Genomic DNA, 536,853 nt, shown 5'->3' with positions numbered 1-536,853 from the left:
TCCATGTAAATAAACATCCGTGTTTAAATGTCAAAATATGAGCTTTGTGTGTATCCCTGGAGCTTTGCCTCATCCACTAAGCATTCGGATTATCGCGCTTATTTTAACCATAGACTGTACAAAATATGGACGTAGTGTCCGTGACGTCACCCATTGGTTTGTGAAGAGCATTTTTGAAGCTTAAAGTATGCGGTGCCATAAACAGTAAAAGAAATGGAGACAGCGACCCCATTGGATTCAACGGAGACAAGTGAAGTAAGAAGCACGGTCGAGCGTACTGCGCAGACTCAAATCGAGCTTGATGACGTAGATGTGACGTGAGCAACCTGTCTGACAATTGTAAGTCTTCTAATAGCTGTGCCAAGAGAAATCTAAATCACCCACCGAATCTTGCAGAGACGGCGAGCGTGAACAGGAGCACATTTTGGTAAGTATTTTGATGCATTATTTTTTCATTTTGCATAGCATTTATTTTAAAATTTAATGCCAGTACGACATATTCTACGTACGCTTCTCCTCCTGTCCATACGGTAAATTCTCTACTGTGCGACAGAGAGTCGCAGGTTATGACGCAATCCGTATCACTCGCGGATAACCGAAATGAGTAAAGAGGCGGGAGGTTAGTGAAGTTGAGGTGACTGGTTGCTAAAAGCTAGAGCTGTAATCAGGCCTTAAAAGTTAGGCCCGAAATGTCCGGAGCCCGACAGAATGCAGCCCGAACCCGAACGTACATTTAGATTGACAGCTTTTTAAAAGCCCGAACCCGTTTACAGCCCGACATTATTTAAATGTGCGCACACACACAGCTTTTGTCAAGAATGAGAAATTTACACAGGTTTTAACATTATTTATTCATGACTAATAATCTACACGCCACTTGGAAGTTGAAACAAAGAAATAAGTAATCTGTAACATTGTAACATCTCATTCTAAATAGGCTTATGCAATACACTATAAATATGCCAATAAAATTAATATTTCTTAACGAATTAAATTAAGATAATACATTCTGAATTAAGATTGGTATTTGGCAATAACGAAATTAAGAGAAAGGCTCCGCGGGATTTGCGTCGGCACTTCTCTCCATTACTGCCAACATTAGTCTATCCTCTGTCTAAATTATGTATTTAAGACTCGATTCATATTTAGTTATACATTGAAAAACCTACTCACCAAGATTAGGCTACATGTTTTTGATGAGGAAAATCATTAAATCCACTGTAAATGAATTCAGCGCGATCCTGCGCTATACTGATAGTGCATCCAGCAGCATTGAACTTGACCGCTCATTTACCTCACAAAGCCGGAGCGCAAGGCCGAGCCCGCCCCGAGCCCATGTAAAATGTTAGAAATGAAGCCCGAACCCGCCCGAGCCCGTCGGGTCCCGACGGGTCCCGTCGGGTTCGGGCAAAGATCTTCAGCTCTACTAAAAGCTCGATTCTAGCAGTGGCAGTTCACTTGTCCCTTAATTGGCCGCGCCCTTAATTATACAGAGCTCTATCTAAAACTTAATATAAATGAAACGGATGAGTTACAAAACAATTCACCCTCACAGTTGTCATGACGGGAAAAAATAGCACCAGGCTGTATCAGGCTGTAAACATATTTTCTACTGTAAAGATGGGCATTTTAACATGGAGGTATATGGGAATTGACTTCCTTTTTGAGCCAGCCTCAAGCGGCTAGTCGATGAATTACAGTTAAGTCACTTCTGTAATGGCTTTATTAAAGAAGAAACTAATTTTATTTATTTAAAATATAAAGATTTACAAACAAACATGGCTGCATAAAATGTGTTTCTTCAAAATAGGATACAGAAAAGATATAGCCTGAGGGAGCACTTAATACAGACAGGAACATGTAGACTTAGTAACAAAAATAAAATAATAAATAAATAAATAAATATAAAGATTATAACATGACATAAGGGGAGCATTCAATCATTGTTCACAGTTGTGAAGTGCTTTAGGGTATCATATATTTTTTGTGCTTTAGGACCTTTCAATTTTTTTTAAGAATTCATATACATTTTCAGTTCGTTTAAAAAATAACAAATTTAGGAGATGATTTCACAATTCTACATTTCTATTCTAAGCTTGTTTGAGATGCACCTTGCCTCGCCTGAAATTTAGACTAGAGCAGACGGCTGCACTGGGGAGGAGTGAAAAAGGGCTTTTAAGTCGGACACTTCACCAATAGGCTTGTTTGAGATTAGCAAAAAATTTATATTTTTTGTTCTTGACTTTTTACATTTATATTTTTAATGAATTCCTTTAAACTTTTGTATTGGTGTTGAATTATTTGTACTGTGAGCTGTTTCCACACATTTCACCTTGTTGAATCTCCTTATAAACATCTTAATGTAAATGTAAATGCATTGTTGGTATTTCAGTTGCATCGATTTAATCCGCGATAAAATACGCGAACGTGATCTCTTCTTTTACTGACGTCTGTAGTCAACACAGCGATAATGCGAGATTCAGGGAGTGTCTAGTTTGCCTGCATCTTTTCCACTCCTTCCCTCATTGCGGCTGCCTACTCTTGCCTGCAGTAGTAAATGTGACGTCTCCTCGCAAAAGATCAAACTTCCTGCGGCGACAGGATGACATCAGAGTACCGCGAGAGCGATTCGATACCTTACGACTCGCTCTCGCAGTACTTTGACGTCATCCGGCTGTCAGTTCTTGCGGCGCCGCATGAAGTCGAACACACCTAGAGAGATCGGAAGATTGCTCCTTGGATTTTAACGAAGGTCAAGGGTCATAGCAAGCGCGATCGCCCCAGTGCATTCCATGTTTGTGAATGCTGACACGTGTACACGTGAACTTTGTTGCAGTCAGTGGTAAATTAACAGCTTGTTTTCGTAAAATTTAAAAGACAGTATTACACAATGATTGCAATCAAGGCTATTTGCAGTCATAATAAGGATGCGTCAGGGGGGTCTATTGCTTAAAAATGATTACTTGTCGTTTTTGCAGCAAGACGCTGGAGACGTTGAGGGGTTATGTGCTGCACTGTAGAGTTCATAGAAACGAACCCCGCTGTTTTTTCAAATGTCTTGGCGCTAACTGCAAACGGACATTTTGTAGTTATGCAGCTTTTAAAGCTCATTTCTATCGGTATCACAATGAGTCTGCACCTGTTGTTACAGCTGCTGTCACAGATTTAAAATGTTCCATTTCATTGTGTGATTCGACAATTTCACACAGTTAAGGAACTCGTATGCCACTTAAAAGGGCATATAGTTGAGGGGCAAGCTTTGGCATGTCCAGTAAAGGGTTGTAAAAAAACGTTCACTGTGAAATCAACGTTTACTGCTCATATGTCCAGACAGCATAGATCATGTTTGGTGGATAGCATAAGTGACACTTACAGAAATATTGTTTCTCAGTCTTCTGCTGTCATTGCATGTAATGATGTTTCCCAGACCTCAAATGATGAAACGAGTGACAATGTTGAACTGCCACAGAATTTTAAAGAGTCATTTCTTAGGAATGTTTGTTTACTTTACCTAAAATTGCAAGGGCAGCTCCTCCTTCCAGCTTCAACAATACAAACAATTGTTGAAGAGATGCAAAATGTGCATGATCTAGGACAAGATTACACTTTAAGTGAAATACGGTCACTTTTACAAAATGATATGTGTGTAACAGAGGATATTGTCACTAAAGTTTGTGATTGTGTAAAAATTTCAGATTTGTTCTCTTTCTGTCATCAGGGTCCACTGAGAACAGCATTTTCAAGAGCGCAGACATTCAAGCAAATGTTCAAGTACATAGAGCCTAAAAAGGTAAGCTTAGGAAATGATGAAAATATGACACAAAGGTTTGCATACTACATACCGGTAAAGCAAACATTAAGTAGCTTACTGCAGTCAGAATTCTGGAAGAATTCAATGTCACAAACGCCTTGTGCAACAGAATCAGATGTTTTCAGTGACATAAGTGATGGCAAAAGCTTAAAGTCCAACCAGTTTTTCACTGAAAACCCAGAATGCCTGAAACTAATTCTTTACCAGGATGCTTTTGAAATTGTCAATCCCCTTGGCTCTGCTAAAAAAAAGCACAAAGTTTTAGCAGTTTATCTATCTGTGGCTAATTTACCTGCTTATCTGCGATCCAATACTGATCACATGTCCCTTGTCTTACTGTGTGTAGAGAATGACTTAAAACAGTTTGGATATGCTAAAGTTTTCTCTGAGTTACTACAGGATTTAAAAGATTTGGAAGAAAACGGAATAACTGTAGATGGTAAAATGATCAAAGGAGGCTTGTTTTGTATTGCCGGTGACAATTTGGGTTCGCACAGCATAGGGGGGTTTACAGAAAATTTCAGTCGTTCTCAGTACTTTTGCAGGTACTGCGAAATAACCCGAAATGAGTTTCAAAATGATGACCCCAATGTTTGTGGTCCACAGCGTACCCCTGACAGTTACGATTCTGCTGTTTGTGATCTACAAACTGAAGACATTCAGGACTATAAAGGCATAAAGGTAAACTCAGATTTTAATACTCTAAAATCTTTTCATGTTTGCCATCCTGCTCTCCCACCGTGTTTAGGCCATGATATATTTGAGGGTGTGTTATCCTATGATGTTGCATTGTACTTGAAGTATTTCATTAAACAAAAGCAATGGTTTACATATTCAACTTTGAACCGGCGCATCAAGCAGTTTAAGTACAAAGGAGCTGATGCTCTCACAAAGCCATGTGCTGTCAAATCTGGTCTGGCCAAGCTTTCAGGGCAAGCCATCCAGAACTGGAATTTTTTGAGATTGCTTCCAGTGTTAATAGGTGAAAAAGTGCAAAATCCAGAAGATGATGTGTGGCAGTTAACTCTCCAGCTTAAAGATGTTGTTGATTTGATTTGTGCACAGAAGATTTCATCAGCACAGGTAGCCTATCTTGACATTCTAATCCAAGAATATTTGGAATCAAGAAAGTCTTTATTTCCTGAGAGTCCACTAAAACCTAAACACCACTTCTTGCGCCACTATCCTGCACTATTTTTACAATTTGGCCCCCTGATTAGACTGTGGACGATGCGTTTTGAAAGTAAACACAGCTACTTTAAGAGATGTGCTAGGCATTTAAAAAACTTCAAAAACATCTGCTTAACCCTATCTGAAAGACATCAAATGTTTCAGGCATATCTTTTAGCTGGACCAGGATGCAGTCAGCTTCTGCAAGTCAAAGACAGTTGCACATTTTACCCCAGCCTTTACAGTGATGCAATTAAACATGCAGTCAGAGAGTTTAGCTTTTCAGAAATTAATACTTGTGTATCCACAAACATAGTGTATAAAGGTACATCATATGAAAAGGGTAATTTCCTTGTGTCAGAAAATAATGAGACCATTGAATTTGGAGAACTTCTCATTATTTTAATTCAAAATGATGCCACTGTGTACTTTGTGATGGAAATACATAAAGCTGACTATCATTCTGAATACCATCTGTACTCTGTGACAAAACAGATCACCAGGTTGCATTGTCTTAACATTAATGACTTGGTAGATTTTTATCCATTACCAACTTACTTTGTTAATGGCCATCAAGTCATTCCACTGAAACACAGCGTGTTGTTGAAATAGAGGAGAATAAAAGTTTTTGTTAACATAATATATGTGGGTGTAGTGTGTATAATAATTATATATAAGTACACACACACACACACACACACACACAGTTGCATGTGTATATACATGTTTATATTTATATATAATTTATATTATATATAAATATTTATAATTTACATTTTTTTTCTTAAAATTATACATGTATGTGGGTGTGTATTTATATATACATAAGTATTATATACAGTACACCCACATATATTATGTAAACAAAAACTTTTATTCTGCAAACGATTATTCGCGATCGTTAGGCAGCAATACATACAACTTTAAAAGTATGAAAATATGAGTTTTGAGTAATGAGTTTTTATTTTACTATTAGATGTGCAGACAATACTTAAAATTGTCAAACACATTGTTTACTTAAAAAAAAATACAGCTCCACTTATGTGTACAGTGTTCACTGAAAGTCTAATTACTGCTTACTTGATTCCAGAAATGACTGACTCAGAAAGGACATTTCTACACACCACCATCACTGACATCTTGCCTGACCTTCCAGAGGTGACCAAACATATTTTAGAAGAGACCTTGCAGTCTCTTGGTGTGGAGACAAGGGATGACTTTAGGTTTATTGAAGAAGCTGATTTGCTGTCAGCATTGAGGCCAGTTCAAGCCCGCAAAGTCCTTGCTGCTTTGAAACTGAGGTGTAAGTCATGTTTCACAATACAGAATATAACCAGTGCCCATTGTAACCATAAATCATCTAAAAAGTTGGAAATATAAATTTTTTACATTATGATTATAATAATTTTTGTGTTTTGCAGGTCAGACTCCTGAAAGCAGCAGCTCATCTGGTGATGCCTTGCCAGGACCTTCAACAAGTTTTTGTTCATTTTCACCCCAAAGTTCACAATCAACCTCTCCCATCAGCTCCCAAAACCCTAATATAGACTGGATGGACACCTTTCTGGTTCCATGGGATAAGTTACCAGAGGAACTGATACAAATATTTGAAAGAGGAAACCGACCAAGTCCACGTATGAGAAGAGAGATGGTCCGGATTGTGGTTCGGGAGATGATACAAAAAAATCGTTGCCCAAGTACGAAGCTTTCTAATGAAGTTGCCAAGAAGATGGTAGCAAAATATCCTAAATCTCTGCAAGACGTAATTGAGGGAGAGGTGGTTGGGCTAGGGTACCACTCTTTGGCTAAGCAGTTGCAGTACAGGATAGAAAATGTAAAACGATGTACAACCCCAAAAATAAGGAAAAGAAAATGTTGCTCTGATGAGTGTGACACCGATGAAATCTCTCCAGAACAGAGGGCCGCAATGCAAGATACTTATGGCTGCATTAACTGGCATTTAAAATTCCTGCCCCTTGGAGAGACCGAAGAGAGCCAGCGAGAAAAGAAAGAACAACTGAAGAGGATGTTTCTGCAAACTGAAACAAATGCAGAGGAGGTCAAGCATCTAATGAAGTTGACTTTCTATACACAGCGTAAACAAGTCAACCAAGGGGAAAATATGAAACATCTCCTCAAAGAGTGGCCATTTTGGTTCAGCGAGCTTGGCATGACAGTCCACTTTAAGGAACTTACTGGAATTGGGCTTATAGAAACTTTCACACGGAATGTGGTTCTGAAGGGGAAACGACTCTTGAACTACTTCAATACTGTTGGTGTAAACAAGAACAAAAAGTTCCTACAGGCTGTAACGAACTTGAAAGTGATCAGGGGAGAGCTGAGTGATGGCTCTGAAGATGTCAAAGAGATGTTGCTGCTTTTGTTGTCTTACTTTAATGATAAGGAAGACACAATGTTCTGTTATGTGGAGGACACCTGCCTGCCAGAGGAAGTACCGATGGGTCAAGTTCATCTGACTCCCAGCCTTGTTGTATGTGGTAAGTACATTTTTTCCCGTTCTTTTAATTTGTCTTGTATCTCAAATTTTTTCATCCACTCCTTGAGGTATTTGTACACCCCAGGTGAAAAAGTAGTACACTTCCATACTTAAAGTGCTCTATTTTCGCACACTAATTTTGTACTTAATATACTAAAAATTCATCTTTAGTACTTTTTAAGATGTTCTTAAGATTATCTAAGTGTTCTTCACTGTGCTATTTTGAGACACCATGAATATGAACGAAAATGCACTTTTAACATACTATCTCTGTTTTAAAAAATTTATTTATTTAACACTTGTATTAAACTTGAACCCAACTTTCATACAAAGATGGGTTCAAGTTTCCTACAAGTGGTACATAAATACATTTTTTAAATACATTTTTAGCACATTTTAGTTCATATTTATGGTGTCTCAAAAAACACAGTTAAGTACACTTAGATGTTTTTAAGATTATCTTAAGAAGTACTAAAGAAGAACTTTTAGTATATTAGGTACAAAATTAGTACTTGAAAATAGAGCACTTTAAGTACACTATGGAAGTGTACTTCTTTTTCACCTGGGACATTGGAATATTGTTGTGCAATGTGTTTTGCTGTATGTTTAATGTAATTTTTTTCCTTTTAGGTCGATCGTGTTTTTCTGCGAAGCGGTTCATGCTATGTGTGGATCAAAACATTGTTCACAACAATATCCCCTCCTTCATTTCCGCAGTGTGCTTGATGTTTGGCAGCTATTACTGCTTTAATATACACTACCCATCACAGCTGGCATCAACTCTTGAGTTTATGCAGAGGTATGTGTTCTTCAATAGAACTATTTTGCTTTCTTGTTCTGAAAAAAATTACGGTAGCTGGCTGCTTGACTTAGGGCTACGGGGACTTTTTATGATTATATGTGGTTAATAGCCACTGTAGTAATATTTTCTTATTTAGGGTTAGGTTTAAAACTTTAAGGCCTGGTTTCAAAGACAAGGCTTAGCTTAATGGGATAGTTCGGACAAAAATGGTAATAAACTTATGATTTACTCACCCTCAAGCCATCCAAGATGCATATGTCCCTCATTTTTCAGACAAACACATTTCCAGTTATTTTTAAAAATGTCCTACATCTTCCAATTTTAAGTGTACAAATGTCAGGTCCACCTCCTTCAAACCCAAAGAATGTGCCTCTATCATTTTACAAAAATAAATCAAAGGGATCCAGGGGGATAAATAAAGGCCTTCTGAGGTTAATCCATGATTTTCTCTTAGAAATATCCATATTCAAAACTTTACAAAGAAAAATGACGAGCATCTGGTAATGCCACCCTCTTAGTCTCCTCTGCATTCAGGAAAGTGTTTTAGTGTAGTGTACGCACGTTTTGTTGCAACATACCACAAATGTGGAGGCAAAACAACCCTCCACATTTGTCATAAGTCACTAAGAAATGTGCGTACACTACACTAAAACACTCTTCTGAATGCAGAGGAGACTGAGATGGCGGCATTATGGCAGGTTACATATTTTAGTTTGTATAGTTTTAAACATGGACATTTCTCTTTCAAAATCATATCAGTTACCCTCAGAAAGCCTTTATTCGTCCTCCGGAGCTGTGTGGATTACTTTTGTGAAGGATGGTTGCACATTCTTTGGGCTTAAAGAAGTTTGAGCCCATATTAATTTTTTATAAAGATTGGAATATATAGACATTTTTAAAAATATCTGAATATGTGTTCGTATGGAAAAGTAAAGAGATACAGTTTGTCATAAAAGTGAGTACACCCCTCACATTTCAGCAAACATTCTAGTATATCTTCTTGTGACAATACTACAGAAATAAAATGTGTATATATTTAGCAATGTGCTTGTTGTGTAGCAGTAAAGATTTATTGGCTTCAAAAACAGACGCATGAATGCTGCAAACATTGCTTTACAGGTTGCAGAAGAAGGTCAGATAGTCAGTTCTCAGACCATACGCAGCAGACTGCAACAGTTTGGTTTGCATGACCAACACCACACATGCTGGACTCCATCTGACCCAAACAAGTTTATGTTTAAGTTTTGTCTCATAGACCACAGGACATGGTTCCAGTAATTCATCCTCTTAGACAAGTTGTCTTGGGCAAACTGTTTGTTTGCTTTCTTGTGAGCCAGTTTTTTAGAAGAGGCTTCCATCTGGGATGATGGCCATTTAAACCTAATTGTTGCAGTGTGCTCAGTTTTATGATGTTACTTATCTTCTTATAGCCTTGGCCATCTTTGTGGAAAGCAACAATTATATTTTGCAAAGTAACTTACTGTAGATTTTACATTCATGTTATTTACTGGCAACAGTTTGTTCAAAGTTAAATGAACATGAAACATGTTCAGTCTTTATCTTCTACAGTAAGTTACTGGCAACCAGCTGCATAATTACAGCAAATTTTTTACAGTGAAGATATCTAAAAATATTTGCTGATATGTGAGGGGTGTACTAAATTTTGTGACATACTATATGTAGCTTGAGGGTGAGAGAAAATCATGGGCTAATTTTCATTTTTGGCCAAACTATGACTTTAACCCAGTACTAGGCCTTGGTTAAATTTGTTAAATATGTCGGAGACAAACCATTACTGATGCGCATCTTTAGACAAAAGTACATTATGGCACTGACACAGTTTTAAATATGTCTGTGAAACCGTGGCCAAAACTAATTATTTATATCTTGAATAAAAGAAATTTTAAAGTTACTGTTACTAACCTATTTAAAATTTGCCTCTCTTTTCCTCTGCAAAGGTGTTTTTTATCAATCAACCCAGAGAAGGGCACTAAGGTGGAGAAGACAAACACATCACGTCTCCATGTAAACCCAAGAGTTCTGACCTTGATTCAGGAACTTTCGGATCATGAGTGGCGTGATGTCTAAAACTTTGAATATGGACTGAAGTCAATAAGATTTCTGACATGTTTCTTTCATTGACTCTCTTTGTCTTTTTCTCTTTGAGTCAGTGATGATCAAGATAATTATTTTATTTTTGTAGATGATGTTTGTGTTGTTTGTAAAAAAAGTACAGTACACATTACAAATTTGTATGTTAACAAATGACAGATGTTTTGTCCACTAATTTGATGTGAATAAATTGTTCCAAAGCCATTTTCATGATTATTTTGAGAAAGCAGCAGCCTTTTTCTGTAAAATAATAATATATTTTTGTATAAATTCACTTAAAATGTATGTATTTATTACAATGAAAACATGTAAATTAATCAGGTGTTTTACAAAAATATGGTGGCAAAGCAGCAGCCTTTTTCTGTGAAATAAACCTATATTTTTGATTTAATATACTTAAAATGTATGTTTTTCTTGCAGTGAAACCATGTAAATTCACCAGGTATTTGACAAAATCATTTTGATGAAGCAGCAGCCTTTTTCTGTGAAATAAACCTATATTTTTGGATAAAAATAATTAAAATGTATGTTTTTCTTACAGTAAAACCATGTAAATTCACCAGGTATTTGACAAAATCATTTTGATGAAGCAGCAGCCTTTTTCTGTGAAATAAACCTATATTTTTGGATAAATATACTTAAAATGTATGTTTTTCTTACGGTGAAACCATGTAAATTTACCAGGTATTTCACAAAATAATTTTGATGAAGCAGCAGCCTTTTTCTGTGAAATAAACCTATATTTTTGGATAAATATACTTAAAATGTATGTTTTTCTTACGGTGAAACCGTGTAAATTTACCAGGTATTTCACAAAATTATTTTGACGAAGCAGCAGCCTTTTTCTGTGAAATAAACCTATATTTTTGAATAAATATACTTAAAATGTATGTTTTTCTTACGGTGAAACCGTGTAAATTTACCAGGTATTTCACAAAATTATTTTGACGAAGCAGCAGCCTTTTTCTGTGAAATAAACCTATATTTTTGAATAAATATACTTAAAATGTATGTATTTCTTAAAGTGAAAACATGTAAATTTAACATTTTTTCCTCTTAAAGAGAATCTGTAATTTTTACCAAATTGTTCTGGCAACCACAGCTGCCAAAAAGTTTTTGTAAAAACAACAAGAAATTTTTTACAGTGCAGTGGTAGTTACAAAACTGCCATAAAAATTTTATTTACACATCACAACAGTTTCACATTATTAACTGGATCTGACAATGTAGAAAAAAATAAAAAATTAAATAAAAATATAACCCATTAGATAGGTCTACTTACTGCTCACAAACTTGACAGAGGCCATGTACACTGGCCAACCATGTTTTGACTTTTTCCCTTTCTGCCACTCCACAGCAGCTGAATAGTCAGTTTGTGGGTATCCATCATCATCCATCTTGGTGTCATCATATTTACGTATGGCATCGGTTTTTACCTCGCTATACATCCCAGCATCCTCCCCACTGACCCACTGGACCACTGCTAACTTTCTCATCACACCTTGGAAATTAAAAGAGAGTTGCTTGTAGTCAAATTAGATTAATGCATTTAAGACTGTTTCATTATTCAGTCAGACATAAAACTGTCAACTTGATGTGTCAACTGCATACAAGTTGGCTGCAGAGCATGTGGGAGATAATATTTTTTAAAATAAAAGTAACGTAAGTTAATGTTATCGGTATAATACCAATACAACATAAACTAAAAATAAATTAATCTAGCTAACACTAGCTAAATACAGGAAGCAAGGTCTATGTCAAAGTTGTTGCAGAGAATTCCTAAATAATGCTCCAGTTACTCGCTGAAAGCAAACTAACTCTAGCAACTGTTTTCTGATAGGTTAGCATTACCCATTCGAAAAAATAATAATATTTTGCTTATAAATTGCTAAAAACACAAACCTGAATCAGCACTGCTACCTGAGTAATCAATACAACAAGTGAAAATTATTCCTACCTTAGGATCCTGGTTACGTTACTGCAGAAATCAACGTCTAGGCAATCTGACTGTAATTTCGGAGCTGTTGACGCAAGTCACGCAACGTACCGTTTTACCGCTTTCTGGGCGCTTGTCTAAATGAGACTTTTCATTGGATCCCGCGAAGCAATTCAAACATCAACCAATCAGTGTATTTTATAGTCTCTTTTTACATAGAGTTGCCTGTAGGTAGATAGATGTTCAAAAAATAGACTATTTTTTAAATGATACAGAACATATGCGGAACAAATGCCGAAACCAAAAGCGTATTGCTTTCACAGCTGCTAAGAAGAAGAAAGAAAGATTCCTCATCGTACACGGACCAGGTGGAAAAAAAGGTAAAGTGTATAAAATAAAATAAATATAGGCCTAAAATATATGTAGATAAGGTTGAGAACAGGGTCGGAAATTATAAGTTGCACAAATAATAATAATTATTATAAATAAATGTAAAAAGCCCACACAATCGACATACATTGTATTTAAATGTATTATGGCTGTCGCGATTAACATTAAATGTGAAAATTAATGAAAATTGCTGTTGTTGTTGTTTTTTTTTGTTTTTTTTTTTATTTTTTTACTTATGTACAATTTATATAAAAGTTGTTTATATTAGTAACAGTTTTAAGTATTCTGATTGATTTAAATAACTGTTAAATTTAAGTATTTTATGCAATAAGGTTAATCAAATTTGCCCTTACAAATTTAATAGCGGTAGCACTTTATTTTACAGTCCTGTTCCTCATGTACATACTATGTACTTATTATAGTAATTACAATAACTATGTAATAACTAGGTACTAACCCTGAACCTACCCCTAAACCTAACCCTACCCTATGTAGTTACCTTGTATTACCAGAACTTTCTTAGATAAATACACTGTAAGTACACTATAAGTACATGTTAGTTCACGTACTGTAAAATAAAGTGCAACCATAGCCCTGGAAACATGACCTCATAATGGAAAAGCTGATTTCTGACCCTGGCTGAGCCAATGATGTTGTGTCTGAAACTGTATAGGAAAATCGAATCTTAGAAAAATATCTACATGACTTGGAAGGGGAAACTTTCTGGAGTGACACTAATGATGTAAGTCCTAAGTAAGAAAATGAATCAGACATTTTACAAAGGAAACACATTTGTGGGGGTATTGTTAATTAATGTGCTAAAAGTTTTATAGTGCCCAATTAAATTTAATGGTCTCTCACCTTTATACACCTTTAAATGGACTGTTCTGTTTTCCTTCTCTTTTGTATATTTACTTTTTCCCTGTCTTAGAATGATGTTTCGCACTCACCAAAGGGGACTGAAGAATCCACCCCCACAGATACAGGCCTCCAGGTAGACATTTGAGTAAATGGTATTAATCTATTGCTATAGGCCTGTTTTTGTTTCATTCATATAATTGAATAATGTTGTCGCCTCTTTTAGGGCAATATACTTTTACAACCAGAGACCACAAGAGAGTCACCATCCATCGAAAAACAGGTGAAAAAATTTGTTTGTCATCCAGCTGTCAGTAGACATTTGGATACTGAAGATAAGAACACTTATGTGAGATTTCTTCCCTTAAAAAATATCCAGCAGTTAATACTTGAATCTATATTTCTTAAGTTACATTCTCTTTCATATTCACATTTATTAGTTAATTTTGTCCCCTCATCCAGGTAAATCCATCACTGAGGACAGGGCAGCCTACATCCAAAGAAATACAGGCAAACATGACTTATTTCTTCTTTAGTTTCTATATGTTTCGATTGCTATATTAGATATTAATAGTTAAAATTATATATATTAAAAAGTCTTGTTCTTTTTAGGATGACAGCCTGATGTCACATTTACCAGAGACTGCGGAAGAGGGGAATTCATCAGAAGTGCAGGTAAATAAGAAACTTATATCAAACCATGCTGTATGTAAATCAGGAATGTTGTGTGTAATTTAGGTTTACAATTGTGTTTTACGTACATTGTCCCTTAATGTGTAGAGACAACTGAATTTGAGATGAGATGCTTAATTCAGTGCATAGCACAATGCAGTGTTGATGAGTTTAAAAATAAGAATATCAGCATGTAAATTTGTTTGTTTCTTTTGGTACACACTTTGATTATGCTGACTCCTATTTTGATTCTTTCCCATTTTTTACAGAATACCAACCATGCCTCTTCAGGTTTCTCAAATGTCCATGTCACAGATACTAGTTGGCTGAACATCCTTGCATTTTCCTTGAAGCATAATGTAACAGGGGCTTTAATGGAGGACCTACTGAAGCTGTTAAGGTTATGCAATGGGGATGGTGCAAGCATCCCACGAAGCAAGTACATGCTAGAGAAGGCGTTTAAAGATTTTGTAGACAAATCAGAATACCATCATTATTGTGGTGTTTGCAGCACTTACATTGGCCTTTCAGTGTCTAAGGACAGTGAATTAAAATGTCAGATTTGCTCATCAACACAAACTGTGAGACAAAGTTTAGAGTTGGGCTACTTTTTTATTTGCATACCTCTGAGGGATCAACTTAAATTTCTTTTGGAGAATGAACCTTTTATAAACATTTACAATGACCAAAACAGAGATAGAATAACGGATATTTCTGATGGGAAGCTGTACAAATATCTGAAATCAATTAGCGATTCTTTCTTTTCCCTGTCATTTAATTGTGATGGAGTGCCTGTGTTCCAGTCATCTAAATTCAGCATCTGGCCCTTACTATGCTCTGTTAATGAAATACCCAGAGAGGAAAGAGATAAAAATGTCATACTATGTGCCTTGTGGTTTGGGTCATCTAAACCACTGATGAGTAGCTTCCTCAAACCTTTTGTGGAGGAATGCAAAAGTCTTGGGACAAAACGGGACTTCAGTGGCAGGATCCAGTAGATCACTCAATCAAAACTGCAAAGGTCTATGCATTATGTGCTATATGTGATGCTGTAGCACGGCCTTTACTGCAAAATTTCAAACAGTTTAACGGAGAGTATGGGTGTGGGCACTGTCTTCATCCAGGTGTTCAAATGAGAAAAGGCAATGGGACTGTGCGAGTGTATCATGGTTTGGAGGAGATGCCAGGACTTAGAGATCACAACACAACTGTGCAAATAGGTGAAATTGCCCAAAAAAATGAGCAGAGCATTTTGGGTATAAAAGGGCCATCTCCAATTGTGGACTTGCCCCATTTTGACCTGATCAATGGCATGGTCCCTGATTACATGCATTGTGTGTTACTGGGGGTTTGTCGGCAAATAGCCACTTTATGGTTTGATTCGAAAAGCTACCGTCAACCATGGTATATTGGTTTGAACGCTGCAAGAGTGGATGGAAATCTTTTATCAATCAAGCCTCCAAGCATTTTTTCCAGAACCCCAAGGTCTATTGCTGAGCGAAGGTTTTGGAAAGCTCATGAATGGCAGAATTGGCTTTTATATTACAGTTTGCCAGTCCTGAAGGGGATACTTCCAAACAAGTATCTTTGCCACTGGGCTTTACTTGTGGAGGGTGTGAGCATTTTGCTAGGTTCAGACATTAGCCAAGAGAATATTGACCATGCTCATCAGGCTGTTGAGCTTTATGTTGAATCAGTTCAGTCTTTGTACGGCTAAGACCAGATGACCTACAATGTGCATTCACTCCTGCATTTGACTAAGAGTGTTGAGAATTTGGGTCCTCTCTGGGCCCAGTCTGCTTTCATGTTTGAGAACTATAATGGCTACTTGCTCAAGCAAGTAAAAAGCAGTAATGCAGTGCCTCAGCAGCTTTGCAAAAGGGTAGTTTGGTCTCGTGCATTGCCACGCATAGCTAAGGCCTGTTCATCTAATGATGTCTCACCTGAAATGAAATCATTCTACACAGAAATGACCTCCAGTAAACATCATGTAAGGAACTATGCTAGATATGACAGGGTGACTGCACTTGGAGTGCCAAAGATTAGGCCAGTGTCTGAAAATGATATGAATGCATTGCATGCATTGCGAGATGTACCCGGGACCTCTACTGGCATGTACTATAACAGAATAGTTGTCAATGGAGAGGTTATTCACAGCCAAACATACACCAAGACAAAGAAAAGGAACAACTCTGTTGTGATGCTGAAAGATGGCAGCATTTTCAAGGTGTCATACTTTCTCTGTGTCATTGATGACCAACATCACCTATATGCAGTTGGTAAATTTGGAAATTGTACAGTGCAGAGGCTGGTTCGAGGATGTACTCTTAAAATATCATTGACCTTTATGAAGACTGTACATTTTCTTACAGGATTTGAAAGAGCAGTTGACAGCAATGACATTGTGAGACCATGCGTTTACATTAATTGTGAACAGTCTGGTCCTGTTGTTTGTGAACAAATCAAAACATATTATTGTAAATGAATGAAGTTGAGTCAAATATGTTTGTAGAACAGTAATCTAAAATGTTAACAATTGAGGGGTTAAAAATTGGCTGGAATATATTTGACAAAGTCATTTTTGTAAATGTGACAAACTTTTGGTGGCGATATGCGTAATAATCACTGACATTTTGGAAAGTTTTATGTTAAACAGAACTTTTGTATATAGTAAACTTAGTACTGTAATTAAGTTGTGATAAACATTGTCATAAATTAAAATTAAATCTGGTGATGTAGGATTTGAAAGGAAAACTATTTTGAAATGTGAAATATGCAACTGTATCTTGCAGAATACACTAATAAATAATTTTGTAATTAGAATGTGTGCTTGTCTGACTAGTTTAAATGTTGTGTTTTATTTAAGGCTTATTAGTATACAGTATATGACAATGATTGACTATAGGCATGGGCTCCACTTAGTACAAAATAAGACCAAGGGGATGAGTGAAGTGCAACTTTATTCTGATTGGTAAACTGCACTATGTTTTATACACGTCTCAAGAGATGTGATGGACATTCATATTAAATTAGCGTTCTTTCCCTATGTTTTTAAATCATGAAAACTTATGAGGCTTTAGTCATATGTAGGACATATATAACATATATGATTGAAAGTACATTAATATTATGCATTTTGTATATGTGGTTTTTGCAGCATATATGCCCCTTACAATATTCATTTGGAACATATAAGAATCACGGGGGGTTTTAACAAAACTTTTCCATATGGGCAACTCCTTCACTACAAAGCAAAGCGAAGTAGCAGAGTTTGGTATTACCAAGCTACAAATCAATTAAGCTTATGATAAATTTGAATCAAGATTTTGGTTCAACATTTTTGGAAAATGTTGAATAAATTATGAAAATTTTCATTTTTGTGTGAACTATCCCGTTAACAGTAGTGAAAAGTGAGCAACTAATAAAAATTATAGTTGTTCATATTTTTTATATATATAATTTATAATTAAAAAAAAAAAAAAAACAGAATAAGACAATAAGACAAATACGAAACAAATACAAATTAAACTAGTTTTTCAGATACAGTAGGTTTACTTAAAATATTTAACATCTTTTGTTGGTTAACATTATAATGACACTGAAAAGGCTACTTAATTAGGAATGCTGTCCCAGAAGGCATGCATGTAATACTACTGACACGTTCAGTTTTCACTCACCTGTTCGAGTTCAATTAATCCATAACTGTATTTACATGAGATATTCTACACAAAAGACATCTGAACTGCTGTGTTTGTATTTGAGCACTGAGAACTGATCGCGTGCTGTATGAGAACTGAAAATGTGGAACGTGCGCAAGAGAGCACTTCTATCAGGATGATTCCACCTAACCTGCTTTCACTAACTTTAAAGGGGTCATATGATGCTTTTTTAAAGATCATTATTTTGTGTATTTGGTGTAACAGAATATGTTGACATGCTTTAATGTTCAAAAAACGAATTATTTTTCAAATACTGTACATTCGAAGTACAATCGCAGTATGTCCTCTATGCAGCGCTTCTTTCAAATGCGTCATTTTCTACAAAGTCTCTCCTTCGGACAATCGCAGTCTGCTCTGATTGGCCAACTGACCAGTGCATTGTGACTGGCCAAACACCGCAAACACACGTCAGAAATGTAATGCCCCTTTCTATAATCACAAGCTTCTTCTTTTCCAAATAAATGTAAAGACAGTTAATAATGTCCTTAGTTTTACCATCAGTTCAAGCCTGAAAGGGGAACAGAGTCGTGTGACAGACACAGTGATGAAGCTCTCATGTATTTGCAGTACACAAGCCATGGACGGTTAAGACAGTCCACGAGTGATGTGATGTGATGTCAATGACCCATCTTCTCTCCCTCTCTCACACACAGACGCGCGTGCACACACGACACACAAAACTTTGCATTTGAGCAGTCAGTAGCAAATACTTAAACTAATAACAAAACATGCTTACAATAGCTGATTCAGAAGCACCAGATTGTCATTGCAAAGTTTGAATTACCTCATCTCCTCCCCCTCTCCGAGAGTCTTAACTTTGATAAAGAATATCAGTTTGGTTTTAAGACTGTAGTCTTTGCAACTTCAGCGATTTTATCTATGCACAATCAGCTTGTAACAACGAATTGTGACTCTGAGATATCTGGTCACCTCATCCCTACACTTTGGGGTGCTAAGACCATTGTTTCAGATCACTAGTTCACATTTTGGTAGTCTATCCATTCACTGCAGCTGCCACACTGAGACTAGATATGTGAACGGCCCTTATTTGATTGCAATCCAATGACAGGGGATAGCCTATAAGATGTATTTTGAATGACTCAATAGTCCTCAGATAACATTATAGTCCCATCTCATCTTGTTAACGAAGACGTGGCATATATTTAGTAATATTTTTTAATCAACAGATATTAGTTTTAGCTCATCAACATCTCATCTTTGTCACAGACAAAATGTTTGTTAATGAATATTTTTCATCGTTGTCTTCATTAATGAAATTAACACTGGTTTACAAAGGGAATTATAGTTTATTCATTCACATCAACTAATTAAAACATTAAATTATACAAAAAATCTACAAATAAATACTATTTTAAGTAACTGTCCCCATGTTAAATAACTGTCCCCATGCTTTCGGTCAGTCCGGTCACGTTTACATAAAACTCAGCATAGAATATGTGTAATGCGCCTTTAAAGGTATGACTTAGAGGAAGTGACATCATTTGACTGAAGTGGAGCTGACACTGATGACAATGGTGAGTTCTGTCATTGAATTGTATGATTTTAAGCTTGTTTTTTTTTTTTTTTTAGGAGGATGAGCTAAAGTGTCAGGTCCTGTCACGGTAATAGCCCAGAAAATAATGACAATTTTTTAAATCCCAAACATGTCTAAAAAAGTTACTGAAATTCCTTTATTGCATGTTAACCATTTTTATGCTAGCAGACTGAGTTATGTCAGTTTAAAATGGCTAACCGTCAGGCCCTGTCACATTCCTGCGTGACAGGGCCTGACAGTCCTGTGACACTGCCTTACAAATGAATGGCATTGTTGTTGTTTTTTATTACATTTATTGCATATAATATGTATTTAACACATGCCATAGTAAAACATTATTTGAATAAATAGACATTACACTGTAAATCTGAAGCTTTTCATGATCATCAACAATTTTTTTAACATTTTGTTCATCTTTTACCTAGGCCTAAGTAGCACTACCCTTTGTATATTAATATTTCAATACATATATAAATATAATTGTCATCTGTAAAAGCTTTGAGTAATGATTACTTTAGTTATTCCAATTCATACAAGTTTTAGTTAGATGGCTCCAATAGAGCATCACAGTCCCACCCACAGCCCGAGAGAGCTTTGGTGCCGGAAGTAAATTTCCCATTCATTTCTCCCATTGACTTTCGGAAAAATCCGTATCTAAAGAGTTTTAGAGCATGTCCGAGGATAACTAGCTATGGCTGAACTCATTATCATATAACATATCATTTCGTGTGAAAAAATTAAGAGAAAATCCAAAAAAAAGTCAAAGGTACAAGACAGTGTACATATTTTCATTCCCGAGCGAAGGAACTACTCATCCCATAAAACACCACGCCTCACTGAATTCGACTGAAGCCACAACCGAGAATGAGCCTTTTGAGCGACTTCCAAATCTGATGACGGCCACGCGAACATTTTCCTCCAGTTAATTTTATCTTATATAGTAAATGTGCAGTAATAACAGTTCTTTCAGTGTTAATTGTGTAAATAAATAGTGTTTTATATAGGTATTGTGTATTGATTTTTATATTTATCATCGTGTATTTTATATATTATGTGCGTGTGTGAAAGCGGTTAACAATAACGTCAGCAACATGGTGCAGTGCTTTATATCTGACTGCAATCACCGCTCAGTCATCAACACATGTCGTTGCCATTACACAAATGTTCAGTAAATGCACAAAAAGGTATGCCTAGTCTAAATATTGTTTTGACAATGGTGTAACAACAATGAGTTGTACAGAATAATTAACTCAAATGATATATAGGGAATTTGAATAATTAATCAGGAATATGATTAATATATATCATGACAGTTACACTACATTTTATTGATTATGAAAAATAGCTCAATTGCATGCATCAATAAATCATTACAGGGCACTGTAACTTACTCATTAATATGTCAATATTCCATTATTCATATCAGTTATAGTGATATCTCTTACTGTAAATTACTGCAAATCAAACAGTGGTTTGTCCAGCAAACGGCCGTAAGATCAACGTGTCAATTTTCAATAAAGTTATCACTTCTTATAATTCAAGGAAAATATTCTCTGGCCATGAAAACATTATCCTATCATTATGATACATTTAGTTTCTCAAAATAAAGCTTGTAGCTAGATCAGACATCTCAGCGACTCGTAATGTGAGCGGGTGGTGGAGACAAGAATCATGAATATATGGGTTTTTAATAATTGACTAATAGTACATCGAAACTACAAATCACACAGAGTAAATATGCATACGACAATACAGACAGTAAACTTTGTACAAGACATAACAAAATCCAAATAAGGAAGAGAAAGAGAGAGAGAGAGAGAGAGAATGAGCTCAGGTATGAAAATCACAGTCAGTAACTTTTGGAAGCCAACAACGACTCAAATCATAGCAACACTTTAAAGCAGCATTTAAATCTCCATAGAAAAGTGGAGACCGGCGCGGTATTTGAAAGGTTCAACAATGTTCCAGAATTCGTCTTCCTTGTGTGGAGAGGCGAATAGTTGAATAAACTTAGTAAAGAAAACAAAACAACGAAAACGAAAGCTTCCGGAGGAGCCATGAGACTGGCTCCTCTCAGTCCCTGTGCTGAGGGGGACGGCGATATGAGCGCGCATGGGCACGAGCGGGGGCAACGTTGGTCGCACAGGAGAGCAGCGTGTCAGAGAACGAAGAGGAGAAGAAGAACAAAGAGAGAGGCGGACCTTGTTCGGTCGGTTCTTATGGCTTGGGATGGTTCACGCCTCTTTTCGCGTGAACAACCAATGAACATCCGCGATCTGAAGCGGGGAAAAGTTCCTTTGTCTCTGTGGAAACACCCACCCTACTAACTTTGGGGCTTGTTAGATTTCAGCAGTGATATTCTAGCAAGTCCTTAATTCAAGATTAATAGATTTTACACACATTTTACACGGGAATAGTTGGGTCACAACATGACAATTCCAAAAACACCAAACAGTACATATATAACTGGTAGCAACACGAAGTTACATTCAAATGCAGAATTTACACACATTTAAAGATTAACACACGCTAATAAATTGCAGATAGTCCCAATTTATATGGGAAACATCTCAAAGCACCAACAAAAACAATACTATATACTTTTAGACTACGTCTGAGGTAATAGTTTAGGATACATTGAGAAAAAGGTACCAGTGAATGGGCTCTTTCCTGTCCTGTTGCCCAGTGGGGTCATAAAGCTTTACGACCTGGTCAGGAGTGGGGGTTGCAGAAACATGGCTCTCTTTGAGAAAGTTAAAATGAGGAGAAACATTTCCAATTTATAAGCTAGTAAAATTATAATCCTCACATAACAAGGATTAACCATTGTACCCACAAACATATTCAAAATACATATTATTAAGGACTTACATAAAAAGCATGAAGAAAAGTTTGTTTGCGTGTGTGTGCTTATGTGTGTGTGTGGGGGGGGGGGGATTTCATGTCCCCTTTGAGGCTCGCACGGGTATCGTAAATAATGTAAGTCCAGCCAGGCTGGCGCCAGGCCAGGCATTTAGTGCAAAAAGTCAGAGTTCCACACATTCAGGTGAGGATTGGAAGAAACCCAGCGTGTGGTTTAAGGTTTGACCACATTGCAGGTTGAGCCAAACAGGGACCCCTTTGGTGTAAGCGGGTACCACCGTACCCTGTTCGTTCACTAAGGTGCAGGGGCTTGAATTTGAACTTGAGCCACGGCTGGGTGCTGGGGTTCCCGTGACCTCTGTGACCTGACAGTCTGGCTCTGTTTGCGTGTGTGTGCTTATGTGTGTGTGTGTGTGGGGGGATTTCATGTCCCCTTTGAGGCTCGCACGGGTATCGTAAATAATTTAAGTCCAGCCAGGCTGGCGCCAGGCCAGGCATTTAGTGCAAAAAGGTTTCATTTGTATGCCTGAATTTAACCCATGAATCGATGACCTGCATATCCGTTACAGTGGCATTATAAAATGCTTGATATGACTCATAAAATATGAAGGCTACAGTAGCCTAGCTAAAGTGGACGATAAAACTAACATTACCAACCACCCTGCAAAACTCACCAAAACTTTGTAGGTCTTGTCCCTCATGCTGGCCCTTACAAAACCCACAAGCTGACCCTCGGATACGCTTCACTCAAGCACCGTTACATGACCCTATCTGAAGTGGTTTTCACCTCTTTGAACACTTTTGTTTTCCTCCTTGAAAAAAGCCATCATGGCAGCCGAGGAGATCATGATTGTACTGATAAGTCTACCGTGCAAAAACGCATTTATTTATTTATTTTTTATTAATGATCTTCAGTCTTCACTGACCTTCGCAGGGTTTAACCAGACAGACCAATCAGATGCATCACTGTAGGATTGTGGGATTGTTCAGGATTGTGGGTAATGAAGTACTTATCCAAGACATCGCGAATAAAAGGCATTTATCTCAAAACAAGGTTAGTGCCCCATGAACCTTTGGCGTTTATATGAGCATATACTATAGCTTAGTAAAGCCGTAGCTGGTTTTAAGTCTACCATGTATGGTTACGTTTTTATGGCTTATACCCCAAATGTCAATGCAGAAATTGTATGGAATTTTTTACTTCCGGCACCGGCTGTGGGTGGGACTGTGATGCTCTATTAGTGCAGCTGAGAGACAAAGGCAATGTCGGGCACGACTAAATGCAGACCCTGAGAGAAAGGAGAAACATCTTCAGAAAGAAAGGGAGAGCTGGAGGCAGAAAAATAAAAGGAAAAGTATTCATGAGTTGAATGAGTGAGAGCAAAGACATAAGCGCACATTTTGGACAGAGCAACAGAAAAACTCTAGGCTTAAGAGAAAGACCGCAGTTCCAGTTACAGGGCCATGGCTGTCATTACTGAGCTGTAAGGCAAAGCTCTCGATTTACCGGTCAATCTACGTTCCTACTCTCACCTATCATCATGAGCTGTGGGTCATGACCAAAAGGTTTCCGGATACAGGCGGCCGAAATGAGCTTTCTCTGTCGGGTGGCTGGGCGCTCCCTTAGAGATAGGGTGAGAAGCTCGGTCACTCGGGAGGAGCTCAGAGTAGAGCCGTTGCTCCTCCACGTCGAGAGGAGCCAGCTGAGGTGGCTCGGGCATCTATTTCGGATGCCTCCTGGACGCCTTCCCAGGGAGGTGTTCCAGGCACGTCTCACCGAGAGGAGGCCCCGGGGAAGACCTAGGACACGCTGGAGGGACTACGTCTCCCGGCTGGCCTGGGAACGCCTCGGGGTCCCACCCGGAAGAGCTGGAAGAAGTGGCTAGGGAGAGGGAAGTCTGGGCATCTCTGCTTAGACTGTTGCCCCCGCGACCCGGCCCCGGATAAGCGGAAGATGATGGATGGATGGATGGGCCATGGTTTTCAAGGTTAGAAAGGCCAACTGTCACAGTACCACTTCAAATTACGTCTTGGTAATAACAGGGTGATACCATGGTAATATCTACATTACTGCCTAGAAAATAACATGCAATTTGCGTTATTACCATGTAATTTCCTAAGTAATAATGAAGATACTACCATAGTATTACCCTGTTACTACTGAGCCACAAATATGATGTGTTTAACACACTGGTGGTCGATGAGAAGATACCCCCTGACTATGTGAGCGCTTTGAGTGCCTAGAAAAGCGCTATATAAATGTAATTAATTATATTATTATTATTGTTACTTACACAGTTACTTTGCTTTGTGCTTTTCAGTTAAATGTCTATACATTTGCTTTATTACAGTAAAATGTACTTTATATATTATGAAGTTATATTTCCATATAACTACACAGTAACTGAATAGTGTAATATTTTAATGTTAAATGGTTGTGTGACAATGTGTGATATATGTTGCAGGCAAAAGAGAGAGTGGCGAAAGCGTTCAAAAGAAAGAGAGGAAGAAGCTCCAGGACAAAGTGAAAGAGCTACAAGAGGCCTTAGCATTGGAAAAAAGTTTAAAAGAGCGATATAAAAAAAGGTTCCAACAGTTGATCATGAGATCAGGGTCTCTAGTATTATAGCCGAGATATGTGAGGCCAAGAAACACTCCCAAGTGCAAGGAAAGCCCTGTACCATGAGGCATTGTTTGGAGAACAGAATCCATATTCTTTCTCAAGAAAGAAATGTGTCCACATGGAAGAGGCTTTCAAAAACATTGTAAAAGCCTTTTACACCAGAGACAACGGGGGAAAAGCAGAACATAACACAAGCCAATGTCAGGCTGCAAAAGAGGTTCCCTTGTGAACACCCTGAAGAAACTTGCACAAAAATTACTTGGCAGAAAATCCAAGGAAATTAGTTTCTTATTCTGTGTTTTGCAGACTTCGGCCCTAGTGGGTAGTGCACCCAACGCTTTCTGATAGGGAAACATGCTTGTGTAAATTTCATGAGAACTTGGGCTTTGTAAATCAAAAGCTTTTCAGCATGAATTTGCTCAACACCCCTGAACTGGAAAACTTGATGGCAGAAATCTGTTGTGACCAAACCAACAAAGTGTGTATGTACAATGACTGTGGGAAATGCAAAGACAAGGAGTTCACCTTGCTCAGGGAGTATGAAGGCTCCACCCAGGTGGCATACATGCAGTGGGTCACAGAGAACACAAAAGGACAAACAAATGACAACACTGAAACAACCTTCAAGAAGATAGTCAACAAGAAGGTCGAGACCACGCTAGATGACCTCATCTAGTTTTTCAACAGCATGCTTCTGAAATTCAAACACCATGCATTGAACATCTGACTACAGTACAGATACAGCAGGGAACTGAACATGGTTGAGAATGAATGTATCATACACGTTGACTTCTCTAAAAAATGATATATGTAAATATGCATATGAGATCCAGGGAGTGCACTTTGGAGCATCCCATGAGCAAGCAACACTGCACACTGGAGTTTTATATGTAGGACCAGATGCTGAGCCAGTTTGCTTCAGCACCATCTCGCCATCACAACTGAAGGAGCCCCCAGCCATATGGGAACATCTAAGCCCCATTCTGTCCTATGTCAAGAACCTCTTGCCTGCTGTCACAGTAGACCATTTCCTCAGTGATGGACCTTGCACGCAGTACCGCCAAAAGGAGAACTTCTACCTCTTCACCCTCCTCCTCCACAAAAAGGAATTCCAAGCTGGGACTTGGAATTTCTTAGAGGCCAGCAATGGTATAGGGGCGCCAGATGGGGTTGGAGGTGTTATGAAGAGGAGTGTGGATCGGTTTGTGAGCCACGGCCGAGATATCCACAATGCAATGGATCTATTTGAGGCCTTGAAATGTTCTCTTAAAATGTTCTATGTAAGTGAAGAATCCATTGACAGGGCAATAAAGGACATGCCAGACAGCATCCCCCAAGTCCCATCAACAATGAAAATACACCAGGTTGTCACTACATCTCCTGGGCATATGTTGTACCGGGATGTGAGCTGCATGTGCACTGTAGACAAGATTCTACAGTACACATGCTATAACAAAGTCATTCAGCTTCAACACACCAAGCACACCAACGACAGAAGAGATCGAATGGGGTCCAGAAGTCATTCAAAAGTGGTGCGTCATAAAATATGATGGAAACATCTACACAGGCATCATCACAGCCATTGATGAGGTTCAGGTGCAAGTGAGATGCATGCACCGTGTGGGAGTGAACCGATTCTTCTGGCCAAAGAGAGGAGAAATTATCTGGTATATGTTCGATGATGTTTCATTCCACCTCCTCAACCTGTAACCACCCATCACCATGAGATCCAAAAAGACATTTGGGCAAAGCTTGTGGAGTATAAGGATTAGAAAATAATTATCTTGAATTTCATGTTATGAATTACCATATTAGTAGTCCCGTTACAATTTTCTTTTCACTCTTGTCTGAGTTTGTGCCATTTGACATTCTAGTTTTTATTATTATTGTATCTGGCTGTATGTTATTGTTAAATAGAATTTTAATGAATTGTTAAATGAACTGTTAAATAAAATTAGTTTTTATATAGAACATTTTTTAATTAGTTGGTTGAATTAAAAAGATATTTGAACTATATCACTTGTCAGTCATATTCTACTGAATTATGTCCTTAATATATCTATATTATTTACTATAGTTTAATATTACATTAACATTAAAATTATAATAATAATTTTAAAAAGGAATGCTTGTCAAAACTTAAATAAAGAACATAAAACATAAAACTGCATCAACGAAATCCATAAAGTCAGTCCTGTCTCACCTCGGTCAGTCCTGTCACATAGGTGTGTTATAAAAATATAATATTTGAGAAAATATTGATAAATTGATTGGCAAACTGTGTAGATGAAGGTGGAAGTATATATCCACTACTGTTTTTGTAAAAATCTCCAATGTAAAGGGAGTTGTTTACAACTATATGAGTGCCTACTTTTTTGTACTAAAGTTGACCAAAAAGTTGCTTATATTTCTTATAGGAATTACAAAACCAGGTTAGATACAATCAGGGACATGTGAAATGAAAATGCTATTTGTATCAAAGAAATTCATCAGGAAACCATTCTAATATTTACAAATTTGTCTGTGACAGGGCCTGACATGTTAGGGGTGAAATGCGTATAAATATGTATTTTATTAAGTATTAAAAACATGCTGAGAAGGTTGAGTAATGGTGCGTTCAAGTCCTCCTGGGAAGTTCGTACGAGGGGAAGTCGTGCTTATGACGGCATGTGCGTTCAAGTCACTTTCGTCAGAGCAAGATGGCGTGTACTTTCTCTTAATTAAAAACACAAAAATACAGCAATGTTCTTTAACTTTTGTTCTAGAAAATTAAGAACAAAGAAATGTGCATTAGGTATACTTCGTTTTTTAATTTTTTTAAATTATTTTATGAAGCCGCTGCCAACTTCGAATAACTTACTGCGCTGTAAATAGAAAAGCCTGACAATATCACAGCTAAATACCTTTAAGTATTGTATATTCCGCCATGTTAATCACTGACACGCCCCCAACTCGTACAGATCGGGGCTTAAAGAAAATCCCAAGCTCCCCACTGGTATTTACGATATTGTGGTGGTGTTCATGTGCATTCAACTCGGAAATACAATCTAAATGAGATGACTTGAACGCACCATAATTTTTACTCTTTCCCTTAAGTATAAACATTTATTTATTGTTTTGTTTTGACACGCTCCACGGAAGAGAGGAGTGTGGTGAATAGTAGCACAATGGGTTGCTGTGAACAGAGCTTTTTTTGACAAGGTAAAAAAGGTGTTGTTTTACATGATCATTGAGGAATTTCAACCAAACTGCGTTACAAACATTTCATGAAGATTCTAAAGAATCATAACAACTTGTGGAAAATGGGGATCCAATATCCCCTTTATAGTCCAGACTGAAAACATGTTTACCTTTGCATTTTCTTACTAAAGCTCAATCAAATAATGCAGTTTGATGTTTATTTCATTCAGTTTATGTCCCCTTATTTACAATCCTACCGTGACATTGTGGCATTTCACAGCAAGACTGAAGTTTAATATTACTAATATTTTGATCCCAAGGCATCAATACATGAAATGGAATGACACCTCTATACAAGTGAAATTAGGCCCGGTCCACACAAACGCGATTACATTTTAAAACCACAGCTTTTTATATGCGGTTTGGCTGTTCATCCAGACGCAGGCACAGGGTCACTGAAACTGAACATTTTTGAAAACGCCTGCCAGGGTGAAGATTTTCAAACTCCAGATGTTATGAAGACAGCGAAACAGGCATTTTTGGCTTGTGACGAAGCCAGTGCTGTTAGCTCTGCCTACTGGAAACTTTCAGGCTTCTGATTGGCCAACATGGCTTTACGGTTGAGATTATATCGCCACCTGTTGACTTGGCATGCTCTTGACAGTGCTTGATGGCATGCGTTTACCTACGGTGTGAACGGAGCCTTATATGCACACAGGTCCGTGTTTTCTGGTGCCATTTCAAACTGCTGTGCCATTTAAACCTCTTACCACACAAGGAACACAAATAGCGTCTCACTTCTGTGTGACTTTTCAGGTGTATCTGTAAGTGTGATGGCAGAATACATTTCTTATTACAAAGATCACAATTAAATCGCCTTCTTCCAGAGTGAATGCACTGGTGATTTTTCAAATTTCTGCTTTTCATAAACTTTTTGTCACACTCTGAACGTTGCAGTTTCTTTCCAGAATGTGCTTGCAAATGAAGTTGAAGGGCTCTTTGATATGAGAAACACTTTTTACATTGAGGACATTTGTAAGGCTTCTCTCCAGTGTGAATTCTCATGTGAGTCTTAAGGCTTACTTTACGATTGAAACACCTTCCACAGTCCTGGCATTTAAAAGGCTTCTCTCCAGTGTGAATTATCATGTGAGTCTTCAGATTTCCTTTTTGTGTGAAGCTCTTTCCACACTGTTTGCATATATAAGGCCTTTCACCAGTGTGATCTCTTATGTGGTAATCAAGGGATGGTTTATAAGTAAAACGTTGTCCACACTGAGGGCACGTGTAAGGTTTCTCTCCAGTGTGAAGTCTCATGTGAGCCTTAAGGCTTATTTTATGACTGAAACTTTTTCCACACTGCTGGCATTTGAAAACATTCTCTGCAGAGTGACTTACTACATGCCTGTTTAGGCGTTTCATGCTTGTGTAACTTTTTCCACACTGATCACATTTAAAAGAGTTCTCTCTTGAGTGAATCCTCGTGTGCTGACTAAGAGTTACTTTACGTCTGAAACTCTTTCCACACTGATCACATGTGAATGGCTTCTCTCCAGTGTGAATATTCATGTGATACTTGAGGTTTAGTTCTCGTGTGAAGCTCTTCCCACACAGTTTGCAGGTGTAAGGACTCTGTCCAGTGTGAGTTGTCAAGTGGGCATTTAGGGCTGCTTTATATCTGAAATTCATTCCGCACTGAACACACATGTAAGGATTCTCTCCAGTGTGAAGTCTCATGTGATTCTTGAGGTTTACTTTATGACTAAAACTCTTTCCACACTCATGACATTTAAAACTCTCCTCTTTAGAATGAATTCCCATATGGCAAGTAAGGGTTACTTTACGTTTGAATTTCTTTCCACACTCATCACATGAGAATGGCTTCTCTCCAGTGTGTATGTTCATGTGATACCTAAGGTTTAGTTCTGTTGTAAAGCTCTTTTCACACTGTTGGCAGGTGTAGGGCTTCTCTCCAGTGTGAACTCTCATGTGCCTTTTAAGGGCTCCGTTTTGAGTGAAACTTTTCCCACATTGGTGGCAGGTGAAAGAAATCTCTCCGGTGTGAATATTCATGTGGACTTTCAGGTTTCCTCTTTGAGTGAAACTTTTTCCACATTGCTGGCAGTTGAAAGGTTTCTCTCCGGTGTGGACTCTCATGTGAACATAGAGGTTTGATTTTTGAGTGAAAGTCTTTCCACACTGACGGCAGGTAAAACATTTGTTAGATTCTGTATTCAGAGCTCTTTTTTGTGATGAAGTCATTTCTGTCTGTATGTATTTTTCTCCAATAATGAAATCATGTTTCAGTTCATACTGATATTTCTCTTCCAATTCATTCAGTTCTAGCCTCTCCTCTTTCAGTGTCTTCAGCTCTAAAATGGAAAAAATACATAAATACAAGTTAACCCTAGCGTAATGGGGATCTATTTTTCTTTCCATTCTCCACCATTTCCATAAGGGACCAGCACAAAGGTTTTGATGATTAAAACCATAAACTTTCATTTTACAGTTTTATAATTTTTCATTTGTCAGGTTACAACCCAAAATCAAAAATTGAACTTAAGTATTTTGCTACACTACTTCACGCTTCAAATTAAATATAGTTTCAAAGAACAGTCAGAAGACTTAGGCCGGTGACACACTGGATGCGTGGCGCAAGCGTCTCAGCCGTGGTGGGTCGGTTTTTAATTCGGCTCCCATGTTAACAGGTTAAAGCTTACAGACCGCCTGCGTGAGACGTGCGTCACAGGCGCGGCCCGAGCCGCGCGGAAAACGCTTGCTTGCTAGAAATAGAACCGACGCCTATTTTTACCACGATACGCGCGCGTGTTGGAAGCTTTTCCAGGTAAAATATAATAGGAAAATGTGTTTAAATATCATTTTGTACACAAATACATATGAATTCCTTATATTTTGATATTTGAAAGTCTATAGGTTGACATAAATTCAGATATAAATGTAATTAAAAAAATAAATAAATAATTATCGATTTTCAAATATTGCACCTGTCAAACATAATCTATTTCGCCGTCAATACTTTTGACGGTGTCCTTTATCAGTAGGCGTAGGTGTAGGTGTGTAAAAAGAGTAGATATTGTTGTAATGAAGACATGAGCCTGGTCTGTCAACGGTCTCCCTCTACAGCAGCAGCGCGCCAGCGCCGCGTCAGGCACACTTCTGGTGTGTAAAGACACAGAATCTGCCACGCTTCTGGGACGCTTCAGACACGCGGCGCTCACGCCACGCAGCCAGTGTGTCACCGGCCTTACTTCAAGCCCCTTCCTTCTTACAGTTCAAAATATCAATGGTCACTTTCACATAAACCAAATAAAATCGAAATTGAACTATGAAAAATCATTTATGCAATATAAATATCACAAAATATGCAAACTGTATTCACTCTTAATATAAAGAACACATAATGATATAGATAAACATAAAAGAAATGTCTTAAAATTTTTTATGGCACTATCACCCAGTTTAATGGTTCAAAGCAACAGACATCAAAACCAGCAAGAAAACATTAAAGCATCAAAGCAAACAAAATTAATGCTAGAATCCTATACACTAGTGTTTCTTAATTGGTTCATAACCCAACTTTTTTTTTTTCTCAGTGTTTTTTTTGATAAGAGACTTTCATTTTGAAAGATATCCGTGAAAGATGTTGAAACTTTTTTTTGCAGTTAAAGAAAAACGTGCTGTCCCGATTCAGTATCTTCGGTCAGATGAGATGTTGTCAGGCTTAATCACATAACTGTTTTTTTTATTCTAAACTGAATAATTTCAGTTTACTTTGTGATGACTCTTGGGCACCATGAAAGTGGTTTGGCTTTTAGTGGTGTTCATTGTTACTTACGCTCCACGTAGGGCTGTGCAAAAAAAATCGAATGCGATTTTCATGCACATCTCATCAGTAAAGACGCTCCTTTAATTAGAAGTATTATCTCCAGCACGTGCGTTCAGATCATGGTTGCCAGGTTTTCACAACAAATCCTGCCCAGTTGCTTCTCAAAACTAGTCCCAAACTAGCCCAATCGCGTTTCCAGGAGGTTCCCCGATAAAAAATTGGTTTCCGGGGTTAAAATATAAGTTTTATGGCATGGTTCCCTTGGTAAAATTCACATTTTAGGGTCTAAATATCATGTTATTGGTATTGTCGCTTCGACCCGCGGACATGAAAAACAACCACAGACTTGGCAACACTGATTGGCATTTACTACACAGAGCCGTAATTCACTGACAATCTACACAAAATTGATTTTAAACTCAGTGGCGATTCTTTGTCGATTTTGAAAGCGATTTTGTGTTAGTTGTCGGTAGACTACGGCTCTGTGTAATAACTGCCGCTCCACCTGAACCAGTGTTGCCAAGTCTGTGGTTGTTTTCCATGTCTGCGGTTCGAAGCAACCCCAATACCAAATATAGCTGCAAGCAGCAATTACGGGGCCAAGCACTCCACCGGCAAATGTAGGAGCTAAGCATGGCATGGAGCATCACACCAAATGCATTAATGAGCAATAACAGCAATTTTAGGATTATTGTAATTGAAATGGCTAAAAAAAATAATAATAAATACCACCTCTAGTAGCATGATTACTTGGCTTATCAAGTTTGACCAATAGGTGGCACTGTTATAAAATCAATTTGGTGTACTCTGTGTTACTTTTCAATGACACACACAAAGTTTGGTGTTAATATGCCAAAGCATTCCAGAGATACAGTCTCGAGTGTCATTTTCTCATTGTGCCTCAAATTCGTCGCTGTGGTATGCAAAAACTGTTTTGTCTATCGACACAAAATCCATAACTTTGTGTCACCATAGTCTGAAGATCATCTGATTCGAATTTGGTGAAAATTGGACCTATGGTTGATGAGGAGTTCGGAAAAGTAGGTTTTCAACATAAATCAAAATGGTGGACCGGAAGTTCAGCTTACTCTGGCATATTTAGTATTTCTGTTGTCGGCATAAGCCAGGGAATATTTTGAGCCCAGTTTTATTCAAATGGGCTAATGCAATGAAAATTTATTAGCATTTTTACAAGTGTAATTATTCATGGTTAATGAATGGTTTATTACTCTTGACCAATAGGTGGCGCTGTTACCAAATTTATGTGGCATGGTCAGTGTGAGGTGGCAATGACACATACAAAGTTTGGTCAAAGCGTTGCAGAGATACAGCCTGAAATGCATTTTGAAAATCGGACTAACGGTCTAGGAGGAGTTCGAAAAAGTAGGTTTTCAACATTAATCAAAATGGCGGACAGGAAGTATGGCCAATTTTTGCATAATTGGTATCAATGCTCTCGGCATGACCCAGAGAATATAGAGAGACCATTTTAATTTTAATAGTCTAATTTATTCAAAAGTTATTAGCATTTATTTGCTATTTCATTATAACTCTTGGGCACAAGGTGGCGCTGTCACCAAACTTTTTGAATACCTTCAGGGCATGGAGCCAAATATTTTTATATATTTATTATAACACACACCAAGTTTGGTCTCAAAATGCCAAACCGTTGCCGAGATATAGCCTCACATGTATTTTTGCGTGCTTTTCGTCATATTTTATCACGTGTCATTCGAGAACGATCAACTTGAATTCCTTAACTTTTTGCCAGCAAGATCTGAAGATGATCTGAGCCAATTTTTGTGAAAATTGGACAGACCGTCTAGGAAGAGTTCGAAAAAGTAAGTTTTTCGAAAAGTTGAAAATAGCAAAAAAACTAAACCTTGCGATTTTTTGAATTTTGGGGTTCATTCGACTTGGCATCAGCCAAGGATTCAGAGGAAAAAAGAATTTCCATTTTCTGGCATACGGTTCAAAAGTTATTAGCATACAAACATTGAAAGTTTGGACAAGTGGTGGTGCTAGAGAGTAGGAGTTAGAGACTTCAAATTTGCTATAGTTAATGTTGGGACTGTCCTCTATCAGTGTGCCAAATTATACAACTTTCCCGCAATCGGTTCTATGGGCTGCCATAGACTTGCGGAGGAAGAAACGGAAGAAGAAGAATAACGCCACCCATTACAATAGGTGCCTACGCACCTTCGGTGCTTGGCCCCTAATAATGTGATATTTAGCCCCAAAAATGCGAATTTTACAAAGACAACCATGCCAAAAAAATATATATATATTTATATTTTAACCCCAGCAAGCAATTTTTTTTTTTTTATCTGGGAACCTCCTGGAATCGTGATTAGTTTTGGACTTTTGAGAAGCAACTGGGCAGGATTTGTTGTGAAAACCTGGCAACCCTGATCTGAACACACGTGCTGGAGATATACTTCTAATTAAAGGAGGGTCTTTACTGATGAGATGTGCATGAAAATCGCATTCGATTTTTTGCACAGCCATAGCTCCACGGTTAACATGCTCTGGGGCAGGTTATGTTCTGGTTTAGAGATCTCAAACCAAAATTTGACTAGTTTCAAGCAAAGTGACATGTCTGACACAATAAAATCACTAACCTCAAGTTATCCTGAACACAAACAGCTCGTTTCAACTTGTTCTATAAATGGGTTTATATTTTTTTTATTTTTAATCTTTAAATTTTCAAGGCATGTGATTGGCTGTTTATTACTGATGTCACACTTTCAGGTTTCATGATGATAATCAGTGTCATGGTACCAACAAAGCCAGATTAGTTTGCTTTTGACAATTCAAGAATAATACTGCAACCCTGAGTTTGTTTAGCTATCATCAGGGTACAAGCCCCTGGTTGATTATTAGCTCAATCCCAAATATGCAAAAATAAATAATAATTTTAAAATAAATAATATTATTTAATTAAAACACATAAATAAATAAAACGTTTTCCTCTCAATTACTACTTTATTATGAAGAAAACATAATAAAAATAAATATGAAAAATATATGTATATCCCTAATTTATGAAAATAAATATATTATAAAATATGTTAGTGGATAATTCAGCAGCAAAAGTTATTCTGGGAAAATCATTGCACTATAATTAAAAAAATCCAAATATTTACAGAGGAGAGAAAAAAATAATTTAGTGGTGGAAAAAAATAAGTGTGTAGCACTAAATTTGGTAAAATATTACACATTGCTATTTGTGTTGTTAAACTCACTCACGAAAAACAATATTTATATAAATATATACTGTAATATTTTAAAGACATTTCTTTAAAATTTATAGCCCATTTTTTTATTAATGCAACAACATATGATAGATAGGACAAAACAAATTCAGTGTGGTACAAAGTACTTAAAGTATGTGCATCCGGTGCGCAGATTGATGCGCTTGAAGCAACTTGGAATCACAGCACATTTCACATGTTTGTCATTTCAAGTCACAAAGGGAAGAGATATTGATGCATATTATAATTGGTTCAACTTGTTCTTTTAACATTTATACATTTCTGTTACTGTGCACGTTGAAAACAATTTAAAGTATTTACTAATCCCCTGTTTTGTTCTAACAGACACCCGGTAGCGAGTAACATGATTTCGAAACAAAAATCAAGCTTAATGATTTTAATGTGCTTTTAACAGTACACATTCACATCTTAGTTATATCCTTTTGTGCAAACATTAGAAAGTCACAAGTATTTCTTACCAATCCTTAAACGCTATTTGCATTATTTTCATTAAATATTCGTCATTATGACAATGGTATTATTTCACTATAAAAACTAAGAAACAGCATTGACTCACAAGATTATATACAAGCTAGTTCATCACTCACATTTCAGTTTGCCTTATGTAAAATAAATGTTTTTTGTGTTTTTGTTTTTTTTTTCTATACTGTTGCATAATTAAGTGATAGAAACAGATGGTTTTCATAATTTAACTTTAATTATTTTTATTTCACACAAAATAATTGTTTTGTTTAGGCTACTTATTTTTCTGATTTCAACATATTTATTATGACATACATGACCTGCTCCATGTCACATCAAAGCACTTTAATAAGGACACATTACATACTTCAGAAATATCAGAGTTCAGCTTTGAAAAATTAAAACCAACCTGTTTGTTCCTCAATATCTTCTTGTTTGACTCTGAATGTTTCTTCAATCTTCATGTCTTCACTCTCCTCTTTAATAAACGTCATTTTTATAAAAGTATATCAAGTATGTCACAAATTGCCGATGACCGAATCCGTGTTTACAATGAACTGATTCACGATATGGAGAACAAACTAAGAAGACATAAAGAACGTTAATTAATCTTTCATAAACCATTACAATAATACATTCCATAGTAATTATGTTATGTAATTGTTATTGCATAAGTATTAAATAAAATTAACGCTTTGTATTGAAACACTTTAATTTAAACATTTTAAAAGCTTCAAAACACAAACCTTTCTCCAGTCCGATCGAAAACGCCAGAGAGTTGCAAAGTGCGACGCAGGCTTACCACGTCACATAGCCAGAACCAAAATAAAAGTCCCGTTCACAAGTTAAAATCACAGAAGTGAATCGAATCTACATACGGGAAACAAACAAGTCATATGACGAAAAGCAATGCTAACATGAAAGATTATGTATCAATGCATGAAAAGAAAATAATATAAGTAATTAAAGAAAATAAAATCGGCTCTCCTATAAGTTGTTTGTATCCTTTAGAATAGTGACAGGTCATGGTTAAAAAGCTCAAGGCTTTGAGAGGTCTGCAGGGATCGCTACTTTAAATGTTTTTGGAGGCATTTTCAGACCCTTCTGGACACCTACATATTTTTGAATAACGTAGTATCTAATATGGTATAACGAAGAAATGTGTTTTTTTTTAAAGTTAGTATTAGTATGGTGACACTATAATATTGAGCAAACATTTTATACACAAAAATCCTGATTCAGAAATTAATAAGAACCTTTCTCAGAAGCACTTATATAAACGAAAAGTTGCAACGAAACAGTTCTCAGTTCTCAATCTTGTAACGTGTTGTGATGTGTTGAGGTTTTTATATTTATTTCATTTGATTAAATTAAATGTCAATACTCTGTTTTTGAGTGCTATATTTGTAATATGGAACTGTAAAAAGAATAAAAAAAGTTAAAAAACATGCACCATAATAATAATTATAATTTTTAAATAAATGTATTTTTAAATTTACATTTCTTAAAAAACAAACAAATAATATAATACAGGAATTAAATGAATGGTAATGTGGTATATGCTGAGGAGGCACACACATACAGTACTTTATATAAAATATAAACATGAAGTTCTTCAGGAGGTATGACAGAATACATTAGTTATTTATTAGCTAACTGTTACTTAACACAATAATAAAAATTGTATTACATACTGATTAGTTAACACATCTTAGTAACAGTAGTGAGTTGTGTTAATGAAGAAATGGTCTGAAACATCATCACTTTGATATACAATATCTATTTCAGTAAGAATACATGCAATATAATTAAATCTAGTGTATGATTCAATTGATGAGTGGGCACTGTGACATTTTGCTTGACTCCAAAATAGTTTATTAGGTCACTAAACACAAGAAAAAAGTGGTTTACTATTACCCAGTTGCCCCCCAACCCCCGTACCAGCAAAAAAAAAAAAAAAAAAAAAACACATTTCATTGTTGTTTATTAGTAATTTTATCATCATCAACACAATGCACTCTAAATTTGATCAACAGATTATTTTTCAAGTAGTCTACAGCATGACTTCCAGGTTGTTCCAGCCCATCTGTAGGCAGATTTTTACAGTTCTTTACAATTTCAACATGTTTCTTTGGAATTATACTCATTGTGAAAAAGTAGAGATACATCTGAATTTAATGTTTTTTTTTTTTTTTATGTTCATCTGAATTTGATGTTTTTTGTTTTGTTTTATGCTTTTATTCACTGATTGTATTATTTAGGAAGGGAATTATACTTCCTGCTGATTTTTCAGCATGTAGGCAGGGCTGGGCTTGGGTTCAAATTCGGTCCTGGGCATATCCAGCCCACAAGTTCCCCCATGAATGTTCTGCTGGGTTATAGGGCCTTCAATTGGAGTAAATTAATGAATAAATCAAACAGGACAGAAACAAATAATGAAAGATATTACTAAAATTCAAAGCAAATGCATTTTTGTCAGATAGAACTGCACTTGACATTAAAGCAATGATTTTGAGCTAAAATGCCAAAAAATTAGGCCCGCTTCTAATGGATTCTGTCGTCCTTTCCTCAACCCTCAAGCAGGGACGGACTGGGACTAAAAAACAGCCCTGGACTTTGACTAGGCCCGGCCCAAAGCAACCGCGCGCGTAAACTCGAAAACAACAACAATAACGCCTGGCATAAGTGTCACAAGACTTTAATTGTGGACCATCTAAATTATAGCAATAGCACTTATGTTGAGCTGGAGTGGGTGTCTTTCTCTGCTCTTGGTCTAAGCTCAACCAGAATAAACAAACGATGGAATGGATTTTTTTTATTCCAAGATAGCATGGAATAGTTTATATAATATGTATAACAGCACATTATACAATCTATTTCATGCTGTCTTAAAATGAATTTATTACTTAATAATCTTAATTTATGCAGTAATGAATTAATCTTACTGCACAGATAATAATACCACATCTAAATGAAAATACACCATTAAAAATGTAACTTCTGTATTCAAAATCTTCAGAGTTTGTAAGCATTAACTGTAATGTTAACATTTTTAAAAGTAAAAGCACAACATATTTCTTAATATTAGCTACTGCATGTGACATTTTACAACTAAAATGTTGAAGTTTAGCTGTTTTAACTACTGTAATCATTAAAAATGTAGCAACCTGAATCTCACTTCCTAACATCATCCTAGCAAGTACCTCTCTTTCTCCTCTCATGTTCCATACTTGGATCTGGATCTGCCTGTGGAACCAGCATCTTTCTGTCCCTCATCATCATCACTGGTGGCATGTTGCTGCATAGCTGTCTGGCTCACTTCACTGCTGCTAATATTTAACTGCGAGGTGCTGCTGCTGGAAAATATTGCTTTATATTTCAGTTAGTTTGAAAAAAAAAAAAAATTCTCGCCTTCTCAGCCCCACCCTTTTCTTTCCGTTTTTTTTTTACCCGCGGCCACGTTATTGTTTCTTTCTATGCTTCTTCAATCTAACTTTGACGTCTTTGCTATTCATTTCTTCCTACTCTTGACTTCCACTTCTTATTCTTCTTACTTGGCCTCCACGACAAGTGCAGCTGGCATCCAAATTAAAGGTGCATTGCTGCCACCTACAGTACTGGAGTGTAATACAGATTAGCAGGGGGGAATAAACAGGTGATGACTGTGTGTGAGGTGGGAAGTGGGCCGGCCCACCGGCCGTCCTGGAGTACCGGTCGTTTTGTGATTCTCCGGATCACACAGATGGCCAGTCCACCCCTGCCCTCAAGTGATTGAAAACCTGTATGACTTACTTCCGTGTTCCACAAAAGAAGCTATTTTGTAGAATGTTACCAAACCATTTTGCTTATACCTTTGATGTCACAGTGTCTGGGTTGTGTCCCTGGGTTTCCACTATATATCCTCCTTTCCCACGGTGTCTGTCACTTTATTAACTGTCTGTTCCCTTATTTGGTCACCTTCCTCCTTGTTTGGGTTAATTGATTATTCCCCTCCTGTCTCCATTTCCCTCATTACCTTCTATGTATTTATACCCGGTCTGTCTGAGTATGTGTCACGGAGTCCTTGTCTAATGTCTTGTCATTCCGTAGTCTTGATCCTGCCTTGTGTTTTGTCTGTTCTTGTTTATTTGGATTCTCTGGTTTTGACCCTGACTGGACTGTTTACCCTTTTGGATTGCCCCTTAATAAATATCTTACCTGCACTTGGATCTCTCTGTGTTTCTTGTATCACCGAATGGGACAGAAGGACTCTGTCAACACGAGATCCAGCGGTATGTCGAGTGATGTTTGTTCCCCAGCCACCGAGCGGGAGAGAAGCAATCGGTTTGAGGGAACCCGCCTGGTCGTGTTTTGTGGGACCAGGGGAGGTCGCCGAGGAGGGAGTGGGCGAGAGGAGGCTCAGCATCGCTCTCCACCATGGCCCCCATTCGACTCGGGGCTCATGTGGGAGGGACCAGAGCCGCCGTCTCACCATGGCGGATGGAGAAAGCCAGCGCCACGACCCATGATGGCCGCCGGTCCAGTGCCACTGCACAAGATGACCGCCAGCCCAGCGCCACGAGGCAAGATGGAAGCCAGCCCCGCGCCACAGCACAAGATGGCCGCCAACCCAGCGCCGCTGCGGTGCATGGCCACCGACCCTCCAGAGTCGAGTCAGGTTCCAGTGGACTCTCCAGAGTCAGGGCTAGTCACCGCTGACCTTCCAGAGTCAGGGCTAGTCACCGCTGACCTTCCAGAGTCGGGGCTAGTCACCGATTATCTTCCAGAGCCAGGGCTAGGTACCATAGACTTTCCAGAGACAAGGCTGGTCACCGTTGACCTTTCAGAGTCAAGTCAAGTCACTGGTGATCTTCAAGGACTGTGTCAAGTCACGGGTGATCTTCTAGGACTGAGTCAAGTCACGGGTGATCTTATAGGACTGAGTCAAGTCACTGGTGATCTTCATGAACAAAGGCAAGTCACCATTGATCTTCATGAGCAAATACAAGTCACCAATGATCTTCATGTACAAGTGCAAGTCACCGATGGTCTTCATGAACAATTGATTATTCCCCACCTGTCTCCATTTCCCTCAGTACCTTCTGTGTATCTATACCCGGTCTGTCTGAGTATGTGTCATGGAGTCCTTGTCTAATGTCTTGTCATTCCGTAGTCTTGATCCTGCCTTGTGTTTTGTCTGTTTTTGTTTATTTGGATTCTCTGGTTTTGACCCTGCCTGGACTGTTTACCCTTTTGGATTGCCCCTTAATAAATATATTACCTGCACTTGGATCTCTCCGTGTTTCTTGTATCACTGAACGTGACATTTGATTTCTACTGTATGGACAAAAATATCTTGAATTTCTCAAATTATCTTGACATGATGTTGAGTAAATGGTTATTTTCATTTTTGGGTGAACTATTCCTTTAAGAACTTTATTATTTGTAAATAATACACACCTAATTTATAAAAGACACTGATATTTATATTTAATCGTGCTCTTACAGAATTAACATTTTACTTATATTAAAATTAATTTGAATTAAACATCTAAAGAGAGAAGTTCTTGCTTATAGTTAGTAGGCCTGTTAGTAAGATGGTGGTCACTAGAAGTAAAACCATGATAAATTACTATGGTGCTGAATTGACAAGTCTATGTAGGCCTGTTGGCGTTTTCCAGTTACCTCTTCATGCAGTTTACATGATCGTGGCTGTTTTCAGCCAGCATCACTACAGAACCTTAAATGTTCTCGTATATCACAGGACACAACTATTACAATAATTACGTGTCACATCTGAATGGATGAAGCGACTTGGGCTGTTTATCACTTTACATTGTGGCACAAACGCAGCACTGTGCGGGAGACTGCTTTTGCGCGTGGCTGGCGGATGCACCGTGTAGCGCCACTTCACACTTTTTGCAGTATTTGCTTTTTGCAGTTTGCAGTATTTGCTTTTTGCAGTTTGGTGTAATTTAAAAACAGTGCCTAATGTGGGGGAGGTCTCCATCGTTTCAGTGATCAGCTCTCAACTTGACCGACCCACCAGTCCAGAAATGCCCTGTTGCTCCCGATGGCATTTTAGCTGAGCTCTTTCGCTGCAATGGACACTCAGTAGATGATGGGTGGGGAAAAGAATAATGACAGAAGTGATAATCCACCAATTACAACAAAGAATCATGTAAAGAATCATGAGTTTCACACAACTGTATGGTACACCATTAAAGGGGAAGCTATAGCCTAAAAAATAGTAGATTACGGACTTGCGAAACAACAAAATAAGCGGGTATACTGAGGGTATATGCAGATATTGATCCTTAGAAGCCATAATGCGCTATAATGCGCATAAAGCTTGTTTTCCAAATGAAATACAAAAGTTGCTCTCATCTGAAAAGAGGACTTTGGACCACTGGGCAACAGTCCAGTTCTTCTCCATAGCCCAGGTAAGATGCCTCTGACGTTGTCTGTGGTTCAGGAGTGGCTTAACAGGAGGAATACGACAACTGTAGCCAAATTCCTTGACACGTCTGTGTGTGGTGGCTCTTGATGCCTTGACCCCAGCCTCTGTCCATTCCTTGTGAAATTCACTCAAATTCTTGAATCGATTTTGCTTGACAATCCTCATAAGGCTGCGGTTCTCTCAAAAGGATGTGCATCTTTTTCTTCCACACTTTTTCGACTTAACTTTATGTTAACATGCTTGGATACAGCACTCTGTGAACAGCTAGCTTCTTTGGTAATGAATGTTTGTGAATGTTTGTGAATGAATGAATGATTGTCTTCTGGACAACTGTCAGATCTTGTCAGGTCTTCCACATGATTGTGTAGCCTAGTGAACCAAACTGAGAGACCATTTTGAAGGCTCAGGAAACCTTTGCAGGTGTTTTGAATTAAATAGCTGATTGGCATGTCACCATATTCTAATTTGGTAGGTTTTTGTTAAATGTGAGCCAAAATCATCACAATTAAAAGAAACAAAGACTTAAACTAAACTTAAACTATTTCAGTCTGTGGGCATTGAATTTATTTAATACACAAGTTTTACAATTTGAGTTGAATTTCTGAAATAAATTAACTTTTCCATGACATTCTAATTTATTGAGATGCATCTGTATATTGTTACAACACCTCACCCATCGACCAGTTTGAAGGGGCTCATGCTTATAACAGTAGTTTGGTTTAGTACACTTATTAATACCAATATAATTAATTGGTATTACCCAGTTTTCAATCAAGCAGAGAGCAGTAAAACTATGATATATTATATATATTATTACAATAATAACTGCTTTGGGTCTGAGTGATCTAATGAGCCCAAACGGGACTTTTTTTATTTAATTTATTTATACATTTTTCTGGTTTAATAACGATAAGATTTTTTCTAAATCCTACCCTTACCTTTATATTTTGACTTCACTATTTGGCGGAACAGACACAGTCTTAATAGATTGGACTGTGCAAGTTCTTCTATCATTTATGTGGGTAGAACAAAAGCCATCATAGGAGTTATTTGAGAATTGGCTTAATAGTCATTTGGAGCGAAGCGTACTGGAGATGTTGGGCGAAAGGGGTTCTGTTCCGACTCTGCTGGGGTGCAGGCCATCAGTGCGAAAAAGCCTAGGATGCGCCCAGAAAAGATTCCAATTATTAACAAAAAGCAGCTTCTTTTCTTTTCTATGACAATAACCATTCAGTTAAATCAAAAAGTCTACTGAAACTTTTGTGTCCTCATTGATATTTTGAGAGTGGTCCTGACACGATGATCGTCACTGCGGGCGATGTCAAAGTCAAAGTCACCTTTATTTATATAGCGCTTTAAACAAAATACATTGCGTCAAAGCAACTGAACAACATTAATTTGGAAAACAGTGTCTCAATAATGCAAAATGATAGTTAACCCCTTACTAGTAACCCCCCTTTTTTGGCATGGAGACCGAAATTACATACCCAAAATAAAAAGGTTTCTGCTCATGATTCTTTCTGACTAGATACATAATCAACCTTTGCTCACAAAGCTGACACTTTAAAGTTTACTGTTCAGGAATCAGAATCACTCAGACTGTTATGATAATAGAGATATATAAGCTCAAACATAAAAACAAAAATAAAAATATTAAAAACATATGTTTTAAATGTATTTAAAAAAATGTTGATGTAGGAAATGAGTTTGAAAACACAGTGTAGCTAAGGCCACAAGTCTTCCAAGACTTCATAAAAAATTTCATAATCGAATCTGTAAAACTTTGAATTTTATGAAATATTTTCTAAGGCCATGTCATGTGTGTTTTTAGAGAAGGCTAATCAGATTGATTTATGGCCCTTGTCATCTCTGTAAGATCTCACATGTAAACATGTGTATGTTTCACTGTTGAAAACTGCCCGAATCATGATTGTATTGTTCTCACCAAACGGTTCTTTCACACCTCCGCCAAGTATGACACATTATCCGCATTATTCTTTTATCATTATTCTTTTGTTTTAATTCCACCTTTATTAGCCTTGATTGTGGTTTTTCAGGCTTTACAAAGCAACAAAGCAGCGATCTCACTTCAGTCTCTCTTTGCATTTAGCCCTTATTTATCAAAAGTCTTACTATAAAAATACAACAAAACATTTTCTTACGACCTTACGTGAATTATTGAGACAAAAATGCATTGTGAAGAAGAAAAGCACCTGCTATTAGTAGCATTGGTGCTAACGTTAGCATCAAGCTACATCTGACAATTTATGAAATTATTAGTACACTTTTACTCAAAACTCACTTTAAACCCCGATCGAGTGTTTATAATAACTTCCTTTAGCGATCAGGGGTGGAATTTGGTCGTTTACTGTTGTAAAAATATGTTATTTGTAGCCTTTTTCATCGCTGCACAAGTTAGCATTTCCGATGTACATTTTCGATTTTTTTTATAAAAACGCCCCAGATCTCAAGAAATTCTCATACCAAGCTTTACTATCGTAATCGCGGGTTTATTATTCGGATATTTTGTGTGTACAGAGGTGTTTCAGTGTTGTTTTGGCCAGATAACTACCAGGAAGTGTGCAGGAAGCATGTGACACGATGGGGCGGTGTCCAGATATGAAACTCTAGATTGACGTTTGAAAGACCCAATCAGAGTCTGAGTCACACACCGCACGAGCTGCCGGCACAGCAAACACATACACAGATCGCTGGGAGAGGCTATTTATCATCTGATCGCGTAAATCCGTGGAAAATGAATAGAAATGACGATTCTGTCTGAAGAAATATGAAGTAAACATCAGTAAATATATCCATATATCTCCGCAGATATGCATCTTTTGTCTATAAATCCTTATTGACGCTGTTCAGTGAGTCTATGTGAACACAAATAAACCGCTCTTGACGTGACTGAAAATGAGTGAGTTGTGAATTTCTATTCAAAATGTGGCATAATACGGATTTATTATTTTGCACTCCTGACATAAATCACTAAATATCTGTCACTGCAACAATGTTTTATCAAAATATTGGTCAAATATCGAATCTTGAGTCTTTAAACTTTCCATTGATGCACAGTTTGTCCAGATGAAGTAAGACAGTGATGTTTAATGTGCTGTGAAAGTGAAACAATAATAAACTGGGGCCGTCAGCGATGTTTGCACGCAAAGGGGTTAAAGGCAGTTCATCATTTAATTCAGTTATGTCATCTCTGTTCAGTTTAAATAGTGTCTGTGCATTCATTTGCAATCAAGTCAATGATATCGCTGTAGATGAAGTGACCTCATCTAAGCAAGCCAAAGGCGACAGCGGCAAGGAACCGAAACTCCATCGGTGACAGAATGGAGAAAAAAACCTTGGGAGAAACCAGGCTCAGTTGGGGGGTGAGTTCTCCTCTGACCAGACAAAACCAGTAGTTCAATTCCAGGCTGCAGCAAAGTCAGATTGTGCAGAAGAATCATATTTTTCCTATGGTCTTGTCCTGGTGGTCCTCTGAGACAAGGTCTTTACAGGGGATCTGTATCTGAGGCTCTAGTTGTCCTGGTCTTCGCTGTCTTTCAGGGCAGTAGAGGTCCTTTCTAGGTGCTGATCCACCATCTGGTCTGGAAAAGTACTGGAATCCGGGTGACTGCAGTGATCCTCTGATGTGGACACAGACTGGATCTGGTGGCCACGTTGACCTCGGAACAAGAGAGAAACGGACAAATATTAGCGTAGATGCCATTCTTCTAATGATGTAGCAAGTACATAGGGTGTTATGTGAAGTGTTTCCGGTTCCGGTTTACCTAATTAATGCAGCCTAAAAATACTTTAACGGATTTGGATATTAAAAGCATATTAGTATGTTATGTGTATGCCAGGTTAAAGAGATGGGTCTTTAATCTAGATTTAAACTGCAAGAATGTCTGCCTCCCGAACAATGTTAGGTAGGTTATTCCAGAGTTTAGGCGCCAAATAGGAAAAGGATCTGCCGCCCGCAGTTGATTTTGATATTCTAGGTATTATCAAATTGCCTGAGTTTTGAGAACATAGCGGACGTAGAGGAGTATAATGTAAAAGGAGCTCATTCAATACTGAGGTGCTAAACCATTCAGGGCTTTAGAAGTAATAAGCAATATTTAAAAATCTATACGATGTTTTATAGGGAGCCAGTGCAGCGATAACAGGACTGGGCTAATATAGTCATACTTCCTGGTTCTAGTAAGAACTCTTGCTGCTGCATTTTGGACTAGCTGTAGTTTGTTTAATAAGCGTGCAGAACAACCACCCAATAAAGCATTACAATAATCTAACCTTGAGGTCATAAATGCATGGATTAACATTTCTGCATTTGACATTGAGAGCATAGGCCGTAATTTAGATATATTTTTGAGATGGAAAAATGCAGTTTTACAAATGCTAGATACGTGGCTTTCTAAGGAAAGATTGCGATCAAATAGCACACCTAGGTTCCTAACTGATGACGAAGAATTGACAGAGCAACCATCAAGTCTTAGACAGTGTTCTAAGTTATTACAAACGGAGTGTTTAGGTCCTATAATTAACACCTCTGTTTTTTCTGAATTTAACAGTAAGAAATTACTCGTCATCCAGTTTTTTATATCGACTATGCATTCTATTAGTTTTTCAAATTGGTGTGTTTCACCGGGCCACGAAGAAATATAGAGCTGAGTATCATCAGCATAACAGTGAAAGCTAACACCATGTTTCCTGATGATATCTCCCAAGGGTAACATATAAAGCGTGAAGAGTAGCGGCCCTAGTACTGAGCCTTGAGGTACTCCATACTGCACTTGTGATCGATATGATACATCTTCATTCACTGCTACGAACTGCCGATGGCGGTCATATAAGTACGATTTAAACCATGCTAATGCACTTCCACTGATGCCAACAAAGTGTTCAAGTTCATGCAAAAGAATGCTGTGGTCAATTGTGTCAAACACAGCACTAAGATCCAATAAAACTAATAGAGAGATACACAGTGTGCTACGCAACGTCTCGATCAGGCTCCTGAAGTCCCTCTTCAGCGTCACTGTCTGCCACAGCATGGTGTCGTTAACCCCGGCATGAAGCACGACCGCTCCGGGGCTCATTGGCCTTCAGGATCGGGGGTCTCACAGAGGGGAGCGAAGCAGTTCCGGGTAGAGATCTCAAAGACTGGAGGGGGAAGGGTAGTCATCTGTCGGAGTGAGGGACATCTGGGAAGATCGCGACCTGGGTGCACCAGGCCTGTGCAGAGAAACACATGGAGTTGAGGTGGTGGAACTGTTAGCAGCATGCTGTATACTTATCCCAGACCTGTGAGGTTTCCAATGAGGCTTTCCGCTCTTTCAGCTGGGCCTCCCTCACCTCCACACTGCGAATCTGCTTCTCCACAGCCTCCAGCTTGAGCTGCATTGAATGTATCCTCACCTGCACTCAAAGGTTGACATACATCCACCATCAAAGCAAGTTATAGAGAATAAAGTAGGGCTAGTCCATAACTAGCCCAATCGCGCTTCCAGAAGGTTCCCAGATAAAAATGGCTTCCCAGGGTTAAAATATACGTTTTTTTAGCAGGGTTGCCTTGAAAAAATTTGCATTTTAGGGGCTAAATATCACATTATTTGTATCGCGGTCGCTTTGAACAGCGTACATGAAAAACAACCAAAGACTTGGCAGCACTAGGTATAATAATCATGAGGTTTTCCTTCAAAAACCAAAGGAATTAATTCAGCTGGATTAACCGTATGGCATCGCTTAATGGTAACGGCTGGATATGTGAGTAGCGAGGAATAGGCTAGAATTCAAGCTTGAGTCAGGACAAATTTCCATTGTTCTATTAATTCCAAAATTTTGTGATGAGTATATATAGTTACTGGGTACCCCATAGTTATTGTGGATGCTTTTTTATAAGCATAATATACTGCTGCTAAACCTTGTTGGTAACATGGTGGTTCTCCCTGGGCTACATTGTCTAACTTTGAGCTGTAATATGCTATAGGATGTTTTTTTTCTCCCACTGCAAGTTTCTTGCATCAGTACAGCTGATGCATAACCATCAGCTCTATTTGCCACATATAGATGAAACATTTTATCATATTCTGCCATTCCCAGGGCAGGGGCCTGTTGTAATCCTTTGTAATCCTGTTGTAGTAATCCTGCATGTTTCATGATCTCTCTCAGTGGCCCTGTCTTTACAGCATAGTCTTTTATCCAGTCAGCACTAAAGCCAGTCATCCCTTTGAAAGTCATGATTTGTCCTACTGTCTGAGGCAATGGTGTTTTACTTATGCCCTCTAATTGAGCTGGAGCTATAGCTCACATGCCAAATGCAATCAATCTTCCCAAGTATTCAAATTTTGGACACCTTGTGTCCTCCTTGCGCTAATTTTGTCAATACCTTAATTATATTCTTGGTGACATTGTTCTAGTGAGGAAGAACAGATAATTAAATCATCCATATATAGTAGTAGTGTAACATCTATTATGAAATATTTTAAATCAGCCTTAGGAATTTTATAAAATAAATGTAGCTAATGATTATATCCATGAGGATTTCTGGTGTATGTATACTGTTTAACTACGTATGTGAAGGCAAACAGATACCTACTCTCTTCTGCAAGTGGTACACTGAAGTAGGCAGAGCAAAGATCAATTACGGTAAAGTATTTGGCATCAGGAGGGACATTTGTCAGTAAATTGTGTGGGTTTGGTACTTCAGCTGGCAAATCTTCTGTTATTTCTTTTATTGTTCGTAAATCATGAACAAGTCGTCATCTGTTTTTGTCTGATTTAATTACAGGCATAATTTGAGTGTTACAGTAACAAGTAGTTTCTATTAATACTCCTGCCTTCATTAAACCTTCAATAGTGTTCTTTATTCCTGCTTCAGCATCTGAACGTAATGGATATTGTGCATTTCTAGTCCGACGTGTATCTGGCTTAAGTTGAACTCTTACTGGATTTGCGGATTTTATTTGTATTTATTTAATATGAATATTCAATTTTATGTAAAGACCATAGTTCAGTTAGTACCTGAGACTCCATTTCCTCAAATAACTCTAAGTTTTGTTTATTACTTAAGATGTTGTAGTCATCTTATTCACTTTCTTTAAACCGATAACTACTTCCTGGGGAATTCCCAGAAAACTTGTTGCACACAAAATTTTGATGTGATGTTTGTCAGCTGAATGAAAAATTAATGGAAGTTCTATTGGTGCTCATTTCCTTTGTTCTGCCTTTTTCATTATTGGTCCTAAATCTTTTGCTTCCCAATTTTTTCCTACATATACTGCAATATGCGGGACAGAATTAGTTACACTGAACCCTTTTTCAACAAATTCACCATCTGGTATATTTAAAGCTACTCACTGTTTACCTATTATCTATTATGTTGTACTGGGAGACTATCTCAATTTGCTGTCCTTTTGTTTCTTTCTGCAATTTGTGTTATAATTTTATTGATCATATATCATTGGGCAATGAAATTCTGATTTTGGTAGCTGTGCCTCAGGAATCTTTGCTTCATAAAAACTTTCCCCACTTATTGACTGTCTGTCACACATCTTGTTCTATCTGTCCTATTCAATAGACATTTTCTTTTGGCTCTGAAACTATCATTTGTGTTGCTGTTCCTATTGCATTGTAACGATAAAAACTCCCTAATCATCAGGAAGAAGGAGGCGGGAACCGGCGCACAATCAAAAACGTTTTAATATTCAAAATTAAACACAAAACAGCAAATAAAAAGCAAACATAAAATAATGTCCCAGGCCTGGTCCTCTCTCGTCCTTCACGGTCGTCACTCCAGTTTTATATCCTTCCATTTCCTACGTGGGACTCGATACTGGCGGTGGGGCGCAGGTGTAGCTCATCTCCAATCACTACACCTGGCCTCACTCCTCGTTCCCACGCCTCTCGGCCCCGCCCCACTCGCCACATGCATCAATATATATTCCTTCTGGAGAACACCAAATTTGTAGCCCTAATTTACATAATGCATCCCTTCCTAACAAATTGATAGGAGTCTGATTTGATACCAGAATGGGCATTATTATACTTGAATGTCTTGAATTTCATGAAAATGACAATAACAAATGTTTGACCAAAAATGCAGTTACTGCCTTTTTGCTTTGTAGGGTAGTATTGTCTTTGCACATTTTCCAGACAAGAGATGATGTGAGGCATATTTTACATTTAGACTGCACCCTTGTCCAGGAGCATGGGTGCGGTTTTTCCTTCTATTTTATTTTGCATAATAGGCTCTTCATCAGCTTTAGTCGTTCAAATTGGACACCCTAATAGCCTAGATTGGGACCTCCCAAAGGGTTTACTGGGCCCTGTACTGTGCTTTGGTAAGGCTGTTGCCAGATCTCCTTCCCTCCACCCTGAGGGTACTGTTGCCATGGATTAGTGGGAAAGTCATTTTTATTATGTCCGGGCTGTCCACAGGCCCAACACCCACCTGGAAGAAAGGTATAAGCTCTGGTTTATTAGCTCAAAATTGCTTGAATTTCTTGTGTCGGACACTGAAAAGAGAAATGATGGTTGAATAATGCATCAGAAATACAACTGTCTACTGTAAGTTAGGTGGTCTGATTATGCATGGATTGATTGCTTTGTATGAGAGAAGTTAACTGAATGGCAGCTTCCAGAAATTTTCAATTGTTTTGAAGGTAAGTTTCCTTGTTATTTCCTGTTATGTCTTATTTTTCCTGTCCTTTCAACATCCAATAAAGCCATATAGGCCATATACTATTCTTAATTATACTATACTCTGTCTGAATACTTAATGCACAGCTATCCGTGGATCACTCAAAAATTAACAGAAAGATACGTTTTTATTTTAAGAATTGATCTCGCACCAATGCATTATATCTGTTATCTGTTGTTCTGCTTTTAAGTTGTTGTCAGTTTTTAACATCCAAATATGAATACATGTTTTACATTTGCAGAATATCCACATTTTTTAATTTAAATTTGACAATCCTAGTTTGTGTTACATATATACTGAGCTGTAGATATATTAAACAACACAAAACTGACATGTATATAATCTCCTTTTGGGTGTTATAGTTTTTGGTAAACTGTCGAGGAGTCATATGTAAATTAACAAAATTTAGTTTCTTTTGTTTCTTTTTTTTTTTTCAAAATAGGCAATTGATGAGGAGAGTTTTTTGCTCTTAGATGAGGGGACCATTAACTGACTAATTCCAAAAATAGGTGTTGAATTAAATTAAATTAAATAAGTGTTGAAATAGGTTTAATTTCCTGAAATAATATAAAGAATTTGTAAGTTGCTAGAACTGGGTCGAATACTTAATTATTAGACACTATTCACGCAAAACTCATGGCTGATGATCTTTGTTGAACAGATGCCATTTATATGCTTTAGATGTAAAAGGCAGATTCCTGGTGACACAGGAATCCTTTTACAAATTTTTAGATCTAAACCTTCTCAGACATTTTCCACCATAAACTTGGTAGTCCGACAGACCTCCAGTTTTATCAGTGACAATGTCGGGAGACTACAATCAAATACCATGTCAGTATTTCAGACATTTGGCCATGAACATACCTCAGAGGTAGAGGAACTCAGACAAGAGTTCACAAATGCTGCAGAGCCCTTCAGAGGCCTGGAGTCAGATTATAAACAGATGCAGTATCTTGCTAAATCAGGTACCTTCATTCAGCCCACTGAGGAAGTGTTAGCTGTAGTTTCTTATGTACGGCAAACAGACTCTGCCACAGGCATTGTAAAACAAGTAGCTGTCTCTGATATGTTTCAGCATATTCCACTGAAGCAAATTTTAGCCTATGTACTTGACATTCCTGGCATGTTGGAAACCATGCTGTCATGGCAGCAGCGAAACAGAGAAGCACTTCAGGATGTCTTTGATGGGAAGTTTTTTAAAACACCCACTTTTCTTGAAAGAGATTTAAATTCCTCTTTTGCTCTATAATGATGACTTTGAATCTGTGAATTCTCTGTGATCGAAGACTATGACTCATATGTTAGGCTTTTTTTTTTTTTATTTCATCATATAGAGCCTACCAACCAGAGTTGTTGTCAAGTTTACGGTCACATTTCCTTTTAGCAGTGTAAAAAGAGGACGATGCAAAGACCTATGGCCTTGATGCAATGTTAAGCCCGATTGAGACTGATGGCATCATTCTGAACACCAAACTTCTAAGGTACTGTTAAGTTTGCAGTTGTTCAAGTCTTGGGGGATAATTTGGGTGTAAATGCCATTCTTGGCTATTCTGAAAGCTTCTCTGGAAATTACAGTATTGTTCAAAATAATAGCAGTACAATGTGACTAACCAGAATAATCAAGGTTTTTAGTATATTTTTTATTGCTACGTGGCAAACAAGTTACCAGTAGGTTCAGTAGATTGTCAGAAAACAAACAAGACCCAGCATTCATGATATGCACGCTCTTAAGGCTGTGCAATTGGGCAATTAGTTGAAAGGGGTGTGTTCAAAAAAATAGCAGTGTCTACCTTTGACTGTACAAACTCAAAACTATTTTGTACAAACATTTTTTTTTTTTTCTGGGATTTAGCAATCCTGTGAATCACTAAACTAATATTTAGTTGTATGACCACAGTTTTTTAAAACTGCTTGACATCTGGGTGGCATGGAGTCAACCAACTTGTGGCACCTCTCAGCTGTTATTCCACTCCATGATTCTTTAACAACATTCCACAATTCATTCACATTTCTTGGTTTTGCTTCAGAAACAGCATTTTTGATATCACCCCACAAGTTCTCAATTGGATTAAGGTCTGGAGATTGGGCTGGCCACTCCATAACATTAATTTTGTTGGTTTGGAACCAAGACTTTGCCCGTTTACTAGTGTGTTTTGGGTCATTGTCTTGTTGAAACAACCATTTCAAGGGCATGTCCTCTTCAGCATAGGGCAACATGACCTCTTCAAGTATTTTAACATATGCAAACTGATCCATGATCCCTGGTATGCGATAAATAGGCCCAACACCATAGTAGGAGAAACATGCCCATATCATGATGCTTGCACCTCCATGCTTCACTGTCTTCACTGTGTACTGTGGCTTGAATTCAGAGTTTGGGGGTCGTCTCACAAACTGCCTGTGGCCCTTGGACCCAAAAAGAACAATTTTACTCTCATCAGTCCACAAAATGTTCCTCCATTTCTCTTTAGGCCAGTTGATGTGTTCTTTGGCAAATTGTAACCTCTTCTGCACATGCCTTTTTTTTAACAGAGGGACTTTGCGGGGGATTCTTGAAAATAGATTAGCTTCACACAGACGTCTTCTAACTGTCACAGTACTTACAGGTAACTCCAGACTGTCTTTGATCATCCTGGATGTGATCATTGGCTGAGCCTTTGCCATTCTGGTTATTCTTCTATCCATTTTGATGGTTGTCTTCCGTTTTTTTCCACGTCTCTCTGGTTTTGCTCTCCATTTTAAGGCATTGGAGATCATTTTAGTTGAACAGCCTATCATTTTTTGCACCTCTTTATAGGTTTTCCCCTCTCTAATCAACTTTTTAATCAAAGTACGCTGTTCTTCTGAACAATGTCTTGAACGACCCATTTTCCTCAGCTTTCAAATGCATGTTCAACAAGTGTTGGCTTCATCCTTAAATAGGGGCCACCTGATTCACACCTGTTTCTTCACAAAATTGATGACCTCAGTGATTGAATGCCACACTGCTATTTTTTTGAACACACCTCTTTCAACTAATTCAACTAATTGCCCAATTGCACAGCCTTAAGAGCGTGCATATCATGAATGCTGGGTCTCATTTGTTTTCTGAGAATCTACTGAACCTACTGGTAACTTGTTTGCCACGTAACAATAAAAAAATATACGAAAAACCTTGATTATTCTGGTTAGTCACATTGTACTGCTATTATTTTGAACAATACTGTATGTCTGCAGATGGTCCAAAGCACATAGAGATGTCTTGCGGGTTCAGACATCAGAAAATGTAATGCTATTACGTGACATCTTCAGTCATTAGGCAGATTTGCTCATAGGAAACCCCACTGAGACGGGGTTAAAAAGAGACAGCATGCTGAACAACTTGATGTCTTATCACTAACTTATCACTAAGTGCTTACTTAGGTTACTGCCTACCATGATTGATGACTTGATACCGGTGGTAACAAAAAATGGCAACTTCTGTTGCTCCTGCTCCAGTGTATGGAGTTTATTTTTTCTCCTTCTCTCACTGTTCAAGCAACATAGTTCTTGAGAAAGATCATTGAGGAAAATCACTACCTTTTTCTGGATCTCTTTCAACTTACAAACCATCCTGCTGATGGACCAAACATCAAAAACACCTTCAGTAAAGCTTGTTGTTCAGAAATGGGAAACAATAGGCTTTGAGAGGAATTTTGTTTGCATACTCTGTGACACCCATTCACATTTCGATTGCTGTTGATGAGAAAGAACTGATTATCATCCACTACATGCTGTCAGGTCATAAGAGGATGATCATTGTTTATACATCCCCCTGTGCTATAGAATCATTTAGGTCATACAGACCTAGAATCAGTAAGACTCACCATATCCTGTACATATAATCTTTTCAACACTACAACCTGTGTGTGTGTGTGTGTGTTATATTTAGTTTTCCGGAAGTGTGTGTGTCTGTATATTTATATTTTTTTGCTTAGAAAGAAAATGTCGTGCACTCCTCTGCCCCATTTACAGGCCCAAATGACACCCAACTCCCATACCTCCCAAACCATGATGCAACAGTGCTGGATCTGGATACACCTATTGTCTTGCATGTCTCATTTTTGTAAGTCCCACATTTCAAAATAAGAAATTTAAATTTGTTATTGCTAAAGAACATTGCAACTTTTAACATAAATTCTCTGGGCATTTAAATTTAGGAGGTCCACAATCCTCACCAACTCATATGAAGGCAGGCTAATTGTCAAAAGTCAAGATAAGGACAGTTTTAACAATAAAACAGAGACGTTGCATGATCAGAAGTTTATGGTCATACTTAATTGAGAAATTTGGAGAAATGTAAGTAGAATTAATTAAGATCTTCTGGATGTACAATTGTTTGTTCTGATTATTCACTATTTTTGTCTTTTTTTGTTCATAGACCAAAAAAGGGCCAAACATCAGCCTTGGTACAAGCATTCCCCTGTCTGCATGATAAAACTGCCAGTGGTAATGTGAGTAGTAAGATTTGTTGCTATGTAAATAATACGTTACTGTGTATGTGTGTCAGAGAGAGTATGGGTACATAATTGTTTAAATTACTGTAATGTTTAAAATGTAATGACAATTTTGTCTACTGCCCAAAATGAGCGCTAAAGTCTTCTGTGTGCAGCTCGCTTGTAGTGAAAGCATAATGTAGATATGGATGTGAAGCCGTCTGCACATTTTGAAGTTTTAAAATTACTGAACTGGTCTGCAGTGTAAATGCAGTCTTATAAGACCAAAACAAAACAATTATGTGGCTATTTAATATGCACGTGAATGACACAATCTTTATGTTTACGTCTTTATTCTTGATGATGATGCTTGTTGTATTCTGGCCCTCATGACCCCTGACCTAGGACTAGGTATAAATTAAGTAAATTTGCACAATGATGTGGTATTAGGCTTAGACCTCATTTGTTAGGAATACCATTTGTACCATAAAATTGGATGAGAAGTAGCATTGTTTTATTACAATTCTATACAACAATATTGAGGAGGAGGAGAGGAGGGGAGGGGACCTGCCCCCACTGCTAAAACAAATCCTAAAGGAAACACTGCAATGACATGTATATTACACACAGATTGGTTTTCAAGGCTGGTTCTATTATTATTATTTTTTTACATTATCAGTGATAAATGACAATTACAGCGGGTTTGCTGCCAAATGAAAACCAAAGGATCAAACCTTTGAAAAGCCTTTCAGACACTAGATGGTCAGCTCATGCGCAAGCTACAAAAGCACTGCAACAGAATTATTCCAGAATCCAGGAGTCGCTGCAAAAGATTAGTAATGACACAACTCAATGTCTTACTACACAGGATGAATCCAGGACACTGTATGTGAAGATGGACAAACTAGAGAATGGCATTCTGTGTAATATGTGGAACAGCTCGTTCGGGTCAGCTCATTGAGGGATTATGTAGCCAGCCTCCGAGAAGATTTTGACAAGTTTGAGAGTGATGTAAAAAAAAATGTCTCCACCTTTGTCCCAAGACTACAAAGTGGACACGCAGAGACACAGGAAAAGGAAAAAACGCGATATGTTTTTATCACATATCGTCGAGTTGCTGAACTGGATAGGAGGTATCACTCCTACAATGGAATTCGACTGTTTATTAAATTTAAAAACATAATGACATCACATATTTTCCAACCCAGCCCTCAGCCCTGTTGCAACCGTCGTTGTTTAGGTCATCTCGCGGTGCGCCGTCTTTTAGCGCGTGTTTGAAACCCGCACCAATTCAGACTTGCTTTATTTTTCTTTTTTTGTTTATCCTACTTACTTCAGCCGCTACGGCCGATCATACCAATAATTTTTAATCTTTACAAGAATATCAAAATCATGAAATGAGCAAGTCTGTGTTTATTAGAAACTTAATATCATGTCAATTTGTGCTTTAAGAATCGCCGAATCTGCTGCGGTGGTTCCATCACATCTGCAAGGGAAACCTAAACCAGGAAGTTGGTCACCAGATAACACGGTTACCAGTTTAACGGTAACACCGTTGTTGTGTAATATTTGGTTCCTGTGAAAAACTGTTCCCGTAGGTGGAGTTTACATGAATATTCATTAGTTCCCTTATTGTGGGCGTGTCCTTGAAACAACGTGCAAACAAACGAAACTGAAAATATCAGTGCATGCCCCATAAATCGCTACTTGGATTATTTTGAACAGGTAACGAAGTGTCAATGTTAAGCACTGAAGCACTGTAACAGTGTCAAAACAATGCAGTTTGTGTAATATAAATCGTCTGTAAGCTGATTTGCTTGATTGATTGCAGGCACACAGAAAAAAAATAAGCGGATAACCTGTTAACCTTGGGATAAATAGTTTCTTAATCATATTTTTTGACATTAAAGAGTTGTTAAAATATTGAAATATTAAGTTTAATTAATCTCAGGATATTAATTTCGGTAAGCTACAGGAGAACAGAGTTTGGCTGATCACTATTTACTATTCTTAAAGGGGGGGGTGAAATGCTCGTTTTCACTCAATATCCTGTTAATCTTGAGTACCTATAGAGTAGTACTGCATTCTTCATAACTCCAAAAAGTCTTTAGTTTTATTATATTCATAAGAGAAAGATAGTCTGTACCGATTGTTCCCGGAAAAACACGACAGACTGGAGGCGTGACGTGTGGGCGGAGCTAAAGAATCACGAGCGCCAGTAAGCTTTTGCGTTGATAGCGTTTGGAAGCTGTGACATTACCTTGAGGAAAAAACCATCATCTAAAACAAACCATGGCTAACAGTCAGATTCAGCCGTTTATTTATGATCCAGAATCAGATCCCGAGGCTGAAACTGAACGAGAGCAGCAGCAGCAACTACTCGCTCCGAGCGGGGCTCGAACCCGGGTCTCCGATGGGAGGCGGACCCACTAACAAGGAGGCAGAATAAACGATACGCAAATCCGTTGTCAAACTGGGCCTTGTTTGTAAAACAAGCATTTTCGAAATGCAGGGAACAAACACAAACACTTGCACAACTCCGTTGATGCTCTGTAAAAATAAACTCCATCCACTGGTCCCTTAATGCTGTTTTTTCTTCGGTAATCTGTGCAGGGATGTCTTGCCCTGGCAACCAAAAACACACTCCTTTTGTGACATTTCGCGATGCCCTCGCTCTGATCAGTGATTGTCTGTGCTCAGCCTCTCATTGCTCTGCTATACGGGAGCACGCGCTCTTCCGGCAGACGCGCCCTCAGGACCCATATAAGGAAATTCCGCTCCATCTATCGTCACACAGAGCCATACTCGAAAAAAACTTTCCGAAACTTGTGACAAACCGGAAGGAGTATTTTGGAACAGAAATACTCCTTCAAATGTACAACTTAATTTTTGAAACTTTGTCCATGTTTAGCATGGGAATCCAACTCTTTAACAGTGTAAAAAACTAAGTATATATGAAATAGCATTTCACCCCCCCTTTAAACATGACATGATGAGATTGTTTTTCAGTGCCTATGGTCAAAGAACATACACAATGTATCTTTAGACATACAGATACAATGTATGCATATGATATTCATTATTATTATATTTATTAGTAGTAGTTCTTTCTCAGATTCTCTAAACCAGTGGTCCCCAAACCCCCGGCCGCGGACCAGTACCGGTCCATGTGTCATTTGGTATCGGGTCGCACAAGAAGGAATAAATAATTTACATTAAAGCTGCAGTTGGTAACTTTTGCCGCTCACGTCTGGTGGAAGAACATTGTAGCCGGAGCTACTTCTCTCTGTTTACATCTGTTGCGAGTCACGCAGGTACTGTGCTACTCTGCAGCATTGCCGACCCCAACCAGACTAAAATAGGCTGAATATAAACACTTATTATAGGTGTACCGTAGTGATTCAGGATAAGACAAAAACACGGTTTGGAAAATGGATTCATGATGTACTCGCTCATTATATATATTTTTTAAATTTTCAACACAAAACAACACTGTGGCACAGCCTTGCGCTGACTGGACCAGGGGCCCGTTCTTTGTACATCGCATATTACATCCGAGATCAAATGACACATCCAAGATGATATTATCGTGACACATCCAAGATGATATTATCGTGCCCAATTAGCCGGATCATGATATGATCCGGCTAATTGGGTTCTTCGAACACACCTGTTGTGTATGATTAGTATCTCTTGATTGAGTTATCTGAGATAATTGCGCGTTCATGTGTTGGCTTAAAGGGGAATATGTATCGATACTCGAAACCATGATCAGCAGTGCAGCGATTGGCTGGTGGCAAGACGACAATGTAATGACGTCATATAATTTAAAATGACACCCGACGAAAAACTTGACACATTTCTGGACTTTTATAAGGAAACAGCCAAGCAAACAAAACTGCATAAATGTTGTAATAGATACATGAAACAGATAATAGATACATGTTTTTATTTTATTATAATTTTTTTCATGATTCCCAATTATTTAGATTCGCAATTTATAACAGTTGTGCAGTCTTTACATTTTTATTTCAATGTAGAAATTATCTATTCATTTCATTTTATATTTGGACAGATTTGTTACGTGACAGCATTAATGGAAGTTTCTTAAGGGTCAATATCATGTTATCTGCATCAAGCCACTCTTATAATAGCAGTCATCACTCAAAATAATGCACGACTCTATTATCTGTATAGCATGTGTGTAAGACTCTAATATAATTATGAAGTAATAATTTTATGACAAATAAATATTTCAGTGAGTAAAACTGGCTGTGTCTATAGTACGCTGTTATGGACTACACAGCAGTTTCTATATTATTTTTAAATAATTTGTTTAATGATTATTATTTTAAATTATTGTCCCTGTATCAGTACGATACTCTTGTAATAAAGTAGCGGTGGTAGCAGACATATTTTGAGTATCAGTTCTGGTTGAAAAGAAGCGATCTAATCCTGTTTACATGAAATAAGCCTGCTCCCGAGCAGGTTTAAGCTAACGGACCTGTTGCTATGACAGCAGCTCCGGGATGAGCTTCGAAGAACCAAATGATCCATGATCACGCCAAATCGTCAACATTCAAATCAAGCTAACTGAGTTAGCGACGTACGAAGAACAGGCCCCAGAAGAGCCGTGAGTGGTGGATTTTTGCAAAACAAATAACAGAGGTGGAGGTAGAAGTGTGCTGAGCCATAACGATCTTTTATTTTGGAAAAAGGCCAGATGCTCTGTGTTATTTTCATGGATTTTATATTCGTTATTGTGGTGCATCTTATTTTTTAGGCATGTTTAAACGTCACCATAGTGACCATAATCAGTGAAAAAAGTGGGTTAGGGGGCAGAGAGGATGTTATTCATGTTATGTTGTTGGCACGATGTTAAAAGGACGCTGCTAAATAAAGTTTTATACGAATACACAGTGGATTCATGTTTATTATTATATTTATAATATTACACAGTTTTTATGCCAGTCGTATCATTTTATTTTGTATTTATCCATCACACCATAAAGCCTGATCCGTGAAAATTTTGTCTGACATTAAACCGGTTCTTGGTGCTAAAAAGGTTGGGGACCACTGCTCTAAACCATTAAACTCTGTATTTGACTGTTAACTCAATGCAATAAAGAAAAAAAATTTCCATTTTAAAAAGACTGTTCATTTAAATATAAAAATTAACTCACATGTTGTTTCAATGTTGCATGACTCACTCTGTAGAAGATACTTTAAAATCTTAGTAATAGGATAAAATATGTGACAGAAGTAAATGTGCATTTATAATAATAAATACACTGATGGGGCTGTGAAGGCTGGTAGTTAAAAAAACAAAACAAAACAAAACAAAAAAAGATTAAAGAAAGCATGACACAGGAGGCTCACAACGATTTTATTAAGACACTGATACGTTTGTAGTGGTTTGTTTCAGTCTTTGTATACAAATTGTACTAGTCTCTCTACAATGACAACAAGGTAGTCTAATCAAAGCAAACTATTAAAAATAAAGCCCCACAAATGAAATATAAAAAAAGCGAAATACACCAAACAGTAAAAACCATATTAGGCTAGGTAAAATAGGTTAAATTAGCTTATTGATTATTTTCCTGTGTGCCTGTAATCAATCAAGCAAAACATGAAAGACAATCAATCATCAATTATCATATTACACAAACTATACATTATTTTGGCAATGTTGCAGTTAATGCTAATTAATGCTTAACACTGACACTTTGTTACCTGTTCAAAATAATCCATTAAAACAAATAGAGATTTGACGAGCGTGCACTGATATTTTCAGTTCCGTTTGTTTGCACGTTGCTTTAAGGACACGCCAACAATAAGGGAACTAATGAATATTCATGTAACTCCACCCACGGGAACAGTTTTTCACAGGAACCGAATATTAAACAACACCAGATACAAATTATATAACCTGCATATAGTCACCACTGACACGTTGGAATAATGCTGTAATCGTGGTATGAAGTTGCATTTAAATGATTATGCAATCTCATTATATATATCGCTGGTGAGCACTCATTTATTTTTATGGAGGTCCAAAGACATCGCTTTTCAACGGCCTGGAGATTAAATTACAAATTTAATTAATTACACTGTTATACTATAAATATCATAGTGATGCACTTCGATACAACAACATTCATGCAGAGTCACGCGAATAAAACGCAATACCACTCTCTGTGAACACACCTGATGATCATTTGATAGTTTGTCTCCTTTCTAGACTGACTAGCTCAAATTCTCACCATTGATCAATCGGTGTGTTGGTGATTTCGTGACTTGATGTGGTAGGTCTTGGTTCCATCCTGGTCTGGGACTGGGCCAAAAATGTTCTGAGACTGTGTGTAGAGGATGCTGCGACCAGACGACGGTGCTTTTGCCCTAGCATATGGCTTACAATTGCCGCCTCACCCATGTTGGAGATTTCAAAAGATTTTACATAAAGTTGGCATTTAGCTTTCTTTGTCCATTTCAATTCTTTAACCAACCAGGCTTTATATTTGGGAGTGTCAAGCCAGCCATCAGAAAACTTGCATTTACCCATTTAGTTGGCTGTTTATCGCACTCCCAACGCAGAAAGATATGGCAATGTTCCAGGCGTTTATTGCAGTTTATCATGCAGTTGGGGGTGGGGGTAAGGGCGCTGTGGTGGCAACTGCCGTAACAACCAATCACAACAGACCGTCCCTCCAGCAGATCCAGTCAGTGTAAAAACTATAGAGGGTTTTCACGGATGCATCATCAATCCGGAAGTCGGCCATTTTGGAGGCACAGAACGTAAACAATGCCACTGAACGGACTCGCAAGTTTGACTGATTATTGATGCCAAAAAAATGGTCGAATTTTGGTCTGTACTAATCAGTCGCATCGGTTAAAAACATTTCGAGTTCTGTCAAAAGTTAAAGAGAAGAGAGCAAAAAAAGTGATTAAAGAAGACGTTTGTGGTTTAGAGAGGTACAGTTACAGCATCAGCTCATCAACCACATGCACACGTGTAAATACATTTTTATAAAAAGCTCATCCACTGCTTCCAGTGATTCAATGGGCAGCTGAATGAATTCAGGACACTCTGGCTCAAGCAGGTGACTGACCTTGGCCACCAGCTGGTCCTGCTGCTGCTTAATGTGCTCCAGAAGGCTTAAAATGTGGACCTGAGCAGCTGTTGAATACATAGTATTATAGAATAATTATGTCATAGGGAACATGCTTAAAGTCGCTGCCAAAACAAGGCTTTGTTGTTGAAGAGTGCCGGACGAGCAGACAATTATTATTTTTGAAACCAGCGCAGCGTAGAAAAAAAGCTGTAACATCACATACCAGCCTCCTACAGTTCTGCAGCACAAGACGCAGTAGTCTAGCGTGTCGGCTACACATTTCCACGTTATAAAACTTAAATAAAACAACATATCTATCACAAACGTAAACACTTCCATCAACGCAACGTCATTCCCGAAGAGCTACATGGACACACAAATCAGATCTGAACAGTTGTGATATACAGTGTGGACATCATTATTTTAGATCAGATTCCAGTCGGATAAAAAGATAATCGCATTTAGACTAATAGTGTGAATGTAGCCATAGTTAACTATATCAACATTTAAGCCATAGTCGACGCTTCATTTACATGTACTATAACTGTACCTCTCTCAACCACAAACGCCTTCTTTAATTACTTTTTTGCTCTCTTCTCTTTAACTTCTTTGGATATAAATTTGTGAGTCCGTTCAGTGGCATTGTTTATGTTCAGTGCCTCCAACATGGCCGACTTCTGGATTGATGATGCATACGTGAAAACCCTCTATAAAGGTAAAATGCATGGTTGCCAACTCTTCCAGGGTTGCTTGAGATTGATGCTGAAAGCGTTAGTGTAACGCCAGATGCGTTAGAGTTGGCAACCCTGAAAATGTATAAAGGTAAAATGACGTCATAAAGATTTGCATACGCAGAGTAATATTTGTGGAAGTGTACATAAGACTAAGCGTACATTAAATTTGCATGCACAAGCTTTGTAAAGGTGTAAATCACGTTTCAAGTGTAATAAAAAAGGATTTGCAACATTTTAGTGTTACTTGTAAGCGTAATCTACAGTATTGTTCAAATTAATAGCAGTACAATGTGACTAACCAGAATAATCAAGGTTTTTAGTATATTTTTTATTTCTACGTGGCAAACAAGTTACCAGTAGGTTCAGTAGATTGTCAGAAAACAAACAAGACCCAGCATTCATGATATGCACGCTCTTAAGGCTGTGCAATTGGGCAATTAGTTGAAAGGGGTGTGTTCAAAAAAATAGCAGTGTCTACCTTTGACTGTACAAACTCAAAACTATTTTGTACAAACATTTTTTTTTTCTGGGATTTAGCAATCCTGTGAATCACTAAACTAATATTTAGTTGTATGACCACAGTTTTTTAAAACTGCTTGACATCTGTGTGGCATGGAGTCAACCAACTTGTGGCACCTCTCAGCTGTTATTCCACTCCATGATTCTTTAACAACATTCCACAATTCATTCACATTTCTTGGTTTTGCTTCAGAAACAGCATTTTTGATATCACCCCACAAGTTCTCAATTGGATTAAGGTCTGGAGAATGGGCTGGCCACTCCATAACATTAATTTTGTTGGTTTGGAACCAAGACTTTGCCCGTTTACTAGTGTGTTTTGGGTCATTGTCTTGTTGAAACAACCATTTCAAGGGCATGTCCTCTTCAGCATAGGGCAACATGACCTCTTCAAGTATTTTAACATATGCAAACTGATCCATGATCCCTGGTATGCGATAAATAGGCCCAACACCATAGTAGGAGAAACATGCCCATATCATGATGCTTGCACCTCCATGCTTCACTGTCTTCACTGTGTACTGTGGCTTGAATTCAGAGTTTGGGGGTCGTCTCACAAACTGCCTGTGGCCCTTGGACCCAAAAAGAACAATTTTACTCTCATCAGTCCACAAAATGTTCCTCCATTTCTCTTTAGGCCAGTTGATGTGTTCTTTGGCAAATTGTAACCTCTTCTGCACATGCCTTTTTTTTAACAGAGGGACTTTGCGGGGGATTCTTGAAAATAGATTAGCTTCACACAGACGTCTTCTAACTGTCACAGTACTTACAGGTAACTCCAGACTGTCTTTGATCATCCTGGAGGTGATCATTGGCTGAGCCTTTGCCATTCTGGTTATTCTTCTATCCATTTTGATGGTTGTCTTCCGTTTTCTTCCACGTCTCTCTGGTTTTTCTCTCCATTTTAAGGCATTGGAGATCATTTTAGCTGAACAGCCTATCATTTTTGCACCTCTTTATAGGTTTTCCCCTCTCTAATCAACTTTTTAATCAAAGTACGCTGTTCTTCTGAACAATGTCTTGAACGACCCATTTTCCTCAGCTTTCAAATGCATGTTCAACAAGTGTTGGCTTCATCCTTAAATAGGGGCCACCTGATTCACACCTGTTTCTTCACAAAATTGATGACCTCAGTGATTGAATGCCACACTGCTATTTTTTTGAACACACCCCTTTCAACTAATTCAACTAATTGCCCAATTGCACAGCCTTAAGAGCGTGCATATCATGAATGCTGGGTCTCATTTGTTTTCTGAGAATCTACTGAACCTACTGGTAACTTGTTTGCCACGTAGCAATAAAAAAATATACGAAAAACCTTGATTATTCTGGTTAGTCACATTGTACTGCTATTATTTTGAACAATACTGTATGTATAGGGATTGGGCGTCGTGACGTCATTACTTGGCGTGGCCGCCATGTTGATGGCCTCCTTTACTGATTTGCATGGTGTAAAGAACAGAAACTGCTATTTGTTAATAACTGGAATTTTTTCTGGGAGCTTCCTATGCTGTTTCTCGCTGATGGATTACACCCCAGGAGCATCGTAGCGGAGCTGCTCTCTGACAATATCTCCAGGACACTTTGCTCCATGTGACTAGTAAGACAATTCTCAAATAACTATTATGATGAGTTTTGTTCCACCCGCTTAAATGATAAAAGTACTTGTGCTGTAAAAACTATTAAGACTGTGTCTGTTCCCCGAATAGTGAGGTCAAAATATGAATATAATGTAGGATCTAGAAAAAATCTTATTGTAATTAAACCAGAAACATGTAAAGTAAATTAACAAAAACAATTTTTAAAGTTTGGGCTCATAAATATTAGATCACTCACACCCAAAGCAGTTATTGTAAACTAAATGATCACAGATAATAGTTTTGATGTACTCTGCTTGACTGAAACCTGGCTAAAACCAAATGATTATTTTGGTCTAAATGAGTCTACTCCACAAAACTACTGTTATAAGCATGACCCCCATCATCAGACTGGTCGTGGCGGAGGTGTTGCAACAATATATAGTGATATCCTCAATGTTACCCAGAAAACAGCATACAGGTTTAACTCTTTTGAAATACTTCTGCTAAATGTTACATTGTCAGACATGAAAAAGAAATCTAATGTATCTCTTGCTCTGGCTACTGTGTATAGACCACCAGGGCCGTATACAGAATTCCTAAAAGAATTTGCAGATTTCCTCTCAGACCTTCTAGTTACAGTTGATAAGGCGCTAATCATGGGAGATTTTAATATTCACGTTGATAATACAAATGATGCATTAGGACTTGCGTTTACTGACCTAATAAACTCCTTTGGAGTCGAGCAAAATGTCACCGGTCCCACTCATCCTTTTAATCATACACTAGATTTAATTTTATCTCATGGAATCGATCTTACTGCTATAGATACTGTACCTCAAAGTGGTACCGTCTGGGCAGAACTATTTTTCCAGCCACCAAAGAAAGATTCGCAATTAACCTGCCTGATCTATCTCAACTGCTATTTGTACCCAAAAATACACATGAATTAGACGAAATGACTGACAACATGGGCACTATATTCTCTCATACTTTAGAAACGGTTGCCCCCATCAAATTAGAAATACAATAGCGAATGTAGATTCTACAGCGTCTAACACTTCAGTTTCATCCATCGCACCCAAAGATAAACTGCAGTGCTTTACAACTATAGGACAGGAAGAGCTAAATAAACTTATCACTGTATTTAAACCAACAACATGTTTATTAGATCCTGTACCCACTGAATTACTGAAAGAGTTGTTACCTGTAGCTGAAGAACCGCTTCTCAATATCATTAACTAGTCGTTATCTTTAGGTCACGTCTCAAAACCATTCAAGCTGGCGGTTATCAAGCCTCTTAATAAGAAACCAAAGTGTCCTATATCCTAGTGTTCTGGCAAATTATAGGCCTATTTCAAATCTTCCATTTATGTCAAATTTTTTTGAAAAAGTTGTGTCCGCTCAATTGAGCACCTTCCTGCATAAAAATGATCTGTATGAAGAATTTCAGTCAGGTTTCAGGCCCCACCATAGCACAGAAACTGCACTTGTTAAAATTACAAATGACCTGCTCCTTGCGTCAGATCAAGGCTGCATCTCATTTCTAGTCTTACTTGATCTTAGTGCTGCATTCGACACCATAGATCATGACATACTCATAGATAGATTACAAAACTATACAGGTATTCAAGGGCAGGCTCTAAGATGGTTTAGATCCTACCTGTCCGATCGCTACCATTTTGTTTACTTAAATGGGGTGTCATCTCATTTATCATCAGTAAAATATGGAGTGCCACAAGGATCCGTCCTAGGTCCCCTTCTATTTTCAATATACATGTTGCCCCTTGGATATATTATTAGAAAATACGGAATTAGCTTCCACTGTTATGCTGATGATACTCAGCTATATATCTCAACGAGACCAGATGAAACTTCTCAATTATCTAAGCTAACAGAGTGTGTTAAAAATGTAAAAGATTGGATGACAAATAATTTTCTCCAATTAAATTCGGATAAGACAGAGATATTAATTATTGGACCAAAAAACACTACACAGAATCTTGTAGATTACAATCTGCAACTAGACGGATGTACTGTTACTTCCTCTACAGTCAGAAATCTGGGTGTTATATTAGACAGCAATTTGTCTTTTGAAAATCATATTTCCAAAGTTACAAAAACTGCATTCTTCCATCTTAGAAACATTCCCAAGCTACGAAACATGTTAACTGTTTCTGATGCAGAAAAGCTAGTTCATGCATTTATGACCTCTAGACTGGACTATTGTAATGCATTTCTAGGTGGTTGTCCTGCTTCATCAATAAACAAGCTACAGGTAGTCCAAAATGCAGCAGCTAGAGTCCTTACGAGGTCAAGAAAATATGATCATATTACCCCAATTTTACAGTCTCTGCACTGGCTACCTATTAAGTTCCGTATCAGTTACAAAGTATCATTACTTACCTATAAGGTCCTAAATGGTTTAGCTCCTGTGTACCTAACTAGTATTCTACCACGCTACAAACCATCACGCACCCTAAGGTCACAAAACGCTGGACTTTTGGTAGTTCCTAGGATAGCAAAGTCCATTAAAGGAGGAATAGCTTTTTCACATTTGGCTCCCAAACTCTGGAATAGCCTTCCTGATAATGTTTGGGGTTCAGACACACTCTCTGTTTAAATCTAGACAAAAAATGCATCTCTTTCACCAAGATGTCATTTTTTTTTTCTATGTTTTGTCTAGGATTTACACAAGCTCCAGTCTGGATCCAGAACACCTGAGAAGAGATAATGCTGACCCTCAGAGGACCTCAGATGATGCTAACCCTGAATCAACAAACAGAACTAACAATTATTGCTACATGTGTGTCTGCATCATATAATAATTATTAATTAATAATATTAATAATGTTCATCGTCTAGCTGACTACGTCTTGTATTAATTTTTCAAAAAATCCTGTCAAACGTGCACAAACTGACAGTCACCACCATAAGCTACTACTAAATATTGTAGAAACATAATTTTTTGTAAAGTTGCTTTGTAACGATTTGTATTGTAAAAAGCGCTATACAAATAAACTTGAATTGAATTGAATTGAACTGCTACTCGGACTACTGCGCAGTGTTTAGATGTACTCCCTCTGAGCCGTGTGTCTTCATTTGATTAATCTATTTGAAAATCTAATGAAAATTGAAATCTTGAAATTGAAAATCTATTTCAACCATGGTAAACCGTTGCTGTACTGTGGGTTGTAATAGCGCAACACATAATCGCCATGGGGAAAAAATTAGAAGGGATTAACTTTCCACCACTTTCCTGCTTGGAGGCGCTACCACAGAGACCATAACATCTGAATATCTACTTTATATAGCTTAAGTCAACATTGAACATAAGGGAAATTTCCTGGGTTACTCATCCAAAATATGGGAAAAATAATCATCTTTCTGTTGCTATACCTCTGCTGACATAAAAAATGTGTACTACAAGACTGCTGCATTAACTGACGTTAAGTGAGTTGTGAAGCTAGGTCTAATGTGACTTTGAAAACATCTGTTTTGCTGGAAGGGCAAGGGGGTAGCAACAGGACAAAAGTAACGTTAGTGAGACTGACAGGTCTGATAGAAGGGCTAACGAGATATTTTAAAGGAAAATACTAAAACGGGAAGACAGCGGAGAAAAAAGCTCAAGTATGTGACAACCCCGAAAAAAAACGGGAGGGTTGACAGCTTCTAGCTACACTTTTGAAACACATAGTTAAAAGTACATGTGTGAATGGTTGTTAGCACTAACAGTTACTTAACTAGAAGGTATGTGGAGCGCAGCTTACCGTTGTCCGGATTACTGTATACTGTTATATATACACATGATACATATACATATATACACATGAGACTCCAATGACTTTTAGCTTCGGAACTGTTCTGAAGTCTAGGCGCTCACAAAACAAACAAGATAGCCGAAGATATCTATAATGCAAAAGTGCGGCAGCAAGTTGTCGTCGGTGCTCCACTCTTTGTTGGAAATTTCATGTGTATCCAAACCGTTAGTAGTGCCTATTTTGTCTGGCATCCCTATTTAGCGTATCACTGTAAATCCCACAACCTTTTCGCGATTTGAACATCTTTTTTCTTTCTCCCAACTCTGCTTCTTCTTCTTCTCGTTCAACTTGCTGTGTGTTTACATTCAGCAAAAAGTTCCCAAAATAATCTGAAATGTACAGCTCCATCTTTCTGTTCTCTGCGCTTACAATTTTCTACTTCTTCTTCTTTCTTTTTTACCGGCGGTTGGCATCCAGCTTAATGTGGATCTGATAATAGGTCTACTCTCTACTTCACAATCTCCTACATTCCTTCACAAATATAATTATATGTATATATATATATATATATATATATATATATATAGAGAGAGAGAGAGAGAGAGAGAGAGAGAGAGAGAGAGAGAGAGAGAGAGAGAGAGAGAGAGAGAGAGAGATAGTACAGACCAAAAGTTTGGACACACCTTCTCATTCAAAGATTTTTCTTTATTTTCATGACTATGAAAATTGTAGATTCACACTGGCATCAAAGGCATCCAAACTATGAATTAACACATGTGGAATTATATATGGAATTCTATACTGTAGTAAGTTTGTGGGAGGAAAGGAAGAAGACAAAGGGGTCAGCTGGACCGCTGACGAATTTATTAACTCAAATTCAAACTCAAACTTTATAAACACCAATGGTGACTTTTACTCTGACATCAACACAGACACGATTGCACAACACTTTCGGGTTACTCATTCCGGTTCCATTTCGCATCAGCAGTCCATCTCTCTCTCGACTAATTCTGTCTCCCCTGGCGTTTTATACTCTCTCCGCGCCAATTACTGAAACAAGAGACAGGTGTTGATAGTTTTTGCCCAAATCACTCACTTACCGCTCGTCTCCTGATTCTCTCTCCCGCTGCAGACTTCGCTAAACCATAACCCCCCCCCCGCTACATATAAATAACAAAAAATTGTGAAACAACTGAAAATATGTCATACTCTAGGTTCACCTTTTGCTTTGAATACTGCTTTGCACACTCTTGGCATTCTCTTGATGAGCTTCAAGAGGTAGTCACCTGAAATGGTCTTCCAACAGTCTTGAAGGAGTTCCCCGAGAGATGCTTAGCATTTGTTGGCCCTTTTGCCTTCTTTCTGCAGTCCAGCTCACCCCTAAACCATCTCGATTGGGTTCAGGTCCAGTGACTGTGCAGGCCAGGTCATCTGGCGCAGCACCCCATCACTCTGCTTCTTGGTCAAATAGCCCTTGATGCCTTCAGTGTGACTCTACAATTTTCATAGTCATGAAAATAAAGAAAACTCTTTGAATGAGAAGGTGTGTCCAAACTTTTGGTCTGCACTGTATATATGTAATAATATAATAATAATAAACATACATTTTCATTCCTACATTACCACCAATATAACTTCATTACTTCAAACAATTCCTACAAATTCTTCTTTACCCTATTTTATATACAAATTCTACTTTACCCTACTTTAACCAATCAAATATCATCCATCCTTTCTCAATACCTATCTCAAATCCTACTATATAGCCCTGTCTCCTTCAAAAAAGTCATTAGTACTCTAAGCTGCGCCCTACCATTACCACCCAGTAAACTTTTTAAAGTGAGCTCCTGTATGAGCTCCCTCAAGTCAATACTCATTTTTCCTCTTTGTTCTAGATATCTCTGACATTCTATTAGTACATGCTCTACTGATTCCTCCACTTGACATTCTTCACACAATCCTGTTTGATGCTTGCCCATCAACTTAAAAGAGTTTTATTTAACAAACAATGACCCAACCTTAACCTTGCTATCACTATTTCTTCTCTTCGGTTTCCACCTGCCAACCTATTTCCTTTGACACTATTCCAAATATGATATAACTGTCTCCCACTCTCCTCTCCATCCCACCTTACATGCCAAATTTGATTTATTTTCTCCAATACTATGCTTTTAACCTCTGTTTTGCTAAGGCTAATTTGCAATTCAATAGTATCTTTCAATAATGCCCTTTTTGCTAGTTTATCTGCCATCTCATTTCCCCTGATCCCCACATGTGCTGGAACCCACATAAACTTGACCTGACTGCCCTTACTGACTAAATTTGTGCTTAACTAAAGTACAGGATATCTTGCCTACTTTTTGATATAAACAATCTTTAACTTCCTAAAACTTAAGTAGAGTCCGAGTATATCAATGCCTTTACCTGTCCTAACATTTCCAGCCACCGCAATGCTTACAATACTGCCAAAATTTCTACAGTGTAAACCCCTAACTTATCCTATGTTCTTCTACTAATTCCAATTTGTTGACCTGGTATTGCTACTCCAAATCCTGTAACTTCTGTCTCTGGATTTTTTGCACCATCTGTATAAATCTAAATAAAGTTACCATATTCTTCTCCTACTCGATTCTTAAATACACTAACTACATTAATTTTCCTCCCTTGCTTTCCTTTTTTCCTCTAGAACAAACCAGTCAACCTATGGCCATATCATCTTCCATGGAGCTAATGCTGGGAAAACTACTGTAGGACTTAATCTCACATTAATTATATCTAAATCTTCAGCTATTTTATTTCCAATCCTCCCAGAGTTTTCCCTTACATTTTGACCATTCTCCCAGCACTCCTTCAATATTGCTTTTGTGGGATGGGTGTCATTATGTCCTTTCAGACTAACCCAATAATTTGCCATCAAATGTACCCTTCTTAGCATTTCATCCGGCTGGGGCTGATGATGTTTTGAAAGCGCTGCAACATACTCTCAGTGCTTGGGTCTGTATCACCTCCAATCTCTTGATCAGGGATTTGGCCGCTGCTCCCACCACTATACTACCATAATCCAATACTGATCTTATTAGCGCCACATATATACTTTTAAGAGAAGAGCAACTAGCTCCCCATTCTTTTCCTGTTAAACATCTCATCATGTTTACTACCTTCTAAGCAAATGTTAATCTTGAGTCTAATGTCACCCCCCAAAATTTTAATGAGCTTAACCGTTCTATCTCTCTACCATATAACCTTAACTTCTTGCCTTCTTGGATTCTTTTCCTAGTGAAAAAGACTGTTTTTGTCTTATCTATTGAAAATCTAAATCCCCAATCATAGCCCCCCTCTGCAACCTTATCAATCTCATCCTACACCTTCCTAATAACAGTCTACATTCCTTCCTCTTTTCCACACTGCCCCATCATCAGCAAATAGAGATCTACCAATTTGTTCTTGTCCCTGTACAAATACATCATTAATAATTATGATAAACAACAATGGGCTTATAACACTACCTTGAGGCATACCATTTTCAATCGTATACTGACTTAACATGTCTACCCAAATTTTTACCTGAATTTTCCTTTCACACAAAAAATCTTTGATCCAGTTAAACACCCTCCCTTCTACCCCAACTTACTTAGCTTGATTAGCAAACCCTCCTTCCACATCATATCATAGGCCTTCTCTATATCAAAAAATACAGCAACTACACTCTCTTTATTTGCTTGAGCTTTTCTTATCTACCTCTAATCTTAAAACAGGGTCCAGTGTACTTCTTCCCTTCCTAAACCCACTCTGACAGCTATTTAAGACCCCTCTAGATTCCAGTTCGTACGACAATCTTTCCATTATCATTCTTTCCATTATCTTACATAAGTTTGATGTGATGAAGTGCTATTGGTCTATAATTTATGGGATTAGTGGGATCTTTGCCAGGCTTCCTGATAGGAAAAACTACTGCAATTCCATTCACTTGGTAATTTTCCCTCCTTCCAAACTTTATTATATATCTCAAGCAACTTTAACAGTGATCTTTCTCCTAGATGTTATAACATCACATAACATATTCGATCTTTCCCTGGAGATGTTTGCTTAGCTCTATTAATTGCTCTTACCATCTCCGCCATTGTGAATGGCTCATCAATACCCTTTCCTGACTCCTCTTTTTTGTCTTCCCTTTGAAAATTCGGATTCATAGTTATTGCCCTAATTCTTCTCTCCTCTTCTGACAGGTTTTCCGAACTATGAATCTTTGTGAATGATTTTACCATAACCTCAGAACCATCAGATTTTGCTATTTTCTCCTCAAATGTTAGCACGGGATAATTCCATTGCCTCCTAACTCCTAACACCCATCCTCTTTATCATACCCCATACTTCACCCACAGGTGTAGACCTACCAATCTCATCACAAAATTTTCTCCAACTTGACCTCTTAGCCTGTCTTATACTTCTTCTAACCACTGTTTAAGCTTTCTTATATTCAATTAAATATTGATAATTGTGTGTTCTTTTAACCAGTCTAAATGCTTTATTTCTTAACCTCACCGCCTGTTGACATTCCTCATTCCACCAAGGCACCAATCTTCGAGTACTTTTACCTTTCATTTTTGGAATGACTTCCATCGCTCCCCTGTTAATTGCTGAGATAAATTGCTTATTCACTTCTATGTTTCCAGACATATCTATCCTAGTAACCAATTCATCACTCAACCTCTGAAATTCTTCCCATTTAGCTTTTCCAAAAATATACTAGGAATCCTTTTCTCTACCCCATCTTCCATACTTTCACCCACTTGTGCACAAAACTGAATAATGATAACTCCCCACCGTTGTTGCTGAACTTACTTCCCAATAACTTTCTCCGGATAAAGTATTAGACACTAATGTCAAATCCAGTACTTATTCTTTTCCCGTTAATAGGTTAATCCTAGTTCCTCTCCCATCATTCAGACAAACCAGATCCTTTTCATCCATCAACTCTTCAATTATTTTTCCATTTTCATCTGTCTGTTCACCGCCCCACAATGTGCTATAAGCATTGAAATATGCACACCAAATTACTCTTTGCCCTTGTATTTTCAATAAATTATCTAATGTTAGCCATCCACATGGGTTATAATAATTCATTATTCTTAACCCTCCTACTCTGTCTCACACCTCCACCACCAAATACTCCTGATCTACTCCCTTATCCTTTAACTTATATGGAGTTCCAATCTTTATGAATGTAGCACATCCTCCACCCCCTCTTGTAATCCTATCATTTCTTAATCCAATATACCCATGAATAACAAATTCTAGTTGTGGTTTCAACCAAGTTTATTGAATACAGGTTACACCTGGTTTTACTTCTAATTCATTTATGAAATACTTAAACTCCTGGACCCGTATTCATAAAGGATCTTAATGCAAAAAGTAGCTCCTAGTGACAAAATTCTAAGAAAATTCTTAGAAATGTTGGCGTTTACTCTTTTTTTTCTAAAGAAAAAAGTAATTCAGAAAGCATCTTAACCCTTAAAAGAGGTCTTAAGGTCAAACTTGTTAGGAGCACAGATGAGGACTTTTAAGAGGCTTAAGAGTTTCTTTAGCGGAGGAGAAAATGGCAGAAAGACGAAGAGGCAGAAGAAATGTGTTGCAGACAATGGATGACAGTGAGTTAATAAGACGCAATAGATTATATAATAATTTATAATTTAATATATAAAGTAAAGTAATCACTACATTACGATGTTTGGCAACTGGGGAAATGCAACAATGCAATAGTGATGATTTGGGTCTGTCACAACCTTCTGTAAGCAGAGTGATCACACAAACAATTACAGCACTTTCAGAACATCTTATTGTGTCGCAGTTCATTTCGTTTTCAATGGACATTAATGCATTTATGAATATAGCAGGCTTATAGGTGCGCACAAGCAGGGGGAATGAACCGTTAATAGTTTGTGCTATACGCTCCCATGTCTGCTTCTTGTCCCTTGCTGTTATACCCGGCCCAAATTTTCCTTTAAGAATGGCCTTGTGTTCATCCACTAACTGGACTGACAGTAAACACTGTTCCTCTGCTCTGTCCAGTTTGGCTTTCTTGCCCTTCTTGGTTTTGATTCCATGTTTGATGCATTAAAACCAACATTCAAACCGCCACTTAAATAGGACAGCAATCACTGTAACTATAAAGAGCGGAACAATTTTTATCATTCTAAGCCAATCAAATACCTTATAGGAAATTAAAAGCATGGTAAATAAAAAAAAAAGGATTTAGATACACACATATAATGTGTGTTTCTGTGTGTGTGTGAGAGAGAGAATGGTCAAATAGGAAAAATTATGCATGTAAATTCAAAGTGAGAAATAGAATAGAGCCTATACTTAAAATCACTCTTTTTTTCCTTCTTGTACAACCAACCAATCACAGTCTTCAAAAGATTGTGTCATACAAAGCAACGGGGTCAACCCCGCCTCCTCACTAAGATGAAAGTTTTTGTCTTTTCCTTACCGTATTTATAAAAAATCTTAATGCAAAAAGTAGCTCCTAGTGACAAAATTCTAAGAAAATTCTTAGAAATGTGGGCGTTTACTCTTAAAATTAAAGAAAAAATCCTTGTAAAGACAATGGATGACAGTGAGTTGATAAGACGGTATAGATTATATAATAATTTATAATTTAATATATAAATTAAAGTAATCACTATATTACAATATTTGGCAACTGGGAAAATGCAACAATGCAATTGTGATGATTTGGGTCTGTCACAACCTTTTGTAAGCAGAGTGATCACACAAACAATTACAGCACTTTCAGAACATCTTATTGTGTCGCAGTTCATTTCGTTTTCAATGGACATTCATGCATTTATGAATTAAGCAGGCTTATAGGTGCGCACAAGCAGGGGGAATTAACCGTTAAAGGGGGGGTGAAATGCTCGTTTTCACTCAATATCCTGTTAATCTTGAGTACCTATATAATATTTCTGCATCCTTCATAACTCCAAAAAGTCTTTAGTTTTATTATATTCATAAGAGAAAGATAGTCTGTACCGATTTTTCCCGGAAAAACACGACCGACTGGAGGCGTGACGTGTGGGCGGAGCTAAAGAATCACGAGCGCGAATAGGCTTTTGCGTTGAGAGCATGTGGAAACTGTGACATAATCGTGAGGGAAAAACCACCATCCAAAACAAACCATGGCTTACAGTCAGATTCAGCCGTTTATTTATGATCCAGAATCAGATCCCGAGGCTGAAACTGAACGAGAGCAGCAGCAGCAACGACTCGCTCCAAGCGGGGCTCGAACCCGGGTCTCCGGCATGGGAGGGACGCACTAACAAGGAGGCAGATATATTTTAAGCAGTTTTACTCACTGCCTGCGGTTCCAACACACGATCGTGACCCTTTTCCGTTGGGATTGCATCATCCTTAAGAAATAAACGATACGCAAATCCGTCGTCAAACTGGGCCTTGTTTTTAAAACAAGCATCATCGAAATGCAGGGAACAAATAAAAACACTTGCACAACTCCGTTGATGCTCTGTAAAAATAAACTCCATCCACTGGTCCCTTAATGCTGTTTTTTTTTTTTTTTTGTAATCTGTGCAGGGTTGTCTTGCCCTGGCAACCAAAAACACACTTCTTTTGTGACATTTCGCGACGCTCTCGCTCTGATCAGTGAATCGCTCTGATCAGTGAAATGTCTGCTCAGCCTCGCTATACGGGAGCGCGCGCTGTTCCGGCAGAAATGCCCTTAGGACCCATATAAGGAAATTCCGCTCCATCTAACGTCACACAGAGCCATACTCGAAAAAAACTTTCTGAAACTTGTGACAAACCGGAAGGAGTATTTTGGGAACAAAAATACTCCTTCAAACATACAACTTAATTTTTGAAACTTTGTCCATGTTTAGCATGGGAATCCAACTCTTTAACAGTGTAAAAAAACTCAGTATGCATGAAATAGCATTTCACCCCCCCTTTAATAGTTTGTGCTACACGCTCCCATGTCTGCTTCTTGTCCCTTGCTGTGACAGCCAGCCCGAATTTTCCTTTAAGAATGGCCTTGTGTTCATCCACTAACTGGGCTAACAGTAAACACTGTTTCTCTGTCTAGTTTGACTTTCTTGCCATTCTTGGTTTTGATTCCATGTTTGATACATTAAAACCAACATTCAAACCGCCACTTAAATAGGACAGCAATCACTGTAACTGGAAAGAGTAGAACAATTTTTATCATTCTAAGTCAATCAAATACTTTATAGGAAATTAAAAGCATGGTAAGTAAAAAAAAAAAGGATTTAGATACACACATATAATGTGTGTTTCTGTGTGTGTGTGAGAGAGAGAATGGTCAAATAGGAAAAATTATGCATGTAAATTCAAAGTGAGAAATAGAATAGAGCCTATACTTAAAATCACTCTTTTTTTCCCTTCTTGGACAACCAACCAATCACAGTCTTCAAAAGATTGTGTCATACATAGCAACGGGGTCAACCCCGCCTCCTCTCTAAGATGAAAGTTATTTTACTTTTCCTTACTCAGAGTTGCTCTCAGATCGGTCCTGAATCGCTCTTAAGCTAAGACTCCTACATAAAAGTTTTTAAGCTAAATTAAGAGTTTTCTGAGAGGATTCTTAGAATCTTTATGAATACGGGCCCTGGCATTCTATTGTAAAATGATAACCATTAGTATTAACCAACCCATGATACTTCTTGACTTGACTGAATAGCAAGGTTCTCCCTTACTTCCTCCCATGTCAGTCCTACTAATCTTAGATGATTAATTGCAGCTTTTACCACCAGTTGAATTTTTATCATTTTTAGACTTCACTTCTGCTGTACTATTTATCACACCAGCTATGAATGTTACCAGATCTCCTTTTTTCACATACAACCCATCTTCCGACCATTGTATAGGTTTCATTATTCCTATATTTTCTGTCTCACTTGTGTTGTTTTTCCTCTTTCTAATCACTTTAACTGCATAAGATATCCTTCTTTCCACTCTTATCTTTTGTATCTTTGTCTCTTCGCATTATTTCACATCCACCATAAGCCACATTGTGATCTCATCCACAGCTACAACACTTTGTTCTGTCCCACAATTTCCATACTCATGATCACCACCGCACCTAGCACATCTTCTCTGTCTATTGCAATTTTTTGCAGTGTGTCCAAACCTCTGGCATTTATAGCATCTCAAATGCTTTGGTACATATATCCTCACTGGATAGCTCATGTATCCCAAAAATACCTTCTTTGGAATATTTTCTCCCTCAAATTCTATTGCCACTGATTCACTATTGCTTAGTACTCCTTCTTTATTTGACTTCAACCTTTGAACTTTCATTACATTTCCTCCCTTAAACTTCTTTTTTTAATTCCTCCATGCTAACATTTGTTGGTATCCCTGTGATCACTCCAGTGCATCCTACCTTTCTCAGGTCTCCCACCCTCCCTACATTTTTCACTTTACATTTTCCCATCTCTTAGATTTTTAATGCTTTCTCCAATTGCTTTGCATCAGCACATCTCACCATCAGATTGCCATCATTAAAGACATTTGTATATACTATGTCCCCTATCTTCTTAGACAAAATTGTTGTTAACATAAAAGGGTTAACTTCCTTCATGTTTTCCTGATCTTTCTCATTAAATCGTACTATTACAACATATTCTTCTTTTATTTTCTTCTGGACTGGCTCTTGTTCTTTTTCACTTCCTGAGCTATCGTTGGTTTCATTTATGACTCTCTTATTCCCTTTATCTTTTTTTACCACTCGTCTGGCCCCTCTTATCCTCCCATTCACCTTCTTCCTATTCATTATAATCCATTCTTCTCACCTACCTATTTCTGATCCATTCACAGAACAGTCGTGCCCAACCGCCTTCAGTTCCAAATGATTCAAACAGCAACCTCAAGCTTCAACAACACAAGCAATCCCATGATGCACACTATCGACCCCGGAACCAGATATCCTCCACCTTGAACCATTTACAATTTTGGCACGATTCTCTCACTGAGTTTTGCAAGCGTGAGGGGGAGGGCGGGTCCACCTTCCTCTTGTAGCCAATCAAATGAGCCTCTGGCTGACTCCTCATTTACTCTTTGCCTTCTTTTGTATTTACATGCTTTTGTTTAGATTTTGTTAGTGAATGGTGAGTTTTGGTGATGCCCACAAATATGTGAAATCTGTTCAGATTATAGGTGCAAACTGCACTCCAGTGTGCCACCCTGTATTGTGTAATGGCTGCATTTATGTTAAATTGCCTAAATCAGTAAAAGTATCACAATGTATTTCTAATACCGGAACGGCAAATTAGCATGTTACCTTTTACACAAGAAAATTATTCAATAAATAAATTAATAAATATGCTGCGAGTTTAACCCCCCTAATGGTAGACCCAAAGTTATGCCCTTACCTGCATACCTAACTAGCCTTATACCAACGCTACAATCCATCACGACTTTTGATAGTTCCTAGAATAGCAAAGTCCACTAAAGAAGGTAGAGCTTTTTCACATTTGTCTCCCAAACTTTGGAATAGCCTTCCTGATAATGTTCAGGGTTCAGACACACTCTCTCTGCGCGTTTAAATCTAGATTAAAAACACATCTCTTTCGCCAAGCATTTGAATAATACAGCTCATTATTTGTGACTGCAGTTGTATCTGAACAAATGTGAATTATTATTCTTTAGCTTGGGTTAAACTAATTAATTTTACCTTTTTGGAACACCAGCTAATCTAATGATGTCTCGATTTCTTTCTCTGTTTTGCCACGGGATGTAAGCTCCAGTCTGGATCAAGAACACCTGAGAAGAGATGATGCTGACCCTCAGAGGACCTCAGATGATGCTAAGCCTGAAACAACATAAAGAACTAACAGATATTGTTACAAGTGTGATTGCATCATATAATAATAATTTTTGCTAATATGTTCATCGTCTGGCTGACTACGTCTTGTCTTAATTTTTCTGAAAATTCCTGTCATATGTACATAAACTGACATTATAAGTCAGTTTATATACATATGACACTTTAGAATAAGGTTTTTGATTCATATGACACTTTAGAATAAGTTTTTTGATTTGTATCATAAAAAGCACTATACTTGAATTAAATTTAATAACAACTTGCGGAAAATGGCCATCTAATATCCCCTTTATAGTCCAGACTGAAAACGTTTACCTTTGCATTTTCTTACTAAAGCTCAATCAAATAATGCAGTTCAGTGTTTATTTCAATTTTATTTATGTCCCTTTATTTACAATCCTACCGTGACATTGTGGCATTTCACAGCAAGACTGAAGTTTAATATTACTAATATTTTTATCCCAAGGCATCAATACATAAAAATGGAATGACACCTCTATACAAGTGAAATTAGGCCCGGTCCACACAGACGCGATTACATTTTAAAACCACAGCTTTTTATATGCGGTTTGGCTGTTCATCCAGACGCAGGCACAGGGTCACTGAAACTGAACATTTTTGAAAACGCCTGCCAGGGTGAAGATTTTCAAACTCCATTTGCATTGTTATGAAGACAGCGAAACAGGCATTTTTGGCTTGTGACCTCGAAGCCAGTGCTGTTATCTCTGCCTACTGGAAACTTTCAGGCTTCTGATTGGCCAACATGGCTTTACGGTTGAGATTATATCGCCACCTGTTGACTTGGCATGCTCTTGACAGTGCTTGATGGCATGCGTTTACCTACGGTGTGAACGGAGCCTTATATTCACACAGGTCCGTATTTTCTGGTGCCATTTCAAACTGCTGTGCCATTTAAACCTCTTACCACACAAGGAACACAAATAGCGTCTCACTTCTGTGTGACTTTTCAGGTGTATCTGTAAGTGTGATGGCAGAATAAATTTCTTATTACAAAGATCACAATTAAATCGCCTTCTTCCAGAGTGAATGCACTGTTGATTTTTCAAATTGCTGCTATTCATAAACTTTTTGTCACACTCTGAACGTTGCAGTTTCTTTCCAGAATGTTCTTGCAAATGAAGTTGAAGGGCTCTTTGATATGAGAAACACTTTTTACATTGAGGACATGTGTAAGGCTTCTCTCCAGTGTGAGTTCTCATGTGAGTCTTAAGGCTTACTTTACGATTGAAACACCTTCCACAGTCCTGGCATTTAAAAGGCTTCTCTCCAGTGTGAATTATCATGTGAGTCTTCAGATTTCCTTTTTGTAAGAAGCTCTTTCCACACTGTTTGCATATATAAGGCCTTTCACCAGTGTGATCTCTTATGTGGTAATCAAGGGATGGTTTATAAGTAAAACGTTGTCCACACTGAGGGCACGTGTAAGGTTTCTCTCCAGTGTGAAGTCTCATGTGAGCCTTAAGGCTTATTTTATGACTGAAACTTTTTCCACACTGCTGGCATTTGAAAACATTCTCTGCAGAGTGACTTACTACATGCCTGTTTAGGCGTTTCATGCTTGTGTAACTTTTTCCACACTGATCACATTTAAAAGAGTTCTCTCTTGAGTGAATCCTCGTGTGCTGACTAAGAGTTACTTTACGTCTGAAACTCTTTCCACACTGATCACATGTGAATGGCTTCTCTCCAGTGTGAATATTCATGTGACACTTGAGGTTTAGTTCTCGTGTGAAGCTCTTCCCACACAGTTTGCAGGTGTAAGGACTCTGTCCAGTGTGAGTTGTCAAATGGGAATTAAGGGCAGATTTATATCTGAAATACATTCCGCACTGAACACACATGTAAGGATTCTCTCCAGTGTGAAGTCTCATGTGATTCTTGAGGTTTACTTTATGACTAAAACACTTTCCACACTCATGACATTTAATACGGTCTACTTTTGAATGAATTCCTATATGGCAAGTAAGGTTTACTTTACGTTTGAATTTCTTTCCACACTCATCACATGAGAATGGCTTCTCGCCAGTGTGAGTATTCATGTGGACTTTCAGGTTTCCTCTTTGTGTGAAACCTTTTCCACATTGCTGGCAGGTGAAAGGTTTCTCTCCGGTGTGGACTCTCATGTGGACATTGAGGTTTGGTTTTTTAGTGAAAGTCTTTCCACACTGACGGCAGGTGAAACATTTGTTATATTCTGTATTCAGAGCTCCTTTTTGTGATGAAGTCTGTATGTATTTTTCACCAATAATGAAATCATGTTTCATGTACTGATTTTTTTCTTCCAATTCATTCAGTTCTTGACTCTCCTCTTTCAGTGTCTTCAACTCTAAAATTGAAAAAATACAAATACAAGTTAACCCTAGTGAAATGGGGATCTATTTTCCTTTCTGTTCTCCACCATTTCCATAGGGGACCAGCACAAAGGTTTTGATGATTAAAAGCATAAACTTTCAGTTCACAGATTTAACATTTTTTATTTGTCAGGTTACAACAAAATTCAAAGATTGAACTTAAGTACTATTTAGCTACACTTCATGCTTCATATTAAATGTAGTTTAAAAGAACAGTCAGAAGACTTACATCAAGTCCCTTCCTTCTTACAGTTAAAAATATCAACGGTCCCTTTTACATAAACCATATAAAATTGAAATTGACCTATGAAACGTCATGTATGCAATATAAATATCATAAAATATGCAAACTGTATTCACTTTTAATACAAAGAATATAATAATAATATAAAAAACAAATGTCTTAATGTTTTTATGGCACTAATTAGAGGTCGGCCGATATATCGGGCCAATATTTGTCTTTTTTTTTATATTTACATTTACATTTATTCATTTAGCTGACGCTTTTATCCAAAGCGACTTACAATTGCTATATATGTCAGAGGTCGCACGCCTCTGGAGCAACTAGGGGTTAAGTGTCTTGCTCAGGGACACATTGGTGTCTCACAGTGGATTCGAACCAGGGCTTGAAACGAAAAAAAATTATATCGGTTCACTCCGAGCAGAATCGATATTTTAACGTTTCTGTTCTGCGTTCCTCTGATATTATTACCATTCCGAAACCGGTTCGGGAGGAAGAAATACCGGTTAATAACGTTATTTTTTAAAAACAATATTATTTGCCTATAATTTGCCTTATAATAATAATTTAATAATAATAATAAAGTATAGCGTTTTCCTTATTCAAAAAAAAAAAGAAAAAATAGAGATCTAACGCTTACATTTTACAGCTTGCACCAGATTTTGTCCAAATGTAAGCTAGGCCTACTTAAAAAATACATAAAAAAAAAAAAAAATCTATCAACACTTTAAAAGTATTTTTAAGATATTTAAAAAATGTTTGCTTCATTGTTAAAAAAAAACACTTGTATAAAATTGCGTTTTGAGAGTACAAAAAAAACTTAAGTCGCGGCTCACATTGCAATTTATTAGCCCTATTACTTTCTGAAATAATGAAGGCTAAAATGGCTGTAGTCTAAAGCAAAATGTTTAAAAACATTATAAAAACAGTTATTAGTTTCTCTTCAAATCAAATGCTTTAAAGTTTAGGCTATAAAAACCTCAATCCAAAAACAAATTAAATTATTTGAATAACAAATGATTATAAAAAAAATTGCCTAATGTTTGTAAACATTTTGTGTCTGCATTATGTCTATTTCTGAATGAAATAATTTTTTTTTTCTCTAAAAAACGTATAAGTTTCTCTCTCTTGGCTATATATACATATACATATACATATATATACATATACATATACATATATATATATATATATATATATATATCTGGGTTTCCGTTGTCCGGTAATTACCGGACATTGGCCGGGAAAAAAATTAAATGTCCGACAAAATTAAATCTCTCCGGTCAAATTGTCAGATTAAAACTGCCTAATAATCCCGGCCCCGCCCCCCAACACAATCTGAATCGACCGTTTGAAAGTTTTTAAACAACATCGCATATTGCATTTCAAATAAAGCACACGCCTAACGGCTATAATATAGACCTAAACCACGAACTATTGAGAGACGTTTCAAATATGGCCAGGCCCAGGCAGACTAGCCTTAAAAGTTTTTTTCAGAGGCCAGACGCGAAGGAGGATACTGAATCAGGAACGCCTGAAGCCTCAGATGTCCAGAGCCAGACAGCTCCGCCACCACCGGAGAAAAAGCCGAAGTGTAGGGCGTATCGGTCGGAATGGAGTGACAAGTTCCCATGGCTAAGGTGTGAGGTAGTTGATGGTAACGAAAAAATGTTCTGTTCGCGCTGCGAAAGGCAGGACGACGCAACGGATTCACAAGAGGGTCGAATAATTTGAGAATGTCTGCTCTAATTGAACATAGTCAGAGCAATGACCATATTGCAGCGCACAATATAACGCCACAGCAGGTTGCGATGAAAGGCCACTGTGACAAGGCCACGGAAACTTCTAAGAAAAAACTATGCTCTCAGCTCAAAATTGTTTTCCACATGGCAAAACATGATCTCCCATCTAACCATTTTGTAGCACAGACTGAGCTACTGCAAGCTCTCGAGGCACCAGATTTTGTCACCACCGATGGCATTTATTGCCACAGCGACTCTGTGGATGATATGGAAAAGGCATTAGAACACATCGTGGTGGAACAGATCCGTGAAAAACTGAAAAACAGTGACTTCATTGGAATAATTATCGATGAAACTGTAAATATCACTGTGAACAAAAAGTTAATCATATATCTAAAGCTGGAAATAAAAGGAAAGGTGGAGACATGCTTTCTTGGAAATTATGATGTGGACTCCGGGACAGCAAGATGCATTTATGATCGCGTTGTTGCGGTGCTTCGCGAAATGGATATAGCACTGTCCCGTGTCATTGGCCTGGGTTTAGATGGTGCAAGTCTGCAAAAAAGCGTAAAAAGTAGCCAAAAATGACGCGAGACAATGTTATAGGCCTAGTCATTTGTTTGTTCTAGTTCATTTGACAAGGAGTCATTTCACACGGTGGCCAATTTAAATGTTACCAGCTAAATGAGACATACTGAGTTTATAATTAAGTTGGCTTGAATAAAAACAATGCTATATTCGGATATTTTATGTGGGGAAGGGGGGTTGGTTTGTTAAACTATGAAATGTGAAACCATAGTAAAAAAACAATTGGTTGATTGACGCCAATCGGACGTTCATGGTTTTTTTCCGTCTGTTTGAAAGTTGGGCTAATAAACATGTTGCATATACGGCCTGATTATGTCATTTTTTTAAGTTACATAAACTGCTTTCAGTTTTCCTCAACTTGACTAATTAAGAGGCGATATTTGACCGGCATATCATCAAAATGTCCGGAAAACGAAACCTCTGCCGGTCACTTTGACCGGTACCATTTTTTTCTAGCGGAAACTCTGATATATATATATATATGTATATATATATATATATATATATATATATATATATATATATATATATATATATATATATATATATAAACCATGCAGGAAAACCTGTTTTAAATATTTTGATAATTTACTGAAAACAAATAAATGACTTTTTAAACCGTTTAGCATAACTGTTGATTATTAATCGGTCAAAATCAGCTGATCTGAGTTTGCTGCACTCCCCAGCCGGCACATGACCGACCTTCGACGTTGAAATATGGTTGAAATAAGGTCAGTTGTGGTTTCAACGTTGAAACAACGTTGATTCAACGTTTAAAGCTGAATGGTTGAAAAACATCCAGCACATGACCAACTTTCAATGTTGAAATATGGTTGAAATAAGGTCAGTTGTGGTTTCAACGTTGAAACAACGTTGATTCAACGTTTAAAGCTGAATGGTTGAAAAACATCCAGCACATGACCAACTTTCAATGTTGAAATATGGTTGAAATAAGGTCAGTTGTGGTTTCAACGTTGAAACAACGTTGATTCAACGTTTAAAGATGAACTGTTGAAAAACTTCCAGCACATGACCAACTTTCAACATTGAAATATGGCTGAAATAAGGTCAGTTGTTTTAATGACACAACGTTAAAAATGTTTAATGCTAAATGGTAGAAAAAGGTTAACAAGCTTTTAAATTATTTATATTAAATTATTCTCCTTGAACTGTCACCTTATCGTGGTGGAGAGGTTTGAGTACCCGAATGATCCTGGGAGCTATGTTGTCTGGGGCTATATGCTCCTGGTAGGGTCTCCCAAGGCAAACAGGTCCTTGGTGACGGGCCAGACTAAGAACAGTTCACAAAACCCCTTATGGAAAAATTTAAATCGAGGACCGTGACGTCGCCCGGCATGGCGCAACCGGGGCCCCACCCTGGAGCCAGGCCCGGGGTTGGGGCTCGTATGCGAGTGCCTGGTGGCCGGGCCTTCCCCCATGGGGTCCGGCCGGGCTCAGCCCGAAGGAGTGACATGGGGCCGCCCTCCTGTGGGCTCACCACCTGCAGGAGAGAGCGTAAGGGGCCGGTGCATAGTGGATCGGGCGACAGTCTTAGGCGAGACCCCCGACGACCCGATCTCTGGACACGGAATCTGGCTTTAGGGACGTGGAATGTCACCTCGTTGGCGGGGAAGGAGCCTGAGCTTGTGCGGGAGGTCGAGAGGTACCGACTAGAGATAGTCGGGCTCACCTCAACGCACAGCTTGGGCTCTGGAACCATACTTCTTGAGAGAGGCTGGACTCTCTACCACTCTGGAGTTGCCCATGGTGAGAGGCGGAGGGCTGGAGTGGGTTTGCTAATAGCCCCCCAGCTCAGCCGCCATGTGTTGGAGTTTACCCCGGTGAACGAGAGGGTCGCTTCCCTGCGGCTTCGAGTCGGGGATAGGTCTCTCACTGTCGTTTGTGCCTACGGCCCGAATGGCAGTGCGGACTACCCGGCCTTCTTGGGGTCTCTGGGAGGGGTGCTGGAAAGTGCTCTGACTGGAGACTCCGTCGTTCTACTGGGGGACTTCAACGCTCACGTGGGCAGTGACAGTGACACCTGGAGGGGCGTGATTGGGAGGAACGGCCCCCCTGACCTGAACCCGAGCGGTGTTCTGTTATTGGATTTCTGTGCTAACCACGGTTTGTCCATAACAAACACCATGTTCAAGCATAAGGGTGTCCATCAGTGCACGTGGCACCAGGACACCCTAGGCCGGAGGTCGATGATCGACTTTGTGGTCGTGTCATCAGACCTTCGGCCATATGTCTTGGACACTCGGGTGAAGAGAGGGGCGGAGCGGTCAACTGATCACCACCTGGTGGTGAGTTGGATCCGATGGCGGAGGAGGAAGCTGGACAGACTCGGCAGACCCAAACGTACTGTGAGGGTCTGTTGGGAACGTTTGGCCGAGCCCCCTGTCAGAGAGATCTTCAACTCCCATCTCCGGCAGAGCTTCGACCGGATCCCGAGGGAGTCTGGAGATACTGAGTCCGAGTGGACCATGTTCTCCACCTCCATTGTCGCTGCGGCTGCTCAAAGCTGTGGCCGTAAGGTCTCCGGTGCCTGTCAAGGCGGCAATCCCCGAACCCGGTGGTGGACACCGGAAGTAAGGGATGCTGTCAAGCTGAAGAAGGAGTCCTATCGGGCCTGGATGGCTTGTGGGACAGCTGACAGGTACCGGCAGGCCAAGCGGACTGCAGCCCGGGTAGTCGTGGAGGCAAAAACTCGGGCCTGGGAGGAGTTCGGTGAGGCCATGGAGAAAGACTATCGGTTGGCCTCGAAGAGATTCTGGCAAACTGTTCGATGCCTCAGGAGGGGGAAGCAGTGCCCTACCAACACTGTTTACAGTAGAGATGGGCACCTGTTGACCTCAACTGGGGATATCGTCGGGCGGTGGAAGGAATACTTCGAGGATCTCCTCAATCCCACCGACTTGTGTTCCGTTGAGGAAGCAGTGGCTGGGGACTCGGAGGAGCACTCGTCCATCACCCGGGCTGAAGTCATCGAGGTAGTTAAAAAGCTCCTCGGTGGCAAGGCACCGGGGGTGGATGAGATCCGCCCCGAGTACCTCAAGTCTCTGGATGTTGTGGGGCTGTCTTGGCTGACACGCCTCTGCAACATCGCATGGCGGTTGGGGACAGTACCTCTGGACTGGCAGACCGGGGTGGTGGTCCCTCTTTTCAAGAAGGGGGACCGGAGAGTGTGTTCCAACTATAGGGGGATCACACTTCTCAGCCTCCCTGGGAAAGTCTATGCCAAGGTACTGGAGAGGAGAATTCGGCCGATAGTGGAACCTCGGATTCAGGAGGAACAGTGTGGTTTTCGTCCTGGTCGTGGAACACTGGACCAGCTCTATACCCTTTCCAGGGTGCTGGAGGGTTCATGGGAGTTTGCCCAACCAGTCCACATGTGTTTTGTGGACTTGGAGAAGGCATTCGACCGTGTTCCTCGCGACATCCTGTGGAGGGTGCTCCGGGAGTATGGGGTCGGCGGCTCCCTACTTAGGGCTGTTCGGTCGCTGTACGACCGGAGCAAGAGCTTGGTTCGCATTGCCGGCAGTAAGTCAGACCTGTTCCCGGTGCATGTTGGACTCCGGCAGGGCTGCCCTTTGTCACCGGTTCTGTTCATAATTTTTATGGACAGAATTTCTAGGAGCAGCCAAGGGCCGGAGAGTGTCCGGTTTGGGGACCATACGATTTCGTCGCTGCTTTTTGCGGATGATGTTGTCGTGTTGGCCTCCTCAGACCAGGACCTTCAGCGTGCACTGGGACGGTTTGCAGCCGAGTGTGAATCGGCTGGGATGAGAATCAGCACCTCCAAGTCCGAGGCCATGGTTCTCAGTCGGAAAAGGGTGGATTGCCCACTTCAGGTTGGTGGAGAGTTCCTGCCTCAAGTGGTGGAGTTCAGGTATCTTGGAGTCTTGTTCACGAGTGAGGGAAGGATGGAACGTGAGATTGACAGACGGATCGGTGCAGCTTCTGCAGTAATGCGGTCGCTGTACCGGTCTGTCGTGGTGAAGAAGGAGCTGAGCTGTAAGGCAAAGCTCTCGATTTACCGGTCAATCTACGTTCCTACTCTCACCTATGGTCATGAGCTGTGGGTCATGACCGAAAGGACAAGATCCCGGATACAGGCGGTCGAAATGAGCCTTCTCCGTCGGGTGGCTGGGCGCTCCCTTAGAGATAGGGTGAGAAGCTCGGTCACTCGGGAGGAGCTCAGAGTAGAGCCGTTGCTCCTCCACATCGAGAGAAGCCAGCTGAGGTGGCTCGGGCATCTATTTCGGATGCCTCCTGGACGCCTTCCCAGGGAGGTGTTCCAGGCACGTCTCACCGGGAGGAGGCCCCGGGGAAGACCTAGGACACGCTGGAGGGACTATGTCTCCCGGCTGGCCTGGGAACGTCTCGGGGTCCCCCCGGAAGAGCTGGAAGAATTGGCTAGGGAGAGGGAAGTCTGGGCGTCTCTGCTTAGACTGTTGCCCCCGCGACCCGGCCCCGGATAAGCAGAAGATGATGGATGGATGGATGGATGGATATTAAATTATTTAAATTAATTATTTTAATAGCATTTTAAAATATTTTAGTCATGATACCTATTCTAAAATCTAAAGGTATATGTTAAATATTATCATCATTAACAACAATAAAACTATATACATTTCGCTGCTTTATCACACTGAAACAACTCCCATTGGTAGTTTTATTTTATTACTTCTATCATGATTGGTTAATCTGGCTGTCATTCAGGAAACTGGACAATGAATCGGTTCGCGCCTTTCTACATTTAAAAATATGACTGTTATTGTCGTCTTTCTGTGAGTGAGGCGGCTAACTGTGAGCTGCTGCTCGTTATAACTGACTGCTCTATCGGTCCCTAATTATTTCATATTTGCCTGTACATATTTTATTTATTTTGAGCGGATTTGAGTCGTGACATGTCAATGGAGAACAAAAACTGTGAACACAAGAAGGGTCAGGTGTTCTGCGAGGTCCTGAAAACATCCTGTCAAAATGAGGTAAGAAAATCGCTAACGTTATCTTCATTATCTCTTGAAAATAGTAAAGTATTACCAGAGTTTACAAATGGGTAGTTTAAAGGACATGTAACCTGCAGATAAATAAATACCCGTGTGTCTATTTTTGCATTGCTTTATCACAGCTGATCAAGTTAGGTGCTCACCTAATGTGTTGCTGGTAAGAGATATTTAGAGATGGTTTAGAGATTTTCCCATATTTTCCTGATATGTATCCCATGCATTAGGTGTGTTATATATGTTTGTATTCTGATAATAGTTTCAAAGTGTTTTCTGAAACATGTAAGTGCAAATGTCGGTATTTAAATAATATAATTTTAATGAATTAATGAAAATGAATAAATAAATAAAAGGATTGTTTAAAGCCATGGTTCTCAAAGTGTCAGGCCCCCTCTAGTTGTTATGCAGGTGAATCACTAAATTAAACTAATTAATGTTAATACATTTTAACTTAATCTTTGAGTAAGTTTTTTTTTTTGCACATTTAAGTATGTTAGAGTTAAAGTACAGTAAAGTTTTGTGACTTTTGTTACATAATTACATTTAAAATTACATTTTAATTTAAACTTTTTTTTATTTACCTGTGTATGTAAGCACAGTTGTAGTGTTAATGTTCAAACATGGTAAAGTGTCTGACAACAATAAATATTCTTATTAGAATAAAACTGCCTCATTTTTTAACTGTAGACCTGTAGCTGAATAGTTTGGTCTACTATGCTGCTGAAATGTAATGTTGGTCATTATGGTGCAACTTAATATTTAATAACAAATATTTTCTGAAGTGGTACTTGGTATAAAAAGTTTGAGAACCAGTGGTTTAAAGAAATGGTATAATATGAAATCCTGCTTTTAAAGAACTTTTCAGTAAACCATTTCTTCTTTCCCCTTGTAGAGTCATCGAGGATCCAGCTTGTTCTTGAAACATTGGTAAGAAATTGTTCATCTGCTACATTGCACTGTCACTTCTGCTAGAGATGCTTTGAACTTTTGTGATAGGTTTTGATTGTACTTAGTTTATTAAAAATTTACTGAATTAGATTTTATTTGTTTTACTACACTGTATTACTAGTGTTTTGATTAAAACAGTGTAACTGGGGGCTCTGAAAACACTGCTTGTGAATAATTTGTTAATATTGTAAATTTTCATCTGAATACATTAAATAAGTGTTTAATGAATAGTGTTGTCCACTTTGTTTCCAACCTCACTGTTACTGAACTGTAAAGTGAAAATATTGTGTGATTTATTTTGCATTCAGTTTTCAGTTAAATATATTTCACAATATCAAAGTTATTGTGAAACATTGTGGACATACCTAAACTCATTGGTTAAATCTTATGTTCCCTCCAGAAGTTTGCACTCTGCAAGTGAACGACGCCTTGTGGTGCTATCCCAAAGAAGTTCACAATCACTCTCACGGTCCTTTTCCTGGACTGTGTCCAGCTGGTGGAATCACCTCCCAATCTCAATCCGAACTGCTGAGTCTTTACTCATTTTCAAGAAACATTTTAAGACTCATCTTTTTCACCGGAACTTAACCAACTAATGCTAGCACTTTTCCTTCTTTTCTTGTCTTTCATATAAAAAAAAAAAAAAAAAAAAAAAAAAACCTGGCTATGCGTTCTGTACTAGACTAACTGAGACTTGTCATGGCACTTGTATACTGTTGTTGTTCGCTTGTACACCTGACTGCTTCTGTTCTTCTCATTCGTAAGTCGCTTTGGATAAATTCGTCTGTTAAATGATTAAATGTAAATGTTTATACAGGACGGTACAGAAAGTGCACAAGTGGGAGAGAGTGGAGGGGACGGCGTCAGAATGGACCTAGCGCTGGGACACTTTCAAGGATCACCCGAAGCACAACCACACTGTATACACTAAGGCTGCTGGTTCTAACATTTTAGAGTGCCCTGCGGTAGAAATCTCATTCTGCATTCCCCACGGTAAAGAAGACACAGTCCGGGGGGGTTCCCATTAGAAATCAACTGGTTGAAGGTTCCCTGCTCGTACTGTGCAACACATTTTCACGGCACAAATGTGCACAACTTGAAATGAGACACATTACTAAAACATGTTTTTGACAGAAACTGTAGTTTTCCACCAAAATAAAAGATCCACTGGTTTCAGTCATAAAGGTACAAGGGTTTGTCTTGTAAGTGCTGAAAAAAATATGCATTTTTGTGCCTAATTATTTTACAAAAACCTTTAAATATTATTGTATTTGGATTGTTCTACTACATGTTTTTAGCATTACCTCCATGCATACTCTGCATAATAAAGTGTGGGATTATTTTCATCTGTTTTATACAGTATGTTTCCAAAATTTAACTGCTGTTTGACAATTTTGAGCATGTGGTAGTTTATTGAAGTTGTTTGTAAAGCCATTGCTGCCAGTCATTAGATTTTTAGCCTTGCATGTACATTGTTGATCTAAATGCCAACTAGGATCTAGGTATATTTATACACGGTGCAAGGTACGACGGGGAAACAACGTCGTGTTATCAACGCTGATTAACTTTTCAAAATCAACACCTCATTCAGCTTTCATCCCAGGTCTGCAGCACGACCCTAATTCACCCATAATGCAGGTAAGACGGTGAAACAGCGTCGCGATTTCAACGGTGAATCCACGTCGTGATTTCAACGTTGATCCAATTTGCAAAATCGAAAGGTTATTCAACGTTGATTCAACCATGGTACCTGACGTTGTTTCAACGTTGAATCAACGTTGAAATGCCGGCTGGGTCAGAAACCGGTGACTGTGAACGAATCAACAGAGCTTGTACGAGCTTTTGTCATCGTTAAATCTTTCTCAGACGTTTCCATATGTCGAAATTGGTTAGCGCATCTATCGCTGCATGATTGTGTCCAATGACTCTGGCAAGCGGAGCTTCTCAAAGTTGGGAATAATCAAAGGAGAGCTGCAGTCCTCGGTTTAGTCAGGAAAGAAAGGCATGCTGGCGCTTGAGTGTAGAGACAAGTTTCGTCCCGCTACCGCCTGCAAAACCCCGCGGGTATGGTATACGTTTTTTTTTTTTTTTAAATGCATTGCATATTCTGCCTGCTACTCTGTTATTTTTCAATTGCTCCCCTGTTGAATATAAATTTAAAAAAGAAACAAATGTTTCGTTTTATTTGTTTAATTAAATGGATGAAAGGACTTAACAAGGAACTAAGAACATAGAACATAGAAATACAGTAAAAAAGTAAGAAATGTAAATAAAAAAATATACCTATTAGGCTATAGTGTAGCCTAATGAATTATATAATAATAATAAACCTGGATTTATTTAATGTTCAAAGGAAAATTAGCCTATACTGCTTAAACAACATTAAACAAACAAAAAAAAAAATCATTTTTCCTCAATAACAAAATAGACCAATTTTAAATATTTAGCAAAATAAATAAATAATTTAAAATAAACGGAATAAAAAAAAATGTCGTCTATTGATGAGGGCTTCAGATTAATCCGTCTCTGCCCACTTATGCGACCGCAATTACTGAAAGCCCTCTCCAACGGTGCGCTGGGAGCTGGAATGCAAAGTAACCGGCGTGTTACTTTGCTTAATCTCGGAAACTCTTGATATCGCCTTTTCCACCACTGGATCTCTCGCTATTTCGGAATGGAATTACACGTCGCTGTCCATGGTTTCATCAGCATCCTGCCATTCCGCAAAGTCTTTTTTATTTTATTTTAGTCTATTATAAATAAAGGTTTATCCGTTTTTAGTAATTTTATTTTGCTAGATATTTCCACTTTGCGGGAGTCCCGCAAATAACTTTATTTTCCTGCAACCCGCACACAATAATATCCCACGTCTGCATTCCCTAATCAAATATTGTCCCGCGACGCACGGTTGCGCTGCAGGTCTCTACTTGAGTGTTGAATGCACATACACCAACGCCTAGAAAAAATAGGCCCTTTTTGCACTGCATCATCTGGCCCAATTAGGTCTTAATCCGGCCCTGAAGGCGGTGCATTGCCATTGAGACTTGACTATGTTCACATCTGAGCGGACATTTCACTCACTGGCTTCAGCGTCACATTTGCGTATGCTGTACTGTTGGAATTCGTGATTGGTTGACAGCAGAATTCAAATATTAAACAGAACGATAAAATAACGTTATTAACCGGTTTATGTCCATTTCAAAATTTCGATTCTGTTCGGAACTAAAAAAAATAATTTCGTTTCTGTTTCTGGTTCTTTTCCTGTCAAAATATAGTTCGTTTCCAGTTTTCGTTCCTTGAACCAGTTCAGAGCCCTGATTCGAACCCGGGTCTCTCACACCAACGGCATGTGTCTTATCCACTGCGCCAACACCACCCCACATATATATCGGCATCGGCCATTATCCATGTTTAGTAGCACCTATTTAAAGTCAGGCACGTCGGCGGGCAGCCCCATGTTATTGGTGCGGTGGAAAGTGCTGCTGCTGCTGCATGTGAAGGACCCCAAGCAAAAACTTCACTCTGTAAATGGGGTGGAGAAGTTGGCAGCTCTCACAAACACTGCAGCGTTATTGAGGGCACAGTTACTCCGCCCCGCTCACAGTCAGCACCGTGCTCGGAGAGACAGCTGTCCTGGAGCTGCCCAGAACCGTGAATCACATTTGTTCGAAAGCATGGTTTGATGCAGACAATAGCTAGATTTCTATCCAACTCATTTGTATTTAGGGATGTCAATATTGGATAATTTCCACAATCGATCGTCGTTTAAATTAATGATCAATTGATAACCTTAATGCTGCAAAATGCATCTGCAGCGGTATTATTATTATGTGCAAAAGCCAATTGGAAAAAAAAAGCGTTCTCACCCAAATTAAAGGGGTTTTAGTCTAAATAAAATGCTAGTAGCAGGACTGTAAAATGAATAGATGTGATTATGATCAATATGATAAAATGAAGAAAGCGTACCATACGTTTGAGATCATTTTACTTTGTTTCCCGTCAAGGAGACCGCTGAATGCACCTCTTTAAATGGTTTCGTGGTGCACGTTGTTGTATTTTAAAATGCAATTGCAACGTAACTGTGGTGCTTGTGGCTGTGCTGCGCAGACAGTGAACCATTTTTTTTCACATCAAACTTTTTATGAAAGTATTATGACCTATTATGGCCTATTTCAAATCTTCCATTTATGCCTAAAATTTTAGAAAAAGTTGTGTCTGCTCAATTAAGCACCTTCCTGCATAAAAATGATCTGTATGATGAATTTCAGTCAGGTTTCAGGCCCCACCATAGCACAGAAACTGCACTAAATTACAAATGACCTGCTCCTTGCGTCAGATCAAGGCTGCATCTCATTTCTAGTCTCACTTGATCTTAGTGCTGCGTTCGACACCATAGATCATGACATACTCATAGATCGATTATAAAACTATACAGGTATTCAAGGGCAGGCTCTAAGATGGTTTAGATCCTACCTGTCCGATCGCTACCATTTTGTTTACTTAAATGGGGAGCCATCTCATTTATCATCAGTAAAATATGGAGTGCCACAAGGATCTACTGCCATAAGCTACTACTAAATATTGTAGAAACATAATTTTCTGTAAAGTTGCTTTGTAACGATTTGCATTGTAAAAAGCGCTATACAAAATAAACTTGAATTGGTGGGTCAAGACCCAAAAGTGGTTTGGCTTTTGGTGGTGTTCATCGTAACTTACGATCCATGACTAACATGCTCTGGGGCAGGTTATGTTCTGGTTTAGAGTGTGTATGCTGGGACTTCATAAATTTCATAGAGAAAAAAAGTAATGTAACTAGTACATCTACTAGTTACATCTAGTACTTCTCCTCGTGAACACATTACACCAGTTCTTTCACAATTACACTGGCTTCCTGTAAATGTGAGAACTGATTTAAACATACAAGGCACTTCATGGGACTGCACCTGAGTATCTTTGTGATCTCATCACTCCTTATATTCCATCACGCTCTCTTCGCTCTACTAACTCTCTTTTACTTCACCAGCTATGATGTTAGCTAAAGACCATGGGGGAAAGAGCCTTTTCATACAAATCCCCTAAGCTATGGAATGTACTTCTCTGCTCGTCAGAAATGCACCAACGTTGGGTTATTTTAAAAAGTTGCTTAAGACACATTTATTTAAGACTGTCTTTCTCTAATGAATTGTTGTATTGCTTTTGGTGTTTTTGTTTTATTTTATTTATTACTTTATTACTGTAGCGCTTTGGGTTTAAGAAAAGCGCATTACAAATAAATTTTATTATTATTATTAGTAGTAATGCAAGTAATTACTAATTACTTTTGAAATAAAGTAATCAGAACAGTAACATTACTTTTAAAAGGAGTAACCAGTAATATGATTACATTTTCAGAGTAATTTGTCCAACACTGCTCTCAACATTATATAAAAGCTAGTTCATCACTCATATGTTTGCCTTATGTAAAATAAATGTTTTGTTTGTGTTTTTTCTGTACTGTTGCATAATTAAGTGATAGAAACGGAAGGTTTTCTTAATTAAATTTTAATAATTCTTTTCACAAAAAATAATTGTTTTGTTAAGGCTACTTATTTTTCTGATTTCAACATATTTATTATGACATACATGACCTGCTCCATGTCAAATAAAAGCACTTTAATAAGAACACTCATTACATACTTAAGAAATATCAGAGTTCAGCTTTGAAAAATGAAAACCAACCTGTTTGTTCCTCTGTATCTTCATGTTTGACTCTGAATGTTTCTTCAATCTTCATGTCTTCACTCTCCTCTTTAATAAAAGCCATTTTTATAATAGGGTCACCTGGATCTCAGCTGCTTCACCAGGAGTTTGTGTTTGGACATGTTTAAGATGAGAAAAAGTGACAGAAAAACAGACCGTTAATGAGCTCTAATTGACTGTATTAGCCAAGACCTCGCAAAATCACATCTAAATTACATATTCTACATTCACAAAAACATCTGCATTCGTAAAACTTGTCATTATTCTTGTTTGTGTTTTCGTTGCATTTACGACACTTTGAGCAGCAGATGACAAAATAATTTGGTGTTTCACTGTGATTAATTTAGCTCCATTCCTTCAGTTTCGATAGTTGCATTTCTCGAATCACGAATTAACAATGACCGACGTGTTAACAATGAACTGATTCACGATATATAGAGAACAAACTAAGACAAAAAGAAAGTGATTTAATCCTACATAAAGCATTACAGTAATGCATTCCATAGTAATTGTTATGTAACTGTTATAGCAAAAGTGTGAAATAAAATTAACGCTTTGAATTGAAACACTTTTAAAATGTTTAAATTAAAGCTTCAAAACACAAACCTTTCTCCAACCCGATCGCAAACGCCAGAGTTGCAAAGTACGACGCAGGCTTACCACGTCACATCGTCAGAAACAAAATAAAAGTCCCGTTCACAAGTTAAAATCACAAAAGTGAATAGAATCTACAACGGGAGACAAACAAATCATACGACGAAAAGAAAGAAAGAATCTATATATTTATATATATATATATATATATATATATATATATATATATATATATATATATATATATATATATATATATATATATATATATATATAAATCAGCAAGAAGAACCACAATGAGAGTTAATACTTAAAAAAAAATACTAACACTATTTTACCTTGCTGTTAGAGTTTGCTAGTAACACTGAAAAAATCACATCTTGTGATTTTAATGTATATTTACATATAATTTGACAATTCAGAAAACCAATATTGAAAAACATGAAATTCACATCAATATCACTATCACAATATTTACTCTAAAAAAGAAAAACACTAGAAGTGAATAAGACTGTATCAATGAAAAACATCAAACAATATAGCTACATTACAATCATGAATTTTGAAAAATACTAAACTCACACAACGATGACATGTCTATCCATCTCAAACCATTTTAAGTGCAAAGTATCAATGAGGGAAAGTCAAACAATACCAATATAACAAAAATAAATATTAAAGAGGATTAAACTCATAGCAATGATATTGCTAATATAGGACTCGACATTAAACTTTACTTGTTCCTTCGGACAAGTAAATCAATCATTCACTTGTCAGAGTAAAAAAGTTACTTGTCTGGGGAGAAAAGTTTTTTTTTTTTTCACAAATGTAATTTATTCTGAAGCAGTCTAATCAGTGCTCTATCAGGTATTACTTTAATCAGTATATTTTTGATATTTGCCTTAAATTGATTGCCGTTACACTTTTTTTAACTTTAAAAGATTAAACTTTCTAACTTTTAAAAGTTAAATGTAGATGTCTACATTTACAATGAATTCTTACATGTTATCCTTAAATTAAATTAGAATAATAAGACATTATGGTTGTTATTATTATTAAAATGAAATCAGTATCAACAAACTCCATCTTTCCAAATGAATAAATTATGTTATTAGATTAATGTTTAACTTTTTTGACATATAAAATATGAAATGTTGGAAAAATACACTGATACTTTTAAATATGATATTAAACCACCAGTAGGCGGTGACAAGTCAAGTAAAGTTCACAACTAGTTAACATATATGTTTTTAGTTTGTACTGCAACTCTAATAAAAGGGAACTTATAGGAATACTGATAGTTTACTAATTAAATACTTGTAGCAGTTTTAGTACACCTTGAAGTACAGGTGGATCTCAATAAATTAGAATGTTGTGGAAAAGTTCATTTATTTCAGTAGGTTAACTCAAATTATGAAACTTTGTGTATTAAATCAATTCAATTCACACAGACTGAAGTAGTTTAATCCTTTGTTTCTTTTGATTGTGATGATTTTGGCTCACATTTAACAAAAGCCCAATCTCAACAAATTAGAATATGGTGACATGCCAATCAGCTAATCAACTCAAAACACCTGCAAAGGTTACCTGAGCTTTCAAAATGGTCTCTCAGTTTGGTTCACTAGGCTACACAATCATGGGGAAGACTGCTGATCTTACAGTTATCCAGAAGACAATCATTGACACTATTCACAAGGAGGGAAAGCCACAAACATGCATTGCCAAAGAAGCTGGCTGTTCACGGAGTGCTGTATCCAAGCATGTTAACAGAAAGTTGAGTGGAAGGAAAAAGTGTGAAAGAAAATGATGCACAACCAACCGAGAGAACTGCAGCCTCATGAGGATTGTCACACAGACATGTCAAGGAATTTGCTGAAATACAGACAACGTCAGAGGCGTCTTACCTGGGCTAAGGAGAAGAAGAACTGGACTGTTACCCAGTTGGTCTAAAGTCCTCTTTTTAGATGAAAGGAAGTTTTGTATTTTATTTGGAAACCATGGTCCTAGAGTCTGGAGGAAGGGTGGAGAAGCTCATAGCTCAAGTTGCTTGAAGTCCACTGTTAAGTTTCCACAGTCTGTGATGATTTGGGGTGCAATGTCATCTGCTGGTGTTGGTCCATTGTGTTTTTTGAAAACCAAAGTCACTGCACCCTTTGACCAATACATTTTGGAGCACTTTTTGAAGAAGCTGATTTCATTTTCCTGCAGGATTTGGCACCTGCCTACACTGCAAAGCACCAATAGTTTGGTTAACTGACCATAGTGTTGGTGTACTTGACTGGCCAGCAAACTCACCAGACATGACCACCATAGATTGTCAAGAGGAAAATGAGAAACAAGAGACCAAAAAATGCAGATGAGCTGAAGGCCACTATCAAAAAACCTGGGCTTCCATTCCACCTCAGCAGTGCCACAAACTGATCACCTCCATGCCATGCTGAACTGAGGCAGTAATTAAAGCAAAAGGAGCCTCTACCAAGTACATTTTAATGTGGGTAATTTTCCTTAAAAGAAGAGAAAACATTTTGAACAACAATGTTTCAGTCAGGAAGAATTTCAGTCAGGTTTTAGGCCCCACCATAGCACAGAAACTGCACTTGTTAAAATTACAAATGACCTGCTCCTTGCGTCAGATCAAGGCTGCACCTCATTTCTAGTCTTACTTGATCTTAGTGCTGCGTTCGACACCATAGATCATAACATACTCATAGATCGATTACAAAACTATACAGGTATTCAAGGGCAGGCTCTAAGATGGTTTAGATCCTACCTGTCCGATTGCTACCATTTTGTTTACTGAAATGGGGTGTCATCTCATTTATCATCAGTAAAATATGGAGTGCCACAAGGATCCGTCCTAGGTCACCTTCTATTTTCAATATACATGTTGCCCCTTGGTAATATTATTAGAAAATACGGAATTAGCTTCCACTGTTATGCTGATGATACTCAGCTATATATCTCTACGAGACCAGATGAAACTTCCCAATTATCTAAGCTAACAGAGTGTGTTAAAAATGTAAAAGATTGGATGACAAATAATTTTCTCCAATTAAATTCGGATAAGACAGAGATATTAATTATTGGACCAAAAAACACTACACAGAATCTTGTAGATTACAATCTGCAACTTGATGGATGTACTGTTACTTCCTCTACAGTCAGAAATCTGGGTGTTATATTAGACAGCAATTTGTCTTTTGAAAATCATATTTCCAAAGTTACAAAAACTGCATTCTTCCATCTTAGAAACATTGACAAGCTACAAAACATGTTATCTGTTTCTGATGCAGAAAAGCTAGTTCATGCATTCATGACCTCTAGACTGGACTATTATAATGCACTTCTAGGTGGTTGTCCTGCTTCGTCAATAAACAAGTTACAGGTAGTCCAAAATGCAGCAGCTAGAGTCCTTACGAGGTCAAGAAAATATGATCATATTACCCCAATTTTACAGTCTCTGCACTGGCTACCTATTAAGTTCCGTATCAGTTAAAAATTATCATTACTTACCTTTAAGGCCCTAAATGGTTTAGCTCCTGCATACCTAACTAGCCTTCTACCACGCTTCAACCCATCACGCACCCTAAGGTCACAAAACGCTGGACTTTTGGTAGTTCCTACGATAGCAAAGCCCACTAAAGGAGGTAGAGCTTTCTCACATTTGGCTACCAAACTCTGGAATAGCCTTCCTGATAATGTTCGGGGTTCAGACACACTCTCTCTGTTTAAATCTAGATTAAAAACGCATCTCTTTCACCAAGCATACGAATAATGTATCTTTTAAATTGTGAGTGTAGTTGCATCTGATCAAATGTGCATTTTTATTCATTAGCTTGGGTTAAACTAATTTTACTTTGTTGGATCAGCAGCTATGCTTATGATGTCTCTATTTTGTTTCTATGTTTTGCCACGGGCTAGGATTTACGCAACTCCAGTCTGGATCCAGAACACCTGAGAAGAGATGATGCTGACCCTCAGAGGACCCCAGAAGATGCTAACCCTGAATCAACAAACAGAACTAACATTATTGCTAAATGTGTGGCTGCATCATATAATAACTATTAATTACTAATATTGATAGTTCATCGTCTAGCTGACTATGTCTTGTATTATTATTATTTTTTTTTTTTTTCTAAAATCCTGTCATATGTGCACAAACTACTAGCTACTACTAAATATTGTAGAAACAAAATTTTCTGTAAAGTTGCTTTGTAACGATTTGTATTGTAAAAAGCGCTATACAAATAAACTTGAATTGAATTGAAAATAAATTTGAAAAAGCTGAACAAAAAATCTATGTATTGGATTCAGAATGATAATCAAAATGTAGATGGAGTCAATCAACATCCCAAAGCTCTTCATGGTTTGAAATTTTATTCCATAACATTAACAGTTTTGATGTTTTTTATGTCTGATTACATGTGGAAGCATCTGTTGTTTTGGTTTCTCTTCACTTGTGTTTTGAAAATTCTGTACAGAAGATGTGATCGCAGATGAAATCAATGAAAACATGGATTCTCGGTGTTACACCTGGCTCAAAGATGTAATATTAAGGGAGACGACATGGCGGAATTACTTAGAACATAATATTTATTGGAACACAATATAACCAAAAACAACCACAAAAGTCAGTAGACATCAGCAATATCAATCAGTATGAAATTCAGGTGAATGAATGCACAAAGTGAAGTGTGGTTAGTGCAAGTGGGTGCATGCAAAACACAATAAAAGGCCACAGAATTGGAGCATGGCTCTGGCAAACTGCTCAACCAACAGAAGAGCTGCCGCCCTGATGAACTCTCGCACCAGGTTTAAATAACAGCCATGACAACAATGAGACGCGCTCCAGGTCAACTCGCATTAATTGGATACAAAACACCATCTCACTCCAACACAGGGGTATGTGACCATGTCCGCAAAAACATTTTTCAATTCTTTAATGCGTTTACTTGACAAGTTATAAGTGTCACGTTCATGAATGCACCGTCTCCTGCTCCTGCTTTTTCATGTGGGTGTTACCGCTGATCATCTGATCAGCAGCAGCTGAAGCTCATTCCACCAGCCTACTTAATGCCCTGTCTTTCGTCTCTTGTTTGTCAGATCGTTGTTTGAGGTCCTCTGTGATTCACGTCTGTTCTTCCTGTTCAACTACCTCGTGTCTTGTTCCTGTTCGGTCAACCAGTGGATTACCAATCATCACCACCACCACCTCCACCAGCGCACTCAAACACCTACTCACCTGTCTGTGCTGCCGTCGAGGTCCCTGCGTCACCCACCATCATCTTCTCATCATTACTCATCTTTAATAAACATTCAGTACTTGCATTTGCATCCTGTCCTTCATCTTAACGTTACAGAATGATCTGACCACTATGGAGGCAGCAAGTAACCAATCATCCGCCCTTGAAGAATTTCTCAGCGCCAGGGCTCAGAGGATGGACTCCCAGCAGAGGAATCTTAACGACACTGGTCACGCGGTTCAGGCATTGGTGGCGCAGGTGTCCGAGCTCACCCAACAACTACAGCTTCTACGAGTTCCCACTGCGCTGCTCACACTGTCCGTTCCTCACACGCCACCGGAAGCCCCCTCCCAGCCGGAACCATGTCTCCCCATTCCGGAGTTATACTCGGATGAGCCAAACTTTTGTAGAGCATTTCTCAACCCGATACGATATGCATTTTTCGCTCCAACCTGGAACCTTCGCCAATGAACGAGCCAAGGTGGCTTTTATCCTGACCCTGCTCACTGGGAGGGCGGCGTTATGGGGAACGGCAGTGTGGGAGAACCAAGATCCATGCTGTGCCTCGTTCCAGACACTCTCCGCCGAGATGAGGCGGGTCTTTGATCGAGCCGTCGCCGGAGGGAGGCGACGAGGATGTTCGCCAAGTTACGTCATGGTGAAAGATCTGTCTTGGACTATTCCATTGAGTTCCGTACTCTGGCGGTGGAGTGTCATTGGAACGAGTAGGTGCAGTGGGACATGTTCCTGCATGGGCTGGCTGACTGCGTCCAGAAGGAAATCTACGCCCTGGATCTCCCTACTTCATTCAATGGGCTCATCGAACTAGCGCTACGGGTAGATGCACATCTGACGCGAGTGGAGCGACGGAACCTACCCAGCTCCACACCTAAGGCCCAGACAGACGTGCGACTCAGCGGTGGGGACGTGGCCAGCCCCTCCTACGATCAAGAGCACATGCAGTTAGGGCGAGCTCGGCTTTCCCGGGAGGAGAAGGAGAGGCGGAGGTCCCTGGGCATGTGCCTCTACTGCGGGGGGACCGTTCATCACGCTTACATCTGTCCGGTAAAAGGGCCAAACCCGGTAGTACGTATGAGGCTACTATCGGGTGGGATCTCCACCAAGAAGACCTCATCATCATCTACGCTCCTCCCGGTAAGACTAAGATGGTCGGCACAGATTCACTACTGTCAATCACTAATGGACTCAGGGACAGAGGGTAATTTCATGGGCAGTACACTCGCATGCAGACTTCACATTCCCCTCAGACCTCTCATGCACCACATCACGGTTCACACCCTCAATGGACAGAAACTACCGGTCATCTCTTACATCACTGAAGATATCACCCTCATCACATCAGGCAACCACTCTGAAACCATCTCTTTCCACATCCTTGATTCTTCTCTTGCACCCATAGTCCTCGGTCACCCCTGGCTCCTCCTTCACATCTAGTTAACATATATGTTAACTAGCTTCGAAGTTCATCCGCCCTTCCTCTTCTCCAGTGGGGGCGGGGTTCTTTTTTGTGGGGAAGAAAGACGGATCGCTGCGACCTTGCATTGATTACTGGGGACTGAACAACATCACGGTAAAGAACACTTATCCTTTGCCGTTAATGTCTTCAGCCTTCAAGAGGTTGCAAGGGAGTGTCGATTTTCACAAAATTGGACTTACGTAATGCTTATCATTTGGTCTGCATCTGGGAGGGGGATGAATGGAAGACCGCTTTTAACACCCCCAGGGGGCACTTTGAATACTTGACTTTTTGTCAAGGCGGAGAAATGCGAGTTTCATGTACAGTCAGTTCCGTTTCTTGGGTATATCGTGTCGACTGAGGGAATATGCATGGATCCCGAGAAAGTTAAGGCTGTGGTAGAGTGGCCAAGTCCAGATTCCCGCAAGGCCCTACAGAGGTTTCTGGGGTTCGCCAACTTCTACCGGCGTTTTATTCGCAACTTCAGCCAACTAGCCGCACCTCTGACCGCCTTGACCTCCCCCAAAACTACGTTCAGGTGGTCAGACACAGCCGAGGCTGTGTTGGCCAAACTGAAGAGCTGCTTTGTTTCAGCCCCTATCCTGATCACCCCTGACCCATCACGTCAGTTTGTGGTGGAGGTCGACGAGTCGGGGGTAGGGGCGGTGTTATCTCAACGTTCTCCCTCAGATGACAAGGTGCATCCATGCACGTTTTTCTCATATCGATTATCCCCTGCCGAACAAAATTATGATATTGGTAACCGAGAATTGTTGGCAGTCAAGATGGCATTGGAGGAATGGCGCCACTGGTTAGAAGGATCGAGGGTTCCTTTTATAGTATGGACAGATCCACAAGAATTTAGAATATATTAGTACTGCCAAAAGGTTGAACTCCAGGCAGGCTCGGTGGGCACTTTTTTTCAGACGTTTTGACTTTACTCTCTCGTACCGCCCAGGTTCCAAAAGTATTAAACCCGATTCCTTGTCACGTATTTTTGACCGTTCCGAACGCCCGTCCACTCCCGAGTGCATTTTTCCTGAGACATTAGTGGTCTCCACACTCACATGGGAGATCGAATCGAAGGTCAAGACAGCCTTAGAAGGGGTAACGCCTCTGCCCAGGTGCCCACCGAATCGGTTATTTGTGCCGAAGGGATAACGGTCCAGCATCATCCAGTGGGGGCATTGCTCTAATGTGGCTTGTCATCCAGGAGTTAACTGTACTAAATTCTTAGTCAAGCAACGATTCTGGTGCCCACTTATGGCTCGCGACTTTCACAGTTTTGTTTTAGCTTGCTCGGTTTGTGCCACTGGTAAGACTTCCAATCGACCCCCTGATGGGTTACTTCAACTGCTGCCGGTCCCTTCGAGACCCTGGTCCCACATCGCACTAGATTTTATTACCGCCCTCCCGCCCTCCCAGGGCAACATGGTAGTTTTGACCGTGGTGGACCGGTTCTCGAAGGCCGCCCACTTTATTCCCTTGCCCAAATTACCCTAAGTCGCGGTCCCCTCCGCTCATGCCTTCGTCCAGAGGTGTCACCGCACTTGGACTAGAGCCCGCGAGACTCTACTCCAAGTGGGGGCGAGCACCAAGGCTAAAGCCGATCACCACCGGTCTAGGCCTCCCGTATACGTTGTGGGTCAAAAAGTGTGGCTTTCTACTAAGAACATTTCTCTCTGTTCCGTCTCTAATAAGTTGGCTCCCAAATTTATTAGCCCGTTCACTGCCACCAAGATCATTAGTCCGGTGGCATTCCACCTCAAACTTCCTCCAGCGTACAGGGGAATTCATCCCGCCTTTCATGTATCCAAAATAAAGCCCGTATTTCATTCTCTTATTAATCCGCCGCGACTCGTAGATGGGGAACCCACGTATTCGGTCAATCGTATTCTGGACTCTAGACGGAGGGGACGCGGATTTCAGTACTTGGTGGACTGGGAGGTTTACGGTCCGCAGGAGAGAAGTTGGGTGCCTGCTAGAGACACTCTCTTATCAATGATTACAATCGACAGGTAAGGTAGTCTGGGGATGCCAGGTACTGTAGAGGAGGGGTACTGTCACGGTTCATGAATGCACCATCTCCTGCTCGTCTCATGTTACGTCATGTTGATTGTTTCATGTGGGTGTTACCGCTGATCATCTGATCAGCAGCAGCTGCAGCTCATTCCACCAGCCTACTTAATGCCCTGTCTTTCGTCTCTTGTTTGTCAGATCGTTGTTTGAGATCCTCCGTGATTCGTGTCTGTTCTTCCTGTTCAACTACTTTGTGTCTTGTTCCTGTTCGGTCAACCAGTGGATTACCAGTCATCATCCTTACGGATCTATCACCACCTCCACCAGCGCACTCAAACACCTACTCACCTGTCTGTGCTGCCATCGAGGTCCCTGCATCACCCACCATCATCTTCTCATCATTACTCATCTTTAATAAACATTCAATACTTGCATTTGCCTCATGTCCTTCATCTTAACGTTACAATAAGGCTGTAAGAAAAGTACCCATCTCTTTAAGGGTTGAGTCCGACTCTAATGTGTGAAGAAATGTCAAAGGATTATGATCTGAATAGATGACAACTAGGGACCCTCCTCCCACATAGTACTGTTATGCTCCCTTGGCGGGTCTTCCGGCACGTACTATCAAGCCTCTGCAACTGATCCAGGATGCAGCAGCGAGAGTGGTCTTCAATGAGCCAAAGAAAGCCCACGTCACACCTCTCTTCATAATTTTGCACTGGCTACCAATAGCTGTTCGCATCAGATTCAAGGAACTGATGTTTGCCTACAAGATAACCACTGGCTCTGCAGCAATATACCTAAAGTCGCTAGTTCAGACCCATGCTGTCAGGGTTTGGTAAGGGAGGAACTCAAGTGCAGACAGGGATCACAACACACAGGGTTTATTAAATACAAAAGGGGAAAACAAAACCCACGAGGGGGAAAACAACGGCTAGGCCAGAAACTAAACAACTTAACAGGACAGGATTGACACGATAAACAAACTCTTAAACACTAACTACAAACAAACACTCATGTTATACAAAGACTTCAAAGGTACAGAAACATCTAGAGACACTCACGATCTGGTAAACACTCACAAATGTGGAACAATGAACCGACGAAAGACAGAGCACACTAGGAGATCTAAATAGGGGAACAATTAAGACACGACAGGTGGCACAGATAGGACAATCACGACAAGACTAGGTTAACAAGGGGGGCGGGGCAAGGGAACGAGAAAACACAAGCTCATGGCCCAAAGACAAGGCCATGTGCTTGTACACAAAACACGGGTCTGTCATGATCCTGCCTCAAGACTAGGGAAAAATCAAGGACACGAGGGCAGAATCATGACAGAACCCCTCCCTTAAGGAGCGGCTTCCAGACGCTCCACAAGGGAACATCAAACACGGGACATGACTGACATATCAGACTGGGACACAGACACAAACCAACAAGACATGACAAATAACAACAACGGCAAACATGAATACACAACGGCAGGGTTAGGGTGACAAATAAAAAAAAACAAACAGGGAAGGGGAGGAGGCGGGACCACAAAGTTCATGGGGGACAGACCAGGGTGGGTGGGTGGGGTTCAGGATTCTTAGGAGGACGGGACGAAGGCTGACGAGTGGTGAGGGGTGGGGAGGGGTCTCGGGACAACTGACAGAGGACATAACAGGAGCAAACACAGGGCGCGGGGCAACACTTACGGGATGCAGGGAGACGACAGCTGGAGGCGGGGAGACGACAGCTGGACGCGGGGGGACAACATCTACTGGACACGGGGGGACAACAGGACACGGGGAAACAACAGCTGGACACTCGACGACATCAACGGGACACGGGGGGACAACATCTACTGGACACGGGGGGACAACAGGACATGGGGAGACAACGGCTGGACACTCTGGATTTCTGGGGACAGGGTCTGGGGACAAGACAGGACTGACGGGAACTTCTAAAATCTGAACAAGACGGGACAAATAATCAGACAAAGACTTTGCAGCAATAACAATGGGCATCTCCTTACAAGATGAGACAGACTGTAGTAAAGTTTCTGCTGCAGAGTCGGCCGCGGCTCTCTCCTCCGCCCTCACGACTGCAGACCTGAAAACAGTTCTCTTATTCGCCGATTTGGGTTCAAGAGTCACCGCTGCTGGCTCGGGCAAAGACAAGGCCATGTGCTTGTACACAAAACACGGGTCTGTCATGATCCTGCCTCAAGACTAGGGAAAAATCAAGGACACGAGGGCAGAATCATGACACATGCTTGCATTCTGCAAGTGAACGATGCCTCGTGGTGCCATCCCAAAGAGGCACAAAATCTCAAGGACCTTTTCCTGAATTGTTCCCAGCTGGTGGATCGGCTTGCCTTTCTCTATTTGAGTAGCGGAGGCTTTAACCATTTTCAAAAAGTGTCTAAAAACTCGTCCTTGTCTTCAACGCCTGCCCAATTAATATTAGCATTTGGCTAATGTGTTGTTTTGTCAAAATTAACGCCCTGCTGGAACAACGTAGCAGAAGACTGAAGTCTCTGTCTGCAGCCAAAGGATAGGTCTGTCAGAAGTGGGATTCGAACCCACACCTCCAGGGGAGACTGCGACCTGAACGCTAGCTGACGAAGGATAGTCCAACAATATTTCAGAAATGTTGAACAATGTCGGACTGCGCGGGCCAATCACATCGAAGCACTATGACATTTGTACCAATAGCGTTGAAACGCCTTAATATTTCCAGCCAATCAAAAAGCGCAATTCATAACATTCTCGTGACATTTGTAACATTTGACCAATCAGAGAGCAGGGGGATTTCAACAACACGTTTCCGCATATCATTGCTAGGTGGAGGGGTCACCTCTTCTAGTCAGGTGTCAATCAAGTTGCCGAACCGTGCCGAAGGTGTACGAAAGAATGACATCATCCTCAGGGGGCATGTCAGAGGTAAAAAAAGGTTAATTACTCAAGTTCGTGACCTATGACAAGGGTCATTGTAGCGTAATTCGACATAAAAAGTGGTACGAGATTTATCAAAGGGTGAGTGTTTGTTACCTTTGCATTATAGAGAAAAAAAAAATAATCATAATCGAACATTATTAGTATCTTTGTGAAGTGTATTTGCATAAGAAAACAACACATCAGGCTTCAGAACAAACATTTACCTGGTCCCATTCATTTGAACGATGTAATGTGATGGTTGTGTTATGTTATGGTAAACAGTGTAAACCAGAGTGTGTCAATTGTTTATAGACATTTATGTAATGTTGCAGGTATTTTAAGAAGTGTTCCTCTCCTGTATCTTTTTCCTCTAAACAGAGATACCAGTTGTAACATTATATTTAAGATAAATGTGACTTGTGTCCTAGAAATGAATGAATGAATGAATGAATGAATATATGAATTTAATGAAGGGACCCTTAAGGGACTCACTTGGATTGTGCATTATATTTTTTATAATGCTTACAGAAATGTCAGATGCTGTCTCGTGGCCAAACAACCTTGCTTGGAGGCGTGCTGAAATGCATCTGTGGTTTTCAAACTCCAAAGGTAACATTAATGTAGCAAGTATTTTTATTAGTATTATTTGTATATTTACTGAAAAGGTTTCTTTCTGAATTGTGTATTTAAGTTTTTTTTTTTTGTTGGAAGAACCTCATGCTGCTGAAACTGCAAAGAAGGCCATGGAGCAGAGTGTGACGATTGTGTATCAGGAAACACAAGAAGAGGGTATGATCCAATTGCATGTATGTTTAATAACAAAAAGGGTAATCCAAAAACAAACAGTCCAAAATGACAAACAAAACAAAAGAGGGAACCAGATGAAATGGAACGGGAACTCGGAGGAACGAGAAGGTAAAGGGAAGTCTCGGGAGACGAGAACATAGGTACACGAAGGGTAAGGACTCCATACAAAAAACAAGTAAAGACAGGTCGTGGTCGATGCCAGAGTCCCCCAAGGCGGAGAGGAATCAATCAATCACCTTTATTTATATAGTGCTTTAAACAAAATACATTGCGTCAAAGCACTGAACAACATTCATTTGGAAAACAGTGTCTCAATAATGCAAAATGATAGTTAAAGGCAGTTCATCATTGAATTCAGTTATGTCATCTCTGTTCAGTTGAAATAGTGTCTGTTTTTATTTGCAATCAAGTCAATGATATCGCTGTAGATGAAGTGACCCCAACTAAGCAAGCCAGAGGCGACAGCGGCAAGGAACCGAAACTCCATCGGTGACAGAATGGAGAAAAAAACCTTGGGAGAAACCAGGCTCAGTTGGGGGGTCAATTCTCCTCTGACCAGACGAAAACCAGTAGTTCAATTCCAGGCTGCAGCAAAGTCAGATTGTGCAGAAGAATCATCTGTTTCCTGTGGTCTTGTCCTGGTGCTCCTCTGAGACAAGGTCTTTACAGGGGATCTGTATCTGGGGCTCTAGTTGTCCTGGTCTCCGCTGTCTTTCAGGGCAGTAGAGGTCCTTTCTAGGTGCTGATCCACCATCTGGTCTGGATACGTACTGGATCCGGGTGATTGCAGTGACCCTCTGATCTGGACACAGACTGGATCTCGTGGCCACGGTGACCTCGGAACAAGAGAGAAACAGACAAATATTAGCGTAGATGCCATTCTTCTAATGATGTAGAAAGGACGGTGTTATGTGAAGTGTTTCCGGTTCCGGTTTACCTAATTAATGCAGCCTAAAAATCCTTTAACGGATTTGGATATTAAAAGCATATTAGTATGTTATGTGTATGCCAGGTTAAAGAGATGGGTCTTTAATCTAGATTTAAACTGCAAGAGTGTGTCTGCCTCCCGAACAATGTTAGGTAGGTTATTCCAGAGTTTAGGCGCCAAATAGGAAAAGGATCTGCCGCCCGCAGTTGATTTTGATATTCTAGGTATTATCAAATTGATAGGGAGCCAGTGCAGTGTGGACAGGACCGGGCTAATATGGTCATACTTCCTGGTTCTAGTAAGAACTCTTGCTGCTGCATTTTGGACTAGCTGTAGTTTGTTTACCAAGCGTGCAGAACAACCACCCAATAAAGCATTACAATAGTCTAACCTTGAAGTCATAAATGCATGGATTAACATTTCTGCATTTGACATTGAGAGCATAGGCCGTAATTTAGATATATTTTTGAGATGGAAAAATGCAGTTTTACAAATGCTAGAAACGTGGCTTTCTAAGGAAAGATTGCGATCAAGTAGCACACCTAGGTTCCTAACTGATGACAAAGAATTGACAGAGCAACCATCAAGTCTTAGACAGTGTTCTAGTTTATTATAAGCAGAGTTTTTAGGCCCTATGATTAACACCTCTGTTTTTTCTGAATTTAGCAGTAAGAAATTACTCGTCATCCAATTTTTTATATCGACTATGCATTCCATTAGTTTTTCAAATTGGTGTGTTTCACCAGGCTGCGAGGAAATATAGAGCTGCGTATCATCAGCATAACAGTGAAAACTAACACCATGTTTCCTGATGATATCTCCCAAGGGTAACATATAAAGCGTGAAGAGTAGCGGCCCTAGTACTGAGCCTTGAGGTACTCCATACTGCACTTGTGATCGATATGATACATCTTCATTCACTGCTACAAACTGATGGCGGTCATATAAGTACGATTTAAACCATGCTAATGCACTTCCACTGATGCCAACAAAGTGTTCAAGTCTATGCAAAAGAATGTTGTGGTCAATTGTGTCAAACGCAGCACTAAGATCCAATAAAACTAATAGAGAGATACACCCACGATCAGATGATAAGAGCAGATCATTTGTAACTCTAAGGAGAGCAGTCTCAGTACTATGATACGGTCTAAATCCTGACTGGAAATCCTCACATATACCATTATTCTCTAAGAAGGAATATAATTGTGAGGATACCACCTTTTCTAGTATCTTGGACAGAAAAGGGAGATTCGAGATTGGTCTATAATTAACAAGTTCTCTGGGGTCAAGTTGTGGCTTTTTTATGAGAGGCTTAATAACAGCCAGTTTGAAGGTTTTGGGGACATATCCTAATGACAATGAGGAATTAATAATAGTCAGAAGAGGACCTATGACTTCTGGAAGCACCTCTTTTAGGAGCTTAGATGGTATAGGGTCTAACATACATGTTGTTGGTTTAGATGATTTAACAAGTTTATACAATTCTTCCTCTCCTATAGTAGAGAATGAGTGGAACTGTTCCTCAGGGGGTCTATAGTGCACTGTCTGATATGATACGGTAGCTGACGGCTGAATGGTTGCAATTTTATCTCTAATAGTATCGATTTTAGAAGTAAAGTAGTTCATAAAGTCATTACTGTTGTGGTGTTGGGAAATGTCAACACTTGTTGAGGCTTTATTTTTCGTTAATTTAGCCACTGTATTGAATAAATACCTGGGGTTATGTTTGTTTTCTTCTAAAAGAGAAGAAAAGTAATCAGATCTAGCAGTTTTTAATGCTTTTCTATAGGATATGCTACTTTCCTGCCAAGCAATACGAAATACCTCTAGTTTTGTTTTCCTCCAGCTGCGCTCCATTTTTCGGGCTGCTCTCTTTAGGGTGCGAGTATGCTCATTATACCATGGTGTCAAACTGTTTTCCTTAACCTTCCTTAAGCGTAAAGGAGCAACTGTATTTAAAGTGCTAGAAAAGAGAGAGTCCATAGTTTCTGTTACATCATCAAGTTGTTCTGAGGTTTTGGATATGCTAAGGAATTCGGATACATCAGGAAGATAACTTAAAAAGCAGTCTTTTGTGGTAGAAGTGATGGTTCTTCGATACTTGTAACAAGAAGTAGAATTTACAATTTTGGCTATATGAAGTTTACACAGAACTAAATAATGATCTGAGATATCATCACTTGGCTGAATAATTTCAACACTATCAACATCAATTCCATGTGACAGTATTAAATCTAGAGTATGATTTCGACAATGAGTAGGTCCTGAAACATGTTGTCTAACACCAATAGAGTTCAGAATGTCTATAAATGCTGATGCCAATGCATCTTTTTCATTATCGACATGGATATTAAAATCACCAACTATTAAGACTTTATCTGCAGCCAGAACTAACTCGGATGTAAAATCACCAAACTCTTTAATAAAGTCTGTATGGTGCCCTGGTGGCCTGTATACAGTAGCCAGTACAAACATAACAGGGGATTTATCATTGGTGGAAGACCACCAAATCCTTGTGGTCGAGGCCGGAGTCCCCCAGGGTGGAGCGGAAGACCACCACGTCCTTGTGGTCAATGCCGGAGTACCCCAGGGCGGAGCAGAAGACCACCACGTCCTTGTGGTCGATGCCGGATTCCCCCAGGGCGGAGCAGAAGACCAACACGTCCGTGTGGTCAGACCAAAGGGAGGACGAACCTCTGGTAATCCCATGGTGTTTCCACTGGACTCCAGAAGACCGGTGCCGACCCGACACTGCTCTTTAAGACCATTGGTGACCCATATTTGTTCATGAAGATCCCCGGTGACTTGACTCAGTCCTTGAAGATCCCCGGTGACTTTGTCTCTGGAAAATCCAATGTTACCTAGTCTTGACTCTGGAAGGTCATCAGTGACTAGCCCTGACTCTGGAGAGTTCACTGGAACCTGACTCGACTTTGGAGAGTTCACTGGAACCTGACTCGACTCTGGAGAGTTCACTGGAGCCTGACTCGACTCTGGAGAGTCCACTGGAACCTGACTTGATTCTGGACAGTCAACTGAAATTTGACTCAACTCTGGAGGATCAACCGGAAACTGACTCAACTCTGGAAAGTCAACGGACACTTGACTCGACTCTGGAAGGTCAACAGAAGCCTGACTTGACTCTGGACAGTCAATTGGAACTTGACTCAAATCTGGAAGGTCAACAAGAACTAGACCTGACTCTGGAAGGTCAACGGTGACTAACCCGGACTCTGGAGGGTCCATGAACACCTGATTCGACTCTGGAGGGTCAACCGGAAACTGACTCGACTCTGGAAAGTCCACGGGTACTTGACTCGACTCTGGATGGTCAACAGAGGCCTGACTTGCCTCTGGACAGTCAACTGGAATTTGACTCGACTCAGAAAGGTCAACTGGAACTAGCCCTGACTCTGGAGGGTCAACGGTAACTAACCCTGATTCTGGAAGGTCGACTGTGACTAACCCGGACTCTGGAGGGTCCATGAACACCTGACTCGACTCTGGAGGGTCAACCGGAAACTGACTCAACTCTGGAAAGTCCATGGGCACCTGACTCGACCCTGGAAGGTCAACAGGAGTTTGACTCAACTCAGGAAAGCCCACTGTAACTGCCTTCCTCTGCAGTGGCGCTGAGCTGGCGGCCATGTTGCACTGTGGCGCTGGACTGGTGTCCATCCTGCCTCCTGGCGCTGGGTTGACAGACATCTTTTGCTGTGGCGCTGGACTGGCGGCCATCTTGTGCTTGGCGCTCAGCTGGTGGCCATCCTGCACGGTGGTGCTGGACTGATGGCCATTTTGTGCTTTGGCGCTGTGCTGGCGTCCATCTTGCCCCTTGGCGCTGGGTTGGTAGCCATCTTGTGCTGTGGCGCTGGACTGGCGGCCATCTTGTGCGTTGGCGCTAAGCTGTCGGCCATCCTGCACTGTGGCGCTGGACTGGTGGCCACTTTGTGCTTTGGCGCTGTGCTGGCAGCCATTTTGCCTCGTGGTGCTGGGTTGGCGGCAATGCCATGCAGCGGCGCTGGGTTGCTGGCCATTTTGTGCAGGGGCACAGGACTGGCGGCCATCTTGCACAGTGGCGCTCTCCTCTCCTCTCCCCTCTCTGGTCATAATAGGGAAATGGCGGCTCCCAACCGAACCCCGGGTCAATGGGGTCAAAAACACAATTTTCAATGGTAAGAATTACTATTTCATTTTTTTAATAATAGCCAGGTCCGGTTTTGCCGACAGGCGCCATCTGCTGGACGGGGTGCAAAATTGAAGAATTATAAAAAAAAAAAAAGTTAATTAAATGTATGTATCGTATTATGAAAGCTGCGCACACGCAGTACACTTTTACTGTGCACTGTCCACACACTGCTTGTATTTGTCCATTTCTTTTACTAGATTTACAATCCTAAAAAATGACTGAGTCACTCTGACAGGCGCGAAAACATCTGCGGCTGGTTTTAGAACTTTAAATGATGGGGTAAAAGCAGCCCCCCCCCCCCCCCCCCCTTGGCAGTTGTAGGCTATAAATGATCATATATATATAATCTCTTATGATGAAAAGAACACCCAAGCCATCGGGATCGGCTTTCCGAAAACGAAGGAAGGAGGAGGAAGAAAAACGGGCCCAAAGCAGAGGTTACTTATGTAGACTATATCATCAAGCTCACAGCCTACACGGAGGAGATAAAGACGAGGATGACCAACAACTTTTTACACCTTAACAGTAAATAAAATGCATTATTATTATTATTATTATTATTATTATTATTAATATATCAATTTACCAAAGGAACTTTTTGCGGTAGGCTATGAGCTAACAGCAACAACATGCTGTGTTACAGCAGTGGAGTAGTCTACGTGATACGCAGGTATACGCCGTATACCCACTCTTTGTGTAAATAGCCCACAATATTTTCTAACTTTGCCAAACCTAAAATGAAAACACTATAACTGCTTGTCCTTGAGGTGAGATCTTAATGCTTATCTATTGTTTTCTACTGTATCCTTCAGGTTGTTGCTTTTAAAGAGTTGTTGTGTGAACATTTGAAATAAAAAATGAATAATTATGGAATAACTGTGAAGTTGTTTTTTCCGGGGGGTTCTCTCACCTTGGGCACCAAATAACCCAGAGCCGGCCCTGATAATACCACTTAAGTATGAGCTCAATTAAAATTCAACGAATTTCAAAACGTAAGAAGAAGAAAAGAAGAAAACGCAAGAATGCTATGAGATGCTGGCTGAGACCTACTAATTGTCATCCCTCTTGTACAGTGGGGGATCCTGTTGTGTGCTGATTGGTCGGTTTGAATATCTCAGATTTGGTTTAAGTCACATGGTCAAGGATAAATGTAGAATGCAACCTGTCTGCTTTCTATCTTTCATCTCAGGGCTTTACTCTTGGATTGTCCTCTTCCTCGCTAACTGAGCTCTGCCTGGGTTGATAGTCACTTACCTCATGGCATGTGTTAAAGCGACATTATTTTTCTTTCTCAATCTCAGGTAACATTCCACATAGACGCTGGCTATTATTAACTGTACATATATTAACAATTATTCCATCATGCAAATACTTTGTAGTAATTTCAAGAGTCAGTACTGCTAATAAATCATTCATCTTATGGATGACACTTCCATTCAGAAGGAAATGTTTTTAAAAACCTGCATTTACTTAAAATAGTAATATTAATATAAATAGTAATTCTTGCTATTATAACACATTCTATCTTCTCACATTTTAGGTTTACCAAACCAAGATTTACTGGCTCTCACATTGCTGCAGCAAAGCCAAATCTTAGTGTGGCCAGGAGACCTTCTCAGGTTGAAGACCAGCCCAGCGCAGCAGTGTCTAGTGCCTCTATACGAAGCACTACTGTCTCTGTAAGTAATTGCATAATCTATAAAGTATTCTATTGAAGACACATTTCACATTCCATTCTATACGAATTATTAAACTTATAAAAATATTTTTAATACCAGAAAACCATATTTTTGCCGATGTTTCAGGGTGTGCCAGTGTTCCAGGGTGTGCAAATGGTTCAAAGACTGTCAGCGGTCCATAGGATGCCACTGTTACAGCCAACAGTTGTACAGAGCACCAATTCACAACCAGCTGCCAATCCACAAACCATGCCCAAGAGACCCTACAAGGCAAACACTTGCAGGAAGACCTACACCTGCAAAGCGTTAGCACTCGTTAGCTTGTCATTAGCGTTTTCTTTTCTCCTCTCCTCTCCTCTCTCACGCTGCAGTTTTTCACAAGTTCATCAAACAACCGCAGTAAGAATATTTCATCAAGCACGGTGAGTAATGGCTTCGCCTACTATCGTTATTTGCACCTCTTGCCACATGTACAGTTTATCTATCTCTATGTGATAAATGCAGGGAAATAGTTAGGCTGACAGAGAAGATTTCAGAATTAGAGACACGCATCCAAAATTTTATTGAGGACAGTAAGAATGTTAGGGCTCTAGATACGGGTTTGGATGCGTCTAGCTCAGGGACTCCTGTACATTGTCCGGTTCCGGCAACAGAGCCCCTGCAGCAGGGCAACTGGGTGACAGTGAGGCAGCGTAGTCGTGGGTCAAAACACCGCTCTTCTGTTCCGATCAAAACATGTTCTCCCCACTCAGTGATTCACCCACTGAGAAACCTGATGAAAGTGCTCTAGTTATTAGTGATTCTATAGTACGGAACGTGAATATAGAGACACCAGCCACCATAGTCAAATGTTTACCAGGAGCCAGAGCGCCTGACATCTTGGCAAATTTAAAAGTGCTGGCTAATGCTAAACGTAAATACAGTAAGATTGTTATTCATGCCGGCGCTAATGATGTTCGACTTCGCCAGTTGGAGATCACTAAAAATAACTTTAAAGAGGTGTGTGAACTTGCAAGCACGATGTCAGACACTGTAATATGCTCTGGTCCCCTCCCTGCTTACCGTGGTGATGAGATGCATAGCAGATTGTCATCACTCAATGGCTGGATGTCTAAGTAGTGCCCACAGAATAACATAGGTTTCATAGACAATTGGACGAGCTTTTGGGGCAGACCTGACCTGTTTAAAAGAGATGGTCTTCATCCCTCCTGGGGTGGCGCCACTCTTCTGTCTAGAAATATGGCACTCAAGTATAACTCGTTTGAAGTAATGGTGCTTCATATAACATTATCCAGAGAAACAAATGTAAATGATAAATCCCCTGTTATGTTTGTACAGGCTACTGTATACAGGCCACCAGGGCACCATACAGACTTTATTAAAGAGTTTGGTGATTTTACATCGGAGTTAGTTATGGCTGCAGATTAAGTTTTAATAGTTGGTGATTTTAATATCCATGTCGATAATGAAAAAGATGCATTGGGATCAGCATTTATAGACATTCTGAACTCTATTGGTGTTAGACAACATGTTTCAGGACCTACTCATTGTCGAAATCATACTCTAGATTTAATACTGTCACATGGAATTGATGTTGATAGTGTTGAAATTATTCAGCCATGTGATGATATCTCAGATCATTATTTAGTTCTGTGTAAACTTCATATAGCCAAAATTGTAAATTCTACTTCTTGTTACAAGTATCGAAGAACCATCACTTCTACCACAAAAGACTGCTTTTTAAGTTATCTTCCTGATGTATCCAAATTCCTTAGCATATCCAAAACCTCAGAACAACTTGATGATGTAACAGAAACTATGGACTCTCTCTTTTCTAGCACTTTAAATACAGTTGCTCCTTTACGCTTAAGGAAGGTTAAGGAAAACAGTTTGACACCATGTTATAATGAGCATACTCGCACCCTAAAGAGAGCAGCCCGAAAAATGGAGCGCAGCTGGAGGAAAACAAAACTAGAGGTATTTCGTATTGCTTGGCGGGAAAGTAGCATATCCTATAGAAAAGCATTAAAAACTGCTAGATCTGATTACTTTTCTTCTCTTCTAGAAGAAAACAAACATAACCCCAGGTATTTATTCAATACAGTGGCTAAATTAACGAAAAATAAAACCTCAACAAGTGTTGACATTTCCCAACACCACAACAGTAATGACTTTATGAGCTACTTTACTTCTAAAATCGATACTATTAGAGATAAAATTGCAACCATTCAGCCGTCAGCTACAGTATCACATCAGACAGTGCACTATAGACCCCCTGAGGAACAGTTCCACTCATTCTCTACTATAGGAGAGGAAGAATTGTATAAACTTGTTAAATCATCTAAACCAACAACATGTATGCTAGACCCTATACCATCTAAGCTCCTAAAAGAGGTGCTTCCAGAAGTCATAGGTCCTCTTCTGACTATTATTAATTCCTCATTGTCATTAGGATATGTCCCCAAAACCTTCAAACTGGCTGTTATTAAGCCTGTCATAAAAAAAACACAACTTGACCCCAGAGAACTTGTTAATTATAGACCAATCTCGAATCTCCCTTTTCTGTCCAAGATACTAGAAAAGGTGGTATCCTCACAATTATATTGCTTCTTAGAGAAAAATGGTATATGTGAGGATTTCCAGTCAGGATTTAGACCGTATCATAGTACTGAGAATGCTCTCCTTAGAGTTACAAATTATCTGCTCTTATCATCTGATCGTGGGTGTATCTCTCTGTTAGTTTTATTGGATCTTAGTGCTGCGTTTGACACAATTGACCACAGCATTCTTTTGCATAGACTTGAACACTTTGTTGGCATCAGTGGAAGTGCATTAGCATGGTTTAAATCGTACTTATATGACCGCCATCAGTTTGTAGCAGTGAATGAAGATATATCACATCGATCACAAGTGCTGTGTGGAGTACCTCAAGGCTCAGTACTAGGGCCTCTTCACGCTTTATATATTACCCTTGGGAGATATCATCAGGAAACATGGTGTTAGCTTTCACTGTTATGCTGATGTTACTGAGCTTTATATTTCCTCGCAGCCCGGTGAAACACACCAATTTGAAAAAGTAATGGAATGCATAGTCAATATAAAAAATTGGATGACGAGTAATTTCTTACTGCTAAATTCAGAAAAAACAGAGGTGTTAATCATATGGCCTAAAAACTCTGCTTGTAATAACCTAGAACAATGTCTAAGACTTGATGGTTGCTCTGTCAATTCTTCATCATCAGTTAGGAACCTAGGTGTGCTACTTGATCGCAATCTTTCCTTAGAAAGCCACGTTTCTAGCATTTTCAAAACTGCATTTTTCCATCTCAAAAATATATCTAAATTACGGCCTATGCTTTCAATGTCAAATGCAGAAATGTTAATCCATGCATTTATGACTTCAAGGTTAGACTATTATAATGGTTTATTGGGTGGTTGTTCTGCACGCTTGGTAAACAAACTACAGCTAGTCCAAAATGCAGCAGCAAGAGTTCTTACTAGAAGCAGGAAGTATGACCATATTAGCCCGGTCCTGTCCACACTGCACTGGCTCCCTATCAAACATCGTATAGATTTTAAAATATTGCTTATTACTTCTAAAGCCCTGAATGGTTTAGCACCTCAGTATTTGAATGAGCTCCTTTTACATTATACTCCTCTACGTCCGCTACGTTCTCAAAACTCAGGCAATTTGATAATACCTAGAATATCAAAATCAACTGCGGGCGGCAGATCCTTTTCCTATTTGGCACCTAAACTCTGGAATAACCTACCTAACATTGTTTGGGAGGCAGACACACTCTTGCAGTTTAAATCTAGATTAAAGACCCATCTCTTTAACCTGGCATACACATAACATACTAATATGCTTTTAATATCCAAATCCGTTAAAGGATTTTTAGGCTGCATTAATTAGGTAAACCGGAACCGGAAACACTTCACATAACACCATACTTTCTACATCATTAGAAGAATGGCATCTACGCTAATATTTGTCTGTTTCTCTCTTGTTCTGAGGTCACTGTGGCCACCAGATCCAGTCTGTGTCCAGATCAGAGGGTCACTGCAGTCGCCTGGATCCAGTACGTATCCAGACCAGATGGTGGATCAGCACCTAGAAAGGACCTCTACTGCCCTGAAAGACAGCGGAGACCAGGACAACTAGAGCCCCAGATACAGATCCCCTGTAAAGACCTTGTCTCAGAGGACCACCAGGAAAAGACCACAGGAAACAGATGATTCTTCTGCACAATCTGACTTTGCTGCAGCCTGGAATTGAACTACTGGTTTTCGTCTGGTCAGAGGAGAACTGACCCCCCAACTGAGCCTGGTTTCTCCCAAGGTTTTTTTCTCCATTCTGTCACCGATGGAGTTTCGGTTCCTTGCCGCTGTCGCCTCTGGCTTGCTTAGTTGGGGTCACTTCATCTACAGCGATATCATTGACTTGATTGCAAATAAAAACAGACACTATTTCAACTGAACAGAGATGACATAACTGAATTCAATGATGAACTGCCTTTAACTATCATTTTGCATTATTGAGACACTGTTTTACAAATGAATGTTGTTCAGTGCTTTGACGCAATGTATTTTGTTTAAAGCACTATATAAATAAAGGTGATTGAGAATCAGTAAATTATACTTGAACATGGCAAATTGTGGTATACTATAGTAAATCATGGTAAACTACAGTAAATCACCTTTATTTATATAGTGCTTTAAACAAAATACATTGCGTCAAAGCACTGAACAACATTAATTTGGAAAACAGTGTCTCAATAATGCAAAATGATAGTTAAAGGCAGTTCATCATTGAATTCAGTTATGTCATCTCTGTTCAGTTGAAATAGTGTCTGTTTTTATTTGCAATCAAGTCAATGATATCGCTGTAGATGAAGTGACCCCAACTAAGCAAGCCAGAGGCGACAGCGGCAAGGAACCGAAACTCCATCGGTGACAGAATGGAGAAAAAAACCTTGGGAGAAACCAGGCTCAGTTGGGGGGTCAGTTCTCCTCTGACCAGACGAAAACCAGTAGTTCAATTCCAGGCTGCAGCAAAGTCAGATTGTGCAGAAGAATCATCTGTTTCCTGTGGTCTTGTCCTGGTGCTCCTCTGAGACAAGGTCTTTACAGGGGATCTGTATCTGGGGCTCTAGTTGTCCTGGTCTCCGCTGTCTTTCAGGGCAGTAGAGGTCCTTTCTAGGTGCTGATCCACCATCTGGTCTGGATACGTACTGGATCCGGGTGACTGCAGTGACCCTCTGATCTGGACACTGACTGGATCTCGTGGCCACGGTGACCTTGGAACAAGAGAGAAACAGACAAATATTAGCGTAGATGCCATTCTTCTAATGATGTAGAAAGTACGGTGTTATGTGAAGTGTTTCCGGTTCCGGTTTACCTAATTAATGCAGCCTAAAAATCCTTTAACGGATTTGGATATTAAAAGCATATTAGTATGTTATGTGTATGCCAGGTTAAAGAGATGGGTCTTTAATCTAGATTTAAACTGCAAGAGTGTGTCTGCCTCCCGAACAATGTTAGGTAGGTTATTCCAGAGTTTAGGTGCCAAATAGGAAAAGGATCTGCCGCCCGCAGTTGATTTTGATATTCTAGGTATTATCAAATTGCCTGAGTTTTGAGAACGTAGCGGACATAGAGGAGTATAATGTAAAAGGAGCTCATTCAAATACTGAGGTGCTAAACCATTCAGGGTTTTATAAGTAATAAGCAATATTTTAAAATCTATACGATGTTTGATAGGGAGCCAGTGCAGTGTGGACAGGACCGGGCTAATATGGTCATATTTCCTGGTTCTAGTAAGAACTCTTGCTGCTGCATTTTGGACTAGATGTAGTTTGTTTACTAAGCGTGCAGAACAACCACCCAATAAAGCATTACAATAGTCTAACCTTGAAGTCATAAATGCATGGATTAACATTTCTGCATTTGACATTGAGAGCATAGGCCGTAATTTAGATATATTTTTGAGATGGAAAAATGCAGTTTTACAAATGCTAGAGACGTGGCTTTCTAAGGAAAGATTGCGATCAAGTAGCACACCTAGGTTCCTAACTGATGACGAAGAATTGACAGAGCAACCATCAAGTCTTAGACAGTGTTCTAGGTTATTACAAGCAGAGTTTTTAGGCCATATGATTAACAACTCTGTTATTTCTGAATTTAGCAGTAAGAAATTACTAGTCATCCAATTTTTTATATCGACTTTGCATTTCATTAGTTATTCAAATTAGTGTGTTTCACCAGGCTGCGAGGAAATATAGAGCTGCGTATCATCAGCATAACAGTGAAAGCTAACACCATGTTTCCTGATGATATCTCCCAAGGGTAACATATAAAGCGTGAAGAGTAGCGGCCCTAGTACTGAGCCTTGAGGTACTCCATACTGCACTTGTGATCAAATCGTGGTAAATCGTGGTAAACAATGCTAAATCAGGCTAGAAATAGGTAAATCATACTTGAACATGGTAAATCGTGGTATACTATAGTAAATCATGGTAAACTATGGTAAATCATGGTAAACTATGGTAAATCATGCTAGAATCAATAAATCATACTTGAACATGGTAAATCGTGGCATACTATAGTAAATCATGGTAAATTATGGTAAATCGTGGTAAATCATGGTAAACTATGCTAAATCATGCTAGAATCAGTAAATCATACTTGAACATGGTAAATCATGGTATACTATAGTAAATCATAGTAAACTATGGTAAATCGTGGTAAATCATGGTAAACTATGGTAAATCATGGTAAACTATGATAAATCATACTAGAATCAGTAAATCATACTTGAACATGGTAAATCGTGGTATACTATAGTAAATCATGGCAAACTATGGTAAATCATGGTAAACTATGGTAAATCGTGGTAAACTATGGTAAATCATGCTAGAAACATGCTATTCGCATGCTAGTCATGCTAGAAACATGCTAGAAACATGCTAGAAACATGCTAATAATGCTAAAATCATGCTAGCAACATGCTAGTCGCATGCTAGTCATGATAGAAACATCCTAGCAACATGCTAATCATGTTAACACACATGCTAGTCTCATGCTAGAAACATGCTAGTGACATGCTACCAATATGCTAATCATGTTAGAAAAATGCTAGCAACATGCTAGTCGCATGCTAGTCTTGCTAGCAACATGCTAATCATCCTAGAAACATGATAGCAACATGCTAGCAACATGCTAATCATGCTAGAAATATGCTAGCAACAATGCTAATCATGGTAAAATCATGCTAGCAACATGCTAGTCGCATGCTAATCATGCTAGAAACATGCTATCAACATTCTAGCAACATGCTAATCATGCTAGCAACATGCTAGTGACATGCTAATCAAGCTAGAAACATGCTAACAACATGCTAATCATGGTAAAATCATGCTAGCAACATGCTAGTCCCATGCTTATCATGTTAGAAAAATGCTAACAACATGCTAGTCATGCTAGAAACATGTTAATCATGCTAGGAATATGTTAGCAACAATGCTAATCATGGTAAAATTATGCTAGCAACATGCTAGTTGCATGTTAATCATGTTAGAAACATGTTAGCGACATGATAGCAACATGGTAATCATGCTAGCAACATGTTAGCAACATGCTAGTCACATGCTAATCATGCTAGAAACATGCTAGCAACATGTTAATCATGCTAGAAACATGCTAGTCGCATGTTAATCATGCTAGAAAAATGTTAACATAATGCTAATAATGCTAAAATAACGCTAGCAACATGTAAGTCCCTTGCTAGAAACATGCTAGCAACATGCTAATCATGCTAAAATCATGCTAGCAACATGCTAGTTGCATGCTAGTCATGCTAGAAACATTCTAGCAACATGCTAACAACATGTTAATCATGCTAGAAACATGCTAGCAACATTCTAGCAACATGCTATTCATGCTAGAAACATGCTAGCAACATGCTAATCTTGCTAGAAACATGCTAGCATCATGCTATTAATGGTAAAATAATGCTAGCAACATGCTAGTTGCATGATAGAAACATGCTAGCAAAATGCTAGTCGCATGCTAAAATCATGCTAGCAACATGTTAGTCGCATGCTAGTCATGCTAGAAACATGTTAACAACATGCTTATCATGCTAGCAACATGCTAGTCATGCTAGTCGCATGCTAGTCATGCTAGTCGCATGCTAGCAACATGCTAATCATGCTAGAAACATGCTAGTCGCATGATAATCATGCTAGAAACATGCTACCAAAATGCTAAAATCAAGCTAATCATGTAAGCAACATGCTAGTCGCATGCTAATCATGCTAGAAACATGCTAGCAACATGCTTACAAATGCTAATCATTCTAGAAACATGTTAGCGACATGCTAATAATGTTAGAAACATGGTAACGATATGCTAACAACATGCTAATCATGCTAGAAACATGTTAACAACATGCTGATCATGCTAGAAACATGTTAGCTACATGCTAGTTGCATGATAATCATGTTAGAAACATGCAGTCATGTTAGAAAAATGCGAACAACATGCTAGTCGCATGCTAATCATGCTAGAAACATGCTAGCAACATGGTAACAAATGCTAATCATTCTAGAAACATGTTAGAAACATGTTAACGATATGCTAACAACATGCTAATCATGCTAGAAACATGTTAGCAACATGCTGATAATGCTAGAAACATGTTAGCTACATGCTAGTCGCATGATAATCATGTTAGAAACATGCTAGCAACAGCTAGTCGCATGATAATCATGTTAGAAACATGCTAGCAACTTGCTAGTCATGTTAGAAAAATGCGAACAACATGCTAGCAACATGCTAATCATGCTAGAAACATGCTAGCAACATGCTAATCATGCTAGAAACATGTTAGCAACATGCTAATCATGCTAGAGAAATGCTAGTGACATGCTAATCATTCTAAAATCATGCTACCAACATGCTAGTCGCATGCTAATCATGCTAGAAACATGTTAGCAACGTGCTAGTCAAATGCTAATCATGCTAGAAATATACTAGCAACATGTTAGTCATGATAACAATATGTTAACAACATGCTATTAACATGCTAATAATGCTAGAAACATGGTAGTCATGCTAGAAACATGCTAGCAACATGCTAGTCATTCTAACAAAATGCTAGTAACTTGCTAATCATGCTAGAAACATGCTAGCAACATGCTAGCAGTGTGTTAATAATGCTAGAAACATGCTAGAAACATGGTAGTGACATGCTAGTCATGCTAACAACATGCTAGTAACTTGCTAATCATGCTAGAAACATGTTAGTCGCATGCATTTTTTCTGTCAAACTAATCTATCTATCATTTTTTCTTTTGAACTAATCTATATCATTCTTTCTAACTAATCTATCTGTCATTCGTTCTAACTAATATATCTTTCTTTCTTTCAACTAATCTATCATTCTAACTTTAAACTATAAATTTCTAACTTTAAACTTCTTCAAACTTTCTGGTGAGGCTTTCTCAAGCCAACTTAAAGTTTCTCAACAAACTTTTTTTTCTAGTTTTATTTATTGTTGTGTGTATATAGTTGTTTAAATATAGTTCACTTTTGTTAATATTTGTGTTGAACATTATTTTATTTAATTTATTTACTGCTTTTTAATCCCATTTAACTTTTACTTATTTGTTTTGTAAAACTTTATTTACTGTTTTATTTACCTTTTAAATTTATTGTTTTAAAACTTAATTTAATATTCATTATTGTTCTGTTAGCATAAAATAAAAACAAATTGAGAAATGCTTTTTGATTTCTACATTTATTTTCCTTTTATTTCCCTTTTAAATTTAATTTAATATTCATAACTGTTATGTTGGAATAATTGTACAAAAAAGGAGAATTATTGCTGTTTTATTTGTAGTTTAGTAAACATTTCATCAGTACACTGCAACAAAAGAACGTATTCCTATAAAAATTTAATTTGCACTTTGTCATTTGTCATAGACATTTTTCAGCATAATAATGATTATTTTTGCATCCTTTTTAATTATATATGACAGATTTGAAGGTGTCTTGAATGTAACCTTTAAAAAAATTTTTTGATTTAATATCAATAAAACTACAACTAATTGCATGCTTAAAATAAATATGAATACAACTACAAATAATAACATGCTTACCCTTACGAAAATTAACCATGGTTTTACTACAAATAAAACCAAAAAACCATGGTTACTGTAGTTAAACCATGGTAACCACAAATTAACCATGGTTTTGCTATATTAACCATAGTTTAACCATGGTATTTGTAGTAAATCTGTAGTTTTACAAATGGCAGTCAATACGCCAAAAAACCATGGGTTACTACAGTTTTACTATAATAAAACCATGATTATTTTTCGTAAGGGTAATCAGATTAAAAATTAATACAACAGCTACTAAATAAGTAATAATAACAAAACACATTAATTTAAAACACTTTTATTTACAATGAAGTCAAAATTCTGCATGCATGCTGACTAATGCTACATGAAGGCAGTAATAGCGTCCCTCTCATATTCATGTAACACGTGGCCACATCCTCCTGAGGTTTTGTGAAGTTTCAAAGGCCATATTGCTGCACTGGCCCGGTCCTGAAGATTTGCCTTGTACAACGTTCGGAAGATTAGACCCTTCCGATCAGAGCAGGCCACACAACTCCTTGTCCAAGCTCTTTGTTTTCTCCAGACTGGACTACTGCTATGCTCCCTTGGCGGGTCTTCCGGCACGTACTATCAAGCCTCTGCAACTGATCCAGGATGCAGCAGCGAGAGTGGTCTTCAACGAGCCAAAGAAAGCCCACGTCACACCTCTCTTCATAATTTTGCACTGGCTACCAATAGCTGTTCGCATCAGATTCAAGGTACTGATGTTTGCGTACAAGATAACCACTGGCTCTGCAGCAATATACCTAAAGTCGCTGATGCAGACCTACGCTTGCTTTCTGCAAGTGAACGATGCCTCGTGGTGCCATCCCAAAGAGGCACAAAATCACTCTCAAGGACCTTTTCCTGGACTGTTCCCAGCTGGTGGATCGGCCTGCCTATCTCAATTCGAGCAGCGGAGGCTTTAACCCTTTTCAAAAAGTGTCTAAAAACTCATCCTTGTCTTCAACGCCTGCCCAATTAATACTAGCATTTGCCTAATGCGTTGTTTTGTCAAAGTTAACGCCCTGCTGGCCCAACGTAGCAGATGACTGAAGTCTCTGTCTGCAGCCAAAGGATAGGTCTGTCAGAAGTGGGATTCGAACCCACGCCTCCAGGGGAGACTGCGACGCTAGCTGACGAAGGATAGTCCGACATAATTTCAGAAATGTTGAGCAATGTCGAACTGCGCAGCCAATCGCATCGAAGTGCTATGACATTTGGACCAATCGCGTCGAAGCGCCTTAACATTTCCAGCCAATCAAAAAGCGCAATTTATAACATTATCTTGACATTCGTGACATTTGACCAATCAGAGAGCAGGGGGATTTCGACGGCACGTTTCCGCTTCTCACCGCTAGGTGGAGGGGTCAGCGCTTCTAGTCAGGTGTGAATCAAGTTGCCGAACCGTGCCGAAGGAATGACATCATCCTGAGGGGGCATGTCAGAGGTAAAAAAGCTTAATTACTCAAGTTCGTGACCTATGACAAGGGTCATTGTCGCGTAGTTCGACATAAAAAGTGGTACGAGATTTATCAATTGGTGAGTGTTTGTTACCTTTGCATTATAGATGTATAAAAATAAAAAATAATCATAATCGACCATTATTAGTATCTTGGTTTAGTGTATTTGCATAAGAGAACAACACATCAGGCTTCAAAACAAACATTTACCTGGTCCCATTCATTTGAACGATGTAATGTGATGGTTGTGTTATGTTATGGCTTTCAGCAGTGCAAACCAGAGTGTGTAATAATTGTTTATAGACATTTATGTAATGTTGCAGGTATTTTAAGAAATGTTCCTGTCTTGTATCTTTCTCCTCTAAATAGAGATACCAGTTGTAACATTATATATAAGATAAATATGACTTGTGTCCTAGAAATTAATGAATTAATGAATAAATATATGAATTTAATGAAGTTTTTTATGCTCTGTTAAGGGACTCACTTGTATTATGCATTATATTTGTTATAATGCTTACAGATAGAGAAATGTCAGATGCTGTCTCGTGGCCAAACAACCTTGCTTGGAGGTGTGCTGAAATGCGTGTTTTTTATTAGTATCATTAGTATATTTAATGAAGATGTTTCTTTCTGAATTATGTATTAAGGTTTTTTTTTTTTTTTTTTTGGGTCGTCTTAAGCCTCTACTGGACCAGCACAAAGGGTGGTGGAAGAACCTCATGCTGCTGAAACAGCAAAGAAGGCCATGGAGCAGAGTCAGCCTGACCCCCAGCCTCATCCCATGCCCCTGCCCCAGCCCCAGCCTACTGCACCTGTGGAAGCAAGAGTTGCAACACAATTTTCAATGGTAAGAATTACTATTTAACTTTTTTAATAATACCACTTAAGAATGTGCTCAATTAAAATTCAAGAAAGTTCAGAACGTAAGATGAAGAAAAAAAGAAAAAGAAGGAATGCTATGAGATGATGGCTGAGACCTACCAATTGTCACCCCTCTTGTACAGTGGGGGAAGCCTGTTGTCTGCTGAATGGTCAGTTTGAATATCTCAGATTTGGTTTAAGTCACATGGTCAAGGATAAATGTAGAATGTAACCTGTCTGCTTTCTCTCTTGAGACTAGACTCATGTCCCTCATGGCATCTCTCTCTCAATACTTCTCATGTGTTAAAGCTACATTATCTTTTTTTCTCAATCTCAGGTAACATACCACATAGATGCTGGCTATTATTAAATGTACACATATTAACAATTATTCCATCTTGCAAATACTATGTAGTAATTTCAGGAGTCAATACTGTTACAGTTTTTCTCAATTGCTAAAACACTAAAACCCATTGGCTGAACAAAGTTCTCAGTTGCCTGAACTTATTTAGCTAATTGTGCAGTCTGTTGTCAATACCTTAAACCATTTCACATGGTAAAACACAATTTGCAGATCTCACTTAGACTCTTCAGCAAAACGCTAAACACATTCTCATTCTCAAAACACATTCTGCACTCTAATGCACATGTCATCCATACTGGTAAACACAAGTGGCAACAATCAAATACAAATAGAGAACATGTGTCATTGATTGAACACAACCACTCAAAATTGATTTAACCTGTTTCAAATGATGTGACACAACCAATATAAGCCAGTTCAGAGAGCAAACAGGTTGTTGAAGGTGGGAAGGAGAAAGTCTGAAAATGGATAGAAGAAACAATGTGAGAGGACGAGTGCGTATGCGAGGTGGGCGACGAGGAGGAAGGCGAGGAAGAGGAGGAGGAGGGCGAGGAAGAGGAGGAGGAGGGCAAGAAAGAGGAGGAGGAGGAGGAGGAGGAGGAGGGCAAGGAAGAGGAGGAGGAGGGCGAGGAAGAGGAGGAGGAGGGCAAGAAAGAGTAAGAGGAGGAGGAGGGCGAGGAAGAGGAAGAGGAGGGCAAGAAAGAGGAGGAGGAGGAGGAGGAGGAGGAGGAGGAGGGCAAGGAAGAGGAGGAGGAGGGCAAGAAAGAGTAAGAGGAGGAGGAGGGCGAGGAAGAGGAAGAGGAGGAGGGCAAGAAAGAGGAGGAGGAGGGCGAGGAAGAGGAGGAGGAGGGCAAGAAAGAGGAAGAGGAGGAGGAGGAGGAGGGCGAGGAAGAGGAAGAGGAGGAGGGCAAGAAAGAGGAAGAGGAGGAGGAGGAGGAGGAGGAGGAGGAGGAGGAGGAGGAGGAGAAGGAGAGGCCGAAACATGATTGGACAGCGGGCCATTGTTGAAGTCCCTGGTCAACGAGGTCAACAAATCAACAAATAACAATAATTACACTATCACAGAGACCAAGCACAAGTTTATGAGATGCAGGGTACAGTACTGTAAAAATAGGGGTAGAAGGAGGAAGAACCAAAAAAAAAAACCTGCAAAGAGCGAAGCAGAGTAGTAATTTCTGATCAATTTTGAGCTACTATGATAGAACATGTTTTCGTTCATCAAAAGACAAATGACGGAATAATATGAACTTTGTTTTGAGATTAAAAATTTACTTCTCCCTGAGAACTATGTTTTGAACAATGTATTTTCTATTTGTTGGTGTATTGTTTACTGACTGCTTGATAGTGTATATCATTTTGATCACTTTGTTTATGATTTGAGAGCAGTGTTTGATTTTGAACACAGGTAAAACTGTTTTGAGGCGAAAGTTTCATTTTGCAAGAGGAGTCAGAGGTTTTGTAAATAGTGCTTGAAGATGAGGTTTTGTGTTCAATGTTTTCAGAAAATGGAGCAAGGTTTCAGAAATTGTGTTTTAGCAATTGAGAAAAACTGTAATAAATATGAAAAAAAAAGTTGTCTTTAGCTGGATTCGAACCCGGGTCGAGGGGAGCACCTACAATAGAAAACAGTGTAATATAAATGCGCGAATTTACCGCAAGAAGAAACCGGAAGATGTATCACTGTGCGCATGCTAATGAAGATCCGTCTTTGAACGTCAAATTTCACTCTTTCTTTTCTTCGTTTTTTCTTTCTCTTCTTCCCCTTGTCCTTTTCTTCCTTCCTTCTTTTCTTCCCTTCTTCTCCGTCTTTGACGGACTATTGTTCCCCAGCTTCAACGCAGCGCCTTAGACCGCTCGGCCATCCTGACACCCTTGCCTGGCTAGAGATGGCCTGTTCGAGCCGCACCTGAAACCAGGGACCTAGAAGCTACTTTTTCTCTGTTCGGGCCCCCTTTAGCCCACGGGCCTCGTTGGCGCAGTTAGGCAGCGCGTCAGTCTCATAATCTGAAGGTCGTGAGTTCGAGCCTCACAGGGGGCAGGGTGGTTCTTTTTTTCTGATAACTGAGAGAGCTTAGACCAGGGTTATCAAACTAAATTCCTTTAGGGCCCGAGCCCTGTAGAGTGTTGTTCCAACCCTTCTCAAACACACAAGGCATGTAGTTTTCAAATGAGCCTGAAGGGCATGATTAGTTGGATCAGGTGTGTTCTTTCAGGCTTGAATCTAGGCGTGCAATCCTTTTATTTACAGTGAAGTCAAAATTCTGCATGCATGCTGGCTAATGCTACATGAAGGCAGCAATAGCATCCCTCTCATATTCATGTAACACGTGGCCACGTCCTCCTGAGGTTTTGTGAAGTTTCAAAGGCCATATTGCTGCACTGGCCCGGTCCTGAAGATTTGCCTTGTACAACGTTCGGAAGATTAGACCCTTCCGATCAGAGCAGGCCACACAACTCCTTGTCCAAGCTCTTTGTTTTCTCCAGACTGGACTACTGCTATGCTCCCTTGGCGCGTCTTCCGGCACGTACTATCAAGCCTCTGCAACTGATCCAGGATGCAGCAGCGAGACTGGTCTTCAACGAGCCAAAGAAAGCCCACGTCACACCTCTCTTCATAATTTTGCACTGGCTACCAATAGCTGTTCGCATCAGATTCAAGGTACTGATGTTTGCCTACAAGATAACCACTGGCTCTGCAGCAATATACCTAAAGTCGCTGGTGCAGACCTACGCTTGCTTTCTGCAAGTGAACGATGCCTCGTGGTGCCATCCCAAAGAGGCACAAAATCACTCTCAAGGACCTTTTCCTGGACTGTTCCCAGCTGGTGGATCGGCCTGCCTATCTCAATTCGAGCAGCGGAGGCTTTAACCCTTTTCAAAAAGTGTCTAAAAACTCATCCTTGTCTTCAACGCCTGCCCAATTAATACTAGCATTTGCCTAATGCGTCGTTTTGTCAAAGTTAACGCCCTGCTGGCCCAACGTAGCAGAAGACTGAAGTCTCTGTCTGCAGCCAAAGGATAGGTCTGTCAGAAGTGGGATTCGAACCCACGCCTCCAGGGGAGACTGCGACCTGAACGCAGCGCCTTAGACCGCTCGGCCATCCTGACACCCTTGCCTGGCTAGAGATGGCCTGTTCGAGCCGCACCTGAAACCAGGGACCTAGAAGCTACTTTTTCTCTGTTCGGGCCCCCTTTAGCCCACGGGCCTCGTTGGCGCAGTTAGGCAGCGCGTCAGTCTCATAATCTGAAGGTCGTGAGTTCGAGCCTCACACGGGGCAGGGTGGTTCTTTTTTTCTGATAACTGAGAGAGCTTAGACCAGGGGTGTCAAACTAAATTCCTTTAGGGCCCGAGCCCTGTAGAGTGTTGTTCCAACCCTTCTCAAACACACAAGGCATGTAGTTTTCAAATGAGCCTGAAGGGCATGATTAGTTGGATCAGGTGTGTTCTATCAGGCTTGAATCTAAACTCTGCAGGTCTCCGGCCTTCCAGGGACTGAGTTTGACACCCGTGGCTTAGAAAGAAAGAGTGAGGTTCTCTGTCCCCTTTCGTGTGGGTTTCCCTGTGTCTCCTGGGGGCAAAAGGCCACAGCTCCTCTTCAGGGCAGGTGAAATGATGCTTTGTGGAAAACTGTGAGGTTCCAGGTAAATTCCCTGAATCTCATCCAGCGACATTGCGTGTAGGCCCGTGCAATCCTTTTATTTACAGTGAAGTCAAAATTCTGCATGCATGTTGGCTAATGCTACATGAAGGCAGCAATAGCATCCCTCTCATATTCATGTAACACGTGGCCACGTCCTCCTGAGGTTTTGTGAAGTTTCAAAGGCCATATTGCTGCACTGGCCCGGTCCTGAAGATTTGCCTTGTACAACGTTCGGAAGATTAGACCCTTCCGATCAGAGCAGGCCACACAACTCCTTGTCCAAGCTCTTTGTTTTCTCCAGACTGGACTACTGCTATGCTCCCTTGGCGGGTCTTCCGGCACGTACTATCAAGCCTCTGCAACTGATCCAGGATGCAGCAGCGAGACTGGTCTTCAACGAGCCAAAGAAAGCCCACGTCACACCTCTCTTCATAATTTTGCACTGGCTACCAATAGCTGTTCGCATCAGATTCAAGGTACTGATGTTTGCCTACAAGATAACCACTGGCTCTGCAGCAATATACCTAAAGTCGCTGGTGCAGACCTACGCTTGCTTTCTGCAAGTGAACGATGCCTCGTGGTGCCATCCCAAAGAGGCACAAAATCACTCTCAAGGACCTTTTCCTGGACTGTTCCCAGCTGGTGGATCGGCCTGCCTATCTCAATTCGAGCAGCGGAGGCTTTAACCCTTTTCAAAAAGTGTCTAAAAACTCATCCTTGTCTTCAACGCCTGCCCAATTAATACTAGCATTTGCCTAATGCGTCGTTTTGTCAAAGTTAACGCCCTGCTGGCCCAACGTAGCAGAAGACTGAAGTCTCTGTCTGCAGCCAAAGGACAGGTCTGTCAGAAGTGGGATTCGAACCCACGCCTCCAGGGGAGACTGCGACCTGAACGCAGCGCCTTAGACCGCTCGGCCATCCTGACACCCTTGCCTGGCTAGAGATGGCCTGTTCGAGCCGCACCTGAAACCAGGGACCTAGAAGCTACTTTTTCTCTGTTCGGGCCCCCTTTAGCCCACAGGCCTCGTTGGCGCAGTTAGGCAGCGTGTCAGTCTCATAATCTGAAGGTCGTGAGTTCGAGCCTCACACGGGGCAGGGTGGTTCTTTTTTTCTGATAACTGAGAGAGCTTAGACCAGGGGTGTCAAACTAAATTCCTTTAGGGCCCGAGCCCTGTAGAGTGTTGTTCCAACCCTTCTCAAACACACAAGGCATGTAGTTTTCAAATGAGCCTGAAGGGCATGATTAGTTGGATCAGGTGTGTTCTATCAGGCTTGAATCTAAACTCTGCAGGTCTCCGGCCTTCCAGGGACTGAGTTTGACACCCGTGGCTTAGAAAGAAAGAGTGAGGTTCTCTGTCCCCTTTCGTGTGGGTTTCCCTGTGTCTCCTGGGGGCAAAAGGTCACAGCTCCTCTTCAGGGCAGGTGAAATGATGCTTTGTGGAAAACTGTGAGGTTCCAGGTAAATTCCCTGAATCTCATCCAGCGACATTGCGTGTAGGCCCGTGCAATCCTTTTATTTACAGTGAAGTCAAAATTCTGCATGCATGCTGGCTAATGCTACATGAAGGCAGCAATAGCATCCCTCTCATATTCATGTAACACGTGGCCACGTCCTCCTGAGGTTTTGTGAAGTTTCAAAGGCCATATTGCTGCACTGGCCCGGTCCTGAAGATTTGCCTTGTACAACGTTCGGAAGATTAGACCCTTCCGATCAGAGCAGGCCACACAACTCCTTGTCCAAGCTCTTTGTTTTCTCCAGACTGGACTACTGCTATGCTCCCTTGGCGGGTCTTCCGGCACGTACTATCAAGCCTCTGCAACTGATCCAGGATGCAGCAGCGAGACTGGTCTTCAACGAGCCAAAGAAAGCCCACGTCACACCTCTCTTCATAATTTTGCACTGGCTACCAATAGCTGTTCGCATCAGATTCAAGGTACTGATGTTTGCCTACAAGATAACCACTGGCTCTGCAGCAATATACCTAAAGTCGCTGGTGCAGACCTACGCTTGCTTTCTGCAAGTGAACGATGCCTCGTGGTGCCATCCCAAAGAGGCACAAAATCACTCTCAAGGACCTTTTCCTGGACTGTTCCCAGCTGGTGGATCGGCCTGCCTATCTCAATTCGAGCAGCGGAGGCTTTAACCCTTTTCAAAAAGTGTCTAAAAACTCATCCTTGTCTTCAACGCCTGCCCAATTAATACTAGCATTTGCCTAATGCGTCGTTTTGTCAAAGTTAACGCCCTGCTGGCCCAACGTAGCAGAAGACTGAAGTCTCTGTCTGCAGCCAAAGGACAGGTCTGTCAGAAGTGGGATTCGAACCCACGCCTCCAGGGGAGACTGCGACCTGAACGCAGCGCCTTAGACCGCTCGGCCATCCTGACACCCTTGCCTGGCTAGAGATGGCCTGTTCGAGCCGCACCTGAAACCAGGGACCTAGAAGCTACTTTTTCTCTGTTCGGGCCCCCTTTAGCCCACGGGCCTCGTTGGCGCAGTTAGGCAGCGTGTCAGTCTCATAATCTGAAGGTCGTGAGTTCGAGCCTCACACGGGGCAGGGTGGTTCTTTTTTTCTGATAACTGAGAGAGCTTAGACCAGGGGTGTCAAACTAAATTCCTTTAGGGCCCGAGCCCTGTAGAGTGTTGTTCCAACCCTTCTCAAACACACAAGGCATGTAGTTTTCAAATGAGCCTGAAGGGCATGATTAGTTGGATCAGGTGTGTTCTATCAGGCTTGAATCTAAACTCTGCAGGTCTCCGGCCTTCCAGGGACTGAGTTTGACACCCGTGGCTTAGAAAGAAAGAGTGAGGTTCTCTGTCCCCTTTCGTGTGGGTTTCCCTGTGTCTCCTGGGGGCAAAAGGTCACAGCTCCTCTTCAGGGCAGGTGAAATGATGCTTTGTGGAAAACTGTGAGGTTCCAGGTAAATTCCCTGAATCTCATCCAGCGACATTGCGTGTAGGCCCGTGCAATCCTTTTATTTACAGTGAAGTCAAAATTCTGCATGCATGCTGGCTAATGCTACATGAAGGCAGCAATAGCATCCCTCTCATATTCATGTAACACGTGGCCACGTCCTCCTGAGGTTTTGTGAAGTTTCAAAGGCCATATTGCTGCACTGGCCCGGTCCTGAAGATTTGCCTTGTACAACGTTCGGAAGATTAGACCCTTCCGATCAGAGCAGGCCACACAACTCCTTGTCCAAGCTCTTTGTTTTCTCCAGACTGGACTACTGCTATGCTCCCTTGGCGGGTCTTCCGGCACGTACTATCAAGCCTCTGCAACTGATCCAGGATGCAGCAGCGAGACTGGTCTTCAACGAGCCAAAGAAAGCCCACGTCACACCTCTCTTCATAATTTTGCACTGGCTACCAATAGCTGTTCGCATCAGATTCAAGGTACTGATGTTTGCCTACAAGATAACCACTGGCTCTGCAGCAATATACCTAAAGTCGCTGGTGCAGACCTACGCTTGCTTTCTGCAAGTGAACGATGCCTCGTGGTGCCATCCCAAAGAGGCACAAAATCACTCTCAAGGACCTTTTCCTGGACTGTTCCCAGCTGGTGGATCGGCCTGCCTATCTCAATTCGAGCAGCGGAGGCTTTAACCCTTTTCAAAAAGTGTCTAAAAACTCATCCTTGTCTTCAACGCCTGCCCAATTAATACTAGCATTTGCCTAATGCGTCGTATTGTCAAAGTTAATGCCCTGCTGGCCCAACGTAGCAGAAGACTGAAGTCTCTGTCTGCAGCCAAAGGATAGGTCTGTCAGAAGTGGGATTCGAACCCACGCCTCCAGGGGAGACTGCGACCTGAACGCAGCGCCTTAGACCGCTCGGCCATCCTGACACCCTTGCCTGGCTAGAGATGGCCTGTTCGAGCCGCACCTGACACCAGGGACCTAGAAGCTACTTTTTCTCTGTTCGGGCCCCCTTTAGCCCACGGGCCTCGTTGGCGCAGTTAGGCAGTGCGTCAGTCTCATAATCTGAAGGTTGTGAGTTCGAGCCTCACACGGGGCAGGGTGGTTCTTTTTTTCTGATAACTGAGAGAGCTTAGACCAGGGGTGTCAAACTAAATTCCTTTAGGGCCCGAGCCCTGTAGAGTGTTGTTCCAACCCTTCTCAAACACACAAGGCATGTAGTTTTCAAATGAGCCTGAAGGGCATGATTAGTTGGATCAGGTGTGTTCTATCAGGCTTGAATCTAAACTCTGCAGGTCTCCGGCCTTCCAGGGACTGAGTTTGACACCCGTGGCTTAGAAAGAAAGAGTGAGGTTCTCTGTCCCCTTTCGTGTGGGTTTCCCTGTGTCTCCTGGGGGCAAAAGGCCACAGCTCCTCTTCAGGGCAGGTGAAATGATGCTTTGTGGAAAACTGTGAGGTTCCAGGTAAATTCCCTGAATCTCATCCAGCGACATTGCGTGTAGGCCCGTGCAATCCTTTTATTTACAGTGAAGTCAAAATTCTGCATGCATGCTGGCTAATGCTACATGAAGGCAGCAATAGCATCCCTCTCATATTCATGTAACACGTGGCCACGTCCTCCTGAGGTTTTGTGAAGTTTCAAAGGCCATATTGCTGCACTGGCCCGGTCCTGAAGATTTGCCTTGTACAACGTTCGGAAGATTAGACCCTTCCGATCAGAGCAGGCCACACAACTCCTTGTCCAAGCTCTTTGTTTTCTCCAGACTGGACTACTGCTATGCTCCCTTGGCGGGTCTTCCGGCACGTACTATCAAGCCTCTGCAACTGATCCAGGATGCAGCAGCGAGACTGGTCTTCAACGAGCCAAAGAAAGCCCACGTCACACCTCTCTTCATAATTTTGCACTGGCTACCAATAGCTGTTCGCATCAGATTCAAGGTACTGATGTTTGCCTACAAGATAACCACTGGCTCTGCAGCAATATACCTAAAGTCGCTGGTGCAGACCTACGCTTGCTTTCTGCAAGTGAACGATGCCTCGTGGTGCCATCCCAAAGAGGCACAAAATCACTCTCAAGGACCTTTTCCTGGACTGTTCCCAGCTGGTGGATCGGCCTGCCTATCTCAATTCGAGCAGCGGAGGCTTTAACCCTTTTCAAAAAGTGTCTAAAAACTCATCCTTGTCTTCAACGCCTGCCCAATTAATACTAGCATTTGCCTAATGCGTCGTTTTGTCAAAGTTAACGCCCTGCTGGCCCAACGTAGCAGAAGACTGAAGTCTCTGTCTGCAGCCAAAGGATAGGTCTGTCAGAAGTGGGATTCGAACCCACGCCTCCAGGGGAGACTGCGACCTGAGCGCTAGCTGACGAAGGATAGTCCGACATAATTTCAGAAATGTTGAGCAATGTCGAACTGCGCAGCCAATCGCATCGAAGCGCTATGACATTTGGACCAATGGCGTCGAAGCGCCTTAACATTTCCAGCCAATCAAAAAGCGCAATTCATAACATTCTCTTGACATTCGTGACATTTGGCCAATCAGAGAGCAAGGGGATGCCGGCGGCACGTTTCCGCGTATCACCGCTAGGTGGAGGGGTCAGCGCTTCTAGTCAGGTGTCAATCAAGTTGCCGAAACGTGCCGAAGGTGTACGAAAGAATGACATCGTCCTCAGGAGGTGTGTCAAGGGTCAAAAAAGTTCATTACCGAAGTTCGTGACCTACGACGAGTATCATTGCCGCGGAGCTCAGCATCATTTTTACGGAGGACAGCGAAACTTCATTTTAAAACTAAATACGGCGATATTACCGACGACGACAACAGTTAAGAAATTATCATCTAATTGCAAAAAAAATTTTGTATTCAATTTTTTTATTATTAGTGTAATTTTAACTGTTTTAATTGTTCTTTCAAAACTGTTTCATCAAAGTCAATAAAAATGTCTGGCAAACAACAAAAATCACATAAAGCTATGTCGGACGCTGAATGGATTTCGCGTTTAAAAAAGTTTGCCAGCACAGGAATGTGGCCATCAAATGAAGGTAACAGGCCTGCTCCTAGACAGAAAAAGTGGTACGAGATTTATCAAAGGGTGAGTGAGTGTTTGTTACCTTTGCATGATAGAGAGAAAAAAAACACTTAAGTGTTTGTTGACTTGCATAATCGAACATTATTAGTATAGTTGTTTAATGTATTTGCATAAGAGAACAACAGATTAGGCTCCATTACAAACATTTACCTGGTCCCATTCATTGGTATGGTGTAATGTGATGGTTGTGTTATGTTTATGTAATGTTGCAGGTATTTTGAGATTTATGTCATACTGTTAATGAAAAGTTACATCAAAGACCTTTTGTGTACTGGGAGACTCAGAGATTTGAGAGGGGGAAGGGGGAAGGGACAGTGAATGAATAGGTGGTCTGAAGGTGTGAAATGTTCCTCTCTTGTATCTCTCTCCTTTAAAGAGAGATACCAGCTCTAACATTATATGTAAGATAAGCTTGACTTGTGTCCTAGACATTAATCAGTGAATGAATTAATATATTAATTTAATAAAGTATTGTATGCTTTATACTCACTTGTATTGTGCATTACATTTGTTATAATACTTACAGATTGAGAAATGTCCGATGCTGTCTCGTGGCCAAACAACCTTGCTTGGAGGTGTGCTGAAATGCATCTGTGGTTTTCACACTCTAAAGGTAACATTAATGTAGCAAGTATTTTTTGTTAATATTATTTACTGAAATGTTTTCTTTCTGAATTGTTATATGTATTTTTTATTAATTTTTTTTGGTTGTGTTAAGCAGCCCACTGCGTCAAACGTTACTGGACCAGCACAAAAGGTGGTGGAACAACCTCATGCTGCTGAAACAGCAAAGAAGGTCATGGAGCAGAGTCAGCCTGACCTCCAGCCTCATCCCCTGCCCCAGCCCCAGCCAACTGCACCTGTGCAAGCAAGAGTTGCAACACAATTTTCATTGGTAAGAATTGCTTTTTTGTAGCACTGAAGTATGAGCTCAGTTCAAATTCGAGGAAGTTCAGAAAGTAAGAAGAAAAAAAGAAAAAGCAAGAATTCTATGAGATGCTGGTTGAGACCTGCTAATTTTCACACCTCTTGTACAATGGGGGCAACTGTTGTCTGCTGATTGGTCGGTTTGAATATCTCAGCTTTGGTTTAAGTCACATGGTCAAGAATAAATGAAGATTGTAACCTGCCTGCTTTCTCCCTTTCATCTCTGGGCTCTACTCTTTGATTGTCCTCTTTGTCTCTAACTGAGCTCTGCCTTTGTTGAAGGTCACTGAGCTAGACTCATGTCCCTCATGGCATCTCTCTCAATACTTCTCATGTGTTAAAGCTCTTTTTTTTCCTGCAAGTAAATGCTGCATTTACTTAAAATTGTAATATTAACACAAATAGTAATGCTTGCTATTATAACACATTCTGTCTTCTCACATTTTTAGTTTACCAAATCAAGATTTACCGGGTCTCACATTGCTGCAGCAAAGCCAAATCTCAGTTTGGCCAGGAGAACTTCTCAGGCTGAAGACCAGCCCAGCGCAGCAGTGTCTAGTGCCTCTAGACCAAGCACTACAGTCTCTGTAAGTAATGGCATAATCTATATTGTACTCTATGAAGACACGTTTCACGTTCCATTCTATACAAATTATTAAACTATTTAAACTATTTTTTAATAACAGAAAACCATATATTAATAAACAAAAAAGTTATATTTTATAAATAGATTTCATATAAATTACTATTCAAAAGTTATTGATGTTAAGATAGTGTTACTTTTATTGAAAAAGGAGGCATTAAATTGATAAAAAAATCTCAGACACAAAAGATTTCTATTCAACATCATGTTACAAACGATTTCTATTTCAAATAAATGCTGTTCTTCAAACTTAATTCTGAAAAATACCACCTGTCATATTTATGGACTTTTGTATTTTCTCTCCTCATGTTCCTCAACCTAGTTTGTGTCTCCTCTTGATTATGTCATTCAGTTAATCTGTGTCTAGTTAATTTACTCATTTGTCCCTCATTGGTCTGTCTACTTAAATTTAGTCTGTTCAGTTTGTCTTGGTCTATGTGTTACTGCCTTCCTTTGTGTGGGTTAATTAAAGATTATTTACCCTTGATTTTCATCTTTGTGTGCTTTCCCCAACACCATAAGTGTGGCAACCACTGTAATGCAGTTTTATTATCAGCTATTTTCACGTTTTCAACTAATAATGAAGGTTTATGTTCAATAGAATGGTTTCTGAAGGATCATGTAACACTGAAGACTGGAGTAATGATGCTGAAAATTGGTTCTTGCCACCGTATAAATAAATTACATTTCCTATTTTTAAACTTTAAATTGTAGTAATGTTCCACAATTTAACTATCTTTTTAGTTTTTGACTGTATTTTTTATCAAATGCAACCTTGGTGAGCAGAATAGGTTTCTTTTATAAACATTTGGGCCTCAAACTTTGCAACTGTAGTGTATGATTTAATCTAGGACGACTAAGTTATTGTAATGTTCTATTTGCAAAATCTATATTTTACTTCATGATTGTACAGACACCAGATCCTACAGTTCCAACCCCTGTCCCCAGAGCCACTGCAGATGTGTCCAATCCCGCTCAGCCATGCAGGATCGTCTCTGTAAGTAATTTCATATTCTGTTGGTCCAAAAATGTAATTAAATCAGCTTTTACCAGACACTTAATGGAGATGTAAAAAGGATTACATGCCATGAAAATTGAATATTACTTTTATAACCAGTAGTTCATTAAAACACATTCATGCTGAAAAAAAACAACAACAATCAAACTATTGTCATAATGTCAATTGAGTTTACATGATACTGATTTATTGATGATAAACAGTGTATAGATGTTAACATTCATGTGTCAGAATAAATAGATATTGGTTATAAAGTCTCAGAATTCTTTTTTATTTCATATTCAACAGGATTTCAGGATTATTTTGTTCCTTTTTTTGGATGACTTCCGTGTATAATGTAAAGTTATCAGTTTCATTGTCGTAATAATCATTGTAATACCATGTAATACAATGATGATTTTATGTGAAAGTAATCAGGGATACAAATAAAATTCTTAAAGTGATTAAAAAGTAAAATGAACTTACTAAACTTAATGTTTTGCCTTTTTTTCCATCACAGACTGCTCCTTCTGGGGCATTATTGCAAGGTCCATCTGTAGTTCAACTTCCTCGTTTGTGGTCTGAGAACATACCACCAGAGGATCACAAGTGGATTGGCAAAAGGCTTTTCAAAATTGGATCCAAAGGAAAGCCAGCACTTCATGATGACCTCCAGCTCTGGTATTACCCCCCACAACCAGCACTTATTTACAATCAGGCTCCAGCTCCAGACAGATTCTTTTGTCATACTCTTCTGCTGTGGATGCCATACAAGCTGTGGAGGGTTAAGGTTCTCTGTCCCAATCCAGCCTGCGGACAACATCAGCTGACAGGAGGTGGTCTGCACAAAAGGGCACGGCAGGTTCTAGACATTGACAGAACATACAATATGGTCACAGAAACCCTTATCTGTACAAAGTGTAGAGCCTCGCATGTGTCCTGGAGTCAGACTGTCCTGCAACAGCTAGATCTGGGCCATCGCTCTGAGTTTCAGGTCATCCTCACGCGGAAGTAAGTACACTTTCATTCCTCATCCAGTTGTTAGCCCATCATCACGTGTGTGTATGTATGCAAATACTTTACAATTAAATAGCTAAAATATATGAATATGTGGATTTTGCTTTTCCTAAGGTACGCCTGTGATATGCGGGTCATCAGGCTCTTGCGTGAGCGTGGCTTAGGCAATAGTCCCACTAGGGTGATAAAGCAGCTGCGTGAAAACCACAGCGAGCAGTGGCTCCATCATCTGGCCCGGTACACCACCCAATGTGTTGACTTCCTCAATCAACCCGGGGTGATGCCAGTAAATTTCCAGGAGCCCCCAGAGCCTACGGTGGTGCCAAGCTGCAAGTGGTTGCTCACCGTTTACAGCCAAGACATTCTGACCAGGCTGGATGAAATCCATGCCAGAATAACATCCACCTATGGCTCTGTCTTGAAGATGGATTCTACTAAAAAGGTTAGTTGTGGATTTGTTCATTAATGGTGTTTATATACCAGCATGGCACTGTATCTGTATTTTTCATGGTGTGATGTTTGATTTATATTTACAGCATGCTTCATATCATCTCTTATTACAGATCACCAAGAAGCTGGCTGGGACAGCGAGGGGAACGGGACTCTGGCTTACCTCTGTTGGCAACGAGTTTGGTCAGGTGCTCATAAGTGTGCTGACAGCCCAGGAAGGAGCAGGACTTGACATGATGGTAGACGGTCTGGTGAAAAGATACCAGCAGGCTGGTGTAAATCCACCTTCTGTGTTGTACGTGGACTGTGGGTGCTGCAGTGAGGTGAGCGAGAGCAAGCTGAAAACCAGGTTTAGGGGCTGACCAGATCTCATGATACGCTTGGACATCTGGCATTTTATGCGCAGGATTGCCTTGGGGTGTACAACTGATGCCCATCAGTTGTACCCCATTTTCATGTCACGGCTATCAGCATGCATCTTTGAATGGGATGCAGCTGACGTCTCTATCCTTCGCAAAGCAAAGAGAGAGCTGTTGATGTCCCAGGGTTGGCCTGCGCTGACAGATGAAGATGTAAACAAGCATCTGACCAGGGAGGAGCTGGCTCTACATTGCCGGAGGAGGACCCGTGGAGAGGAGACTACCATCCTTCTCCTTGAACAACTGCTTACAGAACTCCTGAGCAGCAAGGGAAATGACTCTCTGGGGGTTCCTCTCTTGGATCGAGAAAGGATGGAGCACATCTGGTGTGTCCAAAAGAAGCACATCAAGTGTATCCAAGACCCTCTTGGTGTTGCCCTCTATACTGAGACCGGGAGCCTAACCAAGGGAGGTGTGCTTCTGAAGACTTACAGATGTGCCAGAGGCTCCACTTCTCTTGAATCCTTTCATTTACACCTTAACCGTTTCATCCCAGGTATGTATTTGTCGAACACACACTGCATGTGCAAAGAAAGAACATTTAAGTGTCTGTGTGTTTAACATTGCCTAAAAACTGTTGTCTGTTTAAAGGGACCAGTGCAAACAGTCTGAACTTTCAGATTTATTTGTTGGAGGGTCTACACAGGTGGAACCAGGATCGGGAGGCAGCTTCCATGTCATCTGAGCCATCAGCTTTACGCAGCTACACAGGAGAACTTGTTCACTGTGTAAACAGCAATTATGAAAAGCTGTTTGGCAGGAAAGTGGTCCCCACGTTTTGTCCCCCTGCACGTTACACCGGTAAAATAATTTATTATTGTTAATTAACTTGCAATTCCCGTGTAGTCTCAGTCAATATTTTATTTAAGCCTATACAGTGTACTTTGTATCTGTATTTTTGAACTATAAACTATCAACTTGATCAACTTTTTTTTTCTTGAAACATGCCCTCTGTCATCTGATCGATATTTTCTTTCAAGTAAAAGGCCTTTCAGTATAATTGTACAAACGTCTACCTTAATCTCATAAATCACATGTCATTTTGCTGTGGAATCTTTTTTATTAGAAAGTAGTTAATTTTTAGAAAGAATAACTTGATTATTATTAGTAATATTTGGTGACCATTTACTGTACTGAAGTTACTTTGGTTTACTTGATTAGAAAAGTCAAGTTACATGTAGTAACATTTGAGTAATTACATTTGAGTTACATTTGAGTAATTGTATTTGTATGTTTCTCAGTCATCATTGTATTGTATTTCTTTGTTTTGGCCCCACAGTTATAGGTTTATGGCCTTTTTTTTCTTTTTCTCCTGTACTATGATCTCCATGATCTCACACTATAACAATATATGAACAACTACAAAGGCCTTATGTATCAAATATGTTGCACAGCAATTATATTTAATTCCTATTCATTGTTTTTATTCCAGGTGAGCTCATTGGAGTGCAGTATCTATTCCAGCAGACTGGTCAGGCACTGCAGGACATGAACCCAGACTCTGAAGAGACGGCAGAGCTCATCGAGGAACTTAATGTGGAGGAGCGAGATGAAGATGAGGGCTTCTGTGATGTCAGCGAGGATCACACAATTGCAGATCCCGAGGATGTTCTGTCACCTCCCTCCTCCACTCTGACACTGGGTTCTTCCACCGTGGTCACCAGCAGTGACACGGCTGTACTGGGTTCCACATCCCCTTCACTGGTCCCTGATCCTACACCTGCTCCTTCATCACCTGGACCCTCGGGGACTGCTGTGCCACCTTTTCCCTCTGAAACATCTGTTTCACCACTCTCCTCAGAGCCAGAGGATGCTGGTCAGGATGATGATGACGATGAAGAGACTGTAAGTGCCACTCCTCTCTATTTCTTTCAAATAAACTATATTAAATTAAAATAAGGATTGATCAACATATACTTCTTGCTACTGCTTTATATCCAGACTTTGCTCAGATTTTAAACTAAAGTCATTAGTAGGCAACAAATCAGTTTTATTTAGTTAGTGCTTTGTACTATACAGATTGTGTTAAACAGCAACACATCAATGGAACTAGTTATGGAACTAGGCATTTAACAAATGTGATTATTATTTGTGCTTGTTTTCTTAATAGGCTGTTGACTACCAAAATGTCCCGGGATACCAACATGTGGACAAGCTGGCCGAATATCTGGTGGAGCTCCGGGGTCACACAGCCCTTAGCCTGACCAATCAGGAAGCCAGCACCATAATTGAACTTTGGCAGAACCTGGCTGACCAGGACAAGCAACGGGTGGTGTATGCAGCTAGACACCAGAAGAGACTGCTGAGTGGACGCTTCAGAGTACCAAAGAGGCCCACTAAAACCCCAGGAGTAGAGAGCACCATCAGAAGTGTGCTGGGAGCAAGCAGCGCACCTGCTCAGTGGCCTGACTGTTGCCGTCTGGTGGAAACCATCTTCATCAGGCTTTGCAATACCCACCCAAGCCCCAAGAGAAAAGGCAAGGGAACGCTGTCGAGATGGTCTCTAATCCTCCAGGATTACAGGAGGATAAGGCAGCTTGTACTGGGCAACAGCTTGGTGATGGGAGGAACCTCAATGCAGCTGATGGAGGTTAACCAGAATACCCTGATTCAGTGGTATAACAACAGACAGAAAAAGCAGGAACTGTCTGTGCTGATTCAGGGCATTCAGTTGCCTCAGCCCCTCCCTGAAGCTCAGGAACCTCTCCAGGCTGCCAAACGCCTACGGACTGAGCCAGAACAATCAGGGGAGCAGCACCAGTACAAGCTACCAGAGAGCACAGCAGGTCAGGCAAAACAGAGGCACACCTCTACTGGGCGACCTCCTCTCAGACCCAAGGCACCAACACAGACTACTATGTTGGTTACGCCATCAGCACCTGGAGCATCAGTGCAGATGGTACCCAATATACTTATACCTGCAGCACCAGGTTTCCCGGGTGTGCCAATGCTTCAGGGTGTGCCAATGTTCCAGGGCATGCCAATGGCTCAAAGACTGCCAATGGTCCAGGGCATGCAAATGGTCCAGGGCATGCCAATGGTCCAGAGGATGCCATTGGTTCAGGGAATGCCAATGGTTCAGGGAATCCCGATGGTCCAGGGAATGCCAGTGGTTCAGGGGATGCCACTGTTACATCCTACAGTTGTGCAGGGCACAAGTTCACAACCAGCTGCCAATCCCCAAACCATGCCTAAGAGACCCTACAAGAGAACTGTAGAGGCGAACACTTGCAAGAAATGCGGACATTTCAAAACCAGTGCAACAGGACATAGCCAGTACAGGGGCAAAGTATACTGCCCACAATCTGAAACTGTTACAAAAGAACAGTGGTTAGAGGAAATGCGGAAAACTGTTCCCAAATAATGTATATATTTTTATTTATTGTAGTGTGTATATAGTTGTTTAAATATAGTTATAGTTATTATTTGTGTTGAACATTATTTAATATTTTATTTACTGCTTTTTAAAAACCTATTTAACTTATTTGTGTTTGTATTTAAAACTGTATTTACTGTTTTATTTACCTTTTTAATTTATTGTTTGAAAACTTATTTAATTTTATATTTATTACTGTTCAGTTAAAAAAAAAATCATTTTATTTCCCTTTTGATTTAAAGTTGTTTTAAAACTTATTTAAAATTTAATTTGTTTAATATTTATTATTGTTCTATTGGCATAATTGTAAAAATAAAATAATAATTGGCAAAAGACAGATTTTTTGTAATTTGCACTTTAATATAACCATTTCATCAGTACACTGAAAAAATAAAACGTGTTTACAAAAAATAATTTGCATTTGTCATTTGTCACAGACATTTTCCAGCATATGAATATTTTCATCTTTAATTAGAAATGACAGATTTGAATGTGTCGAATAAATGTAAGATCCTGAATGTAAGATGTAAAAATCCTTAATCAGAATAAATATCAATACAACTGCAATAATAATATGCTTAATCAGAATAAATTATGAATACAACAACTACTAAATAACTAATAATAACAAAACACATTTCCATTCGTGTACTTACATTTTCATGACAAAAAATATCAAACAAAGCACATATATATACATTTAATTAACATTGAAACATTATTTATTTAAAGCAATTAACAATATTACAAAAAGTTGTCTTTAGCTGGATTCGAACCTGGGTCGCGGGGAGCACCTGCAATAGGAAACAGTGTAATATAAATGCCCGAATTTAACGCAAGAAGAAACCGGAAGATGTATCACTGCGCGCATGCTAAGGAAGATTGGGCTTTGAACGTCAAATTTCACCCTTTCTTTTCTTCATTTTTTCTTTCTCTTCTTCCCCTTCTCTTTTTCTTCCTTCCCTCTTTTCTTCCCTTCTTCCCCGTCTTTGACGGACTATTGTTCCCCAGCTTGAGCACAGCGCCTTAGACCGCTCGGCCATCCTGACACCCTTGCCTGGCTAGAGATGGCCTGTTCGAGCCGCACCTGAAACCAGGGACCTAGAAGCTACTTTTTCTCTGTTCGGGCCCTCTTTAGCCCACGGGCCTCGTTGGCGCAGTTAGGCAGCGCGTCAGTCTCATAATCTGAAGGTCGTGAGTTCGAGCCTCACACGGGGCAGGGTGGTTCTTTTTTTCTGATAACTGAGAGAGCTTAGACCAGGGGTGTCAAACTAAATTCCTTTAGGGCCCGAGCCCTGTAGAGTGTTGTTCCAACCCTTCTCAAACACACAAGGCATGTAGTTTTCAAATGAGCCTGAAGGGCATGATTAGTTGGATCAGGTGTGTTCTATCAGGCTTGAATCTAAACTCTGCAGGTCTCCGGCCTTCCAGGGACTGAGTTTGACACCCGTGGCTTAGAAAGAAAGAGTGAGGTTCTCTGTCCCCTTTCGTGTGGGTTTCCCTGTGTCTCCTGGGGGCAAAAGGCCACAGCTCCTCTTCAGGGCAGGTGAAATGATGCTTTGTGGAAAACTGTCAGGTTCCAGGTAAATTCCCTGAATCTCATCCAGCGACATTGCGTGTAGGCCCGTGCAATCCTTTTATTTACAGTGAAGTCAAAATTCTGCATGCATGCTGGCTAATGCTACATGAAGGCAGCAATAGCATCCCTCTCATATTCATGTAACACGTGGCCACGTCCTCCTGAGGTTTTGTGAAGTTTCAAAGGCCATATTGCTGCACTGGCCCGGTCCTGAAGATTTGCCTTGTACAACGTTCGGAAGATTAGACCCTTCCGATCAGAGCAGGCCACACAACTCCTTGTCCAAGCTCTTTGTTTTCTCCAGACTGGACTACTGCTATGCTCCCTTGGCGGGTCTTCCGGCACGTACTATCAAGCCTCTGCAACTGATCCAGGATGCAGCAGCGAGACTGGTCTTCAACGAGCCAAAGAAAGCCCACGTCACACCTCTCTTCATAATTTTGCACTGGCTACCAATAGCTGTTCGCATCAGATTCAAGGTACTGATGTTTGCCTACAAGATAACCACTGGCTCTGCAGCAATATACCTAAAGTCGATGGTGCAGACCTACGCTTGCTTTCTGCAAGTGAACGATGCCTCGTGGTGCCATCCCAAAGAGGCACAAAATCACTCTCAAGGACCTTTTCCTGGACTGTTCCCAGCTGGTGGATCGGCCTGCCTATCTCAATTCGAGCAGCGGAGGCTTTAACCCTTTTCAAAAAGTGTCTAAAAACTCATCCTTGTCTTCAACGCCTGCCCAATTAATACTAGCATTTGCCTAATGCGTCGTTTTGTCAAAGTTAACGCCCTGCTGGCCCAACGTAGCAGAAGACTGAAGTCTCTGTCTGCAGCCAAAGGATAGGTCTGTCAGAAGTGGGATTCGAACCCACGCCTCCAGAGGAGACTGCGACCTGAACGCAGCGCCTTAGACCGCTCGGCCATCCTGACACCCTTGCCTGGCTAGAGATGGCCTGTTCGAGCCGCACCTGAAACCAGGGACCTAGAAGCTACTTTTTCTCTGTTCGGGCCCCCTTTGGCCCACGGGCCTCGTTGGCGCAGTTAGGCAGCGCGTCAGTCTCATAATCTGAAGGTCGTGAGTTCGAGCCTCACACGGGGCAGGGTGGTTCTTTTTTTCTGATAACTGAGAGAGCTTAGACCAGGGGTGTCAAACTAAATTCCTTTAGGGCCCGAGCCCTGTAGAGTGTTGTTCCAACCCTTCTCAAACACACAAGGCATGTAGTTTTCAAATGAGCCTGAAGGGCATGATTAGTTGGATCAGGTGTGTTCTATCAGGCTTGAATCTAAACTCTGCAGGTCTCCGGCCTTCCAGGGACTGAGTTTGACACCCGTGGCTTAGAAAGAAAGAGTGAGGTTCTCTGTCCCCTTTCGTGTGGGTTTCCCTGTGTCTCCTGGGGGCAAAAGGCCACAGCTCCTCTTCAGGGCAGGTGAAATGATGCTTTGTGGAAAACTGTGAGGTTCCAGGTAAATTCCCTGAATCTCATCCAGCGACATTGCGTGTAGGCCCATGCAATCCTTTTATTTACAGTGAAGTCAAAATTCTGCATGCATGCTGGCTAATGCTACATGAAGGCAGCAATAGCATCCCTCTCATATTCATGTAACACGTGGCCACGTCCTCCTGAGGTTTTGTGAAGTTTCAAAGGCCATATTGCTGCACTGGCCCGGTCCTGAAGATTTGCCTTGTACAACGTTCGGAAGATTAGACCCTTCCGATCAGAGCAGGCCACACAACTCCTTGTCCAAGCTCTTTGTTTTCTCCAGACTGGACTACTGCTATGCTCCCTTGGCGGGTCTTCCGGCACGTACTATCAAGCCTCTGCAACTGATCCAGGATGCAGCAGCGAGACTGGTCTTCAACGAGCCAAAGAAAGCCCACGTCACACCTCTCTTCATAATTTTGCACTGGCTACCAATAGCTGTTCGCATCAGATTCAAGGTACTGATGTTTGCCTACAAGATAACCACTGGCTCTGCAGCAATATACCTAAAGTCGCTGGTGCAGACCTACGCTTGCTTTCTGCAAGTGAACGATGCCTCGTGGTGCCATCCCAAAGAGGCACAAAATCACTCTCAAGGACCTTTTCCTGGACTGTTCCCAGCTGGTGGATCGGCCTGCCTATCTCAATTCGAGCAGCGGAGGCTTTAACCCTTTTCAAAAAGTGTCTAAAAACTCATCCTTGTCTTCAACGCCTGCCCAATTAATACTAGCATTTGCCTAATGCGTCGTTTTGTCAAAGTTAACGCCCTGCTGGCCCAACGTAGCAGAAGACTGAAGTCTCTGTCTGCAGCCAAAGGATAGGTCTGTCAGAAGTGGGATTCAAACCCACGCCTCCAGGGGAGACTGCGACCTGAACGCAGCGCCTTAGACCGCTCGGCCATCCTGACACCCTTGCCTGGCTAGAGATGGCCTGTTCGAGCCGCACCTGAAACCAGGGACCTAGAAGCTACTTTTTCTCTGTTCGGGCCCCCTTTAGCCCACGGGCCTCGTTGGCGCAGTTAGGCAGCGCGTCAGTCTCATAATCTGAAGGTCGTGAGTTCGAGCCTCACACGGGGCAGGGTGGTTCTTTTTTTCTGATAACTGAGAGAGCTTAGACCAGGGGTGTCAAACTAAATTCCTTTAGGGCCCGAGCCCTGTAGAGTGTTGTTCCAACCCTTCTCAAACACACAAGGCATGTAGTTTTCAAATGAGCCTGAAGGGCATGATAAGTTGTATCAGGTGTGTTCTATCAGGCTTGAATCTAAACTCTGCAGGTCTCCGGCCTTCCAGGGACTGAGTTTGACACCCGTGGCTTAGAAAGAAAGAGTGAGGTTCTCTGTCCCCTTTCGTGTGGGTTTCCCTGTGTCTCCTGGGGGCAAAAGGCCACAGCTCCTCTTCAGGGCAGGTGAAATGATGCTTTGTGGAAAACTGTGAGGTTCCAGGTAAATTCCCTGAATCTCATCCAGCGACATTGCGTGTAGGCCCGTGCAATCCTTTTATTTACAGTGAAGTCAAAATTCTGCATGCATGCTGGCTAATGCTACATGAAGGCAGCAATAGCATCCCTCTCATATTCATGTAACACGTGGCCACGTCCTCCTGAGGTTTTGTGAAGTTTCAAAGGCCATATTGCTGCACTGGCCCGGTCCTGAAGATTTGCCTTGTACAACGTTCGGAAGATTAGACCCTTCCGAATAGAGCCGGCCACACAACTCCTTGTCCAAGCTCTTTGTTTTCTCCAGACTGGACTACTGCTATGCTCCCTTGGCGGGTCTTCCGGCACGTACTATCAAGCCTCTGCAACTGATCCAGGATGCAGCAGCGAGACTGGTCTTCAACGAGCCAAAGAAAGCCCACGTCACACCTCTCTTCATAATTTTGCACTGGCTACCAATAGCTGTTCGCATCAGATTCAAGGTACTGATGTTTGCCTACAAGATAACCACTGGCTCTGCAGCAATATACCTAAAGTCGCTGGTGCAGACCTACGCTTGCTTTCTGCAAGTGAACGATGCCTCGTGGTGCCATCCCAAAGAGGCACAAAATCACTCTCAAGGACCTTTTCCTGGACTGTTCCCAGCTGGTGGATCGGCCTGCCTATCTCAATTCGAGCAGCGGAGGCTTTAACCCTTTTCAAAAAGTGTCTAAAAACTCATCCTTGTCTTCAACGCCTGCCCAATTAATACTAGCATTTGCCTAATGCGTCGTTTTGTCAAAGTTAACGCCCTGCTGGCCCAACGTAGCAGAAGACTGAAGTCTCTGTCTGCAGCCAAAGGATAGGTCTGTCAGAAGTGGGATTCGAACCCACGCCTCCAGGGGAGACTGCGACCTGAACGCAGCGCCTTAGACCGCTCGGCCATCCTGACACCCTTGCCTGGCTAGAGATGGCCTGTTCGAGCCGCACCTGAAACCAGGGACCTAGAAGCTACTTTTTCTCTGTTCGGGCCCCCTTTAGCCCACGGGCCTCGTTGGCGCAGTTAGGCAGCGCGTCAGTCTCATAATCTGAAGGTCGTGAGTTCGAGCCTCACACGGGGCAGGGTGGTTCTTTTTTTCTGATAACTGAGAGAGCTTAGACCAGGGGTGTCAAACTAAATTCCTTTAGGGCCCGAGCCCTGTAGAGTGTTGTTCCAACCCTTCTCAAACACACAAGGCATGTAGTTTTCAAATGAGCCTGAAGGGCATGATTAGTTGGATCAGGTGTGTTCTATCAGGCTTGAATCTAAACTCTGCAGGTCTCCGGCCTTCCAGGGACTGAGTTTGACACCCGTGGCTTAGAAAGAAAGAGTGAGGTTCTCTGTCCCCTTTCGTGTGGGTTTCCCTGTGTCTCCTGGGGGCAAAAGGCCACAGCTCCTCTTCAGGGCAGGTGAAATGATGCTTTGTGGAAAACTGTGAGGTTCCAGGTAAATTCCCTGAATCTCATCCAGCGACATTGCGTGTAGGCCCGTGCAATCCTTTTATTTACAGTGAAGTCAAAATTCTGCATGCATGCTGGCTAATGCTACATGAAGGCAGCAATAGCATCCCTCTCATATTCATGTAACAGGTGGCCACGTCCTCCTGAGGTTTTGTGAAGTTTCAAAGGCCATATTGCTGCACTGGCCCGGTCCTGAAGATTTGCCTTGTACAACGTTCGGAAGATTAGACCCTTCCGATCAGAGCAGGCCACACAACTCCTTGTCCAAGCTCTTTGTTTTCTCCAGACTGGACTACTGCTATGCTCCCTTGGCGGGTCTTCCGGCACGTACTATCAAGCCTCTGCAACTGATCCAGGATGCAGCAGCGAGACTGGTCTTCAACGAGCCAAAGAAAGCCCACGTCACACCTCTCTTCATAATTTTGCACTGGCTACCAATAGCTGTTCGCATCAGATTCAAGGTACTGATGTTTGCCTACAAGATAACCACTGGCTCTGCAGCAATATACCTAAAGTCGCTGGTGCAGACCTACGCTTGCTTTCTGCAAGTGAACGATGCCTCGTGGTGCCATCCCAAAGAGGCACAAAATCACTCTCAAGGACCTTTTCCTGGACTGTTCCCAGCTGGTGGATCGGCCTGCCTATCTCAATTCGAGCAGCGGAGGCTTTAACCCTTTTCAAAAAGTGTCTAAAAACTCATCCTTGTCTTCAACGCCTGCCCAATTAATACTAGCATTTGCCTAATGCGTCGTTTTGTCAAAGTTAACGCCCTGCTGGCCCAACGTAGCAGAAGACTGAAGTCTCTGTCTGCAGCCAAAGGATAGGTCTGTCAGAAGTGGGATTCGAACCCACGCCTCCAGGGGAGACTGCGACCTGAACGCAGCGCCTTAGACCGCTCGGCCATCCTGACACCCTTGCCTGGCTAGAGATGGCCTGTTCGAGCCGCACCTGAAACCAGGGACCTAGAAGCTACTTTTTCTCTGTTCGGGCCCCCTTTAGCCCACGGGCCTCGTTGGCGCAGTTAGGCAGCGCGTCAGTCTCATAATCTGAAGGTCGTGAGTTCGAGCCTCACACGGGGCAGGGTGGTTCTTTTTTTCTGATAACTGAGAGAGCTTAGACCAGGGGTGTCAAACTAAATTCCTTTAGGGCCCGAGCCCTGTAGAGTGTTGTTCCAACCCTTCTCAAACACACAAGGCATGTAGTTTTCAAATGAGCCTGAAGGGCATGATTAGTTGGATCAGGTGTGTTCTATCAGGCTTGAATCTAAACTCTGCAGGTCTCCGGCCTTCCAGGGACTGAGTTTGACACCCGTGGCTTAGAAAGAAAGAGTGAGGTTCTCTGTCCCCTTTCGTGTGGGTTTCCCTGTGTCTCCTGGGGGCAAAAGGCCACAGCTCCTCTTCAGGGCAGGTGAAATGATGCTTTGTGGAAAACTGTGAGGTTCCAGGTAAATTCCCTGAATCTCATCCAGCGACATTGCGTGTAGGCCCGTGCAATCCTTTTATTTACAGTGAAGTCAAAATTCTGCATGCATGCTGGCTAATGCTACATGAAGGCAGCAATAGCATCCCTCTCATATTCATGTAACACGTGGCCACGTCCTCCTGAGGTTTTGTGAAGTTTCAAAGGCCATATTGCTGCACTGGCCCGGTCCTGAAGATTTGCCTTGTACAACGTTCGGAAGATTAGACCCTTCCGATCAGAGCAGGCCACACAACTCCTTGTCCAAGCTCTTTGTTTTCTCCAGACTGGACTACTGCTATGCTCCCTTGGCGGGTCTTCCGGCACGTACTATCAAGCCTCTGCAACTGATCCAGGATGCAGCAGCGAGACTGGTCTTCAACGAGCCAAAGAAAGCCCACGTCACACCTCTCTTCATAATTTTGCACTGGCTACCAATAGCTGTTCGCATCAGATTCAAGGTACTGATGTTTGCCTACAAGATAACCACTGGCTCTGCAGCAATATACCTAAAGTCGCTGGTGCAGACCTACGCTTGCTTTCTGCAAGTGAACGATGCCTCGTGGTGCCATCCCAAAGAGGCACAAAATCACTCTCAAGGACCTTTTCCTGGACTGTTCCCAGCTGGTGGATCGGCCTGCCTATCTCAATTCGAGCAGCGGAGGCTTTAACCCTTTTCAAAAAGTGTCTAAAAACTCATCCTTGTCTTCAACGCCTGCCCAATTAATACTAGCATTTGCCTAATGCGTCGTTTTGTCAAAGTTAACGCCCTGCTGGCCCAACGTAGCAGAAGACTGAAGTCTCTGTCTGCAGCCAAAGGATAGGTCTGTCAGAAGTGGGATTCGAACCCACGCCTCCAGGGGAGACTGCGACCTGAACGCAGCGCCTTAGACCGCTCGGCCATCCTGACACCCTTGCCTGGCTAGAGATGGCCTGTTCGAGCCGCACCTGAAACCAGGGACCTAGAAGCTACTTTTTCTCTGTTCGGGCCCCCTTTAGCCCACGGGCCTCGTTGGCGCAGTTAGGCAGCGCGTCAGTCTCATAATCTGAAGGTCGTGAGTTCGAGCCTCACACGGGGCAGGGTGGTTCTTTTTTTCTGATAACTGAGAGAGCTTAGACCAGGGGTGTCAAACTAAATTCCTTTAGGGCCCGAGCCCTGTAGAGTGTTGTTCCAACCCTTCTCAAACACACAAGGCATGTAGTTTTCAAATGAGCCTGAAGGGCATGATTAGTTGGATCAGGTGTGTTCTATCAGGCTTGAATCTAAACTCTGCAGGTCTCCGGCCTTCCAGGGACTGAGTTTGACACCCGTGGCTTAGAAAGAAAGAGTGAGGTTCTCTGTACCCTTTCGTGTGGGTTTCCCTGTGTCTCCTGGGGGCAAAAGGCCACAGCTCCTCTTCAGGGCAGGTGAAATGATGCTTTGTGGAAAACTGTGAGGTTCCAGGTAAATTCCCTGAATCTCATCCAGCGACATTGCGTGTAGGCCCGTGCAATCCTTTTATTTACAGTGAAGTCAAAATTCTGCATGCATGCTGGCTAATGCTACATGAAGGCAGCAATAGCATCCCTCTCATATTCATGTAACACGTGGCCACGTCCTCCTGAGGTTTTGTGAAGTTTCAAAGGCCATATTGCTGCACTGGCCCGGTCCTGAATATTTGCCTTGTACAACGTTCGGAAGATTAGACCCTTCCGATCAGAGCAGGCCACACAACTCCTTGTCCAAGCTCTTTGTTTTCTCCAGACTGGACTACTGCTATGCTCCCTTGGCGGGTCTTCCGGCACGTACTATCAAGCCTCTGCAACTGATCCAGGATGCAGCAGCGAGACTGGTCTTCAACGAGCCAAAGAAAGCCCACGTCACACCTCTCTTCATAATTTTGCACTGGCTACCAATAGCTGTTCGCATCAGATTCAAGGTACTGATGTTTGCCTACAAGATAACCACTGGCTCTGCAGCAATATACCTAAAGTCGATGGTGCAGACCTACGCTTGCTTTCTGCAAGTGAACGATGCCTCGTGGTGCCATCCCAAAGAGGCACAAAATCACTCTCAAGGACCTTTTCCTGGACTGTTCCCAGCTGGTGGATCGGCCTGCCTATCTCAATTCGAGCAGCGGAGGCTTTAACCCTTTTCAAAAAGTGTCTAAAAACTCATCCTTGTCTTCAACGCCTGCCCAATTAATACTAGCATTTGCCTAATGCGTCGTTTTGTCAAAGTTAACGCCCTGCTGGCCCAACGTAGCAGAAGACTGAAGTCTCTGTCTGCAGCCAAAGGATAGGTCTGTCAGAAGTGGGATTCGAACCCACGCCTCCAGGGGAGACTGCGACCTGAACGCAGCGCCTTAGACCGCTCGGCCATCCTGACACCCTTGCCTGGCTAGAGATGGCCTGTTCGAGCCGCACCTGAAACCAGGGACCTAGAAGCTACTTTTTCTCTGTTCGGGCCCCCTTTAGCCCACGGGCCTCGTTGGCGCAGTTAGGCAGCGCGTCAGTCTCATAATCTGAAGGTCGTGAGTTCGAGCCTCACACGGGGCAGGGTGGTTCTTTTTTTCTGATAACTGAGAGAGCTTAGACCAGGGGTGTCAAACTAAATTCCTTTAGGGCCCGAGCCCTGTAGAGTGTTGTTCCAACCCTTCTCAAACACACAAGGCATGTAGTTTTCAAATGAGCCTGAAGGGCATGATTAGTTGGATCAGGTGTGTTCTATCAGGCTTGAATCTAAACTCTGCAGGTCTCCGGCCTTCCAGGGACTGAGTTTGACACCCGTGGCTTAGAAAGAAAGAGTGAGGTTCTCTGTACCCTTTCGTGTGGGTTTCCCTGTGTCTCCTGGGGGCAAAAGGCCACAGCTCCTCTTCAGGGCAGGTGAAATGATGCTTTGTGGAAAACTGTGAGGTTCCAGGTAAATTCCCTGAATCTCATCCAGCGACATTGCGTGTAGGCCCGTGCAATCCTTTTATTTACAGTGAAGTCAAAATTCTGCATGCATGCTGGCTAATGCTACATGAAGGCAGCAATAGCATCCCTCTCATATTCATGTAACACGTGGCCACGTCCTCCTGAGGTTTTGTGAAGTTTCAAAGGCCATATTGCTGCACTGGCCCGGTCCTGAATATTTGCCTTGTACAACGTTCGGAAGATTAGACCCTTCCGATCAGAGCAGGCCACACAACTCCTTGTCCAAGCTCTTTGTTTTCTCCAGACTGGACTACTGCTATGCTCCCTTGGCGGGTCTTCCGGCACGTACTATCAAGCCTCTGCAACTGATCCAGGATGCAGCAGCGAGACTGGTCTTCAACGAGCCAAAGAAAGCCCACGTCACACCTCTCTTCATAATTTTGCACTGGCTACCAATAGCTGTTCGCATCAGATTCAAGGTACTGATGTTTGCCTACAAGATAACCACTGGCTCTGCAGCAATATACCTAAAGTCGATGGTGCAGACCTACGCTTGCTTTCTGCAAGTGAACGATGCCTCGTGGTGCCATCCCAAAGAGGCACAAAATCACTCTCAAGGACCTTTTCCTGGACTGTTCCCAGCTGGTGGATCGGCCTGCCTATCTCAATTCGAGCAGCGGAGGCTTTAACCCTTTTCAAAAAGTGTCTAAAAACTCATCCTTGTCTTCAACGCCTGCCCAATTAATACTAGCATTTGCCTAATGCGTCGTTTTGTCAAAGTTAACGCCCTGCTGGCCCAACGTAGCAGAAGACTGAAGTCTCTGTCTGCAGCCAAAGTATAGGTCTGTCAGAAGTGGGATTCGAACCCACGCCTCCAGGGGAGACTGCGACCTGAACGCAGCGCCTTAGACCGCTCGGCCATCCTGACACCCTTGCCTGGCTAGAGATGGCCTGTTCGAGCCGCACCTGAAACCAGGGACCTAGAAGCTACTTTTTCTCTGTTCGGGCCCCCTTTAGCCCACGGGCCTCGTTGGCGCAGTTAGGCAGCGCGTCAGTCTCATAATCTGAAGGTCGTGAGTTCGAGCCTCACACGGGGCAGGGTGGTTCTTTTTTTCTGATAACTGAGAGAGCTTAGACCAGGGGTGTCAAACTAAATTCCTTTAGGGCCCGAGCCCTGTAGAGTGTTGTTCCAACCCTTCTCAAACACACAAGGCATGTAGTTTTCAAATGAGCCTGAAGGGCATGATTAGTTGGATCAGGTGTGTTCTATCAGGCTTGAATCTAAACTCTGCAGGTCTCCGGCCTTCCAGGGACTGAGTTTGACACCCGTGGCTTAGAAAGAAAGAGTGAGGTTCTCTGTCCCCTTTCGTGTGGGTTTCCCTGTGTCTCCTGGGGGCAAAAGGCCACAGCTCCTCTTCAGGGCAGGTGAAATGATGCTTTGTGGAAAACTGTGAGGTTCCAGGTAAATTCCCTGAATCTCATCCAGCGACATTGCGTGTAGGCCCATGCAATCCTTTTATTTACAGTGAAGTCAAAATTCTGCATGCATGCTGGCTAATGCTACATGAAGGCAGCAATAGCATCCCTCTCATATTCATGTAACACGTGGCCACGTCCTCCTGAGGTTTTGTGAAGTTTCAAAGGCCATATTGCTGCACTGGCCCGGTCCTGAAGATTTGCCTTGTACAACGTTCGGAAGATTAGACCCTTCCGATCAGAGCAGGCCACACAACTCCTTGTCCAAGCTCTTTGTTTTCTCCAGACTGGACTACTGCTATGCTCCCTTGGCGGGTCTTCCGGCACGTACTATCAAGCCTCTGCAACTGATCCAGGATGCAGCAGCGAGACTGGTCTTCAACGAGCCAAAGAAAGCCCACGTCACACCTCTCTTCATAATTTTGCACTGGCTACCAATAGCTGTTCGCATCAGATTCAAGGTACTGATGTTTGCCTACAAGATAACCACTGGCTCTGCAGCAATATACCTAAAGTCGCTGGTGCAGACCTACGCTTGCTTTCTGCAAGTGAACGATGCCTCGTGGTGCCATCCCAAAGAGGCACAAAATCACTCTCAAGGACCTTTTCCTGGACTGTTCCCAGCTGGTGGATCGGCCTGCCTATCTCAATTCGAGCAGCGGAGGCTTTAACCCTTTTCAAAAAGTGTCTAAAAACTCATCCTTGTCTTCAACGCCTGCCCAATTAATACTAGCATTTGCCTAATGCGTCGTTTTGTCAAAGTTAACGCCCTGCTGGCCCAACGTAGCAGAAGACTGAAGTCTCTGTCTGCAGCCAAAGGATAGGTCTGTCAGAAGTGGGATTCGAACCCACGCCTCCAGGGGAGACTGCGACCTGAACGCAGCGCCTTAGACCTCTCGGCCATCCTGACACCCTTGCCTGGCTAGAGATGGCCTGTTCGAGCCGCACCTGAAACCAGGGACCTAGAAGCTACTTTTTCTCTGTTCGGGCCCCCTTTAGCCCACGGGCCTCGTTGGCGCAGTTAGGCAGCGCGTCAGTCTCATAATCTGAAGGTCGTGAGTTCGAGCCTCACACGGGGCAGGGTGGTTCTTTTTTTCTGATAACTGAGAGAGCTTAGACCAGGGGTGTCAAACTAAATTCCTTTAGGGCCCGAGCCCTGTAGAGTGTTGTTCCAACCCTTCTCAAACACACAAGGCATGTAGTTTTCAAATGAGCCTGAAGGGCATGATTAGTTGGATCAGGTGTGTTCTATCAGGCTTGAATCTAAACTCTGCAGGTCTCCGGCCTTCCAGGGACTGAGTTTGACACCCGTGGCTTAGAAAGAAAGAGTGAGGTTCTCTGTCCCCTTTCGTGTGGGTTTCCCTGTGTCTCCTGGGGGCAAAAGGCCACAGCTCCTCTTCAGGGCAGGTGAAATGATGCTTTGTGGAAAACTGTGAGGTTCCAGGTAAATTCCCTGAATCTCATCCAGCGACATTGCGTGTAGGCCCGTGCAATCCTTTTATTTACAGTGAAGTCAAAATTCTGCATGCATGCTGGCTAATGCTACATGAAGGCAGCAATAGCATCCCTCTCATATTCATGTAACACGTGGCCACGTCCTCCTGAGGTTTTGTGAAGTTTCAAAGGCCATATTGCTGCACTGGCCCGGTCCTGAAGATTTGCCTTGTACAACGTTCGGAAGATTAGACCCTTCCGATCAGAGCAGGCCACACAACTCCTTGTCCAAGCTCTTTGTTTTCTCCAGACTGGACTACTGCTATGCTCCCTTGGCGGGTCTTCCGGCACGTACTATCAAGCCTCTGCAACTGATCCAGGATGCAGCAGCAAGACTGGTCTTCAACGAGCCAAAGAAAGCCCACGTCACACCTCTCTTCATAATTTTGCACTGGCTACCAATAGCTGTTCGCATCAGATTCAAGGTACTGATGTTTGCCTACAAGATAACCACTGGCTCTGCAGCAATATACCTAAAGTCGATGGTGCAGACCTACGCTTGCTTTCTGCAAGTGAACGATGCCTCGTGGTGCCATCCCAAAGAGGCACAAAATCACTCTCAAGGACCTTTTCCTGGACTGTTCCCAGCTGGTGGATCGGCCTGCCTATCTCAATTCGAGCAGCGGAGGCTTTAACCCTTTTCAAAAAGTGTCTAAAAACTCATCCTTGTCTTCAACGCCTGCCCAATTAATACTAGCATTTGCCTAATGCGTCGTTTTGTCAAAGTTAACGCCCTGCTGGCCCAACGTAGCAGAAGACTGAAGTCTCTGTCTGCAGCCAAAGGATAGGTCTGTCAGAAGTGGGATTCGAACCCACGCCTCCAGGGGAGACTGCGACCTGAACGCAGCGCCTTAGACCGCTCGGCCATCCTGACACCCTTGCCTGGCTAGAGATGGCCTGTTCGAGCCGCACCTGAAACCAGGGACCTAGAAGCTACTTTTTCTCTGTTCGGGCCCCCTTTAGCCCACGGGCCTCGTTGGCGCAGTTAGGCAGCGCGTCAGTCTCATAATCTGAAGGTCGTGAGTTCGAGCCTCACACGGGGCAGGGTGGTTCTTTTTTTCTGATAACTGAGAGAGCTTAGACCAGGGGTGTCAAACTAAATTCCTTTAGGGCCCGAGCCCTGTAGAGTGTTGTTCCAACCCTTCTCAAACACACAAGGCATGTAGTTTTCAAATGAGCCTGAAGGGCATGATTAGTTGGATCAGGTGTGTTCTATCAGGCTTGAATCTAAACTCTGCAGGTCTCCGGCCTTCCAGGGACTGAGTTTGACACCCGTGGCTTAGAAAGAAAGAGTGAGGTTCTCTGTCCCCTTTCGTGTGGGTTTCCCTGTGTCTCCTGGGGGCAAAAGGCCACAGCTCCTCTTCAGGGCAGGTGAAATGATGCTTTGTGGAAAACTGTGAGGTTCCAGGTAAATTCCCTGAATCTCATCCAGCGACATTGCGTGTAGGCCCGTGCAATCCTTTTATTTACAGTGAAGTCAAAATTCTGCATGCATGCTGGCTAATGCTACATGAAGGCAGCAATAGCATCCCTCTCATATTCATGTAACACGTGGCCACGTCCTCCTGAGGTTTTGTGAAGTTTCAAAGGCCATATTGCTGCACTGGCCCGGTCCTGAAGATTTGCCTTGTACAACGTTCGGAAGATTAGACCCTTCCGATCAGAGCAGGCCACACAACTCCTTGTCCAAGCTCTTTGTTTTCTCCAGACTGGACTACTGCTATGCTCCCTTGGCGGGTCTTCCGGCACGTACTATCAAGCCTCTGCAACTGATCCAGGATGCAGCAGCGAGACTGGTCTTCAACGAGCCAAAGAAAGCCCACGTCACACCTCTCTTCATAATTTTGCACTGGCTACCAATAGCTGTTCGCATCAGATTCAAGGTACTGATGTTTGCCTACAAGATAACCACTGGCTCTGCAGCAATATACCTAAAGTCGCTGGTGCAGACCTACGCTTGCTTTCTGCAAGTGAACGATGCCTCGTGGTGCCATCCCAAAGAGGCACAAAATCACTCTCAAGGACCTTTTCCTGGACTGTTCCCAGCTGGTGGATCGGCCTGCCTATCTCAATTCGAGCAGCGGAGGCTTTAACCCTTTTCAAAAAGTGTCTAAAAACTCATCCTTGTCTTCAACGCCTGCCCAATTAATACTAGCATTTGCCTAATGCGTCGTTTTGTCAAAGTTAACGCCCTGCTGGCCCAACGTAGCAGAAGACTGAAGTCTCTGTCTGCAGCCAAAGGATAGGTCTGTCAGAAGTGGGATTCGAACCCACGCCTCCAGGGGAGACTGCGACCTGAACGCAGCGCCTTAGACCTCTCGGCCATCCTGACACCCTTGCCTGGCTAGAGATGGCCTGTTCGAGCCGCACCTGAAACCAGGGACCTAGAAGCTACTTTTTCTCTGTTCGGGCCCCCTTTAGCCCACGGGCCTCGTTGGCGCAGTTAGGCAGCGCGTCAGTCTCATAATCTGAAGGTCGTGAGTTCGAGCCTCACACGGGGCAGGGTGGTTCTTTTTTTCTGATAACTGAGAGAGCTTAGACCAGGGGTGTCAAACTAAATTCCTTTAGGGCCCGAGCCCTGTAGAGTGTTGTTCCAACCCTTCTCAAACACACAAGGCATGTAGTTTTCAAATGAGCCTGAAGGGCATGATTAGTTGGATCAGGTGTGTTCTATCAGGCTTGAATCTAAACTCTGCAGGTCTCCGGCCTTCCAGGGACTGAGTTTGACACCCGTGGCTTAGAAAGAAAGAGTGAGGTTCTCTGTCCCCTTTCGTGTGGGTTTCCCTGTGTCTCCTGGGGGCAAAAGGCCACAGCTCCTCTTCAGGGCAGGTGAAATGATGCTTTGTGGAAAACTGTGAGGTTCCAGGTAAATTCCCTGAATCTCATCCAGCGACATTGCGTGTAGGCCCGTGCAATCCTTTTATTTACAGTGAAGTCAAAATTCTGCATGCATGCTGGCTAATGCTACATGAAGGCAGCAATAGCATCCCTCTCATATTCATGTAACACGTGGCCACGTCCTCCTGAGGTTTTGTGAAGTTTCAAAGGCCATATTGCTGCACTGGCCCGGTCCTGAAGATTTGCCTTGTACAACGTTCGGAAGATTAGACCCTTCCGATCAGAGCAGGCCACACAACTCCTTGTCCAAGCTCTTTGTTTTCTCCAGACTGGACTACTGCTATGCTCCCTTGGCGGGTCTTCCGGCACGTACTATCAAGCCTCTGCAACTGATCCAGGATGCAGCAGCAAGACTGGTCTTCAACGAGCCAAAGAAAGCCCACGTCACACCTCTCTTCATAATTTTGCACTGGCTACCAATAGCTGTTCGCATCAGATTCAAGGTACTGATGTTTGCCTACAAGATAACCACTGGCTCTGCAGCAATATACCTAAAGTCGATGGTGCAGACCTACGCTTGCTTTCTGCAAGTGAACGATGCCTCGTGGTGCCATCCCAAAGAGGCACAAAATCACTCTCAAGGACCTTTTCCTGGACTGTTCCCAGCTGGTGGATCGGCCTGCCTATCTCAATTCGAGCAGCGGAGGCTTTAACCCTTTTCAAAAAGTGTCTAAAAACTCATCCTTGTCTTCAACGCCTGCCCAATTAATACTAGCATTTGCCTAATGCGTCGTTTTGTCAAAGTTAACGCCCTGCTGGCCCAACGTAGCAGAAGACTGAAGTCTCTGTCTGCAGCCAAAGGATAGGTCTGTCAGAAGTGGGATTCGAACCCACGCCTCCAGGGGAGACTGCGACCTGAACGCAGCGCCTTAGACCGCTCGGCCATCCTGACACCCTTGCCTGGCTAGAGATGGCCTGTTCGAGCCGCACCTGAAACCAGGGACCTAGAAGCTACTTTTTCTCTGTTCGGGCCCCCTTTAGCCCACGGGCCTCGTTGGCGCAGTTAGGCAGCGCGTCAGTCTCATAATCTGAAGGTCGTGAGTTCGAGCCTCACACGGGGCAGGGTGGTTCTTTTTTTCTGATAACTGAGAGAGCTTAGACCAGGGGTGTCAAACTAAATTCCTTTAGGGCCCGAGCCCTGTAGAGTGTTGTTCCAACCCTTCTCAAACACACAAGGCATGTAGTTTTCAAATGAGCCTGAAGGGCATGATTAGTTGGATCAGGTGTGTTCTATCAGGCTTGAATCTAAACTCTGCAGGTCTCCGGCCTTCCAGGGACTGAGTTTGACACCCGTGGCTTAGAAAGAAAGAGTGAGGTTCTCTGTCCCCTTTCGTGTGGGTTTCCCTGTGTCTCCTGGGGGCAAAAGGCCACAGCTCCTCTTCAGGGCAGGTGAAATGATGCTTTGTGGAAAACTGTGAGGTTCCAGGTAAATTCCCTGAATCTCATCCAGCGACATTGCGTGTAGGCCCGTGCAATCCTTTTATTTACAGTGAAGTCAAAATTCTGCATGCATGCTGGCTAATGCTACATGAAGGCAGCAATAGCATCCCTCTCATATTCATGTAACACGTGGCCACGTCCTCCTGAGGTTTTGTGAAGTTTCAAAGGCCATATTGCTGCACTGGCCCGGTCCTGAAGATTTGCCTTGTACAACGTTCGGAAGATTAGACCCTTCCGATCAGAGCAGGCCACACAACTCCTTGTCCAAGCTCTTTGTTTTCTCCAGACTGGACTACTGCTATGCTCCCTTGGCGGGTCTTCCGGCACGTACTATCAAGCCTCTGCAACTGATCCAGGATGCAGCAGCGAGACTGGTCTTCAACGAGCCAAAGAAAGCCCACGTCACACCTCTCTTCATAATTTTGCACTGGCTACCAATAGCTGTTCGCATCAGATTCAAGGTACTGATGTTTGCCTACAAGATAACCACTGGCTCTGCAGCAATATACCTAAAGTCGCTGGTGCAGACCTACGCTTGCTTTCTGCAAGTGAACGATGCCTCGTGGTGCCATCCCAAAGAGGCACAAAATCACTCTCAAGGACCTTTTCCTGGACTGTTCCCAGCTGGTGGATCGGCCTGCCTATCTCAATTCGAGCAGCGGAGGCTTTAACCCTTTTCAAAAAGTGTCTAAAAACTCATCCTTGTCTTCAACGCCTGCCCAATTAATACTAGCATTTGCCTAATGCGTCGTTTTGTCAAAGTTAACGCCCTGCTGGCCCAACGTAGCAGAAGACTGAAGTCTCTGTCTGCAGCCAAAGGATAGGTCTGTCAGAAGTGGGATTCGAACCCACGCCTCCAGGGGAGACTGCGACCTGAACGCAGCGCCTTAGACCTCTCGGCCATCCTGACACCCTTGCCTGGCTAGAGATGGCCTGTTCGAGCCGCACCTGAAACCAGGGACCTAGAAGCTACTTTTTCTCTGTTCGGGCCCCCTTTAGCCCACGGGCCTCGTTGGCGCAGTTAGGCAGCGCGTCAGTCTCATAATCTGAAGGTCGTGAGTTCGAGCCTCACACGGGGCAGGGTGGTTCTTTTTTTCTGATAACTGAGAGAGCTTAGACCAGGGGTGTCAAACTAAATTCCTTTAGGGCCCGAGCCCTGTAGAGTGTTGTTCCAACCCTTCTCAAACACACAAGGCATGTAGTTTTCAAATGAGCCTGAAGGGCATGATTAGTTGGATCAGGTGTGTTCTATCAGGCTTGAATCTAAACTCTGCAGGTCTCCGGCCTTCCAGGGACTGAGTTTGACACCCGTGGCTTAGAAAGAAAGAGTGAGGTTCTCTGTCCCCTTTCGTGTGGGTTTCCCTGTGTCTCCTGGGGGCAAAAGGCCACAGCTCCTCTTCAGGGCAGGTGAAATGATGCTTTGTGGAAAACTGTGAGGTTCCAGGTAAATTCCCTGAATCTCATCCAGCGACATTGCGTGTAGGCCCGTGCAATCCTTTTATTTACAGTGAAGTCAAAATTCTGCATGCATGCTGGCTAATGCTACATGAAGGCAGCAATAGCATCCCTCTCATATTCATGTAACACGTGGCCACGTCCTCCTGAGGTTTTGTGAAGTTTCAAAGGCCATATTGCTGCACTGGCCCGGTCCTGAAGATTTGCCTTGTACAACGTTCGGAAGATTAGACCCTTCCGATCAGAGCAGGCCACACAACTCCTTGTCCAAGCTCTTTGTTTTCTCCAGACTGGACTACTGCTATGCTCCCTTGGCGGGTCTTCCGGCACGTACTATCAAGCCTCTGCAACTGATCCAGGATGCAGCAGCAAGACTGGTCTTCAACGAGCCAAAGAAAGCCCACGTCACACCTCTCTTCATAATTTTGCACTGGCTACCAATAGCTGTTCGCATCAGATTCAAGGTACTGATGTTTGCCTACAAGATAACCACTGGCTCTGCAGCAATATACCTAAGGTCGATGGTGCAGACCTACGCTTGCTTTCTGCAAGTGAACGATGCCTCGTGGTGCCATCCCAAAGAGGCACAAAATCACTCTCAAGGACCTTTTCCTGGACTGTTCCCAGCTGGTGGATCGGCCTGCCTATCTCAATTCGAGCAGCGGAGGCTTTAACCCTTTTCAAAAAGTGTCTAAAAACTCATCCTTGTCTTCAACGCCTGCCCAATTAATACTAGCATTTGCCTAATGCGTCGTTTTGTCAAAGTTAACGCCCTGCTGGCCCAACGTAGCAGAAGACTGAAGTCTCTGTCTGCAGCCAAAGGATAGGTCTGTCAGAAGTGGGATTCGAACCCACGCCTCCAGGGGAGACTGCGACCTGAACGCAGCGCCTTAGACCGCTCGGCCATCCTGACACCCTTGCCTGGCTAGAGATGGCCTGTTCGAGCCGCACCTGAAACCAGGGACCTAGAAGCTACTTTTTCTCTGTTCGGGCCCCCTTTAGCCCACGGGCCTCGTTGGCGCAGTTAGGCAGCGTGTCAGTCTCATAATCTGAAGGTCGTGAGTTCGAGCCTCACACGGGGCAGGGTGGTTCTTTTTTTCTGATAACTGAGAGAGCTTAGACCAGGGGTGTCAAACTAAATTCCTTTAGGGCCCGAGCCCTGTAGAGTGTTGTTCCAACCCTTCTCAAACACACAAGGCATGTAGTTTTCAAATGAGCCTGAAGGGCATGATTAGTTGGATCAGGTGTGTTCTATCAGGCTTGAATCTAAACTCTGCAGGTCTCCGGCCTTCCAGGGACTGAGTTTGACACCCGTGGCTTAGAAAGAAAGAGTGAGGTTCTCTGTCCCCTTTCGTGTGGGTTTCCCTGTGTCTCCTGGGGGCAAAAGGCCACAGCTCCTCTTCAGGGCAGGTGAAATGATGCTTTGTGGAAAACTGTGAGGTTCCAGGTAAATTCCCTGAATCTCATCCAGCGACATTGCGTGTAGGCCCGTGCAATCCTTTTATTTACAGTGAAGTCAAAATTCTGCATGCATGCTGGCTAATGCTACATGAAGGCAGCAATAGCATCCCTCTCATATTCATGTAACACGTGGCCACGTCCTCCTGAGGTTTTGTGAAGTTTCAAAGGCCATATTGCTGCACTGGCCCGGTCCTGAAGATTTGCCTTGTACAACGTTCGGAAGATTAGACCCTTCCGATCAGAGCAGGCCACACAACTCCTTGTCCAAGCTCTTTGTTTTCTCCAGACTGGACTACTGCTATGCTCCCTTGGTGGGTCTTCCGGCACGTACTATCAAGCCTCTGCAACTGATCCAGGATGCAGCAGCGAGACTGGTCTTCAACGAGCCAAAGAAAGCCCACGTCACACCTCTCTTCATAATTTTGCACTGGCTACCAATAGCTGTTCGCATCAGATTCAAGGTACTGATGTTTGCCTACAAGATAACCACTGGCTCTGCAGCAATATACCTAAAGTCGCTGGTGCAGACCTACGCTTGCTTTCTGCAAGTGAACGATGCCTCGTGGTGCCATCCCAAAGAGGCACAAAATCACTCTCAAGGACCTTTTCCTGGACTGTTCCCAGCTGGTGGATCGGCCTGCCTATCTCAATTCGAGCAGCGGAGGCTTTAACCCTTTTCAAAAAGTGTCTAAAAACTCATCCTTGTCTTCAACGCCTGCCCAATTAATACTAGCATTTGCCTAATGCGTCGTTTTGTCAAAGTTAACGCCCTGCTGGCCCAACGTAGCAGAAGACTGAAGTCTCTGTCTGCAGCCAAAGGATAGGTCTGTCAGAAGTGGGATTCGAACCCACGCCTCCAGGGGAGACTGCGACCTGAGCGCTAGCTGACGAAGGATAGTCCGACATAATTTCAGAAATGTTGAGCAATGTCGAACTGCGCAGCCAATCGCATCGAAGCGCTATGACATTTGGACCAATGGCGTCGAAGCGCCTTAACATTTCCAGCCAATCAAAAAGCGCAATTCATAACATTCTCTTGACATTCGTGACATTTGGCCAATCAGAGAGCAAGGGGATGCCGGCGGCACGTTTCCGCGTATCACCGCTAGGTGGAGGGGTCAGCGCTTCTAGTCAGGTGTCAATCAAGTTGCCGAAACGTGCCGAAGGTGTACGAAAGAATGACATCGTCCTCAGGAGGTGTGTCAAGGGTCAAAAAAGTTCATTACCGAAGTTCGTGACCTACGACGAGTATCATTGCCGCGGAGCTCAGCATCATTTTTACGGAGGACAGCGAAACTTCATTTTAAAACTAAATACGGCGATATTACCGACGACGACAACAGTTAAGAAATTATCATCTAATTGCAAAAAAAATTTTGTATTCAATTTTTTTATTATTAGTGTAATTTTAACTGTTTTAATTGTTCTTTCAAAACTGTTTCATCAAAGTCAATAAAAATGTCTGGCAAACAACAAAAATCACATAAAGCTATGTCGGACGCTGAATGGATTTCGCGTTTAAAAAAGTTTGCCAGCACAGGAATGTGGCCATCAAATGAAGGTAACAGGCCTGCTCCTAGACAGAAAAAGTGGTACGAGATTTATCAAAGGGTGAGTGAGTGTTTGTTACCTTTGCATGATAGAGAGAAAAAAAACACTTAAGTGTTTGTTGACTTGCATAATCGAACATTATTAGTATAGTTGTTTAATGTATTTGCATAAGAGAACAACAGATTAGGCTCCATTACAAACATTTACCTGGTCCCATTCATTGGTATGGTGTAATGTGATGGTTGTGTTATGTTTATGTAATGTTGCAGGTATTTTGAGATTTATGTCATACTGTTAATGAAAAGTTACATCAAAGACCTTTTGTGTACTGGGAGACTCAGAGATTTGAGAGGGGGAAGGGGGAAGGGACAGTGAATGAATAGGTGGTCTGAAGGTGTGAAATGTTCCTCTCTTGTATCTCTCTCCTTTAAAGAGAGATACCAGCTCTAACATTATATGTAAGATAAGCTTGACTTGTGTCCTAGACATTAATCAGTGAATGAATTAATATATTAATTTAATAAAGTATTGTATGCTTTATACTCACTTGTATTGTGCATTACATTTGTTATAATACTTACAGATTGAGAAATGTCCGATGCTGTCTCGTGGCCAAACAACCTTGCTTGGAGGTGTGCTGAAATGCATCTGTGGTTTTCACACTCTAAAGGTAACATTAATGTAGCAAGTATTTTTTGTTAATATTATTTACTGAAATGTTTTCTTTCTGAATTGTTATATGTATTTTTTATTAATTTTTTTTGGTTGTGTTAAGCAGCCCACTGCGTCAAACGTTACTGGACCAGCACAAAAGGTGGTGGAACAACCTCATGCTGCTGAAACAGCAAAGAAGGTCATGGAGCAGAGTCAGCCTGACCTCCAGCCTCATCCCCTGCCCCAGCCCCAGCCAACTGCACCTGTGCAAGCAAGAGTTGCAACACAATTTTCATTGGTAAGAATTGCTTTTTTGTAGCACTGAAGTATGAGCTCAGTTCAAATTCGAGGAAGTTCAGAAAGTAAGAAGAAAAAAAGAAAAAGCAAGAATTCTATGAGATGCTGGTTGAGACCTGCTAATTTTCACACCTCTTGTACAATGGGGGCAACTGTTGTCTGCTGATTGGTCGGTTTGAATATCTCAGCTTTGGTTTAAGTCACATGGTCAAGAATAAATGAAGATTGTAACCTGCCTGCTTTCTCCCTTTCATCTCTGGGCTCTACTCTTTGATTGTCCTCTTTGTCTCTAACTGAGCTCTGCCTTTGTTGAAGGTCACTGAGCTAGACTCATGTCCCTCATGGCATCTCTCTCAATACTTCTCATGTGTTAAAGCTCTTTTTTTTCCTGCAAGTAAATGCTGCATTTACTTAAAATTGTAATATTAACACAAATAGTAATGCTTGCTATTATAACACATTCTGTCTTCTCACATTTTTAGTTTACCAAATCAAGATTTACCGGGTCTCACATTGCTGCAGCAAAGCCAAATCTCAGTTTGGCCAGGAGAACTTCTCAGGCTGAAGACCAGCCCAGCGCAGCAGTGTCTAGTGCCTCTAGACCAAGCACTACAGTCTCTGTAAGTAATGGCATAATCTATATTGTACTCTATGAAGACACGTTTCACGTTCCATTCTATACAAATTATTAAACTATTTAAACTATTTTTTAATAACAGAAAACCATATATTAATAAACAAAAAAGTTATATTTTATAAATAGATTTCATATAAATTACTATTCAAAAGTTATTGATGTTAAGATAGTGTTACTTTTATTGAAAAAGGAGGCATTAAATTGATAAAAAAATCTCAGACACAAAAGATTTCTATTCAACATCATGTTACAAACGATTTCTATTTCAAATAAATGCTGTTCTTCAAACTTAATTCTGAAAAATACCACCTGTCATATTTATGGACTTTTGTATTTTCTCTCCTCATGTTCCTCAACCTAGTTTGTGTCTCCTCTTGATTATGTCATTCAGTTAATCTGTGTCTAGTTAATTTACTCATTTGTCCCTCATTGGTCTGTCTACTTAAATTTAGTCTGTTCAGTTTGTCTTGGTCTATGTGTTACTGCCTTCCTTTGTGTGGGTTAATTAAAGATTATTTACCCTTGATTTTCATCTTTGTGTGCTTTCCCCAACACCATAAGTGTGGCAACCACTGTAATGCAGTTTTATTATCAGCTATTTTCACGTTTTCAACTAATAATGAAGGTTTATGTTCAATAGAATGGTTTCTGAAGGATCATGTAACACTGAAGACTGGAGTAATGATGCTGAAAATTGGTTCTTGCCACCGTATAAATAAATTACATTTCCTATTTTTAAACTTTAAATTGTAGTAATGTTCCACAATTTAACTATCTTTTTAGTTTTTGACTGTATTTTTTATCAAATGCAACCTTGGTGAGCAGAATAGGTTTCTTTTATAAACATTTGGGCCTCAAACTTTGCAACTGTAGTGTATGATTTAATCTAGGACGACTAAGTTATTGTAATGTTCTATTTGCAAAATCTATATTTTACTTCATGATTGTACAGACACCAGATCCTACAGTTCCAACCCCTGTCCCCAGAGCCACTGCAGATGTGTCCAATCCCGCTCAGCCATGCAGGATCGTCTCTGTAAGTAATTTCATATTCTGTTGGTCCAAAAATGTAATTAAATCAGCTTTTACCAGACACTTAATGGAGATGTAAAAAGGATTACATGCCATGAAAATTGAATATTACTTTTATAACCAGTAGTTCATTAAAACACATTCATGCTGAAAAAAAACAACAACAATCAAACTATTGTCATAATGTCAATTGAGTTTACATGATACTGATTTATTGATGATAAACAGTGTATAGATGTTAACATTCATGTGTCAGAATAAATAGATATTGGTTATAAAGTCTCAGAATTCTTTTTTATTTCATATTCAACAGGATTTCAGGATTATTTTGTTCCTTTTTTTGGATGACTTCCGTGTATAATGTAAAGTTATCAGTTTCATTGTCGTAATAATCATTGTAATACCATGTAATACAATGATGATTTTATGTGAAAGTAATCAGGGATACAAATAAAATTCTTAAAGTGATTAAAAAGTAAAATGAACTTACTAAACTTAATGTTTTGCCTTTTTTTCCATCACAGACTGCTCCTTCTGGGGCATTATTGCAAGGTCCATCTGTAGTTCAACTTCCTCGTTTGTGGTCTGAGAACATACCACCAGAGGATCACAAGTGGATTGGCAAAAGGCTTTTCAAAATTGGATCCAAAGGAAAGCCAGCACTTCATGATGACCTCCAGCTCTGGTATTACCCCCCACAACCAGCACTTATTTACAATCAGGCTCCAGCTCCAGACAGATTCTTTTGTCATACTCTTCTGCTGTGGATGCCATACAAGCTGTGGAGGGTTAAGGTTCTCTGTCCCAATCCAGCCTGCGGACAACATCAGCTGACAGGAGGTGGTCTGCACAAAAGGGCACGGCAGGTTCTAGACATTGACAGAACATACAATATGGTCACAGAAACCCTTATCTGTACAAAGTGTAGAGCCTCGCATGTGTCCTGGAGTCAGACTGTCCTGCAACAGCTAGATCTGGGCCATCGCTCTGAGTTTCAGGTCATCCTCACGCGGAAGTAAGTACACTTTCATTCCTCATCCAGTTGTTAGCCCATCATCACGTGTGTGTATGTATGCAAATACTTTACAATTAAATAGCTAAAATATATGAATATGTGGATTTTGCTTTTCCTAAGGTACGCCTGTGATATGCGGGTCATCAGGCTCTTGCGTGAGCGTGGCTTAGGCAATAGTCCCACTAGGGTGATAAAGCAGCTGCGTGAAAACCACAGCGAGCAGTGGCTCCATCATCTGGCCCGGTACACCACCCAATGTGTTGACTTCCTCAATCAACCCGGGGTGATGCCAGTAAATTTCCAGGAGCCCCCAGAGCCTACGGTGGTGCCAAGCTGCAAGTGGTTGCTCACCGTTTACAGCCAAGACATTCTGACCAGGCTGGATGAAATCCATGCCAGAATAACATCCACCTATGGCTCTGTCTTGAAGATGGATTCTACTAAAAAGGTTAGTTGTGGATTTGTTCATTAATGGTGTTTATATACCAGCATGGCACTGTATCTGTATTTTTCATGGTGTGATGTTTGATTTATATTTACAGCATGCTTCATATCATCTCTTATTACAGATCACCAAGAAGCTGGCTGGGACAGCGAGGGGAACGGGACTCTGGCTTACCTCTGTTGGCAACGAGTTTGGTCAGGTGCTCATAAGTGTGCTGACAGCCCAGGAAGGAGCAGGACTTGACATGATGGTAGACGGTCTGGTGAAAAGATACCAGCAGGCTGGTGTAAATCCACCTTCTGTGTTGTACGTGGACTGTGGGTGCTGCAGTGAGGTGAGCGAGAGCAAGCTGAAAACCAGGTTTAGGGGCTGACCAGATCTCATGATACGCTTGGACATCTGGCATTTTATGCGCAGGATTGCCTTGGGGTGTACAACTGATGCCCATCAGTTGTACCCCATTTTCATGTCACGGCTATCAGCATGCATCTTTGAATGGGATGCAGCTGACGTCTCTATCCTTCGCAAAGCAAAGAGAGAGCTGTTGATGTCCCAGGGTTGGCCTGCGCTGACAGATGAAGATGTAAACAAGCATCTGACCAGGGAGGAGCTGGCTCTACATTGCCGGAGGAGGACCCGTGGAGAGGAGACTACCATCCTTCTCCTTGAACAACTGCTTACAGAACTCCTGAGCAGCAAGGGAAATGACTCTCTGGGGGTTCCTCTCTTGGATCGAGAAAGGATGGAGCACATCTGGTGTGTCCAAAAGAAGCACATCAAGTGTATCCAAGACCCTCTTGGTGTTGCCCTCTATACTGAGACCGGGAGCCTAACCAAGGGAGGTGTGCTTCTGAAGACTTACAGATGTGCCAGAGGCTCCACTTCTCTTGAATCCTTTCATTTACACCTTAACCGTTTCATCCCAGGTATGTATTTGTCGAACACACACTGCATGTGCAAAGAAAGAACATTTAAGTGTCTGTGTGTTTAACATTGCCTAAAAACTGTTGTCTGTTTAAAGGGACCAGTGCAAACAGTCTGAACTTTCAGATTTATTTGTTGGAGGGTCTACACAGGTGGAACCAGGATCGGGAGGCAGCTTCCATGTCATCTGAGCCATCAGCTTTACGCAGCTACACAGGAGAACTTGTTCACTGTGTAAACAGCAATTATGAAAAGCTGTTTGGCAGGAAAGTGGTCCCCACGTTTTGTCCCCCTGCACGTTACACCGGTAAAATAATTTATTATTGTTAATTAACTTGCAATTCCCGTGTAGTCTCAGTCAATATTTTATTTAAGCCTATACAGTGTACTTTGTATCTGTATTTTTGAACTATAAACTATCAACTTGATCAACTTTTTTTTTCTTGAAACATGCCCTCTGTCATCTGATCGATATTTTCTTTCAAGTAAAAGGCCTTTCAGTATAATTGTACAAACGTCTACCTTAATCTCATAAATCACATGTCATTTTGCTGTGGAATCTTTTTTATTAGAAAGTAGTTAATTTTTAGAAAGAATAACTTGATTATTATTAGTAATATTTGGTGACCATTTACTGTACTGAAGTTACTTTGGTTTACTTGATTAGAAAAGTCAAGTTACATGTAGTAACATTTGAGTAATTACATTTGAGTTACATTTGAGTAATTGTATTTGTATGTTTCTCAGTCATCATTGTATTGTATTTCTTTGTTTTGGCCCCACAGTTATAGGTTTATGGCCTTTTTTTTCTTTTTCTCCTGTACTATGATCTCCATGATCTCACACTATAACAATATATGAACAACTACAAAGGCCTTATGTATCAAATATGTTGCACAGCAATTATATTTAATTCCTATTCATTGTTTTTATTCCAGGTGAGCTCATTGGAGTGCAGTATCTATTCCAGCAGACTGGTCAGGCACTGCAGGACATGAACCCAGACTCTGAAGAGACGGCAGAGCTCATCGAGGAACTTAATGTGGAGGAGCGAGATGAAGATGAGGGCTTCTGTGATGTCAGCGAGGATCACACAATTGCAGATCCCGAGGATGTTCTGTCACCTCCCTCCTCCACTCTGACACTGGGTTCTTCCACCGTGGTCACCAGCAGTGACACGGCTGTACTGGGTTCCACATCCCCTTCACTGGTCCCTGATCCTACACCTGCTCCTTCATCACCTGGACCCTCGGGGACTGCTGTGCCACCTTTTCCCTCTGAAACATCTGTTTCACCACTCTCCTCAGAGCCAGAGGATGCTGGTCAGGATGATGATGACGATGAAGAGACTGTAAGTGCCACTCCTCTCTATTTCTTTCAAATAAACTATATTAAATTAAAATAAGGATTGATCAACATATACTTCTTGCTACTGCTTTATATCCAGACTTTGCTCAGATTTTAAACTAAAGTCATTAGTAGGCAACAAATCAGTTTTATTTAGTTAGTGCTTTGTACTATACAGATTGTGTTAAACAGCAACACATCAATGGAACTAGTTATGGAACTAGGCATTTAACAAATGTGATTATTATTTGTGCTTGTTTTCTTAATAGGCTGTTGACTACCAAAATGTCCCGGGATACCAACATGTGGACAAGCTGGCCGAATATCTGGTGGAGCTCCGGGGTCACACAGCCCTTAGCCTGACCAATCAGGAAGCCAGCACCATAATTGAACTTTGGCAGAACCTGGCTGACCAGGACAAGCAACGGGTGGTGTATGCAGCTAGACACCAGAAGAGACTGCTGAGTGGACGCTTCAGAGTACCAAAGAGGCCCACTAAAACCCCAGGAGTAGAGAGCACCATCAGAAGTGTGCTGGGAGCAAGCAGCGCACCTGCTCAGTGGCCTGACTGTTGCCGTCTGGTGGAAACCATCTTCATCAGGCTTTGCAATACCCACCCAAGCCCCAAGAGAAAAGGCAAGGGAACGCTGTCGAGATGGTCTCTAATCCTCCAGGATTACAGGAGGATAAGGCAGCTTGTACTGGGCAACAGCTTGGTGATGGGAGGAACCTCAATGCAGCTGATGGAGGTTAACCAGAATACCCTGATTCAGTGGTATAACAACAGACAGAAAAAGCAGGAACTGTCTGTGCTGATTCAGGGCATTCAGTTGCCTCAGCCCCTCCCTGAAGCTCAGGAACCTCTCCAGGCTGCCAAACGCCTACGGACTGAGCCAGAACAATCAGGGGAGCAGCACCAGTACAAGCTACCAGAGAGCACAGCAGGTCAGGCAAAACAGAGGCACACCTCTACTGGGCGACCTCCTCTCAGACCCAAGGCACCAACACAGACTACTATGTTGGTTACGCCATCAGCACCTGGAGCATCAGTGCAGATGGTACCCAATATACTTATACCTGCAGCACCAGGTTTCCCGGGTGTGCCAATGCTTCAGGGTGTGCCAATGTTCCAGGGCATGCCAATGGCTCAAAGACTGCCAATGGTCCAGGGCATGCAAATGGTCCAGGGCATGCCAATGGTCCAGAGGATGCCATTGGTTCAGGGAATGCCAATGGTTCAGGGAATCCCGATGGTCCAGGGAATGCCAGTGGTTCAGGGGATGCCACTGTTACATCCTACAGTTGTGCAGGGCACAAGTTCACAACCAGCTGCCAATCCCCAAACCATGCCTAAGAGACCCTACAAGAGAACTGTAGAGGCGAACACTTGCAAGAAATGCGGACATTTCAAAACCAGTGCAACAGGACATAGCCAGTACAGGGGCAAAGTATACTGCCCACAATCTGAAACTGTTACAAAAGAACAGTGGTTAGAGGAAATGCGGAAAACTGTTCCCAAATAATGTATATATTTTTATTTATTGTAGTGTGTATATAGTTGTTTAAATATAGTTATAGTTATTATTTGTGTTGAACATTATTTAATATTTTATTTACTGCTTTTTAAAAACCTATTTAACTTATTTGTGTTTGTATTTAAAACTGTATTTACTGTTTTATTTACCTTTTTAATTTATTGTTTGAAAACTTATTTAATTTTATATTTATTACTGTTCAGTTAAAAAAAAAATCATTTTATTTCCCTTTTGATTTAAAGTTGTTTTAAAACTTATTTAAAATTTAATTTGTTTAATATTTATTATTGTTCTATTGGCATAATTGTAAAAATAAAATAATAATTGGCAAAAGACAGATTTTTTGTAATTTGCACTTTAATATAACCATTTCATCAGTACACTGAAAAAATAAAACGTGTTTACAAAAAATAATTTGCATTTGTCATTTGTCACAGACATTTTCCAGCATATGAATATTTTCATCTTTAATTAGAAATGACAGATTTGAATGTGTCGAATAAATGTAAGATCCTGAATGTAAGATGTAAAAATCCTTAATCAGAATAAATATCAATACAACTGCAATAATAATATGCTTAATCAGAATAAATTATGAATACAACAACTACTAAATAACTAATAATAACAAAACACATTTCCATTCGTGTACTTACATTTTCATGACAAAAAATATCAAACAAAGCACATATATATACATTTAATTAACATTGAAACATTATTTATTTAAAGCAATTAACAATATTACAAAAAGTTGTCTTTAGCTGGATTCGAACCTGGGTCGCGGGGAGCACCTGCAATAGGAAACAGTGTAATATAAATGCCCGAATTTAACGCAAGAAGAAACCGGAAGATGTATCACTGCGCGCATGCTAAGGAAGATTGGGCTTTGAACGTCAAATTTCACCCTTTCTTTTCTTCATTTTTTCTTTCTCTTCTTCCCCTTCTCTTTTTCTTCCTTCCCTCTTTTCTTCCCTTCTTCCCCGTCTTTGACGGACTATTGTTCCCCAGCTTGAGCACAGCGCCTTAGACCGCTCGGCCATCCTGACACCCTTGCCTGGCTAGAGATGGCCTGTTCGAGCCGCACCTGAAACCAGGGACCTAGAAGCTACTTTTTCTCTGTTCGGGCCCTCTTTAGCCCACGGGCCTCGTTGGCGCAGTTAGGCAGCGCGTCAGTCTCATAATCTGAAGGTCGTGAGTTCGAGCCTCACACGGGGCAGGGTGGTTCTTTTTTTCTGATAACTGAGAGAGCTTAGACCAGGGGTGTCAAACTAAATTCCTTTAGGGCCCGAGCCCTGTAGAGTGTTGTTCCAACCCTTCTCAAACACACAAGGCATGTAGTTTTCAAATGAGCCTGAAGGGCATGATTAGTTGGATCAGGTGTGTTCTATCAGGCTTGAATCTAAACTCTGCAGGTCTCCGGCCTTCCAGGGACTGAGTTTGACACCCGTGGCTTAGAAAGAAAGAGTGAGGTTCTCTGTCCCCTTTCGTGTGGGTTTCCCTGTGTCTCCTGGGGGCAAAAGGCCACAGCTCCTCTTCAGGGCAGGTGAAATGATGCTTTGTGGAAAACTGTCAGGTTCCAGGTAAATTCCCTGAATCTCATCCAGCGACATTGCGTGTAGGCCCGTGCAATCCTTTTATTTACAGTGAAGTCAAAATTCTGCATGCATGCTGGCTAATGCTACATGAAGGCAGCAATAGCATCCCTCTCATATTCATGTAACACGTGGCCACGTCCTCCTGAGGTTTTGTGAAGTTTCAAAGGCCATATTGCTGCACTGGCCCGGTCCTGAAGATTTGCCTTGTACAACGTTCGGAAGATTAGACCCTTCCGATCAGAGCAGGCCACACAACTCCTTGTCCAAGCTCTTTGTTTTCTCCAGACTGGACTACTGCTATGCTCCCTTGGCGGGTCTTCCGGCACGTACTATCAAGCCTCTGCAACTGATCCAGGATGCAGCAGCGAGACTGGTCTTCAACGAGCCAAAGAAAGCCCACGTCACACCTCTCTTCATAATTTTGCACTGGCTACCAATAGCTGTTCGCATCAGATTCAAGGTACTGATGTTTGCCTACAAGATAACCACTGGCTCTGCAGCAATATACCTAAAGTCGATGGTGCAGACCTACGCTTGCTTTCTGCAAGTGAACGATGCCTCGTGGTGCCATCCCAAAGAGGCACAAAATCACTCTCAAGGACCTTTTCCTGGACTGTTCCCAGCTGGTGGATCGGCCTGCCTATCTCAATTCGAGCAGCGGAGGCTTTAACCCTTTTCAAAAAGTGTCTAAAAACTCATCCTTGTCTTCAACGCCTGCCCAATTAATACTAGCATTTGCCTAATGCGTCGTTTTGTCAAAGTTAACGCCCTGCTGGCCCAACGTAGCAGAAGACTGAAGTCTCTGTCTGCAGCCAAAGGATAGGTCTGTCAGAAGTGGGATTCGAACCCACGCCTCCAGGGGAGACTGCGACCTGAACGCAGCGCCTTAGACCGCTCGGCCATCCTGACACCCTTGCCTGGCTAGAGATGGCCTGTTCGAGCCGCACCTGAAACCAGGGACCTAGAAGCTACTTTTTCTCTGTTCGGGCCCCCTTTGGCCCACGGGCCTCGTTGGCGCAGTTAGGCAGCGCGTCAGTCTCATAATCTGAAGGTCGTGAGTTCGAGCCTCACACGGGGCAGGGTGGTTCTTTTTTTCTGATAACTGAGAGAGCTTAGACCAGGGGTGTCAAACTAAATTCCTTTAGGGCCCGAGCCCTGTAGAGTGTTGTTCCAACCCTTCTCAAACACACAAGGCATGTAGTTTTCAAATGAGCCTGAAGGGCATGATTAGTTGGATCAGGTGTGTTCTATCAGGCTTGAATCTAAACTCTGCAGGTCTCCGGCCTTCCAGGGACTGAGTTTGACACCCGTGGCTTAGAAAGAAAGAGTGAGGTTCTCTGTCCCCTTTCGTGTGGGTTTCCCTGTGTCTCCTGGGGGCAAAAGGCCACAGCTCCTCTTCAGGGCAGGTGAAATGATGCTTTGTGGAAAACTGTGAGGTTCCAGGTAAATTCCCTGAATCTCATCCAGCGACATTGCGTGTAGGCCCATGCAATCCTTTTATTTACAGTGAAGTCAAAATTCTGCATGCATGCTGGCTAATGCTACATGAAGGCAGCAATAGCATCCCTCTCATATTCATGTAACACGTGGCCACGTCCTCCTGAGGTTTTGTGAAGTTTCAAAGGCCATATTGCTGCACTGGCCCGGTCCTGAAGATTTGCCTTGTACAACGTTCGGAAGATTAGACCCTTCCGATCAGAGCAGGCCACACAACTCCTTGTCCAAGCTCTTTGTTTTCTCCAGACTGGACTACTGCTATGCTCCCTTGGCGGGTCTTCCGGCACGTACTATCAAGCCTCTGCAACTGATCCAGGATGCAGCAGCGAGACTGGTCTTCAACGAGCCAAAGAAAGCCCACGTCACACCTCTCTTCATAATTTTGCACTGGCTACCAATAGCTGTTCGCATCAGATTCAAGGTACTGATGTTTGCCTACAAGATAACCACTGGCTCTGCAGCAATATACCTAAAGTCGCTGGTGCAGACCTACGCTTGCTTTCTGCAAGTGAACGATGCCTCGTGGTGCCATCCCAAAGAGGCACAAAATCACTCTCAAGGACCTTTTCCTGGACTGTTCCCAGCTGGTGGATCGGCCTGCCTATCTCAATTCGAGCAGCGGAGGCTTTAACCCTTTTCAAAAAGTGTCTAAAAACTCATCCTTGTCTTCAACGCCTGCCCAATTAATACTAGCATTTGCCTAATGCGTCGTTTTGTCAAAGTTAACGCCCTGCTGGCCCAACGTAGCAGAAGACTGAAGTCTCTGTCTGCAGCCAAAGGATAGGTCTGTCAGAAGTGGGATTCAAACCCACGCCTCCAGGGGAGACTGCGACCTGAACGCAGCGCCTTAGACCGCTCGGCCATCCTGACACCCTTGCCTGGCTAGAGATGGCCTGTTCGAGCCGCACCTGAAACCAGGGACCTAGAAGCTACTTTTTCTCTGTTCGGGCCCCCTTTAGCCCACGGGCCTCGTTGGCGCAGTTAGGCAGCGCGTCAGTCTCATAATCTGAAGGTCGTGAGTTCGAGCCTCACACGGGGCAGGGTGGTTCTTTTTTTCTGATAACTGAGAGAGCTTAGACCAGGGGTGTCAAACTAAATTCCTTTAGGGCCCGAGCCCTGTAGAGTGTTGTTCCAACCCTTCTCAAACACACAAGGCATGTAGTTTTCAAATGAGCCTGAAGGGCATGATAAGTTGTATCAGGTGTGTTCTATCAGGCTTGAATCTAAACTCTGCAGGTCTCCGGCCTTCCAGGGACTGAGTTTGACACCCGTGGCTTAGAAAGAAAGAGTGAGGTTCTCTGTCCCCTTTCGTGTGGGTTTCCCTGTGTCTCCTGGGGGCAAAAGGCCACAGCTCCTCTTCAGGGCAGGTGAAATGATGCTTTGTGGAAAACTGTGAGGTTCCAGGTAAATTCCCTGAATCTCATCCAGCGACATTGCGTGTAGGCCCGTGCAATCCTTTTATTTACAGTGAAGTCAAAATTCTGCATGCATGCTGGCTAATGCTACATGAAGGCAGCAATAGCATCCCTCTCATATTCATGTAACACGTGGCCACGTCCTCCTGAGGTTTTGTGAAGTTTCAAAGGCCATATTGCTGCACTGGCCCGGTCCTGAAGATTTGCCTTGTACAACGTTCGGAAGATTAGACCCTTCCGAATAGAGCCGGCCACACAACTCCTTGTCCAAGCTCTTTGTTTTCTCCAGACTGGACTACTGCTATGCTCCCTTGGCGGGTCTTCCGGCACGTACTATCAAGCCTCTGCAACTGATCCAGGATGCAGCAGCGAGACTGGTCTTCAACGAGCCAAAGAAAGCCCACGTCACACCTCTCTTCATAATTTTGCACTGGCTACCAATAGCTGTTCGCATCAGATTCAAGGTACTGATGTTTGCCTACAAGATAACCACTGGCTCTGCAGCAATATACCTAAAGTCGCTGGTGCAGACCTACGCTTGCTTTCTGCAAGTGAACGATGCCTCGTGGTGCCATCCCAAAGAGGCACAAAATCACTCTCAAGGACCTTTTCCTGGACTGTTCCCAGCTGGTGGATCGGCCTGCCTATCTCAATTCGAGCAGCGGAGGCTTTAACCCTTTTCAAAAAGTGTCTAAAAACTCATCCTTGTCTTCAACGCCTGCCCAATTAATACTAGCATTTGCCTAATGCGTCGTTTTGTCAAAGTTAACGCCCTGCTGGCCCAACGTAGCAGAAGACTGAAGTCTCTGTCTGCAGCCAAAGGATAGGTCTGTCAGAAGTGGGATTCGAACCCACGCCTCCAGGGGAGACTGCGACCTGAACGCAGCGCCTTAGACCGCTCGGCCATCCTGACACCCTTGCCTGGCTAGAGATGGCCTGTTCGAGCCGCACCTGAAACCAGGGACCTAGAAGCTACTTTTTCTCTGTTCGGGCCCCCTTTAGCCCACGGGCCTCGTTGGCGCAGTTAGGCAGCGCGTCAGTCTCATAATCTGAAGGTCGTGAGTTCGAGCCTCACACGGGGCAGGGTGGTTCTTTTTTTCTGATAACTGAGAGAGCTTAGACCAGGGGTGTCAAACTAAATTCCTTTAGGGCCCGAGCCCTGTAGAGTGTTGTTCCAACCCTTCTCAAACACACAAGGCATGTAGTTTTCAAATGAGCCTGAAGGGCATGATTAGTTGGATCAGGTGTGTTCTATCAGGCTTGAATCTAAACTCTGCAGGTCTCCGGCCTTCCAGGGACTGAGTTTGACACCCGTGGCTTAGAAAGAAAGAGTGAGGTTCTCTGTCCCCTTTCGTGTGGGTTTCCCTGTGTCTCCTGGGGGCAAAAGGCCACAGCTCCTCTTCAGGGCAGGTGAAATGATGCTTTGTGGAAAACTGTGAGGTTCCAGGTAAATTCCCTGAATCTCATCCAGCGACATTGCGTGTAGGCCCGTGCAATCCTTTTATTTACAGTGAAGTCAAAATTCTGCATGCATGCTGGCTAATGCTACATGAAGGCAGCAATAGCATCCCTCTCATATTCATGTAACACGTGGCCACGTCCTCCTGAGGTTTTGTGAAGTTTCAAAGGCCATATTGCTGCACTGGCCCGGTCCTGAAGATTTGCCTTGTACAACGTTCGGAAGATTAGACCCTTCCGATCAGAGCAGGCCACACAACTCCTTGTCCAAGCTCTTTGTTTTCTCCAGACTGGACTACTGCTATGCTCCCTTGGCGGGTCTTCCGGCACGTACTATCAAGCCTCTGCAACTGATCCAGGATGCAGCAGCGAGACTGGTCTTCAACGAGCCAAAGAAAGCCCACGTCACACCTCTCTTCATAATTTTGCACTGGCTACCAATAGCTGTTCGCATCAGATTCAAGGTACTGATGTTTGCCTACAAGATAACCACTGGCTCTGCAGCAATATACCTAAAGTCGCTGGTGCAGACCTACGCTTGCTTTCTGCAAGTGAACGATGCCTCGTGGTGCCATCCCAAAGAGGCACAAAATCACTCTCAAGGACCTTTTCCTGGACTGTTCCCAGCTGGTGGATCGGCCTGCCTATCTCAATTCGAGCAGCGGAGGCTTTAACCCTTTTCAAAAAGTGTCTAAAAACTCATCCTTGTCTTCAACGCCTGCCCAATTAATACTAGCATTTGCCTAATGCGTCGTTTTGTCAAAGTTAACGCCCTGCTGGCCCAACGTAGCAGAAGACTGAAGTCTCTGTCTGCAGCCAAAGGATAGGTCTGTCAGAAGTGGGATTCGAACCCACGCCTCCAGGGGAGACTGCGACCTGAACGCAGCGCCTTAGACCGCTCGGCCATCCTGACACCCTTGCCTGGCTAGAGATGGCCTGTTCGAGCCGCACCTGAAACCAGGGACCTAGAAGCTACTTTTTCTCTGTTCGGGCCCCCTTTAGCCCACGGGCCTCGTTGGCGCAGTTAGGCAGCGCGTCAGTCTCATAATCTGAAGGTCGTGAGTTCGAGCCTCACACGGGGCAGGGTGGTTCTTTTTTTCTGATAACTGAGAGAGCTTAGACCAGGGGTGTCAAACTAAATTCCTTTAGGGCCCGAGCCCTGTAGAGTGTTGTTCCAACCCTTCTCAAACACACAAGGCATGTAGTTTTCAAATGAGCCTGAAGGGCATGATTAGTTGGATCAGGTGTGTTCTATCAGGCTTGAATCTAAACTCTGCAGGTCTCCGGCCTTCCAGGGACTGAGTTTGACACCCGTGGCTTAGAAAGAAAGAGTGAGGTTCTCTGTCCCCTTTCGTGTGGGTTTCCCTGTGTCTCCTGGGGGCAAAAGGCCACAGCTCCTCTTCAGGGCAGGTGAAATGATGCTTTGTGGAAAACTGTGAGGTTCCAGGTAAATTCCCTGAATCTCATCCAGCGACATTGCGTGTAGGCCCGTGCAATCCTTTTATTTACAGTGAAGTCAAAATTCTGCATGCATGCTGGCTAATGCTACATGAAGGCAGCAATAGCATCCCTCTCATATTCATGTAACACGTGGCCACGTCCTCCTGAGGTTTTGTGAAGTTTCAAAGGCCATATTGCTGCACTGGCCCGGTCCTGAAGATTTGCCTTGTACAACGTTCGGAAGATTAGACCCTTCCGATCAGAGCAGGCCACACAACTCCTTGTCCAAGCTCTTTGTTTTCTCCAGACTGGACTACTGCTATGCTCCCTTGGCGGGTCTTCCGGCACGTACTATCAAGCCTCTGCAACTGATCCAGGATGCAGCAGCGAGACTGGTCTTCAACGAGCCAAAGAAAGCCCACGTCACACCTCTCTTCATAATTTTGCACTGGCTACCAATAGCTGTTCGCATCAGATTCAAGGTACTGATGTTTGCCTACAAGATAACCACTGGCTCTGCAGCAATATACCTAAAGTCGCTGGTGCAGACCTACGCTTGCTTTCTGCAAGTGAACGATGCCTCGTGGTGCCATCCCAAAGAGGCACAAAATCACTCTCAAGGACCTTTTCCTGGACTGTTCCCAGCTGGTGGATCGGCCTGCCTATCTCAATTCGAGCAGCGGAGGCTTTAACCCTTTTCAAAAAGTGTCTAAAAACTCATCCTTGTCTTCAACGCCTGCCCAATTAATACTAGCATTTGCCTAATGCGTCGTTTTGTCAAAGTTAACGCCCTGCTGGCCCAACGTAGCAGAAGACTGAAGTCTCTGTCTGCAGCCAAAGGATAGGTCTGTCAGAAGTGGGATTCGAACCCACGCCTCCAGGGGAGACTGCGACCTGAACGCAGCGCCTTAGACCGCTCGGCCATCCTGACACCCTTGCCTGGCTAGAGATGGCCTGTTCGAGCCGCACCTGAAACCAGGGACCTAGAAGCTACTTTTTCTCTGTTCGGGCCCCCTTTAGCCCACGGGCCTCGTTGGCGCAGTTAGGCAGCGCGTCAGTCTCATAATCTGAAGGTCGTGAGTTCGAGCCTCACACGGGGCAGGGTGGTTCTTTTTTTCTGATAACTGAGAGAGCTTAGACCAGGGGTGTCAAACTAAATTCCTTTAGGGCCCGAGCCCTGTAGAGTGTTGTTCCAACCCTTCTCAAACACACAAGGCATGTAGTTTTCAAATGAGCCTGAAGGGCATGATTAGTTGGATCAGGTGTGTTCTATCAGGCTTGAATCTAAACTCTGCAGGTCTCCGGCCTTCCAGGGACTGAGTTTGACACCCGTGGCTTAGAAAGAAAGAGTGAGGTTCTCTGTACCCTTTCGTGTGGGTTTCCCTGTGTCTCCTGGGGGCAAAAGGCCACAGCTCCTCTTCAGGGCAGGTGAAATGATGCTTTGTGGAAAACTGTGAGGTTCCAGGTAAATTCCCTGAATCTCATCCAGCGACATTGCGTGTAGGCCCGTGCAATCCTTTTATTTACAGTGAAGTCAAAATTCTGCATGCATGCTGGCTAATGCTACATGAAGGCAGCAATAGCATCCCTCTCATATTCATGTAACACGTGGCCACGTCCTCCTGAGGTTTTGTGAAGTTTCAAAGGCCATATTGCTGCACTGGCCCGGTCCTGAATATTTGCCTTGTACAACGTTCGGAAGATTAGACCCTTCCGATCAGAGCAGGCCACACAACTCCTTGTCCAAGCTCTTTGTTTTCTCCAGACTGGACTACTGCTATGCTCCCTTGGCGGGTCTTCCGGCACGTACTATCAAGCCTCTGCAACTGATCCAGGATGCAGCAGCGAGACTGGTCTTCAACGAGCCAAAGAAAGCCCACGTCACACCTCTCTTCATAATTTTGCACTGGCTACCAATAGCTGTTCGCATCAGATTCAAGGTACTGATGTTTGCCTACAAGATAACCACTGGCTCTGCAGCAATATACCTAAAGTCGATGGTGCAGACCTACGCTTGCTTTCTGCAAGTGAACGATGCCTCGTGGTGCCATCCCAAAGAGGCACAAAATCACTCTCAAGGACCTTTTCCTGGACTGTTCCCAGCTGGTGGATCGGCCTGCCTATCTCAATTCGAGCAGCGGAGGCTTTAACCCTTTTCAAAAAGTGTCTAAAAACTCATCCTTGTCTTCAACGCCTGCCCAATTAATACTAGCATTTGCCTAATGCGTCGTTTTGTCAAAGTTAACGCCCTGCTGGCCCAACGTAGCAGAAGACTGAAGTCTCTGTCTGCAGCCAAAGGATAGGTCTGTCAGAAGTGGGATTCGAACCCACGCCTCCAGGGGAGACTGTGACCTGAACGCAGCGCCTTAGACCGCTCGGCCATCCTGACACCCTTGCCTGGCTAGAGATGGCCTGTTCGAGCCGCACCTGAAACCAGGGACCTAGAAGCTACTTTTTCTCTGTTCGGGCCCCCTTTAGCCCACGGGCCTCGTTGGCGCAGTTAGGCAGCGCGTCAGTCTCATAATCTGAAGGTCGTGAGTTCGAGCCTCACACGGGGCAGGGTGGTTCTTTTTTTCTGATAACTGAGAGAGCTTAGACCAGGGGTGTCAAACTAAATTCCTTTAGGGCCCGAGCCCTGTAGAGTGTTGTTCCAACCCTTCTCAAACACACAAGGCATGTAGTTTTCAAATGAGCCTGAAGGGCATGATTAGTTGGATCAGGTGTGTTCTATCAGGCTTGAATCTAAACTCTGCAGGTCTCCGGCCTTCCAGGGACTGAGTTTGACACCCGTGGCTTAGAAAGAAAGAGTGAGGTTCTCTGTACCCTTTCGTGTGGGTTTCCCTGTGTCTCCTGGGGGCAAAAGGCCACAGCTCCTCTTCAGGGCAGGTGAAATGATGCTTTGTGGAAAACTGTGAGGTTCCAGGTAAATTCCCTGAATCTCATCCAGCGACATTGCGTGTAGGCCCGTGCAATCCTTTTATTTACAGTGAAGTCAAAATTCTGCATGCATGCTGGCTAATGCTACATGAAGGCAGCAATAGCATCCCTCTCATATTCATGTAACACGTGGCCACGTCCTCCTGAGGTTTTGTGAAGTTTCAAAGGCCATATTGCTGCACTGGCCCGGTCCTGAATATTTGCCTTGTACAACGTTCGGAAGATTAGACCCTTCCGATCAGAGCAGGCCACACAACTCCTTGTCCAAGCTCTTTGTTTTCTCCAGACTGGACTACTGCTATGCTCCCTTGGCGGGTCTTCCGGCACGTACTATCAAGCCTCTGCAACTGATCCAGGATGCAGCAGCGAGACTGGTCTTCAACGAGCCAAAGAAAGCCCACGTCACACCTCTCTTCATAATTTTGCACTGGCTACCAATAGCTGTTCGCATCAGATTCAAGGTACTGATGTTTGCCTACAAGATAACCACTGGCTCTGCAGCAATATACCTAAAGTCGATGGTGCAGACCTACGCTTGCTTTCTGCAAGTGAACGATGCCTCGTGGTGCCATCCCAAAGAGGCACAAAATCACTCTCAAGGACCTTTTCCTGGACTGTTCCCAGCTGGTGGATCGGCCTGCCTATCTCAATTCGAGCAGCGGAGGCTTTAACCCTTTTCAAAAAGTGTCTAAAAACTCATCCTTGTCTTCAACGCCTGCCCAATTAATACTAGCATTTGCCTAATGCGTCGTTTTGTCAAAGTTAACGCCCTGCTGGCCCAACGTAGCAGAAGACTGAAGTCTCTGTCTGCAGCCAAAGTATAGGTCTGTCAGAAGTGGGATTCGAACCCACGCCTCCAGGGGAGACTGCGACCTGAACGCAGCGCCTTAGACCGCTCGGCCATCCTGACACCCTTGCCTGGCTAGAGATGGCCTGTTCGAGCCGCACCTGAAACCAGGGACCTAGAAGCTACTTTTTCTCTGTTCGGGCCCCCTTTAGCCCACGGGCCTCGTTGGCGCAGTTAGGCAGCGCGTCAGTCTCATAATCTGAAGGTCGTGAGTTCGAGCCTCACACGGGGCAGGGTGGTTCTTTTTTTCTGATAACTGAGAGAGCTTAGACCAGGGGTGTCAAACTAAATTCCTTTAGGGCCCGAGCCCTGTAGAGTGTTGTTCCAACCCTTCTCAAACACACAAGGCATGTAGTTTTCAAATGAGCCTGAAGGGCATGATTAGTTGGATCAGGTGTGTTCTATCAGGCTTGAATCTAAACTCTGCAGGTCTCCGGCCTTCCAGGGACTGAGTTTGACACCCGTGGCTTAGAAAGAAAGAGTGAGGTTCTCTGTCCCCTTTCGTGTGGGTTTCCCTGTGTCTCCTGGGGGCAAAAGGCCACAGCTCCTCTTCAGGGCAGGTGAAATGATGCTTTGTGGAAAACTGTGAGGTTCCAGGTAAATTCCCTGAATCTCATCCAGCGACATTGCGTGTAGGCCCATGCAATCCTTTTATTTACAGTGAAGTCAAAATTCTGCATGCATGCTGGCTAATGCTACATGAAGGCAGCAATAGCATCCCTCTCATATTCATGTAACACGTGGCCACGTCCTCCTGAGGTTTTGTGAAGTTTCAAAGGCCATATTGCTGCACTGGCCCGGTCCTGAAGATTTGCCTTGTACAACGTTCGGAAGATTAGACCCTTCCGATCAGAGCAGGCCACACAACTCCTTGTCCAAGCTCTTTGTTTTCTCCAGACTGGACTACTGCTATGCTCCCTTGGCGGGTCTTCCGGCACGTACTATCAAGCCTCTGCAACTGATCCAGGATGCAGCAGCGAGACTGGTCTTCAACGAGCCAAAGAAAGCCCACGTCACACCTCTCTTCATAATTTTGCACTGGCTACCAATAGCTGTTCGCATCAGATTCAAGGTACTGATGTTTGCCTACAAGATAACCACTGGCTCTGCAGCAATATACCTAAAGTCGCTGGTGCAGACCTACGCTTGCTTTCTGCAAGTGAACGATGCCTCGTGGTGCCATCCCAAAGAGGCACAAAATCACTCTCAAGGACCTTTTCCTGGACTGTTCCCAGCTGGTGGATCGGCCTGCCTATCTCAATTCGAGCAGCGGAGGCTTTAACCCTTTTCAAAAAGTGTCTAAAAACTCATCCTTGTCTTCAACGCCTGCCCAATTAATACTAGCATTTGCCTAATGCGTCGTTTTGTCAAAGTTAACGCCCTGCTGGCCCAACGTAGCAGAAGACTGAAGTCTCTGTCTGCAGCCAAAGGATAGGTCTGTCAGAAGTGGGATTCGAACCCACGCCTCCAGGGGAGACTGCGACCTGAACGCAGCGCCTTAGACCTCTCGGCCATCCTGACACCCTTGCCTGGCTAGAGATGGCCTGTTCGAGCCGCACCTGAAACCAGGGACCTAGAAGCTACTTTTTCTCTGTTCGGGCCCCCTTTAGCCCACGGGCCTCGTTGGCGCAGTTAGGCAGCGCGTCAGTCTCATAATCTGAAGGTCGTGAGTTCGAGCCTCACACGGGGCAGGGTGGTTCTTTTTTTCTGATAACTGAGAGAGCTTAGACCAGGGGTGTCAAACTAAATTCCTTTAGGGCCCGAGCCCTGTAGAGTGTTGTTCCAACCCTTCTCAAACACACAAGGCATGTAGTTTTCAAATGAGCCTGAAGGGCATGATTAGTTGGATCAGGTGTGTTCTATCAGGCTTGAATCTAAACTCTGCAGGTCTCCGGCCTTCCAGGGACTGAGTTTGACACCCGTGGCTTAGAAAGAAAGAGTGAGGTTCTCTGTCCCCTTTCGTGTGGGTTTCCCTGTGTCTCCTGGGGGCAAAAGGCCACAGCTCCTCTTCAGGGCAGGTGAAATGATGCTTTGTGGAAAACTGTGAGGTTCCAGGTAAATTCCCTGAATCTCATCCAGCGACATTGCGTGTAGGCCCGTGCAATCCTTTTATTTACAGTGAAGTCAAAATTCTGCATGCATGCTGGCTAATGCTACATGAAGGCAGCAATAGCATCCCTCTCATATTCATGTAACACGTGGCCACGTCCTCCTGAGGTTTTGTGAAGTTTCAAAGGCCATATTGCTGCACTGGCCCGGTCCTGAAGATTTGCCTTGTACAACGTTCGGAAGATTAGACCCTTCCGATCAGAGCAGGCCACACAACTCCTTGTCCAAGCTCTTTGTTTTCTCCAGACTGGACTACTGCTATGCTCCCTTGGCGGGTCTTCCGGCACGTACTATCAAGCCTCTGCAACTGATCCAGGATGCAGCAGCAAGACTGGTCTTCAACGAGCCAAAGAAAGCCCACGTCACACCTCTCTTCATAATTTTGCACTGGCTACCAATAGCTGTTCGCATCAGATTCAAGGTACTGATGTTTGCCTACAAGATAACCACTGGCTCTGCAGCAATATACCTAAAGTCGATGGTGCAGACCTACGCTTGCTTTCTGCAAGTGAACGATGCCTCGTGGTGCCATCCCAAAGAGGCACAAAATCACTCTCAAGGACCTTTTCCTGGACTGTTCCCAGCTGGTGGATCGGCCTGCCTATCTCAATTCGAGCAGCGGAGGCTTTAACCCTTTTCAAAAAGTGTCTAAAAACTCATCCTTGTCTTCAACGCCTGCCCAATTAATACTAGCATTTGCCTAATGCGTCGTTTTGTCAAAGTTAACGCCCTGCTGGCCCAACGTAGCAGAAGACTGAAGTCTCTGTCTGCAGCCAAAGGATAGGTCTGTCAGAAGTGGGATTCGAACCCACGCCTCCAGGGGAGACTGCGACCTGAACGCAGCGCCTTAGACCGCTCGGCCATCCTGACACCCTTGCCTGGCTAGAGATGGCCTGTTCGAGCCGCACCTGAAACCAGGGACCTAGAAGCTACTTTTTCTCTGTTCGGGCCCCCTTTAGCCCACGGGCCTCGTTGGCGCAGTTAGGCAGCGCGTCAGTCTCATAATCTGAAGGTCGTGAGTTCGAGCCTCACACGGGGCAGGGTGGTTCTTTTTTTCTGATAACTGAGAGAGCTTAGACCAGGGGTGTCAAACTAAATTCCTTTAGGGCCCGAGCCCTGTAGAGTGTTGTTCCAACCCTTCTCAAACACACAAGGCATGTAGTTTTCAAATGAGCCTGAAGGGCATGATTAGTTGGATCAGGTGTGTTCTATCAGGCTTGAATCTAAACTCTGCAGGTCTCCGGCCTTCCAGGGACTGAGTTTGACACCCGTGGCTTAGAAAGAAAGAGTGAGGTTCTCTGTCCCCTTTCGTGTGGGTTTCCCTGTGTCTCCTGGGGGCAAAAGGCCACAGCTCCTCTTCAGGGCAGGTGAAATGATGCTTTGTGGAAAACTGTGAGGTTCCAGGTAAATTCCCTGAATCTCATCCAGCGACATTGCGTGTAGGCCCGTGCAATCCTTTTATTTACAGTGAAGTCAAAATTCTGCATGCATGCTGGCTAATGCTACATGAAGGCAGCAATAGCATCCCTCTCATATTCATGTAACACGTGGCCACGTCCTCCTGAGGTTTTGTGAAGTTTCAAAGGCCATATTGCTGCACTGGCCCGGTCCTGAAGATTTGCCTTGTACAACGTTCGGAAGATTAGACCCTTCCGATCAGAGCAGGCCACACAACTCCTTGTCCAAGCTCTTTGTTTTCTCCAGACTGGACTACTGCTATGCTCCCTTGGCGGGTCTTCCGGCACGTACTATCAAGCCTCTGCAACTGATCCAGGATGCAGCAGCGAGACTGGTCTTCAACGAGCCAAAGAAAGCCCACGTCACACCTCTCTTCATAATTTTGCACTGGCTACCAATAGCTGTTCGCATCAGATTCAAGGTACTGATGTTTGCCTACAAGATAACCACTGGCTCTGCAGCAATATACCTAAAGTCGCTGGTGCAGACCTACGCTTGCTTTCTGCAAGTGAACGATGCCTCGTGGTGCCATCCCAAAGAGGCACAAAATCACTCTCAAGGACCTTTTCCTGGACTGTTCCCAGCTGGTGGATCGGCCTGCCTATCTCAATTCGAGCAGCGGAGGCTTTAACCCTTTTCAAAAAGTGTCTAAAAACTCATCCTTGTCTTCAACGCCTGCCCAATTAATACTAGCATTTGCCTAATGCGTCGTTTTGTCAAAGTTAACGCCCTGCTGGCCCAACGTAGCAGAAGACTGAAGTCTCTGTCTGCAGCCAAAGGATAGGTCTGTCAGAAGTGGGATTCGAACCCACGCCTCCAGGGGAGACTGCGACCTGAACGCAGCGCCTTAGACCTCTCGGCCATCCTGACACCCTTGCCTGGCTAGAGATGGCCTGTTCGAGCCGCACCTGAAACCAGGGACCTAGAAGCTACTTTTTCTCTGTTCGGGCCCCCTTTAGCCCACGGGCCTCGTTGGCGCAGTTAGGCAGCGCGTCAGTCTCATAATCTGAAGGTCGTGAGTTCGAGCCTCACACGGGGCAGGGTGGTTCTTTTTTTCTGATAACTGAGAGAGCTTAGACCAGGGGTGTCAAACTAAATTCCTTTAGGGCCCGAGCCCTGTAGAGTGTTGTTCCAACCCTTCTCAAACACACAAGGCATGTAGTTTTCAAATGAGCCTGAAGGGCATGATTAGTTGGATCAGGTGTGTTCTATCAGGCTTGAATCTAAACTCTGCAGGTCTCCGGCCTTCCAGGGACTGAGTTTGACACCCGTGGCTTAGAAAGAAAGAGTGAGGTTCTCTGTCCCCTTTCGTGTGGGTTTCCCTGTGTCTCCTGGGGGCAAAAGGCCACAGCTCCTCTTCAGGGCAGGTGAAATGATGCTTTGTGGAAAACTGTGAGGTTCCAGGTAAATTCCCTGAATCTCATCCAGCGACATTGCGTGTAGGCCCGTGCAATCCTTTTATTTACAGTGAAGTCAAAATTCTGCATGCATGCTGGCTAATGCTACATGAAGGCAGCAATAGCATCCCTCTCATATTCATGTAACACGTGGCCACGTCCTCCTGAGGTTTTGTGAAGTTTCAAAGGCCATATTGCTGCACTGGCCCGGTCCTGAAGATTTGCCTTGTACAACGTTCGGAAGATTAGACCCTTCCGATCAGAGCAGGCCACACAACTCCTTGTCCAAGCTCTTTGTTTTCTCCAGACTGGACTACTGCTATGCTCCCTTGGCGGGTCTTCCGGCACGTACTATCAAGCCTCTGCAACTGATCCAGGATGCAGCAGCAAGACTGGTCTTCAACGAGCCAAAGAAAGCCCACGTCACACCTCTCTTCATAATTTTGCACTGGCTACCAATAGCTGTTCGCATCAGATTCAAGGTACTGATGTTTGCCTACAAGATAACCACTGGCTCTGCAGCAATATACCTAAAGTCGATGGTGCAGACCTACGCTTGCTTTCTGCAAGTGAACGATGCCTCGTGGTGCCATCCCAAAGAGGCACAAAATCACTCTCAAGGACCTTTTCCTGGACTGTTCCCAGCTGGTGGATCGGCCTGCCTATCTCAATTCGAGCAGCGGAGGCTTTAACCCTTTTCAAAAAGTGTCTAAAAACTCATCCTTGTCTTCAACGCCTGCCCAATTAATACTAGCATTTGCCTAATGCGTCGTTTTGTCAAAGTTAACGCCCTGCTGGCCCAACGTAGCAGAAGACTGAAGTCTCTGTCTGCAGCCAAAGGATAGGTCTGTCAGAAGTGGGATTCGAACCCACGCCTCCAGGGGAGACTGCGACCTGAACGCAGCGCCTTAGACCGCTCGGCCATCCTGACACCCTTGCCTGGCTAGAGATGGCCTGTTCGAGCCGCACCTGAAACCAGGGACCTAGAAGCTACTTTTTCTCTGTTCGGGCCCCCTTTAGCCCACGGGCCTCGTTGGCGCAGTTAGGCAGCGCGTCAGTCTCATAATCTGAAGGTCGTGAGTTCGAGCCTCACACGGGGCAGGGTGGTTCTTTTTTTCTGATAACTGAGAGAGCTTAGACCAGGGGTGTCAAACTAAATTCCTTTAGGGCCCGAGCCCTGTAGAGTGTTGTTCCAACCCTTCTCAAACACACAAGGCATGTAGTTTTCAAATGAGCCTGAAGGGCATGATTAGTTGGATCAGGTGTGTTCTATCAGGCTTGAATCTAAACTCTGCAGGTCTCCGGCCTTCCAGGGACTGAGTTTGACACCCGTGGCTTAGAAAGAAAGAGTGAGGTTCTCTGTCCCCTTTCGTGTGGGTTTCCCTGTGTCTCCTGGGGGCAAAAGGCCACAGCTCCTCTTCAGGGCAGGTGAAATGATGCTTTGTGGAAAACTGTGAGGTTCCAGGTAAATTCCCTGAATCTCATCCAGCGACATTGCGTGTAGGCCCGTGCAATCCTTTTATTTACAGTGAAGTCAAAATTCTGCATGCATGCTGGCTAATGCTACATGAAGGCAGCAATAGCATCCCTCTCATATTCATGTAACACGTGGCCACGTCCTCCTGAGGTTTTGTGAAGTTTCAAAGGCCATATTGCTGCACTGGCCCGGTCCTGAAGATTTGCCTTGTACAACGTTCGGAAGATTAGACCCTTCCGATCAGAGCAGGCCACACAACTCCTTGTCCAAGCTCTTTGTTTTCTCCAGACTGGACTACTGCTATGCTCCCTTGGCGGGTCTTCCGGCACGTACTATCAAGCCTCTGCAACTGATCCAGGATGCAGCAGCGAGACTGGTCTTCAACGAGCCAAAGAAAGCCCACGTCACACCTCTCTTCATAATTTTGCACTGGCTACCAATAGCTGTTCGCATCAGATTCAAGGTACTGATGTTTGCCTACAAGATAACCACTGGCTCTGCAGCAATATACCTAAAGTCGCTGGTGCAGACCTACGCTTGCTTTCTGCAAGTGAACGATGCCTCGTGGTGCCATCCCAAAGAGGCACAAAATCACTCTCAAGGACCTTTTCCTGGACTGTTCCCAGCTGGTGGATCGGCCTGCCTATCTCAATTCGAGCAGCGGAGGCTTTAACCCTTTTCAAAAAGTGTCTAAAAACTCATCCTTGTCTTCAACGCCTGCCCAATTAATACTAGCATTTGCCTAATGCGTCGTTTTGTCAAAGTTAACGCCCTGCTGGCCCAACGTAGCAGAAGACTGAAGTCTCTGTCTGCAGCCAAAGGATAGGTCTGTCAGAAGTGGGATTCGAACCCACGCCTCCAGGGGAGACTGCGACCTGAACGCAGCGCCTTAGACCTCTCGGCCATCCTGACACCCTTGCCTGGCTAGAGATGGCCTGTTCGAGCCGCACCTGAAACCAGGGACCTAGAAGCTACTTTTTCTCTGTTCGGGCCCCCTTTAGCCCACGGGCCTCGTTGGCGCAGTTAGGCAGCGCGTCAGTCTCATAATCTGAAGGTCGTGAGTTCGAGCCTCACACGGGGCAGGGTGGTTCTTTTTTTCTGATAACTGAGAGAGCTTAGACCAGGGGTGTCAAACTAAATTCCTTTAGGGCCCGAGCCCTGTAGAGTGTTGTTCCAACCCTTCTCAAACACACAAGGCATGTAGTTTTCAAATGAGCCTGAAGGGCATGATTAGTTGGATCAGGTGTGTTCTATCAGGCTTGAATCTAAACTCTGCAGGTCTCCGGCCTTCCAGGGACTGAGTTTGACACCCGTGGCTTAGAAAGAAAGAGTGAGGTTCTCTGTCCCCTTTCGTGTGGGTTTCCCTGTGTCTCCTGGGGGCAAAAGGCCACAGCTCCTCTTCAGGGCAGGTGAAATGATGCTTTGTGGAAAACTGTGAGGTTCCAGGTAAATTCCCTGAATCTCATCCAGCGACATTGCGTGTAGGCCCGTGCAATCCTTTTATTTACAGTGAAGTCAAAATTCTGCATGCATGCTGGCTAATGCTACATGAAGGCAGCAATAGCATCCCTCTCATATTCATGTAACACGTGGCCACGTCCTCCTGAGGTTTTGTGAAGTTTCAAAGGCCATATTGCTGCACTGGCCCGGTCCTGAAGATTTGCCTTGTACAACGTTCGGAAGATTAGACCCTTCCGATCAGAGCAGGCCACACAACTCCTTGTCCAAGCTCTTTGTTTTCTCCAGACTGGACTACTGCTATGCTCCCTTGGTGGGTCTTCCGGCACGTACTATCAAGCCTCTGCAACTGATCCAGGATGCAGCAGCGAGACTGGTCTTCAACGAGCCAAAGAAAGCCCACGTCACACCTCTCTTCATAATTTTGCACTGGCTACCAATAGCTGTTCGCATCAGATTCAAGGTACTGATGTTTGCCTACAAGATAACCACTGGCTCTGCAGCAATATACCTAAAGTCGCTGGTGCAGACCTACGCTTGCTTTCTGCAAGTGAACGATGCCTCGTGGTGCCATCCCAAAGAGGCACAAAATCACTCTCAAGGACCTTTTCCTGGACTGTTCCCAGCTGGTGGATCGGCCTGCCTATCTCAATTCGAGCAGCGGAGGCTTTAACCCTTTTCAAAAAGTGTCTAAAAACTCATCCTTGTCTTCAACGCCTGCCCAATTAATACTAGCATTTGCCTAATGCGTCGTTTTGTCAAAGTTAACGCCCTGCTGGCCCAACGTAGCAGAAGACTGAAGTCTCTGTCTGCAGCCAAAGGATAGGTCTGTCAGAAGTGGGATTCGAACCCACGCCTCCAGGGGAGACTGCGACCTGAGCGCTAGCTGACGAAGGATAGTCCGACATAATTTCAGAAATGTTGAGCAATGTCGAACTGCGCAGCCAATCGCATCGAAGCGCTATGACATTTGGACCAATGGCGTCGAAGCGCCTTAACATTTCCAGCCAATCAAAAAGCGCAATTCATAACATTCTCTTGACATTCGTGACATTTGGCCAATCAGAGAGCAAGGGGATGCCGGCGGCACGTTTCCGCGTATCACCGCTAGGTGGAGGGGTCAGCGCTTCTAGTCAGGTGTCAATCAAGTTGCCGAAACGTGCCGAAGGTGTACGAAAGAATGACATCGTCCTCAGGAGGTGTGTCAAGGGTCAAAAAAGTTCATTACCGAAGTTCGTGACCTACGACGAGTATCATTGCCGCGGAGCTCAGCATCATTTTTACGGAGGACAGCGAAACTTCATTTTAAAACTAAATACGGCGATATTACCGACGACGACAACAGTTAAGAAATTATCATCTAATTGCAAAAAAAATTTTGTATTCAATTTTTTTATTATTAGTGTAATTTTAACTGTTTTAATTGTTCTTTCAAAACTGTTTCATCAAAGTCAATAAAAATGTCTGGCAAACAACAAAAATCACATAAAGCTATGTCGGACGCTGAATGGATTTCGCGTTTAAAAAAGTTTGCCAGCACAGGAATGTGGCCATCAAATGAAGGTAACAGGCCTGCTCCTAGACAGAAAAAGTGGTACGAGATTTATCAAAGGGTGAGTGAGTGTTTGTTACCTTTGCATGATAGAGAGAAAAAAAACACTTAAGTGTTTGTTGACTTGCATAATCGAACATTATTAGTATAGTTGTTTAATGTATTTGCATAAGAGAACAACAGATTAGGCTCCATTACAAACATTTACCTGGTCCCATTCATTGGTATGGTGTAATGTGATGGTTGTGTTATGTTTATGTAATGTTGCAGGTATTTTGAGATTTATGTCATACTGTTAATGAAAAGTTACATCAAAGACCTTTTGTGTACTGGGAGACTCAGAGATTTGAGAGGGGGAAGGGGGAAGGGACAGTGAATGAATAGGTGGTCTGAAGGTGTGAAATGTTCCTCTCTTGTATCTCTCTCCTTTAAAGAGAGATACCAGCTCTAACATTATATGTAAGATAAGCTTGACTTGTGTCCTAGACATTAATCAGTGAATGAATTAATATATTAATTTAATAAAGTATTGTATGCTTTATACTCACTTGTATTGTGCATTACATTTGTTATAATACTTACAGATTGAGAAATGTCCGATGCTGTCTCGTGGCCAAACAACCTTGCTTGGAGGTGTGCTGAAATGCATCTGTGGTTTTCACACTCTAAAGGTAACATTAATGTAGCAAGTATTTTTTGTTAATATTATTTACTGAAATGTTTTCTTTCTGAATTGTTATATGTATTTTTTATTAATTTTTTTTGGTTGTGTTAAGCAGCCCACTGCGTCAAACGTTACTGGACCAGCACAAAAGGTGGTGGAACAACCTCATGCTGCTGAAACAGCAAAGAAGGTCATGGAGCAGAGTCAGCCTGACCTCCAGCCTCATCCCCTGCCCCAGCCCCAGCCAACTGCACCTGTGCAAGCAAGAGTTGCAACACAATTTTCATTGGTAAGAATTGCTTTTTTGTAGCACTGAAGTATGAGCTCAGTTCAAATTCGAGGAAGTTCAGAAAGTAAGAAGAAAAAAAGAAAAAGCAAGAATTCTATGAGATGCTGGTTGAGACCTGCTAATTTTCACACCTCTTGTACAATGGGGGCAACTGTTGTCTGCTGATTGGTCGGTTTGAATATCTCAGCTTTGGTTTAAGTCACATGGTCAAGAATAAATGAAGATTGTAACCTGCCTGCTTTCTCCCTTTCATCTCTGGGCTCTACTCTTTGATTGTCCTCTTTGTCTCTAACTGAGCTCTGCCTTTGTTGAAGGTCACTGAGCTAGACTCATGTCCCTCATGGCATCTCTCTCAATACTTCTCATGTGTTAAAGCTCTTTTTTTTCCTGCAAGTAAATGCTGCATTTACTTAAAATTGTAATATTAACACAAATAGTAATGCTTGCTATTATAACACATTCTGTCTTCTCACATTTTTAGTTTACCAAATCAAGATTTACCGGGTCTCACATTGCTGCAGCAAAGCCAAATCTCAGTTTGGCCAGGAGAACTTCTCAGGCTGAAGACCAGCCCAGCGCAGCAGTGTCTAGTGCCTCTAGACCAAGCACTACAGTCTCTGTAAGTAATGGCATAATCTATATTGTACTCTATGAAGACACGTTTCACGTTCCATTCTATACAAATTATTAAACTATTTAAACTATTTTTTAATAACAGAAAACCATATATTAATAAACAAAAAAGTTATATTTTATAAATAGATTTCATATAAATTACTATTCAAAAGTTATTGATGTTAAGATAGTGTTACTTTTATTGAAAAAGGAGGCATTAAATTGATAAAAAAATCTCAGACACAAAAGATTTCTATTCAACATCATGTTACAAACGATTTCTATTTCAAATAAATGCTGTTCTTCAAACTTAATTCTGAAAAATACCACCTGTCATATTTATGGACTTTTGTATTTTCTCTCCTCATGTTCCTCAACCTAGTTTGTGTCTCCTCTTGATTATGTCATTCAGTTAATCTGTGTCTAGTTAATTTACTCATTTGTCCCTCATTGGTCTGTCTACTTAAATTTAGTCTGTTCAGTTTGTCTTGGTCTATGTGTTACTGCCTTCCTTTGTGTGGGTTAATTAAAGATTATTTACCCTTGATTTTCATCTTTGTGTGCTTTCCCCAACACCATAAGTGTGGCAACCACTGTAATGCAGTTTTATTATCAGCTATTTTCACGTTTTCAACTAATAATGAAGGTTTATGTTCAATAGAATGGTTTCTGAAGGATCATGTAACACTGAAGACTGGAGTAATGATGCTGAAAATTGGTTCTTGCCACCGTATAAATAAATTACATTTCCTATTTTTAAACTTTAAATTGTAGTAATGTTCCACAATTTAACTATCTTTTTAGTTTTTGACTGTATTTTTTATCAAATGCAACCTTGGTGAGCAGAATAGGTTTCTTTTATAAACATTTGGGCCTCAAACTTTGCAACTGTAGTGTATGATTTAATCTAGGACGACTAAGTTATTGTAATGTTCTATTTGCAAAATCTATATTTTACTTCATGATTGTACAGACACCAGATCCTACAGTTCCAACCCCTGTCCCCAGAGCCACTGCAGATGTGTCCAATCCCGCTCAGCCATGCAGGATCGTCTCTGTAAGTAATTTCATATTCTGTTGGTCCAAAAATGTAATTAAATCAGCTTTTACCAGACACTTAATGGAGATGTAAAAAGGATTACATGCCATGAAAATTGAATATTACTTTTATAACCAGTAGTTCATTAAAACACATTCATGCTGAAAAAAAACAACAACAATCAAACTATTGTCATAATGTCAATTGAGTTTACATGATACTGATTTATTGATGATAAACAGTGTATAGATGTTAACATTCATGTGTCAGAATAAATAGATATTGGTTATAAAGTCTCAGAATTCTTTTTTATTTCATATTCAACAGGATTTCAGGATTATTTTGTTCCTTTTTTTGGATGACTTCCGTGTATAATGTAAAGTTATCAGTTTCATTGTCGTAATAATCATTGTAATACCATGTAATACAATGATGATTTTATGTGAAAGTAATCAGGGATACAAATAAAATTCTTAAAGTGATTAAAAAGTAAAATGAACTTACTAAACTTAATGTTTTGCCTTTTTTTCCATCACAGACTGCTCCTTCTGGGGCATTATTGCAAGGTCCATCTGTAGTTCAACTTCCTCGTTTGTGGTCTGAGAACATACCACCAGAGGATCACAAGTGGATTGGCAAAAGGCTTTTCAAAATTGGATCCAAAGGAAAGCCAGCACTTCATGATGACCTCCAGCTCTGGTATTACCCCCCACAACCAGCACTTATTTACAATCAGGCTCCAGCTCCAGACAGATTCTTTTGTCATACTCTTCTGCTGTGGATGCCATACAAGCTGTGGAGGGTTAAGGTTCTCTGTCCCAATCCAGCCTGCGGACAACATCAGCTGACAGGAGGTGGTCTGCACAAAAGGGCACGGCAGGTTCTAGACATTGACAGAACATACAATATGGTCACAGAAACCCTTATCTGTACAAAGTGTAGAGCCTCGCATGTGTCCTGGAGTCAGACTGTCCTGCAACAGCTAGATCTGGGCCATCGCTCTGAGTTTCAGGTCATCCTCACGCGGAAGTAAGTACACTTTCATTCCTCATCCAGTTGTTAGCCCATCATCACGTGTGTGTATGTATGCAAATACTTTACAATTAAATAGCTAAAATATATGAATATGTGGATTTTGCTTTTCCTAAGGTACGCCTGTGATATGCGGGTCATCAGGCTCTTGCGTGAGCGTGGCTTAGGCAATAGTCCCACTAGGGTGATAAAGCAGCTGCGTGAAAACCACAGCGAGCAGTGGCTCCATCATCTGGCCCGGTACACCACCCAATGTGTTGACTTCCTCAATCAACCCGGGGTGATGCCAGTAAATTTCCAGGAGCCCCCAGAGCCTACGGTGGTGCCAAGCTGCAAGTGGTTGCTCACCGTTTACAGCCAAGACATTCTGACCAGGCTGGATGAAATCCATGCCAGAATAACATCCACCTATGGCTCTGTCTTGAAGATGGATTCTACTAAAAAGGTTAGTTGTGGATTTGTTCATTAATGGTGTTTATATACCAGCATGGCACTGTATCTGTATTTTTCATGGTGTGATGTTTGATTTATATTTACAGCATGCTTCATATCATCTCTTATTACAGATCACCAAGAAGCTGGCTGGGACAGCGAGGGGAACGGGACTCTGGCTTACCTCTGTTGGCAACGAGTTTGGTCAGGTGCTCATAAGTGTGCTGACAGCCCAGGAAGGAGCAGGACTTGACATGATGGTAGACGGTCTGGTGAAAAGATACCAGCAGGCTGGTGTAAATCCACCTTCTGTGTTGTACGTGGACTGTGGGTGCTGCAGTGAGGTGAGCGAGAGCAAGCTGAAAACCAGGTTTAGGGGCTGACCAGATCTCATGATACGCTTGGACATCTGGCATTTTATGCGCAGGATTGCCTTGGGGTGTACAACTGATGCCCATCAGTTGTACCCCATTTTCATGTCACGGCTATCAGCATGCATCTTTGAATGGGATGCAGCTGACGTCTCTATCCTTCGCAAAGCAAAGAGAGAGCTGTTGATGTCCCAGGGTTGGCCTGCGCTGACAGATGAAGATGTAAACAAGCATCTGACCAGGGAGGAGCTGGCTCTACATTGCCGGAGGAGGACCCGTGGAGAGGAGACTACCATCCTTCTCCTTGAACAACTGCTTACAGAACTCCTGAGCAGCAAGGGAAATGACTCTCTGGGGGTTCCTCTCTTGGATCGAGAAAGGATGGAGCACATCTGGTGTGTCCAAAAGAAGCACATCAAGTGTATCCAAGACCCTCTTGGTGTTGCCCTCTATACTGAGACCGGGAGCCTAACCAAGGGAGGTGTGCTTCTGAAGACTTACAGATGTGCCAGAGGCTCCACTTCTCTTGAATCCTTTCATTTACACCTTAACCGTTTCATCCCAGGTATGTATTTGTCGAACACACACTGCATGTGCAAAGAAAGAACATTTAAGTGTCTGTGTGTTTAACATTGCCTAAAAACTGTTGTCTGTTTAAAGGGACCAGTGCAAACAGTCTGAACTTTCAGATTTATTTGTTGGAGGGTCTACACAGGTGGAACCAGGATCGGGAGGCAGCTTCCATGTCATCTGAGCCATCAGCTTTACGCAGCTACACAGGAGAACTTGTTCACTGTGTAAACAGCAATTATGAAAAGCTGTTTGGCAGGAAAGTGGTCCCCACGTTTTGTCCCCCTGCACGTTACACCGGTAAAATAATTTATTATTGTTAATTAACTTGCAATTCCCGTGTAGTCTCAGTCAATATTTTATTTAAGCCTATACAGTGTACTTTGTATCTGTATTTTTGAACTATAAACTATCAACTTGATCAACTTTTTTTTTCTTGAAACATGCCCTCTGTCATCTGATCGATATTTTCTTTCAAGTAAAAGGCCTTTCAGTATAATTGTACAAACGTCTACCTTAATCTCATAAATCACATGTCATTTTGCTGTGGAATCTTTTTTATTAGAAAGTAGTTAATTTTTAGAAAGAATAACTTGATTATTATTAGTAATATTTGGTGACCATTTACTGTACTGAAGTTACTTTGGTTTACTTGATTAGAAAAGTCAAGTTACATGTAGTAACATTTGAGTAATTACATTTGAGTTACATTTGAGTAATTGTATTTGTATGTTTCTCAGTCATCATTGTATTGTATTTCTTTGTTTTGGCCCCACAGTTATAGGTTTATGGCCTTTTTTTTCTTTTTCTCCTGTACTATGATCTCCATGATCTCACACTATAACAATATATGAACAACTACAAAGGCCTTATGTATCAAATATGTTGCACAGCAATTATATTTAATTCCTATTCATTGTTTTTATTCCAGGTGAGCTCATTGGAGTGCAGTATCTATTCCAGCAGACTGGTCAGGCACTGCAGGACATGAACCCAGACTCTGAAGAGACGGCAGAGCTCATCGAGGAACTTAATGTGGAGGAGCGAGATGAAGATGAGGGCTTCTGTGATGTCAGCGAGGATCACACAATTGCAGATCCCGAGGATGTTCTGTCACCTCCCTCCTCCACTCTGACACTGGGTTCTTCCACCGTGGTCACCAGCAGTGACACGGCTGTACTGGGTTCCACATCCCCTTCACTGGTCCCTGATCCTACACCTGCTCCTTCATCACCTGGACCCTCGGGGACTGCTGTGCCACCTTTTCCCTCTGAAACATCTGTTTCACCACTCTCCTCAGAGCCAGAGGATGCTGGTCAGGATGATGATGACGATGAAGAGACTGTAAGTGCCACTCCTCTCTATTTCTTTCAAATAAACTATATTAAATTAAAATAAGGATTGATCAACATATACTTCTTGCTACTGCTTTATATCCAGACTTTGCTCAGATTTTAAACTAAAGTCATTAGTAGGCAACAAATCAGTTTTATTTAGTTAGTGCTTTGTACTATACAGATTGTGTTAAACAGCAACACATCAATGGAACTAGTTATGGAACTAGGCATTTAACAAATGTGATTATTATTTGTGCTTGTTTTCTTAATAGGCTGTTGACTACCAAAATGTCCCGGGATACCAACATGTGGACAAGCTGGCCGAATATCTGGTGGAGCTCCGGGGTCACACAGCCCTTAGCCTGACCAATCAGGAAGCCAGCACCATAATTGAACTTTGGCAGAACCTGGCTGACCAGGACAAGCAACGGGTGGTGTATGCAGCTAGACACCAGAAGAGACTGCTGAGTGGACGCTTCAGAGTACCAAAGAGGCCCACTAAAACCCCAGGAGTAGAGAGCACCATCAGAAGTGTGCTGGGAGCAAGCAGCGCACCTGCTCAGTGGCCTGACTGTTGCCGTCTGGTGGAAACCATCTTCATCAGGCTTTGCAATACCCACCCAAGCCCCAAGAGAAAAGGCAAGGGAACGCTGTCGAGATGGTCTCTAATCCTCCAGGATTACAGGAGGATAAGGCAGCTTGTACTGGGCAACAGCTTGGTGATGGGAGGAACCTCAATGCAGCTGATGGAGGTTAACCAGAATACCCTGATTCAGTGGTATAACAACAGACAGAAAAAGCAGGAACTGTCTGTGCTGATTCAGGGCATTCAGTTGCCTCAGCCCCTCCCTGAAGCTCAGGAACCTCTCCAGGCTGCCAAACGCCTACGGACTGAGCCAGAACAATCAGGGGAGCAGCACCAGTACAAGCTACCAGAGAGCACAGCAGGTCAGGCAAAACAGAGGCACACCTCTACTGGGCGACCTCCTCTCAGACCCAAGGCACCAACACAGACTACTATGTTGGTTACGCCATCAGCACCTGGAGCATCAGTGCAGATGGTACCCAATATACTTATACCTGCAGCACCAGGTTTCCCGGGTGTGCCAATGCTTCAGGGTGTGCCAATGTTCCAGGGCATGCCAATGGCTCAAAGACTGCCAATGGTCCAGGGCATGCAAATGGTCCAGGGCATGCCAATGGTCCAGAGGATGCCATTGGTTCAGGGAATGCCAATGGTTCAGGGAATCCCGATGGTCCAGGGAATGCCAGTGGTTCAGGGGATGCCACTGTTACATCCTACAGTTGTGCAGGGCACAAGTTCACAACCAGCTGCCAATCCCCAAACCATGCCTAAGAGACCCTACAAGAGAACTGTAGAGGCGAACACTTGCAAGAAATGCGGACATTTCAAAACCAGTGCAACAGGACATAGCCAGTACAGGGGCAAAGTATACTGCCCACAATCTGAAACTGTTACAAAAGAACAGTGGTTAGAGGAAATGCGGAAAACTGTTCCCAAATAATGTATATATTTTTATTTATTGTAGTGTGTATATAGTTGTTTAAATATAGTTATAGTTATTATTTGTGTTGAACATTATTTAATATTTTATTTACTGCTTTTTAAAAACCTATTTAACTTATTTGTGTTTGTATTTAAAACTGTATTTACTGTTTTATTTACCTTTTTAATTTATTGTTTGAAAACTTATTTAATTTTATATTTATTACTGTTCAGTTAAAAAAAAAATCATTTTATTTCCCTTTTGATTTAAAGTTGTTTTAAAACTTATTTAAAATTTAATTTGTTTAATATTTATTATTGTTCTATTGGCATAATTGTAAAAATAAAATAATAATTGGCAAAAGACAGATTTTTTGTAATTTGCACTTTAATATAACCATTTCATCAGTACACTGAAAAAATAAAACGTGTTTACAAAAAATAATTTGCATTTGTCATTTGTCACAGACATTTTCCAGCATATGAATATTTTCATCTTTAATTAGAAATGACAGATTTGAATGTGTCGAATAAATGTAAGATCCTGAATGTAAGATGTAAAAATCCTTAATCAGAATAAATATCAATACAACTGCAATAATAATATGCTTAATCAGAATAAATTATGAATACAACAACTACTAAATAACTAATAATAACAAAACACATTTCCATTCGTGTACTTACATTTTCATGACAAAAAATATCAAACAAAGCACATATATATACATTTAATTAACATTGAAACATTATTTATTTAAAGCAATTAACAATATTACAAAAAGTTGTCTTTAGCTGGATTCGAACCTGGGTCGCGGGGAGCACCTGCAATAGGAAACAGTGTAATATAAATGCCCGAATTTAACGCAAGAAGAAACCGGAAGATGTATCACTGCGCGCATGCTAAGGAAGATTGGGCTTTGAACGTCAAATTTCACCCTTTCTTTTCTTCATTTTTTCTTTCTCTTCTTCCCCTTCTCTTTTTCTTCCTTCCCTCTTTTCTTCCCTTCTTCCCCGTCTTTGACGGACTATTGTTCCCCAGCTTGAGCACAGCGCCTTAGACCGCTCGGCCATCCTGACACCCTTGCCTGGCTAGAGATGGCCTGTTCGAGCCGCACCTGAAACCAGGGACCTAGAAGCTACTTTTTCTCTGTTCGGGCCCTCTTTAGCCCACGGGCCTCGTTGGCGCAGTTAGGCAGCGCGTCAGTCTCATAATCTGAAGGTCGTGAGTTCGAGCCTCACACGGGGCAGGGTGGTTCTTTTTTTCTGATAACTGAGAGAGCTTAGACCAGGGGTGTCAAACTAAATTCCTTTAGGGCCCGAGCCCTGTAGAGTGTTGTTCCAACCCTTCTCAAACACACAAGGCATGTAGTTTTCAAATGAGCCTGAAGGGCATGATTAGTTGGATCAGGTGTGTTCTATCAGGCTTGAATCTAAACTCTGCAGGTCTCCGGCCTTCCAGGGACTGAGTTTGACACCCGTGGCTTAGAAAGAAAGAGTGAGGTTCTCTGTCCCCTTTCGTGTGGGTTTCCCTGTGTCTCCTGGGGGCAAAAGGCCACAGCTCCTCTTCAGGGCAGGTGAAATGATGCTTTGTGGAAAACTGTCAGGTTCCAGGTAAATTCCCTGAATCTCATCCAGCGACATTGCGTGTAGGCCCGTGCAATCCTTTTATTTACAGTGAAGTCAAAATTCTGCATGCATGCTGGCTAATGCTACATGAAGGCAGCAATAGCATCCCTCTCATATTCATGTAACACGTGGCCACGTCCTCCTGAGGTTTTGTGAAGTTTCAAAGGCCATATTGCTGCACTGGCCCGGTCCTGAAGATTTGCCTTGTACAACGTTCGGAAGATTAGACCCTTCCGATCAGAGCAGGCCACACAACTCCTTGTCCAAGCTCTTTGTTTTCTCCAGACTGGACTACTGCTATGCTCCCTTGGCGGGTCTTCCGGCACGTACTATCAAGCCTCTGCAACTGATCCAGGATGCAGCAGCGAGACTGGTCTTCAACGAGCCAAAGAAAGCCCACGTCACACCTCTCTTCATAATTTTGCACTGGCTACCAATAGCTGTTCGCATCAGATTCAAGGTACTGATGTTTGCCTACAAGATAACCACTGGCTCTGCAGCAATATACCTAAAGTCGATGGTGCAGACCTACGCTTGCTTTCTGCAAGTGAACGATGCCTCGTGGTGCCATCCCAAAGAGGCACAAAATCACTCTCAAGGACCTTTTCCTGGACTGTTCCCAGCTGGTGGATCGGCCTGCCTATCTCAATTCGAGCAGCGGAGGCTTTAACCCTTTTCAAAAAGTGTCTAAAAACTCATCCTTGTCTTCAACGCCTGCCCAATTAATACTAGCATTTGCCTAATGCGTCGTTTTGTCAAAGTTAACGCCCTGCTGGCCCAACGTAGCAGAAGACTGAAGTCTCTGTCTGCAGCCAAAGGATAGGTCTGTCAGAAGTGGGATTCGAACCCACGCCTCCAGGGGAGACTGCGACCTGAACGCAGCGCCTTAGACCGCTCGGCCATCCTGACACCCTTGCCTGGCTAGAGATGGCCTGTTCGAGCCGCACCTGAAACCAGGGACCTAGAAGCTACTTTTTCTCTGTTCGGGCCCCCTTTGGCCCACGGGCCTCGTTGGCGCAGTTAGGCAGCGCGTCAGTCTCATAATCTGAAGGTCGTGAGTTCGAGCCTCACACGGGGCAGGGTGGTTCTTTTTTTCTGATAACTGAGAGAGCTTAGACCAGGGGTGTCAAACTAAATTCCTTTAGGGCCCGAGCCCTGTAGAGTGTTGTTCCAACCCTTCTCAAACACACAAGGCATGTAGTTTTCAAATGAGCCTGAAGGGCATGATTAGTTGGATCAGGTGTGTTCTATCAGGCTTGAATCTAAACTCTGCAGGTCTCCGGCCTTCCAGGGACTGAGTTTGACACCCGTGGCTTAGAAAGAAAGAGTGAGGTTCTCTGTCCCCTTTCGTGTGGGTTTCCCTGTGTCTCCTGGGGGCAAAAGGCCACAGCTCCTCTTCAGGGCAGGTGAAATGATGCTTTGTGGAAAACTGTGAGGTTCCAGGTAAATTCCCTGAATCTCATCCAGCGACATTGCGTGTAGGCCCGTGCAATCCTTTTATTTACAGTGAAGTCAAAATTCTGCATGCATGCTGGCTAATGCTACATGAAGGCAGCAATAGCATCCCTCTCATATTCATGTAACACGTGGCCACGTCCTCCTGAGGTTTTGTGAAGTTTCAAAGGCCATATTGCTGCACTGGCCCGGTCCTGAAGATTTGCCTTGTACAACGTTCGGAAGATTAGACCCTTCCGATCAGAGCAGGCCACACAACTCCTTGTCCAAGCTCTTTGTTTTCTCCAGACTGGACTACTGCTATGCTCCCTTGGCGGGTCTTCCGGCACGTACTATCAAGCCTCTGCAACTGATCCAGGATGCAGCAGCGAGACTGGTCTTCAACGAGCCAAAGAAAGCCCACGTCACACCTCTCTTCATAATTTTGCACTGGCTACCAATAGCTGTTCGCATCAGATTCAAGGTACTGATGTTTGCCTACAAGATAACCACTGGCTCTGCAGCAATATACCTAAAGTCGCTGGTGCAGACCTACGCTTGCTTTCTGCAAGTGAACGATGCCTCGTGGTGCCATCCCAAAGAGGCACAAAATCACTCTCAAGGACCTTTTCCTGGACTGTTCCCAGCTGGTGGATCGGCCTGCCTATCTCAATTCGAGCAGCGGAGGCTTTAACCCTTTTCAAAAAGTGTCTAAAAACTCATCCTTGTCTTCAACGCCTGCCCAATTAATACTAGCATTTGCCTAATGCGTCGTTTTGTCAAAGTTAACGCCCTGCTGGCCCAACGTAGCAGAAGACTGAAGTCTCTGTCTGCAGCCAAAGGATAGGTCTGTCAGAAGTGGGATTCGAACCCACGCCTCCAGGGGAGACTGCGACCTGAACGCAGCGCCTTAGACCGCTCGGCCATCCTGACACCCTTGCCTGGCTAGAGATGGCCTGTTCGAGCCGCACCTGAAACCAGGGACCTAGAAGCTACTTTTTCTCTGTTCGGGCCCCCTTTAGCCCACGGGCCTCGTTGGCGCAGTTAGGCAGCGCGTCAGTCTCATAATCTGAAGGTCGTGAGTTCGAGCCTCACACGGGGCAGGGTGGTTCTTTTTTTCTGATAACTGAGAGAGCTTAGACCAGGGGTGTCAAACTAAATTCCTTTAGGGCCCGAGCCCTGTAGAGTGTTGTTCCAACCCTTCTCAAACACACAAGGCATGTAGTTTTCAAATGAGCCTGAAGGGCATGATTAGTTGGATCAGGTGTGTTCTATCAGGCTTGAATCTAAACTCTGCAGGTCTCCGGCCTTCCAGGGACTGAGTTTGACACCCGTGGCTTAGAAAGAAAGAGTGAGGTTCTCTGTCCCCTTTCGTGTGGGTTTCCCTGTGTCTCCTGGGGGCAAAAGGCCACAGCTCCTCTTCAGGGCAGGTGAAATGATGCTTTGTGGAAAACTGTGAGGTTCCAGGTAAATTCCCTGAATCTCATCCAGCGACATTGCGTGTAGGCCCGTGCAATCCTTTTATTTACAGTGAAGTCAAAATTCTGCATGCATGCTGGCTAATGCTACATGAAGGCAGCAATAGCATCCCTCTCATATTCATGTAACACGTGGCCACGTCCTCCTGAGGTTTTGTGAAGTTTCAAAGGCCATATTGCTGCACTGGCCCGGTCCTGAAGATTTGCCTTGTACAACGTTCGGAAGATTAGACCCTTCCGATCAGAGCAGGCCACACAACTCCTTGTCCAAGCTCTTTGTTTTCTCCAGACTGGACTACTGCTATGCTCCCTTGGCGGGTCTTCCGGCACGTACTATCAAGCCTCTGCAACTGATCCAGGATGCAGCAGCGAGACTGGTCTTCAACGAGCCAAAGAAAGCCCACGTCACACCTCTCTTCATAATTTTGCACTGGCTACCAATAGCTGTTCGCATCAGATTCAAGGTACTGATGTTTGCCTACAAGATAACCACTGGCTCTGCAGCAATATACCTAAAGTCGCTGGTGCAGACCTACGCTTGCTTTCTGCAAGTGAACGATGCCTCGTGGTGCCATCCCAAAGAGGCACAAAATCACTCTCAAGGACCTTTTCCTGGACTGTTCCCAGCTGGTGGATCGGCCTGCCTATCTCAATTCGAGCAGCGGAGGCTTTAACCCTTTTCAAAAAGTGTCTAAAAACTCATCCTTGTCTTCAACGCCTGCCCAATTAATACTAGCATTTGCCTAATGCGTCGTTTTGTCAAAGTTAACGCCCTGCTGGCCCAACGTAGCAGAAGACTGAAGTCTCTGTCTGCAGCCAAAGGATAGGTCTGTCAGAAGTGGGATTCGAACCCACGCCTCCAGGGGAGACTGCGACCTGAACGCAGCGCCTTAGACCGCTCGGCCATCCTGACACCCTTGCCTGGCTAGAGATGGCCTGTTCGAGCCGCACCTGAAACCAGGGACCTAGAAGCTACTTTTTCTCTGTTCGGGCCCCCTTTAGCCCACGGGCCTCGTTGGCGCAGTTAGGCAGCGCGTCAGTCTCATAATCTGAAGGTCGTGAGTTCGAGCCTCACACGGGGCAGGGTGGTTCTTTTTTTCTGATAACTGAGAGAGCTTAGACCAGGGGTGTCAAACTAAATTCCTTTAGGGCCCGAGCCCTGTAGAGTGTTGTTCCAACCCTTCTCAAACACACAAGGCATGTAGTTTTCAAATGAGCCTGAAGGGCATGATTAGTTGGATCAGGTGTGTTCTATCAGGCTTGAATCTAAACTCTGCAGGTCTCCGGCCTTCCAGGGACTGAGTTTGACACCCGTGGCTTAGAAAGAAAGAGTGAGGTTCTCTGTCCCCTTTCGTGTGGGTTTCCCTGTGTCTCCTGGGGGCAAAAGGCCACAGCTCCTCTTCAGGGCAGGTGAAATGATGCTTTGTGGAAAACTGTGAGGTTCCAGGTAAATTCCCTGAATCTCATCCAGCGACATTGCGTGTAGGCCCGTGCAATCCTTTTATTTACAGTGAAGTCAAAATTCTGCATGCATGCTGGCTAATGCTACATGAAGGCAGCAATAGCATCCCTCTCATATTCATGTAACACGTGGCCACGTCCTCCTGAGGTTTTGTGAAGTTTCAAAGGCCATATTGCTGCACTGGCCCGGTCCTGAAGATTTGCCTTGTACAACGTTCGGAAGATTAGACCCTTCCGATCAGAGCAGGCCACACAACTCCTTGTCCAAGCTCTTTGTTTTCTCCAGACTGGACTACTGCTATGCTCCCTTGGCGGGTCTTCCGGCACGTACTATCAAGCCTCTGCAACTGATCCAGGATGCAGCAGCGAGACTGGTCTTCAACGAGCCAAAGAAAGCCCACGTCACACCTCTCTTCATAATTTTGCACTGGCTACCAATAGCTGTTCGCATCAGATTCAAGGTACTGATGTTTGCCTACAAGATAACCACTGGCTCTGCAGCAATATACCTAAAGTCGCTGGTGCAGACCTACGCTTGCTTTCTGCAAGTGAACGATGCCTCGTGGTGCCATCCCAAAGAGGCACAAAATCACTCTCAAGGACCTTTTCCTGGACTGTTCCCAGCTGGTGGATCGGCCTGCCTATCTCAATTCGAGCAGCGGAGGCTTTAACCCTTTTCAAAAAGTGTCTAAAAACTCATCCTTGTCTTCAACGCCTGCCCAATTAATACTAGCATTTGCCTAATGCGTCGTTTTGTCAAAGTTAACGCCCTGCTGGCCCAACGTAGCAGAAGACTGAAGTCTCTGTCTGCAGCCAAAGGATAGGTCTGTCAGAAGTGGGATTCGAACCCACGCCTCCAGGGGAGACTGCGACCTGAACGCAGCGCCTTAGACCGCTCGGCCATCCTGACACCCTTGCCTGGCTAGAGATGGCCTGTTCGAGCCGCACCTGAAACCAGGGACCTAGAAGCTACTTTTTCTCTGTTCGGGCCCCCTTTAGCCCACGGGCCTCGTTGGCGCAGTTAGGCAGCGCGTCAGTCTCATAATCTGAAGGTCGTGAGTTCGAGCCTCACACGGGGCAGGGTGGTTCTTTTTTTCTGATAACTGAGAGAGCTTAGACCAGGGGTGTCAAACTAAATTCCTTTAGGGCCCGAGCCCTGTAGAGTGTTGTTCCAACCCTTCTCAAACACACAAGGCATGTAGTTTTCAAATGAGCCTGAAGGGCATGATTAGTTGGATCAGGTGTGTTCTATCAGGCTTGAATCTAAACTCTGCAGGTCTCCGGCCTTCCAGGGACTGAGTTTGACACCCGTGGCTTAGAAAGAAAGAGTGAGGTTCTCTGTCCCCTTTCGTGTGGGTTTCCCTGTGTCTCCTGGGGGCAAAAGGCCACAGCTCCTCTTCAGGGCAGGTGAAATGATGCTTTGTGGAAAACTGTGAGGTTCCAGGTAAATTCCCTGAATCTCATCCAGCGACATTGCATGTAGGCCCGTGCAATCCTTTTATTTACAGTGAAGTCAAAATTCTGCATGCATGCTGGCTAATGCTACATGAAGGCAGCAATAGCATCCCTCTCATATTCATGTAACACGTGGCCACGTCCTCCTGAGGTTTTGTGAAGTTTCAAAGGCCATATTGCTGCACTGGCCCGGTCCTGAAGATTTGCCTTGTACAACGTTCGGAAGATTAGACCCTTCCGATCAGAGCAGGCCACACAACTCCTTGTCCAAGCTCTTTGTTTTCTCCAGACTGGACTACTGCTATGCTCCCTTGGCGGGTCTTCCGGCACGTACTATCAAGCCTCTGCAACTGATCCAGGATGCAGCAGCGAGACTGGTCTTCAACGAGCCAAAGAAAGCCCACGTCACACCTCTCTTCATAATTTTGCACTGGCTACCAATAGCTGTTCGCATCAGATTCAAGGTACTGATGTTTGCCTACAAGATAACCACTGGCTCTGCAGCAATATACCTAAAGTCGCTGGTGCAGACCTACGCTTGCTTTCTGCAAGTGAACGATGCCTCGTGGTGCCATCCCAAAGAGGCACAAAATCACTCTCAAGGACCTTTTCCTGGACTGTTCCCAGCTGGTGGATCGGCCTGCCTATCTCAATTCGAGCAGCGGAGGCTTTAACCCTTTTCAAAAAGTGTCTAAAAACTCATCCTTGTCTTCAACGCCTGCCCAATTAATACTAGCATTTGCCTAATGCGTCGTTTTGTCAAAGTTAACGCCCTGCTGGCCCAACGTAGCAGAAGACTGAAGTCTCTGTCTGCAGCCAAAGGATAGGTCTGTCAGAAGTGGGATTCGAACCCACGCCTCCAGGGGAGACTGCGACCTGAACGCAGCGCCTTAGACCGCTCGGCCATCCTGACACCCTTGCCTGGCTAGAGATGGCCTGTTCGAGCCGCACCTGAAACCAGGGACCTAGAAGCTACTTTTTCTCTGTTCGGGCCCCCTTTAGCCCACGGGCCTCGTTGGCGCAGTTAGGCAGCGCGTCAGTCTCATAATCTGAAGGTCGTGAGTTCGAGCCTCACACGGGGCAGGGTGGTTCTTTTTTTCTGATAACTGAGAGAGCTTAGACCAGGGGTGTCAAACTAAATTCCTTTAGGGCCCGAGCCCTGTAGAGTGTTGTTCCAACCCTTCTCAAACACACAAGGCATGTAGTTTTCAAATGAGCCTGAAGGGCATGATTAGTTGGATCAGGTGTGTTCTATCAGGCTTGAATCTAAACTCTGCAGGTCTCCGGCCTTCCAGGGACTGAGTTTGACACCCGTGGCTTAGAAAGAAAGAGTGAGGTTCTCTGTCCCCTTTCGTGTGGGTTTCCCTGTGTCTCCTGGGGGCAAAAGGCCACAGCTCCTCTTCAGGGCAGGTGAAATGATGCTTTGTGGAAAACTGTGAGGTTCCAGGTAAATTCCCTGAATCTCATCCAGCGACATTGCGTGTAGGCCCGTGCAATCCTTTTATTTACAGTGAAGTCAAAATTCTGCATGCATGCTGGCTAATGCTACATGAAGGCAGCAATAGCATCCCTCTCATATTCATGTAACACGTGGCCACGTCCTCCTGAGGTTTTGTGAAGTTTCAAAGGCCATATTGCTGCACTGGCCCGGTCCTGAATATTTGCCTTGTACAACGTTCGGAAGATTAGACCCTTCCGATCAGAGCAGGCCACACAACTCCTTGTCCAAGCTCTTTGTTTTCTCCAGACTGGACTACTGCTATGCTCCCTTGGCGGGTCTTCCGGCACGTACTATCAAGCCTCTGCAACTGATCCAGGATGCAGCAGCGAGACTGGTCTTCAACGAGCCAAAGAAAGCCCACGTCACACCTCTCTTCATAATTTTGCACTGGCTACCAATAGCTGTTCGCATCAGATTCAAGGTACTGATGTTTGCCTACAAGATAACCACTGGCTCTGCAGCAATATACCTAAAGTCGATGGTGCAGACCTACGCTTGCTTTCTGCAAGTGAACGATGCCTCGTGGTGCCATCCCAAAGAGGCACAAAATCACTCTCAAGGACCTTTTCCTGGACTGTTCCCAGCTGGTGGATCGGCCTGCCTATCTCAATTCGAGCAGCGGAGGCTTTAACCCTTTTCAAAAAGTGTCTAAAAACTCATCCTTGTCTTCAACGCCTGCCCAATTAATACTAGCATTTGCCTAATGCGTCGTTTTGTCAAAGTTAACGCCCTGCTGGCCCAACGTAGCAGAAGACTGAAGTCTCTGTCTGCAGCCAAAGTATAGGTCTGTCAGAAGTGGGATTCGAACCCACGCCTCCAGGGGAGACTGCGACCTGAACGCAGCGCCTTAGACCGCTCGGCCATCCTGACACCCTTGCCTGGCTAGAGATGGCCTGTTCGAGCCGCACCTGAAACCAGGGACCTAGAAGCTACTTTTTCTCTGTTCGGGCCCCCTTTAGCCCACGGGCCTCGTTGGCGCAGTTAGGCAGCGCGTCAGTCTCATAATCTGAAGGTCGTGAGTTCGAGCCTCACACGGGGCAGGGTGGTTCTTTTTTTCTGATAACTGAGAGAGCTTAGACCAGGGGTGTCAAACTAAATTCCTTTAGGGCCCGAGCCCTGTAGAGTGTTGTTCCAACCCTTCTCAAACACACAAGGCATGTAGTTTTCAAATGAGCCTGAAGGGCATGATTAGTTGGATCAGGTGTGTTCTATCAGGCTTGAATCTAAACTCTGCAGGTCTCCGGCCTTCCAGGGACTGAGTTTGACACCCGTGGCTTAGAAAGAAAGAGTGAGGTTCTCTGTCCCCTTTCGTGTGGGTTTCCCTGTGTCTCCTGGGGGCAAAAGGCCACAGCTCCTCTTCAGGGCAGGTGAAATGATGCTTTGTGGAAAACTGTGAGGTTCCAGGTAAATTCCCTGAATCTCATCCAGCGACATTGCGTGTAGGCCCATGCAATCCTTTTATTTACAGTGAAGTCAAAATTCTGCATGCATGCTGGCTAATGCTACATGAAGGCAGCAATAGCATCCCTCTCATATTCATGTAACACGTGGCCACGTCCTCCTGAGGTTTTGTGAAGTTTCAAAGGCCATATTGCTGCACTGGCCCGGTCCTGAAGATTTGCCTTGTACAACGTTCGGAAGATTAGACCCTTCCGATCAGAGCAGGCCACACAACTCCTTGTCCAAGCTCTTTGTTTTCTCCAGACTGGACTACTGCTATGCTCCCTTGGCGGGTCTTCCGGCACGTACTATCAAGCCTCTGCAACTGATCCAGGATGCAGCAGCGAGACTGGTCTTCAACGAGCCAAAGAAAGCCCACGTCACACCTCTCTTCATAATTTTGCACTGGCTACCAATAGCTGTTCGCATCAGATTCAAGGTACTGATGTTTGCCTACAAGATAACCACTGGCTCTGCAGCAATATACCTAAAGTCGCTGGTGCAGACCTACGCTTGCTTTCTGCAAGTGAACGATGCCTCGTGGTGCCATCCCAAAGAGGCACAAAATCACTCTCAAGGACCTTTTCCTGGACTGTTCCCAGCTGGTGGATCGGCCTGCCTATCTCAATTCGAGCAGCGGAGGCTTTAACCCTTTTCAAAAAGTGTCTAAAAACTCATCCTTGTCTTCAACGCCTGCCCAATTAATACTAGCATTTGCCTAATGCGTCGTTTTGTCAAAGTTAACGCCCTGCTGGCCCAACGTAGCAGAAGACTGAAGTCTCTGTCTGCAGCCAAAGGATAGGTCTGTCAGAAGTGGGATTCGAACCCACGCATCCAGGGGAGACTGCGACCTGAACGCAGCGCCTTAGACCTCTCGGCCATCCTGACACCCTTGCCTGGCTAGAGATGGCCTGTTCGAGCCGCACCTGAAACCAGGGACCTAGAAGCTACTTTTTCTCTGTTCGGGCCCCCTTTAGCCCACGGGCCTCGTTGGCGCAGTTAGGCAGCGCGTCAGTCTCATAATCTGAAGGTCGTGAGTTCGAGCCTCACACGGGGCAGGGTGGTTCTTTTTTTCTGATAACTGAGAGAGCTTAGACCAGGGGTGTCAAACTAAATTCCTTTAGGGCCCGAGCCCTGTAGAGTGTTGTTCCAACCCTTCTCAAACACACAAGGCATGTAGTTTTCAAATGAGCCTGAAGGGCATGATTAGTTGGATCAGGTGTGTTCTATCAAGCTTGAATCTAAACTCTGCAGGTCTCCGGCCTTCCAGGGACTGAGTTTGACACCCGTGGCTTAGAAAGAAAGAGTGAGGTTCTCTGTCCCCTTTCGTGTGGGTTTCCCTGTGTCTCCTGGGGGCAAAAGGCCACAGCTCCTCTTCAGGGCAGGTGAAATGATGCTTTGTGGAAAACTGTGAGGTTCCAGGTAAATTCCCTGAATCTCATCCAGCGACATTGCGTGTAGGCCCGTGCAATCCTTTTATTTACAGTGAAGTCAAAATTCTGCATGCATGCTGGCTAATGCTACATGAAGGCAGCAATAGCATCCCTCTCATATTCATGTAACACGTGGCCACGTCCTCCTGAGGTTTTGTGAAGTTTCAAAGGCCATATTGCTGCACTGGCCCGGTCCTGAAGATTTGCCTTGTACAACGTTCGGAAGATTAGACCCTTCCGATCAGAGCAGGCCACACAACTCCTTGTCCAAGCTCTTTGTTTTCTCCAGACTGGACTACTGCTATGCTCCCTTGGCGGGTCTTCCGGCACGTACTATCAAGCCTCTGCAACTGATCCAGGATGCAGCAGCAAGACTGGTCTTCAACGAGCCAAAGAAAGCCCACGTCACACCTCTCTTCATAATTTTGCACTGGCTACCAATAGCTGTTCGCATCAGATTCAAGGTACTGATGTTTGCCTACAAGATAACCACTGGCTCTGCAGCAATATACCTAAAGTCGCTGGTGCAGACCTACGCTTGCTTTCTGCAAGTGAACGATGCCTCGTGGTGCCATCCCAAAGAGGCACAAAATCACTCTCAAGGACCTTTTCCTGGACTGTTCCCAGCTGGTGGATCGGCCTGCCTATCTCAATTCGAGCAGCGGAGGCTTTAACCCTTTTCAAAAAGTGTCTAAAAACTCATCCTTGTCTTCAACGCCTGCCCAATTAATACTAGCATTTGCCTAATGCGTCGTTTTGTCAAAGTTAACGCCCTGCTGGCCCAACGTAGCAGAAGACTGAAGTCTCTGTCTGCAGCCAAAGGATAGGTCTGTCAGAAGTGGGATTCGAACCCACGCCTCCAGGGGAGACTGCGACCTGAACGCAGCGCCTCAGACCGCTCGGCCATCCTGACACCCTTGCCTGGCTAGAGATGGCCTGTTCGAGCCGCACCTGAAACCAGGGACCTAGAAGCTACTTTTTCTCTGTTCGGGCCCCCTTTAGCCCACGGGCCTCGTTGGCGCAGTTAGGCAGCGCGTCAGTCTCATAATCTGAAGGTCGTGAGTTCGAGCCTCACACGGGGCAGGGTGGTTCTTTTTTTCTGATAACTGAGAGAGCTTAGACCAGGGGTGTCAAACTAAATTCCTTTAGGGCCCGAGCCCTGTAGAGTGTTGTTCCAACCCTTCTCAAACACACAAGGCATGTAGTTTTCAAATGAGCCTGAAGGGCATGATTAGTTGGATCAGGTGTGTTCTATCAGGCTTGAATCTAAACTCTGCAGGTCTCCGGCCTTCCAGGGACTGAGTTTGACACCCGTGGCTTAGAAAGAAAGAGTGAGGTTCTCTGTCCCCTTTCGTGTGGGTTTCCCTGTGTCTCCTGGGGGCAAAAGGCCACAGCTCCTCTTCAGGGCAGGTGAAATGATGCTTTGTGGAAAACTGTGAGGTTCCAGGTAAATTCCCTGAATCTCATCCAGCGACATTGCGTGTAGGCCCGTGCAATCCTTTTATTTACAGTGAAGTCAAAATTCTGCATGCATGCTGGCTAATGCTACATGAAGGCAGCAATAGCATCCCTCTCATATTCATGTAACACGTGGCCACGTCCTCCTGAGGTTTTGTGAAGTTTCAAAGGCCATATTGCTGCACTGGCCCGGTCCTGAAGATTTGCCTTGTACAACGTTCGGAAGATTAGACCCTTCCGATCAGAGCAGGCCACACAACTCCTTGTCCAAGCTCTTTGTTTTCTCCAGACTGGACTACTGCTATGCTCCCTTGGCGGGTCTTCCGGCACGTACTATCAAGCCTCTGCAACTGATCCAGGATGCAGCAGCGAGACTGGTCTTCAACGAGCCAAAGAAAGCCCACGTCACACCTCTCTTCATAATTTTGCACTGGCTACCAATAGCTGTTCGCATCAGATTCAAGGTACTGATGTTTGCCTACAAGATAACCACTGGCTCTGCAGCAATATACCTAAAGTCGCTGGTGCAGACCTACGCTTGCTTTCTGCAAGTGAACGATGCCTCGTGGTGCCATCCCAAAGAGGCACAAAATCACTCTCAAGGACCTTTTCCTGGACTGTTCCCAGCTGGTGGATCGGCCTGCCTATCTCAATTCGAGCAGCGGAGGCTTTAACCCTTTTCAAAAAGTGTCTAAAAACTCATCCTTGTCTTCAACGCCTGCCCAATTAATACTAGCATTTGCCTAATGCGTCGTTTTGTCAAAGTTAACGCCCTGCTGGCCCAACGTAGCAGAAGACTGAAGTCTCTGTCTGCAGCCAAAGGATAGGTCTGTCAGAAGTGGGATTCGAACCCACGCCTCCAGGGGAGACTGCGACCTGAACGCAGCGCCTTAGACCGCTCGGCCATCCTGACACCCTTGCCTGGCTAGAGATGGCCTGTTCGAGCCGCACCTGAAACCAGGGACCTAGAAGCTACTTTTTCTCTGTTCGGGCCCCCTTTAGCCCACGGGCCTCGTTGGCGCAGTTAGGCAGCGCGTCAGTCTCATAATCTGAAGGTCGTGAGTTCGAGCCTCACACGGGGCAGGGTGGTTCTTTTTTTCTGATAACTGAGAGAGCTTAGACCAGGGGTGTCAAACTAAATTCCTTTAGGGCCCGAGCCCTGTAGAGTGTTGTTCCAACCCTTCTCAAACACACAAGGCATGTAGTTTTCAAATGAGCCTGAAGGGCATGATTAGTTGGATCAGGTGTGTTCTATCAGGCTTGAATCTAAACTCTGCAGGTCTCCGGCCTTCCAGGGACTGAGTTTGACACCCGTGGCTTAGAAAGAAAGAGTGAGGTTCTCTGTCCCCTTTCGTGTGGGTTTCCCTGTGTCTCCTGGGGGCAAAAGGCCACAGCTCCTCTTCAGGGCAGGTGAAATGATGCTTTGTGGAAAACTGTGAGGTTCCAGGTAAATTCCCTGAATCTCATCCAGCGACATTGCGTGTAGGCCCGTGCAATCCTTTTATTTACAGTGAAGTCAAAATTCTGCATGCATGCTGGCTAATGCTACATGAAGGCAGCAATAGCATCCCTCTCATATTCATGTAACACGTGGCCACGTCCTCCTGAGGTTTTGTGAAGTTTCAAAGGCCATATTGCTGCACTGGCCCGGTCCTGAAGATTTGCCTTGTACAACGTTCGGAAGATTAGACCCTTCCGATCAGAGCAGGCCACACAACTCCTTGTCCAAGCTCTTTGTTTTCTCCAGACTGGACTACTGCTATGCTCCCTTGGCGGGTCTTCCGGCACGTACTATCAAGCCTCTGCAACTGATCCAGGATGCAGCAGCGAGACTGGTCTTCAACGAGCCAAAGAAAGCCCACGTCACACCTCTCTTCATAATTTTGCACTGGCTACCAATAGCTGTTCGCATCAGATTCAAGGTACTGATGTTTGCCTACAAGATAACCACTGGCTCTGCAGCAATATACCTAAAGTCGCTGGTGCAGACCTACGCTTGCTTTCTGCAAGTGAACGATGCCTCGTGGTGCCATCCCAAAGAGGCACAAAATCACTCTCAAGGACCTTTTCCTGGACTGTTCCCAGCTGGTGGATCGGCCTGCCTATCTCAATTCGAGCAGCGGAGGCTTTAACCCTTTTCAAAAAGTGTCTAAAAACTCATCCTTGTCTTCAACGCCTGCCCAATTAATACTAGCATTTGCCTAATGCGTCGTTTTGTCAAAGTTAACGCCCTGCTGGCCCAACGTAGCAGAAGACTGAAGTCTCTGTCTGCAGCCAAAGGATAGGTCTGTCAGAAGTGGGATTCGAACCCACGCCTCCAGGGGAGACTGCGACCTGAACGCAGCGCCTTAGACCTCTCGGCCATCCTGACACCCTTGCCTGGCTAGAGATGGCCTGTTCGAGCCGCACCTGAAACCAGGGACCTAGAAGCTACTTTTTCTCTGTTCGGGCCCCCTTTAGCCCACGGGCCTCGTTGGCGCAGTTAGGCAGCGCGTCAGTCTCATAATCTGAAGGTCGTGAGTTCGAGCCTCACACGGGGCAGGGTGGTTCTTTTTTTCTGATAACTGAGAGAGCTTAGACCAGGGGTGTCAAACTAAATTCCTTTAGGGCCCGAGCCCTGTAGAGTGTTGTTCCAACCCTTCTCAAACACACAAGGCATGTAGTTTTCAAATGAGCCTGAAGGGCATGATTAGTTGGATCAGGTGTGTTCTATCAGGCTTGAATCTAAACTCTGCAGGTCTCCGGCCTTCCAGGGACTGAGTTTGACACCCGTGGCTTAGAAAGAAAGAGTGAGGTTCTCTGTCCCCTTTCGTGTGGGTTTCCCTGTGTCTCCTGGGGGCAAAAGGCCACAGCTCCTCTTCAGGGCAGGTGAAATGATGCTTTGTGGAAAACTGTGAGGTTCCAGGTAAATTCCCTGAATCTCATCCAGCGACATTGCGTGTAGGCCCGTGCAATCCTTTTATTTACAGTGAAGTCAAAATTCTGCATGCATGCTGGCTAATGCTACATGAAGGCAGCAATAGCATCCCTCTCATATTCATGTAACACGTGGCCACGTCCTCCTGAGGTTTTGTGAAGTTTCAAAGGCCATATTGCTGCACTGGCCCGGTCCTGAAGATTTGCCTTGTACAACGTTCGGAAGATTAGACCCTTCCGATCAGAGCAGGCCACACAACTCCTTGTCCAAGCTCTTTGTTTTCTCCAGACTGGACTACTGCTATGCTCCCTTGGCGGGTCTTCCGGCACGTACTATCAAGCCTCTGCAACTGATCCAGGATGCAGCAGCGAGACTGGTCTTCAACGAGCCAAAGAAAGCCCACGTCACACCTCTCTTCATAATTTTGCACTGGCTACCAATAGCTGTTCGCATCAGATTCAAGGTACTGATGTTTGCCTACAAGATAACCACTGGCTCTGCAGCAATATACCTAAAGTCGCTGGTGCAGACCTACGCTTGCTTTCTGCAAGTGAACGATGCCTCGTGGTGCCATCCCAAAGAGGCACAAAATCACTCTCAAGGACCTTTTCCTGGACTGTTCCCAGCTGGTGGATCGGCCTGCCTATCTCAATTCGAGCAGCGGAGGCTTTAACCCTTTTCAAAAAGTGTCTAAAAACTCATCCTTGTCTTCAACGCCTGCCCAATTAATACTAGCATTTGCCTAATGCGTCGTTTTGTCAAAGTTAACGCCCTGCTGGCCCAACGTAGCAGAAGACTGAAGTCTCTGTCTGCAGCCAAAGGATAGGTCTGTCAGAAGTGGGATTCGAACCCACGCCTCCAGGGGAGACTGCGACCTGAACGCAGCGCCTTAGACCTCTCGGCCATCCTGACACCCTTGCCTGGCTAGAGATGGCCTGTTCGAGCCGCACCTGAAACCAGGGACCTAGAAGCTACTTTTTCTCTGTTCGGGCCCCCTTTAGCCCACGGGCCTCGTTGGCGCAGTTAGGCAGCGCGTCAGTCTCATAATCTGAAGGTCGTGAGTTCGAGCCTCACACGGGGCAGGGTGGTTCTTTTTTTCTGATAACTGAGAGAGCTTAGACCAGGGGTGTCAAACTAAATTCCTTTAGGGCCCGAGCCCTGTAGAGTGTTGTTCCAACCCTTCTCAAACACACAAGGCATGTAGTTTTCAAATGAGCCTGAAGGGCATGATTAGTTGGATCAGGTGTGTTCTATCAGGCTTGAATCTAAACTCTGCAGGTCTCCGGCCTTCCAGGGACTGAGTTTGACACCCGTGGCTTAGAAAGAAAGAGTGAGGTTCTCTGTCCCCTTTCGTGTGGGTTTCCCTGTGTCTCCTGGGGGCAAAAGGCCACAGCTCCTCTTCAGGGCAGGTGAAATGATGCTTTGTGGAAAACTGTGAGGTTCCAGGTAAATTCCCTGAATCTCATCCAGCGACATTGCGTGTAGGCCCGTGCAATCCTTTTATTTACAGTGAAGTCAAAATTCTGCATGCATGCTGGCTAATGCTACATGAAGGCAGCAATAGCATCCCTCTCATATTCATGTAACACGTGGCCACGTCCTCCTGAGGTTTTGTGAAGTTTCAAAGGCCATATTGCTGCACTGGCCCGGTCCTGAAGATTTGCCTTGTACAACGTTCGGAAGATTAGACCCTTCCGATCAGAGCAGGCCACACAACTCCTTGTCCAAGCTCTTTGTTTTCTCCAGACTGGACTACTGCTATGCTCCCTTGGCGGGTCTTCCGGCACGTACTATCAAGCCTCTGCAACTGATCCAGGATGCAGCAGCAAGACTGGTCTTCAACGAGCCAAAGAAAGCCCACGTCACACCTCTCTTCATAATTTTGCACTGGCTACCAATAGCTGTTCGCATCAGATTCAAGGTACTGATGTTTGCCTACAAGATAACCACTGGCTCTGCAGCAATATACCTAAAGTCGATGGTGCAGACCTACGCTTGCTTTCTGCAAGTGAACGATGCCTCGTGGTGCCATCCCAAAGAGGCACAAAATCACTCTCAAGGACCTTTTCCTGGACTGTTCCCAGCTGGTGGATCGGCCTGCCTATCTCAATTCGAGCAGCGGAGGCTTTAACCCTTTTCAAAAAGTGTCTAAAAACTCATCCTTGTCTTCAACGCCTGCCCAATTAATACTAGCATTTGCCTAATGCGTCGTTTTGTCAAAGTTAACGCCCTGCTGGCCCAACGTAGCAGAAGACTGAAGTCTCTGTCTGCAGCCAAAGGATAGGTCTGTCAGAAGTGGGATTCGAACCCACGCCTCCAGGGGAGACTGCGACCTGAACGCAGCGCCTTAGACCGCTCGGCCATCCTGACACCCTTGCCTGGCTAGAGATGGCCTGTTCGAGCCGCACCTGAAACCAGGGACCTAGAAGCTACTTTTTCTCTGTTCGGGCCCCCTTTAGCCCACGGGCCTCGTTGGCGCAGTTAGGCAGTGCGTCAGTCTCATAATCTGAAGGTCGTGAGTTCGAGCCTCACACGGGGCAGGGTGGTTCTTTTTTTCTGATAACTGAGAGAGCTTAGACCAGGGGTGTCAAACTAAATTCCTTTAGGGCCCGAGCCCTGTAGAGTGTTGTTCCAACCCTTCTCAAACACACAAGGCATGTAGTTTTCAAATGAGCCTGAAGGGCATGATTAGTTGGATCAGGTGTGTTCTATCAGGCTTGAATCTAAACTCTGCAGGTCTCCGGCCTTCCAGGGACTGAGTTTGACACCCGTGGCTTAGAAAGAAAGAGTGAGGTTCTCTGTCCCCTTTCGTGTGGGTTTCCCTGTGTCTCCTGGGGGCAAAAGGCCACAGCTCCTCTTCAGGGCAGGTGAAATGATGCTTTGTGGAAAACTGTGAGGTTCCAGGTAAATTCCCTGAATCTCATCCAGCGACATTGCGTGTAGGCCCGTGCAATCCTTTTATTTACAGTGAAGTCAAAATTCTGCATGCATGCTGGCTAATGCTACATGAAGGCAGCAATAGCATCCCTCTCATATTCATGTAACACGTGGCCACGTCCTCCTGAGGTTTTGTGAAGTTTCAAAGGCCATATTGCTGCACTGGCCCGGTCCTGAAGATTTGCCTTGTACAACGTTCGGAAGATTAGACCCTTCCGATCAGAGCAGGCCACACAACTCCTTGTCCAAGCTCTTTGTTTTCTCCAGACTGGACTACTGCTATGCTCCCTTGGCGGGTCTTCCGGCACGTACTATCAAGCCTCTGCAACTGATCCAGGATGCAGCAGCGAGACTGGTCTTCAACGAGCCAAAGAAAGCCCACGTCACACCTCTCTTCATAATTTTGCACTGGCCACCAATAGCTGTTCGCATCAGATTCAAGGTACTGATGTTTGCCTACAAGATAACCACTGGCTCTGCAGCAATATACCTAAAGTCGCTGGTGCAGACCTACGCTTGCTTTCTGCAAGTGAACGATGCCTCGTGGTGCCATCCCAAAGAGGCACAAAATCACTCTCAAGGACCTTTTCCTGGACTGTTCCCAGCTGGTGGATCGGCCTGCCTATCTCAATTCGAGCAGCGGAGGCTTTAACCCTTTTCAAAAAGTGTCTAAAAACTCATCCTTGTCTTCAACGCCTGCCCAATTAATACTAGCATTTGCCTAATGCGTCGTTTTGTCAAAGTTAACGCCCTGCTGGCCCAACGTAGCAGAAGACTGAAGTCTCTGTCTGCAGCCAAAGGATAGGTCTGTCAGAAGTGGGATTCGAACCCACGCCTCCAGGGGAGACTGCGACCTGAACGCAGCGCCTTAGACCTCTCGGCCATCCTGACACCCTTGCCTGGCTAGAGATGGCCTGTTCGAGCCGCACCTGAAACCAGGGACCTAGAAGCTACTTTTTCTCTGTTCGGGCCCCCTTTAGCCCACGGGCCTCGTTGGCGCAGTTAGGCAGCGCGTCAGTCTCATAATCTGAAGGTCGTGAGTTCGAGCCTCACACGGGGCAGGGTGGTTCTTTTTTTCTGATAACTGAGAGAGCTTAGACCAGGGGTGTCAAACTAAATTCCTTTAGGGCCCGAGCCCTGTAGAGTGTTGTTCCAACCCTTCTCAAACACACAAGGCATGTAGTTTTCAAATGAGCCTGAAGGGCATGATTAGTTGGATCAGGTGTGTTCTATCAGGCTTGAATCTAAACTCTGCAGGTCTCCGGCCTTCCAGGGACTGAGTTTGACACCCGTGGCTTAGAAAGAAAGAGTGAGGTTCTCTGTCCCCTTTCGTGTGGGTTTCCCTGTGTCTCCTGGGGGCAAAAGGCCACAGCTCCTCTTCAGGGCAGGTGAAATGATGCTTTGTGGAAAACTGTGAGGTTCCAGGTAAATTCCCTGAATCTCATCCAGCGACATTGCGTGTAGGCCCGTGCAATCCTTTTATTTACAGTGAAGTCAAAATTCTGCATGCATGCTGGCTAATGCTACATGAAGGCAGCAATAGCATCCCTCTCATATTCATGTAACACGTGGCCACGTCCTCCTGAGGTTTTGTGAAGTTTCAAAGGCCATATTGCTGCACTGGCCCGGTCCTGAAGATTTGCCTTGTACAACGTTCGGAAGATTAGACCCTTCCGATCAGAGCAGGCCACACAACTCCTTGTCCAAGCTCTTTGTTTTCTCCAGACTGGACTACTGCTATGCTCCCTTGGCGGGTCTTCCGGCACGTACTATCAAGCCTCTGCAACTGATCCAGGATGCAGCAGCAAGACTGGTCTTCAACGAGCCAAAGAAAGCCCACGTCACACCTCTCTTCATAATTTTGCACTGGCTACCAATAGCTGTTCGCATCAGATTCAAGGTACTGATGTTTGCCTACAAGATAACCACTGGCTCTGCAGCAATATACCTAAAGTCGATGGTGCAGACCTACGCTTGCTTTCTGCAAGTGAACGATGCCTCGTGGTGCCATCCCAAAGAGGCACAAAATCACTCTCAAGGACCTTTTCCTGGACTGTTCCCAGCTGGTGGATCGGCCTGCCTATCTCAATTCGAGCAGCGGAGGCTTTAACCCTTTTCAAAAAGTGTCTAAAAACTCATCCTTGTCTTCAACGCCTGCCCAATTAATACTAGCATTTGCCTAATGCGTCGTTTTGTCAAAGTTAACGCCCTGCTGGCCCAACGTAGCAGAAGACTGAAGTCTCTGTCTGCAGCCAAAGGATAGGTCTGTCAGAAGTGGGATTCGAACCCACGCCTCCAGGGGAGACTGCGACCTGAACGCAGCGCCTTAGACCGCTCGGCCATCCTGACACCCTTGCCTGGCTAGAGATGGCCTGTTCGAGCCGCACCTGAAACCAGGGACCTAGAAGCTACTTTTTCTCTGTTCGGGCCCCCTTTAGCCCACGGGCCTCGTTGGCGCAGTTAGGCAGCGCGTCAGTCTCATAATCTGAAGGTCGTGAGTTCGAGCCTCACACGGGGCAGGGTGGTTCTTTTTTTCTGATAACTGAGAGAGCTTAGACCAGGGGTGTCAAACTAAATTCCTTTAGGGCCCGAGCCCTGTAGAGTGTTGTTCCAACCCTTCTCAAACACACAAGGCATGTAGTTTTCAAATGAGCCTGAAGGGCATGATTAGTTGGATCAGGTGTGTTCTATCAGGCTTGAATCTAAACTCTGCAGGTCTCCGGCCTTCCAGGGACTGAGTTTGACACCCGTGGCTTAGAAAGAAAGAGTGAGGTTCTCTGTCCCCTTTCGTGTGGGTTTCCCTGTGTCTCCTGGGGGCAAAAGGCCACAGCTCCTCTTCAGGGCAGGTGAAATGATGCTTTGTGGAAAACTGTGAGGTTCCAGGTAAATTCCCTGAATCTCATCCAGCGACATTGCGTGTAGGCCCGTGCAATCCTTTTATTTACAGTGAAGTCAAAATTCTGCATGCATGCTGGCTAATGCTACATGAAGGCAGCAATAGCATCCCTCTCATATTCATGTAACACGTGGCCACGTCCTCCTGAGGTTTTGTGAAGTTTCAAAGGCCATATTGCTGCACTGGCCCGGTCCTGAAGATTTGCCTTGTACAACGTTCGGAAGATTAGACCCTTCCGATCAGAGCAGGCCACACAACTCCTTGTCCAAGCTCTTTGTTTTCTCCAGACTGGACTACTGCTATGCTCCCTTGGCGGGTCTTCCGGCACGTACTATCAAGCCTCTGCAACTGATCCAGGATGCAGCAGCGAGACTGGTCTTCAACGAGCCAAAGAAAGCCCACGTCACACCTCTCTTCATAATTTTGCACTGGCTACCAATAGCTGTTCGCATCAGATTCAAGGTACTGATGTTTGCCTACAAGATAACCACTGGCTCTGCAGCAATATACCTAAAGTCGCTGGTGCAGACCTACGCTTGCTTTCTGCAAGTGAACGATGCCTCGTGGTGCCATCCCAAAGAGGCACAAAATCACTCTCAAGGACCTTTTCCTGGACTGTTCCCAGCTGGTGGATCGGCCTGCCTATCTCAATTCGAGCAGCGGAGGCTTTAACCCTTTTCAAAAAGTGTCTAAAAACTCATCCTTGTCTTCAACGCCTGCCCAATTAATACTAGCATTTGCCTAATGCGTCGTTTTGTCAAAGTTAACGCCCTGCTGGCCCAACGTAGCAGAAGACTGAAGTCTCTGTCTGCAGCCAAAGGATAGGTCTGTCAGAAGTGGGATTCGAACCCACGCCTCCAGGGGAGACTGCGACCTGAACGCAGCGCCTTAGACCGCTCGGCCATCCTGACACCCTTGCCTGGCTAGAGATGGCCTGTTCGAGCCGCACCTGAAACCAGGGACCTAGAAGCTACTTTTTCTCTGTTCGGGCCCCCTTTAGCCCACGGGCCTCGTTGGCGCAGTTAGGCAGCGCGTCAGTCTCATAATCTGAAGGTCGTGAGTTCGAGCCTCACACGGGGCAGGGTGGTTCTTTTTTTCTGATAACTGAGAGAGCTTAGACCAGGGGTGTCAAACTAAATTCCTTTAGGGCCCGAGCCCTGTAGAGTGTTGTTCCAACCCTTCTCAAACACACAAGGCATGTAGTTTTCAAATGAGCCTGAAGGGCATGATTAGTTGGATCAGGTGTGTTCTATCAGGCTTGAATCTAAACTCTGCAGGTCTCCGGCCTTCCAGGGACTGAGTTTGACACCCGTGGCTTAGAAAGAAAGAGTGAGGTTCTCTGTCCCCTTTCGTGTGGGTTTCCCTGTGTCTCCTGGGGGCAAAAGGCCACAGCTCCTCTTCAGGGCAGGTGAAATGATGCTTTGTGGAAAACTGTGAGGTTCCAGGTAAATTCCCTGAATCTCATCCAGCGACATTGCGTGTAGGCCCGTGCAATCCTTTTATTTACAGTGAAGTCAAAATTCTGCATGCATGCTGGCTAATGCTACATGAAGGCAGCAATAGCATCCCTCTCATATTCATGTAACACGTGGCCACGTCCTCCTGAGGTTTTGTGAAGTTTCAAAGGCCATATTGCTGCACTGGCCCGGTCCTGAATATTTGCCTTGTACAACGTTCGGAAGATTAGACCCTTCCGATCAGAGCAGGCCACACAACTCCTTGTCCAAGCTCTTTGTTTTCTCCAGACTGGACTACTGCTATGCTCCCTTGGCGGGTCTTCCGGCACGTACTATCAAGCCTCTGCAACTGATCCAGGATGCAGCAGCGAGACTGGTCTTCAACGAGCCAAAGAAAGCCCACGTCACACCTCTCTTCATAATTTTGCACTGGCTACCAATAGCTGTTCGCATCAGATTCAAGGTACTGATGTTTGCCTACAAGATAACCACTGGCTCTGCAGCAATATACCTAAAGTCGATGGTGCAGACCTACGCTTGCTTTCTGCAAGTGAACGATGCCTCGTGGTGCCATCCCAAAGAGGCACAAAATCACTCTCAAGGACCTTTTCCTGGACTGTTCCCAGCTGGTGGATCGGCCTGCCTATCTCAATTCGAGCAGCGGAGGCTTTAACCCTTTTCAAAAAGTGTCTAAAAACTCATCCTTGTCTTCAACGCCTGCCCAATTAATACTAGCATTTGCCTAATGCGTCGTTTTGTCAAAGTTAACGCCCTGCTGGCCCAACGTAGCAGAAGACTGAAGTCTCTGTCTGCAGCCAAAGTATAGGTCTGTCAGAAGTGGGATTCGAACCCACGCCTCCAGGGGAGACTGCGACCTGAACGCAGCGCCTTAGACCGCTCGGCCATCCTGACACCCTTGCCTGGCTAGAGATGGCCTGTTCGAGCCGCACCTGAAACCAGGGACCTAGAAGCTACTTTTTCTCTGTTCGGGCCCCCTTTAGCCCACGGGCCTCGTTGGCGCAGTTAGGCAGCGCGTCAGTCTCATAATCTGAAGGTCGTGAGTTCGAGCCTCACACGGGGCAGGGTGGTTCTTTTTTTCTGATAACTGAGAGAGCTTAGACCAGGGGTGTCAAACTAAATTCCTTTAGGGCCCGAGCCCTGTAGAGTGTTGTTCCAACCCTTCTCAAACACACAAGGCATGTAGTTTTCAAATGAGCCTGAAGGGCATGATTAGTTGGATCAGGTGTGTTCTATCAGGCTTGAATCTAAACTCTGCAGGTCTCCGGCCTTCCAGGGACTGAGTTTGACACCCGTGGCTTAGAAAGAAAGAGTGAGGTTCTCTGTCCCCTTTCGTGTGGGTTTCCCTGTGTCTCCTGGGGGCAAAAGGCCACAGCTCCTCTTCAGGGCAGGTGAAATGATGCTTTGTGGAAAACTGTGAGGTTCCAGGTAAATTCCCTGAATCTCATCCAGCGACATTGCGTGTAGGCCCGTGCAATCCTTTTATTTACAGTGAAGTCAAAATTCTGCATGCATGCTGGCTAATGCTACATGAAGGCAGCAATAGCATCCCTCTCATATTCATGTAACACGTGGCCACGTCCTCCTGAGGTTTTGTGAAGTTTCAAAGGCCATATTGCTGCACTGGCCCGGTCCTGAAGATTTGCCTTGTACAACGTTCGGAAGATTAGACCCTTCCGATCAGAGCAGGCCACACAACTCCTTGTCCAAGCTCTTTGTTTTCTCCAGACTGGACTACTGCTATGCTCCCTTGGCGGGTCTTCCGGCACGTACTATCAAGCCTCTGCAACTGATCCAGGATGCAGCAGCAAGACTGGTCTTCAACGAGCCAAAGAAAGCCCACGTCACACCTCTCTTCATAATTTTGCACTGGCTACCAATAGCTGTTCGCATCAGATTCAAGGTACTGATGTTTGCCTACAAGATAACCACTGGCTCTGCAGCAATATACCTAAAGTCGATGGTGCAGACCTACGCTTGCTTTCTGCAAGTGAACGATGCCTCGTGGTGCCATCCCAAAGAGGCACAAAATCACTCTCAAGGACCTTTTCCTGGACTGTTCCCAGCTGGTGGATCGGCCTGCCTATCTCAATTCGAGCAGCGGAGGCTTTAACCCTTTTCAAAAAGTGTCTAAAAACTCATCCTTGTCTTCAACGCCTGCCCAATTAATACTAGCATTTGCCTAATGCGTCGTTTTGTCAAAGTTAACGCCCTGCTGGCCCAACGTAGCAGAAGACTGAAGTCTCTGTCTGCAGCCAAAGGATAGGTCTGTCAGAAGTGGGATTCGAACCCACGCCTCCAGGGGAGACTGCGACCTGAACGCAGCGCCTTAGACCGCTCGGCCATCCTGACACCCTTGCCTGGCTAGAGATGGCCTGTTCGAGCCGCACCTGAAACCAGGGACCTAGAAGCTACTTTTTCTCTGTTCGGGCCCCCTTTAGCCCACGGGCCTCGTTGGCGCAGTTAGGCAGCGCGTCAGTCTCATAATCTGAAGGTCGTGAGTTCGAGCCTCACACGGGGCAGGGTGGTTCTTTTTTTCTGATAACTGAGAGAGCTTAGACCAGGGGTGTCAAACTAAATTCCTTTAGGGCCCGAGCCCTGTAGAGTGTTGTTCCAACCCTTCTCAAACACACAAGGCATGTAGTTTTCAAATGAGCCTGAAGGGCATGATTAGTTGGATCAGGTGTGTTCTATCAGGCTTGAATCTAAACTCTGCAGGTCTCCGGCCTTCCAGGGACTGAGTTTGACACCCGTGGCTTAGAAAGAAAGAGTGAGGTTCTCTGTCCCCTTTCGTGTGGGTTTCCCTGTGTCTCCTGGGGGCAAAAGGCCACAGCTCCTCTTCAGGGCAGGTGAAATGATGCTTTGTGGAAAACTGTGAGGTTCCAGGTAAATTCCCTGAATCTCATCCAGCGACATTGCGTGTAGGCCCGTGCAATCCTTTTATTTACAGTGAAGTCAAAATTCTGCATGCATGCTGGCTAATGCTACATGAAGGCAGCAATAGCATCCCTCTCATATTCATGTAACACGTGGCCACGTCCTCCTGAGGTTTTGTGAAGTTTCAAAGGCCATATTGCTGCACTGGCCCGGTCCTGAAGATTTGCCTTGTACAACGTTCGGAAGATTAGACCCTTCCGATCAGAGCAGGCCACACAACTCCTTGTCCAAGCTCTTTGTTTTCTCCAGACTGGACTACTGCTATGCTCCCTTGGCGGGTCTTCCGGCACGTACTATCAAGCCTCTGCAACTGATCCAGGATGCAGCAGCGAGACTGGTCTTCAACGAGCCAAAGAAAGCCCACGTCACACCTCTCTTCATAATTTTGCACTGGCTACCAATAGCTGTTCGCATCAGATTCAAGGTACTGATGTTTGCCTACAAGATAACCACTGGCTCTGCAGCAATATACCTAAAGTCGCTGGTGCAGACCTACGCTTGCTTTCTGCAAGTGAACGATGCCTCGTGGTGCCATCCCAAAGAGGCACAAAATCACTCTCAAGGACCTTTTCCTGGACTGTTCCCAGCTGGTGGATCGGCCTGCCTATCTCAATTCGAGCAGCGGAGGCTTTAACCCTTTTCAAAAAGTGTCTAAAAACTCATCCTTGTCTTCAACGCCTGCCCAATTAATACTAGCATTTGCCTAATGCGTCGTTTTGTCAAAGTTAACGCCCTGCTGGCCCAACGTAGCAGAAGACTGAAGTCTCTGTCTGCAACCAAAGGATAGGTCTGTCAGAAGTGGGATTCGAACCCACGCCTCCAGGGGAGACTGCGACCTGAACGCAGCGCCTTAGACCGCTCGGCCATCCTGACACCCTTGCCTGGCTAGAGATGGCCTGTTCGAGCCGCACCTGAAACCAGGGACCTAGAAGCTACTTTTTCTCTGTTCGGGCCCCCTTTAGCCCACGGGCCTCGTTGGCGCAGTTAGGCAGCGCGTCAGTCTCATAATCTGAAGGTCGTGAGTTCGAGCCTCACACGGGGCAGGGTGGTTCTTTTTTTCTGATAACTGAGAGAGCTTAGACCAGGGGTGTCAAACTAAATTCCTTTAGGGCCCGAGCCCTGTAGAGTGTTGTTCCAACCCTTCTCAAACACACAAGGCATGTAGTTTTCAAATGAGCCTGAAGGGCATGATTAGTTGGATCAGGTGTGTTCTATCAGGCTTGAATCTAAACTCTGCAGGTCTCCGGCCTTCCAGGGACTGATTTTGACACCCGTGGCTTAGAAAGAAAGAGTGAGGTTCTCTGTCCCCTTTCGTGTGGGTTTCCCTGTGTCTCCTGGGGGCAAAAGGCCACAGCTCCTCTTCAGGGCAGGTGAAATGATGCTTTGTGGAAAACTGTGAGGTTCCAGGTAAATTCCCTGAATCTCATCCAGCGACATTGCGTGTAGGCCCGTGCAATCCTTTTATTTACAGTGAAGTCAAAATTCTGCATGCATGCTGGCTAATGCTACATGAAGGCAGCAATAGCATCCCTCTCATATTCATGTAACACGTGGCCACGTCCTCCTGAGGTTTTGTGAAGTTTCAAAGGCCATATTGCTGCACTGGCCCGGTCCTGAAGATTTGCCTTGTACAACGTTCGGAAGATTAGACCCTTCCGATCAGAGCAGGCCACACAACTCCTTGTCCAAGCTCTTTGTTTTCTCCAGACTGGACTACTGCTATGCTCCCTTGGCGGGTCTTCCGGCACGTACTATCAAGCCTCTGCAACTGATCCAGGATGCAGCAGCGAGACTGGTCTTCAACGAGCCAAAGAAAGCCCACGTCACACCTCTCTTCATAATTTTGCACTGGCTACCAATAGCTGTTCGCATCAGATTCAAGGTACTGATGTTTGCCTACAAGATAACCACTGGCTCTGCAGCAATATACCTAAAGTCGCTGGTGCAGACCTACGCTTGCTTTCTGCAAGTGAACGATGCCTCGTGGTGCCATCCCAAAGAGGCACAAAATCACTCTCAAGGACCTTTTCCTGGACTGTTCCCAGCTGGTGGATCGGCCTGCCTATCTCAATTCGAGCAGCGGAGGCTTTAACCCTTTTCAAAAAGTGTCTAAAAACTCATCCTTGTCTTCAACGCCTGCCCAATTAATACTAGCATTTGCCTAATGCGTCGTTTTGTCAAAGTTAACGCCCTGCTGGCCCAACGTAGCAGAAGACTGAAGTCTCTGTCTGCAGCCAAAGGATAGGTCTGTCAGAAGTGGGATTCGAACCCACGCCTCCAGGGGAGACTGCGACCTGAACGCAGCGCCTTAGACCGCTCGGCCATCCTGACACCCTTGCCTGGCTAGAGATGGCCTGTTCGAGCCGCACCTGAAACCAGGGACCTAGAAGCTACTTTTTCTCTGTTCGGGCCCCCTTTAGCCCACGGGCCTCGTTGGCGCAGTTAGGCAGCGCGTCAGTCTCATAATCTGAAGGTCGTGAGTTCGAGCCTCACACGGGGCAGGGTGGTTCTTTTTTTCTGATAACTGAGAGAGCTTAGACCAGGGGTGTCAAACTAAATTCCTTTAGGGCCCGAGCCCTGTAGAGTGTTGTTCCAACCCTTCTCAAACACACAAGGCATGTAGTTTTCAAATGAGCCTGAAGGGCATGATTAGTTGGATCAGGTGTGTTCTATCAGGCTTGAATCTAAACTCTGCAGGTCTCCGGCCTTCCAGGGACTGAGTTTGACACCCGTGGCTTAGAAAGAAAGAGTGAGGTTCTCTGTCCCCTTTCGTGTGGGTTTCCCTGTGTCTCCTGGGGGCAAAAGGCCACAGCTCCTCTTCAGGGCAGGTGAAATGATGCTTTGTGGAAAACTGTGAGGTTCCAGGTAAATTCCCTGAATCTCATCCAGCGACATTGCGTGTAGGCCCGTGCAATCCTTTTATTTACAGTGAAGTCAAAATTCTGCATGCATGCTGGCTAATGCTACATGAAGGCAGCAATAGCATCCCTCTCATATTCATGTAACACGTGGCCACGTCCTCCTGAGGTTTTGTGAAGTTTCAAAGGCCATATTGCTGCACTGGCCCGGTCCTGAAGATTTGCCTTGTACAACGTTCGGAAGATTAGACCCTTCCGATCAGAGCAGGCCACACAACTCCTTGTCCAAGCTCTTTGTTTTCTCCAGACTGGACTACTGCTATGCTCCCTTGGCGGGTCTTCCGGCACGTACTATCAAGCCTCTGCAACTGATCCAGGATGCAGCAGCGAGACTGGTCTTCAACGAGCCAAAGAAAGCCCACGTCACACCTCTCTTCATAATTTTGCACTGGCTACCAATAGCTGTTCGCATCAGATTCAAGGTACTGATGTTTGCCTACAAGATAACCACTGGCTCTGCAGCAATATACCTAAAGTCGCTGGTGCAGACCTATGCTTGCTTTCTGCAAGTGAACGATGCCTCGTGGTGCCATCCCAAAGAGGCACAAAATCACTCTCAAGGACCTTTTCCTGGACTGTTCCCAGCTGGTGGATCGGCCTGCCTATCTCAATTCGAGCAGCGGAGGCTTTAACCCTTTTCAAAAAGTGTCTAAAAACTCATCCTTGTCTTCAACGCCTGCCCAATTAATACTAGCATTTGCCTAATGCGTCGTTTTGTCAAAGTTAACGCCCTGCTGGCCCAACGTAGCAGAAGACTGAAGTCTCTGTCTGCAGCCAAAGGATAGGTCTGTCAGAAGTGGGATTCGAACCCACGCCTCCAGGGGAGACTGCGACCTGAGCGCTAGCTGACGAAGGATAGTCCGACATAATTTCAGAAATGTTGAGCAATGTCGAACTGCGCAGCCAATCGCATCGAAGCGCTATGACATTTGGACCAATGGCGTCGAAGCGCCTTAACATTTCCAGCCAATCAAAAAGCGCAATTCATAACATTCTCTTGACATTCGTGACATTTGGCCAATCAGAGAGCAAGGGGATGCCGGCGGCACGTTTCCGCGTATCACCGCTAGGTGGAGGGGTCAGCGCTTCTAGTCAGGTGTCAATCAAGTTGCCGAAACGTGCCGAAGGTGTACGAAAGAATGACATCGTCCTCAGGAGGTGTGTCAAGGGTCAAAAAAGTTCATTACCGAAGTTCGTGACCTACGACGAGTATCATTGCCGCGGAGCTCAGCATCATTTTTACGGAGGACAGCGAAACTTCATTTTAAAACTAAATACGGCGATATTACCGACGACGACAACAGTTAAGAAATTATCATCTAATTGCAAAAAAAATTTTGTATTCAATTTTTTTATTATTAGTGTAATTTTAACTGTTTTAATTGTTCTTTCAAAACTGTTTCATCAAAGTCAATAAAAATGTCTGGCAAACAACAAAAATCACATAAAGCTATGTCGGACGCTGAATGGATTTCGCGTTTAAAAAAGTTTGCCAGCACAGGAATGTGGCCATCAAATGAAGGTAACAGGCCTGCTCCTAGACAGAAAAAGTGGTACGAGATTTATCAAAGGGTGAGTGAGTGTTTGTTACCTTTGCATGATAGAGAGAAAAAAAACACTTAAGTGTTTGTTGACTTGCATAATCGAACATTATTAGTATAGTTGTTTAATGTATTTGCATAAGAGAACAACAGATTAGGCTCCATTACAAACATTTACCTGGTCCCATTCATTGGTATGGTGTAATGTGATGGTTGTGTTATGTTTATGTAATGTTGCAGGTATTTTGAGATTTATGTCATACTGTTAATGAAAAGTTACATCAAAGACCTTTTGTGTACTGGGAGACTCAGAGATTTGAGAGGGGGAAGGGGGAAGGGACAGTGAATGAATAGGTGGTCTGAAGGTGTGAAATGTTCCTCTCTTGTATCTCTCTCCTTTAAAGAGAGATACCAGCTCTAACATTATATGTAAGATAAGCTTGACTTGTGTCCTAGACATTAATCAGTGAATGAATTAATATATTAATTTAATAAAGTATTGTATGCTTTATACTCACTTGTATTGTGCATTACATTTGTTATAATACTTACAGATTGAGAAATGTCCGATGCTGTCTCGTGGCCAAACAACCTTGCTTGGAGGTGTGCTGAAATGCATCTGTGGTTTTCACACTCTAAAGGTAACATTAATGTAGCAAGTATTTTTTGTTAATATTATTTACTGAAATGTTTTCTTTCTGAATTGTTATATGTATTTTTTATTAATTTTTTTTGGTTGTGTTAAGCAGCCCACTGCGTCAAACGTTACTGGACCAGCACAAAAGGTGGTGGAACAACCTCATGCTGCTGAAACAGCAAAGAAGGTCATGGAGCAGAGTCAGCCTGACCTCCAGCCTCATCCCCTGCCCCAGCCCCAGCCAACTGCACCTGTGCAAGCAAGAGTTGCAACACAATTTTCATCGGTAAGAATTGCTTTTTTGTAGCACTGAAGTATGAGCTCAGTTCAAATTCGAGGAAGTTCAGAAAGTAAGAAGAAAAAAAGAAAAAGCAAGAATTCTATGAGATGCTGGTTGAGACCTGCTAATTTTCACACCTCTTGTACAATGGGGGCAACTGTTGTCTGCTGATTGGTCGGTTTGAATATCTCAGCTTTGGTTTAAGTCACATGGTCAAGAATAAATGAAGATTGTAACCTGCCTGCTTTCTCCCTTTCATCTCTGGGCTCTACTCTTTGATTGTCCTCTTTGTCTCTAACTGAGCTCTGCCTTTGTTGAAGGTCACTGAGCTAGACTCATGTCCCTCATGGCATCTCTCTCAATACTTCTCATGTGTTAAAGCTCTTTTTTTTCCTGCAAGTAAATGCTGCATTTACTTAAAATTGTAATATTAACACAAATAGTAATGCTTGCTATTATAACACATTCTGTCTTCTCACATTTTTAGTTTACCAAATCAAGATTTACCGGGTCTCACATTGCTGCAGCAAAGCCAAATCTCAGTTTGGCCAGGAGAACTTCTCAGGCTGAAGACCAGCCCAGCGCAGCAGTGTCTAGTGCCTCTAGACCAAGCACTACAGTCTCTGTAAGTAATGGCATAATCTATATTGTACTCTATGAAGACACGTTTCACGTTCCATTCTATACAAATTATTAAACTATTTAAACTATTTTTTAATAACAGAAAACCATATATTAATAAACAAAAAAGTTATATTTTATAAATAGATTTCATATAAATTACTATTCAAAAGTTATTGATGTTAAGATAGTGTTACTTTTATTGAAAAAGGAGGCATTAAATTGATAAAAAAATCTCAGACACAAAAGATTTCTATTCAACATCATGTTACAAACGATTTCTATTTCAAATAAATGCTGTTCTTCAAACTTAATTCTGAAAAATACCACCTGTCATATTTATGGACTTTTGTATTTTCTCTCCTCATGTTCCTCAACCTAGTTTGTGTCTCCTCTTGATTATGTCATTCAGTTAATCTGTGTCTAGTTAATTTACTCATTTGTCCCTCATTGGTCTGTCTACTTAAATTTAGTCTGTTCAGTTTGTCTTGGTCTATGTGTTACTGCCTTCCTTTGTGTGGGTTAATTAAAGATTATTTACCCTTGATTTTCATCTTTGTGTGCTTTCCCCAACACCATAAGTGTGGCAACCACTGTAATGCAGTTTTATTATCAGCTATTTTCACGTTTTCAACTAATAATGAAGGTTTATGTTCAATAGAATGGTTTCTGAAGGATCATGTAACACTGAAGACTGGAGTAATGATGCTGAAAATTGGTTCTTGCCACCGTATAAATAAATTACATTTCCTATTTTTAAACTTTAAATTGTAGTAATGTTCCACAATTTAACTATCTTTTTAGTTTTTGACTGTATTTTTTATCAAATGCAACCTTGGTGAGCAGAATAGGTTTCTTTTATAAACATTTGGGCCTCAAACTTTGCAACTGTAGTGTATGATTTAATCTAGGACGACTAAGTTATTGTAATGTTCTATTTGCAAAATCTATATTTTACTTCATGATTGTACAGACACCAGATCCTACAGTTCCAACCCCTGTCCCCAGAGCCACTGCAGATGTGTCCAATCCCGCTCAGCCATGCAGGATCGTCTCTGTAAGTAATTTCATATTCTGTTGGTCCAAAAATGTAATTAAATCAGCTTTTACCAGACACTTAATGGAGATGTAAAAAGGATTACATGCCATGAAAATTGAATATTACTTTTATAACCAGTAGTTCATTAAAACACATTCATGCTGAAAAAAAACAACAACAATCAAACTATTGTCATAATGTCAATTGAGTTTACATGATACTGATTTATTGATGATAAACAGTGTATAGATGTTAACATTCATGTGTCAGAATAAATAGATATTGGTTATAAAGTCTCAGAATTCTTTTTTATTTCATATTCAACAGGATTTCAGGATTATTTTGTTCCTTTTTTTGGATGACTTCCGTGTATAATGTAAAGTTATCAGTTTCATTGTCGTAATAATCATTGTAATACCATGTAATACAATGATGATTTTATGTGAAAGTAATCAGGGATACAAATAAAATTCTTAAAGTGATTAAAAAGTAAAATGAACTTACTAAACTTAATGTTTTGCCTTTTTTTCCATCAGTGTTAATTTTGACAGCAAATTCGGATTTAGTCTTAGTCTTAGTCTTTTGAATAACACACCATTTAGTTTTAGTCACATTTTAGTCATCTGAAATGTTTTAGTCTTAGTCTAGTTTTAGTCGACTAAATATCATAAGAGTTTTAGTCTTAGTCTAGTCTTAAGTCTTTTAGTCTTAGTCTAGTTTTTTTTTAGTAGAACAAAGTCAACTTAGTTGACTTGACTAAATGTTTCCATCAGTCTGTTATGGAATGGTATTCATAAAATAAACATAAGGCCTGCTCTCAATGAAAAATATACATGCTCTCTGAAAAAGATATGCATTCGTCCTGAATTATATGCAATGCATATGACATTCTTTCAAGATGAAGTACAGTATTATTGAAATAGACAACCACCTATATTATATTTGTATTGTATGTTCATTGTATTTCTTTATTTGTGCTATTTACACAAAGTTTACATTTTTTTAAGTTTGTTTTTGTTCATTTAAAATAGCATTGCATAGTCTTCACTGTAAAATAAAATACACAATCAAACCAAAATGTATGCAGACACCTTCAACGTTTCTTACAATATCACAGTTTATTTGCTGTAGTTTAGAAATTGGTAATAAAATATGACAATAACTCAGGGTTAAACTGTGTCAGAACAACAAATTCATCTTGATAATGTCTGATGCAATGCTAAATTTGGTTCAGTCTGTGGTGTGAAAAGGTTGCATTAGAAATTAAAGAAATTAACACTTAAGCAAAACATGCTCAGGTCCCTAATAATTTTTTTTTTTTTTTTGTATTTTTTAGTCACTAGTAAAACAATATAATCTATTCTATCTGATTTTCGGATTGACTTTGGATAAATTCTTGTTAAAACTACAAAGTAATTCAATCAAGAGCAGTGAGTGATTTACTTTCATTTTCATACAGTAAAGACACTGACAGCAGAGCTAGTAAATTAGGCGCGGTCACTTTAAGAGACAAATGCATCCATTATAAAGATACGCATCCGATTTCTTTCCAACGCTTTACTTTCACTGAAGACATAACTACCGACTTTGTCGAACACACTTTCCAAGACGGGTATTTCGACATATTTAGTATGTATTTGTTGTCGGTACAAAAGCAAGAAGACTTTGAGACGCGTCTCTGCTTGCTCCCTGAACACCAGAACACCACGCTGCTGAATTGAGCTCTTTCACTTTTCGCTCTTTTTCTTATGTTTATTTAAAATGCGATTTGTATTTGTTCGTTCAGGGTGCAGGAGGACGCAAACGTCCTGAAAGAGAGCTCGGTTCAGTGTTACGCGAGTAACCAGCTGCTCTGCTCAGTTCAACTTTCCCGCATCGCGGGGCTGAAGCCAACTTGATGTGTTGAATGCTTGGAGCACGTTATAAAACGTATTCTTAAAATACACATTTCTGTTTTAATAAATGCTCATATTAAAACATAGCATTACACATAAGTAGGTACAAAAATAATCAGTGATACATTTACGGCCCCATAAAAATTTGGGTCGCAATGGCATTTCAAAAGGTTGCAGTGTAGTTCCCTGTGTAAACAACCTAACTGTTATGAAAACGTCCTCGAAACTGTGCGAATTTCTGCAAACTCATCTTTGTTCTCTTTTCTGTGTAACTGCTGCTTTGTTTAGCTGTTGCGCTTGCATTTGCCGCGGCTTTTTAAAATGGCTCGGCTGCTTCTGCATAGATCAACCTACCCTCAAAGATTCGCTCTGATTGGATCTCTTCTCCATTCGTCCCTCCCATATATTTTCGTCTCATTTTTATTCGTTGACTAAAGTGTCAGTTATATTTCGTCACGTTTTTCGTCATCATATCTGACTTTTTATTTAGTTTTTATTTAGTTTTCGTCCGTGAAAAAGGTTAGTTGACGAATATTTTTCGTCATAGTCTTCGTCAACGAAATTAACACTGTTTTCCATCACAGACTGCTCCTTCTGGGGCATTATTGCAAGGTCCATCTGTAGTTCAACTTCCTCGTTTGTGGTCTGAGAACATACCACCAGAGGATCACAAGTGGATTGGCAAAAGGCTTTTCAAAATTGGATCCAAAGGAAAGCCAGCACTTCATGATGACCTCCAGCTCTGGTATTACCCCCCACAACCAGCACTTATTTACAATCAGGCTCCAGCTCCAGACAGATTCTTTTGTCATACTCTTCTGCTGTGGATGCCATACAAGCTGTGGAGGGTTAAGGTTCTCTGTCCCAATCCAGCCTGCGGACAACATCAGCTGACAGGAGGTGGTCTGCACAAAAGGGCACGGCAGGTTCTAGACATTGACAGAACATACAATATGGTCACAGAAACCCTTATCTGTACAAAGTGTAGAGCCTCGCATGTGTCCTGGAGTCAGACTGTCCTGCAACAGCTAGATCTGGGCCATCGCTCTGAGTTTCAGGTCATCCTCACGCGGAAGTAAGTACACTTTCATTCCTCATCCAGTTGTTAGCCCATCATCACGTGTGTGTATGTATGCAAATACTTTACAATTAAATAGCTAAAATATATGAATATGTGGATTTTGCTTTTCCTAAGGTACGCCTGTGATATGCGGGTCATCAGGCTCTTGCGTGAGCGTGGCTTAGGCAATAGTCCCACTAGGGTGATAAAGCAGCTGCGTGAAAACCACAGCGAGCAGTGGCTCCATCATCTGGCCCGGTACACCACCCAATGTGTTGACTTCCTCAATCAACCCGGGGTGATGCCAGTAAATTTCCAGGAGCCCCCAGAGCCTACGGTGGTGCCAAGCTGCAAGTGGTTGCTCACCGTTTACAGCCAAGACATTCTGACCAGGCTGGATGAAATCCATGCCAGAATAACATCCACCTATGGCTCTGTCTTGAAGATGGATTCTACTAAAAAGGTTAGTTGTGGATTTGTTCATTAATGGTGTTTATATACCAGCATGGCACTGTATCTGTATTTTTCATGGTGTGATGTTTGATTTATATTTACAGCATGCTTCATATCATCTCTTATTACAGATCACCAAGAAGCTGGCTGGGACAGCGAGGGGAACGGGACTCTGGCTTACCTCTGTTGGCAACGAGTTTGGTCAGGTGCTCATAAGTGTGCTGACAGCCCAGGAAGGAGCAGGACTTGACATGATGGTAGACGGTCTGGTGAAAAGATACCAGCAGGCTGGTGTAAATCCACCTTCTGTGTTGTACGTGGACTGTGGGTGCTGCAGTGAGGTGAGCGAGAGCAAGCTGAAAACCAGGTTTAGGGGCTGACCAGATCTCATGATACGCTTGGACATCTGGCATTTTATGCGCAGGATTGCCTTGGGGTGTACAACTGATGCCCATCAGTTGTACCCCATTTTCATGTCACGGCTATCAGCATGCATCTTTGAATGGGATGCAGCTGACGTCTCTATCCTTCGCAAAGCAAAGAGAGAGCTGTTGATGTCCCAGGGTTGGCCTGCGCTGACAGATGAAGATGTAAACAAGCATCTGACCAGGGAGGAGCTGGCTCTACATTGCCGGAGGAGGACCCGTGGAGAGGAGACTACCATCCTTCTCCTTGAACAACTGCTTACAGAACTCCTGAGCAGCAAGGGAAATGACTCTCTGGGGGTTCCTCTCTTGGATCGAGAAAGGATGGAGCACATCTGGTGTGTCCAAAAGAAGCACATCAAGTGTATCCAAGACCCTCTTGGTGTTGCCCTCTATACTGAGACCGGGAGCCTAACCAAGGGAGGTGTGCTTCTGAAGACTTACAGATGTGCCAGAGGCTCCACTTCTCTTGAATCCTTTCATTTACACCTTAACCGTTTCATCCCAGGTATGTATTTGTCGAACACACACTGCATGTGCAAAGAAAGAACATTTAAGTGTCTGTGTGTTTAACATTGCCTAAAAACTGTTGTCTGTTTAAAGGGACCAGTGCAAACAGTCTGAACTTTCAGATTTATTTGTTGGAGGGTCTACACAGGTGGAACCAGGATCGGGAGGCAGCTTCCATGTCATCTGAGCCATCAGCTTTACGCAGCTACACAGGAGAACTTGTTCACTGTGTAAACAGCAATTATGAAAAGCTGTTTGGCAGGAAAGTGGTCCCCACGTTTTGTCCCCCTGCACGTTACACCGGTAAAATAATTTATTATTGTTAATTAACTTGCAATTCCCGTGTAGTCTCAGTCAATATTTTATTTAAGCCTATACAGTGTACTTTGTATCTGTATTTTTGAACTATAAACTATCAACTTGATCAACTTTTTTTTTCTTGAAACATGCCCTCTGTCATCTGATCGATATTTTCTTTCAAGTAAAAGGCCTTTCAGTATAATTGTACAAACGTCTACCTTAATCTCATAAATCACATGTCATTTTGCTGTGGAATCTTTTTTATTAGAAAGTAGTTAATTTTTAGAAAGAATAACTTGATTATTATTAGTAATATTTGGTGACCATTTACTGTACTGAAGTTACTTTGGTTTACTTGATTAGAAAAGTCAAGTTACATGTAGTAACATTTGAGTAATTACATTTGAGTTACATTTGAGTAATTGTATTTGTATGTTTCTCAGTCATCATTGTATTGTATTTCTTTGTTTTGGCCCCACAGTTATAGGTTTATGGCCTTTTTTTTCTTTTTCTCCTGTACTATGATCTCCATGATCTCACACTATAACAATATATGAACAACTACAAAGGCCTTATGTATCAAATATGTTGCACAGCAATTATATTTAATTCCTATTCATTGTTTTTATTCCAGGTGAGCTCATTGGAGTGCAGTATCTATTCCAGCAGACTGGTCAGGCACTGCAGGACATGAACCCAGACTCTGAAGAGACGGCAGAGCTCATCGAGGAACTTAATGTGGAGGAGCGAGATGAAGATGAGGGCTTCTGTGATGTCAGCGAGGATCACACAATTGCAGATCCCGAGGATGTTCTGTCACCTCCCTCCTCCACTCTGACACTGGGTTCTTCCACCGTGGTCACCAGCAGTGACACGGCTGTACTGGGTTCCACATCCCCTTCACTGGTCCCTGATCCTACACCTGCTCCTTCATCACCTGGACCCTCGGGGACTGCTGTGCCACCTTTTCCCTCTGAAACATCTGTTTCACCACTCTCCTCAGAGCCAGAGGATGCTGGTCAGGATGATGATGACGATGAAGAGACTGTAAGTGCCACTCCTCTCTATTTCTTTCAAATAAACTATATTAAATTAAAATAAGGATTGATCAACATATACTTCTTGCTACTGCTTTATATCCAGACTTTGCTCAGATTTTAAACTAAAGTCATTAGTAGGCAACAAATCAGTTTTATTTAGTTAGTGCTTTGTACTATACAGATTGTGTTAAACAGCAACACATCAATGGAACTAGTTATGGAACTAGGCATTTAACAAATGTGATTATTATTTGTGCTTGTTTTCTTAATAGGCTGTTGACTACCAAAATGTCCCGGGATACCAACATGTGGACAAGCTGGCCGAATATCTGGTGGAGCTCCGGGGTCACACAGCCCTTAGCCTGACCAATCAGGAAGCCAGCACCATAATTGAACTTTGGCAGAACCTGGCTGACCAGGACAAGCAACGGGTGGTGTATGCAGCTAGACACCAGAAGAGACTGCTGAGTGGACGCTTCAGAGTACCAAAGAGGCCCACTAAAACCCCAGGAGTAGAGAGCACCATCAGAAGTGTGCTGGGAGCAAGCAGCGCACCTGCTCAGTGGCCTGACTGTTGCCGTCTGGTGGAAACCATCTTCATCAGGCTTTGCAATACCCACCCAAGCCCCAAGAGAAAAGGCAAGGGAACGCTGTCGAGATGGTCTCTAATCCTCCAGGATTACAGGAGGATAAGGCAGCTTGTACTGGGCAACAGCTTGGTGATGGGAGGAACCTCAATGCAGCTGATGGAGGTTAACCAGAATACCCTGATTCAGTGGTATAACAACAGACAGAAAAAGCAGGAACTGTCTGTGCTGATTCAGGGCATTCAGTTGCCTCAGCCCCTCCCTGAAGCTCAGGAACCTCTCCAGGCTGCCAAACGCCTACGGACTGAGCCAGAACAATCAGGGGAGCAGCACCAGTACAAGCTACCAGAGAGCACAGCAGGTCAGGCAAAACAGAGGCACACCTCTACTGGGCGACCTCCTCTCAGACCCAAGGCACCAACACAGACTACTATGTTGGTTACGCCATCAGCACCTGGAGCATCAGTGCAGATGGTACCCAATATACTTATACCTGCAGCACCAGGTTTCCCGGGTGTGCCAATGCTTCAGGGTGTGCCAATGTTCCAGGGCATGCCAATGGCTCAAAGACTGCCAATGGTCCAGGGCATGCAAATGGTCCAGGGCATGCCAATGGTCCAGAGGATGCCATTGGTTCAGGGAATGCCAATGGTTCAGGGAATCCCGATGGTCCAGGGAATGCCAGTGGTTCAGGGGATGCCACTGTTACATCCTACAGTTGTGCAGGGCACAAGTTCACAACCAGCTGCCAATCCCCAAACCATGCCTAAGAGACCCTACAAGAGAACTGTAGAGGCGAACACTTGCAAGAAATGCGGACATTTCAAAACCAGTGCAACAGGACATAGCCAGTACAGGGGCAAAGTATACTGCCCACAATCTGAAACTGTTACAAAAGAACAGTGGTTAGAGGAAATGCGGAAAACTGTTCCCAAATAATGTATATATTTTTATTTATTGTAGTGTGTATATAGTTGTTTAAATATAGTTATAGTTATTATTTGTGTTGAACATTATTTAATATTTTATTTACTGCTTTTTAAAAACCTATTTAACTTATTTGTGTTTGTATTTAAAACTGTATTTACTGTTTTATTTACCTTTTTAATTTATTGTTTGAAAACTTATTTAATTTTATATTTATTACTGTTCAGTTAAAAAAAAATTCATTTTATTTCCCTTTTGATTTAAAGTTGTTTTAAAACTTATTTAAAATTTAATTTGTTTAATATTTATTATTGTTCTATTGGCATAATTGTAAAAATAAAATAATAATTGGCAAAAGACAGATTTTTTGTAATTTGCACTTTAATATAACCATTTCATCAGTACACTGAAAAAATAAAACGTGTTTACAAAAAATAATTTGCATTTGTCATTTGTCACAGACATTTTCCAGCATATGAATATTTTCATCTTTAATTAGAAATGACAGATTTGAATGTGTCGAATAAATGTAAGATCCTGAATGTAAGATGTAAAAATCCTTAATCAGAATAAATATCAATACAACTGCAATAATAATATGCTTAATCAGAATAAATTATGAATACAACAACTACTAAATAACTAATAATAACAAAACACATTTCCATTCGTGTACTTACATTTTCATGACAAAAAATATCAAACAAAGCACATATATATACATTTAATTAACATTGAAACATTATTTATTTAAAGCAATTAACAATATTACAAAAAGTTGTCTTTAGCTGGATTCGAACCTGGGTCGCGGGGAGCACCTGCAATAGGAAACAGTGTAATATAAATGCCCGAATTTAACGCAAGAAGAAACCGGAAGATGTATCACTGCGCGCATGCTAAGGAAGATTGGGCTTTGAACGTCAAATTTCACCCTTTCTTTTCTTCATTTTTTCTTTCTCTTCTTCCCCTTCTCTTTTTCTTCCTTCCCTCTTTTCTTCCCTTCTTCGACGGACTACTGTTCCCCAGCTTGAGCGCAGCGCCTTAGACCGCTCGGCCATCCTGACACCCTTGCCTGGCTAGAGATGGCCTGTTCGAGCCGCACCTGAAGCCAGGGACCTAGAAGCTACTTTTCCTCTGTTCGGGCCCCCTTTAGCCCACGGGCCTCGTTGGCGCAGTTAGGCAGCGCGTCAGTCTCATAATCTGAAGGTCGTGAGTTCGAGCCTCACACGGGGCAGGGTGGTTCTTTTTTTCTGATAACTGAGAGAGCTTAGACCAGGGGTGTCAAACTAAATTCCTTTAGGGCCCGAGCCCTGTAGAGTGTTGTTCCAACCCTTCTCAAACACACAAGGCATGTAGTTTTCAAATGAGCCTGAAGGGCATGATTAGTTGGATCAGGTGTGTTCTATCAGGCTTGAATCTAAACTCTGCAGGTCTCCGGCCTTCCAGGGACTGAGTTTGACACCCGTGGCTTAGAAAGAAAGAGTGAGGTTCTCTGTCCCCTTTCGTGTGGGTTTCCCTGTGTCTCCTGGGGGCAAAAGGCCACAGCTCCTCTTCAGGGCAGGTGAAATGATGCTTTGTGGAAAACTGTCAGGTTCCAGGTAAATTCCCTGAATCTCATCCAGCGACATTGCGTGTAGGCCCGTGCAATCCTTTTATTTACAGTGAAGTCAAAATTCTGCATGCATGCTGGCTAATGCTACATGAAGGCAGCAATAGCATCCCTCTCATATTCATGTAACACGTGGCCACGTCCTCCTGAGGTTTTGTGAAGTTTCAAAGGCCATATTGCTGCACTGGCCCGGTCCTGAAGATTTGCCTTGTACAACGTTCGGAAGATTAGACCCTTCCGATCAGAGCAGGCCACACAACTCCTTGTCCAAGCTCTTTGTTTTCTCCAGACTGGACTACTGCTATGCTCCCTTGGCGGGTCTTCCGGCACGTACTATCAAGCCTCTGCAACTGATCCAGGATGCAGCAGCGAGACTGGTCTTCAACGAGCCAAAGAAAGCCCACGTCACACCTCTCTTCATAATTTTGCACTGGCTACCAATAGCTGTTCGCATCAGATTCAAGGTACTGATGTTTGCCTACAAGATAACCACTGGCTCTGCAGCAATATACCTAAAGTCGATGGTGCAGACCTACGCTTGCTTTCTGCAAGTGAACGATGCCTCGTGGTGCCATCCCAAAGAGGCACAAAATCACTCTCAAGGACCTTTTCCTGGACTGTTCCCAGCTGGTGGATCGGCCTGCCTATCTCAATTCGAGCAGCGGAGGCTTTAACCCTTTTCAAAAAGTGTCTAAAAACTCATCCTTGTCTTCAACGCCTGCCCAATTAATACTAGCATTTGCCTAATGCGTCGTTTTGTCAAAGTTAACGCCCTGCTGGCCCAACGTAGCAGAAGACTGAAGTCTCTGTCTGCAGCCAAAGGATAGGTCTGTCAGAAGTGGGATTCGAACCCACGCCTCCAGGGGAGACTGCGACCTGAACGCAGCGCCTTAGACCGCTCGGCCATCCTGACACCCTTGCCTGGCTAGAGATGGCCTGTTCGAGCCGCACCTGAAACCAGGGACCTAGAAGCTACTTTTTCTCTGTTCGGGCCCCCTTTGGCCCACGGGCCTCGTTGGCGCAGTTAGGCAGCGCGTCAGTCTCATAATCTGAAGGTCGTGAGTTCGAGCCTCACACGGGGCAGGGTGGTTCTTTTTTTCTGATAACTGAGAGAGCTTAGACCAGGGGTGTCAAACTAAATTCCTTTAGGGCCCGAGCCCTGTAGAGTGTTGTTCCAACCCTTCTCAAACACACAAGGCATGTAGTTTTCAAATGAGCCTGAAGGGCATGATTAGTTGGATCAGGTGTGTTCTATCAGGCTTGAATCTAAACTCTGCAGGTCTCCGGCCTTCCAGGGACTGAGTTTGACACCCGTGGCTTAGAAAGAAAGAGTGAGGTTCTCTGTCCCCTTTCGTGTGGGTTTCCCTGTGTCTCCTGGGGGCAAAAGGCCACAGCTCCTCTTCAGGGCAGGTGAAATGATGCTTTGTGGAAAACTGTGAGGTTCCAGGTAAATTCCCTGAATCTCATCCAGCGACATTGCGTGTAGGCCCATGCAATCCTTTTATTTACAGTGAAGTCAAAATTCTGCATGCATGCTGGCTAATGCTACATGAAGGCAGCAATAGCATCCCTCTCATATTCATGTAACACGTGGCCACGTCCTCCTGAGGTTTTGTGAAGTTTCAAAGGCCATATTGCTGCACTGGCCCGGTCCTGAAGATTTGCCTTGTACAACGTTCGGAAGATTAGACCCTTCCGATCAGAGCAGGCCACACAACTCCTTGTCCAAGCTCTTTGTTTTCTCCAGACTGGACTACTGCTATGCTCCCTTGGCGGGTCTTCCGGCACGTACTATCAAGCCTCTGCAACTGATCCAGGATGCAGCAGCGAGACTGGTCTTCAACGAGCCAAAGAAAGCCCACGTCACACCTCTCTTCATAATTTTGCACTGGCTACCAATAGCTGTTCGCATCAGATTCAAGGTACTGATGTTTGCCTACAAGATAACCACTGGCTCTGCAGCAATATACCTAAAGTCGCTGGTGCAGACCTACGCTTGCTTTCTGCAAGTGAACGATGCCTCGTGGTGCCATCCCAAAGAGGCACAAAATCACTCTCAAGGACCTTTTCCTGGACTGTTCCCAGCTGGTGGATCGGCCTGCCTATCTCAATTCGAGCAGCGGAGGCTTTAACCCTTTTCAAAAAGTGTCTAAAAACTCATCCTTGTCTTCAACGCCTGCCCAATTAATACTAGCATTTGCCTAATGCGTCGTTTTGTCAAAGTTAACGCCCTGCTGGCCCAACGTAGCAGAAGACTGAAGTCTCTGTCTGCAGCCAAAGGATAGGTCTGTCAGAAGTGGGATTCAAACCCACGCCTCCAGGGGAGACTGCGACCTGAACGCAGCGCCTTAGACCGCTCGGCCATCCTGACACCCTTGCCTGGCTAGAGATGGCCTGTTCGAGCCGCACCTGAAACCAGGGACCTAGAAGCTACTTTTTCTCTGTTCGGGCCCCCTTTAGCCCACGGGCCTCGTTGGCGCAGTTAGGCAGCGCGTCAGTCTCATAATCTGAAGGTCGTGAGTTCGAGCCTCACACGGGGCAGGGTGGTTCTTTTTTTCTGATAACTGAGAGAGCTTAGACCAGGGGTGTCAAACTAAATTCCTTTAGGGCCCGAGCCCTGTAGAGTGTTGTTCCAACCCTTCTCAAACACACAAGGCATGTAGTTTTCAAATGAGCCTGAAGGGCATGATTAGTTGTATCAGGTGTGTTCTATCAGGCTTGAATCTAAACTCTGCAGGTCTCCGGCCTTCCAGGGACTGAGTTTGACACCCGTGGCTTAGAAAGAAAGAGTGAGGTTCTCTGTCCCCTTTCGTGTGGGTTTCCCTGTGTCTCCTGGGGGCAAAAGGCCACAGCTCCTCTTCAGGGCAGGTGAAATGATGCTTTGTGGAAAACTGTGAGGTTCCAGGTAAATTCCCTGAATCTCATCCAGCGACATTGCGTGTAGGCCCGTGCAATCCTTTTATTTACAGTGAAGTCAAAATTCTGCATGCATGCTGGCTAATGCTACATGAAGGCAGCAATAGCATCCCTCTCATATTCATGTAACACGTGGCCACGTCCTCCTGAGGTTTTGTGAAGTTTCAAAGGCCATATTGCTGCACTGGCCCGGTCCTGAAGATTTGCCTTGTACAACGTTCGGAAGATTAGACCCTTCCGATCAGAGCAGGTCACACAACTCCTTGTCCAAGCTCTTTGTTTTCTCCAGACTGGACTACTGCTATGCTCCCTTGGCGGGTCTTCCGGCACGTACTATCAAGCCTCTGCAACTGATCCAGGATGCAGCAGCGAGACTGGTCTTCAACGAGCCAAAGAAAGCCCACGTCACACCTCTCTTCATAATTTTGCACTGGCTACCAATAGCTGTTCGCATCAGATTCAAGGTACTGATGTTTGCCTACAAGATAACCACTGGCTCTGCAGCAATATACCTAAAGTCGCTGGTGCAGACCTACGCTTGCTTTCTGCAAGTGAACGATGCCTCGTGGTGCCATCCCAAAGAGGCACAAAATCACTCTCAAGGACCTTTTCCTGGACTGTTCCCAGCTGGTGGATCGGCCTGCCTATCTCAATTCGAGCAGCGGAGGCTTTAACCCTTTTCAAAAAGTGTCTAAAAACTCATCCTTGTCTTCAACGCCTGCCCAATTAATACTAGCATTTGCCTAATGCGTCGTTTTGTCAAAGTTAACGCCCTGCTGGCCCAACGTAGCAGAAGACTGAAGTCTCTGTCTGCAGCCAAAGGATAGGTCTGTCAGAAGTGGGATTCGAACCCACGCCTCCAGGGGAGACTGCGACCTGAACGCAGCGCCTTAGACCGCTCGGCCATCCTGACACCCTTGCCTGGCTAGAGATGGCCTGTTCGAGCCGCACCTGAAACCAGGGACCTAGAAGCTACTTTTTCTCTGTTCGGGCCCCCTTTAGCCCACGGGCCTCGTTGGCGCAGTTAGGCAGCGCGTCAGTCTCATAATCTGAAGGTCGTGAGTTCGAGCCTCACACGGGGCAGGGTGGTTCTTTTTTTCTGATAACTGAGAGAGCTTAGACCAGGGGTGTCAAACTAAATTCCTTTAGGGCCCGAGCCCTGTAGAGTGTTGTTCCAACCCTTCTCAAACACACAAGGCATGTAGTTTTCAAATGAGCCTGAAGGGCATGATTAGTTGTATCAGGTGTGTTCTATCAGGCTTGAATCTAAACTCTGCAGGTCTCCGGCCTTCCAGGGACTGAGTTTGACACCCGTGGCTTAGAAAGAAAGAGTGAGGTTCTCTGTCCCCTTTCGTGTGGGTTTCCCTGTGTCTCCTGGGGGCAAAAGGCCACAGCTCCTCTTCAGGGCAGGTGAAATGATGCTTTGTGGAAAACTGTGAGGTTCCAGGTAAATTCCCTGAATCTCATCCAGCGACATTGCGTGTAGGCCCGTGCAATCCTTTTATTTACAGTGAAGTCAAAATTCTGCATGCATGCTGGCTAATGCTACATGAAGGCAGCAATAGCATCCCTCTCATATTCATGTAACACGTGGCCACGTCCTCCTGAGGTTTTGTGAAGTTTCAAAGGCCATATTGCTGCACTGGCCCGGTCCTGAAGATTTGCCTTGTACAACGTTCGGAAGATTAGACCCTTCCGATCAGAGCAGGTCACACAACTCCTTGTCCAAGCTCTTTGTTTTCTCCAGACTGGACTACTGCTATGCTCCCTTGGCGGGTCTTCCGGCACGTACTATCAAGCCTCTGCAACTGATCCAGGATGCAGCAGCGAGACTGGTCTTCAACGAGCCAAAGAAAGCCCACGTCACACCTCTCTTCATAATTTTGCACTGGCTACCAATAGCTGTTCGCATCAGATTCAAGGTACTGATGTTTGCCTACAAGATAACCACTGGCTCTGCAGCAATATACCTAAAGTCGCTGGTGCAGACCTACGCTTGCTTTCTGCAAGTGAACGATGCCTCGTGGTGCCATCCCAAAGAGGCACAAAATCACTCTCAAGGACCTTTTCCTGGACTGTTCCCAGCTGGTGGATCGGCCTGCCTATCTCAATTCGAGCAGCGGAGGCTTTAACCCTTTTCAAAAAGTGTCTAAAAACTCATCCTTGTCTTCAACGCCTGCCCAATTAATACTAGCATTTGCCTAATGCGTCGTTTTGTCAAAGTTAACGCCCTGCTGGCCCAACGTAGCAGAAGACTGAAGTCTCTGTCTGCAGCCAAAGGATAGGTCTGTCAGAAGTGGGATTCGAACCCACGCCTCCAGGGGAGACTGCGACCTGAACGCAGCGCCTTAGACCGCTCGGCCATCCTGACACCCTTGCCTGGCTAGAGATGGCCTGTTCGAGCCGCACCTGAAACCAGGGACCTAGAAGCTACTTTTTCTCTGTTCGGGCCCCCTTTAGCCCACGGGCCTCGTTGGCGCAGTTAGGCAGCGCGTCAGTCTCATAATCTGAAGGTCGTGAGTTCGAGCCTCACACGGGGCAGGGTGGTTCTTTTTTTCTGATAACTGAGAGAGCTTAGACCAGGGGTGTCAAACTAAATTCCTTTAGGGCCCGAGCCCTGTAGAGTGTTGTTCCAACCCTTCTCAAACACACAAGGCATGTAGTTTTCAAATGAGCCTGAAGGGCATGATTAGTTGTATCAGGTGTGTTCTATCAGGCTTGAATCTAAACTCTGCAGGTCTCCGGCCTTCCAGGGACTGAGTTTGACACCCGTGGCTTAGAAAGAAAGAGTGAGGTTCTCTGTCCCCTTTCGTGTGGGTTTCCCTGTGTCTCCTGGGGGCAAAAGGCCACAGCTCCTCTTCAGGGCAGGTGAAATGATGCTTTGTGGAAAACTGTGAGGTTCCAGGTAAATTCCCTGAATCTCATCCAGCGACATTGCGTGTAGGCCCGTGCAATCCTTTTATTTACAGTGAAGTCAAAATTCTGCATGCATGCTGGCTAATGCTACATGAAGGCAGCAATAGCATCCCTCTCATATTCATGTAACACGTGGCCACGTCCTCCTGAGGTTTTGTGAAGTTTCAAAGGCCATATTGCTGCACTGGCCCGGTCCTGAAGATTTGCCTTGTACAACGTTCGGAAGATTAGACCCTTCCGATCAGAGCAGGCCACACAACTCCTTGTCCAAGCTCTTTGTTTTCTCCAGACTGGACTACTGCTATGCTCCCTTGGCGGGTCTTCCGGCACGTACTATCAAGCCTCTGCAACTGATCCAGGATGCAGCAGCGAGACTGGTCTTCAACGAGCCAAAGAAAGCCCACGTCACACCTCTCTTCATAATTTTGCACTGGCTACCAATAGCTGTTCGCATCAGATTCAAGGTACTGATGTTTGCCTACAAGATAACCACTGGCTCTGCAGCAATATACCTAAAGTCGCTGGTGCAGACCTACGCTTGCTTTCTGCAAGTGAACGATGCCTCGTGGTGCCATCCCAAAGAGGCACAAAATCACTCTCAAGGACCTTTTCCTGGACTGTTCCCAGCTGGTGGATCGGCCTGCCTATCTCAATTCGAGCAGCGGAGGCTTTAACCCTTTTCAAAAAGTGTCTAAAAACTCATCCTTGTCTTCAACGCCTGCCCAATTAATACTAGCATTTGCCTAATGCGTCGTTTTGTCAAAGTTAACGCCCTGCTGGCCCAACGTAGCAGAAGACTGAAGTCTCTGTCTGCAGCCAAAGGATAGGTCTGTCAGAAGTGGGATTCGAACCCACGCCTCCAGGGGAGACTGCGACCTGAACGCAGCGCCTTAGACCGCTCGGCCATCCTGACACCCTTGCCTGGCTAGAGATGGCCTGTTCGAGCCGCACCTGAAACCAGGGACCTAGAAGCTACTTTTTCTCTGTTCGGGCCCCCTTTAGCCCACGGGCCTCGTTGGCGCAGTTAGGCAGCGCGTCAGTCTCATAATCTGAAGGTCGTGAGTTCGAGCCTCACACGGGGCAGGGTGGTTCTTTTTTTCTGATAACTGAGAGAGCTTAGACCAGGGGTGTCAAACTAAATTCCTTTAGGGCCCGAGCCCTGTAGAGTGTTGTTCCAACCCTTCTCAAACACACAAGGCATGTAGTTTTCAAATGAGCCTGAAGGGCATGATTAGTTGGATCAGGTGTGTTCTATCAGGCTTGAATCTAAACTCTGCAGGTCTCCGGCCTTCCAGGGACTGAGTTTGACACCCGTGGCTTAGAAAGAAAGAGTGAGGTTCTCTGTCCCCTTTCGTGTGGGTTTCCCTGTGTCTCCTGGGGGCAAAAGGCCACAGCTCCTCTTCAGGGCAGGTGAAATGATGCTTTGTGGAAAACTGTGAGGTTCCAGGTAAATTCCCTGAATCTCATCCAGCGACATTGCGTGTAGGCCCGTGCAATCCTTTTATTTACAGTGAAGTCAAAATTCTGCATGCATGCTGGCTAATGCTACATGAAGGCAGCAATAGCATCCCTCTCATATTCATGTAACACGTGGCCACGTCCTCCTGAGGTTTTGTGAAGTTTCAAAGGCCATATTGCTGCACTGGCCCGGTCCTGAAGATTTGCCTTGTACAACGTTCGGAAGATTAGACCCTTCCGATCAGAGCAGGCCACACAACTCCTTGTCCAAGCTCTTTGTTTTCTCCAGACTGGACTACTGCTATGCTCCCTTGGCGGGTCTTCCGGCACGTACTATCAAGCCTCTGCAACTGATCCAGGATGCAGCAGCGAGACTGGTCTTCAACGAGCCAAAGAAAGCCCACGTCACACCTCTCTTCATAATTTTGCACTGGCTACCAATAGCTGTTCGCATCAGATTCAAGGTACTGATGTTTGCCTACAAGATAACCACTGGCTCTGCAGCAATATACCTAAAGTCGATGGTGCAGACCTACGCTTGCTTTCTGCAAGTGAACGATGCCTCGTGGTGCCATCCCAAAGAGGCACAAAATCACTCTCAAGGACCTTTTCCTGGACTGTTCCCAGCTGGTGGATCGGCCTGCCTATCTCAATTCGAGCAGCGGAGGCTTTAACCCTTTTCAAAAAGTGTCTAAAAACTCATCCTTGTCTTCAACGCCTGCCCAATTAATACTAGCATTTGCCTAATGCGTCGTTTTGTCAAAGTTAACGCCCTGCTGGCCCAACGTAGCAGAAGACTGAAGTCTCTGTCTGCAGCCAAAGGATAGGTCTGTCAGAAGTGGGATTCGAACCCACGCCTCCAGGGGAGACTGCGACCTGAACGCAGCGCCTTAGACCGCTCGGCCATCCTGACACCCTTGCCTGGCTAGAGATGGCCTGTTCGAGCCGCACCTGAAACCAGGGACCTAGAAGCTACTTTTTCTCTGTTCGGGCCCCCTTTAGCCCACGGGCCTCGTTGGCGCAGTTAGGCAGCGCGTCAGTCTCATAATCTGAAGGTCGTGAGTTCGAGCCTCACACGGGGCAGGGTGGTTCTTTTTTTCTGATAACTGAGAGAGCTTAGACCAGGGGTGTCAAACTAAATTCCTTTAGGGCCCGAGCCCTGTAGAGTGTTGTTCCAACCCTTCTCAAACACACAAGGCATGTAGTTTTCAAATGAGCCTGAAGGGCATGATTAGTTGGATCAGGTGTGTTCTATCAGGCTTGAATCTAAACTCTGCAGGTCTCCGGCCTTCCAGGGACTGAGTTTGACACCCGTGGCTTAGAAAGAAAGAGTGAGGTTCTCTGTCCCCTTTCGTGTGGGTTTCCCTGTGTCTCCTGGGGGCAAAAGGCCACAGCTCCTCTTCAGGGCAGGTGAAATGATGCTTTGTGGAAAACTGTGAGGTTCCAGGTAAATTCCCTGAATCTCATCCAGCGACATTGCGTGTAGGCCCATGCAATCCTTTTATTTACAGTGAAGTCAAAATTCTGCATGCATGCTGGCTAATGCTACATGAAGGCAGCAATAGCATCCCTCTCATATTCATGTAACACGTGGCCACGTCCTCCTGAGGTTTTGTGAAGTTTCAAAGGCCATATTGCTGCACTGGCCCGGTCCTGAAGATTTGCCTTGTACAACGTTCGGAAGATTAGACCCTTCCGATCAGAGCAGGCCACACAACTCCTTGTCCAAGCTCTTTGTTTTCTCCAGACTGGACTACTGCTATGCTCCCTTGGCGGGTCTTCCGGCACGTACTATCAAGCCTCTGCAACTGATCCAGGATGCAGCAGCGAGACTGGTCTTCAACGAGCCAAAGAAAGCCCACGTCACACCTCTCTTCATAATTTTGCACTGGCTACCAATAGCTGTTCGCATCAGATTCAAGGTACTGATGTTTGCCTACAAGATAACCACTGGCTCTGCAGCAATATACCTAAAGTCGCTGGTGCAGACCTACGCTTGCTTTCTGCAAGTGAACGATGCCTCGTGGTGCCATCCCAAAGAGGCACAAAATCACTCTCAAGGACCTTTTCCTGGACTGTTCCCAGCTGGTGGATCGGCCTGCCTATCTCAATTCGAGCAGCGGAGGCTTTAACCCTTTTCAAAAAGTGTCTAAAAACTCATCCTTGTCTTCAACGCCTGCCCAATTAATACTAGCATTTGCCTAATGCGTCGTTTTGTCAAAGTTAACGCCCTGCTGGCCCAACGTAGCAGAAGACTGAAGTCTCTGTCTGCAGCCAAAGGATAGGTCTGTCAGAAGTGGGATTCAAACCCACGCCTCCAGGGGAGACTGCGACCTGAACGCAGCGCCTTAGACCGCTCGGCCATCCTGACACCCTTGCCTTGCTAGAGATGGCCTGTTCGAGCCGCACCTGAAACCAGGGACCTAGAAGCTACTTTTTCTCTGTTCGGGCCCCCTTTAGCCCACGGGCCTCGTTGGCGCAGTTAGGCAGCGCGTCAGTCTCATAATCTGAAGGTCGTGAGTTCGAGCCTCACACGGGGCAGGGTGGTTCTTTTTTTCTGATAACTGAGAGAGCTTAGACCAGGGGTGTCAAACTAAATTCCTTTAGGGCCCGAGCCCTGTAGAGTGTTGTTCCAACCCTTCTCAAACACACAAGGCATGTAGTTTTCAAATGAGCCTGAAGGGCATGATTAGTTGTATCAGGTGTGTTCTATCAGGCTTGAATCTAAACTCTGCAGGTCTCCGGCCTTCCAGGGACTGAGTTTGACACCCGTGGCTTAGAAAGAAAGAGTGAGGTTCTCTGTCCCCTTTCGTGTGGGTTTCCCTGTGTCTCCTGGGGGCAAAAGGCCACAGCTCCTCTTCAGGGCAGGTGAAATGATGCTTTGTGGAAAACTGTCAGGTTCCAGGTAAATTCCCTGAATCTCATCCAGCGACATTGCGTGTAGGCCCGTGCAATCCTTTTATTTACAGTGAAGTCAAAATTCTGCATGCATGCTGGCTAATGCTACATGAAGGCAGCAATAGCATCCCTCTCATATTCATGTAACACGTGGCCACGTCCTCCTGAGGTTTTGTGAAGTTTCAAAGGCCATATTGCTGCACTGGCCCGGTCCTGAAGATTTGCCTTGTACAACGTTCGGAAGATTAGACCCTTCCGATCAGAGCAGGCCACACAACTCCTTGTCCAAGCTCTTTGTTTTCTCCAGACTGGACTGCTGCTATGCTCCCTTGGCGGGTCTTCCGGCACGTACTATCAAGCCTCTGCAACTGATCCAGGATGCAGCAGCGAGACTGGTCTTCAACGAGCCAAAGAAAGCCCACGTCACACCTCTCTTCATAATTTTGCACTGGCTACCAATAGCTGTTCGCATCAGATTCAAGGTACTGATGTTTGCCTACAAGATAACCACTGGCTCTGCAGCAATATACCTAAAGTCGATGGTGCAGACCTACGCTTGCTTTCTGCAAGTGAACGATGCCTCGTGGTGCCATCCCAAAGAGGCACAAAATCACTCTCAAGGACCTTTTCCTGGACTGTTCCCAGCTGGTGGATCGGCCTGCCTATCTCAATTCGAGCAGCGGAGGCTTTAACCCTTTTCAAAAAGTGTCTAAAAACTCATCCTTGTCTTCAACGCCTGCCCAATTAATACTAGCATTTGCCTAATGCGTCGTTTTGTCAAAGTTAACGCCCTGCTGGCCCAACGTAGCAGAAGACTGAAGTCTCTGTCTGCAGCCAAAGGATAGGTCTGTCAGAAGTGGGATTCGAACCCACGCCTCCAGGGGAGACTGCGACCTGAGCGCTAGCTGACGAAGGATAGTCCGACATAATTTCAGAAATGTTGAGCAATGTCGAACTGCACAGCCAATCGCATCGAAGCGCTATGACATTTGGACCAATGGCGTCGAAGCGCCTTAACATTTCCAGCCAATCAAAAAGCGCAATTCATAACATTCTCTTGACATTCGTGACATTTGGCCAATCAGAGAGCAAGGGGATGCCGGCGGCACGTTTCCGCGTATCACCGCTAGGTGGAGGGGTCAGCGCTTCTAGTCAGGTGTCAATCAAGTTGCCGAAACGTGCCGAAGGTGTACGAAAGAATGACATCGTCCTCAGGAGGTGTGTCAAGGGTCAAAAAAGTTCATTACCGAAGTTCGTGACCTACGACGAGTATCATTGCCGCGGAGCTCAGCATCATTTTTACGGAGGACAGCGAAACTTCATTTTAAAACTAAATACGGCGATATTACCGACGACGACAACAGTTAAGAAATTATCATCTAATTGCAAAAAAAATTTTGTATTCAATTTTTTTATTATTAGTGTAATTTTAACTGTTTTAATTGTTCTTTCAAAACTGTTTCATCAAAGTCAATAAAAATGTCTGGCAAACAACAAAAATCACATAAAGCTATGTCGGACGCTGAATGGATTTCGCGTTTAAAAAAGTTTGCCAGCACAGGAATGTGGCCATCAAATGAAGGTAACAGGCCTGCTCCTAGACAGAAAAAGTGGTACGAGATTTATCAAAGGGTGAGTGAGTGTTTGTTACCTTTGCATGATAGAGAGAAAAAAAACACTTAAGTGTTTGTTGACTTGCATAATCGAACATTATTAGTATAGTTGTTTAATGTATTTGCATAAGAGAACAACAGATTAGGCTCCATTACAAACATTTACCTGGTCCCATTCATTGGTATGGTGTAATGTGATGGTTGTGTTATGTTTATGTAATGTTGCAGGTATTTTGAGATTTATGTCATACTGTTAATGAAAAGTTACATCAAAGACCTTTTGTGTACTGGGAGACTCAGAGATTTGAGAGGGGGAAGGGGGAAGGGACAGTGAATGAATAGGTGGTCTGAAGGTGTGAAATGTTCCTCTCTTGTATCTCTCTCCTTTAAAGAGAGATACCAGCTCTAACATTATATGTAAGATAAGCTTGACTTGTGTCCTAGACATTAATCAGTGAATGAATTAATATATTAATTTAATAAAGTATTGTATGCTTTATACTCACTTGTATTGTGCATTACATTTGTTATAATACTTACAGATTGAGAAATGTCCGATGCTGTCTCGTGGCCAAACAACCTTGCTTGGAGGTGTGCTGAAATGCATCTGTGGTTTTCACACTCTAAAGGTAACATTAATGTAGCAAGTATTTTTTGTTAATATTATTTACTGAAATGTTTTCTTTCTGAATTGTTATATGTATTTTTTATTAATTTTTTTTGGTTGTGTTAAGCAGCCCACTGCGTCAAACGTTACTGGACCAGCACAAAAGGTGGTGGAACAACCTCATGCTGCTGAAACAGCAAAGAAGGTCATGGAGCAGAGTCAGCCTGACCTCCAGCCTCATCCCCTGCCCCAGCCCCAGCCAACTGCACCTGTGCAAGCAAGAGTTGCAACACAATTTTCATTGGTAAGAATTGCTTTTTTGTAGCACTGAAGTATGAGCTCAGTTCAAATTCGAGGAAGTTCAGAAAGTAAGAAGAAAAAAAGAAAAAGCAAGAATTCTATGAGATGCTGGTTGAGACCTGCTAATTTTCACACCTCTTGTACAATGGGGGCAACTGTTGTCTGCTGATTGGTCGGTTTGAATATCTCAGCTTTGGTTTAAGTCACATGGTCAAGAATAAATGAAGATTGTAACCTGCCTGCTTTCTCCCTTTCATCTCTGGGCTCTACTCTTTGATTGTCCTCTTTGTCTCTAACTGAGCTCTGCCTTTGTTGAAGGTCACTGAGCTAGACTCATGTCCCTCATGGCATCTCTCTCAATACTTCTCATGTGTTAAAGCTCTTTTTTTTCCTGCAAGTAAATGCTGCATTTACTTAAAATTGTAATATTAACACAAATAGTAATGCTTGCTATTATAACACATTCTGTCTTCTCACATTTTTAGTTTACCAAATCAAGATTTACCGGGTCTCACATTGCTGCAGCAAAGCCAAATCTCAGTTTGGCCAGGAGAACTTCTCAGGCTGAAGACCAGCCCAGCGCAGCAGTGTCTAGTGCCTCTAGACCAAGCACTACAGTCTCTGTAAGTAATGGCATAATCTATATTGTACTCTATGAAGACACGTTTCACGTTCCATTCTATACAAATTATTAAACTATTTAAACTATTTTTTAATAACAGAAAACCATATATTAATAAACAAAAAAGTTATATTTTATAAATAGATTTCATATAAATTACTATTCAAAAGTTATTGATGTTAAGATAGTGTTACTTTTATTGAAAAAGGAGGCATTAAATTGATAAAAAAATCTCAGACACAAAAGATTTCTATTCAACATCATGTTACAAACGATTTCTATTTCAAATAAATGCTGTTCTTCAAACTTAATTCTGAAAAATACCACCTGTCATATTTATGGACTTTTGTATTTTCTCTCCTCATGTTCCTCAACCTAGTTTGTGTCTCCTCTTGATTATGTCATTCAGTTAATCTGTGTCTAGTTAATTTACTCATTTGTCCCTCATTGGTCTGTCTACTTAAATTTAGTCTGTTCAGTTTGTCTTGGTCTATGTGTTACTGCCTTCCTTTGTGTGGGTTAATTAAAGATTATTTACCCTTGATTTTCATCTTTGTGTGCTTTCCCCAACACCATAAGTGTGGCAACCACTGTAATGCAGTTTTATTATCAGCTATTTTCACGTTTTCAACTAATAATGAAGGTTTATGTTCAATAGAATGGTTTCTGAAGGATCATGTAACACTGAAGACTGGAGTAATGATGCTGAAAATTGGTTCTTGCCACCGTATAAATAAATTACATTTCCTATTTTTAAACTTTAAATTGTAGTAATGTTCCACAATTTAACTATCTTTTTAGTTTTTGACTGTATTTTTTATCAAATGCAACCTTGGTGAGCAGAATAGGTTTCTTTTATAAACATTTGGGCCTCAAACTTTGCAACTGTAGTGTATGATTTAATCTAGGACGACTAAGTTATTGTAATGTTCTATTTGCAAAATCTATATTTTACTTCATGATTGTACAGACACCAGATCCTACAGTTCCAACCCCTGTCCCCAGAGCCACTGCAGATGTGTCCAATCCCGCTCAGCCATGCAGGATCGTCTCTGTAAGTAATTTCATATTCTGTTGGTCCAAAAATGTAATTAAATCAGCTTTTACCAGACACTTAATGGAGATGTAAAAAGGATTACATGCCATGAAAATTGAATATTACTTTTATAACCAGTAGTTCATTAAAACACATTCATGCTGAAAAAAAACAACAACAATCAAACTATTGTCATAATGTCAATTGAGTTTACATGATACTGATTTATTGATGATAAACAGTGTATAGATGTTAACATTCATGTGTCAGAATAAATAGATATTGGTTATAAAGTCTCAGAATTCTTTTTTATTTCATATTCAACAGGATTTCAGGATTATTTTGTTCCTTTTTTTGGATGACTTCCGTGTATAATGTAAAGTTATCAGTTTCATTGTCGTAATAATCATTGTAATACCATGTAATACAATGATGATTTTATGTGAAAGTAATCAGGGATACAAATAAAATTCTTAAAGTGATTAAAAAGTAAAATGAACTTACTAAACTTAATGTTTTGCCTTTTTTTCCATCACAGACTGCTCCTTCTGGGGCATTATTGCAAGGTCCATCTGTAGTTCAACTTCCTCGTTTGTGGTCTGAGAACATACCACCAGAGGATCACAAGTGGATTGGCAAAAGGCTTTTCAAAATTGGATCCAAAGGAAAGCCAGCACTTCATGATGACCTCCAGCTCTGGTATTACCCCCCACAACCAGCACTTATTTACAATCAGGCTCCAGCTCCAGACAGATTCTTTTGTCATACTCTTCTGCTGTGGATGCCATACAAGCTGTGGAGGGTTAAGGTTCTCTGTCCCAATCCAGCCTGCGGACAACATCAGCTGACAGGAGGTGGTCTGCACAAAAGGGCACGGCAGGTTCTAGACATTGACAGAACATACAATATGGTCACAGAAACCCTTATCTGTACAAAGTGTAGAGCCTCGCATGTGTCCTGGAGTCAGACTGTCCTGCAACAGCTAGATCTGGGCCATCGCTCTGAGTTTCAGGTCATCCTCACGCGGAAGTAAGTACACTTTCATTCCTCATCCAGTTGTTAGCCCATCATCACGTGTGTGTATGTATGCAAATACTTTACAATTAAATAGCTAAAATATATGAATATGTGGATTTTGCTTTTCCTAAGGTACGCCTGTGATATGCGGGTCATCAGGCTCTTGCGTGAGCGTGGCTTAGGCAATAGTCCCACTAGGGTGATAAAGCAGCTGCGTGAAAACCACAGCGAGCAGTGGCTCCATCATCTGGCCCGGTACACCACCCAATGTGTTGACTTCCTCAATCAACCCGGGGTGATGCCAGTAAATTTCCAGGAGCCCCCAGAGCCTACGGTGGTGCCAAGCTGCAAGTGGTTGCTCACCGTTTACAGCCAAGACATTCTGACCAGGCTGGATGAAATCCATGCCAGAATAACATCCACCTATGGCTCTGTCTTGAAGATGGATTCTACTAAAAAGGTTAGTTGTGGATTTGTTCATTAATGGTGTTTATATACCAGCATGGCACTGTATCTGTATTTTTCATGGTGTGATGTTTGATTTATATTTACAGCATGCTTCATATCATCTCTTATTACAGATCACCAAGAAGCTGGCTGGGACAGCGAGGGGAACGGGACTCTGGCTTACCTCTGTTGGCAACGAGTTTGGTCAGGTGCTCATAAGTGTGCTGACAGCCCAGGAAGGAGCAGGACTTGACATGATGGTAGACGGTCTGGTGAAAAGATACCAGCAGGCTGGTGTAAATCCACCTTCTGTGTTGTACGTGGACTGTGGGTGCTGCAGTGAGGTGAGCGAGAGCAAGCTGAAAACCAGGTTTAGGGGCTGACCAGATCTCATGATACGCTTGGACATCTGGCATTTTATGCGCAGGATTGCCTTGGGGTGTACAACTGATGCCCATCAGTTGTACCCCATTTTCATGTCACGGCTATCAGCATGCATCTTTGAATGGGATGCAGCTGACGTCTCTATCCTTCGCAAAGCAAAGAGAGAGCTGTTGATGTCCCAGGGTTGGCCTGCGCTGACAGATGAAGATGTAAACAAGCATCTGACCAGGGAGGAGCTGGCTCTACATTGCCGGAGGAGGACCCGTGGAGAGGAGACTACCATCCTTCTCCTTGAACAACTGCTTACAGAACTCCTGAGCAGCAAGGGAAATGACTCTCTGGGGGTTCCTCTCTTGGATCGAGAAAGGATGGAGCACATCTGGTGTGTCCAAAAGAAGCACATCAAGTGTATCCAAGACCCTCTTGGTGTTGCCCTCTATACTGAGACCGGGAGCCTAACCAAGGGAGGTGTGCTTCTGAAGACTTACAGATGTGCCAGAGGCTCCACTTCTCTTGAATCCTTTCATTTACACCTTAACCGTTTCATCCCAGGTATGTATTTGTCGAACACACACTGCATGTGCAAAGAAAGAACATTTAAGTGTCTGTGTGTTTAACATTGCCTAAAAACTGTTGTCTGTTTAAAGGGACCAGTGCAAACAGTCTGAACTTTCAGATTTATTTGTTGGAGGGTCTACACAGGTGGAACCAGGATCGGGAGGCAGCTTCCATGTCATCTGAGCCATCAGCTTTACGCAGCTACACAGGAGAACTTGTTCACTGTGTAAACAGCAATTATGAAAAGCTGTTTGGCAGGAAAGTGGTCCCCACGTTTTGTCCCCCTGCACGTTACACCGGTAAAATAATTTATTATTGTTAATTAACTTGCAATTCCCGTGTAGTCTCAGTCAATATTTTATTTAAGCCTATACAGTGTACTTTGTATCTGTATTTTTGAACTATAAACTATCAACTTGATCAACTTTTTTTTTCTTGAAACATGCCCTCTGTCATCTGATCGATATTTTCTTTCAAGTAAAAGGCCTTTCAGTATAATTGTACAAACGTCTACCTTAATCTCATAAATCACATGTCATTTTGCTGTGGAATCTTTTTTATTAGAAAGTAGTTAATTTTTAGAAAGAATAACTTGATTATTATTAGTAATATTTGGTGACCATTTACTGTACTGAAGTTACTTTGGTTTACTTGATTAGAAAAGTCAAGTTACATGTAGTAACATTTGAGTAATTACATTTGAGTTACATTTGAGTAATTGTATTTGTATGTTTCTCAGTCATCATTGTATTGTATTTCTTTGTTTTGGCCCCACAGTTATAGGTTTATGGCCTTTTTTTTCTTTTTCTCCTGTACTATGATCTCCATGATCTCACACTATAACAATATATGAACAACTACAAAGGCCTTATGTATCAAATATGTTGCACAGCAATTATATTTAATTCCTATTCATTGTTTTTATTCCAGGTGAGCTCATTGGAGTGCAGTATCTATTCCAGCAGACTGGTCAGGCACTGCAGGACATGAACCCAGACTCTGAAGAGACGGCAGAGCTCATCGAGGAACTTAATGTGGAGGAGCGAGATGAAGATGAGGGCTTCTGTGATGTCAGCGAGGATCACACAATTGCAGATCCCGAGGATGTTCTGTCACCTCCCTCCTCCACTCTGACACTGGGTTCTTCCACCGTGGTCACCAGCAGTGACACGGCTGTACTGGGTTCCACATCCCCTTCACTGGTCCCTGATCCTACACCTGCTCCTTCATCACCTGGACCCTCGGGGACTGCTGTGCCACCTTTTCCCTCTGAAACATCTGTTTCACCACTCTCCTCAGAGCCAGAGGATGCTGGTCAGGATGATGATGACGATGAAGAGACTGTAAGTGCCACTCCTCTCTATTTCTTTCAAATAAACTATATTAAATTAAAATAAGGATTGATCAACATATACTTCTTGCTACTGCTTTATATCCAGACTTTGCTCAGATTTTAAACTAAAGTCATTAGTAGGCAACAAATCAGTTTTATTTAGTTAGTGCTTTGTACTATACAGATTGTGTTAAACAGCAACACATCAATGGAACTAGTTATGGAACTAGGCATTTAACAAATGTGATTATTATTTGTGCTTGTTTTCTTAATAGGCTGTTGACTACCAAAATGTCCCGGGATACCAACATGTGGACAAGCTGGCCGAATATCTGGTGGAGCTCCGGGGTCACACAGCCCTTAGCCTGACCAATCAGGAAGCCAGCACCATAATTGAACTTTGGCAGAACCTGGCTGACCAGGACAAGCAACGGGTGGTGTATGCAGCTAGACACCAGAAGAGACTGCTGAGTGGACGCTTCAGAGTACCAAAGAGGCCCACTAAAACCCCAGGAGTAGAGAGCACCATCAGAAGTGTGCTGGGAGCAAGCAGCGCACCTGCTCAGTGGCCTGACTGTTGCCGTCTGGTGGAAACCATCTTCATCAGGCTTTGCAATACCCACCCAAGCCCCAAGAGAAAAGGCAAGGGAACGCTGTCGAGATGGTCTCTAATCCTCCAGGATTACAGGAGGATAAGGCAGCTTGTACTGGGCAACAGCTTGGTGATGGGAGGAACCTTAATGCAGCTGATGGAGGTTAACCAGAATACCCTGATTCAGTGGTATAACAACAGACAGAAAAAGCAGGAACTGTCTGTGCTGATTCAGGGCATTCAGTTGCCTCAGCCCCTCCCTGAAGCTCAGGAACCTCTCCAGGCTGCCAAACGCCTACGGACTGAGCCAGAACAATCAGGGGAGCAGCACCAGTACAAGCTACCAGAGAGCACAGCAGGTCAGGCAAAACAGAGGCACACCTCTACTGGGCGACCTCCTCTCAGACCCAAGGCACCAACACAGACTACTATGTTGGTTACGCCATCAGCACCTGGAGCATCAGTGCAGATGGTACCCAATATACTTATACCTGCAGCACCAGGTTTCCCGGGTGTGCCAATGCTTCAGGGTGTGCCAATGTTCCAGGGCATGCCAATGGCTCAAAGACTGCCAATGGTCCAGGGCATGCAAATGGTCCAGGGCATGCCAATGGTCCAGAGGATGCCATTGGTTCAGGGAATGCCAATGGTTCAGGGAATCCCGATGGTCCAGGGAATGCCAGTGGTTCAGGGGATGCCACTGTTACATCCTACAGTTGTGCAGGGCACAAGTTCACAACCAGCTGCCAATCCCCAAACCATGCCTAAGAGACCCTACAAGAGAACTGTAGAGGCGAACACTTGCAAGAAATGCGGACATTTCAAAACCAGTGCAACAGGACATAGCCAGTACAGGGGCAAAGTATACTGCCCACAATCTGAAACTGTTACAAAAGAACAGTGGTTAGAGGAAATGCGGAAAACTGTTCCCAAATAATGTATATATTTTTATTTATTGTAGTGTGTATATAGTTGTTTAAATATAGTTATAGTTATTATTTGTGTTGAACATTATTTAATATTTTATTTACTGCTTTTTAAAAACCTATTTAACTTATTTGTGTTTGTATTTAAAACTGTATTTACTGTTTTATTTACCTTTTTAATTTATTGTTTGAAAACTTATTTAATTTTATATTTATTACTGTTCAGTTAAAAAAAAATTCATTTTATTTCCCTTTTGATTTAAAGTTGTTTTAAAACTTATTTAAAATTTAATTTGTTTAATATTTATTATTGTTCTATTGGCATAATTGTAAAAATAAAATAATAATTGGCAAAAGACAGATTTTTTGTAATTTGCACTTTAATATAACCATTTCATCAGTACACTGAAAAAATAAAACGTGTTTACAAAAAATAATTTGCATTTGTCATTTGTCACAGACATTTTCCAGCATATGAATATTTTCATCTTTAATTAGAAATGACAGATTTGAATGTGTCGAATAAATGTAAGATCCTGAATGTAAGATGTAAAAATCCTTAATCAGAATAAATATCAATACAACTGCAATAATAATATGCTTAATCAGAATAAATTATGAATACAACAACTACTAAATAACTAATAATAACAAAACACATTTCCATTCGTGTACTTACATTTTCATGACAAAAAATATCAAACAAAGCACATATATATACATTTAATTAACATTGAAACATTATTTATTTAAAGCAATTAACAATATTACAAAAAGTTGTCTTTAGCTGGATTCGAACCTGGGTCGCGGGGAGCACCTGCAATAGGAAACAGTGTAATATAAATGCCCGAATTTAACGCAAGAAGAAACCGGAAGATGTATCACTGCGCGCATGCTAAGGAAGATTGGGCTTTGAACGTCAAATTTCACCCTTTCTTTTCTTCATTTTTTCTTTCTCTTCTTCCCCTTCTCTTTTTCTTCCTTCCCTCTTTTCTTCCCTTCTTCCCCGTCTTTGACGGACTACTGTTCCCCAGCTTGAGCGCAGCGCCTTAGACCGCTCGGCCATCCTGACACCCTTGCCTGGCTAGAGATGGCCTGTTCGAGCCGCACCTGAAACCAGGGACCTAGAAGCTACTTTTTCTCTGTTCGGGCCCCCTTTAGCCCACGGGCCTCGTTGGCGCAGTTAGGCAGCGCGTCAGTCTCATAATCTGAAGGTCGTGAGTTCGAGCCTCACACGGGGCAGGGTGGTTCTTTTTTTCTGATAACTGAGAGAGCTTAGACCAGGGGTGTCAAACTAAATTCCTTTAGGGCCCGAGCCCTGTAGAGTGTTGTTCCAACCCTTCTCAAACACACAAGGCATGTAGTTTTCAAATGAGCCTGAAGGGCATGATTAGTTGTATCAGGTGTGTTCTATCAGGCTTGAATCTAAACTCTGCAGGTCTCCGGCCTTCCAGGGACTGAGTTTGACACCCGTGGCTTAGAAAGAAAGAGTGAGGTTCTCTGTCCCCTTTCGTGTGGGATTCCCTGTGTCTCCTGGGGGCAAAAGGCCACAGCTCCTCTTCAGGGCAGGTGAAATGATGCTTTGTGGAAAACTGTCAGGTTCCAGGTAAATTCCCTGAATCTCATCCAGCGACATTGCGTGTAGGCCCGTGCAATCCTTTTATTTACAGTGAAGTCAAAATTCTGCATGCATGCTGGCTAATGCTACATGAAGGCAGCAATAGCATCCCTCTCATATTCATGTAACACGTGGCCACGTCCTCCTGAGGTTTTGTGAAGTTTCAAAGGCCATATTGCTGCACTGGCCCGGTCCTGAAGATTTGCCTTGTACAACGTTCGGAAGATTAGACCCTTCCGATCAGAGCAGGCCACACAACTCCTTGTCCAAGCTCTTTGTTTTCTCCAGACTGGACTACTGCTATGCTCCCTTGGCGGGTCTTCCGGCACGTACTATCAAGCCTCTGCAACTGATCCAGGATGCAGCAGCGAGACTGGTCTTCAACGAGCCAAAGAAAGCCCACGTCACACCTCTCTTCATAATTTTGCACTGGCTACCAATAGCTGTTCGCATCAGATTCAAGGTACTGATGTTTGCCTACAAGATAACCACTGGCTCTGCAGCAATATACCTAAAGTCGATGGTGCAGACCTACGCTTGCTTTCTGCAAGTGAACGATGCCTCGTGGTGCCATCCCAAAGAGGCACAAAATCACTCTCAAGGACCTTTTCCTGGACTGTTCCCAGCTGGTGGATCGGCCTGCCTATCTCAATTCGAGCAGCGGAGGCTTTAACCCTTTTCAAAAAGTGTCTAAAAACTCATCCTTGTCTTCAACGCCTGCCCAATTAATACTAGCATTTGCCTAATGCGTCGTTTTGTCAAAGTTAACGCCCTGCTGGCCCAACGTAGCAGAAGACTGAAGTCTCTGTCTGCAGCCAAAGGATAGGTCTGTCAGAAGTGGGATTCGAACCCACGCCTCCAGGGGAGACTGCGACCTGAACGCAGCGCCTTAGACCGCTCGGCCATCCTGACACCCTTGCCTGGCTAGAGATGGCCTGTTCGAGCCGCACCTGAAACCAGGGACCTAGAAGCTACTTTTTCTCTGTTCGGGCCCGTTTGGCCCACGGGCCTCGTTGGCGCAGTTAGGCAGCGCGTCAGTCTCATAATCTGAAGGTCGTGAGTTCGAGCCTCACACGGGGCAGGGTGGTTCTTTTTTTCTGATAACTGAGAGAGCTTAGACCAGGGGTGTCAAACTAAATTCCTTTAGGGCCCGAGCCCTGTAGAGTGTTGTTCCAACCCTTCTCAAACACACAAGGCATGTAGTTTTCAAATGAGCCTGAAGGGCATGATTAGTTGGATCAGGTGTGTTCTATCAGGCTTGAATCTAAACTCTGCAGGTCTCCGGCCTTCCAGGGACTGAGTTTGACACCCGTGGCTTAGAAAGAAAGAGTGAGGTTCTCTGTCCCCTTTCGTGTGGGTTTCCCTGTGTCTCCTGGGGGCAAAAGGCCACAGCTCCTCTTCAGGGCAGGTGAAATGATGCTTTGTGGAAAACTGTGAGGTTCCAGGTAAATTCCCTGAATCTCATCCAGCGACATTGCGTGTAGGCCCATGCAATCCTTTTATTTACAGTGAAGTCAAAATTCTGCATGCATGCTGGCTAATGCTACATGAAGGCAGCAATAGCATCCCTCTCATATTCATGTAACACGTGGCCACGTCCTCCTGAGGTTTTGTGAAGTTTCAAAGGCCATATTGCTGCACTGGCCCGGTCCTGAAGATTTGCCTTGTACAACGTTCGGAAGATTAGACCCTTCCGATCAGAGCAGGCCACACAACTCCTTGTCCAAGCTCTTTGTTTTCTCCAGACTGGACTACTGCTATGCTCCCTTGGCGGGTCTTCCGGCACGTACTATCAAGCCTCTGCAACTGATCCAGGATGCAGCAGCGAGACTGGTCTTCAACGAGCCAAAGAAAGCCCACGTCACACCTCTCTTCATAATTTTGCACTGGCTACCAATAGCTGTTCGCATCAGATTCAAGGTACTGATGTTTGCCTACAAGATAACCACTGGCTCTGCAGCAATATACCTAAAGTCGCTGGTGCAGACCTACGCTTGCTTTCTGCAAGTGAACGATGCCTCGTGGTGCCATCCCAAAGAGGCACAAAATCACTCTCAAGGACCTTTTCCTGGACTGTTCCCAGCTGGTGGATCGGCCTGCCTATCTCAATTCGAGCAGCGGAGGCTTTAACCCTTTTCAAAAAGTGTCTAAAAACTCATCCTTGTCTTCAACGCCTGCCCAATTAATACTAGCATTTGCCTAATGCGTCGTTTTGTCAAAGTTAACGCCCTGCTGGCCCAACGTAGCAGAAGACTGAAGTCTCTGTCTGCAGCCAAAGGATAGGTCTGTCAGAAGTGGGATTCAAACCAACGCCTCCAGGGGAGACTGCGACCTGAACGCAGCGCCTTAGACCGCTCGGCCATCCTGACACCCTTGCCTGGCTAGAGATGGCCTGTTCGAGCCGCACCTGAAACCAGGGACCTAGAAGCTACTTTTTCTCTGTTCGGGCCCCCTTTAGCCCACGGGCCTCGTTGGCGCAGTTAGGCAGCGCTTCAGTCTCATAATCTGAAGGTCGTGAGTTCGAGCCTCACACGGGGCAGGGTGGTTCTTTTTTTCTGATAACTGAGAGAGCTTAGACCAGGGGTGTCAAACTAAATTCCTTTAGGGCCCGAGCCCTGTAGAGTGTTGTTCCAACCCTTCTCAAACACACAAGGCATGTAGTTTTCAAATGAGCCTGAAGGGCATGATTAGTTGTATCAGGTGTGTTCTATCAGGCTTGAATCTAAACTCTGCAGGTCTCCGGCCTTCCAGGGACTGAGTTTGACACCCGTGGCTTAGAAAGAAAGAGTGAGGTTCTCTGTCCCCTTTCGTGTGGGTTTCCCTGTGTCTCCTGGGGGCAAAAGGCCACAGCTCCTCTTCAGGGCAGGTGAAATGATGCTTTGTGGAAAACTGTGAGGTTCCAGGTAAATTCCCTGAATCTCATCCAGCGACATTGCGTGTAGGCCCGTGCAATCCTTTTATTTACAGTGAAGTCAAAATTCTGCATGCATGCTGGCTAATGCTACATGAAGGCAGCAATAGCATCCCTCTCATATTCATGTAACACGTGGCCACGTCCTCCTGAGGTTTTGTGAAGTTTCAAAGGCCATATTGCTGCACTGGCCCGGTCCTGAAGATTTGCCTTGTACAACGTTCGGAAGATTAGACCCTTCCGATCAGAGCAGGCCACACAACTCCTTGTCCAAGCTCTTTGTTTTCTCCAGACTGGACTACTGCTATGCTCCCTTGGCGGGTCTTCCGGCACGTACTATCAAGCCTCTGCAACTGATCCAGGATGCAGCAGCGAGACTGGTCTTCAACGAGCCAAAGAAAGCCCACGTCACACCTCTCTTCATAATTTTGCACTGGCTACCAATAGCTGTTCGCATCAGATTCAAGGTACTGATGTTTGCCTACAAGATAACCACTGGCTCTGCAGCAATATACCTAAAGTCGCTGGTGCAGACCTACGCTTGCTTTCTGCAAGTGAACGATGCCTCGTGGTGCCATCCCAAAGAGGCACAAAATCACTCTCAAGGACCTTTTCCTGGACTGTTCCCAGCTGGTGGATCGGCCTGCCTATCTCAATTCGAGCAGCGGAGGCTTTAACCCTTTTCAAAAAGTGTCTAAAAACTCATCCTTGTCTTCAACGCCTGCCCAATTAATACTAGCATTTGCCTAATGCGTCGTTTTGTCAAAGTTAACGCCCTGCTGGCCCAACGTAGCAGAAGACTGAAGTCTCTGTCTGCAGCCAAAGGATAGGTCTGTCAGAAGTGGGATTCAAACCAACGCCTCCAGGGGAGACTGCGACCTGAACGCAGCGCCTTAGACCGCTCGGCCATCCTGACACCCTTGCCTGGCTAGAGATGGCCTGTTCGAGCCGCACCTGAAACCAGGGACCTAGAAGCTACTTTTTCTCTGTTCGGGCCCCCTTTAGCCCACGGGCCTCGTTGGCGCAGTTAGGCAGCGCTTCAGTCTCATAATCTGAAGGTCGTGAGTTCGAGCCTCACACGGGGCAGGGTGGTTCTTTTTTTCTGATAACTGAGAGAGCTTAGACCAGGGGTGTCAAACTAAATTCCTTTAGGGCCCGAGCCCTGTAGAGTGTTGTTCCAACCCTTCTCAAACACACAAGGCATGTAGTTTTCAAATGAGCCTGAAGGGCATGATTAGTTGTATCAGGTGTGTTCTATCAGGCTTGAATCTAAACTCTGCAGGTCTCCGGCCTTCCAGGGACTGAGTTTGACACCCGTGGCTTAGAAAGAAAGAGTGAGGTTCTCTGTCCCCTTTCGTGTGGGTTTCCCTGTGTCTCCTGGGGGCAAAAGGCCACAGCTCCTCTTCAGGGCAGGTGAAATGATGCTTTGTGGAAAACTGTGAGGTTCCAGGTAAATTCCCTGAATCTCATCCAGCGACATTGCGTGTAGGCCCGTGCAATCCTTTTATTTACAGTGAAGTCAAAATTCTGCATGCATGCTGGCTAATGCTACATGAAGGCAGCAATAGCATCCCTCTCATATTCATGTAACACGTGGCCACGTCCTCCTGAGGTTTTGTGAAGTTTCAAAGGCCATATTGCTGCACTGGCCCGGTCCTGAAGATTTGCCTTGTACAACGTTCGGAAGATTAGACCCTTCCGATCAGAGCAGGCCACACAACTCCTTGTCCAAGCTCTTTGTTTTCTCCAGACTGGACTACTGCTATGCTCCCTTGGCGGGTCTTCCGGCACGTACTATCAAGCCTCTGCAACTGATCCAGGATGCAGCAGCGAGACTGGTCTTCAACGAGCCAAAGAAAGCCCACGTCACACCTCTCTTCATAATTTTGCACTGGCTACCAATAGCTGTTCGCATCAGATTCAAGGTACTGATGTTTGCCTACAAGATAACCACTGGCTCTGCAGCAATATACCTAAAGTCGCTGGTGCAGACCTACGCTTGCTTTCTGCAAGTGAACGATGCCTCGTGGTGCCATCCCAAAGAGGCACAAAATCACTCTCAAGGACCTTTTCCTGGACTGTTCCCAGCTGGTGGATCGGCCTGCCTATCTCAATTCGAGCAGCGGAGGCTTTAACCCTTTTCAAAAAGTGTCTAAAAACTCATCCTTGTCTTCAACGCCTGCCCAATTAATACTAGCATTTGCCTAATGCGTCGTTTTGTCAAAGTTAACGCCCTGCTGGCCCAACGTAGCAGAAGACTGAAGTCTCTGTCTGCAGCCAAAGGATAGGTCTGTCAGAAGTGGGATTCGAACCCACGCCTCCAGGGGAGACTGCGACCTGAACGCAGCGCCTTAGACCGCTCGGCCATCCTGACACCCTTGCCTGGCTAGAGATGGCCTGTTCGAGCCGCACCTGAAACCAGGGACCTAGAAGCTACTTTTTCTCTGTTCGGGCCCCCTTTAGCCCACGGGCCTCGTTGGCGCAGTTAGGCAGCGCGTCAGTCTCATAATCTGAAGGTCGTGAGTTCGAGCCTCACACGGGGCAGGGTGGTTCTTTTTTTCTGATAACTGAGAGAGCTTAGACCAGGGGTGTCAAACTAAATTCCTTTAGGGCCCGAGCCCTGTAGAGTGTTGTTCCAACCCTTCTCAAACACACAAGGCATGTAGTTTTCAAATGAGCCTGAAGGGCATGATTAGTTGTATCAGGTGTGTTCTATCAGGCTTGAATCTAAACTCTGCAGGTCTCCGGCCTTCCAGGGACTGAGTTTGACACCCGTGGCTTAGAAAGAAAGAGTGAGGTTCTCTGTCCCCTTTCGTGTGGGTTTCCCTGTGTCTCCTGGGGGCAAAAGGCCACAGCTCCTCTTCAGGGCAGGTGAAATGATGCTTTGTGGAAAACTGTCAGGTTCCAGGTAAATTCCCTGAATCTCATCCAGCGACATTGCGTGTAGGCCCGTGCAATCCTTTTATTTACAGTGAAGTCAAAATTCTGCATGCATGCTGGCTAATGCTACATGAAGGCAGCAATAGCATCCCTCTCATATTCATGTAACACGTGGCCACGTCCTCCTGAGGTTTTGTGAAGTTTCAAAGGCCATATTGCTGCACTGGCCCGGTCCTGAAGATTTGCCTTGTACAACGTTCGGAAGATTAGACCCTTCCGATCAGAGCAGGCCACACAACTCCTTGTCCAAGCTCTTTGTTTTCTCCAGACTGGACTACTGCTATGCTCCCTTGGCGGGTCTTCCGGCACGTACTATCAAGCCTCTGCAACTGATCCAGGATGCAGCAGCGAGACTGGTCTTCAACGAGCCAAAGAAAGCCCACGTCACACCTCTCTTCATAATTTTGCACTGGCTACCAATAGCTGTTCGCATCAGATTCAAGGTACTGATGTTTGCCTACAAGATAACCACTGGCTCTGCAGCAATATACCTAAAGTCGATGGTGCAGACCTACGCTTGCTTTCTGCAAGTGAACGATGCCTCGTGGTGCCATCCCAAAGAGGCACAAAATCACTCTCAAGGACCTTTTCCTGGACTGTTCCCAGCTGGTGGATCGGCCTGCCTATCTCAATTCGAGCAGCGGAGGCTTTAACCCTTTTCAAAAAGTGTCTAAAAACTCATCCTTGTCTTCAACGCCTGCCCAATTAATACTAGCATTTGCCTAATGCGTCGTTTTGTCAAAGTTAACGCCCTGCTGGCCCAACGTAGCAGAAGACTGAAGTCTCTGTCTGCAGCCAAAGGATAGGTCTGTCAGAAGTGGGATTCGAACCCACGCCTCCAGGGGAGACTGCGACCTGAACGCAGCGCCTTAGACCGCTCGGCCATCCTGACACCCTTGCCTGGCTAGAGATGGCCTGTTCGAGCCGCACCTGAAACCAGGGACCTAGAAGCTACTTTTTCTCTGTTCGGGCCCGTTTGGCCCACGGGCCTCGTTGGCGCAGTTAGGCAGCGCGTCAGTCTCATAATCTGAAGGTCGTGAGTTCGAGCCTCACACGGGGCAGGGTGGTTCTTTTTTTCTGATAACTGAGAGAGCTTAGACCAGGGGTGTCAAACTAAATTCCTTTAGGGCCCGAGCCCTGTAGAGTGTTGTTCCAACCCTTCTCAAACACACAAGGCATGTAGTTTTCAAATGAGCCTGAAGGGCATGATTAGTTGTATCAGGTGTGTTCTATCAGGCTTGAATCTAAACTCTGCAGGTCTCCGGCCTTCCAGGGACTGAGTTTGACACCCGTGGCTTAGAAAGAAAGAGTGAGGTTCTCTGTCCCCTTTCGTGTGGGTTTCCCTGTGTCTCCTCTTCAGGGCAGGTGAAATGATGCTTTGTGGAAAACTGTGAGGTTCCAGGTAAATTCCCTGAATCTCATCCAGCGACATTGCGTGTAGGCCCATGCAATCCTTTTATTTACAGTGAAGTCAAAATTCTGCATGCATGCTGGCTAATGCTACATGAAGGCAGCAATAGCATCCCTCTCATATTCATGTAACACGTGGCCACGTCCTCCTGAGGTTTTGTGAAGTTTCAAAGGCCATATTGCTGCACTGGCCCGGTCCTGAAGATTTGCCTTGTACAACGTTCGGAAGATTAGACCCTTCCGATCAGAGCAGGCCACACAACTCCTTGTCCAAGCTCTTTGTTTTCTCCAGACTGGACTACTGCTATGCTCCCTTGGCGGGTCTTCCGGCACGTACTATCAAGCCTCTGCAACTGATCCAGGATGCAGCAGCGAGACTGGTCTTCAACGAGCCAAAGAAAGCCCACGTCACACCTCTCTTCATAATTTTGCACTGGCTACCAATAGCTGTTCGCATCAGATTCAAGGTACTGATGTTTGCCTACAAGATAACCACTGGCTCTGCAGCAATATACCTAAAGTCGATGGTGCAGACCTACGCTTGCTTTCTGCAAGTGAACGATGCCTCGTGGTGCCATCCCAAAGAGGCACAAAATCACTCTCAAGGACCTTTTCCTGGACTGTTCCCAGCTGGTGGATCGGCCTGCCTATCTCAATTCGAGCAGCGGAGGCTTTAACCCTTTTCAAAAAGTGTCTAAAAACTCATCCTTGTCTTCAACGCCTGCCCAATTAATACTAGCATTTGCCTAATGCGTCGTTTTGTCAAAGTTAACGCCCTGCTGGCCCAACGTAGCAGAAGACTGAAGTCTCTGTCTGCAGCCAAAGGATAGGTCTGTCAGAAGTGGGATTCGAACCCACGCCTCCAGGGGAGACTGCGACCTGAACGCAGCGCCTTAGACCGCTCGGCCATCCTGACACCCTTGCCTGGCTAGAGATGGCCTGTTCGAGCCGCACCTGAAACCAGGGACCTAGAAGCTACTTTTTCTCTGTTCGGGCCCCCTTTGGCCCACGGGCCTCGTTGGCGCAGTTAGGCAGCGCGTCAGTCTCATAATCTGAAGGTCGTGAGTTCGAGCCTCACACGGGGCAGGGTGGTTCTTTTTTTCTGATAACTGAGAGAGCTTAGACCAGGGGTGTCAAACTAAATTCCTTTAGGGCCCGAGCCCTGTAGAGTGTTGTTCCAACCCTTCTCAAACACACAAGGCATGTAGTTTTCAAATGAGCCTGAAGGGCATGATTAGTTGGATCAGGTGTGTTCTATCAGGCTTGAATCTAAACTCTGCAGGTCTCCGGCCTTCCAGGGACTGAGTTTGACACCCGTGGCTTAGAAAGAAAGAGTGAGGTTCTCTGTCCCCTTTCGTGTGGGTTTCCCTGTGTCTCCTGGGGGCAAAAGGCCACAGCTCCTCTTCAGGGCAGGTGAAATGATGCTTTGTGGAAAACTGTGAGGTTCCAGGTAAATTCCCTGAATCTCATCCAGCGACATTGCGTGTAGGCCCATGCAATCCTTTTATTTACAGTGAAGTCAAAATTCTGCATGCATGCTGGCTAATGCTACATGAAGGCAGCAATAGCATCCCTCTCATATTCATGTAACACGTGGCCACGTCCTCCTGAGGTTTTGTGAAGTTTCAAAGGCCATATTGCTGCACTGGCCCGGTCCTGAAGATTTGCCTTGTACAACGTTCGGAAGATTAGACCCTTCCGATCAGAGCAGGCCACACAACTCCTTGTCCAAGCTCTTTGTTTTCTCCAGACTGGACTACTGCTATGCTCCCTTGGCGGGTCTTCCGGCACGTACTATCAAGCCTCTGCAACTGATCCAGGATGCAGCAGCGAGACTGGTCTTCAACGAGCCAAAGAAAGCCCACGTCACACCTCTCTTCATAATTTTGCACTGGCTACCAATAGCTGTTCGCATCAGATTCAAGGTACTGATGTTTGCCTACAAGATAACCACTGGCTCTGCAGCAATATACCTAAAGTCGCTGGTGCAGACCTACGCTTGCTTTCTGCAAGTGAACGATGCCTCGTGGTGCCATCCCAAAGAGGCACAAAATCACTCTCAAGGACCTTTTCCTGGACTGTTCCCAGCTGGTGGATCGGCCTGCCTATCTCAATTCGAGCAGCGGAGGCTTTAACCCTTTTCAAAAAGTGTCTAAAAACTCATCCTTGTCTTCAACGCCTGCCCAATTAATACTAGCATTTGCCTAATGCGTCGTTTTGTCAAAGTTAACGCCCTGTTGGCCCAACGTAGCAGAAGACTGAAGTCTCTGTCTGCAGCCAAAGGATAGGTCTGTCAGAAGTGGGATTCAAACCCACGCCTCCAGGGGAGACTGCGACCTGAACGCAGCGCCTTAGACCGCTCGGCCATCCTGACACCCTTGCCTGGCTAGAGATGGCCTGTTCGAGCCGCACCTGAAACCAGGGACCTAGAAGCTACTTTTTCTCTGTTCGGGCCCCCTTTAGCCCACGGGCCTCGTTGGCGCAGTTAGGCAGCGCGTCAGTCTCATAATCTGAAGGTCGTGAGTTCGAGCCTCACACGGGGCAGGGTGGTTCTTTTTTTCTGATAACTGAGAGAGCTTAGACCAGGGGTGTCAAACTAAATTCCTTTAGGGCCCGAGCCCTGTAGAGTGTTGTTCCAACCCTTCTCAAACACACAAGGCATGTAGTTTTCAAATGAGCCTGAAGGGCATGATTAGTTGGATCAGGTGTGTTCTATCAGGCTTGAATCTAAACTCTGCAGGTCTCCGGCCTTCCAGGGACTGAGTTTGACACCCGTGGCTTAGAAAGAAAGAGTGAGGTTCTCTGTCCCCTTTCGTGTGGGTTTCCCTGTGTCTCCTGGGGGCAAAAGGCCACAGCTCCTCTTCAGGGCAGGTGAAATGATGCTTTGTGGAAAACTGTGAGGTTCCAGGTAAATTCCCTGAATCTCATCCAGCGACATTGCGTGTAGGCCCGTGCAATCCTTTTATTTACAGTGAAGTCAAAATTCTGCATGCATGCTGGCTAATGCTACATGAAGGCAGCAATAGCATCCCTCTCATATTCATGTAACACGTGGCCACGTCCTCCTGAGGTTTTGTGAAGTTTCAAAGGCCATATTGCTGCACTGGCCCGGTCCTGAAGATTTGCCTTGTACAACGTTCGGAAGATTAGACCCTTCCGATCAGAGCAGGCCACACAACTCCTTGTCCAAGCTCTTTGTTTTCTCCAGACTGGACTACTGCTATGCTCCCTTGGCGGGTCTTCCGGCACGTACTATCAAGCCTCTGCAACTGATCCAGGATGCAGCAGCGAGACTGGTCTTCAACGAGCCAAAGAAAGCCCACGTCACACCTCTCTTCATAATTTTGCACTGGCTACCAATAGCTGTTCGCATCAGATTCAAGGTACTGATGTTTGCCTACAAGATAACCACTGGCTCTGCAGCAATATACCTAAAGTCGCTGGTGCAGACCTACGCTTGCTTTCTGCAAGTGAACGATGCCTCGTGGTGCCATCCCAAAGAGGCACAAAATCACTCTCAAGGACCTTTTCCTGGACTGTTCCCAGCTGGTGGATCGGCCTGCCTATCTCAATTCGAGCAGCGGAGGCTTTAACCCTTTTCAAAAAGTGTCTAAAAACTCATCCTTGTCTTCAACGCCTGCCCAATTAATACTAGCATTTGCCTAATGCGTCGTTTTGTCAAAGTTAACGCCCTGCTGGCCCAACGTAGCAGAAGACTGAAGTCTCTGTCTGCAGCCAAAGGATAGGTCTGTCAGAAGTGGGATTCGAACCCACGCCTCCAGGGGAGACTGCGACCTGAACGCAGCGCCTTAGACCGCTCGGCCATCCTGACACCCTTGCCTGGCTAGAGATGGCCTGTTCGAGCCGCACCTGAAACCAGGGACCTAGAAGCTACTTTTTCTCTGTTCGGGCCCCCTTTAGCCCACGGGCCTCGTTGGCGCAGTTAGGCAGCGCGTCAGTCTCATAATCTGAAGGTCGTGAGTTCGAGCCTCACACGGGGCAGGGTGGTTCTTTTTTTCTGATAACTGAGAGAGCTTAGACCAGGGGTGTCAAACTAAATTCCTTTAGGGCCCGAGCCCTGTAGAGTGTTGTTCCAACCCTTCTCAAACACACAAGGCATGTAGTTTTCAAATGAGCCTGAAGGGCATGATTAGTTGGATCAGGTGTGTTCTATCAGGCTTGAATCTAAACTCTGCAGGTCTCCGGCCTTCCAGGGACTGAGTTTGACACCCGTGGCTTAGAAAGAAAGAGTGAGGTTCTCTGTCCCCTTTCGTGTGGGTTTCCCTGTGTCTCCTGGGGGCAAAAGGCCACAGCTCCTCTTCAGGGCAGGTGAAATGATGCTTTGTGGAAAACTGTGAGGTTCCAGGTAAATTCCCTGAATCTCATCCAGCGACATTGCGTGTAGGCCCGTGCAATCCTTTTATTTACAGTGAAGTCAAAATTCTGCATGCATGCTGGCTAATGCTACATGAAGGCAGCAATAGCATCCCTCTCATATTCATGTAACACGTGGCCACGTCCTCCTGAGGTTTTGTGAAGTTTCAAAGGCCATATTGCTGCACTGGCCCGGTCCTGAAGATTTGCCTTGTACAACGTTCGGAAGATTAGACCCTTCCGATCAGAGCAGGCCACACAACTCCTTGTCCAAGCTCTTTGTTTTCTCCAGACTGGACTACTGCTATGCTCCCTTGGCGGGTCTTCCGGCACGTACTATCAAGCCTCTGCAACTGATCCAGGATGCAGCAGCGAGACTGGTCTTCAACGAGCCAAAGAAAGCCCACGTCACACCTCTCTTCATAATTTTGCACTGGCTACCAATAGCTGTTCGCATCAGATTCAAGGTACTGATGTTTGCCTACAAGATAACCACTGGCTCTGCAGCAATATACCTAAAGTCGCTGGTGCAGACCTACGCTTGCTTTCTGCAAGTGAACGATGCCTCGTGGTGCCATCCCAAAGAGGCACAAAATCACTCTCAAGGACCTTTTCCTGGACTGTTCCCAGCTGGTGGATCGGCCTGCCTATCTCAATTCGAGCAGCGGAGGCTTTAACCCTTTTCAAAAAGTGTCTAAAAACTCATCCTTGTCTTCAACGCCTGCCCAATTAATACTAGCATTTGCCTAATGCGTCGTTTTGTCAAAGTTAACGCCCTGCTGGCCCAACGTAGCAGAAGACTGAAGTCTCTGTCTGCAGCCAAAGGATAGGTCTGTCAGAAGTGGGATTCGAACCCACGCCTCCAGGGGAGACTGCGACCTGAACGCAGCGCCTTAGATCGCTCGGCCATCCTGACACCCTTGCCTGGCTAGAGATGGCCTGTTCGAGCCGCACCTGAAACCAGGGACCTAGAAGCTACTTTTTCTCTGTTCGGGCCCCCTTTAGCCCACGGGCCTCGTTGGCGCAGTTAGGCAGCGCGTCAGTCTCATAATCTGAAGGTCGTGAGTTCGAGCCTCACACGGGGCAGGGTGGTTCTTTTTTTCTGATAACTGAGAGAGCTTAGACCAGGGGTGTCAAACTAAATTCCTTTAGGGCCCGAGCCCTGTAGAGTGTTGTTCCAACCCTTCTCAAACACACAAGGCATGTAGTTTTCAAATGAGCCTGAAGGGCATGATTAGTTGGATCAGGTGTGTTCTATCAGGCTTGAATCTAAACTCTGCAGGTCTCCGGCCTTCCAGGGACTGAGTTTGACACCCGTGGCTTAGAAAGAAAGAGTGAGGTTCTCTGTCCCCTTTCGTGTGGGTTTCCCTGTGTCTCCTGGGGGCAAAAGGCCACAGCTCCTCTTCAGGGCAGGTGAAATGATGCTTTGTGGAAAACTGTGAGGTTCCAGGTAAATTCCCTGAATCTCATCCAGCGACATTGCGTGTAGGCCCGTGCAATCCTTTTATTTACAGTGAAGTCAAAATTCTGCATGCATGCTGGCTAATGCTACATGAAGGCAGCAATAGCATCCCTCTCATATTCATGTAACACGTGGCCACGTCCTCCTGAGGTTTTGTGAAGTTTCAAAGGCCATATTGCTGCACTGGCCCGGTCCTGAAGATTTGCCTTGTACAACGTTCGGAAGATTAGACCCTTCCGATCAGAGCAGGCCACACAACTCCTTGTCCAAGCTCTTTGTTTTCTCCAGACTGGACTACTGCTATGCTCCCTTGGCGGGTCTTCCGGCACGTACTATCAAGCCTCTGCAACTGATCCAGGATGCAGCAGCGAGACTGGTCTTCAACGAGCCAAAGAAAGCCCACGTCACACCTCTCTACATAATTTTGCACTGGCTACCAATAGCTGTTCGCTTCAGATTCAAGGTACTGATGTTTGCCTACAAGATAACCACTGGCTCTGCAGCAATATACCTAAAGTCGCTGGTGCAGACCTACGCTTGCTTTCTGCAAGTGAACGATGCCTCGTGGTGCCATCCCAAAGAGGCACAAAATCACTCTCAAGGACCTTTTCCTGGACTGTTCCCAGCTGGTGGATCGGCCTGCCTATCTCAATTCGAGCAGCGGAGGCTTTAACCCTTTTCAAAAAGTGTCTAAAAACTCATCCTTGTCTTCAACGCCTGCCCAATTAATACTAGCATTTGCCTAATGCGTCGTTTTGTCAAAGTTAACGCCCTGCTGGCCCAACGTAGCAGAAGACTGAAGTCTCTGTCTGCAGCCAAAGGATAGGTCTGTCAGAAGTGGGATTCGAACCCACGCCTCCAGGGGAGACTGCAACCTGAACGCAGCGCCTTAGACCGCTCGGCCATCCTGACACCCTTGCCTGGCTAGAGATGGCCTGTTCGAGCCGCACCTGAAACCAGGGACCTAGAAGCTACTTTTTCTCTGTTCGGGCCCCCTTTAGCCCACGGGCCTCGTTGGCGCAGTTAGGCAGCGCGTCAGTCTCATAATCTGAAGGTCGTGAGTTCGAGCCTCACACGGGGCAGGGTGGTTCTTTTTTTCTGATAACTGAGAGAGCTTAGACCAGGGGTGTCAAACTAAATTCCTTTAGGGCCCGAGCCCTGTAGAGTGTTGTTCCAACCCTTCTCAAACACACAAGGCATGTAGTTTTCAAATGAGCCTGAAGGGCATGATTAGTTGTATCAGGTGTGTTCTATCAGGCTTGAATCTAAACTCTGCAGGTCTCCGGCCTTCCAGGGACTGAGTTTGACACCCGTGGCTTAGAAAGAAAGAGTGAGGTTCTCTGTCCCCTTTCGTGTGGGTTTCCCTGTGTCTCCTGGGGGCAAAAGGCCACAGCTCCTCTTCAGGGCAGGTGAAATGATGCTTTGTGGAAAACTGTGAGGTTCCAGGTAAATTCCCTGAATCTCATCCAGCGACATTGCGTGTAGGCCCGTGCAATCCTTTTATTTACAGTGAAGTCAAAATTCTGCATGCATGCTGGCTAATGCTACATGAAGGCAGCAATAGCATCCCTCTCATATTCATGTAACACGTGGCCACGTCCTCCTGAGGTTTTGTGAAGTTTCAAAGGCCATATTGCTGCACTGGCCCGGTCCTGAAGATTTGCCTTGTACAACGTTCGGAAGATTAGACCCTTCCGATCAGAGCAGGCCACACAACTCCTTGTCCAAGCTCTTTGTTTTCTCCAGACTGGACTACTGCTATGCTCCCTTGGCGGGTCTTCCGGCACGTACTATCAAGCCTCTGCAACTGATCCAGGATGCAGCAGCGAGACTGGTCTTCAACGAGCCAAAGAAAGCCCACGTCACACCTCTCTTCATAATTTTGCACTGGCTACCTATAGCTGTTCGCATCAGATTCAAGGTACTGATGTTTGCCTACAAGATAACCACTGGCTCTGCAGCAATATACCTAAAGTCGCTGGTGCAGACCTACGCTTGCTTTCTGCAAGTGAACGATGCCTCGTGGTGCCATCCCAAAGAGGCACAAAATCACTCTCAAGGACCTTTTCCTGGACTGTTCCCAGCTGGTGGATCGGCCTGCCTATCTCAATTCGAGCAGCGGAGGCTTTAACCCTTTTCAAAAAGTGTCTAAAAACTCATCCTTGTCTTCAACGCCTGCCCAATTAATACTAGCATTTGCCTAATGCGTCGTTTTGTCAAAGTTAACGCCCTGCTGGCCCAACGTAGCAGAAGACTGAAGTCTCTGTCTGCAGCCAAAGGATAGTTCTGTCAGAAGTGGGATTCGAACCCACGCCTCCAGGGGAGACTGTGACCTGAACGCAGCGCCTTAGACCGCTCGGCCATCCTGACACCCTTGCCTGGCTAGAGATGGCCTGTTCGAGCCGCACCTGAAACCAGGGACCTAGAAGCTACTTTTTCTCTGTTCGGGCCCCCTTTAGCCCACGGGCCTCGTTGGCGCAGTTAGGCAGCGCGTCAGTCTCATAATCTGAAGGTCGTGAGTTCGAGCCTCACACGGGGCAGGGTGGTTCTTTTTTTCTGATAACTGAGAGAGCTTAGACCAGGGGTGTCAAACTAAATTCCTTTAGGGCCCGAGCCCTGTAGAGTGTTGTTCCAACCCTTCTCAAACACACAAGGCATGTAGTTTTCAAATGAGCCTGAAGGGCATGATTAGTTGTATCAGGTGTGTTCTATCAGGCTTGAATCTAAACTCTGCAGGTCTCCGGCCTTCCAGGGACTGAGTTTGACACCCGTGGCTTAGAAAGAAAGAGTGAGGTTCTCTGTCCCCTTTCGTGTGGGTTTCCCTGTGTCTCCTGGGGGCAAAAGGCCACAGCTCCTCTTCAGGGCAGGTGAAATGATGCTTTGTGGAAAACTGTGAGGTTCCAGGTAAATTCCCTGAATCTCATCCAGCGACATTGCGTGTAGGCCCGTGCAATCCTTTTATTTACAGTGAAGTCAAAATTCTGCATGCATGCTGGCTAATGCTACATGAAGGCAGCAATAGCATCCCTCTCATATTCATGTAACACGTGGCCACGTCCTCCTGAGGTTTTGTGAAGTTTCAAAGGCCATATTGCTGCACTGGCCCGGTCCTGAATATTTGCCTTGTACAACGTTCGGAAGATTAGACCCTTCCGATCAGAGCAGGCCACACAACTCCTTGTCCAAGCTCTTTGTTTTCTCCAGACTGGACTACTGCTATGCTCCCTTGGCGGGTCTTCCGGCACGTACTATCAAGCCTCTGCAACTGATCCAGGATGCAGCAGCGAGACTGGTCTTCAACGAGCCAAAGAAAGCCCACGTCACACCTCTCTTCATAATTTTGCACTGGCTACCAATAGCTGTTCGCATCAGATTCAAGGTACTGATGTTTGCCTACAAGATAACCACTGGCTCTGCAGCAATATACCTAAAGTCGCTGGTGCAGACCTACGCTTGCTTTCTGCAAGTGAACGATGCCTCGTGGTGCCATCCCAAAGAGGCACAAAATCACTCTCAAGGACCTTTTCCTGGACTGTTCCCAGCTGGTGGATCGGCCTGCCTATCTCAATTCGAGCAGCGGAGGCTTTAACCCTTTTCAAAAAGTGTCTAAAAACTCATCCTTGTCTTCAACGCCTGCCCAATTAATACTAGCATTTGCCTAATGCGTCGTTTTGTCAAAGTTAACGCCCTGCTGGCCCAACGTAGCAGAAGACTGAAGTCTCTGTCTGCAGCCAAAGGATAGGTCTGTCAGAAGTGGGATTCGAACCCACGCCTCCAGGGGAGACTGCGACCTGAACGCAGCGCCTTAGACCGCTCGGCCATCCTGACACCCTTGCCTGGCTAGAGATGGCCTGTTCGAGCCGCACCTGAAACCAGGGACCTAGAAGCTACTTTTTCTCTGTTCGGGCCCCCTTTAGCCCACGGGCCTCGTTGGCGCAGTTAGGCAGCGCGTCAGTCTCATAATCTGAAGGTCGTGAGTTCGAGCCTCACACGGGGCAGGGTGGTTCTTTTTTTCTGATAACTGAGAGAGCTTAGACCAGGGGTGTCAAACTAAATTCCTTTAGGGCCCGAGCCCTGTAGAGTGTTGTTCCAACCCTTCTCAAACACACAAGGCATGTAGTTTTCAAATGAGCCTGAAGGGCATGATTAGTTGGATCAGGTGTGTTCTATCAGGCTTGAATCTAAACTCTGCAGGTCTCCGGCCTTCCAGGGACTGAGTTTGACACCCGTGGCTTAGAAAGAAAGAGTGAGGTTCTCTGTCCCCTTTCGTGTGGGTTTCCCTGTGTCTCCTGGGGGCAAAAGGCCACAGCTCCTCTTCAGGGCAGGTGAAATGATGCTTTGTGGAAAACTGTGAGGTTCCAGGTAAATTCCCTGAATCTCATCCAGCGACATTGCGTGTAGGCCCGTGCAATCCTTTTATTTACAGTGAAGTCAAAATTCTGCATGCATGCTGGCTAATGCTACATGAAGGCAGCAATAGCATCCCTCTCATATTCATGTAACACGTGGCCACGTCCTCCTGAGGTTTTGTGAAGTTTCAAAGGCCATATTGCTGCACTGGCCCGGTCCTGAAGATTTGCCTTGTACAACGTTCGGAAGATTAGACCCTTCCGATCAGAGCAGGCCACACAACTCCTTGTCCAAGCTCTTTGTTTTCTCCAGACTGGACTACTGCTATGCTCCCTTGGCGGGTCTTCCGGCACGTACTATCAAGCCTCTGCAACTGATCCAGGATGCAGCAGCGAGACTGGTCTTCAACGAGCCAAAGAAAGCCCACGTCACACCTCTCTTCATAATTTTGCACTGGCTACCAATAGCTGTTCGCGTCAGATTCAAGGTACTGATGTTTGCCTACAAGATAACCACTGGCTCTGCAGCAATATACCTAAAGTCGCTGGTGCAGACCTACGCTTGCTTTCTGCAAGTGAACGATGCCTCGTGGTGCCATCCCAAAGAGGCACAAAATCACTCTCAAGGACCTTTTCCTGGACTGTTCCCAGCTGGTGGATCGGCCTGCCTATCTCAATTCGAGCAGCGGAGGCTTTAACCCTTTTCAAAAAGTGTCTAAAAACTCATCCTTGTCTTCAACGCCTGCCCAATTAATACTAGCATTTGCCTAATGCGTCGTTTTGTCAAAGTTAACGCCCTGCTGGCCCAACGTAGCAGAAGACTGAAGTCTCTGTCTGCAGCCAAAGGATAGGTCTGTCAGAAGTGGGATTCGAACCCACGCCTCCAGGGGAGACTGCGACCTGAACGCAGCGCCTTAGACCGCTCGGCCATCCTGACACTCTTGCCTGGCTAGAGATGGCCTGTTCGAGCCGCACCTGAAACCAGGGACCTAGAAGCTACTTTTTCTCTGTTCGGGCCCCCTTTAGCCCACGGGCCTCGTTGGCGCAGTTAGGCAGCGCGTCAGTCTCATAATCTGAAGGTCGTGAGTTCGAGCCTCACACGGGGCAGGGTGGTTCTTTTTTTCTGATAACTGAGAGAGCTTAGACCAGGGGTGTCAAACTAAATTCCTTTAGGGCCCGAGCCCTGTAGAGTGTTGTTCCAACCCTTCTCAAACACACAAGGCATGTAGTTTTCAAATGAGCCTGAAGGGCATGATTAGTTGGATCAGGTGTGTTCTATCAGGCTTGAATCTAAACTCTGCAGGTCTCCGGCCTTCCAGGGACTGAGTTTGACACCCGTGGCTTAGAAAGAAAGAGTGAGGTTCTCTGTCCCCTTTCGTGTGGGTTTCCCTGTGTCTCCTGGGGGCAAAAGGCCACAGCTCCTCTTCAGGGCAGGTGAAATGATGCTTTGTGGAAAACTGTGAGGTTCCAGGTAAATTCCCTGAATCTCATCCAGCGACATTGCGTGTAGGCCCGTGCAATCCTTTTATTTACAGTGAAGTCAAAATTCTGCATGCATGCTGGCTAATGCTACATGAAGGCAGCAATAGCATCCCTCTCATATTCATGTAACACGTGGCCACGTCCTCCTGAGGTTTTGTGAAGTTTCAAAGGCCATATTGCTGCACTGGCCCGGTCCTGAAGATTTGCCTTGTACAACGTTCGGAAGATTAGACCCTTCCGATCAGAGCAGGCCACACAACTCCTTGTCCAAGCTCTTTGTTTTCTCCAGACTGGACTACTGCTATGCTCCCTTGGCGGGTCTTCCGGCACGTACTATCAAGCCTCTGCAACTGATCCAGGATGCAGCAGCGAGACTGGTCTTCAACGAGCCAAAGAAAGCCCACGTCACACCTCTCTTCATAATTTTGCACTGGCTACCAATAGCTGTTCGCATCAGATTCAAGGTACTGATGTTTGCCTACAAGATAACCACTGGCTCTGCAGCAATATACCTAAAGTCGCTGGTGCAGACCTACGCTTGCTTTCTGCAAGTGAACGATGCCTCGTGGTGCCATCCCAAAGAGGCACAAAATCACTCTCAAAGACCTTTTCCTGGACTGTTCCCAGCTGGTGGATCGGCCTGCCTATCTCAATTCGAGCAGCGGAGGCTTTAACCCTTTTCAAAAAGTGTCTAAAAACTCATCCTTGTCTTCAACGCCTGCCCAATTAATACTAGCATTTGCCTAATGCGTCGTTTTGTCAAAGTTAACGCCCTGCTGGCCCAACGTAGCAGAAGACTGAAGTCTCTGTCTGCAGCCAAAGGATAGGTCTGTCAGAAGTGGGATTCGAACCCACGCCTCCAGGGGAGACTGCGACCTGAACGCAGCGCCTTAGACCGCTCGGCCATCCTGACACCCTTGCCTGGCTAGAGATGGCCTGTTCGAGCCGCACCTGAAACCAGGGACCTAGAAGCTACTTTTTCTCTGTTCGGGCCCCCTTTAGCCCACGGGCCTCGTTGGCGCAGTTAGGCAGCGCGTCAGTCTCATAATCTGAAGGTCGTGAGTTCGAGCCTCACACGGGGCAGGGTGGTTCTTTTTTTCTGATAACTGAGAGAGCTTAGACCAGGGGTGTCAAACTAAATTCCTTTAGGGGCCGAGCCCTGTAGAGTGTTGTTCCAACCCTTCTCAAACACACAAGGCATGTAGTTTTCAAATGAGCCTGAAGGGCATGATTAGTTGGATCAGGTGTGTTCTATCAGGCTTGAATCTAAACTCTGCAGGTCTCCGGCCTTCCAGGGACTGAGTTTGACACCCGTGGCTTAGAAAGAAAGAGTGAGGTTCTCTGTCCCCTTTCGTGTGGGTTTCCCTGTGTCTCCTGGGGGCAAAAGGCCACAGCTCCTCTTCAGGGCAGGTGAAATGATGCTTTGTGGAAAACTGTGAGGTTCCAGGTAAATTCCCTGAATCTCATCCAGCGACATTGCGTGTAGGCCCGTGCAATCCTTTTATTTACAGTGAAGTCAAAATTCTGCATGCATGCTGGCTAATGCTACATGAAGGCAGCAATAGCATCCCTCTCATATTCATGTAACACGTGGCCACGTCCTCCTGAGGTTTTGTGAAGTTTCAAAGGCCATATTGCTGCACTGGCCCGGTCCTGAAGATTTGCCTTGTACAACGTTCGGAAGATTAGACCCTTCCGATCAGAGCAGGCCACACAACTCCTTGTCCAAGCTCTTTGTTTTCTCCAGACTGGACTACTGCTATGCTCCCTTGGCGGGTCTTCCGGCACGTACTATCAAGCCTCTGCAACTGATCCAGGATGCAGCAGCGAGACTGGTCTTCAACGAGCCAAAGAAAGCCCACGTCACACCTCTCTTCATAATTTTGCACTGGCTACCAATAGCTGTTCGCATCAGATTCAAGGTACTGATGTTTGCCTACAAGATAACCACTGGCTCTGCAGCAAATACCTAAAGTCGATGGTGCAGACCTACGCTTGCTTTCTGCAAGTGAACGATGCCTCGTGGTGCCATCCCAAAGAGGCACAAAATCACTCTCAAGGACCTTTTCCTGGACTGTTCCCAGCTGGTGGATCGGCCTGCCTATCTCAATTCGAGCAGCGGAGGCTTTAACCCTTTTCAAAAAGTGTCTAAAAACTCATCCTTGTCTTCAACGCCTGCCCAATTAATACTAGCATTTGCCTAATGCGTCGTTTTGTCAAAGTTAACGCCCTGCTGGCCCAACGTAGCAGAAGACTGAAGTCTCTGTCTGCAGCCAAAGTATAGGTCTGTCAGAAGTGGGATTCGAACCCACGCCTCCAGGGGAGACTGCGACCTGAACGCAGCGCCTTAGACCGCTCGGCCATCCTGACACCCTTGCCTGGCTAGAGATGGCCTGTTCCAGCCGCACCTGAAACCAGGGACCTAGAAGCTACTTTTTCTCTGTTCGGGCCCCCTTTAGCCCACGGGCCTCGTTGGCGCAGTTAGGCAGCGCGTCAGTCTCATAATCTGAAGGTCGTGAGTTCGAGCCTCACACGGGGCAGGGTGGTTCTTTTTTTCTGATAACTGAGAGAGCTTAGACCAGGGGTGTCAAACTAAATTCCTTTAGGGCCCGAGCCCTGTAGAGTGTTGTTCCAACCCTTCTCAAACACACAAGGCATGTAGTTTTCAAATGAGCCTGAAGGGCATGATTAGTTGGATCAGGTGTGTTCTATCAGGCTTGAATCTAAACTCTGCAGGTCTCCGGCCTTCCAGGGACTGAGTTTGACACCCGTGGCTTAGAAAGAAAGAGTGAGGTTCTCTGTCCCCTTTCGTGTGGGTTTCCCTGTGTCTCCTGGGGGCAAAAGGCCACAGCTCCTCTTCAGGGCAGGTGAAATGATGCTTTGTGGAAAACTGTGAGGTTCCAGGTAAATTCCCTGAATCTCATCCAGCGACATTGCGTGTAGGCCCGTGCAATCCTTTTATTTACAGTGAAGTCAAAATTCTGCATGCATGCTGGCTAATGCTACATGAAGGCAGCAATAGCATCCCTCTCATATTCATGTAACACGTGGCCACGTCCTCCTGAGGTTTTGTGAAGTTTCAAAGGCCATATTGCTGCACTGGCCCGGTCCTGAAGATTTGCCTTGTACAACGTTCGGAAGATTAGACCCTTCCGATCAGAGCAGGCCACACAACTCCTTGTCCAAGCTCTTTGTTTTCTCCAGACTGGACTACTGCTATGCTCCCTTGGCGGGTTTTCCGGCACGTACTATCAAGCCTCTGCAACTGATCCAGGATGCAGCAGCGAGACTGGTCTTCAACGAGCCAAAGAAAGCCCACGTCACACCTCTCTTCATAATTTTGCACTGGCTACCAATAGATGTTCGCATCAGATTCAAGGTACTGATGTTTGCCTACAAGATAACCACTGGCTCTGCAGCAATATACCTAAAGTCGCTGGTGCAGACCTACGCTTGCTTTCTGCAAGTGAACGATGCCTCGTGGTGCCATCCCAAAGAGGCACAAAATCACTCTCAAGGACCTTTTCCTGGACTGTTCCCAGCTGGTGGATCGGCCTGCCTATCTCAATTCGAGCAGCGGAGGCTTTAACCCTTTTCAAAAAGTGTCTAAAAACTCATCCTTGTCTTCAACGCCTGCCCAATTAATACTAGCATTTGCCTAATGCGTCGTTTTGTCAAAGTTAACGCCCTGCTGGCCCAACGTAGCAGAAGACTGAAGTCTCTGTCTGCAGCCAAAGGATAGGTCTGTCAGAAGTGGGATTCGAACCCACGCCTCCAGGGGAGACTGCGACCTGAACGCAGCGCCTTAGACCGCTCGGCCATCCTGACACCCTTGCCTGGCTAGAGATGGCCTGTTCGAGCCGCACCTGAAACCAGGGACCTAGAAGCTACTTTTTCTCTGTTCGGGCCCCCTTTAGCCCACGGGCCTCGTTGGCGCAGTTAGGCAGCGCGTCAGTCTCATAATCTGAAGGTCGTGAGTTCGAGCCTCACACGGGGCAGGGTGGTTCTTTTTTTCTGATAACTGAGAGAGCTTAGACCAGGGGTGTCAAACTAAATTCCTTTAGGGCCCGAGCCCTGTAGAGTGTTGTTCCAACCCTTCTCAAACACACAAGGCATGTAGTTTTCAAATGAGCCTGAAGGGCATGATTAGTTGGATCAGGTGTGTTCTATCAGGCTTGAATCTAAACTCTGCAGGTCTCCGGCCTTCCAGGGACTGAGTTTGACACCCGTGGCTTAGAAAGAAAGAGTGAGGTTCTCTGTCCCCTTTCGTGTGGGTTTCCCTGTGTCTCCTGGGGGCAAAAGGCCACAGCTCCTCTTCAGGGCAGGTGAAATGATGCTTTGTGGAAAACTGTGAGGTTCCAGGTAAATTCCCTGAATCTCATCCAGCGACATTGCGTGTAGGCCCGTGCAATCCTTTTATTTACAGTGAAGTCAAAATTCTGCATGCATGCTGGCTAATGCTACATGAAGGCAGCAATAGCATCCCTCTCATATTCATGTAACACGTGGCCACGTCCTCCTGAGGTTTTGTGAAGTTTCAAAGGCCATATTGCTGCACTGGCCCGGTCCTGAAGATTTGCCTTGTACAACGTTCGGAAGATTAGACCCTTCCGATCAGAGCAGGCCACACAACTCCTTGTCCAAGCTCTTTGTTTTCTCCAGACTGGACTACTGCTATGCTCCCTTGGCGGGTCTTCCGGCACGTACTATCAAGCCTCTGCAACTGATCCAGGATGCAGCAGCGAGACTGGTCTTCAACGAGCCAAAGAAAGCCCACGTCACACCTCTCTTCATAATTTTGCACTGGCTACCAATAGCTGTTCGCATCAGATTCAAGGTACTGATGTTTGCCTACAAGATAACCACTGGCTCTGCAGCAATATACCTAAAGTCGCTGGTGCAGACCTACGCTTGCTTTCTGCAAGTGAACGATGCCTCGTGGTGCCATCCCAAAGAGGCACAAAATCACTCTCAAGGACCTTTTCCTGGACTGTTCCCAGCTGGTGGATCGGCCTGCCTATCTCAATTCGAGCAGCGGAGGCTTTAACCCTTTTCAAAAAGTGTCTAAAAACTCATCCTTGTCTTCAACGCCTGCCCAATTAATACTAGCATTTGCCTAATGCGTCGTTTTGTCAAAGTTAACGCCCTGCTGGCCCAACGTAGCAGAAGACTGAAGTCTCTGTCTGCAGCCAAAGGATAGTTCTGTCAGAAGTGGGATTCGAACCCACGCCTCCAGGGGAGACTGTGACCTGAACGCAGCGCCTTAGACCGCTCGGCCATCCTGACACCCTTGCCTGGCTAGAGATGGCCTGTTCGAGCCGCACCTGAAACCAGGGACCTAGAAGCTACTTTTTCTCTGTTCGGGCCCCCTTTAGCCCACGGGCCTCGTTGGCGCAGTTAGGCAGCGCGTCAGTCTCATAATCAGAAGGTCGTGAGTTCGAGCCTCACACGGGGCAGGGTGGTTCTTTTTTTCTGATAACTGAGAGAGCTTAGACCAGGGGTGTCAAACTAAATTCCTTTAGGGCCCGAGCCCTGTAGAGTGTTGTTCCAACCCTTCTCAAACACACAAGGCATGTAGTTTTCAAATGAGCCTGAAGGGCATGATTAGTTGGATCAGGTGTGTTCTATCAGGCTTGAATCTAAACTCTGCAGGTCTCCGGCCTTCCAGGGACTGAGTTTGACACCCGTGGCTTAGAAAGAAAGAGTGAGGTTCTCTGTCCCCTTTCGTGTGGGTTTCCCTGTGTCTCCTGGGGGCAAAAGGCCACAGCTCCTCTTCAGGGCAGGTGAAATGATGCTTTGTGGAAAACTGTGAGGTTCCAGGTAAATTCCCTGAATCTCATCCAGCGACATTGCGTGTAGGCCCGTGCAATCCTTTTATTTACAGTGAAGTCAAAATTCTGCATGCATGCTGGCTAATGCTACATGAAGGCAGCAATAGCATCCCTCTCATATTCATGTAACACGTGGCCACGTCCTCCTGAGGTTTTGTGAAGTTTCAAAGGCCATATTGCTGCACTGGCCCGGTCCTGAATATTTGCCTTGTACAACGTTCGGAAGATTAGACCCTTCCGATCAGAGCAGGCCACACAACTCCTTGTCCAAGCTCTTTGTTTTCTCCAGACTGGACTACTGCTATGCTCCCTTGGCGGGTCTTCCGGCACGTACTATCAAGCCTCTGCAACTGATCCAGGATGCAGCAGCAAGACTGGTCTTCAACGAGCCAAAGAAAGCCCACGTCACACCTCTCTTCATAATTTTGCACTGGCTACCAATAGCTGTTCGCATCAGATTCAAGGTACTGATGTTTGCCTACAAGATAACCACTGGCTCTGCAGCAATATACCTAAAGTCGATGGTGCAGACCTACGCTTGCTTTCTGCAAGTGAACGATGCCTCGTGGTGCCATCCCAAAGAGGCACAAAATCACTCTCAAGGACCTTTTCCTGGACTGTTCCCGGCTGGTGGATCTGCCTGCCTATCTCAATTCGAGCAGCGGAGGCTTTAACCCTTTTCAAAAAGTGTCTAAAAACTCATCCTTGTCTTCAACGCCTGCCCAATTAATACTAGCATTTGCCTAATGCGTCGTTTTGTCAAAGTTAACGCCCTGCTGGCCCAACGTAGCAGAAGACTGAAGTCTCTGTCTGCAGCCAAAGGATAGGTCTGTCAGAAGTGGGATTCGAACCCACGCCTCCAGGGGAGACTGCGACCTGAACGCAGCGCCTTAGACCGCTCGGCCATCCTGACACCCTTGCCTGGCTAGAGATGGCCTGTTCGAGCCGCACCTGAAACCAGGGACCTAGAAGCTACTTTTTCTCTGTTCGGGCCCCCTTTAGCCCACGGGCCTCGTTGGCGCAGTTAGGCAGCGCGTCAGTCTCATAATCTGAAGGTCGTGAGTTCGAGCCTCACACGGGGCAGGGTGGTTCTTTTTTTCTGATAACTGAGAGAGCTTAGACCAGGGGTGTCAAACTAAATTCCTTTAGGGGCCGAGCCCTGTAGAGTGTTGTTCCAACCCTTCTCAAACACACAAGGCATGTAGTTTTCAAATGAGCCTGAAGGGCATGATTAGTTGGATCAGGTGTGTTCTATCAGGCTTGAATCTAAACTCTGCAGGTCTCCGGCCTTCCAGGGACTGAGTTTGACACCCGTGGCTTAGAAAGAAAGAGTGAGGTTCTCTGTCCCCTTTCGTGTGGGTTTCCCTGTGTCTCCTGGGGGCAAAAGGCCACAGCTCCTCTTCAGGGCAGGTGAAATGATGCTTTGTGGAAAACTGTGAGGTTCCAGGTAAATTCCCTGAATCTCATCCAGCGACATTGCGTGTAGGCCCGTGCAATCCTTTTATTTACAGTGAAGTCAAAATTCTGCATGCATGCTGGCTAATGCTACATGAAGGCAGCAATAGCATCCCTCTCATATTCATGTAACACGTGGCCACGTCCTCCTGAGGTTTTGTGAAGTTTCAAAGGCCATATTGCTGCACTGGCCCGGTCCTGAAGATTTGCCTTGTACAACGTTCGGAAGATTAGACCCTTCCGATCAGAGCAGGCCACACAACTCCTTGTCCAAGCTCTTTGTTTTCTCCAGACTGGACTACTGCTATGCTCCCTTGGCGGGTCTTCCGGCACGTACTATCAAGCCTCTGCAACTGATCCAGGATGCAGCAGCGAGACTGGTCTTCAACGAGCCAAAGAAAGCCCACGTCACACCTCTCTTCATAATTTTGCACTGGCTACCAATAGCTGTTCGCATCAGATTCAAGGTACTGATGTTTGCCTACAAGATAACCACTGGCTCTGCAGCAAATACCTAAAGTCGATGGTGCAGACCTACGCTTGCTTTCTGCAAGTGAACGATGCCTCGTGGTGCCATCCCAAAGAGGCACAAAATCACTCTCAAGGACCTTTTCCTGGACTGTTCCCAGCTGGTGGATCGGCCTGCCTATCTCAATTCGAGCAGCGGAGGCTTTAACCCTTTTCAAAAAGTGTCTAAAAACTCATCCTTGTCTTCAACGCCTGCCCAATTAATACTAGCATTTGCCTAATGCGTCGTTTTGTCAAAGTTAACGCCCTGCTGGCCCAACGTAGCAGAAGACTGAAGTCTCTGTCTGCAGCCAAAGTATAGGTCTGTCAGAAGTGGGATTCGAACCCACGCCTCCAGGGGAGACTGCGACCTGAACGCAGCGCCTTAGACCGCTCGGCCATCCTGACACCCTTGCCTGGCTAGAGATGGCCTGTTCCAGCCGCACCTGAAACCAGGGACCTAGAAGCTACTTTTTCTCTGTTCGGGCCCCCTTTAGCCCACGGGCCTCGTTGGCGCAGTTAGGCAGCGCGTCAGTCTCATAATCTGAAGGTCGTGAGTTCGAGCCTCACACGGGGCAGGGTGGTTCTTTTTTTCTGATAACTGAGAGAGCTTAGACCAGGGGTGTCAAACTAAATTCCTTTAGGGCCCGAGCCCTGTAGAGTGTTGTTCCAACCCTTCTCAAACACACAAGGCATGTAGTTTTCAAATGAGCCTGAAGGGCATGATTAGTTGGATCAGGTGTGTTCTATCAGGCTTGAATCTAAACTCTGCAGGTCTCCGGCCTTCCAGGGACTGAGTTTGACACCCGTGGCTTAGAAAGAAAGAGTGAGGTTCTCTGTCCCCTTTCGTGTGGGTTTCCCTGTGTCTCCTGGGGGCAAAAGGCCACAGCTCCTCTTCAGGGCAGGTGAAATGATGCTTTGTGGAAAACTGTGAGGTTCCAGGTAAATTCCCTGAATCTCATCCAGCGACATTGCGTGTAGGCCCGTGCAATCCTTTTATTTACAGTGAAGTCAAAATTCTGCATGCATGCTGGCTAATGCTACATGAAGGCAGCAATAGCATCCCTCTCATATTCATGTAACACGTGGCCACGTCCTCCTGAGGTTTTGTGAAGTTTCAAAGGCCATATTGCTGCACTGGCCCGGTCCTGAAGATTTGCCTTGTACAACGTTCGGAAGATTAGACCCTTCCGATCAGAGCAGGCCACACAACTCCTTGTCCAAGCTCTTTGTTTTCTCCAGACTGGACTACTGCTATGCTCCCTTGGCGGGTTTTCCGGCACGTACTATCAAGCCTCTGCAACTGATCCAGGATGCAGCAGCGAGACTGGTCTTCAACGAGCCAAAGAAAGCCCACGTCACACCTCTCTTCATAATTTTGCACTGGCTACCAATAGATGTTCGCATCAGATTCAAGGTACTGATGTTTGCCTACAAGATAACCACTGGCTCTGCAGCAATATACCTAAAGTCGCTGGTGCAGACCTACGCTTGCTTTCTGCAAGTGAACGATGCCTCGTGGTGCCATCCCAAAGAGGCACAAAATCACTCTCAAGGACCTTTTCCTGGACTGTTCCCAGCTGGTGGATCGGCCTGCCTATCTCAATTCGAGCAGCGGAGGCTTTAACCCTTTTCAAAAAGTGTCTAAAAACTCATCCTTGTCTTCAACGCCTGCCCAATTAATACTAGCATTTGCCTAATGCGTCGTTTTGTCAAAGTTAACGCCCTGCTGGCCCAACGTAGCAGAAGACTGAAGTCTCTGTCTGCAGCCAAAGGATAGGTCTGTCAGAAGTGGGATTCGAACCCACGCCTCCAGGGGAGACTGCGACCTGAACGCAGCGCCTTAGACCGCTCGGCCATCCTGACACCCTTGCCTGGCTAGAGATGGCCTGTTCGAGCCGCACCTGAAACCAGGGACCTAGAAGCTACTTTTTCTCTGTTCGGGCCCCCTTTAGCCCACGGGCCTCGTTGGCGCAGTTAGGCAGCGCGTCAGTCTCATAATCTGAAGGTCGTGAGTTCGAGCCTCACACGGGGCAGGGTGGTTCTTTTTTTCTGATAACTGAGAGAGCTTAGACCAGGGGTGTCAAACTAAATTCCTTTAGGGCCCGAGCCCTGTAGAGTGTTGTTCCAACCCTTCTCAAACACACAAGGCATGTAGTTTTCAAATGAGCCTGAAGGGCATGATTAGTTGGATCAGGTGTGTTCTATCAGGCTTGAATCTAAACTCTGCAGGTCTCCGGCCTTCCAGGGACTGAGTTTGACACCCGTGGCTTAGAAAGAAAGAGTGAGGTTCTCTGTCCCCTTTCGTGTGGGTTTCCCTGTGTCTCCTGGGGGCAAAAGGCCACAGCTCCTCTTCAGGGCAGGTGAAATGATGCTTTGTGGAAAACTGTGAGGTTCCAGGTAAATTCCCTGAATCTCATCCAGCGACATTGCGTGTAGGCCCGTGCAATCCTTTTATTTACAGTGAAGTCAAAATTCTGCATGCATGCTGGCTAATGCTACATGAAGGCAGCAATAGCATCCCTCTCATATTCATGTAACACGTGGCCACGTCCTCCTGAGGTTTTGTGAAGTTTCAAAGGCCATATTGCTGCACTGGCCCGGTCCTGAAGATTTGCCTTGTACAACGTTCGGAAGATTAGACCCTTCCGATCAGAGCAGGCCACACAACTCCTTGTCCAAGCTCTTTGTTTTCTCCAGACTGGACTACTGCTATGCTCCCTTGGCGGGTCTTCCGGCACGTACTATCAAGCCTCTGCAACTGATCCAGGATGCAGCAGCGAGACTGGTCTTCAACGAGCCAAAGAAAGCCCACGTCACACCTCTCTTCATAATTTTGCACTGGCTACCAATAGCTGTTCGCATCAGATTCAAGGTACTGATGTTTGCCTACAAGATAACCACTGGCTCTGCAGCAATATACCTAAAGTCGCTGGTGCAGACCTACGCTTGCTTTCTGCAAGTGAACGATGCCTCGTGGTGCCATCCCAAAGAGGCACAAAATCACTCTCAAGGACCTTTTCCTGGACTGTTCCCAGCTGGTGGATCGGCCTGCCTATCTCAATTCGAGCAGCGGAGGCTTTAACCCTTTTCAAAAAGTGTCTAAAAACTCATCCTTGTCTTCAACGCCTGCCCAATTAATACTAGCATTTGCCTAATGCGTCGTTTTGTCAAAGTTAACGCCCTGCTGGCCCAACGTAGCAGAAGACTGAAGTCTCTGTCTGCAGCCAAAGGATAGTTCTGTCAGAAGTGGGATTCGAACCCACGCCTCCAGGGGAGACTGTGACCTGAACGCAGCGCCTTAGACCGCTCGGCCATCCTGACACCCTTGCCTGGCTAGAGATGGCCTGTTCGAGCCGCACCTGAAACCAGGGACCTAGAAGCTACTTTTTCTCTGTTCGGACCCCCTTTAGCCCACGGGCCTCGTTGGCGCAGTTAGGCAGCGCGTCAGTCTCATAATCTGAAGGTCGTGAGTTCGAGCCTCACACGGGGCAGGGTGGTTCTTTTTTTCTGATAACTGAGAGAGCTTAGACCAGGGGTGTCAAACTAAATTCCTTTAGGGCCCGAGCCCTGTAGAGTGTTGTTCCAACCCTTCTCAAACACACAAGGCATGTAGTTTTCAAATGAGCCTGAAGGGCATGATTAGTTGGATCAGGTGTGTTCTATCAGGCTTGAATCTAAACTCTGCAGGTCTCCGGCCTTCCAGGGACTGAGTTTGACACCCGTGGCTTAGAAAGAAAGAGTGAGGTTCTCTGTCCCCTTTCGTGTGGGTTTCCCTGTGTCTCCTGGGGGCAAAAGGCCACAGCTCCTCTTCAGGGCAGGTGAAATGATGCTTTGTGGAAAACTGTGAGGTTCCAGGTAAATTCCCTGAATCTCATCCAGCGACATTGCGTGTAGGCCCGTGCAATCCTTTTATTTACAGTGAAGTCAAAATTCTGCATGCATGCTGGCTAATGCTACATGAAGGCAGCAATAGCATCCCTCTCATATTCATGTAACACGTGGCCACGTCCTCCTGAGGTTTTGTGAAGTTTCAAAGGCCATATTGCTGCACTGGCCCGGTCCTGAATATTTGCCTTGTACAACGTTCGGAAGATTAGACCCTTCCGATCAGAGCAGGCCACACAACTCCTTGTCCAAGCTCTTTGTTTTCTCCAGACTGGACTACTGCTATGCTCCCTTGGCGGGTCTTCCGGCACGTACTATCAAGCCTCTGCAACTGATCCAGGATGCAGCAGCAAGACTGGTCTTCAACGAGCCAAAGAAAGCCCACGTCACACCTCTCTTCATAATTTTGCACTGGCTACCAATAGCTGTTCGCATCAGATTCAAGGTACTGATGTTTGCCTACAAGATAACCACTGGCTCTGCAGCAATATACCTAAAGTCGATGGTGCAGACCTACGCTTGCTTTCTGCAAGTGAACGATGCCTCGTGGTGCCATCCCAAAGAGGCACAAAATCACTCTCAAGGACCTTTTCCTGGACTGTTCCCGGCTGGTGGATCTGCCTGCCTATCTCAATTCGAGCAGCGGAGGCTTTAACCCTTTTCAAAAAGTGTCTAAAAACTCATCCTTGTCTTCAACGCCTGCCCAATTAATACTAGCATTTGCCTAATGCGTCGTTTTGTCAAAGTTAACGCCCTGCTGGCCCAACGTAGCAGAAGACTGAAGTCTCTGTCTGCAGCCAAAGGATAGGTCTGTCAGAAGTGGGATTCGAACCCACGCCTCCAGGGGAGACTGCGACCTGAACGCAGCGCCTTAGACCGCTCGGCCATCCTGACACCCTTGCCTGGCTAGAGATGGCCTGTTCGAGCCGCACCTGAAACCAGGGACCTAGAAGCTACTTTTTCTCTGTTCGGGCCCCCTTTAGCCCACGGGCCTCGTTGGCGCAGTTAGGCAGCGCGTCAGTCTCATAATCTGAAGGTCGTGAGTTCGAGCCTCACACGGGGCAGGGTGGTTCTTTTTTTCTGATAACTGAGAGAGCTTAGACCAGGGGTGTCAAACTAAATTCCTTTAGGGCCCGAGCCCTGTAGAGTGTTGTTCCAACCCTTCTCAAACACACAAGGCATGTAGTTTTCAAATGAGCCTGAAGGGCATGATTAGTTGGATCAGGTGTGTTCTATCAGGCTTGAATCTAAACTCTGCAGGTCTCCGGCCTTCCAGGGACTGAGTTTGACACCCGTGGCTTAGAAAGAAAGAGTGAGGTTCTCTGTCCCCTTTCGTGTGGGTTTCCCTGTGTCTCCTGGGGGCAAAAGGCCACAGCTCCTCTTCAGGGCAGGTGAAATGATGCTTTGTGGAAAACTGTGAGGTTCCAGGTAAATTCCCTGAATCTCATCCAGCGACATTGCGTGTAGGCCCGTGCAATCCTTTTATTTACAGTGAAGTCAAAATTCTGCATGCATGCTGGCTAATGCTACATGAAGGCAGCAATAGCATCCCTCTCATATTCATGTAACACGTGGCCACGTCCTCCTGAGGTTTTGTGAAGTTTCAAAGGCCATATTGCTGCACTGGCCCGGTCCTGAAGATTTGCCTTGTACAACGTTCGGAAGATTAGACCCTTCCGATCAGAGCAGGCCACACAACTCCTTGTCCAAGCTCTTTGTTTTCTCCAGACTGGACTACTGCTATGCTCCCTTGGCGGGTCTTCCGGCACGTACTATCAAGCCTCTGCAACTGATCCAGGATGCAGCAGCGAGACTGGTCTTCAACGAGCCAAAGAAAGCCCACGTCACACCTCTCTTCATAATTTTGCACTGGCTACCAATAGCTGTTCGCATCAGATTCAAGGTACTGATGTTTGCCTACAAGATAACCACTGGCTCTGCAGCAAATACCTAAAGTCGATGGTGCAGACCTACGCTTGCTTTCTGCAAGTGAACGATGCCTCGTGGTGCCATCCCAAAGAGGCACAAAATCACTCTCAAGGACCTTTTCCTGGACTGTTCCCAGCTGGTGGATCGGCCTGCCTATCTCAATTCGAGCAGCGGAGGCTTTAACCCTTTTCAAAAAGTGTCTAAAAACTCATCCTTGTCTTCAACGCCTGCCCAATTAATACTAGCATTTGCCTAATGCGTCGTTTTGTCAAAGTTAACGCCCTGCTGGCCCAACGTAGCAGAAGACTGAAGTCTCTGTCTGCAGCCAAAGTATAGGTCTGTCAGAAGTGGGATTCGAACCCACGCCTCCAGGGGAGACTGCGACCTGAACGCAGCGCCTTAGACCGCTCGGCCATCCTGACACCCTTGCCTGGCTAGAGATGGCCTGTTCGAGCCGCACCTGAAACCAGGGACCTAGAAGCTACTTTTTCTCTGTTCGGGCCCCCTTTAGCCCACGGGCCTTGTTGGCGCAGTTAGGCAGCGCGTCAGTCTCATAATCTGAAGGTCGTGAGTTCGAGCCTCACACGGGGCAGGGTGGTTCTTTTTTTCTGATAACTGAGAGAGCTTAGACCAGGGGTGTCAAACTAAATTCCTTTAGGGCCCGAGCCCTGTAGAGTGTTGTTCCAACCCTTCTCAAACACACAAGGCATGTAGTTTTCAAATGAGCCTGAAGGGCATGATTAGTTGGATCAGGTGTGTTCTATCAGGCTTGAATCTAAACTCTGCAGGTCTCCGGCCTTCCAGGGACTGAGTTTGACACCCGTGGCTTAGAAAGAAAGAGTGAGGTTCTCTGTCCCCTTTCGTGTGGGTTTCCCTGTGTCTCCTGGGGGCAAAAGGCCACAGCTCCTCTTCAGGGCAGGTGAAATGATGCTTTGTGGAAAACTGTGAGGTTCCAGGTAAATTCCCTGAATCTCATCCAGCGACATTGCGTGTAGGCCCGTGCAATCCTTTTATTTACAGTGAAGTCAAAATTCTGCATGCATGCTGGCTAATGCTACATGAAGGCAGCAATAGCATCCCTCTCATATTCATGTAACACGTGGCCACGTCCTCCTGAGGTTTTGTGAAGTTTCAAAGGCCATATTGCTGCACTGGCCCGGTCCTGAAGATTTGCCTTGTACAACGTTCGGAAGATTAGACCCTTCCGATCAGAGCAGGCCACACAACTCCTTGTCCAAGCTCTTTGTTTTCTCCAGACTGGACTACTGCTATGCTCCCTTGGCGGGTCTTCCGGCACGTACTATCAAGCCTCTGCAACTGATCCAGGATGCAGCAGCGAGACTGGTCTTCAACGAGCCAAAGAAAGCCCACGTCACACCTCTCTTCATAATTTTGCACTGGCTACCAATAGCTGTTCGCATCAGATTCAAGGTACTGATGTTTGCCTACAAGATAACCACTGGCTCTGCAGCAAATACCTAAAGTCGATGGTGCAGACCTACGCTTGCTTTCTGCAAGTGAACGATGCCTCGTGGTGCCATCCCAAAGAGGCACAAAATCACTCTCAAGGACCTTTTCCTGGACTGTTCCCAGCTGGTGGATCGGCCTGCCTATCTCAATTCGAGCAGCGGAGGCTTTAACCCTTTTCAAAAAGTGTCTAAAAACTCATCCTTGTCTTCAACGCCTGCCCAATTAATACTAGCATTTGCCTAATGCGTCGTTTTGTCAAAGTTAACGCCCTGCTGGCCCAACGTAGCAGAAGACTGAAGTCTCTGTCTGCAGCCAAAGTATAGGTCTGTCAGAAGTGGGATTCGAACCCACGCCTCCAGGGGAGACTGCGACCTGAACGCAGCGCCTTAGACCGCTCGGCCATCCTGACACCCTTGCCTGGCTAGAGATGGCCTGTTCGAGCCGCACCTGAAACCAGGGACCTAGAAGCTACTTTTTCTCTGTTCGGGCCCCCTTTAGCCCACGGGCCTCGTTGGCGCAGTTAGGCAGCGCGTCAGTCTCATAATCTGAAGGTCGTGAGTTCGAGCCTCACACGGGGCAGGGTGGTTCTTTTTTTCTGATAACTGAGAGAGCTTAGACCAGGGGTGTCAAACTAAATTCCTTTAGGGCCCGAGCCCTGTAGAGTGTTGTTCCAACCCTTCTCAAACACACAAGGCATGTAGTTTTCAAATGAGCCTGAAGGGCATGATTAGTTGGATCAGGTGTGTTCTATCAGGCTTGAATCTAAACTCTGCAGGTCTCCGGCCTTCCAGGGACTGAGTTTGACACCCGTGGCTTAGAAAGAAAGAGTGAGGTTCTCTGTCCCCTTTCGTGTGGGTTTCCCTGTGTCTCCTGGGGGCAAAAGGCCACAGCTCCTCTTCAGGGCAGGTGAAATGATGCTTTGTGGAAAACTGTGAGGTTCCAGGTAAATTCCCTGAATCTCATCCAGCGACATTGCGTGTAGGCCCGTGCAATCCTTTTATTTACAGTGAAGTCAAAATTCTGCATGCATGCTGGCTAATGCTACATGAAGGCAGCAATAGCATCCCTCTCATATTCATGTAACACGTGGCCACGTCCTCCTGAGGTTTTGTGAAGTTTCAAAGGCCATATTGCTGCACTGGCCCGGTCCTGAAGATTTGCCTTGTACAACGTTCGGAAGATTAGACCCTTCCGATCAGAGCAGGCCACACAACTCCTTGTCCAAGCTCTTTGTTTTCTCCAGACTGGACTACTGCTATGCTCCCTTGGCGGGTCTTCCGGCACGTACTATCAAGCCTCTGCAACTGATCCAGGATGCAGCAGCGAGACTGGTCTTCAACGAGCCAAAGAAAGCCCACGTCACACCTCTCTTCATAATTTTGCACTGGCTACCAATAGATGTTCGCATCAGATTCAAGGTACTGATGTTTGCCTACAAGATAACCACTGGCTCTGCAGCAATATACCTAAAGTCGCTGGTGCAGACCTACGCTTGGTTTCTGCAAGTGAACGATGCCTCGTGGTGCCATCCCAAAGAGGCACAAAATCACTCTCAAGGACCTTTTCCTGGACTGTTCCCAGCTGGTGGATCGGCCTGCCTATCTCAATTCGAGCAGCGGAGGCTTTAACCCTTTTCAAAAAGTGTCTAAAAACTCATCCTTGTCTTCAACGCCTGCCCAATTAATACTAGCATTTGCCTAATGCGTCGTTTTGTCAAAGTTAACGCCCTGCTGGCCCAACGTAGCAGAAGACTGAAGTCTCTGTCTGCAGCCAAAGGATAGGTCTGTCAGAAGTGGGATTCGAACCCACGCCTCCAGGGGAGACTGCGACCTGAACGCTAGCTGACGAAGGATAGTCCGACATAATTTCAGAAATGTTGAGCAATGTCGAACTGCGCAGCCAATCGCATCGAAGCGCTATGACATTTGGACCAATCGCGTCGAAGCGCCTTAACATTTCCAGCCAATCAAAAAGCGCAATTTATAACATTATCTTGACATTCGTGACATTTGACCAATCAGAGAGCAGGGGGATTTCGACGGCACGTTTCCGCGTCTCACCGCTAGGTGGAGGGGTCAGCGCTTCTAGTCAGGTGTCAATCAAGTTGCCGAACCGTGCCGAAGGTGTACGAAAGAATGACATCATCCTCAGGGGGCGTGTCAGAGGTAAAAAAGGTTAATTACTCAAGTTTGTGACCTATGACAAGGGTCATTGTGGCGTAGTTCGACATAAAAAGTGGTACGAGATTTGTCAATGGGTGAGTGTTTGTTACCTTTGCATTATAGATGTATAAAAATAAAAAATAATCGTAATCGAACATTATTAGTATCTTGGTTTAGTGTATTTGCATAAGAGAACAACACATCAGGGTTCAGAACAAACATTTACCTGGTCCCATTCATTTGAACGATGTAATGTGATGGTTGTGTTATGTTATGGCTTTCAACAGTGCAAACCAGAGTGTGTAATAATTGTTTATAGACATTTATGTAATGTTGCAGGTATTTTAAGAAATGTTCCTGTCTTGTATCTTTCTCCTCTAAATAGAGATACCAGTTGTAACATTATATATAAGATAAATGTGACTTGTGTCCTAGAAATGAATGAATGAATGAATAAATATATGAATTTAATGAAGTATTTTATGCTCTCTTAAGGGACTCACTTGTATTGTGCATTATATTTGTTATAATGCTTACAGATAGAGAAATGTCAGATGCTGTCTCGTGGCCAAACAACCTTGCTTGGAGGTGTGCTGAAATGCATGTTTTTTATTAGTATCATTAGTATATTTACTGAAAAGGTTTCTTTCTGAATTATGTATTAAGGGTTTTTTTTGTCGTCTTAAGCCTCTACTGGACCAGCACAAGGGGTGGTGGAAGAACCTCATGCTGCTGAAACAGCAAAGAAGGCCATGGAGCAGAGTCAGCCTGACCCCCAGCCTCATCCCATGCCCCTGCCCCGGCCCCAGCCTACTGCACCTGTGGAAGCAAGAGTTGCAACACAATTTTCAATGGTAAGAATTACTATTTAACTTTTTTAATAATACCACTTAAGAATGTGCTCAATTAAAATTCAAGAAAGTTCAGAACGTAAGATGAAGAAAAAAAGAAAAAGCAAGAATGCTATGAGATGCTGGCTGAGACCTACTAATTGTCACCCCTCTTGTACAGTGGGGGCACCTGTTGTCTGCTGAATGGTCAGTTTGAATATCTCAGATTTGGTTTAAGTCACATGGTCAAGGATAAATGTAGAATGTAACCTGTTTGCTTTCTCTCTTGAGACTAGACTCATGTCCCTCATGGCATCCCTCTCAATACTTCTCATGTGTTAAAGCTACATTATCTTTCTTTCTCAATCTCAGGTAACATACCACATAGATGCTGGCTATTATTAACTGTACACATTAACAATTATTCCATCATGCAAATACTTTGTAGTAATTTCAGGAGTCAATACTGCTAATAAATATGGATGACACTTCTATTCAGAAAGAAATGTTTTTAAAAACCTGCATTTACTTAAAATAGTAATATTAATATAAATCGTAATTCTTGCTATTATAACACATTCTGTCTTCTCACATTTTTGATTTACCAAACCAAGATTTACTGGCTCTCACATTGCTGCAGCAAAGCCAAATCTTAGTGTGGTCAGGAGACCTTCTCAGGTTGAAGACCAACCCAGCGCAGCAGTGTCTTGTGCCTCTATACCAAGCAGTACTGTCTCTGTAAGTAATGGCATAATGTATAAAGTATTCTATAAAGGCACTTTTCACGTTCCATTCTGTACGAATTATTAAACTTGTTCAATTTTTCTTTTAATACCAGAAAACCATATTTTTGTCGATGTTTCAGGGTGTGCCAGTGTTCCAGGGTCTACAAATGGTTCAAAGACTGTCAGCGGTCCATAGGATGCCACTGTTACAGCCTATTTTGCAGAGCACCAATTCACAACCAGCTCCACAAACCATGCCCAAGAGACCCTACAAGGCAAACACTTGCAGGAAGTGTGGAAAATTCAAAACCAGTGCAACGGGACATAGCCAGTACAGGGGCAAGGTGTATATACTGTCCACAGACTGAGAACATTACAAAAGAAAAGTGGTTAGAGTAAATCCGGAGAACCTTCTCCCAAATAATGTATACACTGTATATTTTTATTTATTGTTGTGTGTATATAGTTGTTTAAATATAGTTCACTATTGTTAATATTTGTGTCTAACATTATTTTATTTAACTTGCTTTTTTAATCCTATTTAACTTTTACTTTTACCTTTTTAATTTATTGTTTGAAAACTTCATTTAATATTCATTACTTTTCTGTTAGCATAATTGTAAAATAAATAAAAAAACAAATTGAGAAATGTGTTTTGATTTCTACATTTATTTTCCTTTTATTTCCCTTTTAATTTTTTTTTTTTGAAAACTTATATAAATTTAATTTGTTTAATATTCATTACTGTTATGTTGGCATAATTGTAAAAAAAAAAAAAAAAGAGAATGATTGCTTTTTTATTTGTACTTTAGTAAACATTTCATCAGTACACTGCAACAATAGAACGTATTCCTATAAAAAGATAATTTGCACTTTGTCATTTGTCACAGACATTTTTAAGCATAATAATGACTATTTTTGCATCCTTTTTTAATTAAAAATGACAGATTTAAAGGTGTCTTGAATGAATGTAACCTTAAAAAAAATCTGATTTAATATCAATAAAATCACAACTAATAACATGCTTAAAATAAATATGAATACAACTACACATAATAACATGCTTAATAACAAAAATAATACAACAACTACTAAATAACTAATAATAACAAAACACATTTCCATTGGTGTATTAAAATGTAATAAAAAAATATCAAACAAGCACATATATACATTTAATTAACCTTGAAACTTCATTTATTTAAAGCAATTAACAATAAAACAAAAAGTTGTCTTTAGCTGGATTCGAACCCAGGTCGAGGGGAGCACCTGCAATAGAAAACAGTGTAATATAAATGCGCGAATTTACCGCAAGAAGAAACCGGAAGATGTATCACTGCGCGCATGCTAAGGAAGATCCGTCTTTGAACATCAAATTTCACCCTTTCTTTTCTTCATTTTTTCTTTCTCTTCTTCCCCTTCTCTTTTTCTTCCTTCCCTCTTTTCTTCCCTTCTTCCCCGTCTTTGACGGACTATTGTTCCCCAGCTTGAGCGCAGCGCCTTAGACCGCTCGGCCATCCTGACACCCTTGCCTGGCTAGAGATGGCCTGTTCGAGCCGCACCTGAAACCAGGGACCTAGAAGCTACTTTTTCTCTGTTCGGGCCCCCTTTAGCCCACGGGCCTCGTTGGCGCAGTTAGGCAGCGCGTCAGTCTCATAATCTGAAGGTCGTGAGTTCGAGCCTCACACGGGGCAGGGTGGTTCTTTTTTTCTGATAACTGAGAGAGCTTAGACCAGGGGTGTCAAACTAAATTCCTTTAGGGCCCGAGCCCTGTAGAGTGTTGTTCCAACCCTTCTCAAACACACAAGGCATGTAGTTTTCAAATGAGCCTGAAGGGCATGATTAGTTGGATCAGGTGTGTTCTATCAGGCTTGAATCTAAACTCTGCAGGTCTCCGGCCTTCCAGGGACTGAGTTTGACACCCGTGGCTTAGAAAGAAAGAGTGAGGTTCTCTGTCCCCTTTCGTGTGGGTTTCCCTGTGTCTCCTGGGGGCAAAAGGCCACAGCTCCTCTTCAGGGCAGGTGAAATGATGCTTTGTGGAAAACTGTGAGGTTCCAGGTAAATTCCCTGAATCTCATCCAGCGACATTGCGTGTAGGCCCGTGCAATCCTTTTATTTACAGTGAAGTCAAAATTCTGCATGCATGCTGGCTAATGCTACATGAAGGCAGCAATAGCATCCCTCTCATATTCATGTAACACGTGGCCACGTCCTCCTGAGGTTTTGTGAAGTTTCAAAGGCCATATTGCTGCACTGGCCCGGTCCTGAATATTTGCCTTGTACAACGTTCGGAAGATTAGACCCTTCCGATCAGAGCAGGCCACACAACTCCTTGTCCAAGCTCTTTGTTTTCTCCAGACTGGACTACTGCTATGCTCCCTTGGCGGGTCTTCCGGCACGTACTATCAAGCCTCTGCAACTGATCCAGGATGCAGCAGCGAGACTGGTCTTCAACGAGCCAAAGAAAGCCCACGTCACACCTCTCTTCATAATTTTGCACTGGCTACCAATAGCTGTTCGCATCAGATTCAAGGTACTGATGTTTGCCTACAAGATAACCACTGGCTCTGCAGCAATATACCTAAAGTCGATGGTGCAGACCTACGCTTGCTTTCTGCAAGTGAACGATGCCTCGTGGTGCCATCCCAAAGAGGCACAAAATCACTCTCAAGGACCTTTTCCTGGACTGTTCCCAGCTGGTGGATCGGCCTGCCTATCTCAATTCGAGCAGCGGAGGCTTTAACCCTTTTCAAAAAGTGTCTAAAAACTCATCCTTGTCTTCAACGCCTGCCCAATTAATACTAGCATTTGCCTAATGCGTCGTTTTGTCAAAGTTAACGCCCTGCTGGCCCAACGTAGCAGAAGACTGAAGTCTCTGTCTGCAACCAAAGGATAGGTCTGTCAGAAGTGGGATTCGAACCCACGCCTCCAGGGGAGACTGCGACCTGAACGCAGCGCCTTAGACCGCTCGGCCATCCTGACACCCTTGCCTGGCTAGAGATGGCCTGTTCGAGCCGCACCTGAAACCAGGGACCTAGAAGCTACTTTTTCTCTGTTCGAGCCCCCTTTAGCCCATGGGCCTCGTTGGCGCAGTTAGGCAGCGCGTCAGTCTCATAATCTGAAGGTCGTGAGTTCGAGCCTCACACGGGGCAGGGTGGTTCTTTTTTTCTGATAACTGAGAGAGCTTAGACCAGGGGTGTCAAACTAAATTCCTTTAGGGCCCGAGCCCTGTAGAGTGTTGTTCCAACCCTTCTCAAACACACAAGGCATGTAGTTTTCAAATGAGCCTGAAGGGCATGATTAGTTGTATCAGGTGTGTTCTATCAGGCTTGAATCTAAACTCTGCAGGTCTCCGGCCTTCCAGGGACTGAGTTTGACACCCGTGGCTTAGAAAGAAAGAGTGAGGTTCTCTGTCCCCTTTCGTGTGGGTTTCCCTGTGTCTCCTGGGGGCAAAAGGCCACAGCTCCTCTTCAGGTCAGGTGAAATGATGCTTTGTGGAAAACTGTGAGGTTCCAGGTAAATTCCCTGAATCTCATCCAGCGACATTGCGTGTAGGCCCATGCAATCCTTTTATTTACAGTGAAGTCAAAATTCTGCATGCATGCTGGCTAATGCTACATGAAGGCAGCAATAGCATCCCTCTCATATTCATGTAACACGTGGCCACGTCCTCCTGAGGTTTTGTGAAGTTTCAAAGGCCATATTGCTGCACTGGCCCGGTCCTGAAGATTTGCCTTGTACAACGTTCGGAAGATTAGACCCTTCCGATCAGAGCAGGCCACACAACTCCTTGTCCAAGCTCTTTGTTTTCTCCAGACTGGACTACTGCTATGCTCCCTTGGCGGGTCTTCCGGCACGTACTATCAAGCCTCTGCAACTGATCCAGGATGCAGCAGCGAGACTGGTCTTCAACGAGCCAAAGAAAGCCCACGTCACACCTCTCTTCATAATTTTGCACTGGCTACAATAGCTGTTCGCATCAGATTCAAGGTACTGATGTTTGCCTACAAGATAACCACTGGCTCTGCAGCAATATACCTAAAGTCGCTGGTGCAGACCTACGCTTGCTTTCTGCAAGTGAACGATGCCTCGTGGTGCCATCCCAAAGAGGCACAAAATCACTCTCAAGGACCTTTTCCTGGACTGTTCCCAGCTGGTGGATCGGCCTGCCTATCTCAATTCGAGCAGCGGAGGCTTTAACCCTTTTCAAAAAGTGTCTAAAAACTCATCCTTGTCTTCAACGCCTGCCCAATTAATACTAGCATTTGCCTAATGCGTCGTTTTGTCAAAGTTAACGCCCTGCTGGCCCAACGTAGCAGAAGACTGAAGTCTCTGTCTGCAGCCAAAGGATAGGTCTGTCAGAAGTGGGATTCGAACCCACGCCTCCAGGGGAGACTGCGACCTGAACGCAGCGCCTTAGACCGCTCGGCCATCCTGACACCCTTGCCTGGCTAGAGATGGCCTGTTCGAGCCGCACCTGAAACCAGGGACCTAGAAGCTACGTTTTCTCTGTTCGGGCCCCCTTTAGCCCACGGGCCTCGTTGGCGCAGTTAGGCAGCGCGTCAGTCTCATAATCTGAAGGTCGTGAGTTCGAGCCTCACACGGGGCAGGGTGGTTCTTTTTTTCTGATAACTGAGAGAGCTTAGACCAGGGGTGTCAAACTAAATTCCTTTAGGGCCCGAGCCCTGTAGAGTGTTGTTCCAACCCTTCTCAAACACACAAGGCATGTAGTTTTCAAATGAGCCTGAAGGGCATGATTAGTTGTATCAGGTGTGTTCTATCAGGCTTGAATCTAAACTCTGCAGGTCTCCGGCCTTCCAGGGACTGAGTTTGACACCCGTGGCTTAGAAAGAAAGAGTGAGGTTCTCTGTCCCCTTTCGTGTGGGTTTCCCTGTGTCTCCTGGGGGCAAAAGGCCACAGCTCCTCTTCAGGGCAGGTGAAATGATGCTTTGTGGAAAACTGTGAGGTTCCAGGTAAATTCCCTGAATCTCATCCAGCGACATTGCGTGTAGGCCCGTGCAATCCTTTTATTTACAGTGAAGTCAAAATTCTGCATGCATGCTGGCTAATGCTACATGAAGGCAGCAATAGCATCCCTCTCATATTCATGTAACACGTGGCCACGTCCTCCTGAGGTTTTGTGAAGTTTCAAAGGCCATATTGCTGCACTGGCCCGGTCCTGAAGATTTGCCTTGTACAACGTTCGGAAGATTAGACCCTTCCGATCAGAGCAGGCCACACAACTCCTTGTCCAAGCTCTTTGTTTTCTCCAGACTGGACTACTGCTATGCTCCCTTGGCGGGTCTTCCGGCACGTACTATCAAGCCTCTGCAACTGATCCAGGATGCAGCAGCGAGACTGGTCTTCAACGAGCCAAAGAAAGCCCACGTCACACCTCTCTTCATAATTTTGCACTGGCTACCAATAGCTGTTCGCATCAGATTCAAGGTACTGATGTTTGCCTACAAGATAACCACTGGCTCTGCAGCAATATACCTAAAGTCGCTGGTGCAGACCTACGCTTGCTTTCTGCAAGTGAACGATGCCTCGTGGTGCCATCCCAAAGAGGCACAAAATCACTCTCAAGGACCTTTTCCTGGACTGTTCCCAGCTGGTGGATCGGCCTGCCTATCTCAATTCGAGCAGCGGAGGCTTTAACCCTTTTCAAAAAGTGTCTAAAAACTCATCCTTGTCTTCAACGCCTGCCCAATTAATACTAGCATTTGCCTAATGCGTCGTTTTGTCAAAGTTAACGCCCTGCTGGCCCAACGTAGCAGAAGACTGAAGTCTCTGTCTGCAACCAAAGGATAGGTCTGTCAGAAGTGGGATTCGAACCCACGCCTCCAGGGGAGACTGCGACCTGAACGCAGCGCCTTAGACCGCTCGGCCATCCTGACACCCTTGCCTGGCTAGAGATGGCCTGTTCGAGCCGCACCTGAAACCAGGGACCTAGAAGCTACTTTTTCTCTGTTCGAGCCCCCTTTAGCCCATGGGCCTCGTTGGCGCAGTTAGGCAGCGCGTCAGTCTCATAATCTGAAGGTCGTGAGTTCGAGCCTCACACGGGGCAGGGTGGTTCTTTTTTTCTGATAACTGAGAGAGCTTAGACCAGGGGTGTCAAACTAAATTCCTTTAGGGCCCGAGCCCTGTAGAGTGTTGTTCCAACCCTTCTCAAACACACAAGGCATGTAGTTTTCAAATGAGCCTGAAGGGCATGATTAGTTGTATCAGGTGTGTTCTATCAGGCTTGAATCTAAACTCTGCAGGTCTCCGGCCTTCCAGGGACTGAGTTTGACACCCGTGGCTTAGAAAGAAAGAGTGAGGTTCTCTGTCCCCTTTCGTGTGGGTTTCCCTGTGTCTCCTGGGGGCAAAAGGCCACAGCTCCTCTTCAGGTCAGGTGAAATGATGCTTTGTGGAAAACTGTGAGGTTCCAGGTAAATTCCCTGAATCTCATCCAGCGACATTGCGTGTAGGCCCGTGCAATCCTTTTATTTACAGTGAAGTCAAAATTCTGCATGCATGCTGGCTAATGCTACATGAAGGCAGCAATAGCATCCCTCTCATATTCATGTAACACGTGGCCACGTCCTCCTGAGGTTTTGTGAAGTTTCAAAGGCCATATTGCTGCACTGGCCCGGTCCTGAAGATTTGCCTTGTACAACGTTCGGAAGATTAGACCCTTCCGATCAGAGCAGGCCACACAACTCCTTGTCCAAGCTCTTTGTTTTCTCCAGACTGGACTACTGCTATGCTCCCTTGGCGGGTCTTCCGGCACGTACTATCAAGCCTCTGCAACTGATCCAGGATGCAGCAGCGAGACTGGTCTTCAACGAGCCAAAGAAAGCCCACGTCACACCTCTCTTCATAATTTTGCACTGGCTACAATAGCTGTTCGCATCAGATTCAAGGTACTGATGTTTGCCTACAAGATAACCACTGGCTCTGCAGCAATATACCTAAAGTCGCTGGTGCAGACCTACGCTTGCTTTCTGCAAGTGAACGATGCCTCGTGGTGCCATCCCAAAGAGGCACAAAATCACTCTCAAGGACCTTTTCCTGGACTGTTCCCAGCTGGTGGATCGGCCTGCCTATCTCAATTCGAGCAGCGGAGGCTTTAACCCTTTTCAAAAAGTGTCTAAAAACTCATCCTTGTCTTCAACGCCTGCCCAATTAATACTAGCATTTGCCTAATGCGTCGTTTTGTCAAAGTTAACGCCCTGCTGGCCCAACGTAGCAGAAGACTGAAGTCTCTGTCTGCAGCCAAAGGATAGGTCTGTCAGAAGTGGGATTCGAACCCACGCCTCCAGGGGAGACTGCGACCTGAACGCAGCGCCTTAGACCGCTCGGCCATCCTGACACCCTTGCCTGGCTAGAGATGGCCTGTTCGAGCCGCACCTGAAACCAGGGACCTAGAAGCTACTTTTTCTCTGTTCGGGCCCCCTTTAGCCCACGGGCCTCGTTGGCGCAGTTAGGCAGCGCGTCAGTCTCATAATCTGAAGGTCGTGAGTTCGAGCCTCACACGGGGCAGGGTGGTTCTTTTTTTCTGATAACTGAGAGAGCTTAGACCAGGGGTGTCAAACTAAATTCCTTTAGGGCCCGAGCCCTGTAGAGTGTTGTTCCAACCCTTCTCAAACACACAAGGCATGTAGTTTTCAAATGAGCCTGAAGGGCATGATTAGTTGTATCAGGTGTGTTCTATCAGGCTTGAATCTAAACTCTGCAGGTCTCCGGCCTTCCAGGGACTGAGTTTGACACCCGTGGCTTAGAAAGAAAGAGTGAGGTTCTCTGTCCCCTTTCGTGTGGGTTTCCCTGTGTCTCCTGGGGGCAAAAGGCCACAGCTCCTCTTCAGGGCAGGTGAAATGATGCTTTGTGGAAAACTGTGAGGTTCCAGGTAAATTCCCTGAATCTCATCCAGCGACATTGCGTGTAGGCCCGTGCAATCCTTTTATTTACAGTGAAGTCAAAATTCTGCATGCATGCTGGCTAATGCTACATGAAGGCAGCAATAGCATCCCTCTCATATTCATGTAACACGTGGCCACGTCCTCCTGAGGTTTTGTGAAGTTTCAAAGGCCATATTGCTGCACTGGCCCGGTCCTGAAGATTTGCCTTGTACAACGTTCGGAAGATTAGACCCTTCCGATCAGAGCAGGCCACACAACTCCTTGTCCAAGCTCTTTGTTTTCTCCAGACTGGACTACTGCTATGCTCCCTTGGCGGGTCTTCCGGCACGTACTATCAAGCCTCTGCAACTGATCCAGGATGCAGCAGCGAGACTGGTCTTCAACGAGCCAAAGAAAGCCCACGTCACACCTCTCTTCATAATTTTGCACTGGCTACCAATAGCTGTTCGCATCAGATTCAAGGTACTGATGTTTGCCTACAAGATAACCACTGGCTCTGCAGCAATATACCTAAAGTCGCTGGTGCAGACCTACGCTTGCTTTCTGCAAGTGAACGATGCCTCGTGGTGCCATCCCAAAGAGGCACAAAATCACTCTCAAGGACCTTTTCCTGGACTGTTCCCAGCTGGTGGATCGGCCTGCCTATCTCAATTCGAGCAGCGGAGGCTTTAACCCTTTTCAAAAAGTGTCTAAAAACTCATCCTTGTCTTCAACGCCTGCCCAATTAATACTAGCATTTGCCTAATGCGTCGTTTTGTCAAAGTTAACGCCCTGCTGGCCCAACGTAGCAGAAGACTGAAGTCTCTGTCTGCAGCCAAAGGATAGGTCTGTCAGAAGTGGGATTCGAACCCACGCCTCCAGGGGAGACTGCGACCTGAACGCAGCGCCTTAGACCGCTCGGCCATCCTGACACCCTTGCCTGGCTAGAGATGGCCTGTTCGAGCCGCACCTGAAACCAGGGACCTAGAAGCTACTTTTTCTCTGTTCGGGCCCCCTTTAGCCCACGGGCCTCGTTGGCGCAGTTAGGCAGCGCGTCAGTCTCATAATCTGAAGGTCGTGAGTTCGAGCCTCACACGGGGCAGGGTGGTTCTTTTTTTCTGATAACTGAGAGAGCTTAGACCAGGGGTGTCAAACTAAATTCCTTTAGGGCCCGAGCCCTGTAGAGTGTTGTTCCAACCCTTCTCAAACACACAAGGCATGTAGTTTTCAAATGAGCCTGAAGGGCATGATTAGTTGGATCAGGTGTGTTCTATCAGGCTTGAATCTAAACTCTGCAGGTCTCCGGCCTTCCAGGGACTGAGTTTGACACCCGTGGCTTAGAAAGAAAGAGTGAGGTTCTCTGTCCCCTTTCGTGTGGGTTTCCCTGTGTCTCCTGGGGGCAAAAGGCCACAGCTCCTCTTCAGGGCAGGTGAAATGATGCTTTGTGGAAAACTGTGAGGTTCCAGGTAAATTCCCTGAATCTCATCCAGCGACATTGCGTGTAGGCCCGTGCAATCCTTTTATTTACAGTGAAGTCAAAATTCTGCATGCATGCTGGCTAATGCTACATGAAGGCAGCAATAGCATCCCTCTCATATTCATGTAACACGTGGCCACGTCCTCCTGAGGTTTTGTGAAGTTTCAAAGGCCATATTGCTGCACTGGCCCGGTCCTGAAGGTACTGATGTTTGCCTACAAGATAACCACTGGCTCTGCAGCAATATACCTAAAGTCGCTGGTGCAGACCTACGCTTGCTTTCTGCAAGTGAACGATGCCTCGTGGTGCCATCCCAAAGAGGCACAAAATCACTCTCAAGGACCTTTTCCTGGACTGTTCCCAGCTGGTGGATCGGCCTGCCTATCTCAATTCGAGCAGCGGAGGCTTTAACCCTTTTCAAAAAGTGTCTAAAAACTCATCCTTGTCTTCAACGCCTGCCCAATTAATACTAGCATTTGCCTAATGCGTCGTTTTGTCAAAGTTAACGCCCTGCTGGCCCAACGTAGCAGAAGACTGAAGTCTCTGTCTGCAGCCAAAGGATAGGTCTGTCAGAAGTGGGATTCGAACCCACGCCTCCAGGGGAGACTGCGACCTGAACGCAGCGCCTTAGACCGCTCGGCCATCCTGACACCCTTGCCTGGCTAGAGATGGCCTGTTCGAGCCGCACCTGAAACCAGGGACCTAGAAGCTACTTTTTCTCTGTTCGGGCCCCCTTTAGCCCATGGGCCTCGTTGGCGCAGTTAGGCAGCGCGTCAGTCTCATAATCTGAAGGTCGTGAGTTCGAGCCTCACACGGGGCAGGGTGGTTCTTTTTTTCTGATAACTGAGAGAGCTTAGACCAGGGGTGTCAAACTAAATTCCTTTAGGGCCCGAGCCCTGTAGAGTGTTGTTCCAACCCTTCTCAAACACACAAGGCATGTAGTTTTCAAATGAGCCTGAAGGGCATGATTAGTTGTATCAGGTGTGTTCTATCAGGCTTGAATCTAAACTCTGCAGGTCTCCGGCCTTCCAGGGACTGAGTTTGACACCCGTGGCTTAGAAAGAAAGAGTGAGGTTCTCTGTCCCCTTTCGTGTGGGTTTCCCTGTGTCTCCTGGGGGCAAAAGGCCACAGCTCCTCTTCAGGGCAGGTGAAATGATGCTTTGTGGAAAACTGTGAGGTTCCAGGTAAATTCCCTGAATCTCATCCAGCGACATTGCGTGTAGGCCCGTGCAATCCTTTTATTTACAGTGAAGTCAAAATTCTGCATGCATGCTGGCTAATGCTACATGAAGGCAGCAATAGCATCCCTCTCATATTCATGTAACACGTGGCCACGTCCTCCTGAGGTTTTGTGAAGTTTCAAAGGCCATATTGCTGCACTGGCCCGGTCCTGAAGATTTGCCTTGTACAACGTTCGGAAGATTAGACCCTTCCGATCAGAGCAGGCCACACAACTCCTTGTCCAAGCTCTTTGTTTTCTCCAGACTGGACTACTGCTATGCTCCCTTGGCGGGTCTTCCGGCACGTACTATCAAGCCTCTGCAACTGATCCAGGATGCAGCAGCGAGACTGGTCTTCAACGAGCCAAAGAAAGCCCACGTCACACCTCTCTTCATAATTTTGCACTGGCTACCAATAGCTGTTCGCATCAGATTCAAGGTACTGATGTTTGCCTACAAGATAACCACTGGCTCTGCAGCAATATACCTAAAGTCGCTGGTGCAGACCTACGCTTGCTTTCTGCAAGTGAACGATGCCTCGTGGTGCCATCCCAAAGAGGCACAAAATCACTCTCAAGGACCTTTTCCTGGACTGTTCCCAGCTGGTGGATCGGCCTGCCTATCTCAATTCGAGCAGCGGAGGCTTTAACCCTTTTCAAAAAGTGTCTAAAAACTCATCCTTGTCTTCAACGCCTGCCCAATTAATACTAGCATTTGCCTAATGCGTCGTTTTGTCAAAGTTAACGCCCTGCTGGCCCAACGTAGCAGAAGACTGAAGTCTCTGTCTGCAGCCAAAGGATAGGTCTGTCAGAAGTGGGATTCGAACCCACGCCTCCAGGGGAGACTGCGACCTGAACGCAGCGCCTTAGACCGCTCGGCCATCCTGACACCCTTGCCTGGCTAGAGATGGCCTGTTCGAGCCGCACCTGAAACCAGGGACCTAGAAGCTACTTTTTCTCTGTTCGGGCCCCCTTTAGCCCACGGGCCTCGTTGGCGCAGTTAGGCAGCGCGTCAGTCTCATAATCTGAAGGTCGTGAGTTCGAGCCTCACACGGGGCAGGGTGGTTCTTTTTTTCTGATAACTGAGAGAGCTTAGACCAGGGGTGTCAAACTAAATTCCTTTAGGGCCCGAGCCCTGTAGAGTGTTGTTCCAACCCTTCTCAAACACACAAGGCATGTAGTTTTCAAATGAGCCTGAAGGGCATGATTAGTTGGATCAGGTGTGTTCTATCAGGCTTGAATCTAAACTCTGCAGGTCTCCGGCCTTCCAGGGACTGAGTTTGACACCCGTGGCTTAGAAAGAAAGAGTGAGGTTCTCTGTCCCCTTTCGTGTGGGTTTCCCTGTGTCTCCTGGGGGCAAAAGGCCACAGCTCCTCTTCAGGGCAGGTGAAATGATGCTTTGTGGAAAACTGTGAGGTTCCAGGTAAATTCCCTGAATCTCATCCAGCGACATTGCGTGTAGGCCCGTGCAATCCTTTTATTTACAGTGAAGTCAAAATTCTGCATGCATGCTGGCTAATGCTACATGAAGGCAGCAATAGCATCCCTCTCATATTCATGTAACACGTGGCCACGTCCTCCTGAGGTTTTGTGAAGTTTCAAAGGCCATATTGCTGCACTGGCCCGGTCCTGAAGGTACTGATGTTTGCCTACAAGATAACCACTGGCTCTGCAGCAATATACCTAAAGTCGCTGGTGCAGACCTACGCTTGCTTTCTGCAAGTGAACGATGCCTCGTGGTGCCATCCCAAAGAGGCACAAAATCACTCTCAAGGACCTTTTCCTGGACTGTTCCCAGCTGGTGGATCGGCCTGCCTATCTCAATTCGAGCAGCGGAGGCTTTAACCCTTTTCAAAAAGTGTCTAAAAACTCATCCTTGTCTTCAACGCCTGCCCAATTAATACTAGCATTTGCCTAATGCGTCGTTTTGTCAAAGTTAACGCCCTGCTGGCCCAACGTAGCAGAAGACTGAAGTCTCTGTCTGCAGCCAAAGGATAGGTCTGTCAGAAGTGGGATTCGAACCCACGCCTCCAGGGGAGACTGCGACCTGAACGCAGCGCCTTAGACCGCTCGGCCATCCTGACACCCTTGCCTGGCTAGAGATGGCCTGTTCGAGCCGCACCTGAAACCAGGGACCTAGAAGCTACTTTTTCTCTGTTCGGGCCCCCTTTAGCCCATGGGCCTCGTTGGCGCAGTTAGGCAGCGCGTCAGTCTCATAATCTGAAGGTCGTGAGTTCGAGCCTCACACGGGGCAGGGTGGTTCTTTTTTTCTGATAACTGAGAGAGCTTAGACCAGGGGTGTCAAACTAAATTCCTTTAGGGCCCGAGCCCTGTAGAGTGTTGTTCCAACCCTTCTCAAACACACAAGGCATGTAGTTTTCAAATGAGCCTGAAGGGCATGATTAGTTGGATCAGGTGTGTTCTATCAGGCTTGAATCTAAACTCTGCAGGTCTCCGGCCTTCCAGGGACTGAGTTTGACACCCGTGGCTTAGAAAGAAAGAGTGAGGTTCTCTGTCCCCTTTCGTGTGGGTTTCCCTGTGTCTCCTGGGGGCAAAAGGCCACAGCTCCTCTTCAGGGCAGGTGAAATGATGCTTTGTGGAAAACTGTGAGGTTCCAGGTAAATTCCCTGAATCTCATCCAGCGACATTGCGTGTAGGCCCGTGCAATCCTTTTATTTACAGTGAAGTCAAAATTCTGCATGCATGCTGGCTAATGCTACATGAAGGCAGCAATAGCATCCCTCTCATATTCATGTAACACGTGGCCACGTCCTCCTGAGGTTTTGTGAAGTTTCAAAGGCCATATTGCTGCACTGGCCCGGTCCTGAAGATTTGCCTTGTACAACGTTCGGAAGATTAGACCCTTCCGATCAGAGCAGGCCACACAACTCCTTGTCCAAGCTCTTTGTTTTCTCCAGACTGGACTACTGCTATGCTCCCTTGGCGGGTCTTCCGGCACGTACTATCAAGCCTCTGCAACTGATCCAGGATGCAGCAGCGAGACTGGTCTTCAACGAGCCAAAGAAAGCCCACGTCACACCTCTCTTCATAATTTTGCACTGGCTACCAATAGCTGTTCGCATCAGATTCAAGGTACTGATGTTTGCCTACAAGATAACCACTGGCTCTGCAGCAATATACCTAAAGTCGCTGGTGCAGACCTACGCTTGCTTTCTGCAAGTGAACGATGCCTCGTGGTGCCATCCCAAAGAGGCACAAAATCACTCTCAAGGACCTTTTCCTGGACTGTTCCCAGCTGGTGGATCGGCCTGCCTATCTCAATTCGAGCAGCGGAGGCTTTAACCCTTTTCAAAAAGTGTCTAAAAACTCATCCTTGTCTTCAACGCCTGCCCAATTAATACTAGCATTTGCCTAATGCGTCGTTTTGTCAAAGTTAACGCCCTGCTGGCCCAACGTAGCAGAAGACTGAAGTCTCTGTCTGCAGCCAAAGGATAGGTCTGTCAGAAGTGGGATTCGAACCCACGCCTCCAGGGGAGACTGCGACCTGAACGCAGCGCCTTAGACCGCTCGGCCATCCTGACACCCTTGCCTGGCTAGAGATGGCCTGTTCGAGCCGCACCTGAAACCAGGGACCTAGAAGCTACTTTTTCTCTGTTCGGGCCCCCTTTAGCCCACGGGCCTCGTTGGCGCAGTTAGGCAGCGCGTCAGTCTCATAATCTGAAGGTCGTGAGTTCGAGCCTCACACGGGGCAGGGTGGTTCTTTTTTTCTGATAACTGAGAGAGCTTAGACCAGGGGTGTCAAACTAAATTCCTTTAGGGCCCGAGCCCTGTAGAGTGTTGTTCCAACCCTTCTCAAACACACAAGGCATGTAGTTTTCAAATGAGCCTGAAGGGCATGATTAGTTGGATCAGGTGTGTTCTATCAGGCTTGAATCTAAACTCTGCAGGTCTCCGGCCTTCCAGGGACTGAGTTTGACACCCGTGGCTTAGAAAGAAAGAGTGAGGTTCTCTGTCCCCTTTCGTGTGGGTTTCCCTGTGTCTCCTGGGGGCAAAAGGCCACAGCTCCTCTTCAGGGCAGGTGAAATGATGCTTTGTGGAAAACTGTGAGGTTCCAGGTAAATTCCCTGAATCTCATCCAGCGACATTGCGTGTAGGCCCGTGCAATCCTTTTATTTACAGTGAAGTCAAAATTCTGCATGCATGCTGGCTAATGCTACATGAAGGCAGCAATAGCATCCCTCTCATATTCATGTAACACGTGGCCACGTCCTCCTGAGGTTTTGTGAAGTTTCAAAGGCCATATTGCTGCACTGGCCCGGTCCTGAAGATTTGCCTTGTACAACGTTCGGAAGATTAGACCCTTCCGATCAGAGCAGGCCACACAACTCCTTGTCCAAGCTCTTTGTTTTCTCCAGACTGGACTACTGCTATGCTCCCTTGGCGGGTCTTCCGGCACGTACTATCAAGCCTCTGCAACTGATCCAGGATGCAGCAGCGAGACTGGTCTTCAACGAGCCAAAGAAAGCCCACGTCACACCTCTCTTCATAATTTTGCACTGGCTACCAATAGCTGTTCGCGTCAGATTCAAGGTACTGATGTTTGCCTACAAGATAACCACTGGCTCTGCAGCAATATACCTAAAGTCGCTGGTGCAGACCTACGCTTGCTTTCTGCAAGTGAACGATGCCTCGTGGTGCCATCCCAAAGAGGCACAAAATCACTCTCAAGGACCTTTTCCTGGACTGTTCCCAGCTGGTGGATCGGCCTGCCTATCTCAATTCGAGCAGCGGAGGCTTTAACCCTTTTCAAAAAGTGTCTAAAAACTCATCCTTGTCTTCAACGCCTGCCCAATTAATACTAGCATTTGCCTAATGCGTCGTTTTGTCAAAGTTAACGCCCTGCTGGCCCAACGTAGCAGAAGACTGAAGTCTCTGTCTGCAGCCAAAGGATAGGTCTGTCAGAAGTGGGATTCGAACCCACGCCTCCAGGGGAGACTGCGACCTGAACGCAGCGCCTTAGACCGCTCGGCCATCCTGACACTCTTGCCTGGCTAGAGATGGCCTGTTCGAGCCGCACCTGAAACCAGGGACCTAGAAGCTACTTTTTCTCTGTTCGGGCCCCCTTTAGCCCACGGGCCTCGTTGGCGCAGTTAGGCAGCGCGTCAGTCTCATAATCTGAAGGTCGTGAGTTCGAGCCTCACACGGGGCAGGGTGGTTCTTTTTTTCTGATAACTGAGAGAGCTTAGACCAGGGGTGTCAAACTAAATTCCTTTAGGGCCCGAGCCCTGTAGAGTGTTGTTCCAACCCTTCTCAAACACACAAGGCATGTAGTTTTCAAATGAGCCTGAAGGGCATGATTAGTTGTATCAGGTGTGTTCTATCAGGCTTGAATCTAAACTCTGCAGGTCTCCGGCCTTCCAGGGACTGAGTTTGACACCCGTGGCTTAGAAAGAAAGAGTGAGGTTCTCTGTCCCCTTTCGTGTGGGTTTCCCTGTGTCTCCTGGGGGCAAAAGGCCACAGCTCCTCTTCAGGGCAGGTGAAATGATGCTTTGTGGAAAACTGTGAGGTTCCAGGTAAATTCCCTGAATCTCATCCAGCGACATTGCGTGTAGGCCCGTGCAATCCTTTTATTTACAGTGAAGTCAAAATTCTGCATGCATGCTGGCTAATGCTACATGAAGGCAGCAATAGCATCCCTCTCATATTCATGTAACACGTGGCCACGTCCTCCTGAGGTTTTGTGAAGTTTCAAAGGCCATATTGCTGCACTGGCCCGGTCCTGAATATTTGCCTTGTACAACGTTCGGAAGATTAGACCCTTCCGATCAGAGCAGGCCACACAACTCCTTGTCCAAGCTCTTTGTTTTCTCCAGACTGGACTACTGCTATGCTCCCTTGGCGGGTCTTCCGGCACGTACTATCAAGCCTCTGCAACTGATCCAGGATGCAGCAGCGAGACTGGTCTTCAACGAGCCAAAGAAAGCCCACGTCACACCTCTCTTCATAATTTTGCACTGGCTACCAATAGCTGTTCGCATCAGATTCAAGGTACTGATGTTTGCCTACAAGATAACCACTGGCTCTGCAGCAATATACCTAAAGTCGCTGGTGCAGACCTACGCTTGCTTTCTGCAAGTGAACGATGCCTCGTGGTGCCATCCCAAAGAGGCACAAAATCACTCTCAAGGACCTTTTCCTGGACTGTTCCCAGCTGGTGGATCGGCCTGCCTATCTCAATTCGAGCAGCGGAGGCTTTAACCCTTTTCAAAAAGTGTCTAAAAACTCATCCTTGTCTTCAACGCCTGCCCAATTAATACTAGCATTTGCCTAATGCGTCGTTTTGTCAAAGTTAACGCCCTGCTGGCCCAACGTAGCAGAAGACTGAAGTCTCTGTCTGCAGCCAAAGGATAGGTCTGTCAGAAGTGGGATTCGAACCCACGCCTCCAGGGGAGACTGCGACCTGAACGCAGCGCCTTAGACCGCTCGGCCATCCTGACACCCTTGCCTGGCTAGAGATGGCCTGTTCGAGCCGCACCTGAAACCAGGGACCTAGAAGCTACTTTTTCTCTGTTCGGGCCCCCTTTAGCCCACGGGCCTCGTTGGCGCAGTTAGGCAGCGCGTCAGTCTCATAATCTGAAGGTCGTGAGTTCGAGCCTCACACGGGGCAGGGTGGTTCTTTTTTTCTGATAACTGAGAGAGCTTAGACCAGGGGTGTCAAACTAAATTCCTTTAGGGCCCGAGCCCTGTAGAGTGTTGTTCCAACCCTTCTCAAACACACAAGGCATGTAGTTTTCAAATGAGCCTGAAGGGCATGATTAGTTGGATCAGGTGTGTTCTATCAGGCTTGAATCTAAACTCTGCAGGTCTCCGGCCTTCCAGGGACTGAGTTTGACACCCGTGGCTTAGAAAGAAAGAGTGAGGTTCTCTGTCCCCTTTCGTGTGGGTTTCCCTGTGTCTCCTGGGGGCAAAAGGCCACAGCTCCTCTTCAGGGCAGGTGAAATGATGCTTTGTGGAAAACTGTGAGGTTCCAGGTAAATTCCCTGAATCTCATCCAGCGACATTGCGTGTAGGCCCGTGCAATCCTTTTATTTACAGTGAAGTCAAAATTCTGCATGCATGCTGGCTAATGCTACATGAAGGCAGCAATAGCATCCCTCTCATATTCATGTAACACGTGGCCACGTCCTCCTGAGGTTTTGTGAAGTTTCAAAGGCCATATTGCTGCACTGGCCCGGTCCTGAAGATTTGCCTTGTACAACGTTCGGAAGATTAGACCCTTCCGATCAGAGCAGGCCACACAACTCCTTGTCCAAGCTCTTTGTTTTCTCCAGACTGGACTACTGCTATGCTCCCTTGGCGGGTCTTCCGGCACGTACTATCAAGCCTCTGCAACTGATCCAGGATGCAGCAGCGAGACTGGTCTTCAACGAGCCAAAGAAAGCCCACGTCACACCTCTCTTCATAATTTTGCACTGGCTACCAATAGCTGTTCGCGTCAGATTCAAGGTACTGATGTTTGCCTACAAGATAACCACTGGCTCTGCAGCAATATACCTAAAGTCGCTGGTGCAGACCTACGCTTGCTTTCTGCAAGTGAACGATGCCTCGTGGTGCCATCCCAAAGAGGCACAAAATCACTCTCAAGGACCTTTTCCTGGACTGTTCCCAGCTGGTGGATCGGCCTGCCTATCTCAATTCGAGCAGCGGAGGCTTTAACCCTTTTCAAAAAGTGTCTAAAAACTCATCCTTGTCTTCAACGCCTGCCCAATTAATACTAGCATTTGCCTAATGCGTCGTTTTGTCAAAGTTAACGCCCTGCTGGCCCAACGTAGCAGAAGACTGAAGTCTCTGTCTGCAGCCAAAGGATAGGTCTGTCAGAAGTGGGATTCGAACCCACGCCTCCAGGGGAGACTGCGACCTGAACGCAGCGCCTTAGACCGCTCGGCCATCCTGACACTCTTGCCTGGCTAGAGATGGCCTGTTCGAGCCGCACCTGAAACCAGGGACCTAGAAGCTACTTTTTCTCTGTTCGGGCCCCCTTTAGCCCACGGGCCTCGTTGGCGCAGTTAGGCAGCGCGTCAGTCTCATAATCTGAAGGTCGTGAGTTCGAGCCTCACACGGGGCAGGGTGGTTCTTTTTTTCTGATAACTGAGAGAGCTTAGACCAGGGGTGTCAAACTAAATTCCTTTAGGGCCCGAGCCCTGTAGAGTGTTGTTCCAACCCTTCTCAAACACACAAGGCATGTAGTTTTCAAATGAGCCTGAAGGGCATGATTAGTTGGATCAGGTGTGTTCTATCAGGCTTGAATCTAAACTCTGCAGGTCTCCGGCCTTCCAGGGACTGAGTTTGACACCCGTGGCTTAGAAAGAAAGAGTGAGGTTCTCTGTCCCCTTTCGTGTGGGTTTCCCTGTGTCTCCTGGGGGCAAAAGGCCACAGCTCCTCTTCAGGGCAGGTGAAATGATGCTTTGTGGAAAACTGTGAGGTTCCAGGTAAATTCCCTGAATCTCATCCAGCGACATTGCGTGTAGGCCCGTGCAATCCTTTTATTTACAGTGAAGTCAAAATTCTGCATGCATGCTGGCTAATGCTACATGAAGGCAGCAATAGCATCCCTCTCATATTCATGTAACACGTGGCCACGTCCTCCTGAGGTTTTGTGAAGTTTCAAAGGCCATATTGCTGCACTGGCCCGGTCCTGGATATTTGCCTTGTACAACGTTCGGAAGATTAGACCCTTCCGATCAGAGCAGGCCACACAACTCCTTGTCCAAGCTCTTTGTTTTCTCCAGACTGGACTACTGCTATGCTCCCTTGGCGGGTCTTCCGGCACGTACTATCAAGCCTCTGCAACTGATCCAGGATGCAGCAGCGAGACTGGTCTTCAACGAGCCAAAGAAAGCCCACGTCACACCTCTCTTCATAATTTTGCACTGGCTACCAATAGCTGTTCGCATCAGATTCAAGGTACTGATGTTTGCCTACAAGATAACCACTGGCTCTGCAGCAATATACCTAAAGTCGCTGGTGCAGACCTACGCTTGCTTTCTGCAAGTGAACGATGCCTCGTGGTGCCATCCCAAAGAGGCACAAAATCACTCTCAAGGACCTTTTCCTGGACTGTTCCCAGCTGGTGGATCGGCCTGCCTATCTCAATTCGAGCAGCGGAGGCTTTAACCCTTTTCAAAAAGTGTCTAAAAACTCATCCTTGTCTTCAACGCCTGCCCAATTAATACTAGCATTTGCCTAATGCGTCGTTTTGTCAAAGTTAACGCCCTGCTGGCCCAACGTAGCAGAAGACTGAAGTCTCTGTCTGCAGCCAAAGGATAGGTCTGTCAGAAGTGGGATTCGAACCCACGCCTCCAGGGGAGACTGCGACCTGAACGCAGCGCCTTAGACCGCTCGGCCATCCTGACACCCTTGCCTGGCTAGAGATGGCCTGTTCGAGCCGCACCTGAAACCAGGGACCTAGAAGCTACTTTTTCTCTGTTCGGGCCCCCTTTAGCCCACGGGCCTCGTTGGCGCAGTTAGGCAGCGCGTCAGTCTCATAATCTGAAGGTCGTGAGTTCGAGCCTCACACGGGGCAGGGTGGTTCTTTTTTTCTGATAACTGAGAGAGCTTAGACCAGGGGTGTCAAACTAAATTCCTTTAGGGCCCGAGCCCTGTAGAGTGTTGTTCCAACCCTTCTCAAACACACAAGGCATGTAGTTTTCAAATGAGCCTGAAGGGCATGATTAGTTGGATCAGGTGTGTTCTATCAGGCTTGAATCTAAACTCTGCAGGTCTCCGGCCTTCCAGGGACTGAGTTTGACACCCGTGGCTTAGAAAGAAAGAGTGAGGTTCTCTGTCCCCTTTCGTGTGGGTTTCCCTGTGTCTCCTGGGGGCAAAAGGCCACAGCTCCTCTTCAGGGCAGGTGAAATGATGCTTTGTGGAAAACTGTGAGGTTCCAGGTAAATTCCCTGAATCTCATCCAGCGACATTGCGTGTAGGCCCGTGCAATCCTTTTATTTACAGTGAAGTCAAAATTCTGCATGCATGCTGGCTAATGCTACATGAAGGCAGCAATAGCATCCCTCTCATATTCATGTAACACGTGGCCACGTCCTCCTGAGGTTTTGTGAAGTTTCAAAGGCCATATTGCTGCACTGGCCCGGTCCTGAAGATTTGCCTTGTACAACGTTCGGAAGATTAGACCCTTCCGATCAGAGCAGGCCACACAACTCCTTGTCCAAGCTCTTTGTTTTCTCCAGACTGGACTACTGCTATGCTCCCTTGGCGGGTCTTCCGGCACGTACTATCAAGCCTCTGCAACTGATCCAGGATGCAGCAGCGAGACTGGTCTTCAACGAGCCAAAGAAAGCCCACGTCACACCTCTCTTCATAATTTTGCACTGGCTACCAATAGCTGTTCGCGTCAGATTCAAGGTACTGATGTTTGCCTACAAGATAACCACTGGCTCTGCAGCAATATACCTAAAGTCGCTGGTGCAGACCTACGCTTGCTTTCTGCAAGTGAACGATGCCTCGTGGTGCCATCCCAAAGAGGCACAAAATCACTCTCAAGGACCTTTTCCTGGACTGTTCCCAGCTGGTGGATCGGCCTGCCTATCTCAATTCGAGCAGCGGAGGCTTTAACCCTTTTCAAAAAGTGTCTAAAAACTCATCCTTGTCTTCAACGCCTGCCCAATTAATACTAGCATTTGCCTAATGCGTCGTTTTGTCAAAGTTAACGCCCTGCTGGCCCAACGTAGCAGAAGACTGAAGTCTCTGTCTGCAGCCAAAGGATAGGTCTGTCAGAAGTGGGATTCGAACCCACGCCTCCAGGGGAGACTGCGACCTGAACGCAGCGCCTTAGACCGCTCGGCCATCCTGACACTCTTGCCTGGCTAGAGATGGCCTGTTCGAGCCGCACCTGAAACCAGGGACCTAGAAGCTACTTTTTCTCTGTTCGGGCCCCCTTTAGCCCACGGGCCTCGTTGGCGCAGTTAGGCAGCGCGTCAGTCTCATAATCTGAAGGTCGTGAGTTCGAGCCTCACACGGGGCAGGGTGGTTCTTTTTTTCTGATAACTGAGAGAGCTTAGACCAGGGGTGTCAAACTAAATTCCTTTAGGGCCCGAGCCCTGTAGAGTGTTGTTCCAACCCTTCTCAAACACACAAGGCATGTAGTTTTCAAATGAGCCTGAAGGGCATGATTAGTTGGATCAGGTGTGTTCTATCAGGCTTGAAACTAAACTCTGCAGGTCTCCGGCCTTCCAGGGACTGAGTTTGACACCCGTGGCTTAGAAAGAAAGAGTGAGGTTCTCTGTCCCCTTTCGTGTGGGTTTCCCTGTGTCTCCTGGGGGCAAAAGGCCACAGCTCCTCTTCAGGGCAGGTGAAATGATGCTTTGTGGAAAACTGTGAGGTTCCAGGTAAATTCCCTGAATCTCATCCAGCGACATTGCGTGTAGGCCCGTGCAATCCTTTTATTTACAGTGAAGTCAAAATTCTGCATGCATGCTGGCTAATGCTACATGAAGGCAGCAATAGCATCCCTCTCATATTCATGTAACACGTGGCCACGTCCTCCTGAGGTTTTGTGAAGTTTCAAAGGCCATATTGCTGCACTGGCCCGGTCCTGAAGATTTGCCTTGTACAACGTTCGGAAGATTAGACCCTTCCGATCAGAGCAGGCCACACAACTCCTTGTCCAAGCTCTTTGTTTTCTCCAGACTGGACTACTGCTATGCTCCCTTGGCGGGTCTTCCGGCACGTACTATCAAGCCTCTGCAACTGATCCAGGATGCAGCAGCGAGACTGGTCTTCAACGAGCCAAAGAAAGCCCACGTCACACCTCTCTTCATAATTTTGCACTGGCTACAATAGCTGTTCGCATCAGATTCAAGGTACTGATGTTTGCCTACAAGATAACCACTGGCTCTGCAGCAATATACCTAAAGTCGCTGGTGCAGACCTACGCTTGCTTTCTGCAAGTGAACGATGCCTCGTGGTGCCATCCCAAAGAGGCACAAAATCACTCTCAAGGACCTTTTCCTGGACTGTTCCCAGCTGGTGGATCGGCCTGCCTATCTCAATTCGAGCAGCGGAGGCTTTAACCCTTTTCAAAAAGTGTCTAAAAACTCATCCTTGTCTTCAACGCCTGCCCAATTAATACTAGCATTTGCCTAATGCGTCGTTTTGTCAAAGTTAACGCCCTGCTGGCCCAATGTAGCAGAAGACTGAAGTCTCTGTCTGCAGCCAAAGGATAGGTCTGTCAGAAGTGGGATTCGAACCCACGCCTCCAGGGGAGACTGCGACCTGAACGCAGCGCCTTAGACCGCTCGGCCATCCTGACACCCTTGCCTGGCTAGAGATGGCCTGTTCGAGCCGCACCTGAAACCAGGGACCTAGAAGCTACTTTTTCTCTGTTAGGGCCCCCTTTAGCCCACGGGCCTCGTTGGCGCAGTTAGGCAGCGCGTCAGTCTCATAATCTGAAGGTCGTGAGTTCGAGCCTCACACGGGGCAGGGTGGTTCTTTTTTTCTGATAACTGAGAGAGCTTAGACCAGGGGTGTCAAACTAAATTCCTTTAGGGCCCGAGCCCTGTAGAGTGTTGTTCCAACCCTTCTCAAACACACAAGGCATGTAGTTTTCAAATGAGCCTGAAGGGCATGATTAGTTGTATCAGGTGTGTTCTATCAGGCTTGAATCTAAACTCTGCAGGTCTCCGGCCTTCCAGGGACTGAGTTTGACACCCGTGGCTTAGAAAGAAAGAGTGAGGTTCTCTGTCCCCTTTCGTGTGGGTTTCCCTGTGTCTCCTGGGGGCAAAAGGCCACAGCTCCTCTTCAGGGCAGGTGAAATGATGCTTTGTGGAAAACTGTGAGGTTCCAGGTAAATTCCCTGAATCTCATCCAGCGACATTGCGTGTAGGCCCGTGCAATCCTTTTATTTACAGTGAAGTCAAAATTCTGCATGCATGCTGGCTAATGCTACATGAAGGCAGCAATAGCATCCCTCTCATATTCATGTAACACGTGGCCACGTCCTCCTGAGGTTTTGTGAAGTTTCAAAGGCCATATTGCTGCACTGGCCCGGTCCTGAAGATTTGCCTTGTACAACGTTCGGAAGATTAGACCCTTCCGATCAGAGCAGGCCACACAACTCCTTGTCCAAGCTCTTTGTTTTCTCCAGACTGGACTACTGCTATGCTCCCTTGGCGGGTCTTCCGGCACGTACTATCAAGCCTCTGCAACTGATCCAGGATGCAGCAGCGAGACTGGTCTTCAACGAGCCAAAGAAAGCCCACGTCACACCTCTCTTCATAATTTTGCACTGGCTACCAATAGCTGTTCGCATCAGATTCAAGGTACTGATGTTTGCCTACAAGATAACCACTGGCTCTGCAGCAATATACCTAAAGTCGCTGGTGCAGACCTACGCTTGCTTTCTGCAAGTGAACGATGCCTCGTGGTGCCATCCCAAAGAGGCACAAAATCACTCTCAAGGACCTTTTCCTGGACTGTTCCCAGCTGGTGGATCGGCCTGCCTATCTCAATTCGAGCAGCGGAGGCTTTAACCCTTTTCAAAAAGTGTCTAAAAACTCATCCTTGTCTTCAACGCCTGCCCAATTAATACTAGCATTTGCCTAATGCGTCGTTTTGTCAAAGTTAACGCCCTGCTGGCCCAACGTAGCAGAAGACTGAAGTCTCTGTCTGCAGCCAAAGGATAGGTCTGTCAGAAGTGGGATTCGAACCCACGCCTCCAGGGGAGACTGCGACCTGAACGCAGCGCCTTAGACCGCTCGGCCATCCTGACACCCTTGCCTGGCTAGAGATGGCCTGTTCGAGCCGCACCTGAAACCAGGGACCTAGAAGCTACTTTTTCTCTGTTCGGGCCCCCTTTAGCCCACGGGCCTCGTTGGCGCAGTTAGGCAGCGCGTCAGTCTCATAATCTGAAGGTCGTGAGTTCGAGCCTCACACGGGGCAGGGTGGTTCTTTTTTTCTGATAACTGAGAGAGCTTAGACCAGGGGTGTCAAACTAAATTCCTTTAGGGCCCGAGCCCTGTAGAGTGTTGTTCCAACCCTTCTCAAACACACAAGGCATGTAGTTTTCAAATGAGCCTGAAGGGCATGATTAGTTGGATCAGGTGTGTTCTATCAGGCTTGAATCTAAACTCTGCAGGTCTCCGGCCTTCCAGGGACTGAGTTTGACACCCGTGGCTTAGAAAGAAAGAGTGAGGTTCTCTGTCCCCTTTCGTGTGGGTTTCCCTGTGTCTCCTGGGGGCAAAAGGCCACAGCTCCTCTTCAGGGCAGGTGAAATGATGCTTTGTGGAAAACTGTGAGGTTCCAGGTAAATTCCCTGAATCTCATCCAGCGACATTGCGTGTAGGCCCGTGCAATCCTTTTATTTACAGTGAAGTCAAAATTCTGCATGCATGCTGGCTAATGCTACATGAAGGCAGCAATAGCATCCCTCTCATATTCATGTAACACGTGGCCACGTCCTCCTGAGGTTTTGTGAAGTTTCAAAGGCCATATTGCTGCACTGGCCCGGTCCTGAATATTTGCCTTGTACAACGTTCGGAAGATTAGACCCTTCCGATCAGAGCAGGCCACACAACTCCTTGTCCAAGCTCTTTGTTTTCTCCAGACTGGACTACTGCTATGCTCCCTTGGCGGGTCTTCCGGCACGTACTATCAAGCCTCTGCAACTGATCCAGGATGCAGCAGCGAGACTGGTCTTCAACGAGCCAAAGAAAGCCCACGTCACACCTCTCTTCATAATTTTGCACTGGCTACCAATAGCTGTTCGCATCAGATTCAAGGTACTGATGTTTGCCTACAAGATAACCACTGGCTCTGCAGCAATATACCTAAAGTCGCTGGTGCAGACCTACGCTTGCTTTCTGCAAGTGAACGATGCCTCGTGGTGCCATCCCAAAGAGGCACAAAATCACTCTCAAGGACCTTTTCCTGGACTGTTCCCAGCTGGTGGATCGGCCTGCCTATCTCAATTCGAGCAGCGGAGGCTTTAACCCTTTTCAAAAAGTGTCTAAAAACTCATCCTTGTCTTCAACGCCTGCCCAATTAATACTAGCATTTGCCTAATGCGTCGTTTTGTCAAAGTTAACGCCCTGCTGGCCCAACGTAGCAGAAGACTGAAGTCTCTGTCTGCAGCCAAAGGATAGGTCTGTCAGAAGTGGGATTCGAACCCACGCCTCCAGGGGAGACTGCGACCTGAACGCAGCGCCTTAGACCGCTCGGCCATCCTGACACCCTTGCCTGGCTAGAGATGGCCTGTTCGAGCCGCACCTGAAACCAGGGACCTAGAAGCTACTTTTTCTCTGTTCGGGCCCCCTTTAGCCCATGGGCCTCGTTGGCGCAGTTAGGCAGCGCGTCAGTCTCATAATCTGAAGGTCGTGAGTTCGAGCCTCACACGGGGCAGGGTGGTTCTTTTTTTCTGATAACTGAGAGAGCTTAGACCAGGGGTGTCAAACTAAATTCCTTTAGGGCCCGAGCCCTGTAGAGTGTTGTTCCAACCCTTCTCAAACACACAAGGCATGTAGTTTTCAAATGAGCCTGAAGGGCATGATTAGTTGGATCAGGTGTGTTCTATCAGGCTTGAATCTAAACTCTGCAGGTCTCCGGCCTTCCAGGGACTGAGTTTGACACCCGTGGCTTAGAAAGAAAGAGTGAGGTTCTCTGTCCCCTTTCGTGTGGGTTTCCCTGTGTCTCCTGGGGGCAAAAGGCCACAGCTCCTCTTCAGGGCAGGTGAAATGATGCTTTGTGGAAAACTGTGAGGTTCCAGGTAAATTCCCTGAATCTCATCCAGCGACATTGCGTGTAGGCCCGTGCAATCCTTTTATTTACAGTGAAGTCAAAATTCTGCATGCATGCTGGCTAATGCTACATGAAGGCAGCAATAGCATCCCTCTCATATTCATGTAACACGTGGCCACGTCCTCCTGAGGTTTTGTGAAGTTTCAAAGGCCATATTGCTGCACTGGCCCGGTCCTGAAGATTTGCCTTGTACAACGTTCGGAAGATTAGACCCTTCCGATCAGAGCAGGCCACACAACTCCTTGTCCAAGCTCTTTGTTTTCTCCAGACTGGACTACTGCTATGCTCCCTTGGCGGGTCTTCCGGCACGTACTATCAAGCCTCTGCAACTGATCCAGGATGCAGCAGCGAGACTGGTCTTCAACGAGCCAAAGAAAGCCCACGTCACACCTCTCTACATAATTTTGCACTGGCTACCAATAGCTGTTCGCTTCAGATTCAAGGTACTGATGTTTGCCTACAAGATAACCACTGGCTCTGCAGCAATATACCTAAAGTCGCTGGTGCAGACCTACGCTTGCTTTCTGCAAGTGAACGATGCCTCGTGGTGCCATCCCAAAGAGGCACAAAATCACTCTCAAGGACCTTTTCCTGGACTGTTCCCAGCTGGTGGATCGGCCTGCCTATCTCAATTCGAGCAGCGGAGGCTTTAACCCTTTTCAAAAAGTGTCTAAAAACTCATCCTTGTCTTCAACGCCTGCCCAATTAATACTAGCATTTGCCTAATGCGTCGTTTTGTCAAAGTTAACGCCCTGCTGGCCCAACGTAGCAGAAGACTGAAGTCTCTGTCTGCAGCCAAAGGATAGGTCTGTCAGAAGTGGGATTCGAACCCACGCCTCCAGGGGAGACTGCGACCTGAACGCAGCGCCTTAGACCGCTCGGCCATCCTGACACTCTTGCCTGGCTAGAGATGGCCTGTTCGAGCCGCACCTGAAACCAGGGACCTAGAAGCTACTTTTTCTCTGTTCGGGCCCCCTTTAGCCCACGGGCCTCGTTGGCGCAGTTAGGCAGCGCGTCAGTCTCATAATCTGAAGGTCGTGAGTTCGAGCCTCACACGGGGCAGGGTGGTTCTTTTTTTCTGATAACTGAGAGAGCTTAGACCAGGGGTGTCAAACTAAATTCCTTTAGGGCCCGAGCCCTGTAGAGTGTTGTTCCAACCCTTCTCAAACACACAAGGCATGTAGTTTTCAAATGAGCCTGAAGGGCATGATTAGTTGGATCAGGTGTGTTCTATCAGGCTTGAATCTAAACTCTGCAGGTCTCCGGCCTTCCAGGGACTGAGTTTGACACCCGTGGCTTAGAAAGAAAGAGTGAGGTTCTCTGTCCCCTTTCGTGTGGGTTTCCCTGTGTCTCCTGGGGGCAAAAGGCCACAGCTCCTCTTCAGGGCAGGTGAAATGATGCTTTGTGGAAAACTGTGAGGTTCCAGGTAAATTCCCTGAATCTCATCCAGCGACATTGCGTGTAGGCCCGTGCAATCCTTTTATTTACAGTGAAGTCAAAATTCTGCATGCATGCTGGCTAATGCTACATGAAGGCAGCAATAGCATCCCTCTCATATTCATGTAACACGTGGCCACGTCCTCCTGAGGTTTTGTGAAGTTTCAAAGGCCATATTGCTGCACTGGCCCGGTCCTGAAGATTTGCCTTGTACAACGTTCGGAAGATTAGACCCTTCCGATCAGAGCAGGCCACACAACTCCTTGTCCAAGCTCTTTGTTTTCTCCAGACTGGACTACTGCTATGCTCCCTTGGCGGGTCTTCCGGCACGTACTATCAAGCCTCTGCAACTGATCCAGGATGCAGCAGCGAGACTGGTCTTCAACGAGCCAAAGAAAGCCCACGTCACACCTCTCTTCATAATTTTGCACTGGCTACCAATAGCTGTTCGCATCAGATTCAAGGTACTGATGTTTGCCTACAAGATAACCACTGGCTCTGCAGCAATATACCTAAAGTCGCTGGTGCAGACCTACGCTTGCTTTCTGCAAGTGAACGATGCCTCGTGGTGCCATCCCAAAGAGGCACAAAATCACTCTCAAGGACCTTTTCCTGGACTGTTCCCAGCTGGTGGATCGGCCTGCCTATCTCAATTCGAGCAGCGGAGGCTTTAACCCTTTTCAAAAAGTGTCTAAAAACTCATCCTTGTCTTCAACGCCTGCCCAATTAATACTAGCATTTGCCTAATGCGTCGTTTTGTCAAAGTTAACGCCCTGCTGGCCCAACGTAGCAGAAGACTGAAGTCTCTGTCTGCAGCCAAAGGATAGGTCTGTCAGAAGTGGGATTCGAACCCACGCCTCCAGGGGAGACTGCGACCTGAACGCAGCGCCTTAGACCGCTCGGCCATCCTGACACCCTTGCCTGGCTAGAGATGGCCTGTTCGAGCCGCACCTGAAACCAGGGACCTAGAAGCTACTTTTTCTCTGTTCGGGCCCCCTTTAGCCCACGGGCCTCGTTGGCGCAGTTAGGCAGCGCGTCAGTCTCATAATCTGAAGGTCGTGAGTTCGAGCCTCACACGGGGCAGGGTGGTTCTTTTTTTCTGATAACTGAGAGAGCTTAGACCAGGGGTGTCAAACTAAATTCCTTTAGGGCCCGAGCCCTGTAGAGTGTTGTTCCAACCCTTCTCAAACACACAAGGCATGTAGTTTTCAAATGAGCCTGAAGGGCATGATTAGTTGGATCAGGTGTGTTCTATCAGGCTTGAATCTAAACTCTGCAGGTCTCCGGCCTTCCAGGGACTGAGTTTGACACCCGTGGCTTAGAAAGAAAGAGTGAGGTTCTCTGTCCCCTTTCGTGTGGGTTTCCCTGTGTCTCCTGGGGGCAAAAGGCCACAGCTCCTCTTCAGGGCAGGTGAAATGATGCTTTGTGGAAAACTGTGAGGTTCCAGGTAAATTCCCTGAATCTCATCCAGCGACATTGCGTGTAGGCCCGTGCAATCCTTTTATTTACAGTGAAGTCAAAATTCTGCATGCATGCTGGCTAATGCTACATGAAGGCAGCAATAGCATCCCTCTCATATTCATGTAACACGTGGCCACGTCCTCCTGAGGTTTTGTGAAGTTTCAAAGGCCATATTGCTGCACTGGCCCGGTCCTGAAGATTTGCCTTGTACAACGTTCGGAAGATTAGACCCTTCCGATCAGAGCAGGCCACACAACTCCTTGTCCAAGCTCTTTGTTTTCTCCAGACTGGACTACTGCTATGCTCCCTTGGCGGGTCTTCCGGCACGTACTATCAAGCCTCTGCAACTGATCCAGGATGCAGCAGCGAGACTGGTCTTCAACGAGCCAAAGAAAGCCCACGTCACACCTCTCTTCATAATTTTGCACTGGCTACCAATAGCTGTTCGCGTCAGATTCAAGGTACTGATGTTTGCCTACAAGATAACCACTGGCTCTGCAGCAATATACCTAAAGTCGCTGGTGCAGACCTACGCTTGCTTTCTGCAAGTGAACGATGCCTCGTGGTGCCATCCCAAAGAGGCACAAAATCACTCTCAAGGACCTTTTCCTGGACTGTTCCCAGCTGGTGGATCGGCCTGCCTATCTCAATTCGAGCAGCGGAGGCTTTAACCCTTTTCAAAAAGTGTCTAAAAACTCATCCTTGTCTTCAACGCCTGCCCAATTAATACTAGCATTTGCCTAATGCGTCGTTTTGTCAAAGTTAACGCCCTGCTGGCCCAACGTAGCAGAAGACTGAAGTCTCTGTCTGCAGCCAAAGGATAGGTCTGTCAGAAGTGGGATTCGAACCCACGCCTCCAGGGGAGACTGCGACCTGAACGCAGCGCCTTAGACCGCTCGGCCATCCTGACACCCTTGCCTGGCTAGAGATGGCCTGTTCGAGCCGCACCTGAAACCAGGGACCTAGAAGCTACTTTTTCTCTGTTCGGGCCCCCTTTAGCCCACGGGCCTCGTTGGCGCAGTTAGGCAGCGCGTCAGTCTCATAATCTGAAGGTCGTGAGTTCGAGCCTCACACGGGGCAGGGTGGTTCTTTTTTTCTGATAACTGAGAGAGCTTAGACCAGGGGTGTCAAACTAAATTCCTTTAGGGCCCGAGCCCTGTAGAGTGTTGTTCCAACCCTTCTCAAACACACAAGGCATGTAGTTTTCAAATGAGCCTGAAGGGCATGATTAGTTGGATCAGGTGTGTTCTATCAGGCTTGAATCTAAACTCTGCAGGTCTCCGGCCTTCCAGGGACTGAGTTTGACACCCGTGGCTTAGAAAGAAAGAGTGAGGTTCTCTGTCCCCTTTCGTGTGGGTTTCCCTGTGTCTCCTGGGGGCAAAAGGCCACAGCTCCTCTTCAGGGCAGGTGAAATGATGCTTTGTGGAAAACTGTGAGGTTCCAGGTAAATTCCCTGAATCTCATCCAGCGACATTGCGTGTAGGCCCGTGCAATCCTTTTATTTACAGTGAAGTCAAAATTCTGCATGCATGCTGGCTAATGCTACATGAAGGCAGCAATAGCATCCCTCTCATATTCATGTAACACGTGGCCACGTCCTCCTGAGGTTTTGTGAAGTTTCAAAGGCCATATTGCTGCACTGGCCCGGTCCTGAATATTTGCCTTGTACAACGTTCGGAAGATTAGACCCTTCCGATCAGAGCAGGCCACACAACTCCTTGTCCAAGCTCTTTGTTTTCTCCAGACTGGACTACTGCTATGCTCCCTTGGCGGGTCTTCCGGCACGTACTATCAAGCCTCTGCAACTGATCCAGGATGCAGCAGCGAGACTGGTCTTCAACGAGCCAAAGAAAGCCCACGTCACACCTCTCTTCATAATTTTGCACTGGCTACCAATAGCTGTTCGCGTCAGATTCAAGGTACTGATGTTTGCCTACAAGATAACCACTGGCTCTGCAGCAATATACCTAAAGTCGCTGGTGCAGACCTACGCTTGCTTTCTGCAAGTGAACGATGCCTCGTGGTGCCATCCCAAAGAGGCACAAAATCACTCTCAAGGACCTTTTCCTGGACTGTTCCCAGCTGGTGGATCGGCCTGCCTATCTCAATTCGAGCAGCGGAGGCTTTAACCCTTTTCAAAAAGTGTCTAAAAACTCATCCTTGTCTTCAACGCCTGCCCAATTAATACTAGCATTTGCCTAATGCGTCGTTTTGTCAAAGTTAACGCCCTGCTGGCCCAACGTAGCAGAAGACTGAAGTCTCTGTCTGCAGCCAAAGGATAGGTCTGTCAGAAGTGGGATTCGAACCCACGCCTCCAGGGGAGACTGCGACCTGAACGCAGCGCCTTAGACCGCTCGGCCATCCTGACACCCTTGCCTGGCTAGAGATGGCCTGTTCGAGCCGCACCTGAAACCAGGGACCTAGAAGCTACTTTTTCTCTGTTCGGGCCCCCTTTAGCCCACGGGCCTCGTTGGCGCAGTTAGGCAGCGCGTCAGTCTCATAATCTGAAGGTCGTGAGTTCGAGCCTCACACGGGGCAGGGTGGTTCTTTTTTTCTGATAACTGAGAGAGCTTAGACCAGGGGTGTCAAACTAAATTCCTTTAGGGCCCGAGCCCTGTAGAGTGTTGTTCCAACCCTTCTCAAACACACAAGGCATGTAGTTTTCAAATGAGCCTGAAGGGCATGATTAGTTGGATCAGGTGTGTTCTATCAGGCTTGAATCTAAACTCTGCAGGTCTCCGGCCTTCCAGGGACTGAGTTTGACACCCGTGGCTTAGAAAGAAAGAGTGAGGTTCTCTGTCCCCTTTCGTGTGGGTTTCCCTGTGTCTCCTGGGGGCAAAAGGCCACAGCTCCTCTTCAGGGCAGGTGAAATGATGCTTTGTGGAAAACTGTGAGGTTCCAGGTAAATTCCCTGAATCTCATCCAGCGACATTGCGTGTAGGCCCGTGCAATCCTTTTATTTACAGTGAAGTCAAAATTCTGCATGCATGCTGGCTAATGCTACATGAAGGCAGCAATAGCATCCCTCTCATATTCATGTAACACGTGGCCACGTCCTCCTGAGGTTTTGTGAAGTTTCAAAGGCCATATTGCTGCACTGGCCCGGTCCTGAAGATTTGCCTTGTACAACGTTCGGAAGATTAGACCCTTCCGATCAGAGCAGGCCACACAACTCCTTGTCCAAGCTCTTTGTTTTCTCCAGACTGGACTACTGCTATGCTCCCTTGGCGGGTCTTCCGGCACGTACTATCAAGCCTCTGCAACTGATCCAGGATGCAGCAGCGAGACTGGTCTTCAACGAGCCAAAGAAAGCCCACGTCACACCTCTCTTCATGATTTTGCACTGGCTACCAATAGCTGTTCGCGTCAGATTCAAGGTACTGATGTTTGCCTACAAGATAACCACTGGCTCTGCAGCAATATACCTAAAGTCGCTGGTGCAGACCTACGCTTGCTTTCTGCAAGTGAACGATGCCTCGTGGTGCCATCCCAAAGAGGCACAAAATCACTCTCAAGGACCTTTTCCTGGACTGTTCCCAGCTGGTGGATCGGCCTGCCTATCTCAATTCGAGCAGCGGAGGCTTTAACCCTTTTCAAAAAGTGTCTAAAAACTCATCCTTGTCTTCAACGCCTGCCCAATTAATACTAGCATTTGCCTAATGCGTCGTTTTGTCAAAGTTAACGCCCTGCTGGCCCAACGTAGCAGAAGACTGAAGTCTCTGTCTGCAGCCAAAGGATAGGTCTGTCAGAAGTGGGATTCGAACCCACGCCTCCAGGGGAGACTGCGACCTGAACGCAGCGCCTTAGACCGCTCGGCCATCCTGACACTCTTGCCTGGCTAGAGATGGCCTGTTCGAGCCGCACCTGAAACCAGGGACCTAGAAGCTACTTTTTCTCTGTTCGGGCCCCCTTTAGCCCACGGGCCTCGTTGGCGCAGTTAGGCAGCGCGTCAGTCTCATAATCTGAAGGTCGTGAGTTCGAGCCTCACACGGGGCAGGGTGGTTCTTTTTTTCTGATAACTGAGAGAGCTTAGACCAGGGGTGTCAAACTAAATTCCTTTAGGGCCCGAGCCCTGTAGAGTGTTGTTCCAACCCTTCTCAAACACACAAGGCATGTAGTTTTCAAATGAGCCTGAAGGGCATGATTAGTTGGATCAGGTGTGTTCTATCAGGCTTGAATCTAAACTCTGCAGGTCTCCGGCCTTCCAGGGACTGAGTTTGACACCCGTGGCTTAGAAAGAAAGAGTGAGGTTCTCTGTCCCCTTTCGTGTGGGTTTCCCTGTGTCTCCTGGGGGCAAAAGGCCACAGCTCCTCTTCAGGGCAGGTGAAATGATGCTTTGTGGAAAACTGTGAGGTTCCAGGTAAATTCCCTGAATCTCATCCAGCGACATTGCGTGTAGGCCCGTGCAATCCTTTTATTTACAGTGAAGTCAAAATTCTGCATGCATGCTGGCTAATGCTACATGAAGGCAGCAATAGCATCCCTCTCATATTCATGTAACACGTGGCCACGTCCTCCTGAGGTTTTGTGAAGTTTCAAAGGCCATATTGCTGCACTGGCCCGGTCCTGAATATTTGCCTTGTACAACGTTCGGAAGATTAGACCCTTCCGATCAGAGCAGGCCACACAACTCCTTGTCCAAGCTCTTTGTTTTCTCCAGACTGGACTACTGCTATGCTCCCTTGGCGGGTCTTCCGGCACGTACTATCAAGCCTCTGCAACTGATCCAGGATGCAGCAGCGAGACTGGTCTTCAACGAGCCAAAGAAAGCCCACGTCACACCTCTCTTCATAATTTTGCACTGGCTACCAATAGCTGTTCGCATCAGATTCAAGGTACTGATGTTTGCCTACAAGATAACCACTGGCTCTGCAGCAATATACCTAAAGTCGCTGGTGCAGACCTACGCTTGCTTTCTGCAAGTGAACGATGCCTCGTGGTGCCATCCCAAAGAGGCACAAAATCACTCTCAAGGACCTTTTCCTGGACTGTTCCCAGCTGGTGGATCGGCCTGCCTATCTCAATTCGAGCAGCGGAGGCTTTAACCCTTTTCAAAAAGTGTCTAAAAACTCATCCTTGTCTTCAACGCCTGCCCAATTAATACTAGCATTTGCCTAATGCGTCGTTTTGTCAAAGTTAACGCCCTGCTGGCCCAACGTAGCAGAAGACTGAAGTCTCTGTCTGCAGCCAAAGGATAGGTCTGTCAGAAGTGGGATTCGAACCCACGCCTCCAGGGGAGACTGCGACCTGAACGCAGCGCCTTAGACCGCTCGGCCATCCTGACACCCTTGCCTGGCTAGAGATGGCCTGTTCGAGCCGCACCTGAAACCAGGGACCTAGAAGCTACTTTTTCTCTGTTCGGGCCCCCTTTAGCCCACGGGCCTCGTTGGCGCAGTTAGGCAGCGCGTCAGTCTCATAATCTGAAGGTCGTGAGTTCGAGCCTCACACGGGGCAGGGTGGTTCTTTTTTTCTGATAACTGAGAGAGCTTAGACCAGGGGTGTCAAACTAAATTCCTTTAGGGCCCGAGCCCTGTAGAGTGTTGTTCCAACCCTTCTCAAACACACAAGGCATGTAGTTTTCAAATGAGCCTGAAGGGCATGATTAGTTGGATCAGGTGTGTTCTATCAGGCTTGAATCTAAACTCTGCAGGTCTCCGGCCTTCCAGGGACTGAGTTTGACACCCGTGGCTTAGAAAGAAAGAGTGAGGTTCTCTGTCCCCTTTCGTGTGGGTTTCCCTGTGTCTCCTGGGGGCAAAAGGCCACAGCTCCTCTTCAGGGCAGGTGAAATGATGCTTTGTGGAAAACTGTGAGGTTCCAGGTAAATTCCCTGAATCTCATCCAGCGACATTGCGTGTAGGCCCGTGCAATCCTTTTATTTACAGTGAAGTCAAAATTCTGCATGCATGCTGGCTAATGCTACATGAAGGCAGCAATAGCATCCCTCTCATATTCATGTAACACGTGGCCACGTCCTCCTGAGGTTTTGTGAAGTTTCAAAGGCCATATTGCTGCACTGGCCCGGTCCTGAAGATTTGCCTTGTACAACGTTCGGAAGATTAGACCCTTCCGATCAGAGCAGGCCACACAACTCCTTGTCCAAGCTCTTTGTTTTCTCCAGACTGGACTACTGCTATGCTCCCTTGGCGGGTCTTCCGGCACGTACTATCAAGCCTCTGCAACTGATCCAGGATGCAGCAGCGAGACTGGTCTTCAACGAGCCAAAGAAAGCCCACGTCACACCTCTCTACATAATTTTGCACTGGCTACCAATAGCTGTTCGCTTCAGATTCAAGGTACTGATGTTTGCCTACAAGATAACCACTGGCTCTGCAGCAATATACCTAAAGTCGCTGGTGCAGACCTACGCTTGCTTTCTGCAAGTGAACGATGCCTCGTGGTGCCATCCCAAAGAGGCACAAAATCACTCTCAAGGACCTTTTCCTGGACTGTTCCCAGCTGGTGGATCGGCCTGCCTATCTCAATTCGAGCAGCGGAGGCTTTAACCCTTTTCAAAAAGTGTCTAAAAACTCATCCTTGTCTTCAACGCCTGCCCAATTAATACTAGCATTTGCCTAATGCGTCGTTTTGTCAAAGTTAACGCCCTGCTGGCCCAACGTAGCAGAAGACTGAAGTCTCTGTCTGCAGCCAAAGGATAGGTCTGTCAGAAGTGGGATTCGAACCCACGCCTCCAGGGGAGACTGCGACCTGAACGCTAGCTGACGAAGGATAGTCCGACATAATTTCAGAAATGTTGAGCAATGTCGAACTGCGCAGCCAATCGCATCGAAGCGCTATGACATTTGGACCAATCGCGTCGAAGCGCCTTAACATTTCCAGCCAATCAAAAAGCGCAATTTATAACATTATCTTGACATTCGTGACATTTGACCAATCAGAGAGCAGGGGGATTTCGACGGCACGTTTCCGCGTCTCACCGCAAGGTGGAGGGGTCAGCGCTTCTAGTCAGGTGTCAATCAAGTTGCCGAACCGTGCCGAAGGTGTACGAAAGAATGACATCATCCTCAGGGGGCGTGTCAGAGGTAAAAAAGGTTAATTACTCAAGTTTGTGACCTATGACAAGGGTCATTGTCGCGTAGTTCGACATAAAAAGTGGTACGAGATTTATCAATGGGTGAGTGTTTGTTACCTTTGCATTATAGATGTATAAAAATAAAAAATAATCGTAATCGAACATTATTAGTATCTTGGTTTAGTGTATTTGCATAAGAGAACAACACATCAGGCTTCAGAACAAACATTTACCTGGTCCCATTCATTTGAACGATGTAATGTGATGGTTGTGTTATGTTATGGCTTTCAACAGTGCAAACCAGAGTGTGTAATAATTGTTTATAGACATTTATGTAATGTTGCAGGTATTTTAAGAAATGTTCCTGTCTTATATCTTTCTCCTCTAAATAGAGATACCAGTTGTAACATTATATATAAGATAAATGTGACTTGTGTCCTAGAAATGAATGAATGAATGAATAAATATATGAATTTAATGAAGTATTTTATGCTCTCTTAAGGGACTCACTTGTATTATGCATTATATTTGTTATAATGCTTACAGATAGAGAAATGTCAGATGCTGTCTCGTGGCCAAACAACCTTGCTTGGAGGTGTGCTGAAATGCATGTTTTTTATTAGTATCATTAGTATATTTACTGAAAAGGTTTCTTTCTGAATTATGTATTAAGGGTTTTTTTTTTTGTCGTCTTAAGCCTCTACTGGACCAGCACAAAGGGTGGTGGAAGAACCTCATGCTGCTGAAACAGCAAACAAGGCCATGGAGCAGAGTCAGCCTGACCCCCAGCCTCATCCCATGCCCCTGCCCCAGCCCCAGCCTACTGCACCTGTGGAAGCAAGAGTTGCAACACAATTTTCAATGGTAAGAATTACTATTTAACTTTTTTAATAATACCACTTAAGAATGTGCTCAATTAAAATTCAAGAAAGTTCAGAACGTAAGATGAAGAAAAAAAGAAAAAGCAAGAATGCTATGAGATGCTGGCTGAGACCTACTAATTGTCACCCCTCTTGTACAGTGGGGGCACCTGTTGTCTGCTGAATGGTCAGTTTGAATATCTCAGATTTGGTTTAAGTCACATGGTCAAGGATAAATGTAGAATGTAACCTGTCTGCTTTCTCTCTTGAGACTAGACTCATGTCCCTCATGGCATCTCTCTCAATACTTCTCATGTGTTAAAGCTACATTATCTTTCTTTCTCAGTCTCAGGTAACATACCACATAGACGCTGGCTATTATTAACTGTACACATATTAACAATTATTCCATCATGCAAATACTTTGTAGTAATTTCAGGAGGCAATACTGCTAATAAATATGGATGACACTTCTATTCAGAAAGAAATGTTTTTAAAAACCTGCATTTACTTAAAATAGTAATATTAATATAAATCGTAATTCTTGCTATTATAACACATTCTGTCTTCTCACATTTTTGATTTACCAAACCAAGATTTACTGGCTCTCACATTGCTGCAGCAAAGCCAAATCTTAGTGTGGTCAGGAGACCTTCTCAGGTTGAAGACCAACCCAGCGCAGCAGTGTCTTGTGCCTCTATACCAAGCAGTACTGTCTCTGTAAGTAATGGCATAATGTATAAAGTATTCTATGAAGACACTTTTCACGTTCCATTCTGTACGAATTATTAAACTTGTTCAATTTTTTTTTTAATACCAGAAAACCATATTTTTGTCGATGTTTCAGGGTGTGCCAGTGTTCCAGGGTCTGCAAATGGTTCAAAGACTGTCAGCGGTCCATAGGATGCCAGCTCCACAAACCATGCCCAAGAGACCCTACAAGGCAAACACTTGCAGGAAGTGTGGACAATTCAAAACCAGTGCAACGGGACATAGCCAGTACAGGGGCAAGGTGTATATACTGTCCACAGACTGAGAACATTACAAAAGAAAAGTGGTTAGAGTAAATGCGGAGAACCTTCTCCCAAATAATGTATACACTGTATATTTTTATTTATTGTTGTGTGTATATAGTTGTTTAAATATAGTTCACTATTGTTAATATTTGTGTCTAACATTATTTTATTTAACTTGATTTTTTAATCCTATTTAACTTTTACTTTTACCTTTTTAATTTATTGTTTGAAAACTTCATTTAATATTCATTACTGTTCTGTTAGCATAATTGTAAAATAAATAAAAAAAGCAAATTGAGAAATGTGTTATGATTTCTACATTTATTTTCCTTTTATTTCCTTTTAATTTTTTTTTTTTTTTGAAAACTTATATAAATTTAATTTGTTTAATATTCATTACTGTTATGTTGGCATAATTGTAAAAAAAAAAAAGAGAATGATTGCTTTTTTATTTGTACTTTAGTAAACATTTCATCAGTACACTGCAACAATAGAACGTATTCCTATAAAAAGATAATTTGCACTTTGTCATTTGTCACAGACATTTTTAAGCATAATAATGACTATTTTTTCATCCTTTTTTAATTAAAAATGACAGATTTAAAGGTGTCTTGAATGAATGTAACCTTAAAAAAAAATCTGATTTAATATCAATAAAATCACAACTAATAACATGCTTAAAATAAATATGAATACAACTACACACAATAACATGCTTAATCAGAATAAAAAATAATACAACAACTACTAAATAACTAATAATAACAAAACACATTTCCATTGGTGTATTAAAATGTAATGAAAAAAATATCAAAACAAGCACATATATACATTTAATTAACCTTGAAACTTCATTTATTTAAAGCAATTAACAATAAAACAAAAAGTTGTCTTTAGCTGGATTCGAACCCGGGTCGAGGGGAGCACCTGCAATAGAAAACAGTGTAATATAAATGCGCGAATTTACCGCAAGAAGAAACCGGAAGATGTATCACTGCGCGCATGCTAAGGAAGATCCGTCTTTGAACGTCAAATTTGACCCTTTCTTTTCTTCATTTTTTCTTTCTCTTCTTCCCCTTCTCTTTTTCTTCCTTCCCTCTTTTCTTCCCTTCTTCCCCGTCTTTGACGGACTATTGTTCCCCAGCTTGAACGCAGCGCCTTAGACCGCTCGGCCATCCTGACACCCTTGCCTGGCTAGAGATGGCCTGTTCGAGCCGCACCTGAAACCAGGGACCTAGAAGCTACTTTTTCTCTGTTCGGGCCCCCTTTAGCCCACGGGCCTCGTTGGCGCAGTTAGGCAGCGCGTCAGTCTCATAATCTGAAGGTCGTGAGTTCGAGCCTCACACTTGGCAGGGTGGTTCTTTTTTTCTGATAACTGAGAGAGCTTAGACCAGGGGTGTCAAACTAAATTCCTTTAGGGCCCGAGCCCTGTAGAGTGTTGTTCCAACCCTTCTCAAACACACAAGGCATGTAGTTTTCAAATGAGCCTGAAGGGCATGATTAGTTGGATCAGGTGTGTTCTATCAGGCTTGAATCTAAACTCTGCAGGTCTCCGGCCTTCCAGGGACTGAGTTTGACACCCGTGGCTTAGAAAGAACGAGTGAGGTTCTCTGTCCCCTTTCGTGTGGGTTTCCCTGTGTCTCCTGGGGGCAAAAGGCCACAGCTCCTCTTCAGGGCAGGTGAAATGATGCTTTGTGGAAAACTGTGAGGTTCCAGGTAAATTCCCTGAATCTCATCCAGCGACATTGCGTGTAGGCCCGTGCAATCCTTTTATTTACAGTGAAGTCAAAATTCTGCATGCATGCTGGCTAATGCTACATGAAGGCAGCAATAGCATCCCTCTCATATTCATGTAACACGTGGCCACGTCCTCCTGAGGTTTTGTGAAGTTTCAAAGGCCATATTGCTGCACTGGCCCGGTCCTGAAGATTTGCCTTGTACAACGTTCGGAAGATTAGACCCTTCCGATCAGAGCAGGCCACACAACTCCTTGTCCAAGCTCTTTGTTTTCTCCAGACTGGACTACTGCTATGCTCCCTTGGCGGGTCTTCCGGCACGTACTATCAAGCCTCTGCAACTGATCCAGGATGCAGCAGCGAGACTGGTCTTCAACGAGCCAAAGAAAGCCCACGTCACACCTCTCTTCATAATTTTGCACTGGCTACCAATAGCTGTTCGCATCAGATTCAAGGTACTGATGTTTGCCTACAAGATAACCACTGGCTCTGCAGCAATATACCTAAAGTCGCTGGTGCAGACCTACGCTTGCTTTCTGCAAGTGAACGATGCCTCGTGGTGCCATCCCAAAGAGGCACAAAATCACTCTCAAGGACCTTTTCCTGGACTGTTCCCAGCTGGTGGATCGGCCTGCCTATCTCAATTCGAGCAGCGGAGGCTTTAACCCTTTTCAAAAAGTGTCTAAAAACTCATCCTTGTCTTCAACGCCTGCCCAATTAATACTAGCATTTGCCTAATTTGTCGTTTTGTCAAAGTTAACGCCCTGCTGGCCCAACGTAGCAGAAGACTGAAGTCTCTGTCTGCAGCCAAAGGATAGGTCTGTCAGAAGTGGGATTCGAACCCACGCCTCCAGGGGAGACTGCGACCTGAGCGCTAGCTGACGAAGGATAGTCCGACATAATTTCAGAAATGTTGAGCAATGTCGAACTGCGCAGCCAATCGCATCGAAGCGCTATGACATTTGGACCAATCGCGTCGAAGCGCCTTAACATTTCCAGCCAATCAAAAAGCGCAATTTATAACATTATCTTGACATTCGTGACATTTGACCAATCAGAGAGCAGGGGGATTTCGACGGCACGTTTCCGCGTCTCACCGCTAGGTGGAGGGGTCAGCGCTTCTAGTCAGGTGTCAATCAAGTTGCCGAACCGTGCCGAAGGTGTACGAAAGAATGACATCATCCTCAGGGGGCGTGTCAGAGGTAAAAAAGGTTAATTACTCAAGTTTGTGACCTATGACAAGGGTCATTGTCGCGTAGTTCGACATAAAAAGTGGTACGAGATTTGTCAATGGGTGAGTGTTTGTTACCTTTGCATTATAGATGTATAAAAATAAAAAATAATCGTAATCGAACATTATTAGTATCTTGGTTTAGTGTATTTGCATAAGAGAACAACACATCAGGCTTCAGAACAAACATTTACCTGGTCCCATTCATTTGAACGATGTAATGTGATGGTTGTGTTATGTTATGGCTTTCAACAGTGCAAACCAGAGTGTGTAATAATTGTTTATAGACATTTATGTAATGTTGCAGGTATTTTAAGAAATGTTCCTGTCTTGTATCTTTCTCCTCTAAATAGAGATACCAGTTGTAACATTATATATAAGATAAATGGGACTTGTGTCCTAGAAATGAATGAATGAATGAATAAATATATGAATTTAATGAAGTATTTTATGCTCTCTTAAGGGACTCACTTTTATTGTGCATTATATTTGTTATAATGCTTACAGATAGAGAAATGTCAGATGCTGTCTCGTGGCCAAACAACCTTGCTTGGAGGTGTGCTGAAATGCATGGTTTTTTTATTAGTATCATTAGTATATTTACTGAAAAGGTTTCTTTCTGAATTATGTATTAAGGTTTTTTTTTTTTTTTTTTCGTCTTAAGCCTCTACTGGACCAGCACAAAGGGTGGTGGAAGAACCTCATGATGCTGAAACAGCAAAGAAGGCCATGGAGCAGAGTCAGCCTGACCCCCAGCCTCATCCCATGCCCCTGCCCCGTCCCCAGCCTACTGCACCTGTGGAAGCAAGAGTTGCAACACAATTTTCAATGGTAAGAATTACTATTTAACTTTTTTAATAATACCACTTAAGAATGTGCTCAATTAAAATTCAAGAAAGTTCAGAACGTAAGATGAAGAAAAAAAGAAAAAGTAAGAATGCTATGAGATGCTGGCTGAGACCTACTAATTGTCACCCCTCTTGTACAGTGGGGGCACCTGTTGTCTGCTGAATGGTCAGTTTGAATATCTCAGATTTGGTTTAAGTCACATGGTCAAGGATAAATGTAGAATGTAACCTGTTTGCTTTCTCTCTTGAGACTAGACTCATGTCCCTCATGGCATCCCTCTCAATACTTCTCATGTGTTAAAGCTACATTATCTTTCTTTCTCAATCTCAGGTAACATACCACATAGACGCTGGCTATTATTAACTGTACACATTAACAATTATTCCATCATGCAAATACTTTGTAGTAATTTCAGGAGTCAATACTGCTAATAAATATGGATGACACTTCTATTCAGAAAGAAATGTTTTTTAACAACCTGCATTTACTAAAAAAAATTAAATTAATATAAATCGTAATTCTTGCTATTATAACACATTCTGTCTTCTCACATTTTTGATTTACCAAACCAAGATTTACTGGCTCTCACATTGCTGCAGCAAAGCCAAATCTTAGTGTGGTCAGGAGACCTTCTCAGGTTGAAGACCAACCCAGCGCAGCAGTGTCTTGTGCCTCTATACCAAGCAGTACTGTCTCTGTAAGTAATGGCATAATGTATAAAGTATTCTATAAAGGCACTTTTCACGTTCCATTCTGTACGAATTATTAAACTTGTTCAATTTTTCTTTTAATACCAGAAAACCATATTTTTGTCGATGTTTCAGGGTGTGCCAGTGTTCCAGGGTCTACAAATGGTTCAAAGACTGTCAGCGGTCCATAGGATGCCACTGTTACAGCCTATTTTGCAGAGCACCAATTCACAACCAGCTCCACAAACCATGCCCAAGAGACCCTACAAGGCAAACACTTGCAGGAAGTGTGGAAAATTCAAAACCAGTGCAACGGGACATAGCCAGTACAGGGGCAAGGTGTATATACTGTCCACAGACTGAGAACATTACAAAAGAAAAGTGGTTAGAGTAAATCCGGAGAACCTTCTCCCAAATAATGTATACACTGTATATTTTTATTTATTGTTGTGTGTATATAGTTGTTTAAATATAGTTCACTATTGTTAATATTTGTGTCTAACATTATTTTATTTAACTTGCTTTTTTAATCCTATTTAACTTTTACTTTTACCTTTTTAATTTATTGTTTGAAAACTTCATTTAATATTCATTACTTTTCTGTTAGCATAATTGTAAAATAAATAAAAAAACAAATTGAGAAATGTGTTTTGATTTCTACATTTATTTTCCTTTTATTTCCCTTTTAATTTTTTTTTTTTGAAAACTTATATAAATTTAATTTGTTTAATATTCATTACTGTTATGTTGGCATAATTGTAAAAAAAAAAAAAAAAGAGAATGATTGCTTTTTTATTTGTACTTTAGTAAACATTTCATCAGTACACTGCAACAATAGAACGTATTCCTATAAAAAGATAATTTGCACTTTGTCATTTGTCACAGACATTTTTAAGCATAATAATGACTATTTTTGCATCCTTTTTTAATTAAAAATGACAGATTTAAAGGTGTCTTGAATGAATGTAACCTTAAAAAAAATCTGATTTAATATCAATAAAATCACAACTAATAACATGCTTAAAATAAATATGAATACAACTACACATAATAACATGCTTAATAACAAAAATAATACAACAACTACTAAATAACTAATAATAACAAAACACATTTCCATTGGTGTATTAAAATGTAATAAAAAAATATCAAACAAGCACATATATACATTTAATTAACCTTGAAACTTCATTTATTTAAAGCAATTAACAATAAAACAAAAAGTTGTCTTTAGCTGGATTCGAACCCGGGTCGAGGGGAGCACCTGCAATAGAAAACAGTGTAATATAAATGCGCGAATTTACCGCAAGAAGAAACCGGAAGATGTATCACTGCGCGCATGCTAAGGAAGATCCGTCTTTGAACATCAAATTTCACCCTTTCTTTTCTTCATTTTTTCTTTCTCTTCTTCCCCTTCTCTTTTTCTTCCTTCCCTCTTTTCTTCCCTTCTTCCCCGTCTTTGACGGACTATTGTTCCCCAGCTTGAACGCAGCGCCTTAGACCGCTCGGCCATCCTGACACCCTTGCCTGGCTAGAGATGGCCTGTTCGAGCCGCACCTGAAACCAGGGACCTAGAAGCTACTTTTTCTCTGTTCGGGCCCCCTTTAGCCCACGGGCCTCGTTGGCGCAGTTAGGCAGCGCGTCAGTCTCATAATCTGAAGGTCGTGAGTTCGAGCCTCACACGGGGCAGGGTGGTTCTTTTTTTCTGATAACTGAGAGAGCTTAGACCAGGGGTGTCAAACTAAATTCCTTTAGGGCCCGAGCCCTGTAGAGTGTTGTTCCAACCCTTCTCAAACACACAAGGCATGTAGTTTTCAAATGAGCCTGAAGGGCATGATTAGTTGGATCAGGTGTGTTCTATCAGGCTTGAATCTAAACTCTGCAGGTCTCCGGCCTTCCAGGGACTGAGTTTGACACCCGTGGCTTAGAAAGAAAGAGTGAGGTTCTCTGTCCCCTTTCGTGTGGGTTTCCCTGTGTCTCCTGGGGGCAAAAGGCCACAGCTCCTCTTCAGGGCAGGTGAAATGATGCTTTGTGGAAAACTGTGAGGTTCCAGGTAAATTCCCTGAATCTCATCCAGCGACATTGCGTGTAGGCCCGTGCAATCCTTTTATTTACAGTGAAGTCAAAATTCTGCATGCATGCTGGCTAATGCTACATGAAGGCAGCAATAGCATCCCTCTCATATTCATGTAACACGTGGCCACGTCCTCCTGAGGTTTTGTGAAGTTTCAAAGGCCATATTGCTGCACTGGCCCGGTCCTGAAGATTTGCCTTGTACAACGTTCGGAAGATTAGACCCTTCCGATCAGAGCAGGCCACACAACTCCTTGTCCAAGCTCTTTGTTTTCTCCAGACTGGACTACTGCTATGCTCCCTTGGCGGGTCTTCCGGCACGTACTATCAAGCCTCTGCAACTGATCCAGGATGCAGCAGCGAGACTGGTCTTCAACGAGCCAAAGAAAGCCCACGTCACACCTCTCTTCATAATTTTGCACTGGCTACCAATAGCTGTTCGCATCAGATTCAAGGTACTGATGTTTGCCTACAAGATAACCACTGGCTCTGCAGCAATATACCTAAAGTCGCTGGTGCAGACCTACGCTTGCTTTCTGCAAGTGAACGATGCCTCGTGGTGCCATCCCAAAGAGGCACAAAATCACTCTCAAGGACCTTTTCCTGGACTGTTCCCAGCTGGTGGATCGGCCTGCCTATCTCAATTCGAGCAGCGGAGGCTTTAACCCTTTTCAAAAAGTGTCTAAAAACTCATCCTTGTCTTCAACGCCTGCCCAATTAATACTAGCATTTGCCTAATGCGTCGTTTTGTCAAAGTTAACGCCCTGCTGGCCCAACGTAGCAGAAGACTGAAGTCTCTGTCTGCAGCCAAAGGATAGGTCTGTCAGAAGTGGGATTCGAACCCACGCCTCCAGGGGAGACTGCGACCTGAACGCAGCGCCTTAGACCGCTCGGCCATCCTGACACCCTTGCCTGGCTAGAGATGGCCTGTTCGAGCCGCACCTGAAACCAGGGACCTAGAAGCTACTTTTTCTCTGTTCGGGCCCCCTTTAGCCCACGGGCCTCGTTGGCGCAGTTAGGCAGCGCGTCAGTCTCATAATCTGAAGGTCGTGAGTTCGAGCCTCACACGGGGCAGGGTGGTTCTTTTTTTCTGATAACTGAGAGAGCTTAGACCAGGGGTGTCAAACTAAATTCCTTTAGGGCCCGAGCCCTGTAGAGTGTTGTTCCAACCCTTCTCAAACACACAAGGCATGTAGTTTTCAAATGAGCCTGAAGGGCATGATTAGTTGGATCAGGTGTGTTCTATCAGGCTTGAATCTAAACTCTGCAGGTCTCCGGCCTTCCAGGGACTGAGTTTGACACCCGTGGCTTAGAAAGAAAGAGTGAGGTTCTCTGTCCCCTTTCGTGTGGGTTTCCCTGTGTCTCCTGGGGGCAAAAGGCCACAGCTCCTCTTCAGGGCAGGTGAAATGATGCTTTGTGGAAAACTGTGAGGTTCCAGGTAAATTCCCTGAATCTCATCCAGCGACATTGCGTGTAGGCCCGTGCAATCCTTTTATTTACAGTGAAGTCAAAATTCTGCATGCATGCTGGCTAATGCTACATGAAGGCAGCAATAGCATCCCTCTCATATTCATGTAACACGTGGCCACGTCCTCCTGAGGTTTTGTGAAGTTTCAAAGGCCATATTGCTGCACTGGCCCGGTCCTGAATATTTGCCTTGTACAACGTTCGGAAGATTAGACCCTTCCGATCAGAGCAGGCCACACAACTCCTTGTCCAAGCTCTTTGTTTTCTCCAGACTGGACTACTGCTATGCTCCCTTGGCGGGTCTTCCGGCACGTACTATCAAGCCTCTGCAACTGATCCAGGATGCAGCAGCGAGACTGGTCTTCAACGAGCCAAAGAAAGCCCACGTCACACCTCTCTTCATAATTTTGCACTGGCTACCAATAGCTGTTCGCATCAGATTCAAGGTACTGATGTTTGCCTACAAGATAACCACTGGCTCTGCAGCAATATACCTAAAGTCGCTGGTGCAGACCTACGCTTGCTTTCTGCAAGTGAACGATGCCTCGTGGTGCCATCCCAAAGAGGCACAAAATCACTCTCAAGGACCTTTTCCTGGACTGTTCCCAGCTGGTGGATCGGCCTGCCTATCTCAATTCGAGCAGCGGAGGCTTTAACCCTTTTCAAAAAGTGTCTAAAAACTCATCCTTGTCTTCAACGCCTGCCCAATTAATACTAGCATTTGCCTAATGCGTCGTTTTGTCAAAGTTAACGCCCTGCTGGCCCAACGTAGCAGAAGACTGAAGTCTCTGTCTGCAGCCAAAGGATAGGTCTGTCAGAAGTGGGATTCGAACCCACGCCTCCAGGGGAGACTGCGACCTGAACGCAGCGCCTTAGACCGCTCGGCCATCCTGACACCCTTGCCTGGCTAGAGATGGCCTGTTCGAGCCGCACCTGAAACCAGGGACCTAGAAGCTACTTTTTCTCTGTTCGGGCCCCCTTTAGCCCACGGGCCTCGTTGGCGCAGTTAGGCAGCGCGTCAGTCTCATAATCTGAAGGTCGTGAGTTCGAGCCTCACACGGGGCAGAGTGGTTCTTTTTTTCTGATAACTGAGAGAGCTTAGACCAGGGGTGTCAAACTAAATTCCTTTAGGGCCCGAGCCCTGTAGAGTGTTGTTCCAACCCTTCTCAAACACACAAGGCATGTAGTTTTCAAATGAGCCTGAAGGGCATGATTAGTTGGATCAGGTGTGTTCTATCAGGCTTGAATCTAAACTCTGCAGGTCTCCGGCCTTCCAGGGACTGAGTTTGACACCCGTGGCTTAGAAAGAAAGAGTGAGGTTCTCTGTCCCCTTTCGTGTGGGTTTCCCTGTGTCTCCTGGGGGCAAAAGGCCACAGCTCCTCTTCAGGGCAGGTGAAATGATGCTTTGTGGAAAACTGTGAGGTTCCAGGTAAATTCCCTGAATCTCATCCAGCGACATTGCGTGTAGGCCCATGCAATCCTTTTATTTACAGTGAAGTCAAAATTCTCCATGCATGCTGGCTAATGCTACATGAAGGCAGCAATAGCATCCCTCTCATATTCATGTAACACGTGGCCACGTCCTCCTGAGGTTTTGTGAAGTTTCAAAGGCCATATTGCTGCACTGGCCCGGTCCTGAAGATTTGCCTTGTACAACGTTCGGAAGATTAGACCCTTCCGATCAGAGCAGGCCACACAACTCCTTGTCCAAGCTCTTTGTTTTCTCCAGACTGGACTACTGCTATGCTCCCTTGGCGGGTCTTCCGGCACGTACTATCAAGCCTCTGCAACTGATCCAGGATGCAGCAGCGAGACTGGTCTTCAACGAGCCAAAGAAAGCCCACGTCACACCTCTCTTCATAATTTTGCACTGGCTACCAATAGCTGTTCGCGTCAGATTCAAGGTACTGATGTTTGCCTACAAGATAACCACTGGCTCTGCAGCAATATACCTAAAGTCGCTGGTGCAGACCTACGCTTGCTTTCTGCAAGTGAACGATGCCTCGTGGTGCCATCCCAAAGAGGCACAAAATCACTCTCAAGGACCTTTTCCTGGACTGTTCCCAGCTGGTGGATCGGCCTGCCTATCTCAATTCGAGCAGCGGAGGCTTTAACCCTTTTCAAAAAGTGTCTAAAAACTCATCCTTGTCTTCAACGCCTGCCCAATTAATACTAGCATTTGCCTAATGCGTCGTTTTGTCAAAGTTAACGCCCTGCTGGCCCAACGTAGCAGAAGACTGAAGTCTCTGTCTGCAGCCAAAGGATAGGTCTGTCAGAAGTGGGATTCGAACCCACGCCTCCAGGGGAGACTGCGACCTGAACGCAGCGCCTTAGACCGCTCGGCCATCCTGACACCCTTGCCTGGCTAGAGATGGCCTGTTCGAGCCGCACCTGAAACCAGGGACCTAGAAGCTACTTTTTCTCTGTTCGGGCCCCCTTTAGCCCACGGGCCTCGTTGGCGCAGTTAGGCAGCGCGGCAGTCTCATAATCTGAAGGTCGTGAGTTCGAGCCTCACACGGGGCAGGGTGGTTCTATTTTTCTGATAACTGAGAGAGCTTAGACCAGGGGTGTCAAACTAAATTCCTTTAGGGCCCGAGCCCTGTAGAGTGTTGTTCCAACCCTTCTCAAACACACAAGGCATGTAGTTTTCAAATGAGCCTGAAGGGCATGATTAGTTGGATCAGGTGTGTTCTATCAGGCTTGAATCTAAACTCTGCAGGTCTCCGGCCTTCCAGGGACTGAGTTTGACACCCGTGGCTTAGAAAGAAAGAGTGAGGTTCTCTGTCCCCTTTCGTGTGGGTTTCCCTGTGTCTCCTGGGGGCAAAAGGCCACAGCTCCTCTTCAGGGCAGGTGAAATGATGCTTTGTGGAAAACTGTGAGGTTCCAGGTAAATTCCCTGAATCTCATCCAGCGACATTGCGTGTAGGCCCGTGCAATCCTTTTATTTACAGTGAAGTCAAAATTCTGCATGCATGCTGGCTAATGCTACATGAAGGCAGCAATAGCATCCCTCTCATATTCATGTAACACGTGGCCACGTCCTCCTGAGGTTTTGTGAAGTTTCAAAGGCCATATTGCTGCACTGGCCCGGTCCTGAAGATTTGCCTTGTACAACGTTCGGAAGATTAGACCCTTCCGATCAGAGCAGGCCACACAACTCCTTGTCCAAGCTCTTTGTTTTCTCCAGACTGGACTACTGCTATGCTCCCTTGGCGGGTCTTCCGGCACGTACTATCAAGCCTCTGCAACTGATCCAGGATGCAGCAGCGAGACTGGTCTTCAACGAGCCAAAGAAAGCCCACGTCACACCTCTCTTCATAATTTTGCACTGGCTACCAATAGCTGTTCGCATCAGATTCAAGGTACTGATGTTTGCCTACAAGATAACCACTGGCTCTGCAGCAATATACCTAAAGTCGCTGGTGCAGACCTACGCTTGCTTTCTGCAAGTGAACGATGCCTCGTGGTGCCATCCCAAAGAGGCACAAAATCACTCTCAAGGACCTTTTCCTGGACTGTTCCCAGCTGGTGGATCGGCCTGCCTATCTCAATTCGAGCAGCGGAGGCTTTAACCCTTTTCAAAAAGTGTCTAAAAACTCATCCTTGTCTTCAACGCCTGCCCAATTAATACTAGCATTTGCCTAATGCGTCGTTTTGTCAAAGTTAACGCCCTGCTGGCCCAACGTAGCAGAAGACTGAAGTCTCTGTCTGCAGCCAAAGGATAGGTCTGTCAGAAGTGGGATTCGAACCCACGCCTCCAGGGGAGACTGCGACCTGAACGCAGCGCCTTAGACCGCTCGGCCATCCTGACACCCTTGCCTGGCTAGAGATGGCCTGTTCGAGCCGCACCTGAAACCAGGGACCTAGAAGCTACTTTTTCTCTGTTCGGGCCCCTTTTAGCCCACGGGCCTCGTTGGCGCAGTTAGGCAGCGCGTCAGTCTCATAATCTGAAGGTCGTGAGTTCGAGCCTCACACGGGGCAGGGTGGTTCTTTTTTTCTGATAACTGAGAGAGCTTAGACCAGGGGTGTCAAACTAAATTCCTTTAGGGCCCGAGCCCTGTAGAGTGTTGTTCCAACCCTTCTCAAACACACAAGGCATGTAGTTTTCAAATGAGCCTGAAGGGCATGATTAGTTGGATCAGGTGTGTTCTATCAGGCTTGAATCTAAACTCTGCAGGTCTCCGGCCTTCCAGGGACTGAGTTTGACACCCGTGGCTTAGAAAGAAAGAGTGAGGTTCTCTGTCCCCTTTCGTGTGGGTTTCCCTGTGTCTCCTGGGGGCAAAAGGCCACAGCTCCTCTTCAGGGCAGGTGAAATGATGCTTTGTGGAAAACTGTGAGGTTCCAGGTAAATTCCCTGAATCTCATCCAGCGACATTGCGTGTAGGCCCATGCAATCCTTTTATTTACAGTGAAGTCAAAATTCTGCATGCATGCTGGCTAATGCTACATGAAGGCAGCAATAGCATCCCTCTCATATTCATGTAACACGTGGCCACGTCCTCCTGAGGTTTTGTGAAGTTTCAAAGGCCATATTGCTGCACTGGCCCGGTCCTGAAGATTTGCCTTGTACAACGTTCGGAAGATTAGACCCTTCCGATCAGAGCAGGCCACACAACTCCTTGTCCAAGCTCTTTGTTTTCTCCAGACTGGACTACTGCTATGCTCCCTTGGCGGGTCTTCCGGCACGTACTATCAAGCCTCTGCAACTGATCCAGGATGCAGCAGCGAGACTGGTCTTCAACGAGCCAAAGAAAGCCCACGTCACACCTCTCTTCATAATTTTGCACTGGCTACCAATAGCTGTTCGCATCAGATTCAAGGTACTGATGTTTGCCTACAAGATAACCACTGGCTCTGCAGCAATATACCTAAAGTCGCTGGTGCAGACCTACGCTTGCTTTCTGCAAGTGAACGATGCCTCGTGGTGCCATCCCAAAGAGGCACAAAATCACTCTCAAGGACCTTTTCCTGGACTGTTCCCAGCTGGTGGATCGGCCTGCCTATCTCAATTCGAGCAGCGGAGGCTTTAACCCTTTTCAAAAAGTGTCTAAAAACTCATCCTTGTCTTCAACGCCTGCCCAATTAATACTAGCATTTGCCTAATGCGTCGTTTTGTCAAAGTTAACGCCCTGCTGGCCCAACGTAGCAGAAGACTGAAGTCTCTGTCTGCAGCCAAAGGATAGGTCTGTCAGAAGTGGGATTCGAACCCACGCCTCCAGGGGAGACTGCGACCTGAACGCAGCGCCTTAGACCGCTCGGCCATCCTGACACCCTTGCCTGGCTAGAGATGGCCTGTTCGAGCCGCACCTGAAACCAGGGACCTAGAAGCTACTTTTTCTCTGTTCGGGCCCCCTTTAGCCCACGGGCCTCGTTGGCGCAGTTAGGCAGCGCGTCAGTCTCATAATCTGAAGGTCGTGAGTTCGAGCCTCACACGGGGCAGGGTGGTTCTTTTTTTCTGATAACTGAGAGAGCTTAGACCAGGGGTGTCAAACTAAATTCCTTTAGGGCCCGAGCCCTGTAGAGTGTTGTTCCAACCCTTCTCAAACACACAAGGCATGTAGTTTTCAAATGAGCCTGAAGGGCATGATTAGTTGGATCAGGTGTGTTCTATCAGGCTTGAATCTAAACTCTGCAGGTCTCCGGCCTTCCAGGGACTGAGTTTGACACCCGTGGCTTAGAAAGAAAGAGTGAGGTTCTCTGTCCCCTTTCGTGTGGGTTTCCCTGTGTCTCCTGGGGGCAAAAGGCCACAGCTCCTCTTCAGGGCAGGTGAAATGATGCTTTGTGGAAAACTGTGAGGTTCCAGGTAAATTCCCTGAATCTCATCCAGCGACATTGCGTGTAGGCCCATGCAATCCTTTTATTTACAGTGAAGTCAAAATTCTGCATGCATGCTGGCTAATGCTACATGAAGGCAGCAATAGCATCCCTCTCATATTCATGTAACACGTGGCCACGTCCTCCTGAGGTTTTGTGAAGTTTCAAAGGCCATATTGCTGCACTGGCCCGGTCCTGAAGATTTGCCTTGTACAACGTTCGGAAGATTAGACCCTTCCGATCAGAGCAGGCCACACAACTCCTTGTCCAAGCTCTTTGTTTTCTCCAGACTGGACTACTGCTATGCTCCCTTGGCGGGTCTTCCGGCACGTACTATCAAGCCTCTGCAACTGATCCAGGATGCAGCAGCGAGACTGGTCTTCAACGAGCCAAAGAAAGCCCACGTCACACCTCTCTTCATAATTTTGCACTGGCTACCAATAGCTGTTCGCGTCAGATTCAAGGTACTGATGTTTGCCTACAAGATAACCACTGGCTCTGCAGCAATATACCTAAAGTCGCTGGTGCAGACCTACGCTTGCTTTCTGCAAGTGAACGATGCCTCGTGGTGCCATCCCAAAGAGGCACAAAATCACTCTCAAGGACCTTTTCCTGGACTGTTCCCAGCTGGTGGATCGGCCTGCCTATCTCAATTCGAGCAGCGGAGGCTTTAACCCTTTTCAAAAAGTGTCTAAAAACTCATCCTTGTCTTCAACGCCTGCCCAATTAATACTAGCATTTGCCTAATGCGTCGTTTTGTCAAAGTTAACGCCCTGCTGGCCCAACGTAGCAGAAGACTGAAGTCTCTGTCTGCAGCCAAAGGATAGGTCTGTCAGAAGTGGGATTCGAACCCACGCCTCCAGGGGAGACTGCGAACTGAACGCAGCGCCTTAGACCGCTCGGCCATCCTGACACCCTTGCCTGGCTAGAGATGGCCTGTTCGAGCCGCACCTGAAACCAGGGACCTAGAAGCTACTTTTTCTCTGTTCGGGCCCCCTTTAGCCCACGGGCCTCGTTGGCGCAGTTAGGCAGCGCGTCAGTCTCATAATCTGAAGGTCGTGAGTTCGAGCCTCACACGGGGCAGGGTGGTTCTTTTTTTCTGATAACTGAGAGAGCTTAGACCAGGGGTGTCAAACTAAATTCCTTTAGGGCCCGAGCCCTGTAGAGTGTTGTTCCAACCCTTCTCAAACACACAAGGCATGTAGTTTTCAAATGAGCCTGAAGGGCATGATTAGTTGGATCAGGTGTGTTCTATCAGGCTTGAATCTAAACTCTGCAGGTCTCCGGCCTTCCAGGGACTGAGTTTGACACCCGTGGCTTAGAAAGAAAGAGTGAGGTTCTCTGTCCCCTTTCGTGTGGGTTTCCCTGTGTCTCCTGGGGGCAAAAGGCCACAGCTCCTCTTCAGGGCAGGTGAAATGATGCTTTGTGGAAAACTGTGAGGTTCCAGGTAAATTCCCTGAATCTCATCCAGCGACATTGCGTGTAGGCCCGTGCAATCCTTTTATTTACAGTGAAGTCAAAATTCTGCATGCATGCTGGCTAATGCTACATGAAGGCAGCAATAGCATCCCTCTCATATTCATGTAACACGTGGCCACGTCCTCCTGAGGTTTTGTGAAGTTTCAAAGGCCATATTGCTGCACTGGCCCGGTCCTGAAGATTTGCCTTGTACAACGTTCGGAAGATTAGACCCTTCCGATCAGAGCAGGCCACACAACTCCTTGTCCAAGCTCTTTGTTTTCTCCAGACTGGACTACTGCTATGCTCCCTTGGCGGGTCTTCCGGCACGTACTATCAAGCCTCTGCAACTGATCCAGGATGCAGCAGCGAGACTGGTCTTCAACGAGCCAAAGAAAGCCCACGTCACACCTCTCTTCATAATTTTGCACTGGCTACCAATAGCTGTTCGCATCAGATTCAAGGTACTGATGTTTGCCTACAAGATAACCACTGGCTCTGCAGCAATATACCTAAAGTCGCTGGTGCAGACCTACGCTTGCTTTCTGCAAGTGAACGATGCCTCGTGGTGCCATCCCAAAGAGGCACAAAATCACTCTCAAGGACCTTTTCCTGGACTGTTCCCAGCTGGTGGATCGGCCTGCCTATCTCAATTCGAGCAGCGGAGGCTTTAACCCTTTTCAAAAAGTGTCTAAAAACTCATCCTTGTCTTCAACGCCTGCCCAATTAATACTAGCATTTGCCTAATGCGTCGTTTTGTCAAAGTTAACGCCCTGCTGGCCCAACGTAGCAGAAGACTGAAGTCTCTGTCTGCAGCCAAAGGATAGGTCTGTCAGAAGTGGGATTCGAACCCACGCCTCCAGGGGAGACTGCGACCTGAACGCAGCGCCTTAGACCGCTCGGCCATCCTGACACCCTTGCCTGGCTAGAGATGGCCTGTTCGAGCCGCACCTGAAACCAGGGACCTAGAAGCTACTTTTTCTCTGTTCGGGCCCCCTTTAGCCCACGGGCCTCGTTGGCGCAGTTAGGCAGCGCGTCAGTCTCATAATCTGAAGGTCGTGAGTTCGAGCCTCACACGGGGCAGGGTGGTTCTTTTTTTCTGATAACTGAGAGAGCTTAGACCAGGGGTGTCAAACTAAATTCCTTTAGGGCCCGAGCCCTGTAGAGTGTTGTTCCAACCCTTCTCAAACACACAAGGCATGTAGTTTTCAAATGAGCCTGAAGGGCATGATTAGTTGGATCAGGTGTGTTCTATCAGGCTTGAATCTAAACTCTGCAGGTCTCCGGCCTTCCAGGGACTGAGTTTGACACCCGTGGCTTAGAAAGAAAGAGTGAGGTTCTCTGTCCCCTTTCGTGTGGGTTTCCCTGTGTCTCCTGGGGGCAAAAGGCCACAGCTCCTCTTCAGGGCAGGTGAAATGATGCTTTGTGGAAAACTGTGAGGTTCCAGGTAAATTCCCTGAATCTCATCCAGCGACATTGCGTGTAGGCCCGTGCAATCCTTTTATTTACAGTGAAGTCAAAATTCTGCATGCATGCTGGCTAATGCTACATGAAGGCAGCAATAGCATCCCTCTCATATTCATGTAACACGTGGCCACGTCCTCCTGAGGTTTTGTGAAGTTTCAAAGGCCATATTGCTGCACTGGCCCGGTCCTGAAGATTTGCCTTGTACAACGTTCGGAAGATTAGACCCTTCCGATCAGAGCAGGCCACACAACTCCTTGTCCAAGCTCTTTGTTTTCTCCAGACTGGACTACTGCTATGCTCCCTTGGCGGGTCTTCCGGCACGTACTATCAAGCCTCTGCAACTGATCCAGGATGCAGCAGCGAGACTGGTCTTCAACGAGCCAAAGAAAGCCCACGTCACACCTCTCTTCATAATTTTGCACTGGCTACCAATAGCTGTTCGCTTCAGATTCAAGGTACTGATGTTTGCCTACAAGATAACCACTGGCTCTGCAGCAATATACCTAAAGTCGCTGGTGCAGACCTACGCTTGCCTTCTGCAAGTGAACGATGCCTCGTGGTGCCATCCCAAAGAGGCACAAAATCACTCTCAAGGACCTTTTCCTGGACTGTTCCCAGCTGGTGGATCGGCCTGCCTATCTCAATTCGAGCAGCGGAGGCTTTAACCCTTTTCAAAAAGTGTCTAAAAACTCATCCTTGTCTTCAACGCCTGCCCAATTAATACTAGCATTTGCCTAATGCGTCGTTTTGTCAAAGTTAACGCCCTGCTGGCCCAACGTAGCAGAAGACTGAAGTCTCTGTCTGCAGCCAAAGGATAGGTCTGTCAGAAGTGGGATTCGAACCCACGCCTCCAGGGGAGACTGCGACCTGAACGCAGCGCCTTAGACCGCTCGGCCATCCTGACACCCTTGCCTGGCTAGAGATGGCCTGTTCGAGCCGCACCTGAAACCAGGGACCTAGAAGCTACTTTTTCTCTGTTCGGGCCCCCTTTAGCCCACGGGCCTCGTTGGCGCAGTTAGGCAGCGCGTCAGTCTCATAATCTGAAGGTCGTGAGTTCGAGCCTCACACGGGGCAGGGTGGTTCTTTTTTTCTGATAACTGAGAGAGCTTAGACCAGGGGTGTCAAACTAAATTCCTTTAGGGCCCGAGCCCTGTAGAGTGTTGTTCCAACCCTTCTCAAACACACAAGGCATGTAGTTTTCAAATGAGCCTGAAGGGCATGATTAGTTGGATCAGGTGTGTTCTATCAGGCTTGAATCTAAACTCTGCAGGTCTCCGGCCTTCCAGGGACTGAGTTTGACACCCGTGGCTTAGAAAGAAAGAGTGAGGTTCTCTGTCCCCTTTCGTGTGGGTTTCCCTGTGTCTCCTGGGGGCAAAAGGCCACAGCTCCTCTTCAGGGCAGGTGAAATGATGCTTTGTGGAAAACTGTGAGGTTCCAGGTAAATTCCCTGAATCTCATCCAGCGACATTGCGTGTAGGCCCGTGCAATCCTTTTATTTACAGTGAAGTCAAAATTCTGCATGCATGCTGGCTAATGCTACATGAAGGCAGCAATAGCATCCCTCTCATATTCATGTAACACGTGGCCACGTCCTCCTGAGGTTTTGTGAAGTTTCAAAGGCCATATTGCTGCACTGGCCCGGTCCTGAAGATTTGCCTTGTACAACGTTCGGAAGATTAGACCCTTCCGATCAGAGCAGGCCACACAACTCCTTGTCCAAGCTCTTTGTTTTCTCCAGACTGGACTACTGCTATGCTCCCTTGGCGGGTCTTCCGGCACGTACTATCAAGCCTCTGCAACTGATCCAGGATGCAGCAGCGAGACTGGTCTTCAACGAGCCAAAGAAAGCCCACGTCACACCTCTCTTCATAATTTTGCACTGGCTACCAATAGCTGTTCGCTTCAGATTCAAGGTACTGATGTTTGCCTACAAGATAACCACTGGCTCTGCAGCAATATACCTAAAGTCGCTGGTGCAGACCTACGCTTGCCTTCTGCAAGTGAACGATGCCTCGTGGTGCCATCCCAAAGAGGCACAAAATCACTCTCAAGGACCTTTTCCTGGACTGTTCCCAGCTGGTGGATCGGCCTGCCTATCTCAATTCGAGCAGCGGAGGCTTTAACCCTTTTCAAAAAGTGTCTAAAAACTCATCCTTGTCTTCAACGCCTGCCCAATTAATACTAGCATTTGCCTAATGCGTCGTTTTGTCAAAGTTAACGCCCTGCTGGCCCAACGTAGCAGAAGACTGAAGTCTCTGTCTGCAGCCAAAGGATAGGTCTGTCAGAAGTGGGATTCGAACCCACGCCTCCAGGGGAGACTGCGACCTGAACGCAGCGCCTTAGACCGCTCGGCCATCCTGACACCCTTGCCTGGCTAGAGATGGCCTGTTCGAGCCGCACCTGAAACCAGGGACCTAGAAGCTACTTTTTCTCTGTTCGGGCCCCCTTTAGCCCACGGGCCTCGTTGGCGCAGTTAGGCAGCGCGTCAGTCTCATAATCTGAAGGTCGTGAGTTCGAGCCTCACACGGGGCAGGGTGGTTCTTTTTTTCTGATAACTGAGAGAGCTTAGACCAGGGGTGTCAAACTAAATTCCTTTAGGGCCCGAGCCCTGTAGAGTGTTGTTCCAACCCTTCTCAAACACACAAGGCATGTAGTTTTCAAATGAGCCTGAAGGGCATGATTAGTTGGATCAGGTGTGTTCTATCAGGCTTGAATCTAAACTCTGCAGGTCTCCGGCCTTCCAGGGACTGAGTTTGACACCCGTGGCTTAGAAAGAAAGAGTGAGGTTCTCTGTCCCCTTTCGTGTGGGTTTCCCTGTGTCTCCTGGGGGCAAAAGGCCACAGCTCCTCTTCAGGGCAGGTGAAATGATGCTTTGTGGAAAACTGTGAGGTTCCAGGTAAATTCCCTGAATCTCATCCAGCGACATTGCGTGTAGGCCCGTGCAATCCTTTTATTTACAGTGAAGTCAAAATTCTGCATGCATGCTGGCTAATGCTACATGAAGGCAGCAATAGCATCCCTCTCATATTCATGTAACACGTGGCCACGTCCTCCTGAGGTTTTGTGAAGTTTCAAAGGCCATATTGCTGCACTGGCCCGGTCCTGAAGATTTGCCTTGTACAACGTTCGGAAGATTAGACCCTTCCGATCAGAGCAGGCCACACAACTCCTTGTCCAAGCTCTTTGTTTTCTCCAGACTGGACTACTGCTATGCTCCCTTGGCGGGTCTTCCGGCACGTACTATCAAGCCTCTGCAACTGATCCAGGATGCAGCAGCGAGACTGGTCTTCAACGAGCCAAAGAAAGCCCACGTCACACCTCTCTTCATAATTTTGCACTGGCTACCAATAGCTGTTCGCATCAGATTCAAGGTACTGATGTTTGCCTACAAGATAACCACTGGCTCTGCAGCAATATACCTAAAGTCGCTGGTGCAGACCTACGCTTGCTTTCTGCAAGTGAACGATGCCTCGTGGTGCCATCCCAAAGAGGCACAAAATCACTCTCAAGGACCTTTTCCTGGACTGTTCCCAGCTGGTGGATCGGCCTGCCTATCTCAATTCGAGCAGCGGAGGCTTTAACCCTTTTCAAAAAGTGTCTAAAAACTCATCCTTGTCTTCAACGCCTGCCCAATTAATACTAGCATTTGCCTAATGCGTCGTTTTGTCAAAGTTAACGCCCTGCTGGCCCAACGTAGCAGAAGACTGAAGTCTCTGTCTGCAGCCAAAGGATAGGTCTGTCAGAAGTGGGATTCGAACCCACGCCTCCAGGGGAGACTGCGACCTGAACGCAGCGCCTTAGACCGCTCGGCCATCCTGACACCCTTGCCTGGCTAGAGATGGCCTGTTCGAGCCGCACCTGAAACCAGGGACCTAGAAGCTACTTTTTCTCTGTTCGGGCCCCCTTTAGCCCACGGGCCTCGTTGGCGCAGTTAGGCAGCGCGTCAGTCTCATAATCTGAAGGTCGTGAGTTCGAGCCTCACACGGGGCAGGGTGGTTCTATTTTTCTGATAACTGAGAGAGCTTAGACCAGGGGTGTCAAACTAAATTCCTTTAGGGCCCGAGCCCTGTAGAGTGTTGTTCCAACCCTTCTCAAACACACAAGGCATGTAGTTTTCAAATGAGCCTGAAGGGCATGATTAGTTGGATCAGGTGTGTTCTATCAGGCTTGAATCTAAACTCTGCAGGTCTCCGGCCTTCCAGGGACTGAGTTTGACACCCGTGGCTTAGAAAGAAAGAGTGAGGTTCTCTGTCCCCTTTCGTGTGGGTTTCCCTGTGTCTCCTGGGGGCAAAAGGCCACAGCTCCTCTTCAGGGCAGGTGAAATGATGCTTTGTGGAAAACTGTGAGGTTCCAGGTAAATTCCCTGAATCTCATCCAGCGACATTGCGTGTAGGCCCGTGCAATCCTTTTATTTACAGTGAAGTCAAAATTCTGCATGCATGCTGGCTAATGCTACATGAAGGCAGCAATAGCATCCCTCTCATATTCATGTAACACGTGGCCACGTCCTCCTGAGGTTTTGTGAAGTTTCAAAGGCCATATTGCTGCACTGGCCCGGTCCTGAAGATTTGCCTTGTACAACGTTCGGAAGATTAGACCCTTCCGATCAGAGCAGGCCACACAACTCCTTGTCCAAGCTCTTTGTTTTCTCCAGACTGGACTACTGCTATGCTCCCTTGGCGGGTCTTCCGGCACGTACTATCAAGCCTCTGCAACTGATCCAGGATGCAGCAGCGAGACTGGTCTTCAACGAGCCAAAGAAAGCCCACGTCACACCTCTCTTCATAATTTTGCACTGGCTACCAATAGCTGTTCGCATCAGATTCAAGGTACTGATGTTTGCCTACAAGATAACCACTGGCTCTGCAGCAATATACCTAAAGTCGCTGGTGCAGACCTACGCTTGCTTTCTGCAAGTGAACGATGCCTCGTGGTTCCATCCCAAAGAGGCACAAAATCACTCTCAAGGACCTTTTCCTGGACTGTTCCCAGCTGGTGGATCGGCCTGCCTATCTCAATTCGAGCAGCGGAGGCTTTAACCCTTTTCAAAAAGTGTCTAAAAACTCATCCTTGTCTTCAACGCCTGCCCAATTAATACTAGCATTTGCCTAATGCGTCGTTTTGTCAAAGTTAACGCCCTGCTGGCCCAACGTAGCAGAAGACTGAAGTCTCTGTCTGCAGCCAAAGGATAGGTCTGTCAGAAGTGGGATTCGAACCCACGCCTCCAGGGGAGACTGCGACCTGAACGCAGCGCCTTAGACCGCTCGGCCATCCTGACACCCTTGCCTGGCTAGAGATGGCCTGTTCGAGCCGCACCTGAAACCAGGGACCTAGAAGCTACTTTTTCTCTGTTCGGGCCCCTTTTAGCCCACGGGCCTCGTTGGCGCAGTTAGGCAGCGCGTCAGTCTCATAATCTGAAGGTCGTGAGTTCGAGCCTCACACGGGGCAGGGTGGTTCTTTTTTTCTGATAACTGAGAGAGCTTAGACCAGGGGTGTCAAACTAAATTCCTTTAGGGCCCGAGCCCTGTAGAGTGTTGTTCCAACCCTTCTCAAACACACAAGGCATGTAGTTTTCAAATGAGCCTGAAGGGCATGATTAGTTGGATCAGGTGTGTTCTATCAGGCTTGAATCTAAACTCTGCAGGTCTCCGGCCTTCCAGGGACTGAGTTTGACACCCGTGGCTTAGAAAGAAAGAGTGAGGTTCTCTGTCCCCTTTCGTGTGGGTTTCCCTGTGTCTCCTGGGGGCAAAAGGCCACAGCTCCTCTTCAGGGCAGGTGAAATGATGCTTTGTGGAAAACTGTGAGGTTCCAGGTAAATTCCCTGAATCTCATCCAGCGACATTGCGTGTAGGCCCGTGCAATCCTTTTATTTACAGTGAAGTCAAAATTCTGCATGCATGCTGGCTAATGCTACATGAAGGCAGCAATAGCATCCCTCTCATATGCATGTAACACGTGGCCACATCCTCCTGAGGTTTTGTGAAGTTTCAAAGGCCATATTGCTGCACTGGCCCGGTCCTGAAGATTTGCCTTGTACAACGTTCGGAAGATTAGACCCTTCCGATCAGAGCAGGCCACACAACTCCTTGTCCAAGCTCTTTGTTTTCTCCAGACTGGACTACTGCTATGCTCCCTTGGCGGGTCTTCCGGCACGTACTATCAAGCCTCTGCAACTGATCCAGGATGCAGCAGCGAGACTGGTCTTCAACGAGCCAAAGAAAGCCCACGTCACACCTCTCTTCATAATTTTGCACTGGCTACCAATAGCTGTTCGCATCAGATTCAAGGTACTGATGTTTGCCTACAAGATAACCACTGGCTCTGCAGCAATATACCTAAAGTCGCTGGTGCAGACCTACGCTTGCTTTCTGCAAGTGAACGATGCCTCGTGGTGCCATCCCAAAGAGGCACAAAATCACTCTCAAGGACCTTTTCCTGGACTGTTCCCAGCTGGTGGATCGGCCTGCCTATCTCAATTCGAGCAGCGGAGGCTTTAACCCTTTTCAAAAAGTGTCTAAAAACTCATCCTTGTCTTCAACGCCTGCCCAATTAATACTAGCATTTGCCTAATGCGTCGTTTTGTCAAAGTTAACGCCCTGCTGGCCCAACGTAGCAGAAGACTGAAGTCTCTGTCTGCAGCCAAAGGATAGGTCTGTCAGAAGTGGGATTCGAACCCACGCCTCCAGGGGAGACTGCGACCTGAACGCAGCGCCTTAGAACGCTCGGCCATCCTGACACCCTTGCCTGGCTAGAGATGGCCTGTTCGAGCCGCACCTGAAACCAGGGACCTAGAAGCTACTTTTTCTCTGTTCGGGCCCCCTTTAGCCCACGGGCCTCGTTGGCGCAGTTAGGCAGCGCGTCAGTCTCATAATCTGAAGGTCGTGAGTTCGAGCCTCACACGGGGCAGGGTGGTTCTTTTTTTCTGATAACTGAGAGAGCTTAGACCAGGGGTGTCAAACTAAATTCCTTTAGGGCCCGAGCCCTGTAGAGTGTTGTTCCAACCCTTCTCAAACACACAAGGCATGTAGTTTTCAAATGAGCCTGAAGGGCATGATTAGTTGGATCAGGTGTGTTCTATCAGGCTTGAATCTAAACTCTGCAGGTCTCCGGCCTTCCAGGGACTGAGTTTGACACCCGTGGCTTAGAAAGAAAGAGTGAGGTTCTCTGTCCCCTTTCGTGTGGGTTTCCCTGTGTCTCCTGGGGGCAAAAGGCCACAGCTCCTCTTCAGGGCAGGTGAAATGATGCTTTGTGGAAAACTGTGAGGTTCCAGGTAAATTCCCTGAATCTCATCCAGCGACATTGCGTGTAGGCCCGTGCAATCCTTTTATTTACAGTGAAGTCAAAATTCTGCATGCATGCTGGCTAATGCTACATGAAGGCAGCAATAGCATCCCTCTCATATGCATGTAACACGTGGCCACATCCTCCTGAGGTTTTGTGAAGTTTCAAAGGCCATATTGCTGCACTGGCCCGGTCCTGAAGATTTGCCTTGTACAACGTTCGGAAGATTAGACCCTTCCGATCAGAGCAGGCCACACAACTCCTTGTCCAAGCTCTTTGTTTTCTCCAGACTGGACTACTGCTATGCTCCCTTGGCGGGTCTTCCGGCACGTACTATCAAGCCTCTGCAACTGATCCAGGATGCAGCAGCGAGACTGGTCTTCAACGAGCCAAAGAAAGCCCACGTCACACCTCTCTTCATAATTTTGCACTGGCTACCAATAGCTGTTCGCATCAGATTCAAGGTACTGATGTTTGCCTACAAGATAACCACTGGCTCTGCAGCAATATACCTAAAGTCGCTGGTGCAGACCTACGCTTGCTTTCTGCAAGTGAACGATGCCTCGTGGTGCCATCCCAAAGAGGCACAAAATCACTCTCAAGGACCTTTTCCTGGACTGTTCCCAGCTGGTGGATCGGCCTGCCTATCTCAATTCGAGCAGCGGAGGCTTTAACCCTTTTCAAAAAGTGTCTAAAAACTCATCCTTGTCTTCAACGCCTGCCCAATTAATACTAGCATTTGCCTAATGCGTCGTTTTGTCAAAGTTAACGCCCTGCTGGCCCAACGTAGCAGAAGACTGAAGTCTCTGTCTGCAGCCAAAGGATAGGTCTGTCAGAAGTGGGATTCGAACCCACGCCTCCAGGGGAGACTGCGACCTGAACGCAGCGCCTTAGACCGCTCGGCCATCCTGACACCCTTGCCTGGCTAGAGATGGCCTGTTCGAGCCGCACCTGAAACCAGGGACCTAGAAGCTACTTTTTCTCTGTTCGGGCCCCCTTTAGCCCACGGGCCTCGTTGGCGCAGTTAGGCAGCGCGTCAGTCTCATAATCTGAAGGTCGTGAGTTCGAGCCTCACACGGGGCAGGGTGGTTCTTTTTTTCTGATAACTGAGAGAGCTTAGACCAGGGGTGTCAAACTAAATTCCTTTAGGGCCCGAGCCCTGTAGAGTGTTGTTCCAACCCTTCTCAAACACACAAGGCATGTAGTTTTCAAATGAGCCTGAAGGGCATGATTAGTTGGATCAGGTGTGTTCTATCAGGCTTGAATCTAAACTCTGCAGGTCTCCGGCCTTCCAGGGACTGAGTTTGACACCCGTGGCTTAGAAAGAAAGAGTGAGGTTCTCTGTCCCCTTTCGTGTGGGTTTCCCTGTGTCTCCTGGGGGCAAAAGGCCACAGCTCCTCTTCAGGGCAGGTGAAATGATGCTTTGTGGAAAACTGTGAGGTTCCAGGTAAATTCCCTGAATCTCATCCAGCGACATTGCGTGTAGGCCCATGCAATCCTTTTATTTACAGTGAAGTCAAAATTCTGCATGCATGCTGGCTAATGCTACATGAAGGCAGCAATAGCATCCCTCTCATATTCATGGAACACGTGGCCACGTCCTCCTGAGGTTTTGTGAAGTTTCAAAGGCCATATTGCTGCACTGGCCCGGTCCTGAAGATTTGCCTTGTACAACGTTCGGAAGATTAGACCCTTCCGATCAGAGCAGGCCACACAACTCCTTGTCCAAGCTCTTTGTTTTCTCCAGACTGGACTACTGCTATGCTCCCTTGGCGGGTCTTCCGGCACGTACTATCAAGCCTCTGCAACTGATCCAGGATGCAGCAGCGAGACTGGTCTTCAACGAGCCAAAGAAAGCCCACGTCACACCTCTCTTCATAATTTTGCACTGGCTACCAATAGCTGTTCGCATCAGATTCAAGGTACTGATGTTTGCCTACAAGATAACCACTGGCTCTGCAGCAATATACCTAAAGTCGCTGGTGCAGACCTACGCTTGCTTTCTGCAAGTGAACGATGCCTCGTGGTGCCATCCCAAAGAGGCACAAAATCACTCTCAAGGACCTTTTCCTGGACTGTTCCCAGCTGGTGGATCGGCCTGCCTATCTCAATTCGAGCAGCGGAGGCTTTAACCCTTTTCAAAAAGTGTCTAAAAACTCATCCTTGTCTTCAACGCCTGCCCAATTAATACTAGCATTTGCCTAATGCGTCGTTTTGTCAAAGTTAACGCCCTGCTGGCCCAACGTAGCAGAAGACTGAAGTCTCTGTCTGCAGCCAAAGGATAGGTCTGTCAGAAGTGGGATTCGAACCCACGCCTCCAGGGGAGACTGCGACCTGAACGCAGCGCCTTAGACCGCTCGGCCATCCTGACACCCTTGCCTGGCTAGAGATGGCCTGTTCGAGCCGCACCTGAAACCAGGGACCTAGAAGCTACTTTTTCTCTGTTCGGGCCCCCTTTAGCCCACGGGCCTCGTTGGCGCAGTTAGGCAGCGCGTCAGTCTCATAATCTGAAGGTCGTGAGTTCGAGCCTCACACGGGGCAGGGTGGTTCTTTTTTTCTGATAACTGAGAGAGCTTAGACCAGGGGTGTCAAACTAAATTCCTTTAGGGCCCGAGCCCTGTAGAGTGTTGTTCCAACCCTTCTCAAACACACAAGGCATGTAGTTTTCAAATGAGCCTGAAGGGCATGATTAGTTGGATCAGGTGTGTTCTATCAGGCTTGAATCTAAACTCTGCAGGTCTCCGGCCTTCCAGGGACTGAGTTTGACACCCGTGGCTTAGAAAGAAAGAGTGAGGTTCTCTGTCCCCTTTCGTGTGGGTTTCCCTGTGTCTCCTGGGGGCAAAAGGCCACAGCTCCTCTTCAGGGCAGGTGAAATGATGCTTTGTGGAAAACTGTGAGGTTCCAGGTAAATTCCCTGAATCTCATCCAGCGACATTGCGTGTAGGCCCGTGCAATCCTTTTATTTACAGTGAAGTCAAAATTCTGCATGCATGCTGGCTAATGCTACATGAAGGCAGCAATAGCATCCCTCTCATATTCATGTAACACGTGGCCACGTCCTACTGAGGTTTTGTGAAGTTTCAAAGGCCATATTGCTGCACTGGCCCGGTCCTGAAGATTTGCCTTGTACAACGTTCGGAAGATTAGACCCTTCCGATCAGAGCAGGCCACACAACTCCTTGTCCAAGCTCTTTGTTTTCTCCAGACTGGACTACTGCTATGCTCCCTTGGCGGGTCTTCCGGCACGTACTATCAAGCCTCTGCAACTGATCCAGGATGCAGCAGCGAGACTGGTCTTCAACGAGCCAAAGAAAGCCCACGTCACACCTCTCTTCATAATTTTGCACTGGCTTCCAATAGCTGTTCGCATCAGATTCAAGGTACTGATGTTTGCCTACAAGATAACCACTGGCTCTGCAGCAATATACCTAAAGTCGATGGTGCAGACCTACGCTTGCTTTCTGCAAGTGAACGATGCCTCGTGGTGCCATCCCAAAGAGGCACAAAATCACTCTCAAGGACCTTTTCCTGGACTGTTCCCAGCTGGTGGATCGGCCTGCCTATCTCAATTCGAGCAGCGGAGGCTTTAACCCTTTTCAAAAAGTGTCTAAAAACTCATCCTTGTCTTCAACGCCTGCCCAATTAATACTAGCATTTGCCTAATGCGTCGTTTTGTCAAAGTTAACGCCCTGCTGGCCCAACGTAGCAGAAGACTGAAGTCTCTGTCTGCAGCCAAAGGATAGGTCTGTCAGAAGTGGGATTCGAACCCACGCCTCCAGGGGAGACTGCGACCTGAACGCAGCGCCTTAGACCGCTCGGCCATCCTGACACCCTTGCCTGGCTAGAGATGGCCTGTTCGAGCCGCACCTGAAACCAGGGACCTAGAAGCTACTTTTTCTCTGTTCGGGCCCCTTTTAGCCCACGGGCCTCGTTGGCGCAGTTAGGCAGCGCGTCAGTCTCATAATCTGAAGGTCGTGAGTTCGAGCCTCACACGGGGCAGGGTGGTTCTTTTTTTCTGATAACTGAGAGAGCTTAGACCAGGGGTGTCAAACTAAATTCCTTTAGGGCCCGAGCCCTGTAGAGTGTTGTTCCAACCCTTCTCAAACACACAAGGCATGTAGTTTTCAAATGAGCCTGAAGGGCATGATTAGTTGGATCAGGTGTGTTCTATCAGGCTTGAATCTAAACTCTGCAGGTCTCCGGCCTTCCAGGGACTGAGTTTGACACCCGTGGCTTAGAAAGAAAGAGTGAGGTTCTCTGTCCCCTTTCGTGTGGGTTTCCCTGTGTCTCCTGGGGGCAAAAGGCCACAGCTCCTCTTCAGGGCAGGTGAAATGATGCTTTGTGGAAAACTGTGAGGTTCCAGGTAAATTCCCTGAATCTCATCCAGCGACATTGCGTGTAGGCCCGTGCAATCCTTTTATTTACAGTGAAGTCAAAATTCTGCATGCATGCTGGCTAATGCTACATGAAGGCAGCAATAGCATCCCTCTCATATGCATGTAACACGTGGCCACATCCTCCTGAGGTTTTGTGAAGTTTCAAAGGCCATATTGCTGCACTGGCCCGGTCCTGAAGATTTGCCTTGTACAACGTTCGGAAGATTAGACCCTTCCGATCAGAGCAGGCCACACAACTCCTTGTCCAAGCTCTTTGTTTTCTCCAGACTGGACTACTGCTATGCTCCCTTGGCGGGTCTTCCGGCACGTACTATCAAGCCTCTGCAACTGATCCAGGATGCAGCAGCGAGACTGGTCTTCAACGAGCCAAAGAAAGCCCACGTCACACCTCTCTTCATAATTTTGCACTGGCTACCAATAGCTGTTCGCATCAGATTCAAGGTACTGATGTTTGCCTACAAGATAACCACTGGCTCTGCAGCAATATACCTAAAGTCGCTGGTGCAGACCTACGCTTGCTTTCTGCAAGTGAACGATGCCTCGTGGTGCCATCCCAAAGAGGCACAAAATCACTCTCAAGGACCTTTTCCTGGACTGTTCCCAGCTGGTGGATCGGCCTGCCTATCTCAATTCGAGCAGCGGAGGCTTTAACCCTTTTCAAAAAGTGTCTAAAAACTCATCCTTGTCTTCAACGCCTGCCCAATTAATACTAGCATTTGCCTAATGCGTCGTTTTGTCAAAGTTAACGCCCTGCTGGCCCAACGTAGCAGAAGACTGAAGTCTCTGTCTGCAGCCAAAGGATAGGTCTGTCAGAAGTGGGATTCGAACCCACGCCTCCAGGGGAGACTGCGACCTGAACGCAGCGCCTTAGACCGCTCGGCCATCCTGACACCCTTGCCTGGCTAGAGATGGCCTGTTCGAGCCGCACCTGAAACCAGGGACCTAGAAGCTACTTTTTCTCTGTTCGGGCCCCCTTTAGCCCACGGGCCTCGTTGGCGCAGTTAGGCAGCGCGTCAGTCTCATAATCTGAAGGTCGTGAGTTCGAGCCTCACACGGGGCAGGGTGGTTCTTTTTTTCTGATAACTGAGAGAGCTTAGACCAGGGGTGTCAAACTAAATTCCTTTAGGGCCCGAGCCCTGTAGAGTGTTGTTCCAACCCTTCTCAAACACACAAGGCATGTAGTTTTCAAATGAGCCTGAAGGGCATGATTAGTTGGATCAGGTGTGTTCTATCAGGCTTGAATCTAAACTCTGCAGGTCTCCGGCCTTCCAGGGACTGAGTTTGACACCCGTGGCTTAGAAAGAAAGAGTGAGGTTCTCTGTCCCCTTTCGTGTGGGTTTCCCTGTGTCTCCTGGGGGCAAAAGGCCACAGCTCCTCTTCAGGGCAGGTGAAATGATGCTTTGTGGAAAACTGTGAGGTTCCAGGTAAATTCCCTGAATCTCATCCAGCGACATTGCGTGTAGGCCCGTGCAATCCTTTTATTTACAGTGAAGTCAAAATTCTGCATGCATGCTGGCTAATGCTACATGAAGGCAGCAATAGCATCCCTCTCATATTCATGTAACACGTGGCCACGTCCTCCTGAGGTTTTGTGAAGTTTCAAAGGCCATATTGCTGCACTGGCCCGGTCCTGAAGATTTGCCTTGTACAACGTTCGGAAGATTAGACCCTTCCGATCAGAGCAGGCCACACAACTCCTTGTCCAAGCTCTTTGTTTTCTCCAGACTGGACTACTGCTATGCTCCCTTGGCGAGTCTTCCGGCACGTACTATCAAGCCTCTGCAACTGATCCAGGATGCAGCAGCGAGACTGGTCTTCAACGAGCCAAAGAAAGCCCACGTCACACCTCTCTTCATAATTTTGCACTGGCTACCAATAGCTGTTCGCATCAGATTCAAGGTACTGATGTTTGCCTACAAGATAACCACTGGCTCTGCAGCAATATACCTAAAGTCGATGGTGCAGACCTACGCTTGCTTTCTGCAAGTGAACGATGCCTCGTGGTGCCATCCCAAAGAGGCACAAAATCACTCTCAAGGACCTTTTCCTGGACTGTTCCCAGCTGGTGGATCGGCCTGCCTATCTCAATTCGAGCAGCGGAGGCTTTAACCCTTTTCAAAAAGTGTCTAAAAACTCATCCTTGTCTTCAACGCCTGCCCAATTAATACTAGCATTTGCCTAATGCGTCGTTTTGTCAAAGTTAACGCCCTGCTGGCCCAACGTAGCAGAAGACTGAAGTCTCTGTCTGCAGCCAAAGGATAGGTCTGTCAGAAGTGGGATTCGAACCCACGCCTCCAGGGGAGACTGCGACCTGAACGCAGCGCCTTAGACCGCTCGGCCATCCTGACACCCTTGCCTGGCTAGAGATGGCCTGTTCGAGCCGCACCTGAAACCAGGGACCTAGAAGCTACTTTTTCTCTGTTCGGGCCCCCTTTAGCCCACGGGCCTCGTTGGCGCAGTTAGGCAGCGCGTCAGTCTCATAATCTGAAGGTCGTGAGTTCGAGCCTCACACGGGGCAGGGTGGTTCTTTTTTTCTGATAACTGAGAGAGCTTAGACCAGGGGTGTCAAACTAAATTCCTTTAGGGCCCGAGCCCTGTAGAGTGTTGTTCCAACCCTTCTCAAACACACAAGGCATGTAGTTTTCAAATGAGCCTGAAGGGCATGATTAGTTGGATCAGGTGTGTTCTATCAGGCTTGAATCTAAACTCTGCAGGTCTCCGGCCTTCCAGGGACTGAGTTTGACACCCGTGGCTTAGAAAGAAAGAGTGAGGTTCTCTGTCCCCTTTCGTGTGGGTTTCCCTGTGTCTCCTGGGGGCAAAAGGCCACAGCTCCTCTTCAGGGCAGGTGAAATGATGCTTTGTGGAAAACTGTGAGGTTCCAGGTAAATTCCCTGAATCTCATCCAGGGACATTGCGTGTAGGCCCATGCAATCCTTTTATTTACAGTGAAGTCAAAATTCTGCATGCATGCTGGCTAATGCTACATGAAGGCAGCAATAGCATCCCTCTCATATTCATGTAACACGTGGCCACGTCCTCCTGAGGTTTTGTGAAGTTTCAAAGGCCATATTGCTGCACTGGCCCGGTCCTGAAGATTTGCCTTGTACAACGTTCGGAAGATTAGACCCTTCCGATCAGAGCAGGCCACACAACTCCTTGTCCAAGCTCTTTGTTTTCTCCAGACTGGACTACTGCTATGCTCCCTTGGCGGGTCTTCCGGCACGTACTATCAAGCCTCTGCAACTGATCCAGGATGCAGCAGCGAGACTGGTCTTCAACGAGCCAAAGAAAGCCCACGTCACACCTCTCTTCATAATTTTGCACTGGCTACCAATAGCTGTTCGCATCAGATTCAAGGTACTGATGTTTGCCTACAAGATAACCACTGGCTCTGCAGCAATATACCTAAAGTCGCTGGTGCAGACCTACGCTTGCTTTCTGCAAGTGAACGATGCCTCGTGGTGCCATCCCAAAGAGGCACAAAATCACTCTCAAGGACCTTTTCCTGGACTGTTCCCAGCTGGTGGATCGGCCTGCCTATCTCAATTCGAGCAGCGGAGGCTTTAACCCTTTTCAAAAAGTGTCTAAAAACTCATCCTTGTCTTCAACGCCTGCCCAATTAATACTAGCATTTGCCTAATGCGTCGTTTTGTCAAAGTTAACGCCCTGCTGGCCCAACGTAGCAGAAGACTGAAGTCTCTGTCTGCAGCCAAAGGATAGGTCTGTCAGAAGTGGGATTCGAACCCACGCCTCCAGGGGAGACTGCGACCTGAACGCAGCGCCTTAGACCGCTCGGCCATCCTGACACCCTTGCCTGGCTAGAGATGGCCTGTTCGAGCCGCACCTGAAACCAGGGACCTAGAAGCTACTTTTTCTCTGTTCGGGCCCCCTTTAGCCCACGGGTCTCGTTGGCGCAGTTAGGCAGCGCGTCAGTCTCATAATCTGAAGGTCGTGAGTTCGAGCCTCACACGGGGCAGGGTGGTTCTTTTTTTCTGATAACTGAGAGAGCTTAGACCAGGGGTGTCAAACTAAATTCCTTTAGGGCCCGAGCCCTGTAGAGTGTTGTTCCAACCCTTCTCAAACACACAAGGCATGTAGTTTTCAAATGAGCCTGAAGGGCATGATTAGTTGGATCAGGTGTGTTCTATCAGGCTTGAATCTAAACTCTGCAGGTCTCCGGCCTTCCAGGGACTGAGTTTGACACCCGTGGCTTAGAAAGAAAGAGTGAGGTTCTCTGTCCCCTTTCGTGTGGGTTTCCCTGTGTCTCCTGGGGGCAAAAGGCCACAGCTCCTCTTCAGGGCAGGTGAAATGATGCTTTGTGGAAAACTGTGAGGTTCCAGGTAAATTCCCTGAATCTCATCCAGCGACATTGCGTGTAGGCCCGTGCAATCCTTTTATTTACAGTGAAGTCAAAATTCTGCATGCATGCTGGCTAATGCTACATGAAGGCAGCAATAGCATCCCTCTCATATGCATGTAACACGTGGCCACATCCTCCTGAGGTTTTGTGAAGTTTCAAAGGCCATATTGCTGCACTGGCCCGGTCCTGAAGATTTGCCTTGTACAACGTTCGGAAGATTAGACCCTTCCGATCAGAGCAGGCCACACAACTCCTTGTCCAAGCTCTTTGTTTTCTCCAGACTGGACTACTGCTATGCTCCCTTGGCGGGTCTTCCGGCACGTACTATCAAGCCTCTGCAACTGATCCAGGATGCAGCAGCGAGACTGGTCTTCAACGAGCCAAAGAAAGCCCACGTCACACCTCTCTTCATAATTTTGCACTGGCTACCAATAGCTGTTCGCATCAGATTCAAGGTACTGATGTTTGCCTACAAGATAACCACTGGCTCTGCAGCAATATACCTAAAGTCGCTGGTGCAGACCTACGCTTGCTTTCTGCAAGTGAACGATGCCTCGTGGTGCCATCCCAAAGAGGCACAAAATCACTCTCAAGGACCTTTTCCTGGACTGTTCCCAGCTGGTGGATCGGCCTGCCTATCTCAATTCGAGCAGCGGAGGCTTTAACCCTTTTCAAAAAGTGTCTAAAAACTCATCCTTGTCTTCAACGCCTGCCCAATTAATACTAGCATTTGCCTAATGCGTCGTTTTGTCAAAGTTAACGCCCTGCTGGCCCAACGTAGCAGAAGACTGAAGTCTCTGTCTGCAGCCAAAGGATAGGTCTGTCAGAAGTGGGATTCGAACCCACGCCTCCAGGGGAGACTGCGACCTGAACGCAGCGCCTTAGACCGCTCGGCCATCCTGACACCCTTGCCTGGCTAGAGATGGCCTGTTCGAGCCGCACCTGAAACCAGGGACCTAGAAGCTACTTTTTCTCTGTTCGGGCCCCCTTTAGCCCACGGGCCTCGTTGGCGCAGTTAGGCAGCGCGTCAGTCTCATAATCTGAAGGTCGTGAGTTCGAGCCTCACACGGGGCAGGGTGGTTCTTTTTTTCTGATAACTGAGAGAGCTTAGACCAGGGGTGTCAAACTAAATTCCTTTAGGGCCCGAGCCCTGTAGAGTGTTGTTCCAACCCTTCTCAAACACACAAGGCATGTAGTTTTCAAATGAGCCTGAAGGGCATGATTAGTTGGATCAGGTGTGTTCTATCAGGCTTGAATCTAAACTCTGCAGGTCTCCGGCCTTCCAGGGACTGAGTTTGACACCCGTGGCTTAGAAAGAAAGAGTGAGGTTCTCTGTCCCCTTTCGTGTGGGTTTCCCTGTGTCTCCTGGGGGCAAAAGGCCACAGCTCCTCTTCAGGGCAGGTGAAATGATGCTTTGTGGAAAACTGTGAGGTTCCAGGTAAATTCCCTGAATCTCATCCAGCGACATTGCGTGTAGGCCCGTGCAATCCTTTTATTTACAGTGAAGTCAAAATTCTGCATGCATGCTGGCTAATGCTACATGAAGGCAGCAATAGCATCCCTCTCATATTCATGTAACACGTGGCCACGTCCTCCTGAGGTTTTGTGAAGTTTCAAAGGCCATATTGCTGCACTGGCCCGGTCCTGAAGATTTGCCTTGTACAACGTTCGGAAGATTAGACCCTTCCGATCAGAGCAGGCCACACAACTCCTTGTCCAAGCTCTTTGTTTTCTCCAGACTGGACTACTGCTATGCTCCCTTGGCGGGTCTTCCGGCACGTACTATCAAGCCTCTGCAACTGATCCAGGATGCAGCAGCGAGACTGGTCTTCAACGAGCCAAAGAAAGCCCACGTCACACCTCTCTTCATAATTTTGCACTGGCTACCAATAGCTGTTCGCATCAGATTCAAGGTACTGATGTTTGCCTACAAGATAACCACTGGCTCTGCAGCAATATACCTAAAGTCGCTGGTGCAGACCTACGCTTGCTTTCTGCAAGTGAACGATGCCTCGTGGTGCCATCCCAAAGAGGCACAAAATCACTCTCAAGGACCTTTTCCTGGACTGTTCCCAGCTGGTGGATCGGCCTGCCTATCTCAATTCGAGCAGCGGAGGCTTTAACCCTTTTCAAAAAGTGTCTAAAAACTCATCCTTGTCTTCAACGCCTGACAATTAATACTAGCATTTGCCTAATGCGTCGTTTTGTCAAAGTTAACGCCCTGCTGGCCCAACGTAGCAGAAGACTGAAGTCTCTGTCTGCAGCCAAAGGATAGGTCTGTCAGAAGTGGGATTCGAACCCACGCCTCCAGGGGAGACTGCGACCTGAACGCAGCGCCTTAGACCGCTCGGCCATCCTGACACCCTTGCCTGGCTAGAGATGGCCTGTTCGAGCCGCACCTGAAACCAGGGACCTAGAAGCTACTTTTTCTCTGTTCGGGCCCCCTTTAGCCCACGGGCCTCGTTGGCGCAGTTAGGCAGCGCGTCAGTCTCATAATCTGAAGGTCGTGAGTTCGAGCCTCACACGGGGCAGGGTGGTTCTTTTTTTCTGATAACTGAGAGAGCTTAGACCAGGGGTGTCAAACTAAATTCCTTTAGGGCCCGAGCCCTGTAGAGTGTTGTTCCAACCCTTCTCAAACACACAAGGCATGTAGTTTTCAAATGAGCCTGAAGGGCATGATTAGTTGGATCAGGTGTGTTCTATCAGGCTTGAATCTAAACTCTGCAGGTCTCCGGCCTTCCAGGGACTGAGTTTGACACCCGTGGCTTAGAAAGAAAGAGTGAGGTTCTCTGTCCCCTTTCGTGTGGGTTTCCCTGTGTCTCCTGGGGGCAAAAGGCCACAGCTCCTCTTCAGGGCAGGTGAAATGATGCTTTGTGGAAAACTGTGAGGTTCCAGGTAAATTCCCTGAATCTCATCCAGCGACATTGCGTGTAGGCCCGTGCAATCCTTTTATTTACAGTGAAGTCAAAATTCTGCATGCATGCTGGCTAATGCTACATGAAGGCAGCAATAGCATCCCTCTCATATTCATGTAACACGTGGCCACGTCCTCCTGAGGTTTTGTGAAGTTTCAAAGGCCATATTGCTGCACTGGCCCGGTCCTGAAGATTTGCCTTGTACAACGTTCGGAAGATTAGACCCTTCCGATCAGAGCAGGCCACACAACTCCTTGTCCAAGCTCTTTGTTTTCTCCAGACTGGACTACTGCTATGCTCCCTTGGCGGGTCTTCCGGCACGTACTATCAAGCCTCTGCAACTGATCCAGGATGCAGCAGCGAGACTGGTCTTCAACGAGCCAAAGAAAGCCCACGTCACACCTCTCTTCATAATTTTGCACTGGCTACCAATAGCTGTTCGCATCAGATTCAAGGTACTGATGTTTGCCTACAAGATAACCACTGGCTCTGCAGCAATATACCTAAAGTCGCTGGTGCAGACCTACGCTTGCTTTCTGCAAGTGAACGATGCCTCGTGGTGCCATCCCAAAGAGGCACAAAATCACTCTCAAGGACCTTTTCCTGGACTGTTCCCAGCTGGTGGATCGGCCTGCCTATCTCAATTCGAGCAGCGGAGGCTTTAACCCTTTTCAAAAAGTGTCTAAAAACTCATCCTTGTCTTCAACGCCTGCCCAATTAATACTAGCATTTGCCTAATGCGTCGTTTTGTCAAAGTTAACGCCCTGCTGGCCCAACGTAGCAGAAGACTGAAGTCTCTGTCTGCAGCCAAAGGATAGGTCTGTCAGAAGTGGGATTCGAACCCACGCCTCCAGGGGAGACTGCGACCTGAACGCAGCGCCTTAGACCGCTCGGCCATCCTGACACCCTTGCCTGGCTAGAGATGGCCTGTTCGAGCCGCACCTGAAACCAGGGACCTAGAAGCTACTTTTTCTCTGTTCGGGCCCCCTTTAGCCCACGGGCCTCGTTGGCGCAGTTAGAAAGCGCGTCAGTCTCATAGTCTGAAGGTCGTGAGTTCGAGCCTCACACGGGGCAGGGTGGTTCTTTTTTTCTGATAACTGAGAGAGCTTAGACCAGGGGTGTCAAACTAAATTCCTTTAGGGCCCGAGCCCTGTAGAGTGTTGTTCCAACCCTTCTCAAACACACAAGGCATGTAGTTTTCAAATGAGCCTGAAGGGCATGATTAGTTGGATCAGGTGTGTTCTATCAGGCTTGAATCTAAACTCTGCAGGTCTCCGGCCTTCCAGGGACTGAGTTTGACACCCGTGGCTTAGAAAGAAAGAGTGAGGTTCTCTGTCCCCTTTCGTGTGGGTTTCCCTGTGTCTCCTGGGGGCAAAAGGCCACAGCTCCTCTTCAGGGCAGGTGAAATGATGCTTTGTGGAAAACTGTGAGGTTCCAGGTAAATTCCCTGAATCTCATCCAGCGACATTGCGTGTAGGCCCGTGCAATCCTTTTATTTACAGTGAAGTCAAAATTCTGCATGCATGCTGGCTAATGCTACATGAAGGCAGCAATAGCATCCCTCTCATATTCATGTAACACGTGGCCACGTCCTCCTGAGGTTTTGTGAAGTTTCAAAGGCCATATTGCTGCACTGGCCCGGTCCTGAAGATTTGCCTTGTACAACGTTCGGAAGATTAGACCCTTCCGATCAGAGCAGGCCACACAACTCCTTGTCCAAGCTCTTTGTTTTCTCCAGACTGGACTACTGCTATGCTCCCTTGGCGGGTCTTCCGGCACGTACTATCAAGCCTCTGCAACTGATCCAGGATGCAGCAGCGAGACTGGTCTTCAACGAGCCAAAGAAAGCCCACGTCACACCTCTCTTCATAATTTTGCACTGGCTACCAATAGCTGTTCGCATCAGATTCAAGGTACTGATGTTTGCCTACAAGATAACCACTGGCTCTGCAGCAATATACCTAAAGTCGCTGGTGCAGACCTACGCTTGCTTTCTGCAAGTGAACGATGCCTCGTGGTGCCATCCCAAAGAGGCACAAAATCACTCTCAAGGACCTTTTCCTGGACTGTTCCCAGCTGGTGGATCGGCCTGCCTATCTCAATTCGAGCAGCGGAGGCTTTAACCCTTTTCAAAAAGTGTCTAAAAACTCATCCTTGTCTTCAACGCCTGCCCAATTAATACTAGCATTTGCCTAATGCGTCGTTTTGTCAAAGTTAACGCCCTGCTGGCCCAACGTAGCAGAAGACTGAAGTCTCTGTCTGCAGCCAAAGGATAGGTCTGTCAGAAGTGGGATTCGAACCCACGCCTCCAGGGGAGACTGCGACCTGAACGCAGCGCCTTAGACCGCTCGGCCATCCTGACACCCTTGCCTGGCTAGAGATGGCCTGTTCGAGCCGCACCTGAAACCAGGGACCTAGAAGCTACTTTTTCTCTGTTCGGGCCCCCTTTAGCCCACGGGCCTCGTTGGCGCAGTTAGGCAGCGCGTCAGTCTCATAGTCTGAAGGTCGTGAGTTCGAGCCTCACACGGGGCAGGGTGGTTCTTTTTTTCTGATAACTGAGAGAGCTTAGACCAGGGGTGTCAAACTAAATTCCTTTAGGGCCCGAGCCCTGTAGAGTGTTGTTCCAACCCTTCTCAAACACACAAGGCATGTAGTTTTCAAATGAGCCTGAAGGGCATGATTAGTTGGATCAGGTGTGTTCTATCAGGCTTGAATCTAAACTCTGCAGGTCTCCGGCCTTCCAGGGACTGAGTTTGACACCCGTGGCTTAGAAAGAAAGAGTGAGGTTCTCTGTCCCCTTTCGTGTGGGTTTCCCTGTGTCTCCTGGGGGCAAAAGGCCACAGCTCCTCTTCAGGGCAGGTGAAATGATGCTTTGTGGAAAACTGTGAGGTTCCAGGTAAATTCCCTGAATCTCATCCAGCGACATTGCGTGTAGGCCCGTGCAATCCTTTTATTTACAGTGAAGTCAAAATTCTGCATGCATGCTGGCTAATGCTACATGAAGGCAGCAATAGCATCCCTCTCATATTCATGTAACACGTGGCCACGTCCTCCTGAGGTTTTGTGAAGTTTCAAAGGCCATATTGCTGCACTGGCCCGGTCCTGAAGATTTGCCTTGTACAACGTTCGGAAGATTAGACCCTTCCGATCAGAGCAGGCCACACAACTCCTTGTCCAAGCTCTTTGTTTTCTCCAGACTGGACTACTGCTATGCTCCCTTGGCGGGTCTTCCGGCACGTACTATCAAGCCTCTGCAACTGATCCAGGATGCAGCAGCGAGACTGGTCTTCAACGAGCCAAAGAAAGCCCACGTCACACCTCTCTTCATAATTTTGCACTGGCTTCCAATAGCTGTTCGCATCAGATTCAAGGTACTGATGTTTGCCTACAAGATAACCACTGGCTCTGCAGCAATATACCTAAAGTCGATGGTGCAGACCTACGCTTGCTTTCTGCAAGTGAACGATGCCTCGTGGTGCCATCCCAAAGAGGCACAAAATCACTCTCAAGGACCTTTTCCTGGACTGTTCCCAGCTGGTGGATCGGCCTGCCTATCTCAATTCGAGCAGCGGAGGCTTTAACCCTTTTCAAAAAGTGTCTAAAAACTCATCCTTGTCTTCAACGCCTGCCCAATTAATACTAGCATTTGCCTAATGCGTCGTTTTGTCAAAGTTAACGCCCTGCTGGCCCAACGTAGCAGAAGACTGAAGTCTCTGTCTGCAGCCAAAGGATAGGTCTGTCAGAAGTGGGATTCGAACCCACGCCTCCAGGGGAGACTGCGACCTGAACGCAGCGCCTTAGACCGCTCGGCCATCCTGACACCCTTGCCTGGCTAGAGATGGCCTGTTCGAGCCGCACCTGAAACCAGGGACCTAGAAGCTACTTTTTCTCTGTTCGGGCCCCCTTTAGCCCACGGGCCTCGTTGGCGCAGTTAGGCAGCGCGTCAGTCTCATAATCTGAAGGTCGTGAGTTCGAGCCTCACACGGGGCAGGGTGGTTCTTTTTTTCTGATAACTGAGAGAGCTTAGACCAGGGGTGTCAAACTAAATTCCTTTAGGGCCCGAGCCCTGTAGAGTGTTGTTCCAACCCTTCTCAAACACACAAGGCATGTAGTTTTCAAATGAGCCTGAATGGCATGATTAGTTGGATCAGGTGTGTTCTATCAGGCTTGAATCTAAACTCTGCAGGTCTCCGGCCTTCCAGGGACTGAGTTTGACACCCGTGGCTTAGAAAGAAAGAGTGAGGTTCTCTGTCCCCTTTCGTGTGGGTTTCCCTGTGTCTCCTGGGGGCAAAAGGCCACAGCTCCTCTTCAGGGCAGGTGAAATGATGCTTTGTGGAAAACTGTGAGGTTCCAGGTAAATTCCCTGAATCTCATCCAGCGACATTGCGTGTAGGCCCGTGCAATCCTTTTATTTACAGTGAAGTCAAAATTCTGCATGCATGCTGGCTAATGCTACATGAAGGCAGCAATAGCATCCCTCTCATATGCATGTAACACGTGGCCACATCCTCCTGAGGTTTTGTGAAGTTTCAAAGGCCATATTGCTGCACTGGCCCGGTCCTGAAGATTTGCCTTGTACAACGTTCGGAAGATTAGACCCTTCCGATCAGAGCAGGCCACACAACTCCTTGTCCAAGCTCTTTGTTTTCTCCAGACTGGACTACTGCTATGCTCCCTTGGCGGGTCTTCCGGCACGTACTATCAAGCCTCTGCAACTGATCCAGGATGCAGCAGCGAGACTGGTCTTCAACGAGCCAAAGAAAGCCCACGTCACACCTCTCTTCATAATTTTGCACTGGCTACCAATAGCTGTTCCCATCAGATTCAAGGTACTGATGTTTGCCTACAAGATAACCACTGGCTCTGCAGCAATATACCTAAAGTCGCTGGTGCAGACCTACGCTTGCTTTCTGCAAGTGAACGATGCCTCGTGGTGCCATCCCAAAGAGGCACAAAATCACTCTCAAGGACCTTTTCCTGGACTGTTCCCAGCTGGTGGATCGGCCTGCCTATCTCAATTCGAGCAGCGGAGGCTTTAACCCTTTTCAAAAAGTGTCTAAAAACTCATCCTTGTCTTCAACGCCTGCCCAATTAATACTAGCATTTGCCTAATGCGTCGTTTTGTCAAAGTTAACGCCCTGCTGGCCCAACGTAGCAGAAGACTGAAGTCTCTGTCTGCAGCCAAAGGATAGGTCTGTCAGAAGTGGGATTCGAACCCACGCCTCCAGGGGAGACTGCGACCTGAACGCAGCGCCTTAGACCGCTCGGCCATCCTGACACCCTTGCCTGGCTAGAGATGGCCTGTTCGAGCCGCACCTGAAACCAGGGACCTAGAAGCTACTTTTTCTCTGTTCGGGCCCCATTTAGCCCACGGGCCTCGTTGGCGCAGTTAGGCAGCGCGTCAGTCTCATAATCTGAAGATCGTGAGTTCGAGCCTCACACGGGGCAGGGTGGTTCTTTTTTTCTGATAACTGAGAGAGCTTAGACCAGGGGTGTCAAACTAAATTCCTTTAGGGCCCGAGCCCTGTAGAGTGTTGTTCCAACCCTTCTCAAACACACAAGGCATGTAGTTTTCAAATGAGCCTGAAGGGCATGATTAGTTGGATCAGGTGTGTTCTATCAGGCTTGAATCTAAACTCTGCAGGTCTCCGGCCTTCCAGGGACTGAGTTTGACACCCGTGGCTTAGAAAGAAAGAGTGAGGTTCTCTGTCCCCTTTCGTGTGGGTTTCCCTGTGTCTCCTGGGGGCAAAAGGCCACAGCTCCTCTTCAGGGCAGGTGAAATGATGCTTTGTGGAAAACTGTGAGGTTCCAGGTAAATTCCCTGAATCTCATCCAGCGACATTGCGTGTAGGCCCGTGCAATCCTTTTATTTACAGTGAAGTCAAAATTCTGCATGCATGCTGGCTAATGCTACATGAAGGCAGCAATAGCATCCCTCTCATATTCATGTAACACGTGGCCACGTCCTCCTGAGGTTTTGTGAAGTTTCAAAGGCCATATTGCTGCACTGGCCCGGTCCTGAAGATTTGCCTTGTACAACGTTCGGAAGATTAGACCCTTCCGATCAGAGCAGGCCACACAACTCCTTGTCCAAGCTCTTTGTTTTCTCCAGACTGGACTACTGCTATGCTCCCTTGGCGGGTCTTCCGGCACGTACTATCAAGCCTCTGCAACTGATCCAGGATGCAGCAGCGAGACTGGTCTTCAACGAGCCAAAGAAAGCCCACGTCACACCTCTCTTCATAATTTTGCACTGGCTACCAATAGCTGTTCGCATCAGATTCAAGGTACTGATGTTTGCCTACAAGATAACCACTGGCTCTGCAGCAATATACCTAAAGTCGCTGGTGCAGACCTACGCTTGCTTTCTGCAAGTGAACGATGCCTCGTGGTGCCATCCCAAAGAGGCACAAAATCACTCTCAAGGACCTTTTCCTGGACTGTTCCCAGCTGGTGGATCGGCCTGCCTATCTAAATTCGAGCAGCGGAGGCTTTAACCCTTTTCAAAAAGTGTCTAAAAACTCATCCTTGTCTTCAACGCCTGCCCAATTAATACTAGCATTTGCCTAATGCGTCGTTTTTTGGAAAGAAAGAGTGAGGTTCTCTGTCCCCTTTCGTGTGGGTTTCCCTGTGTCTCCTGGGGGCAAAAGGCCACAGCTCCTCTTCAGGGCAGGTGAAATGATGCTTTGTGGAAAACTGTGAGGTTCCAGGTAAATTCCCTGAATCTCATCCAGCGACATTGCGTGTAGGCCCGTGCTATCCTTTTATTTACAGTGAAGTCAAAATTCTGCATGCATGCTGGCTAATGCTACATGAAGGCAGCAATAGCATCCCTCTCATATGCATGTAACACGTGGCCACGTCCTCCTGAGGTTTTGTGAAGTTTCAAAGGCCATATTGCTGCACTGGCCCGGTCCTGAAGATTTGCCTTGTACAACGTTCGGAAGATTAGACCCTTCCGATCAGAGCAGGCCACACAACTCCTTGTCCAAGCTCTTTGTTTTCTCCAGACTGGACTACTGCTATGCTCCCTTGGCGGGTCTTCCGGCACGTACTATCAAGCCTCTGCAACTGATCCAGGATGCAGCAGCGAGACTGGTCTTCAACGAGCCAAAGAAAGCCCACGTCACACCTCTCTTCATAATTTTGCACTGGCTACCAATAGCTTTTCGCATCAGATTCAAGGTACTGATGTTTGCCTACAAGATAACCACTGGCTCTGCAGCAATATACCTAAAGTCGCTGGTGCAGACCTACGCTTGCTTTCTGCAAGTGAACGATGCCTCGTGGTGCCATCCCAAAGAGGCACAAAATCACTCTCAAGGACCTTTTCCTGGACTGTTCCCAGCTGGTGGATCGGCCTGCCTATCTCAATTCGAGCAGCGGAGGCTTTAACCCTTTTCAAAAAGTGTCTAAAAACTCATCCTTGTCTTCAACGCCTGCCCAATTAATACTAGCATTTGCCTAATGCGTCGTTTTGTCAAAGTTAACGCCCTGCTGGCCCAACGTAGCAGAAGACTGAAGTCTCTGTCTGCAGCCAAAGGATAGGTCTGTCAGAACTGGGATTCAAACCCACGCCTCAAGGAGAGACTGCGACCTGAACGCAGCGCCTTAGACCGCTCGGCCATCCTGACACCCTTGCCTGGCTAGAGATGGCCTGTTCGAGCCGCACCTGAAACCAGGGACCTAGAAGCTACTTTTTCTCTGTTCGGGCCCCCTTTAGCCCACGGGCCTCGTTGGCGCAGTTAGGCAGCGCGTCAGTCTCATAATCTGAAGGTCGTGAGTTCGAGCCTCACACGGGGCAGGGTGGTTCTTTTTTTCTGATAACTGAGAGAGCTTAGACCAGGGGTGTCAAACTAAATTCCTTTAGGGCCCGAGCCCTGTAGAGTGTTGTTCCAACCCTTCTCAAACACACAAGGCATGTAGTTTTCAAATGAGCCTGAAGGGCATGATTAGTTGGATCAGGTGTGTTCTATCAGGCTTGAATCTAAACTCTGCAGGTCTCCGGCCTTCCAGGGACTGAGTTTGACACCCGTGGCTTAGAAAGAAAGAGTGAGGTTCTCTGTCCCCTTTCGTGTGGGTTTCCCTGTGTCTCCTGGGGGCAAAAGGCCACAGCTCCTCTTCAGGGCAGGTGAAATGATGCTTTGTGGAAAACTGTGAGGTTCCAGGTAAATTCCCTGAATCTCATCCAGCGACATTGCGTGTAGGCCCGTGCAATCCTTTTATTTACAGTGAAGTCAAAATTCTGCATGCATGCTGGCTAATGCTACATGAAGGCAGCAATAGCATCCCTCTCATATTCATGTAACACGTGGCCACGTCCTCCTGAGGTTTTGTGAAGTTTCAAAGGCCATATTGCTGCACGGGCCCGGTCCTGAAGATTTGCCTTGTACAACGTTCGGAAGATTAGACCCTTCCGATCAGAGCAGGCCACACAACTCCTTGTCCAAGCTCTTTGTTTTCTCCAGACTGGACTACTGCTATGCTCCCTTGGCGGGTCTTCCGGCACGTACTATCAAGCCTCTGCAACTGATCCAGGATGCAGCAGCGAGACTGGTCTTCAACGAGCCAAAGAAAGCCCACGTCACACCTCTCTTCATAATTTTGCACTGGCTACCAATAGCTGTTCGCATCAGATTCAAGGTACTGATGTTTGCCTACAAGATAACCACTGGCTCTGCAGCAATATACCTAAAGTCGCTGGTGCAGACCTACGCTTGCTTTCTGCAAGTGAACGATGCCTCGTGGTGCCATCCCAAAGAGGCACAAAATCACTCTCAAGGACCTTTTCCTGGACTGTTCCCAGCTGGTGGATCGGCCTGCCTATCTCAATTCGAGCAGCGGAGGCTTTAACCCTTTTCAAAAAGTGTCTAAAAACTCATCCTTGTCTTCAACGCCTGCCCAATTAATACTAGCATTTGCCTAATGCGTCGTTTTTTGGAAAGAAAGAGTGAGGTTCTCTGTCCCCTTTCGTGTGGGTTTCCCTGTGTCTCCTGGGGGCAAAAGGCCACAGCTCCTCTTCAGGGCAGGTGAAATGATGCTTTGTGGAAAACTGTGAGGTTCCAGGTAAATTCCCTGAATCTCATCCAGCGACATTGCGTGTAGGCCCGTGCAATCCTTTTATTTACAGTGAAGTCAAAATTCTGCATGCATGCTGGCTAATGCTACATGAAGGCAGCAATAGCATCCCTCTCATATTCATGTAACACGTGGCCACGTCCTCCTGAGGTTTTGTGAAGTTTCAAAGGCCATATTGCTGCACTGGCCCGGTCCTGAAGATTTGCCTTGTACAACGTTCGGAAGATTAGACCCTTCCGATCAGAGCAGGCCACACAACTCCTTGTCCAAGCTCTTTGTTTTCTCCAGACTGGACTACTGCTATGCTCCCTTGGCGGGTCTTCCGGCACGTACTATCAAGCCTCTGCAACTGATCCAGGATGCAGCAGCGAGACTGGTCTTCAACGAGCCAAAGAAAGCCCACGTCACACCTCTCTTCATAATTTTGCACTGGCTTCCAATAGCTGTTCGCATCAGATTCAAGGTACTGATGTTTGCCTACAAGATAACCACTGGCTCTGCAGCAATATACCTAAAGTCGATGGTGCAGACCTACGCTTGCTTTCTGCAAGTGAACGATGCCTCGTGGTGCCATCCCAAAGAGGCACAAAATCACTCTCAAGGACCTTTTCCTGGACTGTTCCCAGCTGGTGGATCGGCCTGCCTATCTCAATTCGAGCAGCGGAGGCTTTAACCCTTTTCAAAAAGTGTCTAAAAACTCATCCTTGTCTTCAACGCCTGCCCAATTAATACTAGCATTTGCCTAATGCGTCGTTTTGTCAAAGTTAACGCCCTGCTGGCCCAACGTAGCAGAAGACTGAAGTCTCTGTCTGCAGCCAAAGGATAGGTCTGTCAGAAGTGGGATTCGAACCCACGCCTCCAGGGGAGACTGCGACCTGAACGCAGCGCCTTAGACCGCTCGGCCATCCTGACACCCTTGCCTGGCTAGAGATGGCCTGTTCGAGCCGCACCTGAAACCAGGGACCTAGAAGCTACTTTTTCTCTGTTCGGGCCCCCTTTAGCCCACGGGCCTCGTTGGCGCAGTTAGGCAGCGCGTCAGTCTCATAATCTGAAGGTCGTGAGTTCGAGCCTCACACGGGGCAGGGTGGTTCTTTTTTTCTGATAACTGAGAGAGCTTAGACCAGGGGTGTCAAACTAAATTCCTTTAGGGCCCGAGCCCTGTAGAGTGTTGTTCCAACCCTTCTCAAACACACAAGGCATGTAGTTTTCAAATGAGCCTGAATGGCATGATTAGTTGGATCAGGTGTGTTCTATCAGGCTTGAATCTAAACTCTGCAGGTCTCCGGCCTTCCAGGGACTGAGTTTGACACCCGTGGCTTAGAAAGAAAGAGTGAGGTTCTCTGTCCCCTTTCGTGTGGGTTTCCCTGTGTCTCCTGGGGGCAAAAGGCCACAGCTCCTCTTCAGGGCAGGTGAAATGATGCTTTGTGGAAAACTGTGAGGTTCCAGGTAAATTCCCTGAATCTCATCCAGCGACATTGCGTGTAGGCCCGTGCAATCCTTTTATTTACAGTGAAGTCAAAATTCTGCATGCATGCTGGCTAATGCTACATGAAGGCAGCAATAGCATCCCTCTCATATGCATGTAACACGTGGCCACATCCTCCTGAGGTTTTGTGAAGTTTCAAAGGCCATATTGCTGCACTGGCCCGGTCCTGAAGATTTGCCTTGTACAACGTTCGGAAGATTAGACCCTTCCGATCAGAGCAGGCCACACAACTCCTTGTCCAAGCTCTTTGTTTTCTCCAGACTGGACTACTGCTATGCTCCCTTGGCGGGTCTTCCGGCACGTACTATCAAGCCTCTGCAACTGATCCAGGATGCAGCAGCGAGACTGGTCTTCAACGAGCCAAAGAAAGCCCACGTCACACCTCTCTTCATAATTTTGCACTGGCTACCAATAGCTGTTCCCATCAGATTCAAGGTACTGATGTTTGCCTACAAGATAACCACTGGCTCTGCAGCAATATACCTAAAGTCGCTGGTGCAGACCTACGCTTGCTTTCTGCAAGTGAACGATGCCTCGTGGTGCCATCCCAAAGAGGCACAAAATCACTCTCAAGGACCTTTTCCTGGACTGTTCCCAGCTGGTGGATCGGCCTGCCTATCTCAATTCGAGCAGCGGAGGCTTTAACCCTTTTCAAAAAGTGTCTAAAAACTCATCCTTGTCTTCAACGCCTGCCCAATTAATACTAGCATTTGCCTAATGCGTCGTTTTGTCAAAGTTAACGCCCTGCTGGCCCAACGTAGCAGAAGACTGAAGTCTCTGTCTGCAGCCAAAGGATAGGTCTGTCAGAAGTGGGATTCGAACCCACGCCTCCAGGGGAGACTGCGACCTGAACGCAGCGCCTTAGACCGCTCGGCCATCCTGACACCCTTGCCTGGCTAGAGATGGCCTGTTCGAGCCGCACCTGAAACCAGGGACCTAGAAGCTACTTTTTCTCTGTTCGGGCCCCATTTAGCCCACGGGCCTCGTTGGCGCAGTTAGGCAGCGCGTCAGTCTCATAATCTGAAGATCGTGAGTTCGAGCCTCACACGGGGCAGGGTGGTTCTTTTTTTCTGATAACTGAGAGAGCTTAGACCAGGGGTGTCAAACTAAATTCCTTTAGGGCCCGAGCCCTGTAGAGTGTTGTTCCAACCCTTCTCAAACACACAAGGCATGTAGTTTTCAAATGAGCCTGAAGGGCATGATTAGTTGGATCAGGTGTGTTCTATCAGGCTTGAATCTAAACTCTGCAGGTCTCCGGCCTTCCAGGGACTGAGTTTGACACCCGTGGCTTAGAAAGAAAGAGTGAGGTTCTCTGTCCCCTTTCGTGTGGGTTTCCCTGTGTCTCCTGGGGGCAAAAGGCCACAGCTCCTCTTCAGGGCAGGTGAAATGATGCTTTGTGGAAAACTGTGAGGTTCCAGGTAAATTCCCTGAATCTCATCCAGCGACATTGCGTGTAGGCCCGTGCAATCCTTTTATTTACAGTGAAGTCAAAATTCTGCATGCATGCTGGCTAATGCTACATGAAGGCAGCAATAGCATCCCTCTCATATTCATGTAACACGTGGCCACGTCCTCCTGAGGTTTTGTGAAGTTTCAAAGGCCATATTGCTGCACTGGCCCGGTCCTGAAGATTTGCCTTGTACAACGTTCGGAAGATTAGACCCTTCCGATCAGAGCAGGCCACACAACTCCTTGTCCAAGCTCTTTGTTTTCTCCAGACTGGACTACTGCTATGCTCCCTTGGCGGGTCTTCCGGCACGTACTATCAAGCCTCTGCAACTGATCCAGGATGCAGCAGCGAGACTGGTCTTCAACGAGCCAAAGAAAGCCCACGTCACACCTCTCTTCATAATTTTGCACTGGCTACCAATAGCTGTTCGCATCAGATTCAAGGTACTGATGTTTGCCTACAAGATAACCACTGGCTCTGCAGCAATATACCTAAAGTCGCTGGTGCAGACCTACGCTTGCTTTCTGCAAGTGAACGATGCCTCGTGGTGCCATCCCAAAGAGGCACAAAATCACTCTCAAGGACCTTTTCCTGGACTGTTCCCAGCTGGTGGATCGGCCTGCCTATCTAAATTCGAGCAGCGGAGGCTTTAACCCTTTTCAAAAAGTGTCTAAAAACTCATCCTTGTCTTCAACGCCTGCCCAATTAATACTAGCATTTGCCTAATGCGTCGTTTTTTGGAAAGAAAGAGTGAGGTTCTCTGTCCCCTTTCGTGTGGGTTTCCCTGTGTCTCCTGGGGGCAAAAGGCCACAGCTCCTCTTCAGGGCAGGTGAAATGATGCTTTGTGGAAAACTGTGAGGTTCCAGGTAAATTCCCTGAATCTCATCCAGCGACATTGCGTGTAGGCCCGTGCTATCCTTTTATTTACAGTGAAGTCAAAATTCTGCATGCATGCTGGCTAATGCTACATGAAGGCAGCAATAGCATCCCTCTCATATGCATGTAACACGTGGCCACGTCCTCCTGAGGTTTTGTGAAGTTTCAAAGGCCATATTGCTGCACTGGCCCGGTCCTGAAGATTTGCCTTGTACAACGTTCGGAAGATTAGACCCTTCCGATCAGAGCAGGCCACACAACTCCTTGTCCAAGCTCTTTGTTTTCTCCAGACTGGACTACTGCTATGCTCCCTTGGCGGGTCTTCCGGCACGTACTATCAAGCCTCTGCAACTGATCCAGGATGCAGCAGCGAGACTGGTCTTCAACGAGCCAAAGAAAGCCCACGTCACACCTCTCTTCATAATTTTGCACTGGCTACCAATAGCTTTTCGCATCAGATTCAAGGTACTGATGTTTGCCTACAAGATAACCACTGGCTCTGCAGCAATATACCTAAAGTCGCTGGTGCAGACCTACGCTTGCTTTCTGCAAGTGAACGATGCCTCGTGGTGCCATCCCAAAGAGGCACAAAATCACTCTCAAGGACCTTTTCCTGGACTGTTCCCAGCTGGTGGATCGGCCTGCCTATCTCAATTCGAGCAGCGGAGGCTTTAACCCTTTTCAAAAAGTGTCTAAAAACTCATCCTTGTCTTCAACGCCTGCCCAATTAATACTAGCATTTGCCTAATGCGTCGTTTTGTCAAAGTTAACGCCCTGCTGGCCCAACGTAGCAGAAGACTGAAGTCTCTGTCTGCAGCCAAAGGATAGGTCTGTCAGAACTGGGATTCAAACCCACGCCTCAAGGAGAGACTGCGACCTGAACGCAGCGCCTTAGACCGCTCGGCCATCCTGACACCCTTGCCTGGCTAGAGATGGCCTGTTCGAGCCGCACCTGAAACCAGGGACCTAGAAGCTACTTTTTCTCTGTTCGGGCCCCCTTTAGCCCACGGGCCTCGTTGGCGCAGTTAGGCAGCGCGTCAGTCTCATAATCTGAAGGTCGTGAGTTCGAGCCTCACACGGGGCAGGGTGGTTCTTTTTTTCTGATAACTGAGAGAGCTTAGACCAGGGGTGTCAAACTAAATTCCTTTAGGGCCCGAGCCCTGTAGAGTGTTGTTCCAACCCTTCTCAAACACACAAGGCATGTAGTTTTCAAATGAGCCTGAAGGGCATGATTAGTTGGATCAGGTGTGTTCTATCAGGCTTGAATCTAAACTCTGCAGGTCTCCGGCCTTCCAGGGACTGAGTTTGACACCCGTGGCTTAGAAAGAAAGAGTGAGGTTCTCTGTCCCCTTTCGTGTGGGTTTCCCTGTGTCTCCTGGGGGCAAAAGGCCACAGCTCCTCTTCAGGGCAGGTGAAATGATGCTTTGTGGAAAACTGTGAGGTTCCAGGTAAATTCCCTGAATCTCATCCAGCGACATTGCGTGTAGGCCCGTGCAATCCTTTTATTTACAGTGAAGTCAAAATTCTGCATGCATGCTGGCTAATGCTACATGAAGGCAGCAATAGCATCCCTCTCATATTCATGTAACACGTGGCCACGTCCTCCTGAGGTTTTGTGAAGTTTCAAAGGCCATATTGCTGCACGGGCCCGGTCCTGAAGATTTGCCTTGTACAACGTTCGGAAGATTAGACCCTTCCGATCAGAGCAGGCCACACAACTCCTTGTCCAAGCTCTTTGTTTTCTCCAGACTGGACTACTGCTATGCTCCCTTGGCGGGTCTTCCGGCACGTACTATCAAGCCTCTGCAACTGATCCAGGATGCAGCAGCGAGACTGGTCTTCAACGAGCCAAAGAAAGCCCACGTCACACCTCTCTTCATAATTTTGCACTGGCTACCAATAGCTGTTCGCATCAGATTCAAGGTACTGATGTTTGCCTACAAGATAACCACTGGCTCTGCAGCAATATACCTAAAGTCGCTGGTGCAGACCTACGCTTGCTTTCTGCAAGTGAACGATGCCTCGTGGTGCCATCCCAAAGAGGCACAAAATCACTCTCAAGGACCTTTTCCTGGACTGTTCCCAGCTGGTGGATCGGCCTGCCTATCTCAATTCGAGCAGCGGAGGCTTTAACCCTTTTCAAAAAGTGTCTAAAAACTCATCCTTGTCTTCAACGCCTGCCCAATTAATACTAGCATTTGCCTAATGCGTCGTTTTTTGGAAAGAAAGAGTGAGGTTCTCTGTCCCCTTTCGTGTGGGTTTCCCTGTGTCTCCTGGGGGCAAAAGGCCACAGCTCCTCTTCAGGGCAGGTGAAATGATGCTTTGTGGAAAACTGTGAGGTTCCAGGTAAATTCCCTGAATCTCATCCAGCGACATTGCGTGTAGGCCCGTGCTATCCTTTTATTTACAGTGAAGTCAAAATTCTGCATGCATGCTGGCTAATGCTACATGAAGGCAGCAATAGCATCCCTCTCATATGCATGTAACACGTGGCCACGTCCTCCTGAGGTTTTGTGAAGTTTCAAAGGCCATATTGCTGCACTGGCCCGGTCCTGAAGATTTGCCTTGTACAACGTTCGGAAGATTAGACCCTTCCGATCAGAGCAGGCCACACAACTCCTTGTCCAAGCTCTTTGTTTTCTCCAGACTGGACTACTGCTATGCTCCCTTGGCGGGTCTTCCGGCACGTACTATCAAGCCTCTGCAACTGATCCAGGATGCAGCAGCGAGACTGGTCTTCAACGAGCCAAAGAAAGCCCACGTCACACCTCTCTTCATAATTTTGCACTGGCTACCAATAGCTTTTCGCATCAGATTCAAGGTACTGATGTTTGCCTGCAAGATAACCACTGGCTCTGCAGCAATATACCTAAAGTCGCTGGTGCAGACCTACGCTTGCTTTCTGCAAGTGAACGATGCCTCGTGGTGCCATCCCAAAGAGGCACAAAATCACTCTCAAGGACCTTTTCCTGGACTGTTCCCAGCTGGTGGATCGGCCTGCCTATCTCAATTCGAGCAGCGGAGGCTTTAACCCTTTTCAAAAAGTGTCTAAAAACTCATCCTTGTCTTCAACGCCTGCCCAATTAATACTAGCATTTGCCTAATGCGTCGTTTTGTCAAAGTTAACGCCCTGCTGGCCCAACGTAGCAGAAGACTGAAGTCTCTGTCTGCAGCCAAAGGATAGGTCTGTCAGAACTGGGATTCAAACCCACGCCTCAAGGAGAGACTGCGACCTGAACGAAGCGCCTTAGACCGCTCGGCCATCCTGACACCCTTGCCTGGCTAGAGATGGCCTGTTCGAGCCGCACCTGAAACCAGGGACCTAGAAGCTACTTTTTCTCTGTTCGGGCCCCCTTTAGCCCACGGGCCTCGTTGGCGCAGTTAGGCAGCGCGTCAGTCTCATAATCTGAAGGTCGTGAGTTCGAGCCTCACACGGGGCAGGGTGGTTCTTTTTCTCTGATAACTGAGAGAGCTTAGACCAGGGGTGTCAAACTAAATTCCTTTAGGGCCCGAGCCCTGTAGAGTGTTGTTCCAACCCTTCTCAAACACACAAGGCATGTAGTTTTCAAATGAGCCTGAAGGGCATGATTAGTTGGATCAGGTGTGTTCTATCAGGCTTGAATCTAAACTCTGCAGGTCTCCGGCCTTCCAGGGACTGAGTTTGACACCCGTGGCTTAGAAAGAAAGAGTGAGGTTCTCTGTCCCCTTTCGTGTGGGTTTCCCTGTGTCTCCTGGGGGCAAAAGGCCACAGCTCCTCTTCAGGGCAGGTGAAATGATGCTTTGTGGAAAACTGTGAGGTTCCAGGTAAATTCCCTGAATCTCATCCAGCGACATTGCGTGTAGGCCCGTGCAATCCTTTTATTTACAGTGAAGTCAAAATTCTGCATGCATGCTGGCTAATGCTACATGAAGGCAGCAATAGCATCCCTCTCATATTCATGTAACACGTGGCCACGTCCTCCTGAGGTTTTGTGAAGTTTCAAAGGCCATATTGCTGCACTGGCCCGGTCCTGAAGATTTGCCTTGTACAACGTTCGGAAGATTAGACCCTTCCGATCAGAGCAGGCCACACAACTCCTTGTCCAAGCTCTTTGTTTTCTCCAGACTGGACTACTGCTATGCTCCCTTGGCGGGTCTTCCGGCACGTACTATCAAGCCTCTGCAACTGATCCAGGATGCAGCAGCGAGACTGGTCTTCAACGAGCCAAAGAAAGCCCACGTCACACCTCTCTTCATAATTTTGCACTGGCTACCAATAGCTGTTCGCATCAGATTCAAGGTACTGATGTTTGCCTACAAGATAACCACTGGCTCTGCAGCAATATACCTAAAGTCGCTGGTGCAGACCTACGCTTGCTTTCTGCAAGTGAACGATGCCTCGTGGTGCCATCCCAAAGAGGCACAAAATCACTCTCAAGGACCTTTTCCTGGACTGTTCCCAGCTGGTGGATCGGCCTGCCTATCTCAATTCGAGCAGCGGAGGCTTTAACCCTTTTCAAAAAGTGTCTAAAAACTCATCCTTGTCTTCAACGCCTGCCCAATTAATACTAGCATTTGCCTAATGCGTCGTTTTTTGGAAAGAAAGAGTGAGGTTCTCTGTCCCCTTTCGTGTGGGTTTCCCTGTGTCTCCTGGGGGCAAAAGGCCACAGCTCCTCTTCAGGGCAGGTGAAATGATGCTTTGTGGAAAACTGTGAGGTTCCAGGTAAATTCCCTGAATCTCATCCAGCGACATTGCGTGTAGGCCCGTGCAATCCTTTTATTTACAGTGAAATCAAAATTCTGCATGCATGCTGGCTAATGCTACATGAAGGCAGCAATAGCATCCCTCTCATATTCATGTAACACGTGGCCACGTCCTCCTGAGGTTTTGTGAAGTTTCAAAGGCCATATTGCTGCACTGGCCTGGTCCTGAAGATTTGCCTTGTACAACGTTCGGAAGATTAGACCCTTCCGATCAGAGCAGGCCACACAACTCCTTGTCCAAGCTCTTTGTTTTCTCCAGACTGGACTACTGCTATGCTCCCTTGGCGGGTCTTCCGGCACGTACTATCAAGCCTCTGCAACTGATCCAGGATGCAGCAGCGAGACTGGTCTTCAACGAGCCAAAGAAAGCCCACGTCACACCTCTCTTCATAATTTTGCACTGGCTACCAATAGCTGTTCGCATCAGATTCAAGGTACTGATGTTTGCCTACAAGATAACCACTGGCTCTGCAGCAATATACCTAAAGTCGCTGGTGCAGACCTACGCTTGCTTTCTGCAAGTGAACGATGCCTCGTGGTGCCATCCCAAAGAGGCACAAAATCACTCTCAAGGACCTTTTCCTGGACTGTTCCCAGCTGGTGGATCGGCCTGCCTATCTCAATTCGAGCAGCGGAGGCTTTAACCCTTTTCAAAAAGTGTCTAAAAACTCATCCTTGTCTTCAACGCCTGCCCAATTAATACTAGCATTTGCCTAATGCGTCGTTTTGTCAAAGTTAACGCCCTGCTGGCCCAACGTAGCAGAAGACTGAAGTCTCTGTCTGCAGCCAAAGGATAGGTCTGTCAGAAGTGGGATTCGAACCCACGCCTCCAGGGGAGACTGCGACCTGAACGCAGCGCCTTAGACCGCTCGGCCATCCTGACACCCTTGCCTGGCTAGAGATGGCCTGTTCGAGCCGCACCTGAAACCAGGGACCTAGAAGCTACTTTTTCTCTGTTCGGGCCCCCTTTAGCCCACGGGCCTCGTTGGCGCAGTTAGGCAGCGCGTCAGTCTCATAATCTGAAGGTCGTGAGTTCGAGCCTCACACGGGGCAGGCTGGTTCTTTTTTTCTGATAACTGAGAGAGCTTAGACCAGGGGTGTCAAACTAAATTCCTTTAGGGCCCGAGCCCTGTAGAGTGTTGTTCCAACCCTTCTCAAACACACAAGGCATGTAGTTTTCAAATGAGCCTGAAGGGCATGATTAGTTGGATCAGGTGTGTTCTATCAGGCTTGAATCTAAACTCTGCAGGTCTCCGGCCTTCCAGGGACTGAGTTTGACACCCGTGGCTTAGAAAGAAAGAGTGAGGTTCTCTGTCCCCTTTCGTGTGGGTTTCCCTGTGTCTCCTGGGGGCAAAAGGCCACAGCTCCTCTTCAGGGCAGGTGAAATGATGCTTTGTGGAAAACTGTGAGGTTCCAGGTAAATTCCCTGAATCTCATCCAGCGACATTGCGTGTAGGCCCGTGCTATCCTTTTATTTACAGTGAAGTCAAAATTCTGCATGCATGCTGGCTAATGCTACATGAAGGCAGCAATAGCATCCCTCTCATATGCATGTAACACGTGGCCACGTCCTCCTGAGGTTTTGTGAAGTTTCAAAGGCCATATTGCTGCACTGGCCCGGTCCTGAAGATTTGCCTTGTACAACGTTCGGAAGATTAGACCCTTCCGATCAGAGCAGGCCACACAACTCCTTGTCCAAGCTCTTTGTTTTCTCCAGACTGGACTACTGCTATGCTCCCTTGGCGGGTCTTCCGGCACGTACTATCAAGCCTCTGCAACTGATCCAGGATGCAGCAGCGAGACTGGTCTTCAACGAGCCAAAGAAAGCCCACGTCACACCTCTCTTCATAATTTTGCACTGGCTACCAATAGCTTTTCGCATCAGATTCAAGGTACTGATGTTTGCCTACAAGATAACCACTGGCTCTGCAGCAATATACCTAAAGTCGCTGGTGCAGACCTACGCTTGCTTTCTGCAAGTGAACGATGCCTCGTGGTGCCATCCCAAAGAGGCACAAAATCACTCTCAAGGACCTTTTCCTGGACTGTTCCCAGCTGGTGGATCGGCCTGCCTATCTCAATTCGAGCAGCGGAGGCTTTAACCCTTTTCAAAAAGTGTCTAAAAACTCATCCTTGTCTTCAACGCCTGCCCAATTAATACTAGCATTTGCCTAATGCGTCGTTTTTTGGAAAGAAAGAGTGAGGTTCTCTGTCCCCTTTCGTGTGGGTTTCCCTGTGTCTCCTGGGGGCAAAAGGCCACAGCTCCTCTTCAGGGCAGGTGAAATGATGCTTTGTGGAAAACTGTGAGGTTCCAGGTAAATTCCCTGAATCTCATCCAGCGACATTGCGTGTAGGCCCGTGCAATCCTTTTATTTACAGTGAAGTCAAAATTCTGCATGCATGCTGGCTAATGCTACATGAAGGCAGCAATAGCATCCCTCTCATATTCATGTAACACGTGGCCACGTCCTCCTGAGGTTTTGTGAAGTTTCAAAGGCCATATTGCTGCACTGGCCTGGTCCTGAAGATTTGCCTTGTACAACGTTCGGAAGATTAGACCCTTCCGATCAGAGCAGGCCACACAACTCCTTGTCCAAGCTCTTTGTTTTCTCCAGACTGGACTACTGCTATGCTCCCTTGGCGGGTCTTCCGGCACGTACTATCAAGCCTCTGCAACTGATCCAGGATGCAGCAGCGAGACTGGTCTTCAACGAGCCAAAGAAAGCCCACGTCACACCTCTCTTCATAATTTTGCACTGGCTACCAATAGCTGTTCGCATCAGATTCAAGGTACTGATGTTTGCCTACAAGATAACCACTGGCTCTGCAGCAATATACCTAAAGTCGCTGGTGCAGACCTACGCTTGCTTTCTGCAAGTGAACGATGCCTCGTGGTGCCATCCCAAAGAGGCACAAAATCACTCTCAAGGACCTTTTCCTGGACTGTTCCCAGCTGGTGGATCGGCCTGCCTATCTCAATTCGAGCAGCGGAGGCTTTAACCCTTTTCAAAAAGTGTCTAAAAACTCATCCTTGTCTTCAACGCCTGCCCAATTAATACTAGCATTTGCCTAATGCGTCGTTTTGTCAAAGTTAACGCCCTGCTGGCCCAACGTAGCAGAAGACTGAAGTCTCTGTCTGCAGCCAAAGGATAGGTCTGTCAGAAGTGGGATTCGAACCCACGCCTCCAGGGGAGACTGCGACCTGAACGCAGCGCCTTAGACCGCTCGGCCATCCTGACACCCTTGCCTGGCTAGAGATGGCCTGTTCGAGCCGCACCTGAAACCAGGGACCTAGAAGCTACTTTTTCTCTGTTCGGGCCCCCTTTAGCCCACGGGCCTCGTTGGCGCAGTTAGGCAGCGCGTCAGTCTCATAATCTGAAGGTCGTGAGTTCGAGCCTCACACGGGGCAGGCTGGTTCTTTTTTTCTGATAACTGAGAGAGCTTAGACCAGGGGTGTCAAACTAAATTCCTTTAGGGCCCGAGCCCTGTAGAGTGTTGTTCCAACCCTTCTCAAACACACAAGGCATGTAGTTTTCAAATGAGCCTGAAGGGCATGATTAGTTGGATCAGGTGTGTTCTATCAGGCTTGAATCTAAACTCTGCAGGTCTCCGGCCTTCCAGGGACTGAGTTTGACACCCGTGGCTTAGAAAGAAAGAGTGAGGTTCTCTGTCCCCTTTCGTGTGGGTTTCCCTGTGTCTCCTGGGGGCAAAAGGCCACAGCTCCTCTTCAGGGCAGGTGAAATGATGCTTTGTGGAAAACTGTGAGGTTCCAGGTAAATTCCCTGAATCTCATCCAGCGACATTGCGTGTAGGCCCGTGCTATCCTTTTATTTACAGTGAAGTCAAAATTCTGCATGCATGCTGGCTAATGCTACATGAAGGCAGCAATAGCATCCCTCTCATATGCATGTAACACGTGGCCACGTCCTCCTGAGGTTTTGTGAAGTTTCAAAGGCCATATTGCTGCACTGGCCCGGTCCTGAAGATTTGCCTTGTACAACGTTCGGAAGATTAGACCCTTCCGATCAGAGCAGGCCACACAACTCCTTGTCCAAGCTCTTTGTTTTCTCCAGACTGGACTACTGCTATGCTCCCTTGGCGGGTCTTCCGGCACGTACTATCAAGCCTCTGCAACTGATCCAGGATGCAGCAGCGAGACTGGTCTTCAACGAGCCAAAGAAAGCCCACGTCACACCTCTCTTCATAATTTTGCACTGGCTACCAATAGCTTTTCGCATCAGATTCAAGGTACTGATGTTTGCCTACAAGATAACCACTGGCTCTGCAGCAATATACCTAAAGTCGCTGGTGCAGACCTACGCTTGCTTTCTGCAAGTGAACGATGCCTCGTGGTGCCATCCCAAAGAGGCACAAAATCACTCTCAAGGACCTTTTCCTGGACTGTTCCCAGCTGGTGGATCGGACTGCCTATCTCAATTCGAGCAGCGGAGGCTTTAACCCTTTTCAAAAAGTGTCTAAAAACTCATCCTTGTCTTCAACGCCTGCCCAATTAATACTAGCATTTGCCTAATGCGTCGTTTTGTCAAAGTTAACGCCCTGCTGGCCCAACGTAGCAGAAGACTGAAGTCTCTGTCTGCAGCCAAAGGATAGGTCTGTCAGAACTGGGATTCAAACCCACGCCTCAAGGAGAGACTGCGACCTGAACGCAGCGCCTTAGACCGCTCGGCCATCCTGACACCCTTGCCTGGCTAGAGATGGCCTGTTCGAGCCGCACCTGAAACCAGGGACCTAGAAGCTACTTTTTCTCTGTTCGGGCCCCCTTTAGCCCACGGGCCTCGTTGGCGCAGTTAGGCAGCGCGTCAGTCTCATAATCTGAAGGTCGTGAGTTCGAGCCTCACACGGGGCAGGGTGGTTCTTTTTTTCTGATAACTGAGAGAGCTTAGACCAGGGGTGTCAAACTAAATTCCTTTAGGGCCCGAGCCCTGTAGAGTGTTGTTCCAACCCTTCTCAAACACACAAGGCATGTAGTTTTCAAATGAGCCTGAAGGGCATGATTAGTTGGATCAGGTGTGTTCTATCAGGCTTGAATCTAAACTCTGCAGGTCTCCGGCCTTCCAGGGACTGAGTTTGACACCCATGGCTTAGAAAGAAAGAGTGAGGTTCTCTGTCCCCTTTCGTGTGGGTTTCCCTGTGTCTCCTGGGGGCAAAAGGCCACAGCTCCTCTTCAGGGCAGGTGAAATGATGCTTTGTGGAAAACTGTGAGGTTCCAGGTAAATTCCCTGAATCTCATCCAGCGACATTGCGTGTAGGCCCGTGCAATCCTTTTATTTACAGTGAAGTCAAAATTCTGCATGCATGCTGGCTAATGCTACATGAAGGCAGCAATAGCATCCCTCTCATATTCATGTAACACGTGGCCACGTCCTCCTGAGGTTTTGTGAAGTTTCAAAGGCCATATTGCTGCACTGGCCCGGTCCTGAAGATTTGCCTTGTACAACGTTCGGAAGATTAGACCCTTCCGATCAGAGCAGGCCACACAACTCCTTGTCCAAGCTCTTTGTTTTCTCCAGACTGGACTACTGCTATGCTCCCTTGGCGGGTCTTCCGGCACGTACTATCAAGCCTCTGCAACTGATCCAGGATGCAGCAGCGAGACTGGTCTTCAACGAGCCAAAGAAAGCCCACGTCACACCTCTCTTCATAATTTTGCACTGGCTACCAATAGCTGTTCGCATCAGATTCAAGGTACTGATGTTTGCCTACAAGATAACCACTGGCTCTGCAGCAATATACCTAAAGTCGCTGGTGCAGACCTACGCTTGCTTTCTGCAAGTGAACGATGCCTCGTGGTGCCATCCCAAAGAGGCACAAAATCACTCTCAAGGACCTTTTCCTGGACTGTTCCCAGCTGGTGGATCGGCCTGCCTATCTCAATTCGAGCAGCGGAGGCTTTAACCCTTTTCAAAAAGTGTCTAAAAACTCATCCTTGTGTTCAACGCCTGCCTAATTAATACTAGCATTTGCCTAATGCGTCGTTTTGTCAAAGTTAACGCCCTACTGGCCCAACGTAGCAGAAGACTGAAGTCTCTGTCTGCAGCCAAAGGATAGGTCTGTCAGAAGTGGGATTCGAACCCACGCCTCCAGGGGAGACTGCAACCTGAACGCAGCGCCTTAGACCGCTCGGCCATCCTGACACCCTTGCCTGGCTAGAGATGGCCTGTTCGAGCCGCACCTGAAACCAGGGACCTAGAAGCTACTTTTTCTCTGTTCGGGCCCCCTTTAGCCCACGGGCCTCGTTGGCGCAGTTAGGCAGCGCGTCAGTCTCATAATCTGAAGGTCGTGAGTTCGAGCCTCACACGGGGCAGGCTGGTTCTTTTTTTCTGATATCTGAGAGAGCTTAGACCAGGGGTGTCAAACTAAATTCCTTTAGGGCCCGAGCCCTGTAGAGTGTTGTTCCAACCCTTCTCAAACACACAAGGCATGTAGTTTTCAAATGAGCCTGAAGGGCATGATTAGTTGGATCAGGTGTGTTCTATCAGGCTTGAATCTAAACTCTGCAGGTCTCCGGCCTTCCAGGGACTGAGTTTGACACCCATGGCTTAGAAAGAAAGAGTGAGGTTCTCTGTCCCCTTTCGTGTGGGTTTCCCTGTGTCTCCTGGGGGCAAAAGGCCACAGCTCCTCTTCAGGGCAGGTGAAATGATGCTTTGTGGAAAACTGTGAGGTTCCAGGTAAATTCCCTGAATCTCATCCAGCGACATTGCGTGTAGGCCCGTGCTATCCTTTTATTTACAGTGAAGTCAAAATTCTGCATGCATGCTGGCTAATGCTACATGAAGGCAGCAATAGCATCCCTCTCATATGCATGTAACACGTGGCCACGTCCTCCTGAGGTTTTGTGAAGTTTCAAAGGCCATATTGCTGCACTGGCCCGGTCCTGAAGATTTGCCTTGTACAACGTTCGGAAGATTAGACCCTTCCGATCAGAGCAGGCCACACAACTCCTTGTCCAAGCTCTTTGTTTTCTCCAGACTGGACTACTGCTATGCTCCCTTGGCGGGTCTTCCGGCACGTACTATCAAGCCTCTGCAACTGATCCAGGATGCAGCAGCGAGACTGGTCTTCAACGAGCCAAAGAAAGCCCACGTCACACCTCTCTTCATAATTTTGCACTGGCTACCAATAGCTTTTCGCATCAGATTCAAGGTACTGATGTTTGCCTACAAGATAACCACTGGCTCTGCAGCAATATACCTAAAGTCGCTGGTGCAGACCTACGCTTGCTTTCTGCAAGTGAACGATGCCTCGTGGTGCCATCCCAAAGAGGCACAAAATCACTCTCAAGGACCTTTTCCTGGACTGTTCCCAGCTGGTGGATCGGCCTGCCTATCTCAATTCGAGCAGCGGAGGCTTTAACCCTTTTCAAAAAGTGTCTAAAAACTCATCCTTGTGTTCAACGCCTGCCTAATTAATACTAGCATTTGCCTAATGCGTCGTTTTGTCAAAGTTAACGCCCTACTGGCCCAACGTAGCAGAAGACTGAAGTCTCTGTCTGCAGCCAAAGGATAGGTCTGTCAGAAGTGGGATTCGAACCCACGCCTCCAGGGGAGACTGCAACCTGAACGCTAGCTGACGAAGGATAGTCCGACATAATTTCAGAAATGTTGAGCAATGTCGAACTGCGCAGCCAATCGCATCGAAGCGCCATGACATTTGGACCAATCGCGTCGAAGCGCCTTAACATTTCCAGCCAATCAAAAAGCGCAATTCATAACATTCTCTTGACATTCGTGACATTTGGCCAATCAGAGAGCAAGGGGATGCCGGCGGCACGTTTCCGCGTATCACCGCTAGGTGGAGGGGTCAGCGCTTCTAGTCAGGTGTCAATCAAGTTGCCGAAACGTGCCGAAGGTGTACGAAAGAATGACATCGTCCTCAGGAGGTGTGTCAAGGGTCAAAAAAGTTCATTACCGAAGTTCGTGACCTACGACGAGTATCATTGCCGCGGAGCTCAGCATCATTTTTACGGAGGACAGCGAAACTTCATTTTAAAACTAAATACGGCGATATTACCGACGACGACAACAGTTAAGAAATTATCATCTAATTGCAAAAAAAAATTTGTATTCAATTTTTTATTATTAGTGTAATTTTAACTGTTTTAATTGTTCTTTCAAAACTGTTTCATCAAAGTCAATAAAAATGTCTGGCAAACAACAAAAATCACATAAAGCTATGTCGGACGCTGAATGGATTTCGCGTTTAAAAAAGTTTGCCAGCACAGGAATGTGGCCATCAAATGAAGGTAACAGGCCTGCTCCTAGACAGAAAAAGTGGTACGAGATTTATCAAAGGGTGAGTGAGTGTTTGTTACCTTTGCATGATAGAGAGAAAAAAAACACTTAAGTGTTTGTTGACTTGCATAATCGAACATTATTAGTATAGTTGTTTAATGTATTTGCATAAGAGAACAACAGATTAGGCTCCATTACAAACATTTACCTGGTCCCATTCATTGGTATGGTGTAATGTGATGGTTGTGTTATGTTTATGTAATGTTGCAGGTATTTTGAGATTTATGTCATACTGTTAATGAAAAGTTACATCAAAGACCTTTTGTGTACTGGGAGACTCAGAGATTTGAGAGGGGGAAGGGACAGTGAATGAATAGGTGGTCTGAAGGTGTGAAATGTTCCTCTCTTGTATCTCTCTCCTTTAAAGAGAGATACCAGCTCTAACATTATATGTAAGATAAGCTTGACTTGTGTCCTAGACATTAATCAGTGAATGAATTAATATATTAATTTAATAAAGTATTTTATGCTTTATACTCACTTGTATTGTGCATTACATTTGTTATAATACTTACAGATTGAGAAATGTCCGATGCTGTCTCGTGGCCAAACAACCTTGCTTGGAGGTGTGCTGAAATGCATCTGTGGTTTTCACACTCTAAAGGTAACATTAATGTAGCAAGTATTTTTTGTTAATATTATTTACTGAAATGTTTTCTTTCTGAATTGTTATATGTATTTTTTATTAAATTTTTTTGGTTGTGTTAAGCAGCCCACTGCGTCAAACGTTACTGGACTAGCACAAAAGGTGGTGGAACAACCTCATGCTGCTGAAACAGCAAAGAAGGTCATGGAGCAGAGTCAGCCTGACCTCCAGCCTCATCCCCTGCCCAAGCCCCAGCCAACTGCACCTGTGGAAGCAAGAGTTGCAACACAATTTTCATTGGTAAGAATTGCTTTTTTGTAGCACTGAAGTATGAGCTCAGTTCAAATTCGAGGAAGTTCAGAAAGTAAGAAGAAAAAAAGAAAAAGCAAGAATTCTATGAGATGCTGGTTGAGACCTGCTAATTTTCACACCTCTTGTACAATGGGGGCAACTGTTGTCTGCTGATTGGTCGGTTTGAATATCTCAGCTTTGGTTTAAGTCACATGGTCAAGAATAAATGAAGATTGTAACCTGCCTGCTTTCTCCCTTTCATCTCTGGGCTCTACTCTTTGATTGTCCTCTTTGTCTCTAACTGAGCTCTGCCTTTGTTGAAGGTCACTGAGCTAGACTCATGTCCCTCATGGCATCTCTCTCAATACTTCTCATGTGTTAAAGCTCTTTTTTTTCCTGCAAGTAAATGCTGCATTTACTTAAAATTGTAATATTAACACAAATAGTAATGCTTGCTATTATAACACATTCTGTCTTCTCACATTTTTAGTTTACCAAATCAAGATTTACCGGGTCTCACATTGCTGCAGCAAAGCCAAATCTCAGTTTGGCCAGGAGAACTTCTCAGGCTGAAGACCAGCCCAGCGCAGCAGTGTCTAGTGCCTCTAGACCAAGCACTACAGTCTCTGTAAGTAATGGCATAATCTATATTGTACTCTATGAAGACACGTTTCACGTTCCATTCTATACAAATTATTAAACTATTTAAACTATTTTTTTAATAACAGAAAACCATATATTAATAAACAAAAAAGTTATATTTTATAAATAGATTTCATATAAATTACTATTCAAAAGTTATTGATGTTAAGATAGTGTTACTTTTATTGAAAAAGGAGGCATTAAATTGATAAAAAAATCTCAGACACAAAAGATTTCTATTCAACATCATGTTACAAACGATTTCTATTTCAAATAAATGCTGTTCTTCAAACTTAATTCTGAAAAATACCACCTGTCATATTTATGGACTTTTGTATTTTCTCTCCTCATGTTCCTCAACCTAGTTTGTGTCTCCTCTTGATTATGTCATTCAGTTAATCTGTGTCTAGTTAATTTACTCATTTGTCCCTCATTGGTCTGTCTACTTAAATTTTAGTCTGTTCAGTTTGTCTTGGTCTATGTGTTACTGCCTTCCTTTGTGTGGGTTAATTAAAGATTATTTACCCTTGATTTTCATCTTTGTGTGCTTTCCCCAACACCATAAGTGTGGCAACCACTGTAATGCAGTTTTATTATCAGCTATTTTCACGTTTTCAACTAATAATGAAGGTTTATGTTCAATAGAATGGTTTCTGAAGGATCATGTAACACTGAAGACTGGAGTAATGATGCTGAAAATTGGTTCTTGCCACCGTATAAATAAATTACATTTCCTATTTTTAAACTTTAAATTGTAGTAATGTTCCACAATTTAACTATCTTTTTAGTTTTTAACTGTATTTTTTATCAAATGCAACCTTGGTGAGCAGAATAGGTTTCTTTTATAAACATTTGGGCCTCAAACTTTGCAACTGTAGTGTATGATTTAATCTAGGACGACTAAGTTATTGTAATGTTCTATTTGCAAAATCTATATTTTACTTCATGATTGTACAGACACCAGATCCTACAGTTCCAACCCCTGTCCCCAGAGCCACTGCAGATGTGTCCAATCCCGCTCAGCCATGCAGGACTGTCTCTGTAAGTAATTTCATATTCTGTTGGTCCAAAAATGTAATTAAATCAGCTTTTACCAGACACTTAATGGAGATGTAAAAAGGATTACATGCCATGAAAATTGAATATTACTTTTATAACCAGTAGTTCCTTAAAACACATTCATGCTGAAAAAAACAACAACAATCAAACTATTGTCATAATGTCAATTGAGTTTACATGATACTGATTTATTGATGATAAACAGTGTATAGATGTTAACATTCATGTGTCAGAATAAATAGATATTGGTTATAAAGTCTCAGAATTCTTTTTTATTTCATATTCAACAGGATTTCAGGATTATTTTGTTCCTTTTTTTGGATGACTTCCGTGTATAATGTAAAGTTATCAGTTTCATTGTCGTAATAATCATTGTAATACCATGTAATACAATGATGATTTTATGTGAAAGTAATCAGGGATACAAATAAAATTCTTAAAGTGATTAAAAAGTAAAATGAACTTACTAAACTTAATGTTTTGCCTTTTTTTCCATCACAGACTGCTCCTTCTGGGGCATTATTGCAAGGTCCATCTGTAGTTCAACTTCCTCGTTTGTGGTCTGAGACCATACCACCAGAGGATCACAAGTGGATTGGCAAAAGGCTTTTCAAAATTGGATCCAAAGGAAAGCCAGCACTTCGTGATGACCTCCAGCTCTGGTATTACCCCCCACAACCAGCACTTATTTACAATCAGGCTCCAGCTCCAGACAGATTCTTTTGTCATACTCTTCTGCTGTGGATGCCATACAAGCTGTGGAGGGTTAAGGTTCTCTGTCCCAATCCAGCCTGCGGACAACATCAGCTGACAGGAGGTGGTCTGCACAAAAGGGCACGGCAGGTTCTAGACATTGACAGAACATACAATATGGTCACAGAAACCCTTATCTGTACAAAGTGTAGAGCCTCGCATGTGTCCTGGAGTCAGACTGTCCTGCAACAGCTAGATCTGGGCCATCGCTCTGAGTTTCAGGTCATCCTCACGCGGAAGTAAGTACACTTTCATTCCTCATCCAGTTGTTAGCCCATCATCACGTGTGTGTATGTATGCAAATACTTTACAATTAAATAGCTAAAATATATGAATATGTGGATTTTGCTTTTCCTAAGGTACGCCTGTGATATGCGGGTCATCAGGCTCTTGCGTGAGCGTGGCTTAGGCAATAGTCCCACTAGGGTGATAAAGCAGCTGCGTGAAAACCACAGCGAGCAGTGGCTCCATCGTCTGGCCCGGTACACCACCCAATGTGTTGACTTCCTCAATCAACCCGGGGTGATGCCAGTAAATTTCCAGGAGCCCCCAGAGCCTACGGTGGTGCCAAGCTGCAAGTGGTTGCTCACCGTTTACAGCCAAGACATTCTGACCAGGCTGGATGAAATCCATGCCAGAATAACATCCACCTATGGCTCTGTCTTGAAGATGGATTCTACTAAAAAGGTTAGTTGTGGATTTGTTCATTAATGGTGTTTATATACCAGCATGGCACTGTATCTGTATTTTTCATGGTGTGATGTTTGATTTATATTTACAGCATGCTTCATATCATCTCTTATTACAGATCACCAAGAAGCTGGCTGGGACAGCGAGGGGAACGGGACTCTGGCTTACCTCTGTTGGCAACGAGTTTGGTCAGGTGCTCATAAGTGTGCTGACAGCCCAGGAAGGAGCAGGACTTGACATGATGGTAGACGGTCTGGTGAAAAGATACCAGCAGGCTGGTGTAAATCCACCTTCTGTGTTGTACGTGGACTGTGGGTGCTGCAGTGAGGTGAGCGAGAGCAAGCTGAAAACCAGGTTTAGGGGCTGGCCAGATCTCATGATACGCTTGGACATCTGGCATTTTATGCGCAGGATTGCCTTGGGGTGTACAACTGATGCCCATCAGTTGTACCCCATTTTCATGTCACGGCTATCAGCATGCATCTTTGAATGGGATGCAGCTGACGTCTCTATCCTTCGCAAAGCAAAGAGAGAGCTGTTGATGTCCCAGGGTTGGCCTGCGCTGACAGATGAAGATGTAAACAAGCATCTGACCAGGGAGGAGCTGGCTCTACATTGCCGGAGGAGGACCCGTGGAGAGGAGACTACCATCCTTCTCCTTGAACAACTGCTTACAGAACTCCTGAGCAGCAAGGGAAATGACTCTCTGGGGGTTCCTCTCTTGGATCGAGAAAGGATGGAGCACATCTGGTGTGTCCAAAAGAAGCACATCAAGTGTATCCAAGACCCTCTTGGTGTTGCCCTCTATACTGAGACCGGGAGCCTAACCAAGGGAGGTGTGCTTCTGAAGACTTACAGATGTGCCAGAGGCTCCACTTCTCTTGAATCCTTTCATTTACACCTTAACCGTTTCATCCCAGGTATGTATTTGTCGAACACACACTGCATGTGCAAAGAAAGAACATTTAAGTGTCTGTGTGTTTAACATTGCCTAAAAACTGTTGTCTGTTTAAAGGGACCAGTGCAAACAGTCTGAACTTTCAGATTTATTTGTTGGAGGGTCTACACAGGTGGAACCAGGATCGGGAGGCAGCTTCCATGTCATCTGAGCCATCAGCTTTACGCAGCTACACAGGAGAACTTGTTCACTGTGTAAACAGCAATTATGAAAAGCTGTTTGGCAGGAAAGTGGTCCCCACGTTTTGTCCCCCTGCACGTTACACCGGTAAAATAATTTATTATTGTTAATTAACTTGCAATTCCCGTGTAGTCTCAGTCAATATTTTATTTAAGCCTATACAGTGTACTTTGTATCTGTATTTTTGAACTATAAACTATCAACTTGATCAACTTTTTTTTTCTTGAAACATGCCCTCTGTCATCTGATCGATATTTTCTTTCAAGTAAAAGGCCTTTCAGTATAATTGTACAAACGTCTACCTTAATCTCATAAATCACATGTCATTTTGCTGTGGAATCTTTTTTATTAGAAAGTAGTTAATTTTTAGAAAGAATAACTTGATTATTATTAGTAATATTTGGTGACCATTTACTGTACTGAAGTTACTTTGGTTTACTTGATTAGAAAAGTCAAGTTACATGTAGTAATATTTGAGTAATTACATTTGAGTTACATTTGAGTAATTGTATTTGTATGTTTCTCAGTCATCATTGTATTGTATTTCTTTGTTTTGGCCCCACAGTTATAGGTTTATGGCCTTTTTTTTCTTTTTCTCCTGTACTATGATCTCCATGATCTCACACTATAACAATATATGAACAACTACAAAGGCCTTATGTATCAAATATGTTGCACAGCAATTATATTTAATTCCTATTCATTGTTTTTATTCCAGGTGAGCTCATTGGAGTGCAGTATCTATTCCAGCAGACTGGTCAGGCACTGCAGGACATGAACCCAGACTCTGAAGAGACGGCAGAGCTCATCGAGGAACTTAATGTGGAGGAGCGAGATGAAGATGAGGGCTTCTGTGATGTCAGCGAGGATCACACAATTGCAGATCCCGAGGATGTTCTGTCACCTCCCTCCTCCACTCTGACACTGGGTTCTTCCACCGTGGTCACCAGCAGTGACACGGCTGTACTGGGTTCCACATCCCCTTCACTGGTCCCTGATCCTACACCTGCTCCTTCATCACCTGGACCCTCGGGGACTGCTGTGCCACCTTTTCCCTCTGAAACATCTGTTTCACCACTCTCCTCAGAGCCAGAGGATGCTGGTCAGGATGATGATGACGATGAAGAGACTGTAAGTGCCACTCCTCTCTATTTCTTTCAAATAAACTATATTAAATTAAAATAAGGATTGATCAACATATACTTCTTGCTACTGCTTTATATCCAGACTTTGCTCAGATTTTAAACTAAAGTCATTAGTAGGCAACAAATCAGTTTTATTTAGTTAGTGCTTTGTACTATACAGATTGTGTTAAACAGCAACACATCAATGGAACTAGTTATGGAACTAGGCATTTAACAAATGTGATTATTATTTGTGCTTGTTTTCTTAATAGGCTGTTGACTACCAAAATGTCCCGGGATACCAACATGTGGACAAGCTGGCCGAATATCTGGTGGAGCTCCGGGGTCACACAGCCCTTAGCCTGACCAATCAGGAAGCCAGCACCATAATTGAACTTTGGCAGAACCTGGCTGACCAGGACAAGCAACGGGTGGTGTATGCAGCTAGACACCAGAAGAGACTGCTGAGTGGACGCTTCAGAGTACCAAAGAGGCCCACTAAAACCCCAGGAGTAGAGAGCACCATCAGAAGTGTGCTGGGAGCAAGCAGCGCACCTGCTCAGTGGCCTGACTGTTGCCGTCTGGTGGAAACCATCTTCATCAGGCTTTGCAACACCCACCCAAGCCCCAAGAGAAAAGGCAAGGGAACGCTGTCGAGATGGTCTCTAATCCTCCAGGATTACAGGAGGATAAGGCAGCTTGTACTGGGCAACAGCTTGGTGATGGGAGGAACCTCAATGCAGCTGGTGGAGGTTAACCAGAATACCCTGATTCAGTGGTATAACAACAGACAGAAAAAGCAGGAACTGTCTGTGCTGATTCAGGGCATTCAGTTGCCTCAGCCCCTCCCTGAAGCTCAGGAACCTCTCCAGGCTGCCAAACGCCTACGGACTGAGCCAGAACAATCAGGGGAGCAGCACCAGTACAAGCTACCAGAGAGCACAGCAGGTCAGGCAAAACAGAGGCACACCTCTACTGGGCGACCTCCTCTCAGACCCAAGGCACCAACACAGACTACTATGTTGGTTACGCCATCAGCACCTGGAGCATCAGTGCAGATGGTACCCAATATACTTATACCTGCAGCACCAGGTTTCCCGGGTGTGCCAATGCTTCAGGGTGTGCCAATGTTCCAGGGCATGCCAATGGCTCAAAGACTGCCAATGGTCCAGGGCATGCAAATGGTCCAGGGCATGCCAATGGTCCAGAGGATGCCAATGGTTCAGGGAATGCCAATGGTTCAGGGAATCCCGATGGTCCAGGGAATGCCAGTGGTTCAGGGGATGCCACTGTTACATCCTACAGTTGTGCAGGGCACAAGTTCACAACCAGCTGCCAATCCCCAAACCATGCCTAAGAGACCCTACAAGAGAACTGTAGAGGCGAACACTTGCAAGAAATGCGGACATTTCAAAACCAGTGCAACAGGACATAGCCAGTACAGGGGCAAAGTATACTGCCCACAGTCTGAAACTGTTACAAAAGAACAGTGGTTAGAGGAAATGCGGAGAACTGTTCCCAAATAATGTATATATTTTTATTTATTGTAGTGTGTATATAGTTGTTTAAATATAGTTATAGTTATTATTTGTGTTGAACATTATTTAATATTTTATTTACTGTTTTTTAAAAACCTATTTAACTTATTTGTGTTTGTATTTAAAATTGTATTTACTGTTTTATTTACCTTTTTAATTTATTGTTTGAAAACTTATTTAATTTTATATTTATTACTGTTCAGTTAAAAAAAAATTCATTTTATTTCCCTTTTGATTTAAAGTTGTTTTAAAACTTATTTAAAATTTAATTTGTTTAATATTTATTATTGTTCTATTGGCATAATTGTAAAAATAAAATAATAATTGGCAAAAGACAGATTTTTTGTAATTTGCACTTTAATATAACCATTTCATCAGTACACTGAAAAAATAAAACGTGTTTACAAAAAATAATTTGCATTTGTCATTTGTCACAGACATTTTCCAGCATATGAATATTTTCATCTTTAATTAGAAATGACAGATTTGAATGTGTCGAATAAATGTAAGATCCTGAATGTAAGATGTAAAAATCCTTAATCAGAATAAATATCAATACAACTGCAATAATAATATGCTTAATCAGAATAAATTATGAATACAACAACTACTAAATAACTAATAATAACAAAACACATTTCCATTCGTGTACTTACATTTTCATGACAAAAAATATCAAACAAAGCACATATATACATTTAATTAACATTGAAACATTATTTATTTAAAGCAATTAACAATATTACAAAAAGTTGTCTTTAGCTGGATTCGAACCTGGGTCGCGGGGAGCACCTGCAATAGGAAACAGTGTAATATAAATGCGCGAATTTAACGCAAGAAGAAACCGGAAGATGTATCACTGCGCGCATGCTAAGGAAGATTGGGCTTTGAACGTCAAATTTCACCCTTTCTTTTCTTCATTTTTTCTTTCTCTTCTTCCCCTTCTCTTTTTCTTCCTTCCCTCTTTTCTTCCCTTCTTCCCCGTCTTTGACGGACTATTGTTCCCCAGCTTGGAGCCAGCGCCTTAGACCGCTCGGCCATCCTGACACCCTTGCCTGGCTAGAGATGGCCTGTTCGAGCCGCACCTGAAACCAGGGACCTAGAAGCTACTTTTTCTCTGTTCGGGCCCCCTTTAGCCCACGGGCCTCGTTGGCGCAGTTAGGCAGCGCGTCAGTCTCATAATCTGAAGGTCGTGAGTTCGAGCCTCACACGGGGCAGGCTGGTTCTTTTTTTCTGATAACTGAGAGAGCTTAGACCAGGGGTGTCAAACTAAATTCCTTTAGGGCCCGAGCCCTGTAGAGTGTTGTTCCAACCCTTCTCAAACACACAAGGCATGTAGTTTTCAAATGAGCCTGAAGGGCATGATTAGTTGGATCAGGTGTGTTCTATCAGGCTTGAATCTAAACTCTGCAGGTCTCCGGCCTTCCAGGGACTGAGTTTGACACCCGTGGCTTAGAAAGAAAGAGTGAGGTTCTCTGTCCCCTTTCGTGTGGGTTTCCCTGTGTCTCCTGGGGGCAAAAGGCCACAGCTCCTCTTCAGGGCAGGTGAAATGATGCTTTGTGGAAAACTGTGAGGTTCCAGGTAAATTCCCTGAATCTCATCCAGCGACATTGCGTGTAGGCCCGTGCTATCCTTTTATTTACAGTGAAGTCAAAATTCTGCATGCATGCTGGCTAATGCTACATGAAGGCAGCAATAGCATCCCTCTCATATGCATGTAACACGTGGCCACGTCCTCCTGAGGTTTTGTGAAGTTTCAAAGGCCATATTGCTGCACTGGCCCGGTCCTGAAGATTTGCCTTGTACAACGTTCGGAAGATTAGACCCTTCCGATCAGAGCAGGCCACACAACTCCTTGTCCAAGCTCTTTGTTTTCTCCAGACTGGACTACTGCTATGCTCCCTTGGCGGGTCTTCCGGCACGTACTATCAAGCCTCTGCAACTGATCCAGGATGCAGCAGCGAGACTGGTCTTCAACGAGCCAAAGAAAGCCCACGTCACACCTCTCTTCATAATTTTGCACTGGCTACCAATAGCTTTTCGCATCAGATTCAAGGTACTGATGTTTGCCTACAAGATAACCACTGGCTCTGCAGCAATATACCTAAAGTCGCTGGTGCAGACCTAAAAATACTAGCATTTGCCTAATGCGTCATTTTGTCAAAGTTAACGCCCTGCTGGCCCAACGTAGCAGAAGACTGAAGTCTCTGTCTGCAGCCAAAGGATAGGTCTGTCAGAAGTGGGATTCGAACCCACGCCTCCAGGGGAGACTGCGACCTGAGCGCTAGCTGACGAAGGATAGTCCGACATAATTTCAGAAATGTTGAGCAATGTCGAACTGCGCAGCCAATCGCATCGAAGCGCTATGACATTTGGACCAATCGCGTCGAAGCGCCTTAACATTTCCAGCCAATCAAAAAGCGCAATTTATAACATTATCTTGACATTCGTGACATTTGACCAATCAGAGAGCAGGGGGATTTCGACGGCACGTTTCCGCGTCTCACCGCTAGGTGGAGGGGTCAGCGCTTCTAGTCAGGTGTCAATCAAGTTGCCGAATCGTGCCGAAGGTGTACGAAAGAATGACATCATCCTCAGGGGGCGTGTCAGAGGTAAAAAAGGTTAATTACTCAAGTTTGTGACCTATGACAAGGGTCATTGTCGCGTAGTTCGACATAAAAAGTGGTACGAGATTTGTCAATGGGTGAGTGTTTGTTACCTTTGCATTATAGATGTATAAAAATAAAAAATAATCATAATCGAACATTATTAGTATCTTGGTTTAGTGTATTTGCATAAGAGAACAACACATCAGGCTTCAGAACAAACATTTACCTGGTCCCATTCATTTGAACGATGTAATGTGATGGTTGTGTTATGTTATGGCTTTCAACAGTGCAAACCAGAGTGTGTAATAATTGTTTATAGACATTTATGTAATGTTGCAGGTATTTTAAGAAATGTTCCTGTCTTGTATCTTTCTCCTCTAAATAGAGATACCAGTTGTAACATTATATATAAGATAAATGTGACTTGTGTCCTAGAAATGAATGAATGAATGAATAAATATATGAATTTAATGAAGTATTGTATGCTCTCTTAAGGGACTCACTTGTATTGTGCATTATATTTGTTATAATGCTTACAGATAGAGAAATGTCAGATGCTGTCTCGTGGCCAAACAACCTTGCTTGGAGGTGTGCTGAAATGCATGTTTTTTATTAGTATCATTAGTATATTTACTGAAAAGGTTTCTTTCTGAATTATGTATTAAGGTTTTTTTTTTTTTCGTCTTAAGCCTCTACTGGACCAGCACACAGGGTGGTGGAAGAACCTCATGCTGCTGAAACAGCAAAGAAGGCCATGGAGCAGAGTCAGCCTGACCCCCAGCCTCATCCCATGCCCCTGCCCCGGCCCCAGCCTACTGCACCTGTGGAAGCAAGAGTTGCAACACAATTTTCAATGGTAAGAATTACTATTTAACTTTTTTAATAATACCACTTAAGAATGTGCTCAATTAAAATTCAAGAAAGTTCAGAACGTAAGATGAAGAAAAAAAGAAAAAGCAAGAATGCTATGAGATGCTGGCTGAGACCTACTAATTGTCACCCCTCTTGTACAGTGGGGGCACCTGTTGTCTGCTGAATGGTCAGTTTGAATATCTCAGATTTGGTTTAAGTCACATGGTCAAGGATAAATGTAGAATGTAACCTGTCTGCTTTCTCTCTTGAGACTAGACTCATGTCCCTCATGGCATCCCTCTCAATTCTTCTCATGTGTTAAAGCTACATTATCTTTCTTTCTCAATCTCAGGTAACATACCACATAGACGCTGGCTATTATTAACTGTACACATTAACAATTATTCCATCATGCAAATACTTTGTAGTAATTTCAGGAGTCAATACTGCTAATAAATATGGATGACACTTCTATTCAGAAAGAAATGTTTTTAAAAACCTGCATTTACTTAAAATAGTAATATTAATATAAATCGTAATTCTTGCTATTATAACACATTCTGTCTTCTCACATTTTTGATTTACCAAACCAAGATTTACTGGCTCTCACATTGCTGCAGCAAAGCCAAATCTTAGTGTGGTCAGGAGACCTTCTCAGGTTGAAGACCAACCCAGCGCAGCAGTGTCTTGTGCCTCTATACCAAGCAGTACTGTCTCTGTAAGTAATGGCATAATGTATAAAGTATTCTATGAAGACACTTTTCACGTTCCATTCTGTACGAATTATTAAACTTGTTCAATTTTTCTTTTAATACCAGAAAACCATATTTTTGTCGATGTTTCAGGGTGTGCCAGTGTTCCAGGGTCTACAAATGGTTCAAAGACTGTCAGCGGTCCATAGGATGCCACTGTTACAGCCTATTTTGCAGAGCACCAATTCACAACCAGCTCCACAAACCATGCCCAAGAGACCCTACAAGGCAAACACTTGCAGGAAGTGTGGAAAATTCAAAACCAGTGCAACGGGACATAGCCAGTACAGGGGCAAGGTGTATATACTGTCCACAGACTGAGAACATTACAAAAGAAAAGTGGTTAGAGTAAATCCGGAGAACCTTCTCCCAAATAATGTATACACTGTATATTTTTATTTATTGTTGTGTGTATATAGTTAATAAATAATATAAATATAGTTCACTATTGTTAATATTTGTGTCTAACATTATTTTATTTAACTTGCTTTTTTAATCCTATTTAACTTTTACTTTTACCTTTTTAATTTATTGTTTGAAAACTTCATTTAATATTCATTACTGTTCTGTTAGCATAATTGTAAAATAAAAAAAACAAATTGAGAAATGTGTTTTGATTTCTACATTTATTTTCCTTTTATTTCCCTTTTAATTTTTTTTTTTTTGAAAACTTATATAAATTTAATTTGTTTAATATTCATTACTGTTATGTTGGCATAATTGTAAAAAAAAAAAAAAGAGAATGATTGCTTTTTTATTTGTACTTTAGTAAACATTTCATCAGTACACTGCAACAATAGAACGTATTCCTATAAAAAGATAATTTGCACTTTGTCATTTGTCACAGACATTTTTAAGCATAATAATGACTATTTTTGCATCCTTTTTTAATTAAAAATGACAGATTTAAAGGTGTCTTGAATGAATGTAACCTTAAAAAAATCTGATTTAATATCAATAAAATCACAACTAATAACATGCTTAAAATAAATATGAATACAACTACACATAATAACATGCTTAATAACAAAAATAATACAACAACTACTAAATAACTAATAATAACAAAACACATTTCCATTGGTGTATTAAAATGTAATAAAAAAATATCAAACAAGCACATATATACATTTAATTAACCTTGAAACTTCATTTATTTAAAGCAATTAACAATAAAACAAAAAGTTGTCTTTAGCTGGATTCGAACCCGGGTCGAGGGGAGCACCTGCAATAGAAAACAGTGTAATATAAATGCGCGAATTTACCGCAAGAAGAAACCGGAAGATGTATCACTGCGCGCATGCTAAGGAAGATCCGTCTTTGAACATCAAATTTCACCCTTTCTTTTCTTCATTTTTTCTTTCTCTTCTTCCCCTTCTCTTTTTCTTCCTTCCCTCTTTTCTTCCCTTCTTCCCCGTCTTTGACGGACTATTGTTCCCCAGCTTCGACGCAGCGCCTTAGACCGCTCGGCCATCCTGACACCCTTGCCTGGCTAGAGATGGCCTGTTCGAGCCGCACCTGAAACCAGGGACCTAGAAGCTACTTTTTCTCTGTTCGGGCCCCCTTTAGCCCACGGGCCTCGTTGGTGCAGTTAGGCAGCGCGTCAGTCTCATAATCTGAAGGTCGTGAGTTCGAGCCTCACACGGGGCAGGCTGGTTCTTTTTTTCTGATAACTGAGAGAGCTTAGACCAGGGGTGTCAAACTAAATTCCTTTAGGGCCCGAGCCCTGTAGAGTGTTGTTCCAACCCTTCTCAAACACACAAGGCATGTAGTTTTCAAATGAGCCTGAAGGGCATGATTAGTTGGATCAGGTGTGTTCTATCAGGCTTGAATCTAAACTCTGCAGGTCTCCGGCCTTCCAGGGACTGAGTTTGACACCCGTGGCTTAGAAAGAAAGAGTGAGGTTCTCTGTCCCCTTTCGTGTGGGTTTCCCTGTGTCTCCTGGGGGCAAAAGGCCACAGCTCCTCTTCAGGGCAGGTGAAATGATGCTTTGTGGAAAACTGTGAGGTTCCAGGTAAATTCCCTGAATCTCATCCAGCGACATTGCGTGTAGGCCCGTGCAATCCTTTTATTTACAGTGAAGTCAAAATTCTGCATGCATGCTGGCTAATGCTACATGAAGGCAGCAATAGCATCCCTCTCATATTCATGTAACACGTGGCCACGTCCTCCTAAGGTTTTGTGAAGTTTCAAAGGCCATATTGCTGCACTGGCCCGGTCCTGAAGATTTGCCTTGTACAACGTTCGGAAGATTAGACCCTTCCGATCAGAGCAGGCCACACAACTCCTTGTCCAAGCTCTTTGTTTTCTCCAGACTGGACTACTTCTATGCTCCCTTGGCGGGTCTTCCGGCACGTACTATCAAGCCTCTGCAACTGATCCAGGATGCAGCAGCGAGACTGGTCTTCAACGAGCCAAAGAAAGCCCACGTCACACCTCTCTTCATAATTTTGCACTGGCTACCAATAGCTGTTCGCATCAGATTCAAGGTACTGATGTTTGCCTACAAGATAACCACTGGCTCTGCAGCAATATACCTAAAGTCGCTGGTGCAGACCTATGCTTGCTTTCTGCAAGTGAACGATGCCTCGTGGTGCCATCCCAAAGAGGCACAAAATCACTCTCAAGGACCTTTTCCTGGACTGTTCCCAGCTGGTGGATCGGCCTGCCTATCTCAATTCGAGCAGCGGAGGCTTTAACCCTTTTCAAAAAGTGTCTAAAAACTCATCCTTGTCTTCAACGCCTGCCCAATTAATACTAGCATTTGCCTAATGCGTCGTTTTGTCAAAGTTAACGCCCTGCTGGCCCAACGTAGCAGAAGACTGAAGTCTCTGTCTGCAGCCAAAGGATAGGTCTGTCAGAAGTGGGATTCGAACCCACGCCTCCAGGGGAGACTGCGACCTGAACGCAGCGCCTTAGACCGCTCGGCCATCCTGACACCCTTGCCTGGCTAGAGATGGCCTGTTCGAGCCGCACCTGAAACCAGGGACCTAGAAGCTACTTTTTCTCTGTTCGGGCCCCCTTTAGCCCACGGTCCTCGTTGGCGCAGTTAGGCAGCGCGTCAGTCTCATAATCTGAAGGTCGTGAGTTCGAGCCTCACACGGGGCAGGCTGGTTCTTTTTTTCTGATAACTGAGAGAGCTTAGACCAGGGGTGTCAAACTAAATTCCTTTAGGGCCCGAGCCCTGTAGAGTGTTGTTCCAACCCTTCTCAAACACACAAGGCATGTAGTTTTCAAATGAGCCTGAAGGGCATGATTAGTTGGATCAGGTGTGTTCTATCAGGCTTGAATCTAAACTCTGCAGGTCTCCGGCCTTCCAGGGACTGAGTTTGACACCCGTGGCTTAGAAAGAAAGAGTGAGGTTCTCTGTCCCCTTTCGTGTGGGTTTCCCTGTGTCTCCTGGGGGCAAAAGGCCACAGCTCCTCTTCAGGGCAGGTGAAATGATGCTTTGTGGAAAACTGTGAGGTTCCAGGTAAATTCCCTGAATCTCATCCAGCGACATTGCGTGTAGGCCCGTGCAATCCTTTTATTTACAGTGAAGTCAAAATTCTGCATGCATGCTGGCTAATGCTACATGAAGGCAGCAATAGCATCCCTCTCATATTCATGTAACACGTGGCCACGTCCTCCTGAGGTTTTGTGAAGTTTCAAAGGCCATATTGCTGCACTGGCCCGGTCCTGAAGATTTGCCTTGTACAACGTTCGGAAGATTAGACCCTTCCGATCAGAGCAGGCCACACAACTCCTTGTCCAAGCTCTTTGTTTTCTCCAGACTGGACTACTGCTATGCTCCCTTGGCGGGTCTTCCGGCACGTACTATCAAGCCTCTGCAACTGATCCAGGATGCAGCAGCGAGACTGGTCTTCAACGAGCCAAAGAAAGCCCACGTCACACCTCTCTTCATAATTTTGCACTGGCTACCAATAGCTGTTCGCATCAGATTCAAGGTACTGATGTTTGCCTACAAGATAACCACTGGCTCTGCAGCAATATACCTAAAGTCGCTGGTGCAGACCTACGCTTGCTTTCTGCAAGTGAACGATGCCTCGTGGTGCCATCCCAAAGAGGCACAAAATCACTCTCAAGGACCTTTTCCTGGACTGTTCCCAGCTGGTGGATCGGCCTGCCTATCTCAATTCGAGCAGCGGAGGCTTTAACCCTTTTCAAAAAGTGTCTAAAAACTCATCCTTGTCTTCAACGCCTGCCCAATTAATACTAGCATTTGCCTAATGCGTCGTTTTGTCAAAGTTAACGCCCTGCTGGCCCAACGTAGCAGAAGACTGAAGTCTCTGTCTGCAGCCAAAGGATAGGTCTGTCAGAAGTGGGATTCGAACCCACGCCTCCAGGGGAGACTGCGACCTGAGCGCTAGCTGACGAAGGATAGTCCGACATAATTTCAGAAATGTTGAGCAATGTCGAACTGCGCAGCCAATCGCATCGAAGCGCTGTGACATTTGGACCAATCGCGTCGAAGCGCCTTAACATTTCCAGCCAATCAAAAAGCGCAATTTATAACATTATCTTGACATTCGTGACATTTGACCAATCAGAGAGCAGGGGGATTTCGACGGCACGTTTCCGCATCTCACCGCTAGGTGGAGGGGTCAGCGCTTCTAGTCAGGTGTCAATCAAGTTGCCGAACCGTGCCGAAGGTGTACGAAAGAATGACATCATCCTCAGGGGGCGTGTCAGAGGTAAAAAAGGTTAATTACTCAAGTTCGTGACCTATGACAAGGGTCATTGTCGCGTAGTTCGATATAAAAAGTGGTACGAGATTTATCAATTGGTGAGTGTTTGTTACCTTTGCATTATAGATGTATAAAAATAAAAAATAATCGTAATCGAACATTATTAGTATCTTGGTTTAGTGTATTTGCATAAGAGAACAACACACCAGGCTTCAAAACAAACATTTACCTGGTCCCATTCATTTGAACGATGTAATGTGATGGTTGTGTTATGTTATGGCTTTCAACAGTGCAAACCAGAGTGTGTAATAATTGTTTATAGACATTTATGTAATGTTGCAGGTATTTTAAGAAATGTTCCTGTCTTGTATCTTTCTCCTCTAAATAGAGATACCAGTTGTAACATTATATATAAGATAAATGTGACTTGTGTCCTAGAAATTAATGTATGAATGAATAAATATATGAATTTAATGAAGTATTTTATGCTCTGTTAAGGGACTCACTTGTATTATGCATTATATTTGTTATAATGCTTACAGATAGAGAAATGTCAGATGCTGTCTCGTGGCCAAACAACCTTGCTTGGAGGTGTGCTGAAATGCGTGTTTTTTATTAGTATCATTAGTATATTTAATGAAAAGATTTCTTTCTGAATTATGTATTAAGGTTTTTTTTTTTTTTTTTTTTTTTTTGGGGGTCGTCTTAAGCCTCTACTGGATCAGCACAAAGGGTGATGGAAGAACCTCATGCTGCTGAAACAGCAAAGAAGGCCATGGAGCAGAGTCAGCCTGACCCCCAGCCTCATCCCATGCCCCTGCCCCAGCCCCAGCCTACTGCACCTGTGGAAGCAAGAGTTGCAACACAATTTTCAATGGTAAGAATTACTATTTAACTTTTTTAATAATACCACTTAAGAATGTGCTCAATTAAAATTCAAGAAAGTTCAGAACGTAAGATGAAGAAAAAAAGAAAAAGCAAGAATGCTATGAGATGCTGGCTGAGACCTACCAATTGTCACCTCTCTTGTACAGTGGGGGCACCTGTTGTCTGCTGAATGGTCAGTTTGAATATCTCAGATTTGGTTTAAGTCACATGGTCAAGGATAAATGTAGAATGTAACCTGTCTGCTTTCTCTCTTGAGACTAGACTCATGTCCCTCATGGCATCTCTCTCAATACTTCTCATGTGTTAAAGCTACATTATCTTTTTTTCTCAGTCTCAGGTAACATACCACATAGACGCTGGCTATTATTAACTGTACACATATTAACAATTATTCCATCATGCAAATACTTTGTAGTAATTTCAGTAGTCAATACTGCTAATAAATATGGATGACACTTCTATTCAGAAAGAAATGTTTTTAAAAACCTGCATTTACTTAAAATAGTAATATTAATATAAATCGTAATTCTTGCTATTATAACACATTCTGTCTTCTCACATTTTTGATTTACCAAACCAAGATTTACTGGCTCTCACATTGCTGCAGCAAAGCCAAATCTCAGTTTGGTCAGGAGACCTTCTCAGGTTGAAGACCAACCCAGCGCAGCAGTGTCTTGTGCCTCTATACCAAGCAGTACTGTCTCTGTAAGTAATGGCATAATCTATAAAGTATTCTATGAAGACACTTTTCACGTTCCATTCTGTACGAATTATTAAACTTGTTCAATTTTTTTTTTAATACCAGAAAACCATATTTTTGTCGATGTTTCAGGGTGTGCCAGTGTTCCAGGGTCTGCAAATGGTTCAGAGACTGTCAGCGGTCCATAGGATGCCACTGTTACAGCCTATTGTGCAGAGCACCAATTCTCAACCAGCTCCACAAACCATGCCCAAGAGACCCTACAAGGCAAACACTTGCAGGAAGTGTGGACAATTCAAAACCAGTGCAACGGGACATAGCCAGTACAGGGGCAAGGTGTATATACTGTCCACAGACTGAGAACATTACAAAAGAAAAGTGGTTAGAGTAAATGCGGAGAACCTTCTCCCAAATAATGTATACACTGTATATTTTTATTTATTGTTGTGTGTATATAGTTGTTTAAATATAGTTCACTATTGTTAATATTTGTGTCTAACTTTATTTTATTTAACTTGATTTTTTAATCCTATTTAACTTTTACTTTTACCTTTTTAATTTATTGTTTGAAAACTTCATTTAATATTCATTACTGTTCTGTTAGCATAATTGTAAAATAAATTAAAAAAGCAAATTGAGAAATGTGTTTTGATTTCTACATTTATTTTCCTTTTATTTCCTTTTAATTTTTTTTTTTTTTTGAAAACTTATATAAATTTAATTTGTTTAATATTCATTACTGTTATGTTGGCATAATTGTAAAAAAAAAGAGAATGATTGCTTTTTTATTTGTACTTTAGTAAACATTTCATCAGTACACTGCAACAATAGAACGTATTCCTATAAAAAGATAATTTGCACTTTGTCATTTGTCACAGACATTTTTAAGCATAATAATGACTATTTTTGCATCCTGTTTTAATTAAAAATGACAGATTTAAAGGTGTCTTGAATGAATGTAACCTTAAAAAAAAATCTGATTTAATATCAATAAAATCACAACTAATAACATGCTTAAAATAAATATGAATACAACTACACACAATAACATGCTTAATCAGAATAAAAAATAATACAACAACTACTAAATAACTAATAATAACAAAACACATTTCCATTGGTGTATTAAAATGTAATGAAAAAAATATCAAACAAGCACATATATACATTTAATTAACCTTGAAACTTCATTTATTTAAAGCAATTAACAATAAAACAAAAAGTTGTCTTTAGCTGGATTCGAACCCGGGTCGAGGGGAGCACCTGCAATAGAAAACAGTGTAATATAAATGCGCGAATTTACCGCAAGAAGAAACCGGAAGATGTATCACTGCGCGCATGCTAAGGAAGATCCGTCTTTGAACGTCAAATTTGACCCTTTCTTTTCTTCATTTTTTCTTTCTCTTCTTCCCCTTCTCTTTTTCTTCCTTCCCTCTTTTCTTCCCTTCTTCCCCGTCTTTGACGGACTATTGTTCCCCAGCTTGAGCGCAGCGCCTTAGACCGCTCGGCCATCCTGACACCCTTGCCTGGCTAGAGATGGCCTGTTCGAGCCGCACCTGAAACCAGGGACCTAGAAGCTACTTTTTCTCTGTTCGGGCCCCCTTTAGCCCACGGGCCTCGTTGGCGCAGTTAGGCAGCGCGTCAGTCTCATAATCTGAAGGTCGTGAGTTCGAGCCTCACACGGGGCAGGCTGGTTCTTTTTTTCTGATAACTGAGAGAGCTTAGACCAGGGGTGTCAAACTAAATTCCTTTAGGGCCCGAGCCCTGTAGAGTGTTGTTCCAACCCTTCTCAAACACACAAGGCATGTAGTTTTCAAATGAGCCTGAAGGGCATGATTAGTTGGATCAGGTGTGTTCTATCAGGCTTGAATCTAAACTCTGCAGGTCTCCGGCCTTCCAGGGACTGAGTTTGACACCCGTGGCTTAGAAAGAAAGAGTGAGGTTCTCTGTCCCCTTTCGTGTGGGTTTCCCTGTGTCTCCTGGGGGCAAAAGGCCACAGCTCCTCTTCAGGGCAGGTGAAATGATGCTTTGTGGAAAACTGTGAGGTTCCAGGTAAATTCCCTGAATCTCATCCAGCGACATTGCGTGTAGGCCCGTGCAATCCTTTTATTTACAGTGAAGTCAAAATTCTGCATGCATGCTGGCTAATGCTACATGAAGGCAGCAATAGCATCCCTCTCATATTCATGTAACACGTGGCCACGTCCTCCTGAGGTTTTGTGAAGTTTCAAAGGCCATATTGCTGCACTGGCCCGGTCCTGAAGATTTGCCTTGTACAACGTTCGGAAGATTAGACCCTTCCGATCAGAGCAGGCCACACAACTCCTTGTCCAAGCTCTTTGTTTTCTCCAGACTGGACTACTGCTATGCTCCCTTGGCGGGTCTTCCGGCACGTACTATCAAGCCTCTGCAACTGATCCAGGATGCAGCAGCGAGACTGGTCTTCAATGAGCCAAAGAAAGCCCACGTCACACCTCTCTTCATAATTTTGCACTGGCTACCAATAGCTGTTCGCATCAGATTCAAGGTACTGATGTTTGCCTACAAGATAACCACTGGCTCTGCAGCAATATACCTAAAGTCGCTGGTGCAGACCTACGCTTGCTTTCTGCAAGTGAACGATGCCTCGTGGTGCCATCCCAAAGAGGCACAAAATCACTCTCAAGGACCTTTTCCTGGACTGTTCCCAGCTGGTGGATCGGCCTGCCTATCTCAATTCGAGCAGCGGAGGCTTTAACCCTTTTCAAAAAGTGTCTAAAAACTCATCCTTGTCTTCAACGCCTGCCCAATTAATACTAGCATTTGCCTAATGCGTCGTTTTGTCAAAGTTAACGCCCTGCTGGCCCAACGTAGCAGAAGACTGAAGTCTCTGTCTGCAGCCAAAGGATAGGTCTGTCAGAAGTGGGATTCGAACCCACGCCTCCAGGGGAGACTGCGACCTGAACGCAGCGCCTTAGACCGCTCTGCCATCCTGACACCCTTGCCTGGCTAGAGATGGCCTGTTCGAGCCGCACCTGAAACCAGGGACCTAGAAGCTACTTTTTCTCTGTTCGGGCCCCCTTTAGCCCACGGGCCTCGTTGGCGCAGTTAGGCAGCGCGTCAGTCTCATAATCTGAAGGTCGTGAGTTCGAGCCTCACACGGGGCAGGCTGGTTCTTTTTTTCTGATAACTGAGAGAGCTTAGACCAGGGGTGTCAAACTAAATTCCTTTAGGGCCCGAGCCCTGTAGAGTGTTGTTCCAACCCTTCTCAAACACACAAGGCATGTAGTTTTCAAATGAGCCTGAAGGGCATGATTAGTTGGATCAGGTGTGTTCTATCAGGCTTGAATCTAAACTCTGCAGGTCTCCGGCCTTCCAGGGACTGAGTTTGACACCCGTGGCTTAGAAAGAAAGAGTGAGGTTCTCTGTCCCCTTTCGTGTGGGTTTCCCTGTGTCTCCTGGGGGCAAAAGGCCACAGCTCCTCTTCAGGGCAGGTGAAATGATGCTTTGTGGAAAACTGTGAGGTTCCAGGTAAATTCCCTGAATCTCATCCAGCGACATTGCGTGTAGGCCCGTGCAATCCTTTTATTTACAGTGAAGTCAAAATTCTGCATGCATGCTGGCTAATGCTACATGAAGGCAGCAATAGCATCCCTCTCATATTCATGTAACACGTGGCCACGTCCTCCTGAGGTTTTGTGAAGTTTCAAAGGCCATATTGCTGCACTGGCCCGGTCCTGAAGATTTGCCTTGTACAACGTTCGGAAGATTAGACCCTTCCGATCAGAGCAGGCCACACAACTCCTTGTCCAAGCTCTTTGTTTTCTCCAGACTGGACTACTGCTATGCTCCCTTGGCGGGTCTTCCGGCACGTACTATCAAGCCTCTGCAACTGATCCAGGATGCAGCAGCGAGACTGGTCTTCAACGAGCCAAAGAAAGCCCACGTCACACCTCTCTTCATAATTTTGCACTGGCTACCAATAGCTGTTCGCATCAGATTCAAGGTACTGATGTTTGCCTACAAGATAACCACTGGCTCTGCAGCAATATACCTAAAGTCGCTGGTGCAGACCTACGCTTGCTTTCTGCAAGTGAACGATGCCTCGTGGTGCCATCCCAAAGAGGCACAAAATCACTCTCAAGGACCTTTTCCTGGACTGTTCCCAGCTGGTGGATCGGCCTGCCTATCTCAATTCGAGCAGCGGAGGCTTTAACCCTTTTCAAAAAGTGTCTAAAAACTCATCCTTGTCTTCAACGCCTGCCCAATTAATACTAGCATTTGCCTAATGCGTCGTTTTGTCAAAGTTAACGCCCTGCTGGCCCAACGTAGCAGAAGACTGAAGTCTCTGTCTGCAGCCAAAGGATAGGTCTGTCAGAAGTGGGATTCGAACCCACGCCTCCAGGGGAGACTGCGACCTGAACGCAGCGCCTTAGACCGCTCGGCCATCCTGACACCCTTGCCTGGCTAGAGATGGCCTGTTCGAGCCGCACCTGAAACCAGGGACCTAGAAGCTACTTTTTCTCTGTTCGGGCCCCCTTTAGCCCACGGGCCTCGTTGGCGCAGTTAGGCAGCGCGTCAGTCTCATAATCTGAAGGTCGTGAGTTCGAGCCTCACACGGGGCAGGCTGGTTCTTTTTTTCTGATAACTGAGAGAGCTTAGACCAGGGGTGTCAAACTAAATTCCTTTAGGGCCCGAGCCCTGTAGAGTGTTGTTCCAACCCTTCTCAAACACACAAGGCATGTAGTTTTCAAATGAGCCTGAAGGGCATGATTAGTTGGATCAGGTGTGTTCTATCAGGCTTGAATCTAAACTCTGCAGGTCTCCGGCCTTCCAGGGACTGAGTTTGACACCCGTGGCTTAGAAAGAAAGAGTGAGGTTCTCTGTCCCCTTTCGTGTGGGTTTCCCTGTGTCTCCTGGGGGCAAAAGGCCACAGCTCCTCTTCAGGGCAGGTGAAATGATGCTTTGTGGAAAACTGTGAGGTTCCAGGTAAATTCCCTGAATCTCATCCAGCGACATTGCGTGTAGGCCCGTGCAATCCTTTTATTTACAGTGAAGTCAAAATTCTGCATGCATGCTGGCTAATGCTACATGAAGGCAGCAATAGCATCCCTCTCATATTCATGTAACACGTGGCCACGTCCTCCTGAGGTTTTGTGAAGTTTCAAAGGCCATATTGCTGCACTGGCCCGGTCCTGAAGATTTGCCTTGTACAACGTTCGGAAGATTAGACCCTTCCGATCAGAGCAGGCCACACAACTCCTTGTCCAAGCTCTTTGTTTTCTCCAGACTGGACTACTGCTATGCTCCCTTGGCGGGTCTTCCGGCACGTACTATCAAGCCTCTGCAACTGATCCAGGATGCAGCAGCGAGACTGGTCTTCAACGAGCCAAAGAAAGCCCACGTCACACCTCTCTTCATAATTTTGCACTGGCTACCAATAGCTGTTCGCATCAGATTCAAGGTACTGATGTTTGCCTACAAGATAACCACTGGCTCTGCAGCAATATACCTAAAGTCGCTGGTGCAGACCTACGCTTGCTTTCTGCAAGTGAACGATGCCTCGTGGTGCCATCCCAAAGAGGCACAAAATCACTCTCAAGGACCTTTTCCTGGACTGTTCCCAGCTGGTGGATCGGCCTGCCTATCTCAATTCGAGCAGCGGAGGCTTTAACCCTTTTCAAAAAGTGTCTAAAAACTCATCCTTGTCTTCAACGCCTGCCCAATTAATACTAGCATTTGCCTAATGCGTCGTTTTGTCAAAGTTAACGCCCTGCTGGCCCAACGTAGCAGAAGACTGAAGTCTCTGTCTGCAGCCAAAGGATAGGTCTGTCAGAAGTGGGATTCGAACCCACGCCTCCAGGGGAGACTGCGACCTGAACGCAGCGCCTTAGACCGCTCGGCCATCCTGACACCCTTGCCTGGCTAGAGATGGCCTGTTCGAGCCGCACCTGAAACCAGGGACCTAGAAGCTACTTTTTCTCTGTTCGGGCCCCCTTTAGCCCACGGGCCTCGTTGGCGCAGTTAGGCAGCGCGTCAGTCTCATAATCTGAAGGTCGTGAGTTCGAGCCTCACACGGGGCAGGCTGGTTCTTTTTTTCTGATAACTGAGAGAGCTTAGACCAGGGGTGTCAAACTAAATTCCTTTAGGGCCCGAGCCCTGTAGAGTGTTGTTCCAACCCTTCTCAAACACACAAGGCATGTAGTTTTCAAATGAGCCTGAAGGGCATGATTAGTTGGATCAGGTGTGTTCTATCAGGCTTGAATCTAAACTCTGCAGGTCTCCGGCCTTCCAGGGACTGAGTTTGACACCCGTGGCTTAGAAAGAAAGAGTGAGGTTCTCTGTCCCCTTTCGTGTGGGTTTCCCTGTGTCTCCTGGGGGCAAAAGGCCACAGCTCCTCTTCAGGGCAGGTGAAATGATGCTTTGTGGAAAACTGTGAGGTTCCAGGTAAATTCCCTGAATCTCATCCAGCGACATTGCGTGTAGGCCCGTGCAATCCTTTTATTTACAGTGAAGTCAAAATTCTGCATGCATGCTGGCTAATGCTACATGAAGGCAGCAATAGCATCCCTCTCATATGCATGTAACACGTGGCCACATCCTCCTGAGGTTTTGTGAAGTTTCAAAGGCCATATTGCTGCACTGGCCCGGTCCTGAAGATTTGCCTTGTACAACGTTCGGAAGATTAGACCCTTCCGATCAGAGCAGGCCACACAACTCCTTGTCCAAGCTCTTTGTTTTCTCCAGACTGGACTACTGCTATGCTCCCTTGGCGGGTCTTCCGGCACGTACTATCAAGCCTCTGCAACTGATCCAGGATGCAGCAGCGAGACTGGTCTTCAACGAGCCAAATAAAGCCCACGTCACACCTCTCTTCATAATTTTGCACTGGCTACCAATAGCTTTTCGCATCAGATTCAAGGTACTGATGTTTGCCTACAAGATAACCACTGGCTCTGCAGCAATATACCTAAAGTCGCTGGTGCAGACCTACGCTTGCTTTCTGCAAGTGAACGATGCCTCGTGGTGCCATCCCAAAGAGGCACAAAATCACTCTCAAGGACCTTTTCCTGGACTGTTCCCAGCTGGTGGATCGGCCTGCCTATCTCAATTCGAGCAGCGGATGCTTTAACCCTTTTCAAAAAGTGTCTAAAAACTCATCCTTGTCTTCAACGCCTGCCCAATTAATACTAGCATTTGCCTAATGCGTCGTTTTGTCAAAGTTAACGCCCTGCTTGCCCAACGTAGCAGAAGACTGAAGTCTCTGTCTGCAGCCAAAGGATAGGTCTGCCAGAAGTGGGATTCGAACCCACGCCTCCAGGGGAGACTGCGACCTGAACGCAGCGCCTTAGACCGCTCGGCCATCCTGACACCCTTGCCTGGCTAGAGATGGCCTGTTCGAGCCTCACCTGAAACCAGGGACCTAGAAGCTACTTTTTCTCTGTTCGGGCCCCCTTTAGCCCATGGGCCTCGTTGGCGCAGTTAGGCAGCGCATCAGTCTCATAATCTGAAGGTCGTGAGTTCGAGCCTCACACGGGGCAGGCTGGTTCTTTTTTTCTGATAACTGAGAGAGCTTAGACCAGGGGTGTCAAACTAAATTCCTTTAGGGCCCGAGCCCTGTAGAGTGTTGTTCCAACCCTTCTCAAACACACAAGGCATGTAGTTTTCAAATGAGCCTGAAGGGCATGATTAGTTGGATCAGGTGTGTTCTATCAGGCTTGAATCTAAACTCTGCAGGTCTCCGGCCTTCCAGGGACTGAGTTTGACACCCGTGGCTTAGAAAGAAAGAGTGAGGTTCTCTGTCCCCTTTCGTGTGGGTTTCCCTGTGTCTCCTGGGGGCAAAAGGCCACAGCTCCTCTTCAGGGCAGGTGAAATGATGCTTTGTGGAAAACTGTGAGGTTCCAGGTAAATTCCCTGAATCTCATCCAGCGACATTGCGTGTAGGCCCGTGCAATCCTTTTATTTACAGTGAAGTCAAAATTCTGCATGCATGCTGGCTAATGCTACATGAAGGCAGCAATAGCATCCCTCTCATATTCATGTAACACGTGGCCACGTCCTCCTGAGGTTTTGTGAAGTTTCAAAGGCCATATTGCTGCACTGGCCCGGTCCTGAAGATTTGCCTTGTACAACGTTCGGAAGATTAGACCCTTCCGATCAGAGCAGGCCACACAACTCCTTGTCCAAGCTCTTTGTTTTCTCCAGACTGGACTACTGCTATGCTCCCTTGGCGGGTCTTCCGGCACGTACTATCAAGCCTCTGCAACTGATCCAGGATGCAGCAGCGAGACTGGTCTTCAACGAGCCAAATAAAGCCCACGTCACACCTCTCTTCATAATTTTGCACTGGCTACCAATAGCTTTTCGCATCAGATTCAAGGTACTGATGTTTGCCTACAAGATAACCACTGGCTCTGCAGCAATATACCTAAAGTCGCTGGTGCAGACCTACGCTTGCTTTCTGCAAGTGAACGATGCCTCGTGGTGCCATCCCAAAGAGGCACAAAATCACTCTCAAGGACCTTTTCCTGGACTGTTCCCAGCTGGTGGATCGGCCTGCCTATCTCAATTCGAGCAGCGGATGCTTTAACCCTTTTCAAAAAGTGTCTAAAAACTCATCCTTGTCTTCAACGCCTGCCCAATTAATACTAGCATTTGCCTAATGCGTCGTTTTGTCAAAGTTAACGCCCTGCTTGCCCAACGTAGCAGAAGACTGAAGTCTCTGTCTGCAGCCAAAGGATAGGTCTGCCAGAAGTGGGATTCGAACCCACGCCTCCAGGGGAGACTGCGACCTGAACGCTAGCTGACGAAGGATAGTCCGACATAATTTCAGAAATGTTGAGCAATGTCGAACTGCGCAGCCAATCGCATCGAAGCGCTATGACATTTGGACCAATCGCGTCGAAGCGCCTTAACATTTCCAGCCAATCAAAAAGCGCAATTTATAACATTATCTTGACATTCGTGACATTTGACCAATCAAAGAGCAGGGGGATTTCGACGGCACGTTTCCGCTTCTCACCGCTAGGTGGAGGGGTCAGCGCTTCTAGTCAGGTGTCAATCAAGTTGCCGAACCGTGCCGAAGGTGTACGAAAGAATGACATCATCCCCAGGGGGCGTGTCAGAGGTAAAAAAGGTTAATTACTCAAGTTCGTGACCTATGACAAGGGTCATTGTCGCGTAGTTCGACATAAAAAGTGGTACGAGATTTATCAATTGGTGAGTGTTTGTTACCTTTGCATTATAGATGTATAAAAAGAAAAAATAATCTTAATTGAACATTATTAGTATCTTGGTTTAGTGTATTTGCATAAGAGAACAACACATCAGGCTTCAAAACAAACATTTACCTGGTCCCATTCATTTGAACGATGTAATGTGATGGTTGTGTTATGTTATGGCTTTCAACAGTGCAAACCAGAGTGTGTAATAATTGTTTATAGACATTTATGTAATGTTGCAGGTATTTTAAGAAATGTTCCTGTCTTGTATCTTTCTCCTCTAAATAGAGATACCAGTTGTAACATTATATATAAGATAAATGTGACTTGTGTCCTAGAAATGAATGAATGAATGAATAAATATATGAATTTAATGAAGTATTTTATGCTCTCTTAAGGGACTCACTTGTATTGTGCATTATATTTGTTATAATGCTTACAGATAGAGAAATGTCAGATGCTGTCTCGTGGCCAAACAACCTTGATTGGAGGTGTGATGAAATGCATGTTTTTTATTAGTGTCATTAGTATATTTACTGAAAAGGTTTCTTTCTGAATGATGTATTAAGGGTTTTTTTTTTTTTTTGTCGTCTTAAGCCTCTACTGGACCAGCACAAAGGGTGGTGGAAGAACCTCATGCTGCTGAAACAGCAAAGAAGGCCATGGAGCAGAGTCAGCCTGACCCCCAGCCTCATCCCATGCCCCTGCCCCGGCCCCAGCCTACTGCACCTGTGGAAGCAAGAGTTGCAACACAATTTTCAATGGTAAGAATTACTATTTAACTTTTTTAATAATACCACTTAAGAATGTGCTCAATTAAAATTCAAGAAAGTTCAGAACATAAGATGAAGAAAAAAAGAAAAAGCAAGAATGCTATGAGATGCTGGCTGAGACCTACTAATTGTCACCCCTCTTGTACAGTGGGGGCACCTGTTGTCTGCTGAATGGTCAGTTTGAATATCTCAGATTTGGTTTAAGTCACATGGTCAAGGATAAATGTAGAATGTAACCTAGGCTCTCACATTGCTGCAGCAAAGCCAAATCTCAGTTTGGTCAGGAGACCTTCTCAGGTTGAAGACCAACCCAGCGCAGCAGTGTCTTGTGCCTCTATACCAAGCAGTACTGTCTCTGTAAGTAATGGCATAATCTATAAAGTATTCTATGAAGACACTTTTCACGTTCCATTCTGTACGAATTATTAAACTTGTTCAATTTTTTTTTAAGACCAGAAAACCATATTTTTGTCGATGTTTCAGGGTGTGCCAGTGTTCCAGGGTCTGCAAATGGTTCAGAGACTGTCAGCGGTCCATAGGATGCCACTGTTACAGCCTATTGTGCAGAGCACCAATTCTCAACCAGCTCCACAAACCATGCCCAAGAGACCCTACAAGGCAAACACTTGCAGGAAGTGTGGACAATTCAAAACCAGTGCAACGGGACATAGCCAGTACAAGGGCAAGGTGTATATACTGTCCACAGACTGAGAACATTACAAAAGAAAAGTGGTTAGAGTAAATGCGGAGAACCTTCTCCCAAATAATGTATACACTGTATATTTTTATTTATTGTTGTGTGTATATAGTTGTTTAAATATAGTTCACTATTGTTAATATTTGTGTCTAACTTTATTTTATTTAACTTGATTTTTTAATCCTATTTAACTTTTACTTTTACCTTTTTAATTTATTGTTTGAAAACTTCATTTAATATTCATTACTGTTCTGTTAGCATAATTGTAAAATAAATTAAAAAAGCAAATTGAGAAATGTGTTTTGATTTCTACATTTATTTTCCTTTTATTTCCTTTTAATTTTTTTTTTTTTTGAAAACTTATATAAATTTAATTTTGTTTAATATTCATTACTGTTATGTTGGCATAATTGTAAAAAAAAAAAAGAGAATGATTGCTTTTTTATTTGTACTTTAGTAAACATTTCATCAGCACACTGCAACAATAGAACGTATTCCTATAAAAAGATAATTTGCACTTTGTCATTTGTCACAGACATTTTTAAGCATAATAATGACTATTTTTGCATCCTGTTTTAATTAAAAATGACAGATTTAAAGGTGTCTTGAATGAATGTAACCTTAAAAAAAAATCTGATTTAATATCAATAAAATCACAACTAATAACATGCTTAAAATAAATATGAATACAACTACACACAATAACATGCTTAATCAGAATAAAAAAATAATACAACAACTACTAAATAACTAATAATAACAAAACACATTTCCATTGGTGTATTAAAATGTAATGAAAAAAATATCAAACAAGCACATATATACATTTAATTAACCTTGAAACTTCATTTATTTAAAGCAATTAACAATAAAACAAAAAGTTGTCTTTAGCTGGATTCGAACCCAGGTCGAGGGGAGCACCTGCAATAGAAAACAGTGTAATATAAATGCGCGAATTTACCGCAAGAAGAAACCGGAAGATGTATCACTGCGCGCATGCTAAGGAAGATCCGTCTTTGAACGTCAAATTTGACCCTTTCTTTTCTTCATTTTTTCTTTCTCTTCTTCCCCTTCTCTTTTTCTTCCTTCCCTCTTTTCTTCCCTTCTTCCCCGTCTTTGACGGACTATTGTTCCCCAGCTTCATCCAGCGACATTGCGTGTAGGCCCGTGCAATCCTTTTATTTACAATGAAGTCAAAATTCTGCATTCATGCTGGCTAATGCTACACGAAGGCAGTAATAGCATCCCTCTCATATTCATGTAACACGTGGCCACGTCCTCCTGAGGTTTTGTGAAGTTTCAAAGGCCATATTGCTGCACTGGCCCGGTCCTGAAGATTTGCCTTGTACAACGTTCGGAAGATTAGACCCTTCCGATCAGAGCAGGCCACACAACTCCTTGTCCAAGCTCTCTGTTTTCTCCAGACCGGACTACTGTTACGCTCCCTTGGCGGGTCTTCCGGCACGTACTATCAAGCCTCTGCAACTGATCCAGGATGCAGCAGCGAGAGTGGTCTTCAACGAGCCAAAGAAAGCCCACGTCACACCTCTCTTCATAATTTTGCACTGGCTACCAATAGCTGTTCGCATCAGATTCAAGGTACTGATGTTTGCCTACAAGATAACCACTGGCTCTGCAGCAACATACCTTAAGTCGCTGGTTCAGACCTATGCTGGTGGATCTGCTTGCCTATCTCAATTCGAGCAGCGGAGGCTTTAACCATTTTCAAAAAGTGTCTAAAAACTCATCCTTGCCTTCAACGCCTGCCCAATTAATACTAGCATCTGCCTAATGCGTTGTTTTGTCAAAGTTAACGCCCTGCTGGCCCAACATGGCAGAAGACTGAAGTCTCTGTCTGCAGCCAAAGGATAGGTCTGTCAGAAGTGGGATTCGAACCCACGCCTCCAGGGGAGACTGCGACCTGAGCGCTAGCTGACGAAGGATAGTCCGACATAATTTCAGAAATGTTGAGCAATGTCGAACTGCGCAGCCAATCGCATCGAAGCGCTATGACATTTGGACCAATCGCGTCGAAGCGCCTTAACATTTCCAGCCAATCAAAAAGCGCAATTCATAACATTCTCTTGACATTCGTGACATTTGGCCAATCAGAGAGCAAGGGGATGCCGGCGGCCGAAAGTGTATGAAAGAATGACATCGTCCTCAGGAGGTGTGTCAAGGGTCAAAAAAGTTCATTACCGAAGTTCGTGACCTACGACGAGTATCATTGCCGCGGAGCTCAGCATCATTTTTACGGAGGACAGCGAAACTTCATTTTAAAACTAAATACGGCGATATTACCGACGACGACAACAGTTAAGAAATTATCATCTAATTGCAAAAAAAATTTTGTATTCATTTTTTTTATTATTAGTGTAATTTTAACTGTTTTAATTGTTCTTTCAAAACTGTTTCATCAAAGTCAATAAAAATGTCTGGCAAACAACAAAAATCACATAAAGCTATGTCGGACGCTGAATGGATTTCGCGTTTAAAAAAGTTTGCCAGCACAGGAATGTGGCCATCAAATGAAGGTAACAGGCCTGCTCCTAGACAGAAAAAGTGGTACGAGATTTATCAAAGGGTGAGTGAGTGTTTTTTACCTTTGCATGATAGAGAGAAAAAAAACACTTAAGTGTTTGTTGACTTGCATAATCGAACATTATTAGTATAGTTGTTTAATGTATTTGCATAAGAGAACAACAGATTAGGCTCCATTACAAACATTTACCTGGTCCCATTCATTGGTATGGTGTAATGTGATGGTTGTGTTATGTTTATGTAATGTTGCAGGTATTTTGAGATTTATGTCATACTGTTAATGAAAAGTTACATCAAAGACCTTTTGTGTACTGGGAGACTCAGAGATTTGAGAGGGGGAAGGGGGAAGGGACAGTGAATGAATAGGTGGTCTGAAGGTGTGAAATGTTCCTCTCTTGTATCTCTCTCCTTTAAAGAGAGATACCAGCTCTAACATTATATGTAAGATAAGCTTGACTTGTGTCCTAGACATTAATCAGTGAATGAATTAATATATTAATTTAATAAAGTATTTTATGCTTTATACTCACTTGTATTGTGCATTACATTTGTTATAATACTTACAGATTGAGAAATGTCCGATGCTGTCTCGTGGCCAAACAACCTTGCTTGGAGGTGTGCTGAAATGCATCTGTGGTTTTCACACTCTAAAGGTAACATTAATGTAGGTGCATTTTTATTCATTAACTTGGGTTAAACTAATTTTACTTTGTTGGATCAGCAGCTATGCTAATGATGTCTGTATTTTGTTTCTATGTTTCGCCACGGGATTTACATCCCGTGGTAACTAGGATTTAAACAAGCTCCAGTCTGGATCCAGAACACCTGAGAAGAGATGATGCTGACCCTCAGAGGACCCCAGATGATGCTACCTTGAATCAACAAACAGAACTAACAATTATTGCTAAATGTGTCACTGAATCATATAATAACTTAATTAATAATATTGATAGTTCATCGTCTAGCTGACTACGTCTTATATTATTATTATTATTATTTTTATTTTTTCTAAAATCCTGTCAAATGTGCACAAACTACTAGCTACTACTAAATATTGTAGAAACATAATTTTCTGTAAAGTTGCTTTGTAACGATTTATTTTGTAAAAAGCGCTATACAAATAAACTTGAATTGAATTGAATTGAATTGAATGTAGCAAGTATTTTTTGTTAATATTATTTACTGAAATGTTTTCTTTCTGAATTGTTATATGTATTTTTTATTAATTTTTTTTGGTTGTGTTAAGCAGCCCACTGCGTCAAACGTTACTGGACCAGCACAAAAGGTGGTGGAACAACCTCATGCTGCTGAAACAGCAAAGAAGGTCATGGAGCAGAGTCAGCCTGACCTCCAGCCTCATCCCCTGCCCCAGCCCCAGCCAACTGCACCTGTGGAAGCAAGAGTTGCAACACAATTTTCATTGGTAAGAATTGCTTTTTTGTAGCACTGAAGTATGAGCTCAGTTCAAATTCGAGGAAGTTCAGAAAGTAAGAAGAAAAAAAGAAAAAGCAAGAATTCTATGAGATGCTGGTTGAGACCTGCTAATTTTCACACCTCTTGTACAATGGGGGCAACTGTTGTCTGCTGATTGGTCGGTTTGAATATCTCAGCTTTGGTTTAAGTCACATGGTCAAGAATAAATGAAGATTGTAACCTGCCTGCTTTCTCCCTTTCATCTCTGGGCTCTACTCTTTGATTGTCCTCTTTGTCTCTAACTGAGCTCTGCCTTTGTTGAAGGTCACTGAGCTAGACTCATGTCCCTCATGGCATCTCTCTCAATACTTCTCATGTGTTAAAGCTCTTTTTTTTCCTGCAAGTAAATGCTGCATTTACTTAAAATTGTAATATTAACACAAATAGTAATGCTTGCTATTATAACACATTCTGTCTTCTCACATTTTTAGTTTACCAAATCAAGATTTACCGGGTCTCACATTGCTGCAGCAAAGCCAAATCTCAGTTTGGCCAGGAGAACTTCTCAGGCTGAAGACCAGCCCAGCGCAGCAGTGTCTAGTGCCTCTAGACCAAGCACTACAGTCTCTGTAAGTAATGGCATAATCTATATTGTACTCTATGAAGACACGTTTCACGTTCCATTCTATACAAATTATTAAACTATTTAAACTATTTTTTAATAACAGAAAAGCATATATTAATAAACAAAAAAGTTATATTTTATAAATAGATTTCATATAAATTACTATTCAAAAGTTTTTGATGTTAAGATAGTGTTACTTTTATTGAAAAAGGAGGCATTAAATTGATAAAAAAATCTCAGACACAAAAGATTTCTATTCAACATCATGTTACAAACGATTTCTATTTCAAATAAATGCTGTTCTTTAAACTTAATTCTGAAAAATACCACCTGTCATATTTATGGACTTTTGTATTTTCTCTCCTCATGTTCCTCAACCTAGTTTGTGTCTCCTCTTGATTATGTCATTCAGTTAATCTGTGTCTAGTTAATTTACTCATTTGTCCCTCATTGGTCTGTCTACTTAAATTTTAGTCTGTTCAGTTTGTCTTGGTCTATGTGTTACTGCCTTCCTTTGTGTGGGTTAATTAAAGATTATTTACCCTTGATTTTCATCTTTGTGTGCTTTCCCCAACACCATAAGTGTGGCAACCACTGTAATGCAGTTTTATTATCAGCTATTTTCACGTTTTCAACTAATAATGAAGGTTTATGTTCAATAGAATGGTTTCTGAAGGATCATGTAACACTGAAGACTGGAGTAATGATGCTGAAAATTGGTTCTTGCCACCGTATAAATAAATTACATTTCCTATTTTTAAACTTTAAATTGTAGTAATGTTCCACAATTTAACTATCTTTTTAGTTTTTAACTGTATTTTTTATCAAATGCAACCTTGGTGAGCAGAATAGGTTTCTTTTATAAACATTTGGGCCTCAAACTTTGCAACTGTAGTGTATGATTTAATCTAGGACGACTAAGTTATTGTAATGTTCTATTTGCAAAATCTATATTTTACTTCATGATTGTACAGACACCAGATCCTACAGTTCCAACCCCTGTCCCCAGAGCCACTGCAGATGTGTCCAATCCCGCTCAGCCATGCAGGACCGTCTCTGTAAGTAATTTCATATTCTGTTGGTCCAAAAATGTAATTAAATCAGCTTTTACCAGACACTTAATGGAGATGTAAAAAGGATTACATGCCATGAAAATTGAATATTACTTTTATAACCAGTAGTTCCTTAAAACACATTCATGCTGAAAAAAACAACAACAATCAAACTATTGTCATAATGTCAATTGAGTTTACATGATACTGATTTATTGATGATAAACAGTGTATAGATGTTAACATTCATGTGTCAGAATAAATAGATATTGGTTATAAAGTCTCAGAATTCTTTTTTATTTCATATTCAACAGGATTTCAGGATTATTTTGTTCCTTTTTTTGGATGACTTCCGTGTATAATGTAAAGTTATCAGTTTCATTGTCGTAATAATCATTGTAATACCATGTAATACAATGATGATTTTATGTGAAAGTAATCAGGGATACAAATAAAATTCTTAAAGTGATTAAAAAGTAAAATGAACTTACTAAACTTAATGTTTTGCCTTTTTTTCCATCACAGACTGCTCCTTCTGGGGCATTATTGCAAGGTCCATCTGTAGTTCAACTTCCTCGTTTGTGGTCTGAGACCATACCACCAGAGGATCACAAGTGGATTGGCAAAAGGCTTTTCAAAATTGGATCCAAAGGAAAGCCAGCACTTCGTGATGACCTCCAGCTCTGGTATTACCCCCCACAACCAGCACTTATTTACAATCAGGCTCCAGCTCCAGACAGATTCTTTTGTCATACTCTTCTGCTGTGGATGCCATACAAGCTGTGGAGGGTTAAGGTTCTCTGTCCCAATCCAGCCTGCGGACAACATCAGCTGACAGGAGGTGGTCTGCACAAAAGGGCACGGCAGGTTCTAGACATTGACAGAACATACAATATGGTCACAGAAACCCTTATCTGTACAAAGTGTAGAGCCTCGCATGTGTCCTGGAGTCAGACTGTCCTGCAACAGCTAGATCTGGGCCATCGCTCTGAGTTTCAGGTCATCCTCACGCGGAAGTAAGTACACTTTCATTCCTCATCCAGTTGTTAGCCCATCATCACGTGTGTGTATGTATGCAAATACTTTACAATTAAATAGCTAAAATATATGAATATGTGGATTTTGCTTTTCCTAAGGTACGCCTGTGATATGCGGGTCATCAGGCTCTTGCGTGAGCGTGGCTTAGGCAATAGTCCCACTAGGGTGATAAAGCAGCTGCGTGAAAACCACAGCGAGCAGTGGCTCCATCGTCTGGCCCGGTACACCACCCAATGTGTTGACTTCCTCAATCAACCCGGGGTGATGCCAGTAAATTTCCAGGAGCCCCCAGAGCCTACGGTGGTGCCAAGCTGCAAGTGGTTGCTCACCGTTTACAGCCAAGACATTCTGACCAGGCTGGATGAAATCCATGCCAGAATAACATCCACCTATGGCTCTGTCTTGAAGATGGATTCTACTAAAAAGGTTAGTTGTGGATTTGTTCATTAATGGTGTTTATATACCAGCATGGCACTGTATCTGTATTTTTCATGGTGTGATGTTTGATTTATATTTACAGCATGCTTCATATCATCTCTTATTACAGATCACCAAGAAGCTGGCTGGGACAGCGAGGGGAACGGGACTCTGGCTTACCTCTGTTGGCAACGAGTTTGGTCAGGTGCTCATAAGTGTGCTGACAGCCCAGGAAGGAGCAGGACTTGACATGATGGTAGACGGTCTGGTGAAAAGATACCAGCAGGCTGGTGTAAATCCACCTTCTGTGTTGTACGTGGACTGTGGGTGCTGCAGTGAGGTGAGCGAGAGCAAGCTGAAAACCAGGTTTAGGGGCTGGCCAGATCTCATGATACGCTTGGACATCTGGCATTTTATGCGCAGGATTGCCTTGGGGTGTACAACTGATGCCCATCAGTTGTACCCCATTTTCATGTCACGGCTATCAGCATGCATCTTTGAATGGGATGCAGCTGACGTCTCTATCCTTCGCAAAGCAAAGAGAGAGCTGTTGATGTCCCAGGGTTGGCCTGCGCTGACAGATGAAGATGTAAACAAGCATCTGACCAGGGAGGAGCTGGCTCTACATTGCCGGAGGAGGACCCGTGGAGAGGAGACTACCATCCTTCTCCTTGAACAACTGCTTACAGAACTCCTGAGCAGCAAGGGAAATGACTCTCTGGGGGTTCCTCTCTTGGATCGAGAAAGGATGGAGCACATCTGGTGTGTCCAAAAGAAGCACATCAAGTGTATCCAAGACCCTCTTGGTGTTGCCCTCTATACTGAGACCGGGAGCCTAACCAAGGGAGGTGTGCTTCTGAAGACTTACAGATGTGCCAGAGGCTCCACTTCTCTTGAATCCTTTCATTTACACCTTAACCGTTTCATCCCAGGTATGTATTTGTCGAACACACACTGCATGTGCAAAGAAAGAACATTTAAGTGTCTGTGTGTTTAACATTGCCTAAAAACTGTTGTCTGTTTAAAGGGACCAGTGCAAACAGTCTGAACTTTCAGATTTATTTGTTGGAGGGTCTACACAGGTGGAACCAGGATCGGGAGGCAGCTTCCATGTCATCTGAGCCATCAGCTTTACGCAGCTACACAGGAGAACTTGTTCACTGTGTAAACAGCAATTATGAAAAGCTGTTTGGCAGGAAAGTGGTCCCCACGTTTTGTCCCCCTGCACGTTACACCGGTAAAATAATTTATTATTGTTAATTAACTTGCAATTCCCGTGTAGTCTCAGTCAATATTTTATTTAAGCCTATACAGTGTACTTTGTATCTGTATTTTTGAACTATAAACTATCAACTTGATCAACTTTTTTTTTCTTGAAACATGCCCTCTGTCATCTGATCGATATTTTCTTTCAAGTAAAAGGCCTTTCAGTATAATTGTACAAACGTCTACCTTAATCTCATAAATCACATGTCATTTTGCTGTGGAATCTTTTTTATTAGAAAGTAGTTAATTTTTAGAAAGAATAACTTGATTATTATTAGTAATATTTGGTGACCATTTACTGTACTGAAGTTACTTTGGTTTACTTGATTAGAAAAGTCAAGTTACATGTAGTAATATTTGAGTAATTACATTTGAGTTACATTTGAGTAATTGTATTTGTATGTTTCTCAGACATCATTGTATTGTATTTCTTTGTTTTGGCCCCACAGTTATAGGTTTATGGCCTTTTTTTTCTTTTTCTCCTGTACTATGATCTCCATGATCTCACACTATAACAATATATGAACAACTACAAAGGCCTTATGTATCAAATATGTTGCACAGCAATTATATTTAATTCCTATTCATTGTTTTTATTCCAGGTGAGCTCATTGGAGTGCAGTATCTATTCCAGCAGACTGGTCAGGCACTGCAGGACATGAACCCAGACTCTGAAGAGACGGCAGAGCTCATCGAGGAACTTAATGTGGAGGAGCGAGATGAAGATGAGGGCTTCTGTGATGTCAGCGAGGATCACACAATTGCAGATCCCGAGGATGTTCTGTCACCTCCCTCCTCCACTCTGACACTGGGTTCTTCCACCGTGGTCACCAGCAGTGACACGGCTGTACTGGGTTCCACATCCCCTTCACTGGTCCCTGATCCTACACCTGCTCCTTCATCACCTGGACCCTCGGGGACTGCTGTGCCACCTTTTCCCTCTGAAACATCTGTTTCACCACTCTCCTCAGAGCCAGAGGATGCTGGTCAGGATGATGATGACGATGAAGAGACTGTAAGTGCCACTCCTCTCTATTTCTTTCAAATAAACTATATTAAATTAAAATAAGGATTGATCAACATATACTTCTTGCTACTGCTTTATATCCAGACTTTGCTCAGATTTTAAACTAAAGTCATTAGTAGGCAACAAATCAGTTGTATTTAGTTAGTGCTTTGTACTATACAGATTGTGTTAAACAGCAACACATCAATGGAACTAGTTATGGAACTAGGCATTTAACAAATGTGATTATTATTTGTGCTTGTTTTCTTAATAGGCTGTTGACTACCAAAATGTCCCGGGATACCAACATGTGGACAAGCTGGCCGAATATCTGGTGGAGCTCCGGGGTCACACAGCCCTTAGCCTGACCAATCAGGAAGCCAGCACCATAATTGAACTTTGGCAGAACCTGGCTGACCAGGACAAGCAACGGGTGGTGTATGCAGCTAGACACCAGAAGAGACTGCTGAGTGGACGCTTCAGAGTACCAAAGAGGCCCACTAAAACCCCAGGAGTAGAGAGCACCATCAGAAGTGTGCTGGGAGCAAGCAGCGCACCTGCTCAGTGGCCTGACTGTTGCCGTCTGGTGGAAACCATCTTCATCAGGCTTTGCAACACCCACCCAAGCCCCAAGAGAAAAGGCAAGGGAACGCTGTCGAGATGGTCTCTAATCCTCCAGGATTACAGGAGGATAAGGCAGCTTGTACTGGGCAACAGCTTGGTGATGGGAGGAACCTCAATGCAGCTGGTGGAGGTTAACCAGAATACCCTGATTCAGTGGTATAACAACAGACAGAAAAAGCAGGAACTGTCTGTGCTGATTCAGGGCATTCAGTTGCCTCAGCCCCTCCCTGAAGCTCAGGAACCTCTCCAGGCTGCCAAACGCCTACGGACTGAGCCAGAACAATCAGGGGAGCAGCACCAGTACAAGCTACCAGAGAGCACAGCAGGTCAGGCAAAACAGAGGCACACCTCTACTGGGCGACCTCCTCTCAGACCCAAGGCACCAACACAGACTACTATGTTGGTTACGCCATCAGCACCTGGAGCATCAGTGCAGATGGTACCCAATATACTTATACCTGCAGCACCAGGTTTCCCGGGTGTGCCAATGCTTCAGGGTGTGCCAATGTTCCAGGGCATGCCAATGGCTCAAAGACTGCCAATGGTCCAGGGCATGCAAATGGTCCAGGGCATGCCAATGGTCCAGAGGATGCCAATGGTTCAGGGAATGCCAATGGTTCAGGGAATCCCGATGGTCCAGGGAATGCCAGTGGTTCAGGGGATGCCACTGTTACATCCTACAGTTGTGCAGGGCACAAGTTCACAACCAGCTGCCAATCCCCAAACCATGCCTAAGAGACCCTACAAGAGAACTGTAGAGGCGAACACTTGCAAGAAATGCGGACATTTCAAAACCAGTGCAACAGGACATAGCCAGTACAGGGGCAAAGTATACTGCCCACAGTCTGAAACTGTTACAAAAGAACAGTGGTTAGAGGAAATGCGGAGAACTGTTCCCAAATAATGTATATATTTTTATTTATTGTAGTGTGTATATAGTTGTTTAAATATAGTTATAGTTATTATTTGTGTTGAACATTATTTAATATTTTATTTACTGTTTTTTAAAAACCTATTTAACTTATTTGTGTTTGTATTTAAAACTGTATTTACTGTTTTATTTACCTTTTTAATTTATTGTTTGAAAACTTATTTAATTTTATATTTATTACTGTTCAGTTAAAAAAAAATTCATTTTATTTCCCTTTTGATTTAAAGTTGTTTTAAAACTTATTTAAAATTTAATTTGTTCAATATTTATTATTGTTCTATTGGCATAATTGTAAAAATAAAATAATAATTGGCAAAAGACAGATTTTTTGTAATTTGCACTTTAATATAACCATTTCATCAGTACACTGAAAAAATAAAACGTGTTTACAAAAAATAATTTGCATTTGTCATTTGTCACAGACATTTTCCAGCATATGAATATTTTCATCTTTAATTAGAAATGACAGATTTGAATGTGTCGAATAAATGTAAGATCCTGAATGTAAGATGTAAAAATCCTTAATCAGAATAAATATCAATACAACTGCAATAATAATATGCTTAATCAGAATAAATTATGAATACAACAACTACTAAATAACTAATAATAACAAAACACATTTCCATTCGTGTACTTACATTTTCATGACAAAAAATATCAAACAAAGCACATATATACATTTAATTAACATTGAAACATTATTTATTTAAAGCAATTAACAATATTACAAAAAGTTGTCTTTAGCTGGATTCGAACCTGGGTCGCGGGGAGCACCTGCAATAGGAAACAGTGTAATATAAATGCGCGAATTTAACGCAAGAAGAAACCGGAAGATGTATCACTGCGCGCATGCTAAGGAAGATTGGGCTTTGAACGTCAAATTTCACCCTTTCTTTTCTTCATTTTTTCTTTCTCTTCTTCCCCTTCTCTTTTTCTTCCTTCCCTCTTTTCTTCCCTTCTTCCCCGTCTTTGACGGACTATTGTTCCCCAGCTTGAGCGCAGCGCCTTAGACCGCTCGGCCATCCTGACACCCTTGCCTGGCTAGAGATGGACTGTTCGAGCCACACCTGAAACCGGGGACCTAGAAGCTACTTTATCTCTGTTCGGGCCCCCTCTAGCCCACGGGCCTCGTTGGCGCAGTTAGGCAGCGCGTCAGTCTCATAATCTGAAGGTCGTGAGTTCGAGCCTCACACGGGGCAGGGTGGTGCTTTTTTTCTGATAACTGAGAGAGCTTAGACCAGGGGTATCAAACTAAATTCCTTTAGGGCCCGAGCCCTGTAGAGTGTTGTTCCAACCCTTCTCAAACACACAAGGCGTGTAGTTTTCAAATGAGCCTGAAGGGCATGATTGGTTGGATCAGGTGTGTTCAATCAGGCTTGAATCTAAACTCTGCAGGGGACTGAGTTTGACACCCGTGGCTCAGAAAGACAGAGTGAGGTTCTCTGTCCCCTTTCGTGTGGGTTTCCCTGTGTCTCCTGGGGGCAAAAGGCCACAGCTCCTCTTCAGGGCAGGTGAAATGATGCTTTGTGGAAAACTGTGAGGTTCCAGGTAAATTCCCTGAATCTCATCCAGGGACATTGCGTGTAGGCCCGTGCAATCCTTTTATTTACAATGAAGTCAAAATTCTGCATTCATGCTGGCTAATGCTACACGAAGGCAGTAATAGCATCCCTCTCATATTCATGTAACACGTGGCCACGTCCTCCTGAGGTTTTGTGAAGTTTCAAAGGCCATATTGCTGCACTGGCCCGGTCCTGAAGATTTGCCTTGTACAACGTTCGGAAGATTAGACCCTTCCGATCAGAGCAGGCCACACAACTCCTTGTCCAAGCTCTCTGTTTTCTCCAGACCGGACTACTGTTACGCTCCCTTGGCGGGTCTTCCGGCACGTACTATCAAGCCTCTGCAACTGATCCAGGATGCAGCAGCGAGAGTGGTCTTCAACGAGCCAAAGAAAGCCCACGTCACACCTCTCTTCATAATTTTGCACTGGCTACCAATAGCTGTTCGCATCAGATTCAAGGTACTGATGTTTGCCTACAAGATAACCACTGGCTCTGCAGCAACATACCTAAAGTCGCTGGTTCAGACCTATGCCGGTGGATCTGCTTGCCTATCTCAATTCGAGCAGCGGAGGCTTTAACCATTTTCAAAAAGTGTCTAAAAACTCATCCTTGCCTTCAACGCCTGCCCAATTAATACTAGCATCTGCCTAATGCGTTGTTTTGTCAAAGTTAACGCCCTGCTGGCCCAACATGGCAGAAGACTGAAGTCTCTGTCTGCAGCCAAAGGATAGGTCTGTCAGAAGTGGGATTCGAACCCACGCCTCCAGGGGAGACTGCGACCTGAACGCAGCGCCTTAGACCGCTCGGCCATCCTGACACCCTTGCCTGGCTAGAGATGGACTGTTCGAGCCACACCTGAAACCGGGGACCTAGAAGCTACTTTATCTCTGTTCGGGCCCCCTCTAGCCCACGGGCCTCGTTGGCGCAGTTAGGCAGCGCGTCAGTCTCATAATCTGAAGGTCGTGAGTTCGAGCCTCACACGGGGCAGGGTTGTGCTTTTTTTCTGATAACTGAGAGAGCTTAGACCAGGGGTATCAAACTAAATTCCTTTAGGGCCCGAGCCCTGTAGAGTGTTGTTCCAACCCTTCTCAAACACACAAGGCGTGTAGTTTTCAAATGAGCCTGAAGGGCATGATTGGTTGGATCAGGTGTGTTCAATCAGGCTTGAATCTAAACTCTGCAGGGGACTGAGTTTGACACCCGTGGCTCAGAAAGACAGAGTGAGGTTCTCTGTCCCCTTTCGTGTGGGTTTCCCTGTGTCTCCTGGGGGCAAAAGGCCACAGCTCCTCTTCAGGGCAGGTGAAATGATGCTTTGTGGAAAACTGTGAGGTTCCAGGTAAATTCCCTGAATCTCATCCAGCGACATTGCGTGTAGGCCCGTGCAATCCTTTTATTTACAATGAAGTCAAAATTCTGCATTCATGCTGGCTAATGCTACACGAAGGCAGTAATAGCATCCCTCTCATATTCATGTAACACGTGGCCACGTCCTCCTGAGGTTTTGTGAAGTTTCAAAGGCCATATTGCTGCACTGGCCCGGTCCTGAAGATTTGCCTTGTACAACGTTCGGAAGATTAGACCCTTCCGATCAGAGCAGGCCACACAACTCCTTGTCCAAGCTCTCTGTTTTCTCCAGACCGGACTACTGTTACGCTCCCTTGGCGGGTCTTCCGGCACGTACTATCAAGCCTCTGCAACTGATCCAGGATGCAGCAGCGAGAGTGGTCTTCAACGAGCCAAAGAAAGCCCACGTCACACCTCTCTTCATAATTTTGCACTGGCTACCAATAGCTGTTCGCATCAGATTCAAGGTACTGATGTTTGCCTACAAGATAACCACTGGCTCTGCAGCAACATACCTAAAGTCGCTGGTTCAGACCTATGCTGGTGGATCTGCTTGCCTATCTCAATTCGAGCAGCGGAGGCTTTAACCATTTTCAAAAAGTGTCTAAAAACTCATCCTTGCCTTCAACGCCTGCCCAATTAATACTAGCATCTGCCTAATGCGTTGTTTTGTCAAAGTTAACGCCCTGCTGGCCCAACATGGCAGAAGACTGAAGTCTCTGTCTGCAGCCAAAGGATAGGTCTGTCAGAAGTGGGATTCGAACCCACGCCTCCAGGGGAGACTGCGACCTGAGCGCTAGCTGACGAAGGATAGTCCGACATAATTTCAGAAATGTTGAGCAATGTCGAACTGCGCAGCCAATCGCATCGAAGCGCTATGACATTTGGACCAATCGCGTCGAAGCGCCTTAACATTTCCAGCCAATCAAAAAGCGCAATTTATAACATTATCTTGACATTCGTGACATTTGACCAATCAGAGAGCAGGGGGATTTCGACGGCACGTTTCCGCGTCTCACCGCAAGGTGGAGGGGTCAGCGCTTCTAGTCAGGTGTCAATCAAGTTGCCGAACCGTGCCGAAGGTGTACGAAAGAATGACATCTTCCTCAGGGGGCGTGTCAGAGGTAAAAAAGGTTAATTACTCAAGTTTGTGACCTATGACAAGGGTCATTGTCGCGTAGTTCGACATAAAAAGTGGTACGAGATTTATCAATGGGTGAGTGTTTGTTACCTTTGCATTATAGATGTATAAAAATAAAAAATAATCGTAATCGAACATTATTAGTATCTTGGTTTAGTGTATTTGCATAAGAGAACAACACATCAGGCTTCAGAACAAACATTTACCTGGTCCCATTCATTTGAACGATGTAATGTGATGGTTGTGTTATGTTATGGCTTTCAACAGTGCAAACCAGAGTGTGTAATAATTGTTTATAGACATTTATGTAATGTTGCAGGTATTTTAAGAAATGTTCCTGTCTTGTATCTTTCTCCTCTAAATAGAGATACCAGTTGTAACATTATATATAAAATAAATGTGACTTGTGTCCTAGAAATGAATGAATGAATAAATATATGAATTTAATGAAGTATTTTATGCTCTCTTAAGGGACTCACTTGTATTGTGCATTATATTTGTTATAATGCTTACAGATAGAGAAATGTCAGATGCTGTCTCGTGGCCAAACAACCTTGCTTGGAGGTGTGCTGAAATGCATGTTTTTTATTAGTATCATTAGTATATTTACTGAAAAGGTTTCTTTCTGAATTATGTATTAAGGGTTTTTTTTTTTTTTTGTCGTCTTAAGCCTCTACTGGACCAGCACAAAGGGTGGTGGAAGAACCTCATGCTGCTGAAACAGCAAAGAAGGCCATGGAGCAGAGTCAGCCTGACCCCCAGCCTCATCCCATGCCCCTGCCCCTGCCCCAGCCCCAGCCTACTGCACCTGTGGAAGCAAGAGTTGCAACACAATTTTCAATGGTAAGAATTACTATTTAACTTTTTTAATAATACCACTTAAGAATGTGCTCAATTAAAATTCAAGAAAGTTCAGAACGTAAGATGAAGAAAAAAAGAAAAAGCAAGAATGCTATGAGATGCTGGCTGAGACCTACTAATTGTCACCCCTCTTGTACAGTGGGGGCACCTGTTGTCTGCTGAATGGTCAGTTTGAATATCTCAGATTTGGTTTAAGTCACATGGTCAAGGATAAATGTAGAATGTAACCTGTCTGCTTTCTCTCTTGAGACTAGACTCATGTCCCTCATGGCATCTCTCTCAATACTTCTCATGTGTTAAAGCTACATTATCTTTCTTTCTCAATCTCAGGTAACATACCACATAGACGCTGGCTATTATTAACTGTACACATATTAACAATTATTCCATCATGCAAATACTTTGTAGTAATTTCAGGAGTCAATACTGCTAATAAATATGGATGACACTTCTATTCAGAAAGAAATGTTTTTAAAAACCTGCATTTACTTAAAATAGTAATATTAATTAATTCTTCGTAATTCTTGCTATTATAACACATTCTGTCTTCTCACATTTTTGATTTACCAAACCAAGATTTACTGGCTCTCACATTGCTGCAGCAAAGCCAAATCTTAGTGTGGTCAGGAGACCTTCTCAGGTTGAAGACCAACCCAGCGCAGCAGTGTCTTGTGCCTCTATACCAAGCAGTACTGTCTCTGTAAGTAATGGCATAATCCATAAAGTATTCTATGAAGACACTTTTCACGTTCCATTCTGTACGAATTATTAAACTTGTTCAATTTTTTTTTTATACCAGAAAACCATATTTTTGTCGATGTTTCAGGGTGTGCCAGTGTTCCAGGGTCTGCAAATGGTTCAGAGACTGTCAGCGGTCCATAGGATGCCACTGTTACAGCCTATTGTGCAGAGCACCAATTCTCAACCAGCTCCACAAACCATGCCCAAGAGACCCTACAAGGCAAACACTTGCAGGAAGTGTGGACAATTCAAAACCAGTGCAACGGGACATAGCCAGTACAGGGGCAAGGTGTATATACTGTCCACAGACTGAGAACATTACAAAAGAAAAGTGGTTAGAGTAAATGCGGAGAACCTTCTCCCAAATAATGTATACACTGTATATTTTTATTTATTGTTGTGTGTATATAGTTGTTTAAATATAGTTCACTATTGTTAATATTTGTGTCTAACATTATTTTATTTAACTTGATTTTTTAATCCTATTTAACTTTTACTTTTACCTTTTTAATTTATTGTTTGAAAACTTCATTTAATATTCATTACTGTTCTGTTAGCATAATTGTAAAATAAATAAAAAAAGCAAATTGAGAAATGTGTTTTGATTTCTACATTTATTTTCCTTTTAATTTTTTTTTTTTTTTGAAAACTTATATAAATTTAATTTGTTTAATATTCATTACTGTTATGTTGGCATAATTGTAAAAAAAAAAAAGAGAATGATTGCTTTTTTATTTGTACTTTAGTAAACATTTCATCAGTACACTGCAACAATAGAACGTATTCCTATAAAAAGATAATTTGCACTTTGTCATTTGTCACAGACATTTTTAAGCATAATAATGACTATTTTTGCATCCTGTTTTAATTAAAAATGACAGATTTAAAGGTGTCTTGAATGAATGTAACCTTAAAAAAAAATCTGATTTAATATCAATAAAATCACAACTAATAACATGCTTAAAATAAATATGAATACAACTACACACAATAACATGCTTAATCAGAATAAAAAAATAATACAACAACTACTAAATAACTAATAATAACAAAACACATTTCCATTGGTGTATTAAAATGTAATGAAAAAAATATCAAACAAGCACATATATACATTTAATTAACCTTGAAACTTCATTTATTTAAAGCAATTAACAATAAAACAAAAAGTTATCTTTAGCTGGATTCGAACCCGGGTCGAGGGGAGCACCTGCAATAGAAAACAGTGTAATATAAATGCGCGAATTTACCGCAAGAAGTAACCGGAAGATGTATCACTGCGCGCATGCTAAGGAAGATCCGTCTTTGAACGTCAAATTTGACCCTTTCTTTTCTTCATTTTTTCTTTCTCTTCTTCCCCTTCTCTTTTTCTTCCTTCCCTCTTTTCTTCCCTTCTTCCCCGTCTTTGACGGACTATTGTTCCCCAGCTTGAGCGCAGCGCCTTAGACCGCTCGGCCATCCTGACACCCTTGCCTGGCTAGAGATGGACTGTTCGAGCCACACCTGAAACCGGGGACCTAGAAGCTACTTTATCTCTGTTCGGGCCCCCTCTAGCCCACGGGCCTCGTTGGCGCAGTTAGGCAGCGCGTCAGTCTCATAATCTGAAGGTCGTGAGTTCGAGCCTCACACGGGGCAGGGTGGTGCTTTTTTTCTGATAACTGAGAGAGCTTAGACCAGGGGTATCAAACTAAATTCCTTTAGGGCCCGAGCCCTGTAGAGTGTTGTTCCAACCCTTCTCAAACACACAAGGCGTGTAGTTTTCAAATGAGCCTGAAGGGCATGATTGGTTGGATCAGGTGTGTTCAATCAGGCTTGAATCTAAACTCTGCAGGGGACTGAGTTTGACACCCGTGGCTCAGAAAGACAGAGTGAGGTTCTCTGTCCCCTTTCGTGTGGGTTTCCCTGTGTCTCCTGGGGGCAAAAGGCCACAGCTCCTCTTCAGGGCAGGTGAAATGATGCTTTGTGGAAAACTGTGAGGTTCCAGGTAAATTCCCTGAATCTCATCCAGCGACATTGCGTGTAGGCCCGTGCAATCCTTTTATTTACAATGAAGTCAAAATTCTGCATTCATGCTGGCTAATGCTACACGAAGGCAGTAATAGCATCCCTCTCATATTCATGTAACACGTGGCCACGTCCTCCTGAGGTTTTGTGAAGTTTCAAAGGCCATATTGCTGCACTGGCCCGGTCCTGAAGATTTGCCTTGTACAACGTTCGGAAGATTAGACCCTTCCGATCAGAGCAGGCCACACAACTCCTTGTCCAAGCTCTCTGTTTTCTCCAGACCGGACTACTGTTACGCTCCCTTGGCGGGTCTTCCGGCACGTACTATCAAGCCTCTGCAACTGATCCAGGATGCAGCAGCGAGAGTGGTCTTCAACGAGCCAAAGAAAGCCCACGTCACACCTCTCTTCATAATTTTGCACTGGCTACCAATAGCTGTTCGCATCAGATTCAAGGTACTGATGTTTGCCTACAAGATAACCACTGGCTCTGCAGCAACATACCTAAAGTCGCTGGTTCAGACCTATGCTGGTGGATCTGCTTGCCTATCTCAATTCGAGCAGCGGAGGCTTTAACCATTTTCAAAAAGTGTCTAAAAACTCATCCTTGCCTTCAACGCCTGCCCAATTAATACTAGCATCTGCCTAATGCGTTGTTTTGTCAAAGTTAACGCCCTGCTGGCCCAACATGGCAGAAGACTGAAGTCTCTGTCTGCAGCCAAAGGATAGGTCTGTCAGAAGTGGGATTCGAACCCACGCCTCCAGGGGAGACTGCGACCTGAACGCTTGAACGCAGCGCCTTAGACCGCTCGGCCATCCTGACACCCTTGCCTGGCTAGAGATGGACTGTTCGAGCCACACCTGAAACCGGGGACCTAGAAGCTACTTTATCTCTGTTCGGGCCCCCTCTAGCCCACGGGCCCCCTCTAGCCCACGGGCCTCGTTGGCGCAGTTAGGCAGCGCGTCAGTCTCATAATCTGAAGGTCGTGAGTTCGAGCCTCACACGGGGCAGGGTGGTGCTTTTTTTCTGATAACTGAGAGAGCTTAGACCAGGGGTATCAAACTAAATTCCTTTAGGGCCCGAGCCCTGTAGAGTGTTGTTCCAACCCTTCTCAAACACACAAGGCGTGTAGTTTTCAAATGAGCCTGAAGGGCATGATTGGTTGGATCAGGTGTGTTCAATCAGGCTTGAATCTAAACTCTGCAGGGGACTGAGTTTGACACCCGTGGCTCAGAAAGACAGAGTGAGGTTCTCTGTCCCCTTTCGTGTGGGTTTCCCTGTGTCTCCTGGGGGCAAAAGGCCACAGCTCCTCTTCAGGGCAGGTGAAATGATGCTTTGTGGAAAACTGTGAGGTTCCAGGTAAATTCCCTGAATCTCATCCAGCGACATTGCGTGTAGGCCCGTGCAATCCTTTTATTTACAATGAAGTCAAAATTCTGCATTCATGCTGCCTAATGCTACACGAAGGCAGTAATAGCATCCCTCTCATATTCATGTAACACGTGGCCACGTCCTCCTGAGGTTTTGTGAAGTTTCAAAGGCCATATTGCTGCACTGGCCCGGTCCTGAAGATTTGCCTTGTACAACGTTCGGAAGATTAGACCCTTCCGATCAGAGCAGGCCACACAACTCCTTGTCCAAGCTCTCTGTTTTCTCCAGACCGGACTACTGTTACGCTCCCTTGGCGGGTCTTCCGGCACGTACTATCAAGCCTCTGCAACTGATCCAGGATGCAGCAGCGAGAGTGGTCTTCAACGAGCCAAAGAAAGCCCACGTCACACCTCTCTTCATAATTTTGCACTGGCTACCAATAGCTGTTCGCATCAGATTCAAGGTACTGATGTTTGCCTACAAGATAACCACTGGCTCTGCAGCAACATACCTAAAGTCGCTGGTTCAGACCTATGCCGGTGGATCTGCTTGCCTATCTCAATTCGAGCAGCGGAGGCTTTAACCATTTTCAAAAAGTGTCTAAAAACTCATCCTTGCCTTCAACGCCTGCCCAATTAATACTAGCATCTGCCTAATGCGTTGTTTTGTCAAAGTTAACGCCCTGCTGGCCCAACATGGCAGAAGACTGAAGTCTCTGTCTGCAGCCAAAGGATAGGTCTGTCAGAAGTGGGATTCGAACCCACGCCTCCAGGGGAGACTGCGACCTGAACGCAGCGCCTTAGACCGCTCGGCCATCCTGACACCCTTGCCTGGCTAGAGATGGACTGTTCGAGCCACACCTGAAACCGGGGACCTAGAAGCTACTTTATCTCTGTTCGGGCCCCCTCTAGCCCACGGGCCTCGTTGGCGCAGTTAGGCAGCGCGTCAGTCTCATAATCTGAAGGTCGTGAGTTCGAGCCTCACACGGGGCAGGGTGGTGCTTTTTTTCTGATAACTGAGAGAGCTTAGACCAGGGGTATCAAACTAAATTCCTTTAGGGCCCGAGCCCTGTAGAGTGTTGTTCCAACCCTTCTCAAACACACAAGGCGTGTAGTTTTCAAATGAGCCTGAAGGGCATGATTGGTTGGATCAGGTGTGTTCAATCAGGCTTGAATCTAAACTCTGCAGGGGACTGAGTTTGACACCCGTGGCTCAGAAAGACAGAGTGAGGTTCTCTGTCCCCTTTCGTGTGGGTTTCCCTGTGTCTCCTGGGGGCAAAAGGCCACAGCTCCTCTTCAGGGCAGGTGAAATGATGCTTTGTGGAAAACTGTGAGGTTCCAGGTAAATTCCCTGAATCTCATCCAGCGACATTGCGTGTAGGCCCGTGCAATCCTTTTATTTACAATGAAGTCAAAATTCTGCATTCATGCTGGCTAATGCTACACGAAGGCAGTAATAGCATCCCTCTCATATTCATGTAACACGTGGCCACGTCCTCCTGAGGTTTTGTGAAGTTTCAAAGGCCATATTGCTGCACTGGCCCGGTCCTGAAGATTTGCCTTGTACAACGTTCGGAAGATTAGACCCTTCCGATCAGAGCAGGCCACACAACTCCTTGTCCAAGCTCTCTGTTTTCTCCAGACCGGACTACTGTTACGCTCCCTTGGCGGGTCTTCCGGCACGTACTATCAAGCCTCTGCAACTGATCCAGGATGCAGCAGCGAGAGTGGTCTTCAACGAGCCAAAGAAAGCCCACGTCACACCTCTCTTCATAATTTTGCACTGGCTACCAATAGCTGTTCGCATCAGATTCAAGGTACTGATGTTTGCCTACAAGATAACCACTGGCTCTGCAGCAACATACCTAAAGTCGCTGGTTCAGACCTATGCCAGTGGATCTGCTTGCCTATCTCAATTCGAGCAGCGGAGGCTTTAACCATTTTCAAAAAGTGTCTAAAAACTCATCCTTGCCTTCAACGCCTGCCCAATTAATACTAGCATCTGCCTAATGCGTTGTTTTGTCAAAGTTAACGCCCTGCTGGCCCAACATGGCAGAAGACTGAAGTCTCTGTCTGCAGCCAAAGGATAGGTCTGTCAGAAGTGGGATTCGAACCCACGCCTCCAGGGGAGACTGCGACCTGAACGCAGCGCCTTAGACCGCTCGGCCATCCTGACACCCTTGCCTGGCTAGAGATGGACTGTTCGAGCCACACCTGAAACCGGGGACCTAGAAGCTAATTTATCTCTGTTCGGGCCCCCTCTAGCCCACGGGCCTCGTTGGCGCAGTTAGGCAGCGCGTCAGTCTCATAATCTGAAGGTCGTGAGTTCGAGCCTCACACGGGGCAGGGTGGTGCTTTTTTTCTGATAACTGAGAGAGCTTAGACCAGGGGTATCAAACTAAATTCCTTTAGGGCCCGAGCCCTGTAGAGTGTTGTTCCAACCCTTCTCAAACACACAAGGCGTGTAGTTTTCAAATGAGCCTGAAGGGCATGATTGGTTGGATCAGGTGTGTTCAATCAGGCTTGAATCTAAACTCTGCAGGGGACTGAGTTTGACACCCGTGGCTCAGAAAGACAGAGTGAGGTTCTCTGTCCCCTTTCGTGTGGGTTTCCCTGTGTCTCCTGGGGGCAAAAGGCCACAGCTCCTCTTCAGGGCAGGTGAAATGATGCTTTGTGGAAAACTGTGAGGTTCCAGGTAAATTCCCTGAATCTCATCCAGCGACATTGCGTGTAGGCCCGTGCAATCCTTTTATTTACAATGAAGTCAAAATTCTGCATTCATGCTGGCTAATGCTACACGAAGGCAGTAATAGCATCCCTCTCATATTCATGTAACACGTGGCCACGTCCTCCTGAGGTTTTGTGAAGTTTCAAAGGCCATATTGCTGCACTGGCCCGGTCCTGAAGATTTGCCTTGTACAACGTTCGGAAGATTAGACCCTTCCGATCAGAGCAGGCCACACAACTCCTTGTCCAAGCTCTCTGTTTTCTCCAGACCGGACTACTGTTACGCTCCCTTGGCGGGTCTTCCGGCACGTACTATCAAGCCTCTGCAACTGATCCAGGATGCAGCAGCGAGAGTGGTCTTCAACGAGCCAAAGAAAGCCCACGTCACACCTCTCTTCATAATTTTGCACTGGCTACCAATAGCTGTTCGCATCAGATTCAAGGTACTGATGTTTGCCTACAAGATAACCACTGGCTCTGCAGCAACATACCTAAAGTCGCTGGTTCAGACCTATGCTGGTGGATCTGCTTGCCTATCTCAATTCGAGCAGCGGAGGCTTTAACCATTTTCAAAAAGTGTCTAAAAACTCATCCTTGCCTTCAACGCCTGCCCAATTAATACTAGCATCTGCCTAATGCGTTGTTTTGTCAAAGTTAACGCCCTGCTGGCCCAACATGGCAGAAGACTGAAGTCTCTGTCTGCAGCCAAAGGATAGGTCTGTCAGAAGTGGGATTCGAACCCACGCCTCCAGGGGAGACTGCGACCTGAACGCAGCGCCTTAGACCGCTCGGCCATCCTGACACCCTTGCCTTGCTAGAGATGGACTGTTCGAGCCACACCTGAAACCGGGGACCTAGAAGCTACTTTATCTCTGTTCGGGCCCCCTCTAGCCCACGGGCCTCGTTGGCGCAGTTAGGCAGCGCGTCAGTCTCATAATCTGAAGGTCGTGAGTTCGAGCCTCACACGGGGCAGGGTGGTGCTTTTTTTCTGATAACTGAGAGAGCTTAGACCAGGGGTATCAAACTAAATTCCTTTAGGGCCCGAGCCCTGTAGAGTGTTGTTCCAACCCTTCTCAAACACACAAGGCGTGTAGTTTTCAAATGAGCCTGAAGGGCATGATTGGTTGGATCAGGTGTGTTCAATCAGGCTTGAATCTAAACTCTGCAGGGGACTGAGTTTGACACCCGTGGCTCAGAAAGACAGAGTGAGGTTCTCTGTCCCCTTTCGTGTGGGTTTCCCTGTGTCTCCTGGGGGCAAAAGGCCACAGCTCCTCTTCAGGGCAGGTGAAATGATGCTTTGTGGAAAACTGTGAGGTTCCAGGTAAATTCCCTGAATCTCATCCAGCGACATTGCGTGTAGGCCCGTGCAATCCTTTTATTTACAATGAAGTCAAAATTCTGCATTCATGCTGGCTAATGCTACACGAAGCCCACGTCACACCTCTCTTCATAATTTTGCACTGGCTACCAATAGCTGTTCGCATCAGATTCAAGGTACTGATGTTTGCCTACAAGATAACCACTGGCTCTGCAGCAACATACCTAAAGTCGCTGGTTCAGACCTATGCTGGTGGATCTGCTTGCCTATCTCAATTCGAGCAGCGGAGGCTTTAACCATTTTCAAAAAGTGTCTAAAAACTCATCCTTGCCTTCAACGCCTGCCCAATTAATACTAGCATCTGCCTAATGCGTTGTTTTGTCAAAGTTAACGCCCTGCTGGCCCAACATGGCAGAAGACTGAAGTCTCTGTCTGCAGCCAAAGGATAGGTCTGTCAGAAGTGGGATTCGAACCCACGCCTCCAGGAGAGACTGCGACCTGAACGCAGCGCCTTAGACCGCTCGGCCATCCTGACACCCTTGCCTGGCTAGAGATGGACTGTTCGAGCCACACCTGAAACCGGGGACCTAGAAGCTACTTTATCTCTGTTCGGGCCCCCTCTAGCCCACGGGCCTCGTTGGCGCAGTTAGGCAGCGCGTCAGTCTCATAATCTGAAGGTCGTGAGTTCGAGCCTCACACGGGGCAGGGTGGTGCTTTTTTTCTGATAACTGAGAGAGCTTAGACCAGGGGTATCAAACTAAATTCCTTTAGGGCCCGAGCCCTGTAGAGTGTTGTTCCAACCCTTCTCAAACACACAAGGCGTGTAGTTTTCAAATGAGCCTGAAGGGCATGATTGGTTGGATCAGGTGTGTTCAATCAGGCTTGAATCTAAACTCTGCAGGGGACTGAGTTTGACACCCGTGGCTCAGAAAGACAGAGTGAGGTTCTCTGTCCCCTTTCGTGTGGGTTTCCCTGTGTCTCCTGGGGGCAAAAGGCCACAGCTCCTCTTCAGGGCAGGTGAAATGATGCTTTGTGGAAAACTGTGAGGTTCCAGGTAAATTCCCTGAATCTCATCCAGCGACATTGCGTGTAGGCCCGTGCAATCCTTTTATTTACAATGAAGTCAAAATTCTGCATTCATGCTGGCTAATGCTACACGAAGGCAGTAATAGCATCCCTCTCATATTCATGTAACACGTGGCCACGTCCTCCTGAGGTTTTGTGAAGTTTCAAAGGCCATATTGCTGCACTGGCCCGGTCCTGAAGATTTGCCTTGTACAACGTTCGGAAGATTAGACCCTTCCGATCAGAGCAGGCCACACAACTCCTTGTCCAAGCTCTCTGTTTTCTCCAGACCGGACTACTGTTACGCTCCCTTGGCGGGTCTTCCGGCACGTACTATCAAGCCTCTGCAACTGATCCAGGATGCAGCAGCGAGAGTGGTCTTCAACGAGCCAAAGAAAGCCCACGTCACACCTCTCTTCATAATTTTGCACTGGCTACCAATAGCTGTTCGCATCAGATTCAAGGTACTGATGTTTGCCTACAAGATAACCACTGGCTCTGCAGCAACATACCTAAAGTCGCTGGTTCAGACCTATGCTGGTGGATCTGCTTGCCTATCTCAATTCGAGCAGCGGAGGCTTTAACCATTTTCAAAAAGTGTCTAAAAACTCATCCTTGCCTTCAACGCCTGCCCAATTAATACTAGCATCTGCCTAATGCGTTGTTTTGTCAAAGTTAACGCCCTGCTGGCCCAACATGGCAGAAGACTGAAGTCTCTGTCTGCAGCCAAAGGATAGGTCTGTCAGAAGTGGGATTCGAACCCACGCCTCCAGGGGAGACTGCGACCTGAACGCAGCGCCTTAGACCGCTCGGCCATCCTGACACCCTTGCCTGGCTAGAGATGGACTGTTCGAGCCACACCTGAAACCGGGGACCTAGAAGCTACTTTATCTCTGTTCGGGCCCCCTCTAGCCCACGGGCCTCGTTGGCGCAGTTAGGCAGCGCGTCAGTCTCATAATCTGAAGGTCGTGAGTTCGAGCCTCACACGGGGCAGGGTGGTGCTTTTTTTCTGATAACTGAGAGAGCTTAGACCAGGGGTATCAAACTAAATTCCTTTAGGGCCCGAGCCCTGTAGAGTGTTGTTCCAACCCTTCTCAAACACACAAGGCGTGTAGTTTTCAAATGAGCCTGAAGGGCATGATTGGTTGGATCAGGTGTGTTCAATCAGGCTTGAATCTAAACTCTGCAGGGGACTGAGTTTGACACCCGTGGCTCAGAAAGACAGAGTGAGGTTCTCTGTCCCCTTTCGTGCGGGTTTCCCTGTGTCTCCTGGGGGCAAAAGGCCACAGCTCCTCTTCAGGGCAGGTGAAATGATGCTTTGTGGAAAACTGTGAGGTTCCAGGTAAATTCCCTGAATCTCATCCAGCGACATTGCGTGTAGGCCCGTGCAATCCTTTTATTTACAATGAAGTCAAAATTCTGCATTCATGCTGGCTAATGCTACACGAAGGCAGTAATAGCATCCCTCTCATATTCATGTAACACGTGGCCACGTCCTCCTGAGGTTTTGTGAAGTTTCAAAGGCCATATTGCTGCACTGGCCCGGTCCTGAAGATTTGCCTTGTACAACGTTCGGAAGATTAGACCCTTCCGATCAGAGCAGGCCACACAACTCCTTGTCCAAGCTCTCTGTTTTCTCCAGACCGGACTACTGTTACGCTCCCTTGGCGGGTCTTCCGGCACGTACTATCAAGCCTCTGCAACTGATCCAGGATGCAGCAGCGAGAGTGGTCTTCAACGAGCCAAAGAAAGCCCACGTCACACCTCTCTTCATAATTTTGCACTGGCTACCAATAGCTGTTCGCATCAGATTCAAGGTACTGATGTTTGCCTACAAGATAACCACTGGCTCTGCAGCAACATACCTAAAGTCGCTGGTTCAGACCTATGCTGGTGGATCTGCTTGCCTATCTCAATTCGAGCAGCGGAGGCTTTAACCATTTTCAAAAAGTGTCTAAAAACTCATCCTTGCCTTCAACGCCTGCCCAATTAATACTAGCATCTGCCTAATGCGTTGTTTTGTCAAAGTTAACGCCCTGCTGGCCCAACATGGCAGAAGACTGAAGTCTCTGTCTGCAGCCAAAGGATAGGTCTGTCAGAAGTGGGATTCGAACCCACGCCTCCAGGAGAGACTGCGACCTGAACGCAGCGCCTTAGACCGCTCGGCCATCCTGACACCCTTGCCTGGCTAGAGATGGACTGTTCGAGCCACACCTGAAACCGGGGACCTAGAAGCTACTTTATCTCTGTTCGGGCCCCCTCTAGCCCACGGGCCTCGTTGGCGCAGTTAGGCAGCGCGTCAGTCTCATAATCTGAAGGTCGTGAGTTCGAGCCTCACACGGGGCAGGGTGGTGCTTTTTTTCTGATAACTGAGAGAGCTTAGACCAGGGGTATCAAACTAAATTCCTTTAGGGCCCGAGCCCTGTAGAGTGTTGTTCCAACCCTTCTCAAACACACAAGGCGTGTAGTTTTCAAATGAGCCTGAAGGGCATGATTGGTTGGATCAGGTGTGTTCAATCAGGCTTGAATCTAAACTCTGCAGGGGACTGAGTTTGACACCCGTGGCTCAGAAAGACAGAGTGAGGTTCTCTGTCCCCTTTCGTGTGGGTTTCCCTGTGTCTCCTGGGGGCAAAAGGCCACAGCTCCTCTTCAGGGCAGGTGAAATGATGCTTTGTGGAAAACTGTGAGGTTCCAGGTAAATTCCCTGAATCTCATCCAGCGACATTGCGTGTAGGCCCGTGCAATCCTTTTATTTACAATGAAGTCAAAATTCTGCATTCATGCTGGCTAATGCTACACGAAGGCAGTAATAGCATCCCTCTCATATTCATGTAACACGTGGCCACGTCCTCCTGAGGTTTTGTGAAGTTTCAAAGGCCATATTGCTGCACTGGCCTGGTCCTGAAGATTTGCCTTGTACAACGTTCGGAAGATTAGACCCTTCCGATCAGAGCAGGCCACACAACTCCTTGTCCAAGCTCTCTGTTTTCTCCAGACCGGACTACTGTTACGCTCCCTTGGCGGGTCTTCCGGCACGTACTATCAAGCCTCTGCAACTGATCCAGGATGCAGCAGCGAGAGTGGTCTTCAACGAGCCAAAGAAAGCCCACGTCACACCTCTCTTCATAATTTTGCACTGGCTACCAATAGCTGTTCGCATCAGATTCAAGGTACTGATGTTTGCCTACAAGATAACCACTGGCTCTGCAGCAACATACCTAAAGTCGCTGGTTCAGACCTATGCTGGTGGATCTGCTTGCCTATCTCAATTCGAGCAGCGGAGGCTTTAACCATTTTCAAAAAGTGTCTAAAAACTCATCCTTGCCTTCAACGCCTGCCCAATTAATACTAGCATCTGCCTAATGCGTTGTTTTGTCAAAGTTAACGCCCTGCTGGCCCAACATGGCAGAAGACTGAAGTCTCTGTCTGCAGCCAAAGGATAGGTCTGTCAGAAGTGGGATTCGAACCCACGCCTCCAGGGGAGACTGCGACCTGAACGCAGCGCCTTAGACCGCTCGGCCATCCTGACACCCTTGCCTGGCTAGAGATGGACTGTTCGAGCCACACCTGAAACCGGGGACCTAGAAGCTACTTTATCTCTGTTCGGGCCCCCTCTAGCCCACGGGCCTCGTTGGCGCAGTTAGGCAGCGCGTCAGTCTCATAATCTGAAGGTCGTGAGTTCGAGCCTCACACGGGGCAGGGTGGTGCTTTTTTTCTGATAACTGAGAGAGCTTAGACCAGGGGTATCAAACTAAATTCCTTTAGGGCCCGAGCCCTGTAGAGTGTTGTTCCAACCCTTCTCAAACACACAAGGCGTGTAGTTTTCAAATGAGCCTGAAGGGCATGATTGGTTGGATCAGGTGTGTTCAATCAGGCTTGAATCTAAACTCTGCAGGGGACTGAGTTTGACACCCGTGGCTCAGAAAGACAGAGTGAGGTTCTCTGTCCCCTTTCGTGCGGGTTTCCCTGTGTCTCCTGGGGGCAAAAGGCCACAGCTCCTCTTCAGGGCAGGTGAAATGATGCTTTGTGGAAAACTGTGAGGTTCCAGGTAAATTCCCTGAATCTCATCCAGCGACATTGCGTGTAGGCCCGTGCAATCCTTTTATTTACAATGAAGTCAAAATTCTGCATTCATGCTGGCTAATGCTACACGAAGGCAGTAATAGCATCCCTCTCATATTCATGTAACACGTGGCCACGTCCTCCTGAGGTTTTGTGAAGTTTCAAAGGCCATATTGCTGCACTGGCCCGGTCCTGAAGATTTGCCTTGTACAACGTTCGGAAGATTAGACCCTTCCGATCAGAGCAGGCCACACAACTCCTTGTCCAAGCTCTCTGTTTTCTCCAGACCGGACTACTGTTACGCTCCCTTGGCGGGTCTTCCGGCACGTACTATCAAGCCTCTGCAACTGATCCAGGATGCAGCAGCGAGAGTGGTCTTCAACGAGCCAAAGAAAGCCCACGTCACACCTCTCTTCATAATTTTGCACTGGCTACCAATAGCTGTTCGCATCAGATTCAAGGTACTGATGTTTGCCTACAAGATAACCACTGGCTCTGCAGCAACATACCTAAAGTCGCTGGTTCAGACCTATGCTGGTGGATCTGCTTGCCTATCTCAATTCGAGCAGCGGAGGCTTTAACCATTTTCAAAAAGTGTCTAAAAACTCATCCTTGCCTTCAACGCCTGCCCAATTAATACTAGCATCTGCCTAATGCGTTGTTTTGTCAAAGTTAACGCCCTGCTGGCCCAACATGGCAGAAGACTGAAGTCTCTGTCTGCAGCCAAAGGATAGGTCTGTCAGAAGTGGGATTCGAACCCACGCCTCCAGGAGAGACTGCGACCTGAACGCAGCGCCTTAGACCGCTCGGCCATCCTGACACCCTTGCCTGGCTAGAGATGGACTGTTCGAGCCACACCTGAAACCGGGGACCTAGAAGCTACTTTATCTCTGTTCGGGCCCCCTCTAGCCCACGGGCCTCGTTGGCGCAGTTAGGCAGCGCGTCAGTCTCATAATCTGAAGGTCGTGAGTTCGAGCCTCACACGGGGCAGGGTGGTGCTTTTTTTCTGATAACTGAGAGAGCTTAGACCAGGGGTATCAAACTAAATTCCTTTAGGGCCCGAGCCCTGTAGAGTGTTGTTCCAACCCTTCTCAAACACACAAGGCGTGTAGTTTTCAAATGAGCCTGAAGGGCATGATTGGTTGGATCAGGTGTGTTCAATCAGGCTTGAATCTAAACTCTGCAGGGGACTGAGTTTGACACCCGTGGCTCAGAAAGACAGAGTGAGGTTCTCTGTCCCCTTTCGTGTGGGTTTCCCTGTGTCTCCTGGGGGCAAAAGGCCACAGCTCCTCTTCAGGGCAGGTGAAATGATGCTTTGTGGAAAACTGTGAGGTTCCAGGTAAATTCCCTGAATCTCATCCAGCGACATTGCGTGTAGGCCCGTGCAATCCTTTTATTTACAATGAAGTCAAAATTCTGCATTCATGCTGGCTAATGCTACACGAAGGCAGTAATAGCATCCCTCTCATATTCATGTAACACGTGGCCACGTCCTCCTGAGGTTTTGTGAAGTTTCAAAGGCCATATTGCTGCACTGGCCCGGTCCTGAAGATTTGCCTTGTACAACGTTCGGAAGATTAGACCCTTCCGATCAGAGCAGGCCACACAACTCCTTGTCCAAGCTCTCTGTTTTCTCCAGACCGGACTACTGTTACGCTCCCTTGGCGGGTCTTCCGGCACGTACTATCAAGCCTCTGCAACTGATCCAGGATGCAGCAGCGAGAGTGGTCTTCAACGAGCCAAAGAAAGCCCACGTCACACCTCTCTTCATAATTTTGCACTGGCTACCAATAGCTGTTCGCATCAGATTCAAGGTACTGATGTTTGCCTACAAGATAACCACTGGCTCTGCAGCAACATACCTAAAGTCGCTGGTTCAGACCTATGCTGGTGGATCTGCTTGCCTATCTCAATTCGAGCAGCGGAGGCTTTAACCATTTTCAAAAAGTGTCTAAAAACTCATCCTTGCCTTCAACGCCTGCCCAATTAATACTAGCATCTGCCTAATGCGTTGTTTTGTCAAAGTTAACGCCCTGCTGGCCCAACATGGCAGAAGACTGAAGTCTCTGTCTGCAGCCAAAGGATAGGTCTGTCAGAAGTGGGATTCGAACCCACGCCTCCAGGGGAGACTGCGACCTGAACGCAGCGCCTTAGACCGCTCGGCCATCCTGACACCCTTGCCTGGCTAGAGATGGACTGTTCGAGCCACACCTGAAACCGGGGACCTAGAAGCTACTTTATCTCTGTTCGGGCCCCCTCTAGCCCACGGGCCTCGTTGGCGCAGTTAGGCAGCGCGTCAGTCTCATAATCTGAAGGTCGTGAGTTCGAGCCTCACACGGGGCAGGGTGGTGCTTTTTTTCTGATAACTGAGAGAGCTTAGACCAGGGGTATCAAACTAAATTCCTTTAGGGCCCGAGCCCTGTAGAGTGTTGTTCCAACCCTTCTCAAACACACAAGGCGTGTAGTTTTCAAATGAGCCTGAAGGGCATGATTGGTTGGATCAGGTGTGTTCAATCAGGCTTGAATCTAAACTCTGCAGGGGACTGAGTTTGACACCCGTGGCTCAGAAAGACAGAGTGAGGTTCTCTGTCCCCTTTCGTGTGGGTTTCCCTGTGTCTCCTGGGGGCAAAAGGCCACAGCTCCTCTTCAGGGCAGGTGAAATGATGCTTTGTGGAAAACTGTGAGGTTCCAGGTAAATTCCCTGAATCTCATCCAGCGACATTGCGTGTAGGCCCGTGCAATCCTTTTATTTACAATGAAGTCAAAATTCTGCATTCATGCTGGCTAATGCTACACGAAGGCAGTAATAGCATCCCTCTCATATTCATGTAACACGTGGCCACGTCCTCCTGAGGTTTTGTGAAGTTTCAAAGGCCATATTGCTGCACTGGCCCGGTCCTGAAGATTTGCCTTGTACAACGTTCGGAAGATTAGACCCTTCCGATCAGAGCAGGCCACACAACTCCTTGTCCAAGCTCTCTGTTTTCTCCAGACCGGACTACTGTTACGCTCCCTTGGCGGGTCTTCCGGCACGTACTATCAAGCCTCTGCAACTGATCCAGGATGCAGCAGCGAGAGTGGTCTTCAACGAGCCAAAGAAAGCCCACGTCACACCTCTCTTCATAATTTTGCACTGGCTACCAATAGCTGTTCGCATCAGATTCAAGGTACTGATGTTTGCCTACAAGATAACCACTGGCTCTGCAGCAACATACCTAAAGTCGCTGGTTCAGACCTATGCTGGTGGATCTGCTTGCCTATCTCAATTCGAGCAGCGGAGGCTTTAACCATTTTCAAAAAGTGTCTAAAAACTCATCCTTGCCTTCAACGCCTGCCCAATTAATACTAGCATCTGCCTAATGCGTTGTTTTGTCAAAGTTAATGCCCTGCTGGCCCAACATGGCAGAAGACTGAAGTCTCTGTCTGCAGCCAAAGGATAGGTCTGTCAGAAGTGGGATTTGAACCCACGCCTCCAGGGGAGACTGCGACCTGAACGCAGCGCCTTAGACCGCTCGGCCATCCTGACACCCTTGCCTGGCTAGAGATGGACTGTTCGAGCCACACCTGAAACCGGGGACCTAGAAGCTACTTTATCTCTGTTCGGGCCCCCTCTAGCCCACGGGCCTCGTTGGCGCAGTTAGGCAGCGCGTCAGTCTCATAATCTGAAGGTCGTGAGTTCGAGCCTCACACGGGGCAGGGTGGTGCTTTTTTTCTGATAACTGAGAGAGCTTAGACCAGGGGTATCAAACTAAATTCCTTTAGGGCCCGAGCCCTGTAGAGTGTTGTTCCAACCCTTCTCAAACACACAAGGTGTGTAGTTTTCAAATGAGCCTGAAGGGCATGATTGGTTGGATCAGGTGTGTTCAATCAGGCTTGAATCTAAACTCTGCAGGGGACTGAGTTTGACACCCGTGGCTCAGAAAGACAGAGTGAGGTTCTCTGTCCCCTTTCGTGTGGGTTTCCCTGTGTCTCCTGGGGGCAAAAGGCCACAGCTCCTCTTCAGGGCAGGTGAAATGATGCTTTGTGGAAAACTGTGAGGTTCCAGGTAAATTCCCTGAATCTCATCCAGCGACATTGCGTGTAGGCCCGTGCAATCCTTTTATTTACAATGAAGTCAAAATTCTGCATTCATGCTGGCTAATGCTACACGAAGGCAGTAATAGCATCCCTCTCATATTCATGTAACACGTGGCCACGTCCTCCTGAGGTTTTGTGAAGTTTCAAAGGCCATATTGCTGCACTGGCCCGGTCCTGAAGATTTGCCTTGTACAACGTTCGGAAGATTAGACCCTTCCGATCAGAGCAGGCCACACAACTCCTTGTCCAAGCTCTCTGTTTTCTCCAGACCGGACTACTGTTACGCTCCCTTGGCGGGTCTTCCGGCACGTACTATCAAGCCTCTGCAACTGATCCAGGATGCAGCAGCGAGAGTGGTCTTCAACGAGCCAAAGAAAGCCCACGTCACACCTCTCTTCATAATTTTGCACTGGCTACCAATAGCTGTTCGCATCAGATTCAAGGTACTGATGTTTGCCTACAAGATAACCACTGGCTCTGCAGCAACATACCTAAAGTCGCTGGTTCAGACCTATGCTGGTGGATCTGCTTGCCTATCTCAATTCGAGCAGCGGAGGCTTTAACCATTTTCAAAAAGTGTCTAAAAACTCATCCTTGCCTTCAACGCCTGCCCAATTAATACTAGCATCTGCCTAATGCGTTGTTTTGTCAAAGTTAACGCCCTGCTGGCCCAACATGGCAGAAGACTGAAGTCTCTGTCTGCAGCCAAAGGATAGGTCTGTCAGAAGTGGGATTCGAACCCACGCCTCCAGGGGAGACTGCGACCTGAACGCAGCCCCTTAGACCGCTCGGCCATCCTGACACCCTTGCCTGGCTAGAGATGGCCTGTTCGAGCCACACCTGAAACCGGGGACCTAGAAGCTACTTTATCTCTGTTCGGGCCCCCTCTAGCCCACGGGCCTCGTTGGCGCAGTTAGGCAGCGCGTCAGTCTCATAATATGAAGTTCGTGAGTTCGAGCCTCACGTGGGGCAGGGTGGTGCTTTTTTCTGATAACTGAGAGAGCTTAGACCAGGGGTATCAAACTAAATTCCTTTAGGGCCCGAGCCCTGTAGAGTGTTGTTCCAACCCTTCTCAAACACACAAGGCGTGTAGTTTTCAAATGAGCCTGAAGGGCATGATTGGTTGGATCAGGTGTGTTCAATCAGGCTTGAATCTAAACTCTGCACGTCTCCGGCCCTCCGGGGACTGAGTTTGACACCCGTGGCTCAGAAAGACAGAGTGAGGTTCTCTGTCCCCTTTCGTGTGGGTTTCCCTGTGTCTCCTGGGGGCAAAAGGCCACAGCTCCTCTTCAGGGCAGGTGAAATTATGCTTTGTGGAAAACTGTGAGGTTCCAGGTAAATTCCCTGAATCTCATCCAGCGACATTGCGTGTAGGCCCGTGCAATCCTTTTATTTACAATGAAGTCAAAATTCTGCATTCATGCTGGCTAATGCTACACGAAGGCAGTAATAGCATCCCTCTCATATTCATGTAACACGTGGCCACGTCCTCCTGAGGTTTTGTGAAGTTTCAAAGGCCATATTGCTGCACTGGCCCGGTCAACGTTCGGAAGATTAGACCCTTCCGATCAGAGCAGGCCACACAACTCCTTGTCCAAGCTCTCTCCAGACCGGACTACTGTTACGCTCACTTGGCGGGCCTTCCGGCACGTACTATCAAGCCTCTGCAACTGATCCAGGATGCAGCAGCGAGAGTGGTCTTCAACGAGCCAAAGAAAGCCCACGTCACACCTCTCTTCATAATTTTGCACTGGCTACCAATAGCTGTTCGCATCAGATTCAAGGTACTGATGTTTGCCTACAAGATAACCACTGGCTCTGCAGCAACATACCTAAAGTCACTGGTTCAGACCTATGCTTGCTTTCTGCAAGTGAACGATGCCTCGTGGTGCCATCCCAAAGAGGCACAAAATCACTCTCAAGGACCTTTTCCTGGACTGTTCCCAGCTGGTGGATCGGCTTGCCTATCTCAATTCGAGCAGCTGAGGCTTTAACCATTTTCAAAAAGTGTCTAAAAACTCATCCTTGCCTTCAACGCCTGCCCAATTAATACTAGCATCTGCCTAATGCGTTGTTTTGTCAAAGTTAACGCCCTGCTGGCCCAACGTGGCAGAAGACTGAAGTCTCTGTCTGCAGCCGAAGGATAGGTCTGTCAGAAGTGGGATTCAAACCCACGCCTCCAGGGGAGACTGCGACCTGAACGCAGCGCCTTAGACCGCTCGGCCATCCTGACACCCTTGCCTGGCCAGAGATGGCCTGTTCGAGCCACACCTGAAACCAGGGACCTAGAAGCTACTTTATCTCTATTCGGGCCCCCTCTAGCACACGGGCCTCGTTGGCGCAGTTAGGCAGCGCGTCAGTCTCATAATCTGAAGGTCGTGAGTTCGAGCCTCATGTGGGGCAGGGTGGTGCTTTTTTCTGATAACTGAGAGAGCTTAGACCAGGGGTATCAAACTAAATTCCTTTAGGGCCCGAGCCCTGTAGAGTGTTGTTCCAACCCTTCTCAAACACACAAGGCGTGTAGTTTTCAAATGAGCCTGAAGGGCATGATTGGTTGGATCAGGTGTGTTCAATCAGGCTTGAATCTAAACTCTGCACGTCTCCGGCCCTCCGGGGACTGAGTTTGACACCCGTGGCTCAGAAAGACAGAGTGAGGTTCTCTGTCCCCTTTCGTGTGGGTTTCCCTGTGTCTCCTGGGGGAAAAAGGCCACAGCTCCTCTTCAGGGCAGGTGAAATGATGCTTTGTGGAAAATTGTGAGGTTCCAGGTAAATTCCCTGAATCTCATCCAGCGACATTGCGTGTAGGCCCGTGCAATCCTTTTATTTACAATGAAGTCAAAATTCTGCATTCATGCTGGCTAATGCTACACGAAGGCAGTAATAGCATCCCTCTCATATTCATGTAACACGTGGCCACGTCCTCCTGAGGTTTTGTGAAGTTTCAAAGGCCATATTGCTGCACTGGCCCGGTCCTGAAGATTTGCCTTGTACAACGTTCGGAAGATTAGACCCTTCCGATCAGAGCAGGCCACACAACTCCTTGTCCAAGCTCTCTGTTTTCTCCAGACCGGACTACTGTTACGCTCCCTTGGCGGGTCTTCCGGCACGTACTATCAAGCCTCTGCAACTGATCCAGGATGCAGCAGCGAGAGTGGTCTTCAACGAGCCAAAGAAAGCCCACGTCACACCTCTCTTCATAATTTTTCACTGGCTACCAATAGCTGTTCGCATCAGATTCAAGGTACTGATGTTTGCCTACAAGATAACCACTGGCTCTGCAGCAACATACCTAAAGTCGCTGGTTCAGACCTATGCTTGCTTTCTGCAAGTGAACGATGCCTCGTGGTGCCATCCCAAAGAGGCACAAAATCACTCTCAAGGACCTTTTCCTGGACTGTTCCCAGCTGGTGGATCTGCTTGCCTATCTCAATTCGAGCAGCGGAGGCTTTAACCATTTTCAAAAAGTGTCTAAAAACTCATCCTTGCCTTCAATGCCTGCCCAATTAATACTAGCATCTGCCTAATGCGTTGTTTTGTCAAAGTTAACGCCCTGCTGGCCCAAGGTGGCAGAAGACTGAAGTCTCTGTCTGCAGCCAAAGGATAGGTCTGTCAGAAGTGGGCTTCGAACCCACGCCTCCAGGGGAGACTGCGACCTGAACGCAGCGCCTTAGACCGCTCGGCCATCCTGACACCCTTGCCTGGCTAGAGATGGCCTGTTCGAGCCACACCTGAAACCAGGGACCTAGAAGCTACTTTATCTCTGTTCGGGCCCCCTCTAGCCCACGGGCCTCGTTGGCGCAGTTAGGCAGCGCGTCAGTCTCATAATCTGAAGGTCGTGAGTTCGAGCCTCACACGGGGCAGGGTGGTGCTTTTTTCTGATAACTGAGAGAGCTTAGACCAGGGGTATCAAACTAAATTCCAGCTCTTCCCAGCTGGTGGATCGGCTTGCCTATCTCAATTCGAGCAGCGGAGGCTTTAACCATTTTCAAAAAGTGTCTAAAAACTCATCCTTGCCTTCAACGCCTGCCCAATTAATACTAGCATCTGCCTAATGCGTTGTTTTGTCAAAGTTAACGCCCTGCTGGCCCAACGTGGCAGAAGACTGAAGTCTCTGTCTGCAGCCAAAGGATAGGTCTGTCAGAAGTGGGATTCGAACCCACGCCTCCAGGGGAGACTGCGACCTGAGCGCTAGCTGACGAAGGATAGTCCGACATAATTTCAGAAATGTTGAGCAATGTCGAACTGCGCAGCCAATCGCATCGAAGCGCTATGACATTTGGAACAATCGCGTCGAAGCGCCTTAACATTTCCAGCCAATCAAAAAGCGCAATTTATAACATTATCTTGACATTCGTGACATTTGACCAATCAGAGAGCAGGGGGATTTCGACGGCACGTTTCCGCGTCTCACCGCTAGGTGGAGAGGTCAGCGCTTCTAGTCAGGTGTCAATCAAGTTGCCGAACCGTGCCGAAGGTGTACGAAAGAATGACATCATCCTCAGGGGGCGTGTCAGAGGTAAAAAAGGTTAATTACTCAAGTTTGTGACCTATGACAAGGGTCATTGTCGCGTAGTTCGACATAAAAAGTGGTACGAGATTTGTCAGTGGGTGAGTGTTTGTTACCTTTGCATTATAGATGTATAAAAATAAAAAATAATCGTAATCGAACATTATTAGTATCTTGGTTTAGTGTATTTGCATAAGAGAACAACACATCAGGCTTCAGAACAAACATTTACCTGGTCCCATTCATTTGAACGATGTAATGTGATGGTTGTGTTATGTTATGGCTTTCAACAGTGCAAACCAGAGTGTGTAATAATTGTTTATAGACATTTATGTAATGTTGCAGGTATTTTAAGAAATGTTCCCGTCTTGTATCTTTCTCCTCTAAATAGAGATACCAGTTGTAACATTATATATAAGATAAATGTGACTTGTGTCCTAGAAATGAATGAATGAATGAATAAATATATGAATTTAATGAAGTATTTTATGCTCTCTTAAGGGACTCACTTGTATTGTGCATTATATTTGTTATAATGCTTACAGATAGAGAAATGTCAGATGCTGTCTCGTGGCCAAACAACCTTGCTTGGAGGTGTGCTGAAATGCATGTTTTTATTAGTATCATTAGTATATTTACTGAAAAGGTTTCTTTCTGAATTATGTATTAAGGGTTTTTTTTTTTGTCGTCTTAAGCCTCTACTGGACCAGCACAAAGGGTGGTGGAAGAACCTCATGCTGCTGAAACAGCAAAGAAGGCCATGGAGCAGAGTCAGCCTGACCCCCAGCCTCATCCCATGCCCCAGCCTACTGCACCTGTGGAAGCAAGAGTTGCAACACAATTTTCAATGGTAAGAATTACTATTTAACTTTTTTAATAATACCACTTAAGAATGTGCTCAATTAAAATTCAAGAAAGTTCAGAACGTAAGATGAAGAAAAAAAAAAAAGCAAGAATGCTATGAGATGCTGGCTGAGACCTACTAATTGTCACCCCTCTTGTACAGTGGGGGCACCTGTTGTCTGCTGAATGGTCAGTTTGAATATCTCAGATTTGGTTTAAGTCACATGGTCAAGGATAAATGTAGAATGTAACCTGTCTGCTTTCTCTCTTGAGACTAGACTCATGTCCCTCATGGCATCTCTCTCAATACTTCTCATGTGTTAAAGCTACATTATCTTTCTTTCTCAGTCTCAGGTAACATACCACATAGACGCTGGCTATTATTAACTGTACACATATTAACAATTATTCCATCATGCAAATACTTTGTAGTAATTTCAGGAGTCAATACTGCTAATAAATATGGATGACACTTCTATTCAGAAAGAAATGTTTTTAAAAACCTGCATTTACTTAAAATAGTAATATTAATATAAATCGTAATTCTTGCTATTATAACACATTCTGTCTTCTCACATTTTTGATTTACCAAACCAAGATTTACTGGCTCTCACATTGCTGCAGCAAAGCCAAATCTTAGTGTGGTCAGGAGACCTTCTCAGGTTGAAGACCAACCCAGCGCAGCAGTGTCTTGTGCCTCTATACCAAGCAGTACTGTCTCTGTAAGTAATGGTATAATGTATAAAGTATTCTATGAAGACACTTTTCACGTTCCATTCTGTACGAATTATTAAACTTGTTCAATTTTTTTTTTAATACCAGAAAACCATATTTTTGTCGATGTTTCAGGGTGTGCCAGTGTTCCAGGGTCTGCAAATGGTTCAAAGACTGTCAGCGGTCCATAGGATGCCAGCTCCACAAACCATGCCCAAGAGACCCTACAAGGCAAACACTTGCAGGAAGTGTGGACAATTCAAAACCAGTGCAACGGGACATAGCCAGTACAGGGGCAAGGTGTATATACTGTCCACAGACTGAGAACATTACAAAAGAAAAGTGGTTAGAGTAAATCCGGAGAACCTTCTCCCAAATAATGTATACAATGTATATTTTTATTTATTGTTGTGTGTATATAGTTGTTTAAATATAGTTCACTATTGTTAATATTTGTGTCTAACATTATTTTATTTAACTTGCTTTTTTAATCCTATTTAACTTTTACTTTTACCTTTTTAATTTATTGTTTGAAAACTTCATTTAATATTCATTACTGTTCTGTTAGCATAATTGTAAAATAAATAAAAAAACTAATTGAGAAATGTGTTTTGATTTCTACATTTATTTTCCTTTTATTTCCCTTTTAATTTTTTTTTTGTTTTGAAAACTTATATAAATTTAATTTGTTTAATATTCATTACTGTTATGTTGGCATAATTGTAAAAAAAAAAAAAAGAGAGAATGATTGCTTTTTTTTTGTACTTTAGTAAACATTTCATCAGTACACTGCAACAATAGAACGTATTCCTATAAAAAGATAATTTGCACTTTGTCATTTGTCACAGACATTTTTAAGCATAATAATGACTATTTTTGCATCCTTTTTTAATTAAAAATGACAGATTTAAAGGTGTCTTGAATGAATGTAACCTTAAAAAAAATCTGATTTAATATCAATAAAATCACAACTAATAAAATGCTTAAAATAAATATGAATACAACTACACATAATAACATGCTTAATAACAAAAATAATACAACAACTACTAAATAACTAATAATAACAAAACACATTTCCATTGGTGTATTAAAATGTAATAAAAAAATATCAAACAAGCACATATATACATTTAATTAACCTTGAAACTTCATTTATTTAAAGCAATTAACAATAAAACAAAAAGTTATCTTTAGCTGTATTCGAACCCGGGTCGAGGGGAGCACCTGCAATAGAAAACAGTGTAATATAAATGCGCGAATTTACCGCAAGAAGAAACCGGAAGATGTATCACTGCGCGCATGCTAAGGAAGATCCGTCTTTGAACGTCAAATTTCACCCTTTCTTTTCTTCATTTTTTCTTTCTCTTCTTCCCCTTCTCTTTTTCTTCCTTCCCTCTTTTCTTCCCTTCTTCCCCGTCTTTGACGGACTATTGTTCCCCAGCTTGAGCGCAGCGCCTTAGACCGCTCGGCCATCCTGACACCCTTGCCTGGCTAGAGATGGCCTGTTCGAGCCACACCTGAAACCAGGGACCTAGAAGCTACTTTATCTCTGTTCGGGCCCCCTCTAGCCCACGGGCCTCGTTGGTGCAGTTAGGCAGCGCGTCAGTCTCATAATCTGAAGGTCATGAGTTCGAGCCTCACACGGGGCAGGGTGGTCCTTTTTTCTGATAACTGAGAGAGCTTAGACCAGGGGTATCAAACTAAAGTCCTTTAGGGCCCGAGCCCTGTAGAGTGTTGTTCCAACCCTTCTCAAACACACAAGGCCTGTACTTTTCAAATGAGCCTGAAAGGCATGATTAGTTGGATCAGGTGTGTTCAATCAGGCTTGAATCTAAACTCTGCAGGTCTCCGGCCTTCAGGGGGGCTGAGTTTGACACCCGTGGCTCAGAAAGACAGAGTGAGGTTCTCTGTCCCCTTTCGTGTGGGTTTCCCTGTGTCTCCTGGGGGCAAAAGGCCACAGCTCCTCTTCAGGGCAGGTGAAATGATGCTTTGTGGAAAACTGTGAGGTTCCAGGTAAATTCCCTGAATCTCATCCAGCGACATTGCGTGTAGGCCCGTGCAATCCTTTTATTTCCAATGAAGTCAAAATTCTGCATTCATGCTGGCTAATGCTACACGAAGGCAGTAATAGCGTCCCTCTCATATTCATGTAACACGTGGCCACGTCCTCCTGAGGTTTTGTGAAGTTTCAAAGGCCATATTGCTGCACTGGCCCGGTCCTGAAGATTTGCCTTGTACAACGTTCGGAAGATTAGACCCTTCCGATCAGAGCAGGCCACACAACTCCTTGTCCAAGCTCTCTGTTTTCTCCAGACTGGACTACTGTTACGCTCCCTTGGCGGGTCTTCCGGCACGTACTATCAAGCCTCTGCAACTGATCCAGGATGCAGCAGCGAGAGTGGTCTTCAACGAGCCAAAGAAAGCCCACGTCACACCTCTCTTCATAATTTTGCACTGGCTACCAATAGCTGTTCGCATCAGATTCAAGGTACTGATGTTTGCCTACAAGATAACCACTGGCTCTGCAGCAATATACCTAAAGTCGCTGGTTCTGACCTATGCTTGCTTTCTGCAAGTGAACGATGCCTCGTGGTGCCATCCCAAAGAGGCACAAAATCACTCTCAAGGACCTTTCCCTGGACTGTTCCCAGCTGGTGGATCGGCTTGCCTATCTCAATTCGAGCAGCGGAGGCTTTAACCATTTTCCAAAAGTGTCTAAAAACTCATCCTTGTCTTCAACGCCTGCCCAATTAATACTAGCATTAGCCTAATGCGTTGTTTTGTCAAAGTTAACACCCTGCTGGCCCAACGTAGCAGAAGACTGAAGTCTCTGTCTGCAGCCAAAGGATAGGTCTGTCAGAAGTGGGATTCGAACCCACGCCTCCAGGGGAGACTGCGACCTGAACGCTAGCTGACGAAGGATAGTCCAACATTATTTCAGAAATGTTGAGCAATGTCGAACTGCGCAGCCAATCGCATCGAAGCGCTATGACATTTGGACCAATCGCATCGAAGCGCCTTAACATTTCCAGCCAATCAAAAAGCGCAATTCATAACATTCTCTTGACATTCGTGACATTTGGCCAATCAGAGAGCAGGGGGATGCCGGCGGCACGTTTCCGCGTATCACCGCTAGGTGGAGGGGTCAGCTCTTCAAGTCAGGTGTCAATCAAGTTGCCGAAACGTGCCGAAACGTGCCGAAGGTGTACGAAAGAATGATTCAATAAAAATGTCTGGCAAACAACAAAAATCACATAAAGCTATGTCGGACGCTGAATGGATTTCGCGTTTAAAAAAGTTTGCCAGCACAGGAATTTGGCCATCAAATGAAGGTAACAGGCCTGCTCCTAGACAGAAAAAGTGGTACGAGATTTATCAAAGGGTGAGTGAGTGTTTGTTACTTTTGCATGACAGAGAGAAAAAAAAACACTTAAGTGTTTGTTGACTTGCATAATCGAACATTATTAGTAAAGTTGTTTAATGTATTTGCATAAGAGAACAACAGATTAGGCTCCATTACAAACATTTACCTGGTCCCATTCATTGGTATGGTGTAATGTGATGGTTGTGTTATGTTTATGTAATGTTGCAGGTATTTTGAGATTTATGTCATACTGTTAATGAAAAGTTACATCAAAGACCTTTTGTGTACTGGGAGACTCAGAGATTTGAGAGGGGGAAGGGGGAAGGGACAGTGAATGAATAGGTGGTCTGAAGGTGTGAAATGTTCCTCTCTTGTATCTCTCTCCTTTAAAGAGAGATACCAGCTCTAACATTATATGTAAGATAAGCTTGACTTGTGTCCTAGACATTAATCAGTGAATGAATTAATATATTAATTTAATAAAGTATTTTATGCTCTTTTAAGTGACTCACTTGTATTGTGCATTACATTTGTTATAATACTTACAGATTGAGAAATGTCCGATGCTGTCTCGTGGCCAAACAACCTTGCTTGGAGGTGTGCTGAAATGCATCTGTGGTTTTCACACTCTAAAAGTAACATTAATGTAGCAAGTATTTTTTGTTAATATTATTTACTGAAATGTTTTCTTTCTGAATTGTTATATGTATTTTTTATTTTTATTTTTTGGTTGTGTTAAGCAGCCCACTGTGTCAAACGTTACTGGACCAGTACAAAAGGTGGTGGAACAACCTCATGCTGCTGAAACAGCAAAGAAGGTCATGGAGCAGAGTCAGCCTGACCTCCAGCCTCATCCCCTGCCCCAGCCCCAGCCAACTGCACCTGTGGAAGCAAGAGTTGCAACACAATTTTCATTGGTAAGAATTGCTTTTTTGTAGCACTGAAGTATGAGCTCAGTTCAAATTCGAGGAAGTTCAGAAAGTAAGAAGAAAAAAAGAAAAAGCAATAATTCTATGAGATGCTGGTTGAGACCTGCTAATTTTCACACCTCTTGTACAATGGGGGCAACTGTTGTCTGCTGATTGGTCGGTTTGAATATCTCAGCTTTGGTTTAAGTCACATGGTCAAGAATAAATGAAGATTGTAACCTGCCTGCTTTCTCCCTTTCATCTCTGGGCTCTACTCTTTGATTGTCCTCTTTGTCTCTAACTGAGCTCTGCCTTTGTTGAAGGTCACTGAGCTAGACTCATGTCCCTTGTGGCATCTCTCTCAATACTTCTCATGTGTTAAAGCTCTTTTTTTTCCCTTCTCTATCTCATGTAACATTCCACATACACACTGGCTATTATTAACTTTACACATGTTAATAATTACTCCATCATGCAAATATTTTGTAGTAATATCAAGAGTCACTACTGCTGATAAATCATTCCTCTTACGGACGTCACTTCCATTCAGAAAGAAGTGTTTTTGAATGCTGCATTTACTTAAAATTGTAATATTAACACAAATAGTAATGCTTGTGTCACACTGTGACTTCTTGGGGGCGGAACCAAAAGTGGCGAAGATTGGTTCCGCCCGAAGATGGTTTCCGCCCGGCCCGTATACTACAAATTGGGCTGTACGAGGCACAGGTGAGGACAATAAACGCGGCGATCGTGGATTGGACAACGGAGAGAACAGGAAGGGTATAAAAAGAGTCTCAGAAATTCAAACAGGAGTTCGAGTTGAATCGATTCAGGCCGATCCGGCGGGCAGTGTAGAGGTTTGGGCAGAGTCAGCATTGGTGAAGGCAGAGGATCTTCACGGGGTGAAGAAGGAGACAAGGACACTAGTAACTGGGCTGAGTATACAACATTTATCGATGTTTGATGAGACCATCTATATATAAACTACTGATGTGTTGGAGTCACAGTCATAGGAAGTACTCACCGGAAGTAACGTCAAGGGCGATCTCCAGCAACGGAAAACCGATGGTGTGAAGAGGATTGGACAGCTAGAAGGAGAAGGAGACAAAGGAAGAGTGTTATCGTTCATTTGTGAGTACTATTGGACAGTGCATTGTACATTGGGGAGAGTGCATTATCCAGCGTATGTTGTGAGCATCTGGTACATAGGCCAGCGGCCCCATTACGGAGCAGAGTTTTGGGTGAGCCGGGAAGTACAAGTACAGGAAGCCGCAAGCAGTCGTGACGGCAACGTTATTCCTCCGGCCCTTCATCTATCAACAACGCCCAACGAAACCCCAGGATAAGTCCTAGTAAACCGTGGTTCTGACCCTATTTCACGTAGAGGGTGTGGAGTGCAGTGGGTGAGTCCTTGTCTTTGCTGTGAGTGTGTACACTTGAAATCTTGCAGTGGTATGCTGTGGTTGTGTTGTCAGTAGCCACCCTGGACTGGATGAGTCGTGGGGGAGACCAGTGACCGTTGAGGCTGGTGAAGCGCCATTTTCATCTATATGCCATTTTGCGACCCCTGCATGGAGACCCAAATGTAACGTCCTGTCTAGACCCTTTCGGAATACCCTGGCTCTGTGGAAGCGGTGGTGAAGAATACACGTAAGCAAGACTGGTGTGAGTAAAAGCCAAAATTATACCTATATGCAAGGAGGAAGTTTTACTGTTGCAAATTAGCTGTGTGGATTTACTTTACCTGTTGTGGAGCCTCTTCAAAGGTTCGCCCCTGTCCAGATCCCTTAAACTGCAAATAGAAGAGAGGAGAGGGAAGCGTTTGGCCCGGTGCGACAGTGTTTAACTTTCCCCGACGCACAGGAAATCCCTGTGGAGGCCTGCGCTACAACGATTTACTACTCCAGGTCTGACAGTTCATCTACTTACTGTATCGCAGTATTTCACCGTAAGCCCACCGCCCAGGAGAAGTATTCTAGGTGAAAAATCCCCGTTGTGAAATACTTACCTTTGTCCATTGCTACGAATCACTAAAGGGAGAATAGAGCCCCAGTTGCCTGTGAAATACCTACCTTTGTCCATTGCTACGAATCACTAAAGTGAGAATAGAGCCCCAGTTGCCTGTGAAGTACCTACCTGTGTTGTCCCCCGCAGTTTGAGTGACCTCTCTCTTGCAGTGCCATTGGAGTTCTGTGTCGCGGGTTGGCGCTCACCTCGGAGTGTGCAGAAGGGGAGGCGCCGCCTGAGCACCCTGTACGAAGAGATCGGAGGAACAAGTCATTTATCAGCCAGTCGTATGGACCCAAGTAACAGGTAGCCACTCTCACCGTATCGATTATTCATTGTGTGTTTCACTCTGCCTTCAGGAGAAAAGAAGGGTGCCACGAGTCATCAAAAGCCCAAAGAGGAAGACTAAGGGTTTTCGAAAGGGACGAAGGAGCTTCGTCCCCCTCTTCCCTCTGTGGACATACTAACCCTCGCCGCATAGTCCTCTCCGGCCCCTTTCTCCTCTTGCTGAACAGAGACGATAATTTTAGATTTACCTCCCCCTCCCTGAATTATTTTAATTAATTTAAATAAAGTTGTTTTAATATTACTTACGCTTGGTCTGTCTGGTCATTGGGGTGGCTTTGGGACCTCCTCGAGGTGGAAACTAGGAAGGGGCGTGACTTGCAACATCTGTGGTCCGCTCCGACCTGTGACACTTGCTATTATAACACATTCTGTCTTCTCACATTTTTAGTTTACCAAATCAAGATTTACCGGGTCTCACATTACTGCAGCAAAGCCAAATCTCAGTTTGGCCAGGAGAACTTCTCAGGCTGAAGACCAGCCCAGCGCAGCAGTGTCTAGTGCCTCTAGACCAAGCACTACAGTCTCTGTAAGTAATGGCATAATCTATATTGTACTCTATGAAGACACGTTTCACGTTCCATTCTATACAAATTATTAAACTATTTTTTAATAACAGAAAACCATATATTAATAAACAAAGTTATATTTTATAAATAGATTTCATATAAATTACTATTCAAAAGTTAAGATAGTGTTACTTTTATTGAAAAAGGGGGCATTAAATTGATAAAAAAATCTCAGACATTTAATGTCACAAAAGATTTCTATTCAACATCATGTTACAAACGATTTCTATTTCAAATAAATGCTGTTCTTCAAACTTAATTCTGAAAAATACCACCTGTCATATTTATGGACTTTTGTATTTTCTCTCCTCATGTTCCTCAACCTAGTTTGTGTCTCCTCTTATGTCATTCAGTTAATCTGTGTCTAGTTAATTTACTCATTTGTCCCTCATTGGTCTGTCTACTTAAATTTTAGTCTGTTCAGTTTGTCTTGGTCTGTGTTACTGCCTTCCTTTGTGTGGGTTAATTAAAGATTATTTACCCTTGATTTTCATCTTTGTGCGCTTTCCCCAACACCATAAGTGTGGCAACCACTGTAATGCAGTTTTATTATCAGCTATTTTCACGTTTTCAACTAATAATGAAGGTTTATGTTCAATAGAATGGTTTCTGAAGGATCATGTAACACTTAAGACTGGAGTAATGATGCTGAAAATTGGTTTTTGCCACCGTATAAATAAATTACATTTCATATTTTTAAACTTTAAATTGTAGTAATGTTCCACAATTTAACTATCTTTTTAGTTTTTAACTATTTTTTATCAAATGCAACCTTGGTGAGCAGAATAGGTTTCTTTTATAAACATTTGGGCCTCAAACTTTGCAACTGTAGTGTATGATTTAATCTAGGACGACTAAGTTATTGTAATGTTCTATTTGCTAAATCTATATTTTACTTCATGATTGTACAGACACCAGATCCTACAGTTCCAACCTCTGTCCCCAGAGCCACTGCAGATGTGTCCAATCCCGCTAAGCCATGCAGGATCGTCTCTGTAAGTAATTTCATATTCTGTTGGTCCAAAAATGTAATTAAATCAGCTTTTACCAGACACTTAATGGAGATGTAAAAAGGCTTACATGCCATGAAAATTGAATATTACTTTTATAACCAGTAGTTCCTTAAAACACATTCATGCTGAAAAAAACAAGCAAACTATTCTCATAATGTCAATTGAGTTTACATGATACTGATTTATTGATGATAAACAGTGTATAGATGTTAACATTCATGTGTCAGAATAAATAGATATTGGTTATAAAGTCTCAGAATTCTTTTTTATTTCATATTCAACAGGATTTCAGGATTATTTTGTTCCTTTTTTTGGATGACTTCCGTGTATAATGTAAAGTTATCAGTTTCATTGTCGTAATAATCATTGTAATACCATGTAATACAATGATGATTTTATGTGAAAGTAATCAGGGATACAAATAAAATTCTTAAAGTGATTTAAAAAGTAAAATGAACTTACTAAACTTAATGTTTTGCCTTTTTTCCATCACAGACTGCTCCTTCTGGGGCATAATTGCAAGGTCCATCTGTAGTTCAACTTCCTCGTTTGTGGTCTGAGACCATACCACCAGAGGATCACAAGTGGATTGGCAAAAGGCTTTTCAAAATTGGATCCAAAGGAAAGCCAGCACTTCGTGATGACCTCCAGCTCTGGTATTACCCCCCCACAACCAGCACTTATTAACAATCAGGCTCCAGCTCCAGACAGATTCTTTTGTCATACTCTTCTGCTGTGGATGCCATACAAGCTGTGGAGGGTTAAGGTTCTCTGTCCCAATCCAGCCTGCGGACAACATCAGCTGACAGGAGGTGGTCTGCACAAAAGGGCACAACAGGTTCTAGACATTGACAGAACATATAATATGGTCACAGAAACCCTTATCTGTACAAAGTGTAGAGCCTCGCATGTGTCCTGGAGTCAGACTGTCCTGCAACAGCTAGATCTGGGCCATCGCTCTGAGTTTCAGGTCATCCTCACGCGGAAGTAAGTACACTTTCATTCCTCATCCAGTTGTTAGCCCATCATCATGTGTGTGTATGTATGCAAATACTTTACAATTAAATAGCTCAAATATATGAATATGTGGATTTTGCTTTTCCTAAGGTACGCCTGTGATATGCGGGTCATCAGGCTCTTGCGTGAGCGTGGCTTAGGCAATAGTCCCACGCGGGTGATAAAGCAGCTGCGTGAAAACCACAGCGAGCAGTGGCTCCATCGTCTGGCCCGGTACACCACCCAATGTGTTGACTTCCTCAATCAACCCGGGGTGATGCCAGTAAATTTCCAGGAGCCCCCAGAGCCTACGGTGGTGCCAAGCTGCAAGTGGTTGCTCACCGTTTACAGCCAAGACATTCTGACCAGGCTGGATGAAATCCATGCCAGAATAACATCCACCTATGGCTCTGTCTTGAAGATGGATTCTACTAAAAAGGTTAGTTGTGGATTTGTTCATTAATGGTGTTTATATACCAGCATGGCACTGTGTCTGTATTTTTCATGGTGTGATGATTGATTTATATTTACAGCATGCTTCATATCATCTCTTATTACAGATCACCAAGAAGCTGGCTGGGACAGCGAGGGGAACGGGACTCTGGCTTACCTCTGTTGGCAACGAGTTTGGTCAGGTGCTCATAAGTGTGCTGACAGCCCAGGAAGGAGCAGGACATGACATGATGGTAGATGGTCTGGTGAAAAGATACCAGCAGGCTGGTGTAAATCCACCTTCTGTGTTGTACGTGGACTGTGGGTGCTGCAGTGAGGTGAGCGAGAGCAAGCTGAAAACCAGGTTTAGGGGCTGGCCAGATCTCATGATACGCTTGGACATCTGGCATTTTATGCGCAGGATTGCCTTGGTGTACAACTGATGCCCATCAGTTGTACCCCATCTTCATGTCACGGCTATCAGCATGCATCTTTGAATGGGATGCAGCTGAAGTCTCTATCCTTCGCAAAGCAAAGAGAGAGCTGTTGATGTCCCAGGGTTGGCCTGCGCTGACAGATGATGTAAACAAGCATCTGACCAGGGAGGAGCTGGCTCTACATTGCCGGAGGAGGACCCGTGGAGAGGAGACTACCATCCTTCTCCTTGAACAACTGCTTACAGAACTCCTGAGCAGCAAGGGAAATGACTCTCTGGGTGTTCCTCTCTTGGATCGAGAAAGGATGGAGCACATCTGGTGTGTCCAAAAGAAGCACATCAAGTGTATCCAAGACCCTCTTGGTGTTGCCCTTTATACTGAGACCCGGAGCCTAACCAAGGGAGGTGTGCTTCTGAAGACTTACAGATGTGCCAGAGGCTCCACTTCTCTTGAATCCTTTCATTTACACCTTAACCGTTTCATCCCAGGTATGTATTTGTCGAACACACACTGCATGTGCAAAGAAAGAACATTTAAGTGTCTGTGTGTTTAACATTGCCTAAAAACTGTTGTCTGTTTACAGGGACCAGTGCAAACAGTCTGAACTTTCAGATTTATTTGTTGGAGGGTCTACACAGGTGGAACCAGGATTGGGAGGCAGATTCCATGTCATCTGAGCCATCAGCTTTACACAGCTACACAGGAGAACTTGTTCACTGTGTAAACAGCAATTATGAATAGCTGTTTGGCAGGAAAGTGGTCCCCACGTTTTGTCCCCCTGCACGATATTTTCTTTCAAGTAAAAGGCCTTTCAGTATAATTGTACAAACGTCTACCTTCATCTCATAAATCACATGTCATTTTGCTGTGGAATCTTTCTTATTAGAAAGTAGCTATTTTTTAGAAAGAATAACTTGATTATTATTAGTAATATTTGGTGACCATTTACTGTACTGAAGGTACTTTGGTTTACTTGATTAGAAAAGTCAAGTTACATGTAGTAACATTTGAGTAATTACATTTGAGTTACATTTGAGTAATTTTATTTGTATGTTTCTCAGTCATCATTGTATTGTATTTCTTTGTTTTGGCCCCACAGTTATAGGTGTATAGCCTTTTTTATCTTTTTCTCCTCTACTATGATCTCCATGTTCTCACACTATTACACTATATGAACTACTACAAAGGCCTTATGTATATGTTGCACAACAATTGTATTTAATTCCTATTTATTGTTTTTATTCCAGGTGAGCTCATTGGAGTGCAGTACCTGTTCCAGCAGATTGGTCAGGCACTGCAGGACATGAACCCAGACTCTGAAGAGACGGCAGAACTCATCGAGGAACTTAATGTGGAGGAGCGAGATGAAGATGAGGGCTTCTGTGATGTCAGCGAGGATCACACAATTGCAGATCCCGAGGATGTTCTGTCACCTCCCTCCTCCACTCTGACACTGGGTTCTTCCACCGTGGTCACCAGCAGTGACACGGCTGTACTGGGTTCCACATCCCCTTCACTGGTCCCTGATCCTACACCTGCTCCTTCATCACCTGGACCCTCGGGGACTGCTGTGCCACCTTTTCCCTCTGAAACATCTGTTTCACCACTTTCCTCAGAGCCAGAGGATGCTGGTCAGGATGATGATGACGATGAAGAGACTGTAAGTGCCACTCCTCTGTATTTCTTTCAAATAAACTACATAAAATTAAAATAAGGATTGATCAACATATACTTCTTGCTACTGCTTTATATCCAGACTTTGCTCAGATTTTAAACTAAAGTCATTATTAGGCAACAAATCAGTTTTTTTAGTTAGTGCTTTGTACTATAAAGATTGTGTTAAACAACAACACATCAATGAAACTAGTTATGGAACTAGGCATTAAACAAATGTGATTATTATTTGTGCTTATCTTAATAGGCTGTTGACTACCAAAATGTCCCGGGATACCAACATGTGGACAAGCTGGCAGAATATCTGGTGGAGCTCCGGGGTCACAAAGCCCTTAGCCTGACCAATCAGGAAGCCAGCACCATAATTGAACTTTGGCAGAACCTGGCTGACCAGGACAAGCAACGGGTGGTGTATGCAGCTAGACACCAGAAGAGACTGCTGAGTGGACGCTTCAGAGTACCAAAGAGGCCCACTAAAACCCCAGGAGTAGAGAGCACCATCAGAAGTGTGCTGGGAGCAAGCAGCGCACCTGCTCAGTGGCCTGACTGTTGCCGTCTGGTGGAAACCATCTTCATCAGGCTTTGCAATACCCACCCAAGCCCCAAGAGAAAAGGCAAGGGAACGCTGTCGAGATGGTCTCTAATCCTCCAGGATTACATGAGGATAAGGCAGCTTGGTGATGGGGGGAACCTCAATGCAGCTGGTGAGGGTTAACCAGAATACCCTGATTCAGTGGTATAACAACAGACAGAAAAAGCAGGAACTGTCTGTGCTGATTCAGGGCATTCAGTTGCCTCAGCCCCTCCCTGAAGCTCAGGAACCTCTCCAGGCTGCCAAACGCCTACGGACTGAGCCAGAACAATCAGGGGAGCAGCACCAGTACAAGCTACCAGAGAGCACAGCAGGTCAGGCAAAACAGAGGCACACCTCTACTGGGCGACCTCCTCTCAGACCCAAGGCACCAACACAGACTCCAATGTTGGTTACTCCATCAGCACCTGGAGCATCAGTGCAGATGGTACCCAATATACTTATACCTGCAGCACCAGGTTTCCAGGGTGTGCCAATGCTTCAGGGTGTGCCAGTGTTCCAGGGCATGCCAATGGCTCAAAGACTGCCAATGGTCCACAATTTTTATTTATTGTAGTGTGTGTGTGTGTGTATATAGTTGTTTAAATATAGTTCACTGTAGTTAATATTTGTGTTGAACATTATTTAATATTTTAATTACTGCTTTTTAAAAACCTATTTAACTTATTTGTGTTTGTATTTAAAACTGTATTTACTGTTTTATTTACCTTTTTAATTTATTGTTTGAAAACTTATTTAATTTAATATTTATTACTGTTCAGTTAGCATTTTTTTTTTTTTTCATTTTATTTCCCTTTTGATTTAAAGTTGTTCTAAAACTTATTTAGAATTTAATTTGTTAAATTTATAATTGTTCTATTGGCATAATTGTAAAAATAAAATAATAATTGGCAAAAGACTGCATTTTTTGTAATTTGCACAGTATTTGCACCGTACACTGAAAAAATAAAACGTGTCTACAAAAAATAGTTTGCATTTGTCATTTGTCACAGACATTTTCCAGCATATTAATATTTTCATCTTTAATTAGAAATGACAGATTTGAATGTTTCTTGAATAAATGTAAGCTAAAAAAATCCTTAATCAGAATAAATATCAATACAACTGCAATAATAATATGCTTAATCAGATTTAATTATGAATACAACAACTACTAAATAACTAATAATAACAAAACACCTTTCCATTCATGTACTTACATTTTCATGACAAAAAAAATCAAACAAAGCACATATATACATTTAATTAACATTGAAACATCATTTATTTAAAGCAATTAACAATATTACAAAAAGTTGTCTTTAGCTGGATTCGAACCCGAGTCGCGGGGAGCACCTGCAATAGGAAACAGTGTAATATAAATGCGCGAATTTAACGCAAGAAGAAACCGGAAGATGTATAACTGAGCGCATGCTAAGGAAGATCGGGCTTTGAACGTCAAATTTCACCCTTTCTTTTCTTCATTTTATCTTTCCCTTCTCTTTTTCTTCCTTCCCTCTTTTCTTCCCTTCTTCCCCCGTCTTTGACGGACTAAGCTACTTTATCTCTGTTCGGTCCTCCTTTAGCCCACGAGCCTCGTTGGCGCAGTTAGGCAGTGTGTCAGTCTCATAATCTGAAGCTTGTGAGTTTGAGCCTCACACGGGGCAGGGTGGTGCTATTTTCTGATAACTGAGAGAGCTTAGACCAGGGGTATCAAACTAAATTCCTTTAGGGCCCGAGCCCTGTAGAGTGTTGTTCCAACCCTTCTCAAACACACAAGGCATGTAGTTTTCAAATGAGCCTGAAGGGCATGATTAGTTGGATCAGGTGTGTTCAATCAGGCTTGAATCTAAACTCTGCAGGTCTCCGGCCTTCCGGGGGCTGAGTTTGACACCCGTGGCTCAGAAAGAAGTGAGTGAGGTTCTCTGTCCCCTTTCGTGTGGGTTTCCCTGTGACTCCTGGGGGCAAAAGGCCACAGCTCCTCTTCAGAGCAGGTGAAATGATGCTTTGTGGAAAACTGTGAGGTTCCAGTTAAATTCCCTGAATCTCATCCAGCGACATTGCGTGTAGGCCCGTGCAATCCTTTTATTTACATTGAAGTCAAAATTCTGCATTCATGCTGGCTAATGCTACACGAAGGCAGTAATATGTAACAGAAATGAGGCGAACCAGACAAATTAAAGAGTCTATCAAAGCGATGTTTGAAACACGAGAGCCGAATTCCTCAGGAAGTCATAAATCAGTTCTAGTGCCACAAGAACCGCAGGTGGGAATTTTCTTGACTCAAAGTTGTCCTGAGGGCAGAAACGTTTGTGATTGGTTCAATCTGACAACCAATCGCAAGAGGGGAGAGAATTGTAGAGGCGGGGCCACCATTTCCAATCTCAACCGTCAAAAAATCCCTCCGCGGTGTGACCCCCCTGCTTTGATCATAGTATCATAGTATAATAAGTAAGATGCGCATTTTCAAACCGAACGGTTCATCGGACCATTTTTCCTGCCGACCAAAATGTCGTTATTTTCAGATGAGCGCGCTCATAATGTAAGAGATGCCGGCGCGACCACAACATTGCCCAACATCAAATTTCAAACGTAATGCAAGTGGAACGAAACTGCTCGTTATTGTGTGGGTGAAGGACCATTTATCAGTTTGGACCAGTGCAGCGCGAGCCGATCGTGATCATGCGACAACTGTCACTACACAGCGCTAAGAGATCCAGTAAAGAAAGCATTTGAATTCCCCACAGAAGTAATGACATCGCTGCGGGATCTAGTGAGAAACATTCTCATTTCTCCGTTATTAATGGATCAATAAAGCTTAAGTAACATTACACCCGTTTTATTTTGACATTGTGAATACAATTGCTGCCCTCAAATGTTAATCTGAACTAAAAATAAAACTTTAACTACTACACTATTACATTTCATTTTTTCCAATGAGCTTTTTTTGTTTTATATGCTCGATGCTAAATTTAAATTTGTATTTATAAATTTGGTTAAATTTATAAATTTGGCTTTTCTTCATGACTGTTTAGTCTCATCTGGTCCCAGGGCAGAGACCATTATTTTCCACAATTTTGTCTCAGGGCAGGTGAATCCCTCCTGGTCTCAGGGCAGAAGTCATATTTTTCTCTTCTCAGGGCAATATAGTTGGACAAAAGGTAGTCTACTGTCTTTTCTGGTCTCAGGGCAGATGTGGTCTGAGGGCAGGACGGTGAATCTCTCTCCTGGTCTCAGGGCAGATGTGGTCTGAGGGCAGGACGGTGAATCTCTCCTGGTCTCAGGGCAGATGTGGTCTGAGGGCAGGACGGTGAATCCCTCCTGGTTTCAGGGCAGAAGTGGTCTGAGGGCAGGACGGTGAATCCCTCCTGGTTTCAGGGCAGAAGTGGTCTGAGGGCAGGACGGTGAATCCCTCCTGGTCTCAGGGCAGAAGTGGTCTGAGGGCAGGACGGTGAATCCCTCCTGGTCTCAGGGCAGATGTGGTCTGAGGGCAGGACGGTGAATCCCTCCTGGTCTCAGGGCAGAAGTGGTCTGAGGGCAGGACGGTGAATCCCTCCTGGTCTCAGGGCAGATGTGGTCTGAGGGCAGGACGGTGAATCTCTCCTGGTCTCAGGGCAGAAGTGGTCTGAGGGCAGGACGGTGAATCCCTCCTGGTCTCAGGGCAGAAGTGGTCTGAGGGCAGGACGGTGAATCTCTCCTGGTCTCAGGGCAGAAGTGGTCTGAGGGCAGGACGGTGAATCTCTCCTGGTCTCAGGGCAGAAGTGGTCTGAGGGCAGGATGGTGAATCCCTCCTGGTCTCAGGGCAGATGTGGTCTCTGAGGGCAGGACGGTGAATCCCTCCTGGTCTCAGGGCAGATGTGGTCTGAGGGCAGGACGGTGAATCTCTCCTGGTCTCAGGTCTGCACTGATCCCAGGCTACCCTGCCCTGGCTTAGAATTAGTTTGAGGCCAGTGTCTTTTCCTCCATTTAAGTTTTGCCTCAGGGATGTAAGTATCATAGTTATAGGTATTCATAAGTATCCAATTTAATGCTTCAGCAGAAATACATGTTTTTAATTTTTGTCTTTTTGTCTTTGCCTGTAAAGGAAAACTTAACCAAGCCAAATGAACAGTAAGTTATTAAAAATTATTTTTTCCTAATCTATGTTACTCATTGACATACATAATGATATAATTTGCATACATCCGACCAGTTAGAGCATATTCCGGTACTTTTTTTAGCTGGTGTTTTTAGAACGATTAGACACATGGGCAACACAATGTCCGAGTACTTGCAATATTGTTTTTATGTAATAGGCCCATGATGAGGCTGTAGCCTACCAAAATTTTGTGAAATAATGAGAAGTGCTGGCGCTGCTGTAACATAAAACATAATTGGCATGGCATTCAACACAACTAGGCTATTTATAAATTGTATAATATGTGGCCCCCACTTGCCTCAACATAGTACATGTGTCTAAAACTTTTGCCCATATGCTCTAGTTGCCTGTTTCAGCCTAGTGTGACATCACTAACTCACAGATAAGCACTTGAAACAGAGCGCTGTTAGACTGTGTATTTTGATGGTTATCACCAAAACAACTTGTGAAACCAACACATTCAGAAGTCGGCAAAAAAGTCGCTAGTAAATAAATGTGAATTTTATAAAAAGATTATAAAAATCGGGGGGAAAAAAAGAATTCGCCTAATTTCCAACACTACTTTAAAGTAGTTTGGTATGCTACATGTAATAGCTGATTGGATTACATTTGTGCCTGTTAGCCTAAGTAAGGAGACTTATTTTGGGACTTTTATTTTCTTCACCCATGCAGACTTAGAAACACTGAAGTCCCAAGGACTTCATAGTGAAGATGTTCTTGGGAGAATTGGGCCTTTCAAAATCTTTTTGGGTAGTTTGGAGGCCCTTTTAGGCCCATTTGAACTTCCAGATGAGGTAATTTTCTATTTCTTTAAAAAAATAGTTGACTCTATTGTGATTTATTGCAGTTCCCCAGGTAATGGATGCCTTATTTTACATCATGAGCAGGGTAACTCATACCTTTTTACTAGGGGTGTAACGATACGCGTATTCGTATTGAACCGTTCGGTACGACGCTTTCGGTTCGGTACGCGGTACGCATTATGTATACCGAACGGTTCGTTGGAGTAATTAATTATATTTGAAAAAAAAAAAAAAAGAGAGAGAGAGAAATATAATGATATGCGTTCAACAAGGTAGCCCAATAACCCAAACAACGTAACAGGCAACGCCCCTGACACTCCCGAAGAAGAAAAAAACACCATCTTATATGTTTATGTTAGGCTACTCAGCAGGCGCTCGCTCACTCAGTACGCGCTGAAGGCTCGTTGCAAAATGGCCAATGCGTTTAACAGACTAGAAAAAGAAGATCCTCCAGTAACCAACAGGTCTGGTGTTTGGGTGCACTTTGGATTCCCTTTAAGCTATAATGGTGATGGCAAGAGAGTGGTGGATAAAAAAACAACGGTATGTCGCATCTGCAACATGACAGGGTACACCAGCGGGAATAAAAAAAAAAAAAAAAAAAACACCAGCGGGAATATCTGGGATATATGCGTCAGTACTATCTGGGAAAAGACGAAAAAAAGGAGAAACATGCACGCAGCAAACTATCCCTGCAGCATTTAGAAACTATAGCTTACAGGGAATCCAACCCAAACACCAGACCTGTTGGTTATTTTAGGATCTTATATTTCTGGTCTGTTAAAGGCATTCGACATTTTGCAACGAGCCTTCAGCGCGTGCTGAGTGAGCGAGCGCCTTAGGGGCCGTTCACATATCGTGCCTAAAAACGCATGGAAAACGCTAAGCGCGTCTTTCTCCTCCTTTCCAAAGCGCTTGGGCAGAAGCGCTCATGAGGCGTCTGTCTTTGCTAAGCAACAATGACGTGCTCTCTCCATGAGATGCGGAAATTTCAGCGAAGGATAAATGGATTTGCAGCTCTAAAAATCGCTTGCAGTAGCTCTGCTACTAAATTTATTTCAAAATTGCAATCCATATACAACTATGATCAGCTGATCCTTCATCTTGGCTGAGCTCTCAACGTTGTTACGGGAAAGGATGAAGCTGATTGGTTAGTTCTTGTCACATGACCCGCGGTGCGCTTGCGGCATTCTGAAAAGTTGAGATGTTTTTACATTTTGCTGTATCTAAAACGTATCGAACCGAACCGAACCGAACCGTGACATCAGTGTATCGTATCGAACCGAACCGTGAATTTTGTGAACCGTTACACCCCTACTTTTTACTAAACACTCACTCACTCACTGACATACATACATACAATTCAAATATAGATTTAACATGATTTAATGACTTAAACCATTTCTCTCCCTCGTTTAGAGCCAGCCTGGGACAGAGGCAATTAAAAGTCAGGCTATGCGCCTGATTTTGGAGGGCAGCTCCAGGGCCAGGAGTACTTATTTCTTAAAAGTAAGAGTTATTTAAATGTTTAAAGTTATTGTTCAGTGCTGCTGAACACATTAGGTGTCAAGTTTATTTATGTTTGTTCATGAATGTTTTCTTTTTTTCCTGTCAGAAAACCATTCTTAAAGGAGCCAGTGCCATCTTCGGGCCCTACTTGCTGGGAGAGTGCCACTGGACCCTCTTTGTAGGTTGCTGTTAGGTTATGCAGAGACTATTATTCGCTAAATAGCATCACACTAGTCATTGTTGCTGTTGTGTCATCCTCATTTGTGTTGTTTGAGCTGTTAGTGCTTCACATTTTAAAATAATTTCAATCATTTTCAACACAGATTGGTTGTAATTCTCCTTCAAACCTTTCTCATATGTTTTCCCATCTTTTGTATAGCATTGCAACTTGAAAGAGGGAACGATTACCTACATCGACTCCTTGGGGGAGCAACCACAGCATTGCTTCCAAAAATAATGGATAATTGGAGGTACAAGGTTTTTGTATTGCTCTATAAAATGAGATGAAAATTCAGCAGAGATCTCCTTCACAATTATTTTCTCTAATCTTTCAGCTTATTTGCTGCTAGCAGAGGCTTCCAAGGGCCCTGGAAGATGATGAAGAGGGACCATGACTTACAAAACGACTCTTTGTCATGTGGGGTGTTCTCACTAATGGTACAGTTTGGGTCGTTTTCTGCATAATGTTTCTGTTTTCTTTTGAAAATATAAATATTTTAAATTTTCACTTTATAGCAATTTTGAATGAAAGTTTCAGATCAAATATTAATGGATTTTTGACATGGACACAGTACTACCTTCAGCACACGATACAGGAGTCATGATCATATAATTATTAAATGAGCACCATAATCTTGTAATATAGTCCAATTTTTTTTTATTTTTACTACAATTTGTTGTTCACATTTATTATAAGTTACATTATTTCATTAAATAAAATAGACTTTCTGTTGCTCTTTTAGTTTGCAGAAATGATCCTCCAGGGACAACAAGGGCACCTCCAATGCCTCCCTATCGCTCAAGAGCGGGAGAGACTTGGGACTTTGTTGTTCAACTCCCTTGGTAAGTAGTAGACATATGTATGGTATGGGTGCTCCTTATTGAGCTCTGCTGGCTACTTGTAGCTGCCAGCATTAAGTTTAACTTACTGATGATTTGGAGTGGTAGGATTAACTTGTAAATTCGGAGTATGTCATACTTCCGAGTACATTGTTACTACATCATTTCAAGCATAAAATACGACATTAAGTTTATGTTCAAAATCAGATGCTATTTATTTACGATCTTTCTTAGAAGGATGAAGTGAATACACTGTCTTGGTTCTATGCACATTGAAATAAGCATGCAGAATGCATCATTATTTTCATGATTATTATTTGGTTTTTGAAACATTATAATAACATTAAAATGACATTAAGAAACATGTTCATTTCTTTTATATACGAAGACTCTAAGAAGAAAAAAGGCAAGGGTTAATGATCAAAATATACATACTGTTTCTCAACACATTGTATACTTAACTCAATGTTTTTTTCTCTTTTCTAGGGACAAATCACCAAATCTAAAAATACAGGTAAGAACAGCAACAGACTAGGACTAATTTTAGGTGTATTGAGATTCTAGGCAAGTCTGTTTGGTAAGTAGGGCTGATGTATGTAGACAAGCTACAACCAAACCTAGTATAATTGTTAAAGGGGGGGGGGTGAAATGCTATTTCATGCATACTGAGTTTTTTACATTGTTAAAGAGTTGGATTCCCATGCTAAACATGGACAAAGTTTCAAAAATTAAGTTGTACGTTTGAAGGAGTATTTTTGTTCCAAAAATACTCCTTGGGCCCTTGGGCCCTTGTTCCAAAAATACTCCTTCCAGTTTGTCACAAGTTTCGGAAAGTTTTTTTTCGAGTATGACTCTGTGTGACATTAGATGGAGCGGAATTTCCTTATATGGGTCCTTAGGGCACTTCTCCCGGAAGAGCGCGCGCTCCCGTATAGCAGAGCACAGACATTCACTGATCAGAGCGAGGTCGTCGCGAAATTTCACAAAAGAAGTGTGTTTTTGGTTGCCAGGGCAAGACAACCCTGCACAGATTACCAAAAAAAAAAACTGCAATAAAGGGACCAGTGGATGGAGTTTATTTTTACAGAGCATCAACGGAGTTGTGCAAGTGTTTTTGTTTGTTCCCTGCATTTCGAAGATGGCCCAGTTTGACGCCGGATTTGCACATCGTTTATTTCTTAAGGATAATGCAGTCCCAACGAAAAAGGGTCACGATCGTGTGTTGGAACCGCATGCGGTGAGTAAAACTGCTTCAAATATCTCTGTGTTGTTAACTTAGCTATCGGCGCGTAAGCACATCAAGTAAACAACATGCAATGTTGTCATCAAACTGCACTTTCCACATGTACAACTTAAAAAAAAAAAAAAAAAAAAAGACGACATAAAGTGGAACTTAGTCATTTTCCAAAACCGCTAAGCAAATATATACAGTTTCAGTACATACCACATAGGGCTGTGCAAAAAATCAAATGCGATTTTCATGCACCTCTCATCAGTAAAGACGCTCCTGTAATTAGAAGCATATCTCCAGCATGTGCGTTCAGATCAGGGTTGCCAGGTTTTCACATCAACCTGCCCAGTTGCTTCTTAAAACTAGTCCAAAACTAGCCCAATCGCGTTTCCGGGAGGTTTACCGATAAAAATTGCTTCCCGGGGTTAAAATATAAATTTTTGGGAAGGGTTTCCCTGGTAAAATTAGCATTTTAGCGGCTAAATATCACATTGTTGGTATTGGGATTGCTTCAAACCGCGGACATGAAAAACAACCGCACACTTGGCAACACTGGTTGCGTATATTTTAACCCCGGGAAACAATGTTTTATCGGGGAACCTTCTGGAAGCGGGATTGGGCTAGTTTTGAGAAGCAACTGGGCAGGATTTGTTGTGAAAACCTGGCAACCCTGATCTGAACACACGTGCTGGAGATATACTTCTCATTACAGGAGCGTCTCTACTGATGAGATGTACATGAAAATCGCATTCAATTTTTTCAGCCCTAAATTCAGCCTCTGGATCTGATTCTGGATCATAAATATACGCTGAATCTGACTGTTAGCCATGGTTTGTTTTCTGATGTTTTTTTCTCACGGTAAAGTCACAGCTTCCAAACGCTCTCAACGCAAAAGCTTACTGGCGCTCGTGATTCTTTAGCTCCGCCCACACGTCACGCCTCCAGGCACTCATGTTTTTCCGGGAAAAATTGGTACAGACTATCTTTCTCTTATGAATATAATAAAACTAAAGACTTTTTGGAGTTATGAAGGATGCAGTACTACTCTATAGGTACTCAAGATTAACAGGATATTGAGTGAAAACGAGCATTTCACCCCCCCCCCCCCCCTCCTAATGTTAAGTAAATTTGTACCAATGTTCTTCCAAGACGGGTTCTGCTCTTGATTAGCTCAGGTACACACTAGGGCTGCAACTAACGATTATTTTCATAATCGATTAATCGGACGATTATTTTTTCGATTAATCGATTAATCGGATACAGTTTTTTTTTTTTATTCAGTTTGATTTTTTTTGTTTATTATAACTAAATAAAACCCTAAATCAGGGAATTTATGTATAAAAGTGTACTTTAAAAAGTGCAAAAGCCACACATTGAGTTTTACTAATATAATCTTTAATTTTTACATTTTAAAACTTTAAACACAAAAGTTTGTCCAGTTTTTAAACAATAAAACTTCTTTAAATATCCAAAATATAAATAAACAAAACAAAATATTGAGTTGTGCTGCTCATATAAACTTCACATTATGAAATTAGGACACAAAGATGTTTGTAATAATATATTAAGCAGCGTATTTTGTTGAAATATCAAAATTATAAATAATAAACAAACAAACATTACTGTTTGATACAGAGGTAGAATGCAGAAGAAGAGGAAAACTGTCACTGTTCAGTGTTGTTCATAAGAACATGTTTCTTATTCACTCTTCCAAAACTTTGAATTGGAATGCAAAAATGTCAGCATGTCCACATGCTCCGGGCTGAGGCTAGCTCTCTTTTTGGAAGCTATGTTACCTGCAGCGGAAAACAGATGCTCAGATGGTGTTGAGGAGCTTGGGATACACAAGTAGGATTTAGCTAATTTTGCCAAAGTGGGATATTTATCTTTATTATCTCTCCACCAATCCAAAGGATTTTCTTCCTTGGCTAGGGGCCTCTCACCAAAGTAAGCCAGGACTTCATTTCTTATTTGAGTGTTGAGGTCCTCCTCAGCTTTCTCCTCTCTGCTCTCTTCATCACCGCTGCCTCCAGACTCAAGGAGTGAGTCAAGCAAAGATGTTGAAGGTTCAGCTGCAGTTCTTATGGTTGAGGTGGTAATTTGCTGTTGCACCATCTCCCTTCTTGCTGCAAGTGCTTTAGCTTGCACTTTAGCTTGAACAGTTATAATTTGCTCAGGTGACAGAAATTTCAGTCTTCTGAACCTTGGGTCCAGAGCAGAGGAGAGAACCACAGGATTATCTACCTGATCAAAGAGTGTTTCCTTCCATCTGTTTTGAAGCTGCTCAACTGCTGTGACTTGGAAGGACTTCACTGAAGCTGAATCGTAGGCAGCACCTTCAGTGGACTTCAAGAGCCCATTCACAAGTGGAGGCAATGAAGAGACTGTTATATATTCCTGCCCACTCATAAAAACAGTGGCACATTCAAATGGCTTAAGAGCAGTGCAAAGCTCTTCAAGCAGACTCCACTGGTCTGGTTTCAAGTCAAGATAGCGTTTGTCTCTGTGAGTGAGGGATGGGTCAGATAGAGTTGCGGTTAAAGGCCACCTCTGTTCAATCATTCTGTTAATCATGTAGAATGTACTGTTCCATCTAGTACTTACATCCTGAACAAGCTTATGCTCAGGTGTGCACATTTGTTTCTGTTTGTCTTTCAGCTTGCTGCAGGCTTGCTCACTTTTTTTGAAATGCTCCACAAGACATCTTGCAGCTCCAACAGCTCTTTGAATGCCTGTGTTCTTTAATGCAGCATTAATCACCAACTGCAAGGTGTGGCCAGTGCAGCATATACTGCTCCACCCATGTTTCTCCTCCAGTAATTTTGCAGCGGCCACAATGTTCGCACCATTGTCATGTACAATGGCACAAATTTTCTCAGAAGGGATTTCAAACTTGACTGCTACTTCTTCCAACCACTCTGCAATGTTGGTTGAGGTATGTCTGTCTTCGAGTGGCATGGTGGTAAGGCAGACAGATGTCATCTTCCAGTCATTCCCAATGTAATGGCATGTAATGCCAAGGTAAGCTTTAGTGGCAACACTTGTCCATATATCAGTAGTTAAAGCCATTCTACTGTTGGTGGTGTTTATAGCACTCTTAATTTTTGGAATGCCTCCTGATACTTCCTCTCCATTAATTTTGTGAAGTGGGTCCTTGAGGGAAGAATATATCATGGGTTGAGTGTGCCTACCATTTTTTTGAATCCTTCATCTTCCACCATTGACATTGGCCGCATGTCAGTTACCAACATATTAAGTATGACATCTGTTACAATGGCTGCTTGTTGAGGAGTGCATGGGGGATTTCTCCTCTGAACAAATTCACTCATGGTGAGCTGTTTCTTTCTGAAATAAAAAAAACAACATTTGAGTATGCAAGGAGAGACAATTTATGTGTAAATCAATATTTGCATTGTTTTTAATGATAATTACTGTTGGCAAGTTGACAACCATGATTAATGAAAAAAAAAATCTAAATTATATACAACATATTATGTTTTAACAATTTTTGGTAAAACAAATTTACACAGACATGATGTTCAGATGTAAAGATATAAACCAAAACATCTAAAATATATAATAAATTAAATTTTTATTTAAAATTAAATGAATTCTTAGGATATATTGATCAATTAAATATAGAAAGAATGAAAACAAGCGTGTGAACGTAGTAGAGCCGCAGTAGATCGAAACTTTTTAAAAACTTTTTATTACATGGCTTGGTTGAATTCCAATGTAGAATGCGGTCTGTTATTTCTTGATAACAGACCGCTCGCTGCGAAATATAACACATTGTTGCCATGAAAAACAGAGCGTTGCTATGGACGCAGGATTCTAACCGTAGAGACGAAACGGACTATTTTCTTTAGTGAAAGCAATACAATCGTTTTTAAATCAATAAACTCAGGACAGGAAAAATTATGCATTCGCTAAAAACCACTGACTACAGTGACTAAAAAAACAATCTTTTACTACTACTGTTATTAACTGCCTTTATATTTAATTTGCCTTTAACCATTTAATTTAAACTATTTCTGCGGTAGCGCTATTATAATGCATCACTTATGTTGCGAGCGAACTGATTGCGCAACCTGATGCTCGAGACAAAATAGATTTAGTGTGACTGTCCCGAAGTTGGTAAACAAAGCTGTTTACACAGTAGCATTGAATTAAACCAGACTATACTATTTTCACATCTTCATATAATGAGAATATAGGCTACAGTTTTTGCTTACCGTGCTGATGTTTCACCTTCATCCGTGACAACGTGTTTCCTCTTCATGTGTTCGTGCATTACTGTGGTACTTCCATGCCACACAAGCTCAGCTTTGCATAACTTGCAGATTACAGTCTTATTTGCTGCATTTAATGTAAAATGCTCTCATGCCTTAGATGACTTGGGGCGCACACTTTTTTCTGACGCCGATTGATCTGTCATTTCTTTCCGATTAACATTACTCTCTGCATTTTCGCGTGTGACTGTTGTCATGAAAGTGACGTCGTCAGTAACGCTCCCCGTGACGTGAGCAGACCAACTAATCGACAATGACATTCGTTGACAGCGATTTTCATAATCGATTATTATCGATTTTATCGATTAGTTGTTGCAGCCCTAGTGTACACACACACACACACAGTCTTAAATACAGTAGATGGTGATCAGCATTCAAGTCACTCACTCACAACATACATGTAGGGATCTTTTCAGTAAGCAGTTGTGTCTTTGATGTATTAACTTTGCTGTTAGGAAAGTACAGAGATCTTTCTTTTGAAACAGTTTGTTCCCTGAATGCTGTTCTCTGATTGGTCTTAAATTTAGTAGATGGTGGCCTTGCACAGGAATCTGAGTCCACAGAGGGTGAACAAGGTAGGAAGATACTGTATTCATGGTCAGCATTCGAGTCACTCACTCACAACATACATGTAGGGATCTTTTCAGTAAGCAGTTGTGTCTTTGATGTATTAACTTTGCTGTTAGGAAAGTACAGAGATCTTTCTTTTAAAACAGTTTGTTCCCTGAATGCTGTTCTCTGATTGGTCTTAAATTTAGTAGATGGTGGCCTTGCACAGGAATCTGAGTCCACAGAGGGTGAACAAGGTAGGAAGATACTGTATTTATGGTCAGCATTCGAGTCACTCACTCACAACATACATGTAGGGATCTTTTCAGTAAGCAGTTGTGTCTTTGATGTATTAACTTTGCTGTTAGGAAAGTACAGAGATCTTTCTTTTGAAACAGTTTGTTCCCTGAATGCTGTTCTCTGATTGGTCTTAAATTTAGTAGATGGTGGCCTTGCACAGGAATCTGAGTCCACAGAGGGTGAACAAGGTAGGAAGATACTGTATTTATGGTCAGCATTCGAGTCACTCACTTACAACATACATGTAGGGATCTTTTCAGTAAGCAGTTGTGTCTTTGATGTATTAACTTTGCTGTTAGGAAAGTACAGAGATCTTTCTTTTGAAACAGTTTCTTCCCTGAATGCTGTTCTCTGATTGGTCTTAAATTTAGTAGACGGTGGCCTTGCACAGGAATCTGAGTCCACAGAGGGTGAACAAGGTAGGAAGATACTGTATGTCACTCACTCACAACATACATGTAGGGATCTTTTCAGTAAGCAGTTGTGTCTTTGATGTATTAACTTTGCTGTTAGGAAAGTACAGAGATATTTCTTTTGAAACAGTTTGTTCCCTGAATGCTGTTCTCTGATTGGTCTTAAATTTAGTAGATGGTGGCCTTGCACAGGAATCTGAGTCCACAGAGGGTGAACAAGGTAGGAAGATACTGTATTCATGGTCAGCATTCGAGTCACTCACTTACAACATACATGTAGGGATCTTTTCAGTAAGCAGTTGTGTCTTTGATGTATTAACTTTGCTGTTAGGAAAGTACAGAGATCTTTCTTTTGAAACAGTTTGTTCCCTTAATGCTGTTCTCTGATTGGTCTTAAATTTAGTAGACGGTGGCCTTGCACAGGAATCTGAGTCCACAGAGGGTGAACAAGGTAGGAAGATACTGTATTTATGGTCAGCATTCGAGTCACTCACTTACAACATACATGTAGGGATCTTTTCAGTAAACAGTTGTGTCTTTGATGTATTAACTTTGCTATTAGGAAAGTACAGAGATCTTTCTTTTGAAACAGTTTGTTCCCTGAATGCTGTTTTCTGATTGGTCTTAAAGGAGAACTCTGGTCAATTTTAAAATTGAGCTCATTTTTTGGTAAATTTGGAGTGCTGTCAATACAGAGAACAACAACAAAAATCGGTGTTGCCTACACCATGTTATCCTCTTTTTAAAATTTGCACCCTGTTAAGTTCAATGGGGCAAGTTTTAAACCTGCTTTTACCCTCTTAACATCCTTGATGTGTCACTACAAGTGCACAGCCAATGTGATTGATTCCTTCAGAGTGAACACGAGTGAATCTGACTGCAGTAGATGTGAAAGATATGAATAAAAGCGAAGGCAATTCAGCCAGCACTCATACCTGTATTTACATCCTATTTTCGGTCAAAGGCCATACTAGTCGATTGTTGAGTTCACGCGCATAGGTTTAGTTACCTATGATCACGCGCGTGAACTCAACAATCGATTACTATGGCCTTCGACCGAAAACAGGATGTAAATACAGGTATTTGCGCTGGCTTAAATAACATCATTTTTATCCATATCTTTCACATCTACTGCAGTCAGATTCACTCGTGTTCACTCTGAAGGAATCAATCACATTGGCTGTGCACTTGTAATGACACATCAAGGATATTAAGAGGGTAAAAGCAGATTTAAGACTTGCCCCATTGAAGTCAACAGGGTGCAAATTTTAAAAAGAGGATAACATGGTGTAGGCAACACCGGTTTTTGTAGTTGTTCTCTGTATTGACAGCACTCCAAATTTACCAAAAAATTAGCTCAATGTTAAAATTCACCGGATTTCTCCTTTAAATATAGTAGATGGTGGCCTTGAACAGGCATCTGAGTCCACAGAGGGTGAACAAGGTAGGAAGATACTGTATTTATGGTCCGCATAGTTTTGGCCATGAAATGAGTTGACAATAAAATAAAAACAATATTTTTTCACTTCTACAGTATTATTCGAAGTGGAGAGTGTTCTCCGGTTACCTGACGAGACCAAGGCCAAAAGATAACTTTGTATGTCATTACCATCAATATTTCATACATTTACATAATTCTTCCTTAATTAATAGTTCCAAACAATAACTGTGCACAGGTCTACACAATGCACGATTACTGTATTTTCCGCACAATAAGGCGCACTTCACAGCCGCTGACTTAAAGAGCCAGTAAGATGAAAATTCTAAGCTTCCTATCACTGTTTATAAGTCCTGTACAATAGGTTTAAATCCATCCATGGTTAAAAAATATTGTCATTTTGTCAAAATATAATTTTAAAATTACCTCAATTCTCAGAGATCCCCAAACGGTTCGCGCGAAGCTGTTCAAAAGATTTCCTTAAACCCCTCCTTTCGGTAGCATACTGTGTTCTGATTGGTCAACTGACATAGGTTTGATTGGTTGTTCCGCACACAACTTCATGGTAAACAATGCGTTAGCATCTGTTTGGGGTGAATTATGTCTTATTCCTCTCATCGCGAAGCAAACAGTTAAATAAAAAACTTGAACAGTCTCGCTGCTTTTTTTTTCTGTGTGTGCGTATTCGAGCCGCGCGCTTCAGTTTGAATCTGAATAGCGCGATCTGCGCGGGGGCGTGGTCACATTACATATAATGAAGGGAGACGTGAAAAACGGACATCGCGTTGTTTTCATATGGATTACTTTATCACAGAATATCTGTTAGCAGCACTTGTTACACTTCATTTTAATGACGTGTTTGTAAATGAAGATCAGCACAGACAAAGGCTGCAGACAGCACACATACTGATAAGACGCTCGGGAGAAAACAAACACATCACTTCATAATCATACTTCAGTCCCTCCAGAAAAACACGATTATGCGATCGCTTGATTTAATGTATAATCAGCCAAAGGCCGTATATTTATGCTGGGTTACATTTTTTTTTAAATATGCCGCTCTTGCCGCATAAATTGCCGATTTCAGGAAGCAAAATATGCGGGGCTAGCATGATTTCCTAATCCCTGTATTTTCGTTGCAAAAAACTCACATATATATTAGCAGAAAGTTGAAAAATGTTGCGTTTACTTCACACAAGTAAAGCGCCTTTTTACCCATATTGCCATGGGAACCTTATGAAGTGACGTATTTACGTGACGTGAACATCATCTGCAAACTCCGCGGAGAAACCAGAGTGAAATTTGAAGCGCGCAAATCATTCATTTGCCAACAAAAATAAGTGCAAAAGAACGCGCAAAGTAGTTTCCCGATTTGTTACATGACAGTGGAGCCAAATTATATTGTGTGAACTTTCAAAAACTGCGGTTTGATGAAATAGAGAAAAAAAAGTTGATTCCCCCAACACCCCCTTCTCACTAGGCTACTAACACTGTTGTAGCTTCATTCAGAAGTTGATGCAACTTTACAGTTGTAAGATTGCACTTTTTTGTTACAGAACAGTACCAAAAACTTAGAGTTGTAATTTATATTAGTTGTATGTGTGGCGACATGAGCGGTACAGGTTAAACACACATTTGAATTTGTCGACTACGCCACCCGGATCACCCGGGAAATAGAAATAACCCCAAAGTTTGTTATTAGGTCACACAGATCCGATTCTCATAAATTAAGGTAGGCGGAAAACATGGATATCAGAAATACAAAAAGTTTATTTAAACACTAAAAGCACTTAAAATGGTCTAGTCATGGGGTGTATTGGCTATCAGCAAATCCCCAATGACCATGAAAACAAAATTATAACAGATTCACATTAAAGAAAATCAAATACTAAATTAATTGAAACAATTTCAAACCAACAATAAACAAAACATTACACAGTCAGTTTATACTCTCACCATAAACAAACAAAAAAAACCAAGAAACAAAATACACAAACTTACAGGACTGAGGTTACCCACCGGAGTGATGACCAGCACTAGTTATCCAAAAGCACACTTCTACACACCACACCGTGAACTCCGATCACACACACACGCACACACTTCAGAAAGTGGCAAACACGGCAAACGTTGAAGCAGCACCACCACCACAAAAGATCCTCCACCTGTGGGACCCCAGCTCCTGAAAGGATATCAAAAACAAAATAAACAAACCTCAAACGAAAATACACACAGAAACCAGTCATCTGGGATTACAACTCAATCATAACAATGAGGATAAAAACCACTACAGTAAGGGCTCAGCAATACACGAGTATTCCAACACAAGCCCACAAGATTCACGAAAGGAGAAAGGGGCTCAGACGAGGCCGCAGTCCATAAAGTATGGTCACGTGAGCTGAAAAGTCATCCACCCAAAGTTATTTTAAGAGAATTAACAATCCGCATAAACAATCGTAACGGCAGCAGCAGTCTTCCTAAGTAGTGGTAATGACCGTGTTTATGAAGTGCACAACAGTAGCAGAGAGCGAAAGAGTCGCAACGATAATCACCAGGATGAAAGAGGGAGAATCCTACGGCAGATACGGATGACAAAAACAGCGTTACTAATAGTTACACATCATCCGCTGGAATTTCCCATTAACAAACACACTGACTTACCAAATGAGCCCAATGGGAGTAGATGAGCTTACTATCAGTTCGCGGCTGGACACGCAGTGTTCAAATACCCCGCTGCAAAGCTGAAGTACAGGGACTGCACATTAATCAAAACCACCCACCCCTCAGCAAAACGGTTAACCATATAACAGCTTTTGCTTACCTAAAAAGGCAATCATACAGTCCACAGCAACAAATGAAAAACAGACAGGCTAAAGCCACCATCAAGACAAGAAAAGGGGAGGGTCCGGATGTGACACATCACAGGCTAAACCAAACACGTCCTGAAATACTCAGCACTCGCTGCTGATTGGTGCTCACACGTGTCAATCACAGCCACTTACCTCATTCATCCTATCACAATCACGCCAGAATGTGGCGGAGTGAGCGGTACAGGTTAAACACACATTTGAATTTGTCGACTACGCCACCCGGATCACCCGGGAAATAGAAATAACCCCAAAGTTTGTTATTAGGTCACACAGATCCGATTCTCATAAATTAAGGTAGGCGGAAAACATGGATATCAGAAATACAAAAAGTTTATTGAAACACTAAAAGCACTTAAAATGGTCTGGTCATGGGGTGTATTGGCTATCAGCAAATCCCCAATGACCATGAAAACAAAATTATAACAGATTCACATTAAAGAAAATCAAATACTAAATTAATTGAAACAATTTCAAACCAACAATAAACAAAACATTACACAGTCAGTTTATACTCTCACCATAAACAAACATAAAAAAACCAAGAAACAAAATACACAAACTTACAGGACTGAGGTTACCCACCGGAGTGATGACCAGCACTAGTTATCCAAAAGCACACTTCTACACACCACACCGTGAACTCCGATCACACACACACGCACACACTTCAGAAAGTGGCAAACACGGCAAACGTTGAAGCAGCACCACCACCACAAAAGATCCTCCACCTGTGGGACCCCAGCTCCTGAAAGGATATCAAAAACAAAATAAACAAACCTCAAACGAAAATACACACAGAAACCAGTCATCTGGGATTACAACTCAATCATAACAATGAGGATAAAAACCACTACAGTAAGGGCTCAGCAACACACGAGTATTCCAACACAAGCCCACAAGATTCACGAAAGGAGAAAGGGGCTCAGACGAGGCCGCAGTCCATAAAGTATGGTCACGTGAGCTGAAAAGTCATCCACCCAAAGTTATTTTAAGAGAATTAACAATCCGCATAAACAATCGTAACGGCAGCAGCAGTCTTCCTAAGTAGTGGTAATGACCGTGTTTATGAAGTGCACAACAGTAGCAGAGAGCGAAAGAGTCGCAACGATAATCACCAGGATGAAAGAGGGAGAATCCAAATGAGCCCAATGGGAGTAGATGAGCTTACTATCAGTTCGCGGCTGGACACGCAGTGTTCAAATACCCCGCTGCAAAGCTAAAAAGGCAATCATACAGTCCACAGCAACAAATGAAAAACAGACAGGCTAAAGCCACCGTCAAGACAAGAAAAGGGGAGGGTCCGGATGTGACACATCACAGGCTAAACCAAACACGTCCTGAAATACTCAGCACTCGCTGCTGATTGGTGCTCACACGTGTCAATCACAGCCACTTACCTCATTCATCCTATCACAATCCACCCCTAGCTTCTGCATCGTCGCCCCGACGGTAGACTAAGCAAAAACCAACTCACAGTCAGTCCCAAGGACGGAACAAAGCAACAGCTGTACTACCCACTACACTAGACACTGTACCTAGCCCCAATGACCGTGGGAGATGGTATACATTAGAGTGCTGCCCGGCAGTACTTCTTCCAGTTCTTCTAATCATGCTCTCACCAGTCACAGCGAAATCTGAAGGAGGGCCCGTTACCGGTTGCACACTCACCTCAGCGTCTGGAATTCCTTCTACTCCCTGGGCTTCAACCGACCCCCGAGGGACAGACTGAGTGATACTCCAAGGTGTCTGCATAACACTAGCCTGCGGTGTCTCAGGCACCAGGACAAACAAGTCTCCCTCATCTAACTCCTCTTCCCGAGGCTGCACAGGTTCCACCACTGGAACATCCTGCAAGATGGGAGAGGGGTTACTGCCAATCTGAGGCTTTAGCAAAGATCTGTGCACATACTTTAATTTATGTAAATCTGTGGTGGGGGCAATTGTATACACCACACCTCCTTCTTTAGGGGTCTTCAAGATCTGGTACACCACTGAGCTCCACAGGTCGTGGATTTTATGTCGACCTCTCACGCTATAATCGCGGAGATATACCAACTGACCCTCCTTCAGTGGTGATGACCTTACTCGTAAGTCATGCCTGACCTTTCGGCGTTCAGCCGCAGCCCCCAACCGCTCACGAGCACCCTCAAATGCCACTTGCAAACGATCCTGATGCTCCAGGACCCATCGATGAACACTACCTGCCAGCGGCTCTTCAACCCTACCAAGCAGGAAGTCGACTGGAAGTCTAGGCTCCTGCCCAAACATCAAAAAATAGGGGCACTCCCCTGTGGCTTGGTGGGGAGTCGTATTGTAAGCAAACAATACCTGGGGAAGACAAGATGGCCAATCACCCTTTTTTGACACTGGCAAGGTGCGCAACAGATTGTGCAATGTTCGGTTGAAACGTTCGCACTGGCCGTTTCCAGCAGGGTGGTATGGGGTAGTACGTGACTTTTCAATACCGTACAAGTGACACAGCTGCTGAATGAGGGCTGACTCGAAGTTTCGACCTTGGTCCGAATGGATACGACCAGGCACCCCAAATTTAGAAAACCATTCGACCACCAAGACCTGGGCCACAGTTTCAGCTCGTTGGTTTCTAGTGGGTACAGCCAGGGTGTACTTCGTAAAAATATCGGTCATGACTAACACATCCTCGAGACCAGAGTTCGAGGGCTCCAATACTGTGAAATCCAAAGCCAGGATCTCATTTGGCCTTGCAGCCAACAAATGCCCCATGAAGCCAACAGGAGCGGATTGGACACCCTTGGCACACTGGCACCGCTCACACTCATGGCACCAGCGAGCAATGTCCGAGGACATCCCCGGCCAGTAACATCGCTGCCACACCAACTGAGTAGTGCGCTCTACTCCCTGGTGCCCATGATGTTGATGCAGTTGCGTCAACACTTCTGTCTTCAGGGCTGTCGGCAATAACACTTGGAGGACCTCCTCCCCACCATCTGGGCGAAACACCCGACGATAAAGCACCTGCTCCTTCTCCACCAGGCGATCCCACTGCCGGAGCAAGATCACAGCAGACCTGGACAGTCTCTTCCGCTCCTCAGAACTGGGTGGCAATTTTCGCCTCCAAAACACCAACAGCTCTCCGATGAAGATTATTCATCTGTGTTTTCCATACATGATGGGGATTTGGGATGTACCAATCTCCTCTCCCATGACATTCCTTTGCTAGATGAGATCCCTGTGCGGCAGCGGTATAGGCGCATTCCACCGTCTGAGTACGAGGTAGTGAAGGCACACATTAACCAACTTCTTGAGGCCCAAGTAATTAGAGAGAGCTGCAGCCCATACGCTTCACCCATCGTCTTGGTCAAGAAGAAGGACGGTAGTCTGCGCATGTGTGTAGACTACCGTCATTTAAATTCTAAGACCAGGAAGGATGCTTTTCCTTTACCCCGTATTGAGGAGACGTTGGACTCGCTGGCAGGGGCATGTTGGTTTTCTACCTTGGACCTTGCCAGCGGGTACAATCAGGTCCCTGTGAGTGAGGCAGATAGACCTAAGACTGCTTTTTGTACTCCATTTGGGCTCTTCGAATGGAACAGGATGCCGTCTGGGCTGTGTAATGCCCCCAGCACCTTCCAAAGATTAATGGAAAGGTTGTTTGGAGACCAACAGTGCCAGTCTCTTCTCTTGTACCTGGATGACATTGTGGTGTTTTCCTCTTCAGTTGACCAACATCTAGCTCGGATGGAGGTGGTTTTAAGCCGGTTATTGGGGGAAGGTCTGAAGGCTAAGTTGTCCAAGTGTGCCTTCTTTAAACGTGAAGTGCAGTACTTGGGTCACGTGATCTCAGCAGAAGGGGTCTCCACAGACCCAGGTAAGGTTGAGGCGGTTTCTCAGTGGCCTCAGCCAACTAGTGTTGCAGGGTTGCGGTCATTTTTGGGGTTTGCTAGCTATTACCGTCGTTTTGTGGAGGGGTTTGCGAGGCTGGCTGCTCCCCTCCACAGGTTGGTGGCGGAGCTAGCAACCCCAAAGCGGTCAAGGTATGCATCCCGGGAGTTTGTAGAAGCCTGGACTATGGAGTGTCAGAGTAGCTTTGAGCAGTTAAAGGGTAAACTTACCTCAGCCCCCGTGCTCGCTTATGCTGATTTCTCCCTCCCTTTTATCTTAGAGGTGGATGCCAGTCAGGGGGGGCTAGGGGCGGTCCTCTCACAAGAACAGCAAGGTAAGGTGCGTCCCATAGCTTATGGTAGTCGAGGTCTGAGGCCCACTGAGCGCAATACATCTAACTACAGTTCTATGAAACTTGAGTTTCTCGCGCTCAAGTGGGCCATGACGGAAAAGTTTCGGGAGTACTTACTGGGACATAAGTGTGTAGTCTACACCGATAATAACCCTCTTAGCTACCTGACCTCAGCCAAGTTGGGGGCCATGGAACAGCGGTGGGCTGCCCAGTTGGCAGCCTTTGACTTTGAGCTTAAATATAGATCAGGTAAGAGCAACCGCAACGCTGATGCCCTGTCCCGTCAAAATCTTCCTGTGATGGAGGAAGTTCAGGATTTGTACCCAGGCAAAGCTATTCCAGTTGCATTGCGCCAAGCTACCAAAGGTGGATTAGTGACTCAGGTAAACCAAATTGTGTCCTTTCCTGCTGGTTCCACCAGTGATATGTCTATTCAGCAACAGGCCGATTCAGTCATCGGAGAGCTGTTGGTGTTTTGGAGGCGAAAATTGCCACCCAGTTCTGAGGAGCGGAAGAGACTGTCCAGGTCTGCTGTGATCTTGCTCCGGCAGTGGGATCGCCTGGTGGAGAAGGAGCAGGTGCTTTATCGTCGGGTGTTTCGCCCAGATGGTGGGGAGGAGGTCCTCCAAGTGTTATTGCCGACAGCCCTGAAGACAGAAGTGTTGACGCAACTGCATCAACATCATGGGCACCAGGGAGTAGAGCGCACTACTCAGTTGGTGTGGCAGCGATGTTACTGGCCGGGGATGTCCTCGGACATTGCTCGCTGGTGCCATGAGTGTGAGCGGTGCCAGTGTGCCAAGGGTGTCCAATCCGCTCCTGTTGGCTTCATGGGGCATTTGTTGGCTGCAAGGCCAAATGAGATCCTGGCTTTGGATTTCACAGTATTGGAGCCCTCGAACTCTGGTCTCGAGGATGTGTTAGTCATGACCGATATTTTTACGAAGTACACCCTGGCTGTACCCACTAGAAACCAACGAGCTGAAACTGTGGCTCAGGTCTTGGTGGTCGAATGGTTTTCTAAATTTGGGGTGCCTGGTCGTATCCATTCGGACCAAGGTCGAAACTTCGAGTCAGCCCTCATTCAGCAGCTGTGTCACTTGTACGGTATTGAAAAGTCACGTACTACCCCATACCACCCTGCTGGAAACGGCCAGTGCGAACGTTTCAATCGAACATTGCACAATCTGTTGCGCACCTTGCCAGTGTCAAAAAAGGGTGATTGGCCATCTTGTCTTCCCCAGGTATTGTTTGCTTACAATACGACTCCCCACCAAGCCACAGGGGAGTGCCCCTATTTTTTGATGTTTGGGCAGGAGCCTAGACTTCCAGTCGACTTCCTGCTTGGTAGGGTTGAAGAGCCGCTGGCAGGTAGTGTTCATCGATGGGTCCTGGAGCATCAGGATCGTTTGCAAGTGGCATTTGAGGGTGCTCGTGAGCGGTTGGGGGCTGCGGCTGAACGCCGAAAGGTCAGGCATGACTTACGAGTAAGGGCATCACCACTGAAGGTGGGTCAGTTGGTATATCTCCGCGATTATAGCGTGAGAGGTCGACATAAAATCCACGACCTGTGGAGCTCAGTGGTGTACCAGATCTTGAAGACCCCTAAAGAAGGAGGTGTGGTGTATACAATTGCCCCCACCACAGATTTACATAAATTAAAGCATGTGCACCGATCTTTGCTAAAGCCTCAGATTGGCAGTAACCCCTCTCCCATCTTGCAGGATGTTCCAGTGGTGGAACCTGTGCAGCCTCGGGAAGAGGAGTTAGATGAGGGAGACTTGTTTGTCCTGGTGCCTGAGACACCGCAGGCTAGTGTTATGCAGACACCTTGGAGTATCACTCAGTCTGTCCCTCGGGGGTCGGTTGAAGCCCAGGGAGTAGAAGGAATTCCAGATGCTGAGGTGAGTGTGCAACCGGTAACGGGCCCTCCTTCAGATTCCGCTGTGACTGGTGAGAGCATGATTAGAAGAACTGGAAGAAGTACTGCCGGGCAGCACTCTAATGTATACCATCTCCCACGGTCATTGGGGCTAGGTACAGTGTCTAGTGTAGTGGGTAGTACAGCTGTTGCTTTGTTCCGTCCTTGGGACTGACTGTGAGTTGGTTTTTGCTTAGTCCACCGTCGGGGCGACGATGCAGAAGCTAGGGGTGGATTGTGATAGGATGAATGAGGTAAGTGGCTGTGATTGACACGTGTGAGCACCAATCAGCAGCGAGTGCTGAGTATTTCAGGACGTGTTTGGTTTAGCCTGTGATGTGTCACATCCGGACCCTCCCCTTTTCTTGTCTTGACGGTGGCTTTAGCCTGTCTGTTTTTCATTTGTTGCTGTGGACTGTATGATTGCCTTTTTAGGTAAGCAAAAGCTGTTATATGGTTAACCGTTTTGCTGAGGGGTGGGTGGTTTTGATTAATGTGCAGTCCCTGTACTTCAGCTTTGCAGCGGGGTATTTGAACACTGCGTGTCCAGCCGCGAACTGATAGTAAGCTCATCTACTCCCATTGGGCTCATTTGGTAAGTCAGTGTGTTTGTTAATGGGAAATTCCAGCGGATGATGTGTAACTATTAGTAACGCTGTTTTTGTCATCCGTATCTGCCGTAGGATTCTCCCTCTTTCATCCTGGTGATTATCGTTGCGACTCTTTCGCTCTCTGCTACTGTTGTGCACTTCATAAACACGGTCATTACCACTACTTAGGAAGACTGCTGCTGCCGTTACGATTGTTTATGCGGATTGTTAATTCTCTTAAAATAACTTTGGGTGGATGACTTTTCAGCTCACGTGACCATACTTTATGGACTGCGGCCTCGTCTGAGCCCCTTTCTCCTTTCGTGAATCTTGTGGGCTTGTGTTGGAATACTCGTGTATTGCTGAGCCCTTACTGTAGTGGTTTTTATCCTCATTGTTATGATTGAGTTGTAATCCCAGATGACTGGTTTCTGTGTGTATTTTCGTTTGAGGTTTGTTTATTTTGTTTTTGATATCCTTTCAGGAGCTGGGGTCCCACAGGTGGAGGATCTTTTGTGGTGGTGGTGCTGCTTCAACGTTTGCCGTGTTTGCCACTTTCTGAAGTGTGTGCGTGTGTGTGTGATCGGAGTTCACGGTGTGGTGTGTAGAAGTGTGCTTTTGGATAACTAGTGCTGGTCATCACTCCGGTGGGTAACCTCAGTCCTGTAAGTTTGTGTATTTTGTTTCTTGGTTTTTTTTTGTTTGTTTATGGTGAGAGTATAAACTGACTGTGTAATGTTTTGTTTATTGTTGGTTTGAAATTGTTTCAATTAATTTAGTATTTGATTTTCTTTAATGTGAATCTGTTATAATTTTGTTTTCATGGTCATTGGGGATTTGCTGATAGCCAATACACCCCATGACCAGACCATTTTAAGTGCTTTTAGTGTTTAAATAAACTTTTTGTATTTCTGATATCCATGTTTTCCGCCTACCTTAATTTATGAGAATCGGATCTGTGTGACCTAATAACAAACTTTGGGGTTATTTCTATTTCCCGGGTGATCCGGGTGGCGTAGTCGACAAATTCAAATGTGTGTTTAACCTGTACCGCTCACGTCGCCCTAGCTTCTGCATCGTCGCCCCGACGGTGGACTAAGCAAAAACCAACTCACAGTCAGTCCCAAGGACGGAACAAAGCAACAGCTGTACTACCCACTACACTAGACACTGTACCTAGCCCCAATGACCGTGGGAGATGGTATACATTAGAGTGCTGCCCGGCAGTACTTCTTCCAGTTCTTCTAATCATGCTCTCACCAGTCACAGCGGAATCTGAAGGAGGGCCCGTTACCGGTTGCACACTCACCTCAGCGTCTGGAATTCCTTCTACTCCCTGGGCTTCAACCGACCCCCGAGGGACAGACTGAGTGATACTCCAAGGTGTCTGCATAACACTAGCCTGCGGTGTCTCAGGCACCAGGACAAACAAGTCTCCCTCATCTAACTCCTCTTCCCGAGGCTGCACAGGTTCCACCACTGGAACATCCTGCAAGATGGGAGAGGGGTTACTGCCAATCTGAGGCTTTAGCAAAGATCGGTGCACATGCTTTAATTTATGTAAATCTGTGGTGGGGGCAATTGTATACACCACACCTCCTTCTTTAGGGGTCTTCAAGATCTGGTACACCACTGAGCTCCACAGGTCGTGGATTTTATGTCGACCTCTCACGCTATAATCGCGGAGATATACCAACTGACCCTCCTTCAGTGGTGATGCCCTTACTCGTAAGTCATGCCTGACCTTTCGGCGTTCAGCCGCAGCCCCCAACCGCTCACGAGCACCCTCAAATGCCACTTGCAAACGATCCTGATGCTCCAGGACCCATCGATGAACACTACCTGCCAGCGGCTCTTCAACCCTACCAAGCAGGAAGTCGACTGGAAGTCTAGGCTCCTGCCCAAACATCAAAAAATAGGGGCACTCCCCTGTGGCTTGGTGGGGAGTCGTATTGTAAGCAAACAATACCTGGGGAAGACAAGATGGCCAATCACCCTTTTTTGACACTGGCAAGGTGCGCAACAGATTGTGCAATGTTCGATTGAAACGTTCGCACTGGCCGTTTCCAGCAGGGTGGTATGGGGTAGTACGTGACTTTTCAATACCGTACAAGTGACACAGCTGCTGAATGAGGGCTGACTCGAAGTTTCGACCTTGGTCCGAATGGATACGACCAGGCACCCCAAATTTAGAAAACCATTCGACCACCAAGACCTGAGCCACAGTTTCAGCTCGTTGGTTTCTAGTGGGTACAGCCAGGGTGTACTTCGTAAAAATATCGGTCATGACTAACACATCCTCGAGACCAGAGTTCGAGGGCTCCAATACTGTGAAATCCAAAGCCAGGATCTCATTTGGCCTTGCAGCCAACAAATGCCCCATGAAGCCAACAGGAGCGGATTGGACACCCTTGGCACACTGGCACCGCTCACACTCATGGCACCAGCGAGCAATGTCCGAGGACATCCCCGGCCAGTAACATCGCTGCCACACCAACTGAGTAGTGCGCTCTACTCCCTGGTGCCCATGATGTTGATGCAGTTGCGTCAACACTTCTGTCTTCAGGGCTGTCGGCAATAACACTTGGAGGACCTCCTCCCCACCATCTGGGCGAAACACCCGACGATAAAGCACCTGCTCCTTCTCCACCAGGCGATCCCACTGCCGGAGCAAGATCACAGCAGACCTGGACAGTCTCTTCCGCTCCTCAGAACTGGGTGGCAATTTTCGCCTCCAAAACACCAACAGCTCTCCGATGACTGAATCGGCCTGTTGCTGAATAGACATATCACTGGTGGAACCAGCAGGAAAGGACACAATTTGGTTTACCTGAGTCACTAATCCACCTTTGGTAGCTTGGCGCAATGCAACTGGAATAGCTTTGCCTGGGTACAAATCCTGAACTTCCTCCATCACAGGAAGATTTTGACGGGACAGGGCATCAGCGTTGCGGTTGCTCTTACCTGATCTATATTTAAGCTCAAAGTCAAAGGCTGCCAACTGGGCAGCCCACCGCTGTTCCATGGCCCCCAACTTGGCTGAGGTCAGGTAGCTAAGAGGGTTATTATCGGTGTAGACTACACACTTATGTCCCAGTAAGTACTCCCGAAACTTTTCCGTCATGGCCCACTTGAGCGCGAGAAACTCAAGTTTCATAGAACTGTAGTTAGATGTATTGCGCTCAGTGGGCCTCAGACCTCGACTACCATAAGCTATGGGATGCACCTTACCTTGCTGTTCTTGTGAGAGGACCGCCCCTAGCCCCCCTGACTGGCATCCACCTCTAAGATAAAAGGGAGGGAGAAATCAGCATAAGCGAGCACGGGGGCTGAGGTAAGTTTACCCTTTAACTGCTCAAAGCTACTCTGACACTCCATAGTCCAGGCTTCTACAAACTCCCGGGATGCATACCTTGACCGCTTTGGGGTTGCTAGCTCCGCCACCAACCTGTGGAGGGGAGCAGCCAGCCTCGCAAACCCCTCCACAAAACGACGGTAATAGCTAGCAAACCCCAAAAATGACCGCAACCCTGCAACACTAGTTGGCTGAGGCCACTGAGAAACCGCCTCAACCTTACCTGGGTCTGTGGAGACCCCTTCTGCTGAGATCACGTGACCCAAGTACTGCACTTCACGTTTAAAGAAGGCACACTTGGACAACTTAGCCTTCAGACCTTCCCCCAATAACCGGCTTAAAACCACCTCCATCCGAGCTAGATGTTGGTCAACTGAAGAGGAAAACACCACAATGTCATCCAGGTACAAGAGAAGAGACTGGCACTGTTGGTCTCCAAACAACCTTTCCATTAATCTTTGGAAGGTGCTGGGGGCATTACACAGCCCAGACGGCATCCTGTTCCATTCGAAGAGCCCAAATGGAGTACAAAAAGCAGTCTTAGGTCTATCTGCCTCACTCACAGGGACCTGATTGTACCCGCTGGCAAGGTCCAAGGTAGAAAACCAACATGCCCCTGCCAGCGAGTCCAACGTCTCCTCAATACGGGATAAAGGAAAAGCATCCTTCCTGGTCTTAGAATTTAAATGACGGTAGTCTACACACATGCGCAGACTACCGTCCTTCTTCTTGACCAAGACGATGGGTGAAGCGTATGGGCTGCAGCTCTCTCTAATTACTTGGGCCTCAAGAAGTTGGTTAATGTGTGCCTTCACTACCTCGTACTCAGACGGTGGAATGCGCCTATACCGCTGCCGCACAGGGATCTCATCTAGCAAAGGAATGTCATGGGAGAGGAGATTGGTACATCCCAAATCCCCATCATGTATGGAAAACACAGATGAATAATCTTCAAGTAAAGCCCTAACCCTACCTTGTCCCTCTACCGACAACGCAGACAAATCTATTGCCCTGATCTGCTCCTTTACAGACGGTAAAGCCTGCACCACTTGTGTACTCACCCTAGCTGAAACCTCCTGAACTTCAGTAACCTCTGGGGGCAAGCTAACAATATAAACGTGGTTGACAGTACCTACGACCGTGCTAGCATATAGTACGACATCCCCAGTGCCTACATTAACAACAGGGACACAGGCCGTACCACGGTCCACCTGGACTAATGCAGGAGATGCCAACAAACCTGCTGGAAGACCAGAATCTGGTGGCTCAAACAGAACCGTACCACTTGAGTACTGTGCAAAGCATGTTACGGCAACCAATTTCATGGTGCCCCCTGGGATGCGACACGCCTGACGTCCACGCACCTTGACTCGACCCCCCTTATCTAAAACTGGCTGGACTTCAATATGATGGCAATGCTGTAAAGCCTGGAAAACAGAAATAGGGGCTTGTGACACGACTGGCAAATCGAAAAGACTCGTGCCATGCTGGCCAAAGAGCTCCTGGTAGCAGCGGCTCAGGATGTTCATTCCTAGAACACCAGGAACCTGAGCACACAACCCACCCGGGGGATCTCTGACCACCAGCACTCCGCAACCCAAGACTACTCGCCCGCAAAGCTGTACATCAAGCTCCAAATAACCAATGTATGGAATTGAGAGGCCATTTGCGGCCCGGAGCTGTAACCAGTGGCATAGCCTAAGCTGTTCCTGACCCCATGACCCAAAATTTGTCAAGAAACAACTCTCTGTAATGGTGGACACCATGGAACCAGTATCCACCAGGCAAGGCACATTAACCCCACCCATACACACGTCGAGTTGCGGACACGTTGACATAAAACGAGACATGAAATCTTTATCCATCAAAACACCAGAGCCTGTTTTTTTCCCGACCAAGCTGTGGCCCTTCAGCTCAGCGGGAACTAGTTTTCCGACGGTTGCCTGGACTGCAATTGCACACCCCTGGTTAAAGCAGAATCTGCGTGCGCTGGTGGAAAACGAGAAGGTCTCCGTTCCCTATCGCAATCCCTGGCAAAATGACCAGGCTGCTGACACCTTCTACAAATGATCTGATTTGGCCGGTACGATTGCAACCGTGGCTGAGGATTTTTAATTTGAGCCACACTTTGAGTCAATTGATTCAATTGTTGTTGTTGCTTTTTCAGCATTTCTCGCAATTCGCTCAAATCAGAAGTCGCTGCAATACTACCACTCACTATGTGCTGAGGTCCCTGTACCTCATACTGAATCCCATAAGCAGACGGGACTGATTGGCTTCGGCCACGTACTCCCCCAGGCATTCCCTCACGTTCCCAACGCATAGCTTCACTGCGAACATCCAACAACATAGCAGTGGGTTGACGACGGACTAACTGTTTCAATTCACGTCGAAGAGCACCATCACTCACGTGTTCAACAAATTGATCTCGCAATAAAATATCTGCATTAGGCATACCATGGGGCGCTTGACGTTTCACCCTTTCCAGCAGATTCAAGAGGGCCAGGGAGAACTCCAACAAGGTCTCCCTGTCCTGTTGCTTCCTGGAAAAAAATGACTCTTGAAGAGCTACATAGGAACGCGTGCAACCATACAATTCACGTAATGCCTGAATAATTTTGTTTGGATCCTCCCTCTCGTCCCCTGGCCGATATCGAATTTCCTCCCTCGCTTCTCCCTCCAAATGATCAACCAAGAAAAATGCCTGATCAATAGTAGAGAGATGGCGAAGTCTCATACAGGCCTGAGCCTCCTCTACCCACTCATCAATCATAACCCCAGACCTACCGTTGAATTTTGGACATTTGCGATCGCGAGGAACAAAAACAAATCGATCAGTCGCTGATGCACCAGCACCAGTGACGGGAGGGTCAACGACGGCAGGAATTGATACATTAGAGGGGCCAGGCTGTGCAATTGGCACTCGTTCCTGTCTCAATCTTTCATTATCGGCCTTTAACTGGGCTACTAATGCTCTCAACTCTTGTAGTTCGTCGTCCATGATTACAAAACCACACAATCACTTACCACTACTGATGAAAACCTGAAACTCAGTGAGTCTACTAGTCACACTGACCCTCAAAATAAATGGACTGCTGCTGCCTGGTTTCTGCAAAAAAAAAAAAAGATTAGAAAATACAAAAACAAACACAGGAAAGAAAAACAAAAAAAATAACAAAACTGATACCCATGTCCCCGTACTACACAATTGAGAACCCTGCCGACTACGCCAGAATGTGGCGACGTGAGCGGTACAGGTTAAACACACATTTGAATTTGTCGACTACGCCACCCGGATCACCCGGGAAATAGAAATAACCCCAAAGTTTGTTATTAGGTCACACAGATCCGATTCTCATAAATTAAGGTAGGCGGAAAACATGGATATCAGAAATACAAAAAGTTTATTTAAACACTAAAAGCACTTAAAATGGTCTGGTAATGGGGTGTATTGGCTATCAGCAAATCCCCAATGACCATGAAAACAAAATTATAACAGATTCACATTAAAGAAAATCAAATACTAAATTAATTGAAACAATTTCAAACCAACAATAAACAAAACATTACACAGTCAGTTTATACTCTCACCATAAACAAACAAAAAAAACCAAGAAACAAAATACACAAACTTACAGGACTGAGGTTACCCACCGGAGTGATGACCAGCACTAGTTATCCAAAAGCACACTTCTACACACCACACCGTGAACTCCGATCACACACACACGCACACACTTCAGAAAGTGGCAAACACGGCAAACGTTGAAGCAGCACCACCACCACAAAAGATCCTCCACCTGTGGGACCCCAGCTCCTGAAAGGATATCAAAAACAAAATAAACAAACCTCAAACGAAAATACACACAGAAACCAGTCATCTGGGATTACAACTCAATCATAACAATGAGGATAAAAACCACTACAGTAAGGGCTCAGCAATACACGAGTATTCCAACACAAGCCCACAAGATTCACGAAAGGAGAAAGGGGCTCAGACGAGGCCGCAGTCCATAAAGTATGGTCACGTGAGCTGAAAAGTCATCCACCCAAAGTTATTTTAAGAGAATTAACAATCCGCATAAACAATCGTAACGGCAGCAGCAGTCTTCCTAAGTAGTGGTAATGACCGTGTTTATGAAGTGCACAACAGTAGCAGAGAGCGAAAGAGTCGCAACGATAATCACCAGGATGAAAGAGGGAGAATCCTACGGCAGATACGGATGACAAAAACAGCGTTACTAATAGTTACACATCATCCGCTGGAATTTCCCATTAACAAACACACTGACTTACCAAATGAGCCCAATGGGAGTAGATGAGCTTACTATCAGTTCGCGGCTGGACACGCAGTGTTCAAATACCCCGCTGCAAAGCTGAAGTACAGGGACTGCACATTAATCAAAACCACCCACCCCTCAGCAAAACGGTTAACCATATAACAGCTTTTGCTTACCTAAAAAGGCAATCATACAGTCCACAGCAACAAATGAAAAACAGACAGGCTAAAGCCACCGTCAAGACAAGAAAAGGGGAGGGTCCGGATGTGACACATCACAGGCTAAACCAAACACGTCCTGAAATACTCAGCACTCGCTGCTGATTGGTGCTCACACGTGTCAATCACAGCCACTTACCTCATTCATCCTATCACATATGTAAAATAATTTACGTTGCAGTAAGAGATTGCAACTTAAATATTCTGTGATTTAGTATGCTCGCTTACCATAGGAAGTAATAAGAAATTACTCTTTACATTATGGTAGTAGCCTAGTGAGAATAAGGTGTTGGGGGAATCACCTTTTTTTCTCATTTTCATCAAACCTCGGTTTTTGCAAGTTCACGCAATTTCATCGCATAAAATTGCAAAAATATCCATGACTTTGAGCCGAATCTGCCCGAGCAGACGGATATTAGTTTTTTTATTACCTTCACGCTCGAGTATAAACAAGGTTTTACAGCTCAGCCACTTGTTTTTTCATATTTTTTTGCAAGTGGTAGATCTTGGTTTACATTAGGACTTTGGATGTGATCTTAGGCTTGAAAAGGTTGGTGACCACTGCATAACGCAAACCCAGTCAAATGTTTGACTGCAGTATCTTCTATTCTATGCGCCTTATAATCCGGTGGGCCTTTATATGAAAACTGTTCTAAAATAGGCCATTCATTGAAGGTGCGCCTTATAATCTGGTGCGCCTTATAGTGCGGAAAATACGGTATATTAGACTGGGTATAACCCTCAGTGTTGCACACTATTATATTTAAATTTGCTCTGCAGTTATGTCTGGCCCTGAGAAATAACCTTCTTGGGAGGTACCAATGAATGTAGACAATCGAAAAATTTTTCTGTGTACAAGGGAGGAACACGTTTGGCTCGGTATGTTTTCAAAGTCCGTAACTGTGATTGCGCGGGGTCACACTCACTGTATGAAATGAAGTAGGTGGGGCTGGTAACTAGGTTATCAGAAGTACACAGAAGGAATTTTTAAGCAGAAATATGTTTCTCCACAGACAATTACTTATTTCCCAAATTTAGGTAAACTCCTGCTCTTGTAACTCTTGTAAGGACAGGTGCATATCATATTCCTAAGCCTTTACAAAAGCTCATAACAGCCTCTTACATGGCTCATCATGCTAATGTGACTGTATTACAGTCAACTCATCCTAATAAGGCCCGTACTCCAGGCTTTCAACCAAATGAAAAGGACGAGCAGAGACAAAAATCACAGATAACAAAATTTATTAATCAATTAAATTACTACAACCACATTAAACTCGACAATAATAATTAAAAGACCCTTTCGACCGATGGAAACAGGTCAACGAAATGGGCTTTGTTGTGGTCGGCTTACATGGGCCGCCCACCATACACTGACCAACACAAAAAAAAAATCAAAAATACAAAAAAAGAGGAAAGTAAAAAAATAAACTAATCAAGTTAGTTTATTTTCTCTGATTGCAATAACCAATTTACTGCTCAAATAATAAACACAAACACTTCAAACCAAATAAAGAACACAATTATGTAAATCCACCCAACACAAACCAAATAAGCCAAAATAAGACAAATTAAATAAATAAAAAAAACAATCACCCACAATAACTACACCACATTCTTGAGCAGTTCTAATGTAAAGCAGATCAAAGAAATAATACAACTCGAATAACAAAATACTAAATCAATTCAAAAACAACCTAAATGATAATAGCTAATAATTACAACAAAACCGAAAATAAAATAAAGAAACAAACAAACACACAATTTCAGTTAAACTCACACACACCCAACAACTACAATCAGCAAATAAATAAAAATCAAAAGGATTGCGTCACCGTTAATCTGCTCCGTAAGTGAGCGATGTCAATATGCAGGAAGCAACCCAAATACAATAACCCCAGATTACTAAATAACTAAAGTTAAACCATACATAAAATTGCGCCAGCGAGGTGGCGAACACCATGCAATCCCGAAATCAAGTTACGGGTTTAGAGCGGCTTCACCATGGGGATCGTACAGGCATTAACAATGTTCAATGAACTTGCGGCGTTCGATACAGCCACGAGCGTGCACTGCAAACCCGCTTTTCAAACGGGAACGATGATTTAACCGCAGCAAAGCAGCAACTGGCACTCTGAAAAAAAACATTAGACATACATTCGTTTGCTTTTCTTCTTCCTCCCCACTCCTCTCCTATTTATAATCACACCAGAAGGGTAGGGAAAAATAAAATTACCTTTTGCGTGTATAACACTCACATACTCACAGCGGATGCCTGGATATACCCAACTAATCTAAAATAACACCAAACAACACATTAATCACACCTAAGAATTAAATAAACTTCCCCACAAACACCCGTATTCTAAATTTAGAATTCCCCCCCGTCAATACCCTCCAATTTAACCAAACCTACCTTTACCAAGGAGTGAAGGAGATACAAGACCTACAGCAACAGGTCACATCAGTACAATGGCACAAAGAAAGCGAACTCACCTGAGCCTATATAGCTACGTGATTACCTGACGTACGCAACCACGCACCTGATGCAATCTGTCTGCTCTTTTAAAGGGCTACACCAGCTATTATTAAAGGGGCAATCCCACTACAATCTACCCCGGGATTTTCAATCATTGTCCCAATGATTCAACCTTTTACAGCCAAGGGCGGAAATGACAATCCCTTCCCGGTCCCGGGAGGGAGTTCTCCGCAGGCAATGAAATGCTAGCGGATACATCACCAATTACCATCCTGGGCAAATGATAACGATTAGAATGTTTCCCAGCCGTTGTCCTAGTCGATCTCCGTACGCCCTGTGCCCCCATAGTAGAGGCCTCACTAGACGGCGAATTTAGACCAGAAACTAAGGGGAGGGTACCTTCAGATGTCACATTTGGAACAACCTCCACAGCAGCAGGCGGTAAAGGTTCGATAACCACCATCACAGAGTCCCCCTCATGCAAACATTCCTGAAAATCTTGTCCCTGTAAACCTAAATCAACATGATAAGCCTGTTGTACAGTTTCAGGAGCCAGCTTCAACAGGGACCTATGCACATGTTTTACCCGAGTGGGCTCATCCAATGAAGATATACTATACACCTGACCACCTTCCTGAGGAGCTCTTACTATTTGATACAGAACAGTTGACCACAAATTCTGAATCTTGTTACGGCCCCGAACTCCACACTCATGCAAGTGTACTAACTGGCCCACGATTAGTGGTTGACCCCTTACTATCTGATCATACAAGTTTTTCCTACGTTCTGCAGCAGCTTCAAGACAGGCTTTTACCCGTCCATATGTTACTCTTAGTCCCTCCTGATGCCTAGCCACCCATTCTTCCACACTACCCCCAACTGGATCCTCTACTCCTGCTAGCAGAAAATCCACCGGCAGCCGTGGAGTTTGCCCAAACATCAAAAAGTGAGGAGACTCACCAGTAGTCTGATGGCAAGTGGTGTTATACGTAAAGACCACCTGTGCCAAGTACCGAGTCCAGGAGCGTTTCTGTTCAGGTGGAAGGGAACGAAGGAGATTGTGCAGAGTTCGATTGAACCGTTCACACTGTCCATTACCCTGAGGATGGTACGGAGTTGTGTGAGTTTTCTGGATCCCATAAAGATGACACAATTGGGCAATCACTGCACTCTCAAAATTTCGACCCTGATCAGAGTGAAGTCTGGCTGGCACACCCAACTTATAAAACCACTCCTGGACCAGGACATTGGCTACGGTGGTTGCCCTCTGGTCCCTAGTTGGCACAGCCAATGTATATTTAGAAAATACATCAGTCATAATTAGGACGCTTTCCCGTCCATCACTAGATGGTTCTAAGGTGGTAAAGTCAACTGCCACTATTTGGTTGGGCTTAGATGCCAACAAGTGTCCCATAGGGGCACGAGCTACTGGATAACTGGGCTTTGAAATAGTACACTGTTGACAGTTCTGACAATGCTCTTGTACATAGGTGCTCATATTTGGCCAATAGCATCTCCTACGAATTAGCTCGTAAGTCCGTTCCCTGCCTTGATGGCCATGCCCATCGTGCAACTGCGTAAATACCTCGTTCCATAAAACCTCTGGTAATACCAATTGGTCCACCTCCTCTCCACCATCAGGAAGTTGGAGGTGGCGGTACAACAATCCCTCCTTGACAAACAATCGACCCCATTGTCGCAAGAGCTCCAGCCCAGATTTCGACATTGACTGACGCTCCACCTTAGAAGGGTACTTGTTTCTGGAAAAAAATGCAAGGAACTCACTCAATGTTGGATCATCTAACTGCATCTGCTGGAGCTCTTCCTTAGAATGAAATGGGAAGGCGACAATGGCATGTTGCTCTGCACCTACCAACTCACCTTCATCCTCCTGTTGGATGTCAACTGTATGGAGTATCTGGGGCAATGGCGTACCAAGGGACTGCGTCCGAGTGCAGGAGGAATACTGCCTTGATAATGAGTCGGCATTACCATTTACCCGACCAGGGCGATACTTTACTTCAAAATCAAAAATTGCCAACTGAGACACCCACCTCTGCTCAGTTGCACCCAACTTGGCTGAATTCAGGTAGCTCAGTGGGTTGTTATCTGTATAAACGGTACACTGATGACCCAGGAGATAATCCTTAAATTTTTCCGCCATCGCCCATTTAAGGGCAAGGAGTTCAAGCTTCATGGACCTGTAATTTTCCATATTCTTTTCTGTAGGCCTCAGCCCTCGGCTGGCATAGGCCACTGGTCGTAACTTTCCACCTTGCTCCTGACTAAGCACTGCCCCTAATCCCAAATGACTAGCGTCAATGTCAAGCACGAAGGGCTTCGTAAAATCGGCATAGGCCAACACCGGAGCTGCCACCAATTTCCCTTTGAGAGACTGGAATCCCTGCTCACACTCTGGGGTCCAACAGCTCTCTATGGGTCTACCTGAGCCCCTCTTTTTCTTTGTCCCACCCAACTCCGCTACCAGGCGATGCAGAGGAGCAGCCAACTTGGCAAACCCCTCTACAAAACGCCAATAATAACTCACAAAGCCCAAAAATGATCGCAACTCTGCAACGTTACTAGGTCGCCTCCATTCTGCCACTGTGCTAATCTTACTGGGATCGGTAGAAACTCCTCCTTTTGAAACCACGTGCCCCAAGTAATGAACCTCCTGACGGAAAAAAACAGCATTTCTCCAGTTTGGCCTTTAAGCCCTCCTGCTGTAACCGGCTAAAAACCAACTCCAATCGTGCAAGATGTTGGGCAACATTGGTGGAAAAGACAATGATATCATCCAAGTACAACAACAAGGTTTGGAATCGTTGATCTCCAAACATACGTTCCATCAACCGTTGAAATGTACTTGGGGCATTGCACAACCCGAAGGGCATCCGATTAAATTCGAAAAGCCCAAAGGGTGTGCAAAAAGCAGTCTTACCCTTGTCTTGCTCTGCCACAGGAACCTGATTATAGCCACTTACTAGATCAACCGTTGAAAACCACTGAGCCCCAGAAAGTGCATCTAAGGTCTCTTCGATGCGGGGCAAGGGAAAGGCATCCTTCCTTGTCTTTTGATTTAACTGTCGGTAATCGACACATAACCGTATGTTGCCATCTTTTTTTTTTACGACAACTATAGGGGAAGCAAAGGGGCTACTACTTTCCCTAATCACCTGACTCGCAAGCAATTTTTGCACATGTTCCTTAACCGCAACATAGTCAGAAGGGGGGATTCGCCGATACCTCTGCCGAATAGGAGCAGAATCCAAAAGTGGGATCTCATGTGTAATCAAGTTGGTACACCCCAAATCAGAATCATCTGTTGAAAATACAGATCTATATTTACCCAACAGACCCCTCACCTGATTCTGCTCCTCTTCGGAGAGGTGCGAGAGATCCATCTGCTGGATCACCTCTTCCACGCCATCAACACCTCCAACTTGTGAAGAAACTACAGCCTGTTGGCAATCGACAACACCTGGCCGAGTAGCAACAATCTCCCCTGGCCAGCTCATTGGCTGGACCTGACACAATGTCCCCACCACTTGTCGTGGTTGCAGGAAGACATCAAGTTCACCTATGTTAACCATAGGGACTTTAGTAATACACCTCTCACCGGAACCAGGGATACAGATGCCAACAAGCCAGATGGAAGTGGATTCCCATTGTCTAAAGGCTCATAAAGGGCCATAGACAGTAACCCACACTGTACAGCACAAGTAACTGGGACAAACTGCAAGGAGTTTGCTGGAATGCGGACCACATGTTTACCCCTGACACGTACAGGCCCCCCGCTAAATTCCGACCCCTGAAAGCAACCGGTCTGGCAACATTGAAGTGCCAATGTCCATGCTGGAACTTCTTTAACTATAGGGAGATTAAACAACTCTGGGCCATGTTGATTAAACAGCTCCTGAAAACACTCACCTATAACATTCATCCCCAATAGACCTGGCAACCCTGATGTAGAAAGAACCTGAGGAGGGTCCTTTACAACAAGGACACCCTTATTGTGAATACGTCTACCCAATACAACAAAATATAACTCCAGGTATCCTACAAAAGGAATAGAGAGACCATTAGCGGCCCGAAGCTGCAACCATCCACATTCATTCAACCTTTCCTTACCCCAGGGCTCAAAATGAGCCAATAAGAAGCTCTCTGTGACAGTGGTTACCATGGAACCTGTATCCAATAAGCATGGAACATTAACCCCACCCATATTAACTACAACTGAGGGGCACTTACCCAACAAAGTAGAGGGTCCACTACCAGTGGGGGCAAGGGCCCCTGAGCCAGGCCCTATCCCTTCCGAACTGTGGCTCATCAGTTCAGAGGGTTGCAGTTTTCCGCCTGCCCATTAGGAGGCACTACATTCCCATGTGACAAACGAGCCCGTTGATCTCTAAACGGAGTCTGTCCTAGTAGACAATTACGAGCAATATGCCCAGACTGATTGCATCGCCTACAAATGATAGGGCCAGGCTGCCTGGGACGGTTACCTACACTCTGGGATTGCAGTTGCCGTAAACTTTGAGTCAGTTCATTAAGTTGTTCTTGCTGGGCCCTCATCATTCTCTTCAGTTCTGTGAGCTCTGAAACGTTTACCTCTGATGGACTAGAGGAATCTATCTGTCCCTGTACACTATACTGAAGAACAGAGGAAGCTGGGAGCGAATGACTCCTCTCCCTATGAAATCCCTCACCCACCCATCTAATTGCCTCTTTACGAACATCCAGAAGGGTGGAATCAGGGTCCAATCGAACAAAACGTTTAAGCTCCCGCCGCAAACCACTATCCAGCACATGCTCTACAAACTGGTCTCGAAGTAAAACCACTGCATTAGTCATACCTCCGGGGGTATGTTGTACCAACTTATCCATTAATGCAAAAAGAGCATGGGAATACTCCTGCAAGGACTCGCCCTCAAGCTGTTTACGAGAAAAAAAAGTTTTGCTGCAGGGCAATATAGGACTGTGAGCACCCATAAAGTTCCTTCAAGATAGAGAACACCTGTTCTGGTGTTTCCCTATCTTCTCTTGCCCTATACTTAATCTCATTCTTGGCAGGACCCTCTAAATGATCTATAACAAATAATGTCTCTTCAGCTGAAGGCAGATGTCGAACCCGCAAGCAGGCTTGTATCTCCTCCACCCATTCAAACACATTGTCTTCCCCTCTACCACTAAACATACGACCCCTCCGTTCCCTAGGGATGTAAATGACTCGTTCAACTACGGGGCTAGGGGCAGGTAGGACATTCACAGATGAGGGGCCCGCCGCTCCAGTAGCCTGGCCGGCTTGCTGTTGGTGCAACCGCTCATTTTCTCCCCTCAATGACTGCACTTGCTTTCTCAACTCCTCCAATTCAGCCTCCATATCTACAAGCTTCCCCCCCCAAAAAAAGAGAGAGGAAGAGGGAGGAAGAAAAAAAAAGGAAAACCTTACCACTTAACCCAAATCTCTTCCACTATCACAATCCTGGCTACTTCGTACCAGCTGCTGCTTTGCTGAAAAAAAACACCACAACACAACAACACACAAACATACAATTCTTCTCTGTGACTGTCTCTGCTTGTCACTTCACAACCCTGCCGACTACGCCACTTGTGACTGTATTACAGTCAACTCATCCTAATAAGGCCCGTACTCCAGGCTTTCAACCAAATGAAAAGGACGAGCAGAGACAAAAATCACAGATAACAAAATTTATTAATCAATTAAATTACTACAACCACATTAAACTCGACAATAATAATTAAAAGACCCTTTCGACCGATGGAAACAGGTCAACGAAATGGGCTTTGTTGTGGTTGGCTTACATGGGCCGCCCACCATACACTGACCAACACAAAAAAAAATTCAAAAATACAAATAAGTTGAAAAATACTAATCAAGTTAGTTTATTTTCTCTGATTGCAATAACCAATTTACTGCTCAAATAATAAACACAAACACTTCAAACCAAATAAAGAACACAATTATGTAAATCCACCCAACACAAACCAAATAAGCCAAAATAAGACAAATTAAATAAATAAAAAAAACAATCACCCACAATAACTACACCACATTCTTGAGCAGTTCTAATGTAAAGCAGATCAAAGAAATAATACAACTCGAATAACAAAATACTAAATCAATTCAAAAACAACCTAAATGATAATAGCTAATAATTACAACAAAACCGAAAATAAAATAAAGAAACAAACAAACACACAATTTCAGTTAAACTCACACACAACAACTACAATCAGCAAATAAATAAAAATCAAAAGGATTGCGTCACCGTTAATCTGCTCCGTAAGTGAGCGATGTCAATATGCAGGAAGCAACCCAAATACAATAACCCCAGATTACTAAATAACTAAAGTTAAACCATACATAAAATTGCGCCAGCGAGGTGGCGAACACCATGCAATCCCGAAATCAAGTTACGGGTTTAGAGCGGCTTCACCATGGGGATCGTACAGGCATTAACAATGTTCAATGAACTTGCGGGCGCTCGATACAGCCACGAGCGTGCACTGCAAACCCGCTTTTCAAACGGGAACGATGATTTAACCGCAGCAAAGCAGCAACTGGCACTCTGAAAAAAAACATTAGACATACATTCGTTTGCTTTTCTTCTTCCTCCCCACTCCTCTCCTATTTATAATCACACCAGAAGGGTAGGGAAAAATAAAATTACCTTTTGCGTGTATAACACTCACATACTCACAGCGGATGCCTGGATATACCCAACTAATCTAAAATAACACCAAACAACACATTAATCACACCTAAGAATTAAATAAACTTCCCCACAAACACCCGTATTCTAAATTTATAATTCCCTCCCGTCAATACCCTCCAATTTAACCAAACCTACCTTTACCAAGGAGTGAAGGAGATACAAGACCTACAGCAACAGGTCACATCAGTACAATGGCACAAAGAAAGCGAACTCACCTGAGCCTATATAGCTACGTGATTACCTGACGTACGCAACCACGCACCTGATGCAATCTGTCTGCTCTTTTAAAGGGCTACACCAGCTATTATTAAAGGGGCAATCCCACTACACTAACATGGCACAAAATTCCTACTTGCAGCACCTTTTCTGTGGAATAAATCTTTAAAAGTCCCCAGCTTCCACCTAGATATACTGGGCCAAAGTCAGTAATACTGAGTCATGTCTTAAGAAGCTGTTAGGAATAAGTTATTTAAAACCCTTTTTAAGGTGTCATGTATATGTTCTCCTGTACCTAAAGTGTGACCTACCAACATTTCTACAAGGTAGAAGATTGTTTTAACTGTATATGCCTGCTTAAAATCTCCACTGATATTGCAGATATAAAGTGACTAGGGAGGAACTGGTTAGAAGGTGTGGGCCACCAGGGGGCTATTCGCCCAATGCTCTGGTGGCCTACTTAAGGAAAGGCAAGAGCCAAAAAGAGGAGCTCATGGCCAAGTTGCACGACCCACAGGTTGAGCCAGGACCACGAATCAGGCTGTCAACAAGTGTCAGCAAGTTGTGTGAAGGTAATTGAGGTCTAGTGGTTAAGAACATGATGTGCAAGAGTTTAAGGGCAGTGAACCACCCATCACTTCACACAGCAGGTATAAGAATCTTTTCTAAATAGTCTGGCTAGGCGGAAATCTTTGATATCATTAAGATTTTTGTAATTTTGCACTATTTTGGCATGATGTGAAGGCATTGAAATTGGTTCTTGTTACACACAATACAAACACATTTCCAGAAATAACTATTCTGCATGACATTGGGCAGTGATTTTAATTCTTTTTTACCTTGAGTACCACCTCAGAAAATATTAGGCTTTTCCAATACCAACATCTTACATTTACAGCAGTAAGGCATGCAATCGGGGTGAAATTGAAACCTCACTGTGATGTCAAATCATAAGAATAAGACAAATAGCAAAATATTTTTTAATTTTCAAATCTTGTTTTACAAGTTGTATTATTTATTGTGATTATTGCATCATTAAACTAATCACTTAGAAGTTGCCACCAACACGGATGCACATAGATAATTAACTCTGATCTATGTTTTTGGTTGCAGAAAACAGTGAGATAGGAGGTTGGGTAAACATCTTTTGTTTATAGAAGCTATCTCGTTATCGTGTCTTATGTCTCCGTAAGATGTTAGCCCACTTAAATGAAGATGAAGATTTTGGGACAAGTAGGCTCAGAAAGAATCCACCTTGCCTTTGTATTACTGAGAGGTCTTGAATTAACAGGACTTACCTCTTCCCCAAGTAACATTAGGCTGTAATTATGAAATTTTCATAGATCTTCTCAACTAGGCGGACTCATCAAATGGCATCATCAAGGCACTTTCACATGTTGATCAGAACTTTTTTGGAATGACGGAATCTCGTTTCTGTCTTCAACAGTCTATACTCCATTCTTAGTTTGACAAAAATAAAACATTTTTGTACTCTCTTGCACTTTGTATTTGTAGAAGAATGTCTGGCCCTTGCAGAGGATGTAAATTACATGGGTTTTAAATACCTACCAATTCAAAAAATTGGCCAGGCTTGCCTGGAGGAGGACCAACATCTTGAGGCCATCGTCAAGGCCTAACACTGCAGGTTCATTGATCTGTTGTTACCAATGCCAGTATGCAAGATTAAAAAGGCTTAGACCTACATATGCATTACATCACCTTTACCACTGCTCTTTATGTCAATAACATCTGTTTTTAACACTTTTGCAGGCAGACACTAACAAGGATAAAGACCGCGATGGAGGCCAACTGGTCCTATTACAACCTCGCTACGCATGGCCTTGGGCCAGAAATGTTGAAGGGTGCGTTTTCTTTAATTGATGCGTGCCTGGTCGAGGCAGAGAACCTCCACTGCCTCCAGAAGTAAATAAAGCATGTCAATTTTAAAGTGGTATCAGCATTTATGGGTAGCCTTGACAAAGTAATAGTCTTTATGGTTTACTGAGTAAACCACTTTGCACAATATAGATGTGATTTAACCCTTGTGTTGACTTAGGGTGAAATTGACTCGTTTTAATTTTTTTTTATATCAGAAAATATGGGACGTAAAAATAAACACTGAAAATGTGTAAAAGAAATAATTTAAAACGTTGGAAAAAGCCAGAACAAACTGTGAAAAAATGGCGTCAAACGTTGAAGAAAGTGTTTTTTTTCTCAAGGTTGACGAGAATACAACACAAGGGAGAAAACATAGTTTGCTAAATACATGTTAAGTTAAACCATTTGAATGTATGGAAAGTCTTGGTTTTGGACTGAGAATGTATCAAAGCATCAAAGTTATAAAGCAATTTTCTTTATTTGTAATTGTGAGTACATTTTTCTTGGGGATCAATACTTTTACTGAATTACGGGACCTGTGTACTTCACCACTCTGCTGGTATAATTTACATTTCATATTGGTAAAACACTACTATTGCTTCTGCCATTAAATGTAAGAAGTCTATACATTTCCCAAAACTTCATAAAACTTTGATTTAATTATCAGTATTTTATTTACCTGATCAACTACCAAGAAAATTCATCAAACAATCAAGATGGGTGCTTTCACATGCAAACAATGAGACCTCCAGAATAACAGAATTAAGTTCTTCTTGCTCTTCTTTTGTTTTTAAAGTTCTCAACTACTGCTCTCTGCAGTCTAGCTTTTTTAATTTTTTTATGGTAACCATGTAAAGGGGTAATTTTCCTTTTTCTGGACACAGCAGTGACTTTTCCAAAAGCCAGCTTGTGTGCTCTTTGGATGGTATTGTACAGTTCAGGGGTATGTTCAAATGCTTCGGACTTGCTCCACTCTAGTAGGTCTGATAACATGGACTGTATGGGAGGATTCCCATGGGAGGCTTCAGACACTGGTGCATTTTCTTTGGGGTCTGTGAGAATGTCTTGAGGCTCGAGGACATGCGTGACATGTATGCAAACACATCTTTCTCCAAAACTATTAGCAATGCATGTGCACAAAGTCGGAGTTTTCCTATTCACAATACTCATAGTCCCATCACTATTGAAGATGGTTATTTCATCTTCAGTCTGCTGATAGAGACGGAGGCTGATGATTTCTAGCGCTTTTTTTATTCCGCATTTTTTCAATGTCAATACCTCTCCTGCCTACCTCCATCTTCACCAAGAGAAGATGTTTGCATATGTTTCCCATCCGGAAATTGGTGCATTCACACGTGAAGTGTAACAAGTTAACTTTGTAGGCTGTGTTGGTCGACTGTGACGGCACAAAGCACTGCCCCGCTTCTATGTCCAAATCTTTGCCAACACCATTTTTAAATAGCAGCGCAGCAGCCTGGTGAGCAGTAGAGCTGGATAATGTCAGTCGTCCTGCTTCGCTGAGGCCATCCATGTAGCTGCAGTAATGAAAAACAAGACACAAATTTGGAATTACAGTAAAATAGTAGCCTTTTGCCTCAGATAGGACAGTGGGGAGCGACAGGACACCAGTGTGTGAGAGTGTGCCCTAGCTAGCTGCAACACAGGTAAGGGCACCATCACAAACTTTTAAATGGCACACATTTTGCATATTCTGACTGGATGGCCAATAACTTATGCAATACCATAAACTCATAACCATACAGTATATTGGCCCTTATTGTTGGATAGATTTTAGCTAAATGCAAGTTTCATTGTGTAGTCATTGCCATGGTGATGGTTTTCTAGTGCAACAGCTCCATAAAAAAAATTAATTCACTGTTAAGACTGTGAGAGGGTGGCAAGCTTCATGAAAGTAGCTGCGTCTCATTTTATTTTATTCTATAACAGGCTGAAATAGCCATTTGGCAAAATTGACATTCCCTGTTAGAGAGATTACTAACCTGTAATATTTTTCTACATCTCCACATAGCAAAAGCAGAAGTTGGTCGACTCTTCGGTTTGCCTGGCCTCGCAGGAACTGGTATTTCAACGTAAGGAAGAATCTTTAAGACAGAAAAGGCATGAAAAACATGAAAAGCTTGACAATTACAAATCTGACACCCACCATACCATTGGCTTCCTATCAAATTGGTAGAAAATAATTGAATACCAATACACAATAAACTAGCAGTGTAAAACACTGATGCCCTGAAACTTCGCTCATTCAACCTAAAGAGCTGCATTAACTGCTTATTTGGGGAATATAGATTTTTCATGGTAAACTTTGCCTCAGGCCACGAGGTGAGCCGGCCTTGTGGTAAGACATAACGTTCAGTGCATAGTAAGTCAGTGTTCAATATGTGGTATTAGATAGGCCCATGCCATTTTGAGAAAAGCTAGTAGATACTGGCACTATATTTGCGTGCATAATTCTGGGGCCATGATGTTAGCAACACCCCGATGTTTTAAGCAAATACTCTGATCCCAATATGAAAATAAATTTTAAATATTATTGGCAAATTTAAGTAAAATACCTTTCAGCCTTGTTGTTTGTCTCACTGCTGCAGTGATAGAACGTTCTGCCAAAGTTTACCCACAGCTCCGCATAGGTAAACCAATTTGTCTTCAGATAGGTTGTTACATGGGGACTATCCAAAAAGGTGTCGATCTCACTGCATTTCTTGGCAGATACATTGAGAAACTCTTCCTCCTTAGGGGAAAACACATTTAATCTGAGATGCTTATATACAAACCTTAAAAAGAAAAAGCATAAATAATTGTAAACTCACTAGTATGTACACTACAGAATGCATAATTTGGTCAGGACCACTTAGTTGCACTGGGGTTATGAATGTAAGAAAATATAGTACCGTCAGACATGCTTTCATTGATGCCATGGCATGAATGACCACATTTCTTTGTTCAGGTGTCAGGTGACCTCCATCTGTCTTCACAAGCCACCGGTTAACAGCCTGTAACAGCATAAATTGCTTCAGATGCACATTAGGGTATGTTATTTCACCCAGTCACGTGGCAGTTAGTTTCCATTGCTTGGCCAAAAGGGAGTTTATGTTATTGTACTGCAATGTAACTCTGTATATATCCCAAATTTTCATGTTTCATGCAAGTAGAATTCAGGATTTGAAATAAGCATGTACTGCAAACTGTAAGTATCTATGTCACAACCACCTGCAATTACACTGCAGACCACTAGGTGATTGCCCTTAAGGAGGGGGGGGGGGGGTTGAAATGCTATTTCATGCATACTGAGTTTTTTTACACTGTTAAAAGAGTTGGATTCCCATGCTAAACATGGACAAAGTTTCAAAAATTAAGTTGTATGTTTGAAGGAGTATTTTTGTTCCAAAAATACTTCTTCCGGTTTGTCACAAGTTTCGGAAAGTTTTTTTCGAGTATGGCTCTGTGTGACGTTAGATGGAGCAGAATTTCCTTATATGGGTCCTGAGGCACTTCTGGCGGAAGAGCGCGCTCCCGTATAGCGAGGCTGAGCACAGACATTTCACTGATCAGAGCGATTCACTGATCAGAGCGAGAGCGTCGCGAAAAGTCACAAAAGAAGTGTGTTTTTGTTTGCCAGGGCAAAACAACCCTGCACAGATCACCAAAAAAAAAAAAAAAAACGCATTAAGGGACCAGTGGATGGAGTTTATTTTTACAGAGCATCAACGGAGTTGTGCAAGTGTTTTTGTTTGTTCCCTGCATTTCGAAGATGCTTGTTTTACAAACAAGGCCCAGTTTGAAGACGGATTTGCGTATCGTTTATTTCTTAAGGATGATGCAATCCCAACGAAAAAGTCACGATTGTGTGTTGGAACCGCAGTCGGTGAGTAAAACTGCTTAAAATATCTCTGCCTCCTTGTTAGTGCGTCCCCTCCCATGCCGGAGACCCGGGTTCGAGCCCCGCTTTTTGGAGTTATCAAGGATGCAGTACTACTCTATAGGTACTCAAGATTAACAGGATATTGAGTGAAAACGAGCATTTCACCCCCCCTTTAAATATACAGTACAGTTAAAGATTACACTTGTTTACACACCCACCACAATGTCAACTGCACAACATTGTAGATTTAAATGTCACAAATAGTGATATTGTATATTCATCGACTTACCTGAAGCACATGGAACCAACAAAGGAGAAGCTTTGCATTTGGGAAAATGCTTTTAATAGCATTAAGCACTCTCAAGTCACGGTCCATCACTGACCTGTAACATTGAAAAAGAAACAAAAGAGGAAAAAGTTGCACCACACCCAAAAGCATACATTAGACAAAGTGTATTGTATACAGTGTAAACATTGTATCAAGAAAATTTAGAATCGTGAGTTAAGAACCTAGTGAGATCCAAAATTCAAAAGCTGTAGCTCAGTGCAGTAGTATTTTCAGATTCAAAGTCAAACATGCATATTTCCTGTTGTTCCAATTACAAAGAAAAGAATAAATACAGTATAACATAAATAATGCCAACATTTGACTGACCTTGGATAGAAGCTTGGGTTACTCAATTGAAGCTTCTGTAGGCAGAGGCTTACTGTTGCAGTAGTTTCCTTGCTCAGGATAAAATAGGCAAATGGCACGCCTCTTCCAGTCTTGTTTATCATTAACAGTGCATAAAATGCATACCCGTAGGCTGTTATGCCTTTGTATGAAGCATCCATGAAAACCATTGGATGAGGGTTCTCTTCCAAAAGTTGTTTTTGAAATGGTGTTTGTACAACTAAAATGAATGGTTGTTCATTGTGAAGTGGCTGATAAAAACAGATGTTGTCTCTGAGTTCCATGGAAACCAAATGGTCCACACTGAAAGAATCACTGTCACCCACACCTCTGAGGTTTTTCTTTAAAAGCCTAATGTCATTAGGGGTTAAGTAAAACCGGCTGTCTTTTTTGTCCACATGCCCATTTTGTTGAGCCCAATCATAGCTTTTTATTAAGATCTCAGAAGTAGAACAACCCTGTTGAAACCATATTTCAATGAGGGAATGCAGGTCTGGGTGGATGTGGTTTTTCTCTTTAGAATTAGCCTCGTCATGGCCAGTGTGCTGTAGCATCTTTTGGATTATGGCACCTGATATTCCGGCATCTGTGATGACTTTGAAAGAGATGTATGCCTTGCAAGAATTGGCCCGAGTTTGTGTGGCTTCTCCATTACTTTTGCCTGCAGCGTGATTCCCACGGTCACAGCCATAGTAATAATAGTCCTGCTGGCGGCAGACTGGGGGTCTGAAGTAGCAATGCTCCTTCTCCTGCACTTCTTTAATGTAACCCTCCATGAACTCCTTGGCATCCCCCCTAATAACAACATCTTGGTTGACCCTGGAGTCATGTGGCTTCTTCAACCGTTTTTTAACACCATTCACCCAATGTGTCGCCATATTCTGAATTTAGAAAAGACACTATACTTGAACATTTTTGGAGAA

General features: G+C 44.7%; 14 protein-coding genes, 3 long non-coding RNA genes and 294 other non-coding genes across 313 annotated transcripts; 165 read left to right on the top strand and 146 right to left on the bottom strand.

Annotated features, from left to right (window-relative positions):
- Window positions 1-3,717: 3,717 nt before the first annotated feature.
- Window positions 3,718-10,404, top strand: LOC127971355 (uncharacterized). 2 transcript variants are annotated; one of them, XM_052574296.1, is made up of 6 exons: window positions 3,718-3,790; window positions 4,418-4,492; window positions 6,072-6,284; window positions 6,403-7,479; window positions 8,196-8,277; window positions 10,239-10,404. In XM_052574296.1, the coding sequence occupies exons 3-6, from the start codon at window positions 6,074-6,076 to the stop codon at window positions 10,366-10,368; spliced, it is 1,500 nt and encodes a 499-aa protein (XP_052430256.1). In that variant the 5' UTR covers window positions 3,718-3,790; window positions 4,418-4,492; window positions 6,072-6,073; the 3' UTR covers window positions 10,369-10,404. The 2 variants fall into 2 exon arrangements, with proteins under 2 accessions (XP_052430256.1, XP_052430255.1); XM_052574295.1 differs by having other exon boundaries at window positions 8,109-8,277.
- A 17,747-nt stretch (window positions 10,405-28,151) lies between these two features.
- LOC127971349 (gastrula zinc finger protein XlCGF57.1) lies at window positions 28,152-36,589 on the bottom strand. The gene is made up of 3 exons (XM_052574265.1): window positions 36,518-36,589; window positions 36,181-36,352; window positions 28,152-30,559 (listed from the first exon to the last, which is right to left on the bottom strand). Exons 2-3 carry the CDS (start codon window positions 36,263-36,265, stop codon window positions 28,869-28,871), a joined length of 1,776 nt encoding a protein of 591 aa, XP_052430225.1. The 5' UTR covers window positions 36,266-36,352; window positions 36,518-36,589; the 3' UTR covers window positions 28,152-28,868.
- Window positions 36,590-80,277: 43,688 nt separating this feature from the next.
- LOC127971351 (gastrula zinc finger protein XlCGF26.1-like) lies at window positions 80,278-97,296 on the bottom strand. Its single transcript, XM_052574281.1, has 3 exons — window positions 97,175-97,296; window positions 96,548-96,660; window positions 80,278-82,270 (listed from the first exon to the last, which is right to left on the bottom strand). Exons 2-3 carry the CDS (start codon window positions 96,630-96,632, stop codon window positions 80,760-80,762), a joined length of 1,596 nt encoding a protein of 531 aa, XP_052430241.1. The 5' UTR covers window positions 96,633-96,660; window positions 97,175-97,296; the 3' UTR covers window positions 80,278-80,759.
- Window positions 97,297-132,310: 35,014 nt separating this feature from the next.
- On the bottom strand, window positions 132,311-132,393 carry trnal-cag (transfer RNA leucine (anticodon CAG)). Its single transcript has one exon. It is a non-coding gene; the product is annotated as a tRNA-Leu (tRNA).
- A 96-nt stretch (window positions 132,394-132,489) lies between these two features.
- trnam-cau (transfer RNA methionine (anticodon CAU)) lies at window positions 132,490-132,563 on the top strand. Its single transcript has one exon. It is a non-coding gene; the product is annotated as a tRNA-Met (tRNA).
- Window positions 132,564-133,768: 1,205 nt separating this feature from the next.
- trnal-cag (transfer RNA leucine (anticodon CAG)) lies at window positions 133,769-133,851 on the bottom strand. Its single transcript has one exon. It is a non-coding gene; the product is annotated as a tRNA-Leu (tRNA).
- A 96-nt stretch (window positions 133,852-133,947) lies between these two features.
- trnam-cau (transfer RNA methionine (anticodon CAU)) lies at window positions 133,948-134,021 on the top strand. The gene has a single exon. It is a non-coding gene; the product is annotated as a tRNA-Met (tRNA).
- Window positions 134,022-135,226: 1,205 nt separating this feature from the next.
- Window positions 135,227-135,309, bottom strand: trnal-cag (transfer RNA leucine (anticodon CAG)). The gene has a single exon. It is a non-coding gene; the product is annotated as a tRNA-Leu (tRNA).
- A 96-nt stretch (window positions 135,310-135,405) lies between these two features.
- Window positions 135,406-135,479, top strand: trnam-cau (transfer RNA methionine (anticodon CAU)). The gene has a single exon. It is a non-coding gene; the product is annotated as a tRNA-Met (tRNA).
- Window positions 135,480-136,684: 1,205 nt separating this feature from the next.
- trnal-cag (transfer RNA leucine (anticodon CAG)) lies at window positions 136,685-136,767 on the bottom strand. The gene has a single exon. It is a non-coding gene; the product is annotated as a tRNA-Leu (tRNA).
- A 5,983-nt stretch (window positions 136,768-142,750) lies between these two features.
- LOC127970697 (uncharacterized) lies at window positions 142,751-146,740 on the top strand. The gene is made up of 5 exons (XM_052573384.1): window positions 142,751-142,949; window positions 143,071-143,872; window positions 143,968-144,177; window positions 144,809-145,221; window positions 145,487-146,740. The coding sequence occupies exons 2-5, from the start codon at window positions 143,329-143,331 to the stop codon at window positions 146,738-146,740; spliced, it is 2,421 nt and encodes an 806-aa protein (XP_052429344.1). The 5' UTR covers window positions 142,751-142,949; window positions 143,071-143,328.
- A 1,157-nt stretch (window positions 146,741-147,897) lies between these two features.
- trnam-cau (transfer RNA methionine (anticodon CAU)) lies at window positions 147,898-147,971 on the top strand. Its single transcript has one exon. It is a non-coding gene; the product is annotated as a tRNA-Met (tRNA).
- Window positions 147,972-149,176: 1,205 nt separating this feature from the next.
- On the bottom strand, window positions 149,177-149,259 carry trnal-cag (transfer RNA leucine (anticodon CAG)). Its single transcript has one exon. It is a non-coding gene; the product is annotated as a tRNA-Leu (tRNA).
- A 96-nt stretch (window positions 149,260-149,355) lies between these two features.
- Window positions 149,356-149,429, top strand: trnam-cau (transfer RNA methionine (anticodon CAU)). Its single transcript has one exon. It is a non-coding gene; the product is annotated as a tRNA-Met (tRNA).
- Window positions 149,430-150,634: 1,205 nt separating this feature from the next.
- trnal-cag (transfer RNA leucine (anticodon CAG)) lies at window positions 150,635-150,717 on the bottom strand. Its single transcript has one exon. It is a non-coding gene; the product is annotated as a tRNA-Leu (tRNA).
- A 96-nt stretch (window positions 150,718-150,813) lies between these two features.
- Window positions 150,814-150,887, top strand: trnam-cau (transfer RNA methionine (anticodon CAU)). The gene has a single exon. It is a non-coding gene; the product is annotated as a tRNA-Met (tRNA).
- A 1,205-nt stretch (window positions 150,888-152,092) lies between these two features.
- Window positions 152,093-152,175, bottom strand: trnal-cag (transfer RNA leucine (anticodon CAG)). The gene has a single exon. It is a non-coding gene; the product is annotated as a tRNA-Leu (tRNA).
- A 96-nt stretch (window positions 152,176-152,271) lies between these two features.
- Window positions 152,272-152,345, top strand: trnam-cau (transfer RNA methionine (anticodon CAU)). The gene has a single exon. It is a non-coding gene; the product is annotated as a tRNA-Met (tRNA).
- Window positions 152,346-153,550: 1,205 nt separating this feature from the next.
- Window positions 153,551-153,633, bottom strand: trnal-cag (transfer RNA leucine (anticodon CAG)). The gene has a single exon. It is a non-coding gene; the product is annotated as a tRNA-Leu (tRNA).
- Window positions 153,634-153,729: 96 nt separating this feature from the next.
- Window positions 153,730-153,803, top strand: trnam-cau (transfer RNA methionine (anticodon CAU)). The gene has a single exon. It is a non-coding gene; the product is annotated as a tRNA-Met (tRNA).
- A 1,205-nt stretch (window positions 153,804-155,008) lies between these two features.
- trnal-cag (transfer RNA leucine (anticodon CAG)) lies at window positions 155,009-155,091 on the bottom strand. The gene has a single exon. It is a non-coding gene; the product is annotated as a tRNA-Leu (tRNA).
- Window positions 155,092-155,187: 96 nt separating this feature from the next.
- On the top strand, window positions 155,188-155,261 carry trnam-cau (transfer RNA methionine (anticodon CAU)). Its single transcript has one exon. It is a non-coding gene; the product is annotated as a tRNA-Met (tRNA).
- A 1,205-nt stretch (window positions 155,262-156,466) lies between these two features.
- trnal-cag (transfer RNA leucine (anticodon CAG)) lies at window positions 156,467-156,549 on the bottom strand. The gene has a single exon. It is a non-coding gene; the product is annotated as a tRNA-Leu (tRNA).
- A 96-nt stretch (window positions 156,550-156,645) lies between these two features.
- Window positions 156,646-156,719, top strand: trnam-cau (transfer RNA methionine (anticodon CAU)). The gene has a single exon. It is a non-coding gene; the product is annotated as a tRNA-Met (tRNA).
- A 1,205-nt stretch (window positions 156,720-157,924) lies between these two features.
- trnal-cag (transfer RNA leucine (anticodon CAG)) lies at window positions 157,925-158,007 on the bottom strand. Its single transcript has one exon. It is a non-coding gene; the product is annotated as a tRNA-Leu (tRNA).
- Window positions 158,008-158,103: 96 nt separating this feature from the next.
- Window positions 158,104-158,177, top strand: trnam-cau (transfer RNA methionine (anticodon CAU)). The gene has a single exon. It is a non-coding gene; the product is annotated as a tRNA-Met (tRNA).
- Window positions 158,178-159,382: 1,205 nt separating this feature from the next.
- trnal-cag (transfer RNA leucine (anticodon CAG)) lies at window positions 159,383-159,465 on the bottom strand. Its single transcript has one exon. It is a non-coding gene; the product is annotated as a tRNA-Leu (tRNA).
- A 96-nt stretch (window positions 159,466-159,561) lies between these two features.
- trnam-cau (transfer RNA methionine (anticodon CAU)) lies at window positions 159,562-159,635 on the top strand. The gene has a single exon. It is a non-coding gene; the product is annotated as a tRNA-Met (tRNA).
- A 1,205-nt stretch (window positions 159,636-160,840) lies between these two features.
- trnal-cag (transfer RNA leucine (anticodon CAG)) lies at window positions 160,841-160,923 on the bottom strand. Its single transcript has one exon. It is a non-coding gene; the product is annotated as a tRNA-Leu (tRNA).
- Window positions 160,924-161,019: 96 nt separating this feature from the next.
- On the top strand, window positions 161,020-161,093 carry trnam-cau (transfer RNA methionine (anticodon CAU)). Its single transcript has one exon. It is a non-coding gene; the product is annotated as a tRNA-Met (tRNA).
- Window positions 161,094-162,298: 1,205 nt separating this feature from the next.
- trnal-cag (transfer RNA leucine (anticodon CAG)) lies at window positions 162,299-162,381 on the bottom strand. The gene has a single exon. It is a non-coding gene; the product is annotated as a tRNA-Leu (tRNA).
- Window positions 162,382-162,477: 96 nt separating this feature from the next.
- Window positions 162,478-162,551, top strand: trnam-cau (transfer RNA methionine (anticodon CAU)). The gene has a single exon. It is a non-coding gene; the product is annotated as a tRNA-Met (tRNA).
- Window positions 162,552-163,756: 1,205 nt separating this feature from the next.
- Window positions 163,757-163,839, bottom strand: trnal-cag (transfer RNA leucine (anticodon CAG)). Its single transcript has one exon. It is a non-coding gene; the product is annotated as a tRNA-Leu (tRNA).
- A 96-nt stretch (window positions 163,840-163,935) lies between these two features.
- On the top strand, window positions 163,936-164,009 carry trnam-cau (transfer RNA methionine (anticodon CAU)). Its single transcript has one exon. It is a non-coding gene; the product is annotated as a tRNA-Met (tRNA).
- A 1,205-nt stretch (window positions 164,010-165,214) lies between these two features.
- On the bottom strand, window positions 165,215-165,297 carry trnal-cag (transfer RNA leucine (anticodon CAG)). The gene has a single exon. It is a non-coding gene; the product is annotated as a tRNA-Leu (tRNA).
- Window positions 165,298-165,393: 96 nt separating this feature from the next.
- trnam-cau (transfer RNA methionine (anticodon CAU)) lies at window positions 165,394-165,467 on the top strand. Its single transcript has one exon. It is a non-coding gene; the product is annotated as a tRNA-Met (tRNA).
- Window positions 165,468-166,672: 1,205 nt separating this feature from the next.
- On the bottom strand, window positions 166,673-166,755 carry trnal-cag (transfer RNA leucine (anticodon CAG)). The gene has a single exon. It is a non-coding gene; the product is annotated as a tRNA-Leu (tRNA).
- A 96-nt stretch (window positions 166,756-166,851) lies between these two features.
- On the top strand, window positions 166,852-166,925 carry trnam-cau (transfer RNA methionine (anticodon CAU)). Its single transcript has one exon. It is a non-coding gene; the product is annotated as a tRNA-Met (tRNA).
- Window positions 166,926-172,738: 5,813 nt separating this feature from the next.
- Window positions 172,739-176,728, top strand: LOC127970688 (uncharacterized). The gene is made up of 5 exons (XM_052573377.1): window positions 172,739-172,937; window positions 173,059-173,860; window positions 173,956-174,165; window positions 174,797-175,209; window positions 175,475-176,728. Exons 2-5 carry the CDS (start codon window positions 173,317-173,319, stop codon window positions 176,726-176,728), a joined length of 2,421 nt encoding a protein of 806 aa, XP_052429337.1. The 5' UTR covers window positions 172,739-172,937; window positions 173,059-173,316.
- A 1,157-nt stretch (window positions 176,729-177,885) lies between these two features.
- Window positions 177,886-177,959, top strand: trnam-cau (transfer RNA methionine (anticodon CAU)). The gene has a single exon. It is a non-coding gene; the product is annotated as a tRNA-Met (tRNA).
- A 1,205-nt stretch (window positions 177,960-179,164) lies between these two features.
- Window positions 179,165-179,247, bottom strand: trnal-cag (transfer RNA leucine (anticodon CAG)). The gene has a single exon. It is a non-coding gene; the product is annotated as a tRNA-Leu (tRNA).
- A 96-nt stretch (window positions 179,248-179,343) lies between these two features.
- On the top strand, window positions 179,344-179,417 carry trnam-cau (transfer RNA methionine (anticodon CAU)). Its single transcript has one exon. It is a non-coding gene; the product is annotated as a tRNA-Met (tRNA).
- Window positions 179,418-180,622: 1,205 nt separating this feature from the next.
- Window positions 180,623-180,705, bottom strand: trnal-cag (transfer RNA leucine (anticodon CAG)). Its single transcript has one exon. It is a non-coding gene; the product is annotated as a tRNA-Leu (tRNA).
- A 96-nt stretch (window positions 180,706-180,801) lies between these two features.
- trnam-cau (transfer RNA methionine (anticodon CAU)) lies at window positions 180,802-180,875 on the top strand. The gene has a single exon. It is a non-coding gene; the product is annotated as a tRNA-Met (tRNA).
- Window positions 180,876-182,080: 1,205 nt separating this feature from the next.
- trnal-cag (transfer RNA leucine (anticodon CAG)) lies at window positions 182,081-182,163 on the bottom strand. Its single transcript has one exon. It is a non-coding gene; the product is annotated as a tRNA-Leu (tRNA).
- A 96-nt stretch (window positions 182,164-182,259) lies between these two features.
- On the top strand, window positions 182,260-182,333 carry trnam-cau (transfer RNA methionine (anticodon CAU)). The gene has a single exon. It is a non-coding gene; the product is annotated as a tRNA-Met (tRNA).
- Window positions 182,334-183,538: 1,205 nt separating this feature from the next.
- Window positions 183,539-183,621, bottom strand: trnal-cag (transfer RNA leucine (anticodon CAG)). The gene has a single exon. It is a non-coding gene; the product is annotated as a tRNA-Leu (tRNA).
- Window positions 183,622-183,717: 96 nt separating this feature from the next.
- trnam-cau (transfer RNA methionine (anticodon CAU)) lies at window positions 183,718-183,791 on the top strand. Its single transcript has one exon. It is a non-coding gene; the product is annotated as a tRNA-Met (tRNA).
- A 1,205-nt stretch (window positions 183,792-184,996) lies between these two features.
- On the bottom strand, window positions 184,997-185,079 carry trnal-cag (transfer RNA leucine (anticodon CAG)). Its single transcript has one exon. It is a non-coding gene; the product is annotated as a tRNA-Leu (tRNA).
- A 96-nt stretch (window positions 185,080-185,175) lies between these two features.
- Window positions 185,176-185,249, top strand: trnam-cau (transfer RNA methionine (anticodon CAU)). The gene has a single exon. It is a non-coding gene; the product is annotated as a tRNA-Met (tRNA).
- Window positions 185,250-186,454: 1,205 nt separating this feature from the next.
- On the bottom strand, window positions 186,455-186,537 carry trnal-cag (transfer RNA leucine (anticodon CAG)). The gene has a single exon. It is a non-coding gene; the product is annotated as a tRNA-Leu (tRNA).
- Window positions 186,538-186,633: 96 nt separating this feature from the next.
- On the top strand, window positions 186,634-186,707 carry trnam-cau (transfer RNA methionine (anticodon CAU)). The gene has a single exon. It is a non-coding gene; the product is annotated as a tRNA-Met (tRNA).
- Window positions 186,708-187,912: 1,205 nt separating this feature from the next.
- On the bottom strand, window positions 187,913-187,995 carry trnal-cag (transfer RNA leucine (anticodon CAG)). The gene has a single exon. It is a non-coding gene; the product is annotated as a tRNA-Leu (tRNA).
- A 96-nt stretch (window positions 187,996-188,091) lies between these two features.
- Window positions 188,092-188,165, top strand: trnam-cau (transfer RNA methionine (anticodon CAU)). Its single transcript has one exon. It is a non-coding gene; the product is annotated as a tRNA-Met (tRNA).
- Window positions 188,166-189,370: 1,205 nt separating this feature from the next.
- trnal-cag (transfer RNA leucine (anticodon CAG)) lies at window positions 189,371-189,453 on the bottom strand. Its single transcript has one exon. It is a non-coding gene; the product is annotated as a tRNA-Leu (tRNA).
- A 96-nt stretch (window positions 189,454-189,549) lies between these two features.
- On the top strand, window positions 189,550-189,623 carry trnam-cau (transfer RNA methionine (anticodon CAU)). Its single transcript has one exon. It is a non-coding gene; the product is annotated as a tRNA-Met (tRNA).
- A 1,205-nt stretch (window positions 189,624-190,828) lies between these two features.
- Window positions 190,829-190,911, bottom strand: trnal-cag (transfer RNA leucine (anticodon CAG)). The gene has a single exon. It is a non-coding gene; the product is annotated as a tRNA-Leu (tRNA).
- A 96-nt stretch (window positions 190,912-191,007) lies between these two features.
- Window positions 191,008-191,081, top strand: trnam-cau (transfer RNA methionine (anticodon CAU)). The gene has a single exon. It is a non-coding gene; the product is annotated as a tRNA-Met (tRNA).
- Window positions 191,082-192,286: 1,205 nt separating this feature from the next.
- On the bottom strand, window positions 192,287-192,369 carry trnal-cag (transfer RNA leucine (anticodon CAG)). Its single transcript has one exon. It is a non-coding gene; the product is annotated as a tRNA-Leu (tRNA).
- A 96-nt stretch (window positions 192,370-192,465) lies between these two features.
- trnam-cau (transfer RNA methionine (anticodon CAU)) lies at window positions 192,466-192,539 on the top strand. The gene has a single exon. It is a non-coding gene; the product is annotated as a tRNA-Met (tRNA).
- Window positions 192,540-193,744: 1,205 nt separating this feature from the next.
- On the bottom strand, window positions 193,745-193,827 carry trnal-cag (transfer RNA leucine (anticodon CAG)). The gene has a single exon. It is a non-coding gene; the product is annotated as a tRNA-Leu (tRNA).
- A 96-nt stretch (window positions 193,828-193,923) lies between these two features.
- On the top strand, window positions 193,924-193,997 carry trnam-cau (transfer RNA methionine (anticodon CAU)). The gene has a single exon. It is a non-coding gene; the product is annotated as a tRNA-Met (tRNA).
- A 1,205-nt stretch (window positions 193,998-195,202) lies between these two features.
- trnal-cag (transfer RNA leucine (anticodon CAG)) lies at window positions 195,203-195,285 on the bottom strand. The gene has a single exon. It is a non-coding gene; the product is annotated as a tRNA-Leu (tRNA).
- A 96-nt stretch (window positions 195,286-195,381) lies between these two features.
- On the top strand, window positions 195,382-195,455 carry trnam-cau (transfer RNA methionine (anticodon CAU)). The gene has a single exon. It is a non-coding gene; the product is annotated as a tRNA-Met (tRNA).
- A 5,813-nt stretch (window positions 195,456-201,268) lies between these two features.
- On the top strand, window positions 201,269-205,258 carry LOC127970682 (uncharacterized). Its single transcript, XM_052573363.1, has 5 exons — window positions 201,269-201,467; window positions 201,589-202,390; window positions 202,486-202,695; window positions 203,327-203,739; window positions 204,005-205,258. Exons 2-5 carry the CDS (start codon window positions 201,847-201,849, stop codon window positions 205,256-205,258), a joined length of 2,421 nt encoding a protein of 806 aa, XP_052429323.1. The 5' UTR covers window positions 201,269-201,467; window positions 201,589-201,846.
- Window positions 205,259-206,415: 1,157 nt separating this feature from the next.
- On the top strand, window positions 206,416-206,489 carry trnam-cau (transfer RNA methionine (anticodon CAU)). The gene has a single exon. It is a non-coding gene; the product is annotated as a tRNA-Met (tRNA).
- Window positions 206,490-207,694: 1,205 nt separating this feature from the next.
- On the bottom strand, window positions 207,695-207,777 carry trnal-cag (transfer RNA leucine (anticodon CAG)). Its single transcript has one exon. It is a non-coding gene; the product is annotated as a tRNA-Leu (tRNA).
- A 96-nt stretch (window positions 207,778-207,873) lies between these two features.
- trnam-cau (transfer RNA methionine (anticodon CAU)) lies at window positions 207,874-207,947 on the top strand. The gene has a single exon. It is a non-coding gene; the product is annotated as a tRNA-Met (tRNA).
- Window positions 207,948-209,152: 1,205 nt separating this feature from the next.
- On the bottom strand, window positions 209,153-209,235 carry trnal-cag (transfer RNA leucine (anticodon CAG)). The gene has a single exon. It is a non-coding gene; the product is annotated as a tRNA-Leu (tRNA).
- A 96-nt stretch (window positions 209,236-209,331) lies between these two features.
- On the top strand, window positions 209,332-209,405 carry trnam-cau (transfer RNA methionine (anticodon CAU)). The gene has a single exon. It is a non-coding gene; the product is annotated as a tRNA-Met (tRNA).
- Window positions 209,406-210,610: 1,205 nt separating this feature from the next.
- Window positions 210,611-210,693, bottom strand: trnal-cag (transfer RNA leucine (anticodon CAG)). The gene has a single exon. It is a non-coding gene; the product is annotated as a tRNA-Leu (tRNA).
- A 96-nt stretch (window positions 210,694-210,789) lies between these two features.
- On the top strand, window positions 210,790-210,863 carry trnam-cau (transfer RNA methionine (anticodon CAU)). Its single transcript has one exon. It is a non-coding gene; the product is annotated as a tRNA-Met (tRNA).
- A 1,205-nt stretch (window positions 210,864-212,068) lies between these two features.
- Window positions 212,069-212,151, bottom strand: trnal-cag (transfer RNA leucine (anticodon CAG)). Its single transcript has one exon. It is a non-coding gene; the product is annotated as a tRNA-Leu (tRNA).
- A 96-nt stretch (window positions 212,152-212,247) lies between these two features.
- Window positions 212,248-212,321, top strand: trnam-cau (transfer RNA methionine (anticodon CAU)). The gene has a single exon. It is a non-coding gene; the product is annotated as a tRNA-Met (tRNA).
- Window positions 212,322-213,526: 1,205 nt separating this feature from the next.
- Window positions 213,527-213,609, bottom strand: trnal-cag (transfer RNA leucine (anticodon CAG)). The gene has a single exon. It is a non-coding gene; the product is annotated as a tRNA-Leu (tRNA).
- Window positions 213,610-213,705: 96 nt separating this feature from the next.
- trnam-cau (transfer RNA methionine (anticodon CAU)) lies at window positions 213,706-213,779 on the top strand. Its single transcript has one exon. It is a non-coding gene; the product is annotated as a tRNA-Met (tRNA).
- Window positions 213,780-214,984: 1,205 nt separating this feature from the next.
- trnal-cag (transfer RNA leucine (anticodon CAG)) lies at window positions 214,985-215,067 on the bottom strand. The gene has a single exon. It is a non-coding gene; the product is annotated as a tRNA-Leu (tRNA).
- A 96-nt stretch (window positions 215,068-215,163) lies between these two features.
- trnam-cau (transfer RNA methionine (anticodon CAU)) lies at window positions 215,164-215,237 on the top strand. The gene has a single exon. It is a non-coding gene; the product is annotated as a tRNA-Met (tRNA).
- A 1,384-nt stretch (window positions 215,238-216,621) lies between these two features.
- Window positions 216,622-216,695, top strand: trnam-cau (transfer RNA methionine (anticodon CAU)). The gene has a single exon. It is a non-coding gene; the product is annotated as a tRNA-Met (tRNA).
- A 1,384-nt stretch (window positions 216,696-218,079) lies between these two features.
- On the top strand, window positions 218,080-218,153 carry trnam-cau (transfer RNA methionine (anticodon CAU)). The gene has a single exon. It is a non-coding gene; the product is annotated as a tRNA-Met (tRNA).
- A 1,205-nt stretch (window positions 218,154-219,358) lies between these two features.
- On the bottom strand, window positions 219,359-219,441 carry trnal-cag (transfer RNA leucine (anticodon CAG)). The gene has a single exon. It is a non-coding gene; the product is annotated as a tRNA-Leu (tRNA).
- Window positions 219,442-219,537: 96 nt separating this feature from the next.
- Window positions 219,538-219,611, top strand: trnam-cau (transfer RNA methionine (anticodon CAU)). Its single transcript has one exon. It is a non-coding gene; the product is annotated as a tRNA-Met (tRNA).
- Window positions 219,612-220,816: 1,205 nt separating this feature from the next.
- On the bottom strand, window positions 220,817-220,899 carry trnal-cag (transfer RNA leucine (anticodon CAG)). Its single transcript has one exon. It is a non-coding gene; the product is annotated as a tRNA-Leu (tRNA).
- Window positions 220,900-220,995: 96 nt separating this feature from the next.
- On the top strand, window positions 220,996-221,069 carry trnam-cau (transfer RNA methionine (anticodon CAU)). The gene has a single exon. It is a non-coding gene; the product is annotated as a tRNA-Met (tRNA).
- Window positions 221,070-222,274: 1,205 nt separating this feature from the next.
- trnal-cag (transfer RNA leucine (anticodon CAG)) lies at window positions 222,275-222,357 on the bottom strand. Its single transcript has one exon. It is a non-coding gene; the product is annotated as a tRNA-Leu (tRNA).
- Window positions 222,358-222,453: 96 nt separating this feature from the next.
- Window positions 222,454-222,527, top strand: trnam-cau (transfer RNA methionine (anticodon CAU)). The gene has a single exon. It is a non-coding gene; the product is annotated as a tRNA-Met (tRNA).
- A 1,205-nt stretch (window positions 222,528-223,732) lies between these two features.
- Window positions 223,733-223,815, bottom strand: trnal-cag (transfer RNA leucine (anticodon CAG)). The gene has a single exon. It is a non-coding gene; the product is annotated as a tRNA-Leu (tRNA).
- A 1,375-nt stretch (window positions 223,816-225,190) lies between these two features.
- Window positions 225,191-225,273, bottom strand: trnal-cag (transfer RNA leucine (anticodon CAG)). The gene has a single exon. It is a non-coding gene; the product is annotated as a tRNA-Leu (tRNA).
- A 96-nt stretch (window positions 225,274-225,369) lies between these two features.
- On the top strand, window positions 225,370-225,443 carry trnam-cau (transfer RNA methionine (anticodon CAU)). Its single transcript has one exon. It is a non-coding gene; the product is annotated as a tRNA-Met (tRNA).
- Window positions 225,444-226,648: 1,205 nt separating this feature from the next.
- trnal-cag (transfer RNA leucine (anticodon CAG)) lies at window positions 226,649-226,731 on the bottom strand. The gene has a single exon. It is a non-coding gene; the product is annotated as a tRNA-Leu (tRNA).
- A 96-nt stretch (window positions 226,732-226,827) lies between these two features.
- Window positions 226,828-226,901, top strand: trnam-cau (transfer RNA methionine (anticodon CAU)). The gene has a single exon. It is a non-coding gene; the product is annotated as a tRNA-Met (tRNA).
- Window positions 226,902-228,106: 1,205 nt separating this feature from the next.
- trnal-cag (transfer RNA leucine (anticodon CAG)) lies at window positions 228,107-228,189 on the bottom strand. Its single transcript has one exon. It is a non-coding gene; the product is annotated as a tRNA-Leu (tRNA).
- A 96-nt stretch (window positions 228,190-228,285) lies between these two features.
- trnam-cau (transfer RNA methionine (anticodon CAU)) lies at window positions 228,286-228,359 on the top strand. Its single transcript has one exon. It is a non-coding gene; the product is annotated as a tRNA-Met (tRNA).
- Window positions 228,360-229,564: 1,205 nt separating this feature from the next.
- Window positions 229,565-229,647, bottom strand: trnal-cag (transfer RNA leucine (anticodon CAG)). The gene has a single exon. It is a non-coding gene; the product is annotated as a tRNA-Leu (tRNA).
- A 96-nt stretch (window positions 229,648-229,743) lies between these two features.
- On the top strand, window positions 229,744-229,817 carry trnam-cau (transfer RNA methionine (anticodon CAU)). The gene has a single exon. It is a non-coding gene; the product is annotated as a tRNA-Met (tRNA).
- A 1,205-nt stretch (window positions 229,818-231,022) lies between these two features.
- trnal-cag (transfer RNA leucine (anticodon CAG)) lies at window positions 231,023-231,105 on the bottom strand. The gene has a single exon. It is a non-coding gene; the product is annotated as a tRNA-Leu (tRNA).
- A 96-nt stretch (window positions 231,106-231,201) lies between these two features.
- trnam-cau (transfer RNA methionine (anticodon CAU)) lies at window positions 231,202-231,275 on the top strand. The gene has a single exon. It is a non-coding gene; the product is annotated as a tRNA-Met (tRNA).
- A 1,205-nt stretch (window positions 231,276-232,480) lies between these two features.
- Window positions 232,481-232,563, bottom strand: trnal-cag (transfer RNA leucine (anticodon CAG)). Its single transcript has one exon. It is a non-coding gene; the product is annotated as a tRNA-Leu (tRNA).
- Window positions 232,564-232,659: 96 nt separating this feature from the next.
- trnam-cau (transfer RNA methionine (anticodon CAU)) lies at window positions 232,660-232,733 on the top strand. The gene has a single exon. It is a non-coding gene; the product is annotated as a tRNA-Met (tRNA).
- Window positions 232,734-233,938: 1,205 nt separating this feature from the next.
- On the bottom strand, window positions 233,939-234,021 carry trnal-cag (transfer RNA leucine (anticodon CAG)). The gene has a single exon. It is a non-coding gene; the product is annotated as a tRNA-Leu (tRNA).
- A 96-nt stretch (window positions 234,022-234,117) lies between these two features.
- Window positions 234,118-234,191, top strand: trnam-cau (transfer RNA methionine (anticodon CAU)). The gene has a single exon. It is a non-coding gene; the product is annotated as a tRNA-Met (tRNA).
- Window positions 234,192-241,945: 7,754 nt separating this feature from the next.
- LOC127970674 (uncharacterized) lies at window positions 241,946-245,935 on the top strand. The gene is made up of 5 exons (XM_052573350.1): window positions 241,946-242,144; window positions 242,266-243,067; window positions 243,163-243,372; window positions 244,004-244,416; window positions 244,682-245,935. Exons 2-5 carry the CDS (start codon window positions 242,524-242,526, stop codon window positions 245,933-245,935), a joined length of 2,421 nt encoding a protein of 806 aa, XP_052429310.1. The 5' UTR covers window positions 241,946-242,144; window positions 242,266-242,523.
- A 1,148-nt stretch (window positions 245,936-247,083) lies between these two features.
- Window positions 247,084-247,157, top strand: trnam-cau (transfer RNA methionine (anticodon CAU)). The gene has a single exon. It is a non-coding gene; the product is annotated as a tRNA-Met (tRNA).
- A 1,205-nt stretch (window positions 247,158-248,362) lies between these two features.
- Window positions 248,363-248,445, bottom strand: trnal-cag (transfer RNA leucine (anticodon CAG)). The gene has a single exon. It is a non-coding gene; the product is annotated as a tRNA-Leu (tRNA).
- Window positions 248,446-248,541: 96 nt separating this feature from the next.
- On the top strand, window positions 248,542-248,615 carry trnam-cau (transfer RNA methionine (anticodon CAU)). The gene has a single exon. It is a non-coding gene; the product is annotated as a tRNA-Met (tRNA).
- A 1,205-nt stretch (window positions 248,616-249,820) lies between these two features.
- trnal-cag (transfer RNA leucine (anticodon CAG)) lies at window positions 249,821-249,903 on the bottom strand. Its single transcript has one exon. It is a non-coding gene; the product is annotated as a tRNA-Leu (tRNA).
- Window positions 249,904-249,999: 96 nt separating this feature from the next.
- trnam-cau (transfer RNA methionine (anticodon CAU)) lies at window positions 250,000-250,073 on the top strand. Its single transcript has one exon. It is a non-coding gene; the product is annotated as a tRNA-Met (tRNA).
- A 1,205-nt stretch (window positions 250,074-251,278) lies between these two features.
- On the bottom strand, window positions 251,279-251,361 carry trnal-cag (transfer RNA leucine (anticodon CAG)). Its single transcript has one exon. It is a non-coding gene; the product is annotated as a tRNA-Leu (tRNA).
- Window positions 251,362-251,457: 96 nt separating this feature from the next.
- Window positions 251,458-251,531, top strand: trnam-cau (transfer RNA methionine (anticodon CAU)). The gene has a single exon. It is a non-coding gene; the product is annotated as a tRNA-Met (tRNA).
- A 1,205-nt stretch (window positions 251,532-252,736) lies between these two features.
- trnal-cag (transfer RNA leucine (anticodon CAG)) lies at window positions 252,737-252,819 on the bottom strand. The gene has a single exon. It is a non-coding gene; the product is annotated as a tRNA-Leu (tRNA).
- Window positions 252,820-252,915: 96 nt separating this feature from the next.
- trnam-cau (transfer RNA methionine (anticodon CAU)) lies at window positions 252,916-252,989 on the top strand. The gene has a single exon. It is a non-coding gene; the product is annotated as a tRNA-Met (tRNA).
- A 1,205-nt stretch (window positions 252,990-254,194) lies between these two features.
- trnal-cag (transfer RNA leucine (anticodon CAG)) lies at window positions 254,195-254,277 on the bottom strand. The gene has a single exon. It is a non-coding gene; the product is annotated as a tRNA-Leu (tRNA).
- Window positions 254,278-254,373: 96 nt separating this feature from the next.
- On the top strand, window positions 254,374-254,447 carry trnam-cau (transfer RNA methionine (anticodon CAU)). The gene has a single exon. It is a non-coding gene; the product is annotated as a tRNA-Met (tRNA).
- Window positions 254,448-255,652: 1,205 nt separating this feature from the next.
- trnal-cag (transfer RNA leucine (anticodon CAG)) lies at window positions 255,653-255,735 on the bottom strand. Its single transcript has one exon. It is a non-coding gene; the product is annotated as a tRNA-Leu (tRNA).
- Window positions 255,736-255,831: 96 nt separating this feature from the next.
- Window positions 255,832-255,905, top strand: trnam-cau (transfer RNA methionine (anticodon CAU)). The gene has a single exon. It is a non-coding gene; the product is annotated as a tRNA-Met (tRNA).
- A 1,205-nt stretch (window positions 255,906-257,110) lies between these two features.
- trnal-cag (transfer RNA leucine (anticodon CAG)) lies at window positions 257,111-257,193 on the bottom strand. The gene has a single exon. It is a non-coding gene; the product is annotated as a tRNA-Leu (tRNA).
- A 96-nt stretch (window positions 257,194-257,289) lies between these two features.
- On the top strand, window positions 257,290-257,363 carry trnam-cau (transfer RNA methionine (anticodon CAU)). Its single transcript has one exon. It is a non-coding gene; the product is annotated as a tRNA-Met (tRNA).
- A 5,813-nt stretch (window positions 257,364-263,176) lies between these two features.
- LOC127970667 (uncharacterized) lies at window positions 263,177-267,166 on the top strand. Its single transcript, XM_052573338.1, has 5 exons — window positions 263,177-263,375; window positions 263,497-264,298; window positions 264,394-264,603; window positions 265,235-265,647; window positions 265,913-267,166. Exons 2-5 carry the CDS (start codon window positions 263,755-263,757, stop codon window positions 267,164-267,166), a joined length of 2,421 nt encoding a protein of 806 aa, XP_052429298.1. The 5' UTR covers window positions 263,177-263,375; window positions 263,497-263,754.
- Window positions 267,167-268,323: 1,157 nt separating this feature from the next.
- trnam-cau (transfer RNA methionine (anticodon CAU)) lies at window positions 268,324-268,397 on the top strand. Its single transcript has one exon. It is a non-coding gene; the product is annotated as a tRNA-Met (tRNA).
- Window positions 268,398-269,602: 1,205 nt separating this feature from the next.
- trnal-cag (transfer RNA leucine (anticodon CAG)) lies at window positions 269,603-269,685 on the bottom strand. Its single transcript has one exon. It is a non-coding gene; the product is annotated as a tRNA-Leu (tRNA).
- Window positions 269,686-269,780: 95 nt separating this feature from the next.
- On the top strand, window positions 269,781-269,854 carry trnam-cau (transfer RNA methionine (anticodon CAU)). The gene has a single exon. It is a non-coding gene; the product is annotated as a tRNA-Met (tRNA).
- Window positions 269,855-271,238: 1,384 nt separating this feature from the next.
- trnam-cau (transfer RNA methionine (anticodon CAU)) lies at window positions 271,239-271,312 on the top strand. The gene has a single exon. It is a non-coding gene; the product is annotated as a tRNA-Met (tRNA).
- A 1,384-nt stretch (window positions 271,313-272,696) lies between these two features.
- Window positions 272,697-272,770, top strand: trnam-cau (transfer RNA methionine (anticodon CAU)). Its single transcript has one exon. It is a non-coding gene; the product is annotated as a tRNA-Met (tRNA).
- A 1,205-nt stretch (window positions 272,771-273,975) lies between these two features.
- trnal-cag (transfer RNA leucine (anticodon CAG)) lies at window positions 273,976-274,058 on the bottom strand. The gene has a single exon. It is a non-coding gene; the product is annotated as a tRNA-Leu (tRNA).
- Window positions 274,059-274,154: 96 nt separating this feature from the next.
- trnam-cau (transfer RNA methionine (anticodon CAU)) lies at window positions 274,155-274,228 on the top strand. The gene has a single exon. It is a non-coding gene; the product is annotated as a tRNA-Met (tRNA).
- Window positions 274,229-275,433: 1,205 nt separating this feature from the next.
- On the bottom strand, window positions 275,434-275,516 carry trnal-cag (transfer RNA leucine (anticodon CAG)). The gene has a single exon. It is a non-coding gene; the product is annotated as a tRNA-Leu (tRNA).
- A 95-nt stretch (window positions 275,517-275,611) lies between these two features.
- Window positions 275,612-275,685, top strand: trnam-cau (transfer RNA methionine (anticodon CAU)). The gene has a single exon. It is a non-coding gene; the product is annotated as a tRNA-Met (tRNA).
- Window positions 275,686-276,867: 1,182 nt separating this feature from the next.
- On the bottom strand, window positions 276,868-276,950 carry trnal-cag (transfer RNA leucine (anticodon CAG)). Its single transcript has one exon. It is a non-coding gene; the product is annotated as a tRNA-Leu (tRNA).
- Window positions 276,951-277,046: 96 nt separating this feature from the next.
- trnam-cau (transfer RNA methionine (anticodon CAU)) lies at window positions 277,047-277,120 on the top strand. The gene has a single exon. It is a non-coding gene; the product is annotated as a tRNA-Met (tRNA).
- Window positions 277,121-278,325: 1,205 nt separating this feature from the next.
- Window positions 278,326-278,408, bottom strand: trnal-cag (transfer RNA leucine (anticodon CAG)). Its single transcript has one exon. It is a non-coding gene; the product is annotated as a tRNA-Leu (tRNA).
- A 96-nt stretch (window positions 278,409-278,504) lies between these two features.
- On the top strand, window positions 278,505-278,578 carry trnam-cau (transfer RNA methionine (anticodon CAU)). Its single transcript has one exon. It is a non-coding gene; the product is annotated as a tRNA-Met (tRNA).
- A 1,205-nt stretch (window positions 278,579-279,783) lies between these two features.
- On the bottom strand, window positions 279,784-279,866 carry trnal-cag (transfer RNA leucine (anticodon CAG)). Its single transcript has one exon. It is a non-coding gene; the product is annotated as a tRNA-Leu (tRNA).
- A 96-nt stretch (window positions 279,867-279,962) lies between these two features.
- On the top strand, window positions 279,963-280,036 carry trnam-cau (transfer RNA methionine (anticodon CAU)). Its single transcript has one exon. It is a non-coding gene; the product is annotated as a tRNA-Met (tRNA).
- A 1,384-nt stretch (window positions 280,037-281,420) lies between these two features.
- trnam-cau (transfer RNA methionine (anticodon CAU)) lies at window positions 281,421-281,494 on the top strand. The gene has a single exon. It is a non-coding gene; the product is annotated as a tRNA-Met (tRNA).
- Window positions 281,495-282,699: 1,205 nt separating this feature from the next.
- trnal-cag (transfer RNA leucine (anticodon CAG)) lies at window positions 282,700-282,782 on the bottom strand. The gene has a single exon. It is a non-coding gene; the product is annotated as a tRNA-Leu (tRNA).
- A 96-nt stretch (window positions 282,783-282,878) lies between these two features.
- trnam-cau (transfer RNA methionine (anticodon CAU)) lies at window positions 282,879-282,952 on the top strand. The gene has a single exon. It is a non-coding gene; the product is annotated as a tRNA-Met (tRNA).
- A 1,205-nt stretch (window positions 282,953-284,157) lies between these two features.
- Window positions 284,158-284,240, bottom strand: trnal-cag (transfer RNA leucine (anticodon CAG)). The gene has a single exon. It is a non-coding gene; the product is annotated as a tRNA-Leu (tRNA).
- A 96-nt stretch (window positions 284,241-284,336) lies between these two features.
- trnam-cau (transfer RNA methionine (anticodon CAU)) lies at window positions 284,337-284,410 on the top strand. Its single transcript has one exon. It is a non-coding gene; the product is annotated as a tRNA-Met (tRNA).
- Window positions 284,411-285,615: 1,205 nt separating this feature from the next.
- trnal-cag (transfer RNA leucine (anticodon CAG)) lies at window positions 285,616-285,698 on the bottom strand. The gene has a single exon. It is a non-coding gene; the product is annotated as a tRNA-Leu (tRNA).
- Window positions 285,699-285,794: 96 nt separating this feature from the next.
- Window positions 285,795-285,868, top strand: trnam-cau (transfer RNA methionine (anticodon CAU)). Its single transcript has one exon. It is a non-coding gene; the product is annotated as a tRNA-Met (tRNA).
- A 1,205-nt stretch (window positions 285,869-287,073) lies between these two features.
- trnal-cag (transfer RNA leucine (anticodon CAG)) lies at window positions 287,074-287,156 on the bottom strand. The gene has a single exon. It is a non-coding gene; the product is annotated as a tRNA-Leu (tRNA).
- A 96-nt stretch (window positions 287,157-287,252) lies between these two features.
- On the top strand, window positions 287,253-287,326 carry trnam-cau (transfer RNA methionine (anticodon CAU)). The gene has a single exon. It is a non-coding gene; the product is annotated as a tRNA-Met (tRNA).
- Window positions 287,327-288,531: 1,205 nt separating this feature from the next.
- On the bottom strand, window positions 288,532-288,614 carry trnal-cag (transfer RNA leucine (anticodon CAG)). Its single transcript has one exon. It is a non-coding gene; the product is annotated as a tRNA-Leu (tRNA).
- A 96-nt stretch (window positions 288,615-288,710) lies between these two features.
- trnam-cau (transfer RNA methionine (anticodon CAU)) lies at window positions 288,711-288,784 on the top strand. Its single transcript has one exon. It is a non-coding gene; the product is annotated as a tRNA-Met (tRNA).
- A 1,204-nt stretch (window positions 288,785-289,988) lies between these two features.
- Window positions 289,989-290,071, bottom strand: trnal-cag (transfer RNA leucine (anticodon CAG)). The gene has a single exon. It is a non-coding gene; the product is annotated as a tRNA-Leu (tRNA).
- Window positions 290,072-290,167: 96 nt separating this feature from the next.
- trnam-cau (transfer RNA methionine (anticodon CAU)) lies at window positions 290,168-290,241 on the top strand. Its single transcript has one exon. It is a non-coding gene; the product is annotated as a tRNA-Met (tRNA).
- A 1,205-nt stretch (window positions 290,242-291,446) lies between these two features.
- On the bottom strand, window positions 291,447-291,529 carry trnal-cag (transfer RNA leucine (anticodon CAG)). Its single transcript has one exon. It is a non-coding gene; the product is annotated as a tRNA-Leu (tRNA).
- Window positions 291,530-291,625: 96 nt separating this feature from the next.
- Window positions 291,626-291,699, top strand: trnam-cau (transfer RNA methionine (anticodon CAU)). The gene has a single exon. It is a non-coding gene; the product is annotated as a tRNA-Met (tRNA).
- A 2,663-nt stretch (window positions 291,700-294,362) lies between these two features.
- On the bottom strand, window positions 294,363-294,445 carry trnal-cag (transfer RNA leucine (anticodon CAG)). The gene has a single exon. It is a non-coding gene; the product is annotated as a tRNA-Leu (tRNA).
- A 96-nt stretch (window positions 294,446-294,541) lies between these two features.
- On the top strand, window positions 294,542-294,615 carry trnam-cau (transfer RNA methionine (anticodon CAU)). The gene has a single exon. It is a non-coding gene; the product is annotated as a tRNA-Met (tRNA).
- A 1,204-nt stretch (window positions 294,616-295,819) lies between these two features.
- On the bottom strand, window positions 295,820-295,902 carry trnal-cag (transfer RNA leucine (anticodon CAG)). Its single transcript has one exon. It is a non-coding gene; the product is annotated as a tRNA-Leu (tRNA).
- A 96-nt stretch (window positions 295,903-295,998) lies between these two features.
- trnam-cau (transfer RNA methionine (anticodon CAU)) lies at window positions 295,999-296,072 on the top strand. The gene has a single exon. It is a non-coding gene; the product is annotated as a tRNA-Met (tRNA).
- Window positions 296,073-297,277: 1,205 nt separating this feature from the next.
- Window positions 297,278-297,360, bottom strand: trnal-cag (transfer RNA leucine (anticodon CAG)). Its single transcript has one exon. It is a non-coding gene; the product is annotated as a tRNA-Leu (tRNA).
- Window positions 297,361-297,456: 96 nt separating this feature from the next.
- Window positions 297,457-297,530, top strand: trnam-cau (transfer RNA methionine (anticodon CAU)). The gene has a single exon. It is a non-coding gene; the product is annotated as a tRNA-Met (tRNA).
- A 1,384-nt stretch (window positions 297,531-298,914) lies between these two features.
- On the top strand, window positions 298,915-298,988 carry trnam-cau (transfer RNA methionine (anticodon CAU)). The gene has a single exon. It is a non-coding gene; the product is annotated as a tRNA-Met (tRNA).
- Window positions 298,989-300,193: 1,205 nt separating this feature from the next.
- Window positions 300,194-300,276, bottom strand: trnal-cag (transfer RNA leucine (anticodon CAG)). Its single transcript has one exon. It is a non-coding gene; the product is annotated as a tRNA-Leu (tRNA).
- A 96-nt stretch (window positions 300,277-300,372) lies between these two features.
- On the top strand, window positions 300,373-300,446 carry trnam-cau (transfer RNA methionine (anticodon CAU)). Its single transcript has one exon. It is a non-coding gene; the product is annotated as a tRNA-Met (tRNA).
- Window positions 300,447-301,650: 1,204 nt separating this feature from the next.
- On the bottom strand, window positions 301,651-301,733 carry trnal-cag (transfer RNA leucine (anticodon CAG)). Its single transcript has one exon. It is a non-coding gene; the product is annotated as a tRNA-Leu (tRNA).
- A 1,374-nt stretch (window positions 301,734-303,107) lies between these two features.
- trnal-cag (transfer RNA leucine (anticodon CAG)) lies at window positions 303,108-303,190 on the bottom strand. Its single transcript has one exon. It is a non-coding gene; the product is annotated as a tRNA-Leu (tRNA).
- A 96-nt stretch (window positions 303,191-303,286) lies between these two features.
- trnam-cau (transfer RNA methionine (anticodon CAU)) lies at window positions 303,287-303,360 on the top strand. Its single transcript has one exon. It is a non-coding gene; the product is annotated as a tRNA-Met (tRNA).
- A 4,758-nt stretch (window positions 303,361-308,118) lies between these two features.
- Window positions 308,119-308,192, top strand: trnam-cau (transfer RNA methionine (anticodon CAU)). The gene has a single exon. It is a non-coding gene; the product is annotated as a tRNA-Met (tRNA).
- A 1,205-nt stretch (window positions 308,193-309,397) lies between these two features.
- Window positions 309,398-309,480, bottom strand: trnal-cag (transfer RNA leucine (anticodon CAG)). Its single transcript has one exon. It is a non-coding gene; the product is annotated as a tRNA-Leu (tRNA).
- A 96-nt stretch (window positions 309,481-309,576) lies between these two features.
- Window positions 309,577-309,650, top strand: trnam-cau (transfer RNA methionine (anticodon CAU)). The gene has a single exon. It is a non-coding gene; the product is annotated as a tRNA-Met (tRNA).
- A 1,204-nt stretch (window positions 309,651-310,854) lies between these two features.
- On the bottom strand, window positions 310,855-310,937 carry trnal-cag (transfer RNA leucine (anticodon CAG)). Its single transcript has one exon. It is a non-coding gene; the product is annotated as a tRNA-Leu (tRNA).
- Window positions 310,938-311,033: 96 nt separating this feature from the next.
- Window positions 311,034-311,107, top strand: trnam-cau (transfer RNA methionine (anticodon CAU)). The gene has a single exon. It is a non-coding gene; the product is annotated as a tRNA-Met (tRNA).
- Window positions 311,108-312,312: 1,205 nt separating this feature from the next.
- trnal-cag (transfer RNA leucine (anticodon CAG)) lies at window positions 312,313-312,395 on the bottom strand. The gene has a single exon. It is a non-coding gene; the product is annotated as a tRNA-Leu (tRNA).
- A 96-nt stretch (window positions 312,396-312,491) lies between these two features.
- Window positions 312,492-312,565, top strand: trnam-cau (transfer RNA methionine (anticodon CAU)). Its single transcript has one exon. It is a non-coding gene; the product is annotated as a tRNA-Met (tRNA).
- A 1,204-nt stretch (window positions 312,566-313,769) lies between these two features.
- Window positions 313,770-313,852, bottom strand: trnal-cag (transfer RNA leucine (anticodon CAG)). Its single transcript has one exon. It is a non-coding gene; the product is annotated as a tRNA-Leu (tRNA).
- A 96-nt stretch (window positions 313,853-313,948) lies between these two features.
- trnam-cau (transfer RNA methionine (anticodon CAU)) lies at window positions 313,949-314,022 on the top strand. Its single transcript has one exon. It is a non-coding gene; the product is annotated as a tRNA-Met (tRNA).
- A 1,205-nt stretch (window positions 314,023-315,227) lies between these two features.
- On the bottom strand, window positions 315,228-315,310 carry trnal-cag (transfer RNA leucine (anticodon CAG)). The gene has a single exon. It is a non-coding gene; the product is annotated as a tRNA-Leu (tRNA).
- A 96-nt stretch (window positions 315,311-315,406) lies between these two features.
- trnam-cau (transfer RNA methionine (anticodon CAU)) lies at window positions 315,407-315,480 on the top strand. Its single transcript has one exon. It is a non-coding gene; the product is annotated as a tRNA-Met (tRNA).
- Window positions 315,481-316,422: 942 nt separating this feature from the next.
- trnal-cag (transfer RNA leucine (anticodon CAG)) lies at window positions 316,423-316,505 on the bottom strand. Its single transcript has one exon. It is a non-coding gene; the product is annotated as a tRNA-Leu (tRNA).
- Window positions 316,506-316,601: 96 nt separating this feature from the next.
- On the top strand, window positions 316,602-316,675 carry trnam-cau (transfer RNA methionine (anticodon CAU)). Its single transcript has one exon. It is a non-coding gene; the product is annotated as a tRNA-Met (tRNA).
- A 1,205-nt stretch (window positions 316,676-317,880) lies between these two features.
- trnal-cag (transfer RNA leucine (anticodon CAG)) lies at window positions 317,881-317,963 on the bottom strand. Its single transcript has one exon. It is a non-coding gene; the product is annotated as a tRNA-Leu (tRNA).
- Window positions 317,964-318,059: 96 nt separating this feature from the next.
- Window positions 318,060-318,133, top strand: trnam-cau (transfer RNA methionine (anticodon CAU)). Its single transcript has one exon. It is a non-coding gene; the product is annotated as a tRNA-Met (tRNA).
- Window positions 318,134-319,075: 942 nt separating this feature from the next.
- On the bottom strand, window positions 319,076-319,158 carry trnal-cag (transfer RNA leucine (anticodon CAG)). Its single transcript has one exon. It is a non-coding gene; the product is annotated as a tRNA-Leu (tRNA).
- A 96-nt stretch (window positions 319,159-319,254) lies between these two features.
- trnam-cau (transfer RNA methionine (anticodon CAU)) lies at window positions 319,255-319,328 on the top strand. Its single transcript has one exon. It is a non-coding gene; the product is annotated as a tRNA-Met (tRNA).
- Window positions 319,329-320,533: 1,205 nt separating this feature from the next.
- trnal-cag (transfer RNA leucine (anticodon CAG)) lies at window positions 320,534-320,616 on the bottom strand. Its single transcript has one exon. It is a non-coding gene; the product is annotated as a tRNA-Leu (tRNA).
- A 96-nt stretch (window positions 320,617-320,712) lies between these two features.
- On the top strand, window positions 320,713-320,786 carry trnam-cau (transfer RNA methionine (anticodon CAU)). The gene has a single exon. It is a non-coding gene; the product is annotated as a tRNA-Met (tRNA).
- A 1,205-nt stretch (window positions 320,787-321,991) lies between these two features.
- On the bottom strand, window positions 321,992-322,074 carry trnal-cag (transfer RNA leucine (anticodon CAG)). The gene has a single exon. It is a non-coding gene; the product is annotated as a tRNA-Leu (tRNA).
- Window positions 322,075-322,170: 96 nt separating this feature from the next.
- trnam-cau (transfer RNA methionine (anticodon CAU)) lies at window positions 322,171-322,244 on the top strand. Its single transcript has one exon. It is a non-coding gene; the product is annotated as a tRNA-Met (tRNA).
- A 1,205-nt stretch (window positions 322,245-323,449) lies between these two features.
- On the bottom strand, window positions 323,450-323,532 carry trnal-cag (transfer RNA leucine (anticodon CAG)). Its single transcript has one exon. It is a non-coding gene; the product is annotated as a tRNA-Leu (tRNA).
- Window positions 323,533-323,628: 96 nt separating this feature from the next.
- trnam-cau (transfer RNA methionine (anticodon CAU)) lies at window positions 323,629-323,702 on the top strand. The gene has a single exon. It is a non-coding gene; the product is annotated as a tRNA-Met (tRNA).
- A 1,205-nt stretch (window positions 323,703-324,907) lies between these two features.
- On the bottom strand, window positions 324,908-324,990 carry trnal-cag (transfer RNA leucine (anticodon CAG)). The gene has a single exon. It is a non-coding gene; the product is annotated as a tRNA-Leu (tRNA).
- A 96-nt stretch (window positions 324,991-325,086) lies between these two features.
- Window positions 325,087-325,160, top strand: trnam-cau (transfer RNA methionine (anticodon CAU)). Its single transcript has one exon. It is a non-coding gene; the product is annotated as a tRNA-Met (tRNA).
- Window positions 325,161-326,365: 1,205 nt separating this feature from the next.
- trnal-cag (transfer RNA leucine (anticodon CAG)) lies at window positions 326,366-326,448 on the bottom strand. The gene has a single exon. It is a non-coding gene; the product is annotated as a tRNA-Leu (tRNA).
- Window positions 326,449-326,544: 96 nt separating this feature from the next.
- On the top strand, window positions 326,545-326,618 carry trnam-cau (transfer RNA methionine (anticodon CAU)). Its single transcript has one exon. It is a non-coding gene; the product is annotated as a tRNA-Met (tRNA).
- A 1,205-nt stretch (window positions 326,619-327,823) lies between these two features.
- Window positions 327,824-327,906, bottom strand: trnal-cag (transfer RNA leucine (anticodon CAG)). Its single transcript has one exon. It is a non-coding gene; the product is annotated as a tRNA-Leu (tRNA).
- Window positions 327,907-328,002: 96 nt separating this feature from the next.
- Window positions 328,003-328,076, top strand: trnam-cau (transfer RNA methionine (anticodon CAU)). The gene has a single exon. It is a non-coding gene; the product is annotated as a tRNA-Met (tRNA).
- A 1,204-nt stretch (window positions 328,077-329,280) lies between these two features.
- On the bottom strand, window positions 329,281-329,363 carry trnal-cag (transfer RNA leucine (anticodon CAG)). Its single transcript has one exon. It is a non-coding gene; the product is annotated as a tRNA-Leu (tRNA).
- Window positions 329,364-329,459: 96 nt separating this feature from the next.
- Window positions 329,460-329,533, top strand: trnam-cau (transfer RNA methionine (anticodon CAU)). The gene has a single exon. It is a non-coding gene; the product is annotated as a tRNA-Met (tRNA).
- Window positions 329,534-330,738: 1,205 nt separating this feature from the next.
- trnal-cag (transfer RNA leucine (anticodon CAG)) lies at window positions 330,739-330,821 on the bottom strand. The gene has a single exon. It is a non-coding gene; the product is annotated as a tRNA-Leu (tRNA).
- Window positions 330,822-330,917: 96 nt separating this feature from the next.
- trnam-cau (transfer RNA methionine (anticodon CAU)) lies at window positions 330,918-330,991 on the top strand. The gene has a single exon. It is a non-coding gene; the product is annotated as a tRNA-Met (tRNA).
- Window positions 330,992-332,196: 1,205 nt separating this feature from the next.
- trnal-cag (transfer RNA leucine (anticodon CAG)) lies at window positions 332,197-332,279 on the bottom strand. Its single transcript has one exon. It is a non-coding gene; the product is annotated as a tRNA-Leu (tRNA).
- Window positions 332,280-332,375: 96 nt separating this feature from the next.
- trnam-cau (transfer RNA methionine (anticodon CAU)) lies at window positions 332,376-332,449 on the top strand. The gene has a single exon. It is a non-coding gene; the product is annotated as a tRNA-Met (tRNA).
- A 1,205-nt stretch (window positions 332,450-333,654) lies between these two features.
- Window positions 333,655-333,737, bottom strand: trnal-cag (transfer RNA leucine (anticodon CAG)). Its single transcript has one exon. It is a non-coding gene; the product is annotated as a tRNA-Leu (tRNA).
- A 96-nt stretch (window positions 333,738-333,833) lies between these two features.
- trnam-cau (transfer RNA methionine (anticodon CAU)) lies at window positions 333,834-333,907 on the top strand. Its single transcript has one exon. It is a non-coding gene; the product is annotated as a tRNA-Met (tRNA).
- A 1,205-nt stretch (window positions 333,908-335,112) lies between these two features.
- On the bottom strand, window positions 335,113-335,195 carry trnal-cag (transfer RNA leucine (anticodon CAG)). The gene has a single exon. It is a non-coding gene; the product is annotated as a tRNA-Leu (tRNA).
- A 96-nt stretch (window positions 335,196-335,291) lies between these two features.
- On the top strand, window positions 335,292-335,365 carry trnam-cau (transfer RNA methionine (anticodon CAU)). The gene has a single exon. It is a non-coding gene; the product is annotated as a tRNA-Met (tRNA).
- A 1,205-nt stretch (window positions 335,366-336,570) lies between these two features.
- On the bottom strand, window positions 336,571-336,653 carry trnal-cag (transfer RNA leucine (anticodon CAG)). The gene has a single exon. It is a non-coding gene; the product is annotated as a tRNA-Leu (tRNA).
- Window positions 336,654-336,749: 96 nt separating this feature from the next.
- On the top strand, window positions 336,750-336,823 carry trnam-cau (transfer RNA methionine (anticodon CAU)). The gene has a single exon. It is a non-coding gene; the product is annotated as a tRNA-Met (tRNA).
- Window positions 336,824-338,028: 1,205 nt separating this feature from the next.
- trnal-cag (transfer RNA leucine (anticodon CAG)) lies at window positions 338,029-338,111 on the bottom strand. Its single transcript has one exon. It is a non-coding gene; the product is annotated as a tRNA-Leu (tRNA).
- A 96-nt stretch (window positions 338,112-338,207) lies between these two features.
- trnam-cau (transfer RNA methionine (anticodon CAU)) lies at window positions 338,208-338,281 on the top strand. Its single transcript has one exon. It is a non-coding gene; the product is annotated as a tRNA-Met (tRNA).
- Window positions 338,282-339,486: 1,205 nt separating this feature from the next.
- Window positions 339,487-339,569, bottom strand: trnal-cag (transfer RNA leucine (anticodon CAG)). Its single transcript has one exon. It is a non-coding gene; the product is annotated as a tRNA-Leu (tRNA).
- A 96-nt stretch (window positions 339,570-339,665) lies between these two features.
- On the top strand, window positions 339,666-339,739 carry trnam-cau (transfer RNA methionine (anticodon CAU)). Its single transcript has one exon. It is a non-coding gene; the product is annotated as a tRNA-Met (tRNA).
- Window positions 339,740-340,944: 1,205 nt separating this feature from the next.
- Window positions 340,945-341,027, bottom strand: trnal-cag (transfer RNA leucine (anticodon CAG)). Its single transcript has one exon. It is a non-coding gene; the product is annotated as a tRNA-Leu (tRNA).
- Window positions 341,028-341,123: 96 nt separating this feature from the next.
- Window positions 341,124-341,197, top strand: trnam-cau (transfer RNA methionine (anticodon CAU)). Its single transcript has one exon. It is a non-coding gene; the product is annotated as a tRNA-Met (tRNA).
- Window positions 341,198-350,769: 9,572 nt separating this feature from the next.
- Window positions 350,770-350,843, top strand: trnam-cau (transfer RNA methionine (anticodon CAU)). Its single transcript has one exon. It is a non-coding gene; the product is annotated as a tRNA-Met (tRNA).
- A 1,205-nt stretch (window positions 350,844-352,048) lies between these two features.
- On the bottom strand, window positions 352,049-352,131 carry trnal-cag (transfer RNA leucine (anticodon CAG)). Its single transcript has one exon. It is a non-coding gene; the product is annotated as a tRNA-Leu (tRNA).
- Window positions 352,132-352,227: 96 nt separating this feature from the next.
- Window positions 352,228-352,301, top strand: trnam-cau (transfer RNA methionine (anticodon CAU)). Its single transcript has one exon. It is a non-coding gene; the product is annotated as a tRNA-Met (tRNA).
- A 1,205-nt stretch (window positions 352,302-353,506) lies between these two features.
- trnal-cag (transfer RNA leucine (anticodon CAG)) lies at window positions 353,507-353,589 on the bottom strand. Its single transcript has one exon. It is a non-coding gene; the product is annotated as a tRNA-Leu (tRNA).
- Window positions 353,590-353,685: 96 nt separating this feature from the next.
- Window positions 353,686-353,759, top strand: trnam-cau (transfer RNA methionine (anticodon CAU)). Its single transcript has one exon. It is a non-coding gene; the product is annotated as a tRNA-Met (tRNA).
- Window positions 353,760-354,964: 1,205 nt separating this feature from the next.
- On the bottom strand, window positions 354,965-355,047 carry trnal-cag (transfer RNA leucine (anticodon CAG)). The gene has a single exon. It is a non-coding gene; the product is annotated as a tRNA-Leu (tRNA).
- A 1,375-nt stretch (window positions 355,048-356,422) lies between these two features.
- On the bottom strand, window positions 356,423-356,505 carry trnal-cag (transfer RNA leucine (anticodon CAG)). Its single transcript has one exon. It is a non-coding gene; the product is annotated as a tRNA-Leu (tRNA).
- Window positions 356,506-356,601: 96 nt separating this feature from the next.
- trnam-cau (transfer RNA methionine (anticodon CAU)) lies at window positions 356,602-356,675 on the top strand. The gene has a single exon. It is a non-coding gene; the product is annotated as a tRNA-Met (tRNA).
- Window positions 356,676-357,880: 1,205 nt separating this feature from the next.
- trnal-cag (transfer RNA leucine (anticodon CAG)) lies at window positions 357,881-357,963 on the bottom strand. Its single transcript has one exon. It is a non-coding gene; the product is annotated as a tRNA-Leu (tRNA).
- Window positions 357,964-358,059: 96 nt separating this feature from the next.
- On the top strand, window positions 358,060-358,133 carry trnam-cau (transfer RNA methionine (anticodon CAU)). Its single transcript has one exon. It is a non-coding gene; the product is annotated as a tRNA-Met (tRNA).
- A 1,205-nt stretch (window positions 358,134-359,338) lies between these two features.
- Window positions 359,339-359,421, bottom strand: trnal-cag (transfer RNA leucine (anticodon CAG)). Its single transcript has one exon. It is a non-coding gene; the product is annotated as a tRNA-Leu (tRNA).
- Window positions 359,422-359,517: 96 nt separating this feature from the next.
- trnam-cau (transfer RNA methionine (anticodon CAU)) lies at window positions 359,518-359,591 on the top strand. The gene has a single exon. It is a non-coding gene; the product is annotated as a tRNA-Met (tRNA).
- Window positions 359,592-360,796: 1,205 nt separating this feature from the next.
- On the bottom strand, window positions 360,797-360,879 carry trnal-cag (transfer RNA leucine (anticodon CAG)). Its single transcript has one exon. It is a non-coding gene; the product is annotated as a tRNA-Leu (tRNA).
- Window positions 360,880-360,975: 96 nt separating this feature from the next.
- trnam-cau (transfer RNA methionine (anticodon CAU)) lies at window positions 360,976-361,049 on the top strand. The gene has a single exon. It is a non-coding gene; the product is annotated as a tRNA-Met (tRNA).
- Window positions 361,050-362,254: 1,205 nt separating this feature from the next.
- On the bottom strand, window positions 362,255-362,337 carry trnal-cag (transfer RNA leucine (anticodon CAG)). Its single transcript has one exon. It is a non-coding gene; the product is annotated as a tRNA-Leu (tRNA).
- A 96-nt stretch (window positions 362,338-362,433) lies between these two features.
- On the top strand, window positions 362,434-362,507 carry trnam-cau (transfer RNA methionine (anticodon CAU)). Its single transcript has one exon. It is a non-coding gene; the product is annotated as a tRNA-Met (tRNA).
- Window positions 362,508-363,712: 1,205 nt separating this feature from the next.
- trnal-cag (transfer RNA leucine (anticodon CAG)) lies at window positions 363,713-363,795 on the bottom strand. Its single transcript has one exon. It is a non-coding gene; the product is annotated as a tRNA-Leu (tRNA).
- A 96-nt stretch (window positions 363,796-363,891) lies between these two features.
- Window positions 363,892-363,965, top strand: trnam-cau (transfer RNA methionine (anticodon CAU)). Its single transcript has one exon. It is a non-coding gene; the product is annotated as a tRNA-Met (tRNA).
- A 1,205-nt stretch (window positions 363,966-365,170) lies between these two features.
- trnal-cag (transfer RNA leucine (anticodon CAG)) lies at window positions 365,171-365,253 on the bottom strand. Its single transcript has one exon. It is a non-coding gene; the product is annotated as a tRNA-Leu (tRNA).
- Window positions 365,254-365,349: 96 nt separating this feature from the next.
- On the top strand, window positions 365,350-365,423 carry trnam-cau (transfer RNA methionine (anticodon CAU)). Its single transcript has one exon. It is a non-coding gene; the product is annotated as a tRNA-Met (tRNA).
- A 1,205-nt stretch (window positions 365,424-366,628) lies between these two features.
- Window positions 366,629-366,711, bottom strand: trnal-cag (transfer RNA leucine (anticodon CAG)). Its single transcript has one exon. It is a non-coding gene; the product is annotated as a tRNA-Leu (tRNA).
- Window positions 366,712-366,807: 96 nt separating this feature from the next.
- On the top strand, window positions 366,808-366,881 carry trnam-cau (transfer RNA methionine (anticodon CAU)). Its single transcript has one exon. It is a non-coding gene; the product is annotated as a tRNA-Met (tRNA).
- Window positions 366,882-368,265: 1,384 nt separating this feature from the next.
- On the top strand, window positions 368,266-368,339 carry trnam-cau (transfer RNA methionine (anticodon CAU)). The gene has a single exon. It is a non-coding gene; the product is annotated as a tRNA-Met (tRNA).
- Window positions 368,340-369,544: 1,205 nt separating this feature from the next.
- trnal-cag (transfer RNA leucine (anticodon CAG)) lies at window positions 369,545-369,627 on the bottom strand. The gene has a single exon. It is a non-coding gene; the product is annotated as a tRNA-Leu (tRNA).
- Window positions 369,628-369,723: 96 nt separating this feature from the next.
- Window positions 369,724-369,797, top strand: trnam-cau (transfer RNA methionine (anticodon CAU)). The gene has a single exon. It is a non-coding gene; the product is annotated as a tRNA-Met (tRNA).
- A 1,205-nt stretch (window positions 369,798-371,002) lies between these two features.
- trnal-cag (transfer RNA leucine (anticodon CAG)) lies at window positions 371,003-371,085 on the bottom strand. The gene has a single exon. It is a non-coding gene; the product is annotated as a tRNA-Leu (tRNA).
- Window positions 371,086-371,181: 96 nt separating this feature from the next.
- On the top strand, window positions 371,182-371,255 carry trnam-cau (transfer RNA methionine (anticodon CAU)). Its single transcript has one exon. It is a non-coding gene; the product is annotated as a tRNA-Met (tRNA).
- Window positions 371,256-372,460: 1,205 nt separating this feature from the next.
- Window positions 372,461-372,543, bottom strand: trnal-cag (transfer RNA leucine (anticodon CAG)). Its single transcript has one exon. It is a non-coding gene; the product is annotated as a tRNA-Leu (tRNA).
- A 96-nt stretch (window positions 372,544-372,639) lies between these two features.
- Window positions 372,640-372,713, top strand: trnam-cau (transfer RNA methionine (anticodon CAU)). Its single transcript has one exon. It is a non-coding gene; the product is annotated as a tRNA-Met (tRNA).
- Window positions 372,714-373,918: 1,205 nt separating this feature from the next.
- trnal-cag (transfer RNA leucine (anticodon CAG)) lies at window positions 373,919-374,001 on the bottom strand. The gene has a single exon. It is a non-coding gene; the product is annotated as a tRNA-Leu (tRNA).
- A 96-nt stretch (window positions 374,002-374,097) lies between these two features.
- trnam-cau (transfer RNA methionine (anticodon CAU)) lies at window positions 374,098-374,171 on the top strand. Its single transcript has one exon. It is a non-coding gene; the product is annotated as a tRNA-Met (tRNA).
- Window positions 374,172-375,376: 1,205 nt separating this feature from the next.
- On the bottom strand, window positions 375,377-375,459 carry trnal-cag (transfer RNA leucine (anticodon CAG)). The gene has a single exon. It is a non-coding gene; the product is annotated as a tRNA-Leu (tRNA).
- Window positions 375,460-375,555: 96 nt separating this feature from the next.
- Window positions 375,556-375,629, top strand: trnam-cau (transfer RNA methionine (anticodon CAU)). Its single transcript has one exon. It is a non-coding gene; the product is annotated as a tRNA-Met (tRNA).
- Window positions 375,630-376,834: 1,205 nt separating this feature from the next.
- Window positions 376,835-376,917, bottom strand: trnal-cag (transfer RNA leucine (anticodon CAG)). The gene has a single exon. It is a non-coding gene; the product is annotated as a tRNA-Leu (tRNA).
- A 1,375-nt stretch (window positions 376,918-378,292) lies between these two features.
- Window positions 378,293-378,375, bottom strand: trnal-cag (transfer RNA leucine (anticodon CAG)). Its single transcript has one exon. It is a non-coding gene; the product is annotated as a tRNA-Leu (tRNA).
- A 96-nt stretch (window positions 378,376-378,471) lies between these two features.
- On the top strand, window positions 378,472-378,545 carry trnam-cau (transfer RNA methionine (anticodon CAU)). Its single transcript has one exon. It is a non-coding gene; the product is annotated as a tRNA-Met (tRNA).
- A 1,204-nt stretch (window positions 378,546-379,749) lies between these two features.
- On the bottom strand, window positions 379,750-379,832 carry trnal-cag (transfer RNA leucine (anticodon CAG)). The gene has a single exon. It is a non-coding gene; the product is annotated as a tRNA-Leu (tRNA).
- A 96-nt stretch (window positions 379,833-379,928) lies between these two features.
- Window positions 379,929-380,002, top strand: trnam-cau (transfer RNA methionine (anticodon CAU)). The gene has a single exon. It is a non-coding gene; the product is annotated as a tRNA-Met (tRNA).
- Window positions 380,003-381,207: 1,205 nt separating this feature from the next.
- trnal-cag (transfer RNA leucine (anticodon CAG)) lies at window positions 381,208-381,290 on the bottom strand. The gene has a single exon. It is a non-coding gene; the product is annotated as a tRNA-Leu (tRNA).
- A 1,375-nt stretch (window positions 381,291-382,665) lies between these two features.
- trnal-cag (transfer RNA leucine (anticodon CAG)) lies at window positions 382,666-382,748 on the bottom strand. Its single transcript has one exon. It is a non-coding gene; the product is annotated as a tRNA-Leu (tRNA).
- A 1,375-nt stretch (window positions 382,749-384,123) lies between these two features.
- Window positions 384,124-384,206, bottom strand: trnal-cag (transfer RNA leucine (anticodon CAG)). The gene has a single exon. It is a non-coding gene; the product is annotated as a tRNA-Leu (tRNA).
- A 96-nt stretch (window positions 384,207-384,302) lies between these two features.
- trnam-cau (transfer RNA methionine (anticodon CAU)) lies at window positions 384,303-384,376 on the top strand. The gene has a single exon. It is a non-coding gene; the product is annotated as a tRNA-Met (tRNA).
- A 1,205-nt stretch (window positions 384,377-385,581) lies between these two features.
- trnal-cag (transfer RNA leucine (anticodon CAG)) lies at window positions 385,582-385,664 on the bottom strand. Its single transcript has one exon. It is a non-coding gene; the product is annotated as a tRNA-Leu (tRNA).
- A 2,452-nt stretch (window positions 385,665-388,116) lies between these two features.
- On the top strand, window positions 388,117-388,190 carry trnam-cau (transfer RNA methionine (anticodon CAU)). Its single transcript has one exon. It is a non-coding gene; the product is annotated as a tRNA-Met (tRNA).
- Window positions 388,191-390,293: 2,103 nt separating this feature from the next.
- trnal-cag (transfer RNA leucine (anticodon CAG)) lies at window positions 390,294-390,376 on the bottom strand. Its single transcript has one exon. It is a non-coding gene; the product is annotated as a tRNA-Leu (tRNA).
- Window positions 390,377-390,472: 96 nt separating this feature from the next.
- trnam-cau (transfer RNA methionine (anticodon CAU)) lies at window positions 390,473-390,546 on the top strand. The gene has a single exon. It is a non-coding gene; the product is annotated as a tRNA-Met (tRNA).
- Window positions 390,547-391,751: 1,205 nt separating this feature from the next.
- Window positions 391,752-391,834, bottom strand: trnal-cag (transfer RNA leucine (anticodon CAG)). Its single transcript has one exon. It is a non-coding gene; the product is annotated as a tRNA-Leu (tRNA).
- A 2,452-nt stretch (window positions 391,835-394,286) lies between these two features.
- On the top strand, window positions 394,287-394,360 carry trnam-cau (transfer RNA methionine (anticodon CAU)). Its single transcript has one exon. It is a non-coding gene; the product is annotated as a tRNA-Met (tRNA).
- A 2,282-nt stretch (window positions 394,361-396,642) lies between these two features.
- Window positions 396,643-396,716, top strand: trnam-cau (transfer RNA methionine (anticodon CAU)). The gene has a single exon. It is a non-coding gene; the product is annotated as a tRNA-Met (tRNA).
- Window positions 396,717-398,819: 2,103 nt separating this feature from the next.
- On the bottom strand, window positions 398,820-398,902 carry trnal-cag (transfer RNA leucine (anticodon CAG)). The gene has a single exon. It is a non-coding gene; the product is annotated as a tRNA-Leu (tRNA).
- A 96-nt stretch (window positions 398,903-398,998) lies between these two features.
- trnam-cau (transfer RNA methionine (anticodon CAU)) lies at window positions 398,999-399,072 on the top strand. The gene has a single exon. It is a non-coding gene; the product is annotated as a tRNA-Met (tRNA).
- A 2,103-nt stretch (window positions 399,073-401,175) lies between these two features.
- On the bottom strand, window positions 401,176-401,258 carry trnal-cag (transfer RNA leucine (anticodon CAG)). Its single transcript has one exon. It is a non-coding gene; the product is annotated as a tRNA-Leu (tRNA).
- Window positions 401,259-401,354: 96 nt separating this feature from the next.
- Window positions 401,355-401,428, top strand: trnam-cau (transfer RNA methionine (anticodon CAU)). The gene has a single exon. It is a non-coding gene; the product is annotated as a tRNA-Met (tRNA).
- A 1,384-nt stretch (window positions 401,429-402,812) lies between these two features.
- Window positions 402,813-402,886, top strand: trnam-cau (transfer RNA methionine (anticodon CAU)). Its single transcript has one exon. It is a non-coding gene; the product is annotated as a tRNA-Met (tRNA).
- Window positions 402,887-404,091: 1,205 nt separating this feature from the next.
- Window positions 404,092-404,174, bottom strand: trnal-cag (transfer RNA leucine (anticodon CAG)). The gene has a single exon. It is a non-coding gene; the product is annotated as a tRNA-Leu (tRNA).
- A 96-nt stretch (window positions 404,175-404,270) lies between these two features.
- trnam-cau (transfer RNA methionine (anticodon CAU)) lies at window positions 404,271-404,344 on the top strand. Its single transcript has one exon. It is a non-coding gene; the product is annotated as a tRNA-Met (tRNA).
- A 5,072-nt stretch (window positions 404,345-409,416) lies between these two features.
- Window positions 409,417-414,458, top strand: LOC127971337 (uncharacterized). Its single transcript, XM_052574244.1, has 6 exons — window positions 409,417-409,901; window positions 410,022-410,349; window positions 410,471-411,272; window positions 411,368-411,577; window positions 412,209-412,621; window positions 412,887-414,458. The coding sequence occupies exons 1-6, from the start codon at window positions 409,654-409,656 to the stop codon at window positions 414,138-414,140; spliced, it is 3,255 nt and encodes a 1,084-aa protein (XP_052430204.1). The 5' UTR covers window positions 409,417-409,653; the 3' UTR covers window positions 414,141-414,458.
- An 837-nt stretch (window positions 414,459-415,295) lies between these two features.
- Window positions 415,296-415,369, top strand: trnam-cau (transfer RNA methionine (anticodon CAU)). Its single transcript has one exon. It is a non-coding gene; the product is annotated as a tRNA-Met (tRNA).
- Window positions 415,370-421,220: 5,851 nt separating this feature from the next.
- On the bottom strand, window positions 421,221-421,303 carry trnal-cag (transfer RNA leucine (anticodon CAG)). Its single transcript has one exon. It is a non-coding gene; the product is annotated as a tRNA-Leu (tRNA).
- Window positions 421,304-426,255: 4,952 nt separating this feature from the next.
- Window positions 426,256-426,329, top strand: trnam-cau (transfer RNA methionine (anticodon CAU)). The gene has a single exon. It is a non-coding gene; the product is annotated as a tRNA-Met (tRNA).
- Window positions 426,330-427,534: 1,205 nt separating this feature from the next.
- Window positions 427,535-427,617, bottom strand: trnal-cag (transfer RNA leucine (anticodon CAG)). Its single transcript has one exon. It is a non-coding gene; the product is annotated as a tRNA-Leu (tRNA).
- Window positions 427,618-427,713: 96 nt separating this feature from the next.
- On the top strand, window positions 427,714-427,787 carry trnam-cau (transfer RNA methionine (anticodon CAU)). Its single transcript has one exon. It is a non-coding gene; the product is annotated as a tRNA-Met (tRNA).
- A 1,205-nt stretch (window positions 427,788-428,992) lies between these two features.
- On the bottom strand, window positions 428,993-429,075 carry trnal-cag (transfer RNA leucine (anticodon CAG)). The gene has a single exon. It is a non-coding gene; the product is annotated as a tRNA-Leu (tRNA).
- Window positions 429,076-429,171: 96 nt separating this feature from the next.
- trnam-cau (transfer RNA methionine (anticodon CAU)) lies at window positions 429,172-429,245 on the top strand. The gene has a single exon. It is a non-coding gene; the product is annotated as a tRNA-Met (tRNA).
- Window positions 429,246-430,450: 1,205 nt separating this feature from the next.
- trnal-cag (transfer RNA leucine (anticodon CAG)) lies at window positions 430,451-430,533 on the bottom strand. The gene has a single exon. It is a non-coding gene; the product is annotated as a tRNA-Leu (tRNA).
- Window positions 430,534-430,629: 96 nt separating this feature from the next.
- Window positions 430,630-430,703, top strand: trnam-cau (transfer RNA methionine (anticodon CAU)). Its single transcript has one exon. It is a non-coding gene; the product is annotated as a tRNA-Met (tRNA).
- A 1,205-nt stretch (window positions 430,704-431,908) lies between these two features.
- On the bottom strand, window positions 431,909-431,991 carry trnal-cag (transfer RNA leucine (anticodon CAG)). Its single transcript has one exon. It is a non-coding gene; the product is annotated as a tRNA-Leu (tRNA).
- Window positions 431,992-432,087: 96 nt separating this feature from the next.
- trnam-cau (transfer RNA methionine (anticodon CAU)) lies at window positions 432,088-432,161 on the top strand. Its single transcript has one exon. It is a non-coding gene; the product is annotated as a tRNA-Met (tRNA).
- Window positions 432,162-437,434: 5,273 nt separating this feature from the next.
- On the top strand, window positions 437,435-446,219 carry LOC127970658 (uncharacterized). The gene is made up of 10 exons (XM_052573328.1): window positions 437,435-437,452; window positions 439,102-439,275; window positions 439,757-439,894; window positions 440,865-440,948; window positions 441,468-441,958; window positions 442,079-442,406; window positions 442,528-443,329; window positions 443,425-443,634; window positions 444,266-444,678; window positions 444,944-446,219. Exons 1-10 carry the CDS (start codon window positions 437,435-437,437, stop codon window positions 446,195-446,197), a joined length of 3,912 nt encoding a protein of 1,303 aa, XP_052429288.1. The 3' UTR covers window positions 446,198-446,219.
- Window positions 446,220-447,352: 1,133 nt separating this feature from the next.
- On the top strand, window positions 447,353-447,426 carry trnam-cau (transfer RNA methionine (anticodon CAU)). Its single transcript has one exon. It is a non-coding gene; the product is annotated as a tRNA-Met (tRNA).
- Window positions 447,427-448,526: 1,100 nt separating this feature from the next.
- On the bottom strand, window positions 448,527-448,609 carry trnal-cag (transfer RNA leucine (anticodon CAG)). Its single transcript has one exon. It is a non-coding gene; the product is annotated as a tRNA-Leu (tRNA).
- Window positions 448,610-448,705: 96 nt separating this feature from the next.
- On the top strand, window positions 448,706-448,779 carry trnam-cau (transfer RNA methionine (anticodon CAU)). The gene has a single exon. It is a non-coding gene; the product is annotated as a tRNA-Met (tRNA).
- Window positions 448,780-453,440: 4,661 nt separating this feature from the next.
- On the top strand, window positions 453,441-453,514 carry trnam-cau (transfer RNA methionine (anticodon CAU)). Its single transcript has one exon. It is a non-coding gene; the product is annotated as a tRNA-Met (tRNA).
- A 1,100-nt stretch (window positions 453,515-454,614) lies between these two features.
- On the bottom strand, window positions 454,615-454,705 carry trnal-caa (transfer RNA leucine (anticodon CAA)). Its single transcript is given in 2 exon segments — window positions 454,615-454,659; window positions 454,668-454,705. It is a non-coding gene; the product is annotated as a tRNA-Leu (tRNA).
- Window positions 454,706-454,819: 114 nt separating this feature from the next.
- On the top strand, window positions 454,820-454,893 carry trnam-cau (transfer RNA methionine (anticodon CAU)). The gene has a single exon. It is a non-coding gene; the product is annotated as a tRNA-Met (tRNA).
- Window positions 454,894-455,993: 1,100 nt separating this feature from the next.
- On the bottom strand, window positions 455,994-456,076 carry trnal-cag (transfer RNA leucine (anticodon CAG)). Its single transcript has one exon. It is a non-coding gene; the product is annotated as a tRNA-Leu (tRNA).
- A 96-nt stretch (window positions 456,077-456,172) lies between these two features.
- On the top strand, window positions 456,173-456,246 carry trnam-cau (transfer RNA methionine (anticodon CAU)). Its single transcript has one exon. It is a non-coding gene; the product is annotated as a tRNA-Met (tRNA).
- A 1,100-nt stretch (window positions 456,247-457,346) lies between these two features.
- Window positions 457,347-457,429, bottom strand: trnal-cag (transfer RNA leucine (anticodon CAG)). Its single transcript has one exon. It is a non-coding gene; the product is annotated as a tRNA-Leu (tRNA).
- A 96-nt stretch (window positions 457,430-457,525) lies between these two features.
- trnam-cau (transfer RNA methionine (anticodon CAU)) lies at window positions 457,526-457,599 on the top strand. Its single transcript has one exon. It is a non-coding gene; the product is annotated as a tRNA-Met (tRNA).
- Window positions 457,600-458,699: 1,100 nt separating this feature from the next.
- On the bottom strand, window positions 458,700-458,782 carry trnal-cag (transfer RNA leucine (anticodon CAG)). The gene has a single exon. It is a non-coding gene; the product is annotated as a tRNA-Leu (tRNA).
- Window positions 458,783-458,878: 96 nt separating this feature from the next.
- Window positions 458,879-458,952, top strand: trnam-cau (transfer RNA methionine (anticodon CAU)). The gene has a single exon. It is a non-coding gene; the product is annotated as a tRNA-Met (tRNA).
- Window positions 458,953-459,750: 798 nt separating this feature from the next.
- Window positions 459,751-459,833, bottom strand: trnal-cag (transfer RNA leucine (anticodon CAG)). Its single transcript has one exon. It is a non-coding gene; the product is annotated as a tRNA-Leu (tRNA).
- Window positions 459,834-459,929: 96 nt separating this feature from the next.
- Window positions 459,930-460,003, top strand: trnam-cau (transfer RNA methionine (anticodon CAU)). The gene has a single exon. It is a non-coding gene; the product is annotated as a tRNA-Met (tRNA).
- A 1,100-nt stretch (window positions 460,004-461,103) lies between these two features.
- trnal-cag (transfer RNA leucine (anticodon CAG)) lies at window positions 461,104-461,186 on the bottom strand. The gene has a single exon. It is a non-coding gene; the product is annotated as a tRNA-Leu (tRNA).
- Window positions 461,187-461,282: 96 nt separating this feature from the next.
- trnam-cau (transfer RNA methionine (anticodon CAU)) lies at window positions 461,283-461,356 on the top strand. Its single transcript has one exon. It is a non-coding gene; the product is annotated as a tRNA-Met (tRNA).
- Window positions 461,357-462,456: 1,100 nt separating this feature from the next.
- trnal-cag (transfer RNA leucine (anticodon CAG)) lies at window positions 462,457-462,539 on the bottom strand. Its single transcript has one exon. It is a non-coding gene; the product is annotated as a tRNA-Leu (tRNA).
- A 96-nt stretch (window positions 462,540-462,635) lies between these two features.
- Window positions 462,636-462,709, top strand: trnam-cau (transfer RNA methionine (anticodon CAU)). Its single transcript has one exon. It is a non-coding gene; the product is annotated as a tRNA-Met (tRNA).
- Window positions 462,710-463,809: 1,100 nt separating this feature from the next.
- Window positions 463,810-463,892, bottom strand: trnal-cag (transfer RNA leucine (anticodon CAG)). Its single transcript has one exon. It is a non-coding gene; the product is annotated as a tRNA-Leu (tRNA).
- A 96-nt stretch (window positions 463,893-463,988) lies between these two features.
- On the top strand, window positions 463,989-464,062 carry trnam-cau (transfer RNA methionine (anticodon CAU)). The gene has a single exon. It is a non-coding gene; the product is annotated as a tRNA-Met (tRNA).
- Window positions 464,063-465,162: 1,100 nt separating this feature from the next.
- trnal-cag (transfer RNA leucine (anticodon CAG)) lies at window positions 465,163-465,245 on the bottom strand. The gene has a single exon. It is a non-coding gene; the product is annotated as a tRNA-Leu (tRNA).
- A 96-nt stretch (window positions 465,246-465,341) lies between these two features.
- On the top strand, window positions 465,342-465,415 carry trnam-cau (transfer RNA methionine (anticodon CAU)). The gene has a single exon. It is a non-coding gene; the product is annotated as a tRNA-Met (tRNA).
- A 1,100-nt stretch (window positions 465,416-466,515) lies between these two features.
- On the bottom strand, window positions 466,516-466,598 carry trnal-cag (transfer RNA leucine (anticodon CAG)). Its single transcript has one exon. It is a non-coding gene; the product is annotated as a tRNA-Leu (tRNA).
- Window positions 466,599-466,694: 96 nt separating this feature from the next.
- On the top strand, window positions 466,695-466,768 carry trnam-cau (transfer RNA methionine (anticodon CAU)). The gene has a single exon. It is a non-coding gene; the product is annotated as a tRNA-Met (tRNA).
- A 1,100-nt stretch (window positions 466,769-467,868) lies between these two features.
- trnal-cag (transfer RNA leucine (anticodon CAG)) lies at window positions 467,869-467,951 on the bottom strand. The gene has a single exon. It is a non-coding gene; the product is annotated as a tRNA-Leu (tRNA).
- Window positions 467,952-468,047: 96 nt separating this feature from the next.
- trnam-cau (transfer RNA methionine (anticodon CAU)) lies at window positions 468,048-468,121 on the top strand. The gene has a single exon. It is a non-coding gene; the product is annotated as a tRNA-Met (tRNA).
- A 2,531-nt stretch (window positions 468,122-470,652) lies between these two features.
- Window positions 470,653-470,735, bottom strand: trnal-cag (transfer RNA leucine (anticodon CAG)). The gene has a single exon. It is a non-coding gene; the product is annotated as a tRNA-Leu (tRNA).
- Window positions 470,736-472,288: 1,553 nt separating this feature from the next.
- Window positions 472,289-472,362, top strand: trnam-cau (transfer RNA methionine (anticodon CAU)). Its single transcript has one exon. It is a non-coding gene; the product is annotated as a tRNA-Met (tRNA).
- An 8,723-nt stretch (window positions 472,363-481,085) lies between these two features.
- Window positions 481,086-482,757, top strand: LOC127971342 (uncharacterized). The gene is made up of 3 exons (XR_008156791.1): window positions 481,086-481,154; window positions 481,585-481,722; window positions 482,674-482,757. It is a non-coding gene; the product is annotated as an uncharacterized LOC127971342 (long non-coding RNA).
- A 650-nt stretch (window positions 482,758-483,407) lies between these two features.
- Window positions 483,408-484,646, top strand: LOC127970647 (uncharacterized). The gene is made up of 3 exons (XM_052573317.1): window positions 483,408-483,762; window positions 483,883-484,210; window positions 484,332-484,646. The coding sequence occupies exons 1-3, from the start codon at window positions 483,416-483,418 to the stop codon at window positions 484,644-484,646; spliced, it is 990 nt and encodes a 329-aa protein (XP_052429277.1). The 5' UTR covers window positions 483,408-483,415.
- A 934-nt stretch (window positions 484,647-485,580) lies between these two features.
- LOC127970642 (uncharacterized) lies at window positions 485,581-487,029 on the top strand. Its single transcript, XM_052573309.1, has 2 exons — window positions 485,581-486,300; window positions 486,562-487,029. Exons 1-2 carry the CDS (start codon window positions 485,944-485,946, stop codon window positions 487,027-487,029), a joined length of 825 nt encoding a protein of 274 aa, XP_052429269.1. The 5' UTR covers window positions 485,581-485,943.
- A 13,323-nt stretch (window positions 487,030-500,352) lies between these two features.
- LOC127970214 (uncharacterized) lies at window positions 500,353-502,724 on the top strand. 2 transcript variants are annotated; one of them, XR_008156563.1, is made up of 5 exons: window positions 500,353-500,492; window positions 500,679-500,723; window positions 500,907-500,954; window positions 501,352-501,399; window positions 502,576-502,724. It is a non-coding gene; the product is annotated as an uncharacterized LOC127970214 (long non-coding RNA). The 2 variants fall into 2 exon arrangements; XR_008156564.1 differs by having other exon boundaries at window positions 500,676-500,723.
- A 1,510-nt stretch (window positions 502,725-504,234) lies between these two features.
- Window positions 504,235-507,090, bottom strand: LOC127971331 (uncharacterized). Its single transcript, XR_008156790.1, has 3 exons — window positions 506,603-507,090; window positions 506,070-506,232; window positions 504,235-504,799 (listed from the first exon to the last, which is right to left on the bottom strand). It is a non-coding gene; the product is annotated as an uncharacterized LOC127971331 (long non-coding RNA).
- Window positions 507,091-507,109: 19 nt separating this feature from the next.
- On the bottom strand, window positions 507,110-517,431 carry LOC127970636 (uncharacterized). The gene is given in 5 exon segments (XM_052573294.1): window positions 507,110-507,121; window positions 507,156-508,597; window positions 510,261-510,347; window positions 513,331-515,481; window positions 515,484-517,431. Coding segments are annotated over 5 exon segments (5,640 nt in total).
- Window positions 517,432-532,234: 14,803 nt separating this feature from the next.
- LOC127970212 (uncharacterized) lies at window positions 532,235-535,632 on the bottom strand. The gene is made up of 5 exons (XM_052572564.1): window positions 535,547-535,632; window positions 534,287-534,388; window positions 533,951-534,126; window positions 533,378-533,479; window positions 532,235-532,912 (listed from the first exon to the last, which is right to left on the bottom strand). Exons 2-5 carry the CDS (start codon window positions 534,311-534,313, stop codon window positions 532,582-532,584), a joined length of 636 nt encoding a protein of 211 aa, XP_052428524.1. The 5' UTR covers window positions 534,314-534,388; window positions 535,547-535,632; the 3' UTR covers window positions 532,235-532,581.
- Window positions 535,633-536,853: the final 1,221 nt, after the last annotated feature.

This window comes from Carassius gibelio, chromosome A4 (assembly GCF_023724105.1).
Source record: "Carassius gibelio isolate Cgi1373 ecotype wild population from Czech Republic chromosome A4, carGib1.2-hapl.c, whole genome shotgun sequence".
NCBI lineage: Eukaryota > Metazoa > Chordata > Actinopteri > Cypriniformes > Cyprinidae > Carassius > Carassius gibelio.
Note: the sequence above shows the minus strand (reverse complement) of the source record. Positions and strands in the feature narration are given on the sequence as shown.

What these genes read in the sequence shown, in the direction of transcription:
- LOC127970688 (XM_052573377.1), top strand. Translation starts at nt 173,317, where the DNA reads ATGATACGCTTGGACATCTGGCATTTTATGCGCAGGATTGCCTTGGGG. An exon ending in TCCCCCTGCACGTTACACCG is followed by an intron (nt 174,166 to 174,796) that starts GTAAAATAATTT and finishes TTTTTATTCCAG; the next exon opens with GTGAGCTCATTGGAGTGCAG. An exon ending in ATGATGACGATGAAGAGACT is followed by an intron (nt 175,210 to 175,474) that starts GTAAGTGCCACT and finishes TTTTCTTAATAG; the next exon opens with GCTGTTGACTACCAAAATGT.
- LOC127970674 (XM_052573350.1), top strand. Translation starts at nt 242,524, where the DNA reads ATGATACGCTTGGACATCTGGCATTTTATGCGCAGGATTGCCTTGGGG. An exon ending in CCTTAACCGTTTCATCCCAG is followed by an intron (nt 243,068 to 243,162) that starts GTATGTATTTGT and finishes GTCTGTTTAAAG; the next exon opens with GGACCAGTGCAAACAGTCTG. An exon ending in TCCCCCTGCACGTTACACCG is followed by an intron (nt 243,373 to 244,003) that starts GTAAAATAATTT and finishes TTTTTATTCCAG; the next exon opens with GTGAGCTCATTGGAGTGCAG.
- LOC127971349 (XM_052574265.1), bottom strand. Translation starts at nt 36,265, where the DNA reads ATGACGTTTATTAAAGAGGAGAGTGAAGACATGAAGATTGAAGAAACA. An exon ending in AGATATTGAGGAACAAACAG is followed by an intron (nt 30,560 to 36,180) that starts GTTGGTTTTAAT and finishes TTTCCATTTTAG; the next exon opens with AGCTGAAGACACTGAAAGAG.
- LOC127971351 (XM_052574281.1), bottom strand. Translation starts at nt 96,632, where the DNA reads ATGGCTTTTATTAAAGAGGAGAGTGAAGACATGAAGATTGAAGAAACA. An exon ending in AGATACAGAGGAACAAACAG is followed by an intron (nt 82,271 to 96,547) that starts GTTGGTTTTCAT and finishes TTTCAATTTTAG; the next exon opens with AGTTGAAGACACTGAAAGAG.
- LOC127970658 (XM_052573328.1), top strand. An exon ending in CCTTAACCGTTTCATCCCAG is followed by an intron (nt 443,330 to 443,424) that starts GTATGTATTTGT and finishes GTCTGTTTAAAG; the next exon opens with GGACCAGTGCAAACAGTCTG. An exon ending in TCCCCCTGCACGTTACACCG is followed by an intron (nt 443,635 to 444,265) that starts GTAAAATAATTT and finishes TTTTTATTCCAG; the next exon opens with GTGAGCTCATTGGAGTGCAG.
- LOC127970682 (XM_052573363.1), top strand. Translation starts at nt 201,847, where the DNA reads ATGATACGCTTGGACATCTGGCATTTTATGCGCAGGATTGCCTTGGGG. An exon ending in CCTTAACCGTTTCATCCCAG is followed by an intron (nt 202,391 to 202,485) that starts GTATGTATTTGT and finishes GTCTGTTTAAAG; the next exon opens with GGACCAGTGCAAACAGTCTG. An exon ending in ATGATGACGATGAAGAGACT is followed by an intron (nt 203,740 to 204,004) that starts GTAAGTGCCACT and finishes TTTTCTTAATAG; the next exon opens with GCTGTTGACTACCAAAATGT.
- LOC127970647 (XM_052573317.1), top strand. Translation starts at nt 483,416, where the DNA reads ATGACCTCCAGCTCTGGTATTACCCCCCCACAACCAGCACTTATTAAC. An exon ending in CAGGTCATCCTCACGCGGAA is followed by an intron (nt 483,763 to 483,882) that starts GTAAGTACACTT and finishes GCTTTTCCTAAG; the next exon opens with GTACGCCTGTGATATGCGGG. An exon ending in AGATGGATTCTACTAAAAAG is followed by an intron (nt 484,211 to 484,331) that starts GTTAGTTGTGGA and finishes CTCTTATTACAG; the next exon opens with ATCACCAAGAAGCTGGCTGG.
- LOC127970212 (XM_052572564.1), bottom strand. Translation starts at nt 534,313, where the DNA reads ATGGCATCAATGAAAGCATGTCTGACG. An exon ending in CAATGAAAGCATGTCTGACG is followed by an intron (nt 534,127 to 534,286) that starts GTACTATATTTT and finishes TTTTCCCCTAAG; the next exon opens with GAGGAAGAGTTTCTCAATGT. An exon ending in ACAAACAACAAGGCTGAAAG is followed by an intron (nt 533,480 to 533,950) that starts GTATTTTACTTA and finishes TCTGTCTTAAAG; the next exon opens with ATTCTTCCTTACGTTGAAAT.
- LOC127971355 (XM_052574295.1), top strand. Translation starts at nt 6,074, where the DNA reads ATGACTGACTCAGAAAGGACATTTCTACACACCACCATCACTGACATC. An exon ending in TCCCAGCCTTGTTGTATGTG is followed by an intron (nt 7,480 to 8,108) that starts GTAAGTACATTT and finishes TTTTCCTTTTAG; the next exon opens with GTCGATCGTGTTTTTCTGCG. An exon ending in ACTCTTGAGTTTATGCAGAG is followed by an intron (nt 8,278 to 10,238) that starts GTATGTGTTCTT and finishes TCCTCTGCAAAG; the next exon opens with GTGTTTTTTATCAATCAACC.
- LOC127970697 (XM_052573384.1), top strand. Translation starts at nt 143,329, where the DNA reads ATGATACGCTTGGACATCTGGCATTTTATGCGCAGGATTGCCTTGGGG. An exon ending in TCCCCCTGCACGTTACACCG is followed by an intron (nt 144,178 to 144,808) that starts GTAAAATAATTT and finishes TTTTTATTCCAG; the next exon opens with GTGAGCTCATTGGAGTGCAG. An exon ending in ATGATGACGATGAAGAGACT is followed by an intron (nt 145,222 to 145,486) that starts GTAAGTGCCACT and finishes TTTTCTTAATAG; the next exon opens with GCTGTTGACTACCAAAATGT.
- LOC127970667 (XM_052573338.1), top strand. Translation starts at nt 263,755, where the DNA reads ATGATACGCTTGGACATCTGGCATTTTATGCGCAGGATTGCCTTGGGG. An exon ending in TCCCCCTGCACGTTACACCG is followed by an intron (nt 264,604 to 265,234) that starts GTAAAATAATTT and finishes TTTTTATTCCAG; the next exon opens with GTGAGCTCATTGGAGTGCAG. An exon ending in ATGATGACGATGAAGAGACT is followed by an intron (nt 265,648 to 265,912) that starts GTAAGTGCCACT and finishes TTTTCTTAATAG; the next exon opens with GCTGTTGACTACCAAAATGT.
- LOC127970642 (XM_052573309.1), top strand. Translation starts at nt 485,944, where the DNA reads ATGAACCCAGACTCTGAAGAGACGGCAGAACTCATCGAGGAACTTAAT. An exon ending in ATGATGACGATGAAGAGACT is followed by an intron (nt 486,301 to 486,561) that starts GTAAGTGCCACT and finishes TTATCTTAATAG; the next exon opens with GCTGTTGACTACCAAAATGT.
- LOC127971337 (XM_052574244.1), top strand. Translation starts at nt 409,654, where the DNA reads ATGCCATACAAGCTGTGGAGGGTTAAGGTTCTCTGTCCCAATCCAGCC. An exon ending in AGATGGATTCTACTAAAAAG is followed by an intron (nt 410,350 to 410,470) that starts GTTAGTTGTGGA and finishes CTCTTATTACAG; the next exon opens with ATCACCAAGAAGCTGGCTGG. An exon ending in CCTTAACCGTTTCATCCCAG is followed by an intron (nt 411,273 to 411,367) that starts GTATGTATTTGT and finishes GTCTGTTTAAAG; the next exon opens with GGACCAGTGCAAACAGTCTG.